The following is a 551,116-nucleotide window of genomic DNA, read 5'->3' on the forward strand; positions in this document are numbered from 1 at the left end:
GGATTCTGTTGGTATCCTGGACTGTGTGGCATATTCTTTTTAATATTTTGTTGCATTAATGGGTCTGAGAGCATTGTCATGCGAATTTGTTTCTGAACATGTCTACTCTGCACAGAAGTCGATTGGGCCAGGACCATTGGCAGTGCATCTTTCTGCATCTGGGGAACAAATTCATTTTGAATTCTATCTGGATTTTGTGTACATTCCCACTCCCAGTGCCTGATTTTACCATAGAAATGATAAACTGTGTTTTAACCATTTTAAAATTTGCATTAATTCGAGAATTGTTCATCATTCCTCTGCCACAACCTTGTATTTGCATTGACCTGTTTACCATTCTCATAGCTTGCATTTAAGACATCTCATTCACTCCAGCATTTCCAGATTGCACATACCCCAAATCTTAACCCATCAATTGATTCTGATCACTGCTCTCAAATTGCTTTGTCTGAGCTACCATCAGCTTTTCCTTGGTTTTCTTTTGCTTCATATCAAACCAATCAGTAATGTATTTGGCCAGCTTCAAAATCTCATCAGTGCTCTTTATCTTACCAGCACATTTCACTTTGCTATATGTGATTACTATGCTCTGGACGCAAACCAATAACAAAAGCAGAGATGAAACCACTGACACCATCTTCTTGGGATCTTCAACTCTGCTATGCTTCTTGAAAACCTACATAAGCATCTCATAATAAGCATGCATTGACTCTTTCAGCACATGTAAATCTATAGCCAATTAATTTCCATTTCAGGCAACTTTCTTTTTTAAATTGTCTATATTGGTTAGCTGCCCCCTCAGAAGGAGCATTGTTATGGGCAACCTTAGCTGGTTCTTCAGTGGGCCAAGCAGCTGCAACCTAACACTCAGACCACAAGTTACTAGGAGCTACAAATTCAAACAATGAATTGAATTCAGTCCACAGCATTTGCGAAATCATCCTAATTAGTAGACATATTCATTCAGTCATGAATATATTGGAATCACAAATATAGTTAATCCGTAATCATTTTAGCGCAAAATATATACATTCCTTGAGTTTCTTTACTCGGAAGTGAAGATAATAGAAGAGTCCAATTGTTTTTTCAAATTAGTTCCACTGTTTGTTTATTCATTGATACTTCCAGCACAGTTCAGCCAACACCTGTTCCATCAGAAGATCAGTCCAATCTCTTATAGGAAAGAACCCTGGATGTGGGGAAATTTTCTATTTTATTCGAACGTGGACGATTCACTCGGAGATTGGAGTGATCTTCTGATGACTTACAAACTCTGATTTATGCTTAACCCCTTGCATGCTCATGACGGAACCACTCCGTCATGAGCCATGGGCGCCGTGTGCTCATGACGGAGTGGTTCCGTCATGCTGCGGCCGTTGGCGGCCGCTCCACCCACGAGGCGTTGTTTCCCCGCCTGTGCGAGCGATCAGCGCAAGTGGGTGGAGTCATGACGGAACCACGCTGTCATGAGCACAGCTCGCCCGTGACTCATGATGGCGTGGTTCCGTCATGAGCATGGCGGCGCCGCGCTCACCCCAAACCCCCCCAGCGCTGCGGCGGAATTCGCGCCGCAGCGAAGGGGTTAATTACCTGGGCGTGAATTTTGACATCGTGGCAATGGATACCTATGGAAGTTAACGACTAGATAATTGAACTTAGAACTGCCTTGAAAAAGTCTATAAAAGTCGAAACACGTGTTGGCTGAACTGTGCTGGAAGTATCAATGAATAAAACAATAAGAACATCAGAGGGTCCCTGTACTAGTAATTTATGGGGTGCAGTAGCAGGGAAAATACAATCCAAAATACAGAGAAAAAGACCCCTGTGACCAGATAACCCCTCATAAACCACAGAAAGGTAAAAAATGTTTTTATCTAATTTTGCTTTATTTATAAAAATATATATAAATTAATAGATCAATTACTTTTGTTTGAATAAATCATTTTTTCATAAATACAGGTTTAAACAACATTAGCTATAGTTCAAACTAAGGTTGACGAAGCAGTGTAATAAACAGGAAACATACAAAATATAACAATACAAGAGAGTGATTACATACAAAAATCAATAATACAAAGCCAAACCATACAGACATACAATTACGCCAATCAATACACAATTGCGCCGACGCGCGTTTCGGAATCTTCCTTCCTCAGGGCGATATTGGTATTACATGGGCGAAGAGAAATTAAATGTAAAGAATTGCAATAACAGGACAACATAGATTGACTATATGCCTCGTCCAAAAAGGATCTGTGGAGGAACAAATAACGGGGTTATCACTGATCACAATTTATAAAAAATATATATTATTACACATCAGCACTATTGCTTCCAGTTTGCTAGAATGTATGGAGAGCTAGAGAGTGGAACTTGATAAATATGGATATAGAGATAGAATAAAAGATAATACTAATGCAGTACCGTTAGTGAAAAAAGTGCTTGAATACCCAAAGTCCAAAGGAGCGAAGAAATAAAAATAAAAATGCGTATAGACGTGCCTCAAAATTAATCACCAAAAAGTGCAATCCCTAAGAGGACAAAGATACAAAGAACTGAATACACACTTGCGATCATGAGTGGAAAGCTCACAGTCCAATTAGGCCAGGAATGGATATAATGAGGAAATCTTCCCGGAACCTATAATGCCGCTATGGAAAAGGACTAGATTTCGTCTTTGATCAGTAATAATTCTAATAAAGCCAAGAAGAAAAGGACATAATAAGCCTCAAGATATCTAGGCAAATAGTTACCAATGATACTTTAAGGACAAAGAATCTCTAAGTGCCGATATAATTATAAAAGTATTACTCGACTTACGTCGTACTTGGATCGAATTTAATCACGATCGGGGCATAGAATTCAAGGATCAAAATACACGTATATTCCTCAGGTCAGTGTGCTGCCTTATCTGTAATAGGACGAGATTCTAAGTATCTAACTTGTCCTTTAAGGTAATCGCAGATATAATTTGAGCAACAATGGCATACAGATTACAGGGTATATGTAGGTATATGCAGATAAAATCTGCCACTGTCTGACAAAGATTATGAAGGTCATATATATCGCTTCACTATAAGTACACAACCAGGACATGCTCTCTAGGTGAATGACTAAGTTATTCAGGTAGCAAAAACTTACGTTACTCAGAAAGAATCTAAGTCCCCACGATTGGATTCCTGGGGGCTCTTCCAATTGATCAGAATCATCAATAGGGACTCCCTTTATATAATGTCGAGTCGAGCAAAGTAAGTCCGGATTCGCATTAAGTATGTCACCGCAGATTAGTTGTGACTCCGGTCAACGGGCCGCTCTAGTTTAGTATACTCTGTCAAGAAGAGCAAGGAAACCACACTTGAAAAAATGTAGTCCACTTAATATCAGACAAAAGATAACGCATCCCTCTCAACCCAGAGAACCAATACCGGTTCTTGGTAGCTTGGCTATTCATGCAATAGAAACTTACTTCACTCAGAAAGGAAATAAATCGCCAGAGTTGAATTCCTCGTGGTCCCACCACTGGGTACGAGTAAGAGATAAGAACTCCCTTTAAATAATGCCAAACCGTAGAGCAGAGTGAAGGCGGGAAACAGACTCAACCGGTCACACCTGGGAGCAATCTCGAATATGGATCCTAGTGTAGCATGTATAAACGGCCGCCATCTTAGAAGGGAGGACTAAAAGGAGACGAAATCCATGAAAATCATGCTAGACGACTATACAAGGTAAATATCCCGGCTAGAAACAAGAAACTGACTCCCTAAATAAAGATGAAGGAATCGAAATAGATCCAGGGAATATAACAGTGTAATTAGACTTTTATTACGCAGTGTTCAAATATATGCGATATAGAAGTTAATACAACTCTTGATAATGGGCGCCATTTTAGAAAGGGCAAAGAAGGTGAGTGGCGGTTAGTGTAATAAATCTCACCGTAAATGATGAAAAAGGTCTGAACTCGGATCTAGAGCAGAGACAATCGATAAGCCCAAATTAACATTAGTGGATGATAGATATACAGCTACAAATTGAAATCATGGCCAGTGGAGTGGTAAAGCTTCCTAGTTAATGCAACATATTTGTTTATCAGCCATCTTAAAAAGGTGCAACTAAGGAAGTAATAAATGTAGTTAGTAAGGAGCCAGCACTAGATGACAAGGTACAAGGAACCAAAAAGGATGTCTTAATAGATGGCATTTTCCAGGGAATATGCATCTATTATACATTAGAATTCATAAACGATGTCTCAACAGATTGCATTTTCCCAGGGAAGGGATTCGTTGAGTCCATTGTCATAGGTCTGAAGAGTAAATATCCAGAATACTTCTCTCTTCTTCCTAAGCGCTTCAATATTGCGATCTTTAGGTGGCTTTATATGTTCTAGAATTAACCATTTAAGGTCTTTAATCAAGTGCTGTTTCTCAGTCCAATGTTTGACTAATGGAGCTCCTGTACGTCTAGTATTAATAGAGGATTTGTGTTCGCAGAAGCGGACCCGCATCTCTCTACTTGTCTCCCCCACATATCCCTTGCCACAAGGGCATAGGATTAGATAAATCACGTTCGTAGTCCTGCAATTCGACATTTCTGTAAAAGAAAAGGACTTTTTGCCCCATTCAAGGGTCGGAGTGGTTTTAACATGTGCACAAGCCTGGCATCCGCCACACTTATGTGAACCAAGAATTGGTAAAGCCCCCGTAATAGAGCGTTGGATCAGCAAATTTTCAGTAGGCAAAATTGATTTTACCAACGGTACTGCATTAGTATTATCTTTTATTCTATCTCTATATCCATATTTATCAAGTTCCACTCTATAGCTCTCCATACATTCTAGCAAACTGGAAGCAATAGTGCTGATGTGTAATAATATATATTTTTTATAAATTGGGATCAGTGATAACCCCGTTATTTGTTCCTCCACAGATCCTTTTTGAACGAGGCATATAGTCAATCTATGTTGTCCTGTTATTGCAATTCTTTACATTTAATTTCTCTTCGCCCATGTAATACCAATATCGCCCTGAGGAAGGAAGATTCCGAAACGCGCGTCGGCGCAATTGTGTATTGATTGGCGTAATTGTATGTCTGTATGGTTTGGCTTTGTATTATTGATTTTTGTATGTAATCACTCTCTTGTATTGTTATATTTTGTATGTTTCCTGTTTATTACACTGCTTCGTCAACCTTAGTTTGAACTATAGCTAATGTTGTTTAAACCTGTATTTATGAAAAAATTATTTATTCAAACAAAAGTAATTGATCTATTAATTTATATATATTTTTATAAATAAAGCAAAATTAGATAAAAACATTTTTTACCTTTCTGTGGTTTAGGAGGGGTTATCTGGTCACAAGTATCAATGAATAAACCAACAGTGGAACTAATTTGAAAAAACAATTGGACTCTTATATTATCTTCAAGTCCGAGTAAAGAAACTCAAGAACTGTATATATTTTGTGATAAAATGATTTCGGATTAACTATATTTGTGAGTCCAATATATTCATGACTGAATGAATATGTCTACTAATTTTGGATGGTGCTGAACAAGGTTCTATTAGATACATATTTGGTTGTATATTAGATTTCTATTGTACTAATTGTCATCTATGGTTGTATGGTGACAGAACTATAATAGCACCTCCAAACTACAACAATTGGCCTTAAGAAAATCTTTCTCACACACAATTGGATGGAATAGGCAGGAGTAAAAAAACCTTTTGAGGTGCGGTAATTTTCCCAGTAGGGACCACTTCTACTACATTTAAATTTATTGCATGGTTTGCAAAATCATATTCAACCTACGGACTTCCTTGTACCACATTTCAAGCTCCTCTTGCAATTTTGGAAACTTTGTATTAAAGGCATAAAGATCAGGTCTTATACAAGGTTCAGGCACTAAATTCCCTTCATATACTTCGATCACTTCCCTATTTCTGAATTACTACTAGACCCCTTTGCTTACTTCCCTTACTCCTTACCTTTCTTTTTACTTTGCTGTGTCTCTCTTCCTTTTTTTCAACAGTTATTTATTGGAATTTTAACAATAACCTGCTTTATATTTACATTTAAGTGTCTCAGAAGGCATACTTTGCAGAGGGTGTATGGCAGTATAGGAACATTTAAAATCAGTGGGGTCATGAAGTCACATGAGAGAGACTAGACTGCAAGTCGTATCATTTTCAGAAGGCAGTGTCCGAGTTGCTGCAGTCTGCAATGTTCATCCCCAGTGAACACTGGGAATCTCCGTTTTGTGGGTTACCTCCCCTTGATAAGTAGCACTGCAGAAAAGGGAGGGGGCACAAGTGGAGGGACTTAGGAAGGGGATAAGTAGGAGAACAGGGGGACATGGCAAGGAAGGGGTATCTCGGGATGTCGAAAATAGAGCCGGGTCTAACAGGTATCTACCCTGCCTTCTCGAAGTTGTGTTGCTGCAGGATCTGGTCTCTGTTGTATTTTATGCTATGGAGGGATAATATGGAGAAATATACCATTACCATCATAAAGGACCCCAGATATGCAAAAAAAATTCTGATTGGTCTTTCATTTTATAGGTGAGTTTCTCATAACCGGCTATGCGGTATAGTTCAAGGAGCCATTCTGCCTGAGACTGGAGGGTGGGAGGTCACAAATGGAGTATGCAGAGTTTAGCTGTAGCGAGCGAAGTGACGAGCCATCTACGATCATTGGTGGTAATGTCGGGCAAGTCTGAAAAGTCATGTAGGAGGGCTAGGTGTGGCTAGGGGGTAAGCTGGAGGGCACTGTACTGTCGTAGTTGGTCCCAAATGACTGTCCAGCAAGGGGCAATGGCCAAGCAGGCCCACAGGACGTGAAGCAGGTCACATTGGACTGTGTCACATTGCCAGCACTTATCATGGTGTAGCAGGTGCATCCTATGGAGTTTCCATGGAGTCCAATACCAATGGTGCAGAATTTTAAAAAATGGGAACTTCAACCGGGATTCCCTTAGGGCCCTATCATAGTCTAGAAGAAGTGACACCCAGTCTTCCGGGGAATATGCTTTTTCCAGTAGGGGCTGCCAATGGAGCTTGGTACCCGAGAGGGACAGGAGGGAGTGTTGCCCTTTGATAAGAACTGCATAGAGACCAGACACTAAGCCCTGGTAACGACCAAAGGACTGAAGATATTGGAGTATGGGAGATAAGGGCAATTCCTTTAGTAGGGTACAGCGCACTGCTCAGAGGCAGTGGAACAGTTGGTAGAAACACCAGAGATCCTGCCGTCTGTAGTTGGTCAAAAAATGTAAGTCCACCTCCACTAAGAACACGGTTGAGACGTTGTATACTGCGGCATTTCCAAGTTGCCCAATAAAGCGGGTGCCCCCCCAACACGGAAGGCTGAGTTGTGTCAGAAGGGGGCCTTCTGATGGAGGTAGGGGGCACTCCCAGAAGCTGGTGCGCCTCCCTCCAGGCCCACGTCATCATCGCCAATATCGGGTTCAGGGTCACTATCGGATCCTTGGGTGAGAGATTGGGGGAGAAAGAGCATTATCCCTAGTGAAAGGAGGAAGCGCTCGAGATTGAACCCAGAATGGGGTCTCGCTGTCCCTGTCTTCCATCTTTCTTTAGATTTCCTCAAGTCCCCCCATTCTCTCATTTTCTCAACTAAATCCTTAATATGAGCTCTTAAAGTTATTAAACCCAATTATTTTATTTCATCATGGGTCAAATCCATTTTGTAACTCCTTCACACATTTCTCCTCTTGCTGATGACAATCCCACATTCATCAGTCAGTTCATCCAATTTATCATGTGCTTCACGCACACCTGGCTGATTCTTTCCTCAACTATATCATTTCATCAACATTGTGGGTCAATAATCTGTTTAAATCAATTGTCCCTAATAGCATTTCTCCAAATTCTACGTTTAAACATTAATAACTCTCTCCTTAGGAGACTCCTCAACCATAATTATATTAACAGGTGGATCAATTTGAGTTTGAGGAACAGCTGGGGTATCTCTGCAAGTACTCAGCAATGCTGTCATTGCAGGATGTGGGGAAAGCGCAGCATCAGATATCCACATGTTTTTGAATTGCCCTGCCCTTGTAGACTTTTGGGAAGGAGTGGGCAATATGCTTTCAAGGTCACTAGGGACGCATATTGCTATCAATCTACCAATGCTCTTTTTGGCCTAGTAACAAATCTGGAAGCCCCATCCAAGAAACTCTTATTTTACGCTATTCTACTTGCTAGAAGAGAGATTTGCTTGAAATGGAAAAACCCTCTACCACCTACATATCAAGACTGGCAGACATCTCTTTTGAGGGTCTCCAGATTGGATCTCTCAAGGGCAGGAAATAAGAAGAAGCGGGACTTCTGGAAGCTGTTGAAATGGAGCTAGGGTTTTTTATGTTTTTTTTTCTTTTTTTTTCCCCCTAGTCCAAGGATTACACAGCCCTCCCTCTCTGGTATACCCTTTATCATCCTTAAGGGTACGATTGAGATTCTCCGGCATTTTAAGCTGAGTAAAGGGCCTCCCAAGAGGGCATTGTCTTCAGAACTGTTTGATGGAGATAACACCGGCAGGCTATGCCTTTTTTTTAGGTACAAGCCCGCAGATCCAGTGTACTGAGACGGTGGAATTTTCTCTTTATCATCAGTATGGGCAAGCCTAAATGGGTTGAGAATGAGAACAAAAAAAAAAGAGAAAGAAAAAAAATGCTGTCATTGCAGTCTCAGGTGGGACATTCACTATTGTAGTCACAACCACTGATGCAGCTGGTACCTGTCTCTGAACCACTGTACTATCTCCTGCTGCACCCATATCTGGTATTCCACCAAGACACATTCCATGTCATTGTCAGTAAATGGAGGAGGTCTAGAACTTAGAAGAGCATTATAAAAAGTATCCTCCTCATCAGAATCATTTTTCTCCCTCTTTGAATTTCTTTTTGTTATCTGTCTCCTTGACTACTGGGTGAAAAACTCCATCACATTCTCCCTCCAGCACTTCCCCTGTCTATCCCACTAGTTTTCTATACATTGTCTACACAAACTCTTCACTTGCTTTGACATTTCCTTTCTCTCCTTCTCATTAGCCATACAATCTGATTTATTCAGCTCCTCAAAGTGTGTGGGTCTAGGTAACAGCTTTCTGTCATTGATAGTTTTTCTCAGAAAATCTAGCTTTCTAATGTTAAAGGTGCCCTCTAAATGAAACAGTGTGCTTTGTTTTATTAGAAGGGGTATATTCATGTCATTCAGAAATTCAGGTACATTTATAAAGCCCAATGTCCGTCATCATTTTGTGTGCAGGCATTCCCTCTGCAGGTAATTTCCTGAGCTCAGAAGATTATACAATAGAAACTGTTGGCCTTTTCAATACAGAACTAATTATTTTTGCTCAAAACAATCAACGAATCACACAAAACAAACAATCGAAGAACAACCAATCCTAGCAAAAGTCAGCATCTCATAGCATGGCTCTGTCAGCAACCAACCAATGACAGTGCAGCTTTGTAGTTACGTCTCACTGATTACTGCAATGTCTAACCAATCACATTGCAACTTCTCTGTGAATGAGGAAAACAATTGAAAAGCCTTTCTCAATGAATTTACACAAAATAAACATTGTCTGCTCAACCTAAATAGGAAGAAGTAAGCAAGTTAAAGTAAGACAAATCTTGCAAGCAATTGAAATGAGAGCAGCAAGAATAGCTCCCTTTGAAGCACTGTTTACATCACGATTCACACTTGGCAAACTCCCGTCCAGCGGCAATCTACACTGCCTAATACAAATATTTCCGTGGACCAAGGAGCAAAAGACACCAACCTACAGTAGACACAGAACTCTGAAAAATAACATTGTTACTTCAGAAACCCCCATCTATGTGTTTTGCAGCGTCTCACAATAGACACTACCGTATGCAGACAAGTAAACCACAACAAGTCAAGCTCTTGGACTTTGATACATTTTATAACCAAACCAATCAACGTAAGAGCTAAACCTTCATTAAAAAAATCACAAATAGGGAAAATACATCAGAACGACAGTGATAAAACCACAAATTGAACCCAAATTCAGCATTACACAGCCAAACACCTGGCACATAGCTTAACATTCCATTTCACAACACGAAACTCAACAGCATACCGTAAACACTCCTGGAATCATCAAAATCACTCTGACCTATTCATACTTACACTCCAAATGGCTCAGGAACAGCACTTTGAGTCTGGTTTCTCATCAGGAACAGCACTTTGAGTCTGGTTTCTCATCAGGAACAGCACTTTGAGTCTGGTTTCTCATCAGGAACAGCACTTTGAGTCTGGTTTCTCATCAGGAACAGCACTTTGAGTCTGGTTTCTCAGCAAAATCTCAGGATCGTGAAACTCCACAAAGAAAATTCACTGCCTTTATGGACTGGGCAAAGGAAGAGTCGTGAACCACAAGGAGAGCCAGAAGGGGGTCGTTTAACAAAAGGAGGTGCTCTTTAATGTGCAACCATCCTCAGCTATCAAAATGTGTGATAGCAAAATGGCACCCCAACAGACACTCCAAAAATGTACCTGAATCAAACCTCCCACAGTCACTGGATCAGAGACCGTGTTAATCCTCAATTTTATGAGGCACTGTGTCCCCACATTAAGGCTCCTCCACAAACATCAAATCACCAGAGTAAAAAACGTCATTAAGTAATAGGCCCACTCAATAACGGAGTTCTAGATCAATGAGAAGTTAAAGGGTTTTATTACAAAAATTAAAACATTAAGCAGTACAGAGTAAATGCCATGAAAGCTCTCAGATGCAAAATTATGCAAAGTATGTCAAAGCCATAAAAATATTCTATGTCCCAATGGGCAGCAAAATCAAACAAGCATTTTCAAAGTCAATAGGTTTTGCCTATGCTAGATCTATTGGCTTTGTCAAAGTTTTACATGTTGCACAGCACTATATATAAACTGCAACAAAAACAAAACATGCCCTCTCCCACCACTTAGGCTCTCTGAATCCGAGTAGACTATTTTCTTACACATTATAAGCGGACACACTTCCACTTAACTTTAAAGCAAATAAAGGGGTTCGTATCCTAACTAAAAAAAAATAAAAAATCAAGCAGTTGCCCTCGGCGATGGCAGACTGGCTGCACTAGTCACTTTTACTTATGTTTATGAATAATATACGCTACTGTGGATTCTGTTGGGTGCGGGCAATTGCTTAGTAGAACTGTTTACTTACAAACCGTATTTGTCCTAAATGACACTGGATGCCAAAAGAACGGTCTAATCATTAATCTAGACAGAAAAAAAGTTAAAACAGATCAAAACACACAGGAAGCAAAATATCAGTTTCTTTCAAAAATGGTATGTATTATTTAAAATATTTGAGTTCGTATATGGCTGTCACATACATAAATGGTAGAACAAACATAAAAAAGAACTTGACTTTAGTGAAACGAATGACATAAGGTGCATATGTGTTTATGGAATATAACAAAAAATATACATAAATTAGATACATATATATACATAAAATAGCACCGTCCCTCAATAGATACAGAAGTTCTATTGACACCCTTTGGACTGCCTTCCTCTTGGTAAAGGGGTGAAGAGACTAGGGGCATGAGCAGATAGAAGAAGCGTTGACATTCCGACCCAGAAGGTATGCGCGATTAAATTAACGTCACAGCGGGTCTCCCTTAGGACTGGAGTATGAAAAGTAAGGAGCCTATATGAAGAAAGGTGATTAGAAATGTGAGGCGTGTTGAGACTGATCTAAGTCTTATGGAAAAAAAGGGGGGATTTAGGACTCACCTATTCAAAAAGACTCCTCCAAGCCTGGTTGGAGTATGGTACAAAGTAAAGCAATATTGTCTCAGGAGACAGCGAGTCAGAAATGCCCTAAAATCATAAAGAGAACAGTTTGCAAAAGGCTTGCCGTGCTCACGTTTTTATATACTTTATGTTTATTTGGGTAGCTCAGTCGAGAAAGCTATACTCCGCTTTACGTATTCCTCTTTCTACGAACCCTCGCTTGAATAACGCATTGGCTTTTGAAGGCAATAAGGCTAGGTGCCGCTGATATTGGCTGTGATGAGCATCCCTCCCTTTCTTCATCTCACAGGAACATCCCTGTGATATTTGCTGTGAGGAATAACTCTTATCTGTGAATGTGATACTACACAATCTACTGGCATACAATGAATAAGGAAGGAATGTAAATTGTAAATGTAAATGTAAATTGATACTTGTATAGCGCACTACTCACCCGCAAGGGTCTCAAGGCGCTTGTACGAATACCGCTGTGGAACCCATCCTGGCTTTCCCTGTGAGGCGTCCACTCCTGGGCACCCCCAAGGTGGAAGCCAGGCATCCTTAGAGTTGTGGGGGCCGTTGTGGAGATTAAGCAAGCTATTGCCCAGGGTTGCAGAGTGGGACTCCATGATTGGAATGGCACCGAGGCGAGAATTATCAGGTCTGTGGAATTTTTGAGCCCAAGACCCGCCGAGGCGGGGAATTGAACCCTGGTCCCAGGCTAGACCTCTGCATCAGGGTCTGCCGCTCTAATCATTGAGCCACACTTCTCCACAATGAATGGTGTGTGCGTGTGTGTAAATACATACAAATGCTGTACACTGATTGCATAAATGCTTCTTCAGCACTGTTTCAGGGGTTTTGTTTCTATGTATAATTAAATGGCACCTTGTCATCGAGCGCCCCATTATTTGCTGGTGCAGTATATTTATTTTGTCATCTTACATAAGAGAACCAACCAAGGAACCAGGGCAGGAGACCCTCACACACATAGGCCACCTGCAGCCGAGAGATCACCCTGCCCTTACACTCACTCAGAGGTATGCCAACACAAGCATTGGCAAACTGCCCCTTGTAGGACTGGCATCAGCTCAACATCCCGTGATTCTCTGCAAATCACTCAACCTCCCTGTGCGCAAAACCAGCATGTCCTTGTGTAATGTAACTGGGGCTCATGTAAAGCACTAAAATACCTTTGGGTTGCATTTTGGCTACATAAACCTTAGAGAGAGAAAAGCAACAAAAGGGAGAAGGTTTTGAAATGAAGATGGCAGGGAAGAGGATTAAAAACAATGCCGGAGGGCAGGGGCTGGAATAAAAATAACGGAAGGCAGGAGTGGGTTTAAAAAAAAAACTACAGAGAGTGGGAGGAGGGTAGGGTGGGTTTTAAAAACGACAGCCTGGGGAGGGGGGGAAATAAGGGAGATCAGGGGAGAGAGGTGGGTCTTAAAAAAACAACAGAAAAAGAGAAGAAGGCAGGGATGAAGGAGGGGCCCGGAAAGTTTTTAAATGAAGACTATCTGCGGGAGCCTGCACTGGAAGGACACTGGCGAGCAGAAGCAGTAATTGTTCCAGGCTCCACAGCACAACGAAAACTGAAGCCCAGGAGGAAGACGGAGGTGAGGAGGAGGGGCTGACCAATAGGAAGACAGGACATGAGAGTGACGTGGGAGCCAGCCAATGGTAAGTAATGTGACGTGGGAGCCACGTGGGTGCCAGTCAATGGTAAGCAAAGGTAAGTAATGAGTGGCCCTTAAGCCCCTATTAAGATTTTTCTTTTAAATGAAAGAGATTTCACAAGCACAGCTTTGGTGCTGTGCAGGCAAAACCTAAATAAGAATGAACAACATTCCTAGTAGTAAGTCTTCTCTAAAATCTCACCCCAAAAACAAGAGCTTTTTATACACAATTCTTGCATATTAATTGAACAGTTTTGCATTTTCATAGTGGTGTGCGCAAATGTGTAATTTCTTCAGAAAATCAGAGCACATAGAAAATAAACATAATACTGCCTTAGCACCTAAGCACTAATTAATTTTAAAATAATTCTTCAAAACGTTCTTGCTGTCATCTAGAGATGTTCGAGCAAAATAAGAAACATTAACAATAAGACTTTTTTCATATTAAAAAATCCAGTGAAGAAATGAAAGATGGTGTTAGAAATAAAAAAAATTACATCCACACCATGGAAAGTTTTTCATAAGCAAAACAAAACAGCAAGGAAAATAGACTAATATGACCTCTGCTTGACTGTGTGCTGCAGAGCCTGTGGGGAGAGGATGTGTGCAAGGGTGAAAGCATGAGTGAATGACAAAAATGCCTTCCATTTTTCCATTATGGCATCTGCTCAGAAATGTGGTATGACTAAAACACATCATTAAATAGGCTTTTACACTTCATAGAAAAATAAATTGGGAAGCAATTACACTATATCAGTCTGTATATATAAAATTGTATACAAAAATGCATATTACACATTGTTAATGATGAGCAAAAATATAAGGAGCTCATGTATGAGTTTTGTGATGCAGTGCAGCGCAGCCAGTCACCTGGCTGCACTGCATGACAAGGAAAGGACAGGAATGCACTGTATTTAATGGAATACGGTGCATTCCTGTCCTTTCTCATGCACTGGCGCAGAATCGGCTGCCTAGCTCTAATTCAGGCACCCCTGCACCATGATGCAAGGATGCCTGCATTGTAAGCAGGATTATTCATGTGCAGGAAGGAGCACCTTCCTGCACAAAAACAATCCTGGAAGGCATATTCCCCTTTCTATGTGTGCTGCATTACTAACCGGAAGAAACGAGGAGAAAAATAGATATTTCTCTTCATTACACCGCTGCTGGGAAGGTGCAAGTTTTTGGCGCATTTCCAGGTTTACAAGTTCTTATAAATCTGGGGATGCAAAAATATACATTGGAGTTGCGTGGGTACACCCACGCAATGCCCCGGAACGACTTCCCAGGGCAGAGTAACACAATGCAGCAATTTGCACTGCGTTGCATTACTCCAGATTTTTCAAGCCACTCAGAACTGCGCAAATCAGCTTTGAGTGGCTTAGAAAAATATGAATTATGGTTTGTGTGCTCTTGTGCAAACCAGGTCATAAATAGCTCTCTTGGGGGCATATCAGCAACAACCGGCGATAATTATCACTAAGCGCACTTAGCGCTAGGATAATTATCGCCGGCTATTGCTGGATTCTATCGCGGAGATAGCGTGCTATCAGCAACGCTTATCTCCAAAGCGATAGAAATCCATGCGTTAGCTACAAAACAGTGCGATTATGGCTGGAAATCCAGCGATAATCGCACTGTGACATGCAATACCTTGCTGATAGGGCAGGGTGGATTTAGCCATGTAATCCACCTCCCATTGGATTACCTGGCTAAGTCAGCTTGAAAGCAGGCATACAGGATCTTGCGTTAAGCGCTGTTAGCGCTTCTTTTCGAATCGCTAAGCAGGTTATAGATTCCCTTGTTAATTGGAGAAATGTTGGTTAGCGACATTTCTCTAGTTATTTTGGGAAGGAATGCCCACTTTGCATCTCATTAGAGATGCATAGCTGGGCGTTGGGAAAAAGGGCGCTAAGGCAAGGATTCACGCGATAGCATGACCTTGCTACTGCGATAAAATTATCGCTGCTTTTCGCCCGAAAACAGACTCTAAAGCGGCGATAATTTTATTGTGCCGGCTTGATGATATGCCCCTAAATCTTAAAAACAATTCTACGCCTGCTGTGCACGCAGTGATAATGGGAGGAACTATGGGGCATATTTACTAGGACGGCGATAAATAAACGCAAAGCGCGCTTAGCCTGGTAATGTGTTATTAACAACATGGTACTCCAGGGCGATAATATTCCAGGTAAATGGGCCAACATCGCTGGAAAACCAGAGATGTTGCACCCAAAACGGAGATAGCCTTGGTGATTTGCCCCTGTGGTCGTATCACCATAATCCACCTCCCATGTTAGCTATGCCTTAGTCAGGAATTTAACAGACGTTAAATTCCTGCATTAAGGCATAGTTAACAGGATTTAAAATGTCGCCACCCCTAGTTGATGATATCAGGAAGCTGGGGTAGCGATATTTTCCCATGGTGTTTTGTCAGGCACGCCTCCGTTGCATCTCATTAGAGATGCAAAGCGAGGCATGAACAAAACGGGAGCTGAAACAAGGAAACACGCGCTAGCGTGTCCTTGCAAATAATGTGATATAATTATCGCCCCTTTTCGTCAGAAAACGGCCGCAAAAGCGGCGATAATTATGTCACCAGCCCTTGATGATATGCCCCTATTTTCTCAAAGTCACGAACTATGGAGAAATAGTGGTTGTGAATTATTATTTTATTTTTTTTGCATCTTTTATATAGCGCGAACTCGACCGAAGGTATTGGAGCGCTTTACATGAGCACCGTATTTACATGACATATTCAGGCACTGGGGAGATTAAGTGATTTGTCCAGAATCACAGGATGTGGACGCGACCTCGAGGCTCGAACCCTGGTTTCCTGCACCAAAGTCGGCAGTTTAAGCCGACGGACCATCCGAATCAATCATGTGTTAGCTCACCATCGGAACTTCCGGAAAAGGTAGACCCTTTAACGCACTATTTGATTTGGTTTTGAAAATAAATTGACCAGTTCACTAATAGACCTGACTGTTGCATCGCTGTAAACGGTTCATGTGACTATTTGAATTCGTCGCCAGACTTACATTCAAAAATTAAACTGTTATTTGGCTTACTGCAACTGCAAGTTGACGAAATTAATGCATTTTTAGTTGTCATTTTCATCATGATTTTTCAATTTCCAGTTCAAATCGTTCGTCAGATGTTTTTTTTAACTGCTGCTGAGATCAAAAGTCGGCTTCGGGCGCCACCAAGTGCTTTTTGGAGGCATTACTAGATGTGCGATCTAGGTCGTTTGTTAGTCTTTATGTTGAATTCGACCGACCAAGCTGCTAGAATTACATATATTAAAAATATGGCATACAAATATTTTCTGCGAGGAGGAAAGGCAAAATTGTCATAGTCGATATCCAAAAAGGCAGTGAGAATATAGAAGAATTGATGCTTATCCAGGCTTGGGCAAAGAAGAATGTTCAACGTAGGTCTCGATTCTCGATCCATGTTAGGTTTTTTGGATAACCGGCAGCTAAGTCAACTACTTTACTTTAAATTAATTCTGTGTATTTTTATCTTATTTGGATATTCTGAAAAACTGGCAAGAACCTGGCCCTCCTGACTCTATGATGTTGTCCTCCTTAACAAACCACACGCTGAGCTTTATACATACTATGGCCTGTTATCTGGACAAAACCGGGGCGCATTTAGATGCCCTGGGAAATGAGGACAGAAAACCAGCTTATGTTTGGTGCTGTGGCACACTTTAGCCCCTGTACTTTTTCGAGTTCACGTATAGGGCCAGTGCCAAAATACACACTACAGCCAGGCTCTGGGTGGAGGGCCCTAGAAAGGGTGAACCTAGCTGACCTTTCTCTCCCTTGGCCCTTGGGTCCCACAAATCAGATGAGGAGAGGCAGTCCTCTGCTGTCCTCTTCTCTATGTCGCCAGAGACCCAGGAAGACGAGGGTGGTCCGCTACGGCCCTCTACAGGGCTTTAAGTGGGCCGGATCCTGCTGGTGCTCAGCACGGGCAGTTCTAAAAAGCGGGTGCTGAAACGGGTCCCTATCGGGCTCTCCATTTTTGGCTTCACCCTGAGGATGAAAAAAAATCTCAACTCTGCAGCAGTACCACCCTTCACTGCATTTTAGGTAACTTCAAAGATACCTTTTTTTATTTCTTTCAGACTCATCATTTCAAAACCTTGAACATTTTCAGTGTTCTGTACTATGAAGCCATAAATGTTGCTTATTTATCTTAGACAACTAACAATCATTGACAAATCCAATAGTTAAGGTTTGTTGTAGGTGTAATGATACTTGTGTTATATATCTGGATGCAATGACAGAAGCAGCAAAATACCGGTCGGGCGGGACACTATGCTACGAAGATTTTTAGTTTACGTGTTTTAAGCCACGCCCCTAGTGACATCGGCCACGCCCCTTGGAGAGACCCTCCAGTTTTTTCATACAACTTAAAGCACCTTGTAGCACCGTCCTGTGGTCCCATTCTACCACGACCCCCTTTGGACCCGGCCACGCACAAGGATTTTACTTTCCTCGGGCTCTCCATACCATTGTCCGTTGTATGACAATAAAGTGTTTCTGCTCTTGGGTGAAGTGCTTTGCAATGTTGTTTTCAACGCTGGCGTTTCCGCTTCTGTCAAAGTACACACCTTCCGGTGAACAGAGCGTCAAGCCTTATCTTATCGTCTTTCCCATTGCGCATCATTCTCTGTGAGCCCCCATATGTTATGTCCTGGGGCCACAGCGATGGTGCAGCAGGGCCCAGGACAGGTCGGTGAGCGGGACTAGGGAATAGGCCGTAAATAATACGAGGGAGCCAACGTGGGTGTTACTAATGGTCTTGCCGTCGTAGCCCTAGTGGCGACTCCTTTTATTATGTGGAGGTCACATGACCTTTACGCTACGCGCCTGTTGCGTCACAGGCGCAACATTACATTCCTCCCGAACAAACATAAAAAACGACAATACTGTAAAACTCTCTGGGTTGGCTCCCAGTTCTGCGTAAAACAATAAGAGTATGTGCAGCAGAAATAAAATGAAACAGTCTTACGTGAGGTAGTCTTTCAAACGACAGGAAGGCTCAGGATTACCCCTCAGATTGTGCTGTGACATACCCCGGCCTTGGGAGTCTCTGCTTCCGCCGTCCAGTGGATCTTCAGGGGCCAAAGTTCCTTGAGAAAAGCGGTCATTGTCCACCGCTATACCAGCAGTTCCTCGGCGCGAAGTTGACGCAGGGCTCTCGGGTTCTCCGGCATCCTCCATGACCGGCCCCGCCTCTTCTCCACTCGGCCCAGCATCTTCCACTGGCCTGGTGTTGAGGCTCTTTTCCACTCGGGTAAGTGACAGCCCGGATCTTTCAGGGAAGTATTTCTTGGGGTACGACACGTTCCTTGTTATTCTCTCTCTTCCTCGAGTGGCGACAACACAGGATCCCCTAACAGACACCACTGTCCATGGTTCTTTTTCAAAAATCAGATTAAATTTGCCACTGGTGACTCGGTTCTTGAGCAGCACGGCATCCCCTCTTTGGATGTGTGGCACCGTGGCTCTCCGCCAGAGACTGACGTGAGCATGTGTTTTTCGGCGCCGGGCATCAATTAGGCTGTCCTTAGGGGTGTCCGGCTGCCACTTAGGGTGATGAGGAATCGAGTCAGTGACCACTCGCCCGATTAGAAGGTGAGCCGGGGCTAAGCCGGTTGTGGTGTGTGGTGTTTGGCAGTAGCTCCTGAGAAAAGTAAATATGGCTAGTTCCAGGGACTGAGCCTTATCATGCGCAATCCGGATTACTTTATTGAGTGTCCGCATGAATCTTTCCGCCTCCCCATTCGCCTGGGGCCACCGAGGGGTGATTCTGCGATGGTGAATACCTAGAGCTTGCAAGTATGAGGCAAATTCTTGGCTTTGGAATGGGGATCCATTATCCGTTCTCAGGTCTTGCATGAATCCATGGGCTGCCATGATTTTCTCGAGTTTTGGTATGACTTCGGCGGCACTAGGCACGGATATTATTTCAACTTCGGGGTACTTGGAGTGGTCATCAATGGCCACAAGGGTATGGCGACCGTCCGGAAGGCTACCAAAGTCTAGGCTCACTCGTGACCAGGGGGCTCGCGTCAGGGTTCCACAATGACGGGTGCAGGTCGCGGTGTCTCCCCGGTTACTTGGCAGGCCACACAGGCCCGAACAGTGGTCTCTACGAGTTCGTCCATCAGCGGGAACCAAACCTTAATACGAAGTCGCAACTTTGTTTTGACCATGTCTTGATGCCCGATGTGTGCCAGGTCAACCACTCGTTGGGTTAGTGATGTCGGAATCACCAGCCGATGTCCTCTCAACAAACACCCCGTGTCATCTTCAGTGAGCTTATCTCTGACATGATACAGACTGTCCATAATCCGTTGCACATTGACTGTCAGACCTCTCCATTCCTCCTTGGTCTTGTGCCAGTTGCCGTTCCGTAGGGCTAGCTTGGCCCGTTGCAGACATTCGTCTTGGCCCGTTGCTTCACGTAGGCTCTCCATGGAAATTGGTATGGGGTAAGAGCGAGCGGTGATGCACCGGACGTACTCTTCGGTGTCAGCCGCATCTTCCATCTCCTGATCGGTGGCAGCCCGGGGATGTCGAGACAGGTAGTCAGCCGGATTCCGAGAACCAGGTCGGCACTCTACTCTGCAATTATAGTTATGAAGCTGTAGCATCCACTTCTCGATCCGTGGTGGTGGTTTGGTCGAGGATCCCGAGAAGAGAGCTACAAGCGGCTTGTGGTCCGTCGCTACCACGAATGGCTTCCCGTAGACATACAGGTGAAAATGACGGCACCCCCCAGTGAATGGCGATGGCCTCCTTTTTGATTTGGGAATATCTTTGTTCCGTTTCGGTAAGGGATCGGTTGGCAAACTCCACCGGGGCCCAGTCCTCATTCGAGTTCCTTCTCTGCAACAGCACCGCCCCTAATCCCACAGGGCCAGAATCCACTGCAACTAGTGTCAACTTCCTGGGGTCGAAGAAGGCAAGCGTGGTGGCCTCTGTAAGAGCCTCCTTGATTTTCTCAAATGCCTGGGCCTGGTCAGGGCCCCACTTCCAGGTGGTGGAGTCTTTGGTAAGTTCCCTCAGTGGTAGGGTTAGGTTGGCTAGATCACGAAGGAACCTCCCACAGTAGTTTACCATACCGAGAAAGCTGCGGACCTCGGTGACGTTGGTGGGGGCGACGGCCTCTTTTATATCACAAACTTTTTCTGGGTCTGGATTGAGCCCCTCCGTTGAGAATGTGTTGCCAAAGAATTGTAGCTTCTGGCGTAAGAACTCACACTTTTCTCGATGAAGAGTGAGGCCAGCATCCCACAAGCGGCGTAGTACTTGGAGGAGGCGTTCGTTGTGTTCTTGGATGGTTCTGGCATGTATCATGATGTCATCACTGATGTTGATGACACCGGGGATGTCCGCAATCAGCTCCTGTATGATGTTCTGGAAAACTTCCGTGGCGCTGGACACCCCAAAGCTCAACCGTGTATACCTCCGGAGCCCCACGTGTGTTGAGAATGTTGTGATATTGCGGGATGCCTCATCCAACGCCAGCTGATGGTATCCGGACCTCAGATCCAATTTAGAGAACCAACCGGCTCCTGCCATCTCCCCAATCAGGTCGTCTATCGTGGGGGTGATGTGACGTTCCCGCTTGATCGCGACATTGGGCAGCCTCATGTCAACACAGATCCTCACCGCGCCCGGCTGTTTGGGCTTCTGAGTGACAACTATCGGGGACACCAACGGGGTGGGACCTGACACTTTCTCAATTATCCCGGCGGCCTCCAATTTTTTGAGCTCCTCCTCGACCAGGGGCCGCAAATGGAATGCTATTCGCCGATGGCGTAATGCGACGGGCTGGACAGTGGGGTCAATGTGGAGGTGGATCTCTTTTCCTCTGAATCTCCTGATCCCCTGGAATACTTCCTCGAATTCGGCGAGAAGGTGTTGAATGGATTCCTGGTGCACCCCGAAAGCAAATGTCACTATCCCCAAGTCCTCGGCCGCTCGGCACCCCAAGAGCATCCCTTGGCCATCTTCAGTGACATAGACGTTGGTGGTGATGGAATGTGCACCGTGGGATACAGTCGTTCGGAAACGGCCTCGTATTTTCAGAGGAGAGTCTTGACCATATGCAAAAACGGTTATGGTAGAGGGGTGGAGGACTGGCCTTGGATTCATGGTGCTGTGTAGAGCTGATGCCATGATGTTGATTGTGGCACCTGTATCCACGACTGCGGTGACATCCTGGGATCCCACGCGAATGCTGCATTAGGGTAGGCGCCTCGCTTTTCGGGTTGTGCTGCCAATCATGTGGATTTTGTGCACTACCCTCTCTTCCTCCTCGTCATCCTCCATGTCGCTGGGTCCTCGTTCCTCTTCCGTGAGGGTGTTCGCCACTTGGCGGGACTTGAGATACTTCTTGGACCGGCACACTTACTCAAAGTGGTTAAACCGTCCGCACCCCGAGCACCTCTTGCCTTTCGCGGGGCACTCGACCGCCAGATGTGGTGCTCCTCCGCAGTATCCACATGATTTGGATTGTCCGAAGGAGGACATTCCTAATCCTTTCTTGCCCCATTTCTGTGGGGGTTTAGTTGTTACCGCGTTTACCGGCTCAGTTTTTACTGGTGCTTGGAGAGCCGCCTCCATGTGCACCGCTCGCGCTTTCGACAGTTCTTTGGTCCGTCCCATGGTTAGTATTTCCGCCAGGGATTTTCCAGATTCTTCTAGTATGCGTTCTCGGAGCTTGACCGATTCACAGCCTTGGATTATCTGCCCCCGAATTCTGTTTCGTCGCGAAACCCACACGTGGACGCTAGGTTTTTCAGTCGGGCGTGATACGTGTCTAATGATTCCTCGGGGAGCTGAAGCGCTTGTCTAAAGATTAACCTTTCGTAGTCTTGATTGGCCATCGGTTCGAAGTGTTCATTGAGGGCATTTATCAGTGTGTGGTGGCTCTTGGGGGTGGCCTCTACTAGCGTTTTGACAATGTTGTGGATGTCTTTGCCTCCCAAGTGTCTCAGCATTGCACGTTTCTGGTCCTTGTGAACCTTGGTGGCCACGAAGAAGATGCGCAGGCGGTCCACCCAGTCCTTCCATTTGGCCGCTAGCCATGAGGGCGACCCCTCCACTCTAAATGGCTTTCCCCTCCCTGGGGCTCTCACCACCTGAGGTGTCCCGCATCACTCACAATACTCCCCCTCCGGGCCAGAAAGACTTGTTGCAGGTGGGGTCCTACACCCTTCCTGACAGTGGGCTCCACTTCAGTGCAGTAGCACTCTGGCCCATGGTGCTGTGGGCCTGCTTCTTCCCCTCCCTCACACAGCCAGGGATGTGGTGGTACTCACTGGGCACTCTGAGAAAGCTCCCACCCTGACGTGTATCCTGGGAGCAGGAGTCAGCGCGTGATCGTAGGCAGCAGGGCACCGTCTCAGGAGGGTACTATAGCCAGCAACAGCAAGGCCCGGACCACGTGGCCGGCAGGTTGACGCGCAGCACGTCTCCTGCCTCATGCAACAGCTCCACACCGGAGCAGCGCCTCCACACCGCTGATAGGGTGCTCCGCTTGGTGCGCGTTGTAGAAGGGCACCGCGCACCACGCACTGGGGAACGAGCGCTGCGAGCCGAAAGCAGCGCTCGCGGCCGCCACACCAGCGCGCAGCACGTCGGCAAGGGCACGCCCACCCTCGTCGCCAAAATGTTATGTCCTGGGGCTACAGCAATGGTGCAGCAGGGCCCAGGACAGGTCGGTGAGCAGGACTAGGGAATAGGCCGCAAATAATACGAGGGAGCCAACGTGAGTGTTACTAATGGTCTTGCCGCCATAGCCCTAGTGGCGTACATACGCGCGCGACTCCTTTTATTATGTGGAGGTCACATGACCTTTACGCTACGCGCCTATTGCGTCACAGGTGCAACATTACACCCATAGGTCCCCAATGCCTCGGGAGCACTAAAGCGCAGATGAGTTCAGCTAAGGCAACAGTGTCAGCTTCTCTCCATCCCCAGCGGTCCGGTTACATTTTCACGTTTGTCCTTTGCAGGCCTTGTGTCTGCTTCTCCAGAGACATTGTTTGCTCCCATTTCTCGTCTTTAATACCAGTTAAAAAGGCCCTCGTTCCACTGAAATGGTTTAGCACACGCCAAGTTGCTGTGTCGTCACCCAGCCTCTGTAAGTTGCTCTACACCCACCGGATGTCTCTCCTCTCAGCTTCATCTCAGGGATGTTCCTTCTGTGGGCACGTGCGGTGCTCCCAGCTGACCCTCGTGGCCGGAGGCACCTTCTGTGATTTCTAATGGGAGAGGGATGGATGCAGCTGATCCGGCCGTGGAACTTTGGGGGAAGTCAAGGCTCCTCTCCTCATTGAAGGAAATACCGAGGGTGGCCTTAAACCCCACTCTGTTGCCCAGAGAAATCACTTTAAAAGATGGTGCGGTTTGTTGAGCAAGGTTTGCAATCCCTTTTGGGCCATCTCAGCCTCTATCTATAGCGGCCTGAAGCCACCCTCTTCCTCTCTGATACCTATCAAAGAGAAATTGGATATGCGAGCCCTCTCTGAGTTTGGGTATGAAATAGACTGCACTAGTGCCCTTGGCCTGAGTGGAATGGCTAATTCTCAATATGTTATTTTGCTTCTCAACGTGGGACATCATCAAGGGCTCTGACAACAGTTCGCTCTTCGGGTAACAATCAGGCAAAGGAAGAGCCAGAAAAAACAACATGTCCCTCCCTTTCAACTCCATTGCGGCCACTGAGTGAGCTAAGGATGGAACCCCAGACCTTTCAAGGAAAGTATGCAGGAGTCGTTTCCCACAAACACCGTTTCCTTCATTCAATCTTACTCTCCTTCTCTTTCATACGTTGTTATCCTTTCCATTTGTCTTCCGTTCCTGCTTTCATTTTTCCTTCCATGCTTCCTTCCTTCTTTGCATTTTCGTTCCTCCCTTCTTTTGTGCTCTCACTCCATTTGCCTCTGACATTTTCTCTTCATCTTTCATCACTTCTCTTTCTCTTTGTAACCATGCTTGGCTCCTTCACCACCCCTTGGGCCCCACCCATGACTGTCATGGTGTATTCTTTCTTGCTGTGTCATTTATTATTTTCCGCTCAAGTCTTTTCACCTGCGAGTAGAACCACATAGCAAACAATTAAAACCTTCCAGTGACACCCCCGCTCGAGCGGGTATAGCAGGTGCTTCAATACTCCCTTGCGGTCAGGGGATGCTAGGTTAATGGCAGAACGTCCCCACATGGATCACGAGGGATGTCCAGAGTCTGTCTGTGGACTCTTTCTCAAACATCTGTCAAGGTTGTTTGGGGCCCTTATGGCAAGAATGATACTTGAAAAGAAAGCAGTTACCATCTGCAGGGCGCCCTACCTTAAAAATGGATGGCTTTTATAACTGAAAACATAAAATTTCAGTTCTAATAGAGACCATGGTGTTAAAAAAAAAACCCATCAAAAACAGACAGGCACTGATTTAAATGCACTCCTGGAACCTCTATGCTACCTAAAGAACATTAACTGAGGGAGACTGTAATTTTTATTTCTTGCTTAAGAGGGACAACACGTCATTTTTTTAAATATAAGGCAGCTGCAGGGGAAAATACTATACTTACAGATTTATGTCGAAACATGTCGCTAAAACTGAACTATTCCGGTTTATTGCTACTATTCTGGTTAGTTTACTGTAGAAATGCATGGGTTCCAGGTTTTCATATGTTTTACAGAATTTAGAGAAATTGAGATTCTGTTTGATATTTTGGCAGTGCTTTTGATCTAGCACTAATTGACAAAATGGCTGTTTCACACGAACCTGGCTTTCAAATCAGCACACATAACAGGGCATATGCTGAACATCCATGCTTTATTCAATTAATGCCTAATAGAGTCATCCGTATCCGTGAAAAGTGTGTTGGCTTCATGAGCGAGGGAAAGTGCCGATACGCGAACACAGCGTACAACCAATATTTATAGGGGACACTTGCTTAATGACGTGTGTGACACCTTACACCAGCTTTGGTTTTAATCCAAACCAAAGCTATAGGTCTCAAAGGCAACTTAATGCTTGTTAAAAAGTCAAGATTACAGAAAATAAATGTCACACTAGCCTTGGGCCTAGAGGTGGCCGAGCCAAAGGTTTATCTCGGATCTTAGAGCCCATGTACCAGCGGAGTCTTAAAAATATTTGATATGTAAATTATGCAACAAACCACATAAAATATAATAAAGTCCATTCATAATTTAATTTTTTTTTTATTTCTTTAACTTATGGAACCTTTGACCTTAACAGGACACAATATAGCACTGCACTGAGAAGTATTTATTAAAAGTGATAGTCTTGTACAATTGGTAGTCAAAGCTCACATATTTGAAATTGCTTTCATAAGCGACAATGAAGGAAAAAAAAAAAGAGTATCAGAGAATTTAAATATTTTCCTAAGATCACAATTTAAGTGGGAAAGCCACAATTTATCCAGGTTTCTGGTTTAAGTTCGTACAACTCAGCCGGTAAATTTATTTATTTGTTCAGCTTGAGTTTGTCCCTCCTGTGGAGCATCGACTGTTTACCATCGCTACTTGTACTCATCCACAAGTGCTCACTTTCTTTAAACATGCCTTTATTTTTTGTTCTCATCTTGTCACATTTGCTGTGCACTCAAAAGCAGCGGTCAAATGTCAGGCTGTCTTCCGTGGGAGCTTGGTATTTACTTTTCTTTCTCTAACTTTAAAGTGAGAGGCTTTATCTGACAATCTGAGTGTGTGTAACAGAGTGGCTTTCTTTCCTTTGATTCTGTGCAGGTTTTTTTTGCCTTTTACATTTGCTGTCCCTGCCTCTGTTGCAGGTTATGGGTTTTGCTAGCGCTGTGACACCTTTGGGTAGTGTGCATTCTACAAATTAATTCTATTTATTTACGAATGGGTTTTTTTGTAGCACACAACAAAATGTAAACATCTGTAAATGAACTGTGCAAATATTTCAGAATATATCAATTAGGAAAGCAGTGCGCTGGAAATAAATACTTGAATATAATCAAAACAAATCAATACACTAGGTGATGCCATTTCCACACATCGTTTGTGTGCTATATAGTTTGATCAGTAACACTGTATGTCTGTGTAAATGTAATGGTCATTTCAAATGAAAATGTGTTGTCTGTAACAGCCGTGCACTACCAGACCATGCATGCGCCAATCTACGTCACCCTATGGCACTCTACTCCCCTCCACTCTATTATACTCGGCTTCACTCTATGCCATTCCAGTCTACTCCACAACACTCTGCTTCACTCTGTGCAATTTTAGGCCACTCTACAACACTCGACTTTTTTTTTTTTTTTAAATGGGTATCTATTTGTCTTTCCTTCTGTTGACTGTTTTTACCTCTTAGTGCACTTTTCTGCAGGTTTTAAAAAAGAGCGCAAACTGGACTGGAGGTACTGGAGCAGTTAAGATGAGTGCCAGTTACATCACACAGGACACGTGTATTATTTAGAGGCATGGAGAGATTAAGTGATTTGCCCAAAAGGACAGGATGTTGAGTCAGAGCAGAGCTTCAAACCTGTATCCCCAGTTGGCAGCTCTGAGCGTAACACCACATCCTGGGTGGAGGGGGGGTTGGCAGCAGAAACCGCACGAAAGCTTGGCTTGTTATGGGCTCGAATTTACAACAGGACCTCAAGGTGAGACAGAGCCAGGCTTCAGGCTCTACATGGTATAACATATAATTTATAGATAGTCATGTAATAGCAGCTCCAATTCCACATAAGTATGTGAAGAGTGAACGTAATTGAATGTGTGAGGGTGAGAAAGAGTGAGGGTGAGAAAGGGAAACAGTCTGGAGATGACTGATTCTGCACTTAGAAATTCTGCTAGAAAAACAGATATTTAAGGTGAGCAGATTAGATTGTTGGTGGTGTTGTAGATGTGCTCTACATACAGGAGCAGCTCTTCACCTAAGACAGGGTGCTTCCTACTAATGCTTTGCAGAATCCAGAGTGAGTAAAATCCTTGCGAAACACAGAAAATTATGCTTTGCACAGTCTAGCACAAGTAAACTGCACAATCTGCCAAAGGAAAGAACACTATAGTTCATGCTATAGTGAATTATGCATGTTGTACATGTAATGATAAACTCTTATTTCTAGTATGTAGGAAAACATCGTGAATACACTGCCAGAATCTAGACAAAATAAACAATGTAAACAGGGAACCATAATTAGAACCCAGTTTTGTGTTCATATCACCATCGTTGCTCTGCCCATACTACCCCATTGGCCTGATGCTTGGTCTGAACTTTGGCATTGGTGTGAGCTTGCTACCAGTTCTAGTTGCCCCTGACTAGTCTCTAAGCTGATGCCTTAGTGGCAACTGAAAATTATTCAGAAAAAGCACACGAAATGTAGCCATGATCAAGGACGGAAGATCCCCACTCACCCAGTTTCTCTTGCCTCTGGATGCATTCGTTAAATTCGCTTTTTCATCCCAATCCACTCCCCCAGCAGCCTATAACATGGATCCTTGGTAGAGTGACAACTACCATACAGCCCAGCTGTCTGGTTTGCTAAAAGACATCTTGGGTACGTTCGGAAAGCTTCCCTGGAAATCTTTCTGCCGATTGTTTGCTATTGGCTTTGTGGTTTGTTAACTTATATTTAGTTGCTTTTCCATTAGCTGGCTTTATTTGTTCAGCTTGAGTTTGTCCCTCCTGTGGAGCATCGACTGTTTACCATCGCTACATGTACTCTTCCACAAGTGCTCACTTTCTTTAAACACACCTTTATTTTTTGTTCTTATCTCGTCACATTTGCTGTGCACTCAAAAGCAGCGGTCAAATGTCAGGCTGTCTTCCGTGGGAGCTTGGTGTTTACTTTTCTTTCTCTGACTTTAAAGTGAGAGGCTTTATCTGACAATCTGAGTATGTGGAAGGGAGTGGCTTTCTTTCCTTTGATTCTGTGCAGGGGTTTCTTGCCTTTTTGATTTGCTGTCCCTGCCTCTGTTGCAGGTTATGGGTTTTGCTAGCGCTGTGACACCTTTGGGTAGGGTGCATTCTACAAATTAATTCTATTTATTTACGAAAGGCTTTTTTTGTAGCACACAACAAAATGTAAACATCTGTAAATGAACTGTGCAAATATTTTAGAATATATCAATTAGGAAATCAGTGTGCTGGAAACAAATACTTGAATACAATCAAAACAAATCAATACACTAGGTGATGCCATTTCCACACATCGTTTGTGTGCTATATAGTATGATCAGTAACACTGTATGTCTGTGTAAATGTAATGGTCATTTCAATTGAAAATGTGTTGTCTGTAACAGCCGTGCACTACCTGACCATGCATGCGCCAATCTACGTCACTCCATGGCACTCTACTCCCCTCCACTCGATTATACACGACTCCCCTCTATGCCATTCCACTCCACAACACTCTGCTTTACTCTGTGCAATTTTAGGCCACTCTACAACACTCGACTCTACTCCACACCACTCTATACCACTCACCTCTATGCCACTCTACTTTACGACACTCTACACCAGTTCACTCTAGGCCACTCTACTCCTTTCTATGACAGTCAATACTATGCCACTCTGCAATACTCCACTCTATACCACTACACCCCACTCCACACTATGCCACTCCACTCTTTGGCACTTTACTTCAATCTACTACACTTCTCTCCACTCTGCGTTATGCCACTCTATGCTTCTGCACTCTATGCTTGTAATAAATTGGGTTGTTGTTTGACTGGTCAGGGTGGAGTACAAGCCAACCCAAAATTAACCTGTGCTCAACCTCTGGTAGCTTGGGACAGAGCAGTCAGGCTTAACTTAGAGGCAATCTGTAAAGTATTTGTGCAATACTTCCAACAGTAATAAAGTGAAAACACCATGCAAAAAGGATCCCACACCAAGGTATAAAAATAGAGCTTCTTAAATAAATAAACAAGACCAAAATGACAAAAGTCCAATCAGTAGAACTGCAGATATGCATTTTTAAAGATTTTAGTGGAAATAGCACCAAAAAGCACAAAGTGGCAACTGTGGATATCTGGTCGTGCCGGACTGGGACAAAGTCACAAGTTCAGGTAGCAATGGAGTGCATGCCGGCTTTAGGGACCCACTTAGGCCTGCTGAACAGAGTACCTTAAATCCTGGGTTGTGGAGTGTTGTGATGATCCCCTTCAAAGATGCGTTGTGCAATCAAAGAAGGATGCCAGTTCCAAGATGCAGTGAGGCTGTGAGTCAACAAACTGTGTCGTTGTCGAGGATCCCGTCGACAGGGCTTGCGATGCAAAGTCTAGCATCAAGAATGTGGCGCAGTCGGGGCGATGCATCGGTTGAGAGCCTGCAATACAGAGTACGTCATTGTTGTTGAGGCTGCTGTCAACGAGGGATTGGAGGGCCTGCACTGACGATGCGTCGCGCAGTGGCAGTTCTGATGGGCTGGGATACAGGCCTTTGCGTCGGGTCCAATCCACACAACAGCGACACTGCGGCGGTTCTGCCCGGGTTTGCACCATGCAGCAGAGGAAAGTCATCAGTTCCACTGGATGGTGGCAAAGCACCTTAAGCGCACTTCCAAGGGTCGAGGACTGGGGTGGCACAACTTGGCAGGGAAGACTCACAGATGCCAGAGTCCAGGTGCTAGGTTGTTTGAAGCCTGTTTTGTCCCGGAGGCTTCAGATCAGGAGGCCAGCTAACTAGCCCATAAAGTCACTCTGGGTTCTGGGTTTAAGAGATGCAGGTGCAGTCCTTCTCACTCAGACACGAAGGCAGCAGGTCAGCAAAGTAGGGCAGCAGTCCTTCAAAGCAGCAGTCCAGCAGAGTGGCAGTTCTTTCAGCAGCCCAACAGTCCTTCTTCCTGGCAGAGTATCCACAGGTCCAGATGTGTGCTGAAGAGGTGGTGTCCTAGGTGCAGCATTTATACCCAGTTGTGCCTTTGAAGTGGTGACAAGTTTCTAGAGGTGTCAGACATCCCCTTCATCCCTGTCCTGGCCCAAGCTTGTCTGAGGTCACAACAGCCAAGTGATGAGCCCTTTGTCAACGTGCACAGGCAGAGCATTTGTGATATTCAAGTGTGGTAGGTGACAGCTCTCCCCCTCATTAACTCAGAGTAGCCCATCCTGCCAACACTTATCTTTCCTTTGTGTCACTGTCTGGGAGCAATACATAGAGACCAACTGGCAGCTACACCTAATCATATGACCCAGAATAAGGTTGCAGGCACCAAATGGTTAGGACAAGAAAATGCCAACCTTCTAAAAGTGGCATTTTCAGAATTGTGCCTAAAAATCTTTACCATTAAAGAGGCCTTTTTAATTAGAATTAGTTGGACACCAAACCCAACCTGTTTATCTGGCCCCACTTGGACGTTACATCTTGTTAAATGTAATATGGTAACTCCAATGTTATCCTATGGGAGAGCTAGGCCTTGCACTAGTGAAAAACAAATTTAAGAGTTTTTCACTACCAGGACATGTCAAACTTAAAAGTACATGTCCTACTTTTTAAATACATTACACTCTGCCCTCTGAGCAGTCCAAGGACTACCCTAGCGGTGACATGTATTAAAAAGGAAGGTTTGGGCCCGGCAAAAGATTTACTTCTTCAGGTTGATAAGACAGTTTAAAATGGCACACACACAGGCTGCAATGGCAGACCTGAAACATATTTCAAGTGTTACTTAAGAGGGTGGTACAATCAGTGCTGCAGGCCCACTAGTAGCATTTAATTTAAATACCTGGGCACAAGTAGTGCCACTTTACCAGGGACGTACATGTAAATTAAATATGCCAATTCTGTGTAAGCCAATTCTACCAGTTTTAAGGAGCGAGCACAAGTAGATTAGCACAGGTTAGCAGTGGTAAAGTGTGCAGAGTCCTAAAATCCAACGAAAATGGGTTCAGAAAACAGGAAGGTGATGGCCACAAGCTTGAGGAGGAACCTGCAGAAAGGGCCAATGCAAAAACGCCCTTCCACTCTAGGTCACTCAACTCTATGACCCTCTACTCACATCCACTCTACTCCACTCCACACCACTGTACGTCACTCCACTGTACGCCACTCTACACCACTCTATGCCACTTAACTTAGGGCACTCTACTCCACTCTACGACACTCCACTCTGAGACACTGTATGCCAATCCACGCCACTCTGCTCTACTTCAATATATGGCACTTTACTCCCATTTATGCCCCTCTGCTCTACACTCCGCCACTCTACAGCCCTCCACCCTATGACACTCTATGCCCCTTGTAGGAAAGTAGGAGCTGCTTCTTATGGTTACCTCCGCTTTTTGCTTGATGTGATGCTGTTTTTGACTAGTCTGACTGGGATCCTGCTAACCAGGACCCCAGTCTATCTGCTTTCACCTTAAAGTGTTGTGTTATGTACTTAGGTACACCCCAGATTGGATACTGGGGTACCTTTGTCAGACCCTAGTATATGGTACCCAGGGCATAGGTACCCCAGTGGTCTCCCAGGGGCTGAAGTATGAATTATACCACCCCGGAGAGACCATTCAAAACGGAACTAATGGCCTGCCATTGGAGCCTGTGTAAGTTGGTGCATGCACCACTTACTAAAGATATAGGTTTACAATATCTAAGGGTCACTGCACTTAAAACCTGTAGGTCAACCCAAAAGCAGGCCTTTACAATCCTGAGGGCAGGGTGCTTGGTTCTCAGTGAGAGGGTGCCCCTGCATGAGCAGTACACCCCTCCAGCCTACGGAGTCCATTCTCCTGGGTTGTCAGATGGCAGCCATATGCTATATAGAGGGGCACAGCGTAATCGCATGATGGCCATCTAAAAAACGGCTGCAACGAATCCTATCATGTTTGGTATCAAATATGTTGCAAACATACCCCCACACTTTAAAGGGCGTGGGAGGTATGATTCCAAGCACTGGAAGAGCCCTGCGTTAGGCTCTCAGTGTTCCAGGTACCAGCCTTCTACTCCCGGACAGCGCATAATGGTTGCTGCTGACCAGAAACACATTTCTGCCCTCCTGCTGCTGAGCCAAGCTCAAGCAGGGAAAGGCAGAACAATAGGCATCCTATCTCAGGGAGGTGTGACCACCTCCCAGACAAGATTTAGTGTATTAGGGCTAGGTGGGTGCGCTTGCCAGTGCCTGAAAGTCGCATAAGGGACACATTTGGTGTCCATGTGCATAGTCCAGTTCAAACCAGTCCGGAGAGCCGTTGGCTCCCGCTCTGGCACGAAACTGGACAAAGGACATGGGAGTAAACTACCACCTGTCCAGACCCTCCCCTGGGTGGATCCCCTGAATCTGCCCAACCCTCTCCTTAGGGTACATAAGGGCTTACCTGGGTGTGGCTCCCAAGATTCATCGTGGGATAAGATTCAGAACTGAAATCACTGCACTTCTATCGTCTGGGCACTTTGGACTTCGCTGGACTTCGTTTGGGCCTGACTTCGTCTCCCTTCCAGTCTGCTGCATCGTCTGTGCCTGTAAATGTAAATGTAAATGTATAGGTATTTATATAGCGCCGATCACCACTACGGGTATCTCAGCGCTGTACTCATACCGCTGAAGGAACCCTTCCTGGCTTTCCATGTGAGGTGTCCACTCCAGGGCACCCCCATGGAGAGGCCAGGCATCCCAGCGATGTTGGGGCCGTTGTGGAGATTAAGCAAGCTATTGCCCAGAGTTGCAGCGTGGGACCCATGATTAGAATAGGCACTGAGGCAAGAATATCCGGTCCGCGGAATTTATAGCCCGAGACCCTGCCGCGACGGGAATCGAACCCTGGTCCCGGACCAGTGCTCTGCATCGAGGTCTGCCGCTCTAACCATTGAGCCACACTTCTCCACTGTGCCTGTGCATCATACAGGAACCTTCCAAGGATTGTGAAACATCGAGGACAACCAAAGTAATCTCCCTTGGAGCGAATGAGTCACTCCCCTGCATTCACAGGCACCGCAAATAAGTCGACCGACCTGCAGATCCCGAGGCCTGCTCTACCCTCTTACAAAGTTTGAGGCCAGTAGTCCTTGTGGGGGTTGCAATAACCGAACCCCTGGGTACAGCGTCCCCTTTGAAGTTGCAAAGGCTTGTTGACATCTTTGCAAGAAGATCTTTAGGCTCCAAGTAGCCCAAACCTCGAGCACCTCCAGTGAACAGAATCTTCAACCACACTACATCGTGTGCATTGTGGCCTGTCTCTTATGGTGAGCTGCCTGAGGTCCTCTTGCGGCTACTGTGCCTTTGGCCCGTGGGTCCATTAGGTAACTTGGGTACCATGGAATCCACGGGTGGGATGGCTCTCCAACCTTCTGTCTTCCACAGGGTTACTTCAGGGTCCACTGGGAAGGATCCCTAATGTTTAAAAATCTAACCGCGACTTGCACATTAACTTGTAGGAAGCACGCAGCCGTGTTCACACACTGCACACGCTATCCGTGGGGTCCCTATGTACGTACCTTGGGTGGTTCTGTGGGTCCCCAACAATTCTACGTCCTATTGACATCATCCCGACCAAGTCGTGGTTCTTATACCACTTTCTTAGTATATGGTTTAGTCCCCCCCTGGGGCCCACTGTATATTAGTGCTATTTACTGCGATTTCTTTGCTAAAGTATTGTGTGCTTTGTGTCTGTCTCCGTGTAGTATATACTGTAAGGTACTAGATAGTGTATTATAATAAATACATATTTTTTATAAATACTTTGTGTGGCTCTTTTTCATTTAATCTATACTATAAGATTGCATTCTGGTAAAACAAGCTGCTTTACACTCCTTCAAGACTAATCCTGAAGGCTGCTCTCCACAACTACCACTTGGATAGCTTTCTAAGGTTGTCTGAGACCTCTTAAATCACCATAAGGGTTGTCTCGACTGGTGCAAGGTACCCACTTACATTAGTGGACATCATATACCAGGCCAGCTTCTCACATTGGTGTGCAGTGGTTGAGATTCAAGCCTGCATTCTTTTACCAGATAAATCCTTGTATTGATTAACTGAAAAACCACTAGTACTAGGAACATATAAATACAAGCTTACCAGAGTAAGTTCTACTTAACTGAGGGTTGGGCCAGTCAAGGGTCTAGCCCACCTTTTCTCCAACCTCAGAGAGTTTAGTTCCCACTAGGTTAGGTAGGTACAACACCACATTTCACTTAGTATGTCTACTAAAGGAGATACCAGTGCCAACACCTAACGCCTTGTAGAGGTGTTACTGTTGGCTGACCCGAGGAAAGCCTCTGGTCAGATGAACAGGACAGAGTGGGTGGGCCAGGGAATGAAGATAGGGCATTAGGGGAATCCCTCTTTGACCTAGAATCTAACCCTGACCAGGTGGAGCCTGATGCCCCCCACCTGGACAACTCAGACCTCCCAGAGGATACTACAGGTGGCCCAGAAGGTGCCCCCATTGTTCCTCCTGGGAGAGTGCAGAGTAGACAGGGGAGATCTAGATCCTCTTCAAGAGAATCCAATGCCTCAGTACATTCAGTGTGGACCTCCATTTCTTGTAAGGGAGGGAACTCTTTAGATAGGGAGTACCACGTTCCAGAGCTTGGGAAAGTTAAGCTTAGGCTCAGGGAAGAGCAGTTGGCCCTTGACAGAGTCCCTTGAAGTTCAGAAGGCTAGGAAGAAATTGGGACTAGAGTCCCATGGTGGCAGCAACAGTGTCCCCAGAAGGAAGGAACATTCCTATGACAATAGGAATCTGAGCAAGATTGTACCTCCCTACCATGTTGGCGATGACATCCACAAATGGGTAACTGCCTTAGAGAGGGCCTGTAAAGTGCAGAGGGTCCCTCAAGAGCAGTGGGCAGCTATCCCGTGGCTCTCATTTGATGACAAGGTAAAGATAAGCTCCTCACTGTTAGAGAAGAGGATGCTGATAATTGCTCAGTTTTGAAGAGTGCTCTCATTGATGGGTTTGGCTTAATCACTGAACAATACAGGATTAAGTTGTGGTAAATATTTAAATTACCTGTACTATTTTTTATGCGGTAAAGTCTAGTAAGAATAACTCAGTCAAAATAAGAGGCAGAATCCGTGGTATTAGAGGTTCTGAAAAGGGCTTTATTCCTTACAAAGGAATTATAGTTCGAACCAGGCAATCATATTCCATCACCACGAAGGTTCAGGAAGGGATCAGCAATACATTATTGACAAGTAACAATATTTATATGAAAAGCATTGCATTAAGACAGATGCAGGAGGCGTAACAGCTGATAATACAGATAAGAATACACATACGTAATGAAAAATAGGCGTAATACAGGCGTATACTAGAAACGTCATTTAAAATGATGTCACAAGTGGGTGGATCCATAAGAGAATCCTGCAGTGTCAGCAGAAATATTTGGCAGAGATGCGCGCGCAGCCGCATGACGTGTGATTTGACGTGCAACTAGAGGGTGAAGGGGAATTGACATTTAGCTCTACATATGGAGACAGAAGTCTGGGGTGTCAGGACAACCTAGTCCTAAATCATATCTAATATCTTGTGTTTAAGGAACCATATTATCTGGAAGGAAAGGTCTTCTCGGACAGATCCTATTCTATACTGACTGTTAGTGCGTGTACAAGCGTCTATGTGTCTACATGAGATGCGAGGGGGCAAGAATCTTCCATGGGCCTATGAATTACTTGCATAAAGACAGCGAGGCCGGGCCCTTTGCTCGGTAGCTAGAAGGATGTTTACCTAAACTACTAGACAGGAATGTATTGGATGAGGAGCGGAGCAGATAACTTTGAAGGCTGAATACAGTTTTTGGCAGGCAACAGGCCGCGTCAGGCACCGCTAGCCGCGCAGGGAGTAAGACAAAGTTCATGGACACGGATGCAGGTCCAGGCTGGAGCATTTCAGAGGCAGAAGCAGGAAAAGGCTCGATGACAGAATTCAGGGCCTACTCGCCTGAACTGTAAAACTAGAAAAGTGAACCATATAAAGTCGGTGGCCAATCATACTTAGGAATGGAATATTCGACCCATTCATGACGGATCTGAAAGAGGATATGTTGGCGTTGGACGCACATGTATTTGCGTCTTCATAGCTGGAACTGGAGGGAACATACATGTACTTGTAGCATGTACATGGAGTCGTTGGGGTCTAAGATAGGGGACACAATTGACCATAAAAATTCATATTTCCTCATTCCCTCCTTGTCCCCTACGGACCCTCATGAAATATCCATCTTCATCAATCCGTCAATCTGTTCATATAGCATCATTTGTTCTTCTTTCTTCTTCCGGGATCCTGAATGAAAATTTGAAGGCGGGATACACGATGTGGCACACAGACCACAAATCGCTGGCCCACATTGTAGACACAAGCAGCAACTGAATAGTATGAGAAAGCCAATACCTAGGAAGGATAGGATCCTCCATCCCCAGGCTGACAACACGCTCCAGAACCAACCGGACCAAGTCCAGGTGCCTGGATTCTGGTGTATCTGGCTTACGATCTTATGAAGTCGAGTTATGGCTTTATATACTGACGGCGCGTTTTCTGGTATGAAAACACAGCAACTTGATCCGATGACCCTACAGGCTCCGCCCCTATCGGCCAGGATGACGTCAAGGACAAGACGATTTTGAAGAATAACAATCCGCATCGCAGACTACTCCTCTGTTAAGTTGCCTAAGGCGGAAGTAGTTTCATTCACTACTGCTTCAAGGGTTCTAGTTAATCTACGTATCAACTTACTATTAGTGACTGTACCTATGTAGGGAAAGAAACCTTTATTGAAATCTGTGTATTGCTCCCATGCTGTTTCGGTGTAATCGACAATCGGGAGATCTCTCTGTTGTCTATTGTGTACTAAATGGGTATTCCTATGGTAATCAGGCGGGGCTAGGAAAACAGGTGGTAGAAGGAATGCAATGTAACAGGTACCATCCCAATCTAAGGGTAGGCGTATGTATGCGGTGTGACCACAAATGAAGTAGGAGTGACGAGAAGCTCTAAATGTAGACTTGCCTTTATCACTGAATTCTATTACAGTGGTACATTTACTATGGCCCATGTGTATTGAACCATTCTTTCTTACACATAATTCGCCTCTAACTGGAAATACTGACATAGCGGGCAAGATTGGTGTAGCTTCGGATTCAACATTCAGGATCATGAGATTAAGTGTAAAGTTACCTAGTCCATATACTTCATTTTCTAGATCAGTTCCTGTTCTTTTGGGAAGTCCCTCCTTGTTAGGGTAGCAGACTTTAAGTAAAACTAGGTTCAGGTTTCCCCAAACCCAGTTGTCTTGATAAACTACTGAATTTGAATCTAGGGAATTAATCAAACTAAACCATGCTCCACAGGAGCCATTGTGTGTGAATGGATACGGAAAGAGGGGCAGAACTCCCCTATATTTCTGATAGGGAGGGAGTCGGCCACATATCCAACAATTTGTAGCATTGCTGGTCTGATGAGAATGATGTAACATACTAATGAATGTGTTGTTGCGCAGCGCAAATCTATAGGACAACTCATGCGGGGGTAATTTGCTAAAAGAATGTTCGGCAGTAGCATTGGAAGCACGCTTGGAAATAGGGTAATACGTGTGTAATAATATACTGGCAATGATAATCAGAAGACTTAGAAAAAACATAATTAACAATGTCACTATGCAGTGACTGCGAAGTGATTTACAGTGCGCATGTTTCTGTCTATTTCTCTCTCTATTTCGGTCTAGAGGATACATGTCAGAGACAAATTCAACCGATTCACCTTGGAGAGGACTTAAACAATCAAATTGTCTGACTTGCTAGACCTTAATTTCAGTTTATAATTCTCCTTTTCTGGTTCATCAACCAGGGGAAGTTTTGAGTCAGTCTGTGAGGGAATGCAGGGCTGAAAGTTCGATTCAGTTGGTAGTCCATGAAATTTTTTTATATGGCTCGAGTGCAACCACCCTTTACGTCCCTCAATCTTCACAGCTGTCCTTGTGGTCAATAAGACGAGTTTAGGCGACTGCCAGCGAGGCTCCAGCGGGTTCCTCCTGTCGAAATTTCTTATAAGTACCAGGTCACCTGGAACCACGTCATGGGGCTTCACCTCAGTGTTATCGGTAAAAGCTGCAGCTACCTGTGAACGACAAGATTGTAGTGCAGACATCAAGGAAGCCAGGTAATCTGACAGCATATTACAATCAACATCAGTTATTTTACGAGGTATAGGCGTCCCCCACATATTTGGTGGTCTACCGAAGATCACCTCATACGGGGATAGCCCTGTTCGAGAGTGTGCTACCATTCTCATGTAAAAGAGCGCAACCGGTAAAGCTACTATCCAGTCGACACCTTTTTCTCTACATACTTTGGACAGTCTAATTTTCAGAGTTTGATTATGTCGCTCCACGAGACCTGCTGCCTCGGGATGTCGGACACAGTGGAATTTCCACTGATAGCCTAACAGAAGTGAAACATGTTTCATTAGCTCGGATGAGAACAGCTGGCCATTATCTGAGTACACGATACGGGGCAAACCATACCGTGGGAAGAATTCTCGAACTAACTGCTTGGCAGTGGTCGGGGCAGTGTAATCTGAGACGGGATACGCCTCTGTCCACCGGGAAAGAGCGCATACAACTACGAGGACATATTTGAATCCTCGACATCGTTCCATCTGGATATAATCCATCTGGAGGACTTCAAAAGGGTGATCGGGGGGTTGAAATCCACCCTGTTCTACAGGTACGCCTTTTCCTGGATTGAACTGACAACAAATCATGCAGGTACGTACTTTCTGTTTAGCTGCTGCTCGCAAGTGTTTATTGAACCAAATGTGTTGAATACTGTCTAGCATAGCTTTCTCTCCTAGGTGCGCTGGACTATGTATTGTGTTAATGATGACCTGAACCATTGAGTCGGGGAGAAACCATATAGATTTTCCCTTCGTCATCCATCCTTGATCCGTTTGGATCCCTCCTAATTCAGTCCATCTCTTTATTTCTTCTGGTGTAGCATGTGTCTGTATGTCAATTACATCAAGGGCGGGATCCTTAACTGTCATGCAGTGTGTTGGTGTCGGAACTATTGTCTTTGTCGTGTCAGTTGGATGAGTCTGATTCTGAGCAGTCTGTTTAGCTATTCTGTCAGCTAGGTCGTTACCCTGAGAAATAATGTCAGTCACTTTTGTATGGGCTTTACACTTCATAATCGATATTGCAGTCGGCAGATGTATTGCATCTAACAGAGCTTGAATAAGGGGACCGTGCTGGATGTGGGCACCGTGAGAAGTTAAATAACCTCTCTCTCGCCACAGCACGCCGAAGTCATGGACGACTCCGAATGCATAACGTGAATCTGTGTATATGTTGACTTTCTTATTTTTGGCTTGAATACAGGCTTGTGTCAGAGCGATGAGCTCTGCTGCTTGAGCTGACAAGGTATCGATACAATTTGTTTCAATAATTTCAGTGTCTGTTGTGACTGCATAAGCGGCCACTAACTCTCCTGTATTTGTTCTCATGCATGAACCATCTACATACAATGTCAGGTCTGGGTCTGATAATGGAATATCTGTCAAGTCTTGTCTGGGTTTCGTCGTAATAGTAATAACTTCAATACAATCATGTGCCAATGGGTCTGTTCCACTTAATGGCAAAAGTGTGGCAGGATTTAATGTACTACAACGTCGGATTTCTATGTGTGGCTGGAACAATGTCAATTCATAACCCGTCAGTCTTGCTATAGTCAAGTGTTGTGTTTGGGTCCGGTTCAAGAGAACCTCTACTGCGTGTGGTACTTGTACTGTCAATTGATGTCCTAACACTATGGCATCGCTTTGTCTGATTGCTAAAGCTGTTGCTGCGACTGATTTCAGGCACGCAGGAAGAGCCTGAGCTACGGGATCTAATGTACTAGAAAAATAAGCACATGGCTTGTGTGATCCTGCCTGTTCCTGCGTGAGTACTGACAAAGCAGTACCTTCACGTTCTGTAACAAAAAGTGTAAAATGTTTGCTGTAACATGGCGTTGCTAAAACAGGTGCTTGGCATAAAGCTTTCAAAAGCTTGTGTGTGTTCCTGAGTCCAAGGGAGGACAGTCGATGTCGCTGCCTCCTGTGTTGTCAACTGAATGAGTGGTTTCGCTAGAAATACATATTGAGGGATCCACTGCCTACAGTACGAAGTGAGGCCTATGAATGCCCGTACCTCCTTTTGTGTCTTAGGTGGCGGCATGTTAACAATTAACTGGATACGGTCGGGTGTAAGCTGTCTTCCCCTCTTGGACAGCAAGTGCCCGAGGTACACAACTTGCTGGACACAGAATTGCAGCTTTGAAGGGGACACTTTGTGCCCCTTGTTGGCTAGGAAATGTAAAACTGTCAGTGATGCTTTTTCACATTCAGGTTCGCTTCGGGCGGTGATCAGTAGATCATCGACGTATTGAAGCAGGGCAGTGTTAGCTGGCATGTGGATACTGTCAAGTTCTCTTTTCAGTGCTTGGCTATAGATGCTGGGGCTTTCTGTGAATCCTTGAGGTGCGCGTGTGAATGTAAAACTTCGTCCATTTAAACTGAATCCGAACAAATATTGGCTTTCCGGATCGATTGGGACGCTAAAGAAAGCGTTCTTGAGATCAATTACAGTAAAGAACGTTGCTTCTGAATCTATGGCTGTTAGCAATGAAGAGATATCTGGGACCACGGGGTATTGTGGTATAACGCATTTATTTAATTCTCGCAGATCAATAACTAATCTATATACTGGGGGTGCTTTTGGATCAGTTCTTTTAACAATCGGAATTATCGGGGAATTACATACATTGGAGTCGGTTTCCACAACCACTCCTTGCGCAATGAGCTCGTCAATGATTTGCAGTAAAGCCACTACAGCATCTGGGGGTAACTTGTATTGTCGTATTCGTGGTAGTACCACTCTTGTTTTTATTGTGACTCGATATGGTGGAATGTGCATACAACCTACATCAGTGGGGCCTTGTGCCCATAAATGTGCAGGTAGATTCTGTAACCGGTGATCCATGTCTCTAGACACGTAGTGACCTTTAAAGTCACGCAAAAATAGTCGTACTCCTTCCGGAGAACAACATATTACAGCTCCTAGAGCTTTCAATGTTTTTATACCTAACAAGTTTTCTGGACATGATTTCGTAAGTAATAGATCTGTAGTCCGTGTCAATGGACCAACTGTAAATGCAAGTGGTTGTGATACTTCGTTAATAGTGGGCTTTCCTGAAAAACCAAGGGAAATATTTTGTGAGCCTGAGAGGGGTGCCCCGGGGACTTCGCTGTGACTGATAGTGGTTCTGCTTGCCCCTGTATCGAGTAGAAACTTTCGGTCCTTCCCTAATACTTGACTCTGTACATAAGGACCCTCTTGATCTACGGGAACCTCGATAAGGGGTAGGCCAACTTCCCTCTCTAGGCTATTTCATGTGTAGCGCTGATACTCTGGGTAGTCATCTTGTGCATACTGGTACATCTGTTGTGTCGTGTTTTGTGTTGCAGCAATAGGCTGTGGCTGTTGTTGTTGTTGTGGCGCGGTCTGTTGTACAGCTGGCGTAGGCTGTATATTCTGAGGTACTTGTTGTTGGATCTGATCCTGTCTAGGCGGACGTTAAATATATTGAGGCTCGTCGTATACGTAGTGATGATAGCACCATTCTGTCATTTTTACCGGGCACTGGATCATATCTACAATCTACAAGATGTTCTTTAAACATGTCGGACGTTGCTATTTGGGGTGTACGTTGGTTTGCTAAATCTCTAAGAGATGATTTACTTCGTGATGGTGGCGTGGCAAAAATTGCTGTCGCACCTTCTGAGGTGCTAGGCATGAAAGGATTCGTGGGATGTAAGGTAGAGACTGTGGATGCAGGAAAAGCGGTGGAAACAGATGAACCTGTTGGATTGTGCGGAGGAGTTTGTTGTTGCGGAGGTGGGGGCAGATGATCTCGGTGTTGAGCTCCATCGACAGGTGGCGTGTGTGGTGGATCATTAACATATTCGGGAGCTACATCGTCTAAATAGGAGGAAAGGAAAATATCTTTTGCGGTCTTGGGATGTGCTTTAGTCGGGAGTAATGGGGGTGGCAAATCTTTCGGTATTTCCGGGGTGGCCTTAGGTAAACCTTCGGCCAAAAGAGGATACATACCATTCATAAGAGTGTTTCGTTGTCTGTCTACTTGTTCTGTTTTTACTCGAATACCTTCCTCAACTAATACGTTTTCTCGGGCTCTATTTGAGTTCTCCCTACTTTTCTCTTCCAGTCTGAGCGCTTTCTCTGTGCGCCTATGCGATTCTTTACGCCATAACTCAATGGCATCTTTCTGTGACTGTCTGGCTTTCTTTTTCCATAATTCTTCTTCTACTCTCATGATGCAATCTGCATCCCATGTCCCAGCTGCGGGCGACCTCTGACTTTCTGCTAGATCCTTGGTGTAGTCCACCCATAAATCAAGATATAATACGGCATCTAGACCATGTTTATGATACATAAAATACCCTGGAGTGTCCCTAGGTGGAATGGGAACAGCTTCTTCGAGTACTCCTTTTCTAGTTTTGATCTGTCTTAATTTTGAAAAGAACGGCATCTTTAAACCTTGCTACTTGGTTCTTACTCGAACTGGACTTGAACACAATTAATACAATAAACACAATAATGAACACTCATTCATACCACAATTTTTGAACACAGTAAAACATTTAACATTTAACTTTTAACGAACATTTAATAATTAGAAGAAAACTAGTTACTGACATAATACTAATACTAGATAATATTGAATTATATACATGAACATACTGGATATACTGCTAAACAGTACAGATACACTACTAAAACAGTGCAGACCGGATCTGTGTACCCAAACCCGTCAGGACCGGCACAAATTAATGTGCACGTCTAACTGCCTCCCCAGCAACGGTACTCACCGGGTAGCACGGAACGGAAGGCCTCGGAACTGAACTGAACTGGACCGGACTGGACTCGACTCGATTCGGAACTTCGGAACCTGGTGGGCCTCTGTATACCTCGGATCTTGCTCTCTCAGCTAGGCTCTGGTCGGGATACTTCGCACTTCTCACCGCCTCGTCTGGGTGTTGATCGCAGCCTCAGTCACCCCCGCTTGGCCGGAGGGAGATACAGGAAATCCTGCGGGTACGCGTTTTTGTCCGTTCAGCTGTGGCAGGGGACCGGGCCTGCAACGCACCTCCGGCGCGTGAGATGAGAAAGTGTCCCTATTCGGGCGCCAATTTATGTGGTAAATATTTAAATTACCTGTACTATTTTTTATGCGGTAAAGTCTAGTAAGAATAACTCAGTCAAAATAAGAGGCAGAATCCGTGGTATTAGAGGTTCTGAAAAGGGCTTTATTCCTTACAAAGGAATTATAGTTCGAACCAGGCAATCATATTCCATCACCACGAAGGTTCAGGAAGGGATCAGCAATACATTATTGACAAGTAACAATATTTATATGAAAAGCATTGCATTAAGACAGATGCAGGAGGCGTAACAGCTGATAATACAGATAAGAATACACATACGTAATGAAAAATAGGCGTAATACAGGCGTATACTAGAAACGTCATTTAAAATGATGTCACAAGTGGGTGGATCCATAAGAGAATCCTGCAGTGTCAGCAGAAATATTTGGCAGAGATGCGCGCGCAGCCGCATGACGTGTGATTTGACGTGCAACTAGAGGGTGAAGGGGAATTGACATTTAGCTCTACATATGGAGACAGAAGTCTGGGGTGTCAGGACAACCTAGTCCTAAATCATATCTAATATCTTGTGTTTAAGGAACCATATTATCTGGAAGGAAAGGTCTTCTCGGACAGATCCTATTCTATACTGACTGTTAGTGCGTGTACAAGCGTCTATGTGTCTACATGAGATGCGAGGGGGCAAGAATCTTCCATGGGCCTATGAATTACCTGCATAAAGACAGCGAGGCCGGGCCCTTTGCTCGGTAGCTAGAAGGATGTTTACCTAAACTACTAGACAGGAATGTATTGGATGAGGAGCGGAGCAGATAACTTTGAAGGCTGAATACAGTTTTTGGCAGGCAACAGGCCGCGTCAGGCACCGCTAGCCGCGCAGGGAGTAAGACAAAGTTCATGGACACGGATGCAGGTCCAGGCTGGAGCATTTCAGAGGCAGAAGCAGGAAAAGGCTCGATGACAGAATTCAGGGCCTACTCGCCTGAACTGTAAAACTAGAAAAGTGAACCATATAAAGTCGGTGGCCAATCATACTTAGGAATGGAATATTCGACCCATTCATGACGGATCTGAAAGAGGATATGTTGGCATTGGACGCACATGTATTTGCGTCTTCATAGCTGGAACTGGAGGGAACATACATGTACTTGTAGCATGTACATGGAGTCGTTGGGGTCTAAGATAGGGGACACAATTGACCATAAAAATTCATATTTCCTCATTCCCTCCTTGTCCCCTACGGACCCTCATGAAATATCCATCTTCATCAATCCGTCAATCTGTTCATATAGCATCATTTGTTCTTCTTTCTTCTTCCGGGATCTTGAATGAAAATTTGAAGGCGGGATACACGATGTGGCACACAGACCACAAATCGCTGGCCCACATTGTAGACACAAGCAGCAACTGAATAGTATGAGAAAGCCAATACCTAGGAAGGATAGGATCCTCCATCCCCAGGCTGACAACACGCTCCAGAACCAACCGGACCAAGTCCAGGTGCCTGGATTCTGGTGTATCTGGCTTACGATCTCAAAGTTCAGAGACACCCAGAAGGCACAGAATCAGAACTGGGCAGACTTTGTGGATAGTGCTATTAAGGCTCTGGAATGTTGGCTGCTTGGCAGCAAAGTGCTTGATTTTGATGGTTTGTACAATTTGATTATGAGGGAACAGACCCTTAATAATTGCCAAAATCATCTATTGCATCAGTACCTGGTGGACTCATATCTGACTTCTCCCTAAGAATTGGGAAACAAGGCAGATAGGTGGATCAGAACCAGGGTGAAGCAGAACAAACAGAACAATAGTGGTGACCAGAAGAAGCAAGACTCTTCAAAAACTCCAGATAAGGGAGGGGACCAGAGTAAAGACAAAAAAAGAGTCTTCATCAGGGCCCCAAAAACCTGCATCTGGGGGTGGGGGGGGGGGGTGTTGGGAGAGTGGGGCGAGTCACGACCCAACAAGGGAAAAGGCAAAAAGAAATCTTGGTGTTACTTTTGTAAGGTAAAAACCCATTGGACAAAAGACGTTGTTCGTCAAAGGCCAAGGAAACTACTTCTACCACCACTGCTCCTAAGGCAACTGCTCCCCCTAGCACAAGTAAAAGTGGTGGTACAGGGAACAAGGGATTAGGGGGGTTAACCTTGGGATCTGAGGTTGGTTCTGGCTTAGTCAGAACTCCAGCCCAAGCTGTTCTAGTCTGTGATGGTGGCCGGATATTGCCACCTTACTTGTCAGTCACAGTAACCTGGGCAAGCACAAACAACAGCCTTTGATTAATGGAACAGAGGCAATGGCCTCCAGGGACACAGGGGCCAGTGTCACCATGGTGTCGCTCCTGTGCCACATGCCAAGTCAGTGGTAAGGCAGGTGGCACCACAAAGGCCCCCCGATACCACTTCCAGTGGTGGGGGTTCCCTTTGAGAGGGTTGAGATTGATATAATTGGTCCAATGAACCCTCCTACAGCATCTGGGCACAGTTACATACTAGTGGTGGTAGAGCATGCCACTGGGTACCCAGAAGCAATCCCCCTTAGGACTACTACAGCTCCTGTAGTGGTCAGGGTCCTCTTGGGAATTTTTTCCAGAGTGGACTTCCCTAAGGAGGTTTTAACTGACAGAGGTACAAACTTCATGTCAAGTTACATCACTGAAATGTGGACGGAGTGTGGAGTAAATTACAAATTCACTACACCCTATCATCCTCAATGCAATGGATTAGTTGAGAGATTCAACAAAACCCTGAAGGGCATGATCATAGGCCTCCCAGAAAAGCTTAGGCGAAAATGGGATGTCCTTCTGCCCTGCCTTCTCTTTGCCTACAGAGAGGTCCCTCAGAAGGGGGTTGGCTACAGCCCTTTTGAACTTCTGTTTGGGCATCGTGTTAGGGGTCCATTATGTTTGGTGAAGGAGGGATCAGAGTTACCTCTCAAACCTCCCAAACAAGACATAGTAGACTATGTACTTGTTCTCCGCTCCAGGATGGCTGAGTACAGGAAGAAGGCAAGTAAAAACCTGGAGGCCAGTCAAGAATTGCAAATAGCTTGGCATGACCAAAAGGCTATCCTGACTGTTTACCAGCCAGGTCAGAAGGTGTGGGTGTTGGAGCCTGTGGCACCAGCAGCTCTCCAAGATAAATGGAGTGGACCCCACACAATCACTGACCAAAAAGGTGAGGTCAGCTACTTTGTGGACCTTGGCACTCCCAGGAGCCCCCACAGGGTGCTTTATGTGAACAGGCTCAAACCTAGGGCTGACATGGGCTTGCTCATCGCAACTGATGAGGGACAGGAGGAAGAGAGTGACCCTCTCCCTTATCTCCTCTCACAAAACCCTGATGATGGGTAGGTTGATGGTGTAGCTTTGGCAGGCAGCCTCACTGACCAACAGCAGATGGATTCCAGGAAGGTCCTCAATCAATATAGGTATATGTTTTCTTTGACACCCAGTCAAACCACCTGGTGTTCCCATGAAGGGGACACAGGTGAGAGTTTATCTGTCAAGAATAACATCTACAGGCAGCCTGACCATGTCAGAGATTGCATCAGGACAGAGGCCCAAAAGATGCTGGAGTTGGGAGTGATTGAGCCCTCAGATAGCCCTTGGGCTAGTCCTTTGGCCTTAGTACCAAAACTTCACACCCAGGGTGGTAAGAGAGAGGTGAGGTTTTGTGTTGACTACAGGGGACTCAATGCAGTCACTAGGACTGATGCTCATCTAATCCCCAGGGCAGATGAGCTTATTGACACTTTGGCCTCAGCCAAGTTCTTGAGCACATTTGACCTAACTGCTAGTTATTGGCAAATCCGACTAACTGAGGATGCCAAACCAAAAACAGCATTCTCAACCCCTAGTGGGGTTTATTGTGATGCCCTTTGGTTTGAAGAATGCACCTGCCACGTTCCTAAGCCCTTCACTCCCGCTCAGGCACAAAACTGGAGAAAGGACATGGGAGTAACCTCACCCCTGTCCAGACCCTCCCCTGGGAGGGTTCTCTGAATCTTCCCAACCCTCTCCTTAGGGTACTTAAGGGCTTACCTGGGTGTAGGTCCCTAGATTTGTTGTGGGATAAGATTCAGAACTGAAACCACTACACTTCTACTGTCTGGGTATTCTGGATTTTGCTGGACTTTTTTTGGGCCTGACTTTGTCTCCCTTCCAGTCTGCTGCATCGTCTGTGCCTGTGCATCATACAGGAACCTTCCAAGGCCTGTGAAGCATCAACGAACAACCAAAGTAATCTCCCTCGGAGTGAAGGAGACACTCCGCTGCATTCGCAGGCACCGCAACCAAGTCGACCGGTCTGCAGATCCCGAGCTCCTCCGGACTCCGTGGGCTCTGCAACACAGGTGGTGCTTTGCCTCGGCTCCAGAGGCCTGCACTACCCCCTTACCAAGTTTGAGGACAGTAGTCCTTGTGGGGGTTGCAATAACCGAACCGCTCGGTACCGCGTCCCCTTTGAAGTTCCAAAGGCTTGTTGACATCTTTGTAAGATCTTCGGGCTCCAAGTAGCCCCAACCTCGAGCACCTCTAGTGACCAGACTCTTCGGCCGCATCGCGAGCATCGTGGCCTGCCTCTTTTGGTGAGCTGCTTGAGGTCCTCTCGCGGATCCCATGCCTTTGGCCTGTCGGTCCATTTGAGGGTCTCCTTTAGTTTACTTGGGCTCCCCTGTTTTCTCGGGCCTGCCCTGACTCCCCTGCTTGTGGTGAGTCTCCTCGACCTTGCTGGTCCCAACCGTGCACCTTCTTAACTTCCTGCGTGGGTTTCATTTGCCAAGGCTTGTTGGTCCTCCTGCCGGCCACCGACCCACCAGCACTCGACATCCTTCGTGGGACAGCTCGTATCTGGGTCCTGGTCGTCCTCAACGTCACCTGGTCCTCGCAGCTGCAGAGTCAAGGTCACCGTCATCTTACCCGAAGCACCGACATCCGAGGGTATCTGTCTTCCAAGTCTCCCGGTCACCCCTGAGTGACAGACACTGTTCCCCTCTGCTTTCAGGTATTCCTCTTCAAGAATCCACGTTTGGATTCCTCTGGACACTTTCTCCTCTTCCGACAGCGGCACTTTCCTGGAGTCCTCCATTGGGTTTGACTGCGGTTTCCAACGTCACTTCACACATATGCACCCGGCTCCCCTGGGATAGGTAACTTGGGTACCATGGTATCCATGCGTGGGGTGGCTCTCCAACCTTCTGTCTTCCACAGAGTTACTTCCGGGTCTACTGGGAAGGGTCCCTAATGTTTAAAAATCTAACCTCGACTTGAACATAGACTTGTTGAACAGGCGGTTGTGTTCACACACTGCACACGCTCTCCGTGGGGTCCCTATCTACATACCTTGGGTGGATGTGTGGGTCCCCAACAATTTTACATCCTCTCAACATTGTCCCGACTCGAGTCGTGGTTCTTATACCACTTTCTTAGTATATGGTTTGGTCCCCCCGTGTATTAGTGCTGTTTACTGTGATTTCTTTGCTAAAGTATTAGGTGCTTTATTTCTGTATCAGTGTAGGAGATACTGTAACATACTAGATAATGTTAAATAATAAATACATATTTTTTATAAATACTTTGTGTGGTTCATTTTCATTTAATTTATACTATAAGACCAAGTCATGGTTCTTATACCACTTTCTTAGTATATGGTTTAGTCCCCCCCTGGGGCCCACTGTATATTAGTGCTATTTACTGCGATTTCTTTGCTAAAGTATTGTGTGCTTTGTGTCTGTCTCCGTGTAGTATATACTGTAAGGTACTAGATAGTGTATTATAATAAATACATATTTTTTATAAATACTTTGTGTGGCTCTTTTTCATTTAATCTATACTATAAGATTGCATTCTGGTAAAACAAGCTGCTTTACACTCCTTCAAGACTAATCCTGAAGGCTGCTCTCCACAACTACCACTTGGATAGCTTTCTAAGGTTGTCCGAGACCTCTTAAATCACCATAAGGGTTGTCTGGACTAGTGCAAGGTGCCCACTTACATTAGTGAACATCATATACCAGGCCAGCTTCTTACACCCCTCCACTCTACATTTTACCCCACTCTATGTCCCTCCACTCTACGCAAGTATACTCTATGGCACTCTACTTAATCCACTTTACGACTCTCCACCCTACAGCATTCTATGCCAATCCACTCTATTCCACTCCACAACAATTTAATCCATGCTACGTCATTCCACTTTACTCCACTCTGGGACAATCTACGGCACTCTATACCACTCTATGCCACTTCAGAGACTTTTGGATGCATTTGGGGCCTACATGAAATCTTTGGACCTGGTGGTGAACATGTCTAAATCACACGTTATAATGGGTCAAAGACCCAGAAAAGCTAGAACTTTTTTCTGTAACGGGGCTGAGGTCTCTAAACGGTCTTCTTTTACGTATTTGGGGGTCCTGTTCGACGATAGATGCTCCTGGGTCCCCCAATTTAAAGCTAAGAAAAATGCAGTAGTCAGATCGACTTCAGCACTATTGGGGTTCTCAAAGCGGTTGGGAGCTAGACCCTTTGAAGCTATTCTTGCTATTTATCGTTCTAAATGTTTGGCTATTGCCAAATATGGTGCTGCTATCTGGGGCTACAAACTTGTGACAGGGGTGCAGTTGGCGGAAAAAAAACTTTCTACGCTCCCTTTTGTCTGTGCCCCAATCATTCCCAACCTTCTCTATCCACCAGGAACTAGGGTTGGGGTATGTGACTGACCTATTGAGACTGGCCCCCTTAGTTTGCTGGATTAGAACATGGCTTAATCCGGAGCTGACTCTGAACCACGAGATTTTACGTGATTGTGTTGCTCTGGATAATGCCAGTAGTATCCCGTGGCTGTCCTATGTTAAGTGCTTGTTTGACAAGTTAGGGCGTCCCGAAATTTATAATACTCCAGCAGGGATTAAAAAAGAAGATGTAAATTGGGTGAAAATACATTTTTTAAACTCATTAACGTTGGAACGGGAGCAACTAGAGTTACAAAAATCTATGGTCAAGGCCCATTATTTAACAATTTCTTCTTCATTGATTGAGCCCTATCTAAGAATCGTGACCAATCCTTATCACCGTTGGCTCCTGACTAGATTCCGTTTTAATTTAATTCACCCCTTGTTGGGCAATCACTCTGGCTGGTGCAAAATAGAGGAGATGGGCCCGTGCCAGTGTGATAACTTTTCACCGCAAGACACTTTGCACTTTACCATGTTTTGTGATTTTTATAATGATTCACGGAGGAGGTTTTTAGTCCCTCTCTTGAGGGAAAAGGGCTTTATCCAGGTTAGACCAGCCCTTTTACACCTTCAACTGCTAGATGATGTAAGGACTATTTTTTGTGTGGCCAGCTTCCTTGTTGCTGCTGTTCGCCGCAGAAAAAGAATATTGCCCATGGCCAATTCTGACTGAATTTTAACTGGATTTGTATTTTAACTAGGACTGTGACATCAGGTTGTAGATTGGATTATTTATGTCATTTTAATTTTTTATTATTGCCCATTCGCTTTTAGGATAATACATTATTTATATATGTACTTTTATGATTTTAATTAATCGAATAAAGTGGTTTTGTCTGTCTGTCTGTCAGTGTACCGTAAACGTACAACAGGCCCCAGAACCCCGTTACTGTAATCGTTTGTGTGTTAGCTTTACTTCGATGTATTATCTTTCAATTTTCTGTTTTTTATGTTCCTGTGTTTTGGGCTCCGATATGTTCTATTGTCATAAAAGTGCATCACTATGCCACTTAGCTTAGGCACACTTCTCCACTCTACACCAATCCACACCACTCTGCACTACCACACTCTACTCCCCTCGCCTGTGCATCCCTCTACTCTATGCCCCCTCCAATCTATGACACTTACTCCCCTCCCCTCAATGTCCCTCAACTCTACGCCGCTCTATGACACTCCACACCACTCTACAACACTCCATATCACTCTACCCCAATATACTCAACTCCACTCTACTACACTCTATGCCATTCTACTCTATACCATTCTACTTAATCCACTCTACTCCAAGCCACTACATGAAACTATGCCACTCTAGGCCCCTCCACTGTATGACATTCTACGTCAATCCCCTCTACTCCACTCTACACCACTCTAATCTACTCTTTGACACTCTAATCCATGCTACACCCATCCACTCTGCTTCATATCACTCCGCATTATCCTACTCACCTCCACTCTATGTTATGACATGGCATGCCACTCCACTCTATGACACTTATCTCTACAGCACTTTATGCCACCCTAGTCTACTCCAGTCTACTCCATGGCACTCTACGACCATCAATTCTATGCCACGACACTCCAATGCACTCTACGCGGAATTACATGTGTTACGTCCACCCCTAGTATTTATATGGGAAGATTCCATACAAAAAAGGGAAATGAGTGCATGCAGGTTTAACGTCCCAGCTCCTCATACCTATGATTTTAGGTATTATGGTTTACATTTTCTGGGGTTTAGCTATTATGACATAGATCAGTCGTAAATTAATTCTTTAACATTCTAAGGATTCTCACGCACTCACACACAAATTACTGATTCTAATTTGCAGCTCTAGTCCTGCTGAATCGTCGTGCAGATTCATTACTGTCTGTAAGAAGCCAGAAAGATATTAATTCATGCAGCGAATGTGCTAATAACCATGTTTGGCATTTATCAATATTAGCGAATGTGCGAATGTGCTAATATTAATGTTTGACATTTATTAACACTATGTTTATCATCTTTTATGGAAACTGCTGGGATGACAACCTCAGCACTGTGATGCAACTGACTTATCTGGCACAGCAGAAACAAATTAAGATATTATTATATGATTGCATTTGTGACATCACCTGTATGTCAGATATATTCTAAGTTTGCAAGACTTCATTTGGACTTTCCAGTACCAGAAGACAGTACTACTAAGAATAATCACCGAACTGCGAGAACAGATGACTCTTTTACCAATTACTCCACTACTTCCAATAAAGATTTTAGAAAATAAACTTCAAAGGTAATTTAGAATGAGCTGCTAGAACTACGTAAGCAAGCACAGTGCGGTAGAAAATAAAGTGAACGCTTTTAAGTCATAAAGCATGCCACCACATATTTTACGTTCTTCCAAGTGGAATGTTAAAAACACAAAAAGCAACCAGTACAGTAAGTCAATCTGCATTTGAAATAACCAACCTCTACTCCTTCAACGACCAAGTTAAGAAAAAACAAGTCATAATAAAAGAAACATTCACATACGTATATAAATAATACATGTTGTCCTAGGTATATATATTGCACGTCTATTAAATATGATGCATATGTTAATCAAGTAAACACTTGTGCAAACAGGAATAAGTGATAGTGCATGGATAATTTAGGGATTTATTAGACCACCTTCTAAGTATTTCCAGTTTATACAGAGGCTGAGCGGGGAGGAGAGGGGGTGGTCAGGGGGGTGGGGGAGCTGCCCTGGATCGCACACTCAAGCCCTTGCTAGAGAACGTCGAATGGGGTCCTTCAGCAGTACTGTCCAGGTGGAGGGATATTACAAATGGAATCGTGTCTCCATCTGGGTGGTTGGTAAAAAGTTCAGAGCGGGCCATTTTTGCCACCGGTCATTTTGCCATCTGCCCAGCTGTATCGTTAGAGCGGAAGTATCACTGCCAAGCAGCAGGGGGCAGTGTGGTGTCTGCCTCCCTCATCCCTCGAGAAGGGCAAGGTCTCCAGAGATTCCCCCACCCTCTTCAATCCAGGTGATCACTAGAATGCCTCCCTTTGCACCTCTGTAACACCACCTAGAAAGGGATAAGCAAAAGGCTGGTCTTATTCTGCACTGAGATACCCATCCAAAGCGGGACTAAAACAAAAGTTATCACACTGCCCACAAGGTGAGGAGCGGACCTCAAGGCAATGGGTTTATTTCAGCAGCCTGGGTCAGTGGTGGTTATCCATCCCTCGGTTGTCTTGAATTTAAATGATGCGGCGTCACGCGTTTCGCCATAGCGAGATGCTATTTTGCAGAATAGAAGAAACAAACAGGAGTCTAATGAAGCCGCAACAGTCTTTGGAGAACTGAGATTCGTACAGTCCCCATTAAGGGCTAACAGTTACACTAAGCCGGATAATTATTTCACTTGAGGTTAGCATGCATAAAGCCGTATTCATTAGGCAGCACCATTAAGGAGATGAAATGGTGCCCCGTCAGCTAACACTGCCTATTAGCCAATGTTCCATGTCTGCTTCAGAACCGAGAGGAAGCATCCTCTCCAGACTCCAGGATTTTCGCTTCCCCTGTAGCAGCACTGTGCATAGTAACATGCCATGTATGTATCCACATTTCATACACTCCTACTTGGTACTGTGTTGTTTTGAATTTATAAACACATCAGGTGAACAAGCCTATGTATCTGATCCTGTAAAATCTCTGTGGGAACACATGAAATGGCCTTATGGTGCTAGATCTCCATCAAGGGCATCTTCATTCTGCTAGAATATCTCCACCTACATGCAAAATGGCCCCCTGTATTTAAAGAGAAATATAATTTCAAAAAGATTTGCAAATAATGGCTAATTTTAAAATCTTCTTTTGAGTTAGATCTAGGAAATAGCAGCCAAGGTGGGCGCGTCCAGGTGAGGCTGCTCTAGACCGAGACATTTGACAGGCGTCAAGGGTGTGAAGTGATCTCTCTCACTTGATCCAGATGAGAAAAAAACAAAGCTAGGGAAATATTTATCTTTATATTAAAATCCCAAACAAGTTTTCACAGGGGGTAGGGATTGGATTGTCAGATACACTATCACTCCTTGAGTATAGTACGAGCTTTATATGACCACTGAGCGGGTGTTTCTCTAACCCTTCTGCATTAGGGTGTGGTCTTCCAGAAGGCTTCTTTCCATGAGAGATCTTGCAGGTCAGATTTGTGTTTTGGTTCAAATACATGGCCCATTAACATCGAGGTCGCTAAATTTAGCCCCCAAGTCATCTGACTGCCTTACCTGAGTCCACTTCTGTGAAGTTTTATTGAAGAAAATTCAAATCAAATGTGGGTAAGTAAGAGGTATGAAGTACACTCTCATCCAAACATGGCCATGGGCTGCATGAGTGTCGAGACATCAAGGCTCTGATTAAGAGAGAGAAAATCAATGGGGCTCGCTCCCCCTGCTGGGAACCCTTTTTGTGCTTTAAGTACTTATCGCCTTGCTTGTGTTTAGGTTTGGGTTGGTGTTTATTTAAAACAGAACCTTTTGATTCTCCTGTCAGTGAAATGTGGACGCTCACTTGTGTTCTGTTTCTAAAGCTGCCGTACCTCCGGGTTGTCGGCTGAATAGCTGTGTCCCTGACTTAAAAGAATAAATGTTTTTTAAAAAAAAAATAAGAGAGAAAATCAGATTTAGGCGCTGGCATACCTTGTGGCCAGGAATAGTGTTTTCAGACGATATCCATACTCCTAAATTCAGGTATCAACATTCAACCTTCATGGAAAGGGGAATGAATAACTGTGCACAGCGGTTTTTTCAGGCAAAACTTTCCAAGTAATTCTCAATTACATGGGGATTTAGGCTTACATTTACTGCTTGCTCTGAGCAGGCAGTAAATGTGAACAGAGGGGCCAGTGGAGGGTGGGGAGGAGGTTTGTGGAAGGCAGAAGTCAGGATGTGGCCTGGCAGGAGGGAGCATTGCATATTCCTTCAATACCAAAGTTGGGCCAGGCAAGGGTTGGGGCTGGGATGCACTTGCAGCCTTATCAAAAACTATTTTACTAGCTGGATTTTCCATCTGGTAAAATTGAGTCTGGTGTTCCTGCAGCAGGGACAATGAGGGTGCGGGAACACGGGCCACTTCTGATTGAACAGTTACTGCTCTATTCAACGCATAACTGGTGCCTACATGCAGAATCTCTTTCAACTGAATACATTAGAGGACCTTGGGAATGACTGCTTCTCTTTCAGAACGTTTGTGCAGCTAGGAGGGAGGTTCATGTAAATGCACTGCAGGCACTCAGGCCATCCAGTTAGCTTCAGTAAGGGAAGGTTCTCAATGCAGATGCTGGGGTGATTCTTACTTGATTTGCACTACAACCACTTGTATGGCATTCTAATAGGACAAGGTCTAAAAACGACTTCGCATCAACATGTCAGACCAATCGGACAAATGAATTGTTAAAAAAACAAGGTTCACCTAAGGTCATCTATGAACAATCATTCTTACTCAGTCTTATAAAAGAGGGGATGGCAGAGAGGAATATTCCAATCTCTGTGTGCTACTTTGACCATTTCCTCATTCTACTCTCTTTTCACTGCTTAGAAGCTCTATTCTTTGACCTAGGCAGATGACTAAAGCAATGGATAAGAGATCTAATCTCAGCAGTAAGACGTATTATAATCCATCTCACCGGAATAGGCGGTCAACGGGCTCACAGCTCTGTATAACAAGAGCATATTTGCTCCAAAAATACGTAAAGTAAAAAAAATAAAAATATAAAATTGGGCATTCATACTCTAAAAAGGTTAGGAAACATCTCAGAACATCCGGATATATTTTGCTGAAAACCACCTCTGTGGAGAGTTTGACATATACAAAGTGAGTAAACCAACCAACAAAATGTCTGAACAAAAGAATCCCGAGACAGTGAGAGTTCAGTCTCTCATAAAATCATAGGGCGCCACGAACATCGCTAACGGAAGATGTGAGGAGTTCTGCACATCTTTTAAGATCAGATAAAGGCACTATAACGCTCCCTTTAATGGAGTCACCCTGAGAGAACTGCACAGTACAACTTCCAGATATCAAAATTCCTCGCATTTAACCGAGTCAATTCCTACCACACTCCTAGCGGGAATAAGCTCCTCGGTGACTCCATCCTGCCTGGCTGATGAGGGGTGTTACCCCAAACCCGGTCCCAGGATGCTGGTTGCCGGTCCAGGGAAGACCTGGCTTGGCACTTTGGGCTGGACTATTCCCATGAGGAATCGGGTCAAGACTGATTTGCGTATGGCTGGGTCTGAACTGGGGTGGCGAAGTGAGCTAAAGAACGAGAATGGATTCAACCCAGATCTGTGACTGGGGGTGAGTGTTTGAAACGTTTCAGCACTCTGTCCATCATCTCCTTGTGTTTGCTTTGTCACATTTTATGCCCAGGATCCTAACATTGCATTTAGATACTGGCGGAAGCCCCTTATCATCCGGCCACAATAACATGGCATTAGGAGAGCCAGAGGTGCTGAAATACAAACTTCTAGATTCCTCCAAATTCAGCTTTAGATAACTGCGTTTCATCCACTTCACTACAGCAGTAAGACCGCTGTGAACCTTATCCACAACTGAGCTATCTATTTACTGAAAAGATAGCATCAGATGTGTACCATCGGTGTACAAAATTAAAACCCCAGCTCTTTACTATCTTCCTCAAAGATACCAAAACATACAGCTCTGAAATGTCCTCTCTGAAAGATGTTAAATTCATAACCAAGTGCTTGAGGACATCCAAGCCAGAATGTCACTTCAACACGTAAAGCTCAAGCTGCTTGAAACAGTGTAACTTGGTGACAGAACCCATTCTAAGGTTCACTTGGCAGAGAGGGCTACAGGGTCAAAACCATGCAGATTGGAGTTGTTTGCCACTTGTGTCTTGGCGTCCGCCAAACTATGACTGCAAACTGAGCCAGGGAAACCGCTTCTGCACTTGACTCTCCGGGTAGCGAGGGCAAGCATTCAAATGATTTTCAAGGATCAGAGTGGGATGGCAAAGACTCGGAATTCAACAATCGACCAACATGCACAATCATTCAGCTCAGCACTGGTCTTAAGAAAAGAGAAGCCAAACGAAATATTACACACACAAATAGGGTTCAAATACTGGGCTCCTGTTAGGCGACCCGCTACCTCCTGAGCCCTCTCCCCAGCTTCTACGGGGATCCTCCCAGTCTGCAGTATCTAATATAGATAAGAGAAGATAGGTACCAACTGGCATAGGTGCAGGTTTTACTAAGCAATCACTATGCATCATTAACCTTTAGGTCAGGCGGTTTGAGCTGGAGCAAAAAGAGTTTGTGCTGGGAACGTTAGGTTTCCAACGGTAGGTTGGTGTTTACTTCCCTACATACAGTATCAGTCCTTTGTTTTCAGGCCCTGTGCTACCTACCTACAGCAGTGGTGGCTGTAGCAGCTCTGGTCAGCGTGCTTGCGAGGTTCCCACCAGCAGTGTCTTCGGAGGAGGCGTGGGATGGTGGACATCAGCCTTACTCCTCGCTACAGCCACGTGCATGAATACTGCGGCAGGTGAGCTCCAGGCCCTGGGCGGGCTCTCCACTACAGTGACGGCAGGGATCTTCTTCGGGTATGTTGTATGAAGAGCTGCAGCAGTACCAATCGATCTGGGTACACTGCAGGATGTTGGACAGCACTTGTCTGGTTTGAGTTACACAGTCGAACAAGTTACTTACCTTCGGTAACGATGTATCTGTAAGAAACATTAGTTAGTTAGATTCCTCACCTTAGAATATCCCCAGGCGTCAGACTGGATCCGGAAGATTTTTCGTCAGCAATACCCCTTGCGCGTCGCTAGGCGTCGTCTGCGGCTCCGCGTCCGTCGTCGGCGTCGTGCGCCGGGATGACGTCGTCGGAGTACTTAGACGCCGCCCTCGCGCGCTGACGTCAGTTCTTGTACATAGCCTTCCGCGCCAGGAACGCAGAGCCATGCAAAGACCGACACTGGTGCCAAAAATAAAATCTAGGGGCCTGAAAAGGATAACCTTAACCCTAGATGTCAGTTCGCAGAACGGGGAGGATGGGAGGGTCGGTGAGGAATCTAACTAACTAATGTTTCTTACAGATACATCGTTACCGAAGGTAAGTAACTTGTTCATCTGAAAGAAACACGTTAGTTAGATTCCTCACCTTAGAATAGATACCCAAGCAATACCATCCCCGGTGGTGGGTCTGCGAACCAAGATCACACCAGAAAGTCCTGGAGGACAGAACGGCCAAAGAAGCCATCCCTCCGGACTTGGCTGTCAAGGCAATAATGCCTGGCAAACGTGTGTAGCGAAGCCCACGTCGCCGCCTGACAGATGTCCTGCAAAGGGACTCCCCGTCCCAAGGCAGTAGTAGCCGCCGTGGCCCGAGTAGAATGGGCGCGCAGCCCAACAGGAGGGTCCTTTTTAGCCAAGGAATAGCAGATTTTTATACACAAAACGACCCACCGAGAGATGGTTCGTTTGTGCACAGCTTTCCCCTTCTTAGCGCCCACGTACCCAACAAAAAGCTGGTCGTCCACCCGGAACTGTTTTGTGCGGTCCAGATAAAAGGAGAGCGCACGTTTTGGGTCCAGACGGTGGAGCCTCTCTTCCTCTTTGGAAGGATGCGGAGGCGGAAAGAAGGTGGGCAAGGTGACAGACTGCCCAAGGTGAAATGGAGTCACCACTTTAGGAAGAAAGGAGGGACGAGGCCGAAGGACAACCTTGTCCGGATGAACAGACAGAAAAGGAGGCTTTGAAGATAAAGCCTGGAGCTCACTCACCCGTCTAGCCGAGGTGATGGCTACCAGAAAAGCAGTCTTTAGAGTTAGAAGACGAAGAGGGCAATGGTGAAGAGGCTCGAAGGGAGCGCACATCAGGAATGTCAAAACCAGATTCAAGTCCCACTGAGGCATCACAAAAGGGACAGGAGGGAACGTGTGAGTAATGCCTTTAAGAAAGCGTGTAACCACAGGGGACTTGAAAAGAGAAGGCTGATCAGGAAGCCGCAAGAAGGCGGAGATGGCAGCAAGATAACCTTTCAGGGTGCCCAGGGCAGAGCCCTGCCGGGCCAGAGAAAGAAGGAAGAGGAGAACCTCAGAAAGAGGGGCGGAAAGGGGATCCACAGCCTTTGCTGTGCACCATGCCACAAATTTGTTCCACCGGCAGGCGTATACCGACTTTGTGGAGGGACGCCTGGCTGCCAGAATGATATCACAGACTTCAGGAGGCAAGTCGAATGGCATCAACTGCCGCCGCTCAATCTCCACGCATGGAGGTGGAGGCTGGATAGGTTCGGGTGGAGGACCGTCCCCTGCTGCTGCGACAGAAGATCCTCCCGAAGGGGCAGACGTATCGGGGGATCGGTCAACATACTGAGTAGCTCGGGATACCAGTACCTTCGTGCCCAATCCGGAGCCACCAAGATGACTTGGGCCCGGTCGTGCCTGATCCTCTTCAGCACTCTGGGCAGAAGTGGTATAGGCGGAAAGGCGTACAACAGACCGCAACTCCACTCGTGACGAAAAGCGTCGCCGAGCAAGTGCCGCCTTGGAAATTCCAACGCGCAGAACTGCTGACATTGCGCGTTCTCTTCGGTGGCGAATAGATCTAACCAAGGCTCTCCCCACTGCTGAAAGAGGCCTTGCGCCACTTCGGAGTTCAGACGCCATTCGTGATCCATCATGCACCGGCGGCTGAGTTCGTCTGCTCTGGCGTTCAGAGAGCCCGCCAGATGTTGAACCACCAGGGTGACGCCCTGGTGTTCCAGCCATGTCCAGAGGCGCAGAGCCTCCTGACAAAGGGTCCACGACCCCACCCCGCCCTGTTTGTTGCAATACCACATGGCGGTGGTGTTGTCCGTGAACACCTGCACGACACTTCCCCTGACAGAGGGAAGGAAGGCTTTCAGTGCAAGCCGGATCGCTCTCAACTCCAACAGGTTGATGTGGAGACGAGACTCCGCCGGAGACCAGAGGCCTCTGATCTCCGCCTCTCCCATATGGCCACCCCATCCCAGGAGGGACGCATCCGTCACTACGACATGCTCTGGTTGGGGAAGGGAGAGGCTCTTGCCCTTGACCCACTCGCGGTCCGTGAGCCACCACTGCAACTGTTGTGCAGTGCCCTCCGAGATCAAGACATGGTCGGACAGGTTGCCGTGATGCTGGGCCCACTGAAACTTCAGGTCCCACTGCAGAGCCCGCATGCGCCGCCTGGCGTGATGCACTAGTAGGATGCAGGAAGCCAACAGCCCCAGAAGCCGCAACACTAGCCTGACCGAAACCCGGGATAGAGGCCGAAAGATGGGAATCAGGGCCCGTATATCCCGGACCCGCTGTTCCGGTGGATGGACCCGGAACCGCGCCGAATCGAGAACCGCTCCGATGAAGAGGAGCTTCTGAGAGGGACTCAGGTGTGACTTCGGCACGTTGATGGAAAACCCCAGCAAATGCAGGAGATCCGCCGTAGTCTGGAGGTGGGAGACGACTGCCTGGGGCGAGCCCGCCTTCAACAACCAGTCGTCGAGATAGGGGAAGACTGGAACCCCTGATCTGCGCAGATGAGCTGCGACCACCGCCATCACTTTCGTGAACACCCGAGGGGCACTGGTGAGGCCGAAGGGGAGCACGGTAAACTGAAAGTGCTCTTGGCCCACCGTGAACCGCAGGTAACGCCGGCAGGACGGGGATGTGGAAATAAGCGTCCTGCAAGTCCAACGCTACCATCCAGTCTCCAGGGTCTAGGGCAGCTAAAACCTGAGCCAACGTTAGCATCTTGAACCTTTCCTTTCGGAGGAAGGCATTGACGTTCCGGAGGTCCAAGATAGGGCGTAGGCCCCCCTTGCCCTTCTTGGGAACCAGAAAGTAGTGGGAATAACAACCACGACCTACTTCTGGACTCGGAACGCGCTCGACGGCCCCCTTGGCCAAGAGAGCCGAAACTTCCTCGCGGAGAAGATCCAAATGATCCCCCGAGATACGGTGGTGCTGCGGTGGCATGGCTGGAGGGGTCGTCTCGAAGGGGAGGGAGTAGCCCCTTCGGACGATTTGCAGCACCCACCTGTCCGATGTTATGGACCGCCAGTGGAGCAGGTGATGGCGAACTCTGCCGCCCACTGGCGTGGTATGGGCCTGAAAGCTCGGACTAGGAAGGCTTTGAGGCGGATGCTGCCGGGGTGGATGTGGGCTGACCACGTCGGCCTCCATTTCCGCCACGGCGGAAGCCACGTCCGCGACCGCGCGCAGGTTGGTTCTGCGGCTGGTGGCTTTGCGGACGTGAGGAGGCGCCCCTTCCTTGGCCACGAAAGGGGCGAAAAGCGGAGGTGTGCGCCCGCGGAGCCGCGAGGCCCAAGGACTTGGCCGTAGCCCGGGAGTCCTTAAAGCGGTTCAGCGCACTGTCCGCCTTCTCACCAAACAGGCGAGTGCCATCAAAGGGCATGTCCATGAGGGTTGTCTGGACATCCCCGGAAAATGACGTGGACCGCATCCAGGCGTGGCGGCGGAGCGCCACCGTGGTGGAAATCGCCCGACCCAGCGAGTCCGTGGTGTCAAGCCCACATCGTATGGCGTGCCGTGCTGCATCCCTCCCATCGGCCAAAGCCTGGGTAAGACGCGTCCGGACCTCCTCCGGACACAGGGGCAGCACGTCCTCCACCGTATCCCACAGGGAATGGGAATAACGGTCCAAGAGACAGGCGGTATTTAAGGACCGCAGGCCCAAACTAAGGGACGAAAACAGTTTCTTGCCGAACTGCTCGAGTCTCTTGGAATCCCGATCCGGCGGAGCGGTCGGGAAGGAGGATTGGGAAGTAGAGGCCTGGATAACCAGACTCTCGGGGGTGGGGTGTTGGGACAGGAAACTGGGGTCGCCCGGAGCAGGGCGGTGGCGCCTGGCAACGTTCCTATCCACAGGAGGAACTGTGGAGGGCTTGGACCAGGTGCCCTGCAGAACGTCAGTGAGGGCCTCGTTGAACGGCAGCAGAGGCTCAGTGGAGCTTGCTGAGGTTTGAAGCACCTCAGTGAGGATGTTAGTCCTCACAGCCACGGCAGGCAACTCGAGCCCAAGGGCCTCGGCCGCCTTGCGCAGCACCACAGAAAATGCTGCACCCTCCTCCGAAGCCACGGTCGGAGGAGAAGTGAATCCAGTGTCTGGCGAGGTGTCCAGCCCACTGGCCTCCCCCAGTTCATCTGCCCAGTCCTGAGAAAGCTGTGACTGAACAGCCAGAGGGTCCTCAAACCCCTCCCAGTCGCCCCCTTCTTCCGATTCCTGATAAACAGGAGGAATGATCGGAACCGGACTGTAGAGATGGTAGGACTCAAGCGGCGCCGGATGCGGCGTCGGCGGACGCCGTGCCGGCGTCGGGTCCGGATGAGGGCTAAACCGGGGTGTCGGCGTCACAGGCGTCGGCGACGGTGGTTCAGGCGTCGGCGCCGGTGGAGGAGTGACTAGGTCAACCGGCGTCGACTGGGGCCCAGGCAAGGGCCCCGCGGGGACCTGCGGCGTCGAGACCGGAGTCGTCGACGGCGCCGGGGCCGGAGCCGCCGGCACGCGAGGTCGCCCAGTCGAGTCCGCGGGGCCCGAAGGCGCGCCAGCGGGCGTCGACGGCGGGACCAGGCTCCTCATGGCCGAGAGGAAGGCACTGATCTCCGCCGGCGCCGCGTCAGCCCCAGGGACCGGAAGGTATGGGGGCGGACGCGGCACCTGCGGCTCCGCCGGAGCCGCGGGGGTGGAACCACCCTGACCCTCGGCCGAGTCGCGCGACCGGCGAGGGGAGTCCGAAGAGCGATGTCGCCTCTTGGACTTCTTTGAGCGTTTGGACTTACCCGACGACTTGGAGCCGGACGAGCGATGGCGTCGGCTAGGGCTCCGCGAGCGATCCTTGCACCTCCTCCTGGACCGGGATCGCACACGACGCGGAGCCGAGTGGCGAAGCTCGAGAAGCTTGCGGGACCGCTCCCGCCTAGCCTTCGAAGTCAGGGCCTGACAGTCGTTGCACGACTCCGCGTCGTGGTCGGGGCCTAAGCAGTAGAGGCACCGGCGGTGGTGATCGGTCACCGACATCAGACGATGACAATCCTCACAAGCCTTGAACCCAGGCATCCTACCGGCACCAGATGTCGACAGACAAGGATCAAAAATGATCAAAAAGATTTAGTCAAAAAAGACTAAAAGGGGTAGCTCTCCCGGATCTGCGCTTACTGGCGCGGAAAAAAGAAGAACTGACGTCAGCGCGCGAGGGCGGCGTCTAAGTACTCCGACGACGTCATCCCGGCGCACGACGCCGACGACGGACGCGGAGCCGCAGACGACGCCTAGCGACGCGCAAGGGGTATTGCTGACGAAAAATCTTCCGGATCCAGTCTGACGCCTGGGGATATTCTAAGGTGAGGAATCTAACTAACGTGTTTCTTTCAGATACACAGTTTACAGCATGAAATCCCTAAGAGACCCGGTTACCTTTCATTTCCTGGTCAATGACTGTTGCGTTTCTGATGATACTCTGCTTTTTCTGAGTGCTCCACATGCCGCGAACACAGCTGGGCTTCTCTCCTGGATAGCCTCTCCTCCTGTAGCTCCTGCCAGGAATACAGCTTCCCTCTCTGAGCAGGCAGAAAGGCTTATTTTTACTAAGGAGACCCTCCGCTTCTTCAGAAAGTTGTGAAGACTTCTGGTGATGTGCTTAACTACTGGAGGCTGGTTGTCATGCAGACACGAACCCTTGCCTCACAGCAGCTCTCGAAGTACTGTGCAGAGCACACTCTTCTTTGGACAGTGAAGCAGCTTCGAATAGGAACAAAGTGGGGTGCTTGGGTCACACTTTTATACTAATTTTCCAGACAAAGTATGTTGATCCACTGTCTAAAATTCTGGAGCCAGTTTGGCCTAGTTGCCTTTCAAATGTAATTTTTGGGCTGTATCTTTCGTGCAAATTGGTGCCGCGCCACTCACAGGAGGCAGTTATGATCCTGGTTCACAATGAGAGTATCCAAACTATGGGCACATTGAAGTGTGAAGAGTCTGCACCTGGCAGTCATCAGCCTTCCTGAATCTGTCAAGGAATAACAAAAGGCACACCCTCTCGAGAAACTTTGTCACTTTGAACAACAGAATGGAAATGCTCTGGATTTCTAAAAGTAGATCTGTAGCAATCCTCCTTTACTTCAGCAACTGGCTCTCCACCCTGTGGCCTCAGGAATGCAGTCAATATGCTTCTGTTGTCTAGGAAAACTGCACCCATCCTCCATCTTTTGCTATCTAAATCAGAGGATATACAAAATGGATTGCACTGGTTTCAGCTCTTAGACTCTGAGAGGAGTATTAATATACACATACCAACCACTGGGGAGAGGATATAGCCTAACGGCTCTGGCTGTCGACCTCAAATCTGGGGAACTGGGTTAGGGTTTCGGCAATGATGCTCAACATCCTGTAATTAAGGGCAAATAGCTTAAGCTCCCTGTGCCTAACAAAAATGAATGTGTCCTTGTGTAAGCAACTGGTGGTCATGTAAATTGCTCTGATACCCGATACCTTTGGGTCAAGTTCAAGCAATAAAAAAACTCAGAAAAAAAGAAATAAAAAAACCACACATACAAGCACTCCGCACGCACACAGAATTTCATAGCAAGGGTGCAGATGTTATCAGAACCATGAAGACTGTTTTTAGGTGGACAAGTGTGGCCTACAATGGGTCACAGATTTTGATACCAGACCAAAAGTTGGCAATGAAGCTGGTGCGGAATCCGAAGTTGGTTCAAGGGGCACAGACGAGGCCAAGGTCTGATCTGTCGTGGTAACCTGACTGGAGGCCCCTGCAGATCCACGGGCATTAAGGCCAGAGGGAGTGGGAAGCATGCCAAAGATGTGCAGCATGGCCTCTCAAAAGGCTTCGACCAGCTGTGACATCACTGACAGACCCTTACACGCTGGAAAACTTAAAAAAAAAATTCTCTCCACAGCGTGAAGAAGAGCTCCGGATCCTCATCTATAGGCATGGAAAGAAACAAACTGACATCTGTGCATATAAGTGGTGCTTATATGTGGCTCCGCTCGCCACTTCTGGAGCGGAACAAAATTGTTGCAGAATTGCACGATGCCTCTTATGGGCACACTGCTTTTTTAGCATTCTGGATTCAGTCTGGCACCTGGAGATAGTCACAACGAACGGAATCTGAAGTTAGAAGTATTCGTCAGAACTGAAACTCTTCAGTCATGGAGTGTGACATATCTTTTGGCCTATTCATAGACAATAACAAATAATAAAGTATACATCAATGCAGAGGTAAAGTGGGAGGGGGGCATTGCAACTCAAAGTCACCCGGGCAATCAAACCTTTCATCCTAAACAAGTCTAAACATATGAATTCAACTCTATGAATTCCTAAACCAAATGTAAGTCAGAGATGTCGTCCGTACAACTGCTAGCAAGGCCATGGGCACCGGAAAGTTCAACCACACCTCACATATTCCCTACCCTCTAGAGTGGCTCCACAGAGAAGCGAGGAATATCAATAAAGTAGCCTTCGATAAACTAGCCTGTATGATGCACTAAACTACGTTTTTGGTAGCACCTGCCTGCAAGGCCTCTGGCAGAGAATGCCTCCTTCAGAGTAAAGACAAACTTCTTTAATTAGGATTTAAGAAAGCAAAAATGCCAAAAACAATCTTTCTCATAAAGAGCACTAAAGTTGCACAACTCCATACCACTAGATATTAAGGAAACTACATCCAGTAAGTCTGCTACTCCGAATCATGAATGACCGTTTTGCTCTTTGGTGCAGCTTCCGGAACACATTCTGTACTTGGAGATATTTGATCTTAAGCTTACTGTATGCTATTCACTGCATGATTCCACAGAGTGCCATCTACTGTAGTTTTAGGAACATGTACCGTCAGTGGCGTAACAAAACTTGAGGGGGCCCCCCTGCAAAGTACATGGAGGGGGCTCCCCATTCTCTATACCAGTCAAGAGCTCTCAGGCCAGCGACCCACCATACTGCCCATGAAACACATAAAAACGTGCCTCCCTATGTCTTTAGTCGACCCTCTCTGAAAACCAGGACATGTGCTAAAATTGTTGAAATCTAATGGGACAGCTGGTGAAAAATCTGGACTGTCCTCGTGAATCCAGGACACCCAGTCATCCTAGGCCCTCCAGAGGTTGGTGGCTCGTGCTCTTCTCTAGTAGTCCGTGCTAGCTGAGAGGCAGGGGCTCCTAGTGAGGCACTACAGCAGAGGCAGGAGCCAATGAAAAGTACCAAGAGGAAGGATGCAGCCATGGACTATCATTTAGAAGTGGCATGGGATCGCAACAGCGACACCTTGCTACAAATGGCACTCCCCTTGCGACCCATGGCACTCCCCTTGTGGCCCATGGCAGGTAGATCAAAATGAAGAGCAGAAGGCAAACAGGATGCCAATAAGAACTGTTTACTTTCAGAAACTTCTTGTGTCAGCCACTTTCTGTTTTGTGAAATAAATATATTCACCCTGGCAATGTATGCTCTGAAAAACTTTTCTCGGTTGTCTTGATTGCAAAGATTAATAGAATATATGATCCTTAAAATGTAAAGCCTTATTTCACTATTCTGTCCAGATACATAGATTCCAAATTACAATGCTTTGTAAAAGGAACAGATGGCCCTGAATAGGGTGCCCCTGGTGACATGGCCTATCTGGTAAACTTACTATACATTAGTACCAGCCTAAGGGCCTGATGAAGAGGAGATTGTATATCTGATAGATATTGAGAACAGAGCCAAACTTTGCAATTCTAAAAAACTTTTAAAAACATAAATTGTGAGACATCCCACCGAGTCAGCTATGCCAGGTTTGACAAACTCCAGACAGTCCTGACCTTTGAGCCAATAGCATGTTGCATTTTTGGAGATGTTATTCATTTGCCCCATTCAGTGTGCTTAGCTGAAGAGCTGTAAATGGCTGAGGGTATCACACTTGCTATATATCAATCTCACATAGATGCACATATCCACTCCCTGCCTCTCTCTAGAGTATGCACAAGAGCAGCCTGGCCATTTGGAACTTCATGTGCGGAGTCAAGGGATGCCAACCCGGGCTTGAGACTAAGCTACTATGCTTCACAGGTAGGAAAAGACAACGAGGAGACATTGAGGCAAGGGAGAAGGCAAACATGTGCGGCAAATAAAGAGCATAAGGGAGAAGCTTAGTGAGACAGAGACAGAAGGACAAAGAATGGAATAGACAGGCAAAGAGAAAAAAATAGACTTATAGAGAGAAAGAGAAAGTGAGTCAAACGACTAAACAGAGAGCCAGAGAGAGTATGAGAGAGATAGAGGAATATATATGGAAAGACAGAGAGGGCAAAGCAGGGCACGAAAGTGAGCCTGGGATAAAGAACAAGAAAGTGGAAAAGATAGAAAAAGAGCACAAGCATGAGAGAGAGGGGTACACGCATACAGTTTCTTAAGCACGGTTATTAAAGTTCCCACTCAATGCCAGTATTATTGATTTTCAGTTTTTTTTAACTCTTTTGTTGCAGAGCTGGCATTTCTAGGTGAAATAAGTGCATAACCTTTAGATGAGCAACAAGAACAAGCACACTGATATACATAAGTGGGTGTGTATCCATTCTGGGCAATGAGGACCTACGTGTTTTGTACATGACTGCAATCCCTTCCTTGTTTTATGAGCATTGAGACCCTCAGCTGTCTCCGGCTGTGCACCTGATAACACTTAAATTAAGTGCCCACATGCTGCTTTCAAGCGGAATCAAAAGAACTAGACACTCTGCCAAGTCTGAATCAGAGCTTTGAGTACCAAGACATTAGTAAAGGAAAAGCCAATAGAGCACATTGTATGTGGGAGCTATTCTGTTGCTGAAATCGGCCATGTATCTGCAGAAGAGGTCAATAAAACCTTATTGATAATATTGTCCAAACTTGGACCCCGTAGACTCCTCAAGCCTGACACCGACTCACGCATCCATGACATCACCAGCAGGTGGTTAGCTAAAGCAGAAGTGTGCAAGGATCTTTGGAGCATCTGGTGACAGTGGGCTCATTCAATCATGTTTGACGAGTCCCTCGGGCGCGTGCTAAGATAGATGTCACAGGGAGTTGACTCACGAGTGACACGAGGTCTTGTTAGTGAAACTGCTCTTCAACACTTGTTTACACGCTTTCATTGCTGACCACAGAGCAATGACTTCTAAAAGAGTTCCTGCTTTTATTATTTGTTTTGTAAATTGTTTATAGGTGTGGTGTGAAATAAGCTTATAGTTCTATTGACAATCATATATTGAAAACCGAATTAAAAAAAATAACTAACTGGTTGAACATCTAATTTGGCAGGTAGGAGCCAGAACCCTGCCTGCTCGATGGCATGTCCCTCTCTTGTCCTTCCTCTATTTCTCTACACAGTCCTTCCGTTCCCACTCTTCAGTTTCCCGCCTCTGCCTGACCCCTTCCCTTCCATCAGGTCTCTTGCATTTTCTGTTTCTCACCCTCCTGGCCTCTTGGTCCACTAGTGAGAAGGAGTCACCGGCCCTGGCACAGTGATGTGCCCTTTGGCCCATGAGCTCTGCAGGAGATTCCTTACTGAGACACCCCTCGCTCATCCCCCGCTCACCCCCTCTAGTGACCCTCGTTTCAGGATCAACTGCTTATTCCTGTATTTTCATCCAGCCTGACAAAAGCCGTTTAATGAAAAATTCCAATTTGACCAGAATTGCATTATCAGGCAGCATGACAATACAGCGCTCCCTGCCTAACTGCGGGGGTTTCTAAATGCTGTAAATAATGGGTGATAGCATTATCCAATGTCATGATTCTCAATTTACCGGCCTCGGAAGGATGTAGAGACAAGTGGGCCTCACAAGGATTCAGCCTATGAACTGCAGGTCACTGAAGTACCATTGAGAAAGATCTTTTAAAAGTAGATATAATAAAACTTTGTTATAAAAATACTTTTTCATTATTTTTTAACTTGTAAATATTGAATATTCCTTTTTCAACGTGGAATACATATTCAATAATCGTATACCGTAGTCGGCTGTATGATCTTTTAATAAAAAAAATAAAGCTAAAAAAACTTGGACAATGCCTCAGAAATATGACAAACAAGTGTTTTCACTCTGGGTTTGTATGTGTTGTTTCCAAACTTTCAACATTTAGGCCTTGAATACGAATGCGTCGTTATTTTGTGATCCCTGCGCAAACACCTGTTTGCAAACATTGAAGATACAAGAAATCTGCCTCTCTGAGTTTTGCCTCCATTATGTTTCACCCGATAAAGACGCGCAGAAATGCAGCGGGTGGAAACGACAGTGAATAACCAAATGTGCAGATTTTGGTGCAGAAAGCTTCAAAATCCACAGTTATTTCCTATTATTGGGGGAGATCGGTGCAGTTTGTCACAGCTGCTTAAATCAATCCTCGAGACCCAGTGGCTTTACTCACAGGTTGCCGATAGCACTGTCCCATGGCCGTTGGGGTACTCACAGGCTGCAGACAGCACCCCTCCCCTCCCTGTCAGGGGCTGATTGGGATCACAATTTGGCCCGGGTACTCCCAAAAAAAAGTGGCCCACTTTCCCGGATCGTCCCTTTCATAGATCACCATCTCATCTCGTTAGTCTCATTAGACTAATTGTTTTGAGAAATGTTTGATAAATTAAATATTTTAAAGCTTCTAGAGCCAGTGACATTGGTATAACTAGAAGCACTGCATGCAGGCGAGGAGAAATAAAATAGCTTACGGCCACAACACTTGATTTGGCTAGGGTTGCCACCTGGACTGTACCAAATGGAAGAAAATCACCCAAAGCTGTTATTTTTTCATCTGACAGGTATGTACTTTAAGTAGTCAATGTAAGGTGAAAACACTTTAAAATGTGTTCTAAAGCTGCCTTAATTCTCAGTGACTGATAGTAAAACTTTTCTTAAAAGCTGAAAAAATGTTAAAATGGAATAGGGACTTTTTATAATATATACAATTCTCTTTAATTATCTTTGTCCAGCCTTTGTAGAATCTGTCTGGTTATTTCTTGTTATTAGAGAGAGGTTTTTTCTAAGTTCAGTTGCGACTCTGGGCTTGAAAATGTACGAAAACTCATTAGTAGGGTTATTCTCAAACAGTGGAAAACAGTCCACTCACAACTTTCTCTCAAGTTTCCCCAGAGGTACAAGCGCTATAATTGAGTACTGCTGGGGAACTCATATTTCTGGTTTAGAAACGTCTCTGGACCGCTCAAGGCTGCAGAGAACAGAATCTGAAAATGTGCTGGGTGAAGCCCCCCTCTGTGCCCCGATGTCTTTTTAGGTCTCGCCTAGAGCATAGTGCGCAGCGCTGCTCTAGGAGTAACCTTTAGGAACCGGTCAGCTCTTTTCAAGCACTCGTGCTTGTGCTGGCATCCACCTGGCGGGAGCGGACAGCGACGTGCGCGCTAATTGAAAACAGATGGCCCGCTCGCCGCTTGTCTTGGGGCGACTTCTAGCACACGATCTGTCTTCCAGTTTCACCAGCAGAGTCACGCCGGGCACACTTGTGCTTACACAGCCTCGACCTGCTGACATCCGAACACCTCAGTAATGAGCACACGCAAGAGAGCACAGACCCCGTCTCATTTCCACACAATCTGACACGGCTCTCGTCCTACTGTCTCCATCACTTGTAACTCCACTCCTTCCCCTCTCCCTCTTCCGCGCCCATACACCAGTCTCTCTAGGTCCCCTCTTCATCTCTCTCCTCCTCCTCTCACCCCTCACCCTCTACTGCCCTTACCACCTCAATCTCCCTCACACACACTGCACATCTTCCCGGTTTCAGCGGCTATATAAGCATCTGCAATGTCCGCGGGCTCCTCTGATCTTTCACAAGCGTGCTCGTTTTGAAATAATGTTACCCTCTGCTTGCACCATGGTCACGGGGACTTAACACTGACCGTAGACAAGGGATACGTGTGTTTTCAGCTTCCTCTCTGACTCCTTAGAACTGCCGAGCATGCATACAATCGGCAACTGGAGGGTCGACAGCGCACTTTGCTGGCCAAATTTCGAACTTGCTGCCCAGCACATTTTGCTGATGCTCTTCTAAGGCTTTCTAAAAAAATAAAAAAAAAGGATTGGCAAAGACAATTGTCTCGCCTTTTGTTTGTCAATGTAGACCTATTGTCTTTGCCAATACTTTTTGCACATGTAGTGCAGCATTGGAAGCAAAAGCTGAAAGCGTATTTTACCCTCACAGCTATAATGACACATGTACATGTGCGCATCACAACTCATGCGCATACATACGAAATGAGAGATCCTCCATTTTGTTTATTTTTTATATTTACCAATCCATTATGGTAGGCACCGATCTTGGAACGATGAATATAAATAAAACCTGCCTTTCCAAAAATGCATAGTGTAAAAGGAGCAACCCGGCAGCAAACTGTAGTTGGCAGGCCCTCTAAAAAATAATAATTAAAACAAGAATTGGAATAGCCAATAGGTCTCGCTTTTGGGACCTTATAAGTATTTAGTTATGCAGCTCAATATCCTTGGTGCAACAACATCAACCGTTGCATGGCTAAACACTTATAAGGTCCCAAAGGCGAGACCTATTGGCTATGCCAATGCTCGTTTATAAATGCAAAGGGCTGATGTGTTATGTACTCGTTTTGTATAGCGCCACCCCTTGCTCAGTGCCTCGATGTAGCCACAAATGTGCGTTTTTTTACAAAAAAATGGGAAACCGGGACACACATCAACACTCCCGTTTACCATTCTCTAAAGTTATCTATGCCTGAACGTTCTTAAGACCCACAATCCTAAAAATATACTAAGAAAAAAAACCTGTACCCCACTTTCCAGAAATTGCAAATTGCACAGACCTTTTCGCAGGCAACTCTCACAAAGTAAGGAACACTCATCCTGTGTGTACATCAAATGTCTTCTAAAAACACACTGGTTCAGGAACCCTTTTCTCTGGCTGCATAACATCCTTTCTGTCAGACAGCATAGGAGCCTCGGATATTAGATCTACGAAGCTGGTCTTACAGGAGCTCACGGTTTACAGGTGACGCTCAGTTTATGATATACTAGTTTAATTTAGCTTTACTCAGTCACATCTATAATCTGGGGGCCATCTGGTTTTGCCACGTGTGCACTTGCTTTAAGTTTCCCTGACATCTTCCTGTACTGTTCATTTAACTCTTGTTGTAATGCTAGTTTACAGCACTGACACTGTTCCACTCAGTGCTTTGTGTACTTTTCTAGGCACATGTTTTGTGCAGTGATTCGGGATTGATCTTAATGTCATAGCCAGTCATTTAAGCCCCCCTGCACCCAGCAACAAGGCCTAAAAGACACAGGGGCTAAGTTGACAACTGGGAGGCCGCTTCTCTTACCCCCTGCCAGCCCACCAAAGACTGAGGTGAGAATGGAAAATGGCCACAAAATCACCGCTCGTTTCAGCTCCCTCATGGAGGCCCCTGCCTATTCACACCCTTCACATTACCCCCATAACCTGAAGGTGATGGCCCGGCAGGGGATGACACTGCTTCTGGCCAGACGAACCCCACGAGGCAGGGGTCCGAGGCGAGAAAGTCACAAAGGACAGAGCAACACCAGGCCCCCAGCCTCATTACAGCAGGAGAGCCTGTGATGCTGGCACCTCATTACAGTGGCCTGGCAAAAACAGTAAGTCTCGTGGGCCAGTTTACAGAGGCTAGAAAAAAAAAAACGGCCCAAAGGTGCCCCTGAAGCACCGGCCCATCGCCCCATGCTCGACTGCCCGCCTTCCCAATCCGACGCTGCTCCCTGTCCCCTAGCGGAAGCTGCACCCACAGGAGACCCACAGGACACCTTCCTTAATCCCCTATCTGGGCCGTACTCACATGGACCCAGCCCCCCAAGCCCGGGCAAAGCTTCTGTCTGTAACCACGTCGGAGCCAAAGTAGGGTTGTTGTGGGAACTCACAGGCAGGCAGTGTGCGTCCTCCGGGGCCCATGCCCCTCTGTCCTGCCATGGAGCGGAGTACAGGACTGAGCGCACAGGTGCTCTCCCACAAGGTGAGGGAGGGCAGAGAGGAATGACCGGCATCGTGCAGAATAACTTGCCCTGTCTTGACGCAGAACGGAGTGAAACCTTCCGCATAATCAGTCTTCCACTGCAACAAAATCTTGGTCCCGCCAAACCCCCCCACCCCACGCAGAAAGATCACTGGTTTAACACGCCTACTTACAGAGATCCCTCTAAATGCACATCCCAGGCCTGTAACTCTGAGGGCCCCCACCCCCATCCTTGTCCCGACCCGGCTCTGACTGAAGAGAAGTTTCTCTTCAGTCCTGGGTCACTGCGAGGAGCTCAGAGCAGGCGGCACACAGCAGCTGCTTTAGAGCAAGAGACATACAGCTCTCTACCGATGAGCTGAGGGGGGCCCCCTTCCAATACTGAAGATTGCGGCCCCCCGCACCGCGGGGGTTGCGGATGTGTTTGTTACGCCCTTATGTACTGTATTTGAAAATGTTTGAACTCTGTGAATGTGACTCGCTTTCCGTGTTCTATTCATCCTAAATAACTTGGTTATTACTTGTTACATATTATACTGTATTTTTTTTAACGTATACATCATTTTGCATATTGTGACCGCTACGGTTTGTACAATACTGTTCCTATGCCACCCATTGGGTCTTTTGAGACACAAATTAAATTGCTAACAAATAGTAAATGTATAAAGCATGAACAAACACAAATTAGCAATGGACAAGACATTCTTTCCCTGGATTCTCTCAACTGCATAATAAGATAAACGCTTGACCGGACGCCTGAAAGAGCATTCCCGTTAACATTCGGTTCTGGACACAAATTGTTTTGTGCTACTTGTAGTAAGTTGCTTGTCTGTTTTCTCAGCTCTAGGAGCTTACAATGAATCCCTAATTGTTTAGAGGCCAAGAGAAATCCACCTGGACAGGGCAAATCAAAAGAAACCTCCTGGGCCATCCAAAACTCATTGACAGCAACACTTTTATGGTAATATCCATGGTTATGCACCACCCAGACTTCCTGGTCTATCTTCAAACACTTGCTCCTCTCTATGAGCTCAGATACACATGGTAGTTGTGTAGCCTATTTGAACCAAGACTGTCTCTGATGTGACAGAAGTCAGCAAAGACTTGAGAGCTAGATGGAATGACAAAGGTTTAGGAAGAACTGACCGCTCCGTAAAACACAAATTCTTTTCAGATTTTATTTTCAAGTTCCGTTCACGTCAGGGGCACTTACAGAGATACATCTTCATAGTGATATTTCATTTTTCTCCACCGACAAAAACTGAATCCAAATAGACTTTCTAACAGACCCCACAAGAGTAAAATTGAACTTTTAGGCGAAAGACGCTGTTCTGCGACTGCAACCTGTTTACTTAGGTAGGTTTGAACAATGAAGGTGCTGAATCCCTGAGGTCCTGGATACATCATTATTGCATTATTTCCATCAATAACGTGCAAATTGATGTTTTCTTGCACTTTATCCCTCTTGGGGCTTCAAGTACCATTGAAAATGTCACCAAAGATGACAGGCCGGACCCACTGTAAAGCCTTGTGGATGAGGCCTACTCTGAACAACGCTGACACACTGTATTCAAAGCAGTCTGAACGGGTACTTTAAATAATTCCAAGTCTACACTACTTTGAAAACAGTTTGTTCACAGCATCTAAGTGTGCTTATACTTTAATATTATAAAACTGAAAGACACGTGTACACATTAACAGCACATGAATACTGCGCTAATACAACATATTCTAACATTTGTAAAACATGAAGAATCAATGCATAGTTACCTGATAGCGCATGTCCCTGTGTATGCATGCTGCCTTCAAGTATTGCCTCTACAAATGGTCTTTGCTAGCCAATGCCAGAGCAAACCAGATGTTTTAGGGCACAGGGTGGAAGGTACCCAGTTGTAATAACTCAAGATGTAAACATCTTTTTGCATCTAAAAACGTTTCATATGAACTTTAATTTGATCATTTACATGGAAGGCTGAAATATACACTTTTCTGATGTGACAAAAGTTCATGAAAAAGTCCACCAGGGGAATTTTAATGGCACGTTTTTCTAGTGGTTAATGTCGGACTCTTATGTACAGAATAGAACCTCTCCAGGAACATGGTTGTGGTCATTGGAGTAAAATGGAAGGAAGCAGTAGTACAAAAAAAAATACAAAATACAACTGGTCTTAAATTCTAAGGAAAAATATGGAGCGACATTTCAGGTGCTTTAGGCCCTGCACTCTCAGGCGGTCTTCCTCTGCAGCTAGCGCCTAGATGTTTAACGTCACAGTTCTTGACTTGAGAAGAAGGACTTGGCCTCTCCGCAGACAGGATTCACGCAAAGTGGGCACCGTAGGGTTAATTGTTTGGAACATACTTCGTTTGATTTGATGTGGGAATGGGCCAAGTCTGCCAGTGCCTAAAAACAGAGAGATACATATTTAAATTACATTCTTGAATGTAACTGAGCATTTACAAGCATGACTTTCTGCGTATCGGTATCTTTGAAGGCTATCCCCTTTTCGATGACACACCACAAAACAATTCGGCTTTCCTGCTGCTCAACAACTACCTATATAGAAGGTGGGCCCAAGGCATGCACTAACACAGGCATGATTTCAGTGAAGTAGAAAAGCCGGACTGTGCAGAGTCAGCACGACAGCATGCCCTGCTCCTAGTCCTCGACTTTGACTTAACAAATAAGGGCTCAGCTCTCAAGTTTGAGTCCAAGCATTTCCTCTGCATTAAAATACCAGTAGGCCTGTACACCATTCTATATTCAGGACTACAAATATTAGCATGAAACTCAAAAACCTGGACTGGATGAGATACTCACACGTGGACCTGGGAAACTTGAGAACTCTGCAATGGCATCCTTGGCAATGTGTAGCAGGGTTCTCCAAAGTCGGTCCTGGAGGGCCAGATCCATGCCAGATTTGCAAGATAACTACATTGAACTAAATGGGGATATACTAAAAATCTGGCATGGATCCGGCCCTCCAGGACCGACTCTGGAGAACCCGGATGTAGTATGTGACAACTAATCATGGCATTGCAGGTGCATTAATCCACGTCTGCGAACAGCACTACATAGACAATGGTATACAGTGCAGCTACACCAGGAGCTTGCTGCTGCTATGTCCCCTTCACCATGCCTTCAAATTCCATTCTTTCCGCCTTAATGCCATGCCGACCCTGCAAGCTCCTTTCCCGCAGTAGCAGCGGCACTCGCAAAGCCACCTGCCACCCAGACACACTGGGCTGCTGGACCATTAATATCTCTGCATATTTGTAGGAATATTGAATGCATGGTAATAAATAATTGTAGGATGCACTGTTCCGTCAACTTTTAAGCGTAGTAAAATATAACAGTTTGAGTTCACAGGTCAATTATAGTGGGAGTGTTATGCTGTGCCCCTATGCATCTCTGGCTATGCACCCCTATGTGAGTGACTAGTAACTATATCCTCAATCCTCCCCTATGAGGGCTGCACATCCACATTGAGTCCCTACCTGTATGGCGGCGCATCTCTCAAAGTCCTGTGCCTGATGCATCGAGGTTACAATGGATCAGAACTCTCCTGCTTGAAGAATGTTTTGAGACCCATTATCCTTCTTGTTCACTATCCTTAGGTGCATTACTTCCCTTGTTAATATTGCAAACGTAGATGTACACAATGATGCATGAATATATAAAACAAGATCGCATCACAGTTGTCGAAATTACCAGATATGCTTTCTACCATCAACCCAGAGTCAGAAATACGTGGTCAGGCAGGCCCTGTGACCTAGGCCTGAGACAACTGATTGACAGATCAGCAACTGATTGACAGATCTAAGGTGGTGTGGCACGTAGCCAGTAGATCAAACACACAAACAGGAAAAACCCATCTCAGTCCCACAGATAGGCAACAACACCACAATGGTCCGGGGAGATTGGCATCAATATAGCAGACATGGCCGGAGGGGTGCGCTTAGCTTTAATGAAGCATATTTGGATGCACTTAACTATACCCCGTGCAATACCTGCAATGGATATGGGATTGCCTTTATGCAAGGGTGAAAAAGCAACAAAGAGTTGTTTAGTTTTCCTAAACAATTTAGTTCTCTCGATGTAATATAGTATGGCTCTTTACATCTAATGTGCGAAGAGCACGTTCTGCCACTGAGTCTGGTTGAGGGAAAAAAACAGGTAACTCAACAGACTGGTTGAGATGAAATGCAGAAACGAATTTAGGTAAAATGTGGGGTTAGTCCTAAGAACCACTTTATTTTGGTGAATTTGTAAAAATGGTTCTTGCATAGTTAATGCCTGGAGCTCACCTACGCTTCTAAGAGATGTGATGGCTATAAGGAAGGCTACCTTCCAGGTGAGAAATGGTAGTTCGAATTTGTGCAATGGCTCAAAGGGTGGACTCATGAGTCTTGTAAGGACTATATTAGGATTCCACACTGGAGAGGGTGGAAGTCTAGGAGGAATGATTCTTTTGAGTCCTTCCATGAAGGCTTTGATAGCAGGAACTCAAAACAAAGACAAGTGTTGTCTGTTTTGTAGGTACGCAGCTATTGAAGCAGGGTGTAAGCGTATAGATGTATATGCTAAGTTAGAACATTGTAGGTGTAATAGATAGCAAATGATGTTTTGGATGGAAGCATCCAGTGGACTGATTTTGTTTGAACAGTAAATTACAAATCTTTTCTACTTTGCTGCATAGCGTGCTCTTGTGGTAGGGTGTCTAGCCTCTTTAATGAAGTTCATGCAGTCTGGCTGAAGGTTAAGGTAGCCAAACTCTGACTTCAGGTGCCAAATCGCAAGGTTGAGTTGACTGGGATCCGGATGTCTTATCTCTCCATGGTTCTGAGTGAGAAGCTTGGGTGAGAGGTGTATTTTTTGGTGAGGAACTACTGATAGTTCCTACAGAGTTGTGAACCATGGATGTCGAGCCCATGTGGGAGCAACGAGGATCATTGTCAGGGAATGTTGTTTGAGCTTCCGAACCACTAATGGAATTAGTGGGAGAGGTGGAAAAGCATAAGCAAATTTCCCTGACCGATTTATCCATAGTGCATTGACTTTGGACAATGGGTGAGGATACCTAGACGAGAAGCTTGGGCATTTTGCGTTGAGGTGTGGGGCGAAGAGATCTATTTCTGGGTAGCCCCACATTTGGAAGAATGGGAGGAGAACTTGAGGATGTAGTTCCCATTCGTTGATCTGTTGTCTTTGACGACTGAGCAGATCTGCAATCTGGTGGTTTACCCCTGGGAGGTGTTCCGCAAGGAGATATATCTTTTGAGGTATGGCCCATCTCAATATGCTTTGAGATAGTTGTGAAAGCTGTAGAGAGTGCCCCCCCCCTGTTTTTGTATGTAGTACATTGCTGTCATGTTGTCCATACAAACCAGGACAGCTTTGCCTACTAGATGCAATTGAAAAGTTTTCAATGCTAGAAAAATTGCAAGTAGCTCCAGATGGTTTATGTGGAGTTTTTGTTGTTGTAGGGTCAACATGCCCTGAATGGTATGCTTTTGAAGATGAGCTCCCCAACCAGTGAGCGATGCGTCTGCTGTTAGCACTATCTGTGGAACCGGGTCGACGAATGGCCGCCCTTGGAAAGATTTTGTGTATTCCACCACTGAAGAGAGCGATGGGTGCGGCCGTCCACCAACACTAGATCGGTTAACTGACCTTAAGCCTGGTTCCACTGACGTGCTAAGCATTCCTGTAGGGGACGCATTTGAAGTCTTGCGTAAGGAACGATTAGAATGCAAGAAGACATCATGCCGATTAATTGCATGAACACTCAGGCTGGCAGTGACTGTTGGGGCAGAAATTGTGATATCAGATTTTGTATGTTGCGTATCCTGACTGGTTTGGGGTATGCTAGATCCTTACGATGTCTATTGTAACTCCTAGGTACGCTTGCGTGTTGGACGGCTGGAGGTGAAACTTGGCGAGATTTACAGTGAATCCCAAATCGTGAAGCAGCTGAACTGTTTTGTGAGTGTGGTGTATGCAGCTGCGTTGTGATCTGGCTTTTATTAGCCAGTCGTCCAGGTAAGGGAAGACGTGAATGTGTTGTCTTCTTAAATGAGCTGCACCTACTGCCAGGCACTTGGTGAAGACTCTGGGTGCTGTAGTTACCCGAATGGGAGTAATTTGAACAGATAATGTTGTCCGTCCACCACGAACTTGAGATATATTTGGTGAACCGGGTGAATGGGATAATAGAAGTAGGAGTCCTTTAAATCTAGGGTGGATAGAAAGTCGCCTTGCTGAAGCAATGGGAGCACCTGTTGGAGGGTGACCATGTGGAAGTGGTGTGACTGAATGTAGAAATTTAGCTGTCTGAGGTCTAGTATAGGCCTGAGGGAGCTGTCCTTTTTTGGAATTAAGAAATACAGGGAGTATACTCCGGTCACTTGATGATGTAATGGGACTGGTTCTATCGCATGTTTTTGTAACAGAGAGAGAACCTCTTGTTTTAAGAGGTTGAGATGTTCTGGTGACATTGCACGTTCTCTTAGAGGATTAGTTGGGGGAGTGCAGGTAATTTCTAGGCAGTAACCATACTGGATAATTTGTATTACCCACTTGTCTGAGGAAATTGGCTCCCAGACAGGTAGGAACTGTGAGAGACGTCCCCCGACAGGAGAGGAATGATTGGGGGTAGCGGAGGGAAGTCACTGTTTGTTGGCAGGGGAAGTGCGGGGAGTGTTGCCTCTGCCTCTTCCCTTATTATTATTTTCTCTGTAGCCTCCCCGAAAAGAACCTCTGGAGGAGGTAGGTTGGTTGTTACCCCTATAAGAGGAGGAGGGGTTCTCTGTGGACACTGTTTTTGAGCCACCCCTATAAAAGGAGCAGCGAAAAGAACCTCTACTAGAGGGTAATTGCAATGCCCCCATGGATTTTGCAGTTTCCGTGTCTTTTTTCATTTTTTCTAGGAAATATCAACAGTTAGTCCGAAAAGATGCTCCAAAAGGTTGATTAAGTATCTAGGACTGTACTTCCTGCTTGAATCCAGAGATTCTAAGCCAAGCATGTCTACGCAATAGTATGCTAGTGTTGATGCACAAGATGCTGTGTCTGCCGCATCGAGTGCACATTTGATGGAAGTATTAGTAATAAGCTTTCCTTCCTGAATGAGGTCATCAGCTTTGGCTTTATACTGATCTGGCAAATGTTGCGTGAGTTTTTCCAACTCATTGTAGTGAGCCCTGTCGTAGCGTACTAAGAGAGCCTGGGCATTGGCAATACGTCAATGGTTAGCCACCTGCGAAGCCACTCTTTTGCCTGAGGCATCAATGAGTTTAGACTCCTTATCAAGAGGAGGGGCGTCGCCTGTGGTTTGAGAGTTAGCTCTCTTGCGAGCGTTAGATACCACAAGAAAGTCTATGGGCAACTGACCTTTAATATATACAGGGACTGTAGGAGCAGGCTTGTATTTCTTATCTACTCTAGGTGTGAGTATTCTGGATCTAACGGGGTCGTTGAATACCTCAACAGTGTGTTTTAACATGCCTTTGAGCATTGGTAGAGTATTAGTAGACCTTTGTGAGTACGTTAGTGTCTCAAAGAAATCCTCTTATAGAGGGTCTGTATGAAGCTCCAACCCGTGATACTGAGCAGCCCTGTTGATAAGCTGAAAATAGCCAATGTTGTCGTCAGGTGGGGAGGGTCTGGAGGGATACAGGTCAGGGTCATTTTCATGATCTGGTTTCCTATCATAATTCTCCCATTGTCCTGTGGTATGTCCTGATGTAGTGGCATATCCTGCTCTTCATCCCCATCATCTTCATCCTGTGTGTCAGGTGATAGTGGAGGAGGTAATGAATTTGATGGTGTAATGATTACATTGGGGTTAGGAGGAGGAGAGGGAGGTATGTAAGGGGGGAGAAGGGTTAGTACCCATGTCCTTTTTGTTCAGATATATTTGTGGCTCCTCTGAGAGATCAAGCTTCCGTTTTTTAGGAAGAGTGGCCAGGAGGTGTCCAGTTTTAGGATCACTACTTAGTCTCTTGTTTTGGATCCAGAGATGGGTCTTCGGACCGAGGCTCTTTGGATGGATTATCTTTCTCTTTAGGAGTGGACTTCAGCGTAGAAGATTTGGGCTGAGAGTCTTTGGGGGTGGAATGTTTTGAGTTTGAGTGCTTTTTAGCTGGTTTGGGCGCAGAAGATTTTGGAGTTGTAGGTTTTGGCTCTGAGCTTTTTGGCGTGGTGGATCTCATCTCCGACCCTTTAGGTGTCGATTTTGGTTTCGAAGCTTTCGGTTTCGAGGATTTTGGCTCCGAAGCTTTAGGTTTGGAAGATTTTGGCTCCGAATCTTTAGATTTGGAGGATTTTGGCTCCAAGGACTTCGGTGTCGAAGGTGTCTTTGGTGCCGACGGTGTGGAGACTGACAAGTGCTTTGACTTGTGTTTCGGTGCCGAGGGTGTTAGTTCGGCACCAGAATGGGGCTGGCTCGAGCACTAGCCAGAAGGCTTGCGTTTGTGTTTCATAGCCGGGCTGGAGGGCGGGGCATCTGAATCTTTCTCGGTGCCAACCTGAGCCCGAGGGCAAAGGTGAAACCGGAGCCTTAGATTTTGATTGAGTGGGCACATGGGGATTTGTACTCACGGTACGTTGACCCTGAGTGAGGTCCTGTTCTTCCTAAATGTCGGAGTCGGCTTTGGACACAGAGACCAGTTCTTCATCCTCGGCTTCGGCAGCTGGACGATCTGAATCTTCTCCGAAGATGTCCGGTATGGAGCCGCTACCGCGTTGCAACTTGTGTCGTCGAGCCCGACGATCACGAATGGTCTTCTTCCGATCGGAATGATGGACAGGCTTCACAGTCCTTTTCATCGTGTTCCAGGGATAAGCAGAGGTTGCAAACCTCGTGCAAATCGGTGCATGGAAATTTAGCACTACACCTGGGACATAGTTTGAATGGAGTCCGTTCCATCTACTATTGGCGTTGTCGGCACGGGTAGGCCTGACGGCCCACCTCGTAGTTCCCGATCGAAGGGTTTTTCAGTTTGAACGATACGCGTTGAATGGGAAACCGCGATCGAAGACAATACCGTCGAGGGTAGAGGATTGCGTGTCAAAGGTGTTCGACAACAATACAGGAGCACAGCAATACACATCCGAACTAGATGGCGGAAAAAACAATCTGGGGATGGAGTCGATGCCCATGCGCACTATCAGCTAAAGGAGGAATCACCTACCTCATGACTGGAAAGACTTCTTCGAAGAAGCACAAAGTGCATACATCCGGACCCAACACTAGATGGCGATCTATGCTAAAGCATATGATCTAGAGTTCATATGCCTTGAACAGATCATTAGCAGGGGTATTTAACTTTTTCTTAAGATGGATACATCTTCCATGAGATTCTTCAGCTTATGAATGAGTACCAAAGCAGTACCTCCATGGGAGGTGGAACTGAGTAGTGTTGATTAACCAAGAAAATCATACAACACAGCTTAGGGAAAGTATCTGTCACCGCATGCTAGAGTGCCTTGCAAAATTATGCAGTTCCAATCAAGTAGCTATCTGGCAGGTATCGGCAAGCAGGACAACCCTGAAAAGAGCCCTGGAAATAGCAATGGCCCTAGTGGAATCAGCATGAATGCCCTCTAGAGGGCATTTTTTGGCCTAAGTATCTCAAATCATGACACAAGGGATGACACAACACAAAATAATGTGCTTAGTCATTGCCTTGTTATTTTTCGATCCAGTACAGCCCAGAAAAAGCGGATCGTCAACTCGGTGCTAATATGTGCATAATAAGACATAGCATGCCTTTGATCCAACTTATGCTGTTGTTCTGCCTGCCTCATTTGACATGGAGAAGCAAGGAAAAAGAAAAGAGCAATAGTTTGGGCCATTTGGAATGCATAAACCACTTTGGTTGAGAAAGATAGGCATGAGCGAAAAAGCAACGCAGCTTTATCATATGCTCTGCCAGACTGACAACCGTAAGTTTTGCCAGTTACCAAAAAGCATGAACAATACAGCCTTAGAAGCAGACAGCAATAGCTGTGCGGACAGCCAAACTGCCAGAGGCAAAAAGTTTGCCATGAAGGGCTTCCAGGTTCTTAGATGCGCTATGTAGACATACTGTAGGGACCGGAATTAGGTTCTCCTTAGAAGATGACATCTGACCAACCAGTCTGTACAATGCTGTAGAATAGGCTGACAAAATGGGCAGGTCACAAGGAGTAGGCCTATGGAATCTGGCAGTCTGCCTACCGACTGCTGTGCTTGAAAAGCTTTTCTCCCTAGCAGGAATTATAGAGACTACTGCAGCAAGAGAAGAGCCTGTGGTGGACTGCAAAATTTTAGTCACAATGTTGGACTTCACTTCCACATTAGGCAAGGTGAGTTCAAAGGCACCACTGCTTTCCAATCAACTGCTGTGAAAGAAGAGACCTCCTCCAAAACCGGGGCAGAGGGTTAGGAAATGTTCCCTTCTGGTGAAACATCTAGGCCACTTGAATTTTGCAAGTCAAAGTAAATTCTGATATCAGTACTATAAAGTGGCAGTAAAGGGTCAGCTCCTAAGGCAGCAGCATCCATACAGCCATTATCTCCATTGTCCAAAGACAAGGCCTTTGAATCTGAACAGAAAATCTCCCCCAAATGGGTGAACTTTTGGGTCACGAGTAGAGGAGTTCTCGGCGAAGTAGAGGACTTCTCATTCTTGTAGTGCTTTATTGTTTTTTGGGGGAAGATTTATTAGGAGAATGTTCCCTAGAAAGTGCCATTTGGAACTCTCTGATGGCTCTGGGTGCATGGGAGGCACAAGAGGGACAGTGCACGTTACCTCTTGAACCCAGACACAACATAAAGTCATCACAGCCATCTATATGGATATCTTCTTGCTGCACCGTCTGCGAGGTTTAAAACCTGAAGCCCTTTGAGTAGATATCTGAACCAGCTGCTATCGAATAGCTAGGGAATTTGTCAGTGAGACAGAAAGCGCTCCACACCATGTCAAAGAAGCAGACAAACAAATAAATGCGAATGTATGGTCTGGCCAGTGACGTCATGTTGCGAGGCAAAGCTGCAACTAGAGTGCAGCCTGCCGATGGTGGAAAGTCATTGCTGGGGAAAAGCTTTTGAACGGTCTCGAGTAGTATTCACAGGGTAGGGAGTCTGCGGGAAGACTCACTCATATAATATCTCATTTTAATCAGGCTATACATCTCAGTGGGAAAGTATCACTATCACATTAGTGTGGTGATTTTCAGGTACAGTCAATAATCTTCTATTAAGTGCAAACTATAAAAAAGCCAGTTTATTATTTCTAGGCCCCTAGCAATGGAGGATTTAAAGAAGAGTTTATGAGTCACTAACTGAGGCAATATACAGGGGTGGAACAACTGACCTACACGTTGTAGAAATCACTTGTCAGGCAGATGGGGCATTGCTGCTCATTTGGGGATGTGTATCCAGAGTTAGATCCGGAGTACCAGAAAAATCAGAGAATATGGAGCGAATGAGGAGGCTATGATAGATTCCATGTGCAGTTTAATAAAGAATTGAAACAGTTACTGCATTACTCCATGTTAAGGGTAGGTGGCTTAGTCAAAACCCTATTCCAAGACTCTGTGTAATGTAATTATGTCATCCTCGGGCAAAACACTTGTTGGTGCCCCAGGCACTTAGAGTGTGAAGGAAAACTACTATCTGTTCTGGTTATGTCAGTCAAAGAAGTTCGAGGTATCTTGCCCATAGTCCTGGAAATGTCTCTTTCCTCTTTCATCTTCCCTATGCTGAGTACATCTGCAATGTCTCTGTGGTGATGAGGTGCATTTCACTGATACTTCACTATGTAACTCGTTGTGCAACCATTTCAGGCAGTTGTAGCACAATCGGTGATACCACAGGAGATGATGTTGGCAGAGAGTGACTGGTTAAGCAACTGGAGAAGCGATGGACATGGGTGCAGCAAATTGTCAACAACAGTCTTCAGCATTCTTAAATAGTCTCTACTCTTTTGCCTGTGGGACCTTCTGACAAAGGAAGAGTTACATACTTATTCAGTGTTAGATGGTCCGTCGTTTTTTCTCTCAACAGCAAAGAAGACAGTAAGTAGGATGACATTCTCATTGGCCTCAATCATCTACCTTTAGACACTGAATACCTTAGCAGCATTAGAGATTAATTACGTGTGCCCTTGAGGTTGATTATTGAAAAGCATACTGGAGTGCTGATTGCCAATTTTTTTCATTTTATTTTTCAGTTAGCACCATAGAGTGCTGAGGTTGACGCAGAAGCTGCCCTAGCCTCCTTAGCCTCCATAGAGGGTGCAGCAGAGTTTTCAGAAGGAAGTCTCAAGCGCTCAACATTCTGCCTCTCAGTGCAATCCTTTCATAGTCTTTGAAAGTTCTCATAGATTTGTTGGGGTTAAATCCATTGTTTATTTGCAGTTGGGACTGGACTGTTCCCATGGGAGGCAGGGTTCAGACTGATTTGCATATGGCTGGGTCCACACTGGTATAGTGTGCCAAGCAAAAAAAAAAAAGACAGATTTAACCCAGATCTGTGACTGGGGGTGAATGTTTGATTTGTTCAGCATTCCGTCCATCATTTTTATCTTTTTGCAATTGCCACCCTAAGTGCTCGCTATGCCATCAGATTCAAGCTAGCCTGGCTGATAAGGGGTGATACCCTGAAACCGGTCCCAGGATGCTTGTTTCCGCTCCAGGGAGAACCTGGCTAGCAGTTCCTGCTGGACTGCTCCATGAGAAGCAGGGTAAAGACTGATGTGCATATGGCTGAGTCTAAACTAGAATGGCGTGGCGAGCAAAAATACAATGGATTTAACGCAGATCTGTGACTGGAGGAGAATGCTTCATTTGTTCAGCATTCCGTCCATCATCTGTTCTTTTGGCAAATGGCTGTCAGGCAGGCACAGGATGCAGAGATCAGAATAAAGAAAGTGTTTCTCCTGAGAAAGCTATACAGTCTATGGAAAAATGGTTGAAAATCAACAAAAAAACTTGACATCAGCACTAAGAATTCCCTAAATGGCTTCAAGAAGAAAAACTCATAAAAAGCAATAAAATTCAAACAAGCATTAACAAAGCCAATAGGTATGGTGTTGGCCACTGGCTTTTTGGCTTAAGCAACGCTTGTTTTGTCATGATTTTTGCAAAACATTATTGCTGGGAAAGCTGTCAGACAGTTAAAAAAAGAAAACATTGGTTAAAAGCAAAAGTATGTTTTGCTAAAAAAAAAAAATAATCATACTTTGCCACTAAAGTCCCTTGCACTCAAAGGAATTATTTTGTTTATGGATGTGCTCCTTATAAAACTGCAGAATGTGGTCACTCAGAGTGAAGATAACCAATGGCTGAAGAGACTTGACAAAGGTCATGTTGTAGGCTGTATTGGGCGGAAGAACAGGGTGAAGAACAAGTTACTTACCTTCGGTAACGATGTATCTGTAAGAGACATATGTTAGTTGTAGATTCCTTACCTTAGACTTTTCCCCCAGGTGTCAGTCTAGGTCCGGAGATTTTTCTTTAGCAGTACGGTAGGTGGCGTCGGTCGACACCGCACCCGTCGGCGGGGGCGTGGTCACCAGAATAACATTGCGCTGCCTACTTAGATGCCACCCCTGCACACTGACATCAGTTCTGACACCATTTTCCACACCGGAAGCGCAGAGCGATGCAAGACACTGACCACTGGTCCGCCACAGCTATGGCCCTGTGTGGGAGACCCTATCCCTAGAAATCAGTTCGCTGAGCGGTGAGGATGGGTGGTGCGGTAAGGAATCTACAATTAACAAATGTCTCTTATAGTAAGTAACTTCTTCATCTGAAAGAGACAGTTGTAGATTCCTTACCTTAGAATACATACCCCAGCAATACCATCCCCGGAGGAGGGTCTGCGAACCAAGTTCAGACGAGAAAGTCCTGGAGGACCGAAAGGCAAAATAGCCATACCTCCGGATTTGGCTGTCCAGGCAGTAATTTCTGGTAAAAGTGTGTAGAGATGCCCACGTGGCTGCCTGGCAGATATCAAGTAGTGGGACTCCACGTGCCAATGCAGTGCGTGCTTCCGTAGCCCTAGTGGAATGGGCATGCAACCCCACTGGAGTATCCGTCTTAGCTAAAGGATAGCAGATCTTTATACAAAGGACAACCTATCAAGAGATGGTACGTTTTTGAACAGCCCAGCCTTTCATGGCGCATACATATCCAATATAGAGTTGATCATCCACCCTGAAATCTTTGGTGCGGTCAAGGTAGAAATGACAGCACACGTTTAGGGTCCAGGAGGAGGAGTCTCTGCTCCTCCTTGGAAGGGTGCGGTGGTGGGAAAAAGGTGGATAAAGTGATAGATTGTCCTACATGAAATGGTGTAACCACTTTAGAAAGAAACAAAGGCCTTGTTCTAAGCACCACTTAGTCCGGATGCACAGAGAAGAAAAGGGGCTTGGAAGACAGAGCCTGAAGCTTTCTCACCCTGCGAGCAGAGGTGATGGCCACAAGGAGGGCAGTTTTTAATGTGAGGAGCCTGAGAGGACAGTTAAGAAGAGGTTCGAAGGGAGCACACATAAGGAATGTGAGAACAAGATTCAAGTCCCACAGTGGCATTATGAAAGGAGATGGAGGAAAGAGGAGTAATGCCCTTAAAAAAACCTAGTATCAATAGGAGACTTGAACAAGGATGGCTGATCAGGCAGCCGAAGAAAAGCAGAGATAGCTGCAAGATACCCTTTAAGAGTGCCCAGAGCAGAGCCCTGCTGGGCCATAGAAAGTATATACAAAAGGACCTCTGAAAGAGGGGCAGAAAGAGGATCCACAGCCTTTGCTGTGCAACATGCCACAAACGTGTTCCATCTACAGGCGTATACCGATTTAGTGGAGGGGCACCTGGCTGCCAAGATGACATTACAGACAACTGTTGCTGCTCAATCTCCACAGGTTCGGGTAGAGAACCGTCCCGCTCCTGCTGCGACAGAAGAACCTCCTGAAGGGGCAGTCTGATCGGAGGATCAATGGCCAGGCTCAGAAGCTCGGGGTATCAGATTCTTCATGCCCAGTCCAGAGCCACAAGAATAACTTGAGCCCGGTTGTACTTGTTCTTCTAGAGCACTCAGGACAGAAGTGGTACAGGCGGAAAGGTGTACAGGAGGCCACAGTTCTACTCATGATGAAAAGTGTCGCCGAGTGAGTATCTCCTTGGAAACTGCAACAAGCAACGCTGCTGACATTGCACATTCTTTCTAGGTGGCGAACAGATCTAACCAAGACTCTCCCCACCGCTGAAAGAGACCTTGCACCACCTCCGAGTGAAGACGCTATTCGTGATCAACCAAGCACCGATGGCTGAGTTTGTCCGCCCTGGCATTCATAGAACCCACCAGGTGTTGAACCAACAGGGTCATGCCCTGATGTTCCAGCCATGTCGAGAGGCGAAGAGCCTCCTGACAAAGGGTCCACGACCCCATCCCACCCTGTTTGTTGCAGTACCACATGTCTGTGGTGTTGTCTGTAAACACCAGCACCACTTTCCCTTCAGTACCAATTGGATCACCTGGAGCTCCAACAGGTTGATTTGGAGCCAGACTCCGCCAGAGACCAGACGCCTCTGATCTCAGCCTCTCCCAGATGGCCGCCCCATCCCAGGAGTGACGCATCTGTCACCACCGTTTGATATGGTTGAGGAAGGGTGAGGGATCTGCCGCTGACCCAATCTTTGTTCGTTAGCCACCACTGCAGTTGTTGTGCAGTTCCCTCTGCGATCTGAACGTAGTCTGAAAGATTGCTCTGATGCTGCGCCCACTGAAACTTCAGGTCACACTGCAGAGCCCGTATATGCCATCTGGCATGATCTACTAGCAGGATGCAAGAGGCCATGAGGCCCAGCAGCCTCAGTGTCATTCTCACCGAAATCCGGTATAGAGGCTGAAATATCAGTATCATAGCCCGAATATCCCGGACTCGCTGCTCAGGAGGATAGGCCCGAATCTGCACTGTGTCCAGAACAGCTCAGATGAAAGGGAGTGTCTGAGAGGGAGTCAGGTGTGAAATCGGCACATGTATAGTGAACCCCAGCGATTACAGGAGGTCCACAGAGTCTAGAGGTGGGAGACAGCCTGGGCCGAGCCCCCCTTCAACAGTCAGTCGTCGAGATAGGGGAAGACTGGAACCCCTGATCTGCGCAGATGAGCTGCGACCACGGCCATCACCTTTGGGAACACCCGATTAGCAACCACAAACTACTTCTGGCACAGGGACCCTCTCTATAGCTCCCTTGGCCAAGAGAGCTAAGACTTCCTGGCGGAGAAGTGCCAAAAGATCCTGCGTTCGTAAGACGGTGGCATGGAGGGAGGAGTAGTCTCGAAGGGGAGGGAGCAGACCCTTAAAAGATTTGCAAAACCCACGTGTCCGACTTGATAGATTGACAGTGGAGGAGGTGATGGGGAATCCTGCCTCCAACTGGCCGTTGATGGGCCTGAAACATCAGACTAGGAAGGTTTGAGGCTGCGGCAGGGGATGGGAAGGTAGACTGGCTCGCCCGCTGGCTTTCAGACCCGCAAGGTACCTGGGTCCCACGTCCGCGGCCACGCAGAGGTTGCGCAGCCTGCATGAACCGGTGGCTAGACTGGGCCGGATGTGGTTGGGCTCCCCTTCCGTAGCCCTGAAAGGGACAAAAAGCAGACTGGAGTGGACAAGAAGGCGCTTTGAGGCCCAAAGATCTGGCCGTTGCTCTGGAATCTTTAAAGCGATTCAGCACCGAGTCTGCTTTGTCGCCAAAAAGGCGACGGCCACCAAAAGGCACGTCCATCAAAGTTGACTGGACATCCCCCGAAAAGCGAGATGTCCTTAACCAGGCGTAGTGTCTAAGGGCTACTGCCGTGGGAATCGTTCTGCCCAGTGAGTCGGTGGTGTTCAGTCCACATCTAATGGGGAATTTGGCTGCATCTCTCCCATCTGCAACTGCCTGGGAGAGAAAGGCCCGGGTCTCCTCCGGGCACTGAGGCAGCACCTGGGCGATTCTATCCCAGATGGTATGGGAGCAGCAGCTCAAGAGGCACACAGTATTTATCAACCACAGTGCCAAGCTGAAGGAATAGAACATACGCTTCCCAAGATGGTCCAGCTTCTTGGATTCCCGATCTGAAGGGGCAGAAGGGAATGCACCTTTAGAAGAAGAGGCTTGTACCACCAAGCATTGGGACAACTGGGGGACCAAGGACACTGGGTCGCCCGGGGCAGGGTAGTGGTGGCGGACAATTGTCTTCTCTTAAGGAGCCCCTGTGCTGGGCTTGGACCAAGTGCACAGGAAGACATCAGTGATGGCCTCACTGAACGGCAATAAGGGTTCGAAAGAGGAAGCCGCAGGCTGAAGCACCTCTGTCAGTAGGTTAGTCCTGACTGCCACCGAAGGAAGCTCAAGGCCCAAGACCTCGGTTACCCTTCTCACCACCACAGCATAGGACACTCCCGCCTCCGTAGCCATGGTAGAGAGAGAAAGCAAACCAGTGTCTGGAGAGGTTTTCAGACCACTGGCATCACCCAGCTCCTCTCGCCAGTCCGGTAGTTCTACCTGGTCAGTTAAAGGGTCTAGCGACGCCTCCCAGTCCTCATCACTACTCTCTGGTTGGTAGTAAACTCCAGGGATGAACAAGGGAACAAAAGTACCCTCCTACATCGGTTCCGACGTCAGCCGACGTCGTTCCGGCTTCGGGTCCAACTTGTGGAAGATGATGGGAATGGCGTCGCGGGGGGCGTCGTCGATGGGATCGGCACTGGGGAAGTTGAGTAAGATCGACCGGTGTCTATCTGGATTCAGGCCTGGATCCGTGGAGGCCTGCCGGAGCCACCATCTAAGGCCCAGAACCCCCAACCCGTTCCGCGGGGCCCAAAGGAGCGCCAGCGGAGTCAGGCTGCCCAAAGACGAGATGTAAGACCTCGTAGAATTGCTTACGTTGGGCAGGGGATGCTCCGGATTCCGGAAAGGGTGGGAGGTGCGGAGTCGTCCCTGAAACAGGTGCCGGAGACGGAGTCTTTGAGCGACAACGCTCCGAGTCCCACGTCGCGTCAGCTGTCCGATGGGGAGAAGGTGAAGAGCACTTATGCTTCTTTGCCTTCTTCTTGTGTTTCGACTCACCCGAAGACCTCCATGATTTGGAGTGTGACGAGGAGTCGAGGCTCTGTGAACGGGCCCAAGACCTTCCTCTCGAATGAGACCGGGAATGATGTGCAGCTGACTGCCGGGCCTCAAACAACTTTCAGGACCACTCCCGCAAAGTCTTCGGGTGCATGGCCAAGCAGTCAGAGTACGACTTTGGGTCGTGGTTGTGCTCCAGACACCACAAGCACACGAGGTGCAGGTGCGTCACCGACACAAAACTTATATTTTTACATTCGGTGGGACCTCTGGGGTTGAAGGTTTTTGAGCAGTTACCACTGATTCTGGGTAGTGGGGATGAAAATGTTTTTGACATAGCAATTGCAGCTTTTGATAGGTATTTTGCACCTAATGTATGTATAGGTATTGTAAGATACAAGTTTTTACTTCCTTTACGCTATGGGCTTATACTTTACAAAATCTTATTCCTCATCGGCATTCAAGCATATATATATATTTTTTTGAGGATGTGGAACAGCATCGACAAAAAGCACTGGCACAGCACAAAAAGTTGTGTGATGACTGCACTGTGAGACCTACTGGCTTTGCCAATGCTTATTTCACAGCAGTTGCTTGCAGATGCTCCTTCCCAGTTAGTCTCTACAGCCTCCTGCAGTTCATGTGGCCCTCCTTACACTACACATAGGAGCCAGTGCTCAGGACTTTTGTTTGCATCGATGTAAGGCAGCTAATGACATTTAAGGCACAAGTTACTAAACTATGAACATACAAGCAACTTTTTTTTTTTAAGTACCTCCGAATAAATCATGTTTTTAAAGGACCAGAATTCATCTTGGATACAGAATTTGTATTAAAAAAAGAAAAGTTGCCATGAAGTGAAAATTATCCTGTTTGCTTTTAGCATTATATTACCTTTGAGAACAACGGATTGCCGTTTAGAGACTCCGCTCTCCTGATGTTTTCAACTCCACACTGCAACAAAACAAACATAAAAGTATTGTTCATTATAGTGTTTATGCAAAGGCAAGTTACTTATGTATCACAGAACTCTACAAGAAGGAATGCTATACAAAGTTAAGTAAAATATAAACAAATGTTTACAATCGGTGTGCAAATCGGTCAGCAGAAAACACTGGTGCGTTTCACCTTACTCTCTATCTTTATTTGGTAAGGAATTTAAAATGAATAATCGGGGTCTTTTATTTAAGTCATCTGTAATTCGGCAGACCATGCTCCAGAACTGTAGGTTGTGGCATTCATTAACAGCATACTGGCAATCTCATACTGAAAAAGGTACAAATATTCTCAACAGATTATTACTAAAAGGCATGAATGTGCATGGAGAGATTTAAAAAAATTAATTGAAAAGCGTATCCTATCACAGAACGGGTCCGGTCCCTATACCGTTACAAACAGCAGCCAACTCAATGGTACTGGCTTTGTCGACCTTGGAAGGATAAAGCAGTAAATGGGCTTTAAGGGGGTTTGTCAGGGTTCCAATCGGTACCTGCACACTGCACACAGATGCGAGCAGTAGGGGCTCCACATGCGGATGGTTCATTCCGGCGGAGCAAAGAGATATCTGTAGGGCAGAAGTGTGACTATATGTTTAGGGCAGACGTGGGACCTGAATGGACTCTCAGCTCTAATGGTGATAAAAGACAACGCTAGCAAAGGTGCTCATGTTTCATTCAAACAGTCCATAATCTGTGCTGGTGTTTGCCGGTAATCGGCACCGTCACTTATTTCTTAACACCGGAACATAGAAATGTTAATATACCACATGGTCGCACTGTCCATTTATTTTTTAAAAGAGTACTGCAGCAGCGAGTTTAACATTTCAATATAATACTACCAGTGTATCCACTCCATTCCGATAGGTCTGGGTGCCGAGGAATAATCCATATTGTAACATAAGTCGCGGGACGGAAAGGCAAAGCCGGACCAATGAGTGGCCCGCGATCAACGTCTCCCAAGGGCGGCACCACCAGGACATGGAAGGCAGTAAGCCCGCAACAAATCACTGCAAGCCAGCGAAAACTGAAAGCAGGCGATTGGGGGTGGGGGTTTGAACCATGTGGCCCAATCAGAAGGACGCGCGCAATGGCAAAAGAAGGTTAAAAGGGCACGGTGCAACTCCCTGGACATACCTTGACCTCTCCACGTTGGCCCACAGACCCACACCGGATTGCTGGCATCGCAGCCGCAGGTTACAAGCAGTCAAGGAGGCTGTGGTGTCGGGCCTCAGGCCCACATGATGGCAAAGACAGACACAGGCACCAGGGGTTATGGGACAGTAAACTGGCCTCGAGCACATGAACTCAGGCTCTTTTATTGCCGGGGCCACGTCACTCGTGGCACCCGTGATGGATGGGTGTGGGGGTGCAGTGTGTCCAGCCTTCGAGGGAGTGGCTGGGATTACAGCTTCCTGTGAGACACTAGAACGTGTCTCGCAGGACACTACATTCCTCCCCAACTTTATTGAAGGACAAACAAAGTGTCAATCCAACCTGTGGGGAAGAAACAACTAATTAACTAAATACCACAGGGTCCATCAGTCTCTCGAGTCAGGTGGCCGGACGACATCAGACATGGGCTGGTGAACTTGGCTGGCAGCAGGACCTTCTCGGCAGACACCCGTAATCTAACCTGAGGGACTCAGGACATGACTGCTGGCTTGGAGACGTCCGCTGCATACCGTCAGTTCGCTGACAATGCCATGTCTTGCTGTCCTGCATGGCTTTCTCTTGGCTGACGTCGGTGATGGTCTGTGGTGAGTTCTAACAGTTCCTTTTGGCGTGCTGCGTCATGACCGTGGATGGAGTCTTAAATGGGAGTTCACAGAGGTGATGCTGGACCGACTGTCCCTGTTGAACCGCTTGGCTGCGACTGGTACCATGTCGGTAGGGTAATGTCTCTCCTCGCTCTCCCGTCTGGGGAAGCCTGTCGTCGGGGTTGCTGCTGGACTGTAGGAATGCTGCGCTGGGGCAGCTGCTTGTGTGCCGTCTGGGGGCAGCTGCAGGACCGCCGAGGAGCCGTTGCTTGGTCGCACGCACAACCCTCCCGGGTGGATGAGTCTTGGTCAAGACTTGCACTCGCTGCCGCGGTTCCGGTGTAGGCCAGGTTCACAGGCGGCTTCTCGTTTCTTTTAGTTGGTGTGTGTGGCAACAGTTTCGGACTCCATTTCATCGGTACTCGGGGAGTGATGTTTGACGCATGTGCTGATGGCTGACGTGGTGATAGTTGCCAGCCATGTGGTGAGTCGGGATGACAGGTGGTGGTGACTTTGCTGGGAGAGTTTGGATGTCAGGATGGACCTGGGCAGCCACGTGCCTCCGCCTTGCTGATGTTGAGTGGCTGTGGCGGCTTAACACGTAGAGTGTGTTGATCCTCTCTTGCCTGGCTTGGGGCCACTGCCGACTCCATCTTGAAGCGGTGTGAGGAGGGACACTCAGAGCTGATCTTCACCCGTGGCATCTGCGGACAGGAGCAGGGATACCACTTGACTTAGACTGCCGACGCTTGGGGATGGACTGTCGCCTGGGGAAGCGTAGGGATGAGACACGGTTTGCGCTTGCTGCTGCTTAGGTTCGGTTCACCTGTGGAGCTGTACCCAGGGACGTCGGTCCGCCTTGGTGGCTGTCTGGTATGTCAGGGTGTGCTCTTGGCTCGCTGTGAGTCCTCGGTCTTCTCCCTTTGCTGGTCTGGTCAGCCCACCTGTGTTTATCCGGTTTTCAGGGTGACAGGGCTGTCACTCTTCTTTCTTCGAGGGCGTTGCGCTTAGACCTCGAGGAGGCGCTGCCATGGCACCAGCTTCTGCCTTCGCTCCGGCGCGCTCCTTGCTTGCTGGGCAACGCAACGTCCAGTCGCGTGTTGCTGGCGTTGGAGCGCCTGTTGCTGTGGCGGCCTGCCACGTGGTGTGTGCGACTCCTCTCTTGCCTGTCGTGGGCCACCGCCGACTCCATCTTGAGGCAGTGTTGAGGAGGACACGGTTGTGTGGTCTTCGCTGGGGTGGTGGAGACGTGGGTGCTCTCATACCTACGTTCAGCAGTGCTTCTTTGTGGAGAGGTCTCCTGGGTGCTGTCTGTGCAGTCAGGTTCGCTGGTGCGGCCTTCTGCGCACCTCTGACCTAGTGCGCTCAGTCTTCTTCTCGGGCGCTCTCTTCTGGCACTTGGTGTGCATGTAATGTAGCTTGCGGTCATGTCTGCACATCAGTAGGAGCGAGTGGTATATCTCTGGCGGTGGCATTGGGCAGCCACGTGTGGTGCGCGCTCTGCACCAGTCTCTCTTGTGCTGTTTATGGGGAAAGCGACCTTGAGACGTTGCTGTCTGGCTGGTAGTCCACTCTTGCTGGCGGGAGTTGTCTTTGGTGTTGCTGCTTGTGTTTAGTCGGCGCTTGCCTGGGCTGAAGAGGCTTCGGGCTCCTTGGGGCTCTTGGTGACGTGCAACCGTTTTTCTCCTTTGAAAGTATAGGCGGCCCGTTGGGGCATGTGGTGCACTCGTCAACTGTCTTGGCCGTGTCAGTTCTGCTACTAATGCGTGTCGCAGCAGTGTTGAGTCCACAGTGGTGCTGCTGCCGTGGTGAGTGTCACCGTCTGGCTTGAACGGCCAGTCTGTGTCCTGGGGCTTCTTAGTCTTCTTGGGGTCTTTGTGTGTGCATGGAAGCATTCACATTGCCGCTGGCTACTTCTCCTGTGTCTCTGTGGCTCTTTTGGCTGTGCAGGGCATTCCGCTGACCCTTGGTAGGTTTCCTCTTGCTGCGAGCGTTGTGCACGCTGTGTGGAGGTGCTGTGTTGTGCACCACCCCTAAGGCACTGTGGCTTCTTTTCCATGAGGCAGCAGGTTTGCTGGAGCTGGGAATTACACTGGGGTGGTGATGCAGGTGAAAGGTAGTTTGTGGTGCTAGCAGGCCACGGTTTTCACTTGCTGCTATTTTGAGTCAAGGTTGCCTCCGACAACGTTCCCCGGTAAGTGGTGCCACTGGGTAACTTTAAAGAGTATGGTAGTCTGTCTCGGACTGCAGGTAGTTTCATTGTAGTGTGCTTGGTTGGTTTGGCTGCAGTAGCACTGGTGGCCACTAGATGGCAGTGCAGCGCTTCTTTAGCAGGTCCCGGCAGTGTTTCCTGGAACTGCGGCCCTGCAGTTCTGGCATGCAAAGTGGAGAATCTACCCTCGCTGCTACGAGTGTTCTGTGGAGGTAAGTAGGGGCACTGCGAGCTGTTGCTTGACTATGCTGGGTGGCAGGGTGGCTTGTCTGTCATCTGCCGTTCACCCGGTCGATGTTACTGGGTGCTGCCTGTTTCACTGTGGACCACGTCAGCCTAGGGGCCACAGCAACTTTCCTGGGGGTGCGGTGCAAACAATACTGTGTAGATGCCAGGGTCGCGCAGGGCAGGTGCAGCCTCCCGACGCGTTGCTGCGATTCCTTTTCCGTGTTTGCTTCGTGCAGGCCACAATTCTTGTATGCGGTGTGGCTCAGTGACCACTCAGTGGCGCTGCGGACGTTTTCAGAGAGGGTCAGGACAGCTTTCCTCGAGCTGCGGGCTGCATGGCTGTAGGTGCCGGTGTGGGACGTTGTCCCGGTGCGATTATGTGCCGCTTGGTGACACTAGTGGTCACTGCAGCCTTCCTCACTTGCTGCATGAAGGCTGTGGATGCCAGTGCCAAGTGGGGGCACGCACATTCTGGTACAATGGAACAGCGCTGCAACTATACTTTGAGGCTGCGCTGAGGTCTGAGGTCGCGGACACACATTGACCACTGTGCAGACGGTGCAGTTGCAGCCTGCGGGCACCTGCAGTCCATGTAGGCTCGGTCTTGCTGCTTGTGGGGTGCCGCACCACCAGTCAATTAGTGCCAATGCAGACGGCTGAGTGCCACCCGTCAGGCCGCGCTGACTCTCTCCGGCACCGCACGGTTCACTGCCTCACACCAGGTGGGTGCGGCCTCCGGATGTTTGCAGCTGTGGCGGGTATTGTCCATCTGCACTGCGGGGCATGCGGGCGCACTTCCGGGGCCTCTGATCTCCTGCTTGGGCCCAGTTAGGCCACCTCGTCCTGGTCAAGCGTGCCGATTCCCCTCCCGGCACTTCCACAGCGGCTGCAGAGGCGACCAGCGGCGTCAGCAGTCACCTCTAGAGGCACTAGTCAGTCACACCTCGATAGCACACCGGCATGCAGGAAACATCGGTGTGCAGTCGCCTCACCCTCCTTTTCCTCCCGGACACATGGCGGAGTCGATAGCGTGTGTTTCCGCAGGTAGGGGAGGCAATGCGGGTACTTGATATGTCTCTAGGAATATGCTCTCTGCAGACCGCTTGCAGCTCAGGAGGCGATGTCATTGCAGGAGCTCCGCTGGGACATGAGGTGTTGGCTGGGGTTTTCATGTGCCTTACTGGTAGATTGCTCCTCTATTTGCCGGAACACGTGGCAGCAAGCTCGGGCAACTTGCGGGCACCGCACCAGGTTTGGGCTTGTTTGACATGGGCCCTGTCCTACTTGGGGTTGCAGTTTGTGCTCTACAGACGGCAGGATTTTGAAGACGGACCCTTGCCGTTCACTCTTCCGTCCGACACGGCTGCAGTTACCCCTTTTGTTGAGGCGATGTGCCGGTTGTGGAGCTCTCCCACCTCTTTCACAGCTGAGAAAGGCAGGTGGCACGGCATGGGGTCAGAACCCCTCGTCGCCAATGTGGTGTCGGGCCTCAGGCCCACATGATGGCAAAGACAGACACAGGCACCAGGGGTTATGGTACAGTAAACTGGCCTCGAGCACGTGAGCTCAGGCTCTTTTATTGCCGGGGCCACGTCACTCGTGGCACCCGTGATGGATGGGTGTGTGGGTGCAGTGTGTCCAGCCTGCGAGGGAGTGGCTGGGATTACAGCTTCCTGTGAGACACTAGAACGTGTCTCGCAAGACACTACAGAGGCCACGGAGACAGCACACTTAGACAGCCAAGAAAGCACACTAGCATTGTAAGAGAAGCCGCTCGCGCAGTGTCCTTAGGATGCCTTACGGCAGGGGCACTGGGAGCAGGTGAATGGCCAGTAAAGGGGCTGCAGCAGGCGAACATGGCATTTGCAGCCCAGGCAACGCCCGGCGGGCAACCACTCAGATCTCGGTAGCAGGGAGGCCTACAGGCTGCGAACACTTAATCAGACGTTTCGATAAACATGACAGAAGTGATGAAGTGTTGAAATTATGGAGCGTACGAATAACCATTAAAATGCGATGTTAAGTTCCATGTTTGTGAATAAACTGCGCCCATTATGCACCAACAGTCACTCAACTTGTGTTTACGTAGATGGGATAAAACGGGTGCTAAGGAAGGCTGGGAGGCAATGGTAGTCACTCGCACGTCTGGGAGGGGTTCTTTAAGAGTGTCATTGTTGGTAGGCACAGTCGGTACTAGCATTTGGCATCCCTGGAATGTACAGTGGTTGGTGCAAGCTGCAATGGCCTTCTAAGAAATATCTTGGACCAGGGCACTTTTTTTTTTTTTAACATGTAAAGCTCTGATTCTGAAAGGCGGGGAAAGGGTCTCAGTGACACGAGTGGCTTCCATCTCATGAGTCCCTGAAGAGTGAAGTGGTTTCCATCTTTAAAGTTACAACTCGAGAAGTATCTAGGTGCTCTCAGGATAAAACATCAGAGAGGCTGAATATGAATGATTCACAGAGGAGAAAGCCAAAAGCCAAAAGCCTTACTTAGAGTATGGCGGATGACATACTCCGAGTCACAAATGTGGCAGATTTCCTGTTCGCCTTATTACAAGTATGTCACGTTTTGCGGGAGTATCCTGTCTGCCAAACACTGAATAAGACCCCTAGCTCTAAAGGAAGTGAAACAGTATGGAAGCACAATATATAATTTAGTAGTGACAAGGGGAAAGTCTCTGTCACCAATGTGGTGCCGTCTCCTGGTAGGAAATTGCAAACATGTAAAATGATGCTGATGTATTGGTGAAAAATGTGAGCCAAGAGAGAAAATCAGGGTCACATACACAAGCATTTGAATACATTCCTCTGCATTATTGGCAGCAATGAAGTCTAGCAAGACAACCGGCTATATTTGCCCTGCTTGGAAGACCAAAAGGCTTGGTAAAGACCCACAGGGCAGTCGTCACTTCAAATGGTAGTAATGCAAGTTACTAATGCAGAGAGCCATTACCCCATGTTGAGGGTCATCAAGGCCTGCCCCACGTCAGATTTTGAACTTGTGCTGCGAATGAACAAGTTCAAGAGATGAAGGTCTGGGATGGATTACAGACTTGTGACCTCCTTGGGAACCAAGTAGTAAAGGAAATCGAACCCAGTGCCTCTTTTTTTCAGAGTCATCATTCATATGAAGCCTTTGCTCAGCAGGGGAAGAACTACCACCTCCAAAATGAAAGCATACACTATAGAGCACATCCAGGCTGAAGGAGACCGGTTCAGAGGAAGAAAATTAAGTGGAGGACATGCCCCTTGCAAGTGATCTGAACCACTCTGCAATCTTCTGCGTTGAAAAAGTAAACCCACAGCCCCCCCCACGAGGAAGCAGTTGATTGAGAGGGTCAAAGAGTTTTGAGGAAGCAGAGTCAGTGGAAGTTGGAGGTGAGTGGAGCTGCTGCTGGCGACCCCATCCAAAAGATCTACCTCTACCCGGAAGGAAAGGTGTATGTGTTGGGGTGGTTGTTACTGATGTGACTGATGTGCCCTGAGTAGCCTCAAAACTTTCTGTACGGCTGGTGAACTTGCTTTGCCAGTGCTCGTGAGCATGCTATGGCTCGGCTGTTCTGGACAAACTCAAGGAAAGAGTCCGCCTTCTCTCCAAACAGCTGATCACTGTCATGGGGCATGTTCATGAGGGCTACTTGGACGTCACCCAAGAAGCCAGTGGAAGGCACCCAAGTGTGACAGCGTAGGAAACCGATTTAAGTATAGATCAAGCCATCAAACTCCGCACTGCTCCTTGCCATCGATTCTATTGCCCCTCTCAAACCCATCACCTCTGCTAGAACACGCCCCTCTGCCCCTTGGTTCTCTCCAACCCTCCGTGAGGAAAAAAGCCGCTGCAAACTACTCGAACGCAAGTGGCGGCAGAACAATGACCCTGAATCCAAAGCAATTTACAAAACCACTCTAAAAAAATTTCTCAAACTAAAAAAAGCCACCATGAGAGACTACTTCTCACTACAAATCTCCAACGCTAAGAACTCTTCTAAAACCCTTTTTAATATTGTCAAAGAATTTGTAAACCCCCCGGCCAGGGCCATGCAGAACCCCTCTAGCCAGGCTCTATGTGATGGACTGTCTGACTATTTCCTTGAAAAAATTGATAAAATTAGTACTTAGTTTCCTACTGAGGAATCTTCCCTGGTCCTCCCTGTGATGGCCCCGGAATCTGCCTCCTTACAGTCTTATAACGAGCTGACTTTTGAGACCGCTCTCAGGTTACTCACCCAGTGCAGATCTGGCTCTCCTTCCGATTCTATTCCTGCTAAGACCATGGGTGACCTGGCCCCCTTACTGGCTATCCCTTTTCTCTCTATCTGGAATGCTTCCCTCCATCATGGCATCTTTCCAACTACGTGGAAGGAAGCTTTGCTGGTCCCCATTCTGAAAAAGCCTGATGCCGATCCTACAAAATTTTCCAACTATCGCCCCATTTCCCTCCTCCCCAAACCCGCAAAAATTTTGGAAAAGGCTGTGCAGCTGCAACTAACAGAATATCTAGAAAATAACTCTTTATTACATGACTCCCAATCCGGCTTCAGAGCAGGTTTCAGCACTGAGACTGCCCTCTTGGAAGTGTCTGAGACTATCCGTGAGTGTGTGGATAGGGGCGAGGAGGCCATGTTGGTCCTCCTCGACCTATCCGCCGCTTTTGATACGGTTTCACATAAAATCCTATTAAACCGTCTAAAGCAGGTCGGAATCGTTGGCTCCGCCTTCGCCTGGATTGAGTCCTTCCTTACTGGCAGAACTCAGAAGGTTATTTATTTATTTATTTTATCAACTTATAGGGCGCAACAGCTACCCTAGAAGGGTTTCCCGGCGCCTAGACACAGCTAGCTTGAGGACAGAGGAAGGGATGACTGTTAAGTGGTTATTGTTCATACAGCCAGGTCTTTACAAGCTTTCTGAACCTACAGTAGTTTTCTTCCTTCCGGATACCGGGGGGAAGCGTGTTCCACAGGGAGGGTCCCAGATAGGAAAAAGATCTGCCACCTGTTCTTGCACGTTTAAACCTTGGTATGCAGAAACAGGCTGCTGTCTGTGACCGGAGGTTTCTCTTGGGCACATAGAGGCAGGCAAGAGATTGAAGATATTTTGGTGCTATTCCTGCTTTTATTCTGAACATGTAGTTCAGGGCCTTGAAACGGATTCTGCTCTCTATCCTGAGCCAATGAAGATTCCGACGATGGTTCGAGACTCCAGAGTTCTTCGGAATGTTACAGAGGAGTCTGACCGCAGCGTTTTGCGCTACCTGTAGTCGTCCGATCACAGATTTATTTGCGCCCAGGTAGAGGATGTTGCCGTAGTCAAGCCTTGATGTGATAAGGGCATTGACTACGGTCTTTTGCGTTGACACTGGCAACATCCACAGGATCTTCCTCAACCATTTAGCTATGGTGAGACAAAGGCCGGTTACTTTGCTGGCCTGTTTGTCCATGGATAAGGCATTGTCCAATATAAAGCCCAGATTTCGAGCATGGGATACCGGGGTGGGAAAAGTGCCCATCTGGTCCGGCCAATGTGCAGGATTCCAGAGAACTTGATCCTTGCCCAAAATCAGTATTTCCGTCTTGTCGCCGTTCAATTTTAACTGGTTTGTTGTCATCCAGTTCAATATTTTTAATAGTCCTTCCTTGAGTAACGACGGGGAGTGGGGACAAGATTCAGATAGGGAAAAAATGATTTGGGTATCATCGGCATAATTCATAAGCGTTAGACCTAACTTTTCAACAAATTCTGCCAGAGGTTTAAGATACATATTAAAAAACAGAGGGCTCAGGATGGACCCCTGAGGCACTCCATGTGATGCAGGTAGGGAATCTGACACCGCTTGTGCAGATGCGATCTGAAAGGTTCTATTTGCCAGGAAGGATTTGATCCAATCCAGAGCCTTTCCTCTTACACCATTTGTATCTAGCTCTTTAATAAGCGTTTCATGGGAGATGGTGTCGAACGCCGCACTTAGGTCCAATAACACAAGTGCGACCGTCTGGCCTTGATCAAGAAGTTTTCTGATGTGTTCAGTGACACCTAACAGGGCGGTTTCAGTCGAGAAACCAGCCCTGAAGCCAGATTGCGAGGGATGGAGTAGGGAATTTTCTTCTGCAAAAATGGCTAAAGTAGAGTGTACGTGTCTCTCAAGACATTTAGAAAGAGCAGGGAGCAGAGATATAGGTCTATAATTGGCCATTATTTCTGGGTTAGCAGTAGGCTTTTTCAAAAGGGGCGTCACCATGGCATGCTTCCATAAAGCTGGGACAGTGGCGAGATCGAGGGATAAGTTTAAGAGATTGGCAATGATTTCCAAAGACTGGTCATCCAACTTTTTAATAATTTTAATAGGGATGGGGTCCCTAGGGGAGCCGGATTTAACAGTTTTTAGGATTCCTTTCAATTTCTCTAGTGAAAGAGTCGGCCAGGCTTCCAGTAAATTTTCACCCAGAACAGTGGGTTGAGGCAAAAATGGGTCAGAAAGAGGGGGAGGATCAGAATCAGAATTGTTTGTCTTGATGTCTGAGATAATTTTATCGATTTTCTCAGTAAAGAAACAAGCTAACGCCTGGCATTGTTTTGTGCTTAGTGGGGGTGCAACAGCTGTGGTATGTGCGCCCGCCAATTCCTTAACTTTGGAAAAAAGAGTTTTAGGCATGTTAGTTGCTTCGATAATTGTTTTAGAGACAAAAGCAGCTCTAGCTTTTGTACAGGCAGCATGATAATGATTTCTAGCTTCATGATAGCTTCTTTTGGCATTAGGGTCGTACTTTTTACGCCATTTGCGTTCTAGTACTTTGCATTTTGATTTTTCTATTTTAAGGCTGTCGTTAAACCATGGGGCTGGAGGACGATGCCTACTCCCTTTGGTGCGAGTAGAGGGCAGACAATTATTTGCTGCATTTGTTAGCCAGTTTTGTGTTTCAAATGCTACGCGGTCCATGTTGGGGTTTAGGCTTGGAGGGTTATGTTTTAGTGCCGCGTTTAAAGCATCGATGTCGACTGACTTCCAATTTTTCCTGAAAGTGACATCAGTGTTTTGTTCCAAACTGGGGGGGGGGGGGGTGGAAGAGTAATGCTAAAATTAATAAGATGGTGGTCGGACCAGCCAGAAGGTATGGTGGCAATGTACGTAAGTTCCCTGATGTTAGATATTATGGGGTCCAACAAATGGCCCGCTATGTGAGTAGAGCTGGAATTTAATATGGACAAATTGAATGCAGCTAGGTCTTCCAACAGATTAGAGCATGAAGGGATAGTGGGATCTTCAAGGTGTAGATTTAGATCACCCAGCAGGGAAAAATTGCTTGATGACATATAGTAGGGAGTAATAAAATTTGCAAAGTTAGATACCCATTGAGAAGGGTTGCCTGGGGGTCGATAAATCAGAAGGCCTGACATTGTAAAGGTGGTGCTCAAGCCTTTCAAATCAGAGGGTAAACCCCTGTTGTGTGGTGTCCCGCAGGGCTCTGCCCTGAGCCCTCTGTTTTTTAACGTTTATCTCGCACCCTTGGCCGCAGTGGTGGAGTCTTGTGGAGTCAGAGTGGTCTCTTACGCTGATGATACTCAGCTGATATTCTCTTTTAGAGACCACTCGGACTCCACCTTTGCCAACTTCCGCCAATGCCTGGACAACATCTGTGCCTGGATGACCATCAACCACCTTAGACTTAATGCTGACAAGACAGAAGTCCTGTTCTTTAACCAGAAAACTCCAATATCCCCCAGCCTGTGGTGGCCTACAGTACTTAACCCTGCGCCCACCCCTGTCCAATCAGCACGTAACCTAGGCTTTCAATTTGATGACTCACTCTCTTGCAAAGCGCAAATTAACAAGGTCACCTCTGCCTGCTTCGCAAAGCTTCGCATGATCAAAAAGATCTTTCCCTACCTTCCCTTAGACGCCCGCAGAACGATCACTCAGGCCCTTATCACATCTCATCTAGACTACGCCAACAGCCTATACGGCGGTGCCCCTCAATATCTGATCGTTCGTCTTCAGATTGTGCAGAATGCGGCGGCCAGACTGATCGGAAATATCCCCTACCGTCAGTCGGTTGCCTCCTACTGCGACCCCCCTGTGCCTTCACAGACAGACGCTCCCTCCCACTGCTGCTACCTACCTGCCTCCGCTGCCTAACGCCTGTTTGCCGCTCCTCACCACCTACCTGACGCCGCTGCCTGCATCTCGACTCCGCCTCCCAGGTAACGCCTGCTGCTTCCTGGTCGCTACCCATGCCGCTACCTTCACTCCTCACGCCCGCTGACCACCGCCACTTACCTGGTCACTCCTTGGGCTCTGTCGCTTCCCGCCGGTTTTCCCGCCGTTTTCTCGGCGCCGCTGCCCCAGGCGCACACTCCCACTCCCGCCTCCTCCTTCAGTCCCGCCCCCCCTCCCTGCCCATTGGCCACCCCGCTCCCGCCTCCCGCTGACCCTCCCTCCCGGCACCTTATTTAGGACGCCCCCTCCGCGACCGCGCAGCGGACGCGCGCAGCGGGAGCGCCGACTGAGCGCCGAAGGTGCGCCAAAGGTAAGCCCGTCTGCACCCGTCCGCGCCTGGACCGCGCCCAGCGCCAGACCCCCTGGTCCCCGCGCCCGCCAGCCCCCCCGCAGGATCTACGACTTCGCTACGCTCATCGCACTCAAAACCGCCCGAGCCCCCGGATGCTACCGAGCGTCCCCGCGACGCACCCATGGACCCTTCGCCTGCCGATCCTGCAACTTCTCTTGCCTCCAAACAAGCACCACGCCCACCAAGACGGACAACAGCAACCACCTCAAGTGCATCCTGCTCAACACCCGCTCCGTCCACAGAAACGCCGTGGAACTCTGGAACCTTCTCGACACCGCATCTCCAGACGTCGCCTTCCTCACGGAAACCTGGATGAACGACTCTTCAGCCCCCGACATCGCCATAGCCATCCCGGACGGCTACAAGATCATCAGGAAGGATCGCGTCAACCAGACCGGAGGAGGCATCACCATCGTACACAAGAGCACCATTCGCATCTCGACTGACTCCATCGACGTATTCAACGCCGCCGAATACCTGCACTTCCAGATCCACACCGACCCCAAGACTACCCTCAGAGGCACCCTCATCTACAGACCCCCGGGACCACGCGCACAGTTCTGCGAAGACATCGCCGACTTCATCAGCCCTCACGCCCTCCCCTCCGCCGACTACATCCTCCTCGGGGACCTCAACTTCCACCTGGAGAACAACAATGACCGCAACACCACCGCCCTGCTGGATAACCTCGCCAACCTCGGACTTCAGCAACTGGTCAACACCCCCACCCACTTCGCCGGCCACACGCTCGACCCACTCTTCTCATCCAGCAAGCACGTCACCTTCAGCCACTCCACCGGACTTCACTGGACCGACCACAGCTGCGTCCATTTCAGCTTCAGAAAGAACACGGTCCACCATCACCCGAAGCAGGCTCCCCACAGAAACTGGAGCAAGATCACCGCCGACCAGCTCGCCACCTCCCTCAGCCAGAGCCCACCTGTCAGGACCACGGACCCTAACACAGCTGCCCTCGACCTCACGCAGTGGCTGACCTCCTGTGCCGACGACCTCGCGCCACTGAAGAACCCCCTCACCAGGCCCAGAAGCAAGAAGGCCCCCTGGTTCACCGACGAACTTAAGGACTCCAAGAAGGCCTGCCACACCCTCGAGAAGGCCTGGCTCCTCAACAAGACCGCCGACAACAGAACAGCACTCAAACTCGCCACTCGCAGACATCACCAGCTCATCCGCACCACCAAGAAGAAATCTCTGCGGGAACGACTGGACAAGAACGCCCATGACAGCAAGGAGCTCTTCAACATCGTCAAGGAGTTCTCCAACCCCAGCACCGGCAACAACGACATCACTCCCTCACAGGACCTCTGCGACTCCCTCGCCTCGTACTTCCACCGCAAGATCGCCAACATCCACAACAGCTTCGACATTTCACCCCCGCACCCATCGGTCGTACCTTCGCACCCCGCCGCCACCCTCCAGACATGGACCGAGGTGACCCCGAAGACACGTCACGCATGATGAACACCATCCACTCCGGATCTCCGACCGACCCGTACCCCCATCATGTCTTCAACAAGGCAGCCTCTACCATCGCACCCCACCTCCGAGACGTCATCAACACCTCCTTCAACACAGCAACCTTCCCGGAGAGCTGGAAGCACGCCGAACACAGCGCTCTGCTGAAGAAACCAACAGCGGACCCGACCGACCTCAAGAACTTCCGCCCCATCTCGCTCCTTCCTTTCCCCGCCAAAGTCATCGAGAAGGTCGTCAACAAGCAACTGGCAGCCTTCCTCGAGACGAACGGATCCCTCGACCCATCACAGTCTGGATTCAGAGCCAACCACAGCACCGAGACCGCCCTCATCGCAGCCACCGACGACATCCGAGCCCTGCTCGACAACGGCGAAACAGCGGCACTCATCCTCCTAGACCTCTCCGCAGCATTTGACACTGTCTGCCACCGCACACTAGTCCAACGCCTCAACGACACCGGCATCCAAGGGAAGGCTCTGGAATGGATCATCTCATACCTCTCCGGCAGAACACAGAGAGTACGCCTCCCTCCGTTCCGCTCCGAGGCCACCGAAGTCATCTGCGGCGTCCCGCAAGGATCGTCGCTCAGCCCCACTCTCTTCAACATCTACATGAAACCCCTCACTGCCATCGCACGCCAACACAACCTCAACATCATTTCCTACGCCGATGACACCCAGCTAATTCTCTCCCTCTCCAGAGACCCCGACACCGCCAAAGCCAGCCTGCACGAAGGGATGACAGACGTCGCTGAATGGATGAACATCAGCCGCCTGAAACTGAACACGGACAAGACAGAAGTCCTCATCCTAGGACCATCACCCTCCGCATGGGACGACTCCTGGTGGCCCCCGGCACTAGGCACCGCACCTGAACCGACGGACCACGCACGCAACTTGGGCGTCATACTGGACTCCTCCCTATTGATGACCAGACAAGTCAACGCCGTCTCCTCAGCTTGCTTCCACAACCTCCGCATGCTCCGAAAGATCTTCCGATGGATCCCGACCGAGACCAGGAAGACGGTCACCCACGCTCTCGTCACCAGCAGACTAGACTACGGTAACACCCTCTACGCCGGTACTACAGCCAAGCTTCAGAAAAGACTTCAGCGTATCCAGAACGCCTCCGCCCGACTCATCCTGGACGTCCCCCGACGCAGCCACATCTCGTGCCACCTGAGAGACCTGCACTGGCTCCCTGTCAACAAGAGGATCACGTTCAGACTCCTCACCCACGCACACAAGTCCCTCCACGACCTAGGCCCAGGGTACCTCAACAGCCGCCTCACCTTCTACACGCCCACCCGCCGGCTACGTTCCGCTAACCTCGCCCTCGCCGTCGTCCCTCGCATCCAGAGAGCCACCGCTGGAGGAAGGTCATTCTCCTACCTGGCAGCTAAGACTTGGAACTCCCTACCCGTCCACCTGCGGATGACCCAGGACCACCTGGCCTTCAGGAAACAGCTCAAGACCTGGCTGTTCGAGCAGTAGCAGACCCCCTTCCCCAAGCGCCTTGAGACCCTTACGGGTGAGTAGTGCGCGATATAAGTTCCATGATTGATTGATTGATTGATTGACTGCAAAGAGCTCCACTGGCTCCCCATTGCAAGCCGCATTCAATTTAAGATCCTCACCCTCGCCTTTCGTGCTATCAACGGCCTTGGGCCTGGTTACCTCAAAAGGCGAGTGGCAATATCTCAATCTGTCAGATCACTGAGATCTAACAACTTACGCCTCTTGACTGCACCTCGCTTTCGACGCTCCAGAATGGGCGGCAGAGGGTTCAGCGTAATCACTGCTAAACTATGGAACTGTCTCCCACTCGACCTCAGGTTCTGCCCGTCTGAATCTATCTTCCGTAGTAAATTAAAAACATGGCTGTTCTCCTGATCATGATTCCTGTCTTGCTGTCGGCTTGACTCTCCTCTCCTCTTCTGAGTTTATGTTTTAGCGCCGGGACACCCCTTCGGGGGTAGCTGCGCGCTGTATAAGCTACTTAAATAAATAAATAAATAAATAAATGGAGTCTAAGCTTCACTTCAGGATCTGTTTGGATGTGTTGAAAACGTCAATGACCAGATTGTAAAAGGGCTTTTTTCTGTTGTCAAGGATACAGATGATAATAATTTTTGCCCGCTCCCATAAAACATGAAATAGTGGACCAAAAGGCATATAATGTTTGCAGTAGGAAAGGCGTTTGGATTCAGCTTAGCAGAAGAAGGCTGGACTGCTAAGAATCTCAAGGGAAGGGTGCGCTAACAAAATAATCTGAATGTCCAGAAGGAGCCTCGGTCATTGCGTCTGTGGGCAAAGGAAGGTTTACTCTCTGACACCAAAACCAATTACAAGAATGCCTCGTTAAAGGGTAGCGGAGGCTCTAAAACTGCATAGGAGGGTTGTAATATTTCTTGGACAATGCTAGCCATGGCATTAGTAGTGGGCAGTCTCAATTCCAATTTTTCAGCTGCGTTTTGTACCACTGAACAGACTTCCCTTCTGGGGATGTTTCCAGACCTTGAAATATGCAGGACCAAATAAAGGGCTGCATCAGTATTACGAGGCGTTGGGAGGTTAACCGTCATCATCCTCTTTGAAGTCATAGTCCTTGCAAGGCATAGTTACGGCATCAGAATCAGAAAAAAAAAGCTTCCATTTGGGTGAAACTCTGGCATGGAGAATACCATTGGGTCTCCAAATGATCCAGAGCACAGGACTGTTTCCTATAAGAAGAAGAGGATGTCTCCTCCATATAATTCTTTTTGTGCTTTTGGAGGTAATTCGGACCGCCTTCACAAGTCCCTCCAGGTCTTAGCCAAAATAACTTGGCCTCCGGCTCACATGGCCTTTGGGTGTATCGAGGAACAGGAGTCGCAGCCTGAGTCACCACATGCAATTGTCATGTGGATTTGATAGGGACATCTTCTTTCGGCATCTGCAACATGAATTCAACCCGGACACATTTGACCTAGTTGGTGTCAAAGCTGAGGAATTTAGTGGGTGAAGCCTCGGGAGGAATTTAGGACCCAGGTTGAGATGTGAAAAAACAGGAACGGACACCAAAGTCCCAGTCAGCACAGCGTATGGCCAGATGTAATCACAGCTTCACGAGCGAGATCGTAGCTAAAGCCGCATGGTGTCACCTTGCAACACAGGAAAGTTATTGGTGGACATTCATCAAGTGAGGCATGGGCAGGAAGAAAAATCCATCAGAAAAGTTGGGTATTATATGCAGAGCGGTAAAAATTAATCCCTAAAGGATCTGAGCAAAACGGCCTGAGTCATGTATGCATTAAAGTAGGGTGGGCTCTAGAGAGAGGAACTCACCACACAGGTCATAAAATGTAGCTCGATTGGAGAGGAGGGGAGGTCCACTAGCCAGCATAAAGCATTACTCTCACCTCAGCTTCTCTCAGTGATCAATGGGTTGGGATATTATTCCAAAGGTCGGACCATTGGTGCATGGCTATCCGAGTCAAGAAGTATAGGAAAATGATACAGACCAGCAACATTAACAGTCTCAGGTCGTTTAAACACTCGAAAACTGGCCTATGCTACATCAAGCAAGGATCGGCATTTGAGAAAATAAGAAGGTTCATTAACCACACATACAATCATTTTGGCTGTAAACGGAATGAAGGAAATGGGCCCCACTGGCATGCAAATAAGGATAGAGCTTGTAATGCAATGGTCATTTTCCGACAAGAGGGAATGAGGAATGAATGCAGCAAGAAGTATTGCACATTTCCGTGGTAAGGCGAGCAACAGTACTTGGTCATACGTGTTTCAGTGGACATAGGACACAAGTCTAAATGAGAACCAGAATTGAGCACAGTCCGGACAGACTTATGAGTTAGAAAATATAAAACTTTAAGATAATAAAAAAACAGTAATAGATGGAAAGGTAGAAAATATAAAAGATGAATTACTAGTGCCATTGTTCAAAGTGGAAAGCAAGGAAAATAAAGAAAAGTCCTCACAGAAGCAATCAGTTACTGGAACTGAGGAAATTCAGCTAGCAAGAATGTTGGGTTTCTGAACTATTTTAAAACCCGTTTCTGAAGAGTTCAATTCAGCGTAATTATCTTGACAATGAAGATGGTAAGGTTTCTTAGGAGGTACTTTGTAATTTTTTCTGGCTGCATTATATATTTCTGATGTATCATCACATTAGGTTACTCACAACCTACGTTCAGCATTTTTACAAAGTGATTTCAAAGATTGCAGCTCCTTGTTTTATCAGGTTGCACTGGAGTATTTATCCACACGTATTTAATTATCAATAGCTAATTGTTCAGTGGCAGAAGTCAGTTACTACAAAAAAGACATTTCTGCACACGAGGGGTCAGCAGAGATCACAAGACCAGAACCCAAAGCAAGATGAAGGATGGTGCTGGTGACTTTAAACTAACATCTGGGATAGCAGGGAAAAGGTTTCAAAGTAATGTAAGGGCAGCTTTCACAAGGAACACTAAAAAGTAGAGTACAGTCAGTTCAAGCATTAATGATTCAGGCACGACAATAAGAAGACTTAAACATCTCAGGATTCCACCGAGTTATATACTTCACTCCGTCTGTACCCAGCTCAAAGATTTAAATCCCCTAATCGGTAAAGACTGAGACTTGGAGAATATAATGGCAATAGGTCGCATAAAGAGGCAGCAAAATTTGGAGCAGGCCTGGGAGGACCGTAAATTAGACAAAAGCACAAGGTAGAACACCGTGAGATACCAGGAGGGAGGAGGGAAGCAAAACGTAGATAATAATATGGGGTTTGGAGACAATGGCTAGGCTGCCACCTTGACAAGAAGGCTGATCAAGAGGAGTTATATTATTGTCATCTGGTAAAGCTTACTAAATAGATTGACAAGATGACACAGAGCCACATTGCATTAGGAAAGACTTCATTGGGTTTGTCTATAAAATCAAATCACAATCCTCAGCGGTATGCTCCCAAAGAGAGTTGACAATGAGAATGCAAAAAGTGCTACGCAAATTATAAGAAGCCAATGTAGGAAGCTGGTTCTGTATATACCATACAAAAGTAAGGTATAGTGTGTAAAGAGTCCAGGGAGTCCCCAGAGGTACAGCAGTGGCTAAATTAGGTAAGTGCTAACAGCTCTCTTTGTAGTAGTGTGAGTGAGCAGTTAGGCTTATTCAGAGGGTGTGTTAAGCATTTATTGTATTCACTCAATCAAGACTGATGGCACACACTCAGACTGAATCTATACCAATTAGGTAATCATAAAAAAGAAGGTATACTTACATTTTATTTTAAGAACCAAGCAAGACTTAGCACAGGTAAGATATACTCTCAAATGCAAGACTTCACAAGGAAATGTAGTTGTGGTTGAATTGGCAATAGATACAAGTTGGTATTGATTCAAAAAGCAGGTTACATTATACAATAATTACTTTTAGACTACTTTTAGATTACTTTGACTACTGGGTGTGGTACCACACCGAGGGTGATACCACACCGAGGGATTACAAGGTAAGATTTTTCTTGGGTTAAGTTGTAATTACTTTTTCCTCCATACAAAACACAGTTCAACAAAAAACATTTTAGGCGCAAAAACACATAACATGGGTTCCTATAGGAGAAAATTGGTTATCTGTTTCACAGTTACGAATTTCAGGAGTGGGAGTTTTGGGCGTTAGGACCAAGGTTCCCCAAGGTCTTGGTAAGCAATCAAGTTGCACCACCAGCCGCACTGGGGCGACTGGGTGCAGAGTGCAGGGGCCCAATGTTAGCCAATGGGGGCCTTCGGTTAGGGGCTGCTTACAAACAGGCCACTCAGGTGTGGGAGCAAATCTCCTGGGGTTAAGGTCAGCACTGCAGGGGCAAACAATCAGCACAGGAGCTGCACCTCTAGCGGCCCTGGGGCGGCCGAGTGTAGGGTGCCAAGAAGACGTCGGGGACCCTGTGATTCTCAATGGTGACCTTTGGTTCGGCAAAGTCGGTTTGGTACAGGCTCGGGCAGGGAAACTTCCTGAAGGCAACCACTGGCTGGAGAGGTAAGGTGGGTTTTTGTGAGATGCCTGGACACAGTCGGTGGTGTATCGGGTGCAGGGGTGTCTTTTGACATTGGGTTTCTTTGCCAGCTTCAGTCGAGGGGACCCTTCAGGTTGAGGGAGGTCAGAGATCACCAGGTCAGGATCGCTGGGGAGACCTTCTCATGGTGTTGGGCCACTCGAACTCGGGCCGTGGGCGTCGGGTGCAGAATCACAAAGTCACACGAATACGGATTCTGGTCTTGGAGTCTTTGTTGAGCAAATCCTGTGCTCACGAGAGAAGGAGTCTGAAAGGTGAGTGCAGGGCAGGTCCTCCTGGCTCTGGGGGGGCACTGGAAACGCTGGTTTCTTTACTGTAGGCAGGCCGAAGTCGGGACAGGCCAGTAGGGCTGGGGCTAAAGCAGTAGGTGTCTTCTTATGCCTGGGTCAGCACAGCTCTTAGGTCCTTCTTTCTTTCTCAAAACTCAGTAGGCAAGGTTCAGGGTTGCCCCTAAACATTAAAATTAGGGGAGTTAAAGGTCAGGACCAATGGGTTCTTTCTTTGGGGTGGGTACACCCCCGTTTATGCCACCCTCCAGTGGGAGGGGGCATGAGCCACTCCCTAATTGGTTGGGTCCCTCATCATCAAGATGGAGGTGACCGAGATATGTGCTTCACCTCGCCTCCCCCACCTGAGGGGTGGGGTTGGCAAAGGTGGACATACCTCTCCTCCTAGCTTGGTTTCCCCGATGAGTCTCTTGCCCAAAGTGGGGGGCAGAACTGGTAGAAGCCAGTTACTGGGGGCAGCAAAAGACAGGGACGGCTTCCAAAGGCAGCAGGCCTATGAAGCTTCCCCTTCGAGGACCCAGTCCATCCTGGTGGAGGAGGCATGACACCCCTGCCCGGGATGGGCTTTGTTTCTGGACCAAGAAAGCAGAGACTCACTACCCAGGGGTCCATCCAGAAACCTGTCTGGTGGTGGCAAATGAGGGGCAGCCATTCAGAAACCACGCCTGGAGTGGTTGTTTTTAGGGGGCATCTCTAAGATGCCCTCTGAGTGCATTTTACATAAAGTCCCACACTGGCATCAGTGTGGGTTTAATGTGCTGAGAAGTTTGCTACCAAACCTTCCAGTTTTAGTAAAGCCATTATAGAGCTATAGGGTTCGCAATGACCAACCCCCAGACCATTTACTCTTTACGGCTTTACTACACTTACATGTCTAAGAATGGACTTAGACACTGCAGTGGTGCCACTGTACCCTCGCCTGAGGGCTAGTGCACCCTGCTAGAGGAGTGTCTTACCTAGGCCTCAGGCAGTGGGTTGCAGACATGGCACTAGGCATGGGTGCCATGTCGACTTTTCACTGCACCACAACAGGCAGCCTGCAATGGCAGTGTCTGGGTGTTTGGGTACAGGGCCTCTAAGAGTGGCACAATCGGTGCTGAGGCCTCAGAGGTCTTCTCTGGTCACAGTGCCCTTGGTACCCAGTTTAGAAAGAACCTGAAGACCTGGCTCTTTATCCAGGACTAACTGCTTAGATCTTCTATGTAGTGACGGCAGAGGTGCAGACCACCAGGACACCCCCTTAAGTAATAGTGCACTGTCACGATGTAGGTGCTCCCCACTCTGTGGAAAAGTATAAAAAGGATACGATACCTATTACGGAGTGGTGGGCCGCCCCAACTGACCAGTCCAGTCTCTTTCCCTTTCAGCCAGCGGACTGGAGCCACAAACCCGCAACTTCATGGGAAACTTGCTCTCGCATTTCGGAAGCCTATCTCTTTAAGGAGCCGGCCAGACACGAAGACCCCGCCCCTGAAGAGGACGTTATCAGCCCCGAACCTATCGCATGGGACCAAAGCTGGATGACGAGAGAAGATAAACCCGGAAGACGCGAGATCCGGGTGTGCAGCAGGGAGACCGGAGAAAAGACAGAGACCACAGGAGACGAGGAGCAGAGGCGTCTCCTGCCAGAAACCGGAGACCGAGGAACGCCTGGAGGCCAACAGACATACACTCCGCCCAGCCACGCTTCAGGAGGAGCGTGGCTAAGCCAGGTACGGAGCAGAGTCTCGGGGTGAGTCGGGAGGTGGTCAAAAGAGAGTCGTAGTATTTCGTGCACCCTTCGCCCCCTCCTGGTTAAACCAGCCTCACGTGCACCGACCTATAGTAATACCTCCTCTGCACTGGTGATCCTTCACTCCCTCCCTGAATAAGTATAAAAAGGGCAAATTGTCCTCACGAGTTGTCCCTTTGTTTCTTTTCCTTTTTTTTGTTTAATTTTTTCTACGGAGCGCGCTGACATCATCCTGAGGGGGCCAGATCAGGCGCACAGAAGAAGTAGACGGGGAGCCATACAGGTAGCTCGCAGGAAGACCAGGATAAGAGACATTATCCTCACTCTCTTCCCTTTCATTTAATTTACCACATTTTTGTTTTGGCTATTCATTGGATAAAGCCTGGCGACTCGCAAAAAGACTGTTGGACAACTAATAAAACCTAAACTCACAAGGATGGTGTACATTCCTCCTTACTCGTCAGTCCCGATACACCCACCCCTACACATGCACTTTACAAATGCCCTTCCATTCATTTCATTCATCCAGAGAAGTTCAAATTTGAAGCTTTGATGTTATGAAGCTATAAGGCAGGCTGGTAATACGAATTAAGCTGTACAGTAAGAAGACAGGGGTTCACAATGGCATTAGGGCTTCATGATAAACTATTAATCAGTAAACATCGATCTACTATAGGTTTGAGAATAAAAAGAATTACCTCATGTGCTAAAACTTGAGCATATTCAATATCCAGTTCATAAAGCGTCTCAATGTGATCACTGGTAAAAGCAATAGGAACTAATAAAATGTTCTTCTTTCCCCTCTCGCAAAGACCTTTAATGGTTTCATCTGTCTGTGGCCCCAACCAGGCCATTGGACCGACCTAAAATTTAGTGAGTGTAAAAAACAAAAGTCTGCAGTTAGAGGCCATTAAAATATCATATCCTCAAAAATATGAGTGCCATGCAACCAACACACAAAAAGCATTTAGCTATACATGTAAAATTTGTATCTAGAATTAAATAATTCAATTATTATGACAACATTTGTTTCAAAGAAATTGAAACCCCAATGTTAGGTAACGTTCGTCAATATGGTTATCTGGTGACTGTTAGGGATTTCACCTGAAAACACAATCTTCTCAAGGTTCACATATTTCATACTCAGACAATATGTTCAGTACTTTACTATAACGTACAATAAATTTCACATATCACGGTTTCACGTCTTTGCTAGAATAGGTAAATGTACAATGTGTCCTTACTCTGTCAATTATATTTTTTTGCAAATTTAAAAAGTTGTGGAATACTCAAGTTTTTCAAAAGTATGTTGGTGCATCAATCTAATTGTTGTTCTTATAGAACAAGAAATAAGTGGGATTTAAAAACAAATCAAACAAACAGAAGCAAAAGCATGCTTTACATATCACAAATAGGAAACGAAAGCCTAGGACTTATGCCTTATAGTGCTAGTGACGAAAAGAATATGTATTTTAGGATGTCGGAATCAAATCAGCATTGCACTAGCTTTGACACTGGTGGGGCTTCCTGCAGCTCTAGGAAAGTAGAATTGATTACCGCAGGGCTCGTATCCCCCAGCATTTAGCATTTTCTGATCCCATGTTTTACCTCCTCTTCGGACTGCGATCTCTGTTGTTCCCCCACCCCTGGTGTGATTCGATTTAAATGGACCCCTAAGACCACTGTAGAAACCACCTTTTGGAAATATACAATGTTCACTTGTTATTTTGTGAGGTTTGTAGACTGTTTCACTCACAGTGGACAACAGACACAGGCTCAGAGTAAACTTATTATATGTGTTGTGGATTCTATGTGAAGATCTTTACAGAGGTGAAGACAGGTCAAGCGAGGTAAAGTGCAGGTGAATCCAGAAGAAGTCATTGTTTACAAGACTGGTGATAATTCTTGATGCCAGACGTCTGATGGGCCCTACAAAGGTTTTGGGTGGTAAAGGTTTATTCCAAAGCAGTACTGAATATAGCTTTCAGCGATCGTGCATTTGATGTTCAGGTCACTTGAATTTTACACAGCAATACACATGTAGCATGCTCATTGCACATTAATCTATTCATACCATCTACATTCATACGAAAACATCTATGTAATAGTACAGGACATACCTTGGATTGCCACACAAGCCTATATGGGTTGGAATTGCCAAGTTTTTCCATAACTCTTTGGACGGTTGCACCCACTTCCTGTGGGTAAGGATCCCCTCGATTCACTACCTGTTGAACAAAATGAAGAAATATTTTAAAAAAATGATATTTTTAACCGAATGATTTGTAAGTACTGCAGTAGGTACTTTAAAAATTATTATCTTATCGCCTATTGGTTGCACTATTAGTATCCTAGGCATCCCATGTTCACTCTGTGCTCTATTCTTCAAGGGATGCCTGACCTGAACATATGCGCCTTAATGAACTATGGAAGTATCCCCACTTCTGCATGTAACCACACAAGTCTGGTTTACATCTTGCTGTTCTATTGAAACTGCTCTGCTGCTCTCCAGAACCACATCTGCACTCTAAAACTGCAACGAAATATATAACCAAGTAAATAAATAATGTTGGGTGCACAAAAAGGAGACTGTGGAAATTTTGAGGTAGGGAAGGTTATATTTTTCTGCACCAATGGTGACATCAGCCACTAGGATAAAAATGTTCATCGCTGTAAATCACACTGTGGTGAAGATCAAACAAACCTGCCTATCAGCGGACTAAGCATATAAATAAACTTTGTTTTCAGATATGTTGACTCATGCCTAATAACCATGGGGCCAGATCACAGCTGTGTATTCAAGAACCACAAACACGTGAAATGTCGAACCGTAATCCCCAAAACCTGAGTCAGCCTTGATAAGGGATAGAGAGGGATAAAAAACAAAAAAAAGAAATCGTCTGCTTGGTGTTTAATCCAAAACATGAATTTCACTAGATCATTAGTTACAGACATTTTTAATTGTGAGTTTGAATTAATGCTTCAAAGAAAATCAGCCACAGGTCATTCTTTTCTGCAACAGTAATTTGGGTAGGAAGTGGGAAAGGGGATGATTACAGAGATTGGCTACTGGGAATGTTAAAAACAGCCAAAAAGTAAAACTTTTATATTTACAAGCATTCTATAGACTTTTCCTACTGTATTTGCATTTGCAACTTCTGTCTGGGAAACGCTTGAAAAAAAGATTCAAATATGAAGCGCATAGAAGGCACGCAGTCTGGATTTCTGTGTTTGGGAGCTGCATTGCAGCAATGAAATTAGGCAGCAGCTGGATTGTGGATTAGCTTTTTTGGGGCTGAAAGTATGCTTTCAGAGTACTTGGGGGATTAGTATGCCTTGGAGTTTGCATTTCAACTGGAGTTTGAATGCAGTGAGAGTGTGCTTTCACTCAGGGACATTTTAGAGCCATCCATGCTGTGCCGCTGTCACTGAATGTTAGTGTTGGAGCGTACTGAAAGCCATATGTGAGGCACTTCATGAGAGAGAATGGGATTGAGCCTAGAACTAAGGAGTTGCATTCCAGGTCGCTTGAGGAGACTTCATTGAGGTGTTCTCAAAGTAGAGATTCTGTAGTAGAAACCTATCCGCCCCACGCTCTCCATTCAGCCATAAGAGGTGCCTCAGGCCCCTGAATTGTGACTCGAATTCAGCAAAGCCAAATCCTCACATCCATGTGGCCCTGGTAAACTATCCTGTAGGCTCACAGGATAAGTGTTGATAAAAGGTATAATCACCAGGAAGCTGACTAATGAGCAAGCAAGAAAGAAAGAATGGAAGTAAGGATTAATGATGTAACCAGTGTGTTCTGTAGAAAGCATGACATCCTTAGCACCCAAGACTAATTTGTTATGATCAAATGGTGTTTCGGTGAAATACTGCCGCGAGGGAAAGTAGCCTTAGAAATACAGGTTATGGTGCACACAGTATAAGGTTCTCATTCAACAGAGGGTTCTTGGTTTGGTTTTCCGAAATACTGATCACAACAAATTACAGAGAGATAAGGGGTCCAAAGTAGCTGTGAATTGATGCTATTATTGAACTGGAGCAGGTCCTCGTGCCAGTTGCCCCCTAGCTGCTGTGTTCTTCTCGCTCCCAGCCGTTTTGTTTCGTTCAGCCCCAAATCACTCTGTTGTTAGTATTCCGTATTGTGTCATTTCTTAGCCATTGTTTCTGCCACGCACTGTTAACTCTGTATTAGCCCACTCCTTGACTGTTCTTTGTTCTGCTTATCCATACGCTCTGTGTAACTCTCTCTAGTTATTTTGTATCACTGTAATGTGCTTCTATTGTTTTCCTGCTGCTCTATTTTGCTGCAGTTGTTTTGCCCTTTCCCTCCCAGCGCCCCTCCCAGGACCTACTTAATGGAGGCAAAAGGGCAGCCGCATAGCGGGCAGGCCAAAGGCAAGCCCCTCTGCGCCTAGACCACGCCTTGCACCAGGAACCATGGATCTCCCACCACCCAGAGCTACACCGCCATCAAGCTCCAAGCCCTGGACCCAGCAACAACAGCTGATGCCGTACCTCACCACATTCTACAGTAGGACCTTTCGCCTGCAGCACTGCTTCTTCAACTGCTGCACCATAACACCTGCATGTACAGCAACCACTGCCACGTCCACCACCACCCCAGAACATCTCCACTGCCGCCTCCTGCGCAATGCACGATCTCTCAGCAAACATGCCACCGAGATCTAGGACACCATCACCTCCCACACCCCCAACATCTTTCTCACCGAGACCTGGCTCAACCTCACATCTGCACCTGACATTGCCTCAGCAACGCCCGACGGCTACAAGACAACACAAAGAGACCGCGCCCACAAACACGGTGGTGGGATTGCCATCATCCACAAGGAAACCATCCACTGGACCACCATGACTGACGTCGCCACCTCGATCATTGAACATCTCAGCTTTCCACTCCACAATGACGGCAAAACTACCATCAGAGGCCCCCTCGCCATCAGACATTCAGGACCTCGCCCCAGCTTCTGCAACGCCATTCCAGATTTCATCGACCCGCTCGCCACTGACTCAAAGCACTACATCTCCCTCAGAGACCTCAATTTCCACTTTGCCGACCTAGACGAAACCAACACCGTCAACCTCCTCAAAAGCATGTACTTGGACTCACTCAAATAGTCACCAACCCCACGCACATCGTAGGACACACACTCGACTCCATCTTCACAGCCAGCGACAGTCAAGTACAGCCACATTACCAAAATCACCTTGACAAATCACACCATCGTCCACTTCACCATCACAGGTCCCTCCAACACCTTCACCAAACCACCCAACACCTCTCACCGAAGCAGGAGCAAAGTACCAGAGAGCCAATGGACCAACACCCTCAACTCCTCCCGTCTGGAAACCTAAAACAACCTAGAACAGGCTGTGAAGAACTTCTCCGCCTGGATCACCAACTGCGCCGACAGAGTCGCCCCCATAAGCTTACATTACCTAGGAGACCCTCCAAACAGGTCAGCTGGTACACGTGGAACTGAGGAAATCAAAATGCAACAGCACGCAACTTGAAAGAAGGTGGCACATCAACAAGGACATCATAAACCAAACCTGCTTCAAAACATCACTCAACCAATACCACCAACCCCTGAAAAAGACGAAACCAAGCACTTTTGCCAATCTCATCGAGGCCAGTTCCAACCACAGTAAAGAACTTTTCAATACCGTTTGAAAGTTCTCCAACCGGTCATCCACCAAAAACATCATAACCTCCTCCCAGGAACACTGCAACACCCTGGAGGACTTCTTTCGTGAATCTCCAAAATCTGCAAAAAGTTTGAACTCCCACCCCACCACCACTGACAGCCTCATCGCAACCACAGATGCAAAATCTGACCACCTGCTTACTACCTGGAACCAACTCACCACGCAAAACACCACAGCCATCTTGAACTCGGTCCACTGAGGCGCACCTACGGACCCCTGTACCCACCACATTTTCAACCTGGGAAGCAAGTCGATCAGTAAAGAACTCACCACCATTTTTACTGCATCGATCGTCATGGCCACTTTCCCAGAGGAATGGAAACACACTGAAGTCAAACCCCTTCTCAAGAAACCGTCCGCCGACCCCAGCCAACTCAAGAACTCCCGTCCTATCTCTCAGCTACCCTTTTCTGCCAAGGTTCTTGATAAAGCCATCAACCACCAAATCACGGAACACCTTGAGAAAGCCAATCTTCTGGACATCTCCCAGTCCAGATTCCGCACTGACCACATCACTGAAACCACCCTCATCGCAGCCACCAACGACATCAGAGCCCTCCTTGACCGAGGAGAAACAGCAGCCCTGAACCTCCTCAACCTCTCAGCAGCATTCTACACATATCCAATCACACCCTGATCAAGAGGCTCTACCACATCGGTGTTCAAGGAGGCGCCCTCAAATGGATTGCCTACTTCCTCAGCGGAAGAACCCAGAGAATCTGCCTTTCTACCTTCACCTCCGAACACAAAAGCATCATCCCTCAAGGCTCTCCCCACCCTGTTCAACACCTACTAGACCCCCTAGCCAACATCGTCAGAGCCCAGGGACTAAATACTTCCTATGCCAATGACACCCAGCTCAATCGCACTATCAGAAGAGCCCTCCACCACAAGGGCCAACTTCCATTGGTGCATGACGAGCATCACGGACTGGGTGAGAGACAACTGTCTGAAACTCAACACAGACAAGACTGAAGCACTGATCTTCGGGAACAACACCTCCCTGTTGAAATACCCCTGGTGGCCTTCTGAACTAGGACCCTCATCCACTCCAACAGACCATGCCTGAAGCCTCTGCATCATCCTGGACAGCAAGATCACAATAAAAAAAAACAGATCAACGCAGTCTCTTCCGCCTGCTTCCTGACTCTCTGCATGCAAGATCTTCAAGTTGCTCCTCGTCCACGCCAGATGAACCATGACCCAAGCCCTAGTCATCAGCCAGCTTGCCAATGGCAACAAACTCAATACAGGAATCACCTTGTACCTCCTGAAGAGACTACAGATCATACAGAACTCGAAGGACAGACTCATTCTCAACCTCCCCAAGCGGACCCATCTCAACCCCCACTGCCGGAAGCTCCACTGGCTCCCCATTCAGAAGAGATGTCATTTCAAGATGCTGATCCACACATCCAAGGCCCTGCACAACCTAGGACCAGCATACATAAAAGACCACCTGAACTTCCACTAGCCCTCCAGATACCTGCGTTCTGCCTCCCCTCACCTGGCTCACACTCCTAGCATACGTCGAAGCTACAGCGGAGGTCGTTTCTTCTGCAACTTGTAGCCAGATTCTGGAACAACGTCCCCCTCCACCTCCGGACCTCACCTTCTCTGCAGAATTCAGGAAAGGACTCAAGATCTGGCTGTTCAACTGAAGCCTCCCCAGCAAGATCCTCAGCGTCTGGATACCCTCATGGGTGATTACCCATGCTGTACAAGTGTTGTTTGAACGACTGATTGATTAATTGATTGATTAGCATCACATACTCTAGGGACATATCCTGTGAGCGTAAAATGACTTAAAACAAGCAGTCAGAAGCTAGATATATAAAAGTAGGGACTAAGAGTCACATATGTGTATTTGTTCATTGGTTATTCTGCGCTAAAATAACCTGAAATCTGATACAGGAAAATGTTAATTTTCCTAGAATTAAATCATGTCCCTCAACAGTTATACCCTTGTGGGTTAACGTTTGCTCAAACCTTCACTTTTCTATCAAATTACAGTACTTCTGTTCAGAAGCAACACTGAATTTTACTGACATTAGTTCTGCTGCTCATTCGTATTTAAATACATTTCCCGGTCACAAATTTGCAAGGGCTCAGGTTGATTCAGCCTCGGCTAAATACAGACAATTTGGCATCCTCTCAAAGATTACAAATGTTTCTATAGGTCAAAATGTGAATGAAGAAGGAAAGAAAGGAGTATAGATAAAACATTGTTAAAATAATTTGAGACAAAGGACAGTTTCAAAACCACTAGAACTAACCATTAACTTGAAAAAACTAGACCGTCTAATGAAACTGAAATCTACAAACATAAAAGATTTTTTATACATAAACTCGATCTTAAATATTTTCTGGTTTTGTGACCTCTGAATTACTCTTATGTATGCTATAAAGTGCCTCAAAAAACACTAATGTACTACAATGCACAGATTGAGTTGGCTCCTTGTCTATTTGGGTTGAGACACGCATCGCTACTGTGAAACCACAATTAATCCAAATTATTTCTTTGTTACTCTACACTAGAATTTACTGTGTGTATTTTAACTATTTAATTGACCACCATTATCAGTAACTTGTGAATAACTTTTCAGAGACTTATCAACATGATGCAACCCTTCATTTTTTATTTTCGGAAAAATGTAAAATCACGTTAACACCGCTCAGGCATGGCAGACCAGTATTTTGAACCCTGCAAGTATATGCCATGCAATAATCATCAGTTTTCATGAATACGGGTCAAGTTTTCTCAAAGTCTCCACATGAAGGATTCATTGTTTTCTTCCATTTTACAGCGTGTGCATTCACACCAACCCATTTAAAAACACATAAAAGGTTAAAACATTTCAGTCAAGATACTGTGAAATAAATTTCTTAACTTTCCAGTGAACACACCCCCACTCACCCAAGCGTGCTCATACCATTCAGTAGGCAAGCAAACTCATATCTAGGCATGGACTATCTTTCCTTAATCATGGCAAACTTTTCTCAGGGTTGTCAGAAATAGGTCAGTTTTACTTTTAAAAGCGGAGTCATAACTTACAGACATAGGCAAGGAATGAGCAGAAAAAAGAATGACAACATCGCCCCTCTTCTCGGCAGGGAACATCAGCAATTCCTTCTGGATATGGTCCGCAAAACACTAAAAGTAAAAAAAAAAAAAAGCACATTTATTAAAAGAGTAATAAAGGTTTTCCAAACAAAACCAAATAGAGGAAGGCTATAGTCCAGACATTTAGATATTTGGTGCTTTATTTAGTTGGATATTTTATAGATTGCCACGTGTCTCCTTCCATTACTCTCAAGATAAAGTGAAAAAGTAGATATTAGAGTCCGATTGATGAACGAAGACCTTTCCAATGTTTTTCAAGCAAAAGCTCTTGGCTGCAAAGATTCAGTTGCAGGCAGGTTAGACAAATTCTGTTTTCTGAACCATATCTAGTTTGGTTCGTAACTCAGATTTGGGTGTAGAGCATTCCTTAGCCAAGGACGATCATTCTCAATGATCTGCCTTAGTATTTGAGCCATGTTAAGGATAACTGGGAGATGAGGTGAGAAGCTGGTGATCAAAGGTTCCTGGTTAGTGAGCTTTGGGGTGTTAGCAGGTGCGTTGCATCTTGGGCTTTTACCCAAGCAGGCTTTGGGGACACTGGCAGTGAAGCCAGTGAAGCTACATTTGGATTTGTATATTTCTTTACTATACAATTTATATGTAATTTAGTGCAATATCAAGCAAGGTTCCTAAACGCAGCTAGAAAAATACAAGCAATAGGAAAGCCAATAGGTCTTGCCTATGGGACCTACTGGCTTAGGCAACACCTTTCGTCGAAGTTGTACAGCACTTGTAAAAACAAAAAAACAAAAGATACTATTACGCAGCCGCTGTTGGCAGTCACATCATTTTCTATGTGTGTGCATACATTAGGATTTATGCATGCGCACGCATTAGAACGGATGTACCTGCTTCCATTATGATGGATGCGCATCCATCAAAATGCACTGACAGAATGCCAAGGTGCCATTTTCTTATTTTTTTATTGACCAATTTAAGATGGTGGACACAAAATAGAAATTTAAAGTGAGCAAAAGCACTTTTGTTGTAGCGGAGCACTCAGCAGGGCCCTCTAAAATAAAAACTATACTTTTTTGGTTGCTTTTTTCCTCACAAGGGGTGAGGGAGTAACAGAGGAGGGGGGTGCAATGCACAGAGGGAGTAAAGGAGGAGGGGAAGCAATGGAGAGAGGGTGGGCCTGGGGGAGCAGGTGTTTGGTAGTGGAGAAAGCTAGGAGACGTATGCAGTCTTGAAGAAAAAGAAAAAAGTACTTCCAATAAAGGTGAGCAGGGGAAGGATACAAGACAGACAATCAGAAGGATTGTGAGAGGATATGCTCCAGAGGAGGGGCACACAAGAACAGGAAGGCAGAGGAAAGGAAGCCACTGACTAAGAAGAAAATGAAAGTGAAAATAAACGCACCAGCGGAAGCAGCGGACAGGCTCTTAGCCCAATCTAAGCTCTTGGTATAGCCCACAAAAGATCTTTCCCATCTAGACAGCTGTCGCTGTCCGATAGCCGAGACCTAAAAAGGAGGAGCTATGAGCATAAACAGCATCTAAAACAGAGACTAACATCTGGCAGTACCATAACCAAGCCCCCAGGGATTAAATCACTTAATACATGTAAACAAGATTAAAGAATTCATCCTGATCAGCTGCAGACAAATTATATATATTTTTGACTGTATTGCTGTAGATAACATTGAATGAACATTTTTTTCAATAGTCTAATCGTGAAATTGGGTTTGGGGAGGCTATGGGGTGCTGCTGTCTAAAGGTGAGATGGTAAACCATCTAGGTGTCCAGCTCACCTCACTAGCTCATTCGGCTCCACATTGCATAGCTACCCAAAATTAGTCAGTCTCTCAAAAATAATGTCTTATAATATAGCACAGCGATCCTATATGTCTCCTAATAAAGGGCACGCTGAGCACACCTCTAGAATCCTCCCTGTGCTATCAAGTTTACATTATTTAATAAGCCTCTTAGAACTAGGAAGCCTGTTAACTCCAATACCTTACAAAAAATAAAAAACATAGATTAGCTTGAAGTCTAAAAATTGTGACAACATGGTGGCCAGCACTGGTGATGACCGAGCTCCAAAGCACAGCAGTTATCATTTTAAGTAAATACTATGATTAATGCTCACAGAAGAAGTCAACTGAATCATCAGTCGTTAGCATCTCAAACTGATAATGAAGAAACCTTTTCCTGTAAATACAAAAACTCAGACAGGTATCTGTTCTCAATAAATAATTAATCCTCTAAAAAGAACAGGCCTAGAAGGAATAAAAAGAAGGCTACATTCACCACCCAAAATAGTCCTGATTGTGTATTTGCCTGCGAAAACCCAGGCCAGGAGGGTAGAATTATTCCCTTTGTAGACCTAATTTTCTTATGACAAAAGGTTGAGGAACACCAGGAAAACAATGATCAATGTTTGTATTCGTCAGGCAGTACTTAATTGTGAGGAAGATCTACAAAGGTCTGGCATACTTAACTCTGTACACCCAGTTATAGACCTTCTAGGACAAAATAGAGGGACTGGTAGTAAGGTCAATCATTGACACACTTAATTTAAGTGATGAAGACTAAGCTTGATGTTAGATAAATCAGACTACAAAAGTAGCAGCCTTAATTGATAACTCATAACAGGGCAAACTTATCACTACTACCACAATGACCACTGTAATCACTAACACAACCACAATTATTGCCACCATTACAACAACCATCATTTACCACCACCACCATTTTTAAAACCATACTTGTCACCTTCAGTACTGCTACCACAATTAACACTACACTTTCACAACCTCCACTATCACCAACATCACCACCACCAAGAACACCAGCACTGCTACCACCATCCTCACCAATATCACCATCATGACTACAAACACTACTGCCTCACTCTTCAGCAAAACCACTTCGACTACTACCACCAATACCAAACCCTGTACTACTACAACCATCACAGTCACTACCAGCAATACTACTACCAAAGCATTCTTACATGTTTGGGTGTATCTAAGAGCATTGTGTGTTTCATAATGTTATGTACTGGTGTGAATGTAAGTGAAATGGGGACATTGGCTTATGTGAGATATATAGTGTGTTTTTTATCAGTAATTCTAAAATGCCGTTTTGCCAATGCTTGCTTAAAGATTGTTCCCCATCCAGCCATGCGGTTGCAGAGCAATGCAGCCATGAGACCCGAGGAAGGTCTATACTGAAAAACATGCAATGATGTACTTGTATCCAACTGGAAAACACACTGAGACTTGTTACTTGTTCAAGTCCTGATTGACCCCTGTGCTGGCAAGTCAATGACTGAATGAGCACTGTGTAAGGAGTGTAATTAGACCTGTTATGGCGCACAACCTGCCACTAGTATGGCATTGCAGTGCAGTGTGCATATTCTGTACACATGGATAAAGACTGCTGAGAAGAACTACTGTTGAAAAAACGATTTAACAATGCTTACATGGGGTCACTTTGGCTCATATGGCCAGGACACCATAAGGATATGAGCTAATTCCATTCAGTGTCGAATAAGCGTATTATTAGACACTTCAAATGATACAAACATCTAAAGATCACGCATGAGGCATGTTCTCCTGCATGTTATTTAGTTAGAAGGGTTCAGGGATGGGCCACAGCAATAATCGAGACACTACAGAGACAAGGGGATGCGGTGTGCTTCAGAATGCACAATAAAAAGCATTAGTATGTCCCTGCAGGCTCTAGAATCTTCAAAATTAGTTTTGTCCACTTTAAAGCCTCACAGATAAGGCTAATTGACAAAACAGATTCAACATTTCGCTAAGTTCTGTGAACAGAAGCCTGCCCTCTTCCCATCCCAATATAGAACTTGACCTTGCGTTCACAGCCACCTTTCTTTTCCCTCGTTTGGTGTCTAACTTATGACGCACTATGGAGAGAAGGGAAATTCTCTCAGGGAGGGAGACTTGTTGGTGGTTGTGTGAAATGAGTTGGTGGGTTGCTAGTGAGGTCTTCTGTGTTGCATCTGATCATGGATAAAGAGCCGATTTCACACATTGAGCATTGAGTGTGCTTGACAGAACTGCACAGAGCTAGTGTTTAGCTCATGTGTATTCTATGAAGTTCATATCACCTACGGCCTTCTCCTGATCCGTTTTCAGGAGCCCTATGTTTGCAGCCTCCCGGGACCATTTTCAGGACCCTTATGTTGTGCTCAATGTCAAAGCTCCGCCTATTCAAGTCACGCCCTCTAATGTCTCTCTATGGTGCTAGGGCTGTGATAAAAATCAAAAGAAAGGGAGATAGAGGCAATAGAACAGGGTCACTTAGCCTCCCATCGTCAAAAACAATAATCAAAAAAAGTGAACCACAATGTCTAAGCACCATAAACGATTGTCTTAATGACTCTCATCCATGTATTCAACCCCAACAGTGTATGTTAACTCTGATGTCGTGGGTAGCATCATAATAGGGTCTATTTCACTTGAGTGTCCTGTTCTCCAAGTGAAACGTATCCTCCTACCAGAAGGAGAGCTGTCTAGGTAAAGGCAGCAGTGACATGTGGTTTATCTCCTATCCTGAAGAAGGTATTTATTGGGAATCATCGATAAAAAGTAGAGGGATAAGGTTAAAAGAGAAAGCGATGTAGTAAGGATAAATAATGTTCCTACACATCTGATGAGGAGGTGGACATGTTTCAGCCGCATACAGCTCCTGCGGGTCTGTAGCTTTCTTCAGAACCATGTGGAATGGATTCCCTACAAATATGAGGTGATTCCTGTAAGTAGGATACATTGAGATTGGCTGTCCAGGTTGCAGTGAGTTTCTGGATGTAGCAATGTTAAAGGCACAATTTGTAGATTGTCACAAGATTGAGTGAGGCCTCAGAGTTGAGCAGGACCAAAACAGTCCCGCTCACATTTGTGATCAGGCCATCCGGTGAAGTTCTCTGTGTCTCTCCCATCCTGAAAAAATCGTTAACTGCTGAATCAAACATTTAATTACAGATTCCAATTCAAGCTTTCTAATCAAAATTATGGGGACGATAATTCTAGTGAGCTGAATGCAATTTTAGCCAAACACATTTGAAGCTCTACAGAGACATGTACGAGAAAGATGAATTTCTTGTTTGAGCAGAAAATATTACATCTTGTCATTCACCACTTGCCCTACAAGAAAAGGGCCTTTTATCTCTCTTAGTTTAAGTTCTCTATCTGATGCACCTTCATCATTGATGTCGAGTTCCCAGACTGGAGCATTGATCACATCTACCTTTCTAGCCATCAAGAGTTTTTGTACTACTCTTAATACAATGAATAGGTCTTACTACTATGGGCCCTTATGGGGATTTCCCGATGGACAGAAAGATCGAAAATACACATTGAGTCTACTAAATGGAGGGGGAACTGGTGCCCTTTTTTTCCTTGTCGTTCCTGTCATCATTGAGTGCTTGCATGGGGTAATGTTCCATCCCATCTTAATATACCTAGCCTCAATTCACCCGATCTCTAGATCGCTCACTCTTCAGTAACATGGGCATTCATTAGGGGGTTACATAGCTGAGGATAAGTCTCACACTTGTTGGTAGAGGGGCTGTGTATATGATCCAGATAACCACGGCAGGTGCTGTGGGGTGGGTACCGTCTGGGTTCCAAGGGTTCCGGTGAGCTCATGAGGAGCATACATTTAGAGATGGCTGCTTACACCTGATAGACTGGCGGTGACCTTCCCATATGGCATGTATCTTGTATCATATTCTGATGTTATGCACTTTCCATCAATAAAGATTGTTTAAAAAAGAAAGTATTTGGACTATTAGAAGAGTGAGTTTTAATACCACATCATTTGCACTCAAGAAGCAGCAGCATGTTCATTTCATATATTAGCTGAAAAAATGATGGTGTGAGTCTTGTGAAGTGACAAATTGACTACAAAGCACAAGTGTACTGCACGAGCGGCCAATCCTTGGTCACCTTCTGATTGAGGTTTGTTGCCCAACGTTGGTGTGATGCCTCTCGCCACACCTCATGCATGGGCTTTTATGACAACGGTGTTTATGGTTTGAAAATGAACAGTACTTCTGAAAGTAGAAAGCGCAGGACAGACGCTGCGTTGTCAGCCTGTTAACAGAGGAACCTCTTTCTTCTAAAACGTTGTGCGCATTAAAGGATTAAACAAACTGTCTGGCTAGGCGCATAATGTTTAACGTGCTGTTAGGATGGTGAAATTTTTTTAGCTGCAATAATCTGAAACAAAATATTCTTTCCCATTCGCTGGAGAGTAAAATGATTTAAATGCGATGGGACACACTGGCAGACGAGCAGAGCGGTGACTGCTTTGACAGACGTGAACAAGCATTTACAATGGAATCGGTCTCGTCTTTCGGACCTTATAAGTATTTACCTATGCTGCACATTATCGCACATTACTGCAACATATCCTCACTACGGACTGCGTGGCAGTGATGTCGGGTCAGGCAGTAGATTTGGCACCAGCTTTGCAGCTGTAGTGGTGGAAGTGGCCCACTCCAGTGACAGAAGTGGGTTGCCAAACAAGGATTTTATTTTATAATTTTTTTAAGGCTGAAATTATGTATGTATGTAAAAAAATGAATTGTGCATTGTTCTTGTATTAACCACATAATAAAGAATGAATTTGAAATATTGAAAATGTATTTTCATTTGTCGAAAAGAATTGAACTAAGGAATAATCATTTTGAATAATTAAAGCAGATGCAGTGGTTTCACATAAGGCCAGTTTTTGATTGCCGGGTTCCTCCGAAAACAAACCGCATACTTTTTTTTTTTTTTTTTTGTTTTTTTTGTTTTTGAAAACCTTTATTTAAACATTGCGGTACACAGCAAAGAGCCTACAACCCAGCGGGCTGGCCGCGAAAAACACATTTGGATGTATATCTGATCACACAGCCCTATGCCGTCAACCCGGAGGTACGGCGGCGTTGAGGAGTGCACACGTACCGTGAGGTAGAGAAGAATATTACTTGTCCCAGACTTAAGCAAACAATCACAAATTAGGTCAGGCTGCCCAGGAGGCATAAAGTGCCGAAACTTCCAACTCCCCCCCCCTCCCTCCCGAAACATCGGTCAACACTGTGCTTTCATGTGTGCCCTTGGCTAGCCAGCACCCTCCCCCCCCTCTCCCAGCTCCCCGAGCCGCGATAGCAAGTGTCTAATCATCTCCGGGGTCTTCCTGCACAATGGAAGGAGGTTCGCAGATTCCCCCCCTAAAATCATTCCACTTGGACCATACCTCAACCCACTTGCGCGGGCACCCTCTCGCCACATATACTGTCTTTTCCTGCAGCATGCACCAGTCCATGTCGCTGGTCCAGTCTGAGAGTTTCGGTGGAACAGCGCTGCCCCAGAGCCTGGCAATGTTCCTTTTTGCTATCATTTGCCCGAGTGTCACCCAGATCCTCCCCTTTGGCGGCAGGTCAGTTGGTTCCCATATGTTGAGGAGGCACCTCTTGGCTTCCGGGCGAATATCCACCTCCCACACCTCTTCCATCTCCCGCACCACCCTCCTCCAGTACCTCTGAACCTTCGGGCAGTCCCACAGCACGTGAAAAAAGGTGCCATCACCTCCACACCCCCTCCTACATAGCGTTGTATCAGCCCTACCCATCATATGTAATCTTGTGCAAGAGATATAAACTCTGTGTAGGATCTTCAATTGGATGAGCCGCAATCGGGCCGATATCGCGACCTCACGTGGAGAAGCCAAAGCGTGCATCCACTCCTCGTCATCTATTTCCAGCCCTTCGGCGACCCACTTTTTTCTAAGGGGAAGAAGCAAGTCTGGGGGGTTATTAACAAGTTTTTTGTAGGTGAGGGATATGGCGTGTTCCGCGAGGAGTCCGTCAAACAATCTATCTTCGAGCGGGGAGGCCGGCGGCAACTTGACCTCCGGTGGGATGTTCGCCCGCAAGGAGTGGCGCACCTGCAAGTATCTGTAATATTCGGCATCTGCCAGTTCGTAGGCTTCCTGCATTTGGGCGAATGAGCGGACCCCGGCAGGTCCCCACATGTCTTTGATTTGAGAGATGCCGATAAGATCCCAATTGCGGAATCCTTTGGTGCGTCGCAAATTTCCCAACGCCTCTGAGGCCCATAGTGGCGTGGCCATCGTGAGGACTCCGGACCATCCGAGCTTTTTCTGTGCGATGTGCCACAGCTGCACCGAATGCAGTGTCGGGCCGGTGAGTTTGCGCACACCCCATCTAGAGTAAAGTGCTATTTCATAGTTCCCTCCGGGCAGCAGCCATCTATCCATGCCGTAAGCCGGGTCATTCCCGTCCCCGTATGTCCCTTGGTTGATTGCGGATAGGTGGGCCGCCCAGTAGTACTTGCGAATATCGGGGAGAGCGATTCCGCCATCGTACCACCCCAGTGTTAGTTTGGCCAGTGAGATTCGGGGCTGCCCGGCCCAGAGGAGGTCGCGCAGCGCAGCTTCGATTGCTAGGAAGTAACTGTTTGGGACCAGGTGCGGGTAATTTTGAAGTGCGTATAGAAACCGCGGGAGCGAGAGCATCTTAAATAAGGCTGCCCTGCCCAGCAATGACAGGGGCAGATGCTGCCAGGATTTCGCCTCCCGTTGAAGCCGAAGGAGCGGCGGCTTGAGATTGTGCTCGTAAAGCAGAGCCTTATTAACAGTAATATACACTCCGAGATACTTAAACCCGTCCTCTGCCACCCGAATAGGGCAAGAATCAGGGAGCCTGGGAGGGTCCCCACGGAGGACGTATAGATGCGATTTGGCCCAGTTGACTCGGAAGCCAGAATTGCGACCGAAACTGTCCAGTATATTCAGCGCCGCGATCAGTGACCCACGCGGCTTCGAGAGGTAAAGAAGTATGTCGTCGGCATATAAAGATATCTTATCCTCCCATCCCTCCGCCCATGTTATGCCCTGCACGGTGGCCACCTGTCTTATCCAGGCCGCAAGCGGCTCGAGGGAAAGGGCGAATAGAAGGGGGGACAGGGGACAGCCCTGTCGAGTTCCTCTGGCCAGCGTGAAGACTTCAGACACCTTATTATTTACCAGCACCTGCGCCAGGGGTTCCGCGTACAGTAATCGCACCCAAGCGATAAACTGGGGTCCAAAGCCCAGCTTGCGCAGGACTGCGAACATGTAGGGCCACTCTAGGGTGTCGAAGGCCATGGTGGCATCCAACGAGACCACCACCGCGTCCTCTTGAAGACTGTGGCACTGCCCTAGCACCCCGTGCAATCTCCTAATATTGAGGGCCGTGTTTCGGTGGGGCATGAATCCCGATTGGTCAGGGTGGATTAGCGACGAAAGCACCGGCTTAAGCCGATTGGCCAGCGTCTTGGCAAGTATTTTAGGTTCCGCGTTTAGAAGCGAGATGGGTCTGTATGATGCACAAGCGTCTTTGGGTTTACCTTCTTTCGGAATTGCCACTATAGTCGCCAACCGCTGGTCCCGGGGCAGCCGCCCCAATGCTTTACTGCAATCGAACATGAGTTTGAGGTGCTTACTAGTGACGTCTGGCTGGAGTTTGTAGACCTCTATGGGTATGCCATTCGGACCGAGCGCTTTACCAGGACGGAGGTCCCCTATCGCCTGCTGGAGCTCAGTCTCGGTGAGCGGGCTGTCAAGAGCCTCCCGATCTGTGTCCGAGAGAGTAGGCAGTCGTATGTCCGCGAGGAGGTCCATGGAGTCCTCCTCCGGCCGGTCCGACTCTCGCCTGTAAACCTGCCGGTAATAGTCGGCGAACTGTTGTACTATTTCCCGGGGTTCCGTGAGCACTCTCCCCGATTCAGTGTGCAACTCCGGCACCACCCTGCTGGCCTGTTGTTTCCGCTCAAGCCAGGCGATAAGTTTCCCGGCTTTGTCACCCTGATCATATATCCTACCAATTCTATGCCGAGCCACCGTCTGGGCCTCCTGGGATACCAGCGCTCTGTACTCCGCCGCCTTAAGCTGCATCGCGTGAATGAGCTCCCGGTCGCCGCTGGTCGTTGCCTCCCTTTCTAGTTCCCCAAGTTGCTCCTCTAGCGCTACGGTCTGTTGGCTACGTTCCCGTCGCCGAGCCGCGATAGCCGATAGCGCCTCGCCTCGCACCACAGTCTTAAACGCCTCCCACAGGGTAGCAGGGGAGGCGACCGACCCATCGTTCTCTGTGAAGTAGCGCGAGATTGAAGTGGATATGTGTTTCCTAGTGACCTCGTGTTTCAAGTGCCAGGGATTAATTGGCGCAGTGCAGCCCTCCCGTCTACTTCCGAATATAATCTGTGCAAGGACCGGTGAATGGTCGGAGATGCCCCTGGGGAGGAGTTCGGCCTCCAATACCGCCATGTCGTGCTGGAGCAAGGTGAGGATGTAGTCCAGCCGTGAGAAGGAGTGGTGCACCCCGGAGAAGAAACTAAAGCTACTTTCAGTGGGGTGGAGTAGGCGCCCGAAGGACTCGAGGAAGTCCGGCAGCCACCGTTGCCCCTGGGGCAGGTCTCTAGGTGGTAATCTGTCTTGGGCTCCCGATGCTACTGCGTTCAAGTCCCCTCCCAGAACGAGCCGACCCTCGGGTAGCGATAGTAGGAATGGGCCCAGGTCTTCGAAGGCCCGGGCCTGTAGGCCTGGGGGGATATAAACTGAAAGAAGATTAAGCGCCCGGCCCTCCCAGCGCCCCGACACAGCCGTGAAGCGGCCCTGCGGGTCGGTCTTGGTGATATCTACATGAAGGGGCAGCGAGCGGCGCAGGAGTATACCTACTCCTCTCGATCCAGTGGTGAAACCTGAGTGTGCTGCTAGAGTGTACCCATATCTATTTAGGGCGTGACAGACATTTCCCAATAAGTGTGTTTCCTGCAGAAGCACCACATCTGGCTGGTGCCGTTTGAGGAACTGCAAAACTATAGTACGCTTGAGTCTGTCCCCCATACCGTTGACTTTCCAGCTGAGAATCTTAAGGCTTTTTTCCCACCTTCTAGCCATGGCTGTGTCGTAAGAGGGTGTCTTGTCCCACCACCCGGGCATCAATTGTGTGAACATAGTGTGCGTGACCGTAAAGGATCCCCAACTCCCACCCCTCCCTGAGTCCCACCCCACAATGATAAACCATACAAATGACAACAAACCCAACAAGCCGGACGTTCAACTCCCTCCCTCCCGGAGCTGGCCCTGACCTCCCGCCCCCCCATCCCAAAACAACTCCCCCCACCCTGCCCCCTGCTCCGTGGGTCTAGAACTGCCCACCACCCCAATTAGCAGAGCGCCTGTCGCCCCACCCCACCCCGGTGAACCCACCGAGAAACTCAACTTGGGAAGTTCGTGGGCTAGTCCCCTTTGGTCGCCCGTCCGTGGTGTCCCAGTGCGTTCAGCCCCCTTGTCACGGAGTCACCCATAGAGGGAAGCCACCCATAGAGGCAGTGAGACGGCCAGGGTACCCCAGAGTTAACAAGTCTCAAAATAAAGGCACGTGAGGTATACGTTACTGTCTGATGTCTTCTCAGCGCTATCGCTCGTGGTCTCAGCGCGGCGTCCCTTCTCTGGACGAGCCCCAGCGGGGACTGTTGGACCTGGAACGCCAGGACCGCTGACTCGGCGCACCACCCGCAGGGCGGCCTGGCGCCGACTCCGTGGCGGGCAGGCCCGCATCTTGCCGCTGTACTTCTCCACTCCGGGAATCCTGCGTCGCCTCTCCCCCATCCAGCCACTCCTGCACCGCTTCCGGCGTGGTGAAGAAGAAGGATCGCCCACCGGCGATGATTTTCAATTTGGCGGGAAAGAACATCATATATTTGATCCCACGCTCGCGGAGCGCCGCCTTGACCCCTTGGAAGGAGCGCCTTTCCCGTTGGACCTGGAGCGTGAAGTCGGGAAAGAACCGGATCGTGGCCCCCTCATACCGTAGGTCACCGTGCTGTCGTGCCGCCTGAAGAATTGCGTCCCGGTCCCGGAAATTCTGAATTTTGGCTATGATCGTCCGTGGCATGGCTCCAGGCTTGGGTCGTGGGATAGGGGCCCTGTGCGCCCGCTCAATGGTGAAGAGCTTCGAGAGACGCTTGGGTTTAAGGTGTCGTAGGATCAGGTCCTCCAGGAAGAGCTCCACACTGTCTCCTTCAAGTCCTTCCGCCACACCCACGACGCGGATATTACTTCTCCGAGCCCTCCCTTCTTGATCATCTAGCCGCAGGGCCATTAGGCGGTGCTGGTGTACTAGTTCATTCACCCTGCCCTCAAGCCGCTTCTCCGAGTCCTGTAGGGCCTTAATATCGACTTCATTAGCCTTGGAGCGGTCAGTGGTTTTCCCTAGGTCAGCTCGGAGCAGGGCCACTTCAATAGTGATCTTATCCATCTTGGTTTCCAAGTTCGTGCCCAGGGTTTGAATCGCAGCCATGATGGACTTCAGGGAAGGGTCCGCGGGGTCCGCATCATCCTTCGGAGCCCTTTCCGCCGGAGGCGGCGCCTTGGCTACTGTGTACTGGTCAAGCTTGTTGGCCTGCGTTGCGGCTCCACTCTTGGGTCGCATGGCGGTCCGGGCACCCTGCGGGCCGTAGGCGGCACCGCCCTCCGCAACACCGAGGTGTCCTGTGGTCCGACCAGCGTTCGCGGACGTAGCCCTTGGCCCACCGCTCTTGCTCAGGGATTGATAGAGGGAGGAAGACCTCCGCCGCCACAAGAGAGGCCCAGAATCCGTTCCAGTACACCGTCCCACTCCCAGTCAGCCAGGCGGTGCGCAGTGTCCAGTCGCGGCCGTGGGCCTCACCGGATGAGTGGGCCGGGCGCTCCCACGCAACAGGCCACCCTCCGCTCGTCTGTGGCCACAAAATGGCGTCCCCTTCTAGGCCCGGGAATCACTTCGCCGCAGCCCCAGTCGCGATCGTGCACCTTCCCTAGGACGACTGGTGGTCCCTTCCGCAGCACCCAGGCGCCCCTTGATCCAGGCTGGGATTGACGGACGGAGGCTGGAGCCCAAAGTACTCTGTCAGGGATCGAGAGGGGGAAGAGGGTCTCCGCCGCCACCAGCCGGGTCCGATATAGAGTAGAGCGTCCCGTCCCACCTCCGGGCAGCCAGGTGGTTCGCAGTCCCAGTCGCGCTCTGGAGTCTCACCGGAGGGTAGGGCAGGGCGTCCCTCAGCGGCAGGCCTCCCTCCGCTCCCTCGTGGCCGCAAAATGGCGTCCTCCTCTCGGCCAGGGAAGCAGTCCGTCGCGGCCCCGGTCGCGATCCCGCACCTGCTCCGATGAAGCCGATGATCTCCGGCCCCGATCCGCGATGTTAGCCGCGTTCTCCTACGACGGCGTCGCTCTGTGCGCGTCGGTGGGCAGGCCCTCGCCGGGGCCTCAAGTAGCGCCGGGAGCCGCAACAGAGTTCCGGAGCCGAGGCGTCCGGCCGCCGTCAACCACCGCGGCCACCCTCCTGGGCCGTGCGAGTGTCGCCTGGGGTCGCCGAGCCGCCCTCGTGGGCACTGGGTCAGGGGGAGCCGGGGGAGCTCCAAGGGCACTCCCCTCAGCGCGGATTAGGTCCGGATTTCGGTGGAACACCAACGGTCCCGGCGGAGCTCCGGGATCAGGCGGCCATTCACCTCGGCGCCTAGCCACGCCCCCCTCCAAACCGCATACTTGATATAACTGTTGCAAAAGTAGAAGGAAAACTTAGATGGTTTTCAATTAGCAGAGAAAGAAGCGATGGATCAGGAAGTAAACAATCCCACTGGTGGTTACTCTGCCTGTGGCGTGGAAGATTTGGCACATTACAATGGGCAGCGATACCTGTTTCCACACCTAAGTGTTTGCTTGCACTTGTATTCCTGGATTATGAGTGAAACCTAATGGCTGGTGCCACACACTAAGGGATGTGAGAGCATGCTCTCTGAAGTCAGGTATGGCATTACTTACATTGCCTGCATTTCTCTGGTGAATATTGAGGCTGGTGCAGATTCAGGGTGCCCAGCCCATGTCCACAGCCAAAAATAATTTATAAAAAAAAAGGAAAGCGCGAGTCTCAAGAGTAAAGCGCTACACTGGGAGAGAGGGTATACAAGGGTGTGAAAGTTATACTTTACAGGGGCTCACGGTAGGGCACGTTAGGCAGCTGAAGCTTCTCACCGCAACGTGACAGAAAAAAACATGCACTAAAGTAAGAAAGCGCACTGTATCCATTCTCAGTTTTCGAGTTGGTATTTGTCAACCTCCACTGGTCACAGCGTGAAACTGTTTCTGTATAACATTTTGTAAGAAGAGTACGGTATTATTGAATTCCTATTTATTTGCGGGGTTCTTTAATGTGCTGCGTACTGCGGCCAGCACACTTCATTTAGATCACCTAATGTGTGCCACAAGAGTGAAAATCTTAGTAGATTCCAGTTGAATCTTGACACTGTGATAATGTCGCTGACTGATGTTCAATGGTGTCTGCTAGTTTCTAGCTAGGGCCGCCGGAATGCCTAGCGCGCAGGGAACCGCAGAGCGTGTCTCACCATTGGGTCTCATGGCGCAGCAGCCGGGTGTGATCAGCCTGCACTCGCAGCAGAGGGCGGCCACCAGCAGCAGCCTGGCCTCCATCGCGCCGCCTTGTATTGTTCCAACACCTGCCTGGACCCCTCGTTCCTTCGCCTCGTAAGTACGGGTCACAGGGAGAGCCGTCTCAGGCACGATGACTGCAGCCGCAGAAGCCTGCTGCCATCAGCCTCGATCGCATCGGGAGGATGCCGGCAGGGACAGGGTGCGAGCGGAGTCCCTCCCGAGTGAGAAACAGAGCTTCTCCTCAGCCGTGCACAAAGTGCCGACCCGCTGCCAACTCAGGCCGATGGGGCTGTCCAGGCGAGCGCATGGTGGGAGCGCTCAAAAGTGAAGAGACGCTGTGCGCTTCCAATTCAGGCCGATGGGGCTGTCCAGGCAAGCGCTCGGTGGGAGCGCTCGAAAGTTAAGAGACTCCTGCGCATGCTCATCTGCTGTCCGGGGGCAAGCTCCGGGCGCAGGCTGAAAGACACGCCATGCGCGTGCCCATGTGCAGTCCGGGAGCAAGCTGATACACGCCGTGAGCGTGCACATCGGGTGTCTGGGAAAGTGCACATCTCCTGTCCCCCTTCCAAACTCAAGTCGATGACAATAGATCTCGCTAGCGAGCAGCTGCGCTGCGTCGCTAATCACTCTCTCTCACGTACAGTCAATTATACACCCCAACACTCACATATACCGTCTACAAACATATATAGTTACTCACATATATACAACTGAGACATCAATTCACTAATCAACACACCTGTACACACAGTTAGCTACCCATACAGCCCTTCCGAGATGCAGTTTTGAATGTATAGAACCAGTGAAACAGCTATTCAGACATGTATGCACAGTCAGACACCCCCCACCCACCCAGATAGACACTCAGACACACATACAGATACTCATACAAACAATCAATAACCCATATAGACACTGATGTAGCTACTCACCAACCCATGCACCTGCTTACACACCAACTGAGAGACTAATAGAGACATTCACACAGTTTAGTCACTAATCCATGCATTCAGTAACATACGTTCAATCAGTGACTTTTAGTCATGCATCTACTAAATTATCCATTCAGGCACTTTTACATCGACTCATTCTTCAATAGACCTTGGCATAGATATACAAGAAAAATATTTACAGTTTACAGAAAAATACATTCACTGGATGATGTCATCAGTGATGTCATTTGAGATGTCATCAGTGATGTCATGAGTGATGTCACTGACCATGTCATGAGTGATGTAATATGTGACGTCATCAGCAGTGCATTGCGAGCGAGTTATAGTTAGCTCAACTAACTATAACAGGCGAATTTCTCTGGTTTTATAGGAGTCAAATGTCCAACTAACTATAACGTCTCTGAAACCTATGGTTTTTTCAGTGAATTTCTAAGGTTTTTTAAATGCTAATTTCGAACTAGAACGTCCCGGAAACCTATGGTTTTTTTCAGTGAATATATATATATATATATTAATGCAAATGTGCACTAGCGACTGGAACCATCCACAGAATGATATATAGTATATCTGGCATTTATGCGGATATTCAATTATGTGCAATGAAAACATGTCAACAAATATTATCATTGTTACTCGTGGATATGTCAATAGTTACAACCACAAAGCCGACAAATCGTTGTGTTTTTGTGTCATTCCGCAAATGTTGTAAACCAAAGAAAGCAGACTAGCGCCTGATAAGGAGGTTTTCCATTTTTAGTATCACATGACACATAGTAGAGAAAAAAACACACGGGTATAAAAATTGTTGGCGGACTGCACTTCCGCATGTGAACAAGGATACTGCGTTATCCGAAACGCGTCAGAAGAGCTACAACTGCAATAAAGACCTGATTTGCCACAAAGAAAACGGGCGTCCGTGACTCTCTCTTCTCGGTGTGCCGGATGGGAAGCGTGGGGACAATGCTATATATATATATATATATATATATCTCTCTCTGAACAAAGACCAGCGCGTTTTCCTTCAGGCACCGGAATACGGCACAGCAACCAAGGTATCTTTTTCCAAATTATTTTATTACCATATTCAGAGGGCTATGACGCGTTTCAGCAGGATCCCCTGCCTTGAGATATATATATATATATATATATATATATATTCACTGAAATAACCATAGGTTTCACACACGTTATAGTTAGGAATTAGCATTTAAAAAACCTTGCAAATTCACTTAAAAAACCATAGGTTTCACACATGTTATAGTTAGCTGGACATTTCACTCGTGAAAAACCATTCAAATTCCCCCGTTATAGTTAGTGCAGGCAACTATAACTCACGTGACCGCAATCCTCTGCTGATGACGTCAGATATTACATCACTGTATTTAGACACTTATTTACCCATGTCTTCTTCCATTAATTTTTAGCTATACATATATTACAAATATTTTTTTTTCCATAAAGACACATATGTCATTAGTGATGTAATATCTGACGTCATCAGCAGAGGATTGCTGTCGCGTGAGTTATAGTTGCCTGCACTAACTATAACGGGGGAATTTGAATGGTTTTTCACGAGTGAAATGTCCAGCTAACTAGAACATGTGTGAAACCTATGGTTTTTTAAGTGAATTTGCAAGGTTTTTTAAATGCTAATTCCTAACTATAACGTGTGTGAAACCTATGGTTTTTTCAGTGAATTTGTACGGTTTTTTAAATGCTAAGTTCTGTATTTTTTTTTAATGTTTTTTCACCGTGCGCGTACCGTACGCGCACGCTCTGCTTCGCGCACCGTGCGCACGCTGTGGGCGCATGGTGCACTTCGCGCACCAAGCGCCCACGATGCGTTGTTTGTGCCGTGCGCGTACGGTGCGCTCACCCCGCGTTTTTTCGCAAAAAAAAATATTTTTATTTTTTACCCTTGGGGGTCCTTCAGTTACCCCCTGACAAAGGCTAGGGGGTCAGGACCTGTCCATCCTGCCCCCTTCTCACGTTTTCCCCCTTTGTTTTTCATTGCCTCAGACTGCGAGAGACAAAATGGCGGCCGACACTTCCTGATTTCGACCGATTCGAATGTTTACTGACATCTAACAACCAATCAGAATTGCGCTCGCGCACGTCACCGTGCGCGTACAGTATGCTTACCGTACGCGCACGGTGCGCGCTTATAGATATATATATATGCTTTTAACTGCAATTTTCTCAGGAACTAATGAACAGATTTACACCAGACCTGCAAAAGGCACATCCCTGAACTGAGGACTACCTCTCTTCCAAATTTCAAGTAATTCTGTTCAGCCGTTCGGGCTGTAGCTTGGACTAAAGTTCCTATGGAAAAATGCATGGAGAAAACGCGTTTTGGGACCCCCCCTTTTTCTCAGCCCCCGCTTGACGAATCCCCCCGAGACTTTCAGGGAAGGAGCGGAGCGCCCCACCTATTTTGAAAATTTCGCAAGGATTCGTCTATCGGCGCCAAAGTTATTCCAAATAGAATGTTGCGGATTTCCTATGGAAACACGGTCCTAACTATAACTATCTACTGGCGACCGCCAGTAGATTATATATATATATATATAAATATATAATTTTATTTTATTTGGCAACCAAGCCATAAAAGGTTTGCATACATAAAATCCAATAGCAGCAATTATCATACATTTAAAGTTATTGCACAAGCAAACATACAGAGAAAACGATTTTCAAAAAGAAAGAAGGTAGCGCAACTAGCAGATGGTTATTAGTATCATGGTTCATATCCATGTCTCTGCTATGCAGTAGTTTTATTTAAATTGGAAATATGTCCTCTAGTGCAAAAAGCAGTCTAAAAGAAGTGTCAGGTTATTATATATAAAACATTTGCAAATAGCAATCTAAAAGCAGTTCATAAATATATAGCTTTAATCAACAGTTTAATCAAACAAATTAAAAAGAGGACACTAAGGGGCCTGTTTGGCCTTTCTCTGGCAATTTAACTGTCAGGGTTTTCAGTTGTCTAAGGCCTTCTTCCTTTGTTTTCAAGCTCAGTGCAGGTACAGAGATACCGCAAAAGCTAGTTGTTCACTAGTGGCACTCTTGATAAGACTTGCGACCTCCCAATAACGTCTCAAACCCATATGTTTGCATACCGCTAAGAGCCATTTCTTTCAGATACCTATATAAGGGGCAGAAAAAACAAAATGATCCTCCGATTCTTCAATATTAGAGCAATTTGGGCAAAATTTAGAATAAGAAGATGCGTTAGCCCATTTCTAAGTATGAATTCTCAGGGGTAGTAGCCCACATCTAAATTGCACATATAAACATTTGGACTGAAATAGATACATTCTGTCCATATAGTGCTCAAGACTTGGAACGCACTTGTGATTCAGAAACTGGCCTGTCAGGCTGCTGTCCTGATAAGCTTCCCACATTTGCAACAGGACTGTCAATATAGCGGTTAAACTTTTTGTGCATTTCCTTTAACAATCGACTCAAGAGGCATCTCTAATCCACCCATACCTATTCTGTGTGATGTTTATTTAATGTTCTTCAACCATGGAGTGCACAGGGCCCTGCCAAGGCCTACCAGGTCTTTCACACAATCTCTATATATTCCTACTTCTTGCGTGGACCATAATCTGACCCAATATAACAGAAGTTTTATTAGAACTGTTAGGTGTATAGGGTTGAGGGCTAGATCACACCAAGATAGTCAAAATGTGAGACTTTTTCAAGAGGAAGCCCCTCGATAGTCACATTACCTCTGTATTTTTTATGGGGATTTATGATCATGACTTTGGATGGATTTTATTCTAGTCCTCTTTCCTCACAAAAAGTGACAAAGGCATTCAATTCAGATTGCAGCCCCATAGGTGTTCGTGAAATTAACAGGCTGTCATCTGCAAACATCAGAATTGGAAATTGGAGTGTGTGTATATATATATATATTATATATATATATATATATACATACATATATATATATATATATATTACCTACTGGCGGTCGCCAGTAGGTAGTTATAGTTAGGACCCTGTTTCCATAGGAAAACCGCAACATTCTATTTTGAATAACTTTGGCGCCGGTCGACGAATCCTCGCGAAATTTTCAAAACTAATGGGGCGCTCCGCTCAGCTCCTACCCTGAAAGTCTCGGGGTGATTCGTCAAGCGGGGGCTGAGAAAAAAGGGGGGTCCCAAAACGCGTTTTCCCCATGCATTTTCCCATAGGACCTTTAGTCGAAGGTACAGCCAGAACGGCTGAACAGAATTACTTAAAATTTGGCAAAGAGGTAGTCCTCAGGTCAGGCATGTGCCTTTTGCATATATGGTGTCAATCTGTTCAGTAGTTCCTGAGAAAATTGCAGTTAAAAGTACATAAATATCTATAAGCGCGCACGGTGCGCGCACCCTAACGTGCGCGAGCGTAATTCTGATTGGTGGTTAAATGTCAGTCAACATTCGAATCGGTCGAAATCAGGAAGTGTCGGCCGCCATTTTGTGTGTTGTGTGTGACAGTGAAAAAGAAAGGTGGAGAACGTGAAAAGGGGGCAGGGTAGAGAGTTCCTGACCCCCTAGCCTAGGACCCCGAAGGATGAAAAAAATATTTTATTTTTTTCTCAAAAAATCGCGGGGTGCGCGCATCGCGCGCGCACGGTGAAAAACCTTAAAAAATATAATAAAACATACATATCTTAGCATTTAAAAAACCTTGCAAATTCACTTAAAAAACCATAGGTTTCACACACGTTATAGTTCGGAATTAGCATTTTAAAAACCTTGCAAATTCACTTAAAAAACCATAGGTTTCACACATGTTCTAGTTAGCTGGACATTTCACTCGTAACAAACCATTGAAATTCCACCGTTATAGTTAGTTCAGATAACTATAACTCGCGCGGCCGCAACTCTATCACAAGGATGATGTCATGAGTGATGCCACTGACCAGGTCATGAGTGATGTAATATGCGACGTCATGAGCAGTGGATTGAGGGCGCGCGAGTTATAGTTATCTGAACTAACTATAACGGTGGAATTTCAATGGTTTTTTACAAGTGAAATGTCCAGCTAACTATAACATGTGTGAAACCTATGGTTTTTTAAGTGAATATATGTACATACATATATACATATACACACACATATATACATACATATATACATATACATATACATACATATACACATACATATATATACACACACATATACACATACATACACACATACACTGCAATATGCCCAGGTACATATAAAAGTTCACAACATTGGTCATGGACCAAAGATGTGACAATTGCGAGCTGGCAAACAGCCACATGCTACCATTTATGAGAATCGAGGGACTGGAAGATATCACGCACCCCCGAAAAATAAAAGCAAGCGGGCATAAAACAACACTACTGACTGAATTGTTACAATCAGGCAACTGAGAGATAATTGAAAAAGAAGACAGCATGGAAAACAACCCTGGTAGAATAGAGAACGAAGAACACTATCAGACACTGTAAAAAGATCAACTTGAACAAAGGCCAACACAGGGATGGCCCATTCAGATAACAAGTCTTCATCTTAAAGAAGAATATCAGAAAGAAAAAGAAACGTAGCTCAGGAGGCGAAAACAAGCCAGAGAAAGGGGAAGACTTAAGGTGACTAGCCTCAAACTTTTCAGATATCCAATTAACCTCTAGAGGAGGTGAAACCGTGTCAGTCATGGGTGGAAGAGGCCCCATTTTTTCTCCATCAAAACACTGGTCTCCTGAAGGAGGAAGAATAGGGGGCACCTCTGAAGGAGGAAGTTAGCCCGAGGTGAATCGCACCGCCAACGCCGTCCGGAGTAGATGTGGCGACGCTTCAGCATTGGAAAGGAGAGATATAGTAGCATCGATCAGTGCTGTCGAAGTCAACATCAGAGTCGGCTGGTCAGACACTGGAGTCGCATGTGGGAACCGTTGGAGGTAGCCGGTCGCTGTATATATTGCAATAATAATAATAATAATAATAACCTCAAAGTGCTGTGCACTGGATCAGACTACAGATCCAGAGGGCCTCACTGATGCAGAGGGAGAACCTACTGGTGTGGATTCAGTCATGGCTTCTCTGCCCTTCTTGGGGCTGAGAAACACCAGAGGGAAGCGAGAAACCAAAGATAGCATGAAGAAAGTGATAATATTCTCTCATCTGGTCCCGAGTCCCCCCCAGTTCCAGGAAAAACCAAAAGGCGCAAGGAAGACTCTTGCTCCAACTCCTAAACCGGAGAACGATCTTCAGATGCCGCGCATGCGTGGCGAAGGCAGCAAGGCTCTCTACCGACACGCAGAGGTACTGCTGTAGAAAAGTTTCTGGATCCAGTCTCGCTCCTGGGGATAATTCAAAGATAAGGAATCTGCGGCCAGATGTCTCTACCAGATAGAATGTTTTTTGGTCGACACTGAGGGAGCTGTGGTCGGTTGCCTATTCCGTGCCAAAGGCTCGATCAGAGAAGGTCGAAACTGAGGCTTTAACCATGGTTAAACTTTTCAGTGCCAGGCCCGAAGGCGGAGCAACCTGAAACTTTTTTTCAGATCCAATCATGGCCGGGTGGCAGTGGTGGTCCGGCGTACTCTAATAATGGAAGGGGTGAGGGTTTATAAGTCTTTTTGGATGGTGGAGCAGGATCTTGGTTGACAGTATTCACGTGCTGCTTGAGTGCCAGGGTGTACTCCAATTCCTCCTACATGTCGGAGCCAGAAATTTCCTTGACGGAGAAAGCTTCCTCTTCCTCCATGGCAGGATGCTCTTCCTGGGCATGCTCCTCCGTGAAAATATTGGGAGTGTCGTATTCAGTGCAACAAGACATTTCCAGTCAACACGCCCTTCGTTCCCAGAGAGTCTTTATCGACCGGAAAGACTTGCAAGCATTGCAGTCTGCCTCACGGTGATCAAGCAAAAGGCAAAGATTTCACACCAGATGTTGGTCAATGTGTGGATATTTGGCGTGGCACTGCGGGTAGACTTGAAAAGGTGTCCTTTACATCAGGAACACATCTTCAGCACTCACGTTGCACATGGAATGGTAGACCCGAGACGGGCAGTGTCGCAAGGGGCAATTGTTCGGTGTCCGAACCAACAAACATTGCAAGGGGTGCAGAAATGTAAAAGCATGATCGAGATAACTATACCACGAAGACAGGATAGGACCGAAGACTTGTACCGAACAGAGTTGAACACGGAGAAGAGGCCCACATGTCCAAACCGGACGGTGGAGAGAAAACAAACAAAGGAGTCGATGACTATGCACAATGTCACTGAGAGGAGTCACTCTACCTCATGACTCAAAAGAATTCTTCGGAGAAAAACAAGTTGCACAACTCCAAACTCAACACTGGATGGCAGGAGTATGCAGAGCATGTGTCTACAGCCACACATCCCATCAAACACTATGTTTTGAAATAGGTAGGATGTTTAAGGCTAAATAGTAAATAATATAATGGGGTTCCTTTTTGTAGTTTTCAGGAAAGCAGTTATCTAGGTTTTTATGGCACTGTGCTACTGCATGTGTTGTATATACTGAGGCTATTGCTCATTAAGTGTAGGTGTGAAGGCTACACCTTTTGGCTTACCAATGCATGTTATTAAAAGTGGTTGGTACTCGGGGTCGCGGACTGTAAACAGGAAGATCATTAGACATTCAGTAGAGGGTTACCTTAAGCAAAGCCAATGATTTGATAGAGAAACTTAGACATGAATATATGTTTAGCACTGCCACAGAAGGTGCATGCACCTTCTCCCTGCAGGCCTGGTTTATGGGTTATGTTACACTCTCCTCTTGCTTTCCTATAAACTCTTACTTTGAAGTCACAGAACGAAAAGTAAAAAAACAAGGTCCCCTCAGAAGTCCGAGTCTGACATTTGACCTTTGTGTTTATATGCACAGCAAACATGACAAGGTAAGAACAAGATTGAATGGCCGGTTTACAGAAAGAGAGATATCAGAAGGATACAGAAAAACAAGGTTTGGGCCAGTAAAGGGACAAACTCAAGCTGGACGGCCTAAAATAAATACAGCCAGCAAATAGAAGGCAAGGAAATGTGAGTTACAAATCCAATGGTAAGCTATAGGCAGAAATACATTCCCAGGGAAGCCTTCTGAATGTCTCCAAGGTCTACTAAGCAAACCAGACAGCTGCGTTATCTGTTCTGGTAGGCTTGGACCTAAAGAACAAGTTACTTACCTTCGGTAACGCTTTTTCTGGTGGATACAGTATCTGCCTGTGGATTCCTCACCTTGTAAATATCCCCTGCGCCAGCAACATTCGGAAACTTTTGTAGCTCTCCACACCGACGAGGATGACGTCACAGAAGCAGGGCTCCGCTCGTGGCTCCGCTGACGTCACTGAATCCATAAGAGGACCTCGTCGGCGTGATGACATCAGTTCCGCCCTTTTTTCCGTGCCTTCGAGGCACACGAACAGACTGACAGCAATATATATACAGTATACACAGTACATAATACACAAAACAACACACACAGTGTGAAGATAATACGGGAAGGCAAAAGAAATAACACGCTTCCTTTGACAGTAATAAATACATTTTGAAACATCATCACTATTGTAGGTATAAAAGGGTGGACAACGGGGAGGCGGGTGGGTCAGTGAGGAATCCACAGGCAGATACTGTATCCACCAGAAAAAGCGTTACCGAAGGTAAGTAACTTGTTCTTCTGATGGATACATCTGCCAGTGGATTCCTCACCTTGTGAAAAGATTCCCACAGCAGTCCCACTCCCGGAGGAGGGTGTCCACACTTCTATACCAAAAAGTACAGAACGAGCAAAGTGTCCGTCCCTCCTCACCTCGGAATCTAAGCTTCGCGACAGTGTGGAGGGAGGCCCAACTTGCCGCTCTACAAATGCCCTCCACAAGAACACCTCTAGATAAGGCAGATGTAGAAGACTTTGCCCTGGTAGAATGGGCCCTTATACCCTCTGGAGGTTCCTTACCGGCCAAATAGTAACATATCTTGATGCACAAGATAATCCATCTGGAAAGGGTGCGCTTGTGCACCGCTCTGCCTTTCCTGCAGCCAACAAAGCCCACGAAGAGCTGGTCATCCACTCGAAAGTCTTTAGTCCTATCGAGGTAAAAGCTCGCCGCCCTCTTAAGGGCCAAGCGGAGAAGCCGCTCCTCCTCCTTGGAAGGGTGAGGGGGGAGGATAGAAGGTAGGAAGGGTAATGGACTGCCCCAGATGGAAAGGAGTTACCACCTTAGGCAGAAAAGCAGCCCTGGTCCTGAGTACCATTCTTTCAGCATGAATGGTCAAGAACGGGGGTTTCGAACTCAGAGCTTGAAGCTCACTTACCCTCCTTGCCGAGGTAATGGCAATGAGAAAAACTGTTTTGGAAGACAATAGCCTTAAGGGATACTTGTGCAAGGGCTCAAAAGGAAAACCCATCAAGTAAGTTTAGACAAGATTTAAGTCCCATTGAGGAACAATAAAGGGAGAAGGCGGAAATTTGTTGGTCAGGCCCTTAAGGAATCGTAATACAATAGGTGACTTAAACAAGGACGGCTGATCCGGCAAGCAAAGGAATGCCGACAAAGCCGATAAATATCCCTTTACAGTAGCTACAGCAAAGCCCTGCTGAGCAAGAGAAAGAGCAAACTGAAGGAGGTTGGATAAACGAGCCCTCAAAGGGTCAATAGACTTCTCTCCACACCAAAGAACAAATTTAGACCACCTATAGGAATAGATAGATTTGGTGGAATGACGTTTGGCAGACAAAACTACATCCACCACGTCAGGCGGGAGAGAAAAATAATTCAGGTTGCCCCGTTCAATCTCCAGGCATGAAGGTGTAAGCTCTGGAAGTGGGGGTGTAGAACCTGCCCCTCCGACTGCAAGAGGAGGTCTGCCCTGAGAGGGAGACGGAGCGGAGGGTACGAGGAGAGGTGGGGAAGATCTGTATACCACACCCTTCTTGGTCAATAGGGGGCGATCAATATGACTTGGGCCCGGTCTTGGCGAATCTTCTTCAGAACCCGAGGAATCAAGGGTATGGGAGGAAACACATAAAGGAGACGAGAGTCCCATCTCAACTCAAAACGCGTCCCCCAAGGATCCCTGCATCGGAAACTGGAGACTGCAGAATGACGGGCAGTGAGCGTTCGAGAGTGGCAAACAGGTCCACCCGAGGAGTTCCCCCACGTCCGAAAGACGTGACGAACCACCTCCGAATGCAGCCTCCACTCGTGGTCGGCCGAGAACTGCCGACTGGGACTGTCTGCACGCACGTTCAGAACTCCGGCCAGATGATTTGCCATCAGACAAATCTGATGATCCTGAACCCAGGACCAGAGACGCAGAGCCTCTCTGCAGAGGCAATGCTTCCCCACCCCTCCCTGCTTGTTGACATACCACATTGCGGTAGTGTTGTCAGTTGAAGGGAAGGGAGGAAGGCCTTGAGTGCCAAACGTATCGCCCGCAATTCCAAAAGGTTGATGTGAAGCAACCTTTCCTCTGGAGACCAAAGACCCTTGACCTCCAGATCCCCCAGATGCGCACCCCACCCCAAAGTGGATGCATCCGCTATCACTGTGGCCACTGATGGAGGCAGATGGAAGGGCTTTCCTTGAGACAGATTGCCCTCCACGCTCCACCAAGACAGATCCACTGCAGCTTCTCTGGAGATCCTCACAGACTCCCTGAGATCTCCGTTGTGCTGATACCACTGCCTGCGGAGGCACCACTGGAGCGCCCTCATGTGCCAGCGTGCATGGTTGACCAACAGAATGCAGGAAGCAAACAGACCTAGCAGACGAAGGACCTTCAGGACTGGAACAACCACTCCATTGTAAAACAAGGGAATCATTTCCTGTATGTCGAGAGGGCACCAGGTGAGATTTGGCCACGTTTATCGAGAAACCCAATTTGTACAACAGCTGAGTTGTATCCTGCAGATGATATAGCACCTTCTCTGGCGACTCCGCTTTGATCAGCCAGTCGTCCAGATAGGGGAAAATTGGAATCCCCGACCTTCTGAGATGGGCTGCCACCACCTTTGTGAAGACTCGAGGTGCAGTAGTAAGACCAAACGGAAGGGCCGAAAACTGATAATGTTGCAACCCTACCGTAAAACGGATATACTTCCTGTGCGACTTCAGGATGGGGATGTGGAAATACGCATCCTGCAAGTCGATCGACACCATCCAGTCCTCCTGTAGCAGCGCTTGAAGAACCTGTGCAAGGGTGAGCATCTTGAACTTCTCCTGCTTCAGAAAAATGTACAAGAGCCTGAGGTCCAGGATTGGACGTAGCCTGCCATCCTTCTTCGGAATCAGGAAATACTGGGAGTAGCATCCCTGACCCCTCTCCTGCTCTGGAACCACCTCTATCGCACCTTTTTTTAGTAACGTAATGACTTCCTCCTGCAGGAGAAGAAGGTGGTCCTCCGAGCAAGCACCTTGGCAAGGAGGGTAATTCGGAGGAAATTATCGAAAGGGAAGAGCGTACCCATTTTCTACAAGATCTAGAACCCAAAGGTCTGAAGTGACTGATTGCCAATCTTGTAGAAAATGGGTAAGCCGGCCCCCCCCCACAGGACAAACATGATCCAGAATGGTGGATCTAGGGCTGCTTTGCAGTGGTTGGAAGAAGATAGAAGGAAGAAGGAAAAGAAGGAAGGAAAAGAAGGAAGGAGAAGGAGAAGAAGGAGGGAAAAGAAGGAGGGAAAAGAAGGAAGGAGAAGAAGGGAAAAGAAGGAGGGAAAAGAAGGAGGGAAAAGAAGGAGGGAAAAGAAGGAGGGAAAAGAAGGAAGGAAAAGAAGGAAGGAAAAGAAGGAGGAGAAGGAGGAGAAGGAGGAGAAGGAGGAGAAGGAAAAGAAGGAGGAGAAGGAGGAGAAGGAAAAGAAGGAGGAGAAGGAGGAGGAGAAGGAGAAGGAGAAGGAGAAGGAGAAGGAGAAGGAGAAGGAGAAGGAGAAGGAGAAGGAGAAGGAGAAGGAGAAGGAGAAGGAGAAGGAGAAGGAGAAGGAGAAGGAGAAGGAGAAGGAGAAGGAGAAGGAGAAGGAGAAGGAGAAGAAGGAGAAGGAGAAGGAGAAGGAGAAGGAGGAGAAGAAGAAGAAGAAGAAGAAGAAGGGAGGAGGAGGAGGAGGAGGAGGAGGAGGAGGAGGAGGAAGAGGAGGAGGGAGAGGAAGAGGAAGAGGGAGAGGGAGAGGAGGAGGAGGAGGAGGAGGAGGAGGAGGAGGAGGAGGAGGAGGAGGAGGAGGAGGAGGAGGAGAGCTGCCGACCTAGAGCACGACCTCTGATCCTGCCCCTATAGCTCTTATACAGGGTGTTCTGTTGCTGTTGCTGGGGCTGCCTGTAGGTCCGAAAGAACGACCTCCCAAAGCCTCTGTATGTCCTAAAAGAACTCCTAGGCTGTGTCTGCAGACCCAGAGATTTGGCTGTGGCTTTGCTTCCCTTAAATCTCTCTAATGCCGCATCAGCCTTTTTACCAAAAACCCAGAACCGTCAAAAGGCAGGTCCAGAAGCGTTGCCTGCACATCAGGGGAGAACTCAGATGATTTCAGCCACGCACTCCTCCTTGTGGCGACCAAGGAGCCCATAATTCTGGCGACAGACTCCGCAGTGTCCAGGCCAATCTGGATAACCTGACGTGCAGCCGCCTGAGTGTCGGACAGCACAAGTTCTGGCTGCCCTCCTCAGATAACTTAGGAGTCAGCTGTTTAGCAGAATCCATGAGAGCATAAATATAACGGCCCAAGAGACAGGTGGCATTTGTTGACTTTAAGGCCATACTAGCCGAGGAGAAAACTTTCTTGGCCGATTGGTCGAGCTTTTTAGCGTCCCTGTCACTAGGGACCTGTGGAAAGGCACCGGAAGACCTCTTAGAGCAAGCAGCCTGAACCACCAGACTTTCCGGAGAGGGATGGGAAGTAAGAAAGTCTGGATCACCTGGAGCCGCCCTGTACCTTCTAGCCACAGTTTTAGAAACCGCAGGAGCTGAAAAGGGCTTTCGCCATACCTCCATGACTGGTTCAGTGATGGCCTCATTAAATGGTAGTAAAGGCTCTGTCACGGAGGAGGGAGAATGTAAAACCTCTGTGAGGATGTTAGGTTTGAATTCAGCAGTTGGCAGCTGTAGATCCAAAAGCTCCGCTGCTTTCCTAATGACCGTGTGGTAAGGAGCCACATCTTTAGAGGGAACATCGGCTGGAGGAGTAATCACCCACTCTGGTGACAAATCCAGGCCACTAGCCTCCTTCAATTCTTCAAACAAGTCATCAGACTCCATGAGCTCTCCCTCTTCCATCTCTTCAACCTGGTACCTTTGCTCCTCCAGGACTCTTTGAGCTTCTCGCCTGGGACTAATCCTCAGGATCGGCGTCGCCGCAACCGACTCCGACGGAGCCGGCGTCGAACACGAATCCGGAGGAGCAGCCGGAGTCGAACGAGGTCGAGCTGGAGCCGGAGAAGATGGAAGCGGCGTCGATGTCCTCGGTGCCGGGAAATGCCAAGACTGCGTCGCTGGGAAAAAAGGCATAAATGGAGCCAGAGCGTAGGCTTGAGGAACTCTCAGATTAAAAGCCATTGGACCCATGGGACCCGAAGGTGCTCCAGAGGGGTACATCGCTCTCGTGAAGACGCCATACATTGCATTCAAATAATGCGATGGGTCTTGTCCCGGGCCTGGAAAGGGGGGATAGGGCTCAGATTGAGGCATAACCGGACTCGGCCAATCGACGCCGACGGTGAGCCAGCGGAGTCGAATACTCATCAGGAGCCGGAGTTTCTTCAACTGGAGCCAGAGAATGTGTCGGCGTCGGAGATGGAGCCGGAGAGTGCTCCGGTGAAGCCGCAGGCGAGGTCAGGCAAACAGGAGAAGCAGGATTTGAGACAGGAGAGGGAGAAATATAGTCTTTACGACGTTGAGAAGGCGAAGTCGATCTCGGAGCCGCTTCCTTATCCGAACGGTGTTGAGAACCATGCCTCTTCTTCTTTTTATGCTTTTTGGACTTAGAAGCATGTCCCGACGTCGACTTCGACGCCGACCTTGACCTGGAGCGTCTTCGACCTCTCTTCTTTTTTTTCATCCTTGCTATAAACAACTTAGCTTCTCTTTCTTTTAAGGCCTTTGTACTCATCTTTCGGCAGCAAGAGCATCCCTCGACGTCGTGATCCGACGACAGGCACCAGACACAGTCCTCGTGCGGATCCGTGATGGACATGTGCTTACCGCACTCTCTACACAGCTTCAATCCGGACTTCTTCGTCGACATCTATGAACAAGAAGCAAGAAGAAAGAGAAACACCAGCAGAAACACAAAGTAACTAGCCAAAGCTACGGAGAATCCCAGAAAACCGTTAGCATCGGCGGCGCGGAAAAAAGGGAACTGACGTCATCACGCCGACTAGGTCCTCTTACGGATCCAGTGACGTCAGCGGAGCCACGAGCGGAGCGTGCTTCTGTGACGTCGTCCTCGTCGGCGTGAAGAGCTACAAAAGTTTCCGAATGTTGCTGGCGCAGGGGATATTCACAAGATGAGGAATCCACTGGCAGATGTATCCATCAGAAAAGGATTTCTTTGTATGCACAATGCAGGTATGACATAGAACTTGTGTGATGACCCGGTGTAGGTTTTAGATGCAAAATAGTCCCTCATGCATTGAGGCGAAATGATTACCAACCAACCAATGTCCTCAGGTGAGAGAGTGATACTCCTGTGCGGTGGAGCCAAAGCCCACACACTGCATGTATTAGTGAATTGGTAATAAGAGGTAATACAAACAGCTGTACTGTTAAGCCAGACGTTCATTTCTTATGTATGAACTATTATTGGCATTCAAGGCATACTATTGGTTATGCCATCTTGTATGCTGTTTGAGAATGCATTGTTCCTTTTTCTCTTTTATCCTCCAAGTATAATATCTGGTCGGGAGGAGTAAACTGCATGCCACATTCTGAAACAATTGGCCTGGAACTCCACACCTGGTTACTTGTCCCATGCGGATACTTTTTACATATTTCTTAAATTTGTCCAAAACCTTTTTCAGTTATCTCCTTGTGAAATAACATGAATCAGAAGTTTAAAAACCCTGGAATGAAGAATAACCTTTGGGCCTAGCATTACAAGATCGTTTTCAACTGGTTTTCTCTGACTTTGGGCAGTTTAAAGTACATACCACCTGCTACAAGTGGGTGGTAAATGTGTTTGAGGGGCTAGTGGGGTTGGGTGGTGTGGGGAGAGTGGCAGGGAGGGAGTCTGAAGGGTGGGAAGCTTTGGGCTATCTGGAGGGAGCACTGCTTGCTCTCCCTGTGGTTCTGGATGGGTTAGGCAGGGGCCAGGCTGTGTCTCTATCCTAATTGCACCTGTCTAAGTTTTTGGGGGAAGCAGATCCGAACCAGATAAAACCAGTCTGGTGGTTTCAGATTTCCCCCACCTCCCCTCACCCCATCCCCATAGGGCTAATGCTTTCGGACAACTCGTAATGATCAGACTGGTGTAGTGAGCTATCAACAGAAGGGCGTAAACTGATGATACCATTGAAATATACCCAAACTTAGCAAACAAGTAGCTAAGACACTCAAACTGTCTAACACTGGTACACCACCTTTCAAATCACTGTCTGCCTCAAGCCAACACAACTACTCTTAGTTCATTTTATTAAAACATAAATTGCTGACACAATTTTATACCTCAAAGCCAATGGTGGTATAACTTTAGTGGCCCACATGCTCATCATTAAACAATGCTTTGTGGAGCAGAGCAATTGAATATTCAGAGAAGTCCACTACTCATCAGGAATGTGGTACAGGTTTGCTTCCATCTACTAATAATTTAGTATAGCATTTTTTCTAGATCTAACATAGATGGCTTTAGGACACGTCTTCCAGGTTTCGTAGAAAGTGGTAAGGGGACATGGGTTCAATGATTTAACAGACCTGCTGCAGAAACATGAATACAACGTCCAAGCCCTGGGCTAGAATCTCAGCTAAGTTAACTTAGCATTTCATCCATCCGAGATCAACAAAATCAGTATCCGTGAGTTATCTAATGAAAATAAGGACTATTGGTGCGCCAAGACTTTGGTGAGAGAGCAACTTGAAAGATGACTTTGCTAGTAAGATTACTACCTGAATTAGGAGTGGATGCGTCGGCCATCTGTCAATAATACTCCATTTCATCTTTGGCTTTTCCCCCTTTTTGCTGTAATATCGATATATAGCGTTTAAACTGCTTCCTAAAAAAAACAAATACAGGGGAGTCAGCCAAGATTTTAACACGTAATAAGCGGCAAATATTCCAGACAGACCCAAAGACACATACTGTGAATGTGTTTGTATACTTTTGTTTACTAAAACCATGATAAGTGATGTGATATCTCATGTTTACAATCCATTTGTTTATAGTGCCCACATACTCATACACAAACCTAGGCTCCTGCATGCAAACACTGCAACATCAGTGTGGGAGAGTCAAGCATTGATGAGCCAATGCACCTGGTTTTTGTGTACTATATAAACATCGCAAAATGCAACATTCAAGTTATACAGACACAAATAAATGAACATGCAGCAACACATCTACAAACCTCCAAGCACACAGGCTACTGCACAGGCAACCGTGGACATGTAACAACGCAGATAAAAGCGTGAATGCACATAACTCGCAGGTACATATCCACACAGACACCACACATGCAGTTACAAACATAAGGATGCAAGAGGATGGTTGCTGTAGTGTGTGGTTTGATGGGCCAATGATACATGAACAAACAGGCTCAAAGAGGAGTCTGTGTGCCTAATTGAACAAGAACAGTGCCACAACAGCAGCTCTGCTTTCCCTGCTATTTTTCAGTTGCCCGTATATGTTGCTCTGAATTTGTGTTTTTTCGGAGAGGTTGTGGAAACTCTAATCTCTAGAAACCACCAACAGAAAGTGTTGCTCCAGATGCCAGCAGTGCTAAAGTCGGCCCTGGTGATAGGCCGTTGTTGCTTCAGTGGACCATGTTCACCTATTTCATCGCTGACAACACACACATTCACAAAATAGTATAACAACGATGTTTTGACAAAGGCAGGATGTTTAAGGCTGTAGTGCAATTAATGTAGAGGTATTCCGGGGTCTTGTTTGTGGTTTTCAGGAAAGCAGTAATCTATGTTGTTTAGGTTTATACTGCACGGTGATATTGCACTATTGTTTATTAAATGTACCTGTGTAGGCTACACCTTTTGGCTTGCCAATGCAAGTTTTTATTAAAAGCGTCTGGTACTCTGGGTCGCAGACTGTAAACAGAAAGATCATTAGACATTCACTATAGGGTCGCAGTAAGCAAAACTCGACAGTGCTCTAACAGAAGAACCTCGAGATGAATATTAGTTTAGCACTGCCACAAAATGCGTGTGCACCTCCTCCCTGTAGGCCTGGTTTAAGGGTTAGGTTATAGGCTCCTCTTGCTTTCCTATAAACGCTCTCACTTTGAAGTCACAGGATGAAAAGTAAACACCAAGCTCCCTCAAAAGACTGAGCCTAAAATTTGACCTTTGTTGTTCAACTGCACAGCAAATGTGACAAGATAAAAACAAGATTTAAAGGCTTGTTTACAGAAAATGAGATTTCAGAAGGATACCGTTAACAAGGTTTGGGCAAGATAAGGGACGAATTCAAGCTGGACTGGCTAAAACAAATATAGAAAGCAAGGAAATGTGAGTTAAAACCACAAAGTCAATGGTAAGCTAAGGGTAGAATGCATTCCCAAGGAAGCTTTCTGAATGTCCCCAAGATATCTTCAGCAAATCAGTCAGCTGTGCTGCCTGGTAGGCTTCGACCATAAAAGGATTTCTTTGTGTACAATGCAGGTATATTTGGTTATTGCCTCGCTCTTCTTGACTCAAGGGAAAGCCAATTATAGCGGATCATCCATTTGGCCCAGAAAGTGTGTTTCATGTAATATGGTACCGCATCTTTGGTGTCCAGTCTATACAATTACTCTTCCTCCTTGGTTGGATGAGAGAAAAAAGACAGAAGAGTAACAGACTGACGTATATGAAAAGCAGATATAATTTCGATAGGAAGGATGCATAGCTATAAAGACCAACGTATACAGGAAGTAAACTAAAAACTGGACAAACCAAGAGAAGTTGAAGCTCTTCAACCCTACAGTCTGAAGATATTGCCACCACCATTACTGTCTTCAAAGTAAGAAGTCGAAGTGGAGAATTGTGCATCAGTTAAAATGGGAATTCCATTAAGAATGTCAAAGCAAGAATCAAATCCCACTGAGGAACACTGAACATGAAACAAGTCAAGTAAACTTTTACTTTTAGAAAGCACTCCACTAATGGTTATCCAAGCATAGATGGCTGGACATGAAGGCGTATATGGCAGTGGCAACAGTTAAAGACTCACCTTTAGCTAAAACCCCTATTCATTGATGGGCAAGAAACAATGAGATTTGCACACAGGAATAAAAAGAATTCAAGCATTTCCATTTGCACCACTGAACACATTTGTTCCATCAAGACAACAATGTCTACAATTTCACCTGAAAGGCAAAATGTCAAGCTGATGCTGCTCTATCTGCTGCATACATGAGTTAGGGTGGAGGACCTGACCACCCTGGTAGGAGATCAGGTCAACTCCTTACAGGTGAGGAAAAGATGGCCAAATTTCGAGGGCCAACATATTAGCGCACCAGATCCTACGCACCCAATCTGGGGGTGATAATGATCAGTTTTGCTCAATCCTCCCACAACTTCTGCAGGACCTGCAACAGAAGTGTAATCAGTGGAAATGCATGTAGCAGTGCCAGAGACCAAATCAGGCTGACAGCATCCTACTCGGAACCATTAAGAGGTAAGTGTATGACACAAAACAAGGACATTTCCTATTCTGTGCACTGACAAAGATTTTCACCCGATCGGAAGAACATCACCTCATCCCTTCAGGCTGTAGTTCTTTCTTGTGGTCATCTAATGAGACAACTAAGAGCATCTAGCCTCAAGATGAGGTAACTTAAAAGGCAGACAAGCTTCTATCAGAAACATTCTCTGTTGCATCGCAACACAGGGTTCACAAGCAACCTCACTCCGTCTGTTGCAATGATGGCGGTAGAGTTGTCTAACAGAATCTGAAATATGCTCTCTGAGATGGAAGGGAGGAATGCTTTCATGGCAAGGCAGACCACCCAAAGATTCAGCACATTTATGTGAAAACACTCCTCCAACGCAAACCAAAGGCTTGGCGCCATCATGCCACTAAAGTGGGCACAGCAGCACAGTGATGAGTCTTAGTTGACTACAGTAGACTGTGCCTGTGGAGGGCTGAAGGGATGACGTACCAAAAGGTTTGAGAGGTCTATTTAAAAGTGCAGATCTTGATTGACTGGGCTTGAAGATTTGCAACCGAGCCGGGCAACTCCCTTTATGATGGAGCCACTATTTTCTAAGACACAAAATTCATCGTTTCTGCGTGGCTATCCCAGGTTTTTCACTTTTTTCTGAACCATATTTTTTCTAGAACTGTGTGCTAGACAGGAGTAAGGTGCCCGTGCTTCCTCTGTAAACATAGCTAAAATGGCTTATTCATAATGGACACATTTACCTTGCTTATAAGTCACCAGTATTTGGTGTAGAAATTGCACCCAGTGCTTGAAAGTTAAAAGCTACCTGGGGACTGCAGCACCTATTGTGCCACCCACAGAGTGAGCCTACAGAACAAGTGATTCAGGCCTAGCATTGTAGACTGACTGCTGCTGTTTCGAACCTGCAGTGCAACCTGTCAAAATAACCCTTGTTGACAGGCAAAGACCCTTTTAAATATTAATAAGTCATCCTGATTTAGGCCTGGTTTAAAAGTGGACCACCTAGAAAATTAATGTCACCATTTCTCTACTGTGACAAGACTACAAAAGATATTTTCACAGTGGCAGGCCCTGCTGTCCTATACATAACATCAGAAAACAGATTAATGTATTAATATTGCTTTTTAGGACATATGCCGAAACCACTATTTTTAATTGTGATTAGAAATCCAGTTCAAAGGCAAAATCCGATTTTTGGAACGTATTAAGGAAACATAACTTTTAAAAAGTTACCATAATCCAGCTAGAAGCTCCTGGATGATAATTTGCATTAGCTCTCCCATAGCTGATGAGCCTGTACTTAGTTTTTGTGTGAAATTCTTTCTAGGAGACACACAACAGACCACATGGATTGAAAGGTTGACCTGAATGGGCAGGGATGAATAATCTGAGCTCAGCTGGACATTCGGGCTGGGGGCTGCTGCCTCTCTTGTTGGCATAACAGTGTCAAAGGCTGTCTGAAATGACTGGCTGTGGCACATGTGACGCTAGTGCGCCCCCTGAAAGGAGTCATACAGGACTACATCACAATTTTTGTCTGGTTGCTGAAAGCTTTGTCTTACCAAACGTGTGTCATTTTTTGTTAGGTGTCCTAGGTCTGCTTCAAATTGGATTTTAGTGTTAGATGTGGATAATAATCCACATTTCCTACAAGTGCACACAGCATAGAGGATGTTTGTGAGTATTGCAGAGGCAGGTAGCCTAGAAAGAGTCTAACCAGACTGGGGAAGAGAAAAGGGGCCCAACATGAGAAAGGAAGGATAGAGGGGAGAGATGGGCAAAGGAGATGGAAAGATTTCTCGTAGTAGATGAAAGTGACTAGATGAAATAGGATTTAAACAGGTGGTTGTTTAGTCTTGCAAATTATATTTAATCATACTTTTTCTTATATTTGACATTTTTATTGCATATGCCCACCGTGTTAAGGGAGGGGCATGTTTTATTTTTTTCTTCTTTATATTTTGTAGCATATGCTTGCGGTAAAATGTTTTTTAAAAATACTCATCCCACCAGGTCACCAAGGCCAGACCATTTGGTTTTGTCTGTGTTTGTTAAAATGTTTTCCCATTCGAGTGCATCTGTTAAGTTTGTGACTAATGCTGCTACTGGCATATTACTCACAGAAATTGTCAAAAGTAAACCAGAGGATACCGCTCACACTGAAAATACTTACCGGTCGTAGAGCAGCTATATTGTGGATACTGAGTGAAAGCAATAGCCCTTTCAATTCCATCTTTCTCCATTTCTTCAATGGCGTCTTCTGTTAGAGGATTAACGTATCGAAAGCCAATGTAATATTTGTGAGGTGCTGTTGATGGAATTCAAGTATAAAATGTTAATGCAAATCTGCTGTGAGAAATGTAATCTTGCTGAGAAGCACAACAAACAGATGATAACGCATTGACTACCATATGTGGTAGCAACATAGGGGGATCAAAGATAAGACGCCTTCTGTGTGACTGACAACATTGCACTTGGGCAGGATGCAGTCACTCACACAGAAAGGAACTAATACAAGAATGATACTACTGTAAACCAATGAATGAACAGGGCTAGCTGACAGCCCCTCTAAGTAAGCATATTACATATATTTTCTTTGCAAAATTAAACGGTCTTGCCCAGCGCCAGAGATAAAAAGGTGTTTGAGAAATGTAGCATATGTTTTCTTAACCTGCAAGGGAATGCCTGTTATATGTACAAGCAATGCAAAGGCGGAAGAGTAGTTTCTTCTATTTTTTCAACCAGAAAAGTACATTTCCAGTTGAAAAAAGACAGTGAAAACAGTGCTGGAGTCATTTTATTTTTTCAGGGTGCAGGCCGAGTCCCTCCAGCCACCCGACAGCTTGATTCCTCCTATCCCCTCTCATTCTCTTACAGGTCTACCGGGCAAAAGAGTGGCCTAACGTCTAGAGCAGTCGACCTCAAAGCTGGGGAATCGCATTCGAGTCTCATCAGGGACGCTAATCATCCTGTGATTCTGGGAAAATCACTTAATCTCCCCGTGCCTAACGAAAACAAGCATTGGCATAGCCAATAGGTCTCGCCTTTGGGGCCTTATAAGTGTTTAACCATGCAACAGTTAATGTTGTTGCACCAAGGATATTGTGCAGCATAACTAAATACTTATAAGGTCCCAAAAGCGAGACCTATTGGCTATGCCAATGCTAGTTTTTTTATGAAGCCCCTTTGATCACTTTAAAGTCTCCTATAGTGAAGTTTTGCTGTCGTTTTATTCATTTTACATATTTGTATTATTATTTTGTATTATTTCACGTCACTTGTAGACTTATACATTGATGTCAATTTGTGTGTCGTCACTTCCCATGTTGTCATTAAATATAGTGATAAGTCATCACTCCTACGATGTCTCAAAACTTGTTAGCCATGAAACTGTCATAGTTTGGCCAGGGCAGTCTGTCCCACCACTAGGCCCGGAGCCCAAGCAGAAATTGCCCGAGTGGCAGCATGCCCAGTCGGGCCCTGCATCATGCAGCCCCCTGGCACGAGCAGATGCTGGAACAAAGCCCGGGCTCTGACAGTTCAGCAGCTCTGCACTTTGAGTGCCTTTAGCATGCTCATGGAGCACGCAGTCCTTTCTCCCGGCAAACACACAGGCATGTTTGTAAAGACGCTCACCGGAGCCGAGCGCGCAGGGCTCAGCAAATTAAGCTTGGCTGTAAAAACAAGCAGATGGAGAACTTCCTCGCCCCTCCTCCAGCGGCGCAGTGTGGATTTACTACAGCTCATTAACCCCTGGCTCAGAGAAAGCCGGCGCAGAAAGGAGGCAGCGGAGGGCGCATTCCGACGCGCACTGGACATCTGGTAATAGCAGGGCGGGCACCAGGCTAATGTGGTAATCAGTTCCCGGAGAAAGGACCACACAAAACGAGTCCCTATGCTCAGAACATCTTCCAGGGTTTGTTGTATGAGCAGATTAGGACTGTGCGCGCATGCTGTGGAGTGGGAGTCTGTGTGCTACCGCACACACAGCTGCAGCCCGGAGGGGAGGCTCTCCAAAGGTGCCCGACTGCTGCCGCGAGAGCAGGAGCTGAGTGGACCCGAGGAACCTGTCACCGCGTGAATGCTAGTAACGACCTGCCTGCTGCTTTGGCTCTGTTTAAGCTGCCATTGTAAGCCAGCACACCGGCGAGCTTCCTGGATTTAGAATATTATAATGCTTTGAAGAACTGCACACAATCTCGTTAGCAAGTTTTCTTTCTTTTGCATCACTAGGATTTGTTTTATTTATACAATATTAAAACTAATTTGATGTGTATAATAGTACATCATTGTTATCGTTAAATTTTTTTATTATTATTATTTCTATAAGTTTTAGATTTTTTTCTTTAATTTGATTCAATGAAAAAACTAGAAATACAAAATATCCAGTTAGCGTGTTAACAAAATACAATGAATTACATTTTCGGTATACAACAAGTAACAATGGCCATGAATTACAAATAAAAAAAATATATTAGCACATATTATCAACCATGACTATAAAAAAGTAATACTCCGCACCGGACCAAATAAGGAGAGACAGTGCAGCACGGTAGCGCTGCAAATTTCTTGTAGGTCCATGCAGGTCATGAAGTTGGATTGCGGCGAGCAACGGAAGTCAGGCCACAACATGCAATGCGTGCCATATAGCATCCTAGAGGTAATTACAGAGAAGTCACTTTCGGGCTGGAGTTTTCTTCCGCATCAGGATGTGTTTGCGCATGCTCTTAAAAAACTAACAAGAGAAGAAAGCCAGTCTACACAGCAACGCGGGTTCCCAAAAAAAGGCGCTCTGCATTTTGTAATGGCTGAGGCTACCATTCACTGAAGCGCGACGGCCGTGGTAGTGTGAGGGCTGCGAACGAAAGTGAAAGCGCCAGGATGTAGCCTCCCGCTGAAAGTTAAACAAGAGAATAAAGCCAGTCTACACAGCAACGTGGCAAGACGCGCGGCCGCGAGACACGCTCTGTGGCGGGAGGGGGAGCAGGAGCAATAAAGGAAAGCCAGGGCGCTGAAAGCTGCGCGCGTGAACGCAAGCGCTAGGCCAGCTGTGGCAGCACTTTGAAAACCCGTATACTAAATGTCTCTCCGAGCAGCGCATGCACTGGCTCAGGCGAGACCTAAAAATGAATATGTCCGACTGTAACACAACTAGTGCTCATGTAAAGCGCTCTGATACCATAAGGTCAAGTTCACACTACATAAAACTAGAATTTAAAAAAAAGAACATGAGTGACATCTCAGTTGAAAGCGTAGGTTACCTTCTCTCCAGATTGTCAAATTCCATTCACACAGCATCAAGAACTAAATCCCTCACAACAGAAAATTTGTGAATATGAGGCGATCTTCAAATAGTAACTGGAGATGTGGATTTCCCAGGGGGCCATTACACAATACAGGTCCATGAAACTTCAACCCAACACACTGGCATACAGCACCAAACTGGCCAAATGATCTCTGCAACTGTGATATTGTTTAAAATAAAAACAAAGATCAAATATGAGGGGCTCAAGTTGAAAGTTCATTACTTAATTAAATTATTTCCATTTCCCATTTATTTGCATGAGTCCAAATCTTTCACTTGTGCAGAACATTATTAGTCCAACAAATTTTGCGAGATTAATATGGCTTCCTCACGGTCACTAACTCAAACAAAGTATCTTATTTACTTTGCAGGAAGTGTAGCCCAGGCCTAGCACATTAGGTTTGTTTTAGCATTGCCTAGAAATAGTAACTGGCAAAGTGCCTTCAGTCATTTGGTAGGATTTACACAGGTGACTTAATTTGTATCAAGCTTAAACCAGATTTTACAGTATATTAAGATTTTACAATCATTCTTTTTTAGATCTAACCCATAAACAGCTTTTACCTGCCTGTTTTCCAAGACCTATTTAGGACAATACCTACAATGGGCTTTGGCCCTGCCCATTGCTTATTATTATTTTGCTTTATTTTCAGTCTCATTTGCAGGCACCGTACTCAGTGGCTTTGTGTAGTATCCTGTGTCGCTATTCCCTGGATGTCTGAGCTGGTGTCTGGAATGCTGAGACTGAAGTTTGTAATAGAATCTTGGTTTGTGGTGTGGACTAGAAGCTGGAAGACAGACAATTGGAGAGAGAAATGGAACCTTATCAGGATCTCCCTACAGTTCACTGTAACCGGACGCTTAACATGCAAAATCTACTTGAATGGCTCTTGACAGTCTTAACTACAACTCTTTCCTCCCTTTTCGTGTGTCTGTCCCTCCCATAGAACCATAGTTTCTTTACCATCCTTTTGATTGTATAACGTACATCTTTCCACATATCCGCACCAGTGAACTATGTATTTCTTTGGTTTTCAGAATTCCATGTGTGTGCATGTGTTTTCTTGCTCTCGCCTCTGTGGGCAGATTGCCTCTGACGCCCCCCCACATTCCCTCTGTGATTCTTACCCTGCCTTTTCTTCCCAAATCTTCCCCCGACTCCAAGGTCCATGTGGCTCCCGCAGCAGTGTTGACTGGCACCCTCACCCACTGCTCTGCCATTTTATAAACGTTTAATTCGAATTTAATAAAGATTGTTTTTACCTACACTGTTTCACTTTTGCTTATTGCGGAATAGCATTGGGAAAAACACTGGCAAAGCCAAAGGGTCAGGTGAACTTTCTGAAAGGCGTGACCCATTGGCTGTGCTAATGCTTGTGACAAAAGTCATCACTAAGAAGACCAGAATGATCTTCCTTTATTGGGCACAGTGCTTTTGGTAGTGCGGGACTCACCCAAGATGTTTTGCCCTGGGGCACAGGAGAGGGCAGTCATGCCGTCTGCATTGTGGTGCGGTGTGTATGGGCAAAAGTTAGGTACTACATGCTAGTTTTCATCTAGGCTTTAGAATTCAGCATAAATTAACATAGAGCCAAATACATTCCTCAATACAATTACCCCGATGGTTGATCTAATTACATATTTAAGAGGCATAAAAAGCAGTTGCCTAGAAGGCAGCCGCGGCCCGTGGAGGGTGTTCCGTGGGGCGGAAAGGCGGGGCGGGGGAGGGGCAGGGTGGGGGGTACTAAAAACCGGAATATGGATAATTGGAGGTAAGTAAACAATTAAGTTGCAATTTGCGATGCAGGGCGCGCTACGAAATTCGTTTTATTTATTTAATGGTTTACTTACCTCCAATTATCCATATTCCGGTTTTTAGTACCCCCCACGCTGCCCCTCCCCCACCCCGCCTTTCCGCCCCACGGAACACCCTCCACGGGCCGCGGCTGCTAGAAGGTCATATGACATGCATATATACATTTGCTTCATATCTGCCGCACCTGGGCCCATTATTTTATTTATTGTCTTTTTTGCCTGTGCAATAGAAGACAAATACGTGCTGGGGGTGCAGGTAAGGAGGTTTCTGTTGCCCAGTTCCTTCTGGGATGTAGCAAACTCCCAAATGAGGCAGCCCACTGCTCACTGATGGCTGACTTATTAATATGCATGTGTTGTCATAAATGATCAATAGGTTATGGATCCCGCACTTTGTGGGTAATCTTGAATTTGAATTCAACTTAATAGCAAGTATTTAGTTTGATGGGCGTGCAGCGAGGTATCGTCCTCTGAACCTGGACGTGGAACTTGTGATACTCTGTTGCGCTATCCCGCTGGGAAGCGTCCCTCATGTGCACTGCCAGGTTCCAAATGGAATATCTTTGATCGCTTCAATCAAAAATAAACTGTAGTGTTTCAATTGAATTTTTTATTCATCATTGTTCAATAGGATTGTCTGTCGATTCTATGAATTAATCACATCATTCATGTAGAAATATTGCGTTCATCAATGGTGAAGCATCAAAACAAGGATACAAATCGTCCCCAATGAATTTCGGTCATGCCAATGCCCTTCGTCAGGGGGTGTGTTCCTCATACGAATCTCCGGTCACGTGTGTGTCTCCATTCAGAAATCGAATGGAGATACACGCACGACCGGAGATTTGTCGCGGGACGCTTCCCAGCAGGATAGCGCAACATTGTCATAAATTATGTCACTCAGATAGACCTGGGCGGAATTCCCAAATGGACCCCAGCCCATCCAAGGTCCATCCAAAGATCGTGATGGCGTGCGCGACTAAGGGTTGCATCTTTTGCTTTTTCTGTTTGCAGCTCCTCCTTAGCCATGCTGCCCAGCTCAATCAATGTTTTAATGAGACAGAGGCAGGATGAGCAGTACCGCTCCCCTACAATCCCTCCCTACTCACCTACAGACAAAACAAACCAGGAGGTTGTGATTGGAAGGGGAGGGACTAGGACTGTCCCTAGCACCCTTCCATTCCAATCTGCACTTTCTGGTTCATTTCACATAGCTACTTTGTCTCAGAATGCTTCTTTGTCCAAAAGACAATTTTCAGATTGTTTTAGCCAATGAAAAAACCCAACCAACCTCAAGCTCCTTTTTGAGTCACAGACATGGACATCTGAGCCCAAGCAAAGTGCTAGACGCTGTTCGGATTTTTTCTTAGCCTAAGGGAAAATCCAGACTGCATATGGATACTTGCTGGGGTACAGTCCTATTAAAAAATCCCAAAAGTGTATTGTTCCTTGCAGGGGCACAGAACTGGGGGAGGGGTAGAAAGAGCATTGGATCACAAGGTTTTCATCCATACATTTTTGCACTTAAGTAAGATTATCAAGCATCACTTAATAACAAAAAATCTAATTAACAGAAATTAGGGTGGTCAGAACCTGGTCTGCAACCACAGGTCAGACAGGAGTTACTGGGCCCCAAGCCACGGAGTTTGGGGTAATTTACCACAGATGTCATGGTACCCGTCTAACTAGGGCACTGCAACCTAAAGGTTGGCAAGCAAACAAGTGAACAGGGAGAGCAAAGTCAAGGGTCTGCTGAGATCTAAGATCCCATGCACGAGTCGAGCCCTGAAAATGTTTGGCATGTAAACTGTTAAATAAACTTCATATAAAAGAAATTATAAAGACAACGTTCAAAAAAGTGTAATTTTTTTATTATAGTAAATGGTGCTTTAATCCCTTGTTACGCAATGCCTAGGTGATAGAGAAACTGAATGTTGAAAATATACCGGAGTATGCGCCGCTGGTTTGCAAGCTGCTCGTGGGGGAGATACTAGAAAAGGCAGTGTCATGGACCTTTAAAATGATTGCTAATAATAGCCCAAAATCTCTGACGAAATTAAGACAATGGTGGAAGTGGGGGAATTTGAAGACCTGGTTTAGGAGGCCGCCTTAATGAACCCTAGGGAAGTCGCAATTAAAGCATGACTTCGCCTGATCTAGTGCAAACTCCTTCATAGGGTTTAATATGATAGGGCCCATCTACACAGCTTCGGCAGAGCGGACTTGCCTAGCTGCCTTCGTTGTGGGGTGAAACAGGGGACATACATAAACACATTAAGGGAAGTCCCTAGCATTCAACGATATTGGACTGATGTTGTGGATGAATTCAATGGGATACTGGGCGAAACAAAACAGATGGATCCTAAATGCATACTACTGGGCATCCCCACAGAAACAGACCTTCCCAGGGCCAAACTCTTATTTAGTAATTTAGGCCTAGTGGTAGCTAAACGTCATATAGCTAAACATTGGGGTACACCTAATCCCCCCTCACTCCAAGAATGGAAAGTTGGGATGGACCTCTACATGGCCACAGAAAAAGTCACATATATGGCCAGTGGTTGCCTGATGAAATTTACCAAGATATGGGGTCCCTGGTAGCGTCACTATGGAATAGAATTGATAAATAGTGTAAAATAGCCCAGATATGCATAGCCTCATGTTGAATGATCAACCATACATGAATGTAATATGGATATGCAGTCTATCAATGTTAAGTCTGTGGGCCCCAAATGGGGTTGATACATCTTGCGATCAGAAATGTACTTGCTCTCCAGTAGCCAAATGTTTGTTGGTGTATCCTATTAATTGTTACATCACTAACAGATAATCAAAGAAAAATATTCAAAGAAAAAAATGTGTAATTCTTTAACATACAGAAGCGTTGCAACGTAATACATCAGAATAGATCACTGCATTGAAAGGCATTTATTAAACGTGACAGATTTTAAACTTCAAATTAAAAATATTCATGCCTCCCCACCAACTGCCATGACAATAATGCCATTAGTGAATTAGGAGGCACATCAGTTGTCACAAAGCACCCTATATGTGGCCTTGATTCTTACAGGGAGCAAAATTATAGTTTATTTAAATCAGACACAAAAGAAGAAAATAGGTGCCTGTATAGAACGCACTCTAAACTCAAAGATCTCAAAAAGGAACAAGCATTTGCAATGCAATATGTCTCGCATTTGCGAAAGTTTGAGCTCTTGGAATTTTAAATTACAATGTCTTTTATTTATGTTTTGATAATTAACACATAAATAAAAGGCATGGTCATTTACAATGTCAATAGCTCAAACTCTTGTATGTGAGACTTATTGCAATGCAAAGAAGCGGCCGCCATTGTCCCGGGCTACTTGGAAAGAGAAAGCGCACATGGTGCCAGAGTGTTGCATAAAAGCATGTTGTGCCTGCAGTAGGAGAAACTCATTAAAGAAAATAGTGCACACCGTGTAACAGAAGTAAAAGGGCCAGTCTTCATGGGAGACTACAAAAAATTAAGACAAGGCGGTTCTAAGGAGGGACTAACAAGCCTATTAACAAATCAGAAGCCAGCATTTCTGAATGGTAATGACACAAGCCATTGAAATATATGGGCGGAGAGTGGGCGGAGCTTCAAGGCCATACTTGAATACAGCATACCTCGCAGAGCAGCGCATGCGCTTCCCAGGCTCAACCCCCCCCCCCCCCCTAAAAAAAGGAGTTAAATCAAAAAAAAAGATCACGCCTTAAAACATGCCATGAATATGCAATGTGAATGCATGGGGAGAGGGAGTTCCCCCATAAATCGGAGTCAGAGAAGTGAGCAATGGGAAGGCCCATTTACCCCTTTTACCCATGTCGAGTATACACACTCACTGGAGGCCCTCACGGGGCAGCACCCGCAACACGTGCTGGACTTGTTCAAGGTGGGGTGCAGCAGAGATAAGAATGAGGTGCTCCACCTGCATTCTTTTCAGACCAGACATTGGTCTGTGACTTACATGTCTTTCAGGCCTTAACTGAGCACGTTCTGTGAGCAATGAAAGCATGTACTAGTCTGCCTGCTGAATCTGTCCAACAAAGGATCACACTTGCACCCTCCTGTGCGAGAGAATCCCCCTTTGCTTCTACCATGCTGTGCCTGTTCTGCGAGGAAGCCATGCTTGCACTACTGATGTTCAATTTGTATGTGGCCTGTGATGGTTAAAACTTGCTCTGCTACTGTCCTATCTGTTCTTGCCCACTGAAGGAGTGAAGCGCTGTTTCTGCCGAAGGTTTAACTCTTCTCTGAAGAGGTGTGTTACTACTATGAAGACAACGGACTTGCATCCAACTCGAGATGTGGATTGCTACTCCCACAGTGTGCTGTAGCACAGGAATGCTCTTGGAAACAAAGTGCCATGGGGTTTGCGGCAGTTACAGAAATGTAGAACTGAGAACTATTTTTCTAGTTCAGTAAACTAGGAGGTCATTCCTATTGGTGCTCTTTGATGGGACTTAGCTTCATCTAAAGCTGCTGAACTAGTAACCTTACTCTGGCACACTTGAAGCTGCAGTCCTGTGTTTGCAATGTAATGTTTATTTCCATGGCAACAGATACCAGTATAAACGGAGTATTAAAACTTCACGTGACAGCAATAAGAGTTATATCTTGAGAATCCCTGCCTTTGGTGAGCACTTTCAGTTAACTAATAAAAAGTAACCAAACGGCGCATAACTGCTCGGACTAGGCAGGTTTTCCAAAACATCCAGCTAGTTTTAAAGTGCTTTACAATCCTCTGATCTTGTAATTCGGAAATAATGTGAAGGCGCCAATGGGCAGCGTTGTGTTCGCTGCACAAGACTGCATTCTCACCGAAACTAAACAGCGAAATTTATGGCACACTCTAGAGATGTCAAGACAGTCCATGTAACAACCCACCGACACCAGAGACGCTTTCTGAAGAGCGCCATAAAAGCGGCGAGCACAGCTTGGAACCCCATCTACACCCAGCACTTGACCGTTCGCAGAGGTCAGGCAGGACAATGGAGCGGGCGGAGGATGTCCTGCCTTCTCCTTGACCCCTTTCGGGGTTATATTGCCTCTGTAACAGCATTTTCCAAGTCACATTTTGGAGAGAATATTTGGCTAAGATCACAATACTAATGAAGCATATTTCCAGCATCAATAGAGCTCTGTTTCCGTCTTGCACATGGTCCTCCTCGTCTCGAGCACGCAGAGCGGAGGATGCGTAGCCCGTTTACAGTAGGCACCGGCAAGCAATGTCTGAAACGGGTCTCGTCCGCTCATCGTTCTTTGCAAACATAAGTGTGCAGAATTTATGCTCACCCAACTCTGCGTTTCTGTTGTCAACATAAGCCAGGCCGCCTAAGCAGCAGCTTCAAACAAGCGTGACTAATTGTTAAAATTACTTTTCTTTAAAATTGACAAGCTAAAAAGGGAGAGAGAGTACGATATCTGAGGCACTTTCAATCAGTCCAGGCTTTTGCGTTATCACACGTTGCATCTTGATTATTAGATTTCACAAGTTGCTTTTCGGAGTAAACACCAAGCACGCAAATTACTGGCGGATGGCACGCGATAAAAGGTCGCTTGCTAATTGTGTGCAGCTTTTTACCTCGAACTCCATAAAATCAGTTACCTAAAAAAAAAAAACAGCAACGAAAATAGCTTGAAGATCGCAAATCAACAACAAGCAGGTCTTACAGCTGGGGTTTTTGAAGCCCGCGAGTGGTGCCTGCGAGTTGTGCGCGCGCGCCACAGCGAGCCCTGGTTTCGGTTTCAATTATCGCGCCCGTGTCTGGGCACGATAATTGAAACCACATGACGGCCTATGCGTAATAGACACCAATAGGCCGTGGGCGGAGCAATGCACCCGCCTTTGGCCGATAGCATGCAGTCTCATTAAAAGACGCACGCTAAGGCCAATGGGGTAGCTGAAAAGGAAACGCGCACGCACGAGCGTGTGCGATTCCTAGGTCAGCTTAGATTCCCCGTCTTCACTCACTGAATGTCTCGCGCTACGAAAGGAAGCACAGTAAAATTATTTGCCAAGGATCAAACAATTTGGTCAAGAGAGCAAGCTGGAAAAAATCCCAGGTTTTCTGATTTCATATTGTGCCATTCTGCCAGTAGATGCTTATCTCTTTTTATTACATGTTTAGATCAAAGGTTACTGTTTTTTCTTACCTCTTAGGTTGATGTGTTTTTAAGCACTGGTGACTAGCAGTAGTCACATGAAAGTTTGGCTCGCTGGTCCAAGTGGATCTCGAGCTGAGCCACTGCCAGGCATCTAGCTCAATCCTAGCTCGAGCCTTCAGTGGGTCGCCCACCGATGCTCCAAACTGGGCAAAGTACACTACCACACTTGACTCACAGGGTAGTGAGGGCGAGCAGTCTAAGGTGTCTCAGGGAGGTGGTGTGGGGTGGAATATGGACTCAGAACTCATCAATCATTCAACAGCAAAAGGTCCATTAAGAAAATGTCTAGCCCACCGCTCTTCTTTTGGAAAGAGAAGTACTTTAATCACACCAAAACATAATACAGTACATAAAGAAGGGAGCAGCACTTTTGAAATGTTCACTAAAGAATCTACGGAGTCTACTTCATAGCAAAATAGCAAAGCTTCAATCTAAGTGCAGGCCCATTATGGCTAAAATGGAGGAGTTTTCCTGCAGTCTGTGAACCGCAGGCCAGTCCATGCACTTTGCTGGGCAATTCTGTAGGTTTCAGGTGTTTTTTTATTTTTATTTATTTTTTTAAGTCCCACCAAGCTGTTCTGTTTAGCAAGTTCACAGTCGATGTGCTCCAGTGTTGCCGTAATAAGCTTTTGTGGCACACTTGCGTTGTCCTAGCACGTGTACGCCGTTGTGCTTCAGCCCAGATAAGCAAATATGCTTGTGGTCACAGAGTCTTAGCTCAGTACCACACCTCCTTCGCTCTATGTTGTTCAACAGCAGCTCTGCAATGGGCACACAGCCTCTGGAGTTTGCAATCGAACTCTGCTCACTCCGGTCTGGGCACCGAGAATCAGATGTCAGGCACGAAGATGGTAGGAGGTCAACTCTGTGGCAGTCGTAGAAGCGGGCACACAGGTGAATCTCCTCGATGATGTATTTGGTCTTCAAGTAATGGAGGAGTTTGGAAGCCCTTGGAATTCACACAGGACGGTCTGGCACCCTCCTTTAGGCAAACCGGCTCTTCTGGGCTGCGCCTATTCAAGACTCGGAGGCTGAGCTTCTCATTGGGTAGGTGGCTTCTGCAGGATAAGGCCTGCTCTTTAACCCGCTCTTTAACTCACTTAGCAATACAAACAGCTTCAGATGATGTCACCACATCTCTGGGAGCCAGACTATTAGTGATAACGGCCGTGGATAACAGCATCTCTTCAACTACTCTGCAGAGTAGCACTGTCCTAGGTCACTGAAGCTGTTTGGAATTGGAACCAAGTAGGAAGGTCTGTACTCCACATTTATACAGAATGTTTAGACAGGGGATGTGGATCCAGTGTCTACAGCTCAGGAGCCCGTTTGGGGTAGTTACCTTCTAGAATTTGATCTTCCTTCTGCAGAGCAAACAATTATGAATGTAAGGTGATAGATAGATATCTCTCACAGCAGGTAGTGACGATACTGGCTGCAAGCAGACATACCCATAACATGAACACAATAAGTGTGAAGCTCTGTACCTGGTCGTCATCCATCTTCCTGGATGTGGCACTCACAAACACGGATGTCAGCATAGGGTCCGGGCATGACACACAAGGAGAAGTTTACACGATTGGGCCAGTTGGCACGGTACTCAATTCTAGAAGCATGAAAAAAGCCCGTCCCCAATGATAATGATTCACAAATGGCATGGTTCTACCAACACCGCGCACAGTCTCAGGGACACAAACAAGTGTTTCCAAATGAGTACACTTTTTGTGCTTTCCCCTTAACTTCAGTGCAAAGTCTCGGGGTCAATTTCAGGCCTAGGTTGCAGCATACTTGCAGGATGTCATGAGTGCTGGAACAAACAGATTCACTCACAGTTCGGTAATATGGGGCAGGAATGCACGTCCCAATACCATGGAAAGAACATTCTGTTCCAACAGGGGCTGAATAAAAGCTATATATTTTTAAACATACTCAAGAATCGGAGTCTAGGGCTTGGAACATTCATACCATCCCAAATACAGGATAACCAATGAGGACAAGAAATGCTGAGGAAGGTTTTGCTAAAATCATTTTGTGTAGTCTAGCTTACAATGAGAAGCATAAAATATAAAGAAATTCAGTAGATAATAACACATGTCCTGCCATACTGCATTCCCACACTACCAGTAATTAAAAAAGTAGCCCACAATTGTGATTTTGTTTACCTACACTTTGACATTTGCAGGATTCTGGGAAATAAGGATTGGGAGTAACGCAAACCACATCACTTCAGATTCCCCTGGGTCTCTAGTATTCCGAAATGTCTACAGTGGTAGGTTGCCCCGAGTACCGACTGACCCAGGCCCAAATACTGCAGGCATCTTTCATAGAATATCCCTTCTTCAAAAGTATACCCTGGAGTATGGATCAAAGCTCAAACCCATGGAAATCCCACACGTCTGATAACCCCCATACTCAGAAGACCCAGGGCACCCCAGATGCAAGTCAAGGATTGGTAGGGACATGTTTCTGTGTGAAGAAGACGGAAGAACATTAACATGTTTTGGAAGGGGTGGGGGAAGAATAATGAAAATCTGACAAACGTCCCGTTCAGCAGCGTCCCAGTCAGCCTAAAACAAACCGGGCTATATGGCATCCAGCAATAGAAACCGTATGATGTGTACATGCTGAAAAAACATGGTTGAGGTAGATTTTTATAGATGTCAGGGGTGATACCTTCGAACAGTAGACCAATACCCTAAACCAGCATTTCGCCTTAATTGGCTTTCAAAATTTCCTGAACATACTGTATTAAGTTTATCGCCCGTGGGCACCATATGTGTCCAGTACCCCTGACCTTAGGAGCGTGAGAGGAAAAAAGCTATTTGTAAGGTCTTGGCAGGGATATGTACCTGCCTAGGATGCTAGTGGGGATTACTAAAAGAAAATAAGTAAATATAAAAATTGAAAAATCTGATTAATGTCATGTTCGGCACAATCTTCTGGCCAGTTAGTCAGGGTAAGGGAGTTCTGGCACCCAGCAAAAAAACACCTTAGGATGAGAAAATGGTAGAAATGTATGGTTGTGGTACCTTTCTACACAGCCAAGGGTGATACCTGCAACCAAAAAACAGTTGGCCTAAATGACATTTCACTTGCAGTAGCTTTCAAAATGTGCTGTGCCTAGTTTATTACTTGTGGACAGTGTTGGACTGGCCTGTCTAGCACTGCCAGATCGGCCAGCCTGAAACTCCATACTGTGGGCTGTGTGTTTTTTGGTCAAGTGAGCTGTGGAGGGACCAAAAAAACCAGGCCGCACACTTGCCCTTTCGAGCCAGTCTCGCAGTGACCAACACGCTAATCCAGCACTGTCCATGAACACCCCCCAACCCACGAAAAATCCACGTCTGGTACCGCCACGTTCAGGAGACCAAGAGGCACAATTGGTGGGTGGGGGGGCATTGGAGGGAGTACGGGGTCATGACTTCCTGCGCGATGGAGCCTGGAGGGAATTACTACTTTTGGAAAAAGTATTGCAAAAAATCTGACAACTGTCATGCTCAGCATGCTCTAACAGCCAGCCAATCAGAAAAAAGGAGGTCTGGCATGCACCAATAAGTTCCTTACATCGGACAGATTTGGAAGTATATTGTTTTTATACTTTTCAGATACTGCCGAGTTTGATATCGGTTATCAAATTAGCAGTGCACCATAAACGGCACAAATCACAAAACTGCGGTAAAATTACTAATATTACATCATTAACTGTTCAGACTTCATTTCCCATGAAACTTCACACATTTAGTATTGTCAGCCATTCAGGGAAACATTTTCTTAGTAAGTGTTGCAGGATTTATGTCTGTCTATTTGAGAACTGCAACAAAATGTTGAGCAAATTTGTTAAAATAAAAAGGAATATCTCATATTTTTCCATTATAACACCAGGTTTCTATTAGATATTGGTGCAGTGTTTGCACCAAAGCAGAAGCCTGAAGGTGCCCAAAAAAATCGATCTACGTGGATGCACACACAGACCAAAGATATACACGAGTTTAAACAACCTAATACCATTATTTTAATGTACCTGTCAGTGAAAATTTTAAACATGTCTGTTCAACAGTGGAATAAACATCCTTTTGGTATGAAAACAAATCAAAACTAACGTGCATAAATTAAATAAAGTCCCGCAAAATTGCTACAGTATTCAAGGAGGATCTACTTATAATCAGCTGCCTGAGGCACGGCCTCTAGGGTAGAAAATGCGGCTTCCAGTGGCGCATGCAGTGTGCCCTTTTAAGATGGCGGCCACCTTAGAGCCCCATTCCGGCATATCCACCGCGCTCCACCTACTGGGACCCCCCCCATGGGAGTCACCCCCCATTCCGGCACCCTCGCCAGGTAATTTCCGGTGCACAAGGGGCAGGGGTCAGGTACTTATACCTGCCCCCACCCACTGGCCATCATCTTGGTTTCCCCGCAGGATACGTTGTCTGAGTTACAGGGCAATCTGAAGGCTGATCAGTACTAAGGGGTACCCTCTCAAAGAGCACAGCAGGGGTGTTCTATGCTACACCCCAGAAGTCTTCACAGCAGGACCCTGGATGGAAACGTCGGCGCCCCGCTAGTCCTTAGGGTGGTTGTAAGCCTGAGCAACCAGTGGCTTGCCTTGCAACGCTCCTCCCCTATAAAGGTGTGAGTAAAGTCATGGACTGGTGGTCCACGTTATTTAAGGGGGAAATCCCCTCATATATGGTGGCACCAATTGGGTTGGCCAAAGTGCCATTTGGCTCATCAGGCGGGTGAGCGGCTCAGTGTACTCAGCACTGCCTGCCCTTGGATCACCCGTAATTTAACCCACCACGTTGGCATGCTTTATGTATGAAATAAATCTGCAGCAAACTGTTTTCCAACAAAATTTGTGAGGCATGATTATTTATTGCAGTGTGTACTAAGTACCTTACTATGCTTCGGGGAGGGTTGCCGATATCAGCACTGTGGATCACACCCTGTTAGATTATGTTTTTTTCAAATCGTGAAAACAACTAAGACATGATACAGACAACTAGAGAAGAACTATCAGCGTTTCATTAGTCGGGTTTTTTTTATCAGCCTAGAAAACTCGCACTGGTTCTCCTGGGTGTGCTCAATGGCTGTCATTTTAATGTTTTTTTTCTTCAGCCAAGAACCTGCATCAATGCAATAACGCTGCACATCTCCCACTACTCTTCCTGTCACCGACTTAGACTGCAAAGGCGTGTAATGTTAATTAACAATACTTTCAAAACAGTGATGAACTTAGCATGTACCGGTTGGAAAACGAGGCAGCATCTGTGAGGCCTGCACAAATAACACCCAATTGTAGCGCCTGACTCTCAGAGGGTAGCGTTGAAGAGCAGTCTGAGGCTTACTCAAGGGAGGTGGTGTGGGCTAGTAATCGCCATTTGCAGGTGCACAAAAATAACACTCAATAATTGATTGTCCAGTCTGTACTTTGCTTTATAAAAGTAAGAGTACATTTATTAAACACACACACTACTCAATACTATGCACCAATTTACAAATATACATAAACTGTTGGAATTACTTTGTGACATTGCTTAACATCTTCAGCCTCCCGTGGGGGGGGGGGGGCTAGTACCACCACTCCCATGTATGCACATTAACTTGCCCCCAATGCAGATAGTTGAACATAACCTGGAGCGAGGGCCCTGCGCACTGGCACCATCCCAGTGGCGACCCACCCCATTACCTCAACAAGCATTAAAAAGGGGTAAACCTGCCTTGGTGACACATGACCCTGACTGAGCATCTCCTACTGACCATAAGGTATGCACCTCTATATCTTAAGGGCTAGCAGGCTGGGGTCTTCACCTAAGCGCAGCAGCAAGAATCCATGTTTACGCACACTTTAGAATGACAGTACTCATCACCTTGGCTGATCATTTGAATGCATTGCAATTACAGCCCCTAAAGGCATCAGAGATGAAATCACAGGATTACGCATATACAGCCAGACACCCTAGCAGGACTGTCTGGCAACATAACCCCACTTGGCTTATGACATCTCCTTACACATGTGCCTTACAGTCCCTTCAAAAGAAGTACTCCTGGCAACTACACTTCTCCTGCAGTGCGCCTCTTCACTTTAAAAGGAATCACAGGTAAAAGCATGGGATTACGTAAATACAACCAGACCCCCTAGCAGGAAGGTCCAGCAACATAACGAAAAGTTTCTTACCTGTCGGTGTAGTTTTGCAGCTTGAAGATCTTTCTGGATTCACTATGCTGTGCATTATTCCGCGATCTTGTGGTTGGGTCCGGATTCGTAGTCTTTTCTTTTTTTTTTTTTTTTTTTTTGTAGCCCAGGTGGGCGTCGACGTCCACCATTTGGTGCACCTCCCGTGACGTCGTCGTGCTTCCTGCGGAAGTCCCACCTTTGGGGCGCCATCTTCGGGTTCTTTTTTCCCTGTTTTTTTTTTTTTTTTTAACCCTAGGCGATTGATTAATCCTTTTGTCCATATTTCTGTACGTATCCACTTATTTGATCCTATCCATTTCACCCCCTCTTCCTCCAGCCTCATCTTCCTGGCGGAGGTGGGTGGGTTCGCTAGTGAATCCAGAAAGATCTTCAAGCTGCAAAACTACACCGACAGGTAAGAAACTTTTCGTTTTGCAGCGTGAATCTTTCTGGATTCACTATGCTGTGCATAGACTTTGTAGCGGTTTTCCTATTTTTGTGGTGGCTGGGTGGAAGATGATCGCTGGTCGTTGAAAATGTGTTGTAGCACCTTCTGTCCGACCTGTGCTTCCTTATTCATTTGAATGTCCACGCAGTAGTGCTTTGTGAACGTGTGCACAGATGCCCAAGTTGCTGCGAGACAAATGTCTTGGATGGGCGTGTTTGCCAGGAAGGCAACTGTGGCCCCCTTCTTCCTTGTGGAGTGAGCTTGTGGCCCCTCCGTTAGCTCCTGTCCAGCCTGTTTGTGACAGAATTGAATAGTGAGGGCAATCCACCTAGCGATGGTGCCCTTGGTCACTGGTCTACCCATGAAGCTAGTAGCGAAGGACACAAACAGCTGCTTCGACTTCCTGAGTTCCTTGGTTCTTTCAATGTAGTGCATCACCGCTCTTCTGGCATCGAGGGTGTGCAGGGCCTTTTCTGCGTTTGTAGTCGGGTTTTGGAAGAAACTCGGTATCTGGATACTCTGATTCATGTGGAACGCCGACACTACCTTGGGCATGAAGTGTGGGTCCGTCCTCAGGACTACCCTGTCCTTGTGAATTTGAATGTAGGGCTCCTGTAGCGTTAGTGCTTGAAGCTCGCTCACCCTGCGTAGTGAGGTTATGGCCACTAGAAAGGCAGTTTTCATCGTCAACATTTGTAGATTGGCCTTGTGAATGGGTTCAAACGGCGCCTTCATGAGCTCCGTCAGAACCACGTTTAAATTCCATGCCGGCGGCGGCAACCTTTTCGGGGGTGCCATTCTTTTGGCTCCCTCCATGAATCTCTTCACCACCTGCGAGCTGAAGAAACTTCCACCCTTCTCACCTCTGGTGTAGGCAACGATCGCTGCTAGGTGCACCCTTAGGGAGCTCGAGCAGAGGTTACTCTTTAGAAGGTGTGTGAGGTACCTCAGCACAGTTGAGTCTCTTGTCATTCTGTTGTGCAGGCCCTTCTTCCTGCACCACACCGTGAATCTCTTCCACTTTGCGCTGTAGCACTTTCTTGTAGTAGGTTTCCTTGCCTCCCGTAGCACTCGCATAGTGCTCTGAGGTAACCTTAGGTGTGCGAACTCTAGGTCTTCAGGAGCCATGCTGCTAGGTTGAGGGTCTCTGGCTCTGGGTGCAGGACCTCCCCGTTTTGCATTGAGAGCAGGTCTTTTCTCCTCTCGAACCTGTACGGATTGCCTTGCGCCATTTCTTGAATCTGTGAGAACCATGTCTGCCTCGCCCACTGTGGGGCCACCAGGATCAGAGTCATGTTGCTGGTTCTGCACTTGTCGAGCACTCTGTGCAACAGGGGTATCGGTGGAAAGGCGTAGGCAAATGTCCTCCACCAGCTTATCCATAGGGCATTTCCCTTGGATTGCTGATCTGGTTGCCTGGACGCGAAGCTTTGGCATTTTGCATTGTGGCGTGTTGCAAATAGGTCTATTGTGGGAGTCCCCCATCTCCGGAAGATTTTCTCCGTTTCCTGGCCATTGAGCTCCCACTCGTGCGATGCTGACGTCTGCCTGCTCAGCCAGTCTGCCTCCACATTGTCCTTCCCTGGTAGGTGAATTGCCAGTAGATCTATCTTGAGAGGTATGGCCCATCTCCAAATCTCCTGAGCTAGGGATGAGAGGGGAAACGACTGTGTCCCCCCTTGTTTGTTGATGTAGAACATCGCCGTGGTGTTGTCTGTCTGTACCAACACCCTCTGGCCGCACAGGTGTCTCTGGAATGCCTTCAGGGCTAGCAGTATCGTTTTCAACTCGAGGTAGTTGATGTGGCGGACCGCGTCTGCCGGAGCCCATAGACCCCTCACTCTGAGGTTGTCCATGTGCGCTCCCCATCCCTTCTGCGATGCGTCCGTGGTAATGGTCACTGTTGGGCTTGGTGGTGTCAGGCTTCTCCCCGTTGTTATGTTGTCTCTGTTCCACCAAGTTATCTCCTCCTGCACTGCGTGCGTAACAACCACTAGATCCTCCCAACTTCCGTTTGCTTGTGACCATTGCTGTTGCAGCCATTCCTGGAATGGTCTCATGTGCAGGCGTACATTCGGCACCAGCTGGATACAGGACGCCATCATCCCCATCATCTTGCTCACCGCCCTCACTGTCAGAGCTCGCCCCTTCTGGTAGAGCTGCGTCTCCTTCAGTAGGGCATCTGTCCTCCTGTCGCTGGGCACTACTGTACTGTTGAGGGAGTTGATCTTTGCCCCCAGGAAAATCTTTACCTGTTCCGGTTCCAGCGATGATTTTCCCCAGTGGATGGAAAATCCCAGATTTGTGAGGGTGTCTGTTACGCGTTTTGCGTGCCTCTCGCACTTCTCGCGTGAGTTTGCCTTGACCAGCCAGTCGTCCAAGTATGGGTATACGTGTATGCCCTGCTTTCGTAGGTGTGCCGCTACCGCCGACAGGCATTTTGTAAAGACCCTTGGCGCTGATTTTAATCCGAAGGCCAGGGTTGTGAACTGGTAGTGTTCCTGTTCGATGTTGAATCTTAGAAGGCCCTTGTGCCTCTGTTTATTGGGATGTGAAGGTAGGCATCCTTGAGGTCCACGGTGACCATGAAGTCCCCTTCTCTTATCTGTGGCAGTACCTCCTGCAGTGAAGTCATTTTGAACCTTTGCGTTCTTATGAACTTGTTTAGGTAACGGAGGTCCAGTATGGGCCTGAGGTCTCCGTCTACCTTCGGAACCACGAAGTAGTTTGAGTAGACCCCTTTGTTGCGTTCCCCGAACGGCACTGCCTCTATGGCTCCCTTTTGTAGGAGTTTCCGCGTTTCTTCTCTGAGTATTGCCAGTTCTTGTGCAGATCTCTGTCTTCCCTTCGGTTTCCTGTTTGGAGGTCTTTTCTCCAAGTCTACGCAGTATCCGTACTGCACGATGTTCCGTATCCACTTGTCTGTGGTTATACGCCGCCACTCCTGAAGGTAGAACCTCAGCCTTCCGCCTACTGGTGACGTATGCTCGTAGGCTCTTGAATCTTCTCTTCCCCCTGATGACACTTTTTTGCGCCTCACCCTTGGGGACCTGACGAGGGTAGGCGTCTTCTTGCGTGCTGAGTCACTTCGAGGAGGGCTGATCGCCCCCTCTCCTCCTTTGGCCACGTCCGTTCCCTCTCCCGCGAAAGGACTGGCCCCGAGGTTGATATTGCCAGCTTTGCTTCTGCTGACTTTGACCGTGACCTTCGCCCTGCTGACCTTGTTGGAACGCCTGGTGCGATGTCCCTTGTTGGCTTGCACCCCTACCGTAGGGTCTCCTCGAGGGATTACCTCGTCTCATTCCCCTCAGCTGTAGGGCCCCCATGGACCTCGCTGTCTCGTTTTCCTTCTTGAGCTGGGTGAGCTTTTCGTCCACCGTTGCTCCGAACAGTGTCTCTCCGTTGAAGGGGGTGCCAAGGATGTTGTTCTGCACTTCCGGTTTGAATCCCGAGATTCTTAGCCATGCATGCCTCCTCTCTGTGACCCCTATGGCCATGAGTCTTGCTGAAGTCTCTGCCCCATCCAACGCCGTCTTTATACAGGAGTTGGCGATGTTCTTTCCTTCATCTACCAGGTGAGAGGCTCTCTGGCGGTATTCTTCGGGGAGGTGCTTTACTAGCTCCCCCATCTCATCCCAGTGTTGGTATTGGTGTCTATTGAGGAGTGCATTCGAATTCGCCATGCGCCAGTGCATTGCGGCGTTCCTCTCGACCTTTCTGCCTGTGAGGTCGATCCTCCTGCTCTCTTTATCCGGAGGTGGGCCCGAAGTTGCTGGAACGTTGGCCCTTCTCCTGGCCGTGGAGGCTATGATGGAGTCTGCGGTGACGCTACCCTTGATGTAAGGTGGGTCCAGGGAGGAGTGCTTATATTTCTTCTCTGTCCTGGGCGTGATCGACCGGCAGGTGGCAGGCTCCTTGAAGGCTTCTCTCCCCTGGTTCATCACGCTTTGTAGCATGGAGAGGAACTGACTCCTAGTCTGGATGGGGAGCAGTGTTTCGACGAGAAAATCGGCTTTCGGCCTCTCCTCGTCGAGTTTGACGCCGAAGGCCAGTGCTGCGCTCTTCACCACCATATTGTATACCCCGATGTCGTCGGGTGGCGAAGGCCTCGAGGGGTACGTGTCCACGGGCTCCTCCGGGTTTTCGGTGTCGAGATCGTGCCATTCGACGTCGTTGCTGGTAGATGCCGCCGATTCGAAGAACGACTGTTGGTCTTCTTCCTCGGCTTCTTCCTCATAATAGGGCTCCTCTTCTTCTTCGAGATCCCTTGTCAGCCCTTCGGCGTCGAACTCCTCTTCGACCTCGACGACGTCCGCCGATGAAACCGTTGGAATCTTGAATTCCTTCATCCTGGCGTCGAACTCCTTCTTCCTTTGAAGGATGTTCTCCATTTCGGCCTCGAGCCGCCTCTTCTTTTTCTCCATTTCGGAGATGCTTTCGGCGTCGACCGCGGGTCTTTTCGATGAAACTTGCGTCGACGTCGAACGTTCTTTCTGCGTCGATCTGCCCGTTTCATGGGATGATTTCGACGACCCTTGCCTTTCGGCGTCTTTCTGCACCAGGGAGTCCTTTTGTAAGGATCCGCTGGGCCTTTTGTCCGAAGTTCCCCCTTTGGACGTCGAAGTTTTCGGCGCCGGGGCTCCCTTCGTGGACCTTGACTCGGTTTTCCTCGAGTCCCCCTCGTGTTTTCGAGGTGTTTTTTGATTTGCGCTCGACGATTCTCTTACCTCGTCTTCTTTTTTCTTGTCGGTCTCTACGACCGTGAAGTTTTCGGCTGTCTCGGCGACGTTGTCCTCGTCGTCCGTGTCGAGGCCCAGCTCGTAGAGTGTCGGGGGTTTCCCTTTGCCATCCATGTTGGCGTTGGCTCTTCTCTGCCTCTCTCTCACCCTGAGTGTCTTCGGCGCGAAGGCTGAGCAGGCGTTGCAGTCGATACTCTGGTGATCCACCGGTAGGCAGAGGTTGCAGACCGGATGCTGGTCTTTCTGCGCGAACTTGTGGTGGCAGTTTGGGCAGAACTTGAATGGCGTCTTGTCCATTTCGCTCAGGGTCTCTGAGCGTGCATTCTCCAAGGCTGTCGAAGAAAAAAGCTCGCTGGTCCTCTTTCTTCGCGCTCCTGATGAAATCTGTTCTATTCCTGATGTCTTCTCTTGATTCTATCGATGAAACTCGCTTTTCTTCCTTCTTCCTCCGAGTGAATTTCTGGAGCTTCCCGATGTCGATCCAGACCCAACGGCAGAAAAAAGAATCTGAAGATGGCGCCCCAAAGGTGGGACTTCCGCAGGAAGCACGACGACGTCACGGGAGGTGCACCAAATGGTGGACGTCGACGCCCACCTGGGCTACAAAAAAAAAAAAAAAAAACAAAGAAAAGACTACGAATCCGGACCCAACCACAAGATCGCGGAATAATGCACAGCATAGTGAATCCAGAAAGATTCACGCTGCAAAACTCCATTTAGCTTAACATCACCTTACATAGGTACTTCACTTTACACATGTGACTTTCAGCCCACATAAAAAGAAATAACCACTAGTAAATGCAATTTTGGTGCAATTACACCACTTCACCTCCAGGGGATGCACTTCTCCACACATCCCCAACTCAGCCCTTCACTTCATGATGCACTTCTCCACACACCCTCAGCTGTAGAACAAAAGATCCAGCCTAGAAGGTGTTTAAATGCTTGCTGAGCCCTTGAGGGGTAGTTTCCTTTAGGTCCCCCATGACACTGAGGGTGGGACTTTTCTTCGTGCTAGGGGGGGAGGGTGGGGGGCTGAATTGCTCTTCTCCAGCAGCTCCCCCCAGCACCTTTTCACAAGTGAGGGTGACCCCTCTCCTCTGGGGGCCACTAAGCACCAAAACGGCAGATTTCCAAATGCCTGGCGAGGCATTATGGGGCGCTTCATGCTCCTCTTTACCAGCCCCAGCGACTGGGAACACTCTCCTCCGCCCTCGGGGTCTCTGAGAGGGTGGATTCAGCAGGGAGCTGTCTTCATTGGCTCCCTGCGCCAGTCTTTCGCTTGGCTCTCCTCCTTGGCCTCTCTTCTCCCTGTGCAGAGGCCACTGCTCCTGATCACCGGTCCTGGGCTCTTCTCCTCCTCTGCCCTCGGGGTCTCTGAGAGGGTGGATTCAGCAGGGAGCTGTCTTCACTGGTTCCCTGCGCCAGCCTTTCGCCTAGCTCTCCTCCTTGGCTTCTCTTCTTCCTGCGCAGAGGCCACTGCTCCTGCGCACCGGTCCTGGGCTCTTCTTCTGGTGCTGTTAGGGTCCTGGGGGCAGTCAGGGAGTCTCTCCTTCCAACTGCCCATTGCGCCAGGCTCCAGCACCTTCAGCCTCAGCAGACCACACCCCAGAGAGAGCTTCTCAGGGTTCGACAAATCTTAAAAATCGTACTTGACCTGCAGGTCTAGTGACTAGAATGTTCTACTCGACCTAACATCAATGTACTCGACCCACAAATTGGTTGCATACACATTTTCTTCAAAACATTTGCAGCGCAGTTGATCTATGACCAGTAAGACATGATCACATTTTTTTGCATCATTACCATTCTCACTGCAATGTTTTGAAAGTTACGAGCATGGCCTTGGATAAACAGTCTCATCAGTACTCGGGTACACCACTGAACCTTAAACATACTAGAGTGCAGCCTCAGATAAACACTCTTAGCAGTACTTTGGGTACACTACTGTACATTAGCAAAACTCAGGTTCACCGCTGTACCTTAAACATACTAGAGTACGGCTCCGGTGGCTCAGCATCCTGTGATTCCGAGCAAATCACTTAATCTCCCCGTGCCTAACAAAAATGAGTGTGTCCTTGTGTAACGTAACTGGTGCTCATGTAATGCACTCCAAACCTTCAGGTCGAGTAAGCGCTATATAAATCTGCAAAACAAAAACTCTTAGCAGTACTCGGGTACACCGCTGTACCTTAAACATATTAGAGTATGGCCCCGGATAAACACTCTTCCCAGTACTCGGTACACTGCTGTACCTTAAACATACTAGAGCACAGCCTAGGAAAGGGCAGATCACACCATGGCTTGGGACAGAAGTAACTGTCTGACTGGAACGTTTTTACGGGCTCTTGCATTTGTATTTTATGTCCAGGCTATCAGACCAGGCATGCTGTGTAAGCACAACTAGGGCCACAAACAAAACTGCCCTGCTTGAACGGGACATGATATCGTCATTCAGGTCGCTGACGTGGGGACCTGTCTGTCAAGCGACGGTGAAGCCTTTCAGTGAGATTTCACACCATAGATTGTGCTTACAATCTGCTCATACATCTGTTGCACTTCCTGGTGGGCTCCACGGCCTGGCCTTTCAACTTAATGAAGCCGGCGCCAGCCAGATCCTCCTTGTGAACGGCCATGCTTCATATACAATTAATTAAAAATCAGCCAGGGAAATAAAAAGATAGGTGTTTAACGTGATTGGTTGTACAATTTGGAGTGGACATATAGTTTCGTTCTTGTCCACTTTTCTCCAGCCTCCTTATATTTTTACCTCTTTCATCTTTGCCAACCCACCCATTCACTCCTTCCTTACTATAGATCGTATTATGCAGCTAAATATATTTGTAATTAAAATAACAAAGGGAATCGTGGGGCGCTGTTTACCCTCTGCATTCCGCCGGTGCACCCCCGACTGCACCCGCCTTGTAGAAATGGGTAATCCAACATCTAAGCTGTGAGAAAATACAAAAAAAATTCCTGCGCTTCCATCTGGCGCCTTGATGGGCACCGCAGGCAGCTTGTTGGCACCTCGCGAGCTACCATTGGATGAGGCACGCGCAGTGAGTGCTCTCTGGCCTCCCTCAATTAGAGTCCATGAATGCTTTGCAGTTTTGAAATCTCAAACCTTTTTCATGTGCCTCATCTAGCTATGGTGAGGATCTGTAATTCTCGAGTCTGACTCCATTTCGTTCTGTGCCACCATTTTGTGTTGCCCTCACGTAGGCCTGTGAGGGTAGCCTGGCAAACAAAGTGGTCTGGCCTTCTTAATCCATGTATACATTAACTAGGTTTCTTTCTGACTCTGGAATGAGCTGTAAGAAACTGACCTCTTCACCTGAAACGGACCTCGCAAAGCCAATTTCCCTGATCGATCTTTGCCTGAGATTGTACATGTAATCATGCCATGCCCTGCAGTGCCATCTAAATCAGATTAACCTTTGTGAACTATGTAATTATGTTTTGCCCATATCCTGCTAAAACCCCAAAGGCTACTCACCTGCTGACCCTCCAGATTTTCCATTTGTTTAGGAATGTAATTGGTACAACTCCCTTACATGCCTGGGGCAGGATAAAGAGTATATAAGACGTGAAGTAAGACCATTCTGGGGACTACCTCATTCAGTTGCTACGGCTTCTGTGTGACGTAGTCACACTCATTTGAGTTTAATAAAAATTTTCTTTTATATTTCAGCTTCTGTGCCAAATTCTTTATTATTGGTTTGAATGGACTAAGTATCAGTGAGACCCCGGAGAAGGAAATTTTAATTCTTCAATTGGCGCGGCCAACGTGGGCCTCATCAGAAGTGGCTATCTGAGGGAGCGATCTTGTCAGGAGACTGAAATCTACTGAGGAGGACAGGGCAGGACTCTACTAAGGAGGTACTCTGTGCACGGAGATTCTAGGGATTCTTTGTCTCTGCAGCCCAGTATATTTCTGATCTTCCTGATTTTGATCCTCCACATGATGTCAGCTCTGACTGAGAACCTTTTTGGCGTGAGTATTTTAAAAAAAGACCGTTAGGTCATTTAGAACTTGGCAGTTAGAATTTGGACAACCATTTGTTTGGTAAAAGTCGTTATGCGGCTCTTACTGTTGGTTTTTGACTTGGATTGGTAAGGTAGTTTAGTAACACTTACTATAGCTTTGGAATTTTGGAATTTGTGTTGGCCAACTTTAGATTTGTAACTGTCTGACTGGAACGTTTTTACGGGCTCTTGCATTTGTATTTTATGTCCAGGCTATCAGACCAGGCATGCTGTGTAAGCACAACTAGGGCCACAAACAAAACTGCCCTGCTTGAACGGGACATGATATCGTCATTCAGGTCGCTGACGTGGGGACCTGTCTGTCAAGCGACGGTGAAGCCTTTCAGTGAGATTTCACACCATAGATTGTGCTTACAATCTGCTCATACATCTGTTGCACTTCCTGGTGGGCTCCACGGCCTGGCCTTTCAACTTAATGAAGCCGGCGCCAGCCAGATCCTCCTTGTGAACGGCCATGCTTCATATACAATTAATTAAAAATCAGCCAGGGAAATAAAAAGATAGGTGTTTAACGTGATTGGTTGTACAATTTGGAGTGGACATATAGTTTCGTTCTTGTCCACTTTTCTCCAGCCTCCTTATATTTTTACCTCTTTCATCTTTGCCAACCCACCCATTCACTCCTTCCTTACTATAGATCGTATTATGCAGCTAAATATATTTGTAATTAAAATAACAAAGGGAATCGTGGGGCGCTGTTTACCCTCTGCATTCCGCCGGTGCACCCCCGACTGCACCCGCCTTGTAGAAATGGGTAATCCAACATCTAAGCTTGAACGGTGCAACGTACGAAGAGTACCTTAAGCACTACTTTGATTATAATATTGCATATTCTGCAGTATTTTTGGCATGCCTGTTTTCAAAGCTCACATTGAAGAATGTGTTGCTTTTTCTTGGAGGTACCATAGTGTGATGTGAAGTAAATTAGCTGGCTCCCCTAGAGGAAATACCTAAATAGGTTTAGGTATAAAAACATATTTCTTCCTTGGTGATTCTGTATCCCCAGGGAATTAAAATATGGACATAATACATACAAGGATCCTTTGTTCTGCGCAATCTTATGAATGGAGATGTGCAGAGCGATTTTTGGTGTTCTGCCAGCCAAAGCTAGTGACTTGAGTGTATCTTGGCTTCTTGGAAATAAAGGTCTGTGGGGCTGTTTTTGCAGTCTTTTGGAACACTATTGAGAAGCGCTTCTTGTAAATATGCCTTACAACTAGTATTTACAAATGGTTTGGTTTAAGTACAGTCTGTGGGCTGTCCTTTGTTTCTGTCTTGAGTATTAATCTGTGGGTTAAATGTGTGTTTAAATGTCTATGTGGTTTTCCCATTAGTGCAACTTCTGTAAGTAAATAGCGATGGCGCTATTTATGAAATAAATGACTAAAGCACGCTGTATTGTGTGTCCTGAGTGTTTGACCACAAACTCGCCCTTGGATTCATAATTCTTCCTCTCCAGCTTTGTTGAGGCCCAGCGAATGCTGTCGAAGGTGGCCACAGTTGAATCAGATAAAGGACGTTCCTTAGGTGACAGAATACTGCAACAGAAAATGCATACCTGCCTACTCACACGGTACCACACGGTCACCTGGTGAGGATCTGGTGTCACACTGCGGCAGGGAAAACAAGCTGAAAACCACTGTAAACAGTGGTTTTCTAGTTCGTTTTCGAGAGGCTTGTAAAGCGTGCCGCTCGTGGGAGCCTTGTTGCTGGTGTTGTTTTTGGGGCCATCTGAACTCGAAGGACTGCGAGGACCAGTAGCCCACTACACCGCAGCTGCAGCCTCTTCCTCCGAGACCCCGCCCCCTGCCTGGACACTATTTACGGCTCGCGGCCCCCGCTTCGCGGGAGCCGCTCGTGGGAGCCTTGTTGCTGGTGTTGTTTTTGGGGCCATCTGAACTCGAAGGACTGCGAAGACCAGCAGCCCACTACACCGCAGCTGCAGCCTCTTCCTCCGAGACCCCGCCCCCTGCCTGGACACTATTTACGGCTCGCGGCCCCCGCTTCTCAGGCGCCGCTCGTCGGAGCCTTGTTGCTGGTGTTGTTTTTGGAGCCATCTGAACTCGAAGGACTGCGAGGACCAGCAGCCCACTACACCGCAGCTGCAGCCTCTTCCTCCGAGACCCCGCCCCCTGCCAGGATGTATATATTATTTCCGCATTGACGCAGCGCGGGACGCGCGCGGGCTAAGCCCGGGCCAAGGGCGGGCCCGTTCTAGCCCGTTACAGACCGTGCAAGACCGGACTGGGCCACCCCTCTTGGATTTATTTCTTGTGAGTTACTTGTTTGTATTGTTATTTTGAAGTCCTTCTCTCTATTGTTATACAAGTCGAAAATGTCGACTAGGGAGACTAGAAGCAAAGCTCACTCGTCCAGCACTATGATGGCGGGCACTCTGGACTGTTTTTTGCTTAGCGTTACAACAAACAAATGATGGACGGAATGCTGACAATGCATACATTCTCCCCCAGTCAAGAGATCTGGGTTAAATCCATCGTTCTTTTGCCCACTACACCACCCCAGTTTAGACATGGCCATATGCAAATCAGTCTTGACCCTGTGCCTCATGGGAACAGTCCAGCCCGAACTGCCAAGCCATGTCTTCCCTGGACCGGAATCAAGCATCCTAGGACCGGTTTCTGGCTATCAGCCGTCATCAGCCAGGATAGCTTGACTCCAGTGGCGTAGTGAGCACGGGTCCCACGTCTGGGAATACCCTTCCCACTTAGGGCGAAAAGCGTTACAACACTGGATTCAAGCAAGCCTGGCTGAAGACGGCTGAAATGCCCGAAACCGGTCCTAGGAAGCTTGTTTCCGGTCCAGGGAAGACATGGCTTGGCAGTTCGGGCTGGACTGTTCCCATGAGGCACAGGGTCAGACTGATTTGCATATGGCCATGTCTGAACTGGGGTGGCAGAGTGGGCTAAAGAACGGTGATGGATTAAACCCAGATCTGTTGACTGGGTCTGAGTGTTTGATTGGTTCTGATGCTCCGTCCATCACCACCCCCTTTTGTACCGCTTTGTTCGCCATAAGTTGGCAGGGTATGCTCAGACGTGAGTCCCTTGCTCACTTTGCCACTGGATTCAAGCAAGCCTGGCTGAAGACGGCTGAAATGCCCGTAACCGGTCCTAGGAAGCTTGTTTCCGGTCCAGGGAAGGCATGGCTTGGCAGTTCGGGCTGGACTGTTCCCATGAGGCACAGGGTCAGACTGATTTGCATATGGCCATGTCTGAACTGGGGTGGCAGAGTGGGCTAAAGAACGGTGATGGATTAAACCCAGATCTGTTGACTGGGTGTGAGTGTTTGATTGGTTCTGATGCTCCGTCCATCACCACCCCCTTTTGTACCGTTTTGTTCGCCATAAGTTGGCAGGGTATGCTCAGACGTGAGTCCCTTGCTCACTTTGCCACTGGATTCAAGCAAGCCTGGCTGAAGACGGCTAAAATGCCCGAAACCGGTCCTAGGAAGCTTGTTTCCGGTCCAGGGAAGGCATGGCTTGGCAGTTCGGGCTGGACTGTTCCCATGAGGCACAGGGTCAGACTGATTTGCATATGGCCATGTCTGAACTGGGGTGGCAGAGTGGGCTAAAGAACGGTGATGGATTAAACCCAGATCTGTTGACTGGGTGTGAGTGTTTGATTGGTTCTGATGCTCCGTCCATCACCACCCCCTTTTGTACCGCTTTGTTCGCCATAAGTTGGCAGGGTATGCTCAGACGTGAGTCCCTTGCTCACTTTGCCACTGGATTCAAGCAAGCCTGGCTGAAGACGGCTGAAATGCCCGTAACCGGTCCTAGGAAGCTTGTTTCCGGTCCAGGGAAGGCATGGCTTGGCAGTTCGGGCTGGACTGTTCCCATGAGGCACAGGGTCAGACTGATTTGCATATGGCCATGTCTGAACTGGGGTGGCAGAGTGGGCTAAAGAACGGTGATGGATTAAACCCAGATCTGTTGACTGGGTGTGAGTGTTTGATTGGTTCTGATGCTCCGTCCATCACCACCCCCTTTTGTACCGCTTTGTTCGCCATAAGTTGGCAGGGTATGCTCAGACGTGAGTCCCTTGCTCACTTTGCCACTGGATTCAAGCAAGCCTGGCTGAAGACGGCTGAAATGCCCGAAACCGGTCCTAGGAAGCTTGTTTCCGGTCCAGGGAAGGCATGGCTTGGCAGTTCGGGCTGGACTGTTCCCATGAGGCACAGGGTCAGACTGATTTGCATATGGCCATGTCTGAACTGGGGTGGCAGAGTGGGCTAAAGAACGGTGATGGATTAAACCCAGATCTGTTGACTGGGTGTGAGTGTTTGATTGGTTCTGATGCTCCGTCCATCACCACCCCCTTTTGTACCGCTTTGTTCGCCATAAGTTGGCAGGGTATGCTCAGACGTGAGTCCCTTGCTCACTTTGCCACTGGATTCAAGCAAGCCTGGCTGAAGACGGCTGAAATGCCCGAAACCGGTCCTAGGAAGCTTGTTTCCGGTCCAGGGAAGGCATGGCTTGGCAGTTCGGGCTGGACTGTTCCCATGAGGCACAGGGTCAGACTGATTTGCATATGGCCATGTCTGAACTGGGGTGGCAGAGTGGGCTAAAGAACGGTGATGGATTAAACCCAGATCTGTTGACTGGGTGTGAGTGTGTGATTGGTTCTGATGCTCCGTCCATCACCACCCCCTTTTGTACCGCTTTGTTTTTTGCTTAGAGCTAACTCTCTAATCTCGAACGAGATTACTATTCTGGAACGCCGCCTGTCGCAGGGCATTGACAATGCCAAAAGATCGTCTCTTGGACACATAGCAAATGTAAGAACACCTGATAGGCCCACTACTATACCTAACTCTGTATCTAATCGTAACTCTTCAGAACTAAATCCGTTACCTGATTTTGGCCGTTGTTCTGGCCAAACCATAGACCCCCCACTGCTCTCTATTGACACCATTATTGTCCCTCCCCCTACTGTTATTGCTGCACCCGTTAATGGAGTAGTGGCCAATGCTCTTCAATTACGAGGCGATAGGGAGGGGGCTCTTCCAAAAAGAAAGCGGGGCATATATGCTGGGGGTGCAAAGAAGGCAAGGCTAACTAATTCTGTAACTGTTACCAACACTAAATGGCGGCCAAAAGTGAATCAGATTTCCACTGCATCTAATGATCCTATTAACTCTCTTGCACAGAGTCCCTCCGCAGTACAGTTCTCCACCACCCCAAATAGTGATAATATGCAGGCAAGGACTGATCCTCAATCCCTACAAATTGAAAGTATCTTGAAATCTCTTTTGAAGCCCTTGATTGACAGACTTGATCAAATAGATCTTAGACTGTCAAATATAGAAAGGGCCTCAGAGCACAGGACAGATCCTTTACAAATTGAGGGTGGTACAGATAGGAGGAGAGTCGTTAATTCAAGAGGCACACATTTGCCTAACTCTCCTTCTTTAACATCTTCTTCAGTCTTGGTTAATGCTTCCTCCCAAGCTCAGCCCTTTCCTGAAAGGAATATTAACCTCTCTCCCTTCTCCCGTCCTGGGCCAACGGTGAAAAATCCTACTCCCAATACTGAGAGAGAAAACCCGGAGGGGAATAGATTGAGTAAGGATCAGATCGTAAACCTACCTCCGGAAGCCGCACCTCTGGTAGTTGTCCTAGCTGGAGTCCCTGAACTTACCAATTCAAGATTTGAGTCACTTGCTTCTTTAAAAAATAAAATTGCAAGCTGGCTAAAAAGGCATAGACCTCTCCCCTCACATACTTATAGTGAAATTTTGATGGTCAGAAGGATCTCATGGTTGGGACCAACAAAGAAAAATATTAGTGGCAACTGTATTTTGGTTAATTTCAGGGACCCAGGGATTGTTTCCTATATTCTTAGCGGCCCGTCCCACGAGGAGGAGTCTTTAATTCGGACTCTTCCAGTACCTTTTTTCTATCCACCCCAAGCTAGTCTTTCTGATAAGGGACGGGAAGAAGGTTGGACAAGGGTGGGTTGCAGAAGTTACACTAGAGGAATAGGAATAACTTATACTATCCCACTAGGACATTGAATTATTTGGATTACAATCGATTCAGTTGCCTAAACGAGGTGGATTGACTACCCAGTAACCCCAACTCAACGAGTCATCAGAGGGCGAGTCTTATTAGTACTAATAAAATTTCCCAGATTGATCGACCACTCACAAGCATGACCAAGGGTGGACCAGGGGGAATACCTATCGCTCAGAGTATTCAGCCAGAAGTCTCGTTTGATACTAACCTTCCTGATGATCGAAGTGGGGTTATAGGCGGTGGACGGGTGGTGGAGAATATAACGACTATAGAGGCTATTGGGGAACCAATTGTCGAATTTGGACCTACTTCTGCCTCACTGACAATTCTTTCGTGGAATCTAGCTGGAATAGGAAATAAAATAATGTGTCCCGAGTGGGGCCTGTTCATAGATAAGAACGACATTTGCCTTTTCCAGGAAACTTGGGTCAGGGAGGAATATCATCGGAGCGGATTTGCCTCATTCTCAGTTCCGGCCAGGTGGGGGGGCAAGGGCAGACCGTCTGGGGGCTTAACAATTTGGGTAGGCACCCATTTGGGTTGTCGAGCCAGGGTCCTCAATACGACTTCAGAGGATCTACAGTGTGTAATCCTAGAATGGCCAAATGACTTTAGGCTTGCCTTGATCAATGTGTACTCTAGACCTGTGAGTATTACGTCTGAATCCGGTACTATTGAAGAGCTCTCCTTATTTTAAAATACGATTCCCCAGGGTACTACCCTTTCGATAGGGGGTGATTTTAATTGTCACTTTGAGCCGCTTCTGGGTTTGACGGATATTGTTATGGTAGAGGAGGATTACTATTGGTCAATCCCTCAAGTAGTGGGCCCTTCACCTAGGTCATGGACGCATCTGGCTGTTCAAATTATGGCCCTAACATTGAAGCATTCAATCAGGGCATGTAATGGCCGTTTTAAAACAGACGTCCCTGCTAAGTGCACTTTCAACAAGCCTGGTCAAGAGTCACGTCTTGACTATATACTTGTAGAGAGCTGTGCATGGGATAAGGTCATTGATTTTAGGATAGAGACAAGGAGTGATAGTGACCATAACCCATTAATCCTAGAATTTCTAGCCTCAGGCAATTCCGATGCCTCATCCAACTCAAATGAAGATCTAGATGATAGGTACCACCTATCTACCAATAGGCGTAGGGTTAGGTGGGAAAAATTGGCCAACCATCCAGCGTCACTGGCAGAACTTTATGAACAGGTAATCCCGGTATTGCAAGCGGTCGGTTCTTTACAACTCCATTCCCCCACCCCTGCAACACTTCAAAATTTCGAGGTCTTAAATCAGGAATTAATTACCATTTTGGCTGATATTTTTAATCCTATAGCGCCTGAAGTGAGGAGGCGTGGCATAAGACCTACCTGGTATAATACTGCCTGTAGGAAGTCAAAAACAGAACTCCTCAAGGCTGTGAAGTCTAACAACAATAAGGCGCTTATAAGACAAAAACGATCAGAATACAAGCAATTAATTCATCATGCCAAGATGGAGTGGGACAACGATAACTGGGACAATCTGATTCTAGCACTAAAAACAAAAGATTCACGGAAGTTCTGGCAAATTGTTAACACGGGGTCGTCAGATCCTTCATTGGCGATTGCACCTAATATTGCTGCCACTGTCTGGGAAGACCATTTTCCTCCCTTTATGGTGCTGATCATTCTACCAATGAAAAGGACCAGGGGGTATCACTGTTTAAATCTGCCATTGATCAATATGGCGATGAGTTTAGGGAGCAAGAGGTCCTCGTTATATTATCTAAACTTCCAGTCGGCAAAGCACCTGGGCTGGACAAACTCCCTGGTGACCTCTTTAAACATGAACCTAAAATTTGGGCTCCCTATTTAACGGCTTTATTTAATGCACTCCAGAAGGGTATGGCGATACCTAGTACGTGGTTGGGAGCCGAGATAGTCCCAATTTTTAAGAAAGGCTCGCCTCTACTCCCGACCAACTATAGGCCTATCAGCCTTATTGACATACCCCAAAAACTTTTTGCAAGGCTAATTATAGATCGCCTAAGGGACTGGGCAGAAGAATTCTCCATCCTGAGCCCTTATCAGGCAGGGTTCAGGAAGAACGTTTCTACTATCGACCAGATTTTCCGCTTGACTATGCTATTTTGGAAAACGGTTAAAGTCGAAGGCGGCTCGTTGTATACTGTTTTTGTGGATTTATGTGCGGCGTTCGACCTGGTTCCCAGGGCCAAATTGTGGTCTGTCTTACAAAAACTGGGCATTCCTGAACCCTTATTGAATATGATAATTCGATTGCATAAGGGTAACTTCGCACAAGTCAGGTGTGGGAAAAACGGAGTATTAACATCTAGATTCCCGTTGACAGGGGTGTCAGACAGGGTGTGTCTTGGCTCCCACCCTATTCTGCCTCTACGTCAACGAGTCTTTACACATCTGAACGAGGTTATTAACAGCGATGCCCCTAAACTTGCTGGCTCCCGGGTCCCCGCGATTATGTTCACCGACGACACTTTATTACTTTCGAAGTCCCCTATGGGTTTACAACGAGTGTTGGATGGTTTTGAGACGTTTTGTCTTGATCGGGGTTTAGAAATAAACACCCTCAAAACTAAATATATGATTTTTAATTCACCAACAATGACACGTTCTAACCCAAGTATAGGGAGAATTAGCCTGGAAAGGGTCCAGACCTTTGAGTATTTGGGGCTCATTTTAAATGAAACAATGACATGGGCGCCTTATCAAATTTAAGCCCAACTGAAATTAGCTCAAGCAGCTGGGGGGGATCATAAAACTCCTAAATAAATCTTGTGGTAAACCAACTGGCCCACCGCTTGAGATATATAAATCACAGGCAAGGGGTGGAGCTGTTTATGGAGGAGAACTTTGGGGCTGTAATTGCCGCTCAGAGATTACAGTTACAGAAAGTAAATTTCTAAGGCATCTCTTGGCCCTCCCTCCCAGTACTGCTCTATTGCCATTGAGACTCGATTTGGGTCTTAGATCCATAGACGAAGAGCTGGGTCTCAAACCTTTAACATTCTGGCGAAGGATCTGGATTACTCCGGAGCTCCAGGACTATTGGAAAGAACTTATGGAAGTCCTGGGATTACCCAATGCAGGGAAACATCCCTGGCTGAGGTATGTTAAGGAGGAACTGGTGACAATAGGCCTTCCACAGCTATGGACCGACCCGGTGACAGCATGTGCCACTGTCTCACGAAAGCATCTGGCTAATTTGTATTATGAATTTAAATACACTGTTTTAATTCAAAAATCTCAATCTTCTATTCTAACACAAACCTTTTTAATGTCCAAATACTTTTATCATTTTGAGGGTATATTGAACGTTATCAGATCTCACTTTGCAAAGAAATTGTATTTGCAGTGGAGATACGGCTCCTTACCGATAAGAGCCTATACGAGTAAATGGTCTCCGCTAGCTCCAAAAAATTGCCCTGGTTGTGATGCAGACCAGGAAACCGAGTTCCATATATTATTTTACTGCCCTTCATATAACAAGCTTAGAAAGTGTTGGATTGTGCCCATTTGTAAAAATCTGGGATTCACCCATTGTATGCACGCCTATAGAGTTTTTAAAACGGACTTAACTATTATAATAGTCTTTACTGTCTCTCAGCTATTTGGAGGAAAAGAAGGACCTGTGACAATCCTGCTCGTAACCATACGCCCACACTAGCATTCTAGTTGCTTTGAGATTGGTCTTTTAATATTTTAGATTGTATGGAGGCGCCCTGCACTGACGATTAATATTGGCATGTTTCATGGGTGATGTCTACTACCTGTTGTATCTACTGGTATATGCATTTTTGTAATTGATTTTTACTTATTTTACATTCTAACACTGTGCCGTATATTTTTCTATTGTATTGTATTTGTATTGATAACTGTATGATTACTTTTATGACTACATGTCGAAATAAAGATTGATGATGATGATGATGGTTTGACACCTGTCTGTTTATGTCTGAAATGAGCTCAATGTGTGTTTGTGGTTTTTCTTGATGTTTTCAGTCTGTTAAGCAAAATGTCAGTTAATTAATTAAGTAGAAATTAAATAAAAATCCAGAAATGAACAATGTGATATGCTAAAATAGCTATATGTTGCTATTTAATTTATAGAGTAAGCAATTATGCATATGTACAAACTGTTAAATGCTTAAAAGATAACATTAAAATTCACATTCACTAGGAATAAAAAGGCATCAAAAACGAAATTGTGTGTTTTGTAGAAAAATAAACTTACAGTATTTTTTACTTACATACATTGTATTAGATATTAACAGGCAAACACTTCAGCTGCAGTAAATTTTTGCTGAACACAAACGCAACACGCATTGATATGTCTTAGTTCGAAAAAGACTGACACCATGCTCATGTTATAACACTGAGAGACAAGCTTTTACTGCCGCGGAGCAAATAGCAGGTCACGAATAGACAGGAATGTTTACTCAAGCCAGGACTTCGCCCTCAGTTAAACACGGGTGGAACTTTGCATTTCAAAATGTTGTTTTAAAAAGGTTCCAAAACTAAGGTTCATTATTTTGTATTACAAGAAGACATTTCAATTAAAGGTTTCCTCTCTTTAAGAATTTTTTTTTCATTCAGAGTAGCTTTTAAAGTGCCTTAGGCTTCAGTAAATGCATATATTTAGGTAGAATACAAATATTCAGGTTGTTCCCATTTGGGGTTTCTTTTAATGGCTCAGTGAGCCAATATGCCCGGTGCAGAGGTTTGAGTTTAATATCAGGGTTGAAGGTTTTAACTCTAGCTGGACCTACTGAGACGTTCATCCATTTAAGGTTGATGAAAGAAGTACCATTGCATAGGGTGGTAACAAGCATTTGTTCTAAAGCTGGTATGTTGTGTTGTTGTGCTCTGTGAATTATTCACAGTAGATGTTTTTGAGTCTGGGAATAGGAGTGGATTGTGGCCCCTAAAGGGAGTAATATATATGGTATGTGGTTTTGGATAGGGTTGGTTATTGCAAGTTAGAAAGAGTTAGGAAGGCTTTCTGTCTTTGACAGCTTCAGGGTGAAGAGAGAGCGGGCTGAGGAGAGGCAGATTTTGACCTTGAGGTCAGTAAGGTGGGGGTTAGCAGTATGTTGAAACAAGATGAGTTTTTGTATGACTCCTTTGAAGAAAAAATGTTTGTGTGTTTTTCACTTTGTCCTTCTATGAATTGTTCCTGCTGGTCCTGTATGTCAGAAGCGACACAGTAAGTTGTATTTGACAGCTGATCACCACTAACTGGTGACCAGTTGTCAAAAGGAGGGTGAGGAAAGTAAAGGAAAGTGTACTTTTAATTTTAAGCCTGACAAATTAAGCAGGCCCGAATATTGGGTATTGGGCTGCATGAAGTGCGTGCGTCACCGCTCATTTACATGTGCTATTGTAATTTGTCTATGCTTTTTGTGCTTGGTATACAGCACGTATATCTGATGGCTTGACATGTGTGTTTTTTATTTTATGTATGTTTTTGTTTTATGTTGTTGCTTCTGATACTATTACAAGTTTTCCTGTGTTGTGAGGGGATGTCATGACGATGTACATCTTTGAGCAACAATTGGTTGAACTTGCTCTGATACTAAATTTCACAGATATGATATTTTCATACTGTGAACAAGACAGACAACACTTCACCAGTGCATCATGTCTATTTGGCTATAATAGTATTGAAGAAAAATAAAAGATATACAGGATCAAAGTGTGTCACCTGCAGTTAGTCACGTTACTGCCCCTTCCCCAAGGAACAGGCAGCCCTAGATTTATGTTTCCTTGATTGGACCTAAGGATGAAATTATAGATCTGTGACTCTTGTACAAGGTGACCTAATATATATATATTGCATTAGTTAATAATGTTCTGCTTCCTAAGTACCAGGTTTCATTTTCCCCGGGGAAGGAACTGGAACAGTAGCCGAGATTACCGTATATGGTGTAGCGGCCTGCGGTAGAGTAAAAATTTGTGTAACTTTGGCCTTTTGTGTATCACCCGTACTCTTGGTGTTGTGTCACATGCCTGACTATCACCCAAGTAATTTCTTGTCCTTCCTATAGATTTTTCTTTTACCGCTTCTCCCCTGATCGATGTCACATTGTGCCTAGTTATTGGGGATTTTAGTTGTGTCCTAGTCCCATTTCCCTTTTCCGTATTCCTTTCACCAGTCAGCCCATTTATTATTGTTGGTGTATTGTTCAGGTTCACACTTCCAGACTGCAGTGATGTACCAGGGACCCCCATATTATGTATAATTCCCTTTCGTATGACCAGATGGGTTTTTAAGGGAGGTATCTACATGTCCCTGATAATCTGTATCATGTGCTTTCTCTTTTGAGGGGTTCTACATAAGGAATTTAGGAACACCTAGACTTAATCATTGAGGAAAATATGTGTTTACCCCATTAGACAATGCCACTATGTGTGAGGACATCCATTCAGAGAGAATTCCCATGTAACTATCTACCCCTAGATGGTAGAGGATATGCTCTCACATTGAAGCCACTCCTTTGAAGATTGCAGGCCACCTGCTTGCAGTCCCCTTGGTTATCAATCCATCCAGCTGAGGTCAGCCCTCAGCCTGGGTCTGGTCATGGCTGGCTCAGAGAAATATGACAGTTCTGGATGATCCAAAAGCAGTACAAATATGACTGGACTCTGCAGAATACTTCTTTTCACATTCGCTACATTGGACTGAAGTGCGTGTCTGGAATCTGTAGGCCTAATGGAAGTTAATCTAACCATGGGCCCCACATCCCCATAGGGGAATAATGAAGTGAACACACAGTAAAACACACTGACTTTCCTGGCATGTTTCTTTCCAGTGTATAAAGCCTATTCCATGTCACCACCCAATACGGCATAAGTCCTGCCACACCATTCACTTTGTAGCTGCTCCTGGACTACGCATGCTAGGAATCTCCCCTGCGCAGCCCGTAAACGTGTGCACACGCATGTACACGTGTCTGCATGTAACCAGCCCGGTGTCCCTTACTCCAGCCGCTGCGCAGTGGCCTGGTCAAGCCAGGGGGACACCAGTAAAATCCCCATGCAGTCTTTTACATCCTGAGTTCACTGTAGGGGAGTCCCAAATTATGAGGCTCCCTCACAGTAAAAGCTCAACAATTAGGTGCTCAAAAAGCGAAAAATCCGGGCGGCCCATAGTGTCAGAACCATCTTCTAACAGTACCTATTCCAATTCTGTCGCACCCAACACCAAGTGCCTGTATGAAGAGCACAACCTATGTTAAGCATGGTCAGATTCGGGTTTAGCTTAGTGTCAACTACTTTTCCCAGAGTGCATATCCCGGTCCAAAGAATGTGGAACAACATTAAATTAAATCATCAATAAGTATGCCCCCTGAGTCCAGTGTACTTCCTCACTAGGTGAGCTAGTGCACAGCAATGATGATTAATGCCTACAACTCCACAAAATCTGCCTGGTGTAGTAAAAGCATTCTCTTCCTGGACCCACTCTGCCTGGGACAGTTATGTTACTTTTGCAAATGTGTGCTCTGATTTATCTAGTACTGAAATCATCTGGTAGATTGATGAATCGGCACTCTGCTTCTATTTGTCCATTCAGGATAACTAACGACTCCAATCATTACTGTTCCAGGACCAATGTAACAGATTTAAAGGAACAGAAAATGCAATGTTGCTAACCATACATTTAGTTGAATGTGCAACAGTGCATCTGAGAATCAATTGGGACAAGGGACCTTACTGGACCACGATAATTAAAACATTCAGCTTATGGTACCCATCGCTTCAATAAATCCCTAACCTAGAGAGACACTATCAGTTATAATTGAATACAGGGCACCACCGGGATTTCCTCTGTAGATTTTCTCTGTATGGGTCACCCAAGTGTGCTTACATTCACCAAATAGATTCCTGCCCATTAAGCCTTTTTCACCAGGGTCTAAATGTAAGAAACTGGCTCTATATATACTACACCAAAATGAGGTATAGTGTGTATAGAGTCCAAGTGTCCCCAGAGGTAGGCAGAGGTTAAAGTTAGATAGAACCACTCGAATAGTGGTAGCTTGGTCGAGCAGTAAGGCAGTATCAGAGGACAGTGTTAAGCATTTGCTGTACCCACTCAGTCAGCAAATGAATTCACACACTCAAGAACTAGGGTGAACAGACGTCCCGGTTTTCCCCGGACGGTCCCCGTTTTTGGAGAAGTGTCCCCGTGTCCCGACACTTTTCTCCAATTCAATGAAATGTCCGGGTTTTTAAACAGTGTCCGGGTTAAACATACAAATGTCCCGGTTTTTCATTTGTTTCGGTTGTTTGAGCATGCGCGTGCATGCTCTTTGCACTGATTAAAGCGTGACGTTTAGGTGAGCGTTGTAGCAGGAAGGGAAATCGGGCTTTGAATGGGATGGGGGGTGGGGAGAGCATTCCACAGCGCGAGGTTCAGCGCTTTGAATGTGACCTCTGTCTCCAGGCCGAGAAGTCAAAGGATGCAATCTGCATACATTCACACCTGAATGCCGGTCACTTAGGGTGCTTCCAGAGATACCTTTGTTTTGTTAATGCAGCGCTCCTGCTCCAACAGCTACTGATGGCAGTGCGTCTTTGAATGTCTTTATTTTGTAAAAGCCTACTTGCAGGACCTGCTTATATCCTTGTTTAGAAACAGTAACCTGTTTGTACTTCGTGTCCAGGGCCGGCTTTAGGGCGGTGCGAGTGCCACCGCACCGGGTGCTGGCTTCCTGGGGGCGCCGTGTTTTAAAGTTAATTATGCTTTTGAAGCACCTGCTGCAGCGTTTCTTTACCTCCAGCAATTACCAGGCCTCACATAAATGTCAAGATAACTCGTGTGATTAATAATCTTCTTGGAGAGAGATCAGCATTTTGTATAGTTGAGGTTTTGACTTCGGTGAAGTTAGTGTAGAGGGTTAACATGCCTGCTGCAAAGAACCTGTACCAAGTAGATTACAGAGTGCGTATGATGTAAACAGATCAGCAGATTACTGCTTTCAAAAGAGATATCCTTTTGTTACTTGCAATTTATAACTTAAAGTCCTGATATAGAATAGTGAGCTATTAACTTTCATCCTAGAACTGCATACACACTGCAAAGTATACATTATTAGAGCATTGATTAATGTTGCAAAAAGGGATAATTTGGCTAGAAATCGATTCTTATTATTAAAGAAAACTCCCAACTATGCTGTTTCTTTTTCGACTCTGCGTTTGTGCTTCTCCACACAAAGCACTCTTAAACTATACTGCCTACCAGTATGGATGACATGTGACTCCCTACACTTTTAGTCCTTTGGCTTATGTAACATTTCCTATACACTGATTACACATGCATGATTGATTGTCTCTGTGTAATGTGTGTGTGATGCGAAGTGCTCGGACACCCTACACTGGTATGAGTGGCGCTATATAACTAATTCAATGCATCTGAGAGAGTGTGGTTATGGAGACTTGGTCACTGTTAAAGGGTGCTAGTGAGAGAATCCGTGGTGGAGGTGGTCTTGGGGGGGCGCCAACAAACACTGTCGCACAGGGCGCCACCAGCACTAAAGCCGTGGTCACCAACTATAGCAAATGTTGAGGCAAAGTCTGTTTAAATGGAATTAATGGTTACAGCCAATAAAAGACCTCTGATTTGTCGTCTGTAATGCTTCATCTCGGTCTGTGGAGGGAGCTGTCATAGTCCTTTTTCTATGTCCATGGCAGCTGTCAAATAGTCCTACCTTTATGTCGATGGTTACTGCAAACCGTAGTCCTACTTCTATGTCTATGACCTGTCCCCGTTTTTTGTTTTGAGAATCGGGTCACCCTATCAAGAACTGAACTCTAAGAAGTTGAGTCCCTCCCACCAGTGAACTGACTCGACAAGTGTATGTGTGGCCCTATCATTGCATGTTTCTTATTGGATGTACTGTCCGCGTCTGGGATCGTATTACATAGACAGGTGGGAGCCCTTTAGAGGCAGCGAACGGACATTCTCTGTCCAATGTATGGAAAGTGATGATGCCAGGGTTTTGTATTGTTTTATGGATACACCAATGCAACTGTATAATGCTATGCACTGATGCATGTTTATTGAAAATAAAAACAGTTTATAAAAAAAAAAGTAAGAACTGAACTTTAGGCCAATTGCGGTTGTATAAAAATATACTGTTTATTTTTAGAACCAAGCAGGCCTGGTACAGGTAAGCATTAAATACTTTTCAGTAATAAGTTACTGGATATAGAACAATTTGAAAATGCAATAGAAATTGTACTTTGTTTGATTTACAGGGGAGCAGTAGTATGCAACACTTAGCAAATACAGTACATTGGAATGAATAGGCTTTTTCAGTAAATTGCAAGCAAGTTACTTTTTACGTTACTTTTCTAACTCAGTGCTGGATACCTAGATTCAGCACTGGGACATTTCCTGCAAACAGGTAAGTAATTACGTTTTGGTTATTCGCATGATTTTTAAAGAATATTTTCAGTTTTCAAAACTCTACAATTTAAAACTTTTTGGAAAAAAAGTGTCAATGTTATCCTATGGAAGGAAAACAGGTTAACGGTTCACAGGTAAGTAATCGACTGTGGGAGTTAAGATTCTGGGGTTAGACTTTGGGGTCTCCCAGGGTCAGTGATGCACTGTTTGTTGTTGCACCCTCAGTGGCACTGGGCTGCCGGGGGCAGTGTTGCGGCCCAATGTTATCCAATGGGGGTTAAGGGGCCTCCAGTTGGTGGCTGCTGGCACACAGGCCACTGGGTTGTAGGAGCAAAGCTCCTAGGGTAAAGCTCAGGGCAAGTTGGGGACCAAAGTACCACCAAAGGTGCGCCCTCAGTGGCACTAGTGCGGCCGGGTGCAGGGTGCTGTTTTGAGGTCATGTGCCCTGTTGTTTTCAATGAAGAACCTCCGGGACAAAGAAACACTTCTGGGTGCGACCACCACTTTGAGGGGTAAGTTGGGATGTCGTCGGTTGGTTAGGCACCGTTGGTTTGGGCACACAAGGCCGTGGGGCGTCGGGTGCAGGGGTGCCTTGTGACGTCGGGTTCTCTTACCCGCTCTGGCCGCGGTAGGGGGGGTCCTCTGGATTGAGGCTACAGGCGTCGTCGGGAGGCTTGAGGCAGGTCAGGGGTCGCCAGATCTCGGGTCAGGATCGCCGGGGGGAAATCCTCGTGGTGTTTTTCCACTCGAGCTCGGGCCGGGTGCAGAGTGGGCTGGATTCGGGGTATCTGGCTGGCACCAGAAGCTGCAGTTTACACATGTCCGGTGTTCACAGGAGAAACAGTCTGGGAAGTGAAGGCAGGCAGGTCCTCCGGGGTTTGTGAGGTTGCTGGCTGCTGGACACACTGCTGGATTTCGCAGGAGCAGGCTCGAGAGGAGACAGGCCTGTAGGGCTGGGGCCAAATCAGTGGGCGTCGTCCTCTTGTTAGCTCTGCACGGCTCTTCGTCCTTCTTTTCTTCCTGTAGGTAGGCTGGATCTGAAGAAGAGAGGTTCAGGGTGCCCCCTAAATACTACATTTATGGACGTTACAGGTAGGTAAAGGGTAGGGACCAATGGGTCCCTTCCCTGGGGTGGGTACACCCCCTATTCTGCCACTCTCCCGTGGGATGGGGGCAGGAGCCTGTCCCTGGTTGGCTGAGTCCCCCCATCCTCAAGATGGCGGGTACTCAAGGTTGTCCTTCACCTTGCCTCCCCCACCTGAGGGATGGGGTTGGCAGAGGTGGGCACACCTCTTTTCTTCACTTGTTTTTCCCGCCGGTTCTCCCGCCCAAAGTGGGGGGTAGAACCAGTGGGGGCCAGTTGCTGAAAGCAGCAAATGGTCTGGAGAGGCTCACAAAGGCAGCATGCCTTTGAAGCTTCTCCTTTGTGAACCCTGCCCATCCTGGGGGAGGAGGTTTGGCACCTCGTCCCCAGGATGTGCATTGTTTCCGGCCACCGAGAGCAGCAATCTCTCGATCCAGGGGTCCAGAAACATGTCTGGTGGTGGTAGCCTAAGCAGCCACTCAGTCAGGTCACTATGAGTTGGTCGAATTTCAGGGGGCATCTCTAAGATGCCCTCTGTTGTGCATTTTACCTTAAATCCCACACTGGCATCAGTGTGGTTTTAATGTCAAACTCCCAGCACCATATACTCTTAATGGCAGCACTGCACTTACAGTGCCCAGGAATGGACTTGGGCACTGTAGGGGTACAGGGCTCATGCACCTGTACCCTCACCACTGGCATAGGGCACCCAGCTGGAGGGGTGACTGATGTATGCCAGGGCAGTGGTTTGTGGGCATGGCACACAGGGATATGTGCCATGTCGACTCTTCACTTTGTTCTGCACTAAGACACGCAGCCTGCAAAGGCAGTGTGTGAGTGTCAGGGTACAGGGCCTCTAAGGGTGTCACAATAAGTGGTGCAGCCCTTAGAGGCCTTCTCTGGTCACAGTGCCCTGGGTACCTGTGGTACCGTTTACCAGGGGCTGACATATGGCCAGGGATGCCAATTGGGTTTCGGTTTCAATGCAGTTTTAGGGAAGGAACATAGGCCCTGGGTACCTGATTAGCAGGAGCCCAGGGCACACTCAGTCAAAGAACATCAGCAATTCAGCAAAAAGTGGGGGCATACCATGCAAGAAAGAGGGCACTTTCTCACACTAAACGATTATTTGCAACAAACAGTTGTGTTATTTTACCTTAGAATCAGAATGCATAACATTTTATTAGCATCCCAGTACAGCCGGGTAGGGCATGGAAGGTCTGCCTAACCTGAGTTTTTCTGATTTCTAGCGAGGGACGGTCTATTAAACTGTTACAGTGTTGGGGTCCATTAATGGTATAGGCACAGCACTCGACTCCATGATCCACTGGGGAAGGTTAGCAATGGCATTAAAGAGATATGATCGACTCTTATCAACCGGCCTTTAGAGGACCCAGAATCCAGAGGAGGGAATATGGCTGGAAGCTGATCAGCAACTGGATAACCAGTAAGTATAAACCTGAAAGAGCAGGCATTAATTCTTGTGCACAAAGAAACACCATTGTGTGATAAGTTATCCTGTGCCAAAGTGTAAACAAAGACCGCTTTTTGTTCTGTAATTATTCACATCCTCATCGGACCAGAGAGTTTCTTTTCAGAAAAGCCCCGTGCTGGTCAACCGGAACGCACATCGGGACTAGTACATGAAACACAAGCCATTTCATCTACGAACACTACCATGTCATCATTTATATGGTCAACTACAAATAGTCAATCAAGACATCAATGAATGCTTTTCTGATGTTAACCATCACATCAATAATACCATTAAGTCATCTTTCACACAACCCCTTCCCTAGCACTAAATGTAACATTAAACGTACGCATTTTCACTATAAATATCAGTAACAATGATGGTGATGCAAAGGCATATACAATATAAATGTGGCAATGTAAATGTCTTACAATACAAATGCGTACGGGAAATCGCGACGCGCCGTATCAACATCAAGATTAGTCCCTTCCCAACCTCAACATAGCAGCATATCTCCGCAAACAACGAGAAAGTGGAACATAAAGCAGTGCATAATTTCGAAAAACAGAGTCCATTTGTTTATAGCAGAATTCCTCACTTACAGCACAACCCAATAGCATCTGAAATGGCGTTCAGGGTTGGCTGGCCTGTGTGGCAGTCTGGGAATGCCCAAAGGGCTGGCCTGACAGGTCAGTGTGTGGACTAGTTTTTTCAGGGAAAAAGACTTTTTAACTTCGTTTTTGCTGCGTTAAGCCTTTACTACACATTTTTTACCACGCATGTTTTACCACATATATGCCTTTACAACGCATGTCCTTACCATGCATTTAAGGTAATAAGAGGGCGTGGGGGTCTTCACCCACAAATACATATATATGTATATGAACAATGTGTGGTAATGGCATGCATTGTAAAAGCATATGCGTTCTAAAAATAAGGGGGGTAGAAAATGCATTGTCCCAGTGTGACCCTCCTGCCGTTATATCCAGCAGGGGTTTCTTCATTAGGTTGGAGGAGAATCGCCCACGTGAGCCGTGCGTAGCAGATATGAAAAATAAAACTGCAATGAAATGACTTCATTGCCACTTCATTTTTTACTGATGCAGAGCCGCACTCTGCCCTTGGGCCAAGTGAAACACAGGGCAAGTCTTCTGCTGCTGATTGGCAGCATGGAGGAATGGAGTAGTGACCAGACACTCCAAAATGCGCATGTCAGTTTAACTGGCTGTCTTGCGACAGCCAGCCTTACATGCACACTTTGAGGCTCTGCAACACAAGCTGTGTTAGTCAGCTGAATGGAGTGCAAGCATAGGCCTCCAAGGCCTGAAGGAGCGTCCAGCTAGTTTGCGCCATCCAATCCTGGCACTTCTCTCATGCTAGTTAAAACCATGAGAGCAGCATCTGGATTGGGTAGGGGAGTTAGCTCTTAAGACTCGTACTCGGAGCCACAGACTGTAGAAGAACACAGAAGAGAACACGGCGCCCGTGGGTAAGTAACATTTAATTTATTTAAAATGTTAGTGTAATGTATGTCAGTGCAGTAATTTAGTTTGTTTATGTTGCATGATGATTGTTTTATTTTAGGCTTTTGGAGGGGTTGTTTTACTTATGGCTTTTGGGAAGCAGGGAAGCAGCGGGACACTTCGCTCCGTCCACCATTTTCAAATGTTACCAGCCGCCCCAGGCTCACTAGATCAGCTGTTCTTGACTGAAACCTGGCTTGACTTTACATCAGATCCGATTATCACTCTTGCCACACCTCTGGGTTATAAGATCTCTAGAGCCGACCGCCCAGAGGGGGCGGTGTGGCTATTATTTAGAAGAACAGGTGGGATCTTCGCAGGGGGGATGTCACTTCGTGGGAAGGGTGCGAGGCTCTTGACTTCAGCATCCGCTTTTCAGCACATTTTACCCTGGGAGGCTCTTTGATTTATAGGCCCCCTGGCCCGGTGGGACCTTTTCTCCAGGCTTGTGGAGATGCTGTAATCCCCAGGGCGGTAAGATTTTCTCACCAGATGATCCTGGGTGATCTTAATATCCATCTTGATCAAGCGGATACTAAGGATGCGCGCGACCTGTTGGACATTCTACACTTGGCTCAACTTGATCAACAGGTCAGCCTTCCCACTTATCAGGCCGGCCATATACTTGACCCTATTTGTTTCAACTTCCCTATTAAGGGATCCTTGCCCGGTCTCATGGTCGGATCATTTCATATCCTACTTTTCGTGTGAAGTGTCCAATGTTGAGCCTTTAGCGCGATCATGCCGTAAAGCAGCCTTTGGGAAAATTGATCCATTTGAATTCAATCTGGCCTTGGAAACTTCTAGGCCTATTCTGGCAGGGGAGCTTGAGGAGTGCTTGGCGGGATTCACTAGCTGGGTCTCTAAGGCAGTAGCCACGGTGGTCCCACAACGGCCCGCCAGGTTGGCTAGGGAATCCCCTTCCAAACCCTGGTTTAACTCGGCCCTTAAAGCTTTGAAGCATGAATGTAAGACCCTTGAGCGGGCTTGGCGCGGGAGCGAATATTGCCCGGCAGCCAAGCGGAAACTCAGAGATGAGCAAAAAACATACTATGAAGCCATTACGTTGGCTAAAGGGCAATTTTACTCAGCCCATATTGAATCAACCAGTAACAACTCTAAAGAATTTTTTGCTATAGTTCAGAGCTTCACGTCCCCTCTGGCCCAAGCGAGTGTGTCTCCATCTTCACCTACCTGGTGTAACACTCTTTCCTGCTTCTTTAGGGATAAGATTCGGACTATTCAGGCAGTGTTTACATCCTGTGACAACAGCATTGGGGCATTTTCAGAGTTTCAATCTGCTGATCCTGCTCATTCATTGTCTGTATTTAGGCCGGTTGATCCACTAGAATCCCTTAAAATTCTCAAGGGTTTAAAGTGTGGTTCGCCCTCGGACCCCTGTCCTGCCAGATTACTGGCAGCAGTGGCAGATCACGAACACAGATGGGAATACCATTATTAACATGTCTCTTCAGAAAGCTGTTGTACCACAGGTTTGGAAGCAGGCTAAGATCTTACCACTTCTAAAAAAGCAGTCATTGGACCCCCTTAGCCCAGGGAATTACCGGCCTATTTTCCTCCTACCTGCTTTGGCTAAAGTGTGTGAGAAGGTGGTTAACAAACAGCTTATGGAATTTGTGGAAAGGGAGGTGCTCCTGCTCCTGCCCAATCAGAGTTTCGGGTGTCTCACAGTACAGAATCAGTCCTGGTTGAGGTGTCAGAGGCCATCTGTGAGTGTTTGGATGCCGGCGGGAGAGCTGCATTAATTTTGCTGGACCTCTCAGCGGCGTTCGACACAGTCCTGCACTCACTTCCCCTAGCGCGACTGGCCGGGATTGGTGTGTCAGGTGCCATTTGGGGTTGGCTAGAGGTCCTTCTTGGAGGGGGCGGTTCGAGCAGATTTGGCTTCCACCGTTCTCCTCCTCCCCTCAGTCAGTGGCAACTGGAGTCCCCCAGGAATCTTCCCTTAGCCCCCTTCTTTTCAATATCTAGGTCACTCCTCTGATATATCTGGTGGAGGAGTTGGAAGCCAAGGTGATGGCCTATGCGGACGACACCAAGCTGCTCTTTACCTGGGACAAAGATACGGACTCAGTTCTATTGGTTCAACATTGTCTATCTCCTATTTTTAAATGGCTGGCGGACTCACAGCTTAAGTGCAATGAAGAAAAGTCTGAGATCCTTCTATTTGATAAATTCCCTCCTTACTACCGAGAGCAGCTTTGGCCTCCTGAGTTTCCATTGCCCACTTCCACAGAGAAGCCTATTAAAAATCTGGTGGTATGGTTTGATGAGAGTCTCTCCTTTTCGACACACATTAAGAAGTTGGCTGTGGCTGGCTGTTGTTTCGGCCTTCTTAAAACTCTGAGAATTTTTTTTCCTCTCTTACCTCAGGCGGCGAGTGAAACGGTCACTCGGATTATGCTAATGCCCTTTATGTTGGTATTTCGGACTACCTGTTGAAGAAGCCTCAGGTGGTACAAAATATGGCAGCCAGACTCTTACTGGGCATTTTGGCTAGGAACAGCGTTCACCATCAGCTGCGATCTCTCCATTGGCTCCCTGTGGTGGATAGAGTTAAATTTAAATCATTGGTTCTGGCCCATCGTGCTCTTCATGGCTGTGGTCCTCTCTATTTGCAGAGACATTTCTCCTTTTACGTTCCTTCACGATCCCTGCGATCCATGTCCCTACACTTTGCTCAGGTTCCTCGCTTCAAGTATTAGAGGCTATGGGGCAGCTCCTATGCTTTGAAGGCTGCTGTTGCTTGGAATGCCCTTCCTCTTGCCCTGGGTAATATTCAGGACCCAGAGGCTTTTAAGAGGAAACTGAAAACACATTTTTTTGCTTGAAATTAATTTTCCATATTCCACTAGGCATCGTGCCGGGACACTAATGAGTATCTGTGCGCGTTACAAATGTATGTAACATAACATAACATAAAGGGAAGGCATGAAAACAAAATAATGCAATAATTCAGCATCAAGTGGAGCATCAGCAATTTAGAGGTGTAGAAATTCTGCGGGATAAAGTATATTGGTACAAAAAAAGCAACTCGTCATTAGAGGCAAATTCCAGTGGTAACACACGGGTGCAGAAATTTTGGCAGCAAAATCAAACATTGCTAGAAAATCTTCACTCTCAGTTGGCTGTACATTGGTCATTTTGGCTGAACATTACCCTGCAGATTTACCTCTGCCACACAGTAGTGGTATAGAGCACTAAATCAGTGAGATGTTGTCACTGATTCTACAGCAGAAGTGGAATTGCCATTTCTGCTGACCAACCCTAAATCGTAGGCTAAGCCAGAAGCATTTCAAGTTATAGTTCAGTTCCCCACTAGTAAGCGTGAACACAAATAGAGAGGATACTTTTCATTACATTTAGGATATTACTCCACTCCTCATATGGGTCTATTGTTTAATTGACATGTCATACCATCTACACCTCATTCTTTCTTAACGTTCTGCTACTTTTCCAAGGTGCAGTGTGCTTTCTCTTCGCCCCTGGCAAAAGAGGGTGGCGGTTTGGAATACCTCGGTCCAGTACTTAATTTTTGTTAAAGAGTGAGCGCTGGTGTCCGAAGCTCTGCTCAGAAGGCCGGTGGAATTAAATGTGGGAGCACTGAATACCAAAGCTGGAAGTCTGCAATCCATACCAGACACTCCCTGCCCCCTTATCGCACTCTTGCATGTCCTTGCTGTCTCCATTTGTGACGGCTTTGCCACCTTTCTCTTCCTCAGTCTTTCAATGAGTGTGTTTTTCTCTATCTTGCACTCTGGAAACATCTGATGGAAAAAATAAGTGCAGGTGCACAACACAGGCAACCACCGGCTTAAGTTAATCACTGCCTCGGTTGTAGTTCACAAATTTCAACAGCACAAAGTACATGATACATAGGCTCTTGCCGTGTGTGCGAGCTACAGGATAGCACCACCTCTGCCCATTGAGACATGCATGTAATTTGTGCAGTCAGGAAATGGGAGTTGTTCAATGGACTACAGAATGCTAGGCAGTGGTCCTCGTGTATCTCAAGTTAAAAAGATTGCTAGGAGTAATGTGAATAGAGTGTATTATGTATAACGAGGGCATTCACAGGAAACTGTGCAGGCTTTCTAAAGCAGGATGTGAAGAGCAATGTGGAGAAGTGGAGTTTTACGTTGCTGTGGTGTTCACAAGAAACCATGTATGCTACCTGTAGGAGTTTCAGAAGAGTTACGCGGACAAGCTGAACTAGGATTCGCTTTAGGGTTCAAAGCAAATCTTTCATGCTCCCTGGAGGAGGTTACAGGGAGTAACGCAAATTGGTACGCCTGATAGATGGTGTCCTCAGCAGACTGAGGCATTATACAATTCCATTGTGAGCCATGAATGGGATACTGAGAATTTGAAGTAATTGAAAGGTTCTTAAAGAGCTAACCTATAACGTGATGTCAAGGTAAAATTATGTATAGAGCACACCAAGGATAAGCTTCTTAGCACTACTGGAAGTAAAATAACTGGTTTAAAGGAGAGGAAAGGATAAGTGAATTTACTAATTGAAGAGCTAGGTTTTGATGGCCTTCCTGATTTTGGTTAATCTGGATTCTAAGCGAATGTCAGGGCATAGAGTTCACATTTTACTTCTGCAATGGAAAGATCTTTATCTCCATAAATGACCATTCTGGCAAAACTGAATTGTATTAGACACAGGAGTTAGGGGCCACTAAATAACACAGTCTTAGTTGAGCCAATTATACCAAGCCATTACAACCGGTTATGTGCGAATTGCTGTCAATATAAGGTAAAAGTGTTTTTAGTAAGCTAAAACAAAGGCCAGATACCTGTATCACCCGAGTCTCTATTGAGAGACTATGGTCTAAATAGAAGCCCAGACTGGGTACATCTTTTGGAAAAGGACAAAGAGGTTTGCATGGTTTGAGGCTAGTGGGCCGACAGCCAAGAGGTAAAGGCGTTTGGTGTAAGCAGTATCTCAGTCTTGGATGGCTTTAAGTTCAGGAAATTTGAAGACATCCATGAGTGTGTCAAAGTGAGGCGCCGAAACTGTGCCTTTCCAACTGAGCTAATATCTTTTGTGCTGGACTGATCAAATAAAATGTACGTGTCATACGTGTACATGTAGAATCAGGTCCCCAACTGCTGTAAGAGACCAAGCAGGGGCCAAGTGTAAGGGAAACAAGCATTGGCATAGCCAATAGGTCTCGCTTTTGGGACCTTACAAGTATTTAGTTATGAAGCACAATATCCTTGGTGCAACAACATTAACTGTTGCTTGGTTAAACGCTTATAAGGTCCCAAAGGCGAGACCTATTGGCTATGCCAATGCTTGTTTTTAATGTGATGCTCACAAGCCTTATACTGACGGTTAAAATAACTTTCAGGGCCCTGTAAGGGCTTTTCACACACATGATAGAATCACACAACAACCAGCACTTGAACCACCAGAGTTGCACCGGGTGCAGGAGACATCATATGTTTTTGGGATATGATGTTTCCAACCGAGGCTCCCAGGGAAAGTGATGCCAGGCAAGACGTTACAGTGCTCCTGGAGAGTGAGGGCCGGCTAGGGCGGCTGAAAGTTGTTGAGACTGGCGCTCTGGGCGCTAATATTTGTAGTGTGCGGTGCCTTTCATCTGTGTTGTGAATATTCCACATGTTACAAATGTGAGCGGGGGGGGGGTTGTTGTGCCAGACCCTACGAGGGCAGAGGGTGAATCACGGTGGGTTTTTTGAATTCGCAGTCGTGAATGCAGAGGGGTGTGCACCCTAAAAGTGGTAAGATTGCTGCATATATTCAACACTGAGGGCGACGATTTGATTTAGGGGTGAATTTCGCAGGGGCTACTTTGCCTTGTAGAAGAGGTGCCCCAGACACAGAATCGATGCCCTGCTATAAATCTATGACTATCAATGAGAACAGATGTAAACCACACGGCGAAGCGTCATTTCCTCTGCCGCGAGATTAGTCAGACCTGCCAGGTCAGAAAGCTGTTCGAGAGCTTAGCGTGGAGGTGTGGCAATAAGGCACAAAGGTGCAAACACCTACGGCGGCAGTGCCTGCCAGTGCCATGTTTCAGGTCTGGGGCGGAATAGGTCATCCAAGCCCCTGCCCGTTGGAGTGGTTTCCCGCCACGGATCTTTGCCCGAGGGCTGCCCCTCACCTCGCTGGCCTCTGACCCCTCACTAAGCGTGTTAAAGTGGTCCTCAGAGCACAGGAAACAACCTGCATGGTGTTAATGCAAAGCCACGCCCACAGGTTGGGTGAATTGTGGTGAGAGGCACCCGCCGCGTGCCGCCGTCCAAGAGCCGCCACAAATTGCATGTACAGTTCCAGAAGTCCCGGGCATTTGTAAAGTAAGATATTTCATGTCGGCGGGAGACGAATGGCTGCATTTTCACGAATAAGTGCCACTACCTTCTGGGTGAAGGGTGAGAGGAGATATCGCGAGGCGACTTCCTGGAGGAGATGCTGCGGGCTCAGTCCATGTACAGCGTTTACCTTGCGGGAGCGAGTGTGATAATTGCAAACAGATGGCACCGCTGCTCGCTCCAGCAAGGTAAACGCCGTACATGCACACATGCCCATTGGAAACATTGCATAACATGCACGAGTTTCCACAAAAGCCTGGAGTGATTCCAAGAGGTCACTCCAAAGCAGTGCTTGCGTGCTGCGTAGGCGAGACCTAAAAAGTAGTGGGTGTAAAACTGAACACTGCGAGATGCCACAGTTCAGATACATCGGTGAGGAGCAAAATACTGGTAATGCAATAGTCGGGTTGTTTATATGAAAAGTCTACAGGTGGCACCATCAAGTTTAAAAAGACATGGTTGTAGCCGTGAACTTAAAAGGGTGCTATTTTGATTAGGATAACAAGGCATAGAATCACTGACAAATATCAGTAAATCCAGGGACAGAGAAAATTCAGCCCACTGCAAGCTGGATCCTGAGGGTTCACTAAGAAATGAGGAATTATCATGGAACTCCGTAATTATGTGTCTGATTCCCCCCACTAACTCGTCTTGTTACCCAGACATTCACACAGAGAGAACAATTGCTTTTAGCAGCCAAAATCTCTGGTTGAAATTATCACATTTTCAGTGTTCCTATAAATGTCACAATTCCAATGGTGCTGATTAATGTTGTGACTGGTGCTTTGGAATTTAGACAACCAGTGATAGTATATGCTATAATCTGTGATGTCCAATCAGGAGCAGCAAAGGAGCAACGCATAACAGTGGGTATGATGCAACCAGCCACTAAATATGCTCTTGGGTCAAACAAAGAGAGGCAGAGGAGCAACCAAATGGAATGGGCATTATGTAACCAGCCACTGTATAGGATCTGGGTACACTGAGAAGAAGCGAAGGACCTGGTAATACTGGGCCTACAAGAGGGTGGCTGGTCGACTAAACCTTTGGAAAGGTCTATTTAAATTACAAACATGGATGGGACATTAGAAGGGCATCATGGGAGGGTAATATACAGAGGCCCGGGCAGGAGTTCTGGCTCACTGTGCCACTGGAACCAAGCTGCCCCCGAATGAAGAGCCCCAATCTGGGCAAAATCAGTTTTCGGTTGCTTGTGCTCTGGTTCAGAAGGGACCTGGCTTGGCAGTTCGGGCTGGATTGTTCCCATTGGAACAGGGTCAAGACTGATTTGCACATGGCTGGGTGTAATCCGAAGTGATATGGTGAGCAAAAGAACGATGGGTTGGAAGGCTACCCAGAGTGATTGCCAGTGGGTAGACTTATTGCAAGCATCCTCTCAACACCTTCTGTGGGTTTTATGTTGTGGCTCAAAGCCCTAAAATACCCAAACAGTGAAATAACCTCTTCATCCTTCAGAGGTTTGATTAAGGAAAAGAAGTGAAACTCAATCACTCCGGTGGGAGTGCTGGAGGGCCGGAACTACATAACCTGTACAGCCAGCGGAGTCACACCGAGTGACCGTGATGCAATGGGAGGAAGACCCAGGAAAGGTGGACTGAACCTAAAAGGGAATGTCTGAAAATAAACAAGGGTCCACACAGATGCACAATTATTTTTGCTTTTTAAATGCTCAGAAGCTGCCGCAATTTTTTACCCAGACATTCAGGTGCTGTTCTGGATACCAGTTTTCACCAGTGGGATTTGGGATTCCCTCGCTCCGCCTCATCAATGAAACTGGCAGTATGACAGAGGCAGGAGGATCTACCTGCAGAGAGGGAGATGTGGAGCTGGCGTGGTCGGTGTCATTCGACCAAGACAGCAAAGTGGATTGGACCAAAAAGAATTTCCAAAATATAATACGAAGTTCCACAAAAATAGATTATTGATCAAATATCATGTTTAACAGCCCATCAATAATCTATTTTTGTGGAACTTCGTATTATATTTTGGAAATTCTTTTTGGTCCAATCCACTTTGCTGTCTTGGTCGAATGATGCCTGTTATAAATTGTTAGCATCTTGCTATTCTAGTTGTTGTCTACACAAACGAAGGCAATATTTACTAATCTGAGAAGCAGTGTGTTCTAGGCACACGTGTGATTAGGTCCTTTCATAACAAACATCCAAGCATACGCTTTCATAACAAATATCCAAGCATACTTAGAGATTTTAGTTACAATGTGAAAGCCACTTCCTAATTATAAATTCTACCTATTCTCAACCAATAAAAGTGTCTTTTTTATCCCACCTAAAACAGTTTTTTTTTAACCTATGGACCGTGGACCCCTAGGGATCTGGGAAGCCTACTCAGGGGGTCCACGACTGCTTGGGAAATTACATAATAGTAACAGATTTTTTTAAATGTAAAATTAGAGGCTAAAAATTAAGTTAGTATTCTCAGATTGATTTGTGAGAGCAGTGGTCAACACCAGACGAACCGTCACTTAAGCCTTAGTCACCAGCAAGCTGGACTATGGCAATGCACTAAACATAGGAATCATCTTGCATCTCCTGAAAAAGACTACAGACAAAATTCAGCCACCTGATTCATCCTTGACCTCCCAAGCAGACCCACATCACCCCCACCTCAAGAAGCTACACTGGCTCCCCATTCAGAATAGATGTCAATTCAAGATGCTGATCCACACCTACAAAGCCGTACACAATCAAGGACCAGCATCTATCAACCACGACCTAAACTTCCACCATCCCTCCAGACACCTGCACTCCGCCTCCCTCTCTCACACTTCCCGCATCGCCGAACCAACATTGTACAGCGCTACTCCTCCTACCTCGCTGCAGAGTCCTGGAACAACCTTCCCCTTCCACTCCAGACCTCATCCTCTCTGCTTAGATTCAGGAAAGGACTCAAGACCTGGCTCTTTAACTAACACCCCACCAGCAGCAGTATTCTCAGCGCCTGGATACCCACTTGGTGATTAGCCACGGTTTATATGTTCTGATTGATTGAGTGCAAGTGCATCAAACAAGATCTAGTATGGATGATGAGTGGCCTCAATTGAATTTAGAAAAATTCCAAACTTTCCATTAAACAGATCCGCCAGGATTTCGCAAGTTGCAAAAAAAAAAAAAAATACAAATTCAGCAGTTTTGAAAAAAGGCTGTGCTTTTTAAGTCTCGCATATGGCGTTAGCAGTGCGAATGCGCTGCACTCGCCATACGAGGGCCTTTTAGAATCGATACGATTTCGGAAGGGGGCTTTAAGCCACACCCTTCTTTTTAATTGGCTCTCGTCGTCGTTTATGTTAAACGACAGCACGTGGTTGGTAACCGGGGTTTTTTGTTTCAGCCTTGTCCACTTTTAGGATGGCCCATTTTGACTGGCCGACGCCATCTTTGTTTGGCGTGATGTGGGAGGGTTCGGTTTCGCGCATGCCCACTTTCACTTTTAAAGCGCAGCCGAGACAAGGCACCACGCTTTCACTTTCAATATGGGGGCCGCCCTCTTTTACTTGCTAATGAATACGTTTATTTTTTATTTTTACAAGCGCTACTGTCTGCTTGTTTACTTGAGGTTTCTACTATTGCTTGTGCATATTGCCTGAAATACAACTCCTTCTTAATTCTGCTTTCACCCACTGTTGCACGAGCGACGTTCATCATTTGTCTCCTCCCCTTTTCTATTGCCCAGCGTGTTTCCCCTCTGGGACAGGCCTGTGTTATGGCACGTTCCCAAAGAGCAGGGGGCGGTGCTCGTGGATTAGGCGTCTCCTCAGAAGCATAGCATGGCTCGGGATCGGCTACATCCCTCAGACTGTTTACAGTCCGGTAAGCACTGCTCTCCGGTACTGAGGCTTCGTTAAGTGGGCTCCCATGTCATGGGTGTGGCTGAGGGGGTGTTGTATTCCGTTGCAAGTAAAATGTGCTAACGGGAACTGCCTGCATTTTTTTAATATGATGAGATCGGGGAGACATTGTGGACGTACGGCCAGAGCTGCCGACTTTGGATGGAGCTGGGAACCAGGTTCGAGCCGCGGCGTCAGCTCAGCTTCCTGCGATTCTGGACAAATCACTTAATCTTCCCGTGCCTACCAACAAACAAATGTGTCGTAACTAGTGCTCGTATAATGCACTCCAATACCTTCGGTAATGCAAGAAAGAGTTCTCTAAGCATGATCCCCGGTGCCGAGATAGCTTTAGCTGCTTTTTTTATTTTTTTTAACAGATTTATATAGCGCAAACTCGAGCCGAAAGTATAGGAGCGCTTTATATGAGCACAGTTACGGTACACAAGGACACATTCTTTCCCCGACAATGCTTGAAGATGCGCCAAATGGCTTGTTATAAGGTAACTTGGGGAAAGGGATCAACTAAATTTGGCAGACCTGTTCGCATGAATTGGGCATATTGCCATATGTACGATCACAGAGGTGTTTAACATAATTCTTCATGGCGGGAAGCCCGCCCAGCTGCGAGATGGGAGTATGCTTCTATTTCTTGAGGCTAGTGAGCAGTTTTCATGCTGGCTCAAAAGCTGCACCTTTTCTGTAGTAAAGCCTAGGTTGAATTCAAGCATTGACTGCTGGGACATCATTATCGGAAACCGTGAAATGTTGAATGTTTTAGCACTTTTAAATAAGCACCTATGGTATTTTACTGGCATGGTTAATCAACTCTCGGCACCATGCTGCTTCTTGAGGGCTTGTGGCATTTTTCTGCAGCATCATTTAGTAAAATGTGTTGATGCATGCTAGTATTTCTCAAAAATATTCATAATGTAACATCACTGTAACCAGTTTTAATAAGATTATGGGAAACAAAAATAAACCAGCATTGTTAAAGTCAATTGGTCTGAAATTTTTGGTCAGTCTTTTGGTTTTATCAATGCGTGACTTTTTTTGGCATGTTTTTTGTAAAACCTTATTGGTGTGGGTGCTGCTGGGCCCTCATCATTATAACAAACATTGGCAAAAGCAAAAATTGTTTCGGTCTCAAAAAGCACACACTGCCACAGTCGTTCCTGGCACTGAACAAAACAACTGAGTCAATTTTGCTCCTTGTGAAAGAACAGAATGCTGTCATTCACAGTGAAGCTAGCCAACTTACAGAGAGAGACATTTTAATAAACACAACAGGTCATGGTTAAAGCCAGAACTAATTGGGGGACCAATAATTAAGTAAAGTCTCAAAAGTGCACTTATGTCCTTGCATTAAGTGCAGATATGCGACTTTCCTGAATTCACAAGACTTTACAGAAGTAGGCCAAGAAATAGTACTCCTAGAAAATATTTGTGAACTGCATTTTAGCATGAGCAAGTATGCATGTGTAGATTTGCTCATGCGAAAATCCGAGCGTTTGCAAGTTTATTTCCCAGGAAGAAAGTTTTATGTCTACAGGAGTAAATATCCAACCTTTCTCAGTGGGAAAAGATTAGAGAAGAGTTGGTGAAAACCCTTAAAACATGCAAGTTAGTAGGTTTGCACAGACTCAAAAGGGCATTCCTGCCCTGAAACTGTTGCTTTACTTCAGCGCCAGCATGTAGATCTGTGGAAACGTGTCAACATAAGGGATTTGCTAGTATTAATACCCTGCTAAGCAAGGAGCCCTGGCATATTCAGAGAGGCTATTTCGAAGCTCTTATATAAGGGTATTGCTGCCATAATTTGTCACCGCATTACATGGCACAAAAGGGACAAGTGGATTTTGTTACAGGACAAGTAGATTGATGAAGTAACCTGCCCCATGGACAAGTAGATATTTTATTAAATTCCACACCACTAAATTCAATACCTATTCTAATTCACCGCTGCAATTATGCGAACCGCCACCTGAGGGGCTGTAACCCTGACTTCGCCTTGATACAGATTGTTCTGCCCCCCCCCCCCATCCCCGTCCTGAGGAAGACCCGCCTGCTGAGGATACAAACCACCCTCTATGCGCCAGGGTCGAAACGTTGACACTTTCCCCTAGTGGGCCTGTACCCTACTTCACCCCATCCCTACCTCTTTACAGAAGATTATACTTTGTACAACATCAAGAACCAGAAAAGTACTTTCAAATCCATGAGAGACAGGCCCCATTTTAAAACTGGTGCTACTGCAAACCACGACCAGTTTACTAAGGACATTCCTATGTGTAATTGATTGTTTTAACTACTCTCAGATGATTTCCCTCCCTATACATCTGTTCTATCCTCACGAGCGCAATCCTTTTTTCACACTCCCCCTGGAGCAACCCTCTTTTCTGTTTTGAAACATTCCCTACAGTGATCTGTTATAATAACTGTGAGATTAAACAGTCACTATTGAAGCTATATATGGTGCTTATGGTGCTTGTGTGTCTTTTTGAAGATATACATAATTGAATTGAGAAACTACTGGGGTACACTTATGATGTAACCTGAAGTCTATGTGTATCATGTTCATAGATTTTGACTTAATGAATACCTTCCTAAGGCAATTATTCTAGGACCATTGTTTTCTATACCGAGCATTACCCAGGTCCATGGACTAGTATGGGTCACCCCATTATTTTGTAATGGTTTTAGTAATGAGACAGCAGGGCACGAGTCAACGGTACACGCAGGTGGACTGCGTCCACCCACTATTTTCACAGGGTGGACGCCGTACACCCTGCCATGAAGTTGGGCCCCACTGAATAATGTGCCTAATTCATCCCAGTGTGATTTTCTAACACCGGGATACATTCAGCAGCACCTGGACGTTGTTGTCTGCTTTCGATAAACAACAAAGTGCAGGCAGGGACAGGGCATTCTTATTTCATACTCCTGCTGGGCCCATAACAAAGGCCCAATATGAGGGGTCATCGGGCCTCCTTTTGTTCGAGTCTCCTGGCTGGGAGCAGTCAGGACCCTCACACAATGGATGCAAAAGCAGTGGAGGGGAAACAAAGGCTCACACTTGGTAGCACTTCACACATACTTTAAAGAGGCAACTTTTCACTTTGCTCAGGCTCTGTTTACGAGATATGGAGATATGCGTGCACTGTAAGAACGACAGCTACGTTGGTCTCTCCCAGTATTTACACAAAATAGATGTAGTTTATATAGCGTTTGCTACCCCGGAGAAGGCGTTGAAATAATTTAAGTATGATTATGGTTTTCTGTAGAGTGCTACTGCAGGGTGTCAGAACGCTTTACATCACACTTGCATATTATAGTTACAATAAATCATACACATTTGTAAATTATTGTACAAGATGTGTTGCATAAAACAGTGGGGGATTACAAGGTATAGAAGTCACATATCATCTCCATAGCTTACTGTGCTATATTAGAAGGTTTACAATGCAACTGCAAATTACATAAGGATCTCTGTGTTCAAAGCAGTAACCCACTTACCTAGCTACATAAAGAAAACTGTCATTTGCATGTTACATGATGTGCCTTCCATTAACCCTCTATGCTACTTTGAGTCAAAACTGAGGCCAGACAAAACACATATTTCCATTAAGTGCATTAACCTCCATCCAGAGTTATCTTAATTATTCTTCATTCATATTTAATAGAATACACAGATCTCTGCAGCAGGTGCCTTAACCCCATAAGATATTTTAAAATACAATCTTTGCAACCAATTAACCAGAACAGATTTACTGTCAGTTTTCTTCTTGTTGCCACTTTCTTTGTGGCAAGAGTTTAAATAAAAATAAATGCATAAGATGAGGCCCAGATTTTGTGTCAAGGTTCGGTCACTTTTCTGGCACAACCCTGAAGTAAAATCTGTTTTCGGATTTGCAGTACCACACATTGCCTGCCTTTGCATTACCTTGCATCAGGTAGGCATTATATGGGTGGTTCTAGAGTGTCCCTGTGCATCCATTATGTATTTTGACGCAGAACCATATTTACAAAGACTTGTAAATATAGGTTTGCACCAAACGGATGAGTCTACCTGAGGCTGGCGTAGCAAGAAGAACTATATCCATTTCTCCTCGTTATTTCCTCTTTGCATATATGGTGCATTCTGCAGCACACATACAAAGAGGAAATAGCCTCATAATCTAGTTTTTGCGTGGATTTGGCAAAAAAAATACTCTATCTTTTTCTTAGGGTCCTATTGCTGAATGCCAAGGTTGCAATAACCTTTTTCTCTCGCAACCCTAAAATTGCTTATTTTGACAGGTTATTTTTCCTGCCCCTTTTATGCATTCATCATGGTTTTCTTATCTCTCTCCTTTCTTCCCTTTCTGTCTTTCTCTTGCTTTGAGTCATGGTGTGTTGTGAAAAATGAGCCCCAATCCCCAAAAGTGAGTGCAGGTGGGTAGGGCTGCGTAAGAATACTTTGCATAGGAGAGCGGTTTCACCTATGACGAGCGTATGCAGTTAAAGCATTCACATCTACATGGAAATGTGCTGCATATGAAATATCATGCCTGGTTGAATAGGCTGGCAGTAGAGTTAGTTTGTTCAATCCTTGGGTAAAGGAAGCTTTAAGCTGACAAAAGGCAACATTGTTTTATGTGTAGCTTACAAAAGTGTGAGTCTTCTCCCTAAAGCAGGAGGGTTTGCATGTATACCCGAAATGCGCTCAAATGTACTCATAATAGACCTGCTAATCATATATGTGAGGGCTTAAGGTCTGATATCACTTCTTGTGATGCCACTTCCTGTAAAGTCATGGCTTGTGATGCAACTTCCTAGGATGTCAACTCCTGAGATGCCATGTTTGATGTCGCGCGCCGTGATGTTGCGCGCCGTGATGTCGCTTGCATACTGCCTAACTAGGTTAATCCCCCCACTTCTGTTTTTAGGACTTGTGCCCTGTGAGACAGTGGATGTTCCCAGATTCCAATAATGTTTCAGTGGGTCCCAGGGTTCCAGTAATGATTAAGTGGGGGTCACAGAAGTCAAAAGGGTTAAGGATCACTGACCTAGAACACTGGGAGGGTGCGCTTCCACGTATTGCATACATAATTCATATTTACTTCAGGAGATTAGAGGAAGCAAAAAAATGGTTTCTCAAATTCAAATAATGCCGCTGGATTCAGTTTTTTCTGTCAATTCCTAAATATGTGTATTGTAATCTTATGTCCAATTCCCAAGCTACGCAAACCAGTCAACAAAGATCATTTCTGAACAATTAATTTTTCTTCATGAAAATACACGCATTACTTGGCTTTAGCAGTTCGAGGCGACAGGCGGCTTCGATTTCGTTTCTTCGATCCAAAGCTGGGTTTTCAGGCGCGAATCTGTTTCAGGCAGATTAGGAACCCGCTCTCCACACCCCACAGGGCGTGCACGGGGGTCTGGGAGGGCGAGGAACAGATGAAAGGCAAGCCCTGGCGCGAGGCGCTATCGCGAGCTCCTATCTGGCTGTTCCTCCAGCCGAGGGGCACAGTGCACGTGGGAGTGCTGGCTCTACAGCAGTATCAGATCAGTTCAGCAGCTTTCCAACGGAAGCTCCTCGGACCACCAGCATTGCGGGTAGTCTCGTCTCATTGACATTGCCTCCACCCCCAGCTGAACTCTCCAGTGCATCCGAGTCATCAGTCACCCCGTTCCCAGAAGCCGGGGCGTGCTTCGTGACCATCTCTGTAAATGGTTTCCCGCGTCCATACGTCGGAATGGCGTCCACTGCAAGCTTTTGTTTTACATTCTCTGACTTGTAGTCCTGATTTACTAGGATCGACTGGACTATAAATCCCAGAATGCAAAGCAAAAAGGATGGCTTTTGAGACACTCCTGCATGAAACCGGGACGTGTTAGAGCTCAGATACGACAGTGCGATTACCTACTCGATCACTAGTCAATAGTTCCGTCAAGAATTGTGTCCAAGAGTCGCACTAAGTGGGATCCAGCTTTAAAAAATATGTTTCTAGGTAGCACAAAATTCATCAAACAAGTGATCCAATGACATATCGACGACTGAGCATGATCCAGTTATAAACCTCGTGGACCGTGAATGCCAGCCCACACCGCCCCACCCCAGAACGGATCAATAACCAGGTATCGCCAGTCTAACTCTGTTTTTATCATTTGGTCTTTTACACGTTCGTCTCCAATGTACACAACGAAAAGCAGAGTGCGCTCTCTCACTTTATGTAACCTCCCACCGCCTTGGTTGTGAAAGCAGACCCAGCTAACATGTCAAGTGCAAGGTGTATTTGTAATGCGCACGTTCACCCAAGGGTATCTTCGCGCTGAATATCAGATGTTTACTGTTACCCAACACAATGGTACTCATTGTATCGACCTCAGAAGGATGAAAATCTGAGTGGACACAACGCAATCTCTCCACTATTCCGATCTAAAACTCACAATTTGTGGAAGGGGCTGCGTTCTAAGGAAAAAAAGAGGTCCTTGGCTAACCGCATCTCGGACACGCTGCAGCGGGATGAGGGTAGATTTCACGGAGGGCAAGGGGAGTGGAGTTCTGGCAAAACAGGAAACTGAAGTAGACCAAACCCGGTATCAATGGAGACTTCTTTACAAGGTTTATTATAAGTGACGCAATATTGCATTCAGCCTAAATAAGGGCCACATTAAGACGTCCTCGTTACCTTCGAGGGCGATACCAGCATGCGACTCCCCAGGATTGAACAGGGGACACGGTTCATGCGTTAAAGTGCCTGGGATGGGGAATAACCTGCACACCCAGGGTTCCCCTGGCCTTTTATGTAGTCCGCACCCAGCCATTACAGGTGCGGGACACTGGGCTGTTCGGAACGGGCTATTGCGTTATGCACCCCCCTCCCCCCCCCCCACTACCCCCTCAAACAACGAAGAAACTGAAAAATGCAGGGATGTGCGCTCGCGAGGGGCCACGTACCTAATGCGTGCGTGGTTTACAGGCCGAGCTCGGCTCCACAGGAAACGTCCCCGAGAAGCAGTTTTCAGCCTCATCGGGGGTGGCATGGCACTCTCTCAACGGGAAAAGAAAGCCAGTAGCTATGAATACTTGCGAAATGTTCTGCCGGAAAGAGACCCTTGTTAAAGGAGCCATCCTTTGAGTGATACCACAATACACCTCAAACCCCCAGGAAACATCAAAGAAAGCAGCGTCCTAGAACGCCTAGTGATGGAGATTGTTAGAGACACAGGACTGGACAAGGAGAACTGTTTGGTTCCTCTACACCGCATGCCCCTTTATAGTGCCAAACTACGTGGCGCAATGAGCCTTCTGTGCCCAGAGCTGAAGCCCATTTCCTCACAAATTCCTCCCTCTTCTCCTTACACCCGTCTCGAATGAGCACAGCAGAGTTGATTTTATGACGGAAGAGTGAATTACTTCCCGTCAGTAATACTCTGGTAGACCCTCTACCTGCAGGTTCCTCACACTGCACGTCTCCACAGGCACCAGACTGCACCAGGAGACGTGTGCAATAGGTCGTGCACACCTGCAGATGGCTCTACTGAGGAGGGAAGTTATCCCGAAACCCGAGCCATGTCTCGGGCGATATTCCAAAACCCGGGACATGTATCGGGTCTAGAGATTATCAGTTCAACAAGTACTTACTTGCACCCAATGGGGTGAACCACTCAAGAACTCCATGTCAGAGATCATCAGTTCAACAAGTACTTACTTGCACCCATTGGGGTGAACCACTCAAGAACTCCATGTACCAGCTTCCCCAGGGGCAACCCGGAGGAGGGGCTAGCGGAGTGCGTTCCATTGCGATTGGTCTACAAATATGGCTCCCTCGAGCTTTGAGCTGACGAGCTCCTGGACGACGCACCTGCGTGCCTGTGCGGGCAACGAAGCCTTTGACGGTTGTTTGGCGGCCCTCTTCTCCACCCCTAACTTTTTTCTCTACTGAGGAGGGAAGTTATCCCGAAACCCGAGCCATGTCTCGGGCGATATTCCAAAACCCGGGACATGTATCGGGTCTAGAGATTATCAGTTCAACAAGTACTTACTTGCACCCAATGGGGTGAACCACTCAAGAACTCCATGTCAGAGATCATCAGTTCAACAAGTACTTACTTGCACCCATTGGGGTGAACCACTCAAGAACTCCATGTACCAGCTTCCCCAGGAGCGACCCGGAGGAGGGGCTAGCGGAGTGCGGTCCATTGCGATTGGTCTACAAATATGGCTCCCTCGAGCTTTGAGCTGACGAGCTCCTGGACGACGCACCTGCGTGCCTGTGCGGGCAACGAAGCCTTTGACGGTTGTTTGGCGGCCCTCTTCTCCACCCCTAACTATTTTCTCTACTGAGGAGGGAAGTTATCCCGAAACCCGAGCCATGTCTCGGGCGATATTCCAAAACCCGGGACATGTATCGGGTCTAGAGATTATCAGTTCAACAAGTACTTACTTGCACCCAATGGGGTGAACCACTCAAGAACTCCATGTCAGAGATCATCAGTTCAACAAGTACTTACTTGCACCCATTGGGGTGAACCACTCAAGAACTCCATGTACCAGCTTCCCCAGGGGTGACCCGGAGGAGGGGCTAGCGGAGTGCGGTCCATTGCGATTGGTCTACAAATATGGCTCCCTCGAGCTTTGAGCTGACGAGCTCCTGGACGACGCACCTGCGTGCCTGTGCGGGCAACGAAGCCTTTGACGGTTGTTTGGCGGCCCTCTTCTCCACCCCTAACTATTTTCTCTACTGAGGAGGGAAGTTATCCCGAAACCCGAGCCATGTCTCGGGCGATATTCCAAAACCCGGGACATGTATCGGGTCTAGAGATTATCAGTTCAACAAGTACTTACTTGCACCCAATGGGGTGAACCACTCAAGAACTCCATGTCAGAGATCATCAGTTCAACAAGTACTTACTTGCACCCATTGGGGTGAACCACTCAAGAACTCCATGTACCAGCTTCCCCAGGGGCGACCCGGAGGAGGGGCTAGCGGAGTGCGGTCCATTGCGATTGGTCTACAAATATGGCTCCCTCGAGCTTTGAGCTGACGAGCTCCTGGACGACGCACCTGCGTGCCTGTGCGGGCAACGAAGCCTTTGACGGTTGTTTGGCGGCCCTCTTCTCCACCCCTAACTATTTTCTCTACTGAGGAGGGAAGTTATCCCGAAACCCGAGCCATGTCTCGGGCGATATTCCAAAACCCGGGACATGTATCGGGTCTAGAGATTATCAGTTCAACAAGTACTTACTTGCACCCAATGGGGTGAACCACTCAAGAACTCCATGTCAGAGATCATCAGTTCAACAAGTACTTACTTGCACCCATTGGGGTGAACCACTCAAGAACTCCATGTACCAGCTTCCCCAGGGGCGACCCGGAGGAGGGGCTAGCGGAGTGCGGTCCATTGCGATTGGTCTACCACAATACACCTCAAACCCCCAGGAAACATCAAAGAAAGCAGCGTCCTAGAACGCCTAGTGATGGAGATTGTTAGAGACACAGGACTGGGCAAGGAGAACTGTTTGGTTCCTCTACACCGCATGCCCCTTTATAGTGCCAATCTACGTGGCGCAATGAGCCTTCTGTGCCCAGAGCTGAAGCCCATTTCCTCACAAATTCCTCCCTCTTCTCCTTACACCCGTCTCGAATGAGCACAGCAGAGTTGATTTTATGACGGAAGAGTGAATTACTTCCCGTCAGTAATACTCTGGTAGACCCTCTACCTGCAGGTTCCTCACACTGCACGTCTCCACAGGCACCAGACTGCACCAGGAGACGTGTGCAATAGGTCGTGCACACCTGCAGATGGCGCTGTCAGCCTCGATCCCATCTCTCCTCCACCATGGGATATGACGAGAGGGAATCCCATACAGGCGGCACTGTCAGTTTATTTATTGGTTCTTTCTGCACCCAGGGGTGTGCAGTATGACCGACGGACTGAGAACATTGACAATCTGCAAAATCTGGCTTGTAACCTCATTAAAGGAGGGGAGTGGAGCACACTCTCAGATGCATTATGGTATACAATGCATAATAACATTCTTACGTTTACTCGCACATATCAAGAGATTGCCAGTGTTGGCACAGCTCGTGCTCGGCATTTCTGGACAAGTGTTTCTCGGATTTGATCTTCATCAGCAGAGAGCAATTTGTCAGTTTTTAATTACTTGTGAATGTTGTTCCAAACGTTTCCAGATGAAGTACCACTCCCAGAGCACATGTGCATCCAGAGGTTCGTCAGCCCGGTAGCCTCCATTCTCCTGCGGTACTGCCTTCAGGAAAAGGAGAAGAGCTTCCTCAACTTGAGACGGAGCCTCATTTATGGTTTAGTAGTGTGACACCAGACGTGCCCCAGCTGAAACTGGTTCTGGATCCGTAATCGGAGATGGAGCTGAACCCGGTGTCGTTGCTGCTGGAACTGGAAGTTGCGCCAACAAGGAAAATAAACGGCAGCGCCTGAAGCAAAGAAAAGAGGTGCCAAGGAGTTAGAACGGGGAGAATGAGCACCGAGGCCTCGAATCCATGGGAGTCCAGGGCACTGGGCACCTGGTACCATCTGAAGTGCTGCCACATGGCCTTCTCGAAGAACCCAGTTTGCTGCGGAGTTGACAGTAGCCCAGGGACCTTTAGGCCATCGGCTCCCGACCTAGAATGCACCAGAGTCGGAAACTGAAGCTGGAGATGAGCCTTTCGAACAGTAACTATAAGACCAGCCCCTGGACCAGCCCTGCCAAGAGCCCCGTTTAGACGATTTATGTTTTCTTTACAACTTGTCTCTTCTTGACTTAGTCTACGAATTACCCAAATATGGAAAAAGGAATGGCCTTAAGAATTGGATCAGGATCAACCAAGCTTCCTTTGCTCGGCACCTTGGAGTTTGGCCTTTATGCGCACCAGGGTGCATTTGTTGCAAGACTTGGAGGCATCAGCTTGACACACGCAGCACGTTTTAAACTCTGTAGTTTTGGGAGAAAACATGTTTGCACGCTGTCAAAAGATTTTTGAGAAAATCATCAGTAAGTAGAAAAACAGGAGAAGCAGATTTCCAGATCCATTTCAAAGGCACAGAAAAAGAGAAACTGACGTCGGCGTGCAGGCCTGGCGCATATATGCATCTCCATATCGTCATGTACAGAGAAGAGATACTGCAACGATTTTTGGATCAAGTCTGGTGCCTGGAAAGAGTCTCAAGGTGAGAAAACTGTAGTAGAAGCATCCATCAGAAATATAATATAAAGGGATTAAGGAAAACAAAAAAATTAGCACCTCTATGTATCCAAGCAGGATGCGGTCTGCTTTCTTTGATTTTAGTAAGTGATAGCTGACCAATCTTTAAAAACCCTCCCTTTGCAAACCAACATTTACTAAAAATCATATTTTCTATACTTTCAAAGATGAGTCCTTTGATTGCAAGAGGGCTCACCCTCAAAGGAAGCTAAACGTCCTTTTTAGGTCTCGACCTTGCTATCGCGTAAGCGATCGCAAGGTCGAGACTATAGAAAGCGGGTTAGGAAAGTGCTCCCAAAAAGCGGATTGCATGGCTAGCACGCGCACAATCACGCGCATCGTGCCGCCATGCAATCCGCCTTTTGGGAGCACTTCAAAGGGTCCGCTCCCCCGCCCCCAAGCGCGCGCGCGCCACGCTCCGCCGGGCCTGTTTTCAAAGCATGTCTTAGAGACACGTGAAAACAGCTGGCTTCCTGGGCATGATGGATGAGGAAGCAGTCATTTAACAACTAACAGCAGGACGAGAAGACTTTTCCGAAGCACCTTGTTGATCAAAGGAACAGCACGCACCCTATGAGGCGATTAGTAGCTAAACGGTGAGAGCGAAATGAGGCTTGAGAAGACGTCGCCTTCTCCCCTGAAGTACGCTCTGTCCCTTGGGAAATAAAACATATTACAAGGAGCATGCTCGTCGCAGCCTTCTTTAAATCTATGCGTTCCTGATTCCTTCCTTTTTTGATAGTAATTACATTCATCTTAATAAACTCAGCACTTGTTTTAGTTCCTTCGCATTGCTGAATGACTTCTTCTGACACTGGTGGCGGTAAACTTTGAATGTGATGGGGGCATATATCCAGGCTGAACACACTGAGCATATTCTTACACAACAAGACCAACCCATTTGCCTATGCGAAACTAGGTGTATAATTACATTAGAAAACAGTGGTTCTCATGGATATAATTTATTTAGCTCTATCTGCCTTTCGTAGCTATCACGCGTCTCTTGTACTCTCTCTCTCGCACTCTCAAACACACACACATTTACTCTTAGCCTCCGTGGCACTCTCGTTCTCCCTTTTGCACGCGCATTTTTCGCTGTCAACTTCCACGACTCTCTGCTGCTCCCCTTCTTTTACTCTTTCTCTTTCATTCACTCTTTCCGCAGCCTATCTGTCTCCATGGCGGTCTCTGTTTCTCTCTCATATTATGGCCCTCTCTCTCTCGCTCTGTTTTTCTCTCTCAAACACACACACATACACGCTCAGAAAGATGCTTGTAAGCACACATGTAACTGCAGCCCGGACAATGAAAAACATCTGAGTGTGTCCAGACTACGTAAACTTTGTACAAGTGCAGTGAATTTTGGCTGAGCTTTTTTTGCACCGACCTTCTAAGTGTAAATATGATTTTTTACCGATGGATGGCTGCACAAAACGGGCTTCTGCAGCAATCGGTGCAAATGTGTTTGCAGTGATCATTCTGTGCAGATTTTGGTGCAAGCATTGCGATGCACTAGTGCCATGTTTTTCTTTTTGAGCCATGTAGTACAACAGAAAGATTATCGTACAGCATGGCGAAAAGTAAAAAAAAAAAGCTCTATGACGCAGTCGGCTCCGGCTGCATCAGAACCTTTATATTTTTTTCGGACTAAAAAACATTAACAAACTCGTTAGATCTTATGATACCGATCAGCTTTGCCAATGCTTGTATCACTTTGTATAAGGAGACAGTGCTTAGTTTGAGCCGGCGATTTCCTGTGCTCGGCACCGGCGCTTACTGGTCAGCACCAGCTCTTGTGACAGTCCGCCACATGTGGCGCTGTCTGAGATGCGTTTATTAACCCCTTGTGTGCCCCGCCCTTTCCACGCCCTGTGCCGGGCGTTTCATTAGCGGGCGGGGCTCATGACGAGATAGTCTCGTCATGGGCACAGCGCAACCGCGGCCCATGACGAGACCATCTCGTCATGGGCACTCAAGGGGTTAAGTCAAATGACATTGAATATTAATAATACCATCCTCTCCCACTATTAGAGGTTTAGAGGTTTGTGTGGTCTGAGGTTCCCCCTCGCCACAAAATGTCTGAGGATTACGGATTCTGACAACAAAAAACATCTCTCCCTCAGCACATCAAGAGGTGATCGGCAGAACTCGCTGCTTCAAAACAGCCAGGACATTGACCTTATTGTTTCTGCTCCTTCTGAAACTCCGGGCTGCAACTCCATCTATCTCTGAGTGAGTGGCCGAGCGAGGGAGGTTTGTGGCTCTTTCTGCCCCCCTGAGCATCTAAACTTACTTCCAGGGAGTGAACTTTTATGGCGTATGTTGTGCGTACACGAGGGGCACATTCATTTTTTTATGTTGTTTGTGCTGTGAAATCCGTGCAGCCTCTATGTTACTGTAGTGTCTGTGTTTTGCATCTTTTTTATGGTTCGCATTTTCTTACTTTTCTACTCCCTCCTGTGTTTACTTGTCTGTTGATTTATAGGATGTGAAATACGCACACAGCCTTGCTGGTTTTGTATGCCTTTTGGTCCGATGGTCTTGTCTAGAATTGTCCCTGCAGAGGAGTTTTGGGTGTGCTTTTGGCTGCTTCATGCCCACAGAGGAGGCCTACTTTTGCATCCATAGCCGGTTCTAGTGCAGGAAACACGAGCAGCCCCACACCAGGCCTTCAAAAGTCAAAAGTAGTGCCTTTCTGAGTTTTTAGAGGGGTGCTTTTCCTGAGCAAGCGGCACCCCTTCCCTCGAAGTGTTTCACTTGTAGAGGGATCAGTGTGTTTGTACTCCGTCAGTGTAAAATGTGCATTGCTCTTGCTCAATAGGCAGTTTTTGTTACTGCTCTGCGTCTGTTTGTCCCACATGGACAGTCATCTCTCCCCCACATACCCACTTCCCCTCTCATCTTTCTCTCACACTCACACACACTACTCACTCTCAACTCGCAATACCACTGCCCTCTTTTATCCCTCCCTCACACAAACTGTCTCCTCTCTATACTGCCTACTCACACATGCTACCTCCCCATACCTCCTCACGCTGTGTGCTAGGCCACCTCTCGCCTCCCCCGGTGCCCCTTCCACTTGTCCCTCTATCTCTTGTACTCTTTCTCACGCAACCCTCTCGCTCTCACACACTACTTCTGCCTCTCTCAAGTGGTTGACTCAGGTTTTCAAGCAAAGTTTCTATACCATAACTTTTCAAAGTTTCTGTCCCTCCAACCCATGCCCTCCCCCCCCCCCCGTTCTTACACAAAACTTCACTCTTTATGCGTCAATGGCCTGCTCTCACCTTCTTTCTATCTTTCTCATACATATTTCTGCTCCTCTGTCTCAAGTTCAATAACTGCTCCCTACACAAACTACCTATCCCTCTCATTCTTCCTTTCTATCTATTCTCTGCAGCTCTCACCACTATCTATTCACCATGGCATACAATTCCATTATTCAAATACTAGACAACACACAAATATACAACTAACAATTCGAATACAACCTACATAATTCCGCTCTAATCCACACCACATACATCCACTAAACTCCAAAACAAAACACACAGGTAAAAAACATTATCATTTACAACGCCAATAGCCCCAACTCTCACAAATGCGAGAGCTATTGCATTGCAAATGCTTGTTTTCTATGGGTTACTTCTTGAGTTGAGCAATAGAACTTCTATAGTTTCTCTGATAGCCAATACATCAATGAAGGACTCCTAGAAGAACCTCAAGAGTTTTCAATAGGGATAGTATGATCTGCATACTGTTAGAAACAGTTGATTGATGAATAGATATTTGTTGTTTATATGCTACTGATTTTCACACTTGGAACTAGTTTTATGGTCTGTCCTACAAACAGCCCTGGCTGTTAGTTCCCCAAGACTTATTGCAATGGCAGCTCCCCCGTTATGGCGGAGCAGTGTCACCCCATTGCCGGTGCCAGTAGATACAAATATTAAAATAAAATGATAATAAAGCAATTTTATTATCGTTTTATTCTTAATCACGGAGCAGAGTCTTGGGGGATGGGCCATCTTTGACGGCAACAAAGCATGGAGGAGGAGTGGTGGGGACTGTAAGTGCGCAAGTTGGTTTGGCCAGCTGTCTAAAGACGGCCAAACCGACACGCACACTTGGAATTTCTACAGATTCCAATCTGTGTTGCAAAGCCGGGTGGAGAACAGCAGGCATATGGTCCCAGTCCCTTTGGGAGCATAAAACCAGCCCCCTCCGCCCAATCCCGGCGCTTCTCTCATTCTCAGTAATAGTATTCACATCATGAGAGCAGCGCCTGGATTGGCGCTGGGGAGTCTGGGAGCCTGTGCACCAGGAGCAGAGGAGCGGCGAGGCAGCGGGCAGCAGGTAAGTGATTTTTTATTATTTTTATTATTGTCTCCTTTGCTTTCCCCACCACTTTACGCTAATAGCAACCGCCACAGCATTATTGTCTACTATGGAAAATACACATAGTAGATTTTGGGCCAGCCCATTGCTTATGACTGATGGCATTCCGTTCTACCTCAGTTCCCTGCTCTTTATTTAACACCTTTACTCCATATTTTTTTATTTTGCCCTGCCTCTGTTGCATTTCTTAATTACATTGTTTCCGACTGTATGGCTTGTATCCTTTCACTGCTGACTTGAGGGGGACTGTATTTATTTTTCAGCACTCGATGGGAGTGCATCACTTCCCTGTTTTCTTTCCTGATCTGTTTGATTTTCTTCTTTTTTTTTCTTCTTTGTGATGGTCTGGCTGCTGCACACTGCTACTAGGATGCTCACTTTTGCCCAATTGCTTCTGCACATTCAGCTCACACCTGCATCTCAAACCCTGCTGCTCAATTTTTTAATAACATTTTAAACTTATTTTGGTGAAGGCCAAGCAGCTGCACACTGCTATTGGGCTGGTCACTTTTCTCTATGTGTAGCATCAACACAGATAGATACTTTGTTTTTTAATCTACGGTTCTAAAATGGAGATCTGCCATACTAGACCAGCAGCGTCAAAAAAAGTATTTAAAAAATCCTTCCAAGACGGCTGCTCACACACTGGTGGCCATCGTCAAATGATTTGTCATACTTATATAAAAAAAAAAAGACATCACAATACTAATATGCCTTTTTGTGCCTACTCGTGCAGCTTTCTCGGAATGGTTTCTTTTAAACTTTGAATAATTCCAGGACGCCTGTCCATGTATCCACACAAATGCATACAAACAGGCAGCTGTCTTGGAATGGGTCTGGCCATACTCTATGCCTGAAACAACTAGCTCTGCATTTACAAGGTAAGATCTATGAGCTTTACTAATGCTGGTTTCCTTACACTTGCTTTCCCTTCAGTCTTGAAAAGGCTGTACAAAAGCAAAACATGTATTGTCTTAACACAGTTCAGTCTTGGATATAATTCCCTTGGTGTTGACATAAAACTACCCCACCAAATACATGCATAACATCACTCAAAGGCAGAAACGTGAATTAGGAAATTGGGCTTGAATTGCGTGAGCTAGTTCAACAAAACGCCACTGAACGTAGCATTTATGTTGCTTTCAATGGGTGTTGTCATTCCACCCCACTCACTGAAGTGCACAATGTACCTGTCTTAGGAGAGAGTTCATCCAATAGTTTCACCATGCCTTCTCCTTGTTTTTCAGTCCATTTTTTAATAGGGGAGCCACCACCGATCTTGCTGTATTGCGCTTGAATTTTGGGGGTTCGTCGCTTTGCAATAAAAGGTGCAAGCTTGCTGAAATGTTCAAACATAACAAAAGTTAACTACGGTATCAAATCAAAGGGAAACAGTGCACGTTACAAACATTTATAAGGCAAAAAAACAAGTGAGATTGCTTTGCTGGTGCCTTAACTGATTAGACACAATTTAAACTGAAAGGAAACTTTCAACATTGATTAAAGAGTGAGCTCATGAGTACTCAAAAAACCTAAAAATATAAAGAAGCTTTTACAAGCACACACAAACGCATAGTGTTTGTATCAGACAGAGCATTAGTTTTAGAGATGATTAATTTTCTATTTGTCAATAAGAAAGATCACAATTTACAAATAATTGTGTTGTATATGAACAATCCATTCGCGTACAGCAGAGCCTGCACCATTAATCAAACAAAAACATATCAATATGTTTCTAATATCAAATTAGCCCCCGTTCGGTCCTCCTGTGCCTAAAATTGTAACGCACAGTTGTAAATATGTGAAATGTAATGTCACTATGCATTTGAAATATTTAAATCCCCAACTTATGTTCAAGATCTTGAATCACTTCATAGCGCACTACTGAATGTACAGCATATATACCTATTACACTGTGGCTGTTACCATTGTATATTTATAGATAGGACCTACTTACCATAGAAGATAGGTTTTTTATTTTGCTAACAAGTTTGGCACCATTTGACAAATCTTCACAAAACCTTCCAAAGAAAAGTTTGTCCATCTACACTACTTCCTGGAATGTTTTGGGCTAATACATCAAGCGGAGACTGAGTAAGAGGGGATTCCAAAATGCAAATTCCCTACATAATTTCCATAGGGATTTCTTAACAGTGCTACTACCCAAACAGCTACAATTTTGCAGAAAGCTAGATCTTTACCCAGAAAGTGTGCTTTTTGTGTAAATCGGTTTAGTTGTTTTTGAAAAATGAAGGTTCAAAATTTATAGACATCTTGATGGGTGCCTTCGTGGGAAGGTCGCAGGAGTCTTACAGGCACTCACCTTTACCAAATAGAGCCATCTGATTGGCTTTTCCCCCCCTTTGGCCACCTCTGTTGCACGGGATTTCTCATTCTGATTGGTTGCAACCTGAACAAAAATGTTGCGGCCATCTTTACACGACTCAGCAACTAGGTCCCAGTGTGCCGAAACTAAAAATAAATTAAGGTACAAAGGGTAGGGTAGGGGTTGCCAGACCTTGTGGGGGAGCTCCCACAAGTAACCACCTCAGGCCAAATTAAAAAAAATAACGTGTTTTTGGGATGCCACCAGTGCGTGTCCCTAGATTCCAACAGGAGTCCCACTGGACCCAGAGCTGCCCACGCAGGATGGGGAAAACAAAACAATTAAAAAGAGAATGAGGGTTGGTGTTTCAATTTGGGTTGAAGGGGTTGCCTGTCAGTTGGGGGCTAGGTAAAAAGTATGGGCGCAGGTTAGTCCCTGTGGCCAACACCATGCGACGTGTCAGCAAAAGCTGTAGTAATGGAAGTTATTGGCCCACAGGTCAGAGAGGAGGGGGTGTGGTTGCAGGACTTGGGTATGGTTTAAATCTAACTTCACGTAAAAACCTCAGAAATTCACTGCAAAATACAAAGGTGAAAATTTCTGTTAAAAAGTAACATGATAAACTCAAAAAAACACAAATTCACCAACTGTAGTTAACTCAAGTAACTATAAATTTAGCCCTCACCATGCACTGCTTATGACCTCACATACAACATCACTGATGACACCCCGAATTACATTAATGATGACATTACTGTGCATGGTGGGGGAGCAAGTTATAGTTACTGGTCAACTATAACAAGTGAATTTCCGTGTTCTTTTTAGTTTAAAATGTTACTTTTTACCTTAAAGTTTCATCTAACTATAACATCACATTAAACTTTGTTGTTTCAGTGAATATATATATATATATATATATATATATATATATATATACACACACACACACACACACACACACACACACACACACACATATATATTATCTACTGGCGGTCGCCAGTAGACAGTTATAGTTAGGACCGTGTTTCCATAGGAAATCCGCAACATTCTATTTGGAATAACTTTGGCGCCGGTTGACGAATCCTCGCGAAATTTTCAAAATAGGTGGGGCGCACCGCACCGCTCCTACCCTGAAAGTCTCGGGGGAATTAGTCAAGCGGGGGCTGAGAATAAAGGGGGGTCCCAAAACGCGTTTTCCCCATGCATTTTCCCATAGGACCTTTAGTCCGAGCTACAGCCCGAACGGCTGAACAGAATTACTTGAAATTTGGCAGAGAGGTAGTCCTCAGGTCAGAGATGTGCCTTTTGCAGGTCTGGTGTAAATCTGTTCAGTAGGTCCTGCGAAAATAGCATTTAAATCAATATATATATCTGTAAGCGCGCTCCGTGCGCTTACGGTAAGCTTACCGTACGCGTACGGTGCCGTGCGCGAGCTCAATTCTGATTGGTGGTTACATGACTGTAAACATTCGAATCGGTCGAAATCAGAAAGTGTCGGCCGCCATTTTCTGTCTCTCGCACTGAAAAACAAAGGTGGATAACGTGAAAAGGGGGCAACGAAGAGAGTTGCAGACCCCCTAGCGTTTGTCAGGGTGTGCGCACGGTGAAAAACCAGAAAAAAAAATAAAAAATAAATACATAACTTAGCATTTAAAAAACCGTACAAATTCACTGAAAAAACCATAGGTTTCACACACGTTATAGTTAGGAATTAGCATTTAAAAAACCTTGCAAATTCAGTTAAAAAACCATAGGTTTCACACATGTTATAGTTAGCTGTACATTTCACTCGTAAAAAACCAATGAAATTCCACGTTATAGTTAGATCAGGTAACTATAACTTGCGCGACCGCAATCCACAATGTGTCATTTCAGATGTCATCATTGATGTGAAGAGTGATGTCACTGACCATGTCATGAGTGATGTAATATGTGACGTCATCAGCAGTTTATTGTGGGCGCGCAAGTTATAGTTACCTGATCTAACTATAACGTGGAATTTCATTGTTTTTTTACGAGTGAAATGTACAGCTAACTATAACATGTGTGAAACCTATGGTTTTTTTAAGTGAATTTGCAAGGTTTTTTAAATGCTAATTCCTAACTATAACGTGTGTGAAACCTATGGTTTTTTCAGTGAATATATATATATTTATACATTTTACCATTTGCCTTGTTACAGATAGAAATTTGGATTCATGAAATATATCACCGCACTATGTCATGAGATTTAACTCGGGACTTTATTATTGATGTGTCTCCATGAAATGAAAGAACATGAAATTACAAGAACATTATACAGGCACAAATTTGACATTTTATATAGACGGATTCAAAAGGAGAAAGCGCACAACTAAACAACAAAAAAACTAAGTTAACAAACAACAAAAAAATGTTTAGCCAACGTTATGATGGATGTTGTGAAATTTGTTTATACACCTAAAAAGAATCACGTATAGTAACGGTTGAATTTATGTATATATTTCTTCTATGTCTATACATGGTGTGTGGTCACGTGGTTTTTTACATCACTATTTAAAAATCATTGAGTTACCTTGCCTCGTTGATGTGAACAAGGGCGAGTGGCGCCCGAACCGCGTCTTCAAGAGAACTTACAGCTTCAATAAACATCTTGTTGCTTCCAATCGGTGGTTCGTGGTTCCTTGGTGTGGAGGTGGGTGTAACGGACGTTACTCACTAGCTGAGGACCAGGTGTGTTTGGATACCAATTGACGGAAGGTGGTTGCTTCTGTGACGAACCCCCTCCCCTGGAAAGTGGCTGCCTCCCTCAACCGGCTAACGTGTGGATCCGAGAAAGGAGTTTTGGCGGCAACCCCCTTACGTTATTGCATCTTGCTTCTGTGGAAACACCGGATTACGGCTTCGCGGTACAAACATCGAATTCCGTGGACAACCAAGATCCGTAAGCACAGCAATACGATTGTAAGGTGGGGAGGTGATTTCTAGCAACGTTGGACTTGCAGCTTATGCTGCGGTCGGATAATAGCTGTCTGTTCCTGCTATGATGTCAGCCGAGGTGGTTCGCACCCGAGAGGCTGCGGCAGAAGAAGTATTTAAAGATGTACCTAATAACCACGCTGCACGGGAAAATACAGAGACTGTGAATACTAGTGCAGAAACGGATGCAAAGAACTTACTCAAAAAATTGGTAAAATGTATGAAAGCTGAAACAACTAAGTGGTGGGAACATAAATCACTTACCAAATATATTGAAGTTGGTCGTGTTCCCAGGGGCTTGCGTATCCTGTTAGCACCTAGCTTTGAAAATCCTAACCCACTGGTGTTAAAGGAATGGGGAGAAAGCAATCTAGCGGCATCGAGAAACCTGGTATGCATCTTGGTTAAATATGCTGAGATAGACCGCTTGGCAATCTTGGAAGAGATGGCTATAATAACAGAGCAATTGGCAAAACTAGAACCAAGTGAGTTTATTACCAAAACGAAGCGTGATATTGAGGAGCGAATTAATAAACAGGAAGAAAAAATTAAGAATCGGAAGGCACAGAAATTCCTTCGTGATAAATACGACTATGAAGAAGGTCGTATTTTCACCTTCGCGCGTAAATATGAAAACGCGAAGAAAGCAATCTTTCAGAAAGGCCCTCAAAATGTAAGCAAACCGATGATGGCAGGACCAAGTTCTACTACAAATGTAATTACCGATAGTGATTCTCTGACCAGCGAAGTTTCATCAGAATGTGAAAGCACAACCAGTCTGGAAATATCGAAACAAACAAAGATCCTGGATTTGGGAGAGGAGATTGATTTTTTAGCTTTCGACAGACGCCAAACGCGAAGGCCTCGGAATCCAAACAACAAGAGACCAGAAAACGTAAAAACATACGAAGAAGGGAGCGGCGCAAAAAGAGGAAAAGCGCCAACAAGAAAAGCATATTGGCGAAAGAAGTAAAATCCAACACCATCATCAACCTCTCTCCATTGATTTTATCAAAAGCTGAGGAGCAGCTATTGAGCTTGGGACTTTCTTTTTGTCCGGTAAGCGATTTTAATTATTCCCAGACTAGAGTTGATGTCTTCTGTTTTATCAGAAAATTAAAACTAAAAAAGTTTTTCGCCATCAAGGATGGGTTAAAAGAAATACAGACGGATCAGGATCAAAGGCAGACTAATGTAATGACGCTTAACAAGGATTTAACTGCCTCCGATGCTGCTCTCTTACGAGATATGCAACATCTCAATAGAGAAGCAACTACGGGGACGGATTTGGAGACAGATCTATGCTCCACACAGGAAGGTTTGCGCATGGAATGTATAGCGCAATTGGGAGCGGGCATTAGCCCGTTTAAAGCAAAATCGAAATTCATTCCCATTATGCCTAAGGATGCGATTGACATCTATCATGAAGTTGTTATAGAGGATATAAAAAAACTTCATTATCGCACCAGGCACAAAAAGCGTCACAAAAGTCAGCATGAAGTTGAATATTCCAAACTAATCAAGAAACTTAGCAACATGCATGAAATCATTATCTCCAAATCAGATAAAGGCGGCAATGTAGTGATCTGGCCCCAGAAAGATTATATTTTAGAAGCCAAGAGACATTTGCAAGATGTGGAATGCTATGAGAAAACTTCCTTGAATAAATATAACGTGGCCAAACAGACTCTAAAGAAGGAGCTTATGTCTTGGAAAAGAGAAGGGGTCATTTCTATGGATGAATTTAAGTTTCTTAATATTGAACATCCAACAATGGCCAAGCTTTATTTTATTCCTAAAGTGCACAAAAAAACAATGCCAGTCCCTGGGAGACCGATTATATCGGCCATCAACAGCATAGGGGAAACAATAACGCAATATGTGGACTATTTCCTACAAGACTATGTTAAAGCACTACCGAGCTACATCAAGGACACTGGGGACTTTCTGTCTAAAATAGAAAATATCATGTGGTCAGATGATTTGCTTCTTATTACATTAGACATAGAGTCCCTATACACTAGTATTGAGCACTCCACAGGTATAAGGGCGACTAAATTCTTTCTGGATCAAAGACCAATTGAAATGTATCACCACAATAAGATGCTTTTAAATTTGATTTCCTGGTGTTTACATAATAATTTCTTTCTGTTTGGTAACGATTTGTATCTCCAGAAAAGAGGCGTGGCAATGGGGGCCTGCTTCTCTCCTAGCTATGCATGCTTGCATGTTGGCTGGTGGGAGGAGCAGGTCCTCAAATTTAACCATGCTAAGGTGTTTGAGGAAAATATTTTACATTGGATGAGATACATCGATGATATTTTTTTAATCTGGAAGGGTAGCGAAATGGAGGCTTCACATTTTATTGAAGAAATGAATATAAACTCTGCAAACATTAAATTTACAGCCAATATAAACAGCAAAAGTGTTGACTTTTTGGATGTGAAAGTGTATGTAAAGGATGGAGTATTAGCAACAACATTATATAGAAAAGAAACAGCAGGCAATCTAACGTTGCATGCTAGCAGCTCACATCCTAAACATATGATTGATAATATCCCATATGGGGAATTTTTACGTTTAAAAAGGATTTGCAACAACACTGAGGACTTCGATAGATGTACTAAAGAAGCTTACAGAAGATTCAAAGAAAGAGGGTATAATGATAAGATCTTAAAAGTTGCCTTAAATAAAACCAAGGATAGACCTAGGGAATCTCTTTTTAATAAAAAAGCAGACCCGATACCTGATGACAACTCTGCCCCCAGATTAATCACAGCCTTTAACAAACAAGAGAGGAACATCCGTGCCATTATGAAACGTCATTGGCCTATTATTCTTACGGATGGAGTATTATCAACTAGGTTACCACCCCAACCAACTGTCACATATAGGAAGGGTATTTCCATGCGAACCCAAATAGGGAAAGCCTGCCCAGAACTAACCACAGCCAAAATGTGGCTCCAGCCTAAAAATGGGTTTACCAAGTGCTCTACTTGCAGGGCTTGCAAGTTTGGCATTAATACGACACATTATCTTTCCCCCTTCAGTCCTGACAAAATAGCTATCAGAGGTAATTTTACCTGTAAAACTGAGTTTGCGGTGTATGTCCTGACATGCACCTGTGGACTTAGGTATGTGGGCAGTACCAAGTTGCAGGTGCATGTCAGGATATTACAGCACCTACGTGCCATTGTTAATAACGACACCTCATATCCAGTGGCCCGCCATTTCAAATCAACACATAAAAATGATCTCAGTTGTTTAAACTATTTTGTGGCAGCTGCAATTCCAAAACAACGCCGGGGTGGTGATCGTGAAAAGGCCTTGAGACAGTTGGAATCCAAACTCATTTTGGAATTAGATACTAAGTTTCCTTCCGGTCTGAATAACACTGAGGACTTACATAATTTCCTATGAACCAATATCTTTTAATGAATTTTTGTAGCTCCTTACATTCGTTTCAGCATTGTATATAGATTGTTTTATATTCTCTTTCACATTTTGTATATACATATTTAAATTCCGCTCTATATGAGAGGAGGGGGAGAGGATTAATACTTGTGTCTATATGTAGTTTGTATATTTACAATTGTCACACATGGTGGATCATGTATATTATGACCCAAGGTGTCTATAACATGGTCCAAGTATTTGTGAAAAATTCGATTTTTGCTGCTTTTAGATATACAGACACATTTATGATTTTTTCTATATATTTTCCACTTTTTGCACAATCACACCACAGCGTAATTTGCACATATTATTTTGCCTTTAGGTGGCTCCTTGAAATCTAGAAATCAGCTCTATAGTTATGTCAAAAGAATGACTTATTTTCAATCTTGTAAGTCCTAGGGTAAAGTATTACTTTTCCTCTAAGAGTTCACACCATTTCGGAGCACATCGGTGGACATAGTCAAGGGGGTTCTTTACAGATGTAGGAGATAGGCGTGATAGTAAAATTTGTAATAAGAGTTGTATCATGTACATGAAATAGTTCTTTTAATGTTTTTTAATATATTTATATATATTTATACATTTTACCATTTGCCTTGTTACAGATAGAAATTTGGATTCATGAAATATATCACCGCACTATGTCATGAGATTTAACTCGGGACTTTATTATTGATGTGTCTCCATGAAATGAAAGAACATGAAATTACAAGAACATTATACAGGCACAAATTTGACATTTTATATAGACGGATTCAAAAGGAGAAAGCGCACAACTAAACAACAAAAAAACTAAGTTAACAAACAACAAAAAAATGTTTAGCCAACGTTATGATGGATGTTGTGAAATTTGTTTATACACCTAAAAAGAATCACGTATAGTAACGGTTGAATTTATGTATATATTTCTTCTATGTCTATACATGGTGTGTGGTCACGTGGTTTTTTACATCACTATTTAAAAATCATTGAGTTACCTTGCCTCGTTGATGTGAACAAGGGCGAGTGGCGCCCGAAACGCGTCTTCAAGAGAACTTACAGCTTCAATAAACATCTTGTTGCTTCCAATCGGTGGTTCGTGGTTCCTTGGTGTGGAGGTGGGTGTAACGGACGTTACTCACTAGCTGAGGACCAGGTGTGTTTGGATATATATATATATATATATATATATATATATATATATATATATATATATATCCAATCCTCAATCAATCTTTCTTCGTACAAAGACTGCGCCGAGCCCCAATTCTTATTCAAAAAGCGTGCTTTATTTCAAGCAAAAACAAACAATGTCCCGACGCGTTTCGGAACCGTAGTTCCTTGGTCACGGGTCGTCAGACGTTGGTATGCATCACATGATATAGTGCAAAGAATAAACAATACAAAAGAAGGACTACGGATATAGTCTATTATCATGATTGTATCTCTCGCCATATTGGAATGGTATATGGATCTTACAATATAATGGAACAAAAAAACAACAATTAAATGCAAGATTGTTTTCTAGCATAAATCAATCGTTGATCATTACAAAATCAGCAATCTGACTTCAACCCTATATCTAATTGATCAAAAAACATTTTATAGAGGGTTTTCAAAAATTTGACTAATTATACCCAAGTGGGTCGAGAATAAATACATTTCAAAAGATGCCAAACATAGTTTAGTACGTTAATATCACGTCTGTTTTTTATGTATGTTTTTTATACCCCAGTGGGTTGAGAATATCCAGTCCCTCAGAAAACTAAATGACCAATTTAAATTATTTTAGATTTTTTAGAGTTTTTTAGAAATAATTATGTTCCAATGCCCAAGTGGGCTAATCACATCAAATGTGTGATACCAGTAGTGATACTACTTCAAGGCGTTAAAATACTTCAATTCTTCGTAAACAGATGTACACTCCGTCTCCTATGAAAATAAACCAAATGCACTAATCATTAAAATGATAATTAAACTGTTAAAATTACATAAACATCTAACATATAAGGCATTCAATCCAGATTAAAAAACATATAAGATGAACAGCAGGTTTTTCGATCTTACTGTATAACAATGAAATCTAACCAAGGTGCACTGATAATTCTTCATCTTTGTTAATGCCCCCTGGGACCATAGTTTCATATTTAATTATCAATCGAGATTCTAATCTACGCAATTTTTGCGTCCTGTTACCTCCTCTCTCTGATTTTTCAATTCTGTCCAGGGCACAGAATCTCAATAACCTACTATCTTTCTTATGACATTCCTTGAAATGTCTAGCAATAGGGTATTGTCTGTCTTCATTGGTTATAGCACGCATATGTTCTAGAATGCGCAATTTCACCTGGTTAATGGTACTGCCGATATATACTAACTGGCAGGGGCATATTAGTGCATAGACGCAAAAATCCTGAACACTGAAAAACAAATGCACTACTAGTGATTTTGAAATGGAAATGGCAAAATTAAAGAAACGCTTGGAAAAAGCGGAAGACGAAATTAAAATAAAAAAACAGCGAAAATTCCACCGCGATGAGATGGATTATAAATTGGGACAGATCCTTACGTTTGGTAAGAAATTTGATCATTTAAGAGAAACAACAACACCAAACTTAAAACAAAGACAAGAAACTACCAACATTGAAGCAGTGACCAATGAAATCCCAACGGAAGCCCCAGTAACAACACGACCACAAGCAACAGAATCCTTGGAGAAGGAGAAAAGCAAAACGCCAGAAGGAGTAAAATCCAGCATTTTAAAGGAATACGACATAATTGCCAAGGGGAGACAGGAATCAGCAAGTCCCCACCTGGCAAAAAGTCGAGGTCGAGGCGCCAGAGGAGGCAAGCGGGGCGCAAAACAACAAGGAAATATACAAAGCCTTATGGGAATGGTGACAAGAGGCAAAACAGCTATACCATGAAGAACACCTTTACGGTATTGAACCTCTCTAATTTTACATTAACTAAAGAACAGAATGATGTACTTTCATTGGGACTCACTTTTTGTCCAACTAAAAGTTTTAACTATACTGATAGTAGGATTGACTTATTCTTTTTCACACGTAAATTGAAGCTGAGAAAGTGGTATGAGAATAGGGTGAAGCCTCTAACATATACTTCCCAGGCCAAGGAACCCACATTATCTATTGGGGACATAGAAACCTTACATACATTAAGAGAATTAGTGGATGAGAATTGGGTGGATGATCCATTGAATAGCTTGGCAAAAGAAGGATTATTGATTGACGACTCAGATAAAAGTGGTTTTAAACCTAAGTCTGTGTTTTTACCACAAATCCATGATGAGTCTTTAGAGGTTTTCGAAAAAGGTGTTCTTGAAGAATTTAAGAAATTGGCCAAACATAAACCCAGATTTTCCAATAATCTCACTAAAAAACAACAAGTAGCCATTATGGAACTACAGAACAACAAACAGATAGTTATCAAAAAGGCAGATAAGGGTGGAAACGTGGTGATATGGCCTTTAGATATGTATCTGGAAGAAGGGAGACGTCAACTAAGTGATGAGAAAAGTTACATAAAAAGTGATAGTAAATGCTATGAAAAAAGCAATGAGAAATTTGTCAATGAATTGGTGGAATGGAAAAGTGAAAATTTGATTTCTGAAGATGAATTTAAATTTCTATGTTGTAAATTCCCGAAATTACCAGCTATGTACTTATTACCAAAAGTACACAAGAACAAAGACGTCCCACCAGGACGTCCAATTGTTGCTTCTATTGGAAGCATGTTAGAAAACACCTCAAAATACATTGATCATTTCTTAAGGCCCTATGTGGAAACCTTGCCTTCATATATCAAGGATACGGGTCATTTTTTAAGAATGATAAAGGATGTAGTTTGGGAAACAGATTATCTTTTACTAACATTAGACGTCAACAGCCTTTATACCTGCATACCTCATGATTTGGGGATAGAAGCATGCAGATATTATCTTAAGGATCGACCCATTTGTTATCTCATGCATACTGAGATGCTGTTAAACATGCTGACAACATGTTTAAAAAATAACTTTTTTATTTTTGACCATGTGATATATCGTCAAGCCCAGGGGACAGCGATGGGTACTTGCTTCGCCCCCAGTTACCCCCGTTTATACCTGGGCTGGTGGGAGGAACAGGTGGCGAAGAACATCAGTGCCTTTGACCATCATGTTGTCCTCTGGGCAAGATACATTGACGATATTTTTTGTATTTGGAAAGGTGACGAGACAGAAGCAGTAGATTTTGTTAATTCCTTGAATGAAAATGATCTCAATCTCACGTTCACTTGTACATATAACAAGAACAGAATCGAGTTCTTAGATGTAGAAATAACACCTGTAGAAAATCATTTGGAGAGCAAATTGTTTCGCAAAAGTACTGCAGGAAACAGCATGCTTCATGCGACAAGTTGCCATCCGATCAATCTTATCAACAGTATCCCCTATGGGGAACTCTTGAGAGCTAGAAGGAATTGTAGCTCAGATATTACATTTACACAAGAGATGAATAGAATGAGAGACAGATTTGAAGAAAGAGGTTACTCTAGCAAAGTCATCAGAAAGGCCTGTGAGAAAGTGGCCAAAGTAAAAAGAGATAAAACATTGGAAACCAAGATGAATTCAGAAAAAGAGGACGCAACAGTAAGATTTATTACCACTTTCAGTAGCCAAGCAAAGGAGGTTAGAAAGTGTTTAAATAAATTCTGGAAAGTGTTGCGAATTGATGAAACCTTCATTAAATGTACGGATGAGTTTCCCAAAATAACATTTCGTAGATGTCCAGCGTTGAAGGATGTACTCTGTAATAACATTCTTCCAGAGTCCGAAGCAAAATCTACGATTCAAGGTTTTTTTACATGTACCTCATGTAAAGCATGTAGAAACAGCTTCAATTCTAAAGAAATAACTCTATCAAAAGCTATGAAACCATTCACTATAAGAAAACACCTGAATTGTAAATCGGATTTTTGCGTCTATGCACTAATATGCCCCTGCCAGTTAGTATATATCGGCAGTACCATTAACCAGGTGAAATTGCGCATTCTAGAACATATGCGTGCTATAACCAATGAAGACAGACAATACCCTATTGCTAGACATTTCAAGGAATGTCATAAGAAAGATAGTAGGTTATTGAGATTCTGTGCCCTGGACAGAATTGAAAAATCAGAGAGAGGAGGTAACAGGACGCAAAAATTGCGTAGATTAGAATCTCGATTGATAATTAAATATGAAACTATGGTCCCAGGGGGCATTAACAAAGATGAAGAATTATCAGTGCACCTTGGTTAGATTTCATTGTTATACAGTAAGATCGAAAAACCTGCTGTTCATCTTATATGTTTTTTAATCTGGATTGAATGCCTTATATGTTAGATGTTTATGTAATTTTAACAGTTTAATTATCATTTTAATGATTAGTGCATTTGGTTTATTTTCATAGGAGACGGAGTGTACATCTGTTTACGAAGAATTGAAGTATTTTAACGCCTTGAAGTAGTATCACTACTGGTATCACACATTTGATGTGATTAGCCCACTTGGGCATTGGAACATCATTATTTCTAAAAAACTCTAAAAAATCTAAAATAATTTAAATTGGTCATTTAGTTTTCTGAGGGACTGGATATTCTCAACCCACTGGGGTATAAAAAACATACATAAAAAACAGACGTGATATTAACGTACTAAACTATGTTTGGCATCTTTTGAAATGTATTTATTCTCGACCCACTTGGGTATAATTAGTCAAATTTTTGAAAACCCTCTATAAAATGTTTTTTGATCAATTAGATATAGGGTTGAAGTCAGATTGCTGATTTTGTAATGATCAACGATTGATTTATGCTAGAAAACAATCTTGCATTTAATTGTTGTTTTTTTGTTCCATTATATTGTAACATCCATATACCATTCCAATATGGCGAGAGATACAATCATGATAACAGACTATATCCGTAGTCCTTCTTTTGTATTGTTTATTCTTTGCACTATATCATGTGATGCATACCAACGTCTGACGACCCGTGACCAAGGAACTACGGTTCCGAAACGCGTCGGGACATTGTTTGTTTTTGCTTGAAATAAAGCACGCTTTTTGAATAAGAATTGGGGCTCGGCGCAGTCTTTGTACGAAGAAAGATTGATTGAGGATTGGATTTGAAGGGGTTGCGACCCTGCCGGCAGTCCGCCACCCGAGAAGAGGCAGAGATTAGCGCGAACAGAAGTGGCTAATATATATATATATATATACACATACACACATGTATACACACACACACACACACATATACACACACACGTGTGTGAACACACACACAAAGGGAAATTGATTGATTTCCTACGAACCATTTTGACGTCCCTGGACTATGAAGATGCATGCAAAACTACAAAATACTGCTGCTCATAGGTATCATAAAGAAGCCCATTTATGTTGCACAAGTACCACTTTAAAGAAATTGTTGCGTTAAAATAGTTACATCAATGCCTGTGTAAAGGCTTGTTGAAGCTTATTCGAAATTTGAGTTTTCAGTGCACAACCCGGACTGCCACCCCAACAACATAGGTTACTAGTTGGTGTAGAGCAACGTATCACTAGAGGGAGGAACAAGTGCAAGTCTGGGTATCCATAGGTAACCTAATTTATTATGCAGGATATAATGTATCAATAAAGAGCCAAGATGAACATTAAGGGTGTGTGTTGAAGCCAACATTTTAAAAGAGTAAACAAGTTAATCTCAAATACGCAAAGCAGATGTTAGCTTCCCTTTGTTGAGGTTTCCTTTTTTAATAAGGTTGCGAATGTTGGTATCCTGCTTTAGATCGCTTACATCTGATAATGCTATGTATTCTTCAAGTCTAATGCCCACTAAAGAGAAAAAGCACTGGCAAAGACAAATGATTTGGCTTCTGAATAACGCACCCGCACACACACACAACATCCACACACACTTGACATACATTCAGGTACAGCAACATGCCTCTCAACATATATGCCGATACAGACCAATATACCAAAAGAGACCAATGCACACATGCAAGCAAAGAAACGAGCATGCAGAAAAATATGCATCAATGCGGACAGACCATCTGGCGTTTGGCCACCAATGTACACAGCCCAACAGACAGATGTTGTATTATAGTATATGTAATGCACTTTGTGCGATTCGAATATCATATTAAAAGAACTAGAGTAGAGAAATGTGGGAGCACATAATAATGCCTTGTTGAAGGGGAGCAGAGGAGAAGGAATGTTTGCAGTAAAGAACCTGTGAGGGAATAAATGCTCTGTGAAAATTTGGACTTTACGTAGTTTTTCATAAAAAATGTATTGTGGTTACTAAGAGATAAAAATCCTTTTGTATTTGTGTTTTCAGCAACTATAATCCCTATATTCTTGATAAATATAATGTGTGCATAATGTATTGAGTTCAGATAGCGATAGAAACGTATCTTAGTATCAAAAAACGAAAATAAATAGAAAGTAACGTAAAAACGTAAAAACAATATCTATTATCTAGGAGAACATTATTTGAAAGCGGCATCAAACGTGAAAGTCTGTGCTGTTGGAACTACATAAATGGTTGGTTACAGCTTAATACGTTGTGATGATCATTGACAGTTTGGAATATCCCAGCAGGCACGGCCAGAAACAAAACTTACAAAAAGCGCTTTGTAGAAACTGAAATGTAAACTCGCACAAACGCGCTCGTGGAGCAAAATTAACACCAGGGAAATGTCTAAGTAAATCAACAAAAAGGGAGGTTTATTGCATTCATAAACCGACCGGGACGCGTTTCACCCGCGAGCGGGCTTGTTCACACCGTTTGGAACTCCAATTTTGGGAATATTGATTGCCGGTTTTTCTCCGCCGGTCCGCGCCACCCCTCCAATTGGGCTCGAACTTCAGAAGGAGCAACGCTGTTGAATTATATATATCACCGCATTTTGGGTCTGCTTCCGTTTTTTGAGGACATTTTTTCAATTCTGAAATGGAGTTTTGTTATATATATATATATATATATATATATGCACACACACACACACACACACACACACACACACACACATATACATATATATATGAAGAATGGAGAGCCGTGTCGCGTCGTGTTGTGTTGTTTAACAGGATTTTCCATTCCTGCTTTAGAGCCCGCCCTGCAGAGTTGGTGGCCCCGGTAAAGTGGAGAAACATGTGGTGATTATATATATATATATATATATAAATAATCTACTGGCAGTCGCCAGTAGATAGTTATAGTTAGGACCGTGTTTCCATAGGAAATCCGCAACATTCTATTTGGAATAACTTTGGCGCCGATTGACGAATCCTCGCGAAATGCTCAGAATAGGTGGGGCGCTCCGCTCCGCTCCTACCCTGAAAGTCTCGGGGGGGATTCGTCAAGCGGGGGCTGAGAAAAAGGGGGGGTCCCAAAACGCATTTTCCCCATGCATTTTTCCATAGGACCTTTAGTCCGAGCTACAGCCCGAACGGCTGAACAGAATTACTTGAAATTTGGCAGAGAGGTAGCCCTCAGGTCAGGGATGTGCCTTTTGAAGGTCTCGTGTAAATCTGTTCAGTATTTCCTGAGAAAATAGCATTTAAATCAATATATATATCTATGGGCGCGCTCCGAGCGCGTACCGTAAGCTTACCGTACGCGCACGCCGCCGTGCACGAGCGCGATTCTGATTGGTTGTTAGATCTCAGTAAACATTCGAATCGGTCGAAACCAGGAAGTGTCGGCCGCCATTTTGTCTCTCGCAGTCTGAGGGGGTGAAAAAAAGGTGGAGAACGTGAAAAGGGGGCAGGGTGGACAGTTCCTGACCCCCTAGCCTTTGTCAGGGGGTCCCAGAAGGACCCCCAAGGGCAAAAATTAATTTAATTTTTTTTTCGAAAAATCACCGAATGCGCGTAGCGTACCCGCACGGCGTAAACGGAGAAATTCCGCGAGGGAAAATTTCGCGTAACTATTACGCGTACTGTGCGCGCACGGCTAAAAAAACTTTTCAAAAAGGAAAGCTTAAAAAAAAATTAAAAAAATTGTGAGGTAAGGTTGGCTCTTAAAAGAGCCGTTGGGTTAATACAGGGATGGAGGAAAGAAAGAATGGGAATATTATGAGCGTCTACAAACGTGCTGGTCTATCTTATTGTTAATAAGGGAAACACTGGTCTCCCCAAAAACAATAAGACCACAACACGTTGTACACCTCATTGAAACCCTCCGAAATCGAGGGTTAATGTCCAGAGGAGCAGAAGAAGGTGATGCTCCCACCTCAGAGGAAGGGCTCAGCTGAGCTGCCGATGATGTACTCGGCTGAGCTTCTGAGGTTGGGCTCCGGTGACTTACTGAAGAGTTTTCTTCAGTATGTCGAGCAAAGGTCCTGGGATGTTTATCCCTAAGGTGTCTCTTCATAGAGTGATTTCCAAAGGAATACTTCTTCATTGGATCTCCTCTAGGTAAAACACGGTCACAAAGTGTGCAAGTGACCAATGGAGCATTGACCTTTTTCTGCCCCTCTGGAAAAGTAAAATACTCCCACACAAAAGAATATTTTTGTTTCCTCCTTCTCTGTCTGATGATGGTGCTGCTAGGCTCACTCTCAGAAGAGGTCTGCTGCTCTGCCATTGTATCTCAATGTCAATTCAGCTCCTTCTCCTAGGGGATCTCAAGCAGTAATGAGGGGAATGGGTGTGGTGTGGGAAGTTTCTGGAACTGAAAGTAGTTTCAACCAATGAAAAGTGTTCTTTGTGGATCACATAACCTACCGTGCGCGCTCCGTAAGCTTACGGTACGCGCTCGTAAACAAGTACGCATGCGCAAACGTGACGCTTACGGAGCGCGTACGTAAGACGCACTCGCGCATGCGCATTACACGCCCCTGCCTAACCGCGACGTTGCTTCCGCGCAACGCGCATGCGTGTACGCGTACGTCACGTACGTATCACGTAAGCGCACCGTACTTATGATGTACGGAGCGCGTAGCGTCAGCTTACCGTACGCGCACGGAAAAAAATGCATAAAAAAAAAAATTAACCATTCCATAATGCAGGATATAGTACATGCATTATGCAATTATAAATGTTTTCATTTTAAATTATAATATGATCATGGATGGTCGATTTAGAGTGATTTAAAATAAGGAAAACAGAGTATGTTTTCTATGTCTATTGTTGATCCATGCACTTGCACTTTAAAAACGGGTCTATCAGTGACGTGCGATCAGGTGATCAAGGCCGCTTGGACGGCCGAAACGCGTCCTGACATATGAGGAGTGAAAAATAAAAAATAATGCTGCACAAGTGGGTCTGTACTAGTGATTTCCGTGCGAAAACGGGAGTGTGTCACAAGCTGCTGTAAAGTGTTACCGGCGTGGATTGCAGCCGGTTTACGGACCCCCCCCGAAGCAAGAAGTCTTTACCAGAGGCAGTCCAATTGTCCTCAGGCGTCTACGGACTATCGACACTGCGGGCTCGTGGTGTGGATTTGGCGTGGACCCCGGGGGCACTAAACAGAGTTCCGACTACGGATTGGGTAAAGCCCCCCAAGAGCCTTTGGGAGAGTGCCGGAAATTCAAAGTGAGCAGCGCGGAGAGAGCGGGGAGAGCCAAGACGTCTCTGACATCGTAGTCACTCGGCTGAGCAGACGGAAGTCGGAGGCATCGCTCGCAGTCCCCGTTTCAAGGTACCAGCGCGCTCGCAAAACATAGGCTCAGTGGTTCGGGAGGTTTAAGCTGATAAATGGAAGCCGGAGAAGAGTGGTTGACTGTATTGTGAAGACCGTTTGGCCACATAGATGCAGTAAATCAACTACAACGTACAGGGGCAAACTTTTATCAATAGCTAAGCATATTTTCCAAGAATAAACTCCTCTCAGTATGTCAAACGACGCACGTAGAGCCCGTGAGCTTGCCGCGGATGATATTTTTTCAGACGCCTTGGAAAATGAGGTTGTAACAGGCGGAAACGAAAATTGCACAAACACAGGGACTGAAACTACAGGTCTAAAAGAATCCTTCAGACTCTTGGAGAAATACAAAAAGCAAGAGCAGGCCAAATGGTGGGAAGCACGCTCACTTAAAAGGTACTTGGATGTGGGGCGAGTACCAAGAGGGCTTCGCATTATGTTGGCCCCTAGTTATGAGACGCCAAACCCCTTGATGATGGCGGAATGGGGGCAATGTAACCTTGAGTCATCCAAACGTCTCATGCAGATTTTAGTAAAATATGCGGAGATAGATGGGGCAGACCTACAAATCAAAATTGATGCCCTGGAAGCCAAGATACAACAGCAGAGCGATGAAGCCCACCAGGATCAGATCATTAAATTGAGGAAGGATATGACTACAAGACTAACCAAAGAAGAGGATAAAATCAAAACTCGCAAAACGTACAAATTTAGAAGGGACCGGGATGACTATCAACATGGTCAAATCTTTACTTTTGCGCGCCGATACGACTCACTCAGAGCAGCAACAGCAAAAAAACGAGCTCAAGCTTCTAAAGAGGTGCCAAGCCGTCAACAACAAAATGAGATATCTCCAGTATCTAGCTCGGCACCAGAGAGTGAATCGGAAAATGAATGCGCCAACAGAACAACTGGAGTGAAACTGACGTTGGGGGAAGAATTGGACGTCCTAAAGCAGAGCAGGAGGGACACCCTGAGGCCCCGTCAACAAGAAGCACAAGCCAAACCAGCAGCCAGAGGAGACGGGGGAGACGCAAGGCCCGCAAACAATGCAGAACAAAGAAAGCGGGGCAGAGGCAGAGGAAGAGGTCGGAGGTACTAGAATTGAATGATGGACAAACAACATCCACCGGCCAGGCACCAGAAAAGGAAAAAATTAAATCCATTATCAATCTGAGTGCAATTGAACTGTCAGCAGCAGAGGAACAACTGCTATGTCTAGGGCTAAGTTTTTGTCCAGAATCAAATTTTCAATACACCAAAACAAGAGCCGACATATATCAATTCATCCGTAAATTAAAGCTCAAGAAATTCCATCTACAAAGAGCTAATTCGGATCAAGCCCTGCAAATAACCAATGAGAAAGACCCCCCTGGATTGAAAATCTCAGACTTGGGTTTGTTACAAGACATGTGCCAACTAGCTTCAGGTGCAAACAGTAATACACAGGAAGCATCAACTTTCATTGGCCAGAAGAGAGTGGAAACCCACTTCAAACCCAAATCTAAGTTCGTCCCCCTATCTGCCAACGATGGTTTGGACGCATTCAACGAGCATGTGGTCGGGCAGATTAAAAGATTGACTTTTGCAGTGACTAGACAAAAGAAAAAATATTCTAACACTGAAAGAAAATACCACCAATTGATGGAGAAGCTACGCGAAGGGGACCTGATAATAAGGAACTCGGATAAAGGTGGCAACATTGTTCTTTGGCCAGTAACAATGTATTTGAAGGAAGCTCACAGGCAGTTAGATGATATCCAGTGTTATAGGAAAAGCAACCTTGTGAAATTCAAAGCCATGCAAGACAAATTATTTCAGAGTCTACTGGCTTGGAAGGGCTTAGGACTGTTAAGTTGGGATGAGTACAAATTTATCAAAAAGGAATATCCACTTGTACCATATATTTATTTTATACCCAAAGTCCATAAGAGTTTAACAGCCCCCCCTGGAAGGCCCATTATTTCAGCGTGCAATGGACCCCTTGAAAATCTCTCACAATACATAGATTACTTTCTCCAGACCCACATGAAAAACTTAGATTCCTATGTACAAGACACCAGCGATTTTCTGAACAAAATCAAGGATCTGGTATGGAGCTCTGAACTCTTGTTAGTGACACTGGATGTGACTTCCCTATATACTTGTATTAAGCACATGGATGGCCTTAGAGCAGTGGAGTACTTTTTAAACAGAAGACCAATGGAATATACTGAACATACACGAATGTTACTTAGTATGTTAACCTTCTGTTTGGAAAACAACTATTTTTTATTCAATGATCAATTTTATCAGCAAGTACAAGGCGTGGCTATGGGGGCCAGCTTTTCCCCCAGCTATGCCTGTTTATTCATGGGCTGGTGGGAAGAGCTGGTCCTCCATCGTGATTATGATCAAGTTTGCAAAAATAACATAGTCTCCTGGTGGCGTTTTATAGATGATTTGTTTATTGTTTGGAGAGGTTCTGAGGAGGGAGTTTTACATTTTGTACAAAACATCAATCACAATGAATTTAATTTAAATTTTACATCCAATACTAGTAAAAGCTCGGTGACGTTTTTAGATGTTGAAATTTTAGTTGACAATAATGTATTAACAACTACCCTTTTTAGGAAACCGACCGCTGGTAATACACTGTTACATGCTACAAGTGCACACCCCAAACATCTTATAAATAGTATCCCATATGGGGAGATGCTTAGAATTAGGCGCATATGCAGTGACCCAGCAGACATGAAGATTAAACAAATGGCAAGTCAGGCACGGTTTTTAGATAGGGGATACAGCCCTAAAGTTATTAAAGCGGCCATAACCAAAGCAAATCTTCAGCCTCGAGAAAAACTTCTCCAATACAAGACCAAAACAGTTCCTGACAAAGTGGAACCAGTCCGTTTAATTTTTACCTATTCAAAACAGGAGAAACAATTGAGAAACATTGTTAGACGGAACTGGCACTTTGTCAGAGATGACCCAGTGATAGGTGAATTGATGCCACACAATCCAGCAATAGCCTTCAGAAAGTCCACTAGTATGGGTAATGTCCTATCGAGAAATAGCCAAGAGCTAAGCAAAAAGGAGAGCTGGCTTATAGCAAGGAAAGGATTTTATAAGTGCACAAGTTGCAGAGCCTGCCAATTTGGTGTAAATACCAAAAAATATAGGACATTTTTCTCGAATAATGATAGAGAAATAAAGCAACACCTAACCTGCAAAACGGAATTCTGTGTATATGTCCTTGAATGTGACTGCCATCTTAAATATATTGGCAGCACAAAGTTGGCAGTCCATAAGCGAATCCTCCAACATCTTAGGGCAATAACAAACAAAGATCAGAATTACCCGGTCGCTAGACATTTTGAAGCTATGCACAACAGTGACCCGAGATTTCTTCATTACTTTGCCATTGAGTCCATCCCTACAACAAAAAGAGGAGGGGACAGGGAGGCTACCCTCCGTAGGCTTGAGACCAACTATATACTGGAGTTCAATAGTAAGTGGCCGGGTGGTTTAAACACGACTGAAGATCTTTACACGCTACTCTAATATCCATCAGGAAATAGAGGGTGGCCTATACTATATGGCTATTTGTACTGTATTTTGATATGTGCATGTGGACGCTGGTTTTTACAGTCAATCTTAAAAGGAATTTCATGGGTAGTTTTATCTATTTTTGTTTTTTTTATATTGATTGTTTTAACTGCGTCACCAGGCTGGTTTTATTGATTCAATTTTAACACAACATGGTTGATTGGTATTTCATCAGACCCCCCATAGACAAATCACAACGCACATATGTTATTCCCTCTAGAAATTATTCTCTTCCAATTTCATGTCCCTGATTGTTTGTTGTAATGTTACAGATTTCATGGTTTTAATTGTATTATAGTATATCTATTTTTTAGTATTGTGTATACTTTAAAAGGATGTAACTATAGCACTTTATTTCGGTGAGCACTTTATAAAAGAAAAAAGGTATAAATTTTGTTAGGAAAATTTTGCAATGAATCAACTTAAATGTAATTTTAGACAATGAATGATACTCTCATTATACATTTGCCATAAGATAACTCACTTAGACATGCATATTATGTGTAAGTACCAATGCATTTAGGCTTTAATTTTGTGAGTTACATCATAGGCATCCATGTGCATTATGCAATTATAAATGTTTTCATTTTAAATTATAATATGATCATGGATGGTCGATTTAGAGTGATTTAAAATAAGGAAAACAGAGTATGTTTTCTATGTCTATTGTTGATCCATGCACTTGCACTTTAAAAACGGGTCTATCAGTGACGTGCGATCAGGTGATCAAGGCCGCTTGGACGGCCGAAACGCGTCCTGACATATGAGGAGTGAAAAATAAAAAATAATGCTGCACAAGTGGGTCTGTACTAGTGATTTCCGTGCGAAAACGGGAGTGTGTCACAAGCTGCTGTAATATATATATATATATATGCACACACACACACACACACACACACACACACACATATACATATATATATGAAGAATGGAGAGCCGTGTCGCGTCGTGTTGTGTTGTTTAACAGGATTTTCCATTCCTGCTTTAGAGCCCGCCCTGCAGAGTTGGTGGCCCCGGTAAAGTGGAGAAACATGTGGTGATATATATATATATATATATATATATATATAATCTACTGGCAGTCGCCAGTAGATAGTTATAGTTAGGACCGTGTTTCCATAGGAAATCCGCAACATTCTATTTGGAATAACTTTGGCGCCGATTGACGAATCCTCGCGAAATGCTCAGAATAGGTGGGGCGCTCCGCTCCGCTCCTACCCTGAAAGTCTCGGGGGGGATTCGTCAAGCGGGGGCTGAGAAAAAGGGGGGGTCCCAAAACGCATTTTCCCCATGCATTTTTCCATAGGACCTTTAGTCCGAGCTACAGCCCGAACGGCTGAACAGAATTACTTGAAATTTGGCAGAGAGGTAGCCCTCAGGTCAGGGATGTGCCTTTTGAAGGTCTCGTGTAAATCTGTTCAGTATTTCCTGAGAAAATAGCATTTAAATCAATATATATATCTATGGGCGCGCTCCGAGCGCGTACCGTAAGCTTACCGTACGCGCACGCCGCCGTGCACGAGCGCGATTCTGATTGGTTGTTAGATCTCAGTAAACATTCGAATCGGTCGAAACCAGGAAGTGTCGGCCGCCATTTTGTCTCTCGCAGTCTGAGGGGGTGAAAAAAAGGTGGAGAACGTGAAAAGGGGGCAGGGTGGACAGTTCCTGACCCCCTAGCCTTTGTCAGGGGGTCCCAGAAGGACCCCCAAGGGCAAAAATTAATTTAATTTTTTTTTTGAAAAATCGCCGAATGCGCGTAGCGTACCCGCACGGCGTAAACGGAGAAATTCCGCGAGGGAAAATTTCGCGTAACTATTACGCGTACTGTGCGCGCACGGCTAAAAAAACTTTTCAAAAAGGAAAGCTTAAAAAAAAATAAAAAAAATTGTGAGGTAAGGTTGGCTCTTAAAAGAGCCGTTGGGTTAATACAGGGATGGAGGAAAGAAAGAATGGGAATATTATGAGCGTCTACAAACGTGCTGGTCTATCTTATTGTTAATAAGGGAAACACTGGTCTCCCCAAAAACAATAAGACCACAACACGTTGTACACCTCATTGAAACCCTCCGAAATCGAGGGTTAATGTCCAGAGGAGCAGAAGAAGGTGATGCTCCCACCTCAGAGGAAGGGCTCAGCTGAGCTGCCGATGATGTACTCGGCTGAGCTTCTGAGGTTGGGCTCCGGTGACTTACTGAAGAGTTTTCTTCAGTATGTCGAGCAAAGGTCCTGGGATGTTTATCCCTAAGATGTCTCTTCATAGAGTGATTTCCAAAGGAATACTTCTTCATTGGATCTCCTCTAGGTAAAACACGGTCACAAAGTGTGCAAGTGACCAATGGAGCATTGACCTTTTTCTGCCCCTCTGGAAAAGTAAAATACTCCCACACAAAAGAATATTTTTGTTTCCTCCTTCTCTGTCTGATGATGGTGCTGCTAGGCTCACTCTCAGAAGAGGTCTGCTGCTCTGCCATTGTATCTCAATGTCAATTCAGCTCCTTCTCCTAGGGGATCTCAAGCAGTAATGAGGGGAATGGGTGTGGTGTGGGAAGTTTCTGGAACTGAAAGTAGTTTCCACCAATGAAAAGTGTTCTTTGTGGATCACATAACCTACCGTGCGCGCTCCGTAAGCTTACGGTACGCGCTCGTAAACAAGTACGCATGCGCAAACGTGACGCTTACGGAGCGCGTACGTAAGACGCACTCGCGCATGCGCATTACACGCCCCTGCCTAACCGCGACGTTGCTTCCGCGCAACGCGCATGCGTGTACGCGTACGTCACGTACGTATCACGTAAGCGCACCGTACTTATGATGTACGGAGCGCGTAGCGTCAGCTTACCGTACGCGCACGGAAAAAAATGCATAAAAAAAAAAAATTAACCATTCCATAATGCAGGATATAGTACATATATTATTTTATACATAGGTTTATCAAAAATCTCAAAAAAAAATTTGCATTTAAAAAACCGTACAAATTCACTGAAAAAACCATAGGTTTCACACACGTTATAGTTAGGAATTAGCATATAAAAAACCTTGCAAATTCACTGAAAAAACCATAGGTTTCACACATGTTATAGTTAGCTGGACATTTCACTCGTAAAAAAACAATGAAATTCCCCCGTTATAGTTAGTGCAGGCAACTATAACTCACGCGACCGCAATCCCCTGCTGATGATGTCAAATATTACATCACTGATGACATATGTGTCTTTATGAAAAATAAATATTTGTAATATATGTATAGCTAAAGATACAGTATTAGCATCAACAGAGGATTGCGGTCGAGTGAGTTATAGTTGCCTGCACTAACTATAACGGAGGAATTTCATTGGTTTTGTACGAGTGAAATGTCCAGCTAACTATAACATGTGTGAAACCTATGGTTTTTTCAGTGAATATATATATATATACACACACACATATATATATATATATATATATATATATATATATATATATATATATATATATATATATATATATATAAATGCAAAACGCCGCTGCCAGTGCCTCGCTCGAACACAAAGACGAAAAGCGGACCCAGACGATTTGTGCCAATCAAGGTGCTTTATTTAGTTGCCCAGCCAGTCCGTCATAACGCGTTTCGACCCCCACTCGGGTTTTGATCACATGACACATTGCTAACGGCAGAAGTGGTATTTAAGGTAGTAAACAGGAAATGGCTTTCAGGAGTCATTGCAACTACATTGACATAGAAGAAATACTACGACATGTCATCATGTAAACATTCAATCACAGTAAGATCCATCATTGTATAATTACATAGAATAAATACTTACAAAAATATGTAAATCTATAAAAACCTGAATATATATAAAAACAGATTTTCCTGTGTTGGTTAGTACTTGCTATTATTATTTATAACAGTACATATAGATTCTTTATTTGCGACATTTTTTTAGGTGTCTAATAGACCTCCCTAAGTTGTTCGCATTCCTTCTAGGTGAATTCTTGGTCAATATGTTGCTGACACTTACATAAATAACCAGCTATCTTTCTCTTTTTTATCAAATGAACAATACAGCCCAAGTGGGCCGTCATTATAAGCCAATAATCCCATTGTTGTAGCTACAATTAAAAAAAAACACTCAAAAAGTTTGTGCAAATAGTGCAAAGTAGTGCAAAGGATATATTCCTTCCCCTTAAAAAAGTATATATACCAGATAGTTTCCTCGTTTTAAGTTTAAAAGATATATGGGATCTAAATTCATATATGATATTACCATCTCATGGTAATAGATGTTTATTTAATTCCCTCAGATTTCATAAATCCCATTCTTTTCGCTGTTCGTCACTTAAAGCTGTATCTCATCTCACACGCGTCATGAACATACCCATCATATAAGGGACATACAGATCCTATAGGCAGGTAAAAAAGTCCTCACTAGCATTTAATCCAGCCGGATTCTTTGTGTTGAGCTCCAAGATATATCGTGTCTCCAAAAGGTGCAATTTACCCTCACGATTACCACCACGTTTCATTGGTGGAACCGTGTCTATAACATAGTAATGGAGAAACTTGGGGTTACTATCATGTAACAGCTCAAAATGTCTAGCGACAGGATATGCCTGATCCTTCCCTGTAATAGCTCTGATGTGCTGGTGTATCCTTTTATGGACCGGTAACCTAGTGCTACCCACATATTTCAGTCCACAAGGACACTCCAGCACATACACAGCATATTCTGTTTTGCACGTCGTTCTTTTCTTAATCAGGGTGGGTTCAGATTTAAAAGGACTGATGTAATGGGTCTTGTTTTGTCCAAATTTGCAAGCCTTACAAGTGGAGCACTTTTTAAAACCCTTACTTTGTGCCATCCAAGTTGTAGGAATGGTAAGTTCAGGACAGTTACTAACTAACCTGTTACTCATCGAAGCTGATCTCCTAAAGGTTAGAACTGGTTTATTGGCTACTAAATCGCCAATAATGGGATCCCCCTGTACCAAGTTCCAATTACGAGAGTAGATTTTCCTTAGCTCCTGATGTTGTCTACTAAAGGTTAGAATAATCCTGGATTGGGCACTCGAAGTATCCTCACTAGAAGTGACTTGTTTCTTTTTGGGGACCAAAGTTTCACATCTGGATAAGCCTCTCGTTTTCTTGATCGCACTGTCTATGATTTTACATGAATAGCCCCTTGCCAAGAAGCGAAGTTTACTAGCCTCTTGGGCACGAATGCAGTCCGTATCTGAACTACAGATCCGTCGAATACGCAGCATCTCGCTATACGGGATGCTGCGTATTAAGTGCTGGGGATGGTGACTAGAGGCATGAAGAATTGTATTCCCCGCAGTGGGCTTTCTGTATAGCTTAGTAACCAATTTGCTGTTCTTCACATACAACTCCACATCAAGAAAATATGCAGAATTCTTACTCATGGCTGATGTAAATTGCAAATTCAAGCAATTGTTATTTAGTTGATCCACGAATGCCTGTGCACTCTGTTCCGATCCTTTCCAAATAAAAAACAAATCATCAATAAACCTCAGGTACATAACAACATGATTCACCATAATTTTCTTGACCTCGCCCATCAGGACCTGCTCCTCCCACAGTCCCATGTGTAAAAATGAGTAACTGGGGGAGAAGCAGGTCTCTATACACACGCATATATATTCCCCCCCCCCCCCCCCCGATTTGTTGGCTGCTGAAGTGACTGCCGGGTTCGCAAACATATATGGGTGTAGATATATATATATATATATATATATATATATATGTACACACACACACACATATATATATATATATATATATATATATATACACACACACACACACACATATACACACACATATATACACACACATATATACACATTTATACACATATATACATACATATTACCTACTGGCGGTCGCCAGTAGGTAGTTATAGTTAGGACCACGTTTCCATAGGAAATCCGCAACATTCTATTTTGAATAACTTTGGCGCCGGTCGACGAATCCTCGCGAATTTTTCAAAATAGGTGGGGCGCTACGCTCCGCTCCTACCCTGAAAGTCTCGGGGGGATTCGTCAAGCGGGTGCTGAGATAAAAGGGGGGTCCCAAAACGCGTTTTTCCCATGCATTTTTCCATAGGACCTTTAGACAGGGCTACAGCCCGAACGGCTGAACAGAATTACTAGAAATTTGGCAGAGAGGTAGTCCTCAGGTCAAGGAAGTGCCTTTTGTAGGTTTGGTGTAAATCTGTTCAGTAGATTCTGAGAAAATAGCCTTTAAATCAATATATATATCTGAGCCAGCTTACGGTGCGCTTACCGTACGCGTACGGTGGCGTGCGCGAGCGCGATTCTGATTGGCTCTTAGATCTTAGTAAACATTCGAATCGGCCGAAACCAGGAAGCGGCGGCCGCCATTTTCTCTCTCGCACTGAGAGTGATTTCTAAAATATAAAGCCCAAAAACATGTAAAGGGGCTGTTTAGACAGCTCCCACACACATAGCCATGTTGAGGGAGTCCCCAAAGATCCCCCAAGGCCAAAAACGGAATTTTTATTTTTTCGGTAATTTCGCCGATTACGCTTACCGTACGCGTACGGTAAAAAATGTAAAAAGAAAAAAAATTATCCACACTCTCTCCACCCCGTGCGCAATTGGTGCCCGCAGGGCATCAATTGTGCATGGCTTATTAGCGATGAGATAAACTAAAATATTTTTTAAAAAAATAATAAAAAAAAAAAATTATCCACACTCTCTCCACCCCGTGTGCAAATGGTGCCCGAAGGGCACCATTTGTGCATGGTTTATAAAATATACGAAAAATTAAAATATTACCTTTCAAAACGAAGTGCATCATAGGTCCTCCATGTGCGCACGGTGCGCGAAGCGCATCGTGCGTACATGGCCCATCTAGCGTAACGTGGGCACACGGTGCGCATAGCGCACCGCGTGCCCACCGTGCGTGCACGGAACGAACTGCGTAAAGTGGGCGCGCACGCCACGAATGGCGTAAAGTAACTTAGCATTTAAAAAACCGTACAAATTCACTGAAAAAACCATAGGTTTCACACATGTTATAGTTAGCGGAAATATTACTGATAAAAAACCAATGAAATTCCCCCGTTATAGTTAGTGCAGGCAACTATAACTCACGCGACCGCAATCTTCTGCTGATTACATATGTGTCTTTATGAAAAAAAAATATTTGTAATATATGTATAGCTAAAAATATATGGAAGAAGACATGGGCAAATAAGTGTCTAAATACAGTATTAGCATCAGCAGAGGATTGCGGTCGCGTGAGTTATAGTTGCCTGCACTAACTATAACGGGGGAATTTCATTGGTTTATCAGTAAAATTTCCGCTAACTATAACATGTGTGAAACCTATGGTTTTTTCAGTGAATATATATATACACACACACACACACACATATATACACACACATATATATATATATACATATACACACACACACATATTTACACACATTTTGGTATGAAAAGCACACGTGAATATAATAGTTCATGGCACAAAAGGAAACTACTTTGTATGTGGATGTTTTCCTTGTGAAAGAGCAGCATGCCATCATTGACAGTGAAGTTAGCCATTGGCCGACTTTTCCCATGTTGTTTACTGTGATGGGTAGATATGTCACTGATGACATGGTCAGTGACATCACTGATGACATCTCAAATGACCTTACTGTTGGCATCATCCAGTGAGTGCGAGTGTTTGGTAAAAGTTTCTGACACTGAAAGACATATATACTAAGCTACTGCATATGTTAAATTACTATTCTTTCTGTACTACTGAGTGTTAGTATCTCTAACATCATCTGAACCATAATCCTGTTTTAAAAGCGGATGTACTATTTATGAGCGAACTAGCCTCTACGCTGAGACATGTCCCCTGCTGATGTCCGTGTATGGTAGTGCTTTGCGACAGTCTAGGCTGTCCATGGAGACTTCACTCCACAGTGATCGCTGAGCATTTCCTTATTTTAAGGTGCCTGTAATTTTTAGTTTCTTACTGAATTTCACCATTTTGTAAAATATAAATTGTACTACAATTTGTCCCATAAGTTCAATTTACTAATATGCATTTTTACAAGTTTATAATTACATCTTATTCACACATTCATTCTTATTATATATTTTCAAACTATACATGAAAAAATTAAATTAAGGTAATGGATGTAGTCTTTCTAGAAATACAATGCACCAAGTCTTTCTTTATTTTTTTAATTCATTTTATGGATCCGTCACGGATCTTGGGACACATGAGGGGTCTGCCGGTTATATTGCACAAATTCAATACTAAAACAACAACACATTTAATATAAACAAATGCTATTGCAATTTCTAGAAGTGTATCACTTTCTCTGTGTGAGTTGCTGTGTGGGTGTGATTGGGAGTGTAAGTGGATGTGGCTGTGTGAGTAGGCATGTGAGTGGTTTAGTGGGTCTGTGAGTGCGTGTGTGAGTAGCTGTGTAAGTGGGTGTATGAGTGGGTGTGGAAGTGGCTGTGTTAGTAGGTGTGCGAGTGGTTTTTGTGGCGGTGCGAGTGGCTGTATTGGGGTGTGTGAGTGGGTGTGTGGTTGCGTGGGTGTGTGAATGAGTGTGTGGGTTTCTGAGTGAGTGTGACTGTGTGGGTCGGTGAGTGGGTGTGACTGGGTTTGAGTGGCTATTTGGGTGTGTGAGTGGTTGTGTGGGTGTGCGAATGGCTGTGTGGGTCTGTGAGTGGTATTGTTGGCCTGTGAGTTTTTGTGGGAGTGGCTGTATGAGTGTGTGAGTAGGTGGCTGAGTGTGTGTGTGAGGTTTTAAGTGGTTGTGTGGGTGTATGAGTGGCTTTGGTGTGTCAGCGGGTATGTGAGTGCTTTTCTGGGTCTTTGAGTGGGCATGTGAGTGGCTGTATGGGAGTGCGAGTGGTTGTGTGGTTATGCAAGTTGGCGTGAGTAGGCGTGTGAGCGGGTGTATGTGTTTTACTTAATTAGGGTCTGGATCTGCAGCTCTGTTGTGGAACACACAGGGGGTCAAGCTGAGCGTCGCGGTGAATCCGCAGATCCTCATGCACGAAAAAAAGGCACAACAACAGGAGGGAGGGGGGTAAACAAGTAACCAAAGCAAGTCGTGCCTGCAGTAAGAGAAATGAAATAAAGAAAATAGTGCTCACAGTCTAAATAACATGTACCATGTAACAACCGAAGTAAAGGGGCCAGTCGCCATGGGAGGTGACAAATGAAGAGGAGGCGATACTAAAGAGGGACTACCAAGCCTGTTTTCTAATCAGAAGCCAGCATTTAGGACAGACAATGACACAAGCCAATGGCAAATATGGGTGGAGAGTAGGTGGGCTTCAATTCAGTACTCCACCACAACAAGTCTCGCAGTGCAGCGCATGCGCTCTAGGCTCGACCTAAAAAGCACTCTGAAAAGTTCAAGCTTTCTGCTCAATTCAGTGGAATTCCGTTCAGCAGTCCAGGCTGTAGTTGTTTCTAAAAGCCCGCTAGGAAATTGCATGGGGAAAACTTGTTTTGGGGACCGCCCTTTTTCTCGGCCCTCGTTTGACGGAACACCTCGAAACTTTCCAGGCAGCAGCTGAAGTGACTGACAGCTCAGTTTTGAAGATTTCATTAAGATTCGTTAAAATGGCACCAAAGTTATCAGCAAACAAAAAAAAAAAACGCTATTCCTAGGAAAATAGGTCCCAACTATAACTACCTGCTGGCAACCACCAGTAAGTAGGATATGGATATATATCAATATCATGAACTGGTAGCCAAGGAGTTGTTTGGTGACAGTAGCATTAAGATGGCAACTCCTTAGGACAGTGGTTCCCAAACTTTTGACTCTGAGGACCCCCATTGTGTCACCACTGGAAGCCGGGGACCCCCAAGCAATTTGTATGATTTAAATTTCAAACATTAAAACAGTAGTCCCCAAAAAATAAACACACATGTGCACAATTTTTAAGACGTTACCGTGGCCATAGAGGCTTTGCCTTATTTACAAGTCAGCGTTAAGCCATATAACATGGCTTAATGCTGCCTTTTAAATAAGGCCCCCTGTCACACAATGCTTAGCGTGAAAGGGGTGGGCGTTCCACCGCAACATCCAATGATTTTGACATTGCCCCCTATTTACAAGGGCAGCATAAATAGTAGGCAGTGACAAAATTAAGACCAGGGAAAACCAAGTCTTAACTTGGCAAAACGAGGAGAAATCCTTCATTTCTCCTCGGTTTTGCTTTTTCCATGTAGCTTGCCTTGTACAGCACACATGGAAAAAGCAAAACGCCTTGGATTGTTTATGTTCAGGAAGGTGACCCTTCCTGCACATAAACAATCTTTTTTAAAAATACCATTTTGTAACTTGCATGTGTGCTGCATTAAGCAGCACACATACAAGTGACAAAATGGCATTTCAAGATTATGTGCAGGAAGGGGGACCTTCCTGTACATTAAGAATCTTCCCCTGCATGCACACACCCATGGCATAGTGCAAGGGTGCCTGCGTTGGCGCTGCACTGCTAAGTGGAGCGCCAGCACTGGGAAAAACGCAGGGCTGCACCATATTCTTGTAAATATGGTGCAGCCCTGCGTTTCTGAAGTGGCGGAGCCTATCATTATGCCAAGGAGGCTAACGACACGCTCTGCCACTTCTGTTGTAAATATCCCCCTTAGTATTTTATATTCAAAGAATTTGCAAAAAACAAAAACAATTTAATGGGAAGGTTGGTGCTTCAACTCCGTGACTAACTTTTAAGTGGTTGGTTTTATTTCGCAGTACGAGGCTCCAGCTCCTGACAGGGCCAGACTGGAAACCCAAAGCAGCCCTGACAAATGTTTTCAAACCGGTCGCCATACGGTGCACACCAAGTGCAGTGAGTGAGCCTGACCACTACAAAGGGGGCTTTGGGAGGCTCTCCCCCCAAGAAATTTAGGAAACAATGGTGCATTCTAAAACACATTTATCATTATATATAAATTGTATTAGCTTTTAACGAATAGTAAATGAAGACCTTACTATGCACTAGGATACAACAATCTTTGTTGGGGTTCTTCAATGATTCCCTTATCATCACCCTTCAATAGTGCCTCTCTTCTCTCCATAGCCTCTCCATCACATGTATTTCATTTGTTTTATAGCATCTCTCATACCATTGTAGGATGTCAGAGCACTATACATCACACACATATAGAGCCAATGAATCATACGTGTAAATCAGTATATAGAAAATGTTACATAAGGCAAAGGGTACTACAAGGTGTAGGATTCACATGTCATTCATACTGGTAGGTGTTAGAAGGTGGTTCTGACACTATGGGCCGCCCGGATTTTTCGCTTTTTGAGCACCTAATTGTTGAGCTTTTACTGTGGGGGAGCCTCATAAGTTGGGACTCACCCACAGTGAACTCAGGATGTAAGAGACTGCATGGGGATTTTACTGGTGTTCCCCTGGCTTGACCAGGCCACTGCGCAGCAGCTGGAGTAAGGGACACCGGGCTGGTTACATGCAGACACATGTGTACATGCGTGTGCACACGTGTACGAGCTGCGCAGGGTAGATTCCTAGCGTGCGCAGTCCAGGAGCAGCTACCAAGTGAATGGTGTGGCAGGACTTATTCAGTATTGGGTGGTGACATGGAATAGGCTTTATACACTGAAAAGAAACATGCCAGGGAAAGTCAGTGTGTTTTACTGTGTTTTCACTTCATTATTCCCCTATGGGGATGTGGGGCCCATGGATAGATTAACTTCCATTAAGCCTACAGATTCCAGACACGCACTTGTCCAATGTAGCAAATGTGAAAATAAGTATTCTGCAGAGTCCAAAGTCATATTTGTACTGCTTTTGGGTCATCCAGAACTGTCATATTTCTCTGAGCCAGCCATGACCAGACCCAGACTGAGGGCTGACCTCAGCTGGACGGATTGATAACCTTTCTTCCACAAGCGAGGGCCTCCTCTCCAGGAAGAGATGATGGGTGGGGCTACAGACTCATCCATCACTAGGTGCCAGGCACCAGGCTGCACCAAGAAGGGAAGGAGTTGGGTTTCAGAGGCCAGTTAAGACAGCACCCTGCTGAATCAGAGATCCCGAGGGCGGAGGAGACTGTTCCCCTGGCGGAGGAGGCTGGTAAAGAGGAGCATGAAGCACCCCATAATGCCTCGCCAGGCATTTGGAAATCTGCCGTTTTGGTGCTTTGTGGCCCCCAGAGGAGGGGGGTCACCCTCACTTGTGAAAAGGTGCTGGGGGAGCTGCTGGAGAAGCGCAGTCTTCCCCCCCCCCCCCCCAGCACGAAGAAATCGGCCGTTTTGGTGCCTGGTGGCCCCCAGAGGAGAGGGTCACCCTCATGTGTGAAAAGGGATGCAGGGGGCTGCAGGAGCACCGCAGCCTCCCCCAGCATAAAGAAGAACAGTCCACCCATAAGTTTCACGGGGCATCTGAAAGAATAACCCCTCACGGGCTCAGCCAGCCTTTAACACCTTCTAGGCTGGAACTTATGTTCTACAACTGAGGGTGTACTATGAAGTGCATCATGGAGTAAAGGGCCGAGTTGGGGATGTCTGGAGAAGGGCATCCCCTGGAGGTGAAGTGGTGTAATTGCACCGAAATGCATTTACTATTGGTTATTTCTTTTTAGGTGGACTGAAAGTCACATGTGTAAAGTGAAGTACCTGTGTAAGGTGATAAGCTAAATGGAGTTATGTTGCTGGACCTTCCTGCTAGGGGGTCTGTCTGTATTTACGTAATCCCATGCTTTTACCACCTGTAATTTTCCTTTTAAAGTGAAGAGGCACACTGCAGGAGAAGTGTAGTTGCCAGGAGTACTTCTTTTGAAGGGATTGCAAGTCACATGTGTAAGGAGATGTCATAAGCCAAGTGGGGCTATGTTGCCAGACAGTCCTGCTAGGGTGTCTGGCTGTATATGCGCAATCCTGTGATTTCATCTGTGATGCCAGTAGGGGCTGTAATTGCAATGCATTCAAATGATCAACCAAGGTGATGAGTACTGTCATTCTAAAGTGTGCGTAAACATGGATTCTTGCTGCTGCGCTTAGGTGAAGTCCCCAGACTGCTAGCCCTTAAGATATAGAGGTGCATACTTCATGGTCAGTAGGAGATGCTCAGTCAGGGTCATGTGTCACCAAGGCAGGTTTACCTCTTTTTAATGCTTGTTGAGGTAATGGGGTGGGTCGCCACTGGGATGGTGCCAGTGCGCAGGGCCCTCGCTCCAGGTTATGTTCAACTATCTGCATTGGGAGCAAGTTGATGTGCATACATGGGAGTGGTGGTACTAGACCCCACCCCCCTTTGCGGGAGGGGTGGAGATGTTATGCAATGTCACAAAGTAATTCCAACAGCTTATGTATATTTGTAAATTGGTGCATAGTATTGAGTAGTGTGTGTGTTTAATAAATGTACTCTTACTTTTATAAAGCAAAGAACAGACTGGACAATCAATTATTGAGTGTTATTTTTGTGCACCTGCAAATGGCGATTACTAGCCCACACCACCTCCCTTGAGTAAGCCTCAGACTGCTCTGCAACGCTACCCTCTGAGAGTCAGGCGCTAAAATTGGGTGTTTGGTGCCCAGTGAAGGACAAATGTAGTCATGTTATTTGTGCAGGCCTCACAGATGCTGCCTCGTTTTCCAACAGTAGGCATTTTTAAAGAGTGCTTGGTCTGAAGTAGCACAAACTTGGGATTCAGAACATCACCCAGTGGTTAGCATTGACTTTAATAATGAAAATATATTTCCTCCCAAATAAACCTTTTTAGCAGCTTCAGGATAATGAAAGACTGGGAAAAAACATGTTACTAACTTGTACCATGCAATTTGCAAGCAGCTCTTTGATGGCAGTTTATAGGTCACTGTGCTAGATTTCGGTTGTCACTTATGAACTGCACAGTAACAAAAGAATCTCTGTGATAAAAGCAGTAACACACTCACCTATGCACATAAAATACTGTTTTTCAAAATGCATGGTACACGTCCTTTGCAGTAGGCATATTAACCCTCTGTGCTACATTAGATAACTTAAAGCTGCCACTGGATAAAACTCTCATCTCTCCAGCAGGTGCATTAATCACTGGCTTTATTTTGACACTTTTATTGTTGCTCAAAAACTGCTAATTAGACAAGGACCTTTGCAGTGCTTTTAAAACTGCCTCCTGCGGACCCCCTGGGAATGTGTCTCGGACACCTGGGGGTCCGTGGACCACAGTTTGGGAAACACTGCCTTAGGAGATCCAAAGAAACCAAGATTGTACACCAGGTAAATTAATAAAAGAACTTGAACAAGTGTGAATCATGGAAAATTACCACCTTAAAGAAGTAAATTGAAAGTGAAAGGACACCAAGGAGGTTCATGATTTTTGTACTTCCCAAACTAAATGACATGGATCAGGATCTTCTAAAACAAGGGCAAGCTGATACAGTGGAACGCTCCCTAAAATTATTAATGAATACACTGATTATACATGCAGAGTGCAAATTAGAAGGAGGGTTAGTAAAATTAAAAAAATTGAAAAGCTCTGTAGCAAATTAAAGAAACAGATGATGTGACAAAAGCATTAGAGAACATGGAAAAGAAAGTGGAAAAACATGAGAAAGAAAATACATACAAAAAAGCTAAGAAGTTTAACAGAGAATGGATTACATCAATGGTAGGGTATACACCTTTGCGAGAAAGTTTGATTCTCTCTACAGCAGGCAAACAATGGATAAATGAATGGGAAAAAAATCTGCATTATGCAGAGTAGAGAGCTGAGGGGTCAGTTTGGGGGACGGAAGCCCCTCAACATCCATGCCCAAACTGAAGTTTTAAGGAGAGATGCATATCTACCAAATGAACACCAGAAGAAGGGGCAGTGGTACCTTCAGCTAAATGAAACTAGGCCTAAAAGCACAAGGAGATCAAACAAAAGCAGGAAGATGAAAAGGGGCAGAGGAAATAAACAGTAAAAACATCTATGACTGATAAGGAATTAGTAATCAATCTTGCCTCCAAATAACTCGATAAACATATCAAACTGCTGAATAAAGGCCTAACCTGCTCCGATATGAAAATGGATCTTGCAACGGCTCAAATTGATTAAAAAAATTCTCTAGAAAACGAAAACAAAAAAATATTATACACAAAAAAGACGAGCCAAACAAGGGAATTTTAGGACATCTCTGTGATCACCAGTAAGGACATGGCCGATTTAAAATCTATTTCAAGCCTAGAGGTTGAATCTGAAGGAAAGATTGAAATAACAACTTTAGGAAAGCTTTCTGACGTGGAGTATAGTGAGGTATTGGGTATTGAAACAGACATAACGATAAGTAAATGCAAATCTAAATAGAGATTATGTCCACAGTTACCACCTGGTAATAAAATTAATTTGTTCCAAAAAATAATGATGGAGAGATTAAGGAAAATAACCTATAGGGAACATAGGAGAAATCAGCAAGATAACAAGGGTAATATGATGAAAAATGATTGGACAGCCCTCAAACATTTCCAGGATGACCAGAAAATAAAAACCAAAGCATTCGACAAAGACAGAAATATAGTCATTATGAACCGTGGATAAGGTGTAAAGGAAGCCAGTTGACAAATGAATGATAAGGAACATTATGAAAAACTGTCTAAGGATCTGACTAAATAAACCATGGTCATCTATCATCGAAACTTGATAAGCTGGTATAAGCGGGGACTTTTAGATGACTAAGAATATGGATACCGGATGGGTTTATGTACCTTTGGGTAGGAAGTGTATTGTGGGCCCACAATATACTTCCTACCCAAAGGTATATAAACTCACCAGGTCAGCCAATTGTCAACACCACACGTTCACTTCCAGAGAACACATTCAGCTTTGTAGAATTTTTTTTATTCCCCAATGTACCAAATCTTCCATCTTATCTTAGAGATTCAATGGATTTCCTGAACAGAAGAAATTGAATTCCATGGAAAGCTGATCAACTCATGGCAACCATAGATGCAGAATCTTTATACACGTCAATACAACACGCGGGTGGTCTCAGCATATGTAGGTATTTTCTTTGATCAAGATCTATCAGCTTGTTAGAACTATGTTTGGTAGCAGTCCTTTTGTTGGCTCAGTAAATATCATCCACCATACGAACCAATATGCTTGCATAGGAAGAATGTACGATAATAAGTGATACAATTTATAAGCACCTGATGTCAGATGCATTTGAACTTTATTAAGGATTGATATTTTGCACTTTATCAAGATATGCTGTATCTATGAGTCATTAAGAAAATAATCAATGCATACTAAAGATATGGAATATTCTGAATTAAGGAACTAATGAAAGATGAGATAAAATGGGAATGCCATATGTAACAATCGGATGGGCCTACTGGATTTTGATTGAAGAATGAAATGTAAGAAATTATTGGAAAGGAACCCAAGTCAGGACAACTCTTGATTACAGTACATTACACTTTATCGAAGCACCTTACGGAGGTGCCATTCTCTCGGAATATTTGTACTTTACATATATTTTTGGTGATGAAGTCATTTTATGAGGATTGCACTTTAGAGTGGCATATGGAAGGAATGGAATGAGGGAGTATATGTATATGACCACGTTGCACTTAATGTAGGAGATATTCCTGGGAATGCCGTGTTTTTAATAGACACTTATGGAAATCAATATATTTTAGAAAGTATGCATTTGAACATAGGCAATTTGATGTGCTTGAAAGAGAAAAGACAGAAGAATGTGTATATAGTGAACTCTGAGCACTTTATGAATTATATACTTCATCTGCAATGCTGAACAGATATTGTTTGATAATAGTACTTTCTAGGGGCAACGTGGAATATACCTCTGAAAGTAAACTTTAGCTAATATTGTCAAGAAAAGCCAAACGTAATTACCATGTATGAATCTGAAATGTAAGAATCTGAAATGAAGTGAACTTTAAAAATAGAAGGAAGATTCACAAATCATAGCTTTTGTCAGGAGTACGTGCTGTTAATGGAAGGGTGAAGCAATAAGAGTATAGTGGTTAGAGCTAAATTACTTCACTAGTTGAAATTTGTTAGTCTATATCGTACTGCCATAATAATGCTCATGGTGGTTATTACGGTACTTTACCTGGAAAATAATGCAACAATAACTTTAGAACACTCCCGTCTTACAGAGTCTACCCATTCTCCACTGAGAACAAAGGGTAAAATGGTGGATGTCGGGTGGGAACAAACAAATGTATCATGTAGCAGTCTAGATGAAATTTAATGGTGATGGGATGAGGGATTATCCCTTTAAAAACAGCACTCTCTACACGTAACCCTATGGCCCAGCAGAAGGCTTAAACTGAAATGAGTTGCCATGATCACACAATTTTGATGATGCAGTGCGCCTCTCAGTGCACTGCTGATGGAGGGATGAGGTCCCCTTGCCCGCTGAGCGCCTCAGGACTATAGTGGACTTCCATCCCCCCCAAGCAGCAGGAGGCGCGTTTGCAGAGTGGTGGAGAAAGGAGGAGTGGACTCCGAGCATCTCTTAGCAATAACAGCAGGAGTAGTTCGGCCCCAAGGACATCCTCCGGGGCCAATTACCCCTCCAGTTACCTCCAGTAAATCCCACACAGCTGGACTGCTAAGAGGTGCTCGGAGGCCACGCCCCCCTTTCTCCACCACTCAGCAAATGTGGCTGGTGGTGCACTTGTGATTGGGGAATGAAGTCCACTTTACTCCTGAGGGACCTTGGGGGCCAACAAGCCCTCCTGGTACCACCTGGAGGTCGTAGACAGCGGAATTCCTGAGGGCTGGTTGGAGACCCAGCCCCCTTTCGCAACCACTTTGCAAACACGATTACTAGCTTAAAAAACCATTGAAATTCACTGAAAAAAACCAAAGGTTACAGGGATGTTATAGTTAGGAATTAGCTACTTAAAAACCTTAGAAATTCACTGAAAACAAAGGTTACAAGGACGTTCTAGTTAGGGTCAGATTTCACTTGAACAAAACCAGGGAAATAACTCACACCCCCGAAATATATTGCTTATGACCTCACATTATTACATCACTCATGACCTGGTGAGTGATATCACTGATGACATGTACCACACACAAAAAAGAGGGGGAGGAGAGGAACACCTTCTTCGACCTCCCCTATACTTAACTAATCACACACAGAGAAGTAGGAGTGAAAAAATCACTGATGACATCTCAAATGACATCACTGATGACGTCACCCACACACACCCTATTATAACCTTCCATGCACCCACTTCAACCTCCACATTACCATTCTCAAAACCACTGACACACCCATACCAGTACTTATATACCCACTCACTAATTCATAGGTCTACACACACAACCATTCAAACATGCATACAGCTACTCATACACTAACTCACTCAGTAATATAGCCACAGATATATCAACTCAAACAACCATATAGCCACTCACGCGCTGTCAGTCACCCATAGAGCTGCTCACACACCTACTCACTCCCCCATAGAGTCAATCACACAGCCACTTACTCACCTATACAGTTATACACACACCCACGTACTTATTCATACAGATATTAACACATACTAACCCATACTGAGTGATACAAGCACACACCCTTACAGCTCCTCTCATATACTCCAACACTCACCTATACTGCCTTTCACATATGCAGTTACTCACCCATATACCACTGACACATCCACTCACTCACTAACACAGCCATACACACACTCAGTCATTTACTTTGTTTGAAAGTGACCCTTACAATCCCTGGCTGCTTCTCTAATATCAAGAAATCTTCAGCCTGCAGGCCTCCTCCATGAATGAATTAGTGTAGGCAGCCACACAGAGAACTAGAACAAGGAGCACATGAGGTGAAGCGCCTTGGAGGTAAAATAAAGATGGATTGCAGCTTGGCACTACATGGAATTATTCCTTTTGAGGCATGAATGGGACACCATCTTATTGGGACTTATCAAGTCATGAAACTAAAGGTTTAAAGTGAAGGACGTTACGATGCTTTTTGAGTCAGGTACAAAGCATTATGGACATTGTAGTCTGATCAACGACACTATTTAGGGCCAGGATTTAGGAATTCGAACATTACTGAATTAAGTGCATAAGCAGTGTATTGTTGAGTATTCATCATAAAAAAGGTTGCCTGGTCCTTTTTTGGTGATAAAAACATTCATCACAGTATTGAAAACAAAATGTACTGTACTCGTAGTCCTTCTTCTATGTTAAAGATCTGAGCATATTTAAACCCAGGTGCAACTAACCCTCATGTTAGCATATGATTAAGACCCACAGGGGTCGAAACGAGTTATGCTTTGTCTGCCTAAAGAATAAATCTACTTGTATAAATAAATCTACTGCTTGTTTTCATGTTTTGAATATTGCGTGAATTTCCTTCTCAGATTATATATATCACATATATATCACATATATATATCACTCAAACCTTTTAAAAACAATCACAGTCAATGAATGTCATCAGTGATGTCATTTGAGATGTCAGGAGTGATGCCATCAGTGAAATCACTGACCATGTCATGAGTGATGCAATATGTGAGGTCATAAGCAGTGCATTGCGGGGGCACGAGTTATAGTTAGCTCAGTGAAATCTGACGCTAACTAGAACATCCCAGTAACATTTGTTTTTTTCAGTGAATTTCTACGTTTAGAAAAAATTCTATGTCCTAACTATAACGTCCCTGTAACCTTTCTTTTGTTCAGTGAAAATACATACACACATACACACACACACACACACATAGGTGTGTGTATGTATGTATGTATATATATATATATATATATATATATATATATATATATATATATATATACACACACACAGATTCTTCTGATAGAAGGACTCGCACTCGGAAGGATACACATGAAGTTTTAATCAACACTCGTAACGCGTTTCGTCAGTGAAACTGACTTGATCACACGAAGTGCAACAAGAAACAGGAAGTATTTATCTGGCTGTTGAAACAGACGACAGGCACAAGTAAATTGGCAAGTAATGACAGTAACCATGGCGACCATTATTGAATGTCTAAATACAGTGTAAAGATATGAGACCTGCCATGGTTCATAGTTGTACTTAGTCCAGAGTTGTTCGGTAGACATATAAAACCAACAGAAAATGTAACACAAATAGTGCGCTTTCTTTAACAACCAGGTTGATGGTCATAGTACTTGTAATGTGTCATTGATTATTATTATTGAAGTCTAGTGCTCCTAACAAAAGACACGTGGAGTGTCTGCGTTTAGCAACCTAATAAGAAGTATACACAAGCTATCAAATGCAGGTGTCAAAATTATTTAGGTATTAATTGCAAATAGTGTATAAGACATATAAATTGTCATGGTCAATAATTACCAATTACATGATTGCCGCAGGACACGATATAAGCACATCATTAAAATCCGTAAGGTATATATGTGTACTCCTGTACTACCAATAGACATCGGCATAGTGCCTGTAAGAGCCAAAATTCTTGAGAACCAAAATATCAACATAGATCAACACAGTAATTGCTGGAGTATTGAGTCACAAGCCATTTGTAAATCATTAAGAAACAACAGCCTATTCGAACTTCCATTTCATTCAAAGATAGTGCCCAAAACAATATCAAAAATATGTAAAAAGTACAGAATTCTTATCTGTGTTCAAGGAACCGGGAAGAAAAGGGTAGGGTAACCGGTGCGGATGAAAATAGTCCGGTAAGATGGCGACCCTTCCTTTCCTCCTGTGTACAGAAAAAAGAAAAGAAAATAAGGTAACATAGTAAATGTTATAAAACACATGATTAAAATACACATGATTCTACTATTCCGTCATAGTATTCATAATAAATAAAAAACATTCTTAACTTTAACAACCAGCAAAAAGAACATATAGAGCCGTAGTTAGTGGCCTAATAGATACAGGTATGCAGATTTGAAAACAGAAAGAACACACAATTAGTCATCATGTAGATGTACACTAAGTTCCTCATCGAGATTGTGACCTTTGGGGAACTTAGTCTCTAGTACAATTATCCATTTGGACTCGCGTTTGCGGAGTAGTAAGGTTCTATTTCCGCCTCTTGGTCCAAGATGGACTTGTTCTAGGATAAAATAGCTCAACATAGAGCTGTTAGACAGATGGAAGAGGTCAAAATGTCTTGCAATGGGATAAGTACTGTCCTTCTTATTGATGGCACGCATATGTTCCAGTACTCTTTTCTTTGCCATACACGTGGTACTCCCAACATACCATAACTTACATGGACATATCAATACATACACACAGAAGGAGGTACTGCAGGTAAGGAATTGCTTGATCGTTTTAGGTGTTGTTTGCCCTGGTATATTCACAGTTTTAGTCATGTGGCTATTTCGGCAGGCTTTGCAATGACCGCAAGGATAGAAACCTGCAAGATTATGTGTGTTTGTTTTTGTAGACGTAATGTCATTATGTACCAGCAAGTCCTTAAGACTGCGACCTTTTCTGTATGTTATTCTTGGTCTACTCTCAACTGTGTGACCAATAATGGGGTCACTTTTCAATATGTTCCAGTTGTCAGTCAGTATTTTTTGTATTTGTCCAGAGTTACCAATGAAAGTAAGTATAACTCTGCTGCTGCCTTCTGAGTTGTTGTCAGTGGTATCAGCATCAGTATGAAGGGTTTGAGCATGGTCAATGGAGTTTACCTTAGAGATGGCTTTCTGAAGGACCCATTTGGGATAGCCCCTGTCAGTGAATCTTTTGATCATGATTTCCTTTTCTGTTTGAAATGCACTGGCGGTACTGCAGTTTCTTCTTGCTCTCAGCAGCTCACCATATGGAATGCTCCATTTAAGGGGATCTGGGTGGCTGCTGAGAGCATGAAGAAGAGTGTTTCCTGCTGTAGTTTTGCGGAACAGGCTAGTTTCTAGTTTGTCTCCTTGGGGTGTAATTAGTAGGTCTAAGAATTCAATTGAGTGTTGGCTCATGTTGCTGGTGAGAGTAATGTTGCGATCATTGATGTTCAGTTGTTCTATGAAAGCAATAGCCATTCGTTCAGTATCAGTCCAGATTACAAAAAGGTCGTCTATATAACGTAACCAAATTTTTACTTTGCTGAAAAAAGGAAGGAGTATGTGTTCTTTTCTGATGTCCTCCTCCCATTTCCCCATAAAAAGATTAGCAAAACTTGGGGCAAAACAAGTCCCCATCGCCGTACCCAGTGTCTGCTTGTAAATGACGCCATCAAACATGAAGATATTGTTAGTAAGGCATAAATGCATCATATCTAACACCATATTCGTATGTTCAAGAAATTCTATCGGTCTCTTATTGAGATAGTGTCTACATGCCTGTATGCCTTGTGTGTGGTCGATGATAGTATACAAGGAATTGACGTCAAGAGTCATCATGAGATCCGTGGGTTCCCACTTGATGTTACTCAGTTTGATCAAAAAATCTTTACTGTCTTTGACATGTGAGGGGAGTTGGGTAACGTATTCGCGTAAGAAGTGATCTACATATTTGGAAACATTTTCCAAAGTACTCCCAATAGAGGATACAATTGGTCTTCCTGGTGGTACTAGTGTATTTTTATGGACTTTGGGTAGGAGGTATAAAATAGGTAACTTGGGATAATCACGCTTCAGGTAACAATACTCCTCCCATGTAATATACCCTTGCTCTTCCCAATATTTGAGTTTAGCCCATGTGTCAAAAATACTGGTGTTATACATGTTGATGTTAGTCTGCATGTAAAATTTGGTATCACCAAGCTGTCTATGGGCTTCATCCATATACATGTGTTTAGCCCACAGAACGATATTGCCCCCTTTATCAGCGGGGCGTACTGCAATGTTAGGGTCATCAGCAAGTGACTGTAGAAACTTCTTTTGCTCAATGGATAAATTGAAACGTATGTCTTTTGTTCTATTTGACTGATGTTTAAGTTTCAGTAGAGATTGTGTCACCATCTCATGAAATGTGTCTATATTATCATGAGGAAGATTCGGGTAAAAAATGGATCGGGGTTTAAATTTAGTAGATCCAGCCGAATCCGTGGGAATTCCTAAATCTCCTACTTCTTCAGGCATGATGTTCTGTGTCTCATTAACCATTGCTAGGGCATACACATCTTGTAAGATATCTGCATCGGCGATATTCAGGTTTTGAAAAGGACGATTGTCCATAGTCATTACTGGAGGTTGGTTATCAAAGTCCCGTTTATACAGATAATGCCACTTTTTTAACTTGACCTTTCGAATGAATCTGTATAAATCAATGCGTGTGTCTGCGTAATTAAAAATTTCAGTGGGGCAAAAAGTCAGGCCTAGACATAGAGTTTTTTTCTCAGAGAATGTCAATTGTTTCTCAGTTAAATTGATAATCGTTTTATTTACCGTTTCCGGATCCATCATTTCCTGCTTTTTGAGCCACGTTTCTTGTTTCCCATGGGCTCCTTTGTGTTTACTTGATTCCCTTTGTTTTCGTCTTTTGCGTCGTTGTTTGCTCCTCCCCTCCCTCTTCCTCTTCCACGGCCTCTGCCTCGTGGTGTTCTTCCTCTCCTCGGTGGTGACTGTGTGCTTGCTCTCGGTGTTTCTCGGCCTCTCCGTAAGACCCGGAACTCGTCTAAAAAAGTAGCTGTTCTTGATGTAGTTGGTCTTTCTACCGAGGAACCGGCACTGGAGACTGAAATATCTGCATCTGATCCGCTAACTTCTGAACTTGGACAGTTAGATTCTTTTTCTTTATCCAATGATTGGGTTACTTCCTGAGTTGGTGATACGTCATTATACAAATGATCATATTTGTGACTGTATGTAAGTATCCGGCCGGATTCATAGTCCATACAGTCTCTATGAAGTTTCCTTTGTTTCCGGTTCTTTATATCATCTTCATGTTGCAGCAATTTGGGTTTTAAATCAGCCATGAATTTCTGAACAGTATCTTGTTCATTCCCTTTTAGGAGATCTGCTTCGATGGACTTGATTTCTGATATGATTAGTTCTCGGTCTTCCCATGCATACTTGATGAGTATATTCAACATATTGCGGGAACTGTTTGCTGAGTTCTCTTGCCAGTCCTGTAACATGCGTGGGTTCTGGGACTGGCAAGAGACAAACAAATGGTCCCTAGGGGCTTGAGAATTTACATCATGCCCTCATATGAATCCCAGAACCCACGCATGTTACAGGACTGGCAAGAGAACTCAGCAAACAGTTCCCGCAATATGTTGAATATACTCATCAAGTATGCATGGGAAGACCGAGAACTAATCATATCAGAAATCAAGTCCATCGAAGCAGATCTCCTAAAAGGGAATGAACAAGATACTGTTCAGAAATTCATGGCTGATTTAAAACCCAAATTGCTGCAACATGAAGATGATATAAAGAACCGGAAACAAAGGAAACTTCATAGAGACTGTATGGACTATGAATCCGGCCGGATACTTACATACAGTCACAAATATGATCATTTGTATAATGACGTATCACCAACTCAGGAAGTAACCCAATCATTGGATAAAGAAAAAGAATCTAACTGTCCAAGTTCAGAAGTTAGCGGATCAGATGCAGATATTTCAGTCTCCAGTGCCGGTTCCTCGGTAGAAAGACCAACTACATCAAGAACAGCTACTTTTTTAGACGAGTTCCGGGTCTTACGGAGAGGCCGAGAAACACCGAGAGCAAGCACACAGTCACCACCGAGGAGAGGAAGAACACCACGAGGCAGAGGCCGTGGAAGAGGAAGAGGGAGGGGAGGAGCAAACAACGACGCAAAAGACGAAAACAAAGGGAATCAAGTAAACACAAAGGAGCCCATGGGAAACAAGAAACGTGGCTCAAAAAGCAGGAAATGATGGATCCGGAAACGGTAAATAAAACGATTATCAATTTAACTGAGAAACAATTGACATTCTCTGAGAAAAAAACTCTATGTCTAGGCCTGACTTTTTGCCCCACTGAAATTTTTAATTACGCAGACACACGCATTGATTTATACAGATTCATTCGAAAGGTCAAGTTAAAAAAGTGGCATTATCTGTATAAACGGGACTTTGATAACCAACCTCCAGTAATGACTATGGACAATCGTCCTTTTCAAAACCTGAATATCGCCGATGCAGATATCTTACAAGATGTGTATGCCCTAGCAATGGTTAATGAGACACAGAACATCATGCCTGAAGAAGTAGGAGATTTAGGAATTCCCACGGATTCGGCTGGATCTACTAAATTTAAACCCCGATCCATTTTTTACCCGAATCTTCCTCATGATAATATAGACACATTTCATGAGATGGTGACACAATCTCTACTGAAACTTAAACATCAGTCAAATAGAACAAAAGACATACGTTTCAATTTATCCATTGAGCAAAAGAAGTTTCTACAGTCACTTGCTGATGACCCTAACATTGCAGTACGCCCCGCTGATAAAGGGGGCAATATCGTTCTGTGGGCTAAACACATGTATATGGATGAAGCCCATAGACAGCTTGGTGATACCAAATTTTACATGCAGACTAACATCAACATGTATAACACCAGTATTTTTGACACATGGGCTAAACTCAAATATTGGGAAGAGCAAGGGTATATTACATGGGAGGAGTATTGTTACCTGAAGCGTGATTATCCCAAGTTACCTATTTTATACCTCCTACCCAAAGTCCATAAAAATACACTAGTACCACCAGGAAGACCAATTGTATCCTCTATTGGGAGTACTTTGGAAAATGTTTCCAAATATGTAGATCACTTCTTACGCGAATACGTTACCCAACTCCCCTCACATGTCAAAGACAGTAAAGATTTTTTGATCAAACTGAGTAACATCAAGTGGGAACCCACGGATCTCATGATGACTCTTGACGTCAATTCCTTGTATACTATCATCGACCACACACAAGGCATACAGGCATGTAGACACTATCTCAATAAGAGACCGATAGAATTTCTTGAACATACGAATATGGTGTTAGATATGATGCATTTATGCCTTACTAACAATATCTTCATGTTTGATGGCGTCATTTACAAGCAGACACTGGGTACGGCGATGGGGACTTGTTTTGCCCCAAGTTTTGCTAATCTTTTTATGGGGAAATGGGAGGAGGACATCAGAAAAGAACACATACTCCTTCCTTTTTTCAGCAAAGTAAAAATTTGGTTACGTTATATAGACGACCTTTTTGTAATCTGGACTGATACTGAACGAATGGCTATTGCTTTCATAGAACAACTGAACATCAATGATCGCAACATTACTCTCACCAGCAACATGAGCCAACACTCAATTGAATTCTTAGACCTACTAATTACACCCCAAGGAGACAAACTAGAAACTAGCCTGTTCCGCAAAACTACAGCAGGAAACACTCTTCTTCATGCTCTCAGCAGCCACCCAGATCCCCTTAAATGGAGCATTCCATATGGTGAGCTGCTGAGAGCAAGAAGAAACTGCAGTACCGCCAGTGCATTTCAAACAGAAAAGGAAATCATGATCAAAAGATTCACTGACAGGGGCTATCCCAAATGGGTCCTTCAGAAAGCCATCTCTAAGGTAAACTCCATTGACCATGCTCAAACCCTTCATACTGATGCTGATACCACTGACAACAACTCAGAAGGCAGCAGCAGAGTTATACTTACTTTCAGTGGTAACTCTGGACAAATACAAAAAATACTGACTGACAACTGGAACATATTGAAAAGTGACCCCATTATTGGTCACACAGTTGAGAGTAGACCAAGAATAACATACAGAAAAGGTCGCAGTCTTAAGGACTTGCTGGTACATAATGACATTACGTCTACAAAAACAAACACACATAATCTTGCAGGTTTCTATCCTTGCGGTCATTGCAAAGCCTGCCGAAATAGCCACATGACTAAAACTGTGAATATACCAGGGCAAACAACACCTAAAACGATCAAGCAATTCCTTACCTGCAGTACCTCCTTCTGTGTGTATGTATTGATATGTCCATGTAAGTTATGGTATGTTGGGAGTACCACGTGTATGGCAAAGAAAAGAGTACTGGAACATATGCGTGCCATCAATAAGAAGGACAGTACTTATCCCATTGCACGACATTTTGACCTCTTCCATCTGTCTAACAGCTCTATGTTGAGCTATTTTATCCTAGAACAAGTCCATCTTGGACCAAGAGGCGGAAATAGAACCTTACTACTCCGCAAACGCGAGTCCAAATGGATAATTGTACTAGAGACTAAGTTCCCCAAAGGTCACAATCTCGATGAGGAACTTAGTGTACATCTACATGATGACTAATTGTGTGTTCTTTCTGTTTTCAAATCTGCATACCTGTATCTATTAGGCCACTAACTACGGCTCTATATGTTCTTTTTGCTGGTTGTTAAAGTTAAGAATGTTTTTTATTTATTATGAATACTATGACGGAATAGTAGAATCATGTGTATTTTAATCATGTGTTTTATAACATTTACTATGTTACCTTATTTTCTTTTCTTTTTTCTGTACACAGGAGGAAAGGAAGGGTCGCCATCTTACCGGACTATTTTCATCCGCACCGGTTACCCTACCCTTTTCTTCCCGGTTCCTTGAACACAGATAAGAATTCTGTACTTTTTACATATTTTTGATATTGTTTTGGGCACTATCTTTGAATGAAATGGAAGTTCGAATAGGCTGTTGTTTCTTAATGATTTACAAATGGCTTGTGACTCAATACTCCAGCAATTACTGTGTTGATCTATGTTGATATTTTGGTTCTCAAGAATTTTGGCTCTTACAGGCACTATGCCGATGTCTATTGGTAGTACAGGAGTACACATATATACCTTACGGATTTTAATGATGTGCTTATATCGTGTCCTGCGGCAATCATGTAATTGGTAATTATTGACCATGACAATTTATATGTCTTATACACTATTTGCAATTAATACCTAAATAATTTTGACACCTGCATTTGATAGCTTGTGTATACTTCTTATTAGGTTGCTAAACGCAGACACTCCACGTGTCTTTTGTTAGGAGCACTAGACTTCAATAATAATAATCAATGACACATTACAAGTACTATGACCATCAACCTGGTTGTTAAAGAAAGCGCACTATTTGTGTTACATTTTCTGTTGGTTTTATATGTCTACCGAACAACTCTGGACTAAGTACAACTATGAACCATGGCAGGTCTCATATCTTTACACTGTATTTAGACATTCAATAATGGCCGCCATGGTTACTGTCATTACTTGCCAATTTACTTGTGCCTGTCGTCTGTTTCAACAGCCAGATAAATACTTCCTGTTTCTTGTTGCACTTCGTGTGATCAAGTCAGTTTCACTGACGAAACGCGTTACGAGTGTTGATTAAAACTTCATGTGTATCCTTCCGAGTGCGAGTCCTTCTATCAGAAGAATCTGTGTGTATATTGATGCCGGGAGACCTGCTCGGTAGTTACTCGCCACCTGCCTACGGGACACGGATTTCGGGAATCTGGGTCATTTGTGTGCAAAAATATATATATATATATATACACACACACACACACATATATATACATACATATATGTATGTATATATACATACATACATACATACACACACACTACACAGTAGTTACAGTTTGGCCAGACTTTCCATAAGAGTTCATCTACCTCAGCTCTTTCTTGGAAAGTTTCAGGTTGATCTGTCAAGCAGGGGCCCCAAAAAAAAAACAGGGGGTCCCAGAACTCAATTTCCCCATATATTTCCTTAGGGATTTTTGAACAGCGAAACAGTTTAACAGAATTACACCAAGTTCAGCAGAAACCATGCTTTTTGTGAATTGCGACAGTTAGTCCCACAAAAGTCTTGTGGGGCTGCAAATAAAATTTTAAAATTGAGCGTTTTGCTTGGCGCAACAGCCGGGCCCCCCTCCAACTCCAATTGGTCGGTTTGGTCCTGAACAATATCATTCTCTGGCAGCAGCATAAAAGAAAATACTGCATCTGCCATTACAGGTCCTGTGTCCTGAAACCGGAGGCCGAAATGGGTGGAATCAGAGGGGCACGACGTGCCCATCATTTTTCTATTTGACAAGAACAGTTTCTTTACTGAATGTTAAAAAGGCAAGCATCCTGGGATGGTTAATTCCAACAATTGAAATGCCTCAGAGGGAGGAGAGTCTCCTGCGTTGTAAAGCTTGGGTGCAGGGCCAGGACGCAGACAAGGCCAGGTCAAGCCCTGTTGCCTGACCAAAGGCCATGCACAGCAATATGTCGGCCACCCGTGGAGGTTGGGTATAGCAATAAGATATTACTTTAAATAAAATAGAAAATAAGAAATTCATTGAAATAAAACAAAAAGGTTAAAGTGGCATACTTAAATGAAAATGTTAGTCATAATGTCACATTTGAAATGCAAACAAAAAGAAAAAAATCCCCAATTATAGTTGTTCATTGCTATCATGAGTTTGGCTTTACACTAAGTGTTTGGTACATGGTGAATTATGTGCATAAGAGGACTTTGGTTGACCTCAGGGAGCTTGTGTATAAATAGTAATTTATGGGTTACACCATTTAGCACTTAATTTCATATCTGAAATCCTGTACTTGCTTATACAGTAATTTGAATAGCAGTAGGTTTGATGATGTCAGCAGGCATGTCATCAGCTATGTCATCAATGATGTAATTTGAGATCTCATCACTGATGTCATTAATGAAGTCACTGAACATGCGAAGAGTGTTTTCATATGTCAGGTCATAAGAAGGGCATGGCGGGGGCGCAAGTTGTAGCTAGCTTTGTAAACTCTAATTGGTGAAATTCAGTGATTTGTTTTGCATTCAAAACGTGACATTATGACTGACATTTTAACCAAAATATAAACACTTCTTTAACCTTTATATATATCTATATATAGATAGAAAACCATAGGTTTCAGGGGCGCTATAGTTAGCTGGACTTTTCACTCGTACAAAACCATAGAAATTCCACCGTTATAGTTAGTTCAGCTAACTATTCGCGCCCCCGCAATGCACTGCTCATATTACATATTACATCAGTCCTGGCATGGTCAGTGATATCACGGATGACATCACTGATGACATCTCAAATGACATCACTGATGACATCATCCAGTGACTGTATGTTTCTGTAAAGTTTAAATATGTTTTATATATATGCCAAGCTGTATTGAAGAATCAGTGGGTGCACAAGTCTCTTGATGAAGGATTTACGAGGTGTGTGACTGATTGTATAAGTGACTGATTAAACGTGTCTTACTTAATGCATGCATTAGTGACTAAACTGCGTGAATGTCTGTATCAGTGTGTCTGTTGTTGTGTAAGCTAGTACATGGGTTAGTCAGTAGCTACATGACAGTTTATATGGGTTATTGACTGTTTGCCTGAGTATTTGTAGCTGTGCCTCAGTGTGTGGGTGGGTGGGTTGGAGGTGTGTGACTGTGCATAGATGTGTGACTAGTTGATTTACTGGATGTATGGGTTCAAGACTGCATGTGGAAACAGCTCTATGACTGGGTGAGTGTGTGCATGGGTGTGTTTGTGAGTGAATGGAGATCTCAGTGGTACATGTAAGTAGCTACATACGTAAAAGGCAGTTTATGTGAGTGATGGTGTATATAAATAACTATATGTGACAGTGAGTAATTACTAAAGTGGCTGTATGGATGAGTGTGTACTTGTATCACTGATTATATAAGAGAGTATGTATGCACTACTATCTGTATGAATGAGGTGATGTGTGTATAACTGTATAGGTGATTAAATGGGAGTGTGATTGATTCTTTACATGACTATCTAGGTCTGTGAGTAACTTTATGGATGAGTGCCGGTGTGTGACTTTGAATAAGTGTATGACTGCATAGGATAGTGTTGTATTGAGGAGTGACTGCATGTATAAGTGATTGTATGGGTGAATGAGTGGATGTGTGTAGACCTAAGAATCAGTGAGTGGGTATGTAGTAACTGGTATTGGTGTCTCTATGGTTTCAAAATTGGTAGTCTGTATTTTAGAATGGGTGCATCAAAGGTTATATTAGGGAGTGGGAAGGTGCATCAGATTATCACGTGGATGATGTCATTTGAGATGTCATCAGTGATGTCACTGACCATGCCATGAATGATGTAATATGTGATGTCATGAGCAGCCCATTGCGGGGGTGCGAGTTATAGTTAGCTGAACTAACTAGAACGGTGGAATTTCTATGGTTTTGTACGAGTGAAATGTCCAGCTAACTATAACGCCCCTGAAACCTATAGTTTTTTCAGTTAATTTCTAAGGTTTTATAAATGCAAATTTCTAACTATAACTTCTGTAAAACCTATGTTTTTTTCAGTGAATTTCAAAGGTTTTTTAAATGCTAATTTCTAACTACAATGTCCCTATAACCTGTAATGTTTAAGTAAATTTTAAAAAGACATGTATACTTTTTAAAGTGAAAACTAACTTAACAGTAGTCTTTTATAACTTATAATTATGGCTCCTGGTTTTATGGTATTTATTTTTTGGGCAATTCCGTCTGTATTTATCCATATATTTTTTTAAAAATTGTATCTGTATTTACCCATATATATTTTGAAAAAATGAATCTGAAATGAGTATATTTCCACATTTATTTGTCTGATAAATATGCACTCAAGCCTGAAGGACAGACCGTTTTCAGTCATATAAACACTCTCAGATGATAAAATATGCACATCCTTGATATTAAAATGTGCATGTTTTCTTTTACGAGCATATATATTGCGGTTTAAGGCTCTTTACTAAAATTCTTTTATTGTTTTAACCCTTTTACTTTTAGAACGACAGACCTATTGGCCTGGTAGTCATGATTGACAGCATTTAGAATCGCTCAAAAAATAACCCAATTTCATTTTTATCCACATTTTAAAATAAATACAGAGAGGAAAATAAATAGTTTTCTGTCTGTATTTATCTGTAAAAGTCCTAAAGATTTATAATTAACGTCACCAGCTTCCAGTTGTTTGTCTGTTTTCCCCTGGTGATCATATACTGTCAATATGTATATTAGAATATAAACAGTCGTGGTGATCTCAGAGGAGTTCATGACCAGTCAGCGCAGAGTAAAGATATATAAGCAACGTCACCAGCTTCCGGTTTTTAGTCTGTTACCCCCTTTTGATCATATAGTGTGAATATGTATATTATTATTTTCACAGTCATAATGATCTCAGGTGAGTTTATGACCCGTCACCACGAAGATCAAACATTTCGAAGTCCCGGAGAAAAGAAGCTCTGAAATTCACCGCTCAAAAGTATTTCGTTATTGATCTTCTGTTGTATTCAAAACTTTATTTTCCTTTTCTTTTTACTGTAACAATGGTGTCACTCGTTATATTGTAATAGACTGTCCTATTGTTACAGAAGAGGAATTGGAGATTTGTCTTCGCCATCTGAAATACAGCTTACTAAGCTTTATAACATACTTGATCAGATAATTTTTCAGTGAGCATATTTTATGAAATTACAGTCTAAAAAAATATAGCTTTCATACATACTTTCTTACTTTAAACATTTGATAAATCCTACATTTCTGAATGTTATTTTCTAATTTCTATTTTTCTCAGTTGCAGTTCCTATTCATCTTCTCCCTATAGACATAATTGATGAATGTGTTAAATACTACGGATAATCCGGCCTATCCTCATATTTCTAGGTAAACAGCTCACAAATGAAACAGCCTAGCAGCTACGCCTCTGTCAATCAAGGCACTTCTTGGTCTGGAATACTTTGTCTAAAATGTCATCAATTGTAATCATTCAAAACAGTGTGTCTTCAGTAATGTTTAGATGCTTGGTGTGATGGTCATCTGGCTAACTAGTACCCATTGTTTAATCATTCCTTTGTAGGCAAAATTGAGAAATGCTCTCTTTTTCTTGAAGCATGTTTGACACCACTCAGTCGTTGTGGACATAAAACACGCTCCACCCTGGCAGTCCAAAACCTCTGCAGAATTTTACATTTTCAAATCACTGCAAGCAACTTGTGTTGATACTGTCCTAATGAATAGTATTCAATTTACCAGTCAAAGAAAGGTTAAAGGGTCAGTTTTGCCTCATGGGATTCAAACTGGCGACATGCCGTTTACACATCTAGCTCAACTCCAACCACTGATCTCAGTACGCTATCTTAGCTGCCGTGTAGCAAGTTACTAGGGCAAACTGGAGTGAAGCACACATGGTGTGATAATAATAGAATAAAAAACCGTGTTTGAAACCTGCCTTTTCTGTGTTTTTACTTCCATATTTGTTGCTTTTTTCTGGACCCATAACCCTGCGCACATTAGCCCTTCTAAACAGGATTAAAGTGCCTGTGCACCCCCCTTTAAATATTTTGAAATTGTCTTAAACTTGATGGGCACAATCACATTTTATTCAAGACCATAATATATAATGTGAAACATGCCCCAGGCAATGAAAGTTAAAAGCCACCTGTGAACTGAAGCACCTGCAGTAGCATCTACTACAGTGGCAGTGTAAAATTGGCTTCCGGTCTACCCTATGTAGTCTGACAGCAGAAGCTAGAACCCTACCACGCACACCTGTCAAAATCAGCCCTTTGACCGCTAGGAACCGGATTTAAAATACTAAATAAGTCACCCGAAGCACATCCACATCTTGCTTCCCACAAGGTAAGGTGAATAATAATTAGGAGTAGCCATGATATCAGAAATGGCATGTTTTCCCAGTGACTAGGCCCAAAATTACATCGACACTAATCAAGCAGCAACTAGCACATAGGAAAAGTCAAGGTATAGATTATACACTTTAACCTATAACTTTTGACCTGTACGAGTTAGACTGTATTCAAAGACGTATTATTTATACTAATTAATATTCCAATTTCCTGCTCGAAAGTCAGGTATTAATTAAATATATGAGAGCTATCATTTTTAGAAATGTATCTTTTGCCATGCCAGAAACTACCACAGGCTAATTTCCATTAGCTCTCCATCCACAGCCTAGACTGTACTTGGCTTGAATTAGGAGTGAAACCTACTTCCAGAGCAGAGACAAGGGCATAGTAGTGGGAAGGTGTTTTCTTTCCCCAGCAGGAACACCAATTTATGGTGGGCCTGCTGTGTTGCAAGTAAATGCCCTGTGACATCAGGAAGGCCCCGGTCTATATCCCCATAGTCAGACTGGCCCCAAACCCAGTGGGAGGGAAGGTACCCCCAGAATCGGTTTTAAGTGACCACAAAGGAGAGGAATTTTCACTACCCTAGCTACATCTCTGGCTGGGGACCCAGGCTCTGCAGAAGGGGAGAAGGGTTTCCCCATCCTGGATTTTGAGAGTGAGCAGCACTGTAGGATTGTTTGCAGTAGGGCATGCAGGAAGTGCTGAAAAAGTGGGTAGACTGTCCCTAATAACTTTTACCTCATTGGTTAGAAGTGTCCAGGAATCACTCCCACCCACTAGCTAGTGCCAGAAATAAAGATGACATCCGCTGTCACCATTCTTGGAACATTTACTGGCCCTGCGGTAGATCAGAGAAGTACTGAACCTACGGTCTGTGACCTGTGAGGAGCCCTGAAAGTCGGGATCGGTATTTTCTCTTGCAGCCATAAGAAGTGGGGTCCAGGAACAAAATTGGGCTCCAAGGGTCTGTTGGCTGACCTCCTGTGTGGCTACAGGGACAAAACAAGCTGCAAGAGGCCTATTACCAGAAGTGCACAGCTGACCAGTGGCAACTGGACCTGAACTGGAGTTTGGGCTTGGCCTGTGCCTGACACCCAGAGAGCCTCTAAGCACCTTCATGTAAGGTCCCGGTGGGGCTTAGAATGTACTCCTGTAGTTGTTTGGGCATCAGAAGTAAGTTTGGAAACTTCTGAAAACTTTTCTTTCGCAGCAACAGCAGGAAAGACCAGAAAATATTTAGGACAGGCAGTTCCACAGCGTCAGATTGAATTTCAGCTTCATCCCACTTAACTCCTAGCACATCAGAAAAAAATTACTAAGTCCCACTCTGTGTTGGGACTTAGAACATTTTCAGCGAAAAATCTCACAAGGTCCAGAGGGACCAACCTGCTTCAGATATCGGACTCTCAGTTCCACGGTGGCCGCTACACTACAGGCTTTTACCGGGACCAATCAGCTTGTGGATTCCGAACTGGGCTCAATTGGTACTGCATAAATACTTCACACATTGCCCTAAGTTACGACTGCCTGCCCTGTGCCTTAGCTGCCAGGGTGTTGAGCTCAGGTTATCTTACTGATGTTGAGGGTTCACACTGACAGGAGTGTTAATATTCCTTGTGGTGGGCAGTCGTTCACCCCAAAACAGAATTCATTTTCTTACACTACGTTAAAACTGTGTTAAAACGTTGTATTATTATTTTTGTTATAGAGAGGAATAAACATACATTCCTTACCTTTGTGCTGGAAGAGTCATGAGGTCTTTATCTAAGAAAAGTCTGAGAAGGAAACCATGTACATCATCCAGGGTCTCGGGGCCTCCCATGTTTAACATTAGGATTCCAGTTTTAGGTTTTCTGATGAAAAGAAACAACTACCAGTTTACAAACAAATATAGCACCTTTGTGTAACTTTGCAAATTCCACAATGCAGGATAATACATTCCCTACTTTGTAAATCATCATCTGGCGCTATATACTAATACATTTCTCCATTGATTCTCTGGAAGAGAACACATAGCTTAACAATCCTTCACTATTCTTTAAACTTAATTTTTCGTTATATGTTTCATAGAAACAATAATCTCTTAAAAAAATATTTAAAAAAATTACTGGGTAATCAACCAGCTTCCATCATGTGATAACATATTCCCAACATTTGGATTTGAATTATTCTTCCTCTTTTCCATGTCCGTGTGACCTCTCATTGAAAAGCGGTCTCCGACTTAGCAACGCACTGCACGCTATATAAAGGCCCACTGCATACCAGCATCTTTGATCCTCTTGCATGGTGCTGTCAGGCAAACCTGATTTAGTTTGTAGTGTGTTTTATTCGGAACCACATGCATTAAAAGACATTTATGAACATATAGCAACAATCCAGCGCGGGGACACACTATTTTTAGTGCAGCCAGGCGCTTTAGAAATGGCTTTATTATTATTATAATTATTATAAAGGGGCTTATTACAATGTTGGGCGACCTTGCATCACTGTGACAGATACGGGTTCGACCGACCTCCGGTCAGCGGTCCCAACTGCCTAATCACGAGGCGACTGCACATGGTGTGGTCGCATACTGACACTTCCCTACGGGAGCATGTGATACGACCATAAATCGGCCGTAGCACAAGCTCCCATAGGGAAATGGGAGGTTGTGTTCATACCTGCACCACGTGGCAGACACCTCACGGTGCCTGCCACGTTGCCCTCTCGGCCACTAACTGCAGGACGCTGGTTGAAGAGGGGCCTGCTAGGGGACCCCAAACTTGCTTGCCGAGAGGCTTTCCACGATGGAAAGCCTGGCATGGAATGCCGTCCTGAAACCGAGCATTGTAATCCGGACAGCGTAAAACGCTGTCTATATGGATTACGGGCCGGTTTCCGACTTGAGCCCGTCCGAAGACAGCCAGAATGACCGGCCGGTTTCACTTCTGACCACCTAAATTGAAAATTAAGCCGTCGGAAGAAAACAGATGATCTCGGTCGGAAAGCCTCCGACCAAAGGTCGGAGGCTTTCCGCCCAAGATTGTAATTGGCCCCCTAATCAGGCCTCTACAGTGAATCTCTTTTAAGGCTGATAATATTTTTTATATTATTAGCGAATTCTGCTCAGCATTGCAAGCCTATACCGTCTTATTAAAAAAATAATCTTCCTAATCGGCACCAAATGGTTCAAGAGGTGTGGCACAGCGGCCAGGGTGCCTGACTCCGGACCACCGGGTTCACGGTTCGATCCCCGGCTCTAGGTTAGCCCAGCACCATGTGACTCTGGGCAATAGCTTGCTAAATCTTCCCGACGGCCCCCAGCGCCGGGACACCTCTCCGGAGGTAGCTGTGCGCTTTGCAAATGCGGATATATATTCACTGAAAAAACCATAGGTTTCACACACGTTATAGTTAGGAATTAGCATTTAAAAAACCTTGCAAATTCACTGAAAAAAACATAGGGTTCACACATGTTATAGTTAGCTGGACATTTCACTCGTACAAAACCATTGAAATTCCCCCGTTATAGTTAGTTCAGCTAACTATAACTTGCGCGCCCGCAATCCACTGCTGATAACGTCACATATTACATCACTCATGACATGGTCAGTGACATCACTCATGACATCACTGATGACATCTCAATTTGCAAGGTTTTTTAAATGCTAATTCCTAACTATAACGTGTGTGAAACCTATGGTTTTTTAAGTGAATTTCAAAGGTTTTTTAAATGCTAATTTATGAATGTATTATATTTTTTAAATATTTATTTTATAATAAGCTATCTATGTATATAGTTATAGATTGACTTTATCCTGTAATATGGAATGGCACAGCTCTTTTATTTTTTTTTTATTTGGATAAAGTTGAACAGCATAGTTAATATCTTTCTATAAACTTATAAGCACTTTAAAAATGGTTTTTTTTTTTAAGGGTTTTTGACCGTGCGCGCACGGTGCGCACATGCGTGCGCGCACGGTGCGCACATGCGTACGTGCTCCGTGTGCGCATGCGTATGTGCTCCACGTGCGCATGCGTACGTCGCGCGTGCCCTGTACGCGCGTGCTCCGTACGCGCATGCTCCGTACGCGCATGCGCGCGTGCTCCGTACGCGCGTGCTGCGTACGCGTGCGTGCTCCGTACAACCCTCCCGCAGCTCAGCCGAGCACATCCGCAGCAGCTCAGCCGAGCACATCATCGGCAGCTCAGCCGAGCACATCATCTGCGGCGGCAGCTTCACCTGCTTCTGTTCCTCTGGATATACACCCTCTGTTCAAGAGGGTGCATATACGGTGCAATGCGTGCAATGCTCTTCTCTCTTATGGGTACACCAGCATTCCCATAATTTTTCTCATTTTTTTGTTCCTCTGTTCCTCAATTAACACAACGGCTCTTTTTAGAGCCACCTAACATCTAAACACATAAATTTGATTTTTAATTCTATGTTTTTTATGATTTTTTTTCCGCCGTGCGCGGTGCGCGCACCCCTCGATTTTTTAACAAAAAATAAAATGTTTTTTTCACCCTTCAGGGTCCTTCAGGGACCCCCTGACAAAAGCTAGGGGGTCAGGAACTCTGTACCCTGCCCCCTTTTCACGTTCTCCACCTTTCTTTTTCACTGTCACACACAAAATGGTGGACAACACTTCCTGATTTTGACCGATTCGAACGTTGACTGACATGTAACCACCAATCACAATTACGCTCGCGCACGTTAAGGTGCGCGCATATAGATATTTATGTACTTTTAACTGCAATTTTCTCAGGAACTACTGAACAGATTGACACAATATATGCAAAAGGCACATCCCTGACCTGAGGACTACCTCTTTGCCAAATTTCAAGTAATTCTGTTCAGCTGTTCGGGTTGTACCTTCGACTAAAGGTCCTATGGGAAAATGCATGGGGAAAACGCGTTTTGGGACCCCCCCCTTTTTTCACAGCCCCCGCTTAACGAATCACCCCGAGACTTCCAGGGTAGGAGCTGAGCGGAGCGCCCCATTAGTTTTGAAAATTTCGCGAGGATCCATCAACCGGCGCCAAAGTTATTCAAAATAGAATTTTCAGATTTCCAAAGGAAACACCGTCCTAACTATAACTATCTACTGGCGACCGCCAGTAGATAAAATATATATATATATATATATATATATATATATATATATATATATATATATATATTTATTTTTTAAGTCATAGGGCCTATTGGTCAATCCTAAAGATCTCTACTACGCATGTCATGCAACTGTCATGTATTAACAGCCTTTTAAAAGTGACATTTATTACTTGCCTGCCTTCAAACCAGTATTCAATCAATTTGCATACAGCAACATCAATTGTACTTTCATGTCTCATCACATTCCAAATCTAGAGCATCATATAATTTATTGGATCTTAGTTCGTGCTTCTGACAATGGCCTGATTATTTTCCAAGTAGACAAGAGAATAAATCAGGCAAGCATGCTAAAGAAGACTGTAAAGAAAATGACTAAGATACAAACAAAACCCCATAAAGATGCCCCAATGCTCCTTCTCCAACCTACTACCAATGATCAATTCAAATTTCATTTCACTTCTCCTCATACTGAACTCAGTAGATTTATTGGGCGCATAAATGGAAGGCTGTTCCAGAATGTGATGGATCAGATAGTAAAGTGGGGAGTGGGCTGGGGGGGCAAAGCGGTAAAAAGAAATAGAGTAAAATAATTAAATCATGTTTCATTGCAGAAGACATCAGTCTTTGCAATCTCACGCAGTAATCATGTACCATCAGCAGATATTACTTTTTAAATCCCAATACCAGACAGGTACACTTGCCTACCTTTTATCTGGGTGGATCCGAGGTTCTGATTCTTTGGCTTGCGTTGCAGGAATCGCACTTGCATGCCATCGCAGTTGATGGTTGCCTCTTATTCTTCCACAAATATTGTTTGTTAGAACTACGAGAAAACAAAATGTTTGGTTAACTACAAAATAGAAGTGGTTAGCACTTAAAAAAATGGGTGCAATCTGTACATGCACTTTAAATCATTATTTAACTTGCTTTTATTAGCTTTGATTTCAAGGTCAATTACCTGAATTGTCCAAGAGTAATTAAAATGTAAGCCAATTACTAACATACCATTTTCTCTTTCAGGATCACTATCACTAGTGAACATCAACTTCATTAATTTTTCACGAGTGAGGGTACTCAAAGTTCTTACTCAGAAACAGAGTGTGTAGCCACGCCCCCTTAATCGCAAGCTCTTGGCTCTTTCACTAAGATTTGGCAAGTCCAATATGAGACATTACACCTGTAAACTACCCTTTGCAATTACAGTCCCACCCAGTGACATAATGTTAGATTAAGTTTCCAAAGATGCAGCAAACTCCCTGAAGCCTTCTGCAAATTGAAAACAAACAAAAGGAAGATCTTTGTACACTGCATCTACCTTCTCCTTTTTTAAGTCATACACCAAGTACCTGAAGGGGTACAATATGCAATATGTGAGCAGAAAGATTGAAATCATTTGATTCTTCTCCAAATTAAAAGAACCAAGAAGATCAGTAGACAGTGTTGTGTGGCTTAAAAGACTCACACCATTATGACAAAAAGTATCTGGTATTTAGGAACATGGGAAATTAAAACGGGATGAAAGGTGATGGCCTAAATTTGCAGCATTGTTCATGATCTGGGTCCGAAGGTTAAGCACGGCTCGGCCTCTTCTGTGATCTTGCAACACAGTCCTTCCCATCGTACACTTTAACAATCAGGTGTGGTTTTAGTGATGTGCAAGACTATTTAGAGAGGTCTGATGAAGTAATAGCACAAGGGCATTTTCCCCGCATATGACGAGTGGATAAGTAATTTCCTGAACTTGCTCAGCCTTTCTGGTACAGTGAGCTTGGTGACTAGTGTTTAAGCATCTTCCAGTCAGTAGACAGAAGTACATATCAGTGATATGGTTTCTTACTTTTTTGGAAGGAGCAATATGTTAGAGTAGTCTATTCATCTACATGTCTGTGGGATCCGGCTAGCTTCTCAGTTATCACCCCTTTTGCACCTTCATTCCTACAGTCTCATTACTGTGTTCTTCAACAACATGAAGACTACTCACTAATGAAACAAGCATTGGCATAGCCAATAGGTCTCGCCTTTGGGACCTTATAAGTATTTAGTTATGCAGCACAATATCCTTGGTGCAACAACATCAACTGTTGCATGGCTAAACACTTATAAGGTCCCAAAGGCGAGACCTATTTGCTATGCCAATGCTTGTTTTTAATATGAAGAGTGGGCATGCCATAGCTGGCCTGCTTCTGTTCTGCATGTTACTGGTACCTATGCGTAATATCTGTATTGCGCCTGCTGCAATTGCACTCGCGGATTCTGTCATGCAGGTTACCACTATCACTAATGCTGAAACGCGAGCTCCCATTCTCTTGCATGGCCTGGGCGTGCCACAGATTAATGTTTCTATACATACATCTTCACTGAGTCAGCCGTTAGGTGAAGTTTGTACTGACTGGAGCACTAAAATACTGTTAATTAACCCTACTGCTAAAACCTATGAGTTGGACAGACAGCTCTTAAAGAAACAAGAAAGACATTCCACGAAGAACTGGATACAAATGAAAAACAACTCATCACAAAATAAATTATGCTGACACTAATGTAAAAACTCAAGAGTTGTACGTGACCAATCATATTGCCACCTGTGTAAACCAACTCAGCTGTAACAACCTACTAAGGATAAGCAAGTAAAGAACACTGCAGCCAAGACTCAACCAACCAACAATGAGGCTGGTGACCCTGCACAATCTTAGTTACTGTTAATAATCTAATAATCGGTAACAAGTTACAGCCCAGAATACATTTTAGCAAATACCGGAGCTCTCAAGGACTGCGAGGCGCATGCATGAGTACTTGGTCCAGCATTGGTTTATTTCAATATAAAATCAGAACTACAAGTCTCAGACTGCAAAGAAAAACCCGGATCGGATTACCTACTCGAACAAGGTGCTGCTGGTAAAACATGAGCGATGTGCAATAAACTTTCACTGAAGGGCACAAAAATACATGCAATCTGGGTTATGTAATATTTCTTCCTATAGAACCGCAGAAGCACTCTGTTGTCCAGAAAAATTTATGGTAACAGAAATCAAAGACCACGCGGTTCCCCTTGCCAGAAAATATCGATTTAAGTGCAAAATACTGTCAATAGCAACTTCCTTGAAAATGACTTGTAGTATTAGTAGATTACAATGGCAACGCGTTTGATGCATTTCTTCATCCCTACTTAAATAAGACTACATTTCCCAGAATGCATTAAAGAGCAATTTTAGCAAACTAAAGTGTAGACAGTTTTGCTGTTGAAACAATCACCACTAACTTTGAGCTCTGCAGTAGCGTGATATACACCGCAAATTGCTTTAACGCCTCGTCGGGGGTAGTAAGAGCTGCTCAAATACCATTATAATCTTTAGCTCAGAGATGTGAAGAATTATTGTAACTATCGGGACAAGTGACAAGAGAACGGACGCGGTTTCACAAGCAAAAGTGTAGTCAGGAATGGTGAAATATCTTAGCACTTTCCAAGAAAGTCTTGCTGGCTTAAATTCAAATTGTTGCATTTTTACAATACTACGTGCCAAGACATGTCATGTGACCTGCCCAGACGCTTACGATACAAAGTTGAAAATGATGCATTGAAGGCAGGCTACTTTGGAAAAAAGCGCTTTCCATAAAAATAATACTGAGCGCTATAAGTTCTCTTGGCCTTAACTGCCTATTTAAATTATTAAGTTTGGAGGCGGGGGCTTCCCCTCAAACTGCAAACGCTGGAACGCGCGCTTACCTCTTCGGAGTCTCAGAAGCAACTAAGGAAGGAGAGCCCCTCATGAAGAGGCGGGAAGAGCTGGCTAGCGGAAGTGGAAACAACACATTCACATCTGTGTCATTCGCTGTTCTGGAGGGGATGCAAATCTTCCCTTTATGGAGCATTAACTCGCAAACATGTGGGACATCAAGGAAATTGTAAACTACTTTCAAAATGTCCCCTCACAAACAAGCATTGGCCGCGTGGCCGTCAAAGTGATGCGGCCGCGCGGCCGTCAAAGTGAAAGTGTTTGCGATCGCAGACTGTAAGGGTGCCCGCGAGCGATGCACTTAATGAGCCATGACTTGAGAGGAAAGCCAGATGACGCCTCTGCTCGTAACTGTGCACGTAACCGCACGCTCTAGGCCACACAAAAAGCTGTGGTCGGCTTTTTAAAGCCCACTCTCTAAATGTCTCGCCAGGTTAGCGCATGTGCTGGCTCAGGCAAGACCTAAGAAAGGATTTGGATGAGCTAATGAAATAGCAAATTACAGAGTATTCAAGTTGAACAATTTCAAAAGGGGGTGCGGTTAAAAATAGTTGCAATCTCCCAAACAAATGCCCCCTCTACCCACTCTGTTCCCTTCATTCCATGACGGTAACATTAGCAACTGTGGAGTCTGGTGTATCCTCAAGTCAGTCTTGAGTCAGTTTGTGAACCAGAAATATAACTCTGCTGCCTCAGCACCTGCCTGGTGAGACAGGAAGGGTTGTGACGTAGGAAGGAGGAGTTACCGGTAGTTCGCTGTAGTCGCGGTTGTGGTCGTGAACGCGGGTGAGGTTGCTGCCGCCGCCACCCCCGCCCTTTCGGCGCTGAGCTGCCTTTCTGCCAGGCCTCCTGCCTGTTCCTTAGCACCCGCTGGCTCCACCGCCACACTGCCACTACCGCAGCCATCACCTGTCACCCGTGCGCGGAAGGAGAGCAGCAGAGCGGGAGAGAAGAGGAGAGGAGTGGAGTGGAGTGGAGTGGAACCGCGGTGCAGCGCGACAGTCTGCTCGGCGGTTTGAGCAGGCAGGCGAGTCAGTGGACGGTCCCTTGCCTCTTCGGGACTGCAGGACTGCACTGAGGCCAGCAGGCTCTGGTTTCTCTCTCATTTCACTACCTGCTAGGGGTGCAGGAGCAGCCAGCCTGCGGAGAGTGTGGAGAGAGCCAGCCCGCACAGGGATTGATCTTGGGCGTGGAAATCGGACACAGATCGGACACAGAGACACAGAAAGAAAGCAAAGCAAGTGAGTGGGTGGCGCGGGGAGGGGGTTGGAGGAGTCTGCAGGTGGTTGTGATAAGCCAGCTACTCTGGTGTCAGGCGTTAGGAGCCGGTTCGCTATCTGGTTAACAATCTGGACAGTCTGTGACACCACTCTAGGTCCGGTCAATCAATCAAACTAATAACTATTAAATAAAATAATAATTAAATAGCCAATAAATCAACAATCAAACAAAAAAGGGGCGAACTAGGAGGTCTGGAAGAGACAGAGTGCCCTTCCCTCCAATAAAAAAGTAGAGAAAAACCACAAGGACCAACGGCTAGAAACAACAAAGCAAAAACCAATGAGGAGGTACAAACACTATTCTCGCCAGTTTTTCTAATCTTTGCAAGAATAAACAATGCACCAAGCACGATCGACTTCCTAAAAGACCCTGTAGGAACAATGCTTACTATTCAAGAGGGAGTAAACCAATTACCAGTACCAATTTCGCCAACAATGAACAGAATAACAAAGGACAGACAAGGCAAAGATATACCTGAGACAATTGTCTCAAATGATTTAAAAGACCAACATGATTTAAGTGACACAAAAGACTTGAATGACTTAAGAACATTCACTGTTCTAACCACAGCGCCCACCAAGGGTCTGTTAAAACCAGATACAATGGAACAACAAAACAACTCCTGGGGGTCTATAACAGATCTGGAACTCATCACAACAAGAGAACAATCCCTGCAAGCAATCGAACATCTGCAAGAGGAGTCCAGCAGTCCACTTCGGCAAAAAACTCAAGAGCAATTTATAAGCACTGATGATCACCATCCAACTGACGCTCAACAACCAATTGCGGTACTGGTAAAAATCATCAATCGAACACCGAAACAAGTATACCAGGCGGAAGCAGCCCAAAACATCTGGGAGCCAGAAGGAATTACAAACATTTTAACACCATCACCACTAAAACAGATCCCCAAAAGCACGGAGTTGTGTCAAAGTCCTGAGATACACGACTCAGTAACAATAACCAATACAATGCCAGCAATGGACTCAGGAACTATATGGGACATTTTCTTTAAAAACATCACAACTCACTTTGGAGGCGCTGAATTATCAATCTAACAAAATGGATGTGCAAGTAGATCTGCTAAATATTATGGCCAATGCAATTACAGGGATCGATCAAAAATTGGCAAATCTCAACTCTCTAATTACGCGAGCTCAGGTCTATACAACCACACTAAACAAGGAGTGTTTCTGTTGTTCAACAATTGATAAATTAGCAAAACTCCCGGAAGCCTTGACCTCTCTCATTGAAGATCTAAAGATTAGCGTAACCAGTGACAACATAAGGGTACGATCACACGGCCTAGTACCACAAAAGCGGAACCAAGCAAGGCATGCGTAAATATAGATTCAGCATTTGTCAATCATCAAACAGCCATTACAAATAAACTTAAAACGGAGGACAAACAGGAAACACTAATTCAACCAACACAGGTGATCCTGACAAGACGCATGAAGAAAAAATTTAAAAAACAAATGAAGTGCGAAAAGACCACACACACATTACAAAAAGTTGGGGGCAGCCAACCTATGTCTCAAATGAACCAGCAAAAACACAAGATCAAAAACAGGACGCACAAATGAAAAAAAAAAAAACATACCCAATCTTTACCGAATTACCAAAAGCAAACAAACAATTAAGAGACAGCCCAGAGACGACAAAACATATAATCGATTTGGCTACCAGAGAAATACAGGAGAAACTCGAACAAGCAGAGGGAGCAAAGAGGAACACACTGGACACAAAAGGAATCTGCTTGGACAAAACATTAAACAATCACCCCAAAGATAAAATGGAGGAAGAAAAGAAGCAATCCCAGGACTTCACACCCAAGTGCTCAGGAGAAATAACATCAGAGGGAACCAAACAATTGCACAATGGGACGGGCAATCTCCATCCGGCCGACACAAAATATTAAGCATCTTTCAACCACTCTACAAATCAAAGGGGAGGTATGACATCTTAAATAGGGGCAACTTATTGAGGTTCCTTCAACATATACCATCATTGTCCAGTATAACAAGTGCAGACATGGTGAGCGTTCACTTTGAACCAAGGGAAAAAGATCCAAATCAGGAAAACACGGTAGTGACTTGGATAAACCATCACATCCCAGAAGCAGTGCTCTTTGAAAAAGAAATTTAAAAAAATTGGGGGATAACACTTATGATAGTCGAGCAGGAAAAATATCCCTTAATAATACTTGAACCATTAAATACTGCCAACCAAGGAAAGGAACATCCCCAAAGTATACTGAAAGGTACCCTGAACATACTATCAGGCTGGAAATATAAAAATCTAAGTATATCAATTAGAACACAGGGGGTAACAACCACAAACAGATTAATAAAAGAAGACGTACCCCCGAAAAATCGATGGAGGGAGCAAGGGGACCAACAGCGATACACAGAGTAGCACTTATCATACCTGACAAAAAAAGAAACACATTATTAATTCTTCAGGGGACCCTCGGGTGAACCCCGAGATAAAATTACCAACATCGGTAAACACTAGCACATCAGAGCTACTTCAAAAGACACCACACACCCTCAAATTTGTCTCTTGGAATGTGGCAGGACTACGAAAAGCTCTTAAACAAGCCACAGCAATAAACAAACTGCTAGAGGACGACATCATATGCCTACAAGAAACCTGAGCTACAGAACCAGTACACCTGGAAGGATATGCTGGATTCCACAATTAGTGACTAAAAACAACCGCTACGGAAGACAATCAGGTGGGTTCTCGACTTATGTTAAGCACGCAAAACAACTGATAGTAAGGATTATTAATACTGATTCGAATATGTTGCAGGCACTCTTAATTGAAGGAAAAAGGGACAAGGAAAACAGCATTTCACTTCTCTTAATAAACGTATACTTAAACGCATTCGGTCAATCAAAACTAGAGGCCACAAAATCTATGATCATAGCAACACAGGAAATTTTATGCATACACCGGTTACTGGCTAAAATGCTAGTGGGGGACTTCAATCTCCACTACTTGGGAACAAAGCAGTGTGAAAGTAAGCACATAACTAGCGCTGGAAGAATTTTGTATAATTTTTTAATGAATTATGATCTCAATTCAGCGGAAAATCTACTAAAAAACTCAGATTCAAAAAACCAAAGGAAAACCACATTCAAGAATTGCTCTACAATCGACTACATTTTTTATGCAACCAACTTGCCTGTAAAATCGAAAATTTTCAAATCGACGCAGATCACACTAGCGATCACGCATTACTCCAGGTCGAACTTAACATCACTATCAAAGAACGGGAAAGAAACATCACGGTAGCCCAATCGACAGGCATTGAGGAACAGGCCTTGGTGAGAAGAATAAAATGGAATAAGCATCAGGCGACGGCATTTACGGATTGGAAAGAAAAACAAGAACGCACAGGCAATCACTCTAGGGTTAGGCCTAACATGGAAAGCTGGTCAGAGTGGACAACCGCCCTGAAAGAAGCCTTGAAGAAAGATGAGCCTAAACCAAAAGAAAAAACTATCACACAAACCGTGCATAACAACCCAAAAGTGAGTGTCATTACCCGCAACCTAAACAAGGCAATAAAAGTACATAAGATCGTAGGATCGAAAAGAACACTGGACAAGCGCAACTAACTGCATAAAGAGCGGAAACAATTGCTATGGACCCTCAAGCAAAATGGGATTGACGAAGAATGGATCAAGATCTTACAAACACCGACAACTCTGGCAATACATAGCTCAGATGGATAATTAAAGTAGATCGGCGTAACTCGGTACAAGCCGACGCATGGCTGAGACATGTGGCAGTAATTTATGTGGAAAAGGAAGATTGCACTGAATTCGGGACATCAACGGACGGCAATACAGCGTGCACAAACAACGTAGTGGAACCCATTAATGTCGCCATGAGCAATGAACAAGACGTAACAGCCGTGGAAAAAGTAGTTAAAAAGATCAGGAAAGACGGGCCCCAGGACCGAATGGCCTACCGGGCGCGATGTTTAGGGAAGATTCAACTTATTTGGGGTAGCATCCTATCTACCCTATTAATCGAATGCCGACTACAGGCCAAGGTGCCAGATTCGTGGCGTGGGTCACTCTTACAACCCATATACAAGAAGGGCGACAACACAGAACCAAAAAATGATAGATTAATCGCCCTTCTGGACATCGAAGGGACAGCCTATGCTAACACCCTGTTGACAGAACTAAACAGATGGGTTCAAGATAACAAAATCCTTCCCCCATCCAACAGGTTTCCGCAAAGGCTGCTCAACAATCCATAACATCATGGCCATATCATATTTAAGTCAGCAAGCAAACATCAAAAATAAGAAACAAGTCTTTGCATGTTTCATTGACTATTCAGCAGCTTTCGACGGGGTGCCACGTTATAAGCTTTGGTCCAAATTGCGCAATTGGCAAATTCCATCAGGCCTGCTCAACGCAATCATCTTGTTATACAGCAATACTTGGATCAAAGCCAAACTAACAAATAACACTACAACAAAAAAGTGCCTTACAAATCGAGGCCTAAAACAGGGATGCGTACTTTCCCCAACACTTTTCAATCTATACAAAGCGGACCTTGGGAAGACGCTTCACAACGCCAACCTCGCAGTCCCAAAAATTGGAGGCAATAAAATCCAAATTCTACAATACGCAGATGACTTAGTGGTGATGGACCATACAAACGTAGGATTACAAAGAGGTCTAGACGCTTTAAACGCCTACAATCAGATAAATGAGCTTACAATAAATCCTGAAAAGACCAAAGTACTGATCTTTGGGCGTTGCACAAAAAAAAAAAACATTCCTCAAATGGCACATGGGTAAAGACACAATAAGTGTTTCAAAATCCTATAACTACCTTGGGTGCTGGCTGAGCGACTCGGGCAAAGCAACTCTACACTTGCACAAAATTAAATCTAAAGTAGAGTCCACAATCTATGCCTTGTGCAATTTACATGAGAAAATGCAGAGTCTAACCACTATCTCAGTTAGAAAGGTGTTACAATCTAAAATAAGGGCAATTGCGGGTTACGCGCAGCAGGCATTCCCAGGCAAAATTAATACAATGATGGAAAAAGCACAATGCCGGGCGTACAAACGAATCTTTAAATTACCTAAATATACCCGCAATAGCGGCATCCGTCTGGAATTCGGTCTGGTGCAACAGAGCAAAGAATGCTTGGGAGTGTACCCAAAATATTATCACGTACTCAAAGCTCGGGATGGGACCATGAAGAGCATGCTAAAACCCATCTTTAGTGGACCACCTAACCCATGGCAGGTCCACATGCAGGAGGCAGTAGAAGTTTTAGACTTGGCAACACAGAATTGGGGGCAAGAGAATATAACTTACCTGGGCATTAAGAAGGCAATCAACAAACAGTGCCATCATGTGTCAAGAGAAAGTGATCTAGCAAATTGTGCGAGTGGAAGCGGTCGATCTGGACAGATGGTAACCTACATGGAGAACAAATCTCAGCCTTACCTACACCAAGCATTGGGGGGAAAGGCGCTAAAAAACATTCAGTGGGCTAGACTAGTGCCACTCCCAATAAAAGAGCTAAATCCGGGGTGGAAAGCCCTTGAACATAGAATCAGCTGCAGAATCTGCGATTCTAAAACAGAATCACTACAACATCTGATATGTTACTGTCCGGGATTGCTACAATCTCGTCTGAAACTACTAAAGCCAATATGGCTACGCATAGGTGTCCGGACAGTAAAAGATGCTGTTTTGGCCTTATTTGCCTGCACTTTACCGACTGACCTGGCCAGGCTTGGGAGATACATGGAGGAAGTGCGTTCCAGACTTGAAGGAATAAGACCACGCCAACCTGCGAGAAAACAGCCTTGCACAGGACAGAAAGTCTCACTTCCCTCATAATGCCTCAAATATGACTTAATTTACTATTCAGATTGTTTTCTTTCTTTTTAACTCTCCCAAATTTTTACTTGTACTTCTCATGAAATGAAATTGTTTATAATTTTTAAATAATTTTTCTTAATGTTCTGCTTTAAAAAAAAAAAAAAAACTTTGTTATATTGCAAATAGTTTTAAGTAACTGTGCAAATAAATAAACCAGTGAACTCTGCTGGCTGAAAGCTAGTATCTTAACACCTGTGTTACTCAACTGATATCTCTGTTGTCCCTTCGGTTACACAGCTCTGCTGTAGGTTTTATGTCTCCTGGGGGATTGCTCTGCTGTCTAAAGCCAGAAACCGCAGCTAAAGTAACCTTCTGTTAAAAAACATTGTGCATGCCTCAATGACTTTGCTCTAAAATCTTGTACCGCCAAAACAGTGCGTTAACGGGGAAATACAGAACTATGCTTGTGCATCTAACAAGCAAAATCATACATGGCACTGCAAGGCAGGGTAGACATTACCCTGTAAGCCTTTGCCAGTTCAATGAGATTGTCCGGATGCATAAATCCCTCAGTGCAATCGGGCTGCACATACAGATATGGTCAACACGCCCACTGACCAGCCTCCATTGCCCTAATGCACTATCACTGTACTTAGTAAACCTGCATGAAAACAGCACAACCAATGTGCAAACATGAACATTACTGTGAACACAGCTTGCTCAATTTGCCCCTTTTAGACCTCACCTACAAACAGCTTCAGCTTTCTTTTGTCAAAAGATCTATTTTGGACAATCACAATATTAACAGTGGGCTTTGGGCCAGCCCATTGTTCATTATTGGTTGGTTTTCCAGTCAATCTCATTTGCGTCTTATTTTATGGATTTATTTCTCTTTCTTATGTTGGTCACTTCCCTGAAGCACATAACTTCCTTACCACTTGTGTCCTTGCACTGCTCACATTCAATGAACTACTATTTTCTTTTTCTTTTAGCACTCTATTTGAGTGCATGTTTTTTTGTCTTCTGCCCCCATTTGCTGTATGTTGCTTTCCCTTCACACCACTATAATCTGTATAGCTGTCCCACCCGCAAATCTCGTTGTTGCTTCCTTTCCCCCTCCTGATCTGTTTGCCTTTGCTGCTCTCTTGTCCCTCCCTGCTCACACTTGTTCTTTTACCCTGCTCCTCTGTTGCTCTCATCCAGTCTCACTTTATGTTTAAATGATTCGTTTTCTCAGCTGTTTATGAAGGAACAGCAGCTGCAATTCGCTGCCAGAATGTCCACTGAAAACAATTTTTGGTGCATCTTTATTTTTTTCTGTTTTTCAATTTACAATCCAATGTCGACCGCCATCCTGGAATGGCAAATTTAAAAAAACATGCCATGATGTACAGGGACCCACTTAGCTGAGGCATATGTGCAGTTGTGCCCACCGCATACATGCATATACATCATTATGCTTTTTTTTTTTTTTTTTTTAATGCCGTTCAGCACCAGATATAACCACTTTATTGCCAATGTTGAGCAGCATTGTCAGAAAACATTGGCAAAAACAACAGGTCTACAAATGGCAAGGCCACAAGGCGATGCCTTTTGGCGTGGCCTTACTAATGGTTGTTTCATTTGCTGATGGACAATGCACGGATAAGACGAAACATTTCAGGGTAAATCAGCCACCTGGTTTTCATTGGTCCTACAGAAAAGTTGTCTTGCTGAGTGGGAGCACATCAGGCATCACCCACATATCTGTGCCTGCCTAAAACGTGGACAGTCAGGGACTGGGTGCGGGGAGACTACATTCACCCAGAAAAGTCAACCTGGAGTGACGAAAATTGCCTCCACTTAGGCAATAAATGCAATGCGCCACCTTACAGGAAAACCATGGAGGGCCAATGAAAAGCATGCAATAGGAGCCACTACAGCACCATCAGCACAGTGAAAGCAGTGGCGTCTACAGGCACGACTCAAAACTCCTCAATGAATGAATATCCAAACAGATATTCCTGCAGACAAGTGCAACATTTAGCTTATACGTGGACTACTAAAGAAAAAATAAATAAGGCTGCTCCTCTTTGTGGTAGAAATAGTTCCAGAAAAAATAGCAGATTTAAAACTACTGGAGTGAGACACGGCTGAAACATATCCTGCTTATTACACCCCTACTCGAGCGCTCAATTATAACAAAATAGGGGCATGCGGAATATCTGGAACTTCGTTGCACTCCTGGGTGAAATTCGGGTAGGCACATAAAGTTTACAGGGGGATCGACCTCCCAGGAGTCCAAAGGCTAAATGTCACAGGCAGGCAGGGGCTCTGCCAATTGTGCCAAATGATCACCACGGCTCTTCATCTTTTTTTTTTTGTTTTATCAACCTGGGCACCACCCTGGCATTATCAGAACAGGCCATATCAGGCCTAAGCAGTCACAGAGGCCGCCCTTGGCTTGTTCTTGTAGGGGCCTCCAGTGCACAGTAGATAAGGAGACCACCAGCTGAAGGCCTTTGAATGCCTATCGTTTCTTCACACTCACGTGCTGGTATCTGCTCACTACCCGGCAGCAGTACCTTCTTTGTCATTGTAACTAAATAGCCCTACCCCTCACGAGGCGTCGAAGCGCTTATCAGCGAGTAACACGCTGCTCGGGAAACCAAAGAGGATTATCATTCGTGTATTCCTCTTTGGTGCAGCATCGCAGCCTGTCGGCAGAGTCCATTTCCCTCCAAATGTGAGCCAGAGGCATTTACCTACTGTACATTCCAACACTGTAAACGCACTATTTGGAAGATGCCGAGGTCTCCCTCCTTATTGTTAAAGTGGTTGAAGTTCCGGATGTGGAATACGCAGAAGATCTCGGTCTCTTCCTCGTGGTCGATCTCTGCCACACTCTCGTGTGAATTTAGAAAAATTGAATGTTGGGAGCTTCACTGACAAAAATGGAGTGATAGAGGGCCAACAGGGCTGACATAGACTTGTGCTCCAATATTTCAAAGTTTGCCTTAATGATTCTCCCCTTTTCATTTGGAACTTTCTTCCCTCGGTAGATGCAATGTTATAATGTTATAATAACTGTATAGCCTTTTTGCTTCGGGCTATACTACTCACTAAAGGCCGTTTCCCTCATTTAAGTCCTTGCCTGAGGTGCATGCCCATCAGTCGGCTAGAATGCCCTAATGTTAGGCTATATTACAGACCTGGAAAACCCATCTGTATGTTTGATGGTTCACTGTTGTAAAATTTTGCATTTAGAAGTGGAAACAATTGTTAATAGTGGAGAAGGGGCCATTGGAAATGTGGTGAACACCCATCAAGGCCTAACTCTGGTATTCACAGACACTCCAAAGACATCCACTTTAACCACAAACCTTGCTTCGTAGTCAGTCAGTGTAAAACTGTGAAAATGTGCATATCAACTCTAACGGGTGGTGCACGCAGCGAATAATCTGCTTTTAAAGATATACAGGAGAAGGAGTATGCTTGTAAATTTATAGCTTGTGAAGGTTCCATGAAATGCTCCAAGGAATTTTATGAACACGGTGAAAAATAAGAAATGGCTCGATGGCCTAATATTTTTGTGAATTAGACCCAGCAGATTAGTGCAGTTTGATAAAACATGACAGCAGGGGAGATGACATATAGGTTGGTCGCTCGACATACTCGATTATGGATTCCTCCCGATTTTCCCTTTGCCTGTTTTGGAACTTGACTGTCTAAAACCTTCCAGGAGTCAAAGTTATTTCACCACGCGCCAATAGGGTATCCCCGGCTTCACCAACAAGTCATGGCAGCTGGTCAGTCCAAGGTCTAATGTGTGCATCCCTTTGTTTATTCCATTTTGTACCTGTATTCACACATTGACTTCCCCCTCCTAGTGATAGAATTCTCCCCTTTCATTACCATACAAGACGCCCTTGTCCCCATTCTGTGGCATTAAAACTGGAGTTTCATCCCCGCAATTTTGATCCATTATTACTGCCAGCAGAACCACCGGAGGTATTGTTTGGTATATACTGTTGGGGTATCACTTTGGTCTTTTGATGAGCTCTTTTTTAATTCCTCTTTTGTTTTTTCATTTTTCACTCCTCTAGTTGCTCCGGCCATTTCTTTATCGAGCAATGCAGCTCCTTCTCAAAAATCTTATTGAGGGTCACAAGCCAGGTAAATTACAATTATCACTATGAGCATTGCTTTGATCTGCATCTTGGCCAGTGACAACTATTTGTTAACCTGCCCTTTATTTTGTCATTTCCTCTTTAGAACAATCCTGGATGTATGTGAGTATTGCATGCTTCACTTCCACACTATTGCTCAGAACAGTCAATCTGACTTCCTCTCCCCTTCTGTATTTACAGCTTCTCTATACTATTTCTCTCTGATTTTCTTTCTATATTGCCCAGTCTCGATGATTCTGAAATTTTTGGGACTCGAAACGTCATCAATAGTAAGCTATGACCCAACAAATGAATTATTTGTATTTCTTAGTCTGGCAGTATGGATAATCACTAAATATATCAGTATGATAATTAACATTAAGTGTATATTACATTTTCTGTGTACGCTTAGTTGTAGGGACCATTGTTCTCTTGCCAGGCTAGTCATCACCTTGTCAAATATGCCATATCATCAACTTGTTGATCATTTCCTTGTAGCACAAGCCTCCAGTTAGGGAGGTGCCCGATTTCCACTTTGTCACAATGGGCGCCATATGCAAGGCTCCTGCTCTCATCTGTTCTATATATATTGATTTAATGTATTTTTACCGTTTCTCACTTTTTGTTTCCATTTGTTTTATGTTATCAGTATCTGCACTCCACAAGGGAGTTGTGCTTGCACAACAGGGGTTGCTGGACCTTTGTTATTTTTGAATTACCCTCAGTTATTGCTTGTGGTGAGTATTACTTATGGAAACGCCTCCCTAAACAGCCCGAGATGTTGGGCTTCAAAAAACAAAACGCAGGCACGCCACGGTGCACCAAAGTCAAGCCTGTCTGTGTCTATTATTATTATTATTATTTATTAAATTTGTAAGGTGCAACAGCTACCCAAAAAGGGTTTCCCGGCGCTGGTCAGACCAAGGAATAGATAGCAGTTTAATGATTATTGGTTAAAAAGGCTGTTTTTAAGGTCTTGCGGAATTGGACATACACTGTTTCATTCCGAATTGAAGTAGGGAGGGAGTTCCATAGGGAGGGACCAAGGTATGCAAACGATCGTCCACCATCCGGGATAGTTTGACTCTGGGCACAATGAATTTCCCTTGGGTAGATGAACAAAGGCCACGAGGAGGCACATAGGGATTGACCAAAGACTGCAGATATTGAGGAGCCGCACCTATTTTGATCATGTAGCTCAGGGCTTTGAACTAAATACGGTTCTCAACCCTGAGCATGTGCAGGTCCAGCAGGTGACCGGAAACAGAGATAGCTCTAGGAACCCGGCAAAGTAGTCTCGCAGCAGAGTTCTGAACCATCTGCCGCCTGCGAGTCACCTCCTTATTGGCCCCCAGATAAAGGATGTTACCGTAGCCCAGTCTAGAGGTGACAAGCGCCTGGACTACTGTTCTCTGGGCGGGCTCCGGCAGCATCCAAATAATCTTTTTTAGCCATTTCAAAATGGTACAACATGTGGCGGCCACCTTAACAGCTTGATGTTGCATAGTTAGTGAATCATCGATGATGACACCCAAGTTACGAACTTGGCGGGAGGGCTGAGGAAGTGTACCCATCTCACTAGGCCAATGTTGGGTGCCCCAGAGGTCCTTGTTTATCTCTAAGACCAAAACCTTGGTCTTCTTCCGTTGAGCTGAAGGTAATTGGCCTGCATCCATGAGGCAATTTTAACCAAGCCCAACTGGAGGAGGGAAGTCTTCAGCCGCACACTCCACTGACAGAGAGAAGATAATCTGGGAATCGTCCGCGTAATAGAAGTGGGACAACCCAGCATCTTCAGCAACGACAGCCAAAGGTCTGACATACAGATTAAATAGTAGAGGGCTAAGGATGGAACCCTGAGGTACTCCATAGGGTGAAAGAAGGGTATCGGAGCCTGCTGTAGGAGAGAAGACTTGAAAAGTCTGATTGGCAAGAAAAGAAATGAGCCAATCGATGGCTGAGCCACAGATGCCCAATAATCTTAAGGTTTCCACTAACACGGTGTGAGACACTGTGTCAAATGCTGCGCTTAAATCACGCAATATAAGGGCCAGCGTGTCTCCAGCATCCAGATGACGACGCAGTCTTTTCGTAACCCCAAGAAGCGTTGTTTCAGTTGAAAAACCAGCTCTAAAGCCCGATTGGGATGAGTGAAGACGTTTTTGTGACTCTACAAAATTAGACAGCTGTGTATAGATTTGCTTTTCTAAAATCTTGGAAAAGGTCGGTAACAAAGAAATAGGCCGATTATTAGAGGGCAAATTGGGATCAGATTTAGCCTTCTTCAGAAGGAGGAGCACCATAGCAGGCTTCCACTCTGGTGGAACTATAGCTACCTGTAAGGAGGCATTCAGAGGGTCCATAATTACAAGCAAAGATGGCGACTCAACTTAGGCTCTTTATCCTATTTGGATGACTCTCTGGGGTCACTATCAATTGGGGCAAATCTCAAATCTTTCCCCTCACTGACTCCACTCCCAGATTTAAGCCGGATGATCCCCTAAAACGGTGCAAGGATGAGCTCACCTACCTGGGGATTGTCATCTCCCGTCATAGTGAAGAACTCATGAGGGCCAATTACGGGAGCGCATTAGACTCAATCACAGAAAAAATTACACGGTGGATCGCGCTCCCTCTATCTATGGCCGGGAGAGCTGCTCTTATAAAAATGGTAATATTGCCCAAACTATTATATTTGTTCATCAACATCCCCTACCCCCCTAGGCAGCATTTCTTCTTGTCCCTTAAGAGCCAACTCATAAAACTCACCTGGGGAGGTAAAATAGATAGAATTAGATGGAACACCCTTACGCGCCCCTTCGACGAGGGTGGTTTTGAAATCCCAGACTTGGAACTATATTTTAGCTGCGCGCAAGTCCACTTTGCTTCATATTGGATCAAACCCCCTCCCTACATGCCACACTTAGCGATCGAGGATAGATATATGGCCCGACCCCTTGCACTGCCTACCTAAGCACCCCTGCAGTCCTACGACGCCTTGCCTCCACCACGGTGCAATGCACTGTTAGCGCATGGCAAGATCTTGCGAATATCACAAAATGTGCTTTATTATACTCTCCCTTTCTGCCCCCATCTGATAGACAGGACATCCCAGTTACACAAGAGGGTGGATGTCGCAGACTCCTTCGAAAGCTGTCACTGCAGACCTGGGGACAGCTGTACAACGGAAGCAAATTCCGAACGAGCGCGGAGTTCTTTGGCTCTGTTATTCCCTCCCCACTAGAGCGCTTCTATTATGTCAGACTGCGCCAAGACGTGAAAACCCTAACACCGGCTTCCCACAGGAACCCCCCATCATGGTCCCCCTACACGCCCTTCTATAACAACCCACTCCCACCCACGTGATATCGCTATTATATCGCACAGTACAGACAGAAAGAGAATACGAGCAACCGTTGGCCAGAGGCAGGTGGGAGGAAGAATTAGGGTATCCTTTAACCGACGATCAATGGTCCTTTTGCTGCAAACAGACAGGAGACATATCCACAAATAGCAAATTTCGATTCATTCAATATAAATATATCCATCGTCTCTATTACACGCCGGCACGTCTACACCGTCTATGCATTCGTATCAACGATCGATGCAATCGATGCAGTAATGAAGGAGCTGATTTTCAGCACCTCGCTTGGGAATGTCCGCCTGTTCGTCGTTTCTGGACGGAAGTGTTCACGGCTCTGGACCATATGACAGGACTGCATGTCCCTGATGACCCCTTGACTGCGCTATTAGGATATACCAAACCTCTCAATGCCAAAATTCGCAGATACACATCCCTTGCACTTCTCCTTGCGAGAAGAAGGATCGCGTGCAGGTTGGGGAAGAGGGAGAGCGCCAAAATTCAAGGATTGGGTTCAGGATCTTGTCTATTGCCAAGAACAATTGCATACTTATGCGGAACTCCTACCCCCTTCCTCCCGACCACGGGACATATGGGCGCCCATACAAACCTACTTATTAGAGCACACCGCTGTCACAGAAGTCTCTACCCCCCCCCCCCCCCTCACCCCTAGGGAATGAAAGAACTGGTCACGGGAGACACCCCCATCCTACATGAAATACACTGGACATAGGAGAAGACGGGTCATCATGCAACATCATTCCGGATCTGATGGACAGAGATGCGCTAACACACTCAAGCATGTTCAAGGCACACAATATGCGACAGTGGGAATGTTTTGTTTGTTAAACATTTTTATTAATCAGTTGTTGATTTAAATCACGAACTAGCAGACAAACGCATGAGCCTTTGAAGCACCCTGCACCTATGGACGCGGCCAGCCCGATGTGCTTGTAGGAGACTTGCTGTGTAACCCCCTTCAATGTTGAACAACCTCTATTCTTTACATCGCTCTGCCGGCCCACATGGGGATGTAGGCACCAAGCTGTGTACGTGATTTCTGTTTTTCTCAATAAAGGTTTTTAAAACTTAAACAAAAAAAAAAAGAAAGGATGGCGGCTCAAGCTGCTTGAGCACAGAAATAGGAAGAGGGTCCCTTGGGGATCCAGATTTGACGCTGTCTAGAAGACATTTAAAATAATCTATGTTCAATAGGGGCCATGTAGCCAGTTTGTTTATAGGTACATAAGGCACCCTATCCTGATCAAGGTGGGTATTGTCAGCTGAAAGCAGTGTAGATGCTAACTGTGGGGAATTTGTAGTTTGCAATGAAGGGGAATTGTTACACTGTAAGCTCACTATTTCCGAGTATATTTTCTCTACTTTCTGGAGAAAGAAGTTAGCCAGATCTGGTCATTGCCGATTGTTTAGTGAAGGGGGCCTAGATTGAGTTTCGGAGCCTGAAAGCTCCTTGATCACGCTAAATACTGTTTTGGAGCAGTTCACAGCATCAAAAATGGTTGCCGATGTTGTAAATTGGCTGCGATTGGATTAGCATTAGTGGAATCCATCTCGTATTTAGAGGCTATCTTGTCCCTTTTGTGGAATCCATTTTGTATTTCTGGCAGCCATTTTGTTTTCCCTTTGCTCTGTTTAACGGACTGGCTATACTTAGACTCTGCTACTCTGCACATGCGCAGAAGAGTCTAACTGTCCATGCATCTGTTTTTAGTCTGTAGCTGTCAGGTTGTTTCTACCCGAGTCAGCAACTGCTAGCTCCTCCTTTACTGTTGACTGTGCATTTCTGTATGACCATCTATGTATGTAATTCTCCTATGTGTGCTTGTACCGCCCTCTTTTTTCAGCCCCTGTGTGGGTATAAAAGACCCATGGTTCTTCTACTCTGTGTGCTACTTCACTCAGTACCAAAGGGTGCTGTTTGAATGTAGTTCCACCTCATGAGGTTTTATTAAACTTTGTATTTTCTATTCCAGTTTCTGTGCCAACTTCTTCCTATTGGTCTGAGGACTCTGTGCAGAGAAGGGCGAACCCCTTGCACTGGTAGGCCTAGCTGAGGTCACCATCAACAGCCGATACATACTCCACACGAGCAGATCTGCAAAGATTATATTCCTTTTTTGTCCTTTTATAAGCAGTTTTGGAGCCCGATGCATAGTTTCTCCTCCAGCGCCTTACATTTGGCCTTCTCTATTTTGAGTTTTTCAGTGAACCAGGGCGCTGGAGGACGATGATTGTTAGCCCTTTTTAGGGAGAGAGGGATACACGTATCAATTGCATTTAGAAGCCACTTTTGTACAGTCCCTGAGAGAGTGCCCAACATTTGTTTAGAGACGGGCATGTTAGAGGACAAAATCTTATTTAAAGTTGTCACATCTAATTTTTTCCAATTTCTTGTTGGTTTCCTAAAGATGGGGATTAGCTGTCACAGAGCTAGCTGGGGATTCCAGACAAAAGCCCATAACAAAGTGGTCAGACCAGCATAAAGGAAGTGCTGGAGAGCAATGAATGCTAGATAGACTGGAAAAAATGGGATCTAATAAGTGGCCCGCTACATGTGTGGGACCAGAATTATGTAGATCGATGTTCATGGCTGCCAAATAAGAAATGAGAGTAGCACTGATGTTACTTGTCAGATCCTCCAGGTGCAAGTTAAGATCACCCATAATAGAGAAATTAGCAGTATTCATAAGCAAAGGGGTTATCAGACCAGGGAATGAGGAGGCCCAAGGAACGGGCGGGCCGGGAGGGAGAGCGAGACACAAGTATCCCAGAGAAGGTAAACTTCGGAGTCAGGGCCAACTTAAATAATGCTGCCTCGCAGCTCCTAAACGGTAGATCTTCAAATTTGCACTGGGATCTTTTTTTTAAAATGATGGCAATGCCCCCACCTATTTTGGAGCTCCTATCTTTCCTAACTATGACGAAGTTGGGTGGCAGAGCAGCCGCAACATCAGGGCCGGAGCTCTCATGTAGCCATGTTTCGGACACAATGAAGACCTACGGTAACCAATCCTTGTGTGACACCAAGCATCCTCCTTTCAGGCTAAAGCAGAAGATATTTATAATATCTTCATGACCAAAGCACAACAGGTTTCTCCAACTCCCAAGGAGCATGGTTCAGAGGCTGCATCTTATCTGGTATCTCTGGGTCAAACAATTGCTTTGTTCACTGGGGCCTGCATGGGTCCTGTAGCCGGCCTGCACTTCCACGAGGTCATCCCGAACTTTGACCTTGTCCCGGTCCAACTCGACCTAGTAATATTTAATTCTACTGATTAAATTTTCGTTGTTATGGTCTTATTTTTCTCAGATAAATATCCTCTATTGTCTAAACCTGTGTGGTCTTTTGGGGTGTATTCATTGGGTTACTGTGTGAGTGTGTTGCACAAATACTTTACACATTGCCTCTTTAGATGAGCCTGACTGCTCTGTGCCAAGCTACTAGAAGGTGAGCACAGGTTATCTTTTAGTGTGTATCACGCTTAGTCTGACTAGAGTGATCTGGGTGCATACTTCAGCCAACCAGGAATCCCATTTCTAACAATGTAGGTACATTGGGAGAAATTTAATGCGGTTTGTCAAAGCATTTTCACATATTGCACAAGGGTTGCTGCATACCAACTAATTTCAGGATGTGACTTACCTTTAATATCAAGGCATTTATGGGTTTGGTTAGCCGATTTGCCAAGATAAAACAGGAAAATTCACATCACCATGTGAGTAAGATTGAAAGTGGGGTTACTGCATGCTACTTGCATAAGAAATTACATGATTTTGGAGGGATATTTAACACAGATCAATTTCTTGATGCTATGCAGAAATGTGAGGGTAAACGTAGAGATTTTGCATGGCCATTTCAATGGTCGATGAGACAGTATGTCCTTCTAACATGAGGGCAAGTTTACCACATGCCAACTAGATATTACTTCTACTACTGCTGATCAGTAAATGTATCACCAAAGAAAACATCAACTTTTTGCAGACATCGACTGGAGAACTTAATGGACCCTATGGCACCCATTTGAGAAAAACACAACTTTATCTGACTGCCATATCATGCTCCAAGAAAACCCATTTCTATACAAGTTGTCTCGGGTCAAGGAACAGTCACCGAATAAGATCCACGGACATTGCCTGGTGAACAGGCCAGAGATCCAGGAAATCTACAAAAAAAAAAACATGATCTTGCATCATAATATGGACATCCTAAAGATTCTTCCCCAACTTAAGCTTTTTACCTTGTATTTTCTTGTCTGACCAAACAATCCGAGTAGCTCTAATTAGACCTGTGTAAGTTTGTTCCTTTAGGATACAGCCGCAAGCCTTGCTACACTGGACAGAAGTTTGCTCCTTTTCTTATTCTACTGATGCTTCTATGGATTCACCATTTTGTCTCCATTGGCACCTTGCTCTATTTCAGAGTAGGGGGCTCATGTACTGCTGCTGTCTCTCCTTATGACGTGTTCATAAAACTGTGACAGGGGACATGCCTAGCCTTCTACCAATTCTGCCTGTCAGCTCTGAAGCTGTACATCTGTCATTTTGAAGTGGTGCAAGCGTCTTCCGCCTTGTCTAGGAGTTTGCTAAGGGCCAAACACTGCGTCCACAATCGACTGCCTGAGAATCACCAAGCAGGAACCGTGCGAGCAGCTGAAAGCGGTAAATGGGATTTACGAGCCCCAATGTGTTGAGTAGCAGGCAGATTTCCATGTTTGGTGGGCCGGATTTCTCCTCCCAGTAGGGCTGTATCCTAGGTTCCTCACTCAATTTTCAAATAGGTTTAACGATAGTAGTGTGCATTTGTGGCCAGGTTTTATTTGGGTTTGATAAGTGTTTCTATTTTCGGCACAATGCATTGGTGGGGCATATCACTTAAACAGGCAGAAATTAGGAGTTCTGCTTTCCTGATTCAAGAAGAATATGTTGAAGAGGAAGAAATCTTATTCTTTGGTTTCTGAATTTTTTGAGCTCAGAAGCAAGTTTTTGCAACATGCAGTAACGAAGCAGTTGCATCTACCGTTAAACCTCTGGGTAAACAACTGTACCAGCTTTCAGTTTCCTGGTCTGCATCATGCCCATAGGGCAAAATTATATCGGCTGAAGGTACAGCAATATCATCTTCCAAGCCCAACTCACCCACAGTTGGCAAGAGGGGCCCAGCTATGGACATGGACACATTCGATAATCTGAGCTAGGCCTTTAAGTGGGCCCTCAAGCAATGGTGCCGCCACCCTCCTCACATGACAATGATTAGACAGGCCCTAGCTATTTGGTGGAACAGACTGTAGTAACCTCCACAATAATGTGCCACTCTCTCCTGAAGAAAAGAAGGAGGAGGTCATCAGAGAAGATTCAGAGGGGCGCCTGAAGGACAAAACTTACAACCACTGGGAGATGGGAAAAAGAGTAAATGAAGCCAGAACCCAGAGTTCTGACAAAGACATTTTACATAGCGGTCTGGAAGTGGGCCCCTTAGAGGATTTACTGATTATTTTGGTCCGTCTGACCGCATCTCAGATTGATCCCCTATCCCCAAAATTGTTTCTTAATGCAGTCCAGGCTTTGCAAACCCCTAGACAAAGATGACAGTCGCTGCCTGCAAGCTGACTGTCATAGGCCCTTAGCAGAAAGCAAGGTTTCCTTGACAGCAAAAATGCATCCCAAAATGGTGACTCACTGTAAAAAATAATCAAGAGTGCAAGAAAGAAACAGAAGGTTCTTGGCATGATGGCAAACATTATTTGCTTGACAACTAAGAGATAGTTTCCCCAAAAATTGATCTGGTATAATCAGCCAATAAAAGGGTTTACCCTGATAATTTTTGTCGTTTTGAACTGCAATTATGAAATCTGCACAGAATATAGATTCATTCTACTCAGAATCTGACCCCAAAAAAGGAGATTTGGCCTCCTCAGATACCAAGCCGTTTGCTTAGGGGTTGATTTGTCAAAGACTTTGGCAAATTTGAGCCAACCTTCACAGCACTGGATAAGGCCTAAACATCAATGAGGGTATTTTTGCCAAAAATGTTTCTGGCAAGGCCCGATACAACACAGGGAGCGTGTTCGTTCATGGCAACTCCCATGACCCTAAAGAGGCTACGTGCACAGAAGAGGCGCATTTGGTCAAGCCCACCACAGGTCCAATCCATTCTCTGCCAGAAAGAGAAATAGAATGCTAGAGGAGATTCCCTAGAAGTTGTGGGTACGGTTTTTGTGATTATTGCATACAAGAGTTACCATGTCTTTTGGAAGGGAATTACTGCACCACCCGGCTCCTACTGATACCGTGATCCCCACCCCCACAAAAAGGGTTTTCCAGAACACCAGTTAAATGTTACAGCAAGTTTGGCGTTTTACCATTGTGTTCACATTACAAGAGTAAGCTCTCAGACAGAAATAGAAAAAATGATGCAGAACGAGCTATTTGAAAAAATAAAAGATCTGTGCAATGATTGGATAATTTACAGGCATTTAAAATTTGAGAGTACCCATCTCCTGAGGGACTTCCTTTTGAGTGGTGGCACATCTTTCACCTAATGTTCCCTTAGTTTCCCTGGAAGAGTCTGATTTGGAAGTTCAAAGCCTATCATATCTCAGCGGTGCTTACCCCAGCGGTAAGGATGATACTTATATGTTTTTGATGGCTCAGGATCAGCAAATTTTAAATACGTGTTTGCAGATGGCATTATCTCTTCTGCAGGAATTAGGTTTTCTAATCAACCAGACGAAATAGGGTCTCCCACCCATTAAGCCAACGGAGAGTCTTGGCTTTGCCACCAGACTCTGCAAGCACTGCTGATAGACTGCTGGAAAAAAAAGATATCAGCTATCAAGAGGGAACTAAGACATGATCTTGAACTAAGTCCTAATTTTATTCTTAGGCTCCGGTATACATGGCTGGAGTTGAGATGCTACCCATATTGAACCTTAAAGTTACGACTGCGGAGAACCGTGTGTGGCGCTGCTAAGAAAGCTATTCCGTCCGATGGTGACATCCTTTGTAAGGTAAGCGTCGTGGTCAGTAGTATTTTGGACCCCCTAGGAGAACGCCATCTTATGACCCCTCTCTCCCTCCCCACCCCCCCTCCCCCTGCTGCCCCGATTCTGTCATGACAAGTCTGACATGCTTGTTTAGTGTATAGGGCGTTACGTATCCACCTTACCGTCTTAAAGAATAAAACCGGTCCCCCCCCCTACCCCCTTCCTGTTCGCGGTGTCTGTCTCCCTGTTCCCCTTCTCCTCGGAGACTGTTAACGGTAGTCAGTTTGACTCGCAGCAGTGCGTAGGTGCGATGCCCGCTGACCGTACCCTTTTTGACTGCCCACCCTTCTGCAGGAACATATTTACGTGGTTCCTGCTCCACTGGATCCGTATATCCCCTATCTTCAGGGGAATCTACTCTTGAGGCTTTGGAACCTCTTTGAGGAGCCCCATCTTTGTCGCACTTGAAAGCCGTAACTAAATTGATTCAGTCTTGGGTAAGCTGCACTATTCGTTATATCTGTACTTACCCCTAATCTTGGATTGTCCAGATTTATTCTTTATTCATCTCACTTTATTGTTTTCTTCTTTACATAGAACTGATGCTTTTTCCTGTCTGATGCTTATTTATTGCTCCTTGAATATTACCAAGAAGAGTTGTTTCACAATATTATACCTGATTTAAAGGTATTGCTCTTTCCTTATTAATCCTTTTTCTGTTGTTATCTTCTCTGATTTAAACACTATTCTTTTTCGCAATTTTCCCCAACATCCCTCTTCTATCGCAAACTCTTGGTGATCTTTAGGCTATATCTGCACCCTCTTGATACCACTTTCTATGTAGCACTGGTGTTTCATCATCTGTCTTTGAACATTCTTTGCCCCCCTTTTTTATCTTTTGGTGATCTTCAGGTTATATCTGCACTTGTTCGATACTGTCTTTTATTGAACATTGGAGCCTTAATACTTGCTTTTGATCACTTTCCCTCTGTCTAGATTCCACTCTGCCGGGTGCACCTCGGTCTTATTTAACTAAAGCAATTTACCTATATCTATACATTACCTACGTTTGAACCTTGGCCAAACTGACTCGTATCCCAGATGTTTATTCTTTAGCCCCTATGTATATCTAGTGGCTTTCCCTTATGATTGAGAGCGTTGATGGAGATATAATGTTGTTAAACGCTTACAAACAGGATGTCCTCCTAAATTTTGATTCTATGTTTTCTTGTTTTTTTATTTGATGATTAAACCATAGGTTTCTACTGTGTTGTCCCACACGCCTACCATCATCGCTGCCCTGATGAAGGTGTAGCCCTGTATGGGCAAACACCGAAACGTGCGTTGGCTTTCACTTTCTCGTGCCCACCTGAAGATTCCATCTGTCCCTAAGAACTGGGAGTGCACGAGCCTGTTTGAATCGTCACCTTGTTAAATTGCATATATCGTTGATGTTATTTTTAACTTAACTGGAAATTAATGTAGTTTTGTATATGTTTGTGTTTTGTCTAATATAGGAGTATGATGTATGAATGAGTGTGTGTATGTCTGTAATGTGTGGGATCTCCACATATTTGTAAATTGGAACGTATTGTATATTGTTTACCTTCCGTGCAAAGACTATCATCCTGACTTTTGTTATTTAAATAAATCATGTTTTGTTAAATCTCCCTCCTTTGTCTCTTTATCTCTCCGAGTCAGTTTTGGCCTTTGGTTCCTTTCTACAACCTAGACCCATGATTGGGCTTATTTATATTATTGTAGTGTAGACAGTCGGTTTTGTTCTCTTCTCATGATCTGGGTGCTCAACACTTCTTGTTCTGTCCCCGAGTGCCGCTTAGCTTTCCCAATAAGAACAATATTCCCAGACTTGCTTCACAATTGGGCAATATGTTTGGCAACTCTACATCTCAGGAAGGGACTCTTCTATTTGGAGGAGGACTCGCTCTTGAAGAAGGCCAGGAAATAGATCCAGCTGGTTTGTATGTAGGTCTGAGAAAGTCAGGCCATTTTCAGATCCTCTCCAGATGTGATTATCACATCAGATGCCGGCCAGTTAATTTGTGTAGCTCACTTTAAGGAGGTGTCCACGAGAGGCAAGTGGTCATAAGATAGTTTTTAGCTTCATAACATTTGTTTGGAACTCCTGAGTGTCCTTGGCTGTACAGTACCTGTCAGTGACAGGGTTCAATATTTTAACCTCTTGAAGATGAACAACATCTCAGCAGTTAGACACATCTGTCAGGAGGCACGAAGTTCAGATTGCTAGCCGACATAGTTAAGACTTCTAGCACTTCTACTTTGAGTGAGTGGAGTCTCTGTTACACTCGGTATGTTCCGGAGAAAACAAATATGGTCTCTGACTGTAACTTTAGCTTCCTCATGCATTCCAGCAATTAGAGACTGGACCTGTCTGTATTCGCAGAGATCATAGACAGGTGGGGGCTTTGTGCCAATGACCTGTTCATATCTAGATGTGAACACCCACATACCCATTTTGTTAAATCTGGCCCTGGAAGCAACAGCGACGTTTGCTTTCTATAAGATTGGGGAGTAGGTCTGAATTGTGATTTCCCATGATTCCCACAATTGTTGCCCAGACCAGGAGGCACTGAGAATAAAGCACTGGTTACTAAGGTTTAAATATCTCAATTATGGTTTCCAATTTTGCTAGAATTTTCCTGGATTCTTCATCCCCACTCCTCCACTTTCAGGCTCTTCTGTTGGAACCGGGAGTGGGAGAGCTCACTGATACAATGATCCAGAACTATCGCCTAAATCTAACTGGTTGGAAGATTTTTGAAGACTCTGCTTATTTATGGAGCACGACTGGGTTCCTGCCACGTACAAAATATAGTGATCAGGGTGGGCTAGATGTAGGGGTTCTCGCCGAGAGGGGGGGGGGGGGGTGATCCCATGGGGTAGGGATTTTCCAAATGGTTGGTTTGTTTCCTCAGAGTTGGACAGCAAAGGTAAGGCAACCAGACAGCTTGTTTTTCCAGGTTAGCCTTTTCGTCAGCAAAAGACACACAATTGATAGACGGAATGCAGAACAAATCAAAACATTCACCCTCAGTCAAGAGATCTGGGTTAAATCTATCATTCTTTTGCTCACCGTGCCACCCCAGTTTGGACCTGGCTATATGCAAATCAGTCTTGACCCTGTGCCTCATGGGAACAGTCCAGCCCGAACTGCCAAGCCAGGTCCTCCCTGGACCGGAAACAAGCATCCTAGGACCAGTTTCGGGGTTTCACCCCTCTTCAGCCAGGATAGTTTGATTCCAGTGGCACAGTGAGCCCAGGACTCACGTCTAAGCATACCAGGCGCACTTAGGGCGAGAAAGCAAAAGACACACAATTGATGGACGGAATGCAGAACAAATCAAAACATTCATCCCCAGTCAAGAGATCTTTTCGTCAGGTCATGACAGTTGAGATAGAAATCATGTTGGTAACTTTCCCTCATACATAAGCTTTTGAGGGGAGTAAGTCTTCTTTCCAAACCTCTACCATGCCAAATATACAAGTTTTGGGAAAGTCAACAAAGATTTGGCATTGTTTCAACACTGTGCTGATAACAAATTTATTTCCCAAAAGTAGTGGTATGCAGAACTCACTATGCTGTTATATTTACTATCTTGCAGGAGATATTCAATTGTTACATTTGGTGTGAAGCGTGGCATCTCCGAGTGGGGTAAGTTACCTTTGCTCTTTCAAGTAGGACCAAGTCAAACACTCATTTGATTTAATACGCATCTTTCCCTGGTCAACCAAAGTTATGTGTTGCTAAGATTTGTAGAAAGTACCGGTTAGCCACACATGATCTCAGGTCTCGATCAGCAACCTAATTGCTCTTTTAATTTAATAAAGCTTTTGCATTATTCTCTTCTCCAACATTAACCTAGTGTGTTTGGTGGAGGCAGGTTTGGTACAAGTGCATTGATAGCGGAGTATTATTTCTGTTTTAGAATATTTGCTTAATGGAGACTCTGCTTAAGTAGGGAATGATTGGTTCCTACTGAAAGCTCAACATTACGGGCAATGTGAATATTTGAAGGTCAACCATCTAAGGGCTGACTATGAAATATTACTGCATTTTAGTCATTAACATATTCCTTGATGGCCTGTTTTGAAAGCACTGTTTGCCTTTCTCCTTTGTTTTGTCTTTAGAAAGTGCATCTAATTTGAGTTCTATAGTGCATTCCCTTTAAAGTAAACAACGTTAACTGTTGCATGCGAATGATTTAAGAGATGTGTGCGAGTTAATAAATGCTTCTATGAAATTATTTGGAATTTTAAGTACTTGTTATAGTTTTTCCTCTTGTATAGGTGATCATAAATGATGTTAGCTCGTTCTGCAGCATAAGGTAGTTGAACATAAGAGCTTCCTGGGCATGCAATGCAGTTTTGGTCCGAGTCTTTTTGCAGTGCTAGACGCTAACATAACAGGACATACATTTGGAAAGTATATGTTCACTCCTTGTGCTATCTTTGCGCTAAAAACAGTTGTTGTTACTACCGAAATCAAAAGTGCTCATCTTATCAAATATGGGAGAATGAAAGGCTGAGTGGGCCTGCTGAGATTCAAACCTGAGTCCCTGCAGTGGAGACATTAAGCCACTGAACCACCAAACTCATGACTTGAATCTAACCAAGAGAGGTGGGTCCACCTTACTCTTCTTTTCAAGGATGCACCAGTGGAACAAAGTGACACAGATTGCTTCTGGCGGTCATTCTAAATGTTACATTATATGCAGAATATAAGAGATAACCTTGCAAATGAAGGTAAGGGGTTTAGTCTAAGCAAGCTTCTTGGATGAAAGGCTCAATTGTTGGCTGCCTGTATGATTCTTAGTTCATGGGGATTCCCTTGGACAGTGAGCCAGGCATCTTCTAATTACAGCCCTAAAATGATTATATGCCACTTTGTTGATTAACAACTGCGTCATTCTTCATCTATTCTACTGTACTTTGTGGGAAGGTGCTGATAACTCCTACATGGCTACCCACCAGTACTCCAGACTTCTGAGAAGGCACAGTAAATCAACATTAACAAACATCCACAATTACGTAAAAAATGTAATTCTTGACCATCTGCAAGTCTTTTAGAATACCATACAAGCATGTGTATCAAATGTGAACGTTTACAAACAGTTTCCAAGTTCTTGGTTAGCTGTGCTGAGATCTACAGGAAATGTTCTTTTTATTTAAGATGATGATGGGAATCACTTTCTAAAAATGTATCATTCATAGTTAATACCAGCCCTTTAATACCTCATTTGGTGTTACGAAGAGTACCAGAAATGTGAAGATCATACGATAGAAATAGTGTACTTTTGACTGAAATAGCTCAGCATATCCAAGACATAGGGAGTATCAAAAAATACATTAACGACAACTCATCTTATAGAAAAAAGAAAAGCAGCTAAAAAAGCCTTGGAGATATTACAGCGCTTTTGCCACAAACACACAGTTGTCTTTACACAAGCCTATATGTAACTTCTTCTTTTCTGCTTGCTCGATCTATGATAGTTTGAATACTGCACACCTACTCAAAACCTGATAGTGATGGGCATATTGAAATAAAGCCTACAAACTACAGCTTTGAAGACCATTACAAACGACAGTGTTAAGATGTTGCACTGAACATAAGCTAGATGGGGTCTTGCTGCATAAGGTGGCAACACACTGCACCACTGCAATCCTCAACGCTCTCTCTGCTATGCTTTCTACTACTGGAATAAAACTGTGTGCTGCATCCATTTTTTGCAGATCAATCTAAAGACATGGCAATAAAGGGCAGTATCCAGGTAAAATCGTGAAGGTCTGATGGTCTATAACAGGATAATCACAAGGTGATCGGGCAAGAGAATTGCCAACAAAAAGACAATGACGCATAGGTAAAATACAATAAGATAATCTGTGAAGCAAAAGAAAAACCTGTGGTGTCTAAAAAAAGTAACCAGACAGGATACTATCCAGAGGCAGTGGGGTAGTTCAACTCAAAAAGTCCATTAAGATGATGTATGCGACCTGAATAAAATAACAATAACAAACTGAACGGTAGACCAAATTATGGTAGATCCATGTTTCGATGTTTGCTTCAAGCCTCACTTGGGTCTACTTCACACATCTGATATATAGATCTTAAACTCAGTCTAAGTATGCATATTTTGACCCTTTCTTTCTGATAGATATGTCTGTCCAGAACTCTAAACCCTGCCTTCTGAAACTCTACGTTTATCGACCCTTGGTAGAACACAGATCTAGAAGCAAGAAGACACCTGAAGGAGTGCTTAAAATAAAATGTTCGTTTTTATGCTATTGGACCCAAGCATTAGTTACTCACAGATCCCAGAGGAATATAGCGATGAGTTCAAAAGGCACCCTACGTCATCGTCTAAATCAGTGTTTGCAACAGAGGGTCAAGGATTACTGAGATTACTGAATAGATATAACAGATTTAAAAATGTAATTGACACAGTGTTTTACATAGGCAGGTACTCTCAGATACTGAAAACCTGTGCTTCATCAATCTGAAAGTGAGAATCCGGGTGCTTCTCAGCTGGGTGCAGTACTTTTAGTGGAAGAGTACAAGCACTTCTCAGTTGCACACAGCTACCTGGACTGCGAGTTTTAATTGCTATCCATTTCAAATAATGCATTGACATTTAACTATTTAATTACGTTTTAAGGCATGTGCAAAGGGGGCAATTAAATTAATGTAAACACTTAAAAACCTGGCCCATTAGATAGGAGACTGCCTCCACCTTGGCCTCCTCCTTTTCATAGACTGTCTCCTCCTTGCCCTTCTGTGACCCTTTCTCAGAAGCTAAAACTACTAGTGCCGGGACACTTCTATCAAAGTACCTATGCGCTTTAAAAGTTTCATTATTATAAACTGTCCAGGGCACCCACCTTCCTAGGGTCTACCTGAGAAACTGAACTTTTTATCTCACATCTATCAATTTCTCCATCTCAACCTTTAACGTTTTATTATTTTCTTGTAGTTTTTATGTAGCATGAACCAGTACTTAATTTGTGAAAAAGTAAGTGCCTGGGCCCTTCACGGGAGGACATTAATGCTTGCACAACCCATTGCCCCCGCAAGCACTGCCAATGACAGCACCTACACAACGAGAAACCCTCACACGCCTACAAGATTGAGAGTTCAGACTATACCAAGCCGCCCAAAGCTATAGTAATGTCTTGGGCAGCAAGTATTATTATTTTTTAATGTATATTGACGCATTAAACACTGTTGTGCTAATCTGAATATTAGACAGACAGCACTGCATTAGCTGGTACTGACAATTAGGTGCTAGTGCTGAGCATCGGAAACCACCAGCTCAAATTAAGCACTGGCGTGAACAAGACCAGAAGGTATTAAAGTGCTTTACATGAGCCCCAGTTACATTACACAAGGTCACATTACTGATTTTGCAATTTTTTGTAAGTGGTGCTTGGTGGGTGGATTAAGTGATCTGCCCAAAATCAAAGGATGGTGAGCCAACGTCGACACTCAAACCTGGTTCCCCAATTCCAAAGTCGGTAGCTCTGGCCATATCCTCTCTCCAATATCACTCAATATTGTTTGGCATCGAGGGGCTTGACTTAGCAGAAAATGGGTAATAAAATACAAAGTTGTTCCAAACAGGGCCCCTCTAGTATGTCTTGACCGGGCCCACTCAAAATCCCTAAAATGCCATTGCCCATACTCACTGGTAATGCTATCCAGTTTTCTGCACTGTTCTCGCGAGGCTGCAGGTATTGCATGTGCGCATTCGATAAAAAGACTGCCATGCTCAGTGGGCGGGATCCGGAGGGCACGGGGTGTCCCTACTTCTTTCATTTCAAAGATTCGGTTCCCCCACTTTCTTATTTTAAACATGCATCCGGGACGGCATAAATCACCAAGGATGATAGTTAAGGCTCAGCTTTTGGGGACGGGCGGAACGGCAGAGAAGCAAAACGACTGTCTTTTCCTTGGTGCCCAGAGAAGACAAGGACAATGTCTAGTACTCCTGCCACTGGCAGCTGCCCCCCCTCCACCTATCTTTGTCCCCCCCCTTCCCTCGCTTTCTGTCTCGCTGCTCCTCATTTAGTGAAAACCTAGACTTCTCCTGTGGTTTATTTGCTCCCTGTAAAATGGATCCGAAAAACACTTTTGCTGGAAATGTCTCTTTCTGAAATGTTTCAATTTCTAAGTGCAGCCTCGGGTGGAGAGAAATAAAACCTTAAAAATATGAAAAATAAGTATCTGACTAACTAAAGCAAGACAGATTGGTTGCAAGGTGGCTAGGCTGATTTATTCACACCTAAACACATTAGCTTTACATTGTTTGCCAGTGAAGCGATACTTTTGTTTTCTGGTCTCTCTGTGAACAACATTGTTTTCCCTGGTTGGGAAAGTGCACTATTCCTGGAGGTACTGAAGTACCTGCTTGATGGGTGATATATGTTCACAAATGTGGTCTTTTTAAACCATCCTGCTTACGTTTTATTAGGATATAAACAATGGGCACTGAAACGGGTCCCTTCCAGGCCTTGTAGTCATGGCCTTAACTTTTCAGGCAAAAGCACTCACTGATTTCTGAATAAAGAGTGTAAAAGGTAACCTTGTTGTTCCTGCTTACATTTCACATGCTTCACTTAATCTTGCATTCACTATGAGTGTTTGCTTTTACTAGCATGGTGTTTATTTTGTTTTTAGGCAGCATATTGCTCGTCTAGTGCGTAATTTGAATTGAGTCACATCCAGGTGTTTATAGCGGGTCAGTGCAGTGCAAGTTTCTCTCAGTGGGTCAGTATGGTGTTCACTGGGGGAGAGGATGTGGCACTATGGGCAGAGCTGGTGAATTCAGAACTGGAACCAGGTTCAGCCTTCATGACCAGTCCACCAGACCACTCCCCCTGAGGGAGCACATTCCCATGCTAGATCTTAGAAGGCCCGCAAGACCTTAAAAGCCCTGGTTTCTTAGCACCAGCAGGTGGACCTTAGCAGTGGCAAGTGTGGGTTAACCTTGAAGGTCTGTCCGCCAAAATTCATTCTGAAGTTCACCTCCAGTCTTCCAGGCAGGCCTATGAAGCAGCACCCCATAGTGACAGTGACTATCACTGAGGTCACAGGACCCTTGAGCAGGGTGGCTCTAGGGCAGTGCGACCGCACCCAGTGCTGACTTCAGGTGGGGGCATCGTGGTTGCAAGAATAATATGGTTTTAAAAGCACTTGCTGCCGCCTTCCTGGCCTCCAACAATTTTCGGCAACAATAAAAATGGCATGATAACTCCAGGGATTAATATTCTTAGTAGAGAGAGATGATGTTTTGTCTAGTGGAAGTTTTGACCATGGAAAGGAAGAGCAGAGGGTTAATGTGTCTGCGGCTAAGAACATGTGCTATGCAGATCACAAAGTGCACATAAAGTAAATAGGTCAGTGGGTTACTGCTTTTGTCAGAGAGACCCTATTGTTTCTTACAGTTAATAAGTTAAAATCCTAACATAGAACAGTGAGCTATTAACTGTCATGTAAGAGCTGCATGCAAACACACAGGTATTAATTAGAGCATTTATGTTTTTCCCCAGTCTTTGATTATCCTAATGGTGCAAAAAATGGTTCATTTGGGTAAGAATCAATTCTGATTATTGAGAACCCCCAACCATGGTATTACGTTTTAACGTCTGAGTTTGTGTTTCTCCAGACCAATCACTATTAAACTATGCTGCCTGCTAGTATGATTGTCATGTTACTCCTACACCTTGTAGTCCTTTGTTTTATGTATTTCCTATACAGTGATATACACACGTATGATTCATTGTCTCTGTGTAATATGTGTGATGTAAAGTGCTCTGACACCCTACACTGGTATCTGTGGTGCTGTACATTTTCTGATTATTTTGACATTTTTAACACATGCTAACAAAGTCTCTGCAAAGATTTTTCCATATTAGTACCATTGGAACATACAACTGCGGCAGTGAGAAAGGTGACCAGTCAAACTTTGCAAAGGGTCCTCCACTTCACAGCAGCACAAGTCACATTTTTTAGTAACTTTTGATCCGTTTGAGCTATAATAATTAGTTAAAATCGTCAGATTATGCAGCAGATGATGTATTATGTGGAAAATATGGCAAGCCATAATTATGTGGAAAACATTTGAAAACTTGGATATTTTGCCATTCATGTTTGAACTGCTCTTTTGGAAAACGGGAGAAGTGCTGATGACAAACTCCATAGCTGGGAGACAAATGGCTTGCGATTACACTTTTAAGGATATTTGGGACATTCTGTGAGTGGAAAGGTATCCCACTTTGTGAAGGTATTTTAATGTCAATAACTCATATTAAACCTTAAAAAACATGTGTGTCCATTGGTTAAATTAATTAACGCAACACGCTGTAACCAGTTAGTGAAACGGGAAACAAATACTAAAAATTGGGATATTTTGCTTTCTGCCACACCTCTGACTCCGCCCACTGACCCAATCCACGGGTTATTCCCCCCTCTGATTCTCCGCCCACAGTTCCCCTACTCCCCCCCACTTCGACCACTGGCTATGCTGCATTGCTTAAATGCTGCATACCAGCGTATCAACAATGTTGTATAAACAGTCTCTCGTGGCCTCCCTGACATATGTATCCTAAAGCAGAGCTTCGTTTACAAAAGAACATACATTCGAGGGGCAACACAGCACAGAAGTAACTTTTGGGGTGCCACGAACTTTTGAAAGGGGAGATATAAGCTCAGACATCACAGATGCACATTAAATAAGAGGACTCCTATTTTCAGAGCGTGCAGCTGACTAAAGCCAAATCCTCCAACGGAACACGTGGTTGTGTAGTTATGTAAATCGGGACTGCATTACGTAACGTACAGCTATTGGCACGAACAAGGTGAGGACCAACCCTGTGCCATGAACTAAAACAAATTACACAGCGGTGAAAACGTTGTTCTAGGAGGCAATGAGCACTGTATATACGAGGGACCCCGAATTACACTGTTCTAACTCAACTACTGGCGCGTGCACGCTGCATATGCTGCACGAGAAAACGTGCTAGGAAAATGTCAACATTAGAAAATGCGGTGTAAGACGGTTATACTGCAAGTAAAGTTACTGCAACTTTATGTGCTAGTACGACTCCTGCCTCCCCCATATCAGCTCACCAGCTGTCAGATACATGTGAAGGCAGAGGCGTAGCTAATTATAGCGCAGCAAGTACAGTTGCACCGGGACCGAGAGGTCAGAAGGGCCCTCAGCACCCATATACATCTGCACTACAGTATTTAAACGGGGGTGGGTGCCCGTTTTATTTGCTTGCATAAGGGACCATAGCATCCTCGCTCTGCCACTGGCTGCAGAGGCGTCTCGCAGGGACCACGGAGTATGCAGGAGTTGCAGGTGAAGGGAGCCCTGGTTAGCGCCACCATTGCCGCAGAGCACACAGACTTATTCCATGGAGTACCAAGAACTGCGGTACGTTTACCGAAGGTAAAGGCCGTCGAAAATACTCTACACATGGAACTACACCCATTAAACACGCCATGCGGTGATGAGGTTGCATAAGAACGGAAATAAATTATGGCGACACTACGGTCCACTTGTGTAATTTACAGCGCACAGAAACGGCAGCATGACGCGCTATCTAAAACAAAGTAGCACTATTACTGCCCAGTGCACCGGCCCTTGCAAGAATGATGTGACTAAAATAACTGCCCTAGAAGGGCACTGCCAGTGCTACGACAGGTAATATGTATTCTTAACTAGGAGGCGGTGGGTCCCTTTTTAATGCGGGACACAATCAGGCAATCCTTATTTAACCAACAGTACTAAGCATGGTAGGTCGTTTTGGGTACAAATAAGCGAAAGTGAACTATAAACCCCAAAATGCAAATTATGCTATTTGAAACGTCGGCTAAGTTCACAGGCGGACACTTGACACTAAGCAGGTTGTGATGGACAGCGTACAGCGTGTGACAAAGATATGGCTGTATTCCCTGCAGAAGCAGCCAATAGCTGCAGTTGTGAAGATCACAGAGCAACCCACCACACATCTCAGTATCCCAGCATAGCTGCCAAGTGGGCCCCGCGTCAGATGTGTCAACTCCTACCAGCCCTGCTCTTTAGCCCACGTTTTAAGAGGGGGTGTTTTAGGTCCACGTTTATAATGTTACAGTGAAACTACAAGTCCCAGAATTCCACGTCCTGTTAGCTATAAAAAGCTAAGACTGGCTAAAGGTGTCGCACGTGACAACTACGAGCAGGTTATCCAGAGTAAAAGAGAAGTGAACCGAAAGAATGACCGCAGAAGAGGTAAAACGCAGGCAGCAGCACGCCCTCCAGTCTGTCTCACGAGGCTTGTTGCAGCACCACCGGGGCAGCACACGCGCCAGGCTGGGCGGACTTACCCTGCTCGCCGAGTCTCCTGAAGGCGACGCTCCTCAAGGCGGCCGCCATGTTAGTGCAGTGGGAGTACATTCCCTTGGAGCTGGCAGAGCCCACCTTCTCCTCTCACGGTCTGGGACCAGCGGCCAGCGCGTTCCCCCTCTAGGGCGGTGTGCTTCTGTTATTGCCACCACCAGGGATAGGCGGAGGAGGAGGTAACCTTGATCCGCGACCCGCCCTCCAACTGACAGACAGGCAGCAGCCCGCTCAGGCACACGCCATGTCTCGTTCACATGGCCGTGTACACGGCTGGCGCGCGTTACATGTAGCGCACGACCTTCCGAGTTGTTGAAGATAGCCTTCTGTCCCCGAAACACCGGCCCAACAAAGTGATCTCGTCATCAAAATCCGTGGGACAGAGAAAATCCTTTCGAGATCGCGGAAGGAAAATACACTTTTATTTCAACAGCAGTGAAAGTGATATGAGGATTCGCGTGGATCATAGTTCAGGAATTGAAAAAACTTTAATCTGGGAGCCTTAAATTGGGGGTCAAAGTGGGCAACAAAAAGAAGGTAGAGTCACAAGGGGCATAGCCCAGAAAAGTAGTCTCACAATCATTTTATACATGTTTTTTAAAAACTTGGTCATAAACATATTGGCTCCAAGGAGAAACCTGACAGTAAATCAGTTCTCCCTTAATTGATTGCAAAGGATGCATCTTAAAATATATCATACGATTAAACCACCTGTTGCAGAGAGATCTGTGTGCCCAGTAAATACGAGGGAATACAAATAATGGCTAGATAACTGGTGGTTAAAGCACCCGCTGGAGTGATCTGTGTTTTGCTTGCTCACACTTTTGACTCACAGGTTAATGGCATCTCCTGGAAGGCACATTGTGTAACGTGCAAAGACAGATTATTATGATATGTAGTGAGGTAAGTGGGTTATTGCTTTTGACACAGATCTTTTTATTATTTGCTGTTCATAAATTGCAACCCTTTTAGTATAGCACAGTGAGCTATGGACTGGCATCGAGGACTTGCCAGACATGGGTTTAAAACTTTTTTCCCCTCAATCCGCTATTGTAAGGCGGCTTAAAAAGGATTTCTTTAGGTAGTATTAAAGGATAACCCCAAGTACTTCATATCACGTTTTAAATCCTGACTTGTGTTTCTCCCAGTTATGCAATATTCGCATTAAATCCCTACCAGTAAAGATGAGTGACACCTTGAAACCCTCTATCTTATGAAAGATCCTGTACACTGATTTATACTTGTTGGGAAGTGGGTTATTGGTAGGGGCAAAGGTAGGTCTGCCACTGGCAATAAGGCCACTAACACATGATAGGACTCAGCACAGGTCTTAGAAAATGATTCCTATGCTCAACCCTTGGTAACGTGGCTGCGAGCAGACAGGCTTAACTTCAAAGACAGGTATGTAAAGCATTTAAAAACACTATTTCGGTAAATAATCAAGACACAACACATCTAAAAATCCAACACCAGTTTATAACAAGCATTTGCCATGCAATAGGTCTCGCAACTGCGAGTTTGGGAGCTATTGGTATTATAAATGGTATTGTAAATGACAATGCCTCTAATTTATTCACAAGCATCAGACATCCACAATCATCAGACATCAGTCATGAGACATCAAGCATCGGGCATCAGGAATCAGACATCAGACATCCACAAGCATCAGGCATCAGACATCAGGAATCAGACATCAGGTATCACACATAAGACATCAGGCATCAGACATCCACAAGTATCAGACATCTACAAGCATCATACGTTAGACCTCAGACATCATGCATCAGACCTCCACAAACATCATGCATCAGGCATCAGACATCATGCATCAGACATCATGCATGAGACATCCACAAGCATCAGACATCATGCACCAGACATCATGCACCAGACATCAGCCATCATGCATCAGACATCATGCATCAGACCACAAGCATCAGACATCAGACATCCACAAGCATCAGACATCCACAAACATCAGACATCAGACATCATGCATGAGACATCCACAAGCATCAGACATCCACAAGCATCAGACATCCACAAGCATCAGGCATCAGACATCCACAAGAATCAGGCACCAGACATCAGGCACCAGACATCAGCCATCATGCATCAGACATCATGCATCAGACCACAAGCATCAGACATCAGACATCCACAAGCATCAGACATCCACAAGCATCAGACATCATGCATCAGACATCAGGCAACATACATCCACAGGCATCAAACATCAGGCATGAGACATCCACAAGCATCAGACATCCACAAGCATCAGGCATCAGACATCCACAAGCATCAGGCATCAGACATCCACACGCATCAGGCATCAGGCATCAGACATCCGCAAGCATCAGGCATCCACACGCATCAGACATCAAACATCAGGCATCAGACATCCACAAGCATCAGGCATCAGACATCCACAAGTATCAGGCATCAGACATCCACAAGCATCAGGCATCATACATCAGGCATCAGACATCCACAAACATCAGGCATCCACAAGCATCAGGCATCAGACATCCACAAGCATCAGGCATCAGACATCCACAAGCATCAGGCATCAGACATCCACAAGCATCAGACATCCTCAAGCATCAGACATCATGCATCAGACATTCACAAACATCAGGCATCCGACATCCACAAGCATCAGACATCCACATGCATCAGACATCAGGTGTCGGACATCAGCTGTCAGACATCATGCATCAGACATCCACAAGCATCAGGCATCAGACAGCCACAAGCATCAGACATCCACAAGCATCAGACATCAGGAATCGGACATCCACAAGCATCAGACATCCACAGGCAACACACATCCACAAGCATCACGCATCAGGAATCAGACATCCACAAGCATCAGACATCATGCATCAGACATCAGGCAACACACATCCACAAGCATCAGACATCAAACATCGGGCATCAGACATCAGGCATCAGACTTCCACAAGCATCAGGCATCAGACATCCACAAGCATCAGACATCAAGTATCAGACATCATGCATCAGACATCAGGCAACACACATCCACAAGCATCAGACATCATGCATCAGACATCAGGCAACACACATCCACAAGCATCAGACATCAAACATCGGGCATCAGACATCAGGCATCAGACTTCCACAAGCATCAGACATCCACAAGCATCAGACATCAAGTATCAGACATCATGCATCAGACATCAGGCAACACACATCCACAAGCATCAGACATCATGCATCAGACATCAGGCAACACACATCCACAAGCATCAGACATCAAACATCGGGCATCAGACATCAGGCATCAGACTTCCACAAGCATCAGGCATCAGACATCCACAAGCATCAGACATCAAGTATCAGACATCATGCATCAGACATCAGGCAACACACATCCACAAGCATCAGACATCCAAAAGCATCAGACATCCACAAGCATCAGACATCAGGCAGCAAACATCCACAAGCATCAGACATCAGGAATCAGACATCAGCAATTAGGCATCAGACATCAGGCACCAGACATCAGACATCCACAAGCATCAGACATCCACAAGCATCAGACATCATGCATCAGACATCCGGCATCAGACGTTCACAAACATCAGGCATCAGACATCAGGCATCAGACATCCACAAGCAGCAGGCATCAGACATCATGCATCATGCATCAGACATCATGTGTCAGACATCATGCATCAGACAGCCACAAGCATCAGACATCCACCAGCATCAGACATCAGGAATCAAACATCCACAAGCATCAGACATCCACCAGCATCAGACATCAGGCAACACACATCCACAAGCATCAGACATCCAACATCGAGCATCAGGCATCAGACATCCACAAGCATCAGACATCAAGTATCAGACATCAGGCAACACACATCCACAAGCATCAGGCATCCACAAGCATCAGACATCAGGCATTAGACATCAGGAATCGGGCATCAGGCATCAGACATTCACAAGCATCAGACATCCACAAGCATCAGGCATCAGACATCCACAAACATCAGGCATCATGCATCAGACATCCACAAGCATCAGACATCCGGCATCAGACAGCCACAAGCATCAGACATCCACAAGCATCAGGAATCAAACATCCACAAGCATTAGACATCCACAAGCATCAGACATCATGCATCAGACATCAGGCAACACACATCCACAAGCATCAGACATCAGACATCAAACATCGAGCATCAGACTTCAGGCATCACACATCCACAAGCATCAGACATCCTCAGGCATCAGACATCCGGCATCAGACATCCACAAGCATCAGACATCAGGCATAAGACATCCACAAGCATCAGGCATCCGCAAGCATCAGACATCAGACAGCAAAGTAAACAAAGCAAAGTACTAACTTGTACTACAAAAAGTATGTGGGCTGCTATTAATATAAAGCTTAGCGTGCAGCGCAGTTATGTGCTCATGGCAACCTAAAAACAAACAAAAATGTAAAAAGACCGCGCTCTGTTGGCATTAAATAATGTTAAAGACGTACATCCTAAAGCCCTTCGCTCTGAAAATAAAGAAACCCATTTCGAACATGCAGGCTTTTGTAAGCACATGATAACGTGAATGTTTAAAAAGACGAACAAGACAAGCCCGGCGGAGCGTGGCGCGCGCGCTTGGCGGGGGCGGGGGAGCGGACCCTTTGAAGTAGGATGCCAAACGGATTGCATGGCAGCACGATGCACGTGATTGTGCGCGTGCTCGCCATGCAATCCGCTTTTGGGAGCACTTTTGGGAGCCCCTTATTAGAGTCTCGCTGGGCGATCGCTTACGCGATAGCCAGACGAGACCTAAAAATGGGAAATATTTGTATCTTTAAAATGACACAAACGACAAAAATCCAATGTAGGGAACCGGAGATATGAATTTTCAAAGTCCTAATAAAATATAGCATTTAGATTATAGCACCATATTGTGATACCTGCTATCGATAGACCGGGGCAATGTAAAAGTTTTAGGCTGGGTGTGATGGAGCCCTGAGCGGCTACAGCTCCCGGCAGGTCCCGGTCTCAGTTTCTACCTTCACACTTAGAAACTTTTCTGGAGCTTTTCTTCCCGAGGGTCCTCAAAGCTCCCAGCCAGTCCGAATACGGTGAGAGTTCGCCGGCTTGACTTGTGATGAAGTCCCGGTCAACTTACCTGGAGCGGACTTAGAAAATATTTCAAGTTTGCTTCAGCAGGACAACCCAGGCCGACACGCGATGGAAGGCAGGCGGCTTGGCTTACGCGGTTGCTCCCGGTCACCTTTTCTACGAGCGGACTTAGAACATTTTCTGGAGCTTTTTTTCGCAGGGTCTCTCAATGCTCCTCATGTAGCCGCATCCGGTGAGGGTTCGCCGGCGTCAGATTTTCTCTAGTCCCGGTCAATCTCTGGAAGTTGATGCGCTGGAGCTTTTAGCGCGACGAACCTGGATGGCTTGGCCGGCTCGAGGTTGAAGGCAGACAGCCTGGCTGGCCAGGTTGAGTCGGTCCCTCTATGGAGCTTTTTTTTCAAAGTTGCTCCAAAGTCCTCCAAACTTCTTGAACTTCTTCCTTGAGTTCCTCAAGGGGTCCCAAAGTGTCTCAAACTTACTCCAAGGGTCTGGAAGCTCCAAGTTGGTCCTTGAAAGTTGAGGACGTCATTTCTGTGAGAAAGTGGCTCTGTATATACTGTTCCTTAATAGGTACAGGGTGTACAGAGTCCACAGGCCCCAAGGGTTTGGCAGAGGCTAAAGTTAGATATAACCTTACTCTCTAAAGTGGTAGCTTGGTCGAGCAGTATGGCAGTATCAGAGGACAGTGTAAAGCATTTGTTGTACACACTCAGTCAGCAAATAGTCTCACCCACTCAATAACTGATCTCTAGCCCAATGGTTTATATATAAAAAATATATGCTTGTTTTATTTTAGAACCAACACTTGGATTTAAAATAGACTTTCTCAGAATGAGATGCTTTATATAAATACTTTTGCAATATGCAATTGACTTTTGTAAACAGTTACAAGTGGTTGCAATAGGCAACACTATTTTAAACACAATAATGCATTGAGCTCATTGGAAATTTCAGGTTATTTGCAACAGATTACTTTTAGGATTACTTTTGAAATTCCAGGACTGGATCCTAGATTCAGTCCTGGGTCAGTACTTAGAATCAAGTGATGAAAGTCGACTTAATTACTGTGATGATTTTTAAACAATATTTAGCTATTGTAAAAGTTGACACTTAGAAAATATTTCAGAGAAAACAGTAAATGATTCCCTATTGAAGAAAATTCAAGTTGCAGGAACAGTATGTTCTCGTTACTTTTGTAATCCAGTACTGGGTACCTAGACTCAGTACAGAGACCTTTATCCAAAACAGGTAAGTAATTACGTTTTCAGATATTATACGATTTTTAAAGAATATTTAAAGATTGCAGAAATTGACACTTAGAAGAAATTTCACAGAAAAACAGTCAATGATTTCCTATGGGAGAAAATTGGGTTACTGGTAAGTACAGTTGTAAGTATTTTTCAGAGTCAGTGCTGGTCACCAAGATCCAGCACTGGGAGCTCACCTAAGAGCAGGTGACTATTTTCGTTTTCGTTACTCGGCTGATTTTTGGTGAATATTTTAAGATTTGAAAAATCCACACTTAGAAGAAATTTCAGGAAAAAGCCAGTCAATGTTACCCTATGAAGAAAATAGAGTTATCGGTTTAAAGGTAAGTACTCGACTGGCAGGGTTGAAGTTCTGGGCATAGACTCAGGGGTCCCCCAGGTTCAGGTAGGTACAGTTGGCTCACCCTCAGCGACTCTAGGGCGGCCGGGTGCAGAGAGAGTTAGGCCCAATGTTATCCTATGAAGAATAGGGGGGCCTTGGTTGGTGGCTGCTGACTAGCAAGCCACGCGGCTGTGGGAGCTGGGCTCCTGGTCACTTACTCAGGGCAAGTGGGGAAGTAGGTAGGTGTAGAGGTTGCACTGCCAGGGTCACTCGGGCGGCTGGGTGCAGGGTGCTTTTGAGCCTTCGGGCGCTCAATTGATTTCAATGGGAAATCTCCGGTTTAGAAAAAGACTGCAAGCTCGGGGACGAGGATTCTTCAGGTGCCACCACCATTTCAAGAGGTAAGTTGGGTAGTTGGAGGATAGGTAGGTACCCCGGGATTGGGCACAGGGGGCCGCGGGGGGCCGCGGGGCGCCGTGTGCATGGGTGCCTTTTGGTGTCGGGAAATCTTTCCCTCTGTTGATCGCGGTAGGAGGGGCACCTTGTTCTGAGGCTGCAGGCTTCTTCAGGAGTGTCGAGGGAGGTCCTTGGGTGCCGGATTCGGGGTCACAGTCGCCGTGGGGTCGTCCTCGTGGTCTTTGTTCACTCTGGCACTGGCCAGGCTTGGCTGGTGCAGAGTGTGCTGGGTTCACGGTTCCGGGCTGCTGCCAGGGATTAGAAGTAGGTTTTGAGTAAAGCCTCTACTCATGGGAGTCCCAGGGGCTTAGAGCCAAAAGGTAGCCAGGTCCTCCGGGGTTTGTGAGGTTGCTGGCCACAAGAGATGCCAGGTTGGAGCAGGAGCAGGTTCGAGGGTCGACAGGCCGGTACGGCTGGGGCCAAAGCAGTTGGTGTCTTCCTCTTCTTAGCAGCTACAGGGCAGGTTTTCTTTCTTGTTGCTCTTCTTTATATTTCGGAATCTGGAATCTGGGGAAGGAAGGTTCAGGGTGCCCCTAAATACTAGATTTAGGGGCGTTACAGGTAGGTGAACGGCAGGGACCAATGGGTCCCTGTCCTGGGGTGGGTACACCTCCTATCCTGCCTCTCTACTGTGGGAGGGGGGCAGTAGCCTAGCCCTGATAGGGTAGGGCTTCCCATCTTCAAGATGGCGAGAACCCGGAGATGTGCGTCACCTCGCCTCCCCCACCTGAGGGGTGGGGTTGGCAGGCTGGCACATCCTTATTTGGGGTTTCCGGCCAAGCTTCTCGCCAGAGTGGGGGGTTGCAGTGGCCTGGGGAAGCTCACAGAGGCGGCATGCCTTTGAAGCTTCCCCCTGCCCATCCTGGGGGAGGAGATTTAGCACCTCGCCCAGGATGTGCATTGTTGCAGGCCCAGGAGAGCAGGGGCTCTCCCACCCAGGGGTTCAGCAACATGTCTGCTGTGTGGCAGCCTAGGCAGCCTCAGTGCAGACGTGGATTGTAGGTTAGGTTTAAGGGGGCATCTCTAAGAGGACTGCGGTTCCAGCGGGTTAGGAATTAAGGATTGAGTCTTGGATACTCATACGTAGAGACGATCATTAAGCCAAGAGGTTCTGGTGTTGTCAAGTAAGAGTAACCTCCTAAGGAGTTCACACGGTGTTTTTTAGTTTATTCTGTTAGTAACATTTATTCAGAAGCATTTTAGAATGGGGTTTTTATGTCCCTTTTTCTGGGTTTTTTTGGGCTTCGTTCTTTATTTATGTTGGTGCTTCCTTACTTATCCATCACACTTATGATCACTGGTGACAGTTTTTTTCCATGGATTTTTTTGTGCTTTTGATCGATAATTGTTGGGATCAGTGTGCGTACAGGATTTGTCCACTCTGTGGTTATTAAATGCATGAAGTGATTATTGTATTCCATATGCAGATAATGAGCATTGAAAAAATAGCGTATTTTTGTTTTCATTCTATGTTTTCTGACACAGGCCCCTGAAGAAGGGATTTCGAATAATCCCGAAATGCATTGGGCGTCAACCACAACAACTACTTCGATTTCGTCACCAATTACTCTTGCATAAGTGATCGTAACAATGAAATATTGAGTATTGATTGTGTTTGGTAGATTTGATCACTATCGATTATGTTCAAAGTAAATGTGAAGCATATTCCATTTTCAGTTTTATGAATTTGACAGCTTAACAATTAAAAAAGCATTTTGTTTGACTAAATCAGTGATGATTCATTATTTCATGTGAACCAGTTATTTAGGTGATCGACAAAAATTTGTGAAGTGTTTTCTTTAAATTTGCCAGCTGTGTGTATCCGGTATTCAGATGTTGTTGCATCTGCGTTTTTGATTGACACAGGGATGTGTGCCATGTCGACTCTTTGTTTTGTCTTGCACCCAGACACCCATCCTGCAAAGGCAGTGTGTGTATGTAAGGGTACAGGGCCTCTAAGGGTGGCACAATGAGTGCTGCAGCCCTTAGAGGCCTTCCCTGGTCACAAGGCCTTGGGTACCTAGGGTACCATTTACCAGGGGCTGACATGTGGCCAGGGTTTGCCAATTTGGGTTTTGTGTGTTTTAGGGAAGGAACATAGGCCCTGGGCACCTGATTGGCAGGAGTCCAGGGCACACTCAAAGTACATTCAGCTAAAAGTGGGGGCATACCATGCAAGAAAGATGGCACTTTCTCACAATTTCCCACAATCTACTGGTACAAAACCCTTACATATCCACTGATGGGTCTCCAAGGTGTAGATTTAGTTGGTGATGTTCCAGTTGAGCTCTTTTAACCTGTAGCTTTCAGGGAGTCCACTCTTTAGTTCTTTTTCAGCAAAATTATCCACAGGGCTGTAGTTTCAGATGGTGCGGTTTTCAGAGTTCAGGCCTTAGAAATCTTTGGACAGCAAAACTTCTCAGCAGGGCACTTCTTGCTTCAGTAAGTTTAAAGCAGCAGATCTGGAGGGCTCTGCCCGTCTCAGATACTTATTCCAAGTTCTCTGGGTCATGCAGGAGGTCACCTCTGACCTATGGGAGCAGGGTAACTCCTCAGTTATGACCACATCCTGTAGAGTTTGGCATTATTTTGTCCCAGAGTGCATCAAATCTTCTAAATCAATAATTGCTGATTTTCCAGCAAGGAGGTAAGAGCTGGCTACAAGGATGGCTTATTTCCATAGACTCTCCCTCTACCATTTGCACATACCTTCCCGAATCCTGGGTCTGGTGGGGGTCAAAAGTGTACAGTGGAAGCTGACACTGTGGCCATCCCTCTGCCTTTGAAGCCCATGGTTTACGACTCCTCCCCCTGGCTTGGCATTCCTATGGAACAGCACCCTGCCCTCCCAGCAGAGCTGGTTAACCACAGGAGCTTTTTATCACCTCTTCAAGGCAGTCTGGCTACTCCACTTAACTCTGACCAATCAGGGCAGACCACTGGAAGGCTGAATTTGGACTTACAAACAAGAACGTCTTATAGCTTCTTGTATGTACACTTTAGGAGAAATTCAACAATATGATATTGTTGGATTTATTAATACCATTCTGGGAAGTCTTTGAATAGCATATCTAGTCCTCTCCTATCAATAGTTATTAATCAATAACCTCCTACCATGTTAACCTATGTAACAAGGGATTTGCAATGGGACAAATGATTTGGGCCATTTTTCCAGAACCAGGACTTACAAAAACATATTTTATAAGTACTTGTCTTAAATCTACAGGTACCCCAACCCCTGTGCAACTAGGGGAGACTTTAAGGGTTCTGAATATGTAGAAAGGTTGCAGATTTTCCCTTTACAGTACTCCTAGCCTCAAAGTCGAATTTGATTAGCACTGTGCATGTGGGGAGTGAAATGTGAAATTTCACTTTACCCAGGCATATCAAAACTCATTTTATAAGGGCGTACCTTATAAATACTGTACTCCCACCCCTGGGATACATATGGGAGACCCTGGGGGTCCTTAATATGCCAAAACGTTGTAGGTTATCCTTTTTTAAGTGCCCCAAACACCAAAGTCGAGATTGGGCACAATTTACCTTTTAAAAGCAGTCCTGGCACCCAGGGCTGATTTTAAACTGACCTCAGGCCTCAGCAGTGCACATATGTAAGTGCAGAAAAAGGCTGCTGGCCTCTAAACTGCCATGCCCCAGGCTACTGGGTACTTCTAGGTAGCTTCCATCCCCTGCCCTATTATATACTAGGGGCTTATAAGGTAGGTCCTGCCAATCACAGGGGTACCCCGCCATACCATTGTGTACTCTAGTGTATGTTGGTGTTTTAACTGTATTCTAATGTGTTTCTGTCAGCTTAGCCCTGGGCCTGGTTAGGCAGATCCCAAGGTCAGTCAAAATCAGTTACCACCAGTATCAGTCAGCAAAAAGTTGGGGGGTGCCCAGGGCACAGGATGACTTTGCAACAATACTACATACTTGTATGATTTATTGTCAAAATTGAATGGGTACATGTGCTGTAAAGTGGGATGAATATTGCCATAATAAAAAAAAAAAAAAAAATTAGCCTGTGCTATTTAAATTGTTGTTCGTGTAATACTGATACATCTTGCATTAGTATCATTCACGCATTTCTGTAACATATAGGGGTTGCACAAAGTCAAAATCCTGCTTCCAAATTGTATTTTCTCTTAAGAACTCGTGAAGTGATGGCATGCTGTGTGTCTTTGTTTTCCCGTTGCCCTAGCATTAGTTGTTAAGGTGTAGATAGCTTAACACCTAAATAGCTTTCCAAGATGGAAATTGTGGTTCTTGGTAGGGTCTTCATTCGCTCAGCCATGGAACTAAGCTCGACTTGAGTAACTTCTGCTCCAGTAGACCTAGATGGAGCTAATCAGAAAAATGGGTGCTTGAGGTTTGGGCTTGTGAAGAGGCTTCCCTAATAAGAGATTTACCAAGCACAGGTCTGGTTGGATGGAGGCCATGGTAACAATTAAGATAATTAACATCATAGAAAAGTGGCACAGTCATTGGTACATTTTGACGCTGTCCAAGCTCCACCATCTGTAATTTTGTGTGATGATGCCTTCATTGTTAACTTACTTTGATGGTGTAATAGAATACTCTGGACTTTGTCTGATTCGAAGTTGGTTCTGTCAATTACCTTAACTTAACTAAAGAAGAGGGAACACACAAGTGACTGAATGAGGAGTTGCACTATGCAGCCAAAGTCTTTACCTGATGGATAAAAACAAGGGAAATTTCCCTACTGGTGCTAAATGAATGCTGTCTTTGAAGTAGCTATTGAAGCGTTCAACTTGGTCATTGCACTGGGGGTCCTATAACACTGTTCAGACATGCCTTATGTGAGTTTTAGGAAATTTAGACACTTCTGTATAGGTGAACTGCACATCATTGGCAGTAACTAGAAATTCAGGGAATCCCTTCAGACTAAAGATATCAATGAGAAACTCTATGACCACAAAAGTGGAAACTTTATCAATAAATTTCACCTCTGGCCATTTTGAGTGGTGATATACAAGGACCAATGTTTGCAGGGACGACATTGTCTTACCAGGGGCATAATACAGGGCCCTCAATCCCTGTGATGCGGTGAGGGGGGAAGGGGTGGTTTCAGGAGCTCCTGGTTTGGGTGGGGGGGGGGGGGTGGATGGGGTCGGAGCCAGCATTCAATTGATTCTGCATAAACACCATGTCACCTGAGTCACTCGGTCCTGTTTCTGGAGACTGTAATAATGTTTCGGGCCCATCCTTAGTGTCTGGGGTCCTGGTCATAGGATTGGGACTAGCTAGTATGCTCAGCCCAATTAGGCTTCGTAAAGGAGTGTGATGGAGCAAGCTTTGTGGCCTGGGTGTCTTCTTTGTTTCTGGTCAGGGGGGGGGGAGGCCCATGTCATGGTTATGTGCAGTGGTACTGCTCGTGAGAACCTTTTGACACTGAGCCAGTGTGAGGCTGAGTCCCTCTGCTTGGCTTGCCTTGCCTATAACCTGGTTGACGGCAGAGGGGTGTGGTCACGGTGGTGTGTGCCCAGCAGCTGCAGTGCTGCTAGTTTTAGGTGATAAGGTGCACACTCTGCACTGCCCTGCCCTGTGGTGACTGTTGTGTCGTGACCCCAATAACGACCGACACAACGGGTATCTTTCAAGGAGCTTTATTCATGCGCATCTCACTCGTGTCTCGTCCCTACTCTAACTGCCCACGTCTCCCGTCGCTCCTCCTCTTCCCCCATCCCGAAGCTCCGCCCACCCAACTACTAGACTGCTTACAATATTACATCTCCCCCTTTGTTAACAATTTGTGACAAGTATTCACATTTCTTCTATTAACCGTCGAGGACGTTGAATGTCTCTTCTAGGCCGGAGGGACATGCCCTCGGGCACAGTTCCATTGCTGCCCTCAGCGTCCCGTTCCTGACTTACAGACATTCCATCATGTCCTTCACGGCGCTCGGTCACAGACGGCGTAGGTCCCAATGTAAGTGTTTCTTTCATGGCGGGACTGCATTTTTGGAAATGAGACACATTTCTAGTGATGCGCCTGTTTTCCGACTCAGCCGTCAGCATGGTTCCCTTTTGTCGAGTGACTGTGAGGGGCTCCGCTCTAAACCGACAGTCCCTTTTCTTGTTTTGTTCTTGCTTGACTACAGCACAGTCCCCTTCGCGAAACGAGAGAGATCTAGCTCGCCTTCTGTGGTCCGCATATACCTTCATGCTCTCCTTGCCAGCTCGATCAGTAGCTGCTACCTCTTGATGAACACGGACTGGTGATACCGGTCGTAAGGCACCCTCCTAGGTGGGTATCCGTGTCCGAATGGGGCGCCCCAACATGAGTGTAGCCGGGCATTTACCTGTAGTAGCATGGGGGGGTTGTCCGATACGCCCGAAGCACTTCATTGAGAGCTGTTTGCAAGTCTCGTCTCTCAAGGGTGGCTTGCTGGAAAGTCTTTTTGAGTGTAGCCATGAACCTTTCAACAGTGCCATTGGCTTGTGGCCACAAGGGCGTTATTTTCCGATGCTGAACATTCATCAATTTGGCAAAGTCACTGAATTCCCGTCCATTGAAAGGAGGACCATTATCTTTTTTCAGTTCCTTGGGCACACCCCAGGCTGCGAAGATTTCATCCAGAACCGTGATGGTGGCGGTGGCACAGGTGGACGGCACGAACTGGGCAATGGGAAACCGTGAGTATTCATCCACTATCACGAGGACATATTTGCCTGATTGCAGTGGGCCATAAAAGTCCATGGCGAGTTCATGCCACACTCCTGGCGGTAGTGGGGTCATCTGCAGTGGGGCTGGAGGATCACCATGCCCTACCAATTGACACTGCGGGCAATCCTTCAAGGTGAGTTCCACCATTCGATCGAGAAGTGGGAACCAGACACGCTCCCTGAGAGCCCTTTTTGTTGCGACCACTCCCTGATGACCTTCATGTGCCAAGTTGATGACACCTTGTCTCAGTTGACTGGGAATGACAATCCGTTGATCTCTTAGTAGCAGGCCCTCGGTGGTAACAGACAGCTCCTCACTCATGTTTTTGAAAGCTTGCAGCTCTTGGCGCGTTGTCGGATCACTCTCCTCATTGGGCTCTTCCTGTCTCCATCTGTGGGTCTGCACTCGGCGTATCACCCTCTGTAACATCACATCGTGCAGGGTGGCTTGTTGAATGACCTCCAGAGGAACGGCGGGTGGTCGAGCTTGATCCACTACAAAATGGATGTATTCCTCCACGACGGATGGTCCAGAGGTATGGGATGCCCTGGGGTGTCGCGACATGTAATCGGCTGGGTTGGCTGAGTTCCCTGGCTTGTGCACAATGGTGTAAGTATACTCTTGAAGGCGCAGGCCCCAGCGTTCTATGCAAGGTGGCATTTTGGAGCGTGGATTTCCAAAAATGGTGACAAGCGCCTGATGGTCTGTCACCATGGTGAAGTGCTTGCCGTATATGAATACATGAAAGTGTTCACAGGCCCACACCACTGCAAGACTCTCCTTTTCAGGTTGTGAATAGGCCTTTTCTGTGTCAGAGAGACTACGGCTGGCATATGCCACTATGTGTCGTTGATCGGTGTCATTGTCATATTGAGCCAGAATGGCTCCTAAGCCGACGGGGCTCGCATCCACCGTTATCTCTGTTTTACGATCAGGGCTGAAGTATGCCAGACTCTCGGCCGCTCCCACAGCTTGTTTGATCTCCTGAAAAGCCTGCTCACACTCGTGAGTCCAATCAAACGGTTGGCCCTGCTTGGTCAGAGTTCTGAGCAGATGACTGAGGGTAGCATAGTCTTTGATGTACCTTGAGCAGTAGCTCGCCATTCCCGGAAAGGACCGCACATCACTGACATCTCGTGGACTCTTCGTGTCATTCAACGTGCTCACTTTATCAGGGTCGGGCTTCATCCCGGCCCCCGAGAAGACGTGCCCAAAGAACTTCAACCTCGACTGATGGAACTCACATTTGTCTTTGTTAAGCGTTAAGTTAGCTTCCAGGAGAGCATGGCATACTCGGTCGAGGGCGGTGTCATGGTCCTGGACATTGGCCCCATACACTAGGATGTCATCGCTGTAATTCAGTGTGTTGGGGATGTGGTGAATGGTCTGGCGTATGGCCTCCTGAAATATTTCGGCAGGCGAAGAAATACCGAAACTCAGTCTTTTATATCGATACAACCCCAGGTGCGTTGCAAAGGTTGTGATGTACCGAGAGCTCTCGTGAAGTTCCAGCTGATGGTACCCTTTGTTGAGGTCCAGCTTGGAGAACACTCGGGCACCATTCAGTGCGGCTATCATGTCACTCAGGTGTGGTCCTGGATGTCGCTCCCTTTCGATGGCGGTGTTGGGTACCCGCATGTCGACACACAACCGGACCTTTCCAGGAGTCCCTTTCTTTGGAACGATGACCACTGGTGACACCCATGGCGTGGGACCTTCCATTCTTTCAATAATGTCAGCCACCAACAGATCCTGGAGTTCATCCTCCACGGCCTGCTGGAGATGGAATGGCACCCGCCGAGGATGTTGAGCTACAGGCTGGACTTGGTCATTGATATGTAAACGGATCTGGCACCTGTTCATTTTGCCAAGTCCCATGAACCGTTTCGGGAACTTGTGGACGATGTCGATATCATTGCTGACGCGATAGAGAATTTCCACCAGTCGCAGTCGCTCGGCAGACTAAGAAGACAGTCAGCCTCCGGCCCTTCGATGACGTGGATTACAGCGGGAACTGACATTGTTTTGTGTCTCAGCGTAGTTGAAAACTTCCCGAGGCAGGGAAGCGGCTTCCTGAACATCCAGGTGTAGACCCGAACATATGCAGGACTCAGACGAGGGAGAGGGTTCATTTTTTTGTACTCAGTCACCGGAATGTAGTTTAGTGACGCTCCACTGTCCATCACAAATTTTGTGGCATGTTCACCCACACTGATGTCCAGTCGGGGATATCTTTTGAGTTGGTCTGGGTCAGCAACCATGCTCGCATATTCAACTGAATACTCTTGTTCATCCGATGTTGATCTGGAGTCTCTCGATGGTGACCTCCTCGACCATCGGGATGTCTGCGACTCTCCGCTGGAGTGGGAAGACCGTGACGAGGACTTTGGGCGATCATGCACCGCTCGCGCGTGATGCCGGCGCGTGTCCACTCGCGACAACCTGAGTGTGTTCTTTTCTTTCTCACGGCGATATTCCCCGCACATGACTTCAAAATGAATGCTCCGACCACACTTGCGGCACTGCTGTCCCATTGCCGGACATGTACCTGTATGCGGGAAATCATACCCACACCTGTAGCACTTTCTCACTGGTGCCTTCCTCACATGTTCATGATGTTTGCCTCTCCTCCCCGACTCAGGCCGGCGGCGTCCGGAGCGCCGGTGACGCGACGATGGTCGGGAGTGTCGCCCACGCTCTCTGGATCCTCGGCGAGGGCGACTGGCTTGCACCTGACAGACTTGCTCTCTGCGATCAGTACGTCCTGCTTCCATGTTCTTGGCCTGTTCTTCAGCCTGATCGTGCACCCTCGTCATCTCTTCAATTTCGTCAAGATTGTGACTCTTCTTCAGCAGTTTCTCCGGAGTGTCTCAGACGGGCAACCATCAATGACGCGCAACCGGATGGCGTCCTCAGTTGAAAACGCATCGAAGTTGCAGTGGCGTGCCAACCGACGTAACCGTGTTATGTATGCACTCATCATTTCGTCTTTCTCCTGATGCGCTCGTTGGAACATGTATCTCTCGTAGTCTACATTTTTCTTGTGCAGAAATTTCTTGTCCAAGGCTTCTCGTACCTTGGCATACGTCCCCGCATCTGCAGCCGGGAGCTCTTTAATCATTTTGCTGATGTCCTTTCCTATAAGATTACGTAGCGCAATTAGTTGATCTTCATCTCCTATCACCTTGGATCCTTTGATATAATCTTCAAAGTCTTCAATCCATTCTTCCCATCTGGGTCCCATGCTTCCGCCAACCACCAATGCCAGGGGTTCTGGAGGGCGCAGATGTGATACTCCCATCACAATGGGTTTGGCTTCGTTCCACACGGGTGATCCGTGATTTGACATCGTGTCCCTTTCGCTCTCTGATGTGCTCTTATGTGTTTCCTTCTTGCACTTGCTTGTTTGTCAAAGTGCTGTTTCCTTTGTTGTGTGTTGCTTGTGCTTGGTGACTCTGCTTCACCTCATATATATATATATTTTTTTTCTTGCCCTTGCTTGTTTGACACAATCCTCTTTCACTTGCCAATACTTGCTGATTATAGCATGTACTTTTCTGGTGCCTGACTCTAAGATGGCTTCACTTTATAGGGATGTCTTCTGGTGGCTGCCTGACTCCAAGATGACCACCGGACTGTATCCCACGAGGCTTAGCTGCTTTCACATCTCTCTCCACACATTCAGGGCTGCAGCGAGGCTTCACTCACCAGCTTTACACGGGCTTCAGCACTCCACACGCGCTCCTCTGGGAACCACCTTCCAGGTAGGCGCGCAGCCCAGCCCTCACCTCTTCTGGCAGGCACAGGCTCTAATCCTCGCACTCGAGGGGGCGATACACTTGCAGCGAGCTAGCCCTCCTCTTGCTCTCGCTGTCGCAGTGCTCCTCTTGCTCTCGGTGTCGCTGACACTCGATCAGCACGGCAGGACCGGGGTCTTGCTCTCTCTCTGCCGCTCAGCCTCACACGGGGCGCTTTGGCTGTTTTGGCGCGAATGGCGCCCTTTTTGAATCTTCTTTCTTTGGCGCTCGACCGTGCTCTTACCACGGGGCTCTACACGATCGGAGCATCGCGGAGCGCTGCTACTGACCGCTGGTCTTCGGGGCAGACGGCGATGTCATCAGGGGGCTCACGTGTCGCGACGGCGACTACCTCTGCTTGATGCCCAGGGACGGACCACGTTTTCTTCGGGGTTCAGGGAGAGCAGAACGCTCATCCCACCCTCGTCGCCAGCTGTCGTGTCTTGACCCCAATAACGACCGACACAACGGGTATCTTTCAAGGAGCTTTATTCATGCGCATCTCACTCGTGTCTCGTCCCTACTCTAACTGCCCGCGTCTCCCGTCGCTCCTTCTCTTCCCCCCATCCCGAAGCTCCGCCCACCCAACTACTAGACTGCTTACAATATTACAGTGACCACTCCCCAGCTGAACTTGCCCTGCTGAGAGATTTGCTACTCTGCATGTTGGCACACTAGTGGTGTTGACAGTGCGCACAGTGATAGCACACCAGAAAGCAAAGTTTTGTGACTGTATGTAGGTTAAAACACCATCCTGAGTCGTGCGTGCGCACCCATGTTGTTTGTCAATTCTATCTATGCCTGTCTTCAACTTCTGCAGTCTTGCTCTTCTTCTTCTTTTAAACCCTCCTCATTCATGCTCTGTCTAACCTGTGAGTCAAGACTTACTGTGCCATTCTGCACAATCGTCGTCCTGCCCTGATGATCACTGTAGCCTACACATGTGCAACTCACCTGGCTAGTGTACGTGATGTAGCTCAGTCTGTTTCCGCAACTATTTTTTACATAGAGGTTATTTTAAACACACTGCAGTGCCAGCTCATCATAAGTAAGTAAAATATTTTTAAAGCACACAAATGCCGAGGCGTTTTAGCACTAAAACAATTCTGCCGCTGATCTAAGAGAAGAGGAGACTTTAACTTGGACACGGAGGCAAAGAGCCAGATCTTGAGAGATATTTCTAAAGCAGAACCTATTCAGCTGAGACCTAATGGAGGAAGGCAAGGAATTCCATAGTTTTCCCACCAAGTAGTAGAGGCTTCTACCACCCCACCGTGCCTTCCTCACCCTACAGATGACCAGCCGAGCATGCGAAGATCTTAGATCGCATCAAGGGACACACCAGACAACATTTTTCTGGAAATACTGTGATCCAAGTCCTTGCAATGCCTTGTGCACAATGCCTTGACTTTGACACTATCTTGAACAGGCAACCAATGAAGGTACTTGATGCTGTTAGATATGGGTCTCAATTTGAGGATTTTTAATAGCAACCAAGCTGCTGCATTATCCAGAGACTTAAGCTTTGATTGTAGTAGTTTGTCTATTCCTAGATAGAGAGCACTGCAATAATCTATCTTGGACAGGATCAAAGCAACTATTACAGTTTTTTGCATATCAAATGGAATGAAGGGGAAGATCTTTTTTAGGATCTTTAGAAGATAAAAGCACGAAGATGTAATGTGGTTGATCTGTTCAGAGAAACAAAGCTGGTTGTTGAACATAACCCTGAGAGAATTCACTTTACAGACTGGGGCTGAACAGGGGCTGGAATCAACGGGCCACCAGGAGTCGTTCCAGAAGGAGACATCATTCCCAAAAAGTGTCACCTGTGTTTTCTCTGTTTAACTTGAGATGGTTCTCATGCAACCAGCTGGTGATATGCGCCAAACAATTGTTAAATTGTCTAGTCAAATTATGTGCATCTGATGTAATTGATATGACTATCTGCGTATCATCCGCATAGGATATTGCAGAGATAACATGAGATTGAATAAGTCTTGCCAAGGGGCTGATGTATATGTTAAATAACATTGGGGATAATGACAATCCTTGAGGCAACTCACAAGGGAGAGAAAACTGATTAGAGGTGTGCCTCCAAATATCAGTCTGTTCTCCCTAAGCGAGAGAAAAGAGTAGGGTTAAGGCTGCCCCTTTTATTCCTACTCTCTCCAGTCGGTTGAAAACCACATGATGATTAAGCCTGTGAAACGAGGCCAAGAGGTCAAGTAGGATTAGAGCAGCCCTCCCTCCCTTGTGCACCTGCATGCAGATCTCCTCCACGGCAATAACCTAAGCAGAAGCCGCCATGCTCTGAGGAAGTGGACGGCACAAGCTCCTTGCTGACCGCAAACTGCTGGCCACTAGCAGCCACTGCACACTTCCTGCACGTCCTGCAGCTGCACTTCCTGATTGCCGTGGACCTGGTGGGGCTTCTGGGTGGCCTGTGTGCTCCGGGAGATGGCAGTGCGAGGATGCAGGCAGCATTGGGTGCAGCACAAGATGGTGGGACGCAGTTAGCAGGGCTGAGAAACCGCCCAATGCTACCTTGCTGCAATGGAGCCATGTTCCCCTGGCTTGACAGAGTACTACTTGTTCCTGGGCCTCGGTGGGGGTCCTTGTACACCCGTGGGCTGTATCACCTCTTTGGGTGGGCAACGGAGCCCCTTTGGGCGTGCGACCTGTTTCAACCAAGGTGGCAGCCCACTGGACTAGTGAGGGCCACAAAGACATTGCATGCAGCCCCTGGATGGGGGCTCTGCCGGAAGGAAGTCTCTGGTGTGTACAAAGCTATGAGTGCCCCCACAAGGGACCCTGTACCCTTGAGGTCCATGGGCATGCCCCCTGGTGCTGTTTGGTGGCATCTTTGTCCCCGCGCACTGGGCGGAGCCGCTCTGGCAGCCTCAACTTCTCTACTACAGATCCCTGGGGATTGCACTGGAGACCTGTCCAGATTCTCTGGCTGTGAGGGGGTGCTGGGAAGAGCCCAAGTTACTATGGCCCTCTGGGGAGCAGGCTGTTAACACTAACCTACCTCGAATGGGCTGATATCTTTCCCTTCACCATGGATGTGTCTGATAGCGGCTCCAGTTTAACCCCTGCATGGCCCAGGGTCAACTCCTCATGATGTTGTGAGCCTGAACCCTGGCATTGCTCTTCACTGCCCTGTTGGTAACTTGTTTTGGGACACAGATCGCTTGGTGTGGTCATCATATACTTTGTGGTTCTTTCTTTCACACATCCTACCCCCGCTCCCCCCCACCATTGCCATGTTGGATGCCTGGTGCTGGTGGTAATAAGACTCATTGTTCCCGGAAGCTTTGTGATCCTGGTTGGCAGCGGGTGATATGATCATCTGGGCGCTCCCTGGTGGCTGTTTGGGTGCTACTGTTAGCCTTTGCTGCTATAGAATCTCTGTTGGACGGTGCTCTCTGACTGGCCTCTAGCCCTGTATTTTATGGTGGCTCTAATTCTTCACCCCGAGGACTACCATGGGTCGTACCCAATGGACTAAGGAGGATGCGTCGTCGAGCGCCTCCGAGGAGGGGATCAAGCAGGGCACCAGTGGTGGTGACACGTCTCTTATTGACAGCAAGCTCGATAACCTCCTGGCCACGATCAGGTTGGCCGCTCAGCTGAATGATCAGGAGGGAATGGCCTGCCGTAATAATGGCTGAGTTGTGGGCCTCCTGAAGAGATTTGAGGGTGACTCTGATAGCCTTCTTGGAAAACTGGCTCCAGGAGATGGTAACCTTGGAGGGCTTATCCAAATTTTATGCCCTGGAGCGAGCTCATCAGGTGCCAGCACAGCTACCCCTGAAACAGCCGCCCCGCTATGCCTGGTGGTGGCCCGCCTTCCGTGTTTTCAAGACTGGGACCATCTGCTCCAGTACGCCCGTGCTCATGGCCCCTTTGTGGTGGTCAATGTAAAACTGACTTTATATCCTGACTTCACCCTCCATGTGCAGACTTGGAGAGTGTTGTTCCTTGCGGTTCAGAAATGACTGCATGAACTGGGGTTGCTTTACTCTGCTGCTCCCGGCCCGGCTGAGAGTCTAGACAGAAGATCTGGTGCACTTCTTCACAGACCCGGCTGCGGTGTGTAATTGGCTGAAGTTATATGACAAGGGTATGATGCAATTACAACGGACAGAGCAACGGCGGCCACCATGCACACGGTGACAGCGCTCTCGGCGTAGGGGGTCAAATCAGCCAATTAGGTCCTAGGCTACTATGGAACTGGCAAGGGTGGTGTAAACTGTTGTTGCTCTTGGGGCTGGAGAGGACTCCTTCGGCAAGCATCCTCAAATTGTCGTAGCTCTACCTTTGAATCAGAGGACTCAGTAGTGCTTAGTGTGGAGAATATACTTCCGGGGGTTACTCCATGATGTTCCATTGAACTGGATTTCTTTTCTTTTCTCCATTTCCCATTCTTTGGCCAGCATCTCTATCCCCTGAATCTACCTTTCTGATGTGAAGCCAGTTGGTCCCATCTTGAACTATATTTGGCTCCTTGGTGGGCCCTGGGTTGTTTGCTGTTTGAACAGGTTGTTTTTTTGTCACATTCCTAGGAGGGGGTAGGGGGATTTTTGTTTGATTTTGTTTATTGTTCTTTCGTATTGTCGTCTTTTAGTGCAGTGTGTATGGCTGCCGAAGCTCTGTTGTGAGACTGGTGCGGATGGACTGGATCAATAGGGTGGGGGCTGAGTGGAAGGGGCTTGTTTTTTTTTTTTTTTACCTCGAGTGGCTTGGATGGCAGACCAGATTAAACTGATCACATGGAACATGCGGAGCATCTACACTCCCTCTAAACATTAGAATGTGTTGGCTTACTTGAAGCGTAGAGGGGTACAGATTGCGTTTTTGCAGGAAGCCCACCTTATGGAACCTGCGGGCCGGGTTGTCCATAGGTGATGGCGGTGTCAGTTATACAACACTACTTACTCCACATTTGCACAGGCGCCCTCATTTGGGTCATGCCAGGGGTTACCTTTCATTTACAAAGGGCAGTTATTGACTCGTAGGGTTTGTGTGTTGGTGCTGGGTCAATTCGATCGTAGAGATGTTGCCCTGCTGAATGTTTATGCACCGAATAAGGACCAATTTGACTTTCTGACTCGCTTGGCCCCTCTCCTTCCATTGATCATTCCTTATTCAAGGATTGTGGGAGGTGACTTTAATTGCACAGCAGAACTTGGTTTGGATAGATCACACCCACCCTTGCGTACTGCACCAGGGATTTAGGTTGGCGGAAGCTACTCGCGCTTGAGCTGCACAGTGGGACCTTGTAGATTACTGGAGGGGGAGGAGCCTGGATGCCTCGGTGTATTCCTGTTGCTCTGGCTTACACAACCTGGATGTACGGCTTAATAGAATGTATTGCTGCAAGGCGATTTATAGTAAGGTGCTCAACTTTGAGTACCTGGTGAGAATCTATTCCGATCTCTCCCCATGATTTGCTCCATGCGGTGATCCTCATGTAGACTGAATGTTCCCACTTGTTACTTGGACCCCACGATACTGGAGGATCAGGCTTTGGGGCTTATCTGGGTGAATGAATTGATAACTATTGGCTGAATAACACAGGCTCGGTATCGTCATTGGTAGTGGAATGGGAGGCTATAAAGTTGGTAATTCGGGGATAAGTTGGCCTCCCCATAGAATTGTATGCTATGGAACTTGTTCCTAAGCTTGTGGCCCTCTTTAAGGACTCTCTGACAAGGGGAGCACTCCCCTCCTTGCGTGAAGCCACCATTGTGTAACTGCCTAAGCAGGATAAAGATCCACTTCTTGATTCGTATCGCCTCCTTTTGATGCACAACGTTGACTATTAGACCCTGAGCAATATTCTGGCAAACCGGTAACTACCCCACATGTGCTTTACTGTTCCATCCTGACCAAACCAGTTTCACTCCTACTCATAGTTCCAAGCCCAACAGTAGTTAGCTCTTTTTTGCTCTGGACCAGCAGGACCACCTCCCTCCGTTATGTGCTGGTAATTCCTGCAGGTATTCCGAAGGTGTTTGACTCACTCCACTGGAAGTTCATATATGCCACTTTGCTTGGTATGGGTGTTGGGTTTGTCTTCGTCAAATGGATACAACTTTTATACACTAGCCGTTGGCCCGGGTTCGCAGTGGCCCAGTGATTTCTAGAGGCATGCGTGGTAGAGTGAGGCACCAGACAGGGATGCCCTTTGTCTCCTTTGTTGTTTGCCCTGGCCGCTGGAGCCATTTGCCCGGATGGTCCAACGGGGGTGCCACTGCCAGGGGTTGCAACTTTCATCTGATTGCCTTTATCTTTCCTTATAAGCAAATGACATCCTTCTGTATATGAGGGTGAGAACTCTAATCTTGAAGCAGGTGTGTCTGCATTGATGGATTTTGGGCTCTACTTGGGGGTGTAACATAGGCCCCCTCAGCCCCCTCGGTGCGGGGGGGGCCCCAAGCTCCAGGGGATCCCCTAAGCACAGCACTCAGGCTGCAGATCTCCTGATTGAGCCCAGAAGGGGCCCCTCAACATGCCTTGCAGGGAGGCCCCATCAAGTTTCGTTACGCCAATGGCTCTACTCCGCTCTGGAGGTAAACAGGCGCAAATCTTGTATCGACCCTCTCCGGGGAGATCAAAAGGGTGGTAGGTCCATCCCCGCTGCCCCAGCCCTACAAGAAGAAACAAGCACTATTCGCTGTTTGGAGGTGGCCATCGGCCGCACCTAGGATCTGCTGTACGAGTGCAACTTCTGCTGCACAACTGCTGCCCTCAGACGCTCTGTGGCTGTTTGGACCATGCTGCCATTGTCGGTGGGTGGCCGGGTGACTGTCTCTAAAATGGTAATGCTACCCCGCTTCCTCTATTTGTTTGCGGCCTTCCAGGTCGTGTTCCTATGCAAGTTCTTCTGGGAGTTGGATGGTATCCTACTGACACTATATTGGGTACCTTGCACATCATGTGGCACTGCAGAAACTGAGCTTGTCGGTCGCTAAAGGTGACCTGCCTGCACCTGATTTTGAGCTTTATTGTTTAGTGGCTCAGCTACAGTGGGTGGTTTGAAGAAGGTCAAAATTATGGGACGGTGTAGGCCATCAGGAGTGAGGCCTTCCCCCAAATGACTAGCATTTTGAAGAATCCCACACCCACAACCATAGTTTGAAGTATGAATGTATTGATTCAAACGGCACACTTTGTTTGAGCTAGGGCACTTAAGAGGAAGTGCAATAATTACCATATACTAGCACGCTGCCGTTGCTGGCTGCCCGGGGCTGGAGACGGTTGGGGCATTGGTCGGGGCTCCACAGGTGGATGGAGGCTGGGATCACTAAAATGGGTGATGTATTTTTTTGGGCGGGTGAGGCATGTCCTCTCCTGGAACTGCAGCAGAAATATGATCTCCCACTGGGGCACTTTTGCTTCACGCAACTCTATTGCATGGGGTGCACGAATGGTGGGTCCAAGGTGCTGTGTCACCACCAGAAGATAAATGCTATCGTTATATTTTTCTCCTCATGGGCAGAACGAGGACGGTCACTTTGTTATACAGGTCGCTGTTGAAGGGAACCAGCTGGACTTGATGCGTCTCTGTCAATGATGAGAGGAGGAGTAGGAGACACCGCTGTCTGAATGGGCTTGGAAAAAGGCACCGGAGATCACCTCCAGACTATCTAGAAATGCTTGCTTCAAGCTTATTCAGTTTTACTATCTGCACAGGGCCAACCTCATCCCCCTCCCCCAGCAACTACATGCCATGTTCCCCGGTGCTGCTTCGGCCTGTCCTAGGTGCCATGCAGATGATGTGGATGTGGTTTAGTCCTGCACGACATTGCTCCCATACTGGACCACTATCCTTCAGGTTGTTTGCCGGGTTATGGATCCGAGCTTTGAACCCTCTCCCCAACTGTTTGTTGGGCCTAAATGATCGTAGTTCAACCCGTAAGATGATGGACAGATTCATGGCCTTGGAACTTATTCGTACCTGTAGACAAATGCCAATGAGCTGGAAATCGGCTTCCCTCCTTGATGTGTATAGATGGAGAGTAGAGTTGGTGAAATGGGCATAGTGCGAGAGAGGTGATCCGGAGGGAAGAGATTAGGAGTGTACACAGGGTGCTGATCCTACCCATTTGGGATGATATTTTTATGGCTTGCTCCAGACTGGGTCCTGGCGGACAAATCTAGGAAGACTAACCCCTCTCGGGAGATATCTTCCTGACTGCCGGGACGCGGGTAGCAGTCCCAGAATCAGGGGAGGCTTCTTGACTTGTTTGTGTGATGATGTGACAGGCTCTTGGCCCCCGCATGGGTACAGCTGTGAGGAGGGGTATGTGGGGCCTGGGATTGCTGGGATAGTGATGATTTCATGCACTTCCACCGTATATGGGTTCTGTCCTCTGAGGCCACCCCCCAGCAGCTTCCCGTTACTGTCTTTGATCTGACAGACCTTATATCTCTGGTTACTCTACTGTAATGTGCACTATTGTTACTCCAGCATCTGCATACCTGCAATACCCCACTGTGTTGTATTTTGTTTGATTGAAACGCCCGTTCCTGCCTGCATTCAGTGACCATGGGGAGCTGAGACTACATCCCCCAGCCTGCTAAGCGTCTCAGACGCCGCCAACGTTTGCTTCACGTGCCAAGAGGTGCATAAATTCCAGCCAGGGCCCCCGCAGCGCGAGAGCCTGTTCCTGCCTGCACCCGATGACTGTGGGGAGTTGAGACCACATCCCCCAGCCTGCTAACTGGCTTGGGCGCCACCAACGTTTGCTTCACACTACAGGAGGCCCATAAATTCCAGCCAGGGCACGTGTGGGTGTGGGCATGCCTGGGCAAAGCCAGGCCCGTCTACCACCTCCCTTGGCTCTGCCAAAGCATCATGGTGTTATCGGTAAAAACCTTTGTTTGTGCTCCTTGCAACTTGGATTGGACTTGGGTCTCCATTTTCTTGAAACTTTTGTTAAATATAATTAACCTATGGATTCCATGACTGTTGCCCTGGAACTGATTTATCACTGGAATTATTTCCTGACTCTGGGCCCGAGGGAAAGCTGTGTGAAATCTTTTTGTCTACTTCTTCTATTAGGGACAGCCAAGAGCTCAAACGCTTGAGGTCAACGCACTTTTATAAGCACCCGAAATTATACACTCAAGCTTGGTATTAATAAACTAGCCCTGGAGTTCGATACTTCTCCCCTCACACACAGAACGCTGCATATCTGTTATACTTGCTTGTACTCCCACATACAGCTATTCCATGGCTGTTGTTAAGTGCTGCTAGTCACCCCAAAAATTGTGTAATTACCAATAACAAGTTCGAGCAACTTGTAAGGATAATGGGGGAAAAGAAAGGCAACAGACAGCAGCCGGAAGACAGAAGATAGCAAAGACCAGTAAATTGGTTAAATACGCAGCAGATAATTGCACCCTGGCAGCAATTGATGATCTAATTGAAGAGGTTGAAACTATGCTAGCAAAGGGGAAGGATCTTGCAAATCAGGGCACTAAAAAGATTTCTTCATACTCTACCAATCAGTACAAAGTGAGTACCACAAAACTGAACTGACTAGCCCCTCAATTCTCGCACACCATACTCACAGCGAGTATCTTCCGCACTCGCTAAGCACTTACCCAACACCTCCAACACCTGCGGTGACTAACCTTACCCAAATAGCATCCCCTAGGTGGGATACTATAGCCAAGAGCCAAGCTACCCCCGCAAACGGGGACCTCATATCCTGAGAATGTTCCAACCGATATGCAGTGCTAGCTGTTGATCATGGAGAAGACCAGGGTGGGCACATAGAGATTGAATGTAACACACGGTTCCCAGTCAGTACCAGTGAAGCGGGGACCCAAACAGAGCTAACTGACACCAACGGAATGATGAGGGATCTTTATCTAAAACAGAACACACTACAAGATGAGGTTTTAGAACTCAAAAGGATAATTGGGGACTTACACCAGTCCACGGCGACTATTTTAGTGGGAAACCTAACCTCATCCCTGCAGAAAATGTGCAATTCGGGTCTCTATCTAGGGCAACTCCTAAATACTCCGTAAAAGAGCCAGTAGGACAGATTAACCCCTTCCCCACTCATGACGGAACCACTCCGTCATGAGCCACGGTCGCCGTGTGCTCATGACGGAGTGGTTCCATCATGCTGCGGCCGTTGGCGGCCGCGCCGCCCACGCGGCGCTAATTCCCCGCCTGTGCGGGCGATTAGCGCAGTGGGCGGAGTCATGACGGAACCACTCCGTCATGAGCACAGCTCAACCGCGGCTCATGACGGAGCGGTTCCGTCATGAGCACCGCGCCACCGCGCTGCCCCCAAACCCCCCCCCAGCGCTGCGGCGGAATTCCCGCCGCAGCGAAAGGGTTAAGCATGTGGTCAACATAGACGCCCTACCCACCAAGGCCAGATAAGCATACGACTATCCTAAATAGAATACCCGGACTGCCCCCCCTCTTTAATCATGAGAGATCCAATAGAGTACCTCTTGACCCATACCCCAAACAGACCATAAATCTTAAATCAAGTTGAACTAGGACAAAACCAAAGAAGCGGGTGGGAGGATGGGGGCTACCGCCAGGCGCAGAAACCCTTCCCAGCACCTCTTCACCCGAACAAATATAAGCCCAACTCATACAACGTCTTTTTGACAAACGTCCCTAGATTAAAGCAGGGAACGGAGAGAAGATGAGGACTCCTTAATAAACAAGGTAATATATTGGTTCAGAACTAAACGCCAGTGCCTTTCTATAATAAGATCTGATATAATATAAGCTGAAAGACTCCAGCAAGAATCAGGGAACTTGGATGATTTAAAGTTTACATTATACTCAAAGCACATCGCTGATAGTCTTGAACCTCTGTTCTCACTCCCTCTTTGAATCTAAAATTGGTATCAGACAGAATAACTCTGAACTAGGCAAACTTAATAAATCCTCACAAGACACGGAAGGGCCAAACAACTTAGGCTCTATAGATTGACTGATTGAGCAGAGTGTAGTGACCATAACACCAGAGAGATCACCCAGCCATCAAAATAGGATGCACTCGGCACTTGAATTCTGCCACCAAGCCGATCACAATGCCAATACAGAGTGGACACATCTTCATGAAAACAGGGTAACCAATGCTCACGATATAGAGGAGAGTGATTGTCTAACTAGGCTCAGGGACCTACTGACCAAATCAGCAGACATGGCCCCCAAACCTATAAAGATGGTCTCCTGGAACATAGCCGGGCTTAAACAAAAGTGTATTGAGCTGGACTGGCAGAAATATGTCAAAGATTTCGACCTATGTCCCTTCCAGGAGACCTGGGCATGAGAACCACAACACAAAGCAGGGTACAGAACATTTAGTATAGAAGCGCTGCAACCAAAAAAAGGGAGACCGTCCGATGGGCTGATAATTTGGGTAAAAAATAACCAAAATGCCACCATAGAGATCATACCCACTGGCTCACTAGATATCTTGGGATTGAAACTTAAGTTTCCAAACTCAAAACGGATACATCTTTTCAATATATACATTAGGCTAAGGAGCGCTTGAAAGAATTGCCACTAATACAACACTTCGAGGAGATTCTTGAATCTACCAAACCAAATGGCGTTATTCTAGAGGGGGGCGACTTTAATTGCTGCTATGAACCTATATTGGGACTAGATACTGTTTCTGAGGAGGAAGATCTAGCCAAGGGGATCTCCCCCCACATGACACCAAACACAGTGGGGTGTTCTACCTCTGCCTTGCAGTTATACCACCTCACTATTAAGGGAGGCCTTAGGGCCAATTCCCCTCAGATTTCGTTTGCTCAAACACCTTTTCAAGAGGAAATTCTTCATCACGTATAGATCACGTGATGATAAGCACAGCACATTGGGCATATGTAGCCGAGAAATGGTTCCCCACCCATGCAACCCTGGAAATCGATCCAAGGGAGGAGATCAGGCAACCCGTGGTAAGCAACAACAGGCGGTCAGTTAGTTGGCCTGCCATATTGGATCAAGTCGAACTCCTCACTAACCTATATATATAATGTTTTTAGTGACTTTGTAATTTCTTATCTGGAGCTAGGCCCTGAACAAAAGCAAATAACACAAATCCACCAGAAATTGGTAGAGAAAATTAAACTCTATCTAACTAAACCCCAGACAGGAACAGGTAATCCCAGGGCATTAACACAGCTGTCTAACCCCTGGTTTAATCAGGAATGTGTACTGGCCAAACGTCTGCTCATTAGGGCTCCTAAAGACAAAACCATAACTGAGATCAGACGTGAAAGAACAGAATACATGAAAACACAGAAGCTAACCCTAAGAAACTGGAAAGATGGTATCTGAGAAGATCTTACAATAGCCTCAAAAACTGTGGATCAGGCCATGTTCTGGAAGTTAATGACTCAAGGAAGCAAACTAAATGAGACTGCTTCTGATCACTTCTTAGACCTCTATACTTGGCAGAGACACTTCGCTAAACTATATGACACCCCTAATGAGCCGGACACAGATGCAGATCCTATAAATGCAACTGGGGGTTCCTTGATACTAAGACAAACAGCACTCTTCCAATTTAGTATTGAAGAGACAGCTCATGCTTGAGCAGCCATTAAGTCATCAAAGGCGCCCGGTCCCGACAGGATGCCAGGGGATTTATTAACCCGTTCGGTGGCATATAGTGGCCGAGTGCTCATGACAAGTCCAGCTCGTCGTGACACCCACCCACGGGGGAAGCGCTGGCGCTCCCCCAGTGGGCGGCCGATCCAGGTATTTTTTTCAGGGAAGGCAAGGAAAGCCCTTCCCCTGCCTCGCTCACCCCCCCCGCGTCATCGGAGGTTTCCCTTTGTTCCCCGACGCGCAGGAAGCCATTTGCTTCCAGGGCGTCGGGGAACAAACAGGTATGTTTTGGGGCTGGGGAGGGCGGGATTTAACCAAAAGAGGCATTGGGGGAAGGAAAGGGCTTTCCTTTACCCCGATGCCTCCTTTGTGCATTCCTGCTGCACGATCGTGAAATCGTGCAGCAGGAATGCCCACTAGCGCCAGGGATTTTTTTTTTTTAATATCGAGTGCTTTTTTGTTGTTTCCGGGAGCGGCACCTTAGGCAATGGTCGCTCCCCTTATGGGGACATTGATTTTGGCTTTGTCTGCCCCCCCTGGGGAGCAGATTTTCATTATTTTTAAATAAAATCAGCCCACTGGACCAGTAGTATAAATGTAGTGGGGAGTGGCCCCTTGGGCAAGGGTCGCTCCCCTTATGGGGGCATTAATTTTGGCTTTGTCTGCCCCCGTGAGGGGGCATATTTTCATTATTTTTTAAATAAAATCGGCCTACTGGACCAGTAGTATAAATGTAGTGGGGAGTGCCCCTTGGGCAAGGGTCACTCCCCTTTGGGGGCCATTTTTTTAAATGTGTATGCCTGTTTGTTTTGTTTGGGGGAGCAGCCCCTTAGGCAAGGGTCGCTCCCCTTATGGGGGTAATAATTTAGGCTTTGTCTGCCTCCCTGGGGGGGGGGGGGGCAGATTTTGTATATATAAAAAAACAGCCCACTGGACCACCAGGGAGTGTTTAGTGGGGAGTAGCCCCTTGGGCAAGGGTAGTTTACGTAGTGGGTCGCGACACTGCTCGTCATACTAGCAAATAGCCCCAAAGAATTCTGGATAATGTAGTGGCATCGGTGAGTACGCCTATGCCACGAGTATGTGAAATAATGCCATCCCTGGACACGTGTTTCGAGGTAATTGCCTCTCGTCAGCAGGGAGCAGGTAGGTATGCGGGTTGCCAAGTAGACTGCCAAAATATATAGGTAAAGTACCTTTCAAGGCGCGCAGGTGCAGACACCAGGCTCGTCAGCCCAAAGTCGCTCGAAAGAGCTTTAAATAGTTTACGTAGTGGGTCGCGACACTGCTCGACATACTAGCAAATAGCCCCAAAGAATTCTGGATAATGTAGTGGCTGCGGTGAGTACGCCTATGCCACCAGTATGTGAAATAATGCCATCCCTGGACACGTGTTTCGAGGTAATTGCCTCTCGTCAGCAGGGAGCAGGTAGGTATGCGGGGTGCCAAGTAGACTGCCAAAATATATAGGTAAAGTACCTTTCAAGGCGCGCAGGTGCAGACACCAGGCTCGTCAGCCCAAAGTCGCTCGAAAGAGCTTTAAATAGTTTACGTAGTGGGTCGCGACACTGCTCGTCATACTAGCAAATAGCCCCAAAGAATTCTGGATAATGTAGTGGCAGCGGTGAGTACGCCTATGCCACGAGTATGTGAAATAATGCCATCCCTGGACACGTGTTTCGAGGTAATTGCCTCTCGTCAGCAGGGAGCAGGTAGGTATGCGGAGTGCCAAGTAGACTGCCAAAATATATAGGTAAAGTACCTTTCAAGGCGCGCAGGTGCAGACACCAGGCTCGTCAGCCCAAAGTCGCTCGAAAGAGATTTAAATAGTTTACGTAGTGGGTCGCGACACTGCTCGTCATACTAGCAAATAGCCCCAAAGAATTCTGGATAATGTAGTGGCAGCGGTGAGTACGCCTATGCCACGAGTATGTGAAATAATGCCATCCCTGGACACGTGTTTCGAGGTAATTGCCTCTCGTCAGCAGGGAGCAGGTAGGTATGCGGGGTGCCAAGTAGACTGCCAAAATATATAGGTAAAGTACCTTTCAAGGCGCGCAGGTGCAGACACCAGGCTCGTCAGCCCAAAGTCGCTCGAAAGAGCTTTAAATAGTTTACGTAGTGGGTCGCGACACTGCTTGTCATACTAGCAAATAGCCCCAAAGAATTCTGGATAATGTAGTGGCAGCGGTGAGTACGCCTATGCCACGAGTATGTGAAATAATGCCATCCCTGGACACATGTTTCGAGGTAATTGCCTCTCGTCAGCAGGGAGAAGGTAGGTATGCGGGGTGCCAAGTAGACTGCCAAAATATATAGGTAAAGTACCTTTCAAGGCGCGCAGGTGCAGACACCAGGCTCGTCAGCCCAAAGTCGCTCGAAAGAGCTTTAAATAGTTTACGTAGTGGGTCTCGACACTGCTCGTCATACTAGCAAATAGCCCCAAAGAATTCTGGATAATGTAGTGGCAGCGTTGAGTACGCCTATGCCACGAGTATGTGAAATAATGCCATCCCTGGACACGTGTTTCGAGGTAATTGCCTCTCGTCAGCAGGGAGCAGGTAGGTATGCGGGGTGCCAAGTAGACTGCCAAAATATATAGGTAAAGTACATTTCAAGGCGCGCAGGTGCAGACACCAGGCTCGTCAGCCCAAAGTCGCTCGAAAGAGCTTTAAATAGTTTACGTAGTGGGTCGCGACACTGCTCGTCATACTAGCAAATAGCCCCAAAGAATTCTGGATAATGTAGTGGCAGCGGTGAGTACGCCTATGCCACGAGTATGTGAAATAATGCCATCCCTGGACACATGTTTCGAGGTAATTGCCTCTCGTCAGCAGGGAGCAGGTAGGTATGCGGGGTGCCAAGTAGACTGCCAAAATATATAGGTAAAGTACCTTTCAAGGCGCGCAGGTGCAGACACCAGGCTCGTCAGCCCAAAGTCGCTCGAAAGAGCTTTAAATAGTTTACGTAGTGGGTCGCGACACTGCTCGTCATACTAGCAAATAGCCCCAAAGAATTCTGGATAATGTAGTGGCAGCGGTGAGTACGCCTATGCCACGAGTATGTGAAATAATGCCATCCCCGGACACGTGTTTCGAGGTAATTGCCTCTCGTCAGCAGGGAGCAGGTAGGTATGCGGGGTGCCAAGTAGACTGCCAAAATATATAGGTAAAGTACCTTTCAAGGCGCGCAGGTGCAGACACCAGGCTCGTCAGCCCAAAGTCGCTCGAAAGAGCTTTAAATAGTTTACGTAGTGGGTCGCGACACTGCTCGTCATACTAGCAAATAGCCCCAAAGAATTCTGGATAATGTAGTGGCAGCGGTGAGTACGCCTATGCCACGAGTATGTGAAATAATGCCATCCCTGGACACGTGTTTCGAGGTAATTGCCTCTCGTCAGCAGGGAGCAGGTAGGTATGCGGGGTGCCAAGTAGACTGCCAAAATATATAGGTAAAGTACCTTTCAAGGCGCGCAGGTGCAGACACCAGGCTCGTCAGCCCAAAGTCGCTCGAAAGAGCTTTAAATAGTTTACGTAGTGGGTCGCGACACTGCTCGTCATACTAGCAAATAGCCCCAAAGAATTCTGGATAATGTAGTGGCAGCGGTGAGTACGCCTATGCCACGAGTATGTGAAAGAATGCCATCCCTGGACACGTGTTTCGAGGTAATTGCCTCTCGTCAGCAGGGAGCAGGTAGGTATGCTGGCGCTCCCCCAGTGGGCGGCCGATCCAGGTATTTTTTCCAGGGAAGGCAAGGAAAGCCCTTCCCCTGCCTCGCTCACCCCCCTGCGTCATCGGAGGTTTCCCTTTGTTCCCCGACGCGCAGGAAGCCATTTGCTTCCAGTGCGTCGGGGAACAAACAGGTATGTTTTGGGGCTGGGGAGGGCGGGATTTAACCAAAAGAGGCATTGGGGGAAGGAAAGGGCTTTCCTTTACCCCGATGCCTCCTTTGTGCATTCCTGCTGCACGATCGTGAAATCGTGCAGCAGGAATGCCCACTAGCGCCAGGGATTTTTTTTTTTAATATCGAGTGCTTTTTTGTTGTGTGGGGGAGCGGCACCTTAGGCAATGGTCGCTCCCCTTATGGGGACATTGATTTTGGCTTTGTCTGCCCCCCCTGGGGAGCAGATTTTCATTATTTTTAAATAAAATCAGCCCACTGGACCAGTAGTATAAATGTAGTGGGGAGTGGCCCCTTGGGCAAGGGTCGCTCCCCTTATGGGGGTATTAATTTTGGCTTTGTCTGCCCCCCTGGGGGGGCATATTTTCATTATTTTTTAAATAAAATCGCCCTACTGGACCAGTAGTATAAATGTAGTGGGGAGTGCCCCTTGGGCAAGGGTCACTCCCCTTTGGGGGCCATTTTTTTAAATGTGTATGCGTGTTAGTTTTGTTTGGGGGAGCCGCCCCTTAGGCAAGGGTCGCCCCCCTTATGGGGGTAATAATTTAGGCTTTGTCTGCCTCCCTGGGGGGGGGGGGGGCAGATTTTGTATATATAAAAAAACAGCCCACTGGACCACCAGGGAGTGTTTAGTGGGGAGTAGCCCCTTGGGCAAGGGTCACTCCCCTTTGGGGGCTATGTTTTTGGCTGTCTGCCCCCATGGGGGGGCAGATTTCGCCATTTTTTAATGTATGGCCCAGTAGGCCACCAGAGAGGTATTTGTGGAGAGTGACCCCTTGGGCAAGGTCACTCTCCTTTGGGGTCAATATTTGTGGCTGTGTCTGGCGCCCTTGGGGCCAGATTGCCATGTTTAAAAAAAAAAATTAGGCCCACTAGACCACCAGGGATTTGTTTGTGAGGAGTGGCCCCTTGGGCAAGGGTCGCTCCCCTTTGGGGTGTATTAATTTGGCTGTTTCTGTCCTCCTGTGTGGGCAGATCGGCTGATTTTGTATGGTCACTAGGCCACCAGGGATTTATTTGTGGGGAGTGGCCCCTTGGGCAAGGGTCGCTCCCCCTTGGGGGCATTGTTTGTGGCTGTCTGGCCCCATGGGGGGGGCAGATTTCGCCATTTTTTAATATGGGCCCACTAGCCCACCAGGGATTTATTTGTGAAGAGTGAACCCTTGGTCAAGGGTCGCTCTCCATTGGGGGCAATGTTTGTGGCTGTGTCTGGTGGGCAAATCTCACCATGTTTTTTTTTTAAATTGGGCCAACTAGACCACCAGGGATTTGTTGGTGGGGAGTGGCCCCTTGGGCAAGGGTTGCTCCCCTTTGGGGTGCATTAATTTGCCCATTTCTGCCACCCTGAGGGACAGATCGGCTGTTTTTTTGTAAGGCCACCAGGGCTTTTTTTATGGTGGGGAGCGGCCCCTTGGACATGGGTCGCTCCCCTTTATGGGAGGATGATTGTGAGCATTTCTGCCCTCTTTGGGTGGCAGAATAGCAGTATCTTTTTAGGCCCATCTGCAGAAGCCACTAGACCCAGGTTTTTAAAAATGTTTGTTTTGGGGAGTGGCCGCAAGGGCAAGGGTTGCTCCTCTTTTACGGGGGTGAATATTTAATTATACTCTGAGGCCCACCTACCCCTTAGCTTGGCTGGTGGACTGTGTGTGGATTGGTGCATTATTTGCATATGTGATTGTAATGTTTTTTCTCCTTTTTAATCTAGTGTAAAGCTTTTGATTCCTGTTTGCGGTTTCGACAGTGGTTGTTCTACAGTTTTGTGCAGTTGCATTGTTTTTGGTAAGAAAAATATTTTTGTTGTATTTACTCCAAATGAGTAATATTGTAATGTATGAATTAATTTTTTTGTAAGTGGTGTCATAATGGCAGCCTAATTAGTTAGTGTTTTGAGCATGAAATTCTTTGCGATGTGTTTTGCATTGCCTTATGTGTAATTTTCTTTTCTCTTTCTTTTTTAGTGGGATATTGTTGATCCATACTGTGTCTGTGCAGAGTAGGTGGTGGTTAGTTTAGCTGCTTCTGGCAAGTAAGTGGTATCGTTTTGGAGTATATAGGTATTTTTGATAAAGGTGCATTTTGTTTATTACTTATTTTACAAAGTGTTTGTTGTTGTTGACTTGTTTGACAAGTTACCTTTATTAGTAAGCATTATGGCTAGCCATAGAGTGACTGCTCAGCAGGTGGTTGGTATGCTTCTTGAATCTTCCTCTTAGAAAGATTATGAGACTGACAGTGCGTCTGAGGGAGAGGAGGGAGGGGAAGATTCAGGCAGTGAGTTTTCTCTCAACATGGAATCATCGGATGATGAAGGTTATCTCAGTGCAGATGAAGCTACTCTTGGTGTGGATGTAGGTACTCTCAGTGCGGATGAAGTGCCTGTTTTAGATGAGAATACTGCTGTGCCCTATGGTGCAAGAGACATCTGGATTGCAGCCTGAGGCTGCTACGCTTCTTACTGGAAGTGCTGAACTCTGGGTTGATCCAAACATGGTGCAGCCGGTGTTGCCTGCCTTTAGTGGTGATGCAGGGTGTAGAGTGGATTGTGAACATTTTTTGCCTATACCATTTTTTTCAGTTGTTTATGGGTGATGTATTTTTGGGTGATATTGTTGAGCAGACTAATTTGTATGCTGAACAGTTTTTTAGGGACAACAGTGACAAACTTAGGCCCCACTCTAGAGCTACCCCGTGGACTCCCACAAATCTGGAAGAGATTAAGAAGTTTTTGGGTTTGACTTTATTGATGGGTTTGATAAGGAAGCCGTCCCTGGCTTCATATTGGTCTACCAGTCCCTTGATATCAACAGCCATATTTCCTGCAGTTATGACTCGTGATCGGTATTTACTTTTGCTAAGTATGCTGCATTCTGTTGATAATTCTTTGGCGTTGCCACGTATTCACCACGACTGTGACTGTCTTTTTAAGATTCGGCCTGTACTTGATCACTTTGTAGATCGATTTTCAGAGTTCTATTCTCCAGGGAGAGAAATATCTATTGATGAGTCTTTGGTCTTGTTCAAGGGCAGTTTGGTTTTTAGGCAGTACATCCCTAGCAAGAGGGCACGCTATGGAATTAAACTGTATATGTTGTCTGAGAGTAGGACAGGATATGTTTTTAATTTCCGTGTGTACACTGGTAGAGATTCCACTATTGACTCCCTGGTTGTCCGTTCACTTTTGAAGTTTCAGAGAAAATTGTGTGGGATCTTGCTAGAAGACTGTTTAACAGAGGCCACCATTTGTACCTTGATAACTTCTACACTGCTGTGCAATTGTTTAGGGAATTGTTTAAAGTGGACACTTTTGCATGTGGCACAATCCGCTCTAACCGTAAAGGTTATCCAAAAGAGCTTGTTTGCAAAAAACTTCAGAGGGGACAGTGCAGTTCCTTGTGTAGTGATGAATTACTAGCTGTGAACATTTTGGACAGGAGGGATGTGTACATGCTGACTACCATCCATGATGAGAGTACTTCACCTGTGCCTGTTTTGGGGGTCAGGTTGCTGAAGAGCGCAAATCTGTGTGCATTGTAGACTACAATAAGCACATGGGTGGTGTTGACAGAGTAGATCAGAGGTTGGAACCATACACTGCTATTCGTAAGGCTTATGTTTGGTATAAGAAGTTGGCCATCCATCTCTTCAACTTAGCAACTTTCAATGCTTTTGTTGTGTTCAAGGAGCGTTCTACTGCGTCAAAGTTGTCATTTGTTCAGTTTGAGCTCTCTGTGCTAGGCAGCCTTATTGTTGTGGAACAGGCAAGTGTTCCTAGAGTTGGAGTGGTGGAGGATGTGGCTCGATTGAAAGATCGCCACTTTCCTGATCATATTCCTCCCACATCTTCAAAAGACTTTCCCACTAGGAGATGTAGAGTCTGTTGGCGAAGAGGTTTGCGGAAGGAGACTTGTCTTTTTTGCCCCGAGTGTCCTTCTAACCCTGGGCTGTGTGTGCCTGCTTGTTTTAGAGCGTACCACACGCAAAAGAATGTTTGGGAGCATCCATGAGTGGTAAAGTGAACTGCCTGGTCTGTATTGTTTATTATTTTTTATTCTGTTTCAAGGTTGGCATTAGTGCAATGTATTTAGTTTCAGATCTTGTGTCAGTACATTTGTATCTATTTGCAATTTGTTTGTGGTTTTTTTTGTTGTATAAAAATATCCTAAATGTAATGGCGGTGTGTGTAGGCTGGCGCTTGGCTGGCGGTGTGCGTGGACTGGCACTTGGCTGGCGGTGTGCATGGACTGGCGCTTGGCTGGCGGTGGGTGTGGACTGTTGCTTGGCTGGCGGTGTGCGTGGACTGGTGCTTGGCTGGCGGTGTGCGTGGACTGGTGCTTGGCTGGCGGTGTGCGTGGAGTGGCGCTCGGCTGGCGGTGTGTGAGTAGTGACTTGCTGCTGGTCACTACACACACTGCTAGTTGAGCGCCACTCCACGCAATCCATCAGTTTGTGTAGTTGCTGTGTCAGGAATGTGGGCGTGTGAAAGTGATGGGCCCTTAAATGGCACTGTCTGCTGGTGTGAGTGTTGTAATGTGATGGGCCCGTGGCTGGCGGTGTGAATGTTTTGTATGTGTCACACATATGACAGGTGTCTGATTTGCCTGCAAAGAGGTTAGTGCCTTGTCGTGGCTTCAATGGTTCAGTTTCTCGTCCTTTCAATTATTAACAGTGCATTTCATTTTTGTGAAATCACTTGCTAACACAATTGTATATACTGAATCATCACTCACCCTCGTGCCAAATCCAACCAGTATGTGCTTGAGGATTAGATGGCTGTGCAGTAATATTTGTCTTTTTTGTCTTTCTGAAGCAGGGTGTACCTTGTCCCTTTTTGTGAATGTTGTGTGTGTTGGTTTCGTGCCTGGTGGTGTGAATGGTCTCGTGTGTATCACGTATGAAAGGTGTATGAATGACCTGTAAAGCGGTTGGTGCCTTGCCGTGGCTTTACAGCTCCCGAGCTGCGAGTCCCTGGTTCGTTTTTTTGTCCATTTAATTATTGACAGTGCATTTCATTTTTTGAAATCTCTTGTTAACATTCTATATACTGAGCCATCACTCGCCCTCGTGCCAAATCTGACCAGTATGTGTGAGTGTTTGAGGAATAGATGGCTGTGCAGGAATCTTTGTCTTCTTAGTCTCTCTGCCAAGGTGTACATTCCATCTAAGAATAACCTACCAACTGTAGATTTTGTCGTAAACCCATGGGAGTACATGGTGATGTCTCTCTTTTGAATTCCAACAAGTTATTTTATTCACAATGTCCTGCAAACATCAAAATGTCTGTCACATTTTCCTGAATTAATTGAAGAGAGAGGAAGCGCACTCTGGTTCAAACAAGGTAATTCAAGTATAACGAAGTATGGGTGCAGACGAGTAGATCCCCCTGAGTAGGGATGAAAATCACACAAAAGCTCGTTCTAGCCAAGAGCGTGTCACTCGAATTGCACTCCGGTGGAGAAATTAATCAAGCGAGGTTAAATTTCTGTGGTTCGTTGGTTTATTCAAGTGAATAAATTGAGTAAATCCTTTGAAAAGTATAATTTTCACAAAGTTCCAACATCACAAACGAGTATATTAAAGTTCATAACTCGATGTAGCCCAATGCATTTCGGGCCAATGTGGCCCTTCGTCAGGGGCGGCACTATAATAGGAGGATACAAGGAAGCAGCTTTAATCAATACATTTGTGTATGTCATACATCAATCCATCAAAAAAACAATAGGAGAAAACTTAAGTCAATGAGTTAAAAAGTGTTAGAGTGGCTGTAAGTGAAAAAAACCTGAATAGAACCGAGATGGTGTTGTTTAATAAAGGATCGGTCCTGTTAAGTGGGTGTTTGAACAGTAACATGGAGTAACGAGCAATAAGAAGGTGAATCCTAAAAAGTGGATAAGAGACGGTGAAGAGTGAATACATGCAAGAAATAAAAATAATAAAAAGAAACTGCCAGGTGGTTGTCAAGGTCTAGTTGCGTGAATATCCGTAAAAAGACGTTGAAAATGTACGTTCTCAAAAAATGCATCAGAAAATCAGAAAAGAACATAGAAAGTGATAGCGAGTGAACAGTGCGTTAGATGTAGAAAGTGAAATCTGTGATGAGGATTAAGTACCGGGTAGAAGAGAGGTCAAGAGTACGTAAGTTAGCGAAGTGAAAGGAAAAACAAACGGAAAAACGAATAAACAAATTTTCGAGAGCGTGATGGTATTTAATCTAATGCAAAACACTTACGTGATATGGATCATTCAAATCAGTCAAGGCTGTGCAGCCACAAAGTGTCGGCGTTTCAGCGGGTGAAACAATTGTTTAACGCGCGTAGTATTTAAAGGATGTCACGTGAGCATCGTGGCGAATCAGAATAGCGTGAAGCCTAACAACCAGTCATAAGGGATTATGCTGGTCAGTGTGCCGTCAAAGCGTGTGGGGAGCGAATGAGTGCGTCATGGGACGGTAAAAACCAATCCAAAGGGGAGAATACAAGTCAGATACAATGTATCAGCGATTGTTCGGGTATGTTTCGTGGCGATCTGAAAAGAAAGTGAAAAAAACACATATATACGGGAAACTACGGAGAAAGTGAAAATAATAAAACCAATGTATGAGTGTAACGGGCGGGTGAAGAGTCGTATGGAATAGGAAATGTGAAAGAGGTAACCATGAAACATAAGAGTAGTGTGTATGAGGTGCCGGCGTGCCAAAATTTTAGTAACGTAAAAGTGCGGTACGCTAAGACTGTAATAAAGATAGCAGGAAGCGTTTATGTTAAAGTACTGGAAAGTGTGTGACAGAAGAAACGAAAGTCTATCAAAGTATGATGTGTAAGGTAACAGGACCTGTCTGTGTTAAAACGAAATAAAGTAAGTAACAAACATGGTAAAAAACAATACTGTTCTGTCTCAGTCTATAGGGTATACATGTTAAACATCAGGAAAACATGAGATTGTAGGGTCCCGGGTCTCATGGGATGATATCCTTAACAATTGTACATGAATATGTTCTAAAAGCTGAAAGTCGTGTGGGAATCAAAGACCATTACAAAAAACAACCAAGATCGTAACGTTCATTAAGTCCTTTGGCACAAATCGAATCGAATTTATTGATCCAGAAAACTTTGCGTTGTGCTAGAAATTGCGTGTTGTTGCGTCCTTTTATGAGAGGAACTTGTTCAAGAATCAAGAAGGGCAATTGGCAAATATTGTGTTGTAGAAGATCAAAGTGATTGGCAATAGGGGATTTTGTCTGATGGGTACGTATATTGCTTTTATGCTCATTAAGTCTAATTCTTATTTTTCTCTCTGTCTTCCCAACGTAGACAAGCCCACAGGGACATTTGAGCAAGTAAATTACGTTTTGAGTGTTGCACGTGGCTGTTACCATTAGTTTGATGGGAAAACCTTTGTGAGGATGTGAAATGCTGTTACCTTTAATAATAGAGTTGCAATTCCCACAATTCAAGCAGGGGATAGTGCCTTTGAAATCCGTAATGATTTGATTTTTGGAGGTAGACAAGAGTTGTTTCAAGTTGCGAGATCTTTGATAAGCAAATCTAGGTTGTAAATCAAAAATGTGTTGAAAATCTGGTTCATTACTGAGTATCGGCCAGTACCTTAAGATAGTCTTTTTGATTTGATAGCTTCTTGTAGAGAATTTAGAGATAAACACAGATCTGGTTTCCTGCTTGGCTCGCGATTTAGGTTGAAGCAAATCCTGTCGAGTGGAAGTGTCTGCTTTGATAATGGCACTTTTCAGAATGGTAGGTGGATAATTGCGTTTTTTAAATTTGTCAATGCAAGCAGTTTTGCTGGATTCGTAGAGGTCATCTGAGCTGGCAATCCTTTTTAATCTTAGCAATTGAGAGTATGGTAGATGTTTTTTTAGAGAAGGCTGGTGAAAACTGTCATAATGTAACAGGTTGTTCCGGTCAGTCGGTTTGGTAAATACTTGTGTGGTTAAATGATCTCCAGTATTCGTAACAAGAGTATCCAGAAAAGTAACTGAATCATGGCTGATGGTATGGGTAAATTCAATTCGGTGATCAACTGCGTTGAGTGTATCCATGAGTTGATCCAATAAACTCGGTGGTCCTTTCCAGATGATAAAGATATCATCTATGTATCTTTTGTATAGGAACAGGTTGTTTATCCAGTCCTGTTTGCTGAGAATGTGATCTAGTTCAAAACGGTACATGTATAGATTAGCATACGTGAGTGCTGCACAATTACCCATAGATGTGCCCGAACATTGCATGTAGTATGTTCCAGACCATTCAAAATAACTATGGTAGAGTGAAAAATGAAATAGTTCCATGAGAAAGATTTTCAGGTTGTTAGGTTTGTCTGTCAAGAGTAAGAAAGATTCAATTGCCTCAAGTCCTTTGTCATGAGGAATAGAAGTGTACAATGACTTCACATCGTAATGTCCGTTTGTGATGTTGGAACTTTGTGAAAATTATACTTTTCAAAGGATTTACTCAATTTATTCACTTGAATAAACCAACGAACCACAGAAATTTAACCTCGCTTGATTAATTTCTCCACCGGAGTGCAATTCGAGTGACACGCTCTTGGCTAGAACGTGCTTTTGTGTCACATTTTCCTTGCAACATTGTGCCAAAATTCTCACGCTGCAGAAATAAACTACTAATTATGTCAAAACGGTGTGGTTTGGCAAGGGGGTCACCTGGGTTTTTGGCCCTGTGCTCGGCGGCCATCTAGGGAAACCTACCAAACCCACACATTTCTGAAAACTAGACACCCTGGGGCTTCCAGGGAGGTATGGCTTGCGTGGATCCCCCAAAGTTTCCTTACCCAGAATCCCCTACAAACCTCAATTTTAGCTGAAACAATCACTTTTTTCACACAATTTTTGTGTGGGAAAGTGTGGCATCACCGGGCTCACACAAGTGTCCTTCCACCCAGCGTTCCCCCACGTCTCCCAATAAAAATGGTGCCTCACTTGTGTGGAGGCCCTAGTACCCGCGACAGGCAAGGGCCCAAAACGTAGTGAGGCGACATAAAAATTGCCTATCTCAAAACCACCTGGTTTTGCAAGGGGTGTCACCTGGGTTTTTGGCCCCGTGCTCGGCGACCATCTAGGGAAACCTACCAAACCCACACATTTCTGAAAACTAGACACCCTGGGGTTTCCAGGGAGGTATGGCTTGCGTGGATCCCCCAATGTTTCCTTACCCAGAATCCCCTGCAAACCTCAATTTTAGCTGAAAAAATCATTTTTTCGCACATTTTTGTGTGAAAAGGTATGGCATCACCGGGCTCACACAAATTTCCTACCACCCAGCGTTCCCCCAGGTCTCCCGATAAAAATGGTGCCTCACTTGTGTGGGAGGCCCAAGTACCCGCAACAGGCAAGGGCCCAAAACATAGTGAGTCGACATCAAAATTGCCTATCTCAAAAAGCCCCCGGGTGTCTGTTTTCAGAAATGTGTGGGTTTGGTACGTTTCCCTAGATGGCTGCCAAGCACGGGGCCAAAAACCCAGGTGATCCCCCCCCCCCCTTGCAAAACCAGGTGATTTTGAGATAGGCAATTGGTGGGAGGCAGTCCAGTCATCCCATCCGGGATTTCCCTGGGTGTCTAGTTTTCAAAAATGTATAGGTTTGCTAGGTTTCCCTAGGTGCTGGCAGAGCTAGGGTTCAAAAACTACAGCTAGGCACTTTGCACTGCAAAATTAAGGTGTGACCAAGTTGCGTTTTGCGCCGTTTCCTGACGCGGGCACTAGGCAGACCCCCACAAGTGAGGTACCATTTTTCTCAGAAGACTTTGGGGAACGCGGGGTGGGTGGAAATTTGTGGATCCACGCAGATTCCAGAACTTTCCACCACAGAAATGTGGGGAAAATGTGCTTTTTTGAAAACATTTTAGGTTTGCAATGGATTCTGGGTAACAGAACCTGGTGGGAGGCAGCTAAGTCACACCATCCTGGATTCCCCTGGGTGTCTAGTTGTCAAAAATGTATAGGTTTGCTAGGTTTCCCTAGGTGCCGGCAAAGCTAGGGTTAAAAAACTACAGCTAGTCACTTCGCAAAAAAAGGGTAAATTTTCATTGTGAAAATGTAGTGTGTTCACGTTGGGTTTTGAGCCATTTCCTGTCGTGGGCACTATGCCTACCCACACAAGTGAGGTACCATTTTTATTGGGAGACTTCAGATTTGTAAAGCAGCTGTTATTACCTATTGATTTTTGATGCATTTCTGCCTTCCAAATGAAAGACATTGTGTAAAAAAGAAGTCATTTTGAAAAATGACCGATAATTCTCATGCTAGTATGAGTATTCCCAATTTCGAAAATGTGCAAATATGTACTGTTTCTTAACTCTATAATTTGTTCCCATTTCATAAATACATAGTTGTCTTTCATACCGATTTTTCCATGTATACATTTTCCCACAATAATTGCTATATACCCGGTACATAAAAAGCCATTGCAAATTGCTGCTCAGTTTTTGACTCTGGGTTCGTCGGGTTCTTGGTGAACCTACAAGTCCTATATATCCCCACAACCAGGAAGGTCCACCGGATGTAACGGTATATTGCTTTCAAAGAGCTTTCATAATTAGAAGAAGTTACAAGTGAAAACATTGACACAAAAGGCTGTTTTTCAACTAATTTTCAATTTTTCCTATATTTAACTGTTAGTTTCTATAAAGAAACCTTGATGGATCTACACAAATGACCCCTTGCTGAATTCAGAAGTGTGTCTACGTTTCTAAAATGTATAGCTTTCCAGAATCTATTATTGCTTTCACACCCATTTCTACCATTAACTGGAAGGAGGTTGAAAGCACAAAAAATAGCAACAATAGGCTATGTCCCAGAAAAATGTGAAAACTGTGTAAAAGATGTTGGTTTTCTGACAAAAGTCTGTCAATCCCTAAAAACTGGGAAAATGGTGATTTCAGCCCCATAAACCCTTTTTTGATATCATTTGCAGGGAAAACCCCAGACGCTTTCATTTGCAGCCCGTTTTCCCCCATTTTTTCCCCCCAAAAAACACAATTTTGCTGTATTTTGGCTAATTTCTGGGACCCCTCCAGGAGAATCCACAAACCCTGGCTACCTTTAGAATCCCCAAGATGTTGGAAGAAAAGGACGCAAATTTGGCATGGATACCTTATGTGGTCGAAGAGTTACAGGGGCCTAAGCGCGCACTACTCCAAATAGCCCAAAAAAGGCTTAGCACAGGGGGGGGGGAAAGGCCTAGCAGCGAAGGGGTTAAAACATGCCCGAGAAGTGTGGGTCCCATACAGAAATGCATTATGCAATGCAATACCTAGGGGACAGCCCATTCCAGCATCCTGGAAGGGTGCAGAGATAGTTCCTATCTACAAAAAGGGCAGCAGAGAAGACCCTGTAAACTACAGGCCTATAAGCCGGATAGATATTTTACAGAAAGTCTATGCAAAGCAAATTCTGTTTAAACTAACGTACTGGATCGCAGGGAATTACGTACTCTCACCTTGCCAGGCTGATTTAGAAGGAAAACAAGTACAATTGACCACGTTTTTAGACTTCTAATTGTAGCCTGGAAGTACACAAAGTTGAAAGATGGTCACTTGTATGTTGCTTTTATCAATTTGAAAGCAGCATTTCACTCAATTCCAAGGGCTCAGTTATGGAAAAGCCTACACCAACTGGGGGTACCAGAAGAGATCTTAAACCAAATAATAAGGTTACATGAGGGCAACTTTGCCAAAGTATGCTGGGGCAAAGGAGGTGAGCTCACCAATGAGATCCCAGTCAGGAGGGGTGTGCGCCAGGGCTGCTTCCAGTAAACGATCTGGTTGAACACTTGCCAAAATCTTCCCATGACTCTCCCAAAGTCGAAGGGAACCATATCTGTGACCTGATTTTTGCAGATGATACAATTTTACTGTCTCAAACCTCCAGGGGTCTACAAAACCTACTTGACAGCCTTAGCAAATATTGTAAAGCAAAAAGCTTAGAAATCAATCCAATTAAAACCAAATACATGACTCTGAGACCACACAAATGCTTGAAAAACAAAATATCCTTGAACGGGGTGACTCTGGAGCGTGTATCAAACTTTGTATACCTGGGGGTTACCATTGATTCAAAACTTTCTTGGAACCCCCAAATAGAGAAATCAAAGGCCATCTTAATGCAAAACTCGTTCCCCATCGTAAAAACCTATCTGCAATGGAGTCAAAAGATATTACACCCGCCTTAGAAATATGTAAATTCAGAGCTCAAACCGCTGCCCTGTATGGCTCAGAGATATGGGTCGACAAAACTCTAAAACCACTAATAGTGGGGGAAAACAAAATCTTGAGAGTGCTTGTGGCCCTCCCCCAACATACCCCATTGATTCCTCTGACCCATGGCTCCTTGATCTAGGTTTGAGCAGATTCTGGATAAACCTAAGGCTGCTGACACCTGAATCAAAGCGCAAGATTAAGCATATTTTCTGGAATTTTATTAGGCACAAAGTTATTTCAAACAGTACACTGGGAAGGCTCACTACACAATTTTTAGCGTTCAAAATGACACCTTGTTTTGAGTCAATTTTGGATGAAATTGAACCACAATTAGCAAAGTCATTGTATCTGAAATTCAGATACAAAATATTGCAGATAAACGCTTTTACTTCCAATTGGTCAATGCTACAATATAAGGGAGGGGACCCCAAGTGTAACCTATGCCAACTGGGAGTTGAGGAGGATGTTGTACACATTTTATTTTTCCTGCGTATGCAACGGCCAAGAAGAAATGGATAAAACCGATAGGCAGGAGCCTGAATGTCAGGAAGTACAAGTAGATTGAATGAATACTAAAAACAGACAATTCACGACTCATTGTATTTGGTCTCAGCAGATTTTTATTGGCTATTGGTTTTATAAGAAAAAGAGAGGGCTAAAATTGTAAACCATATGACCCAGGCATGATACTCTTCGTTAGTTATTATGGTGTTTTTAGAATATATTAAGTGGCCCGGCTCAAACCAAACCAAGTCGAGCAGTTTTCACCAAGAAGGTTATACACTGATGCCCATGAATTATTTTAGTTCAATGATTGATAATTGTGTATTCCTGGAAAGGGTCAATCTAGTATGCACTTGTTTTATGTACACAGACAAACTCTCTTCCAGGGAAACGAAAATCGAAATGTTATCTCGCTGATTCATACTGCACTTATTCTGAAGAGGATGATATTTAATGTATTAATCAGTGGAATCTATTTTTATGTATTTTTAAAACCTTTTATTTTCTTAAAAATGATTTGATGATTCTTTGAATTGAATAAAGATATTTGAAATGATGATAGAAAGAAAATATTTACCCCCCCACCCCAAAACAATTCCATCCTCTGGAAAGCGGCACGCACAAGTAAATCATAAAGGCACTTAAAATAGAGTCTGCTAAAATACACACCTCTCCAAAAACATACGTGGTCAGACAAGAGGAACTGAGAGGGATAGCTTGGTTGGTTGGTCATGTGCAGTAAAATGCGGAAACCCTGCATGCACAACGCTGCCTTTCATCCTTCTGTGGTTGTGGGGAAAGGAAATTTATAAAGGTATACAAGAAGATGGGGAAATGAAAGTCATTAAAGAGAGTGGATTGAAAGTGGAGATTCATGGGAATAGGTGCTTATGGGGGTAGAAGGGCGAGTCAGGGTTTAGTGCTTCTTTAGACTGTGATTGAGGAGATGTTGTGCTGATTCTTCTTTTAGAGAGCAGTTGCACTGAAGTTTTTTAGGGTTACAGCCTCCAGGTCACCAGACATGCAGCGGGCCAGTTGCAAGCTCAACCTATGCCTGAGGGGGATTGAAGTGCAATTATGGTCTTGCTTTTAAGGGTCCTAGCATGACATGGCATTGACAAGGGCTACAGACTTATATTGAGAGGCATAGGCAGATGTGCATGTGAGGGTCCTGTTCCTCAACAACAAGGTCATTGTGCTGTAGGTCAGGATTGATGGATCTTGTTGGGCTGCTTAGTAAGGCCCTGATTCCGGAACAGCTGGGTAATAGTCCTTCAATTCAGGACTGACCTGCACTGGCACACCTGCAAAAGCAGGATGATGGTGATGATGCTGATGCAGGTCAGGATTGATTCACATTGGCAGATCAGATTGTAATGGTCCTGGCTCTAGATCAGCAGAGGAATGGCACTGCAGATCAGAACTGAATCCTAATGCTAGAGCTCCTTGTGACGGCTGGGATGTTGCAATCGCCGGAGACCAGGTATGGAGCTAGCATGGACCACATGCTCCAAACCTGGACTTTATATTTAACACATTCATTTTAGGATCAGTAGCCTTTATCCTCTTGAACTGTGCCAACAAACACTCTTTAACACATTGATGTGTAAATCTACATAACTGGAATAGGTTTTACCCACTGGTAATGCTTTGAAGACTGCAGGTGATGCTTGAGGCACAGTGCCAGACCTGCACGTGAAGACCACAAATTACGGGTATTTTGCAGGCAAGCCCTTTGGTTGTGTGTGATCAGTAGCAGGTGTGTGAGTGCAGAGTACATGCATTAATGAATGGCCTTTGTGCCTTTTACTGTTGCCAGAGTTCATCTGTTACTAGCTAATCCATCCTCTAGCAAGTAGTGGGAAATGAGGGTTCGCTCCCTGAGATGAGATCACAAGGGCAAAAGTTGGTTGATGTCATTTGGTCACCTAATATCTGCAAGCAATCTGTCCTAGAGAAACTTATCTCCACAAAGATAGAACTGGAGTATGGAGTCAAGAAGCAGACCGTAAGCACAGTCTAGGTTTCTTTGAGAGGTCAGGCAGGAATTCTAGAAAATAGAAGCATAAGCACACCAAACAGAAGAAAGACGTTGTGTGCATTTGTGAAGTTTGTAGTTAAACAATGTGGCTTGAAACTACTTGATTGCAACCATGTGCACCACTGTTGTCCGCCTGGGTGTGTTAAACGGTAGCGGCAGTTTCAGTCGATAACCTTTCAAGTATTGACCGGCGGTAATCGCCTCTTATACCATTCGATGTTAAACCAATAAAGAGGCAGGCGCCGGAGACTGGAAGGCAGGAAACAAAGTTTTATTCCGTCGGAGCAGAACACATCAGATCAGACAGCAAGGTATCGTCACGAGGTGCTCTAACTGCATCTCTGAGGCCTGGCCTCTTATACACAGGTTTATGACTTTATTGCAGGTTTATCACACATGGCACATTCTTGAGATTGTCTTGATACAAGAAAGAATTTCCTCGGAATCCCCACTTCGAGCTCGTTCCCACACATATCTTCAGTGGGAGTCCCCACCCCTCCTACAGTAGGAGATGGCTATCACACAGCTGGACATTCCGCCAATTCCCGTGGGTGTGTACAACCGGTCGGGTCTCAGGGGGTAGGGGCTTTGATCTGCTGTAATCCCTTTGATGTGGGGTGTTTTCCTTACAGTAGGGGCGATAAACTGCATCCGTAGGGCTAGGTGATGGCCTGGGATCGGTTCGGACAATCGGGCGCGGAGGATGGGGGTTATCGGGAAGGATGTATGACCATGTATGGGATGAAAGGAGGTGTTGGTCAGGCACGGGGTGTGATTCCATGGCAGGGTCGCGCAGAAGGAGAGGGTTTATAGCCCATGTATGAGAGAGCGGGGGGTGGTCGGTGCGCGGGGGGATGCTTGCAGCGCCAGGGGGACGCGCTGGCGATCGACAATGAGCGGGGAGAGAGAGTGGGGTGCCTGAAATGGCGGCCGTGCGTTCGCTGTGCGTGGCGCTGGGGAGAGGCAAGATGGCGCAGATAATGTTCAGTTACAAGCTAAATTTCCACAGTCCTCCCTTTTAACATATCTCGCCAGCTTGCCTGGCCGACATTCACCTTCGTTAACCCTTCAGCTATAATACCGTTAATGTTTTTCATGCATTCCTTAAAGATACAGAGTTTTTAGGGCAGGCAGGAGTAATCTGACACATTTGTACATAGTTACATACAGTTGATAAAGTAGGCGAGGAGGTAGTACATACAAAATTACATCAGCTGTGCCGCATGTCAGGCCCAGGGATAGGAGGAGGGGAGCTTGTTTGAGCACAAACATGATACTGTAAAGCAAAAAAAAAAGAGAGAAACGTTTCTGGCAAAACAAGGGATATTTCGCACATTACATAAGGCCCAGACTTCGTGTTGATCAAAAATAGTCAGTATAGTCGTGTGCATGGCTGGTGTTGTATGAATGTCATTATACAAAGTTAGATTTTCTCAACTTCTCAGTGTACAGTCGGAAGTGACTGACGCAACATCATGAAAACTCGATAGGAAGATAGTTAATATAAAATGGTGGTTGGGAGAGGAATTCAACTTAACATTAGTTACAGTCATGGGAGGGAGTTCTTCTTTCCAGTGTCCTATTATAAAGAGCCATCACTGGTAAGCTCTTGTTGTTGTTCTTCTTTTGTTGGCACTGTTGAGCACCGGCGGTGGAGCTAAGGTCCAGCTCAAATCCAATTTCTCACGTGGCAGGGTGTGACCATTCGTTGTTCTCCGATCACAGTCCTGTTCTCTAACACAGTTCATCATAGGTACTTTGAGACGGGGTACCCGCTTTTTGTTCTTCGGTAGTTAAGTCAAATTCAAAATCCATATAAAAGAGGGAGAGAGAGAGAGAAGGGTGTGACGTGCTTCGGGATGCCGAGGGAAGAGGGGGTGGAGTGGGGTCGGATCAAAAAGCGGACCAAGGGGGGGCAGAATCTTCCAGCACTGAGCCCATCAATCGAGCTCGACGGGTTGGGACTTCAGGCACGCTGGTCAGCGAGTAGGGGGCCTCGAGATAGCCCTTCGTTCCATCGCTTATCATTCTGATAATGGTGCCTCGTCTCACGCCCTTTTTGCTTCGTTGCTTCCCCCTTGGTCGATGTCATAGATGTTCCATGATCCGTAGCCAGGCTGTGCGTCACGTCCGACCCCTCTCTTCCGGTGGCTGCACGTTATCTTTAAATGAGTACAAGAAACAAAATCTTAGAGAGTTGGCAGGGAAGACATTTACACACTTCATCCTCTCTCCCAACCACCGAGTAGTTGGGGAAATGCTTTTATCGGTTGCTGTATGATTGATGTCTATTAACTCTGATGTTAGTGTGCGTGTTACTAATCTATTAATCATTGCTGTGGTGCAGGTTTCTGTGGGTGTCCCTGTCCATCGTCTGGCCTGCTAGGTGTCGATTCCTGCGCCCTATAATCGTTGCAGGAGGCCTGACATCTGTTGACTTTCTGGTTTATCAAAAATTCGAACCGGCTTCTCCGGTAGAGACTCGTTCATTTTAACACAAGTTCTGTTAATACACATTTTCCTCCGAGGACTGCTAAGTTTATGGAAAAAGTACGAGGTGCTACTGCCATGGGTTCACAGGTATCTATTTCGGGGAGGGACATAAGCTAAACATTTTTTCTTGCTGGAGACAATAGGTAACCCCCATCAGCTTAGGCAATGTACCTTTAGAGAATAAGGTCATCAGCTGTTTTGTCCGAAATACTCTGAGACGGCTAGTACAGGGCTGGGGTTATCTTGGGAGAACGGGGTGCTTAGACATTCTAGTTTGGGGTAATTGGGTGGAGGCAATTCTGGGCGGTGGAGATGGTGTTGTTAAAGCTCTAAAACGAAAACCACTGACATATAGTCCCCGTGATGAGGGCCAAATTGGGAGACATCAGTCGTCTTACCTGTCCTTTCTTTCTCAGCCAATTAAGCTCAACATTTGCAGAAAGGAGAGGTAGTAACGTGGTAAAGTACGGTCGTTTTTGTTTCTGTCAATTTGTTCGAACACCACCGTGTTTGAGGCCAATTATACACAGACTGAGGAGGTATGTGTCGTTAATTTATTCAAAAAGAAAGAGGGCAAGGAAGCCTTTAGTGAGGGAGGGAGAGAGAGTGAGAGAGAGTGAGAGAGAGAGAGAGAGAGAGAGTGAGAGTGAGAGTGAGAGTGAGAGTGAGAGTGAGAGTGAGAGTGAGAGTGAGAGTGAGAGTGAGAGTGAGAGTGAGAGTGAGAGTGAGAGTGAGAGTGAGAGTGAGAGTGAGAGTGAGAGTGAGAGTGAGAGTGAGAGTGAGAGTGAGAGAGAGAGAGAGAGAGAGAGAGAGAGAGAGAGAGAGACGGAGACGTGTGCATCAAGTAGGCTATTTGGCATGTGTACGACACAAAACGAGAGAGAGAGACATGTGTACGATAATAGGCCACTTGGTGCACACACAACATGGAGTAGCATGGGTCTGTTCTATGTAAGAAAACACAAGCGGGGGAAAGACATAAATTTGGTGATCACGCACACACGAATACCGGATAGGGTGTGACAGTACATGCATCAAGCGCAGAAACTTAAGACGGAGACTCAGGGCTACGTTGAGTATGGGGACCTCTCCTTTCCTGTCCTCTTTCCTATGCATGCTGCGTATTTTCAGTATTTTGTAGTTTATCTTGGGGGGGGGGGTGTCGGACCCTTTACTCTCCTCCCTTTGATCGATGGACGAGCACTTCAATCATACGATGACGCTCTCTTCAAGCGACCCAAGCATGAAATGCATACACATTCATACCGTATAATCGTAGCACGCACGCACAATCATACCATACAGTTTTTCATGTTCCCAATGGTGGTCTGCACTTTACGCACTATCCCACAACGTTTGTCTATGTTTTTCCCGATATTGAACACGGTGCGGTCCATGTCCACTCCATTCTTCAATCGGAACTTCGTCGTGACCTATAGAGAGGGAAAAGAGGGGAGGGGATGTGCAGTATTCAAAGTACCTTAGCGCGCGTAGACACGAAAAAGTTCTACTTACCACGTACCAGGCTAGCCGCAGGAGTGGGTAATACCACAGACCTATTATTCTTTTCTCCCGAGACAAAGATGCTCTATTTCATTCATCTCCTAAATTCGGGTTCCCTGGTCGTACATGCATTTCTCAATTGGTCGTGTATTATGGTGCAAGATACCATACCTTGCATTCGGCATATACCTTAAGCTATGGTTCACCATTTTCTAACAACTCTTGGAAAAGACAGGTGTGACGGGCACAAATTCCGTTAATCAAAAAGATTCATGTAAATGGGGTCTGCATTATCTGTTTTCTATTGATTGGGAGTAACAATCGTTTATTCAAAAGAAAAACCTTTACCAACCTAGATGATTTGTCATGACACTGATTCCGTAATCCCTTTAAGAAGACCTTTATTTAAAACAATGTCAGTATACAAATACGGGCCTACAACCGTTCAGGCCGGCCACGGCGTGAGAGGCGTCGAGTATCATGAGCAACACTATCTTAGCATAAAAGAATAAAAACGCTAAATAAAAAAATAAAAAAATGGGTAGGTCAGCAATCAGTAAGGTTGTACGTATGCTCGGTCAGTACCCTTCCCGTCCCTCTGCTCATCATGTGTGGAAACATCACATACATATCCTTTTAACACAAATGCCACGTGACTGGAACGCCACAAGGAGTTGTAGGCCTCTCCTACAACGGCGCCATTTTGGGGCGAGGTCGGGCCAGTGTACAGTCTAAGTCTTTCCATGAATTAGCTGTCGGACCAGAATTCCTTTCGGTAGTTCGAGAACTTTCGTTGGCATCGATGGAAAAGAGCAGACAGCATGAATCGTGATTCGGGGATGGGGAGGTACAGTTTTGGTTCCTACCGGGTCATGTTGGGATTCCACCGGACCCGATCCGAGCGGATAGGCCGCGGTGTCTTCTGATAATTCAAACAGAAGCTTGCGTCAGCATGGCGTCACCACGGTCTCACGGTGATGCCGTGATCCGTTCTTAGGGCGGGACAGTAGGCGGGTCTTCCTGCCGACGTCCTGCCTCAGTCTTTTTCACTGCACCAAGCGGAGGCAAGGTGCCTGCCGCCCGGGGCAAAGAACAATGGCGGCGGTTTGTCCTTACCGGAAGTCCGCGGGAGTTGAGGGCCAATGACCCCCGCAGAATCTGCAAAGCTGTGGTGGCGTTTTTCCAAGGGTGGGGCCCACGCCCAAGCAGACAAGCTTCCGAGTCCAGAGCCGTCTTTCCAGCGGGCCGGGCCTGAATCTGAAAGATAAACCGCCACCCCGGGGGTCCAGTAGCAGCGACAGCAGCAGTTCGGATGGTATCGCCACCGGGGTGGGTCCCCGATCACTCGGCTGCGGGGGCCCACTCCTCGCGTCGGGCGCTAGTGGCAATCTTGGTGAACCCGTGCTTGGGTGGTTGTCCGGCGGTCGAGTGCAGGGGTGCCAACTCAGCTGGACGGCGAGTGAAATGGTTGGGGTGCCCTCATCTGCTGGTGAGCCTCCACCTGGGGAGGCGGGGGAAGCCCGTCCGCGTCGCTTCCCCCCGCCAGGGCACCCTTCGTTATTGAAGGAAGAAGAGAATGGGAAGATCCGCATGACGTGGCAGACCCACCTTGGCGTTGCCAGGGTCTTGGCGCCGCGTGTGGCTTCCGGACTGTTCGCACAGTTGTCCGCCACTGATGTCAATGGATTTTTGCATGGCTTTTATAGCCCAAGGCCGACTAAAAGGACCGCCCAAAACAGGCCAATGTTGCAACTTCGAGGAAGGAGAAGCGAGGACGGTGTCACGTGGACGTAAATGCTTTGGGATGCAGGTCGCAGCAGACTGTCATGTAAATAGTTGTTTAAAACGTGTTTTAACCTGTTCATCTTGTCGGAATGTTGTTATACCTATAAGTTATTAAAATGTTTAATCATACTACTTTGTTGGAGTGTTGTACATATTTGCAATCTAGTTACAGTGTAATCGGAAAATGGCATAGTCCAATTGTGCGTGATCCTAGTCAAGTTCGGTGACGTCGATGGTGGGTATCAACAGGCTTTCGGTCGTGTCTACTGGGCGGGGTGGGTGGTAGGGCAGACATGTTTAGGCAGCGAGAGCGATGGAGCCGGGCTACCTCGTGGCCGTCTTGACCGTGAGCTTGGTTCCTTCCCCTAGTTCCATATATCCCACAAAGGGCAATTTCCTAGCGTTTCTTTAGTTTTGTAGGGTCAAAAAGGATCCTACCAGTGGCCACTGACTCTCGGGGTCCCCCTTTGTATATTTTATGCCATAGCTTGCTATAAACTACGGCGATTAGTTCGTATTTTAGTGAACATGTCCTTATTAGGGGTGCCTTCCAGAGGAGCCGGATGGTTCACCTCTAATAAGCGGTCCGGGCAAAACCAACTACCAATCAGTGGGGAGAAGATAGGCATGACGGGTTTCAACGGGGACAAAAGTCAGCACTACCTATCCTTTCACTGCTTGCAAAGACTAGACAGAATATCTCTATTCCTCGTTATTTGTAAGCAGAGAATACCTCCAAAGAACCAATATCGAACAACTAGTGTTCGGACAATCAATCAATCAATGGGGAGATAAAGATAGGCACAACGGGTTACAACGGGGACAAAAGTCTGCGTTACCTACCCTTCACTATTTGCAAAGACTAGACAGAATATTTCTATTCTACGTTATTTGCAAACAGAGAATATCTCAAAGAGCACTATTCTTCAAAACAATCAATGTTCGGACAATCAATCAGTGGGGAGATAAAGATAGGCACGACGGGTTACAACGGGGACAAAAGTCTGCGTTACCTACCCTTCACTATCTGCAAAGGGAGAGAGAGAGAGAGTATTTCTACTCCTCCCCGTTTGTAGACAGCGAATATCTCAAAGAGAACAATCAATGAGCAATACTAGTATTTCAGTCAATCAATCAATTATTTCGCAATTTGTCGTGTTTCACGACCTTACCCGGACCGCGTGGACAGTTTCTCGTCTTCCGCCTCCAGCGCCTGATCGTCCTTTACTCTCCGTATTTGCCGCGGCACTCCTGATGGTTCCCAGTCAGGACCGTAGATCACTCGAGAGAGGTCTGCTCGGAACCAGTGAAGTTCGGATGATCGGCTGCCAGACGAGGGTCTATCGGGCAGGAGCTCTCCCGATCGTTGCAGTCGTTCACTCTGTCGTCGGGACCTCTCCCACTGGATCCACGTGTCGCTGATGGGCCCCACGTTTGGGACGCCAATTGTTAAACGGTAGCGGCAGTTTCAGTCGATAACCTTTCAAGTATTGCCCGGCGGTAATCGCCTCTTATACCATTCGATGTTAAACCAATAAAGAGGCAGGCGCCGGAGACTGGAAGGCAGGAAACAAAGTTTTATTCCGTCGGAGCAGAACACATCAGATCAGACAGCAAGGTATCGTCACGAGGTGCTCTAACTGCATCTCTGAGGCCTGGCCTCTTATACACAGGTTTATGACTTTATTGCAGGTTTATCACACATGGCACATTCTTGAGATTGTCTTGATACAAGAAAGAATTTCCTCGGAATCCCCACTTCGAGCTCGTTCCCACACATATCTTCAGTGGGAGTCCCCACCCCTCCTACAGTAGGAGATGGCTATCACACAGCTGGACATTCCGCCAATTCCCGTGGGTGTGTACAACCGGTCGGGTCTCAGGGGGTAGGGGCTTTGATCTGCTGTAATCCCTTTGATGTGGGGTGTTTTCCTTACAGTAGGGGCGATAAACTGCATCCGTAGGGCTAGGTGATGGCCTGGGATCGGTTCGGACAATCGGGCGCGGAGGATGGGGGTTATCGGGAAGGATGTATGACCATGTATGGGATGAAAGGAGGTGTTGGTCAGGCACGGGGTGTGATTCCATGGCAGGGTCGCGCAGAAGGAGAGGGTTTATGGCCCATGTATGAGAGAGCGGGGGGTGGTTGGCGCGCGGGGGGATGCTTGCAGCGCCAGGGGGACGCGCTGGCGATCGACAATGAGCGGGGAGAGAGAGTGGGGTGCCTGAAATGGCGGCCGTGCGTTCGCTGTGCGTGGCGCTGGGGAGAGGCAAGATGGCGCAGATAATGTTCAGTTACAAGCTAAATTTCCACAGGTGCAGGCTGGCCTAGGTACAGCCCTTGTATGCGGAGATCACTCTTTAATTTACTCTTAGCCCCTTTATGTTCTTGTCATTGCTGTGTGCTCTTACTTTCTGTTCTGTTTCTTGTATTAGGTGCTGCCTGGTGCCATATTTGGTTTCTCTTTGGCCTGCTCTCTTTCACACTGCTTTTTCAAGCCTTTTAGACTCTGGGCTGGAGTTGAGGTTGCCTAATTTCAGTTCCTTCAGACCTGCCAGGGTTTGCTTGACCGATTCCCATATTTTGGCACTGGATATCACCACTAGTCTGCATGCCTGCCGGCCGGTGGTGCACCAAAGGCAAGTCTGTCTTTACCTATTTATGTCATAGATGCGCCAGTGGGCCACTTAAGAAATGCAGTAATTACCCACTCTTACAAGCTCATTCGCTAAATAAGAAAAGGTGATTCTTCATTACGATGTCCCACTCAAAGCTGTAGATCTCAAGGTAACTAGTCCTCTCCAGAGTCCTCAGATCTTCCTTTTCAGCTCTCCAAACCGAGCATCACTGAATGGCCACGGCGCTGAACTCCACATGCTATCTGACGATGAACATGATACTGTTTTTAAAGTCTCAGTCTTATGCTGCTCTCCCTCTGCAGCTTTTTATTTTCTTCTTGCCATGCAGACCTCTACTCGAAATAATTTTTTTGGACCTGGCCAGACAAGTTATTCTCTTCTTTTCCCATTCTCTAGCTTTGGGAAAGTTCAATATTTGGCTGTACGACCACTACGCTCTTCATGGCTGTAAGTATAACCTTGAAAGTCAGAGATGCCCTTAATGCATTTCTAAAGCACTCATTTGGCTCACCATATTCTTTAGCTCATTGTCTTGGTTTCCAACCGGATGGATACAGTGGGTATCACTCTGTCGGTCTTGACTGATCACTGCCTGACTCGACTCACTATTTCTATTAGCTCCTCTTTAAATTTACCCACGCTAGTTGGACCTCCATTGAGGTTCACCTCCATAGGAACCGTGACACAGCAGCCATTTCTGTTGACCTTTGGGCAGCCCCAGGCATGTTCCCCTTACCAACTCACATATTTCCTCCTCACCTCTTCACCCAGAAACACTGCTACCAATCTGTTTGAATATGGATGGGGACATGTTACTCGGACTAATATTGTGAAGAATAGTATTTCTACCTGTGTAGGTAGAGAAATGTATTAAACCCAGAGGAAGCTCTTTGCTTTATCTTCCAGATTAAGGCTTCTTTCAATTCTAATTATACCAGGAAGCTACCCTCATTCATGGACCATCTGCTGTTTTCTTTATCTGCCACATATTGGTTTTTTAAATTCTAATTCTACTAGGAAGCTGTCTCCTTCATGGAGCACCTGTTAAATGTCAATCTTTAGCAATAGTTGTGTGACAACAGTGCTGGTTCTCTTACAGGGAAAATTGTTTTTTCATCTGGCCTGCTCCTAGCTCAGTAGCTAATGCTGAGCCACCATCACCAGTTGACATATGGATCATTTACTCTCTCTTGAAATCTGTTTTATCAGATGATCTCTGTTCCATTTCTGCTTTTCAGAGGCTTGCTCCCACCATTGTTCCTTTCTTAATGAATACTGTTAACCCATCTTTATCTTCAGGAATGGTTCATCGGTCATGGAAAAGAGTGATCGTCTTGTGCTACAATATATGGCAAACAGACAACATATCTCTCGGTTGTGAAGTCTACATTTTAGTTACTAGGCCACATCTTGTGGCAGTTAAACCATATACGGTTAATAGCAACGTGTATGACACCTGTTGCGTATATAAATTAAATACACCAGCACCAGCCTCCATGGTGAAAAGGAACGCAATTGCAGAAGGTGCACCATGCCGTTGCATATGTTTTCTCCAAGGGTAGACCTCCAAGTTGGAGGGGGTGTCTAATTTAGAAAGAAAATATAATCAATGTCCATGATGCACTGGGAGATTTATCTTACTATTTGTGGGGCATTTCTGGGCTATTTATTTCCAGGGCTACTATAGTTTTCATTTCAGATCCAAAATGAACAGATACCCGGTGGAATAAAGTCCGAGACTTAGATGGGGCTCCTCTAGGCGTATTTGCTCCTCTGACGCTCTCTGGTTTCAAAGAGCCTCGGAGAATTTTCCCCGGGGTGAGCCAGCAGCATCTCTGTCATCAGGTTGCTTTCTAAATTAGTTGGGGAACCAAGAGGTGGGTTGATGGGGTATGAATCTGCTGAATGGGCCGCCCCACCATTCCTTGAAGAGGGGCCCTCTTAGATATTCTTACATCACGGTGTCTAACCATACTTTCAACAAATGCAAATGTTGGCCAAGGGATTTTATGCATAGGATAAGTGATTTTTGTGCATGTTTTATCGGACATAGAGCATATTTTGCAATTTCTGGCCCATCACTCCGCATCCATTCAAAGCCAGAAAAAAATTGTTGCTCAAATGATGTTTCAGAGAGGACATACCCATGTTCCCTTGGTGGCATTAATTTATGATCATCTCACTCATGTGTAGTTTCGGAAAACCTAGTCCCCTTTCATATTTAAATCCGGAGCAGCGAGAGAAAGGTAGTGAAGGAAAACTTTAAGAGTTCTAGTCTAAGGCCAAACTTCCCAGATGTATCTTATAACAAGAATTAGTTCCACATCCTTAGCATTTTCTGAAAACCACTGGTCATCATCCACATTTCTCCCTCGTATGAGACAGACATCATTAACACAAGCAACCACATCTAACTCCTCATCAACTTGTGTCACTCTTTGTGGGTTAGTACAACCAAACCTACATAAACAGTCAGCAGGTTGGTTAGAGTGGCTATTTACATGTGCAATATCAAAACTATTCCTGAAGTTTGGAACATAGTCTTGCAACACGCAGTGTTAGTAGATCCTCCCCCTGGTGATAGTATTTATACAAGGGGCTTGTAGTGTTTGTGCAGAGAAAATTTGCTTCTCTATATAAAATATCTGAAATTACCCACAGTCCACACACAAGCAGTCCTGTTCAATGACCAAATACCTTCTCTCTGTCTCAATTAGTCTTGGAAGCATTTGCTACTGTCCACTGACATTTGCCAGATCTTTAAGCTAAAAACGGCACCTAATCAATAGGTGCTAGCATGAACTGAATGGCACCATGTTTACCACTAGTAAATGTTTGTAATGTGGGTTTATTGATTATTTGTCTTTTGATGGACTCAAAGACACCCTGTTTCTCTTTGTCCCACACAAATTCAGTATTTTATAGTAAGAGCTTTCACATGGGTTCCATCACGGTGAAAAGTTCCTAACAAACTTGGTGTACAATTTAAAGAGTCCTGCAAAAGATTTCAACTTCCGGTCATCTGGAGCAGGGGATTCTCTGATGGTACTTACCAAAGTCACTCCCCATCCTAGCGACGCCATCCGACGGACCCTGCTCAGCTGGACCCCGCTCACGAACGAAGACACCTTGAAGGCCATGAGAAGCATCCACTCCGGGGCACCTTCAGACCCCTGCCCTCCACACATCTTTCACAGAGTCACCTCGGCCATCCTACCCGAACTACACCGGATGATTAACTGCTCCCTTGAGACCCCCACCTTCCCTGATGGCTGAAACACGCCAAGGTCAACCCCCTCCTGGGAAACCCTCCACCGTCCCGACAGACCTCAAAAACCTCAGGCCCATTTCTCAGCTTCCCTTCGCAGCCAAAGTCACCGAAAAGGCCGTCAACACCTAGCTAGCATATGTAATCAAAACAAACAACGTCCTGGACATCTCCCAATCCGGTTTCCGCAGCAACCACATCACCGAGACCGCCTTACTCACCGCCAGGATGACATCTGCGCCCTCCTTGACCAGGGCAAAATGGCAGCCCTCATCCTCCTGGATGCTTTCGACACCGTCGCACACCACACTCTAGCCACCAGACTCCAAGACGCTGGCAGCCATGACAAGGCCCTCGACTGCATAAGCTCATTCCTCACCGGCAGAACACAGCGAGTCAGACTCCCGCCCTACCTCTCGGAACTGACAGAGACCAACCATTGTCAGAAACCACAGGCTCAACATCGTCACCTATGCCAACAACACCAAGCCAAGCTCATCCTCTCTCTCACCAACAAACCCAACATCACCAAACACATCTTCCAAGAAGGGATGAAAGCCGTCACCACCTGGATAAAGAACAGCTGCCTAAAACTCAACTCCAAGAAAACAGAAGTCATCATCCTCTGCTCCAGCCCCGCCGCATGGGAGCCCTGGTGACCCCACCACCCTAGGAAATTCCCCCACCCTGATGGAGCATGCACAAAACCTCGGCATAATACTGGACTCATCGCTCCCAATGAACCGCCAGATCAAAGTCGTATCCTCAACCTGCTTCAACACCCTCTGCATGCTTCGAAAGACTTTCAGATGGATCCTACCCGAATTCAGAAAATCCGCCACACACACCCACATCAGTAGCGGACGCGCTCTATGCCGAAATCAATAAGAATCTCCTTTGCAAACTCCAGACTGTCCAGAATGCCGCAACCAGACTGATCCTCGATGTCCCCCACCACAGCCACATCACCCAACACCTCTGCGATCTCCACTGGCTTCCAGTTGAAAGAAGAATAACCTTTAGACTCCTCATCCACGCATACAAGGCCCAGTACAACACCGAACCAACATACCTAAATAGCCGCATCTCCTTCCACGCACCCAAAAGATATCTCCGATCAACCGACCTCTCGCTGGCCACCATCCCTTGCATTCACAGGACCAGAACAGGAGGAAAGTCCTTCTCCTACCTCGCAGCTAAGGCCTGGAATGACCTCCCCCCTCAATGTCCGAAAAGCACCCACACTGTCCCAGTTTAGGGAGGACCTCAAGACCTGGCTTTTCAGCTGACCCCCCCAGTCCACAAAGGACCGGACGACCCCTACACTCAACGAAGCCCCCCCCCGTGCCTTGAGACCCTCACGGGGGAGAAAGTTGCGCTTCAACATCCCTGATTGATTGATTGACTACTTTAGCTGAAATGATGTCACCAAGATAGTCCATTTGGGATTTGAACAAGTTGCATTTACCTAAGCTCAGTGCTCCTCAAGAAAACAAGCATACCTTGCATTCGTGTTCATATCCTTAAAAATATGATACAACGCACGTTGGAAAACGAATGCTGCCTAGGCTATCCTAGCGGCATTCTCTTATACTGAAAGGCCCATTTCTTAGTTTTAAGGGGACCGCATAATTCTAAAGTTTTATATGGTGTGAAAATCCCTTTAGATTCCATATGCTGCTATTTAACTCTTCCGTAAACAAGTTGGTAGTTTGGTTGCTCATGTCTTCCTCGGCATCACAGGAATCAAAGCAGGGATTTATTGTTATCTTCAACTAACTGTGATCACTCCAACACAGTATGGATACTCCTTTCTTTGCTACATATATTTTGATTTTGACTAATCTATTTTTGAAAACAGCAGTGGCAATAAAATATCCAAAGGAACTTCTTCGCCTGCCATGCTAGGTCACTGCTCTAACATCTGGTGCTGAGAGACTAGACACCTTCATGGAAAATAAGGACTCAAAGATCACATTATATAAGTTCGTGACTGGTTCAGACTCTGCCATAAGGATTAATTGAACTCCCTCCACTGATAAGATGCACATCAGAGGTTCAGATGACTTTTGATTAATAGGATCCTTGTCATCTCTTACCATAAGCACCAACTCCTTACTATCAACAAATTCTTCCTTGTCTAATTCATTGTCAGTGGAAGCTCCTTCTCAAATCTCCTTGATGCCAGACATCCTTTGTAATTTACCACATGAGAGTTACTGCCACATCTATAACATGCAAATGTAGGTTAATTTCATCTCTATTTATTAAAGGTCACTTTGTTGGGTTTGCTGTTTAGAAAAGCATACCTCATTTTCTTTTTTTTGACCTGCTCATTGGCTTCCTTGACCCATGACATAGATTAACTACTTCTTTTAAGGTTTGGTTACTCATTACCCAGTGGTGCTCTTTTTTACGCTTATTGTTTGGATTGACCATGAAACATCTCAACAGACTCCAGATGGTGCAGAATGCGGCGGCAAGGCTGCTAACTGGCACACCTAGGTTCACATCGGTCAGAAATGGCCTGCGACATCTGCATTGGCTCCCGATAAAACAACGGGCCTAATTCAAAGCATTATGTACGCTTTTTAAGTCCCTGACGGGCAGTGGCCCGGTATACCTAAGAAAGCACCTCCAATGGTATGTTCCTGGGAGAATTTTGCGTTCCATTGAAGCAAAGAGAGTGATTGTTCCAAGAGTTAAGAAAGTCATTTGGGGTGGCAAGAGTTTCATTGTAGGTGCTACGAATGCCTGGAACAAGCTTCCAATTCATCTTAGGAACTCCACGGATCTCCTGTTGTTTAGGAAGGAGCTGAAAACGTGGTTGTTCACAGAATAAGCTCAGTTGCAGGGGGACTCCAGTGGAACAGTGCTCAGTGCCAGGACACCCTCGGGTAACAGTGCGCTTTAAAAGCCTAAATAACATAACATAACTAGTCTTTGATCATTTAATTGGTTAGCATGTGGTAGGCAGGCTTCTCAATGATGTTAGGAAATGATCAAAGCTTTTGTTTTCTCCTTTGAATCTTGTATACAAATATATTTCTAAAGTTTTACTGGTGGTTGGTTTAAAGCGTTCTTCTAACCTTAAGATTGCTTCCTCATACTCATCATCATCATTATCATCTTGACCTAAAGGTGCTTTGATTTTGGATAATGAGAAATACCTTATCAGGAAAATAGGTAAAAGTGTGAAGTGGAGTAAAATGAACCCACAAATGTAGAAAATCATAGCAAATGGAACAGATCTAGACTGGCTGGAATGGAGATCTGGAGTATAAGTGTTTTCACTGAATGCATCCAAACCATTTGTGTGGAGTAGCAGGGGGACTCAAATTCACAATGATAATACTTTTTGGAATGTGATTTCTGCATTGTTTGGCTTTAAGTTAATGCCTTTTGTTTTAAGCTGTGCTGCTTTGAATACCACGGTTTGATCACATGGGTTCAGATTTTTTTGTGTATTGCTCTTATTATATATTTTACAGGCATACATGATTTTCAGTTTCACATTTAAACATGACTTTAAAAATAAACAATCTGCTTTTTATACCATTTATCTCATGACGTATAAGACCCTTCTCCTACAAATGTCAACACCTAACAAGAACATCTTCAAGAACATCAAGCAGTGGCCAAGTCAATAGATGTGGACTCTATCAGGCCATGCTGTTGACTTTGCCAATGCTTTTTGCCATTCACAAGTGAACATATGCATCAAGACGCATGTGCTTTCATGAAGGCAATGTTACAAAAGGGTTTTCACTAGTGAGAACCCATAGTAAGATAGCCGTTGAAGTGTTTGAATGCATGATGTTAATTTTTATTTACCATTCTAACATGGCGGATGGCAATGTTAAAACCTTAAATAAATTAAAAGTAAAAAAAAGATCAAAAGTGCAAAAAATCAGCTGCTTGGCCACTGTTAAAAATGTTTTTAAAAAAAAGGAATTAATCTAAATGACGGCGACGGTCTAGAACACTGAGACAGGGAGAAGGATAATAATTATAAAAGAAATATCTGGGGGGGGGGCAGAAAGCAGCATCGACGCTCATTCACCCAAATATCAAGGGAAGCGGAAGTGACATCACATACCCTTTAAGCTTAAAAACATCACAGGAAGTGGCATCACGTGACCTTTGAGCCTATATCTTCACAGGAATTTATGTCAGGGGATCTTAACCTTGATGACATCAGAATTATTACCATCGCTGAAGTTCCATAATAACTCCATTATTAATATAACAATACAACATAGGCATCTTAGATGTCACTTTATGACAGTGCCAAGATGATATTCCAAGGAAAAATTTGCCTAAATTTCAATGAGCGAGCGAAGTGAGTGAGTCCTACGACTTCTAAAAAATTAGCGTACCTTTAAGAACATTTGGGTCTAATAATGTATTTAAAAGCTCCATTTTTAGATACAGTTTCTAAAAAGCCATAGGCTCAGAAAACGCACTCATTAAATAATCAACACCCTTATGCATCAAGCCAAAATCCAGTCGGTAAAATACCGATTCCTTATTAGCTCCCGGTATTAAGTAAAAAATACCCAATCCCAATGCATCAACCCAAAAGCAGAAATCGGTATTTAAGGAATCCTTAAATAGCGATTCTTTAAATAGGGATTCCTTAAATACCGATTCCTTAAATAGCGATTGCATTTAAGGAATCCCAAAGTGAGATTCCTTAAATGCAATGCATCAAAGTTAAAAAATTAGCGATTTCGCTAATAAGGGGAGCAAATTACCACGAAGATGAACTGCATGGTAATTTGCAAAAACTTTGAAAAATGCACTTTTGTGCATTTTTCAAAGTGTCATGTTGCGCACACACATGCCCTTAGAGCATGTGTGTGTGCAACATATGTGCACATATCATTTTCAGGGGTGCAACAGGGTGTCCTTTTGACACCCTGGCACCCTTGAAAGTGCTCCAGCTATTAGCGATTCGGTAATACCGGATCGCTAATACAGAATGGCTTTACATTCATTCCTATGGGCCTCCAAGCCCATAGGAATGAATGGGTAGGTATTCCTTATTACCGATTCGGTATTACCGATTCGGTAATAAGGAATGTTAAGGAATCGCTATTTGAATAGCGATTCCTACATGCATAGCCTTTTGCTATTCCTTATTAGCGATTCCTTATTTTTCGCTAATAAGGAATCGCAAATGCTAATGTTGATGCATATGCCCCCATGTCTTTTCATGGTGTGCCAAGCCAATGACATTCGATTCCCCTCAATTTTGTTAGCGACAGCATTTTGTCATGTTTACTCGCATCACATATGCCACGATTGTCCTCCCTAATGTCAAGAGCTTCATTCAATGTGCAAGTGCCAGTATTCTGTCAAAGGTGTCCCATGCCAAGACTTAACTCCAGTGCACCAGCATTTTTCCATGGGTGCCTCCATAAATCAAGAATTACCCTGAGTATGCCAGGCAGACTCGTAAGTACAGCAACACATTGTTTCTCACATTCACGTACTCACACTCATTCACTACCTGTCACTAACTCTCATTCACACAGATCCACCCCTCTCTCACATAACTACACTCACCCACATGCAAGCATACAACATAATTGTTATTTTACTTATCTAAGGTGCCAGTGAAGGTTCCACTCCAGGTCATCGAATAATTAATGGTTCACTATTAGTGTAATGGAAAATAAACAGATAACAAGGAGGTTGTAGCCTCATAGCCATAGATGTTCTCTTTGGCGGCTAGCAGGAAATGCGAGTGGCGGCGGGTGGAACAAGTTAAAAAAAAACACTTACCTTTTGCCGGCCGCCGCTTCCGCGCTGCCTTCTCAGCTTTGGCGGAAGCAGGAAGCACACAGGCTCTCTCCTCTAAACCAATCACAACTCTGCAATGCAACATTGTGATTGGTCTGAGCGTCGTGGTTTGGGGCTCAGACTGGGAATACGAGCCTGGGCATGTTCCTCACCAACCTGTGTAATGTAGCCTGGTGGGCAACATGCAAAGTGCACATGACTGTTTGGCCAGCCAAGCAGAAATTCTAATATATAATAATAAATAACCTGTTTTTATACAGTTTGTTAGACTGCATTTGTGCTGTTTCAATGAACAATTATATATGTGTATGTGTATATATATATATATATATATATTACCTACTGGCGGTCGCCAGTAGGTAGTTATAGTTAGAACCTAGTTTCCATAGGAAATGCATTTTTTGATTTGCTAATAACTTTGGTGTCATTTGATGAAACTTTGTGAAATTCTCCCACAAAAAAGTCTATCCAGGCCTGCTCCTAACCCGAAAGTTTGGGGGTGATATGTGAAGCACGGGCTGAGAAAAAAAGGGGGTCCCAAAACGCATTTTCCCCATGTTAATTTCCATAGGAAATTTTGCGACGAGCTACAGCCCGAACTGCTGAACGGAATTACCCCAAATTTGGCAGAAAGGTAGAGCTTGGTTCAGAAAGTGACCTTTTTTTTCTTCAAAGTTGTTTTTATTGAAATAGAATTAAAAACCAAGGAAAGACACGCGGCAATCCCGCCACAATTCCCACGCAGGGGAGATGTACAAGGTGAGGGGGGCCGCTATGACTAGGAAAAGTCCCATTGTCCGGTCCAGCTGGGCATCAACTCTAAAGATGGGTAAAGGATCCAAGTCCCGGTCGCCAATAGGAAAACAACACAAGTGTGAGAGGACCGCCCTTCTAGAATGTACACCAATAGGCAAGTCTCCAGGGCCGGACCAGCCCGGCCCATCATCTCAGGCCCCCCCACTCATCGCGTAGTACTGTCGCATTTATCTTTCCAAACGAAAAAGGGAACCCGGGAAAACTCCCCCCCCACCCACCAACAACCACCCACCCCCCAACCCTCCAGCGATGGCAGCACTTAGGCACCCCATTGCAAGCTTCCAATGCTACTCACACTTGAAACAGATGTAGGGCTCGAATCGACGGCGGGCACACCGCAGCTGGTAGCCCCCGAGAAAGGAAGCGCACTAAAGGTCCCCAGCGGAAAGCAACATTTTTGAAATCCCCCAGAAAGATGTCCGCCATTCGCTCCATGCACAACAACTTCCACAGCCTCGCATGCCATAGGGAAATCGCGGGGCCTCCCTCTTCTTCCAGGCCGCTGCCAAGGTGATTTTAGCCGCCCCAGTACAAAGCCAGAAGATTTTTTGGTCTGCACGAGTCTGGTGTTCTAAGAGCGGGTCCCTAAGAACCAACAGCACATGTTACAGGGATTCCACAAAAGGATACCCCAGGATGCCTTTAATATGGGACAGAATCTCCTCCCAGTAAGGGCAGTCCCACCAGATGTGGCGGAAGTCCCCCAACAAACCACAGCCCCTCCAGCATCTTTCGGAGGTGTTAGGAAAAATGCGATGGAGCTTGGCAGGGGGGAGATACCAATCCATCATAGTTTTAGTATGAGCCTCCCGCAGTTCCATCGAATGGTTATGTCTAGCCATATCTCGCCATAGATGGGACCACACCTCCGTCGTAATATCTCGCCCGACAAGGTTCTCCCAGTGACCCATATACCGTGGCCTAGGCGAGACCGCTGTGGTCAGGAGGTGACCATAGATGAAGGAGATAACCCCACGCATGGTCGAGGTGCGGGAGAGAAAGACTTCAAAGGGAGTAGGCAGCCGAGTCGCCGCCTCCCGAACCGTCGGAGATAGGGCCCAGTGTAGCAACTGTCTGTGATGGAACCTTTCCTTCTCAGTAATCCCATAGTCCCGCCCACAGTTCGGGAAAGTCAGCGGGGCAGAGCCGTGGAACAAATGGGTAAGGGCCAGGCAGCCACCCTCTCTCCAGGCGTCAAAAGGGCCCTCCCGCAACGCAGGCGGAAAGGCCAGATTAAAGTGTATGGGAGTGAGGGGCGATGGAAAAGTGGTCCAGCGCTCGTCTCCTGAGACTGCATCCCAAACCTTTAGGGTGGTGCCGGTGGGGGTGCTAAGGTAGGCATTCTTGGGCATGTCCCCCTTAGGCTTCCACACCAGGTCCCAGATCGTGTGACCCGCAACACTCCTATCCATGTGGAGCCAGTGTTTTTCCGAAAGGGGTTGGGTCCACTCCACCAGGACCCTCAATTGCGCTGCTTGATAGTAGAGATGCATATCAGGGAGGCCCACCCCTCCCTCCGCCCGCGACCGTCGAAGAGTGGTAAAGGAAAAGCGAGCCCTGCCCCCCTGCCACACAAAGCGAAGCATGAGAGTCTTTATGCGGCGAAAAAAGTCCCCGTCTAGGACAATAGGGAGGGCCTGGAAGAGGTATAAAAGCTTCAGGAGGAGTGTCATCTTGATCGCGTGGATCCTACCCAGCCAGGAGATAAAGAGCGGCTTCCAGCGCTGCAACTCAGTCCGGATAGATGCCAAGAGTGGGGGGAAATTAGCCGAGTAAGGCTTGCCCACCGTGGGGGTCAAGCGGACCCCCAGATATAACAGAGAGGAGTGAGACCACGATAGGGGCGTGAGCGGCCTAAGCCGCTCCACCTCCGCCGGCGAGAGTGTAAGATTAAGGATGTAGGATTTGTCATAATTGACCCGGAACCCTGCAGCCTCCTCAAAGTGCGTCAGGGCGGCCTGTACATGGGGGAGGGAGTGCGCCGGTTCCGCAAGGGAAAGGAGGACATCGTCCGCGAACAGAGAAATCTTATGTTGCTCCCCCGAGAAGGGCAGACCCCGAACTTCCGGATGATCCCGAATCGCCTGTGCAAGGGGCTCGATACTCAGGGCGAATAGCAGAGGGGAGAGAGGGCAACCCTGTCGAGTGCCTCGCGAGTGCGAGAAGAAGGGGGACAAGTACCCATTCACCGCTACTCTAGATCGGGGGCTACGATAGTTAGCCTGAAGCATGGTCACGAACCCGTCTGGGAAGCCAAAGGTCTGAAGGGTGCGGAACAGGAACTGCCAATCCACCCGGTCAAACGCCTTCTCGGCATCCAGCCCAAGCAACACCGCTGGAATACGAAACCAGTTGGCCTTCTCAATAAGGTGAATCACCCGTCTAATGTTGTTGTGAGTCTGCCGCCCCTTAATGAAACCAGATTGGTCAGGATGGATCAATGTCGGCATCAAATCCTGCATGCACGACGCCAAAATGGCAGAGTAGAGTTTAGCATCAAGGTTGAGAAGAGCTATCGGTCGGAACGACGAACAGACAGAGGGGTCCTTGCCAGGTTTGGGGATCACCGAGATGACCGCTTCCTCCATGGAGACGGAGGACATCCCCGATCGGGCCATTTCATTAAACAGGCAGACCAGAAACCCACAGATTTCCTCTGCAAACGTCTGGTAGAAAAGAGCCGTGAACCCGTCCGCGACGGGTGCCTTTCGGGGCTTCAGAGACTTAATGGCGCCCAACACTTCCTCCCTGGTGATAGGGGCGGAAAGCTGGTCATTCCATTCGGGAGACACTCGAAGGAGCGAGATAGCGTGCAAATAGGCCTCTTGGGCAGTGGGGTCCAGGGCGTCCCCTGAGTAAAATGCAGCATAAAAGTCCCCGAAGAGTTCTGCCTTGGTTGCGTCGTCGTGCTGTAGCAAGCCAGCAGCATCCCGTTGAGGCGTAGCTGACGGGCTAAGTGACTCCCCACCTTATTCCCCTGTGAGTAGGAGAGATGACGAAGCTTCAGAAGGGTGAACTCAGCCCTGTTAGAATAGTGGGCCCGGAGTTTGCCCCTGATAGCCGTAAGAGAGCGCAACGTCTGCCTGGACGGGTTGGCTTTATGCGCCTGCTCCAATGTTGAGAGCTCCCCCTCCAGTGCCTCCCGCTCCACCCTCCGCATCCGATTAAGCGCCGCATTGAGGGACAAGCAGTTACCCCGGATTGACGCCTTGAAGGCGTCCCAGGTAGTGAAGATCGATGTGTCCCGGACCGGGTTGAGCTGAAAGAATTCCCGGATCGGCTTGCGGAGGTCGTTGCAGGAAGGCTCGTCCCGCACCAGTGACGCCGGAAAATACCATCTGCGCGGCGCAGTCCCCTCCGGGGCCCACTGAAGGCCCAGCGCTAGTAAGCTATGATCAGAGACGGAGAGGGGGAATATCTTCGCATCTCTCAGAGACCCCTGGAGCGACTGGCTATAGAAAACATGGTCAAGGCAGGAGTAAGAGTTGTGCACGTGAGAAAAGAAGGTGTAATCCCGGGAGAGGGGTTGTAGAGAGCGCCACCCATCCAGCAGTCCAAGCTCCCCAAACCGCCGCCGCGTCTCTTCAGAGAAGAGGCCGGCCTCGGCCCTCCGCTGGTGAGAACAGTCCAAGTCCCTGTCCCAGACCAAATTGAAATCGCCCATTAAAAAGATGCCGCCCTCCAGAAAGTCTTCCACGGAGCGCAGCAGTTCCAGAAGGAACTGGTTTTGCCCAGCGTTGGGAGCGTACACCACAAGGAACGTGCAGGTCCTGCCGAGGAGCACACCCTTAACCACGAGCCATCTACCCTCCTTATCGCTACGCACCCCCAGAGGCTGAAACTGAAGGGTCGACCAAAACATCAGGGCCACTCCCCTATGCTTCGACGCCGCCGAAGACCTGTAAATAAGAGGGAAGTGCCTATGCTTGAGACGGGACTCGTCTCTCCGGGCCAAGTGCGTCTCCTGGAGTCCCACCACATCCAGGTGGTGATCTAGAATGTATTTCCAGACCTTCTGGCGTTTCTGCGGAGAGTTCAGCCCCTTCACATTCCAAGTACCTAAGGTAACCGGCATTCTGCAGAACACTCCTCTCCCTTCTTTGCCAGATCCCCCCCTTCACTCCTCCGCACAAGCACACATCCGCCAGCGCGACCAAGACATCCCTCCCAAAGCAGGACCAGCAGCGCCCCTCGGAGCCATTGCACTCGGAACTCAACAGCGGGAGCCTCCACCTTCTGACAAGGCAAGGAGACCAAGTACCCCAGCCAAATCCACCTCTCACTCCCCCACCTACAGCCAGGACGAACACAGCCATTCACTCCAGAACCTCCGCCCCTGCCCCCCCAACCAACACCCCCCACACAGCCCGCACACCCCACCCCTGGCCGCCACCACTGGATTCACCCAACCTCCCACCCAACTCACCCCCCCTACCCCCACCCTCTCCCGGAACCCCCCCAACCAGGGCCCCCCCCAAAAAAAATAACATGGAACAAAAGTAAACTCAACATCACCAAGGCCGGGACCACTGTGGTTATCCCCCAAGTCTCGAATGCGGGGCCTCCGCCCTCATCCCTCCAGTGAACAGGACCAGGCTGTCTCCTCGCAAAGTACATCAATACCCAGTGGTACCTGAGAGGAGGATGGCCCTCCGGCGCCGATCAGGCTGAGGCCTCCCGGGCAGCTAGGCAGCAGAAGAAGAGTCCTGCACGGCTGCCTCCGTCACATTCACCACCGAGGCAACCGCGGCGTCTCGCTCCTGCACGCTGGTCTCAGGGTCCGGCCGACCCGGGGCAGCAGGGCGCCCCACTTGTTGCCAAGGGAAGGAGCGTCGACGCTGTCTCCCCGGCGAGCCCCCATCCCCCCGCGAGGGGGACCCGTCGTCCAAACCAAGGAGCTCCCTGGCAGCCTGCAGGGAGCGGACCTGACCCAGTCTGTTCCGCCACCGGAATATCAGCCGAAACGGATGTCCCCATGAGTAGGTGACATTCTGGTCTCGCAAGAAAGACGTCACGGGGCGAAAGTCACGGCGCTTCTGCAGCGTCGACGCCGCCAGATCCTGGAACATCTGGGGACGGTGGTCCCGGTAGAGCAGTGATGGAGCCCCTCTCGCCTTCCGAAGTATACGCTCTTTAAGCTGGTAGTCATGCACGCAAACCAGGATGTCCGGGGGGGAGCCCCTGCCCCTCTTGGCAACCCCACGCAGTGCACCCTGTCCATCCGAATTTCACGGACGTCGTCCTCGCCCAAGATCTGCAGAAACAGGCCCTCCACGTAGCCCCGTAGGTCCCCAGCTTCACCATCCCATGGTACCGAGCGAATGCGGATGTTGTTCCGCCGGGACCGATTTTCTAGGTCCTCTGCATGGGCTTGGAGATCCAAGTTCTGCTCCGTGAGCCTAAGAACATCTTGCTGGAGCTGATGAACGTCGCCGGCGAGCCCCAAGTCGTGCTCCTCCAGGGTTGCCACCCTTTCACCAATACCACCCACATCGCGACGTACTTCCCGGAGGTCAGAGGCCAGCTGGGAGCGGAGGCTAGTGATGTCCTCTTTGATAGCGTTGAACAGGTCCAGCATAAACGCCTTGGTGACAGGCGCATCATCATCAGGAGGCTTAGAAGAGGCACTAGCGCCAGGTGGCGTCGAAGGAGTGGCCCCCCGCTGCGGACCGTCTCGTCTGGATTTGCCTCCTCGAGTCTTGCCAGACATTGTGCCCTGCCCAACGGGAACTCGATGTCACCCACAGGCGGTCCACACGGCACCACCACCGGCGCTGCTCCCCCACGCGTCCCCTCCGCCGGGGGCCGGTCGCCGGGTCAGTCCACTCCTCAGCACGTGCCAAGCGGGGGGGGGGGTAGGCTGACACTCGCCTGACCCCAATAGTTCAGGTAGTCCAGCAAAGTGGCTGCACCCCGGCCACAGGGCGACTCCGCAAAGAACCCCGCTGCTTCAGTCCCCAGGCCGCACACCGCCTCTCGAGAGCTGGCCAGCCACAAGGATAGTGGGGCTATGGTTCCCCCAAGCGAGCGCCAGCAGGAGCCCCCAGGGGGATCGCCCACACCGCAGGACCCAGAGCGAGCTTACCGGGTCCACGCGATCGGGCCGAGCACAGGTCCTCCAATGTCACTACGGGCGGAGCACACTCCAAGCTCCCACGCCCCAGGTCGCCGCAGATGCCCCACGCCGCTGCCTCCTGCGGCCGCCGCACCAGTACTGCCTCCGCTGCACACGGGTGCCCAGAGGCTGTCGGACGCCACCACACACCTCGCGTCACCGGGCCGGCCCGGTCGGAACAAGCTCCGGTGCAGCGGCGCTCTGATCATGGGGCCCCCTCAGGCTTCACCTTCTCTGCCGGGCGGGGAGTCGTGCCCCCAGGTGCCCACCGCTGTGTTCACCCGCCGGGTTGGCCGCTCAGTCCCTGCCCGCTGGTCCACTGCTCCACGTCGCCGCCGCCGGCACGAAGCTCCGCCCTCGGAGGGAAGACGGGCTCCAAAGCGTCAGCACCACGTCGCAGGCGAGGTCCTGGCTCCTCCGCCAGCCGCGCCGCAGGCCTCAACCGTTACGGGGCAGCCAGCACCACGGGCAAACCCTCCAGCGATCGCAGACTGCCGCCGCTGCCACAGCACGCCAAGCGCTACCGCCGGCAGGTCTCAGAAGTCCTCGGGAGGCCGCGAATACAATGCTGTAGAAGTTCGGCACCGGAGGGACCGAGGAGAGCGTCCTACTCCGTCGCCATCTTGACTCCGCCCCCCGTGACCTTTTTTTTAAATGGTGTAAATCCGTTCAGTAGTTTTTGAGAAATTCAAACAATAAGAGTCAAAAAATCATTTTCCCATAGGAAACTTTGTGCACGGCTACAGCCAAAACTACTGAACGGAATTACCCCAAATTTGGTCAGAAAGCGACCTTTTTTATAAATGGTGTAAATCCGTTCAGTAGTTGCTGAGAAATTAGAAAAATAAAAGTTTCGATATCTGGGCGGAGCCTAAATGCTGTGCACAAGCTTCACTGTGATTGGCTGCGAACACTCCAAACCAGGAAGTGTTGGCAGCCATCTTGTTTGTCGTAGAAGCGAGTCGCCAGAAAACAGAGAAACAAAGGTAGAAAACAAGAGAAGGGGGCAGGGTAGAAACACCCTGACCCCCTAGGCCTGCTCAGGGGGTCCCAGAAGGACCCCCAGGGCCCAAAAAAAAAAAGAAATCGGCTCAATTCGCGCTGGGGTCGAGGGTTTCTGCGTTAATGAGACAACGGGATGGGCTAGGTCTCAGGGGAATTTTTTAGAAAAAAATAGCGGGGGCTCGCTGGGGTCTGCGCAGTCCCAGGGCTCACTGGGGTCCCCGCAGTCCCGGGGCTTTACTCATGTTGGGAGGGGTGTTGCGCGGCTCCTCTTGTGGAGCCCTCCATGTGCTTATAATTTTTTGCGGGTTCCTGCATTTTATTTTCATGAGATCCCAGGGTGGGCTAGGTCTCGGGGGAATTTAAAAAAAAAAAATTGTGGGGGCTCGCTGGGGCTGCAGGGGCCCGCTGGAGTCCCCGCAGACTCGGGGCTTTACTCATGTTGAGAGGGGTGTTGCGCCGGCCCTCTCCTGAAGCCCTCCATGTGCTTATAACTTTGGCGTCGTTTGACAAATGTTTACGAAACTTTCCAAATAGTTTCTCTTTTTTGATCAGCTCCGTTCTTGAAAGTTTAGGGGTGATTGGTCAAGGGGGGGTTGAGAAAAAAAGGGGGGTCCCAAAACGTGTTTTCTCAATGCATTTTCTATATGAAAGTTTAGACAAGGCTACAGGTGAAACTGCTGAACAGAATTACGCCAAATTTGGCAGGGGGAAAGGTCTTGGTCCAGAAAGCGTGCTTTTGTAGAAATGGTGTTAATCCATTCAGTAGTGTTTTAAGATATTAAAGGAAAAATATATATATATCTGGATGGTGCCTAACTGCTGAGCACGAGCTGGCATCTGATTGGCTGCTGACACTTCAAACCAAGAATTGTTAGCAGCCATCTTGTGCGTCGCATCGAGTGAAAATATTAAAAGGTTCCGGGGGCAATTTAATATAGCGGAGCTCTGTGTAATGATGATTTGGACGCAGTTAAGGTTTAAGATTTATATACAATAAAGGAGAAACAGGTGAGCGCCAGGTAGTACGACTTCCACTCCAGGACAGCAGTAGGAAGATAACCCTTTCACGCTTCTTGTGCCCAACATCACCACTTTGCAGCTATGCCGTTAGAAGCCAGTCTGTCGGCTCGCAGCTCTCTACCTTTGCGATTTAGTACGCTGCTGTGCCTGTACCTCTGTGAGCTACTACGCTGCTGTTCCTGTGGGAGTGGATGGCTCGTAGTTCTGCGTCTGTGAGTCGAGCGGAGGGGCCACAGTTGTCCCTCTGCGAGCCTGGGTGCGAACTGTTCATAAGTCACACTACATAAGCATTGAAAAAGACATTTTGTGATTCAGTCCGTCAGCAGGCATCTGTCCGAGGCATTTCTGAAACCATACCGGAGTTCTTTCTGTGAGAGATACCCCTTTCACGCTGCCTCTCCCCACATCAGCAGGTAACGCACCCTCTTCCCACATTACCAACATACCCCCAACAACCTTCTTGGGCCCGGAAGTGTCCCTGTGCGGTTGGACAAACAAGAATCTTAGTCATGTATAGATTTACATATAAAACATTTTATTTAAACAAAACAACAACAAATAAAACTGAAGGGAGTCTGGTGCTGTGGTCACTGCCACGAAGTTGGGGTCACTGCCATTCAGGACTGAGGACACAGTTAGACATGTGGGATCGGCTTGTGTTGTACAGGGTTAGTGGCACCACTTGTCGCCGGCCGTGCATATGGAAATATGCCTAACTGATCAAAGGGAGTCTGGTGCTGTGGTCGCTGCCACGGACATGGTGACACTGCCATTCAGGACTCAGGACACAGTCCCACATGTGGGATTGGCATGTGTTGAACAGGGTTAGTGGCACCACATGTCGCCGGCTTCTGTTGAACTGGGTTAGTGGCACCACCTGTCGCGGCTTGTGTTGAACAGGGTTAGTGGCACCACGTGTCGCAGCTTGTGTTGAACAGGGTTAGTGGCACCACGTGTCGCCGGCTTGTGTTGAACAGGGTTAGTGGCACCATGTGGTGCGGCTTGCATTGAATTCTGCCTCAATAAGGCCACGTGGCGATGACTTGTGATGCAGTGAGTTAGAAGAACCTTTGGCGCTGAGTGTGTACGTACCCTGCGATGATGCGTGGTCCGGGGGGGCCACACTCGGACCAATGTCTTTTGTCTATTGAATTCTGCCTCAATAAGGGCACGTGGCATTGACTTGTGGTGCACTGAGTTAGTGGCACCTGAAGCACTCAGCGTGTGTGCACCCAGCGATGATGCATCGTCCGAGCAGGCTGCACTGGGAGAAATGTCTTTTGCCTACTGAATTCTGCCTTAATAAGTCCACATGGCGATGACTTGTGGTGCAGTGAGTTAGTGGCACCTGAAGCACTCAGTGTATGCGCACCCTGCGATTATGTGTGGTCCGGGCGGGCCGCACTGGTAGCAATGTCTTTACATGCATTGAAAGAATCTTCATAGCAGTCAAAATCTCCAAGTAATTCCATTTCAGTCCGCCAAGGTTTGAAGAGTTGCAGAAGAGCTAAATATAAAAACTCTCTCTTATCTGGAAAATCACAACTTAATTTCCTGTGATTAATCAAATTTCCTTTGGCATTCTTTACGAAACATCCATCAGATCCAATTACAGCATATTTTCCTTCATTTATTTTTTCTGTAATATTTTTTCTAAAACTATAATGTTGGAGTATTTCATATAGACATATGTTTTCCAGATATGGACTTCTATTTGGATAGTATGCGAGGAACAGCAATTGAGTTATCTGCAACATATTGTATGTCCATATTTGCATTCCACATCTTCAAAATTACTGGATTGTAATCATTAATGTAGTTCGATTCTTCTGTTCTTTTTATATTATTAGTATTTTTGGGTGATTTTCGAGTGATAGTAAGCCTCACTGCTGACATAAAACTGTTCACTCTTCCTTCGATGACTTATGGTGCACTGAGTTAGTAGTACCTTTGGCGCTCAGCGTGTACGTACCCTGCGATGATGCGTGGTCTGTGGGGGCCGCACTCGGAGCAATGTCTTTTGTCTTTTGAATTCTGCCTCAGTAAGGCCACGTGTTGATGACATGTGGTGCACTGAGTTAGTGGTATCTTACCCGGCGATGATGCGTGGTCCGAGAGGGCCGCACTGGGAGCAATGTATCTTGCGTACTGGACTGCGTCATGTGCAATCGCTACTCCATGTGAATTGCGATGCCTGTTATCCGCAGTGTAGATCGAAGGCAGTTGTCTGTACAGACATAAGTCTGCGGTGCTGTGCCGCTAGGTTCGCATGGGGCCTGTGTCGAGGAGACCCGTGGTCATGGCGGCAGCCTCGTGGCAGGGTGAGGCCCGCCGCTCTGGCACAGTCGTTGGTCTTCACAGTTCACAAGTGAACCACGCCCAGAGCCCCGGCCTATTTATTCACACTCCACGCTGAAGTGGCGTACGTTGGACCAGCCCACTCTGGTTATACTTATGCTTACAGGGGGGGACGATACAGCTACATGACTGAGATCTTCCCTAGTGTTTGACGTAACATGGTTGGGTCCACTGTCCACAACACTACAAGCACCAGTAGTATTTGTGCACATGGAGAGGTGTGTGTTCTGCATACTGAGATGTGTCCAGCACATCACCGCTACACTTTGCATTGTGTGCATTGTTACTCATGGGTGAATTGCTTCCTTCACATATAGTTTGTTCACACCTGTCCCAATATTCAGCTATTGTGTGGCTGAGGGGTCATGCCGTTTTCGGAAAGTTTGCTGTCTTGTTCTGCGCTGCCTCGGTGGTAGAGGGGGGTCCTGGGGTGGTGGTGGGTGTTGTGGCGTTCTTGGGTGTCGGAGCTGCTTGATCACTAGGTCTATGACATGTGTTGGTCTTCAGATGTGGCTCTGGGCTGGGCTCCCTTTCATACTGTATGTAGTTGTTTAATATTTAAAAAACAAGAAGACATATACTTTAAATAACAAATAAAAAAATTACAAAAACTATTTTTAGAATATTAAAGTTACAAAATATCAACATTCTTTTCAAAATTACTGAGTAAAACATAGATTTTATGGAGATTATAATTAGAAATTAGTATTTAAATAACCTTTGAAATTCACAAAAAAAATAGGTCTCAGGAACATTAAAGTTAGAAATTAGTATATAAAAAAAAAACATTAAAATTTACTGAAAAAATGATTGCCACATTTCCCAAGATTGAGCTATTATATGGCTGAGGGACCATGACGATTTTGGAGGGTTCGCTGTCCTGTTCTGCACTGCCTTGGTGGTAGTAGGGAGAGGGGTTGCACGGAGGGGAGGTCCTGAGGGTTGTGGCAGTGGGTGTTGTGTCCTTCTTGGGTGTCGGGAAAAACTATAGGTTAAATGAACATTATAATTAGAAGTTATCATTAAAAAAACATTGAAATTCACTGAAAAAAACATAGGTTTCAGGCACGTTATAGATAGAAATTAGCATTTAAAAACACCTTTGAAATTCACTGAAGAAAACATAGGTTTCAGGCACGGTATAGTTAGAAATTAGCATTTAAAAAACCTTTGGAATTCACTGAAAAAACCATAGGTTTCAGGCATGTTATAGTTGGAAATTAGCATTTAAAAAACTTTTGAAATTCACTGAAAAAACCATAGGTTTCAGGCATGTCATAGTTAGAAATTAGCATTTTAAAAAAACTTAGAAATTCACTTAAAAACTATAGGTTTCAGACATGTTATAGTTGGACATTTCACTCGTACAAAACTATAGAAATTCCCCTGTTATAGTTAGTTCAGCTAACTATAACTCGTGGCCCCGCAATGCACTGCTGATGACGTCACATATTACATCATTCATGACATGGTCAGTGACATCACTGATGACATCACTGATGACATCTCAAATGACATCACTGATGACATCATCCACGTGAAAATCTGATGCACCTCCTCACTCTCTAATATAACCTTTGATACACCCACTCTAAAATATAGAGTATCATTTTCAAATCCATCGACACACCAATACCAGTTACTACATACGCACTCACTGATTCCTAGGTCTAGACACACATCCACTCATTCACCCATACAGTCCCTCATACATGCAGTCACTCATGAATACAATACTATCATATGCACCTATACAGACACTCACACAGCAACAATCATTCATGGAGTTTCTCACACACCTAGTCAGTCATGCAAAGAATCAATCACACTCCATTTACTGACGTGTAGAGTTATACACACAACAGATCCCTTATTCAAACAGAAACAAGCTGTCGCGATCCTCGAGAACTACTCCCGAGTCAGGCACCCCGCAGACTACAAAGACCAGAAGGCCAAGGGGCAGCGACGTGCGGAACTAGCCGCGCGCTGTCCGCTTTCGCGCATTACAAAAGCCCCGCCTCTTCCATGACGCGGGGCTTGACAAACGTTCCGATATTTGAATTCCCGAAGTTCGAGAGTAAGCGCGTTGCGGAAGGTATTCCCCGCGGATTTCTTGCGCGCTTACTACATTCAAGCCCCGACCTATTTCTGTGGCGCCATCGTCCCCGGAAGTCCCGGAGTTCGAGACTTTGCTGCGAACCCGTCTAGTGAGCCTCGGAGCTCGTTTCAGGTATTTAGGTCCGCTCAGCGAGTGGAAGCTTCTCCCACTTTGTCTGCGCTCTTTGTGTTGCCTTGTTTATTCCACGTCCGTGGGACTACTCTCGTTGGCTGCCTTCTTCAGCATTTATTGGGTTTCTTTGCCTCCTTTCATTTACCGGTAAGGCTAGTGCTGGATTGCTGCCTTCTATTCCTTGGTGTCCTATTCCCGAAGAACTCGAGTGGGCTTGTGACGTAACACGCCTACCGGTGCGTTCAGACAGAGGGCCTTTGCCGCATCCACCTCCTGGCCACATTCCTGATCAGGTCCCGAGGGTACTCTGGAGGTCATTCGTAGGATCCACAGTAAGGAGCGAACCAAACGAGAGAGGGAGGGGAAACGGGGGTGTATATCACATGTCTGTATTCCTAATACCGTATCCCTGATCCGATTGCCTCTGTTATTCTTCTCCCACTGCAGCCCTCCCATGAAGAGACCTTGCCTTACCACTACGCGGCACCAGCTCCGCTTTCCTGCCACAACCTCTCCAAGTTTCCTATCCTTTCTCTTTCCTTTTGTCCCCCGGGTTGCATCTTCCCACCTCGAGAGGTCGATACTCTAGATGGGGGTTGTTTCCAGGGGAATAATTGGATCTATCTACACGTCATCGTCCCTGCTGGCCGCCCTTGCAGGTTAGTGGCCTTTTCAAGTTACACTCGGCTAACAGTCCCGACACAAACACATATTTACTCTCTTATACAATCACTGATACAAGTAAACATTCATCTATAAAGCCACTCTCACAATCACTGACTCTCACATACACTGCATGTAGTTACTTGGACATGAACCACTGAGTCATTCATTCACTCAGTAACACACCCATACACACACTGACCCACCCATACAGATGTTTCCACATGCACTATTGAACCCCTACAGCCAGTGAATCAATCACTCAAACATGTATGCATAGAGTCACACACCTCCCACGCACCCACACACACACACTCAGGCACCCATACAAATACTCAGCCCCCTCCCAGCAACACTCTCCAAATGTGTCCCGTGGCGCGTTTTAAGTTGGGGAATTAATTCCCCTTCAATCCTGAGGGTCCCTGGGGGCCAACTAGCCCACCAGGTACCTCCAGTATGCGCCACAGGGCTGGGTTGCAGAGAGGTGGTCCGAGGCCATGCCCCTTTTACACCTCTCTGCAACGCAGCTCTTTGGCGCTTACTGGAGGGACCTGGTGGGCTAGTTGGACCCTAGGGACCCTCAGGATTCAAGGGGACTTAATCCCCCAACTTAAAACGCGCTACGGGGCACGTTTGCATACTTGTCACATCAGGCCCCGCCCCCTCCCTCCACCACTGTGCAAACACGCCCCATGGTGTGTTTTAAGTTGGGGGATTACATCCCTTGCAATGACCCAGGCACTAACTCATGCCAAATACAGAGGAGGTCATGCTAATCACAGGGGTACCCCAACGCATCGTGTTCCCTAGTGTATGTAGGTGTTTTCACTGTATTCTAAGTGTTTTTTAGCATAGCACTGGCTCTAGGCCTGATTAGTCAGAGTCAGTTACCACCAGTACCCTTCAGCAAAAAGTTGGGGGCACAGGAGGACTTTCTGCCCCTCTGTTGGTTCTTTCTGCACATCTCTTGCTTCTTCCTGCACTTTTCTTTGTCTTTCTAGACTTCTGTTGCCTCTTTCTGCATTTGTCTTGCTTCTTTCTGCGCTTTTCTTCCTCTTTCTTCACATGTCCTACCTTTGTAGGCATAGTTAGAAATTAGCATTTAAAAAACCTTTGAAATTCACTGAAAAAAACATAGGTTTCAGGGACGTTATAGTTAGAGATTAGCATTTAGAAAACCTTTGAAATTCACTGAAAAAAACATAGGTTTCAGGGACACTATAGTTAGAAATTAGCATTTAAAAAATCTTAGCAATTTACTGAAAAAACCACAGGTTTCAGGGACGTTATAGTTAGTTGGACATTTCACTAACTATAACTCACGCCCCCGCAATTCACTGCTGATGACGTCACATATTACATCATTCATGACCTGGTCAGTGACATCACTGATGACATCACTGATGACATCTCAAATTACATCACTGATGACATCATCCACGTGATAATCTGATGCACCTACTCATACCCTAATCTAACTTTTGATACACCCACTCTAAAATACAGACTACCATTTTCAAAACCATAGACACACCAATACCCGTTAGTACATACCCACTCATTAATTCCTAGGTCAACACACATTCACTCATACTGTCACTCATACATGCAGTCAACCATCCATACGGCATAATCATACACACTCACATATCTATACAGACACTCACTCACCGCCACTCATCCATAGAGTTACTCACACACCTAGTCAGTCGTGCAAATAATCAATCACACTCCCATTTACTCACCTATACAGTTATACACACACCACCTCACTTATTCAAATATATACTAACACATACTTACACTCATATGATAACTAATACAAGCACACACTGATCCATACTGCCACTCTTACAATCAATCACTCTCACATATAGTCATTTATACACTCCAACACTCAGATTTACTGCCTTTCACATATACAGTTACTCACACATGTACCACTGAGGCATCCATTCACTCACCAACACACCCATACACACACTCACCCACCCATACAGCCCTTCATAGATGCACTCTTGAGCCCATACACCCAGTGAATCATCCACTCACACATCTATGCACAGAGTTACACCCACCCACACAGACACTCAGGCACCCATACAGATACTCAGACAACCTATCAATAACCCATATAGATCCTCATTTAGCTACTCACCAACCCATGCACCGCTTACACACCAACTGACAAACTAAACTGTGTGAATGTCTGTATCAGTCACTAACCCATGCATCCAGTAAGACACATTTAATCACTCACTTATACAGTTAGTCACGCACCTACTAAATCATCCATCCAGACACTTATACACCCACTCATTCTTCAATACACCTTGGCATATATATATATATATATATATAAGGAGGGATTGAAACTGGACGCTGCTGGCGGCGGCCCATTCGAGGGCTTGAAATGAGTGACAGACATTAGTGCCACCATATGACACGAAATCAACCTGGACTGCAGTTCCCACAATGCCCCACTGTCATGTGACAGGCCTATCCAGGGGAGTGGCATCAACATTGTGAAAACGGGGCCAGGTGCACGCAATCAGCTAAGCAAATGCCTCTGAAGAAGAAAGGAAACTTTTGAAACGCGTCAGGCTCTCTGCCAAACTGACTGTCTGATTGAAGCTGTCAGCAACAGACCGGTTGTACCCTGAAAATAAAGGTTTGCCACCTACCTTTGTGTTCGAGTGCTGTTCAAGCGTGGGCCAGTTGGAGCATGATATATATATATATATACAAAACATATTTAAACTTTACAGAAACACATTGTCACTGGATGATGTCATCAGGGATGTCATCAGTGATGTCATTTGAGATACCATCAGTGATGTCATCAGTGATGTCACTGACCATGTCATGAATGATGTAATATGTGACGTCATCAGCAGTGCATTTGGGGGGGCGCAAGTTATAGTTAGCTATAGTTACTATGGTTTTGTACGAGTGAAATGTCCAACTATCTATAATGTCCCTAAAACCTGTGTTTTTTTCAGTGAATATATATATATATATATTACCTACTGGCCGGCACCAGTAGGTAGTTATAGTTAGGACCTAGTTTCCATAGGAAAAACTTTTTTTAATTTGCCAATATCTTTGGTGCTGTTTCACAAATCTTCGCCAAATTTTCAAAACTAATGGGACGGACCGGTCAGCTTCTTGTCTTGAAAGTTTCGGGGTGATTCGTTGTGAGAAGTTGGCCTGGCATATGCTGTTCCTAGTTATAGGGACACCTTGCACCAGTCCAATTCGACTCCTATTGATGATAGGTTTAAGACCACCTTTAAAGAAAGCTATCCTAGTGGTAGCTGTGGAGAGCAGCCTTCAGGCTAAGTCTTGAAGGAGTGTTAAGCTTATTGTTTTACCATAATAACCTCTTGAATAACCAAATGAAAGAGTAGCCCACACAGGTATATATATAAAATATATGTATTTATTCTAGACAGAATCCCACAGTCGCTTTATGTGACTAGTGGCAAAGTTACACTTCAAACAAGCATTTATAAACACAATAAATAGCACAGAAATCAATGGGCCCCAGGGGGGACCAAACCATATATCAAAAAAGTGGTATAAGAACCACGACAATTCTACAAGCAATGCCTAGGGCATTCAGGATCGCTTGCCCCTTCAGAATCCACCCACAGTTATGAGGAAGGGGACCCACGGGAGACGCGTGCAGTGCAAAGAGCTGCTATCGGGATCTCAATGTTAGCCTATGGAGAATGTTGCGGTTTAAATTATACAGATTAAAGTCACTTCTAGCAGGAGTACAAAGTTAAAACTTTAGACTTAAGCTTTTGAGGAGCCCACTACCACGAGAGTACCGAGGTACCACTGTTACCTGCCCCAGGGAAGCCGGGTGCATAGGTCGATTCTGGTGTCGGGTCGCGGGCTGATTTTCTATAGGAAAATGTTCAAAAGTGCTGCTAGCCAAAAGCGTTGATGATGCCGTGAAGATGAAAGATGTGAAGATTGTAGAGAAGAACCTGAAAGCAGAGGGGACAGAGTCTGGGTCACGGCACAGTGACCAGGAGGCTCATAGCAAGGAGCCCTTCGATGTCGGGTGCTTCAGGTGAGAGGTGCTTTTGTTTGGATCTGCAGCCACGGGCTCCGGGAGGCTTCAAGGAAGGCCAGCTTCCGGAGGGCAACTGCCCCACATTGGATGAGGGTTGCTGCGGTGTTAGTGTCCAGATTGGATCCACTAAGCCTTGGCAACCGCAACCCACAAAGAATAAACAAATCAGCTACAGTGCAGACCCACGAGGTCTGGGAGAGGTCTCCTTTGGAAAGACTGTAGAGCAGGCCTGGAGCAACCAGGGGAACTCTTGATTGTAGAAATAGACCTCCACTAGGGCCCACAAGTTGAGAGACAAGGGACCGTGGGAGGCGGCAATTTGGCGTGCTTAAAAGGGCACCCACGGGCCACCGGAGGGGGCTAGGGCGCTGGTCTTTGGCACAGTTGCTGTAGAGTGGTTGGCTCGAAAACGGGCCAAAGCACAACGTCCCCACTGGTCAGGGTCATGTGCTATGCAAGAGGGGGCCGGTGTCCTGGGGTATTAGAGATCTCGGCACCCACGCGGTCCACGGTGCCCAAACTCGTTGAGCACACTCACTGGCCTCTGGGATGCGCTGGAAACCCACCTCAAGGGTGCTGGAAGTCGTCAAAGTCTGTCGGAGCAGCGAAGTTCCAACTGGGTCACTTGCAGTGTTTCAGGTGCCTGCCAAGCAGGGGGATAACTCCTTTATCCCAAGGGAGATTTCTTCAGTCAGCTGGGCAGCAGCTCATCGAAGGTCGGTTCTGTGAAGTTCCAAATTAATCTGAGGCTCTAGGGCCACGTTATTCACCTTTATCCCCAAGATTAGGGGAGTGTCCAGAGTAGTGTCCACCAATGAGTGGTGAGGCGGGAAAGGGTGGCTACACCCTCTCCCCTTTGTGTGTTTCCCGCCTGGGCGAGGGGCAGGATGCCCCTGAACCGGTTCCAAGCGGTGTATGCAGAATTAGGTCTCTGCAGCTGCCTACGTGCAACTCTGAAAGGACATTTGGTGCACCCACCCTGTTCCAATCCTCATTATCCTGTCTGGGGAGATGCTAGCACCTCCCTGCCACAGGAGCCCTATTGTCCAGCTGGCGAGGCTGGGGTTTTCCCCAGCAACAGCCAGCCAGGGTCGTGTAGGTGGCGGGCAGTAGCCATTTTGTGAAACTTGTGCACTTTTAAATTGGTGTCTAAATTCTACCGCTTTTCCCATATCGCCCTTCTAGCAAGGGGGAATCGTACCCTCATGCCCATGGCTGGACTGGGGGTATGATTCCTACATGTTTGACACCAAACACGATATGGTTCTGTGTAGCCATTCTCAAGCTATCGCGGTATCGCGATAGACTTATAATGCAGTTAAGAGTATATGGTATGGCTACACTACAAACAACCCAGTAACATTTTTACGAAGGTTGCAGAGAGGCCCTACTCATGTAGGGGTCCCCCTCACACATACCTCAGCACCCTGCCCTGTAGGATTATCAAGGCCTGCTATAGGAGTGACCTATGAGAGTACATGTGTTGTAATGGGGTGGGACATAGGGTACCTATATCCCTTTAAGGGGTGCCAGAACCAACTTACCCAGACTACAGTAGTGGTCTGGTGGTGTCAGTTTGTATGGCTGTCCAAGGGTGGCACAATAAGTGCTGCAGCCCTGGTAGGCCTACTGGGGGACCTATGCCCTGGGTACCTAGGGTACCATCTACAAGGGACTGGTAGGGCATGCCCAGCATCCAATTAGGTTTCTACCTAGAGTACTCACATCAGTTTTAGGGAGAAGCAGATAGGCTGGGGTCCTGGATAGCAGGGTCCCAGCCAGACTAGTCAAAAACCATTCCAATACCAGGCAAAAAGTTGGGGCACCCATTAGTCAGATTCCACTCTCCTACATAACTCCCCCCCCCCAAACGAAAGGAGATAAGGCTAACCTTGTCCAGATAAGCCTTTATTTCCTGAGTGGCCATATAAGGAAGAACCTGCACTAGCATGGTTGCTCCCTGTCTCATGGTCCACTTGGGAAATTCTACCCCAAGGGGTTCTAGAGTTTCTCCAAAGTCTAGGGAAATTACCTGTATTGGTTTTTGGGTCAGAGGTGGGCTGGTGGGGTGTCTGAGTCTGGAAGTGAGGCCCTATTTGGGTTGGTCTCAACCTCCTCAGATCACTGGCCACTATGGAAGCCTTTCTGTCCATGACTGTGTCATATCTGGCCCTAAGGGTCAACCTCTGGCTGCCTACAGCTGGGGGTTGGATCACTTTGGTTGGAATAGTGGAAGGCACTGGAAGGTTTGGGGCAACTATGCCCCAGGTTTCCCTGTGCTCAACATCATCCATTTGAGGGGTACCTATACCTAGGGGTAAGGGGGATCCCTCAGTTTGTAGAGGAATATTCACCTGGCTGAAACTACTCTGCTGGGTTTCCCTAATCTGCTGATGAGGGGGTTCCTCTGGGCAGGGGCCCATTAAGGGCCCACTGACCTCCCTGACCTCTGCAGCCCTGGGCTGACTGTGGCAGGGTAGAGAGGGGCAGGATACCTGCTCCAGACTGGGTACCACCTTGGAAGGGTCCCCTGCCATCAGAGAGGTGGCCAGGCCAGGCCTGTCCACTTCTGGGGCAGTTACTTCACAAGGGGCAGGATCAGTTCCCTGAGAAACTTGACCCTTACCTTTAGTCTGGTGGGGGGAGGACTGTTCCTCTTCCACTATGCTCTCTGTTTGGGTAGAGTGATCCATAGTTTCAGGCTTCACTCTTTTTACTTTCTCCTGGGGTGGAGGTGAGGCCCTCAGGGTCTCATCCACTCTCTCAGGGATTCCTACCATTTTCAAATGGGCCTTGTGGTCAATCTCAGCCCAGGCTGAGATTTCCAGATCATTCCCCAGTAGACAATCTACAGGCAAGTTTGGGGACACTGCCACTCTCTTTGGGCCAGTGACTCCTCCCCAGCTGAGATTCACCACTGCCATGGGATGGTCTGTCCTGATTCCATCTATATTGGTCACCTGGTAACTAAACCCAGGTAAAAGCTGTTCTAGGGGCACTAGCCTCTTGGTCACCATGGTGACACTGGTCCCTGTGTCCTTGTAGGCCACAGCCTTCTGACCATTGGTCATGGGATCTTGTCTGTACCTGCCCAGGATACTGGGGCTCATGGTAAAGTTGGCAAACCCCATGCCACCATCACAGACTAGAGTTGCTTGTGCAGGGGACCTGGTTAGGCCAGAGTCCACCTGCGTTCCCCAAGAAAACCCAACTACGTTTTTGGGTGCACTCCCACCACCTGGGGGATTACTACTAGTAGCAACAGGAGGTGTTGGAGCTGCAACTGGAGGAACATTTTCTTTATTGTCATTCTTAGGACAACTAGAGTCAGTTTTCCAGTGGCCAGGTTTCTGACACACATGGCAATATGGTTTCTTTTTAGAAGAGGAAGGATTTTGGGACCCACCCCCAGCACTGGGTTTTTGGGGCTCTTCAGGGGACTTTTCTGTTTTATTATCCCCACCTTTCTCTTTGGGCTTGGTAGAATCTTTCTTCTGGTCACCACCTTGGTTCTTGGGCCTGATCCTGGTTCTGACCCATTTGTCTGCCTTCTTTCCCAATTCTTGGGGAGAGGTCAGATCAGAGTCCACCAGGTGCTGGTGTAAGAGTTGGTTATGACAATTATTAAGAATCTGCTCCCTTGAGGAGGAGCCTAGCGCGCAACCAAGATGGCCGCGTAGGTGCGAGGCTCCCGAGGACCTCCGCGACCTCCTACGACTATCCTGAACATATCCTGTCCCAGATGAGGGGACTGTGTTGGTGAGCCTGAGCTGAGGTGGCACCCGTTTTCCGCTTCCAAATCGGACCTCGGACACCGGCTTGAGCACCGATCGAGGTTTGCGGCCTTCTCCTAGCCGAACCCCGGATTTGCGCCGTGGGGCGATCCAGTGACAAAGTGAACAACAGCGGCGGGCAGGGCTTGGTGGCTCGCGTACCCCGCACTTTCACTTTCGCTTTCGCACCCCCCTTGCTGTCTCTGCGAGGTTGGGTCGCGGGGCTTTGTGTGTTGGTGTGGCCTCGCCGGGGGACCCTGCCTGCCCGCCGGCTGTGATCCACCCCGCAGATCTGAGGTGGCCCCCCCCCGGAGCCCGTGGACCGGCTTGCCTGCCCTTCACGACGTGGCTGGTGCGACCGGGAGACTGGGACCATGGCCACGAAACAAGATGGTGACCGGGCAAAGATAAAATCGACCCGGCATGGCGCAGTCCATCAGTCCAACAGCATGGACCGATATACCCTCCAGAAGGGATCTCCCGTGGTGCCACGCAGGTCCCCTGAGGGCCCTACTGATGCCCCCGATCTGCCCACGGATCTGACTCTGCGGGATGTCATGGGCGCCATCGCCGAGATGAAGGCCTCGGTGGGCCAGCGTTTCGATACACTGGCGCAGAAGATCGACTCGGTCCTCGTGGATGTTGGCCTGGTAAGGGCCGATCTCTCCAAGACCAACGACCGAGTCGATTCTTTGGCCCACACCGCATCGGGCCTTACGACAGATGTGGCGGCCCTACAAACGGAGGTGCGCCGGCTTACTCGGGCGAGTGCGCTGATGGATCGCCGCCTGGAGGACTCCGAGAGTCGGGCCCGGAGGAACAACATCCGTATCATCGGGGTGCCTGAGGGACGTGAGGAGGCGGCGGCGGACCTTTTCGTGGAAGACCTGATTGTTACCCATCTCCAGCCACGGGGGCTGAGTAAATTCTTTGCTGTGGAGAGGGCCCACAGGGTTCCCGGGGGAAGGCCTAAGGTCGGAGCCGCTCCGAGACCTCTCATTGCCCGGATTTTTAATTTTCGGGACAGAGACGCTATCCTGCAATCCTCCAGACTACAGGGACCGATTAGACTTGACAATATGGACATTAATTTTTATCCTGATTTCACCCCAGCGGTCCAGAAGCAGAGACTGAGCTTCCTCGGTGTCAAACGCCGTCTTCGGGACCTAAACCTCAAATACGCCATGCTTTTCCCAGCTAAGCTGCGAGTGGAGGTGGATGGTCGCACGCACTTTTTTGATCGTCCCGAAGCGGCCGGGGACTGGCTGGATACTCTGTCTGGGGATCGGGATCGGGGGGGGCGGGGGGGGAGCGGCGGGGGGAGAGGGCTCGCCGGATCAGGACTGAGGGACTAATATTAGGCCTCGCTCGGGACAACAATGATGCCACTTTTGACCATACGTCTGTTCGCTTAAGTTCCCCTCCTATGGAGGTTGTGTGGGGTCTCTTGGGGGTTCTCCCTCCTCCTCTGGGGGTCTAGTTAGTTTAACTATCTATGGGGCGACAGGCACACTGCACGTTGGGGGGGCTGTTTGGGCTCATGCAGGGGTGCAGGGAGGGGGGAGTTCTGTTGGGGGGGGTGGGCAGGGATGGGGTGTTGTTCGTTATTATCACAAGGCAAACTTATTTCTGTGTTGGTTCTAAGGTGCTCTCGGGGGGACGAATGATGGTTTCTGTGTATGATGGGGGTAGGGAATTAACTTTGTTGTCTTGGAACGTTAATGGACTGGGGGACAGGATCAAACGAGGTGTGGTCCTGCAGTTTTTGAAGCGACTCTCGCCCGATGTAGTTTTTCTGCAGGAGACACACCTTATTGGCAATTCCTTCTGTGCCATGAATCGGCGTGGCTACCGCCTCGTGGCCCACTCGGGCTTCACGTCAGGCTCAAGGGGTGTGGGTATCATGGTAAAGAACTCGCTCCCGTTAGAAATTGACGAGGTGCTCCACGATGATAGGGGACGTTACACTGTCTTGGTGGGGAGAATGGAGGGCAAAGTGGTTGTCTTTGTGTCAGTGTACGTCCCACCGGGGCTGCAGTCGACCACCTTTGCAGACCTGGGGCGCCTCCTCCTTGGCCTTCCGGGGGGGCTTCTGGTGGTGGGGGGGGATTTCAATGCGGTGGTTTCTAGGACTGTGGATCGTCACCCCCCTAGGGACCTCCCCCGGGCACAGGCGTGGCTATCCGGCCTCTTGGATACACTGGGATTGGTGGACTGTTGGCGCTTAAAACATCCCACGCAGCTGCAGTACACTTTCCACTCGGGGGCCCATGGTAGTCTCTCACGGCTTGATTATGTCCTTGTCCCGGCGGCCTATGTCGGGAGGGTGGGGGAGGTGCGCCATTTGGCACGGGGTATCTCGGACCACTCCCCGCTCCTGTTACATTTCGATGTCTTTCCGAGGGGTGAGGGCAGGGTGGTCCCAATCAATTCCTGGTACCTGCGCGACCCTACCATTCGCGCTGACTTGATTAAATCCCTCCAGCGATATTTTGATGAGAATGTGGGGTCAGTGCCTTCGGCTATCTCCCTGTGGGAGGCCTTCAAGACAGTACTCAGAGGGGAGGCCCTAACCCTTATTTCCCACGCCCGGAGGCGCGAGCGGGAGGAGGTGACCCGGGTGGAGGCTGAAATAGCCGAGTTGGAGGGTAATCTAGAAGATGGGGTGACGGATGCTGCACTACATGTCCTCCAACTCAAACAAGCGGCTTATAGGGCCCTCGTCACGGAGGCGGCCAGGGGCCTTAGTAGAGAGCAACAGGGGTGACTGTATGATGTGGGTGATAAGGCTGGTAAACTGATAGCGTGGGTGGACAAAAAGGAGAGAGCGAATCGTGTGGTCCCGCTGATTGAGAAAACGAATGGTGTGTGTGTAACTGAGCCAGAAGAAATTGTCTCCTGTTTCGCGGATTATTTCCGCGAGGTGTATTCCCCGGCCTCTTCTTGCTCTGAAGAGGATTCCCGTGCCCTGCTCAGGGATATCGCGCTGCCGTCCCTTTCCGGGGAGGACAGGGTGTCGCTGGACGCCGCTCCCACCTCCGACGAAATCGCCCTCGCCATACGCTCGGTCGCTTCTGGCAAGGCCATGGGCCCGAATGGTATCCCTATCGAGTTGTATAAGTTGCGACCGGATACACTGGCGCCCCACCTCCGCGCAATGTTCCTGGCGGCCCACTCGCTGGGCTCCCTCCCGCTTGACCAGCGTCTGGCTACAATCGTGGTGATCCACAAGGAAGGGAGACCTCGGGACCGGGTTACTTCCTATCGGCCTATCTCACTACTGAATGCGGAGCCCAAAATTCTCGCCAAGGTACTGGCCAATCGGCTGGTCGGTGTGGTGGGAGATCTGGTTCATCAGGACCAGTCCGGCTTTATTCCCCATCGCAACACAGCCCTTAACCTGCGGCGTTTGCATGGGGTGCTCGCGCGCGTCCCATTTATACGGGAACCGGCCATTTTGGCGTCCTTGGACGCCACCATGGCGTTTGATACGCTTGAGTGGCCATACATCTGGGCGATGCTTGCGAAGTTTGGATTTGGCCCAGGATTCATCAGCTGGGTCAAATTGTTGTATTCGGGCCCATTGGCGCAGGTGGTGGTGAACGGAAGAGTATCGGCCGGGGCACGCGACAGGGCTGTCCCTTATCGCCGCTTCTTTTTGCGCTTGCCTTGGAGCCCCTGGCGGAGTGGCTGCGGTGGGAGCCTTCCATCCGTGGTCTCCGTTGGACCCCCGAGTATGAGGACCGCGTATCCCTATACGCTGATGACATCCTTCTGTACCTAGCCTCCCCACGTAAATCACTTATAGTCCTGGTTGATGTTTTACATTCATTTGGTCGTAACTCCGGTCTCGTCATCAACTGGGCTAAATCGTGCGTGTATGTTCTCTCTGGGGAGGCTCCTATTCTCCCGCGGGGCTGTCCGATCCAGATCGCCCCGCAGGGATTTCGGTACCTGGGTGTCTTCATTACTCTGGACCCGGAGGCCCGGTATGAACGGAACCTGCTTCCCCCCCTCCAGCGCCTGCAGGTAGATGTCGCACGCTGGCGGCGCCTGCCGCTATCGCCGCTCGGCCGGGCAGCATTGTTCAAGATGATGTCTCTGCCGCGTTTCCTGTACGCTTTGCAGAACACTATGGACTTAGTCCCGGCGCGCTACTTCCGGGAGGTGGAGAGTCTGCAACGCCGCCTGTTCTGGGACGGGAGGCCGCGTATTGCCCTGGCGAAGTTGACGCTCCCATGGTATGACGGGGGGATTGCCCTCCCAGATATTAAACGGTACTATTGGGCCTCCCAGCTAGCTGCAATTAACCATGGCCTATACGGGCCCGCCTTAAACCCGGCATTCGAAATGGACAAGATGCTCCTGCCAGGTGGCGACTACAATCGAGCGCTCTATTCTAGCGCGCCCGACGCTCGTCTGACGGGCCCCACGCGTGTCATGGTGCAAGTGTGGCACGCGGCCAATGCAGCTATGGGGTGGAAGGACCGTTTGACCCGGGCGTCACCACTATACGCGTCTGAGCGGTTAGGCTCCCTGTGGACCTCTAAGGGTTTTGAGAAGTGGGACATAATTGGTATCAGTAAAGGGGGGGATCTCTGGACGAGGGGAGGATTTAAAACGTTCGATATGCTGCAGACGGAATTTCAGTTGCAGGGCAGTGAATACTTTCGGTATTTGCAGGTCCGTCATGCGCTGGGCTCCGTCTTCTCGGACGTTGCCTCCATCCCGGAATATTCCCCCCTGGAGGATAGAATGCTGGATGGGCACGTCCCGGACAGCACGATCTCACTGATATACAAAAAGCTGATAAACGACCGCTCGGGCCTGTTGACTGCCCTTCGTGCGGCTTGGGTTGCCGACGGGCTGGAGTTGGACGACGAGGACTGGACCTCCGCGGTGGCCTCCCCGAAGTAGGTGGCCATACCGGCTCGCCTTCGCTTCGTCCAGCTCAAGATACTCCACCGGGTCTACATGACGGGGCCAAAGCTTCTGCGTATGGGCTATGCTGGAGATGGGTTGTGTAAGCGTGGGTGTGGTGCTTTGGGGACCTTTCTGCATATTTTGTGGGAGTGCCCGGAGGTGGAGGGGTTCTGGCGTGGTGTACATGAGGTGCTGCGACTGGTTACGCATGTGGCGCTGTTGCCTGAAGCGAGGAGATGCCTGTTGAATGTGTGGGAACCGACTGATTATTCGGCGCCGCAGACGTGGTGGGTGACTCTGGGATATATGATAGCCAAGCGTGATATTGCTCAACCGTGGGGATCCCAGAGGCCCCCGACGGTCTCGGCCTGGAAAGAACACATGGACTGGTGCATGTTTCGAGAAAAGGTGGTGTATGTGGCGAGGGGTAAGCCTGGGACATGGGTGAAAGTATGGGGCCCCTGGAACGCCTACCGCGGGGGTATCTGTGCACCACCGTTGCTGCTTGATACCTCGCCAGCCCCATCCCCTTAGCCGACTCATTCCCCCGCTGCCGGGCATTGGGTTCCCCCAGTCCTCGCTCTGCTCTCTTCCCCCTCTTTAGACTTCTGTGGATAGTTGGGATCCCCCCTCTAGGGGAGCACGTGCTGCTATTTCCGATTGTGGGTTGCCTTGTGGGTGTGGTTTTCTTGTTGTTCTTAATTTAAAATGAAACCGTATAGTGGGGTCTGGATGATGTGGCTTTTGACGTTGTTACCTCCTGAGCATGCTCCTCCGCAACACCACGTGTTCCATAAATGTATGTCGTATGTTCCTGTCATTGCTAGCGGCCGGCCGGAAGGTTGTAGGCCCATACTTGTATACTCTTGAGACTTGTAATAAACGGTTTCAAAAAAAAAAAAAAAAAAAAAAAAAGAATCTGCTCCCTCATTATGAGATTATACAATCCTTTATAATCATTAACTTTACTGCCATTTAACCAACCTTCCAATGCCTTGGTAGCACAATCAACAAAGTCTACCCAATCTTGATCCTGTGCTTTTTGGGTATCTCTGAACTTAAGCCTGTACTGATCAGTGGTTAAGCCAAACCCATCTATTAAAGCATCTCTCAAGATATAGTAATCATCAGCATCCTCTTCTCTTACAGAGAGGAGCTTGTCTCTTCCTTTGTCTGCAAAGGAGAGCCACGGGATTGCTGCCCACTGCTCTACTGGGACCCTTTAAACCTTACAGGCCCTCTCAAGAGCAGTTATCCATTTGTGGATGTCATCCCCAGTCTGATAGGGGGGCACAATCTTGTGGAGGTTCCTATTGTCAGGGACTTTCTCTCTAACTCTAGGGGTTTCATTACTGCCACCAGGGGTCTCTAGACCCCACTTTCTTGAAGCTTTCTGAAGCTCCAGGGCTTCCCTGTCCAATGCTAACTGTTCTCTCTTAGGCTGTAGCTTAGCCTGCTCAAATTTGATCAGTCTGCATTTCCTCTCATGAGAGGATTCTCTTCTCTGAGAAGAGGCAGAGGTCCCTTTGGATCTCCCAGAATGGTTGGATCCCCCTGAGGGGGATCTGTTCCTTCTTGGATCCACCACTCTCCCTTTAGGGATGGAGGGAGTGCCTCCTGGGCCATCACCTCCATGTTGTGAGTGGTTTGTTTCTTCCAGGTCAGGATCTTCATCCTCTTCCTGGTCCTCATCAGAGTCCACTATGGGAGTGTCCTCTTCTGATGGATGCCCACCCAACCTGTCTACCCCACCAGACCCTAAAGTCTGCATAAAGCCTGCTATGAGCAGGATTTCCCTGAGACGTTGGGTATTGGCACCTTTGTTTGTCTTCAGTTTCCTAAGGGTGCACATCTCCCTGAGATCAGCAAAGGAGAGATGATCATACTTGTCGACTGGGACCCTTTGGGGTCCTTCCAGAGCCTTAGGGGCACCTGTACCTGAAGACATTTCTAGTGTAGTGATAGTGGTGTATCTACCTACACTAAGTGTGGCCTACTGAACCCTCTCTTGAGTTGTAGTCAAGGTGTGCTAAACCCTCTACACACAACTCTAAGTTCAGTAGAACTTATTGTATTCTAGCTTGAATTTATATGTACCTTTGGTACCAAGTGGCTTTCACTTTAGAAATTCAGTTTGTTATCTGGTAAAACAATGGCAAGCTTGAATCCAACCGCTGCACACCAATGTGAGAAGTTGGCCTGGCATATGCTGTTCCTAGTTATAGGGACACCTTGCACCAGTCCAATTCGACTCCTATTGATGATAGGTTTAAGACAACCTTTAAAGAAAGCTATCAAAGTGGTAGCTGTGGAGAGCAGCCTTCAGGCTAAGTCTTGAAGGAGTGTTAAGCTTATTGTTTTACCATAATAACCTCTTGAATAACCAAATGAAAGAGTATCCCACACAGGAATATATATAAAATATATGTGTTTATTCTAGACAGAATCCCACAGTCGCTTTATGTGACTAGTGGCAAAGTTACACTTCAAACAAGCATTTATAAACACAATAAATAGCACAGAAATCAATGGGCCCCAGGGGGGACCAAACCATATATCAAAAAAGTGGTATAAGAACCACGACAATTCTACAGGCAATGCCTAGGGCATTCAGGATCGCTTGCCCCTTCAGAATCCACCCACAGTTATGAGGAAGGGGACCCACGGGAGACGCGTGCAGTGCAAAGAGCTGCTATCGGGATCTCAATGTTAACCTATGGAGAATGTTGCGGTTTAAATTATACAGATTAAAGTCACTTCTAGCAGGAGTACAAAGTTAAAACTTTAGACTTAAGCTTTTGAGGAGCCAACTATCACGAGAGTACCGAGGTACCACTGTTACCTGCCCCAGGGAAGCCGGGTGCATAGGTCAATTCTGGTGTCGGGTCGCGGGCTGATTTTCTATAGGAAAATGTTCAAAAGTGCTGCTAGCGGGGAGGAGCCAAGATGGCGACCGGAGCAGTCGCTTGAGCGCCCGGCTCCGTCGGCCCTTGGCCTCGGACTATCATCCTGATTCCTATCCTTGCCGATTTTCGAGGTGCAACGCGTGCGACGACGCGCTGACTGCGCCGCCGCTTTCCCGAAGTCTTAGCCCGCCCGGATGCCGGAGTTTTTGGTGCCTTTGTTCCCCGCCCTGGACCCTTGCTCTACTGTGGCCTCGGCCGGCCCCCTGGAATCGTTGCAGTCACCGGACCCGCTGGTGCAAATCTGAGCCCGAGGTCCCGATCCCGCCTCACGCCACGCACGGTCGCCAGAAGAGCCGGGAGAGAGACGCCCGGACACCTCCTGTACCCTGCATCTGATGGGCTGGAGCCAGAGGGTAAGCCCCGGTGTGGCGGGTCTCCTACCCCGCTCTGTGGACCACGCTGTAGAAGGCTGCAGACCCCCTTCTTCTATGGTCTAGTCGGCTGCAAAGAGAGCCTGAGGGAGGGGAAGAGACTGCTGGCTTTCACCTGTTGCGGCGCAGACCTGTTGGGAATTGCCTCCTTGTCACGATCCCCCCCCTGGCCACGGTACCGTTCAACGGTAAAACATGGCGCTGATTGCCTGCTCGCTGCTGGGGGGTGATGCTCCGGTCTCGCCCGCTGCCCGCTTCGCCCTCCCTCTACCAGACTCCAGCTCCCCAGTGCCGTCCCGGATTGCTGCCGTTGGGGGGACGCAGCTTCCGCTGACATACGGCTCCGTTCTGGCTGCCCTGCGGGACTTTCGTCTGCAATTGTGTGTCGGCTTGCAAACGCTGAGTGAGCGGTTCGACTCTACACTGTCTGCTGCGGGCCGTGAGCGCCCCGTTTGTGATCAACAAGACGTGAGTCTGCCAGTGCTGTGGTCCTCCTGCGGGGAAGCAACGACTGGGTATAACGGTGCTACACTGGTGTCTGCATTTGGCTTTCCCGGCGCTCAGGATCAATCGCTCTCCTGCTCAATGGCAGATACTTTGTTTCCCCGGTCATTGCTGCCTGCTTTGTTGTTGCCTGCCTCACCGTGCCCGCAGGAGTTTCCAGCTGAACTACACCTGGCGACCTCGAGGAACTGTTCACGGTGGCCTACGACTCCTTTTATGTGGAACTCATGTACTTTACAAGCCAGGTCTGGATTTTATATGGTGTGCAAGGGGACCTCAATAGATGATCGGCGGCCATTTTGTGACTCTACTTCTCCATCTTCTCCCAAGTGGCCATATTGTCTTTGTCTGTTCGGGATGCGGGGCATTCACGAGGGGGCGGGTCTAATCGTACGCCCGCGATCGGGCCAGGGCTAGATTACTTTCTATCATCATGGCTTCACGGCCGGGCTGGACTGGGACTGGAATTGTCTACTTATGTTGTGCGCACTCGTCGCGATCTGTCTGCCTTCATTTCCGTGGTGTTACATGCTATCTTCCCACGACCGCCTTTGGGTGTAGTGGGGTTTCAGTGTGTGGAGGCTTGGCTGGCCGGTGGTGTCGGGCGCTCCTGAGGATACGTGGGCTCCTCCCCGCCTCCTTTCTTCTTTCTTCTCTTAGTTTCTTTACTCTATTCCTACTTTCTCTCTCGTCTATATTTCGGGTTCATTGGGCGACAGGCACTATGCTGGGGGGGGGGGTAGGCCATAGCCTCCGCATTGGTGTAGGGTGGGGGGGTAATTTACTGTTTCTTTTTTAGTTCTATGGGCCTCTTTCTTTCATGTCTCTGCGCTATACTTGTTTCGATTCGGGGTCCGGGTGTGGGGTGGATTGAGTGGGGGCGGCTTTTAGGGGGTGCGTATTTACTACTGTGATGATCCTGTTATCTAATTGCATCGCCTTACTGTATGAGATTTTCTATGGCTGTTTTAATGATGCTGCTGCTCTCCAGTGTATGAAGCCGACTTGCGGACTCGAATCTCCTTGTTTCTATCCTTTACTGACTTTTTTCCCGATAAAAATTTTTTGAAAACCTTAAAATTAACCTTCACTTCTCCTTCCCCCGGTGTCAAGGATCCCTCCAGTGTATGAATCCTGAATCGTTGCTAATCTTGACCTTGACGCACAGGGGATGTATTGTTTGTCTCTGTGCTCAACCGTATTGTGGCCGGCCTGATGGTTGTAGGCCCGTATTTGTTCTTTTACTATGCACAAATAAAGGTTTTTAAAAAAAAAAAAAAAAAAAAAAAAAAAGTGCTGCTAGCCAAAAGCGTTGATGATGCCGTGCCGTGATTGCTTTTGCACAAGGGGAGCTGCATGTCAGCAGCTCCCCTTGTGTAAAAGCAATGCCGGCTCCCACAGGAGGCGGGTAGCTGGCGGGACTGTTGGGGCATTAGGGCTCCCCCCACGGTCCCTATTTGAGGAGATGGGGTCCCCGGGGCCAGAAGTGGCCAAGGGAATGGGGGGGCCACGCGGCCCCATCCCATTTTTTTTTTATGCTCTGGCCCTGGTGGATGGGGTCCACAAGGCCCAAAAAATAGTAAAAGAAGGGGGCCACACAGCCCCCCTTCTATTAATATTTAAAACAAAGAAAAAATGGCATCTCATCGGAGGCCCCGCCCCCTCCCTGCACCACTCTGCAAACGCGTCCCCTGGCGCGTTCTATGTTGGGGAATTGAGTCCCCTTGAATACCGAGGGTCCCTGGGAGCCAACTAGCCAGCCAGGTACCTCCAGTAAGCGCCACACAGCTGGATTGCATAGAGGCTGTCCAAGGCCACGCACCTTTTTACACTACTTTTTATCACCCGAGTAGCAGTGTCCCAAGAGGCGTATTTGCAGAGTGGTGTAAAAAGGGGGCATGGCCTCGGACCACCTCTCTGCAATCCAGCTGTGTGGCACTTACTGGAGGTACCTGGTGGGCTTTTTGGCCCCCAGGGACCCTCAGTATTCTAGGGGACTTAATCCTGTAATTTAGAACGCGCCAGGAGGCGCATTTGCAGCGTGGTGGGGAAAGAGGGCGTTGCCTGTGGTCACATCTCAGCAATCCCATTGTGTGGGGCTTACCGGAGGTAAGAGGTAGGCTAGTTGGCCCCTAAAGGACCCCCAGCAGCGAAAAGGACTTCAATCCCCATCTAAGAGCACGCCAAGTAGCGCGTCTGTAGAGTGGTGGGCAAAGGGGGCGTGGCCTGTTATGAGAATTTAGCAAGGATGTCCTTGGGGGCCAAGTACCCCTCTTCTTACCTCCAGTAAGTCCCACACGGTAGGATTGCTAAGACTTCTTCAGAGGCCATGCCTCCTTTCTCCACCACTCTGCAACGCGCCTCCTGGCACACTACAGGATGGAGGATGAAGTCCACTTTCCTCCTGAGGGACTTTGGGGGTCAAGAAGCCCTTCTGGTACCTACTGTAAATCCTATGCAGCGGAATTCCTGAACGCTGGTCGGAGGCCCAGCACCCTTTCTCCACGACTCTGCAAACGCGACTACTGGTTAAACAAGTGTTTGCAATGTAATAGGTTTCACATTTGCGAGAGTTAGAGCTATTGGCGTTGTAAATGTAAACGTTTTTTACTAATGTTTTTTTGGAGTGGAGTGGATGTACGTTGTGTGTAGTGGAATTATGTGGTATGTTGTGCAGTAAAATTATGTGGATAGAAAGTATGTGATATTTAGTGTATAGGAATTATGTAGAGTGGGATTAGGTGTAGGCTGTCCGGAATTCGGTTTAAACCGATTATGCCCGAGAGTACCCTACCGGACGAAAATCAGCTGACTCGGTTTAAACCGATTGTCACTGATTTTCGTTGTTGTTGCGCGTTTTGGCCACTTGATGGAGCTCCAGGCTACGGGACAAGCTCATGACAATGCAGGTCCTGCCAAGCGGCTATCAATGGAGAGACAGCAGTGCTGGGCGAGACGGCTATGACAGTGGAAACCACTTCACTCTTCGCGCCTCATCAAGACCCCCAGCCACTGCGCCCTTCCGAACAGGCCGTCTGACGGTCTCCACAAGATCTCAGGGTGAACGCCGGGGTAGCCACACCACTGCACACTCACCAACATCTCCGAATTGCCGCTGTAGGAGAGCCGCGGTCCCGGGGCACACGTTCCCCTCAGCTCCGATCTGGGCGTGCTCGTTGCACTGCTGCTCCTCACGTCAGGACAATAAGTCGCAGACAGCAATGCAGTGCTGTCCGCAGGCGGCTGCCGTCTCCGAGGGTGCGACAGGCTTCTTCAGGGCTCTGGCCGGCTCACGCAGGTTCAGCAGCCCAGCCGGGTGTCACTTCCGGCGGGCGTCTTATAGACTTAAGTCCGAGGCTGTGCGGCCCAATCAGCGCGCTGCCCCGCCGTGTCTGCCACTCCACTCACGCGCTCCGTCAGGCCTCGGGAGCAGCGCTATCGCAGCGGATAGTCTCTGCAACTCAGGGCACCATGTGGTAAAGTGATATTAGTTTCGGTAATGTAGGATTCCTGCAGGATTTGTCAGTAGTGCGGAGCTCGTCCCTTAGGCGGCCATTCTCGGCTCCGGCAAGCTCCGCCGGCTGTAGTTTTAGATTTGTCCCTTCCTTCGGTGGCAAAGTCTATGTGACAATTATATGTAAGTTAGCGCACACCAAGTGTAAACATGAAGTCACATTTCGTACAAGTAAACAAATGAGGCGTGCAACTCAGAGTCGAGGAAGCCCACCTCGCAACTAAACAAGCAAACTGCTGGTGAACAGACACCAGTGTACTGAGTGCACTGCTAGACATATATGTGAAACAATTATAATGTTTTTTTCCGTTTAGAGAAAATCAACGTGAGTTTGAACTCTTTGAAACAACAATCTAATAGTCAATAAACACAAAGCTTGTCACAGAATGACTGTATTTGTAAATCAATCACACAACAACAATCAAATTGAACATAGCATCAATATGCAAATTACAAAGGAAAAGAAACCACATTGATACAATCAGTGACGGACTGCACAAAGGCAGTGAACTTAATCGTCAGTTCTTAAAGAAAAAAAGCTCAATGCATTTCGGGATGGTTCACATCCCTTCTTCAGGGGAAGCTGTGGGAATCTAATGCATTGCAAAAAAACTCAAAGTTCTCGTACTGGAACAATAACAAGATGCATCGTATCAAAGGCACAGGAAACGAAGAACTGGTCTGGATCAGGCAGAAGCAATTCACCAGAAACATCGTGAGGAAATTGGAGGTGATGTCATGCTTGAGATAGAAACAAACAGGTCCAAAGTATTTTACAAACTGAAAAATGTGTACAAATTACAGAGGCTGTGCGGCCCAATCAGCGCGCTGCCCCGCCGTGTCTGCCACTCCACTCACGCGCTCCGTCAGGCCTCGGGAGCAGCGCTATCGCAGCGGATAGTCTCTGCAACTCAGGGCACCATGTGGTAAAGTGATATTAGTTTCGGTAATGTAGGATTCCTGCAGGATTTGTCAGTAGTGCGGAGCTCGTCCCTTAGGCGGCCATTCTCGGCTCCGGCAAGCTCCGCCGGCTGTAGTTTTAGATTTGTCCCTTCCTTCGGTGGCAAAGTCTATGCGACCCCTCCTTTGAGTTCTTCACACGGGCCAAACAGGTTTTGAGTTATTGCCCTTTTGTGAGGCACTGCATAATATTTTGTTAGGGACTTGGTCTAAGCCAGATAGTGGTGCCCCTGTGGACTATTCTATTGCCTACAATCACCGTCCTGCCCCACCAACCTGGATTGTCTCCTCCGCAACCTGACAGTTTCGTGGTGCAGTTCGCTACAGCTTCTCATGATTTGGATTGTCTGCCTCATACTCCTCTTGACAGACATTCCCAGAAATAGTACTCTTGTGGAAAGCATATTTTCTCATCCACTAGTGCTGCTTTGCGTTCCATCAATGCATCTTGTGTCCTCGGACGTTTTTCTCCTGCCCTATGGGATCTGTTGGCACAGCTGTTGCCATTGCTCCCAGAAGCTAATCGGAATGATCTGACCCAGTTGATTTTGGATGGACAGCAGGCTGCTAAATTAATCATTCGGTGTGGGATGGACACCACCAATTCGGTTGGCCGGCCTAACAAAAATTAATGTGTCCTCATGTAATGCAACTGGTGCTATGTAAAGCGCTCAAACTCGATTCCGGTCAAGTTTCTTAGATAGTGCATTGACGCCAAGCAGCTCAGAACTGCTTCCAGGCAATCGATTTGTAATGTCGATTTCAGCAAATCCAGTATTTGCACTGATGAACCCCTGGGTGCTTCCAGGAGTGAGGAAGAGCAGGGGACGACGAAAAGCGTGCAGCGTGAACAGGTAAGAGATCTTTATTGTTATTGTTATTTTTTATACCGCCCCCCGCCACTCCTGTTCCGCAGTAGCGGCCACTGAATAAAAGTCATGGCTTTTCCACTGAACAGAACTTCGTGGGCAGAGTGTTCAGCCAGTGCGTCAAGGCATGCAAAGGGTTGCATACTTGGCACTCTTCGCCCCTTCCTATCTCTGATAGTTCCCCTGGGTAGGGCAACCTGTTCTCAATTCTGGTACAGAAGAGTGACTGTTGGGAAGTGGGTTGCAGTAGGCCGAGAGCATGGAGCCAATCGCGCACTAGCATCTGCATCAGTGGTTGTGTTCCACTGCACACTACTATTGACGGTGTGGTCTCTGACGACACAGTTCTACAGAACACCATCATTGATGCAGACACCCACAAGCAGTAGTTAATTTTGTGGTGCATATTTTGGGGTTTCAATCACAAAATAGCTCCGCTGTAATGGATTCAAAACTCTGTAGCTAGATTGACTTCTGGTACCAAAAGGTTTGCACAAATTCCTGCTCTCCCAGCCAATCTGCTTTGACTGCCTATTTGGCAGGGAATTAGTTGAAAACTATCTGCACTCAACACAGAGAGGCCTATTCTCAAACTGCATTTGTAATGCAATAGGTGTCACATTTACACGAGTCTGAGCTATTGACATTGCAAATAACAATGCCTTGTATTTTTGTTTTCGTTTTTAAAACATAAATAAAAGGCTTTGTCATTTACAATGCGAATAGCTTAAACTCGCATAAATGCGAGACCTATTGCATTGCAAATGCTTGTTAAATCTGAGCTGCAGAATCAAAGGACAATGGAAAGTATTTCATGAATGTATTAAGTTTCTGAAATGTAGAGCAGTATACATTTTCTGAAGAAAAATGGCAAAAGCAATAATAAAAGCAAAGCGTTCCATAAAAACCGGTAAAACACTGTTTCAGTTGTTTTTTGTGGCGCGAAAAGGAGTAACCACTGAAAAGCACTGTTTTTTGAGGTATTGAAATCACTGGAAAACACTGAAAAAACACCACCAGAATTTCCCAAAAATAGAAACTGAAAACAGGAAAGCCTAATTATGTGTTATGGAGAGTAATTATGTGGAATTGTAGTCTGTGTTGTGGAGTGGTAACCTCAGGTTTAGTCTTCCTCGTTTCTATAGAAGCTCAACTATGAACTCAGTGAGACAAAAAAAGAAGGGATCACTGAGGAGCACTTGTGGACCTAGTCAGAGGTATGAGCAGGGCCACTGGAATTATGCAACTGTTTGGCTGCTCCAAGGTTCGCACAATTATAAATTTTCCGCATTAGCCACATAATCCATCATCGGCTCCCTAATCTGCAGATTTGTACCAAAAAGCCTTGTTTCTAGCTCAAACGGCTCAAACGTTACCAAGAATGCAGCAACACGTGTTACAGCGTGGTGGAAGGCCCTTTGCAAACCTAGTATGGTCACTTGTTACTTATTGCTAAATATGGGTGTTAAATTGGTACTAATGGTGTGCAAGCCACTCCTGCTTCTTTATGCGCCTCTCTTGCATCCTTCTGCATTTCAGTTGCTTCTTTCTGCACATTTCTTTCTTTTTTTGCACTTCTCTTGCCTCTTTCTGCACATCTCGTCTACTTTCTGCACCTCTCTTCCCTCTATCTGCATGTCTGTTGCCTTTTTCTGCACCTCATTTGCATCTTTCTGTACCCCTCATGCCTCTTTCTGCACCCTTGTTCCCTGTTCCTGCACCTCTCTTGCCTTTTTCTGTTTCCCTCTTACATCTTTCCCCACCTTTTTTGCCTCTTTCTGCGCTTCTCTTCAATCTTTCTGCACCTCTCTTGCTTCTTTCTGCACCTCTCTTGTCTCTTTCAGCACCTCTGTTGCTTCTTTCTACACTGCTCTTGCTATTTCTGCACCCTTTGCGCCTCTTACATTACCACTGTTGGTTCCTTCTGCACTGCTCTTGCCTCTTTCTGTACCCTTCATGCTTCTTTCAGCACTTCTGTTGCTTCTTTCTGCACTTCTCTTGGTTCTTTCTGCACGGCTCTTGCCTCTTTCTGCATACCTCTTGCCTCTTTGAGCACCTCTTTTGCTTCTTTCTGCACTTCTATTGCCGCTTTCAGCACCTCTGTTGCTTTTTTCTGCTGATCCCTTGCCTCTTTCTGCACCCCACTTGTGTCTTTCAGCACCTTTGTTGCTTTTTTTATGCAGACCTCATGCCCCTTTCTGCACCCCTCTTTTCTCTTTCTGCACCACTCTTGTCTCTTTCTGCACCCCTGTTCCCTTTGTCTGCACCTTTCCTGCCTGTTTCTGCACATCTCTTGCCTCTTTCTATACCTCTGTTACCTCTTTCTGCAGTTTTTTGCTCTTTCTTCACCCTTTGTGCCTTTTTCAGCACCTCTGTTGGTTCTTTCTGCACTGCTCTTGCTTTTTCTGCACCTCACTTGCCTCTTTCTGCACTTCTCTTGCTTCTTTCTACACCTCTGTTACTTCTTTCAGCAATTTTCCTGCCTCTTTCTGCACTTCTCTTCCTTCTTTCTGCACTCATCTGGCCTCTTTCTTTACCTCTCTTGCCTCTTTGTGCACCCCTCCTTCCTTTTTCAGCACCCCTCTTGACTCTGTTTGCACCTCTGTTAGTTCTTTCTGCACTGCTCTTGCTTCTTTCTGCACCTCTCTTGCCTCTTTCTGCACTTCACTTGCTTCTTTCTGCACCTCTCTTCTCTCTTTCGGCTCCTCTGTTAATTCTTTCTGCACCCCTCCTGCCTCTTTCTGCTCCTTGCTTCCCTATTTGTACAACTCTCTTGCCTCTTTCTCCACCTCTGGTCCCTCTTTCTGCACCACTCTTGCCTCTTTCTGTACCTCTGTTGCTTCTTTCTGCACTTCTCTTGCCTCTTTCTGCACCCTTTGTGCCTCTTTCAGCACCTCAGTTGCTTATTTCTGCACTTCTCTTCCTTCTCTCTGCACCCCTCGTGCCTCTTTCAGCACCTCTGTTGCTTCTTTCTGCACCTCTGTTGCCTCTGTCTGCACTTCATTTGCTTCTTTTTGCACCTCACTTGTTTCTTTCTTCTCCCCTCATGCCTCCGTTTGCACCCCTGTTGCTTCTTTCTGCACTTCTCTTGCTTCTTTCTGCACCTCTCTTGCCTCTTTCTGCACCTCTGTTAATTCTTTCTGCACCCCTCCTGCCTCTTTCTGCACCCCACTTCCCTATTTGTACAATTCTCTTGCCTCTTTCTACACCTTTCTTCCCTCTTTCTGTACCACTATTGCCTCTTACTGCACCTCTCCTGCTTCTTTCCGCACCTTTCTTGCCTCTTTCAGCACCTCTGTTGCTTCTTTCTGCACTTCTCTTGCTCTTTTTGCACCCTTTGCGCCTCTTTCAGCACTTCCGTTGGTTCCTTCTGCACTGCTCTTGCTTCTTTCTGCACCTCACTTGCCTCTTTCTGCACTTCTCTTGCTTCTTTCTACACCTGTGTTGCTTCTTTCAGCAATTCTCTTGCCTCTTTATGCACTTCTCTTCCTTCTTTCTGCACCCATTTGGCCTCTTTCTGTACCCTTCTTGCCTCTTTGTGCACTTCTCTTGCTTGTTTCTGTAGCTCTCTTGCGTCTTTCTGCACCTCTGTTACCTCTTTGTGCACTTCAGTTGCTTCTTTCTGCACCTTGTTTGCCTCTTTTGGCACCTCTGTTAATTCTTTCTGCACCCCTTCTGCCTCTTTCTGCATCCCTTTTCTCTATTTGTGCAACTCTCTTGCCTCTTTCTACACCTCTCTCCCCTTTTTCTGCACCACTCTTGCTTCGTTCGGCACTTCTCTTGCCTCTTTCTGTACCCTTCATGCTTCTTTCAGCACTTCTGTTGCTTCTTTCTGCACTTCTCTTCCTTCTTTCTGCACCCCTTGTGCCTCCTTTTGCACCTCTGTTGCTTCTTTCTGCAGTTCTCTTGGTTCTTTCTGCACTGCTCTTGCCTCTTTATGCAACTCACTCGCATCTTTCAGCACCTCTGTTGGTTCTTTCTGCACTGCTCTTGCTTCTTTCTGTACCCCTATTTTCTATTTCTGCACCTTTCTTGCCTCTTTCTGCACCCCTGTTCCCTGTTTCTGCACCTTTCCTGCCTGTTTCTGCACATCTCTTGCCTCTTTCTGTACCTCTGTTACCTCTTTCTGCAGTTCTCTTGCTCTTTCTGCACCCTTCATGCCTCTTTCAGCACCTCTGTTGGGTCTTTCTGCACTGCTCTCGCTTTTTTTCTGCACCTCACTTGCCTCTTTCCGCACCATCTCTAGCTTCTTTCTAAACCTCTGTTGCCTCGGTCAGCAAATCTCTTGCCTCTTTCTGCACTTCTCTTGCTTGTTTCTGTACCTCTCTTACGTCTTTCTGCACCTCTGTTGCCTCTTTGTGCACATCACTTGCTTCTTTCTGCACCTCTCTTGCCTCTTTCGGCACCTCTGTTGCTTCTTTCTGCAGACCTCCTGCCTCTTTCTGCACCCCTCGTCCCTCTTTCCGCACCACTATTGCCACTTTCTGTACCTCTGTTGCTTTTTTCTGCAATTCTCTTGCCTCTTTCTGCACCCTTCATGCCTCTTTCAGCACATCTGTTGCTTCTTTCTGCACTTCTCTTTCTTCTTTCTGCACCCCTCATGCCTTTTTCAGCACCTCTGTTGCTTCTTTCTGCACTCCTCTTCCTTCTTTCTGTACCCCTTGTGCCTCCTTCTGCACCTCTATTGCCTCTTTCAGCAGCTCTGTTATTTTTTTCTGCACTGCTCTTGCTTTTTTCTGCACCTCACTTGCCTCTGTCTGCACTTCTCTTGGTTCTTTCTACACCTCTGTTGCTTCTTTCAGCAATTCTCTTGCCTCTTTCTGCACCCTTAAAGCCTGTTTCAGCACCTCATCAGTGATGTCACTGACCATGTCATGAATGATGTAATATGTGACGTCATCAGCAGTGCATTGCGGGTGCGTGAGTTATAGTTAGCTCAACTAACTAGAACAGCTGAATTTCTCTGGTTTTGTACGAGTGAAATGTCCAACTAACTATAACACGCCTGAAACCTGTGGTTTTTTCAGTGAATTTCTAAGGTTTTTTAAATGCTAATTTCAAACTATAACATCCCTGAAACCTATGGTTTTTTCAGTGAATAAATATATATATTTCTATACATATAGATATAGATATAGATATTACCTACTGGCGGTCGCTAGTAGGTAGTTATAGTTAGGACCCCTTTTCCATAGGAAAACCTCAACATTCTATTTTGAATAACTTTGGCGCCGGTCGATGAATCCTCGTGAATTTCTCAAAATAGGTGGGGCGCTACGCTCCGCTCCTACCCTGAAAGTCTCGGGGGGATTCGTCAAGCGGGGGCTGAGATAAAAGGGGGGTCCCAAAACACGTTTTTCCCATGCATTTTTCCATAGGACCTTTAGAACGAGCTACAGCCCGAACGGCTGAACAGAATTACTAGAAATTTGGCAGAGAGGTAGTCCCTAGGTCAAGGAAGTGCCTTTTGTAGGTTTGGTGTAAATCTGTTCAGTAGATTCTGAGAAAATAGCCTTTAAATCAATATATATATCTGAGCCCGCTTACGGTACGCTTACCGTACGCTTACCGTAAGCGTACGGTGGCGTGCGCGAGCGCGATTCTGATTGGCTCTTAGATCTTAGTAAACATTCGAATCGGCCGAAACCAGGAAGCGGCGTTCGCCATTTTGTCTCTCGCACTGAGTGTTGTTTATCAAACAAGATGGCCAAAAACATGTTACGGGGCTGTTTTGACAACTCCCTCCCACATAGTCATGTTGAGGGAGTCCCCAAACATCCCCCAAGAGCAAAAACGGTTTTATTTTTTTTTCGGCAATTTCGCCGAGTACGCTTACCGTACGCTTACCGTAAGCGTACGGTAAAAAAAATAAAATAAAAAAAACACTATCCACACTTACCCCACCCCCTGTGCTTTTGGTGGCCGTAGGCCACCAAATGTACAGGGCTTATTAATAGATAAAAAAAACTAAATTTTGGCAACATGAAATTATAAAATCGAAATAAAAAAAACACTATCCACATTGACCCCACCCCCTGTGCTTTTGGTGGCCGAAGGCCACCAAATGTACAGGGCTTATTAAAGTTGATAAAAACCGTGCACGGAACGAACTGCGTTAAGTGGGCGCGCACGCCTCGAATGGCGTAAAGTAACTTAGCATTTAAAAAACCGTACAAATTCACTGAAAAAACCATAGGTTTCACACACGTTATAGTTAGGAATTAGCATTTAAAAAACCTTGCAAATTCACTGAAAAAACCATAGGTTTCACACATGTTATAGTTAGCGGAAATTTTACTGATAAAAAACCAGTGAAATTGCCCCGTTATAGTTAGTGCTGGCAACTATAACTCACGCGACCGCAATCTTCTGCTGATGACATATGTGTCTTTATGAAAAAAAAATATTTGTAATATATGTATAGCTAAAAATGTATGGAAGAAGACATGGGCAAATAAGTGTCTAAATACAGTATTAGCATCAGCAGAGGATTGCGGTCGCGTGAGTTATAGTTGCCAGCACTAACTATAACGGGGCAATTTCACTGGTTTTTTATCAGTAAAATTTCCGCTAACTATAACATGTGTGAAACCTATGGTTTTTTCAGTGAATATAGATATGTATATATAGATATACATATCTATATACATATACAAAATGAACAAACAGAACATTATTTAAAGACAGTGACAAACTTAATGGATAACAAGTTAATATTGTGGGATTCAAGTCAGTATGTGAAGTTAGCATAACGTATCTTGGTCTGTATCTCTACTCCATATACATCGAGAACTGCTTTATAAGATGGCCCATTCGTTCTCTGTGTTTTGCATGATAGAAAGGGCCGAAAAGCCACACTACGGCCATCTTGGATTATGACCAGTCGTGCCTCACATCACATGATTCTCTCTGAACACCGTCTGTATGATTTAGCTCGTACCAGCCTAGAGACAGGGTGAATTGTATTTACGACTGAGGCCCAAGGTCACGTCTGAAGTAGGGAGTATCAAGCGAAATTCCTCTGGGCCCGAGACAAAAGGGAGTCACCCCGCCGACCTTCTCTGCAGAGATAGTAACCTTATGTGTGCAGATGGTATGAGCTCATTTAGGAGCTCTAGGGCTAACTGGTGTTTTTCCACTTGCAATGCTTTGTATGCTGAATCTGTTATGTATATAAGTGTGACCTTGTCAAGGGGCCAGCAGTCTTCCTCGGCGCACCTGATGGGTGAGGATCGATGAGGCTCCTCTATGTAGAGTTCTGTTGTGGCCAATAAACGCTTGAACCTTCTACGTTGCCAACTGCTTATTATTGATTTGATATTGCGGGCCATTGGTAAGTGTGGCCCTTGGGATTACTATTTAGATTACTACAGTATGGCGACCACGAAGGGACCCCGTGATAGGGTCTTTCCTCCCCCGTATTCGGGTGGCAGGATTGAGGGTGTCTTGGCCGGGTGGGCGGAGGGGAGTTCACGTCCACTCCGTGCTCCCAATCGGGGTACCCTCTGCTGCTAGTGGCCCTTCACCGGGGTCCTACGGGCTTAACCCAGGAACTGACCGTGTTGGTTGTAAGAAGTTGGCAGCGGAGAACGAACATTCGTACCTTGGTGCACCCGGTGAATAATTTGTTTGTTTGCAGTATGCGCTGTTGAGCGGTGCATTTGTTTTAAGCACGCGCTGTTAAGCGGTGCATTTGGAACAGTTAACTGTATTTGATTTGAGGGGTCGTGAGTACCCTAGGAGAATTACGGAGGTCTTGCAGGGTGGTTCGGTAGGGACTGACTGTAGAGACTCTGCGGATCTTTTGTGATTTTGAGACACTGATCAGATGCCTAGTTCTTACCTGTGAGTAATACACGGCCGGATTGCACTCGGAAAAGCCTGCGGCTGTAACTGGGTAGCCATGAGACATATCGGAAGTACGGCCTGGACCACATCAGAATAGTTTCAGTGGTGAACCAGGGAGGTCATGGGATGGTCCGTAGTCCAGTTCGTGGTTACCCCTGTCTGCTGGGAGACTGCCTGTTGTGATTCTGTTGATCCTTTTTGAATAATTCTCCACGAACGGGAGTCGACGGGCTCGGTTAGTTTGTTTGGATGCATCAAGTTTGGATAGGTTGAACTGCAGAGAATAATGTTGACATATATGTTATCAGTGATATAAAGTCTGTTATATGTTATTTGTGTCTGTCTACTAACCAACATGTCGTGTTTCAGCAAATTGAATTGTTTTGGTTGTTGTTGCCGGACCAGCGACTCTCGTTTGGCTGAGAGTCAGCCTGCCCTTCCGGAGGGCAGCCCTAGTCATTTCATGTATGTGAAGCATGGAATTGCCCCCATATTGTTCAACACCTTGTGGCATAAGTATACAAAAGGTAATGAAGAGTTGCAGTGGCCAAAGACTGGTTCATTTGATGAAAAGAAAATTGCCTTTCTACAGGAACAACTATTTTCTAGGCGCAGTAGGCAATCTATGTTTGATGCCTTAAACGCCTGGCAGAAAGAAGCCAAACAAAGACGGATGAGGGGGGAGAAGCTAGCGAGAGCTAAGGCTGGGCAGACCATAACTCAGAAAGCTGTAGCCTATGACAGAGCTAGGGTAGAAAAAGGAATCGATTGTATGAATCGGTAGTTTAGATTGAAGGTCGATAAACGTTATGTGGCTCGACCTAATGCAGAGGATGAAATAGAAGACTTGCTGGACATGCGGCCACCGCCCCCTTATGTCCCGCAACGGTTATATCCGGAGGTATCAGCAGCTATTGTATTGGCTGGGGCAGGGACAGTCGCCCCTACGCCGGCTCTAGTTGCCTCCACAGCAACTCCGGTTGCATCGGCGCCTCAGCCTCCCTCCCTCGCGCCTGTCACCGATCTCTCTCGGTTGTCTTCCTCTGTCTCGGAAATTATGGCTTTATTGCCCAATTTGTTGTCAGCCACAACAGCTGAAGCTCCCCAGTTGTCACCAGGGGCCATACATTCTCCTTCTGCCTTGACCTCCACTTCCGCGAGTGCAACTCCTTTTGCAGCTGTTTCAACTCCAGTACATCCGGCCGGTTCATTAGATGGCCACAAGCTGTTCACTCGATCAGCTCTAGGAACAGAGGAAAAGGAGACCATTGCAGTACAGGCAGCCCAATGGATGCGGCAATCTATTTATACTCTGTCTGACATATGGAGCACCATGAAAGATTATGAACCGGTGATGCAGCAGCACGCGTTAGCGCACATGGCTGGACGCCTCATCTCATTGTGGGAGCAAGCTTATAAAGGGGAAAGAGCTCCGACTATACTGTAGATATTCACACCCAGGCACATAAGTCTCAGCTAAGTCCGGAAGCGGTATATGGGAATGTGAAAACTCTGGTCAGTTACAGAATGCGCCTACACGCAGCTAGTCCTGCAGGGGTACAGCAGTTCCCAATGCGTGAGGTGCACCCCATTTATCACCCAGAAGTAACTGAGATAGTAGACGCACATGGGACAATCACCCGCCCGAGAGGAGCAATGGGTATACACTCCATGGAAACGTAGTGAGGTACTTTCATTGAAAACCAGTTGCCTGACCCCAGGAAGAATCCTACAGCATATTATAAGGAACTCACGGAAGCCGCCTCCTTGGCGGTAATGACACTGGCTGATATCGAGCTATTTATTGCTCTACTGGTGCCGGTGGACATATGGCGGCAGGTGCATGACCAGGACCATGTGACGGAGTTGGGAGCAACCTGGGAGCAATTGAGGGACTGGGATAGGGATCGTAAACCAGGAGATAAGCCTAGAACTGAAATATTGACTTTGCCGGAGAAAATAATAACTTACATGCATTCACTAATTCCTCCCAGGAAAGTAGATTGGGATAAATTGACCGTGTGTAAACAAAAGAAGGATGAGAGTGTGTCCGATTTCTCTACGAGGTTCGAATGGGTTTTTCTTGACTTTAGCGGACAAGATCTGTCCAAAGAGGGCGGCATACGCTTGTTTGTTAATAGGTTTGTAACTAACCTATTACCCGAGATATCAGCCCGACTTCAGGCTGCGGAGAGTACCTGGACTACATCTACCCCTTCAACTATCTTAAGTATGGCTCAATACTATGAGCATCGGGAGAACGAAAGTAAGGAAAAAACAGAAAAGAGATCAAAGGATTTGAAGACTAGGGTCCTGTTACAGTAAGTTGAAAGAGGCCGAGGGAGGGGTTGGGGAACACAGAACTTCGCCCCACGAGGGGCGTGTCCCGGGCAGGGTGTAGGATGAACAGATTTGGGAATAAATCAGTGCGCATTCTGTAAGCAGGAGGGGCATTGGCGACCTCAGTGTCCGTTGTTGCATGCGCAAAACGGTGTTCTGAGGGGCCAAGGGAGAGGCCGTGCTGGTGGTCATCGAGGTGGACATACGAGACAGGAAGGTGTCAGGCAAGGTGATAATAGTCAGAATTATTTTGACCATGGTCAGGGGAAGCAATATTACAATGAAGGATGTGTGAGCAATGACTCGGCAGGCTATTCTGAGGCATAGGAGAGCCGAGGACAGAGTGGGGGACGTGTGTCAATTCCAATAGATCAAAACGGACCTTATGTGCATGCCCGTTTACTGGATACATCAGGTAAGTTTCTAGTTGACACAGGGGCTATGAATAGTTCTGTTTCACATGCCCTTGTCCCTGGGGCTGCTCTGTCTGGCCAGAAAAATGTGTCTGTAGGTTTCTCTGGAACTCCGGTGGTAAGCCCCATTTCCCAACCTCTTTCTCTTATTTTGGGACCGATTTCAATAGATTCACCCTTCCTTCTAACTTCACAGTGTGGTGAGAATCTCTTGGGGATGGATATACTGAAGAGGCTATATGCCCGCATCTATTGCTCTCCAGATGGTGTTTATTTGACTATTAAGAAACCCTTTCCTCCTTCAGCGCAATGTTTTTCCAAAACGGACACTCTGCCCCCTGAGCTTGCAAAGATTCCACAGAGTCTTTGGGCTACCGGAGATACTGATGTGGGTTTGTTGCACATACCACCCGTTTCGATCACCCTGAAACAAAATGCCCGGTTACCTAGAGTCCCGCAGTATAAGATTGCTCCCGCGGGTGAGCGGGCATTATTGTCCATTGTTCATGATTTGATCCGCACCGGTGTAGTGGAGGAGACAGCTTCCAATACGTGCAATAGCCCTATTCTTCCTATTCTTAAATGAGCCCCGATAGATCAAAGCCCTGATTACGCTGACACCTATCGTTTTGTGATTGACCTGCATGAAATAAACAAGATTGTAGTACCCCAATATTCCGTGGTGCCTGACATCACTACTATTTTGACGATGATTCCCCCGACAGCTGGATTTTTCTCTGTCATTGATTTGAAAAATGCTTTCTTTAGTATTCCCATTCATCAAGATAGCCGTTATCTTTTCGGCTTCTCATTAGGAGGCCGCAGCTTCAGATTTTGTCGCGCCCCACAGGGCTATACAGAAAGCCCGAGTATTTACAGCCAAGCGCTTAAATTGTTATTCGATACCTTAACTTTGCCACCCGGTAACGTTCTGGTGCAGTATGTGGACGATCTCCTTGTGGCCTCTGATACTGAGCACGGTTGCCGAGCGGCGACGACCGCGTTGTTACAGCACTTGGCAGACCATGGTAATAAAGTCTTGTTGTCTAAATTTCAATATTGTCGACCGGAGGTGACCTATATAGGTCATCTCCTGTCGAAGGAGGGAAGACGACTAACTCCTGATCGTATCATAACAATATCTAACATGCCTGTTCCTTGCACGCAACGTGATGTCCGCGCTTTGCTTGGCATAACTTCGTACTGTCGCCAATGGATCCCTAACTATTCCCCACTGACTAAACCTTTCTTGCATCTAACGACTAAAGATGTGCATGAGCCTTTACCTTGGACAGCTGAATGTCAGAATGCTTTTGTTTCTCTGAAATCTGCTCTTTGCTCTGCTCCCGTGCTTGGCACCCCTGATTACCGGAAGCCTTTTTTACTCTACGTGCATGAGGTGGACGGTTGGTCGCTTTCAGTGTTAACACAAGGATTTGGTGGTAAGCAAAGACCTTGAGCGTACTTTTCGGCGGTATTGGATAATGTCGCCAGGGCACTTCCCAGTTGTCTGAGAGCCACGGCTGCGGTTGCAGTGGCGATCCGACAATCGGAAGGGCTCGTCCTGAATACGGACCTGACAGTGATGGTGCCCCACGCTGTGGACGTATTATTGAACAGGACGCAGACCCAGCACTTAACTAGTGCGCGTCTTACAGGGTACGAATTGACCCTGTTTGCACCACACATCACTATCAAAAGATGTGTCACCCTGAATCCTGCTATGTTACTACCTCTCCCTCTGGAAGACCACAGTCAAGATATACATGATTGCATCTTTCGGACAGAAGAAGAAACAAAGGGGCGGATAAATTTGACAGACATTCCTTTATCTGACCCTCAAGGGGAATTGTATGTCGATGGCTCATTTTTTAGGTAACCTAACGGCACTACGACTGCTGCCTATGCGATCACCACATTGCAAACAGTAGTTGAGACGGCCAAGGTACCTTATCGATCGGCCCAGGCTGCCGAGTTAGTCGCACTACTAAGGGCTTGTGAATTGGGTGAAGGGTTAAGGATAAATGTCTACACCGATAGTCAGTATGCGTTTGGCGTGGCACATAGCTTTGGGAGGTTGTGGGCAGAGAGAGGTTTCCTTACATCCCATGGTCAGAAAATAAAGAACGGTCAGTTGCTTTTGAGATTGTTGGCCGCCCTGACCTTGCCCCAAGTCATAGCCGTTGTTAAATGTAGTGCTCATAAAGCAGTAGTTGATGATGTAGGTAAGGGAAATTCCTTTGCGGACAGAATCGCTAAAGAAACTGCCCAATCCAATACCACCTCCATGTTTGTAACGAGTCTACATAGGGGGATGGTAGAAACGGAGACATTCAATAACACTATAGACAGTGTAAAAGAATTGCAATCAGAAGCAACCCCTGAAGAACTAAAGTACTGACAAGAACAGATAGGGAAGCTAGATGACAATGGATGTTGGATTGACCTATCAGAAAGATGTAGATGGCTTCTGCCGAATGCATTTGTGAATGCGGTAGTGTCCATGACACACGGTCCCGCACATGTGGGGATTCAAGGTATTTGCGCAATACTAGACCCCGTATGGTATAATACAATTATCCATAGGACTGCAAAGCAACTAGTCCAGAATTGCATGATTTGTCTACAGCATAATCCAGGAGGTAGCATCCCTGTTCTGACTGGTAGCTTTGCGCCCTCCACCCTACCTTTTGAGGTACTACAAATGGATTTCATTCAGTTTGAGCGGGTTAACAATCTCAAATACAAGGAGGAGCCTAGCGCGCAACCAAGATGGCCGCGTAGGTGAGAGGCTCCCGAGGACCTCCGCAACCTCCTACGTTTATCCTGTCTTCATCCTGCCTCGGTTGAGGGGACTGTGTCGGTGAGCCTGAGTCGAGGTGGTACCCGTTTCCCGTTCTCGAATCGGACTTCGGGTACCGGAGTGGGCACCGATTGAAGTTTGCGGCCTACTTCTCGCCGGACCCCGGATTTGCGCTGGGGGGTGACCCAGTGGCAAAGTGAACAACAACGGCGGGATGGGCCTGGCGAGTCGCGTACCCCACACTTTCGCTTTCACTTTCGCACCCCCTTGCCGTCTCTGCAAGTGAGATCGCGGAGCTCTTTGTGTTGGTGTGGCCTCGCCGGGAGACCCTGCCTGCCTGCCGGCTGTGACCCACCCCGCCGACCTGGGGTGGCCCCCCCGGAGCTCGTGGCCTTGATTGCCTGCCCTCTACGGCATAGCTGGTGCGTGTGTGTGACCCGTGGCGATGGCCACGAAACAAGACGGAGATCGGTCGAAGACCAAGTCGACCCGGCGTGGCGCCGTACATCAGGCCAACATCATGGACCGCTATACCCTCCAGAAGGGATCTCCCGGCGGACCGCACAAGTCCTCTGAGGGCCCCCCTGATGCCCCGGATTTGCCCACGGATCTGACTCTGCAAGACGTTATGGGCGCCATTGCTGAGATGAAGGCCTCGGTGGGCCAGCGGTTCGACACCTTGGCGCATAAGATCGACGCGGTCCTCGTGGATGTCGGCCTGGTGAGGGCTGATCTCTCCAAGACCAACGACCGGGTTGATTCTTTGGCCCGAACCGCGTCGGGCCTCACGACTGAGGTGGCGGCCCTCCAAACGGAGGTGCACCGACTTCGTCAGGCGAGTGCGCTTATGGATCGGCGCCTGGAGGATTCTGAGAGTAGGGCCCGGAGGAATAACATCCGCATCATCGGAGTACCCGAGGGACGGGAGGAGGCGGTGGTGGATCTTTTTGTAGAGGACCTGATCGCTACCCATCTCCAGCCTCGGGGACTGAGTAAATTCTTTGCCGTGGAGAGGGCCCACAGAGTTCCCGGGGGAAGGCCGAAGGTCGGAGCCCCTCCGCGGCCTCTCATTGCCCGGATTTTTAACTTTCTGGACAGGGACGCGATCTTGCAAGCCTCCAGACTGCAAGGGCCGATTAAGCTGGAAAATATGGAGGTGAACTTTTATCCCGATTTCACTCAAGCGGTCCAGAAGCAGAGACTGAGTTTCCTGGGTGTTAAGCGTCGGCTCCGGGACATGAACTTAAAATACGCCATGCTCTTCCCGGCCAAGCTGCGGGTAGAGGTGGATGGTCGCACGCACTTTTTTGATCGTCCCGAAGCGGCCGGGGACTGGCTGGACACTCTGTCTGGGGGTAGTGATCGAGATGGTGGGGGGGGGGCGGCGGGAGGAGACGGCCCACTGGATCGGGACTGAGGGGTTGATATTGGGCCTCACTCTGGACGACTATGATGCCACTTTCGACCAAGCTTCTGTCTTTGTTCTTTCCCCTCCCTTGGAGGTTGTGTGGGGTCTAGAAGGGGTACTCTTTCCTCCTCTAGGGGGTCTAGCTAGTTTCATTATATAGGGGCGACAGGCACACTGCAAGTTGGGGGGGCTGTCTGGGCTCATGCAGGGGTGCAGGGAGGGGGGAGTTTTGTTGGGGTGGGTGGGTTGGGGTGGGGTGTTGTTCGTTTCTACCACAAGGCAAAAGTATCGTTGTGTTATTTCTAAAGTGCTCTCTGGGGGACGAGTGATGGCTTCTGTTTATGATGGGGGTAGGGGACTGAGTCTGTTGTCCTGGAATGTTAATGGATTGGGGGACAGGATAAAACGAGGTGTGGTCCTGCAGTTCTTGAAGCGAATTTCGCCCGATATAGTTTTTCTGCAGGAGACACACCTCATTGGCAACTCCTTTTGTGCTATGAATCGACGGGGCTACCGCCTTGTGGCCCATTCGGGCTTCACGTCTGGCTCAAGGGGTGTGGGCATTATGGTTAAGAACTCGCTCCCGTTGGAGATTGATGAGGTGCACCATGACGACAGGGGACGTTACACGGTTTTGGTGGGTAGAATGGAGGGCAGAGTGGTCGTTTTCGTGTCTGTTTATGTCCCGCCGGGGCTGCAGACGACCACCTTTTCGGATCTGGGGCGCCTCCTCCTTGGCCTTCCGGAGGGGATTCTAGTGGTGGGGGGGGATTTTAATGCTGTGGTTTCCGGAACTGTGGATCGTCACCCCCCTAGGGATCTCCCCCGTGCCCAGGCGTGGTTGTCTGGCCTCTTGGATACCTTGGGGCTGGTGGATTGTTGGCGTTTGAAACATCCCACGCAGCTACAGTACACCTTCCATTCAGGGGCTCATGGTAGTCTCTCACGGCTAGATTATGTCCTGGTTCCGGCGGCGCACGTGGGGAGGATAGGGGAGGTGCGCCATTTGGCACGGGGAATTTCGGACCACTTCCCGCTCTTGTTGCACTTTGATATTCTTCCGAGGGGAGAGGGTAGGGTGGTCCCGATTAATCCCTGGTACCTGCGTGACCCCACCATTCGCGCAGAGCTGGTTAAATCCCTTAAGCGCTACTTTGACGAGAATATGGGGTCTGTGTCATCGGCGGTCTCACTGTGGGAGGCGTTCAAGACGGTACTCAGGGGAGAGGCCTTGTCCCTTATTTCCCATTCCCGGAGGCGCGAGCGGGAGGAGGTGACCCGTGTTGAAGCTGAGATAACCGAGTTGGAGGGTGATCTAGAATGTGGGGTGACGGATGACAAATTACATGTTCTCCGACTCAAGCAAGCGGCCTATAAGGCCCTCGTCACGGAGGCGGCCAGGGGCCTCAGTAGAGAGCAACAGGGGAGACTGTATGATGTGGGTGATAAGGCTGGTAAATTGATTGCGTGGCTGGACAAAAAGGAGAGAGCGAGTCGAGTTGTCCCGTTGATTGAGAAACAGAATGGTGTGTGTGTCACTGACCCAGAAGAAATTGTCTCCTGCTTTGCAGACCATTTCCGTGGGGTGTATTCCCCGGTGTCCTCCCGCTCTGAAGAGGATTCCCATGCCCTGCTCAGGGATATCGCGCTGCCTTCCCTTTCGGAGGAGGACAGAGTGTCGTTGGACGCCGCTCCAACTTCCGAAGAAATTGCCCTCGCCATACGTTCGGTCGCTTCCGGCAAGGCCATGGGTCCTAATGGTCTTCCCATCGAGTTGTATAAACTGCGGCCGGATACGCTGGCGCCGCACCTCCGTGCTATGTTCCTCGCGGCCCACTCGGCGGGTTCCCTCCCGCTAGACCAGCGTCTAGCTACTATCGTGGTTATCCATAAGGAGGGGAGGCCACGGGACCGGGTCACATCCTATCGGCCTATTTCGCTATTGAATGCGGAGCCCAAAATCCTCGCCAAGGTGTTGGCCAATCGGCTGGTCGGCGTAGTGTGTGACTTGATTCACCAGGATCAGTCCGGCTTTATCCCTCATCGCAACACAGCGCTTAACCTGCGGCGTTTACATGGGGTGCTCGCACGTGTCCCGTTCATACGGGAGCCGGCCATTTTGGCGTCCTTGGACGCCACTATGGCGTTTGACACACTTGAATGGCCTTATATTTGGGCGACGCTCGCGAAGTTTGGGTTTGGCCCAGGATTCATTGGTTGGGTAAAATTGTTGTACTCTGGCCCGCTGGCACAGGTGGTTGTGAACGGTAGAGTGTCGGCTCCGTTCGAGCTGGGCAGGGGCACGCGGCAGGGCTGCCCGTTATCGCCGCTCCTTTTCGCGCTCGCCTTGGAGCCCCTGGCGGAGTGGCTGCGGTGGGAACCTTCTATTCGTGGTCTCCGCTGGACCCCCGAGTATGAGGACCGCGTATCTCTATACGCTGACGATATTCTCCTGTACCTGGCTTCCCCACGTAAATCACTGATAGTACTGGTTGATGTATTGCATTTATTTGGTCTTAACTCCGGCCTTGTCATCAACTGGGCTAAATCGTGCGTCTATGTTCTCTCTGGGGAGGATCCTATCCTTCCGCGGGGCTGTCCTATCCAGATCGCCCCGCGGGGATTTCGGTACCTGGGTGTCTTCATTACCCTGGACGCGGAGGCCCGATATAGTCAGAACTTGCTTCCCCCCCTCCAGCGCCTGAAGGAGGATGTCGTGCGTTGGAGGCGCTTGCCGCTCTCGCCGCTCGGCCGGGGGGCATTGTTTAAGATGATGTCGCTGCCGCGTTTCCTGTACGCTCTGCAGAACACAATGGACGTCGTCCCGGCGCGCTACTTTCGCGAGGTGGAGAGTTTGCAGCGCCGACTGTTCTGGGAAGGTAGACCGCGTATCGCCCTGGCGAAGCTGACGCTCCCGTGGTATGACGGGGGGATTGCCCTCCCGGATATCAAACGGTATTATTGGGCCTCCCAGCTGGCTGCGATTAATCACGGCCTGTACGGGCCCGCTCTAAACCCGGCCTTTGAAATGGATAAGATGTTACTGCCGGGTGGTGATTATAACCGAGCGCTTTACTCCAGCTCGCTTGACGCACGTCTGACGGGCCCCACGCGTGTCATGGTACGAGTGTGGCACGCGGCTAATGTGGCGATGGGGTGGAAAGATCGTTTGACCCGGGCGTCGCCACTATACGCATCTGAGCAGTTGGGCTCCCTGTGGACCTCGAAGGGCTTTGAGAAGTGGGACATGATAGGCATCAGCAGGGTGGGTGATCTCTGGACGAGGGGGGGATTCAAAACGTTCGAGATGCTACAGACAGAATTCCAGTTGCAGGACAGGGAGTACTTTCGGTATATGCAGATCCGTCATGCGCTATGCTCCGTATTCCCGGACGTTGCCTCCATCCCGGAGTATTCCCCTCTGGAGGATAGAGTGCTAGATGGACATGTACCGGACAGCACGATTTCATTAATCTATAAAAAACTTATCAATGACCGCTCGGGACTGCTGACTAACCTTCGTGAGGCATGGGTGGCCGATGGATTGGAGCTGGATGACGAGGACTGGGTATCGGCGGTGGCCTCCCCGAAAGAGGTGGCCATACCGGCCCGCCTTCGCTTCGTCCAGCTCAAGATACTCCATAGGGTCTATGTTACGGGGCCAAGGCTACTGCGTATGGGCTATGCTGTGGACGGGTTGTGTAAGCGTGGGTGTGGTTCTTTGGGGACCTTTCTCCATATTTTGTGGGAATGCCCGGAGGTGGAGCGATTCTGGCGTGGTGTGCATGAGGTCCTGCGGGTGGTTACGCGTGTGTCGCTGCTGCCCGAAGCGAGGAGATGCCTGCTGAATGTGTGGGAGCCAACCGACTACTCGGTGCCGCAGACGCGGTGGGTGACTCTGGGATATATGGTGGCCAAACGCGACATTGCTCAACTGTGGGGTTCCCAGAGGTCGCCGACTGTCTCGGCATGGAAGGATAACATGGATTGGTGCATGTTTCGGGAAAAGGTGGTGTATGTTGCGAGAGGTAAGCCTGGGACATGGGTGAACGTATGGGGCCCCTGGAACGCCTACCGCGGGGGAATCTGTACCCCGCCGTTATTGCCCGATCCGTCACCGGCCCCGTCCCCTTAGCCAGTTTATCTCCCCGGTTCCGGGCACTGAGTCCACCTAATCCCCGTCTTGACCTTTTCCCCCCCTTGATACTCCTATGGATTGGTAGGGTCCCCCCTCTAGGGGAGCACATGCTGCTGTTTCCGATTGTGGGTTGCCTTGTGGATTTGTTTTTTGTTGTTATTTATATTAAAATGAAACCGTTATGTGGGGTCCGGATGGTGTGGCTACCACCGCTCCTAACTCCTGTGCATTTCCCTTTGCCGCGGCATGCACGCTATTGTTTGTATCACATGCTCCTCTTGCTTGCTAGCGGCCGGCCTGAAGGTTGTAGGCCCATCTTTGTATATTTTTTGAATTTTGTAATAAACGGTTTCAAAAAAAAAAAAAACAATCTCAAATACGTCTTGGTGGTGGTTTGTACGTTCAGCAAGTGGGTGGAGGCATACCCTACCAAAGAAAATACTGCCCTAGCCACCGCAAAGGCCCTAGTAAAAGAGTTCTTTCCCCGCTATGGGTTACCACGGTGGATCTGGAGTGACAATGGGAAACATCTCAATGCTGACCTCGTCGAACATGTTTGCAAGGGCCTGTCAATACAGCAGAAGTTCCATGCGGCCCGTCACCCCCAATCAGCAGGGCTGGTGGAAAAATATAATGGGATTTTAAAATTGAAATTAGCGAAGCTACAAGATACAACAGGACTAAAATGGCCTGATCTCTTACCCCTGGCTTTACTGTCTGTAAGAACTATTCCCCACTCCCGCAGTGGGATATCACCGTATGAGGTGATATTTGGTAGGCCCGCTAATGTATGGGGTGTGCCACGACCAAAATCCCTTAAAGACATTGAGTACCCTATGTTGGCGGATTACCTTTATGCACTAACTAAAGATCTTCGTTCCATTCACCAACAGATAACAGCAGTGCTGCAGCCCCTGCCGGAGGGTCCTGGACACAGCCTGGACAGTGGGTCCTGGTTCGGAACTATCAACGGAAATCGAGTCTAGACCCACGCTGGACCAAGCCCTTTCAAGTGCTTTTGGCTACGAGGACGGCTGTAAAAGTTGAAGGGAAACGGCATTGGATTCATGCATCGCATCTGAAAAGGGTTCCACTTCCTTTGCCGGATGATCAGCAGGACCAGAGCGAAGCATTAAGGCACGGAAGTGATAAGCCTACCGAAAAGTCACCTTCCACAGAAGCCCAAGGAGAAACGGATGGGCGAGTGGAGGGTGTCGTGAGTTTGGCGACATCTGCAACAGGCAATTATGACACCTGGGAGTGCAATATGTGAGAAGGAAAGTCACACACCCAGTCCTTTACCTGACCCCACTGTGCCTGTTCTTTTCATTAATCCCGAGATACCGGATCATGTTCGTTACAACCTGCGGCCCGACAGAAAGCAAAGATCCCAGGTTCAGCCTAGAGAATGAGAATGAAGGTCTGAGTAAAACCCTGAGAAGGTAAAAACACTGGACTGAACTCGTTGAGAGCTTGGAACTTTTTGATAACGCTCTGTTCAGAAAGAAAATAGAGACATTGATCAGTTAGTGGGGGCCCAGGTAGAGTTTCCTTTCAGCAAGAGTTGTCTCAAGTGCAACTCCGACGCAAGAAGTTTTTGTGCCCTTCTTCCTTTTCGTGTTACATGGAACAATAGGAGTCTGCCTGTGAGGCTCTAATACGGACACAGGAAAGAAGCACCCTCCGGCAGGTTGGACTGCTTGTAGATTCTCTCTTTCCCGAGGATATACCTGGACTTTTAGTGAGAATGTACCCTTTTGCCCGTTTTGTCCCTGAAGAGGAACGTCCAATAGTACACCGCCTTTTGTATTCACATCTGCCAATGTTTTCTACTTGGAGTTTGCGTGCCAAGATTGTTTTTATTGTCATAATAGTTGTTTCATTAATGTTATGTTTAGGAATGTTCATCTATCTAGAATTCCGCCATCCTGTACACACCCTGATAGCTACCACCCCCGCTCCCGGGGAGCACCGTTTTCAGACCTTTGCCCAACATAAAGAGAGGCATCGTCAGACCTATGTGAATAATGCTTTTATCAAAATGTTACACCAAACCCATAGTTCCACGAATGCCACGAATTGCTGGGTATGCGGCCTTCTTCCTTCAGTAATGCACAAGCATGATCTATTCATTTCAATGCCTTTGTCATATTTAGGCAGTTGTGAAGCTTGGTTCAAATTATTGTCCATGATGTATGAACATTATACTGTTGATGAGCACCGATTTTCAGAAAAGGATTACGAGTTGATTCTGGCCTATATAGAAAGGCACCAGGGATTCACCCCAAATGCCGAAGGTACGGACGGTACTCTGGATCCTACCGCCTGCATGAATGTGTATACGGAACATAAAAACGACACCTGGTTGAGGGACGAAGTGTTAGATTTTGTGTCCTTTAATTTTACTGAGTATTTCAGATATTTCCAAGAAGGAAATGTGTCGAATGATAGGATCATTCCGGTCCCCGTGTTGAATACCTCGTCCTCCTTTTGCATACATGGTATTGGCCATCTATTAGTTGGATTTAGTAAATGTAATTATACCTATAGATTACAAACCTTTAGCAGCCCACCTATACTTACTCCTCCGAATGTATATTTTGTGTGCGGAGAAAACGCGTACACCTGGCTCCCCCGAGGGTGGTCAGGTAAATGTTACTTATCCTTCCTATACCCTCCCATTTATATGGCCCCTTCCGACTATCATACATCCCACTCACTGAACCGACGGAGTTTAGATTCAGGAAATACTGACAGAGATGCTACAGATCAGACTGATACCCATGCCCAAAACTTTGTCGATATTATGAAAGGAGTCCTGCCTATATGGGGACCCATTTTAACTAGTAAAGAAATTAGAAGATTGTCCAGGGTGGTAGAGGGAGTGGTGAATACCACCGCTGGGATATTGACTAATATAACCGTTGAGCTTCAAGCGACCAGACTTGTGACCCTCCAAAACCGCCTTGTTTTAGACGTTATCCTCGCTGATCGCGGAGGAGCGTGGAGAGTGATCGGCAGCTCCTGCTGTGTATATATACCTGACTCCGCCCCTTCGGTTCATCTGGACATTCAGAAGTTGCATCGATTAGCATCTGAGATACATACGGAGACAGGTACCTGGTCTATTTCGGGGTGGTTCTGGGGTCTCCTTACCACCTGGGGTTGGAAAATATTCATGGTCCTCCTAGGAATAGGGGGTTTCCTTTTTACTTGTTGTGTTTGCATCCAATGTGGGCCCGCCTGTTGCTCCTACTGTGCCACCCAAGTTCACCTTGCTTTACCTAAGCCCGAGGCAAACCCTGCTAGGGTGAACGCTCAACTAGTCCAGAAAGAGATACATGACATAATGCACATAGACGAGGGTATTTTCAAAGAGTAGTTTGAGGAATAGCTACATTATGCTAAAAAGGGCCGTTCTGTGGGATTCAAGTCAGTATGTGAAGTTAGCATAACGTATCTTGGTCTGTATCTCTACTCCATATACATCGAGAACTGCTTTATAAGATGGCCCATTCGTTCTCTGTGTCTTGCATGATAGAAAGGGCCGAAAAGCCATACTACGGCCATCTTGGATTATGACCAGTCGTGCCTCACATCACGTGGTTCTCTCTGAACACCGTCTGTATGATTTCATACCAGCCTAGAGACAGGGTGAATTGTATTTACGACTGAGGCCCATCTGCAGTAGGGAGTATCAAGCGAAATTCCTCTGGGCCCGAGACGAAAGGGAGTCACCCCGCCGACCTTCTCTGCAGAGATAGTAACCTTATGTGTGCAGATGGTATGAGCTCATTTAGGAGCTCTAGGACTAACTGGTGTTTTTCCACTTGCAATGCTTTGTATGCTGAATCTGTTATGTATATAAGTGTGACCTTGTCAAGGGGCCAGCAGTCTTCCTCGGCGCACCTGATGGGTGAGGATCGATGAGGCTCCTCTATGTAGAGTTCTGCTGTGGCCAATAAACGCTTGAACCTTCTACGTTGCCAACTGCTTATTATTGATTTGATATTGCGGGCCATTGGTAAGTGTGGCCCTTGGGATTACTATTTAGATTACTACAACATAATAGAAATAAAAACAAGCATATCACAAACAAGGAGAAGAACAGGAACAATGTGGGGTGACCCATAACATCATTGTGATTATCCTCACACATATTTACATTTTAAGCACCCCAAATATGTATGGAAATATCTAAATGACGTGACTAGAACAAACGAGAAGGGAAAAATATAACACTCAATGAACTGATATTAGTAAGCACCAAAAATATCACAAAAAGTCATATAAGCCACTTATACATATTTTAGAAATAATACAACATAGTACAAACATATATTCGCTGAAGAAAGGGTCAAAAATTAAGGACACTCGTTTTTTTTATACAATTACTTGTTATTTTGTTTTACCGGTCTTACTTTACTGATTTTCATTTAGCCCCGTTTTTTAAGGATTTTTTGTTTACGGCCCCACTATGATAGACGACTAGGCCGTTGAAAGATAGCGTTTACTTTGTTGAGTCGGAGGGCTGATCGCCATCGTAGATCACATGATGCCCTTCGACCTATCGTTTAACTTCATCCTTGGGAGAGGGCCTTTTTAGGTCTCGGCTGCGAAAGGCTGCGCTTGCGCAGTCTCGCTCCGAGATTTAATGAGTTGGAGTGACTTTGAGAAGAGGGGCTTGCACCCGCCCCTCTTCTCTCCTGTTCTCCATTGGCTGGCCTCGTAAATGCTGGCCAGCCACTGGAGAAGAGGTCCAGTCACTCCGATTAGGCCCCGTCCTTTTCGGATCGGGGGCGTGTTTTTTGCGAGAAGTCTCAGGGAGGAGACAACAGCAAAACACGCCCCCCAATCCGAAAAGGACACTCCCTTTCTCCGAGGCATTTTCTGCTGTGCCTCGGAGAAAGGCGGTGGTGCCCCGGCGTTGCTCCCGCGCACACACGCTATCTCTTTTACTTTCGGAGCGTCGAGCCGGTACTCCTCGGCTCTCTTGGATTCGACCGCTTACATAGCCAATCAGCTACTCGGCACGGAGACAAAAGACTGAAGAAGTAATCTCCTCATTCCTCGCCCCTGCCCCTCCAGCTGGCTCGTGCGTTGGTACGCACCAACGAGCGGAGCGCGAGCCCCCCTTAAAGGGGTGGGGAAAAAGCCGCTGTGGAACGTACCATCTTGTAAGTTCTACCTGCTTGCAACTTTCTTTACCATGGCGCGCGGTAGTTAGGCTCACTGCAGTTCAATGAACGAGAAGAGAACGGGGCACCTCTTGCCTCCGCCTCCATGCTTGATCTTACAATTAGCCGCTACAGTCTTTCTTCTATTGCTATGACCATGTTTGTGACGCTAGACGCCTTGGAAATTGGAGGTGGTCGCTACCCGCACGTGTGAGCTCTGAGCTGACGGTATGAGTTAACATTATTGCTTGTTTAAGTTAACTTTATTATGTTACCTTGATGGTCAAGTAAAATAGAGGTTACTCGCATTAATATGATGAAAAACAAACAGGGTAGTTGAATTAACAATGCCTGTGTCATAAAGTCGATTTTTCAGTCCTGTATTAGCGAGTGACAGTTCAGGCCATTGCAAGTCGGCTGTTGTGATCACGACGCTAGAGCTTCAATCTGCAACGTAGGAAGTAAGTAAATGTGTTTTCGCACGCCAGTGACAACTCTCCGCGCTCCACCTCCTCTTGTGTGTTGACATGTCAAAGAGAGGACTGGTTGGTGGAGGTAATCTCTCCCATAGAAATATAGTGCATAAAGGACAAGTAACGTTAGTCGGAAATCGGCACGGCGTATTGACTAATTTTAGAGGCAGGTGTTGGGAACTTCTCGCAAAGATTTATTTTTAAGTTGCCTCCGTCTAGCGCCCAAATGCAGAGTGCCTACTACTAGGGTTCACGATCTGTTTTAAGTCGGGGCATGTAGGGAAGGGCTGCCTGCATAAGTAAAGGTGAGCTGTACACAGCAAGAAAGCCGATTTGTCTTTTACATAAGCCAATAAAAAGATCTGAAAACCTTAGTTGAAGAGACCTTAAATCAGCAGGGAACATTTGAAAGCACACATGTTGCAGGTACTGAGCAAAATTGAGTGGGGGTCGATATGCCGCTGGCCACTTATTTTCTGGGTTGTAAAAATGGAAACTGCAACTTTATTATGTCAGGAATTTTTAAACCAATTTTCTACCACAACGGTTTGCACGAAACGAAGCTTCATTTTTATACATCTTTATTGTAATCCTAATGTGATAACAAGCATTTACAATGCAATGGTTTCGGCATTGGTAAAGTTAGAGCTATTGGCATTGCTCATGACATTATTTTTGTTTATGTTTTTTGTTTTTAAAACATTTAAAGAAACGGCATTGTCATGAGCAATGGCAATAGCTCTAACTTTAACAATGCCGAGACCGTTGCATTGTAAATGCTTGTTAAGGAGCAATGATGCCGGGTACTTCTCCATAGATCGGGACGGTGCTGACTGTACGCATGGACACTTCTCAAGGTCGGGGTTGGGGTTTATGTGTCTGGTTTACAGTTTGCATTAGTTGATTTTATCTTTGTTCAACGATTTTTGTGTTGACCGCTGTATGGAATCCTTGTGTTTTTTATGGACACCTAGGTTATTCAATTTCCTACGAGTCCATGGTTACTTAGTTGCGCCATATTTGAATTACTGTTGAGTGTGCGTGACTTTTCGGACTACCAGTGGCACCCACTGCTCTGACCGCATGGTTAATTTGGTGGGCGTGACCGGAATTACTATTGAGTGTGCGTGTCTTCTTGTACTACCTTTGGTACTCGCTGTGGCTTGCTCTCACTTATGGGTATTTATGTTTTGGCACTTATTGGACCTTACTCTTTTAGTCTTTATGGGCAAATTGGTAATGTAGTTTGGTGCGTATATTGGATGTTATACTTCCGCTGGTGTTCATTAGGGATCACTTACAATTATATACAGGTGCCTGTGCCGAATTTCAATGATTTATACCATGAATGCGTGACTTCTGAGCATGATGACTCATCATTTATTGGCCCATTGAGGACATATTGATACTGGATGGAATCACTTATCATTATTTTACTTACTATTTTGATATAATACTATCCAACATGATTAAGGTGAGAATTTTTGTCGCTTCACCTTATGTATACCTCTTTCTCATTTCCCCTTTCTCTGTTTCTATATTACCTTTAATCAATTCATGTTCTTAACCTCAATTTATTGCTTTGCTAAGGATGCACTCTAGTTGATTCAAGAGGGCACTTAAAATGGACTTCTTTCTGAATACAGTTGAAGTATTATATTTTTATAAATAGGTCCTTAATTGTTTACCGTTTCTTCAGCATATATGTATTTGCACTATGTTGTGTTATTTCTAAAATATGTATAAATGGCTCATAAGACTTTTTGTGATATTTTTGGTGCTTACTAATATCAGTTCACCAAGTGTTATATTTTTCCCTTTCCGTTTGTTCTATTCATGTCATTTAGATTTTTCCATACATATTTGGGGTGCTTTAAATAGAAATGTGTGAGGATAATCACAATGATGTTAAGTGTCACCCCACATTGTTCCTGTTCCTCTTCTCCTTTTTTGTGATATGCTTGTTTTTGTTTCTATTATATCAACTTGTTATCCATTAAGTTTCTCACCGTCTCTAAATAATATTCTGCTTCTTCTTTATATATATATATATATATATATATATATATATATATATATATATATATTGTGTTTATTGTTTTTCTTTTTCTTTCTATGTATTAATTTCATCCCTGATGAAATTCAATTTTATTTTTCTTGGAACGAAACGCTCCTAGGATGCTTGCTTCCGGTCCAGGGAGGACCTGGCTTGGCAGTTCAGGCTTGACTGTTCCCATGAGGCACAGGGTCAAGACTGATTTGCATATGGCCAGGTCTAAGCTGGGGTGGCATGGTGAGCAAAAGAATGATGGATTTAACCCAGATCTCTTTACTGGGGGTGAATGTTTTGATCTGTTCTGCATTCCGTTCATCAATTGTGTGTCTTTTGCTTTCACGCCCTAAGTGCGCCGGGTATGCCCAGATGTGGGTCCAGGGCTCACTGTGCCACTGGAATCAAGCTATCCTGGCTGAAGAGGGGTGAAACCCCGAAACTGGTGCTACGTTTCCGGTCTAGGGAGGACCTGGCTTGGCAGTTCGGGCTGGACTGTTCCCATGAGGCAGAGTCAAGACTGATTTGCATATGGCCAGGTCTAAGCTCGGGTGGCATGGTGAGCAAAAGAATGATGGATTTAACACAGATCTCTTGACTGGGGGTGAATGTTTTGATCTGTTCTGCATTCCATTCATCAATTGTGTGTCTTTTGCTTTCTCGCCCTAAGTGCGCCGGGTATGCCCAGACGTGGGTCCCGGGCTCACTGTGCCACTGGAATCAAGCTAGCCTGGTTGAAGAGGGGTGAAACCCTGAAACCAGTCCTAGGATGCTTGTTTCCGGTCCATGGAGGACCTGGCTTGGCAGTTCGGGCTGGACTGTTCCCATGAGGCACAGGGTCAAGACTGATTTGCATATGGCCAGGTCTAAGCTGGGGTGGCATGGTGAGCAAAAGAATGATGGATTTAACACAGATCTCTTGACTGGGGGTGAATGTTTTGATCTGTTCTGCATTTCGTTCATCAAGTGTGTGTCTTTGACTTTATTAAACAAGCATTAGCAAAGACAATAGATCTTGCATACAGTTTCAGTAATAAACCAAACCTATTGACTTTCCCTAACACTGAGGCCTAGATATTGTTTGTGAACAAATATGGGAATAAATAGGCAAAGAGGCATGGACAATAAGAGGTATAGGCAGAGAGAGGTGTGGCCTGGAAGAACTACAAACAAGGAGTTGTATTGGTTGGGTGCAGGCTAGGAGAGGTATGCGGAAGGTGAGATGAGGCCTGGGAGAGATGCTTGTAGGAATATATATAGTCAAAGAGAGTTACAGCTAGTGAGAGGGATAGGGAGGAAGTGGTGTGAGCAAGGGGAGACACAGACAGGAAGACTGAGCGAGGTACTGTCTGGGAAAGGTGTGAGCAGGCACAATTGAGGACAGGGAGAGTCTTGGCTGGGAATGGTATGGGCGGGGAGCAGGCATATGCAGGTTGTGTGAGGGAGGGGAAGTGGAGGTATGACCAGCGGTAGGTAGAAGTAAGAGGAAAAGGCTGGGCGATGCAAGGGCAAGGAGAACTAGAGGCTGGAAGAGGTAGAAGGAAAGTTACTATTGGAGAGAGATACAGGCAGGGAAAGGCGGGTCTGGTTGCCGGCTGGGAGATATGAGGGCTGGGAGAGCTGCAGACAGGGAGGCATGAAGCCTGGGAGAGGTAGAGACGTTGACAGAAACATGTAGGTAGAGGATGAAACAGAGACATGTGGGCAGAAAGAAAATGAAAAAATCCGCAGTCTAGCATAAGAACCGGGATGGTCGCTTCTTGCTGGGACAGGTGCTGGCAAGGAGAAGCACAAGAAGGGACAGGTTCTGTCAGGAAGAGGTTCTGGCATGAAGAGGGAGGAGCTTAGTTAGGGAGAAGTGATGGCAGGGAGAAGTGCTGGTGGGCATTGATAGGTACAGGTGCAAAAATGAGAGGTGCATCCAGGGTACGTTATGGGGGGAGTAGATATGTGGGCTGAAAGAGGCACAGTGCAAGAAAGGAGCAGATGGGGAAAGGCACAGACAGATGATTTAATAGTTGCATTTATGGCCTATTCCCACCACCACCTCCTCCCTGTGATCTGTCCACCTCCAAATCAAAATAGCAGGCCCACTAGAGGTTATTGTATATAGGAAGAGGTGTGGCGCCGCGGCCAGGGCAACTGACTCCGGAATCTGGGGATCACGGTTCGATCCCCGGTGCTGGCGGCAGATTAGCCCAGCACCATGTGACTCTAGGCAATAGCTTGCTTAATCTTCCCGACGGCCCCCAGCGCCTAGAGACCCTTACGGGTGATTGTTCGCGCTTTACAAATGTGGATATTATTATTGTGGATATTATTATTGAGAAGAGTGGTGGCAAGGGAGAATGTGAAGCATAAGTGGTGTTTGTCACAAGCAAACTATATAGCTCTGAAAATCTGGGTTTTTATGGTATGGCTGATTTACGAGCAGATGAAGAGGAAATACTCCCTGAACAGTTTAGCAAAAATGATCTCATTTATTTAAACATAGTTTAGTTAAGTGTGAACCAAGCATTAGGGCGAGGGTGTCAGAGCACTTCATAGAGATCACTTGATAATACAACATTAGCATAATATTACAAAGATAACAGAAATTGAACAAGAATTTACAAGAATGTTCAATATATAGTATTAAAATTGTTTACCTGAGACATTGTAGATTACAAGATATGTCAGCCAAAGAGAAACATGCACACATCTGTTTTCAAAGAATTAAGACATAGAAATGTTTTCTCTCATCCAGAAATGCATATGTCTGATACAGATAGAGGTCTCAACACATTGGTATTGGTTGTTTTCATATCAAATATGCGCCTGAATGTCGTCAGCATGTATTTGCAATTGCAAGTGAAGCTGGAAATCAGTTGTGTCTCACTTGTATGTATATACTGAGGAGCGAGAAGGCAGAACCTCATGGATATGTCAGACAGGAACAACGTGACCCACTGCAGTGCTGGGCACTTTATGCTGGCCTTTTGTTGTAGATGCTGCATAAGCACCCCCTGACTCACTGTGTCATATACTGCAGAGAGATGTATAAGAGTAAGTTTGTCCAGTTTTTGTTTGCATCCAGGGATAACAGAAGGTCTTCTCTGATGTCTGCAAATGTGGATTCTGAGCTTCTCTTTAGTCTGAACCCAACGTCAGCTGAGAGGGATGTTCTGCATTACACAACATTTATGACTTTTACAGTAGTTTGTGTCTCCAGGATCTTGCTTGCAGGTGGTAGGTTGGAAATGGGATGATAGTGGCACGGTTATTGGGATCAGCATTCTACTTTTTTTTTAAGTGTGTTATGATTGTGTGGTGTATGGCTTTAGTATAAATGTGATGCTTGGTAAATGAGTCAGTCCTTCCATGACTTCATGAACTAGAGAGTTCATTCATTGTTTAATACTAGATACTGGGCAGTGGACTGCTGAAAGATTAGAATGTTTAATTTGCTTTGAGTATCAGATTACTTCCGTTTTGGCTTTGGTGTCTGAACAAATGCAGTGAACCTGAAGTACTACATTTAACCTGATATATGGCTTGTGGATCTAGAAATGTGGCACGGATTTATTTTATTTCTATCCGCAAGAAGTTGAGTAGATATTTGCAGAACTCTTTTGGCACACTTCTGGTGGAACGGGGTTCAGCCATTCAATACATTTTTTTGGAAAAGCGCTCTGTTTTGGTTGGATGAGTTCAAGATGCGTGTTAAGAAGTAATGCTTTTTGGTTGAAGGTATATTGATTTTGCATTAGAAATTATCCTCTATATTGTCATCTTCCAAAACGCGTCTGAGTTTGAACTCCAACCTCTTCTGTTGTGCTATTTGAAGATTGAACCATTTACTGTTCCTCTTATGGGTTTGTGCGGCTTCCGTAGGTGAACAGGGATGAAGGCATAAGTCCTTCTGGTGTTAACTATTAGAGCACAGTGTGGAGAATGTAAAGATGGAGTGATCTGTTAATGATTGAGGTTTACCAACCAACTGTGGAATTCATACCATAGGAGAACAGTAGAGTAACGGTGTGACTGACTCTGACTTGGAGCATAGACCAGCTGGTTGAACCATACAGTAGTCAATTACTTTGTTTTGTCAATTGTTTTTTGTCTTTCTTGTCAATCCAAAGGTTGACGTCTCCCATCAGTAAAGAGTTTTGAGCCAGGGATTGCATTTGTATTTCTAGAATTGTAATGCCCTCTAGAAAGGTTAATATATGACATGGTTTCTGATCGATCAGAGCGAGAATGAATGATGCCATTGCTTTTTGTTAAGATGAGTGTATGAAGGTTTAAAAAGCATAAATAGACAGTGTCTTTGACATTTAGCCTAAAACTCCAGAGTATGGATCACTGAATCCCCCTGTCCCCCTTATTCATGGAACTCCCTGCCCGTCCACCTGCGGCTGACCCAGGACCACCTCGCCTTCAGGAAACAGCTCAAGACCTGGCTGTTCGAGCAGTAGCAGACCCCCTCCCCCAAGCGCCTTGAGACCCTTCCGGGTGAGTAGTGCGCGATACAAATTCCTTGATTGATTGATTCTCCCAGATTTTCCTTATGTTATGTTTTCTTTTATATGCAAAAGCAGCAAAATCCAGCATAACCTTTGGTAGAGAACGAGGTTTCTCTTGGACTCATATGTGGCAATCTTCAGATGTTTAGAAGGTCTTACGACTGAAAAGACATTTATTATTCCTGGAATAAAATCACCTACTTTAGGATTAGCAGCTATTTAAGGTAGGTGACTGTCTTGGTCCAGCCCTGGAACAAAACACAATTACTCACATGTCCTTTTGCCTTGAGATGGTACAAAGTTACCCTCTTGTGTTTATTCCAGCTTCCTGCAAATATCCCTTTAGATGTTAACGCCATTCCTTTGTCCAAAACCCCTCATTTTCAAACATGTTTTCCACAATGTCAATCACCACAACTGTGGCAGCTTGACTAACCATCTGGCCATTTCGAAAGATAATCAACAAATACAATCCCATGACATGCAAAAGATCCCCAAAAATCACTTTGCCAACTTCTGTCCCGGCCTTTATGGTCACCCGATGGTCAATGATGGAACAATCACAGGTTTCACTGACGTGTCATTTGATCGACACGCCTTGCACCTGCACTACTTTTGTCCACATCCATTTCCAGTCATCTAAAACTCTTCTGAACTCTTCCTTAGGTGCGAGGTGTTCCAAAATGGCATCAGTCTTAACATGAATATAACTTGCATACTCACAAGAGAAATAATCTTGATCGCTCTTGAACTTTTGTCTTCACAAGCTAAAGGCCTGTAATTCTTAACATAAACCTTTTCTCTCCTGGTCAGCCATTTCATGACCTAATCCTTTTTCACCGCAGATCTCCATTCATCTTCAGGAACACCACTGCCTTTCTCTTCATACATCAGAAGCACCTATTCCTGCCCAGTTCAAGTAACCTCACAATACAAATCACTACCATCCTTACCTTCATCCACACTTACCAAAGACAAACTTAATATAAAATCTGCTTGCACAATTGTGTACCGAGGCTCTATTACAAATTGATCAGCCCAAAACATTACAGCAAGGCAAGCTATGCTTGCTATAGGCATCCTTCCTCCTCATCGAGACGAAACATTCACCAATGACTTAGAGCCTGGTTTAGAGTTCGGTGGGCGGTTTACTCCCTCACAAATGTGATGGACATCCTGTCCCACACATTGTAACTGAATTATATCCAATGGCACTTGTAATATGGCGGGCGGGATATCTGTCAAGTTTGTGCTGGAGTAACCCATCCGCCCTACATAATATCAGTCCTTAATTATTTTAAGTACACATTTTGTGCCACATAGCAATAGTGAGTAGTACACATATGACTAATGTCCCACTGCTAAGGTACATGGTGACAGTAGTTCCAGTTCAAACATGAGGTAGTGCCTTTTTGATGCCGTCAGTATTCTAAACTCAAAGCACCCACATCACCCTTTGTCTAAATGTTTTATCACACCCTGGGCCCACATCGGCTGGCATCCACAGAAATAATGCATTTCTTTACACTTCAAAGGTCAGCAGCTTGGAAGCACGTCATTTAAATTTTTGCCAAGCAAGAAGACTTTTTCTGTTTTGTCAGTACACATGTACATTAGCCTGCTCATGGACGTCACTTAGGGGTCGCCAGGAGGCGTAGTTGCCACCCCTGACTTGCCCTTTGCTACCCTTGGCATTGCCTTTCGCCCCCCAGTCTCAGAGGGGGCAAATTCAGTGCCGGGAACACAGGGGCATCTGGGGCTCCGCTCTTTATTTTCTGTAATTTTTTATTACACTAATAGTAAATAGTAATGTATTTACATTATTCACTAATAGTGTAATAAAAATGGAGTAAAATAAGCTGGAATATGCCCTTACATGGCAGCTGAGGTAAGTAAAGCTTTTAAATGTATGTTGAGTTCGTGCTTCCAGGTGAGTGTGTGTTTATGTCTGAGAGAGTGTATATGTGTGTATTAGTGTGTAAGTGTAAGTATGTGTGTGTGTGTGTGTAAAAGTGGAGGTCAAAGGGCATGTGATATCACGTCCGCTACCCCTGGCATTTCAGTGAATTGACGTCCATAAACCTGATCCCAATACTGCAACACCCCACCCGGTGTCACACAGCCTGAAGGCTGATCTCTACTGAAGGTGAGCCATGAGACACAGCCCAAGTCTAATAGGATGTTGTGGGTGGGGGCTGGAGATGTTTACATGACAGCCTTGCAGAATGATTAAGTTTCACTTGCCACTAATCACTGACTCTTTAATGTTGTACAGTACTAGCCGCAAGTAGAGCACATGTGTGCATCAGGAAGAACAGCTGCATGGGATTTATATGGGGACTGACCTGTAAACAAAATAACATAACACTTTTTAAAAACTTTCTTGGGTAAATTAACCATTCCTACAGTCAGAAGACCCCAAAACAAACATTGTACATCTCATGAATGAGTCTGGAAGCAAAGTGAGCTTAGAAGTTCAGTCCTTCCTAATAAAAAACAACAGGAACACTCGAGCACATAGATTTCTGGATCTCCTGGTCCAAGGTTGCTTTAGGTGCCAGTGCCGAGAAACTCTGCTGGATTGATAGTGGCGCTCCCAAGAAATACTCTTAAGAAATAAATGCTGTGAGGAACACACACACCAGTTCCACTCTCTCCAGAGTTCGATAGTAGACCCAGACGACAGTATGGTGTCTTTAGAACAAGCCTCCTAGCTGCACAGAGAGTAGAGCCCACCTGATGTTCATGTTTGTGCCAGGAGAACCAGGGTGCACTATTACACACACTAAGCGCACCATTTTTTAACCGCAGCTGATGGAAATGAGGTGACATATCTATATATGGGAACAGACATTACTGACATCTACCCCAGCCAAGAAAACCTGTGCTGTTCTTCTCATCAATGTAAATAGCTTTTCTATTTACTCCTTATGCCAACTTCTATATTTTCGCCATCTGTGTATGAGTACTTTAAATATTAATAATTCCCTATGGAATACCTCACCCCTATTGCATGACACCGCGGCGTAGCATGCTGGACAGTCTTTTTTGTATTTTTTTTTTTTTATCCACTAAGGCGTATAAGGCACATTATGAATGTCGAGTAAACGTACAGCTATTATTATATCTGTCCTTTTTCTGATCTAGGTTCCGTGACATCAGTGGGACATTGCCCACTGTATTACGATGTGGGAGGTAGGTTTTCCCCTCTCATTTTGTGTAGATAGCATTTGATACCCTGGTCCTGATGAATTGCCCATGATCTTACTGACAACAGAGGCAAGAAACATGTCGACCGAATGAGAGTAGGACGTAGGCATCTAGGCACTTAACCCCTAGCTTTATGCCACTCTATTGACTTTTAATCAGGCAATTTACCTACCAGAATAAATATAATTTAATGAATAATTGACCTGTTTTAACTCACTTACACTACATCTACACTACTGGGCCCCTCACCCCCACTGCACCCAACGACAGGGACAAAAGATCTCCGACAAAGAGCCCCATTTATGGGAGCCCGTCAGGCATTGCAGCGCCGGCCCGACGAGGAGCAAGCCCAGATGATGAAGCATGACACCTAGCTTGCTGGGTGTGTGAGGGCTCCAGTTCCGAAGAGGGGTCTCCCCCTCTCACTTTGAATAATAGGATTCACTTATTGAACGTACATATCGAAACTAGTACTTGCTGACCTTATATGTCTCCTCACCCTTAGGAACTGCATACCCATCTTTATACACATTGCCCTGGGCACGTATGCTGGACCTGAAAAAAGCCCTATTGTTCCTCCTCTTGTTGTTACATAGCAATTGCAGTATGGCACATTATTTGTTCTGGGAAACAGGCGAGTGTTCCTGGTGTATATTCCTACTTGATGTCGATTTTGGATCTATGCTCCTTTTTCCGCATTGTTTACCTCCTTTCTTAGTACGCTACTTACTCTTTTATTGTACTATTCTCCTTGATTCTTTTGTTCTGGGATTAAGGCGTTTATTTGTCTGGGATTTAGGCGAGAATTCCTGTTGTGTATTCTTACTGTTGTCAATATTGAATTTATGTCCTTCCCTCCTTCCTTTGTAAAGCGCTCTGATATCCTTCGGGATCTTGTTCGCGCTATAGATAACTTTATAAATAAATTAAAAAAAAAAATAATATTTTTTCCCTTTCATTATTTGTAGAAGAGTCAAAGTTCTAAAAGTGTAAGCACATCTTTACAAAGCGGATGTTCCTAGTTTATGCCATCGTTGAGTAGAGAAGTGACCAGGTTGTTAAGATCTAAAACCCCACAGATGACCTTCACGTGTCCTGCAGGAGGGGTAATAGTCTTTCTTCTTCTGAGGAGTGACGATTACAGCTCACAAAGCGTAAAATCAATGCTATTTTGAGAAAACAGCCGAGTGTGCTCAATTATACAGCGGTTTTGTTAGTGGACAGCCTGGGCGACACTGATGAAATTGACTAAAATCCACAGGAAAAAAGCTGCACATTGTGTTTTACAATAACCAGCTGCTATAGATCCCTGCAGGTCTTCATCCCTCTTCTCCAGAGTTTTGTGGGCACGGGTACCCTGCTGTATCTCACAATTGCCATCTCACTTTCTCTCCAACGCTTGCAATATGATTACTGCGATGTAGACAGACGGATAACATTTTGGGAAAAAGGCCAATTTAATATTTTCTAATATTTTTAAAAACATTGGTTTCTTGAAGCTTTAGAGAGCAGAACTATTGATGCTGTTGAATATATGCCACAATCATTACAGATGGGGCATTTTTCAGCTTTTGGAAGCACCCTGTCTAGGTGATGATTATTGTTATTACAGTTGCAGTTTTTGCAGCACATCCGCTCCCAGTTATTTTAGCGCAGGACATTTCTACATTAGTAGTAGCGCCACACATACAACCCAAAGCAGATATTTGATGAAAATGATTCAGTTTCTCTTATATCCTGAGAAAATATTTTTTCTGATACCATGAAAAGGACACATATGGGAACATACGGAGGAACATGTAAGGGGATATGCTGATAATATCATGTCAAGGTACCAAGATCATAGTTAGCACCATTCTCAAAGGTCATCTTGTCCTCTCTTCCACATGGGTAAACTAATTGTCAAAACAATCTGAAAATTCAATGTTATTAAAGATAATTTGTAATGCCACATCTTTTTCTTTCATACAGTACAATCCTACTATTAAGATACACTGATTTATAATTCTAACAAAATATTTGCAGAAACAAAACAAAAAGTCCATATCATCAAACAATTTATGGCACCTATGTTGACTATCACATTACATGGCCTTCAAGTTTCGAGATTAGTGGGCAATTTCAGTGTTAGCCGTCAGTTTCAATATTAGCAGCAAATTTCGATGTCAGCAACTTGCGTGATTCACAGGTCACATAATAATGCGTCTCTTTCACTCATATAAGTGATCACATCCTTGGGTTACTCCCAACATACTCCTAACGGACTCAGATCTTCGATGTATCCCTTCATGAATCTCATGATCAATCACAACACAAGCACAATAAAAAGAAAATACTACACTGATAACCAAGATCTACGAGCACCTGTTCTATATGTAGTGTGACTACTCAAAATTGTTTGTTTCCTCTCAATTTTGCATAAAAACTGTATCTAATATGTGGTCAATGTGCAGCTGGCCATTGAGGTGGGCAACGGTCTCCTTCTGATCTAGTGACTACCACTTGTGGTGCAGCACTAAGCTACCTGGCTGCCTTTTCTCTTGTTCAACACAACAAGATCACAAATGCGATGACAACAGATGCTGTCCAAAGTGGATTGAAATTCACTCTGTTCAAGTATCAGCGAGTCTATCTTTTGCAATGTAGTCAGGGTCGGATTGGGATCACAATTAGGCCCGGGCAAACTCAAAAAAGTGGCCCACATTCCCTGATCAGCCCTTTCATGGATCACCATCTGTTTAGGCTCACGGGAATCCGGCCGGTTCGTTTTTTTGTTTTACTTTTGTATAGTGTGAACTCGGCTCAAAGTCATTGGAACAATGTACATGAGCACCAGTTACATTACACAAGATCAAATTCATTTCGGTATAGAGATTAAGCAATTTGCCCAGAATCACAGGACGTTGAGCTGACGCTGGGACTCAAACCTACTAACAACGTCTGCAAATCTGCCTGTAGCACAATTTTTTGCAACCCCTCTCCTCTCCCCCAACATGTCCTAATAGATGCTGGGGATGAGGTCACAACACCTGGCTGCTACAAAGGCCACATCTCCTACTCATCCCCTCCCACACCCATTATAGCCTCAGGGAATTTATCTGGCAACCGAGGTGTCAAAAAGCGCATTACTGCTGCTCAAGGAAGGGGAGGATCAGGTGAGAATGGCCCAATAAAACCTGCCCCCCTTTGAGGCCCCTACACAAAAAACAACCCTCCCTGCACCTGCTATGGCCTAAAAGTGATGGCCCGGCGGGGGGTAACACTGCTTCTGGAAGGGCACGCAAGGCAGGACACCAAAGTGACAATACCCCAAAGGCTAAAGCAACACTTGGCTCCAGCCTCAATTTACAACACGGCAGGGGAGTGACTAAGATACTGGCGCCACATTAAAGTAGCCTGGCGGAGTCTGGGAAAGAAAGTCAGTCTCTTGGGTCGGTTTGAAGAGGCCCCAAAAAAAAGGGCCAAATGTGACCCTGGGGCACCGGCCCATCGACCAATGCCCATTTGCCCGCCTTCCCAATCCGTGCCTGAATGTAGCTCTGTGTGTTGTCGAAAACATCAGAGATCGTTGCACTGTTAATGTCCTTGGAGTTTAGTGGATTTGCAATGAAACATAAGGTGCACCCCTGTAATGTAAATTTCATATGTGTGCATGATACTGTGATTGCATAAGGATCACACCACTATGGTTCATCAATGCAATGTCCACATGTTAGTGTGCAGTGTACATGCTATTTCTCTCGTCTGCCAAAAAAATGCTAAGTAAACTCTTTCTATATACAACGCAACATGCATTACTTCATGATCATTGTGTTCATTATATTTGCAGTGAAACACAAAGTGCACCCCTAAACTGTCATTTTTAGGTCGAGCCTACTGCAGCGCACAAGCGCTTCTTAGGAGATGACCTCTTGGAATTACTAGTCACTACGGACTTTTTCGGAAACTCGTGCATGTACTGCACTGTTTCCAATGAGCACTTGTGCATGTACGGTGTTTACCTTGTGGGAGCGAGCAGCTCTGCCATCTGTTTGCAATTATCGCGCCCGCGCTTTGGAAACAGATGGCGCCTCGGCTCGCTCCCGCAAGGTAAATGCTGTAAATGGACTGAGACTCGAAGCCGCGCCCCCGTTCCCCACTGTGGTGTTGCCGGCCCCGCTCCACTCAAACCCCCTTGAGTGGTGCCCTCAGCGTCCACAGGCATCTAGACCCCACCACTCCCTTTGTTACTGCGGCCACAGTGCCCTCCTTATCCACGGATGGCAGGCAGGACCAAAGACTCAGACCACTCGGTTCAGGCGTGCAACACCCATTGTGCTGTAAAAGACGCTGCACTGCCCCGCACACACCCCTCCCACTGCTCTCTGCGCGGGCTAGCCCCAGCGGCCCATCAGATTTTGCCTGTCTGCATTTCGGCTCTGATGCTGCCAGTGGTGACCCCTGTTTTCACCCCTTCATTGACTGCACTTGGATGCATTGTTCTGCGCCCCAACACGTGCCCCAGTCGCCCCTCAGCTCTGCCGTTCCATCTGCATGACAAAAGCCCTGTCCCGCCAGGCTTTAGTGTGACTATTTGAAATGCCTGCTTCCTGTATCCAAGCAGATTGGTACTGTCTCATCTGGCAACACTCTGTGCCCCCTGCAGCCCTCTATTCATTCATAGACCCTTACCCCCGCCCACTCGTCCCATCAGTGAAGTTCTAAACTTTAATATGGGGGCTTTTAGACCCAAGTAATTGTACCCCCTCTCTCCTTCCCTCCCTCATGTAAGGTGCCTGGTCCAGACGACCCCCAATCGCTTTAGTGTATGTCGGCTCTAGAGTAACCCTGTAAGATAAAAGACCATGCCGTACAACCTCGTCGAAACGCACTATGTAAAGGAAAAATAATTATTCTAGGCGCTCAGAAGGCGCCAGTTGCGAGATATGTCTCTTCGAACGTTGTGCTTCACGACCTTACTTACACGTTTGTGGGTATCACGTGACACAAAGGTGCTGAAAACACTCAGGCATTAGGGAAGTTGGAACTTGAGTGAGGAGACCTTCTGGGTCAAGAACATTTTAATTAGGTAACAAAACGTCAGTGAATTAATCGCTAATGACCGTGACGAGGCCAGTCAGACTGAAATGTGAAGGGGGTGGGAGGGGCGAGGGCACTGCAACTAAGGGCCTGTGACGCAAGCAGCACAAATACTTCCACAGAGGCAAACGAACAGCGAAAATGCACCGGACTGGCAAGGCAACCTGAATGAATATCTCTGTCACACTCATTTCAGACTGGTGCCCACATCTGCTATCACAGACACGAATAGCAATGTAAGCAATTCCAAAATTATTTTACATTGGATCCGAAATTTTCCAAAATAGAACTTTTCTTCTTTCATAAAACGTTGCTTAAGGAAAGCGTTGATTAATCTACCCAGAGCTATCACCCTCCTGCTCTCACCAGAGTTCACCAACTGACTGCTCTGCCCTGCTGTAACAAGGAATTTTTAAGTACGAAGGGGCATATTATCAAGGATGGCGTTAAAAGTAATCGTCGGTTAAAACTGCCGCTAAAGCGGTGATAATGGGCTTGATAATATGCCCTTGAGAATTCCAATAGAAATCCATGTTGTGGTGTGAACACGGGCTTCTATTGGAATTCTCCAGGGCATATTATCAAGCCCATTATCATCGCTTTAGCGTCAGTGTTCTGCCGCTAAACCGGCGATAATTTTAACGCCGTCCTTGATAATATGCCCCGAAGTTTTTTTTAACATAATCATTCCTGCGTCAGCGCCTGGATACCCTCACGGATAACAAGCAGCGCTCTAGAAGTCGACTGATTGATTGAGTGAAAGAAGCACAGCCAAGCCCTGCAACAAAACAAACGCAATTTGACCCTTTTCTTTCCTGAAATTATCTGCCAGCGGCTGGTTGTGCATAGCCAATAGGTCTCCGCTTTGGGACCTTATAAGTGTTTAGCTATGCAACAGTTGATGTTGTTGCACCAAGTATATTGTGCTTGATAACTAAACACTTATAAGGTCCCAAAGGCGAGACCTATTGGCTATGCCAATGCTTGTTATATTTGCACATGATACAGTGGTTGCATAAGGAACACACCACAATGGTTCATCAATGCAATGTCTCCATAGTAGTGCGCGTACTTTGCCTCTCAACTGTCAAAAAAAATTATAAGTGAACTACAACCATGTGAATAACAGTCTACTGTTAGTATATACCATCCTTTTTCCAATACAAACATAAACAGGTGCCCTAAATAAGAACACTGGCAAGAAGGCCTGGTTTTATGTTCATTGTTATATGTTGTCTTTTTGTATTACCAAGACTCTAACCAAATAGGACTGGGCGTTTAGAACTAAAATTATGGGGCAAGTACAAATATGTCCTGGCGAAAGCCCCAGATCCAGAGCGGCCTGACCACGAGGGCTGAAACATGTCAAGTGGTCACTAGGGTGTAAAGACACTTAACTCGTTATAGACAACCATAATAATGGGAGTGGCACCCATAATACACCTCTTTAACCATACTAAAGGCACCTAAATAAAGGGGTATCATGTTGACATTAGGTATTGTTGTCCACTCTCCAGTTGAGATCAATATCTAAAGTGCTCCCTGGAAAATGGTGACGCCCATCCTGGTTTATAGGGACCCGAATGAGACCCAATGATGAAGCATGCCACTAATAGGGCGTGTGAAGGTCTAACAATGGATACTACAGGGTCATGATAGTGAGAATAAATCGAGTCAGACAAATGACTGGATAGATAAGGTTTAGGATAACTTAGGTTCTACATATTTTTATATTTATATACTTTTCATTTTAATTGCACACCCAGGGCAAGAAAGGTAGACTTGCAACTTACAATAAACAAGAGCTGATGAAGACACAAAAAGTGGATTACAGTAAAGAATGGCAATAGTAATGAGAAGGGAAACATAATAACATAGAATAATACATGTAACCAGGTATGATTTAGCATAAGATAGTGTTGGAACAGTCAGTTGTAGATTCTACATACTACAATGTGACTTTAGGATATGAATTGTTTAAACAGATGAGCTTTAAGTTGTTTCCTGAATGCCGGAAGTGGTAATGTATTCACAGTGACTGGTAATGGGACACCGGCAGAGACGTCCGCCCAAGAATGACTGACTGTTGGCAGAGGCAAATTTGACTTTGGGAATTTCTTTACTCTCAGATTTGTAGCTCCCAGAGAAAGGGCATGTTTGGACAAATAAGGGGGAGTGTTTAATTATGCCAGCCAGGTGCCTGTTGACCAGAATGCCTTAAAATTGGATGTTAGTCATTTGAAGTCAGACCATGCTATCACCTCCATCATAACACCCCCAGTGAGGGGTAGAGATTTGCATATATCCCAGTTTATTCTGTAGAGTGTAAATGAGGCAGAAGAGTTGGAATAGAATAAGACATGGAATCAACAAATCTGGCCTTTTCAGTGAAAGGAGGATGCCCGTCAGCATACAGTATCACCTTAGTATGATGGACTGCAGTGTCTTCCCCATGATAGTTTTTGATTGACTAATTGCTGATGCATGAGGATCCAGCATAAGCAGGAATACAATTTGAGTGAACAGCCATACTTGGTGCACCCACAGATGCACAAAACCAATCATTGATGGTGTTTTGCTCTTTCTATGTGTGCTGCTGAATGCAGCACTCATAGAAAAAGCAAAAATGAGGAGAAATAAAAGTATTTCTCCACGTTCAGCCAATCCAATGCCTGCTTTTGCATTGTGTTCATTTTTGGCACTGCCTCAGATTTACAGATCCGTGTAAATGTGGGGCAGCATAAAAAAACAATGGGTGTTGCAGTGGAACACCTACAGCAACACCCACTGCACGCCCCTTTCACACAGATACCTGTGTAAAAGGGTACTATATATACAAAGCGGCGTTAAGCCATAAAAAGTGGCTTAACAGTGTCGGATTGGTAATGCGGGCACTCAGGCAATGCCTGAGGGGCCGGTGTCCGAGGTACAGCTTGGGCTGCTTTTTTGAGCAGTCTGGGGGGGGGCGATTTGGGCGTTGTCGCTATTGTTCAGATACAGCCAGCACCCCAGTGGGTCTGAGTGGCCTTTCTGGAGGCAGATGTGCCCTCATTACCTCCCGTTTAGCAACAGGCAGAGGTGTCACTCTGTTTCTCTCGCTAGGCGGCCAATTAATGTGTGCATACTGAGCGGGGCAGGTAGCCTGAGTAGAAGTGGCCTCAATTGTTTTCAGGTGTGTTTCACCTGTGTAAACTAATCAGTGCATTTTTTTTATCCCCCTCCCCATTTTTTAAATACAATTTCGCCGAAACAGTGTTTTGAGGAAAGGCAATATGCAAATGTGGGCTACTTTTTTTTAAGCGTGCCCGGGCCGATTTTTAATCCCAATCCAACCCTGCTTAACACCACTTTGTAAAGAAAGAGCAGGGCATTGCGCGACCGGAACATCGATAAAAGTGACGTTCCGGTGGCGCAATCCCCTTGTACATATACCCCTGAGTGTCAGGCGCCTGATATCACTCTCAAGTGTGGCCTGTTCACTTTTAAGTTTAGCTTTGACGGAGCCCCTCATCACGCACTCACACGTGGTAGCCTTGCCTGCCTCCCAGTGAGTTTGTGAGGAGAATACTGAACACTTACTGGCTTCTAAATCATCGCTCATGGAATGACATGATCCAAGTCCTGAGCTTTAGGAATCATTGAGGGGTCTGAGATTTTCCTCGCCAGGACTGCGCATTGACTCAAAAGACGCATGACTGAGTGTCAGGGGAGAAAATAGGTTATCCAGGAACATGTGCTGTGTACACAGCGTTAAAGATGGGTTTCCTGTCTCTCGGGGACAGCAACCGCCAGGAATTTATCAGCCTGTGGTCACTCATTATGTGGCGTAGCATTGCACTGTCTCTACCATAGTGCTTGCCTCTCCATTCTGGTTAAAGACCGGAAAAAGGGGTACATTCCAGCCCCCCAGGTTATGTTTTTTATTTAATTGTAATCGTTTTTTATAGTGTGAAGCCGTGAACATGACCCTTGCGGGTATCAGAGCGCTTTACAGAATTACAGCATGAGGAGCAGTAGAAACAGTAATATCACATTCAGTGCAAATTCACTAACAAACTTATAGAGTCTTTGTTAATAACAACATATTGTCATAGTTCATGCCAGTGAGAGTCCCAGGCAGAGATGGACAGCCAGGTGGTGAAGTCGGTACTGCGCCTAGGAGCGCATTAGGTAGCCAGAAAAATAGATTGTGTGAGTGACCGGTGAGATAGGAGACGTGATCTAGGGAAGAAATCTGCTCATAAGGATTTCTTTGTTATGTATTTACTTTCCATGAGCACTCTAGACGTGCCTGGCAAAAAGGAGGCCCTGGACGAATTAAGGGTATAGATAGATCCGACTGCAACTGTAGTATCTTGGGGCATAGTATGCTGAAGACATACCTCTACCGTTGGACAACAACCAATGGGCCATATTATCAAGGAACGGCGATCACATTATCGCCGCTTTAGCAGCAGGGCACTGCCGCTAAAGCGGCGATAATGGGCTTGATAATATGCCCTTGTGAATTCCCATAGAAGCCCAGGTTCACACCAGAACCTGGGCATAAGTGAGTTGTGCTGCCTCACCTAATGCACACAGAATGATTGGGGGGAGGGAAACGCTGTGTTTGTGCTCAGAGGGTGAGGGAGTGCTCCTAATGCAAAGCGGGAAATAAACAAGGAGGCCCTGCAGCTGCCGACCTGCGTGCCGCTGCTCGCTCCCGCGGCAAAAGCCGTGGGAGTGAACCTTTCAGAAGAGGTGGGACATGCACACACCTTAAGGCATTTGCAGGCTTTGATTCGAAAAAAACACACCCAAAAGCCAACCCAATGCGTGGGAGGAGTCAGACCCACACAGAGTAGATACAAGAAGCCTGGCAGTGCAGCGCATGCGCGCTGCGCTAGGCTCGACCTAAAGATTACTAAATAATGAGGCAATACTATCCCTAAATATGTCACATTAGGCTTACAATTTTAGGAGACACAAATATACATCTTGACTCCTGTTCAGATCATACTACCCTAGGTTTTACGGAAATAATGAAGGTCCTTGGCCTCAAAATACTTACTACCATGCCCACACATAATGCAGGTCATACCCTTGACTGCATTTGCTCAAACCTGGACACACTTCTCGTAAAACCCCCTCAAGAATTAACCTGGTCAGATCACTGCTACATCCCTTTCGAACTCCTAGGAATTATGAAACATAGACCACGGAAGAAGCCCTGCATCCCTCAGGGTGGGCCTCACTGGAAGAACCTGATAGAAAACCCGAGTTTTCTAACCAAGGCACTTGAAACTAGACCATCAGCAGTTGGGAACCCTGAGAAGGACAGTCAGTCCTTCAGGGAATGAATGGATGCTCTAGCTATGGAAAATGATAAAATAAAACCAAGTGTAAGACGTAATAAGAAGCATAGAACCTCTGCTCCTTGGTTTTCTCACAGACTAAAGGAAGAACAGAGGAAAGTTAGAGCATTGGAACGGACCTGGCGCACAAAATATAATATAACTGACCAGTCCAAGTACAAAATGGCCCGCCGACACTACCATGGGATGATAAAAACAGCCAAAAAGGTCTTTTTTACCGATGCCATAATTAACAGTAATAATAAACAAAAAGATATCTTTAATATTGTCAATTATTTTATAAATCCAAAGAACATGCAGAGAGATATTCCCCCCTCACAAACCCTATGTAATAATATCGCGGACTATTTCCACGAGAAAATACAAACGATCATCAAAGATTTCCCATATCCCCTCCCCTTGAATGAGTTCCAGAATAAAAATAATCACACAATAAGCCAGTTATCTTTCTTTCAGGAAGTCAGCCTGGAAGAATCCAAGAGACAAATTCTTAAAATTAAATCTGGTTCTCCCTTTGATCCCTGCCCCCCCTACGTCCTCCACACCATGGTGGAGATCGTAAATCCCACCATTAATAATATCATTAACTCCTCACTTTCCCAGGGAGTAGTCCCTGAAGAATGGAAAGTTGCAGCAGTGAGACCCTTACAGAAAAAGCCATTACCAGACCCCTCCACTCTCACCAATCTACGACCAATCTCACTAATCCCTACTTTCTGTAAACTTACAGAAAAGGAAGTAAATAAACAGCTCACTTCTTTTTTAGAGGCAAATAACATCTGGCACCCGAACCAAGCTGGCTTCAGAGCAAAACATTCGACTGAATCGGCTCTAAATTTCTCCGTGGAAACACTTAGAACAGCACTAGACCAGGGAAAAAAAGCTGTCCTCATACTTTTAGACCTATCCGCGGCCTTCGACACGGTGTCTCATACCATCTTGATAGACCGATTAACCGCGGCAGGAATAACGGGTAAGGTACTGAGCTGGCTAAAGAGTTTTCTGACAAACAGACGACAAGTGGTTACCTTGGGCCAATTTAGATCAGCAGAAATCCCACTGAATTCAGGTGTGCAGCAGGGCTCGTGTCTGAGTCCGACACTTTTCAATGTATATATGGCTCCCCTGATTGCCCTCATATCATCCTACGGCATAGCTACCATCTCATATGCAGATGATACACAACTCATCTTAGTGATGGAGGATGAATCCAGCCAAGCAGAAGCTAGACTCCAGAACTGTATGAAGGCTACTTTCCACTGGATGAGCACAAATCATCTTAAATGTAATTCAGGGAAAACTGAGATTCTACCTTTTGGAAAAAACAACTCTTTCAACCCAACTCTATGGTGGCCAGAAGACGCCACCGTCCCTCCCAATACAGCAAATGCAGTCCGTAATCTGGGAATAAAATTTGACCCTTCTCTGAGCTTTAAACAACAAGCAAATGCCGTGGCAGGGATCTGCTTCGGCATAATAAAGGGACTTAGGAAATTTTTCGATCTGATCCCTTTTGCAGCAAGAAAGACGGTGGCGGTTGCCCTCATTACTTCCCGCATTGACTACTGCAATAGTATATACGCGGGAACAAATAGGACAGTATGCCATAAACTGCAAATTGTACAACATGCAGCGGCCAGATTAGTGTTGGGTTGGAAAAGAAGGACCTCAGCTTCAACAGCTCTGAACATACTGCACTGGCTGCCAATACATAAAAGGGTGTTGTTTAAAATCCTGCTAATTACCTTTAGGGCATTTAACAAAACAGGACCCAAATACATTGAAAACATGTTCCAACACTATGCCCCTGCACGATGTTTGAGATCTCAAAGTGAGAATCTTCTCACTATCCCTAAGTTCAGACTTAAAACCAAAGGAGGCAAGGCCCTGGCAGTTTTGGGGTCCAAAGCCTGGAACTCTCTGCCGTCTTCCCTTCGGCAAATTTCCACAGAAATTTCTTTCAGAAGCACCCTCAAAACTTGGATTTATACTTTATCCGACACAAAATGTAAAAATCTGATATAACACTCCATCTCCGAAACATCATAAGAATCTTTTCATCTGATCCTTTTTTCTTACTCAGAAGCGCAAAGATGCTCCATGGAGTGCAATCAGCGCTATACAAAACTCAATTACATTACATAAGTTGCCTTTTTTTGTTGCATAAATTAGTAAACCTTGCCACATAATTTAGTCTTCACCTGCTGCATGATTCTAGTAGCCCTGGATATGTTTCTCTTCACATAAGTGGGTTACCTGCTGTCTTCTTAGGAGGGGCAGGTCGCGTGCTCCCTGCTAGAGCAGCAGTGAATCCTAACAGGTGTCCCGCGAACCCACTCTCCCGGTCCCCGGCATTGTTCGGGCCACGTGGTGAAAGCTTTGGGAGAAGGTAACTGATAAACGTTCAGGGAGGCTATCATCAATAAATGATTTCTGGCAAGAAGTCTGAAAGTGGAGCCGGAGACGTGGCCCCGAAGCCTCTCACAGCCGTATACACTGCTGCTAGTTTACTGAGCGCGCCCCGAAAACCTGATTGCCACTGGCGTCTGGGCAGTCTTTTATATAAGAATCACATTCAACTAATTCCCGTTATAGACCCCAGAAGGATGAAAGACTGTCTTAGCCTTGTGGTCATGCGCAGTACTCAGCAGTAGACGCATTGGCCTGCTTAGCTGCCTTAAACATACTTCTTGAAGTACAAGATTGGGCATAGTTTTAAATCTATTGAGTGAAACGTGGTTTACAGAAATGCCCCCTGAGTCCACCTGCATGTGGTGCTCATACAACAGACAGTGTATGAACTCCACCTTTGGCGCAATAAAAGACCAACAAGAGGCACTTGTAATTACCAGTAGCCACATGTTCCGCCCAAGAAACGCACTACGTCGAGCTGCAGTGAATTACAGGGTCCAGGCTCCTCCGTTTTCACAGCCAGTGCTTAAGGACCGTTGCCCCCTAGTGGAAGGGGGTAGCGCTGCAGTACCAGGGCACCGTCTCTTCCGCTCCCACCACAAGCCTCACTCTAGTAGGAGGGACTTGGAGCAGGCCACGGATGCACCCTCACCCAGCTGATTTAAAAGGGTGAGCGCCCTCAGAGTGGGGCAGCTTCTGGCCTGAGTGGCAGCAAGAAGGTTTTCTTTGGTGGCACAGAACTTCACTTTAAAAACGTCACCGAGTTTGCACTATGTTGAGCACGCAGCGTTTTCATATCTATTCAAAGTCACGACATTTGCTCAGCACGACGTAAGAACTATGGGGCATATTATCAAGCCAGGCGATAAAATTATCGCCGCTTTAGCGGCAGAAAACTGCCGCTAAAACGGCGATAATGGGCTTGATAATATGCTCTATGGCATTCCAATTGAAGCTCAGGTTAGATGTCCCCTATATAGGTTAAAGGCAGGGCAAATGTAGAGACCAAAGTATACGGCAAGGTTGACTATATTATGAAGAGAGGGCAAATTATGCTGCACACTGAGGTACGTTTTGTGCTAGTATTACTGAATTATGTTGTTGTTTTAATGAATGTTAACTCTCTATGGGCAAAGGTTTCACCTCATTAGTGCCACATAACACCCAAGCAAATCAATAAGCAACTGAAAGGGGTCAGGCAACCTTTGGCAGCAACACCGGTTGTTAAGTGTTAGTAACTTTTGCCCGTTTTCTGTTAGAAACAACAGATTGTGCAGCAGATGATGGATTATGTGACAAATATAACGAATCCGTAATTATACGGAAAACGCCACAGCCGCAGAACCTCGCAATTCCAGATGCCCTGGTTATAGGTGTTTACAATATACAGGACAACAGAAAGTCATACATGGCCTACAGAACTGCCACACTTCCAATCCCTCCTCCATGTGTCACATACATCCGAGCAGCATAGACTGTAGTCTTTTTAATTGCCATTACTTAATTGAATTAAAAAGAAGCACTCATGAAACACATCCAGCACATGTATGTGGCACTGTTACGTCATGTGCTCTAAAGAAAAGTCCCAGTAGTCTGCGATAAGAAAAGTGTGAAAAAACCGCAAGAGGCTCTTGTGCATAATTGTGACTGCCAGAAATAGAACAGGTGTCTGCTACTGACCACCTTCCCCCTAGTCTAATTTTTTTTCCCCTGATTGAGACGCCAACAGGTGGGTCCAGTCCAATGTCAGGAGAGTTAGTGGCCAGATAAGATAGCACTTTTTACTACTTAAGATAATGGCCCGGCAGTTGGCATTGCGAGATAGCAGATTGAGTGGCTTTTGGCTGAGCGGAACCAGTCAAGTAAATACCGCAGATATTAGGTACAACAGAGGTCCCCTATCCAAGAATGCGGTTCCACCGAGGCAGTGCCAAAGCAATTCAATAAAGGAAGGAAGGTGGGGGAGTGGAGTGGAAGAGGGGTCGAAGAGTGCACCAAGAACCAGTAAGGGACACGCATGTGGACGTGATCAGGCTGTGTCTTTTTGAAAGTAGACTGGCCCTAAACTCAGGGCACGAGTCGGGGGGTACACGCGAGTGGACGGCGTCCACCCACTATTTTCACAGGGTGTACGCCACCCCCCTTGCCAAGAATTTGGGCCCCACTTAATAATGTGCTGAACTAGTCCCGGTGTAATTTTCAAACACCGGGACACTTTCCGCAGCACCTGCTTGTTGTCTGCTTTCCATCTGCAACAAGCAATAATGTGCAGGGGGGGACGGGCCTTTCTTATTTAAGACTCCTGCTGGGCCCATAACAAAGGCCACATTTGAGGGGTCATCAGGCCGTCTTTTGTTCCAGTCTCTTGGCTGGGAGCAGTCAGGAGCCTCACACCTGAGGCAAATGAAGCGGAGGGGCAACAGAGGCTCACACCTTGTCAGCACTTTACACATACTTAAGAGAGGCAGATTTTCACTTTGTTCAGGCTCTGTTTACTGGATATGCATGCACTGTAAGAATGTCAGATGTGTTGTTCTTTCCCAGTATTTACACAAAATAAATGTAATTTAAATAGCGCTTACTACACCTGAGGAGGCGTTGAAATAATTTATGTACCACTATTTTTTCTTGTATAGCACTACTCATCCCAATGCAGGGTGTCAGAGCGCTTTAAATCAACATGTGCATGTTACATGTACAACAAATTATATAGGTTTGTAAATGAATGTACAGGATGTGTTACATAAAACTGGGGGATTGCCCGGTGTAGATGTCACATATCATCTTCCATAGCTCACAGTGCTATTATCCTCGCAATGCGCTCAATCGTACACGTGATAGACCTGCTAAACATATATGTGAGGGCTTTAGATATGATGTCTCTTCTTGTGAAGCCACTTACTGTAAAGTCGTGGCTTTTGATGCCACTTTCTATTATGTAAATTCCTGTGATGGCATGTGTGATGTCATGCGCTGTGATATCATGCGCCGTGATGATGCGCACCGCGATGTTGCGTGCCGTGATGTCACTATAATACAGCCTAACTAGGTTAGTCCCCCCCACTTCTTTTTTTAGGACCTGTGCCCTGCCCAAACTGTTGAACAACAATAGTACAGGAAGAAAAAGAGGGTGATAAACCCAACCAACTGAAGTGACACTATATTAGCCTCTAAACCGTTTACCAGGCGGGCCTAGCCCACAAGATCCACCAACCACACAGTACTGTTCCATCCCCAAAGTTCCTGTACCTGTGCACCGCAAACATTACTTCACATAGAACGAGAAACACGTTATCTCTGGCCTATGCTCAGAGACACTTTACTAACGCTTGTATTGTATCACAAAATACGCTCCATTTGAGGGTTGGAAGCCTTAGAGCTGCGCTCTTCTTTTATTCTTCCACTTGCTGCTATTTGAATATTGTTATGTGTGAATTAAAAGAACTTTGTTTTTATTAGTAGAATTTGTTGCACATGTTTACAAAGATTTGCACGGCCCACTTACCCGCATTTTAAAACTTCAATTTACTCACTCGCTTTGCGAGACTCCTCCCCCTGTGTCCGGGCCTATCATCGGGCGCCATTTTTGTTTGGGCTGACTGCCAGGGACTATTTATTTCAGGCCAAGCAAGCGCGCTAGCCTATGCTCAGAGACACTCTACTAACGCTTGTATTGTATCGCAAAATACGCTCGATTTGAGGGTTGGAAGCCTTAGAGCTGCGCTCTTCTTTTATTCTTCCACTTGCTGCTATTTGAATATTGTTATGTGTGAATTAAAAGAACTTTGTTTTTATTAGTAGAATTTGTTGCACATGTTTACAAAGATTTGCACGGCCCACTTACCCGCATTTTAAAACTTCAATTTACTCACTCGCTTTGCGAGACTCCTCCCCCTGTGTCCGGGCCTATCATCGGGCGCCATTTTTGTTTGGGCTGACTGCCGGGGACTATTTATTTCAGGCCAATGCAAGCGCCCTAGCCTATGCTCAGAGACACTCTACTAACGCTTGTATTGTATCGCAAAATACGCTCGATTTGAGGGTTGGAAGCCTTAGAGCTGCGCTCTTCTTTTATTCTTCCACTTGCTGCTATTTGAATATTGTTATGTGTGAATTAAAAGAACTTTGTTTTTATTAGTAGAATTTGTTGCACATGTTTACAAAGATTTGCACGGCCCACTTACCCGCATTTTAAAACTTCAATTTACTCACTCGCTTTGCGAGACTCCTCCCCCTGTGTCCGGGCCTATCATCGGGCGCCATTTTTGTTTGGGCTGACTGCCGGGGACTATTTATTTCAGGCCAATGCAAGCGCGCAGCGCGCGCGCGCAGCAGGCGCGCCAGAGGCAAGCCCGTCTGCGCCCGTCCGCGCCCAGACGGGACCTGGGGCCACCCCCCCTGCTCCTGGCTCTACGATGATCCCCAGACTTACATACTCCCGTTCTTGTTTGTATAGCCTCCGACCGTCACCTGGTACGAGTTGTTCTCGTTTGCGCTGTTATGATGCCCCTTTGTCATGCCCTACATGTGCTCTGGCTCTCACATCCCTCCCCTCGGAGCTATGTATTCCCTCCTCCTCCTTCTGGACTGCCACCCCTTTCCCAGTGACAGTACACCCTTCTGACTTTCCTCTTGACCTTAGTTTTATTAGTTTAAATTACAGATCTCTGCCTAAACATAAGAGGGACATATTTGACCTCCTTACATCGTCTAGTCCGTCGGCCTTGTTTCTTACTGAAACCTGGCTTAATGACTGTTCGGGACCGGACATTGCCACTGCCCTCCCTGAGGAATACACCTTCGTGGGACGTAACAGAACTCTCAGGGATGGTGGCGGCATTGCCATCATTTACAAGAGGTGCTACTCCTGCAAGTGGGAAGACCTTGACATCCCTAATTGTGAAGCAGGTAGTTTTAAATTGCTATTATCCCCGAAGTTTACATTGTCCGGTGCCCTTTTGTATCGCCCGCCAGGTGCGGCTGGCGCATGGGCAGCTGCCCTTCCTGAGTTTATTGCTCCCCTTTTGTTGGAATCCAATAACTTTTTGTTATTAGGTGACTTGAATATTCATTTTAACGACACCTTATGCTCTATTAGCACTCATCTTATACAGGATTTTGCCGCCCTTAATTTAAGTCTTCTCAACTCCGGCCCAACTCATAAAGGCGGCAACCTACTAGACCCAATCTTTGCTAATTTGGACAATGTGACCTGTCTACCTTCCAGACCTATTACTTGGTCTGACCATTTTATTGTAGAGTTCTATATTAAGATTGCGGGTGCTACTTGCCCTTCTGCTAACCCACATTCCTTTAGAACCAGTAGAAATTGGCAAAGACTTAACCTGGAGCACCTCAATAATTCCCTTGAAAAAACCATGCCTCCTCTTTCGAATATTTCCACGGATGATGCGGGGACGATTAGTACCTGGCTTACCTCTGCAATTGATCTCTGCCTCCCGGCACGTAAATGTAAGCATAATTTTCTGCACCCCCCTGCCCCCTGGTTCAATGAACAATTAAAAATAGAGAAGTCCCGCTGCAAAAGACTGGAGCGTATTTGGAGGTCAAACTACTCTCCGGTAGATAAAGAAAACTACAAACTCGCATTACATAATTATCACGCTTTATGTAATACTGCCAGGGCTAATCACGTTAACAACATGATACTGAAAGCTCAGAATCGCCCCAAAGCTCTTTTTAAGGCAGTTCAGGAACTATCTGGTATGTCTTGTGCTCCCAAAGCCCCCTGTCTGGATAGCATTCAATGCAATTCCTTGGCGGACTTCTTTACGGAGAAAATTGACAGCATCTACGCGGGTTTTGGAGTTTTACCATCTGCTTCACCCAGTTCACCTACACTGAACCATGACCAACCATCCCTTCAGGACGACCCTGTACGGTCTTCATTTCCTCTATTAGATAAGTGGGAACTCATTTCTATGCCCACCTTCCAGAAACTGTTGGCAGAGATTAAATCTGGCTCTCCCTTGGATCCTATGCCCCCGCAGATTCTCTGTACCCTAGCCTACGCTTCACTTGACTGTATCTTGGCTCTTTTGAATGCTTCTCTCATGGAGGCAACTGTCCCTATTGTCTGGAAGCATGCGATGGTGGTCCCGCTCCTGAAGAAAGCTAATGCTGATCCCAGCAACCCAGTCAATTTTCGACCCATCTCCTTGCTTTCCTGCCTCTTGAAGGTGTTGGAGAAGCATGTTAACCGTCACTTAACCACTCACATTGAATCAGCGAATGTTCTTCATCCTTCCCAATCTGGTTTTCGGGCGGGCTTTTCTACGGAGTCAACCCTTCTGGGAGTCACCGAGACAGTCAGACGTCGGGTAGACAGAGGGGAGACGGTGGCACTCATCCTTTTGGATTTGAGTGCCGCTTTTGACACCGTCTCCCATACCATCCTTCTTTCTGCCTTGAGGTCTGTCGGGATCGGTGGCTCCGCACTTGCTTGGATTTCCAATTTTCTTTCTGACCGCACCTTTCAGGTTTTTTCCTCCTCTGCGGTGTCCACTGTTCATAACGCCCCTTATGGTGTCCCCCAAGGTTCTATTCTCAGTCCTTTGTTCTTTAACCTTTATGTTAGACCCCTTGCTTTTCTTGCTGAACAGTCTGGACTATCTATTTTTTCATATGCAGACGACACTCAGATCATTTTTTCTCTCTCTGCTAATCAGCACTCTCCTTCCTCCTCTCTTTGTTCTGGGCTTGCTGATATCGCCAATTGGATGCTGACTAACAAACTGAAGCTGAATGGCGATAAAACTGAGCTGCTTTTGTTCGGTCCGGACTCCGCTCTCTGGGGCCCGCAACATTGGCCTCAGCAAATGGGACCACTGCCGGTCCCAGTAACAACAGCACGCAATCTCGGGGTCCTCTTTGACAATCAGTTATCCATGAGGCAACATGTGGTTAAAGTAGCAGCCACCTATACTACCATCATCAGGTGGCTGAGGAAGATCACATGGATGCTTCCCCTTGACACAGCAAAAGATATGGGACCCCCTTAAAATATACTTAAGGTCAGGGAAAAAGGGGAAATAGAAACAAACGTATAGTAAAGCTTCCCTCGCGACCTCTTTTTTTTAACGAAGCAATTTAATTGCAGTAAAGGAAAACCAGGCCTAAAAACAGTGATGCAACACACAAAAGAATATTTTTTTAAATTTTTGATAATTTAATTTTTATTATTTACCATTTTCTATTTGTCTTAGATCAACTTAATACATTTCTTTTTTTTGACATATAAATAATATTTAATAATCACTGGCTAGATTCATTACAGTGATAGTGCATCATATAAACAGAAATCCTAGGGCACACTAATAACAAAGAAAATTCATTATAGCTTCATACAATCTCATCTGCATACATACCAACACATTCCACATTCATACATCTATCAGAATCAAAAGAAAAAAGAAGAAAAAAGTTTTATCGTATACTGGACATTTGGAGCATAAAATACATAGTAATGTCCTATAATTAATAAGACAACTGCAAAGGCAGGATGTTAATGTCAAAGGTCAGTGGTCGACGCGTTTCGATGGCAATGGTGCCACCTTCATCAGGACCAGAAGTATATTCAAAAACGATAAAGCCCAAGGAAGACCTGAAACAACACATACATAAAATATCATAAATAAACGGCCCGATATTCCCTATTAGAATTACAAGGAAGAATTTCTTCACATGTTCGGTGATCACTCGATGAACACTAGACTTTACCAAAGGAATGAAACTGGAAAATTAAAGAGAGAGAATAAGAGAAAATCATCATCGAGAGATGTTGCTGTTGTCATTCTGCCAATTACACCTCCTTAGACATACCCAGATAGTATATTACATGCAGACAGACATACTTTCTGAGACCTTGCTTAGACTGAGGGCAGTTGCTCAAAAAGACAGAGAAAGCAGTGCGTCAAGTACCAACACCAGTCAAATATTAGAACACCAAGTGTGAGACCAAAATGGTCATTTTTTGTGCAGTCTTCATGTCTCTATGTCGTGAATAGAAAGTGGGCTTACTTGTTTTTCTAGAGAAATAAATATTCCCCGTCACAGATGAGACATCCCATCATGGTTTTTAGTGATTCGAAGTTTCCTTATTGAGAAGATACAAAGGACTGTTGTTAGATAACTACCGATCCAACAGGCTAGTACGTCCATTAAGTGAAACCCCTGTTCCGTTACCTGTTTGTCGGGAAAAAGGTCTTTCTACTCCTCCCCACGGGTTCGCGGTTACTTGACAAGGACACAGTCACGGTATAATACTAAGATCCGAATGTTTTTGGTTGAATCAAAAAGCCAAAAAGGAATCCCCTTTCTTATATTGCTAGAAGAAACAAATAAGATTTTAGCGGTCTATTATTCTATGAGTGATAGCTGCACATAATGTTGTCCAACGATATTAATTTTTAGTGTGTGGGCAGCCGCCAGTTTAAAAGCGGTCATATCGCAAGTGACACCTACTAGAAGGTGGTACTAGCTCTTTAATAGTTGTGCTATCAATTACTATGTCTTGGTTGAAAAGGACAGTTTAAATAGAGATAGATGTATTGTCCCAAAAATAACATTTTTAATTACGCTGTTTGTAAGAGGAACACTAAGTAATAATGGCTAGGCTAAAAGTGACCGCTGTTATAATTCTATACTCGACCTATTAACGAACGATGGTGAGCTCGTTCAAATTAGGATTCATATAGTATTTAAAGGTTGTAAGGGCTGACCTTTTGTTAGGTTATGCAGAGGGTCAACTTCGAGGCAGAAATTCAACAAAGACGCTAAGTCGTGGTATCTAGAGACGTCAAAGACATAATGGAAAAGACACACTTATGTCGGTTCTACAATACATCATACGCAACGGCAAAAACCGTTCGAGTGTCAGATACTTATTCCTAAACTATGTACACGCTTAAGAGCTTACCTTCTTCACGAATTTCTTTTGGCATAAGTTTTTCTAAAACGGACAGTCCTTCGAGTAAACCGGCAACAGAGGAGCGGCAGCACGTATATGCCTCCTAAGGCTCGACTTGATATATTGGTGCTTGGCCAATAGAAACACCCACGTGAGGCCAGTGGGTGTGATTTCACTAATTGGACAATAGACAGAAAAAGGGGACTGCTTTCTATGGTTAGTCAGCACCATTTTGGAACGGGTACCATTTATCCGATCCGTGTAGATAACTATTATACGGCCGATCCTGAGGTAAGAGATCAAAGTCCACATAACTTTATTGTCCTATATTGTCAGACAAAAAACATTTTTCTTTTTTATTAATATATCCCTTTATCAGATAGAAGGTAGTCTAAACGCTCATCTTCATGAACAGTATCTGTAAAGTGAAACACAAACGAAAAAACCAAAAGAACTTGGCAACCATATCCGCGATGTGGTTTATATAGAAATATAGAGTCGCGCCCCATTTGCAAACAAAGCGAGCGTCCCGTTCAGGTGTATTATGCGAGATAAGGTGGTCATGTGTTCGCTATCATGCCTCAATGTCACAAAATCTATTTCTCACAAAAAATAAGAAATAAAATAGTGATTGTGATTTCTATATATATGGATCATGTTGGTCTATCAAAAACATCTCCTGTGATTCAACAAAGTCACGGTACCGGCACTAGTACAAAAAAGTATGTGTAACATAATCCAAGTTATTTGTCATCGCCAAGATATAGTGACTGAGGGCTAGAAATAAACCATTCTAGATTGTCCATAGCAACCCTAAAAACAGGTTGATCAGTTTGGACAGATTTTCAAAGTAACCCGGATATATGTATGGCTCACCAAGTCTTGGTCACATACCACTGTATGTCCTGATTTAAACCTTTCTTCACACTGTTAAAGGTATAAATCCAAAAAGTTTCGCGTTGTTTGCGAGTAATTTCCATAGGCGTGCCTGCCTTGCTCTGAATTTTTTCTAGGATAAGCCATTTGAAGTCACTTTCCAAGTGGTCTTTATCAATACAGTGTTGTACCAGCGGAGCTGTGATTTTCTTGTTACGTACAGCTGATTTATGCTCGCTATATCTGATACGAAATTCTCGTGCGGTTTCTCCGATGTATGCTAGTCCACAAGGGCAGATTAGCATATATACTATGTTGTGACTCCTGCAATTAGTTAAGGTTCTCAGTTTTACAGACTTGCCCTCGTACTGTATAGAGTCTGTAACTAAAGCACTATCACAGGCATGGCAAGAACCACACTTGTGATTGCCCAAGATCAAGGGCAGACCTGATATAGTAAGTTGACGTACTGTGTTGGATTGAGTAGGTCTGGTATGTACCAAGAGATCGCGCAAATTGCGATTTCTGCGGTACGCTACTAATGGTTGTTCCAACTGGGTGTTGTTATCATCACTATTCAGAATTTTCCAATTCTTCATGATGATATTTCTGATCTTGTGGTTTAGTGGAGAATGGTTAATAACACATACCACCTGATCTTTAGATGTACGGGTTGTCCCAGCCAATAATGCTTCTCGATCATAATATTTAGCTCTCTTGTAAGCATGTCTTATGAGTCTGTTTGGGTAGCCTCTAGCCAGAAGTCATACCCGCAGGGCATCTCCATGTTTATGGAATTCCTGCATATCAGTGCAATTGCGCCTGATACGCAGGAATTCACCGAAAGGAATGGCATCTCTCTGGCTTGTAGGGTGGAAACTCTGGTAGTGTAGTATTGTATTCTTTGCAGTAGGTTTCCTGAATAAACTCACCGTAATGACATTGTTGAATCCCGAGATAAGGATATCCAGGAACTCCACTTGATATGTACTGCTTTTAGCAGTAAATCTGAGATTGCAATCACTCGCATTCAGCCAGAGTATGAATTCGTTCAAAGATTCATTTGTCCCTGTCCATATAAAGAAAATATCATCGATGAATCGTCTCCAACCGATGACATTATCCGAAAAAGGAGCTGCCTCGTTAAACACATTCTTGAGCTCCCATTCCCCCATGTATATATTGGCCACACTGGGAGCACAAGAGGCTCCCATGCTGGTGCCCTTGATTTGTTTGTAAAATGAACCTTCAAATTCAAAAAAATTATTCATGAGTACCACCTCCAAGCATTCCAAGATGAAGGCGTCTGGTCTTTCTCCTGGGGTTCTATGTAACAAGGCGGAAACAGACTGCAACGCCTGATACTGAGGAATGTTGGTGTACAAAGCCTCAATATCAAGCGTTACTAGTATGTGTTGATTGCAATTGAATGGCATACCCTCAATCTTGTTAATCATGTCCCCTGTATCTCGGATAAATGAGGCGTAGTTCTGTGTTAAAGGACAGAGGTAGGAGTCCACAAATTTAGACAAAGGCTCAGTACTTGAGCCAATTGTCGAAATAATAGGACGCATAGGTGGGTCTACTATATCCTTGTGAGTTTTTGGCAGTCCGTATAGAGCTGGAGTTATAGGGCAGGATCTGTTCAGAAAATTATACTCATCCTGACATATATCGCCACGATCTAGAGCTTTACTTGTGATGTCTGAAATGGTTCTCTTGAGTTTGATTAATTCCTTGGGATGGGATTTAATATAATGTTGGGGGATAGCCAACATTTTGGTCATTTTTTCACAGTACTGACTCTTGTCCATTATGACTATCCCTCCGCCTTTATCACAAGGCTTTATCACTAAGTTTTTGTTGGTCTTAATGCTACATAATGCATTATTTTATGAAAGAGTAAGGTTGTTGTGTACAAATGAGGGTTTTTTGATGACACGTGTTATTTCCTTAAGGACATTCTGTTCGAAGATGTTAACCTCCGGGCCCACCATATCAAGGGTGGGAGTAAATTGTGATGGCGGTTTACATCCGGATTGATTATCTGTATCATCATTGGTGGGACGATCAAGAAAAAAATTTTTTAGTCTAACTTTTCTGAAGAAAGAAAAGAGATCTTCATGTAATTTGAACAAATTCGGGCGAGTACATGGAACAAATGATAGCCCCCGACTTAACACAGCTCGTTCATCATCTTTGAGGGCGGTGGTGGAAAGATTAAATTTAGGCAGTGTATCGTGACCCGCTAACCTACTGCTCTCACTTTCTAACGCCAGTACTGTTGATTGCGGGTTTTCAGATACGGTTGCTGATTTTGATGTTGAGGGGCCATCGATTGAGAATCCTCTCTGTTCGACGTCCACCTCCTGAAGAAATTCTTCCTTGTAATTCTAATAGGGAATATCGGGCCGTTTATTTATGATATTTTATGTATGTGTTGTTTCAGGTCTTCCTTGGGCTTTATCGTTTTTGAATATACTTCTGGTCCTGATGAAGGTGGCACCATTGCCATCGAAACGCGTCGACCACTGACCTTTGACATTAACATCCTGCCTTTGCAGTTGTCTTATTAATTATAGGACATTACTATGTATTTTATGCTCCAAATGTCCAGTATACGATAAAACTTTTTTCTTCTTTTTTCTTTTGATTCTGATAGATGTATGAATGTGGAATGTGTTGGTATGTATGCAGATGAGATTGTATGAAGCTATAATGAATTTTCTTTGTTATTAGTGTGCCCTAGGATTTCTGTTTATATGATGCACTATCACTGTAATGAATCTAGCCAGTGATTATTAAATATTATTTATATGTCAAAAAAAAGAAATGTATTAAGTTGATCTAAGACAAATAGAAAATGGTAAATAATAAAAATTAAATTATCAAAAATTTAAAAAAATATTCTTTTGTGTGTTGCATCACTGTTTTTAGGCCTGGTTTTCCTTTACTGCAATTAAATTGCTTCGTTAAAAAAAAGAGGTCGCGAGGGAAGCTTTACTATACGTTTGTTTCTATTTCCCCTTTTTCCCTGACCTTAAGTATATTTTAAGGGGGTCCCATATCTTTTGCTGTGTCAAGGGGAAGCATCCATGTGATCTTCCTCAGCCACCTGATGATGGTAGTATAGGTGGCTGCTACTTTAACCACATGTTGCCTCATGGATAACTGATTGTCAAAGAGGACCCCGAGATTGCGTGCTGTTGTTACTGGGACCGGCAGTGGTCCCATTTGCTGAGGCCAATGTTGCGGGCCCCAGAGAGCGGAGTCCGGACCGAACAAAAGCAGCTCAGTTTTATCGCCATTCAGCTTCAGTTTGTTAGTCAGCATCCAATTGGCGATATCAGCAAGCCCAGAACAAAGAGAGGAGGAAGGAGAGTGCTGATTAGCAGAGAGAGAAAAAATGATCTGAGTGTCGTCTGCATATGAAAAAATAGATAGTCCAGACTGTTCAGCAAGAAAAGCAAGGGGTCTAACATAAAGGTTAAAGAACAAAGGACTGAGAATAGAACCTTGGGGGACACCATAAGGGGCGTTATGAACAGTGGACACCGCAGAGGAGGAAAAAACCTGAAAGGTGCGGTCAGAAAGAAAATTGGAAATCCAAGCAAGTGCGGAGCCACCGATCCCGACAGACCTCAAGGCAGAAAGAAGGATGGTATGGGAGACGGTGTCAAAAGCGGCACTCAAATCCAAAAGGATGAGTGCCACCGTCTCCCCTCTGTCTACCCGACGTCTGACTGTCTCGGTGACTCCCAGAAGGGTTGACTCCGTAGAAAAGCCCGCCCGAAAACCAGATTGGGAAGGATGAAGAACATTCGCTGATTCAATGTGAGTGGTTAAGTGACGGTTAACATGCTTCTCCAACACCTTCAAGAGGCAGGAAAGCAAGGAGATGGGTCGAAAATTGACTGGGTTGCTGGGATCAGCATTAGCTTTCTTCAGGAGCGGGACCACCATCGCATGCTTCCAGACAATAGGGACAGTTGCCTCCATGAGAGAAGCATTCAAAAGAGCCAAGATACAGTCAAGTGAAGCGTAGGCTAGGGTACAGAGAATCTGCGGGGGCATAGGATCCAAGGGAGAGCCAGATTTAATCTCTGCCAACAGTTTCTGGAAGGTGGGCATAGAAATGAGTTCCCACTTATCTAATAGAGGAAATGAAGACCGTACAGGGTCGTCCTGAAGGGATGGTTGGTCATGGTTCAGTGTAGGTGAACTGGGTGAAGCAGATGGTAAAACTCCAAAACCCGCGTAGATGCTGTCAATTTTCTCCGTAAAGAAGTCCGCCAAGGAATTGCATTGAATGCTATCCAGACAGGGGCTTTGGGAGCACAAGACATACCAGATAGTTCCTGAACTGCCTTAAAAAGAGCTTTGGGGCGATTCTGAGCTTTCAGTATCATGTTGTTAACGTGATTAGCCCTGGCAGTATTACATAAAGCGTGATAATTATGTAATGCGAGTTTGTAGTTTTCTTTATCTACCGGAGAGTAGTTTGACCTCCAAATACGCTCCAGTCTTTTGCAGCGGGACTTCTCTATTTTTAATTGTTCATTGAACCAGGGGGCAGGGGGGTGCAGAAAATTATGCTTACATTTACGTGCCGGGAGGCAGAGATCAATTGCAGAGGTAAGCCAGGTACTAATCGTCCCCGCATCATCCGTGGAAATATTCGAAAGAGGAGGCATGGTTTTTTCAAGGGAATTATTGAGGTGCTCCAGGTTAAGTCTTTGCCAATTTCTACTGGTTCTAAAGGAATGTGGGTTAGCAGAAGGGCAAGTAGCAAGGCCTGGTTTTCCTTTACTGCAATTAAATTGCTTCGTTAAAAAAAAGAGGTCGCGAGGGAAGCTTTACTATACGTTTGCTTCCCCTTGACACCCAGAAGTCAGTGGTCCAGGCCTTGGTGACATCGCGGCTGGACTACGGTAATGTTCTACTTCTGGGTGCCTGCAAGGAGGTCTCCCGTAAGCTTCAAGTGGTCCAGAACATGGCTGCCCGTTTACTCTGCAATCTGCCTAGAACCACTTCTGTTTCCTCTTCCCTGCGCAGCCTGCATTGGCTGCGCATAGAATCTAGGTCTAAATTCAAATTTTTATGCTTTATGCACCGTATCAAAGCTGGAAAAGCCCCTCACTATTTATCCACCTTAGTCCATCAATATTGTCCCTCCCGCACTCTCAGATCTTCCACTCAATGCAGATTCTCTGTTCCCCGTTTTAAGCGTGCTAGAGTTGGTGGGCGCTCTTTTTCCTACTTGGCGCCCTCGCTCTGGAACTCGCTTCCCATCCCCTTGCGGTCTGAAACATGTTATCTTAAGTTCCGCAAAGGAGTGAAGACCTGGCTGTTTTCTCTGTAATTTGTTTCTTACACTCCTGTTTGACCTCCTCACTTCTGTGTCTCTAGCGCCGGGAAACCCATGGGTAGCTGCGCGCTTAATAAATCCATATATAATAATATTAATAATAATAATAATAATAATAGGTGGCATTTCAGGAAAGTCTCACATTCAGCGGAATGCATCTGCTAAGGAGGCAGAATTGGGTGATTGGAGGATAAATATGGGGGAGTTTTGAAGAGAATAAATATAGGTAACACTTGATGCCCAAGATCAGGCAATGACCAATACAGTCAGTGGACATCAGTGCTGTAGTGCTGGCTTAAAGCAGCTCATAAGCACCCCCTCCTGATCAGTTATCCACATGGGGAAGTGGGGTGGCCAACAGTGGTTTATTCGGGTAGCGCACTTCTTAGGAACTCATCCCCCATAACATATGATTCATAAAGCTCAACCTTGATGATCCTGTGCAATGAGAAGTACCTGCCACCATCCAGTCTGTACCACCGATGGGGCTGCGTAGTCTTGATTCAGTGATTCTCGTGAGACGAATGCGGGCGGGTCGAGAGGGTCTCCAGCTTCCAGGCCGGTGCAGAATGAGGTCAGACGGTTGTAATGGGCTGCACATAAGATTGCAACTGACTGGTTTTCTACTGGCATCATCTGTATGTTAATGTCAGGGCTGGTACAAAAATATGCAAAATCACCTAAAGGCAGTGTTTGTAGCTCTTATCTGTTCCTACTTCAAACAGCAAATATACATAAACAAGCATTGGCATTGCCAATAGGTCTCGCCTTTGAGACCTTATAAGTATTTTGCCATGCAGCACGCATATATAATTAATATATGAATACTATATACAAATTAAAAATTATGGAGCAGAGATTGGAACACGAGCAGGAAACATAAATAAACATGTGTACTAGGAAACCCACTGCTGCATTTGTGCTTGGAGGGGGGACTCCGAACATGAAGTGGAAGGGGAAAAGCCAAACGTAAAAAGAAGCAGTGACGGAATGGAAACGCTGCATTTTTACTCATTTTGCTTGCAACAATAATAAAATTATTTACATCCCCTCAATGTTCACGAAGCAGAAGATTAGAGCCCACACCCGCCAGTAGACTACCAAGCTGGCTGCTGAGGATGCCCGTGGCTTGTGCTGCCTCACTTAATGCACACAGAATGATTGGAGGGAGGGAAACGCTGTGTTTGTGCTCAGAGGGTGAGGGAGTGCTCCTAATGCAAAGCAGGAAATAAACAAGGAGGCCCTGCAGCTGCCGACCTGCGTGCCGCTGCTGGCTCCTGCGGCAAACGCCGTGGGAGTGAACCTTTCAGAAGAGGTGGGACATGCACCCACCTTAAGGCATTTGCAGGCTTTGATTCGAAAAAAACACACCCAAAAGCCAACCCAATGCGTGGGAGGAGTCAGACCCACACAGAGTAGATACAAGAAGCCTGGCAGTGCAGCGCATGCGCGCTGCGCTAGGCTCGACCTAAAGATTACTAAATAATGAGGCAATACTATCCCTAAATATGCCACATTAGGCTGCATAAGTTGCCTTTTTTGTTGCACAATTTAGTAAACCTTGCCACATAATTTAGTCTTCACCTGCTGCATGATTCTAGTAGCCCTGGATATGGTTCTCTTCACATATAGTGGGTTACCTGCTGTCTTCTTAGAAGGGGCAGGTCGCATGCTCCCTGCTAGAGCAGCAGTGAATCCTAACAGGTGTCCCGTGAACCCACTCTGCCTGGTTTCAGCATTGTTCGGGCCACGGGGTGAAAGCTTTGGGAGAAGGTAACTGATAAACGTTCAGGGAGGCTATCATCAATAAATGATTTCTCGCAAGAAGTCTGATAGTGGAGCCGGAGACGTGGCCCCGAAGCCTCTCACAGCCGTATAGAGTGCTGCTAGTTTACTGAACGTGCCCCGAAAACCTGATTGCCACTGGCGTTTTGGCAGTCTTTCATATAAGAATCAAATTCAACTCATTCCCGTTATTGACCCCAGAAGGATGAAAGACTTCCTTAGCCTTGTGGTCATGCGCAGTACTCAGCAGTAGACGCATTGGCCTGCTTAGCTGCCTTAAGCGTACTTCTTGAAGTACAAGATTGGGCATAGTTTTAAATCTATTGAGTGAAACGTGGTTTACAGAAATGCCCCCTGAGTCCACCTGCACGTGGTGCTCATACAACAGACAGTGTATGAACTCCACCTTTGGCGCAATAAAAGACCAACAAGAGGCACTTGTAATTACCAGTAGCCACATGTTCCGCCCAAGAAACGCACTACGTCGAGCTGCAGTGAATTACCGGGTCCAGGCTCTTCCATTTTCACAGCCAGAGCTTAAGGACCGTTGCCCCCTAGTGGAAGGGGGTAGCGCTGTAGAGCCAGGGCACCGTCTCTTCCGCTCCCACCACAAGCCTCACTCTAGTAGGAGGGACTTGGAGCAGGCAACGGATGCACCCTCACCCAGCTGATTTAAAAGGGTGAGCGCCCTCAGAGTGGGGCAGCTTCTGGCCTGAGTGGCAGCAAGAAGGTTTTCTTTGGTGGCACAGAACTTCACTTTAAAAACGTCACCGAGTTTGCACTATGTTGAGCACGCAGCGTTTTCATATCTATTCAAAGTCACGACATTTGCTCAGCACGACGTAAGAACTATGGGGCATATTATCAAGCCAGGCGATAAAATTATCGCCGCTTTAGCGGCAGAAAACTGCCGCTAAAACGGCGATAATGGGCTTGATAATATGCTCTATGGAATTCCAATTGAAGCTCAGGTTAGATGTCCCCTATATAGGTTAAAGGCAGGGCAAATGTAGAGACCAAAGTATACGGCAAGGTTGAGTATATTATGAAGAGAGGGCAAATTATGCTGCACACTGAGGTACGTTTTGTGCTAGTATTACTGAATTATGTTGTTGTTTTAATGAATGTTAACTCTCTATGGGCAAAGGTTTCACCTCATTAGTGCCACATAACACCCAAGCAAATCAATAAGCAACTGAAAGGGGATCAGGCAACCTTTGACAGCAACACTGGTTGTTAAGTGTTAGTAACTTTTGCCCGTTTTCTGTTAGAAACAACAGATTGTGCAGCAGATGATGGATTATGTGACAAATATAACGAATCCGTAATTATACGGAAAACGCCACAGCCGCAGAACCTCGTAATTCCAGATGCCCTGGTTATAGGTGTTTACAATATACAGGACAACAGAAAGTCATACATGGCCTACAGAACTGCCACACTTCCAATCCCTCCTCCATGTGTCACATACATCCGAGCAGCATAGACTGTAGTCTTTTTAATTGCCATTACTTAATTGAATTAAAAAGAAGCTCTCATGAAACACATCCAGTACATGTATGTGGCACTGTTACGTCATGTGCTCTAAAGAAAGGTCCCAGTAGTCTGCGATAAGAAAAGTGTGAAAAAACCGCAAGAGGCTCTTGTGCATAATTGTGACTGCCAGCAATAGAACAGGTGTCTGCTGTACAAGGAATATGATACACTCATAAATCAGTCTGTGTAATGAGGATGTTGAAGAAAAGGCTCTTTTGGGTCACAAACCCTGACAGGAGGCATGAATCATACGTCTTTTAAAGGAGGACAGCAGGACGGGCTGTGCATGTAATGCATAGCTTTGCTACCTCGTCTCGAGTACTGGTGCATGCTGGGATAACACAAGAGAGGATGTGGTCCGTGGACTAGACTGCCGACTTTAGTGCTTGAAATCAGGGTTCGAGCTTCGGGGTCGCGTCCACATCCTGTGATTCTGGGCAAATCACTTAATCTCCCCGTGCCTGAATGTGTAATGTAAATTCGGTGCTCCTGTAAAGCGCTCCAATACCTTCGGGTCGAGTTCGCGCTATGTAAATATGCAAAAAAAGGGGCATTCCTATCATCACAGGAAGCACGGCTCCGCATGTGTTTGCGAGAGGCCAGTGTATTGTAATAACAAGCAGCTCAAGAGGAGGGTGGGGGGTAGAGGGGTGGGCACAGGGAGACAAGGGGGAGTGGTGCAGGGGAGACAAGGAGGCACTGCAGGGTCTTAAAGCGCTGGGGGGTCGCAGGTTCCAGTCCATCAAGGAGGGGGTCTGTTGAAGAGCCAGGTTTTGAGGTTTCTTGAGAAGATGGGGAGCGATGTTATCTGTCTGAGGTGGAGCGGAAGGTCGTTCCAGGCTCTGACCGCGCGGAAGGAGAAGGAGCGGCCTCCCGATCCGGTCTTTCTTGTGCGGGGGACCACGGCGTAGGAGAGCTGGGCTGATCTTAGCGTGCGTAGAATTTGAGTCGGCTGTTCAGGTATGCTGGTCCGGTGTTGTGGAGGGCCTTGTGAGTGTGGGTTAGCATCTTGAACATGACTCTAGCTTCGATGGGGGCCAGTGGAGTGTGCGCAGGTGCTGGGAGATGTGGCAGTTTCTTGGCAGGTTGAGGACCAATCTTGCGGCGGCGTTTTGGATGTTCTATAGCTACGGGTGAGGTTTTTGTTTATTCCGGCATAGAGTGCGTTACCGAAGTCGAGCCTTCTGGTGACCAGGGCGTGAGTGACGGTCTTTCTGTGTTCGAGGAGGATCCATTTGAAGGTCTTACGTAGGAGGCGGAGGGTGTGGAAGCGGGAGGACGAGACAGAGTTGATCTGGTGGTCCATTTTGAGCTCTGAGTCCAGGATGATTCCCATGTTGCGTGCGTGGTCCGTGGGGGTGGGCGGGCTTCCGAGGGCGGGGGGCCACCAGGTGTCGTTCCAGGCGTCGGGGTTTGGGCCCATGATGAGTACTTCCGTTTTGTTGGTGTTTAGTTGTAGGCAGCTGTTTTTCATCCATTTGGTGACGGCTTCTATGCCTTCTCAAAAGTTATGTCTGGCGGTGATGGGTTCGTTGGATAGGGAGAGGATGAGTTGGATCTCGTCTGCGTATGACACAATGTTGAGTCTGTAGGTTCTGACAATGGGGGCCAGCAGAGACATGTAGACGTTGAAGAGCGTAGGGCTGAGGGAGGACCCCTGGGGGACTCTGCAGGTGGTAGGTGTAGGGTCCGTGAGGTAAGGGGGGTGGGGAGTCTGACCCGCTGCGTTCTGCCAGAGAGGAAGGAGCGGATCCAGTCAAGTGCCTTGTCTTGGATCCCTACGTCGTGGAGTCTGTGTATTAGGGTGCGGTGAGAGACTGTGTTGAACGCCGCTGCGAGGTCGGGGAGGATGAGGGCAGCTGTTTCTCCTTTGTCCAGTAAGGTACGGATGTCGCTGTTGTGGCGAGGAGGGCGGTTTCCGTACTGTGGTTTTTTCTGAAGCTGGATTGTGAGGAGTCGAGGATGTTGTGCTCTTCGATGAATGTGGCGAGTTGGCTGTTGATGGCTTTCTCGATGACTTTCGCTAGGAACGGGAGCAGGGAGTTGGGTCTGTAGTTTTTGAGGTTGGTAGGGTCCGCCGAGGGTTTCTTCAGGAGGGGGTTGATCTCAGCGTGTTTCCAGACGTCAGGGAATGAGGCAGTTGCCAGGGAGCGGTTCATGGTGTGGCAGAGCATGGGTGCGATGGTGTCGGCGGCTCTGTTGAAAATGTGGTGCGGGCAGGGGCCCGTGGGGGCCCCGGAGTGAATTTATTTCACAGTCTTCAGTGTGTCTTCGGTGGTGAGGGCTGTCAAGTTGTCGATCGCTGGCTTCAGGGTGTCGGGGGTGGTTGGTGAGGGTTCAGTGTGTTGGTTGTCTTTGTCGAAGTTGTCATAGATGCTCTTGATTTTGTGGTGGAAAAAGATGCTGAGTTTGTCGCAGAGGTCTTGTGAGGGAGGGATGTCGGTGGACTCACTGGTCGGTTGGGCGAACTCCTTGATGATGTTGAAGAGTTCTTTGCTGTTGTGTGCATGAGTGGCGATTCTGTCTTCAATCGCTTTTTTCCCTAGTTTTTCTGATGAGTTGGTAGTGGGCGTTGGTTGCGGCTCTGAAGTTGTTGTGGGCTCCTGTGGATTTGATGTTCCTCCAGGCCTTTTCGAGGCGGCGGCAAGTGCATCTGGACTCACGAAGTTCGGTGGTGAACCATCTAGCTTTCTTGGTGTGGGTGTTGTTGTTTTTCTTGAGGGGGGCTATGGTGTTGGCACTGTCGGAGATCCATCTGTGCAGGGTTCGGGCTGCAGTGTTGGGGTCGTCGTTTTCCGCGATGGCTTGGTCCTATGTTGTGGAGGTTGTCCAGGAGGGATGTGGTGCTGGGGTCCAGTTGGTTGTCGAGGTGGAAGTTGAGGTCTCCCGGTAGGGTGTAGTTGGTGGACGCGATGGCATGCGGGGAGATGATGTCCATGATAGAGTTGGCAAAAAGTCTGCGGGGTCTAGGGGGTCGGTAGATGAGGGTTCCTCGGAGGGTGGAGGTAGGGCTGGCCAGTATCTTGAAGTAAAGGTGTTCCATCAGGTCTGTGGGCTAGTCGGGGAGTGTGGATTTGTGGACGATGGCGATTGCTCCTCCCCGGCGGGTGGGGCGGTCCTTCCTGGAGATCTTGTATCCTTGGGGAATGGCGATGGCGATGTCCGGTCCCGACGTGGTGTTGGTCCAGGTTTCAGTAAAGCATGCTACGTCCGGGGTGGTGCTGTCGAGGAGGTCCCAGATTTCGGTGTCGTGTTTGTGGAGGGATCGGACGTTGAGGAGGATGCATTGCAGGGTCTTCGGTTCGGTTGTGTTCTTGCGGGCGGGTTGCGCTGGGTCCGTGGTCTTGGAGGTGCTGCAGGTGTGCTGGCAGCGGTAACAGCTGAATGGTCCGTGGGGGTCGACTGGTGATGCTAGTTGGCAGTTGTTGTTGCGGCCTGGGTTGAGAGCGTGGAGTGCCGCTGGGTCGTAGCGTTGGCGGTGCAGTGATCCAGGGTTCCTGGTCGCAGTCGGGTCGCGGACGGGCGCAGACGGGCTTGCCTTTGGCGGGCAGCGGCTGCAATTAAGTAGGGGTCGGGGAGGGCTGGACAGCTGGGAGGCGGGTGCGGGGAGGGGAGCTGGATTGGGCCGGTCGCACTGGTTGTGCGGAGGGGAGGGGCTGTGGGGGGCAGCAGAGGCGGGGAAAAACGGGCTGAAAAAGGCAAGAGGAAAAAGGCAAAAAGAGAGAGAAAAGTGCAAATAAGGCAGCAAAAGTGCAAGAAAGAGTGGAGGAAAGACAGAGGACATAGAAGGAGAGTGAAAGGGGGAGATTGAGATGAGGGTAAAAACGAGTGAAAAACAGGGGAAAGACACAGAAGGAGAGTGAAGGGGTGGAGATAGACGTGAGGGATAAAAACGAGTGAAAAAGGAGAGAAAAAGTGGAGAGAGAGAATGGAGACAGAGGTCCACTGGACCACCAGGGATGAGGCGCAGGTGAAACATGCGAGTGTAGGAAGGCGTTGAAAAACAACTCGAGAGTGCAGGGGCTCGGGAGAAGGCCTCACTTAATGGTGGGGCTGCGAGGGAGGGAGAGCAATTTCACTGAAAATGAGTCAGTGGTTTTCCTCGCCTGTCCCCGCAGCGGCGGCCATTAAGTAGAGGTCGGGGAGGCCTGGACAGCTGGGAGGCGGGAGCGGGGAGGGGGGCTGTATTGGGCCAGTCGCACTGGTCGTGCTGGGGGTGACGAGCCGCGGGGGCAGCAGCGGTGGGGGAAAACGGGCTGTAAATGGAAAAAAGGCAAAAAGAGAGAGAAAAGGGCAAATAAGGCAGCAAAAGTGCAAGAAAGAGTGGAGGAAGGACACAGAGGATACAGAAGGAGAGTGAAAGGAGGTGATTGAGATGAGGGTAAAAACGAAGGAAAGACACAGAAGGAAAGTGAAAGAGGAGCTTGAAATGAGGGGAAAGCGACAGAAAATGGAGGAAAGACCCAAAAGGAGAGTAAAGGGGGGAGATAGAAGTGAGGGAAAAAAACGAGTGAAAAAGGAGAGCGAGAGAATGGAGACAAAAGTCCACTGCACCACCAGGGATGAGGCGCAGGTGAAACCTGCGGGTGGAGGAGGGCCTCGAACACCAACACTCGAGAGTGCAGGGGCTCGGGGGAAGGCCTCACTTAATGGTGGAGCTGCGAGGGAGGGAAAGCAATTTCACTGACAATGAGTCAGTGGTCTTGCTCGCCTGTCCCCGCAGCGGCCGCTATTAAGTAGGGGTCGGGGAGGGCTGGACAGCTGGGAGCTGGGAGGCGGGAGCGGGGAGGGGAGCTGTATTGGGCCGGTCGCACTGGTCGTGCTGGGGGGAGGGGCCACGGGGGCAACAGCAGTGGGGAAAAACGGACTGAAAAAGGAAAAAGACAAAAAGAGAGAGAAAAGTGCAAATAAGACAGCAAAAGTGCAAGTAAGAGTGGAGGAAGGACACAGAGGACATAGAAGGAGAGTGAAAGGGGAGATTGAGATGAGGGTAAAAACGAGTAAAAAACGGAGGAAAGACACAGAAGGAGAGTGAAGGGGGGAGCTTGAAATGAGGGGAAAACGACAGAAAATGGAGGAAAGAGCCAGAAGGAGAGTGAAGGGGGGAGATAGAAGTGAGGGAAAAAAACGAATGAAAAAGGAGAGAAAAAGCGGAGCGAGAGAATGGAGACAAAAGTCCACTGCACCACCAGGGATGAGGTGCAGGTGAAACCTGCAGGTGGAGGAGGGCCTCGAACACCAACACTCGAGAGTGTAGGGGCTCGGGGAAGGCCTCACTTAATGGTGGTGCTGTGAGGGAGGGTGAGCAATTTCACGGAGTCAGTGGTCTTGCTTGCCTGTCCCTGCAGCGGCCACCATTAAGTAGGGGTCGGGGAGGGCTGGACAGCTGGAAGGCGGAAGCAGGGAGGGGAGCTGGATTGGGCCGGTCGCACTGGTCGTTCTGGGGGGGAGGGGCCACGGGGGCAGCAGCGGCGGGGGAAACAGGCTGAAAAAGGCAAAAGGAAAAAGGCAAAAAGAGAGAGAGAAAAGTGCAACTAAGGCAGCAAAGTGCAAGAAAGTGTGGAGGAAAAACACAGAGGACACAGAAGGAGAGTGAAAGGGGGAGATTGAGATGAGGGTAAAAACGAAGGAAAGACACAGAAGGAAAGTGAAAGGGGGAGCTTGAAATGAGGGGAAGGCGACAGAAAATGGAGGAAAGACCCAGAAGGAGAGTGAAGGGGGGAGATAGAAGTGAGGGAAAAAAACGAGTGAAAAAGGTGAGAAAAAGCAGAGCTAGTGAATGGAGACAGAGGTCCACTGGACCACCAGGGATGAGGCGCAGGTGAAACCCACGGGTGGAGGAGGGCCTCGAACACCAACACTCGAGAGTGCAGGGGCTCGGGGGAAGGCCTCACTTAATGGTGGAGCTGCGAGGGAGGGAGAGCAATTTTACTGACAATGAGTCAGTGTGGTCACCTGAATTGTTCAGATGGAAATTTATAAGAAATGGGTGCTGGAATGATCACCTTTTGGTGGCGTCCAAAATGAACGAATCCTCCCTCCATTAGGTAAATAAGCCTGAACCATTTGCCCCAAAAATTTTAAAAAAAGGTTTCCATGCTTATTAATATTGCAAAACAATGTATGGAAAATTAACCTTGACACAAAATTGGCGATTGCTCATCTCTTCTTCTTTCTTGTCAATGGACCCTCACATTATCCTTCAACTTCTACATGCCTCCTCTCTTGGAGTATGACATAATCTAAGCCACAAACCTATCGGCCTTAATCTCCATTGTTATATTTCTGCAAATTGCCGACTCCTCATCTCAAGAATCTGACCTCTCCTTCTTTGAAACCCACCCCTGCAATCTAACAGCAACTCATTTCCACTAGCCTGCTGCTCACCCCCACCTAAATAAAATACATGAACATATATATATATATATATATCTACTGGCGGTCGCCAGTAGATAGTTATAGTTAGGACCGTGTTTCCATAGGAAATCTCAAAATTCTATCTAGAATAACTTTGGCGCCAGTTGACGAATCCTCGCGAAATTTTCAAAACTAATGGGGCGCTCCGTTCAGCTCCTACCCTGAAAGTCTCGGGGTGATTCATCAAGCGGGGGCCGAGAAAAAAGGGGGGTCCCAAAACGCGTTTTCCGCATGCATTTTTCCATAGGACCTTTAGACACAGCTACAGCCCGAACGGCTGAACAGAATTACTTGAAATTTGGCAGAGAGGTAGCCATAAGGTCAAGGAAGTGCCTTTTGCAGGTCTGGTGTAAATCTATTCAGTATTTCCTGAGAAAATAGCATTTAAAAGCATATCAATATCTATACGCGCGCAGGGTGCGCGCACCGTGCGCGCACAGTGCGAGCACCGTGCGAGCACCCTAACGTGCGCGAGCGTAATTCTGATTGGTGGTTACATGTTAGTCAACGTTCGAATCGGTCGAAATCAGGAAGTGTCGGCCGCCATTTTGTTTGTTTTCAGTGCGAGAGTGAAAAAGGAAGGTGGCGAACGTGAAAAGGGGGCAGGGTAGAGAGTTCCTGACCCCCTAGCCTTTGTCAGGGGGTCCCTGAAGGACCCCGAAGGCAGAAAAAATATATATATATTTTTTTTAAATCGCGGGGATGCGCGCACAAGGTGAAAAAAAAAAAAAATTTAATACGTAGTTTATTGTAAAATAAATATATAAAAAAATAATACATAAATAAATTAGCATTTAAAAAACCGTACAAATTAACTGAAAAAACCATAGGTTTCACACACTTTATAGTTAGGAATTAGCATTTAAAAAACCTTGCAAATTCACTTAAAAAAACCATAGGTTTCACACATGTTATAGTTAGGTGGATATTTCACTCGTAAAAAACCAATGAAATTCCCCCGTTATAGTTAGTTCAGATAACTATAACTCGCGCGACCGCCACTCTATCAAAAGGATGATGTCATCAGTGATGTCATGAGTGATGCCTCTGACCATGTCATGAGTGATGTAATATGTGACGTCATGAGCAGTGGATTGCGGGCGCGCGAGTTATAGTTATCTGAACTAACTATAACGGGGGAATTTCATTGATTTTTTTACGAGTGAAATATCCACCTAACTATAACATGTGTGAAACTATGGTTTTTTAAGTGAATATATATATATCTCCACACACACACCCCCACCCCCCAATAGTGACCACATCTAACTTTTTAAAAAAAATTCTACAAAGACTTCAGCATTTAGATTGTAAACTCCAACAATGTCAAGAGGTTAGCTGTCATCTGGAGGTTGTCTACAACTGACTGGTGAGTCTGCCTTCAGCAGCCAGTCATCAAGGTAGGGGAAAACTGGTATTAGCCAACCTCTGAAGATGCTAGGCGACAACCACTATCACTTTCAAGAACACTTGAGGGGCACTGAGAAGGCCGAAGGGGACCATGGCAAACTGGAAATGCTCCTGGCTGACCTTGAACAGCAGGTAACACCTGTGGGACTGCAGGACTGACACATGAAAATAAGTGTCCTGCAGTTCCAAGGCTTCCATCCAATCACCCAGATCCAGGTCAAACAGAAATTGGGTCAGTTTGGGCCTTCTAAATTCATCCTTACATAGGAAGGCATTAACAGGGCGAATATCTAAAACAGGATGAAGTCCTCGGTCCTTCTTTGGCACAAGGAAATAGTGGTGGTAATGGCCCATTCCTACTGCTGAGCCCAGCACCCTTTTGATGGCTTCATTGGCCAATACAGCTTGGACCTCTTGCAGCAAGATGGATAGGTGCTCCTCTGAGAGCAGCTCTGCTGTGGGAGAAAGCATAAGTTTGCTGGACAATCTGGAGAAGTCACCTGTCAGAAGTGACAGACTGCCACCCTGTGAAGAAATCTGTGATCCTGCCTCCTCTAAGGTGAGTGTGCCACAAGTGCAAGCTAAAAAGGCTAGGGGGCAGATGTCACAGTGAAATGGGATGTAGAAGAACGTCCCTGGTGACCTGCGCGATGTCTGCTTGATCCCTGTCAACAAACACAGAAGGACTGGAGTGATTTTTGTAATGGTGGCAGCGTGGTTCTCTTTACGTCTATTCTCTAGAGTAGCCTCGGAAAGGCTGTAAAGTGATGAGAGAACAGTCTGGCAGGGGTGGTAAGGCCCAACTACCTCGTCTTGGTCCTGCTTTCCTTAAAAGATTAGGGGGCTCAATCAGCTTCTTCACTAGATAAGCAAGACCCATTAAAAGTCATACCCATGTGAAATGCCTGCATGCTCCAGAAAAGCCTATGGTTTGCATCAAAGTGTGGTGACGGAGCACCATACTGGTTCTAACTGTTCACCCAAAGCAATCAGCAGTGTGCAGGCTAGCCCAATTTACGTATTTGGCTTTATCCTGGCTGTCTTGAATGGTTTGAACCAAGGAGGCCCTGAGCATTTCCGGGACTAATGACAAGATCTCACTATCCAAGCTCAGCGGACATGCATATAGCGGCCTGATAGGCAGATCGCATTGACTGACTTCAGTGTCAACTAGCTGAAGAGAACATTTGTCTCCTGAATGCCTCAATCCTTTTTACTCCTTGCCTGGAGCAGACGTGGTGAATGCATTCAGATTATCTTTGCTGGTCGAAGCCTGGACCATCAAAATCTCATTAGTAGGATTCTGCAACAATATTCTGTGTCACCAGGTGCCCGTCTGTGGCATTTATCCACCTGCTTATTCCCCAGTGGGCCATAGTAATGCTGAGACCAAGAGTGTCAGCTAAGGCTCATTAAATGGAAGAAAGGGCTCTGGTGAGGTTGGCCCAGGGTGGAAAACCTCAGAAAGGACTTTCATCTTGACTTCAACAGAAGGCAAATATATATATATATATATATATATATATACACACATACATACAAATTCCTCTCACCTGGGGTTTTGATGAAGAAACAATCCACCCCGGTTGCAGTTTCTGTTGCAAAATTGATTTATTTCGGGAACAAATGCACGACGCGTTTCGACTCCTTCCGGAGTCTTGGTCACATGACCCTTGATGGGATTCTCGTGTTAAAGTTAACGTAGCATCCAACATGACGCTACGTTTACTTTAACGTGAGAATTCCATCAAGGGTCATGGGTCATACTTTAACGGTCATTTTTTATCTAAATCTGTAACATCGTTTTGGAACATGCTGTGGTATTATCCATCCAAGATTTCAAGAGTTGAGGTTTGGGATAATTTAATGTTGGCACAATGAAGATTCTTTATCCTCTAGGTATCCTTTCAACCTCCAGATAATTCTGTAACGATGTCGCCTCCCACCATCTGCTAATTTCCTTACGGCGTAGTTTCTCCTGAACTGATCTCAAGCAATATAAACCTGGGTACTATACCCGTCTGGACATAGCTCTGAATCGTCAGTATGTGTCATTTAAAAATGTGTGATTGTCAATTCACAGGGACCTACTAGAGGCATGTGAACCATGAATTGGTGCTATCTGCCGGACTTTGGTGGAAATAATTTTCGTTATGAAGTTAAATCATGTCAGTATCATTGACAACTTATTTTGTTATTAAATATATTAGATGTATCATATTCACATTTAATATCACATTATGAACAAGGGTAACTACCCGCTATTCCTGGCAGTATGTTTTTTATATTTACTAAAATCTATGTGTGTCATGTTGGATGCTACGTTTACTTTAAGGCGAGAATTCCATCAAGGGTCTTTGTTGTGTATAAATGCTCCGAGAGTCGTTGTAAATTATAAGTATTTATTCCAATAAAGATAATGAAGCCAGCACAGCAACGCAGCTCCACACAGCTGCACTTCACCGGTAAAATCTCTAACTGATCACTGATGACACTCAGGGATTCCGAGCGGCATCAATGATGCAACAAGGTACACTCTACAATACGTAGAATAATTCCAACTTAGACACAACACATCTTCCCCCTTAACATTAATAAAGTTAATTAATGTAACTAAATTCCAACTGAGACATAACACATTCCAACTAAGACATACTGCACTTCACCGGTAAAATCTCTAACTGATCACTGATGACACTCGGGGATTCCGAGCGTCATCAATGATGCAACAAGGTACACTCTACAATACGTAGAATAATTTCAACTTAGACACAACAGTCTTGTGACCAACACTCCGGAAGGAGTTGAAACGCGTTGTGTATTTGTGCCCAAAATAAATCCATTTTGCAACAGAAACTGCAACCGGAGTGGCTTGTTTCTTCACCAAAACCCCAGGTGGGAAGGAATTTGTGTATGTTGGTGTGGTGGCATCCGCACGAGACAAGCCCCTGCCCGCTTGGATGGTTGTTCTAGGACGCTAGTCTCTATATATATGAATATATACACACACAACCTCACCTGCTCATCTAATCACTACTACAGCAAATGAAGCACGCTTGTGGGGCAAAATCAACCCTATTTAAAGCATAGTATCAAGTTCATTGGCCTCCTGTAAGTCCATATAGAAACTATCATCATTGTAAAGTTTCAGGTAACTCATTACCATTGACATTATGAAGTGGTGGCAAACTCTGCTCAGATTCCATGCCAAAAGATGATGGAGCCTGAGTGCGCCTGTGTGGTAAAGGGAGTTTTTTGTCTTGATCAAATCGTACGGGAACAGGGTGTGCCTGTGTGGCGTCTCGCTTCGACTTATGCTTCTTCTTCGACTTTACCTTACCACAAAGACGACCTGTCACAGGAATGGCTTCAAGAGCGGGTATCATTCCCTTGCACAGTGGAAAAGCAATTTGGTATAATTAATCAACCAATTAAACAAGGGAGCAGAGGTCCAGATCTGTGTGAAAAGAAAGAAACTAATGTTGGCGTGCAGGGGTGCTGCTTATATGCGGGCTAGGCTCCATCCTTTCTGGGATGGAACAAGGCAAATTCAGAAGCATCTGATGCGACTAGGAGGCGCATAGGATCACTGTTGTAGAAGCTGCTGGATCCAGTCTGGTGCCTGGGAATATTCTAAAGGTGAGGAATCTGTAGTTAGAAGTATCCATCAGAAAAATAACACTATCCGAGAAGCCAATAGAGGTTACCTTTACTATATAGAGCATTGTTTATTCTGCTTCCAGCATCCTGTGATTCACTTTCTTTTTTTTCCTTATACTTAATTTATTAGTTTTTGCAAGTAAATAACAATGCAGTTTAGTAACACTCCCTCATCCTTTCCACCCCCCTTCCCACAAATCCATAGAGAGTCCCCACAGACATAGTTAGCTAAAAACCAGTATAAGGCACGCAGGCTATGTAAATAGGCTGTATACATTACACATCGAGGCGTTTTCTCCAAGCTATCACACCCCCGTAAACCCCCAGACATATACACACATCAGTCCACTTCAGGGTCCACCTCCTGTTCCACGACAGGTTCCTCAAGTTCCTGCTGTAGGTGAACCTTCACCAGATCCCATTTCATTCTACCCCTTGGTCAGCCCCGCTGTACACTAATCTATGTCTCAACCCGCATTCCTCCAGCTCCCATCTCACTAGTTCCTACAGCCATTGTTTCCTCGTGGGTGGTCGTTTAGTCATTCATCTTAATGCTATGCATTACTTTGCCACAGCTGGACCTAGTTACAACACCTTATCAGCAGATTTAGTGTGTTTAGATCGAGTTACCAGGCCTAACACATGGCTGAATCGTTGACAGCAGCGACAGCTCAGTCAGAACCTGGATGACTTTGTTCCAGAAAACCCCACACCTGGGAATGTCCACCACATATGGATATAGGTCCCAGTAGTCGGTCGACATCTGGGGCAATGCTCTTGTTTAGTCCGGTCCAATCTGTGCAGCCACTGCAGCGTGATGTAAGCGCTGTGCACACAGTTTTAATGAATCAACTTCAAAAGTGCATTACTAGTCACCCTTCTGCAATTGCCTAACATGGAGGCCCATTCAGGCACACTCAGCTCCTCACCCACATCGCCTTCCCATTGTGTTTTCAATGTAGTTATACGAGTGGCTCTGCGCTGTAAGTGCAGGGCATATAGGCGTGTGATACGTTTGCGCTCTACCCCCCCCCCCATGTCTGGTAATGTATGGTTCAGGACATGTGTCTCCGATTCTTGTGGAAACCCTTCCCAGCCCTTCCAGGTGGCCGCCACCAAACCCCCATAAACAAGAAAGCAGTTACGTGCGACATCCCATCTAATGTAAAAGTCAGCATAACCCACCATCCTACCATCGTCGTATAAGTCCCCCAAGCATTGCGGGGCGTCTCCCTCTCTCTGTGCCAGAGGACTAATCCCAGTACACCAGGGAACCAGCTGTTGCATGCATATATACTCATTTTCCAGTCTCACTGTACACTCCCAAATCTGTACTAATGTACAAATGTGCAGATAAAGTTGCCCTGCTCCAACGCGTCGCCAGAGGTAGTGCCAAAAGCCTCCAGGGACGGGTCAGGCGAGCCAGCATCCCGGCAACAGGATGAGCGCCTCCCCCCCCCAGAACCACAATATTGAGTGTTGGAGATGAGCCGCCCAGTAGTATACCCTGAAAATGGAAGCTTGTAGCCCTCCGCAGCCCCATGGAAGCTTCAGTACCTCCAGGCTGATCCATGCCCTTCCATGTCCCCAGTATAATATAATCCAAGTAGCTCATCCAGTCTGCAAAAGCAAGATTCTCACTAACGCAATGGCACGTGCTGCACCACATATAGTGCTTGAGGTAACATGATCATTTTGCTTACGGCTATATGTCCTTGAGGGACATCGGGAATCGCAACCATTTTAGCCCACTTTCTTCTAGGCCTTACAAAAGTGCACCCACATTTGAGGTGTAGGTCTAGCAAGACATACCCACAGACATTTGACCGGTGTTTGCACTTTTATATGTGGTAAATTTGAATTTGCAGTCACAGCCCCTCATATAGGGTAGAGTACCAACTTATCTGCGTTCAGCTAGAACCCCGAGTGCACCCCCACTTCCATCAGTGTGTAGCATACCGCACCCTATGAGTCTATTTGGTTCCTTAGTGTCAGCAGAATGTCATCAGCATAGAGCAAAACGATCTCTCACTTGCATCCCACCATGATCACAGCCATCCTTGTGCCCAAAACATAAGTTGAGTCAATGGCTCGAACACGATGGTGAATATCAGCGGCGAGAGGGGGCATCCCGGACGGATCCCCCACTCCGATAGCCAGATGTCCAAGACTCTGTGGCCCACCCTCACCCTGCTGTCCGTATATAGTAATTTCACCCGTCTCAGGTAATCTGCCCCCAGGATGCATAGGTGGAGCATGCCTGGGTTCATCCAAACTGACCATCAAACATGGCTACTCCTCCCTCATAGCGTGCTTCATTATAAGAAATGCCTTAAGGATAGTATTGGTGGTGGTACGGCTTCCCAAAAACTCTTAGCCATATGTGACCCCTCTGCAATTTTTGAGAGCCTTTGCGCCAATATTTCCCCCAAAAGTTTTGAGTCTACATCTATCATCTATAAAGGGCAGTATTATTCACAGTGGGTGGGGTCTCTGCCGGGCTTAGACAGGACTACAATGTTAACCTCCTTTAATGATACCAGTAATACGTCCGTCTCAAAGGCCTCCGTGTACATAGCCAGCAGCGGTGCCCACAATAAATCTACGTAGGACTGGTAAAACTCAACACTAAGCCCATCAGTACCTGGCGTCTTTCATGTGTTCAATGGCCCATCCTATACCCGTTTCATCAAGCGGTGTGTTCAGTAATGCTCTTGCGTACTCATCAATTCTAGGGAGGTCTGCCTAGTCTAAAATGGTCGCTATGCCAGCCTCATCATTCTGACCTGTTTTTGCAGAGTGCTGTATAAAATTCAGCAAATCGGGCCAGGATATCCTCTTGTGTAATCAGGGTAACCTCATTTGCGTCTAACAGACACTACAGCATTACCACCCTTCTCCCTGTTAACTAACCAAGCCAAGAGTCAGCCTGTGTGGTCTTCCTGATCCTACCGGCAGACATCAGACGCGCCCCCTCCCTGAACACGTTCAGGGAGACCCTCAAGACCTGGATCTTCGGCTAAACAGATCTGTAGCTCCCCCCCTCAGGGCCTAGAGACCCTCATGGGTGAGTAGCGAGCTTACAATTCCCTGATTGAATGATTATGTTGCATTTCTGTGCATAGTTTATAATCGTGCTTCCCAAGTGGGTCCTGGGTCTCATCTAGTTTCCCCTGCAATCCGTGTTGTATTCCCATACCTCAGGAGTGTACGGTGCTTGCCTGTCAATGTCTGCTATCTGCTATTCCAATTTCCATAAATCCCTTATGTCCTAGGGATTTACGCACCCTGTAGGTCGTTCCCCCGTACGGTCACCTTGAATGCCTCCCAGACTATCCCAGCTGATGCCACACTCCCTGTGTTTATGGCAAAGTACTCCCACAGCGTCTCCTGATTTCTTCGCAAAACACCTGATCTAACAATGCCCTGGGTTGTGTACGCCACTGGTGCCACATACGCCTGGTCTTGCAATTCCTCCTTAAGCGGTGCATGGTTCGATAGGGTTTGGTCCAGGTACTGGGCCATACCAAATTGCGCAACTTGTTCCTGGTGGGTGAATACATAATCTATCCTAGAAAAGGTCCAGTGTGGAGGAGAATAAAAAGAATAACCCCTCATTGTGCCTTGCTGTGTCCTCCATAATTCCAGTAGGTTAAGTGTGTCCATTCCCTCCAGTATTGCCCTAAAGGATCTGCCTAACGGTCTAGCAGTGGACCTGGAACTATCTAGGTGTCTAACACAAAATTGCAGTCACCCATCCATATGATATCGTAGTGGGCACAGGGTGTTAAGATCGGTGTCAATGCCTTAAAGAAATCAGGTGTGTCTACGTTCGGAGCATACGTGTTTAGTAGTACCGTGGGTTTACCATCTATATCCCCCACTACACCCACATATCAGCCATCCGCCGCCTTCAGCTCAGTGTGCACCTTAAGGGGAACACTGGCATCTCCCATATCAATACTCTACGTGCTGAAGAGGTAAAGCTAGAGTACCATAGCCTACCTCTCCCCCTCCATCCCCATTTGGTTGGTATTTTCTCATGCTCCTGTGGCAGCAGGTGTGTTTCCAGTATCATCACTATCCTTTCCTGGTGTTGTCTCACACTGGACCAGATTATTTGCCTCAATAGGGTTCTCTATATCTTTAAAATTCCAGGAGCTCGGTCACCCGCATGTGTGTAGCATGTGCATCACTCACATGTTATGGCAACTGAAAAAAGCATTGGCATAGCCAATAGGTCTCGCCTTTGGGACCTTATAAGTGTTTAGCCATGCAACACTTGATGTTGTTGCACCAAGGATATTGTGCTGGATAACTAAACACTTATAAGGTCCCAAAGGCGAGACCTATTGGCTATGCCAATGCTTGTTTTTATATGGAGTTTCTCTTTTATTCCAAAATTCTCTGTTGCTTTTTCATAAAAGCAGCCAAGGATTACAGCTAACGTGTTTCATTCAGACCATACAGAACTTCATCAGGGCTTACTATCTATTTATATTTCTTTGTACATGCCTTCATAAAAGGTCCTTTTAATTGATTGACATTTCAGTATTTTGCAGCACAAAGGTCATTCATGTGGGCTGGTGTCAGAATATTCCCCAACCTGGACACTTGAATCCATATCCCGTCTCAGCTCCAATACATACATTCTCAATCCACAACCAGCAAATATTTGAAATGTCAATCTGAGAGCAGCTCAACAAGATATTGTTCAGTAATACAACAGAATGTTCCTAAATTAGCAGCAGAAGGGACTGTTTTTAATTTTAAAAAAGGGCTTCTGAATGTTCACAGAAAGCATGTTGCTCCATATAATTCTAGTTAAGGTAAGAGGTTATAGTGTTTTAAGCCGCTATTGGGTTATGCAATTTTCTAAAAACCGTAACAAAAACAAAAACAACAAAAAAAAAAAAAAAGAATTGGGATATGATGTGAGCACTTTCTAACCTAATGGAAAAGTACTCCTTCTGGCATTTTTTATTTTTAGATAATATGTTCAATCTCATTATAATATCTGCCTTGCAGCCAAGCTTATTCAAGAACAGTTCTTGGGGGGGAAAAAACAGAACTACGTTTTTGTTGACTGAGCGGAACCCATTTATCACTAAAATTGATTACAACTAGGTAGGAAGTAAAATCATCACCAGCTACTGGATTTAACGCTAGTTAGTTAGTACAATATTTTAACCCAATATTTCAAAGTGAGAAACGTTTCAAATAGCATTAAATAAATGCTGTCCTTGGAAGCTCAGTCTTCTTAATTTGCTGGAAGTAAATGAATCAGATATCATATGGTGGTCAGACCAAATCATTTGATTGGGTTTATGACCTCAAGATGATCTAATATAGTTACCGGTACGATGGGACTGTTCACTAGATAATAGACCAAGGTTAAATGCCACAGTTTTGCTTCAAATGGTGCATACGGCCTGAAGGATTTTCAAACTAAAATTTTAAATCTCAGAACAGCACAATCTTATCTTTTCGTAAACAAATTTTACCAAATGCATCACATATGGTCCAAAATAGTAGTAGAGAGTTGGGGAGGGAGGTACCCCACAACAACAATCTGTCTTATGTTTTGTATTAAGGATAAAAGCCAGGTTATCGCAATCATTCACGTTCGTTTTATCTGCCTGTAGCTGGGGGCAGTCTCAATTTACTTGTAAAATTCATTAGTCTTGAGAAACCAATTTGTCTCCAACTTGGAAACAGCCAGAGTCAGTCTTCCTTTGTTTAGGAATAGCATTTGTAGGTTATACTGCAAGTAAATGTAAGTTCTATGAGCCAATGCAGAGTGGGTGTTAGAAAATATGGCTAACATATTAGTAAAGTGGCTCTCAGCAGATCAGCTAGGGACTTCTAGGCGAGAAATCAGGTGATATATATTCCCTTCAGATTAGAATTAAGACTGTTCTCAACATGTAACTTTTTAAAACTATATCTAACCATAGCTTACTGCACGTACTGCATTGTTAAGCAAGGCAAGCAATTCATTAATGGCATGTGACTGTTCTTTGTATCGTGGGTATAGTGTCTCACAAAAGAGAGAGGGACCCCGACAACGTTGATGCTTTGAAAAAGGAAACCTCATCAAGTCTGAGGGGACAATTATATTGATTTGAATTAGTTGATATAATGATCTCAATAATCAAAAATTGATCCATACCTAAATTGATGGTGTTTTCTTAATGTTAGGAATCATCATTTTTTCCTTTGCTGTGTTCCCAATTGTGTATTTTTTCTAACTGATATAGTTTGCAGGATATTGTATATTGATGGATAGTATTGTTTTTTAATGTTGAGAGTGGTCACAATAACTTGATGAAATACATGTGTGTATATATTGTGTTCGAAATGATACTGTGAAAAAACTAATGATTTTTATCTATTTTAATTACGTTCCCTTTCTGTTCATTTGTTCTCATTTACCTGGTGTATAAAGGTTGTGTGGGTTACAGTGGAGTGTTGTGTATGAGGTTTACCCGAAGGGGACTTTTCTTGTAGACCTCGTGGGTATAATGGTCAGGGTCGGAAGACCAATGTGTAGAATGAGAGCGGTGTTCAGGCACAGACCGTCTTGCCATAGGCGCATTCGCCGTGTATGTTTATGCAGCCCGTGTGTTCAAAGAGTGTTGAAGGGGTTGGCACATTCATAAGTAACTAGACCGTCAACCCGGAATACTTTCAATATGCCACTGCTATCCTAGAAAAGGTCCAGTGTGGAGGAGAATAAAAAGAATAACCCCTCATTGTGCCTTGCTGTGCCCTCCATAATTCCAGGAGGTTAAGCGTGTCCATTCCCTCCAGTATTGCCCTAACGGTCTAGCACTGGACCTGGAACTATCTAGGCGTCTAACACAAAATTGCAGTCACCCATCCATATGATATCATAGTGGGCACAGGGTGTCGAGATCTGTGCCAATGCTTTAAAGAAATCAGGTGTGTCTACGTTCGGAGCATACATGTTTAGTAGTACCGTGGGCTTACCATCTATATCCCCCACTACACCCACTTATCAGCCATCCACTGCCTTCAGCTCAGTGTGCACCTTAAGGGGAACACTGGCATCCACCCATATCAATACTCTACATGCTGAAGAGGTAAAGCTGGAGTACCATAGCCTACCTCTCCCCCTCCATCCCCATTTGGTTCGTATTTTCTCATGTTCCTGTGGCAGCAGGTGTGTTTCCAGTATCATCACTATCCTTTTCTGGTGTTGTCTCACACCGGACCAGATTCTTTGCCTCAATAGGGTTCTGTATATCTTTAAAATTCCAGGAGCTCGGTCACCCGCATGTGTGTAGCATGTGCATCACTCACATAGCAACTGAAAAAAGCATTGGCATAGCCAATAGGTCTTGCCTTTGGGACCTTATAAGTGTTTAGCCATGCAACACTTGATGTTGTTGCACCAAGGATATTGTGCTGGATAACTAAACACTTATAAGGTCCCAAAGCCGAGTGAGTAAAATATTGGCGTCACGCCTGTTGACTCATATGACTGCCTTGATCCACCCGGATCAGGCGGGCTTTATCCCTCGGCGTAACACGGCCACTTCAGTTCGACGTTTGTTGCGGGTGATGGAGATAGACCGGGACGTATATCCGGAGGCCTGCACACTGTCGGTCGATATAGAAAAGGCCTTTGATAGTGTAGAGTGGCCCTATTTATACCGAGTGCTGCGGGCATTTGGTCTGGGGGACGGCTTTGTGCGCTGGACCACCTTGCTCTATAACGATGCCACGGCCCGGGTGAAGATGGGGGCTACCATATCGGCCTCCTACCCGGTGCGGAGAGGGACGAGGCAGGGCTGCTCGCTCTCCCCCTTGTTGTTCGCCCTGCACATGCCCGACTGGGGCGCTCCTATGCTGGAGTTTAATTGAGGGGGGACGCCCACTATGTTTCCCTGTATGCAGATGATCTGCTGATGTTTTTGGCGGATGCAGATGGCGCACTGCGTGGAGCGATCGCCTTGTTGGAGGCCTTTGGGCGCCTGTCCGGGCTCAAGGTCAACTGGGGCAAGACATGCTTGTTCCCGCTGTTGCCGGGCAGCCAGGCCCCCCAGTCGCTGGAAGTGATCCGATGGGAAGGTAGCTGCCTGCGATATTTGGGGGTTAGTATCTACCACACCCAGCCTGATTTGCTGGAGGGGAATATTGGCAGAGCCATTCGCGGCTTGCGTGGTAGCATGAATTTCTGGAGTACGCTCCCACTTTCGTGTGCCGGGAGGGTAGCGCTGTTGAAGCTGGTGGCGTTGCCACGCCTCCTCTACTTCTTTCGCACACTGCCTATATGGATACCTGCGTCGTACTTCGCACGGCTCAGAGCACTGTCAACGGGCTTCATTTGGGGCTCAGAGAGGAGGCGGGTGGCTTTGACCACACTGCGGCGGCCGAGAGCGGAGGGGGGCCTGGCAGTCCCGGACTTTGAATGGTACTATCTGGCAGCGCAACTCCAATGGCTTACGCAGGCGGTGGCCAGGGAGTATAGAGGCCCAGAGGGCCCACAGGGCAGGTTGATTCCGCGGCATGTGCTCGCCTTCATAGTCTTGCAGCAGCGGTTGGACCTTGCCCAGCTTAATCTGGAGGAGCGCACACTCCGGCTGTGCTGGAACAGGTGCCAGAGGAGGGCTGCAATAACTCGCCCCTATGCCCCGGAGATCCCTTTGGGAATGTGTACGGCGTTCCCGCATGGGGGCGATTGGTCTGGGCTGGCCGTTTGGGAGGAGCTGGGCGTGCAGATGGTGGGCGACTTATTCAGAGAGGGGGTGCTGCTGCCCTTCCAGGACTTGCAGGACTCTTAAGGGCTTCCACGTGGGGACTTTTTACTCCACGCGGCCCTTGTAACGAGCCTCCAGAGACATTGGAATATGGGGCTCTCGGAGCCACCGATCGCTGCAGGTTGCCAATATGTAGTGATGGCGGCGGGGACGTCCAAGGCCATTACTTGTCTCTACCGCAGACTATCGACGGAAGGCCTGCCGCCCCTTGCCGCCTTGAGGGGTAAGTGGGAATTGGACCTTGAGAAACCGATCCCCGAGACTACATGGACCACGCTGGTGCGGCGGGCCTGGAAGGGAACGCGCAATGCCCGGTTTCAGCTGGTTCAATTTTTTACGTTGCACAGGGCGTATTTGACGCCGGTTAAGATATTGCAATATTTTGGGGGTGCGCACTCTCAATGCCCGCGGTGCGGGGGAGAGGGTGCTGATTTTCGTCACATGCTTTGGTCCTGCGTCCAGTTGGGCGACTATTGGGCAGAGGTTATGGATTGTCTGAATCAGGTGATGGACGGCATTATTGCCCCGGAACTGGGGGCCTGCTTACTACTTTGGTTTCCCCACACCCGCCGGACGAAGGTTACTAGCAAGTTTTACGACTTAGGGTTGATTATGGCCAAGAGGGAACTGACTATGCACTGGAAGTCCAGAGCGGGGCCTAGCTTCTTGCGGTGGAGGGCGGCGTTTGCGCGATGGGCGGGGGCAGAGGGTACGCTCCGGTTGCAATTAGCCCTTCGGAGGGATGACGAGAAGGCGCTGGCGACGGCCCGAGCGTGGGAGGCGCTGGTGGTGGAACTTCAGGGGCTGATGTCTGACACCGGGAGAGAAGGGGGCACCCCTGACAGGCAGGAGGAGGCGTTGAACGGGGAGTAGGAGGGGAGCAGTGGCGAGCACTGGAAGCAAGGCCGTGGCTAGGCATGAGGGAAAGCCTTGGTTCCCTAGAGGAGGTTGAGCACCCATGCATGATTTATAGTAGGGGAGGGGCACATCAGGAGAGGGGAAGGCGGAGGGGGGCACACTGACATGGGGTGGGGAGGGAGGGGGGGGCCCACATGGGCTGGATGATTATTCTCCTGGATATTGGATGGCAACACTGTATGTAAAGTATCCTCTTTGAAGGGGGGGGGGGGTAGCGGGGCTTGTATTGAGTTGATGCTATGAAAACAATAAAAAATGTTTCAAAAAAAAAAAAAGGTCCCAAAGGCGAGACCTATTGGCTATGCCAATGCTTGTTTTTATATGGAGTTTCTCCTTTATTACAAAATTCTTTGTTGCTTTTTCATAAAAGCAGCCAAAGATTACAGCTAACGTGTTTCATTCAGACCATGCTGAACTTCATCAAGGCTTACTATCTATTTATATTCCTTTGTACATGCCTTCATAAAAGGTCCTTTTAATTGATTGACATTTCATTGTTTTGCAGCACAAAGGTCATTCATGTGGGCTGGTGTCAGAATATCCCCCATCCTGGACACTTGAATCCATGTCCTGTCTCAGTTCCAATACATAAGTTCTCAATCCACAACCGGCAAATATTTGAAATGTCAATCTGAGAGAAGCTCAACAAGATATTGTTCAGTTATACAACAGAATGTTTCTAAATTAGCAGCAGAAGGGACAGGTGTTCATAAAAAAGGGCTTCTGAATGTTCAAAGAAAGTATGTTGATCCATATAATTCTCGTTAAGGTAAGAGGTTATAGTGTTTTAAGCCGCTACAGGGTTATGCAATTTTCTAAAAACCTTAAAAAAAAAAAAAAAGAGAATTGGGATATGTTGTGAGCACTTTCTAACCTAATGGAATAGTACTCCTTCGAGCTTTTTTTATGTTTAGATAATATGTTCAATCTCATTATAATATCGGTCTTGCAGCCAAGCTTATTCAAGAACAGTTCTTGGGGGCGGGGGGGACAGAAGTACGTTTTTGTTGACTGAGCGGAACCCATTTATCACTAAAATTGATTACAACTAGGTAGGAAGTAAAATCATCACCAGCTACTGGATTTAACGCTAGTTAGTACAATATTTTAACCCAATATTTCAAAGTGAGAAACGTTTCAAATAGCATTAAATAAATGCTGTCCTTGGAAGCTCAGTCTTCTTAATTTGCTGGAAGTAAATGAATCAGATATCATATGGTGGTCAGACCAAATCATTTGATTGGGTTTATGACTTCAAGATGACCTAATATAGTGACCGGTACGATGGGACTGTTCACTAGATAATAGACCAAGTTTAAATGCCAGTTTTGCTTCAAATGGTGCATACGGCCTGAAGGATTTTCAAACTAAAATGTTAAATCTCAGAACAGCACAATCTTATCTTTTCGTAAACCAATTTTACCAAATGCATCACATATGGTCCAAAATAGTAGTAGAGAGTTGGGGAGGGAGGTACCCCACAACAACAATCTGTCTTATGTTTTGTATTAAGGATAAAAGCCAGGTTATCGCAATCATTCACGTTCGTTTTATCTGCCTGTAGCTGGGGGCAGTCTCAATTTACTTGTAAAATGTATTAGTCTTGAGAAACCAATTTGTCTCCAACTTGGAAACAGCCAGAGTCAGTCTTCCTTTGTTTAGGAATAGCATTTGTAGGTTATACTGCAAGTAAATGTAAGTTCTATGAGCCAATGCAGAGTGGGTGTTAGAAAATATGGCTAACATATTAGTAAAGTGGCTCTCAGCAGATCAGCTAGGGACTTCTAGGAGAGAAATCAGGTGATATATATTCCCTTCAGATTAGAATTAAGACTGTTCTCAACATGTAACTTTTTAAAACTATATCTAACCATAGCTTACTGCACGTACTGCATTGTTAAGCAAGGCAAGCAATTCATTAATGGCATGTGACTGTTCTTTGTATCGTGGGTATAGTGTCTCACAAAAGAGAGAGGGACCCCGACAACGTTGATGCTTTGAAAAAGGAAACCTCATCAAGTCTGAGGGGACAATTATATTGATTTGAATTAGTTGATATAATGATCTCAATAATCAAAAATTGATCCATACCTAAACTGATGAAGTGTTTTCTTAATGTTAGGAATCATCATTTTTTCCTTTGCTGTGTTCCCAATTGTGTATTTTTTCTAACTGATATAGTTTGCAGGATATTGTATATTGATGGATAGTATTGTTTTTTAATGTTGAGAGTGGTCACAATAACTTGATGAAATACATGTGTGTATATATTGTGTTCGAAATGATACTGTGAAAAAACTAATGATTTTTATCTATTTTAATTACGTTCCCTTTCTGTTCATTTGTTCTCATTTACCTGGTGTATAAAGGTTGTGTGGGTTACAGTGGAGTGTTGTGTATGAGGTTTACCCGAAGGGGACTTTTCTTGTAGACCTCGTGGGTATAATGATCAGGGTCGGAAGACCAATGTGTAGAATGAGAGCGGTGTTCAGGCACAGACCGTCTTGCCATAGGCGCATTCGCCGTGTATGTTTATGCAGCCCGTGTGTTCAAAGAGTGTTGAAGGGGTTGGCACATTCATAAGTAACTAGACCGTCAACCCGGAATACTTTCAATATGCCACTGCTATCCTAGAAAAGGTCCAGTGTGGAGGAGAATAAAAAGAATAACCCCTCATTGTGCCTTGCTGTGCCCTCCATAATTCCAGGAGGTGAAGCGTGTCCATTCCCTCCAGTATTGCCCTAACGGTCTAGCACTGGACCCGGAACTATCTAGGCGTCTAACACAAAATTGCAGTCACCCATCCATATGATATCATAGTGGGCACAGGGTGTCGAGATCTGTGCCAATGCTTTAAAGAAATCAGGTGTGTCTACGTTCGGAGCATACATGTTTAGTAGTACCGTGGGCTTACCATCTATATCCCCCACTACACCCACTTATCAGCCATCCACTGCCTTCAGCTCAGTGTGCACCTTAAGGGGAACACTGGCATCCACCCATATCAATACTCTACATGCTGAAGAGGTAAAGCTGGAGTACCATAGCCTACCTCTCCCCCTCCATCCCCATTTGGTTCGTATTTTCTCATGTTCCTGTGGCAGCAGGTGTGTTTCCAGTATCATCACTATCCTTTTCTGGTGTTGTCTCACACCGGACCAGATTCTTTGCCTCAATAGGGTTCTGTATATCTTTAAAATTCCAGGAGCTCGGTCACCCGCATGTGTGTAGCATGTGCATCACTCACATAGCAACTGAAAAAAGCATTGGCATAGCCAATAGGTCTTGCCTTTGGGACCTTATAAGTGTTTAGCCATGCAACACTTGATGTTGTTGCACCAAGGATATTGTGCTGGATAACTAAACACTTATAAGGTCCCAAAGCCGAGTGAGTAAAATATTGGCGTCACGCCTGTTGACTCATATGACTGCCTTGATCCACCCGGATCAGGCGGGCTTTATCCCTCGGCGTAACACGGCCACTTCAGTTCGACGTTTGTTGCGGGTGATGGAGATAGACCGGGACGTATATCCGGAGGCCTGCACACTGTCGGTCGATATAGAAAAGGCCTTTGATAGTGTAGAGTGGCCCTATTTATACCGAGTGCTGCGGGCATTTGGTCTGGGGGACGGCTTTGTGCGCTGGACCACCTTGCTCTATAACGATGCCACGGCCCGGGTGAAGATGGGGGCTACCATATCGGCCTCCTACCCGGTGCGGAGAGGGACGAGGCAGGGCTGCTCGCTCTCCCCCTTGTTGTTCGCCCTGCACATGCCCGACTGGGGCGCTCCTATGCTGGAGTTTAATTGAGGGGGGACGCCCACTATGTTTCCCTGTATGCAGATGATCTGCTGATGTTTTTGGCGGATGCAGATGGCGCACTGCGTGGAGCGATCGCCTTGTTGGAGGCCTTTGGGCGCCTGTCCGGGCTCAAGGTCAACTGGGGCAAGACATGCTTGTTCCCGCTGTTGCCGGGCAGCCAGGCCCCCCAGTCGCTGGAAGTGATCCGATGGGAAGGTAGCTGCCTGCGATATTTGGGGGTTAGTATCTACCACACCCAGCCTGATTTGCTGGAGGGGAATATTGGCAGAGCCATTCGCGGCTTGCGTGGTAGCATGAATTTCTGGAGTACGCTCCCACTTTCGTGTGCCGGGAGGGTAGCGCTGTTGAAGCTGGTGGCGTTGCCACGCCTCCTCTACTTCTTTCGCACACTGCCTATATGGATACCTGCGTCGTACTTCGCACGGCTCAGAGCACTGTCAACGGGCTTCATTTGGGGCTCAGAGAGGAGGCGGGTGGCTTTGACCACACTGCGGCGGCCGAGAGCGGAGGGGGGCCTGGCAGTCCCGGACTTTGAATGGTACTATCTGGCAGCGCAACTCCAATGGCTTACGCAGGCGGTGGCCAGGGAGTATAGAGGCCCAGAGGGCCCACAGGGCAGGTTGATTCCGCGGCATGTGCTCGCCTTCATAGTCTTGCAGCAGCGGTTGGACCTTGCCCAGCTTAATCTGGAGGAGCGTACACTCCGGCTGTGCTGGAACAGGTGCCAGAGGAGGGCTGCGATAACTCGCCCCTATGCCCCGGAGATCCCTTTGGGAATGTGTACGGCGTTCCCGCATGGGGGCGATTGGTCTGGGCTGGCCGTTTGGGAGGAGCTGGGCGTGCAGATGGTGGGCGACTTATTCAGAGAGGGGGTGCTGCTGCCCTTCCAGGACTTGCAGGACTCTTAAGGGCTTCCACGTGGGGACTTTTTACTCCACGCGGCCCTTGTAACGAGCCTCCAGAGACATTGGAATATGGGGCTCTCGGAGCCACCGATCGCTGCAGGTTGCCAATATGTAGTGATGGCGGCGGGGACGTCCAAGGCCATTACTTGTCTCTACCGCAGACTATCGACGGAAGGCCTGCCGCCCCTTGCCGCCTTGAGGGGTAAGTGGGAATTGGACCTTGAGAAACCGATCCCCGAGACTACATGGACCACGCTGGTGCGGCGGGCCTGGAAGGGAACGCGCAATGCCCGGTTTCAGCTGGTTCAATTTTTTACGTTGCACAGGGCGTATTTGACGCCGGTTAAGATATTGCAATATTTTGGGGGTGCGCACTCTCAATGCCCGCGGTGCGGGGGAGAGGGTGCTGATTTTCGTCACATGCTTTGGTCCTGCGTCCAGTTGGGCGACTATTGGGCAGAGGTTATGGATTGTCTGAATCAGGTGATGGACGGCATTATTGCCCCGGAACTGGGGGCCTGCTTACTACTTTGGTTTCCCCACACCCGCCGGACGAAGGTTACTAGCAAGTTTTACGACTTAGGGTTGATTATGGCCAAGAGGGAACTGACTATGCACTGGAAGTCCAGAGCGGGGCCTAGCTTCTTGCGGTGGAGGGCGGCGTTTGCGCGATGGGCGGGGGCAGAGGGTACGCTCCGGTTGCAATTAGCCCTTCGGAGGGATGACGAGAAGGCGCTGGCGACGGCCCGAGCGTGGGAGGCGCTGGTGGTGGAACTTCAGGGGCTGATGTCTGACACCGGGAGAGAAGGGGGCACCCCTGACAGGCAGGAGGAGGCGTTGAACGGGGAGTAGGAGGGGAGCAGTGGCGAGCACTGGAAGCAAGGCCGTGGCTAGGCATGAGGGAAAGCCTTGGTTCCCTAGAGGAGGTTGAGCACCCATGCATGATTTATAGTAGGGGAGGGGCACATCAGGAGAGGGGAAGGCGGAGGGGGGCACACTGACATGGGGTGGGGAGGGAGGGGGGGGCCCACATGGGCTGGATGATTATTCTCCTGGATATTGGATGGCAACACTGTATGTAAAGTATCCTCTTTGAAGGGGGGGGGGTAGCGGGGCTTGTATTGAGTTGATGCTATGAAAACAATAAAAAATGTTTCAAAAAAAAAAAAAAGGTCCCAAAGGCGAGACCTATTGGCTATGCCAATGCTTGTTTTTATATGGAGTTTCTCCTTTATTACAAAATTCTTTGTTGCTTTTTCATAAAAGCAGCCAAAGATTACAGCTAACGTGTTTCATTCAGACCATGCTGAACTTCATCAAGGCTTACTATCTATTTATATTCCTTTGTACATGCCTTCATAAAAGGTCCTTTTAATTGATTGACATTTCATTGTTTTGCAGCACAAAGGTCATTCATGTGGGCTGGTGTCAGAATATCCCCCATCCTGGACACTTGAATCCATGTCCTGTCTCAGTTCCAATACATAAGTTCTCAATCCACAACCGGCAAATATTTGAAATGTCAATCTGAGAGAAGCTCAACAAGATATTGTTCAGTTATACAACAGAATGTTTCTAAATTAGCAGCAGAAGGGACAGGTGTTCATAAAAAAGGGCTTCTGAATGTTCAAAGAAAGTATGTTGATCCATATAATTCTCGTTAAGGTAAGAGGTTATAGTGTTTTAAGCCGCTACAGGGTTATGCAATTTTCTAAAAACCTTAAAAAAAAAAAAAAAAAGAATTGGGATATGTTGTGAGCACTTTCTAACCTAATGGAATAGTACTCCTTCGAGCTTTTTTTATGTTTAGATAATATGTTCAATCTCATTATAATATCGGTCTTGCAGCCAAGCTTATTCAAGAACAGTTCTTGGGGGGGGGGAACAGAAGTACGTTTTTGTTGACTGAGCGGAACCCATTTATCACTAAAATTGATTACAACTAGGTAGGAAGTAAAATCATCACCAGCTACTGGATTTAACGCTAGTTAGTACAATATTTTAACCCAATATTTCAAAGTGAGAAACGTTTCAAATAGCATTAAATAAATGCTGTCCTTGGAAGCTCAGTCTTCTTAATTTGCTGGAAGTAAATGAATCAGATATCATATGGTGGTCAGACCAAATCATTTGATTGGGTTTATGACTTCAAGATGACCTAATATAGTGACCGGTACGATGGGACTGTTCACTAGATAATAGACCAAGGTTAAATGCCAGTTTTGCTTCAAATGGTGCATACGGCCTGAAGGATTTTCAAACTAAAATGTTAAATCTCAGAACAGCACAATCTTATCTTTTCGTAAACCAATTTTACCAAATGCATCACATATGGTCCAAAATAGTAGTAGAGAGTTGGGGAGGGAGGTACCCCACAACAACAATCTGTCTTATGTTTTGTATTAAGGATAAAAGCCAGGTTATCGCAATCATTCACGTTCGTTTTATCTGCCTGTAGCTGGGGGCAGTCTCAATTTACTTGTAAAATGTATTAGTCTTGAGAAACCAATTTGTCTCCAACTTGGAAACAGCCAGAGTCAGTCTTCCTTTGTTTAGGAATAGCATTTGTAGGTTATACTGCAAGTAAATGTAAGTTCTATGAGCCAATGCAGAGTGGGTGTTAGAAAATATGGCTAACATATTAGTAAAGTGGCTCTCAGCAGATCAGCTAGGGACTTCTAGGAGAGAAATCAGGTGATATATATTCCCTTCAGATTAGAATTAAGACTGTTCTCAACATGTAACTTTTTAAAACTATATCTAACCATAGCTTACTGCACGTACTGCATTGTTAAGCAAGGCAAGCAATTCATTAATGGCATGTGACTGTTCTTTGTATTGTGGGTATAGTGTCTCACAAAAGAGAGAGGGACCCCGACAACGTTGATGCTTTGAAAAAGGAAACCTCATCAAGTCTGAGGGGACAATTATATTGATTTGAATTAGTTGATATAATGATCTCAATAATCAAAAATTGATCCATACCTAAATTGATGAAGTGTTTTCTTAATGTTAGGAATCATCATTTTTTCCTTTGCTGTGTTCCCAATTGTGTATTTTTTCTAACTGATATAGTTTGCAGGATATTGTATATTGATGGATAGTATTGTTTTTTAATGTTGAGAGTGGTCACAATAACTTGATGAAATACATGTGTGTATATATTGTGTTCGAAATGATACTGTGAAAAAACTAATGATTTTTATCTATTTTAATTACGTTCCCTTTCTGTTCATTTGTTCTCATTTACCTGGTGTATAAAGGTTGTGTGGGTTACAGTGGAGTGTTGTGTATGAGGTTTACCCGAAGGGGACTTTTCTTGTAGACCTCGTGGGTATAATGGTCAGGGTCGGAAGACCAATGTGTAGAATGAGAGCGGTGTTCAGGCACAGACCGTCTTGCCATAGGCGCATTCGCCGTGTATGTTTATGCAGCCCGTGTGTTCAAAGAGTGTTGAAGGGGTTGGCACATTCATAAGTAACTAGACCGTCAACCCGGAATACTTTCAATATGCCACTGCTATCCTAGAAAAGGTCCAGTGTGGAGGAGAATAAAAAGAATAACCCCTCATTGTGCCTTGCTGTGCCCTCCATAATTCCAGGAGGTTAAGCGTGTCCATTCCCTCCAGTATTGCCCTAACGGTCTAGCACTGGACCTGGAACTATCTAGGCGTCTAACACAAAATTGCAGTCACCCATCCATATGATATCATAGTGGGCACAGGGTGTCGAGATCTGTGCCAATGCTTTAAAGAAATCAGGTGTGTCTACGTTCGGAGCATACATGTTTAGTAGTACCGTGGGCTTACCATCTATATCCCCCACTACACCCACTTATCAGCCATCCACTGCCTTCAGCTCAGTGTGCACCTTAAGGGGAACACTGGCATCCACCCATATCAATACTCTACATGCTGAAGAGGTAAAGCTGGAGTACCATAGCCTACCTCTCCCCCTCCATCCCCATTTGGTTCGTATTTTCTCATGTTCCTGTGGCAGCAGGTGTGTTTCCAGTATCATCACTATCCTTTTCTGGTGTTGTCTCACACCGGACCAGATTCTTTGCCTCAATAGGGTTCTGTATATCTTTAAAATTCCAGGAGCTCGGTCACCCGCATGTGTGTAGCATGTGCATCGCTCACATAGCAACTGAAAAAAGCATTGGCATAGCCAATAGGTCTTGCCTTTGGGACCTTATAAGTGTTTAGCCATGCAACACTTGATGTTGTTGCACCAAGGATATTGTGCTGGATAACTAAACACTTATAAGGTCCCAAAGCCGAGTGAGTAAAATATTGGCGTCACGCCTGTTGACTCATATGACTGCCTTGATCCACCCGGATCAGGCGGGCTTTATCCCTCGGCGTAACACGGCCACTTCAGTTCGACGTTTGTTGCGGGTGATGGAGATAGACCGGGACGTATATCCGGAGGCCTGCACACTGTCGGTCGATATAGAAAAGGCCTTTGATAGTGTAGAGTGGCCCTATTTATACCGAGTGCTGCGGGCATTTGGTCTGGGGGACGGCTTTGTGCGCTGGACCACCTTGCTCTATAACGATGCCACGGCCCGGGTGAAGATGGGGGCTACCATATCGGCCTCCTACCCGGTGCGGAGAGGGACGAGGCAGGGCTGCTCGCTCTCCCCCTTGTTGTTCGCCCTGCACATGCCCGACTGGGGCGCTCCTATGCTGGAGTTTAATTGAGGGGGGACGCCCACTATGTTTCCCTGTATGCAGATGATCTGCTGATGTTTTTGGCGGATGCAGATGGCGCACTGCGTGGAGCGATCGCCTTGTTGGAGGCCTTTGGGCGCCTGTCCGGGCTCAAGGTCAACTGGGGCAAGACATGCTTGTTCCCGCTGTTGCCGGGCAGCCAGGCCCCCCAGTCGCTGGAAGTGATCCGATGGGAAGGTAGCTGCCTGCGATATTTGGGGGTTAGTATCTACCACACCCAGCCTGATTTGCTGGAGGGGAATATTGGCAGAGCCATTCGCGGCTTGCGTGGTAGCATGAATTTCTGGAGTACGCTCCCACTTTCGTGTGCCGGGAGGGTAGCGCTGTTGAAGCTGGTGGCGTTGCCACGCCTCCTCTACTTCTTTCGCACACTGCCTATATGGATACCTGCGTCGTACTTCGCACGGCTCAGAGCACTGTCAACGGGCTTCATTTGGGGCTCAGAGAGGAGGCGGGTGGCTTTGACCACACTGCGGCGGCCGAGAGCGGAGGGGGGCCTGGCAGTCCCGGACTTTGAATGGTACTATCTGGCAGCGCAACTCCAATGGCTTACGCAGGTGGTGGCCAGGGAGTATAGAGGCCCAGAGGGCCCACAGGGCAGGTTGATTCCGCGGCATGTGCTCGCCTTCATAGTCTTGCAGCAGCGGTTGGACCTTGCCCAGCTTAATCTGGAGGAGCGTACACTCCGGCTGTGCTGGAACAGGTGCCAGAGGAGGGCTGCGATAACTCGCCCCTATGCCCCGGAGATCCCTTTGGGAATGTGTACGGCGTTCCCGCATGGGGGCGATTGGTCTGGGCTGGCCGTTTGGGAGGAGCTGGGCGTGCAGATGGTGGGCGACTTATTCAGAGAGGGGGTGCTGCTGCCCTTCCAGGACTTGCAGGACTCTTAAGGGCTTCCACGTGGGGACTTTTTACTCCACGCGGCCCTTGTAACGAGCCTCCAGAGACATTGGAATATGGGGCTCTCGGAGCCACCGATCGCTGCAGGTTGCCAATATGTAGTGATGGCGGCGGGGACGTCCAAGGCCATTACTTGTCTCTACCGCAGACTATCGACGGAAGGCCTGCCGCCCCTTGCCGCCTTGAGGGGTAAGTGGGAATTGGACCTTGAGAAACCGATCCCCGAGACTACATGGACCACGCTGGTGCGGCGGGCCTGGAAGGGAACGCGCAATGCCCGGTTTCAGCTGGTTCAATTTTTTACGTTGCACAGGGCGTATTTGACGCCGGTTAAGATATTGCAATATTTTGGGGGTGCGCACTCTCAATGCCCGCGGTGCGGGGGAGAGGGTGCTGATTTTCGTCACATGCTTTGGTCCTGCGTCCAGTTGGGCGACTATTGGGCAGAGGTTATGGATTGTCTGAATCAGGTGATGGACGGCATTATTGCCCCGGAACTGGGGGCCTGCTTACTACTTTGGTTTCCCCACACCCGCCGGACGAAGGTTACTAGCAAGTTTTACGACTTAGGGTTGATTATGGCCAAGAGGGAACTGACTATGCACTGGAAGTCCAGAGCGGGGCCTAGCTTCTTGCGGTGGAGGGCGGCGTTTGCGCGATGGGCGGGGGCAGAGGGTACGCTCCGGTTGCAATTAGCCCTTCGGAGGGATGACGAGAAGGCGCTGGCGACGGCCCGAGCGTGGGAGGCGCTGGTGGTGGAACTTCAGGGGCTGATGTCTGACACCGGGAGAGAAGGGGGCACCCCTGACAGGCAGGAGGAGGCGTTGAACGGGGAGTAGGAGGGGAGCAGTGGCGAGCACTGGAAGCAAGGCCGTGGCTAGGCATGAGGGAAAGCCTTGGTTCCCTAGAGGAGGTTGAGCACCCATGCATGATTTATAGTAGGGGAGGGGCACATCAGGAGAGGGGAAGGCGGAGGGGGGCACACTGACATGGGGTGGGGAGGGAGGGGGGGGCCCACATGGGCTGGATGATTATTCTCCTGGATATTGGATGGCAACACTGTATGTAAAGTATCCTCTTTGAAGGGGGGGGGGGTAGCGGGGCTTGTATTGAGTTGATGCTATGAAAACAATAAAAAATGTTTCAAAAAAAAAAAAAAGGTCCCAAAGGCGAGACCTATTGGCTATGCCAATGCTTGTTTTTATATGGAGTTTCTCCTTTATTACAAAATTCTTTGTTGCTTTTTCATAAAAGCAGCCAAAGATTACAGCTAACGTGTTTCATTCAGACCATGCTGAACTTCATCAAGGCTTACTATCTATTTATATTCCTTTGTACATGCCTTCATAAAAGGTCCTTTTAATTGATTGACATTTCATTGTTTTGCAGCACAAAGGTCATTCATGTGGGCTGGTGTCAGAATATCCCCCATCCTGGACACTTGAATCCATGTCCTGTCTCAGTTCCAATACATAAGTTCTCAATCCACAACCGGCAAATATTTGAAATGTCAATCTGAGAGAAGCTCAACAAGATATTGTTCAGTTATACAACAGAATGTTTCTAAATTAGCAGCAGAAGGGACAGGTGTTCATAAAAAAGGGCTTCTGAATGTTCAAAGAAAGTATGTTGATCCATATAATTCTCGTTAAGGTAAGAGGTTATAGTGTTTTAAGCCGCTACAGGGTTATGCAATTTTCTAAAAACCTTAAAAAAAAAAAAAAAAGAATTGGGATATGTTGTGAGCACTTTCTAACCTAATGGAATAGTACTCCTTCGAGCTTTTTTTATGTTTAGATAATATGTTCAATCTCATTATAATATCGGTCTTGCAGCCAAGCTTATTCAAGAACAGTTCTTGGGGGGGGGGAACAGAAGTACGTTTTTGTTGACTGAGCGGAACCCATTTATCACTAAAATTGATTACAACTAGGTAGGAAGTAAAATCATCACCAGCTACTGGATTTAACGCTAGTTAGTACAATATTTTAACCCAATATTTCAAAGTGAGAAACGTTTCAAATAGCATTAAATAAATGCTGTCCTTGGAAGCTCAGTCTTCTTAATTTGCTGGAAGTAAATGAATCAGATATCATATGGTGGTCAGACCAAATCATTTGATTGGGTTTATGACTTCAAGATGACCTAATATAGTGACCGGTACGATGGGACTGTTCACTAGATAATAGACCAAGGTTAAATGCCAGTTTTGCTTCAAATGGTGCATACGGCCTGAAGGATTTTCAAACTAAAATGTTAAATCTCAGAACAGCACAATCTTATCTTTTCGTAAACCAATTTTACCAAATGCATCACATATGGTCCAAAATAGTAGTAGAGAGTTGGGGAGGGAGGTACCCCACAACAACAATCTGTCTTATGTTTTGTATTAAGGATAAAAGCCAGGTTATCGCAATCATTCACGTTCGTTTTATCTGCCTGTAGCTGGGGGCAGTCTCAATTTACTTGTAAAATGTATTAGTCTTGAGAAACCAATTTGTCTCCAACTTGGAAACAGCCAGAGTCAGTCTTCCTTTGTTTAGGAATAGCATTTGTAGGTTATACTGCAAGTAAATGTAAGTTCTATGAGCCAATGCAGAGTGGGTGTTAGAAAATATGGCTAACATATTAGTAAAGTGGCTCTCAGCAGATCAGCTAGGGACTTCTAGGAGAGAAATCAGGTGATATATATTCCCTTCAGATTAGAATTAAGACTGTTCTCAACATGTAACTTTTTAAAACTATATCTAACCATAGCTTACTGCACGTACTGCATTGTTAAGCAAGGCAAGCAATTCATTAATGGCATGTGACTGTTCTTTGTATTGTGGGTATAGTGTCTCACAAAAGAGAGAGGGACCCCGACAACGTTGATGCTTTGAAAAAGGAAACCTCATCAAGTCTGAGGGGACAATTATATTGATTTGTATTAGTTGATATAATGATCTCAATAATCAAAAATTGATCCATACCTAAATTGATGAAGTGTTTTCTTAATGTTAGGAATCATCATTTTTTCCTTTGCTGTGTTCCCAATTGTGTATTTTTTCTAACTGATATAGTTTGCAGGATATTGTATATTGATGGATAGTATTGTTTTTTAATGTTGAGAGTGGTCACAATAACTTGATGAAATACATGTGTGTATATATTGTGTTCGAAATGATACTGTGAAAAAACTAATGATTTTTATCTATTTTAATTACGTTCCCTTTCTGTTCATTTGTTCTCATTTACCTGGTGTATAAAGGTTGTGTGGGTTACAGTGGAGTGTTGTGTATGAGGTTTACCCGAAGGGGACTTTTCTTGTAGACCTCGTGGGTATAATGGTCAGGGTCGGAAGACCAATGTGTAGAATGAGAGCGGTGTTCAGGCACAGACCGTCTTGCCATAGGCGCATTCGCCGTGTATGTTTATGCAGCCCGTGTGTTCAAAGAGTGTTGAAGGGGTTGGCACATTCATAAGTAACTAGACCGTCAACCCGGAATACTTTCAATATGCCACTGCTATCCTAGAAAAGGTCCAGTGTGGAGGAGAATAAAAAGAATAACCCCTCATTGTGCCTTGCTGTGCCCTCCATAATTCCAGGAGGTTAAGCGTGTCCATTCCCTCCAGTATTGCCCTAACGGTCTAGCACTGGACCTGGAACTATCTAGGCGTCTAACACAAAATTGCAGTCACCCATCCATATGATATCATAGTGGGCACAGGGTGTCGAGATCTGTGCCAATGCTTTAAAGAAATCAGGTGTGTCTACGTTCGGAGCATACATGTTTAGTAGTACCGTGGGCTTACCATCTATATCCCCCACTACACCCACTTATCAGCCATCCACTGCCTTCAGCTCAGTGTGCACCTTAAGGGGAACACTGGCATCCACCCATATCAATACTCTACATGCTGAAGAGGTAAAGCTGGAGTACCATAGCCTACCTCTCCCCCTCCATCCCCATTTGGTTCGTATTTTCTCATGTTCCTGTGGCAGCAGGTGTGTTTCCAGTATCATCACTATCCTTTTCTGGTGTTGTCTCACACCGGACCAGATTCTTTGCCTCAATAGGGTTCTGTATATCTTTAAAATTCCAGGAGCTCGGTCACCCGCATGTGTGTAGCATGTGCATCGCTCACATAGCAACTGAAAAAAGCATTGGCATAGCCAATAGGTCTTGCCTTTGGGACCTTATAAGTGTTTAGCCATGCAACACTTGATGTTGTTGCACCAAGGATATTGTGCTGGATAACTAAACACTTATAAGGTCCCAAAGCCGAGTGAGTAAAATATTGGCGTCACGCCGGTTGACTCATATGACTGCCTTGATCCACCCGGATCAGGCGGGCTTTATCCCTCGGCGTAACACGGCCACTTCAGTTCGACGTTTGTTGCGGGTGATGGAGATAGACCGGGACGTATATCCGGAGGCCTGCACACTGTCGGTCGATATAGAAAAGGCCTTTGATAGTGTAGAGTGGCCCTATTTATACCGAGTGCTGCGGGCATTTGGTCTGGGGGACGGCTTTGTGCGCTGGACCACCTTGCTCTATAACGATGCCACGGCCCGGGTGAAGATGGGGGCTACCATATCGGCCTCCTACCCGGTGCGGAGAGGGACGAGGCAGGGCTGCTCGCTCTCCCCCTTGTTGTTCGCCCTGCACATGCCCGACTGGGGCGCTCCTATGCTGGAGTTTAATTGAGGGGGGACGCCCACTATGTTTCCCTGTATGCAGATGATCTGCTGATGTTTTTGGCGGATGCAGATGGCGCACTGCGTGGAGCGATCGCCTTGTTGGAGGCCTTTGGGCGCCTGTCCGGGCTCAAGGTCAACTGGGGCAAGACATGCTTGTTCCCGCTGTTGCCGGGCAGCCAGGCCCCCCAGTCGCTGGAAGTGATCCGATGGGAAGGTAGCTGCCTGCGATATTTGGGGGTTAGTATCTACCACACCCAGCCTGATTTGCTGGAGGGGAATATTGGCAGAGCCATTCGCGGCTTGCGTGGTAGCATGAATTTCTGGAGTACGCTCCCACTTTCGTGTGCCGGGAGGGTAGCGCTGTTGAAGCTGGTGGCGTTGCCACGCCTCCTCTACTTCTTTCGCACACTGCCTATATGGATACCTGCGTCGTACTTCGCACGGCTCAGAGCACTGTCAACGGGCTTCATTTGGGGCTCAGAGAGGAGGCGGGTGGCTTTGACCACACTGCGGCGGCCGAGAGCGGAGGGGGGCCTGGCAGTCCCGGACTTTGAATGGTACTATCTGGCAGCGCAACTCCAATGGCTTACGCAGGCGGTGGCCAGGGAGTATAGAGGCCCAGAGGGCCCACAGGGCAGGTTGATTCCGCGGCATGTGCTCGCCTTCATAGTCTTGCAGCAGCGGTTGGACCTTGCCCAGCTTAATCTGGAGGAGCGTACACTCCGGCTGTGCTGGAACAGGTGCCAGAGGAGGGCTGCGATAACTCGCCCCTATGCCCCGGAGATCCCTTTGGGAATGTGTACGGCGTTCCCGCATGGGGGCGATTGGTCTGGGCTGGCCGTTTGGGAGGAGCTGGGCGTGCAGATGGTGGGCGACTTATTCAGAGAGGGGGTGCTGCTGCCCTTCCAGGACTTGCAGGACTCTTAAGGGCTTCCACGTGGGGACTTTTTACTCCACGCGGCCCTTGTAACGAGCCTCCAGAGACATTGGAATATGGGGCTCTCGGAGCCACCGATCGCTGCAGGTTGCCAATATGTAGTGATGGCGGCGGGGACGTCCAAGGCCATTACTTGTCTCTACCGCAGACTATCGACGGAAGGTCTGCCGCCCCTTGCCGCCTTGAGGGGTAAGTGGGAATTGGACCTTGAGAAACCGATCCCCGAGACTACATGGACCACGCTGGTGCGGCGGGCCTGGAAGGGAACGCGCAATGCCCGGTTTCAGCTGGTTCAATTTTTTACGTTGCACAGGGCGTATTTGACGCCGGTTAAGATATTGCAATATTTTGGGGGTGCGCACTCTCAATGCCCGCGGTGCGGGGGAGAGGGTGCTGATTTTCGTCACATGCTTTGGTCCTGCGTCCAGTTGGGCGACTATTGGGCAGAGGTTATGGATTGTCTGAATCAGGTGATGGACGGCATTATTGCCCCGGAACTGGGGGCCTGCTTACTACTTTGGTTTCCCCACACCCGCCGGACGAAGGTTACTAGCAAGTTTTACGACTTAGGGTTGATTATGGCCAAGAGGGAACTGACTATGCACTGGAAGTCCAGAGCGGGGCCTAGCTTCTTGCGGTGGAGGGCGGCGTTTGCGCGATGGGCGGGGGCAGAGGGTACGCTCCGGTTGCAATTAGCCCTTCGGAGGGATGACGAGAAGGCGCTGGCGACGGCCCGAGCGTGGGAGGCGCTGGTGGTGGAACTTCAGGGGCTGATGTCTGACACCGGGAGAGAAGGGGGCACCCCTGACAGGCAGGAGGAGGCGTTGAACGGGGAGTAGGAGGGGAGCAGTGGCGAGCACTGGAAGCAAGGCCGTGGCTAGGCATGAGGGAAAGCCTTGGTTCCCTAGAGGAGGTTGAGCACCCATGCATGATTTATAGTAGGGGAGGGGCACATCAGGAGAGGGGAAGGCGGAGGGGGGCACACTGACATGGGGTGGGGAGGGAGGGGGGGGCCCACATGGGCTGGATGATTATTCTCCTGGATATTGGATGGCAACACTGTATGTAAAGTATCCTCTTTGAAGGGGGGGGGGTAGCGGGGCTTGTATTGAGTTGATGCTATGAAAACAATAAAAAATGTTTCAAAAAAAAAAAAAGGTCCCAAAGGCGAGACCTATTGGCTATGCCAATGCTTGTTTTTATATGGAGTTTCTCCTTTATTACGAAATTCTTTGTTGCTTTTTCATAAAAGCAGCCAAAGATTACAGCTAACGTGTTTCATTCAGACCATGCTGAACTTCATCAAGGCTTACTATCTATTTATATTCCTTTGTACATGCCTTCATAAAAGGTCCTTTTAATTGATTGACATTTCATTGTTTTGCAGCACAAAGGTCATTCATGTGGGCTGGTGTCAGAATATCCCCCATCCTGGACACTTGAATCCATGTCCTGTCTCAGTTCCAATACATAAGTTCTCAATCCACAACCGGCAAATATTTGAAATGTCAATCTGAGAGAAGCTCAACAAGATATTGTTCAGTTATACAACAGAATGTTTCTAAATTAGCAGCAGAAGGGACAGGTGTTCATAAAAAAGGGCTTCTGAATGTTCAAAGAAAGTATGTTGATCCATATAATTCTCGTTAAGGTAAGAGGTTATAGTGTTTTAAGCCGCTACAGGGTTATGCAATTTTCTAAAAACCTTAAAAAAAAAAAAAAAAGAATTGGGATATGTTGTGAGCACTTTCTAACCTAATGGAATAGTACTCCTTCGAGCTTTTTTTATGTTTAGATAATATGTTCAATCTCATTATAATATCGGTCTTGCAGCCAAGCTTATTCAAGAACAGTTCTTGGGGGGGGGGGGGGAACAGAAGTACGTTTTTGTTGACTGAGCGGAACCCATTTATCACTAAAATTGATTACAACTAGGTAGGAAGTAAAATCATCACCAGCTACTGGATTTAACGCTAGTTAGTACAATATTTTAACCCAATATTTCAAAGTGAGAAACGTTTCAAATAGCATTAAATAAATGCTGTCCTTGGAAGCTCAGTCTTCTTAATTTGCTGGAAGTAAATGAATCAGATATCATATGGTGGTCAGACCAAATCATTTGATTGGGTTTATGACTTCAAGATGACCTAATATAGTGACCGGTACGATGGGACTGTTCACTAGATAATAGACCAAGGTTAAATGCCAGTTTTGCTTCAAATGGTGCATACGGCCTGAAGAATTTTCAAACTAAAATGTTAAATCTCAGAACAGCACAATCTTATCTTTTCGTAAACCAATTTTACCAAATGCATCACATATGGTCCAAAATAGTAGTAGAGAGTTGGGGAGGGAGGTACCCCACAACAACAATCTGTCTTATGTTTTGTATTAAGGATAAAAGCCAGGTTATCGCAATCATTCACGTTCGTTTTATCTGCCTGTAGCTGGGGGCAGTCTCAATTTACTTGTAAAATGTATTAGTCTTGAGAAACCAATTTGTCTCCAACTTGGAAACAGCCAGAGTCAGTCTTCCTTTGTTTAGGAATAGCATTTGTAGGTTATACTGCAAGTAAATGTAAGTTCTATGAGCCAATGCAGAGTGGGTGTTAGAAAATATGGCTAACATATTAGTAAAGTGGCTCTCAGCAGATCAGCTAGGGACTTCTAGGAGAGAAATCAGGTGATATATATTCCCTTCAGATTAGAATTAAGACTGTTCTCAACATGTAACTTTTTAAAACTATATCTAACCATAGCTTACTGCACGTACTGCATTGTTAAGCAAGGCAAGCAATTCATTAATGGCATGTGACTGTTCTTTGTATCGTGGGTATAGTGTCTCACAAAAGAGAGAGGGACCCCGACAACGTTGATGCTTTGAAAAAGGAAACCTCATCAAGTCTGAGGGGACAATTATATTGATTTGAATTAGTTGATATAATGACCTCAATAATCAAAAATTGATCCATACCTAAATTGATGAAGTGTTTTCTTAATGTTAGGAATCATCATTTTTTCCTTTGCTGTGTTCCCAATTGTGTATTTTTTCTAACTGATATAGTTTGCAGGATATTGTATATTGATGGATAGTATTGTTTTTTAATGTTGAGAGTGGTCACAATAACTTGATGAAATACATGTGTGTATATATTGTGTTCGAAATGATACTGTGAAAAAACTAATGATTTTTATCTATTTTAATTACGTTCCCTTTCTGTTCATTTGTTCTCATTTACCTGGTGTATAAAGGTTGTGTGGGTTACAGTGGAGTGTTGTGTATGAGGTTTACCCGAAGGGGACTTTTCTTGTAGACCTCGTGGGTATAATGGTCAGGGTCGGAAGACCAATGTGTAGAATGAGAGCGGTGTTCAGGCACAGACCGTCTTGCCATAGGCGCATTCGCCGTGTATGTTTATGCAGCCCGTGTGTTCAAAGAGTGTTGAAGGGGTTGGCACATTCATAAGTAACTAGACCGTCAACCCGGAATACTTTCAATATGCCACTGCTAAATCGTGATCTGCCGAAGGGCTTGGGAATTCAAACAAAAAATAAAAACATTTAACGGCAAGTAATTCTGCGCAATGATTTCCACCTTTGAACTTTGAACCAACCCGCAGATAAAAACCGCATTTTAAACAAGTGTGAAACTAGCAGCATTTATTTTAGGAGTATCGCTAATCTGACATTCTTGCAACATAGGGCTGATATAAATGTTGATCAAAATACCACCAGCGGAATCTTCCCCATTGTTAGCACTTCCTGCATAAACAAAATGATTTACAGTTACTATTCCCCTCTAAATCAGTCCACAGGACTTTCCACTACCAGTGGAAAACGAAGGCCCCTTCACTTCATTGGCTGATCTTTGAAAGTGTGTGGAGCTCGTGCTACAAGAACAATCAACAAGTTACATTGTTTTGAGGCATGGTCCCCATCTTTCACGTCAGGGTCAGCGACGGCCTGACCTCACTGACAGGTGCTGTGAATGTTTATTTTGGACAGTTCGCAAACATCACTTACTGCCCGTCCTGGTCCAAAATGTTTCACAAGCGTTGTTGCCATTTTAAGGCAGTTTCCGATCACATTCCCTAAAGGGGACTATCTATGATATTTCTCATTTCCTTAACATAACAGCATGGGTGGAGCTCAATTAACGTTTCACTATTAACATTACGCGTAAGCCTGGGAATGTCACGCATGCGTGCACTGAAAGCATGAAAATGTCACACAAGTATGCTGATAACTTGACAGCTATGTCCTGATGCACGCTCTATTTTTCTTATTGATGCTATGATGCACTGGTGTTTTGGCATTTGTCATCAACACTCAAACTGAATTTGACAGATACAGGCTTATCTAAAACATTCTTTAAACAAGCGTTGACGTAGTCAATTATCTTGCTTCCATTAATGAGTCCTGACGAAGATTGTGAAAGAACCTGCGGCAGTAAAAAACAAAGCAAGAAGCCTGCGAGTGGTGTGCGTTCGTGCCACACCAAGACATCTATTTCCTATTATTGCGCCCGCCTCTCTGCACGATAATTGCAAACGGATGTCGGGCCTGCGGGTAACCGACACTAATAGGTCATGGGAGGAGCAATGTGCCCGCCTTTGGCCAATTGCGTGCTGTCTTTGTTAAAAAGACGCACGCAAAGGCCAATAGCGTGTCCCAAAAGGAAAAGCACACGCAAGAGCGTGTGCGATTCCTAGTTTAGTTCTCAAACCCCCTACAAGAGGTCTCTCGCTGAACGAGCAGTTCTGCGCACTGCAACTCCAGGCGCGAGACCTAAAAAGGGAGTTCTTAGCTTACTGAGGAATATGTCATGGCCTGGAACAACGTGGCCATCACCTGCAAATCTGGCTACTTACAGGAGGAACAGATCCTTTACCAAATCTCAATGCGTTCTAGTAACCCAACTTTCAAGATAAACTATGGATTGAAAGTGACTCCCCTTTAAAGGATATCATTGGTATACTTATAAAAAAAAAAAACAGTTGTCGAGAACGTGTACTAAAGCAGCTGCTTCTGGTAGCACAGCAAAGGATTTCTCTGTAGAAAGTCTTACATAGTGTAGCTAGTAATCAGAGAATCTGAATTGTAGTTCCATAGGGCTAAATCTTTCATCAAATGATAAGAATTATATGCTGAGAGATAGCCAAGTAGCTTGTTATAGATGTTGTAGCAAGAAGCAGCTTGCCCATGAACGAGTGGCCTGCATTGAAGCAAAAGTGTTCATACTGTGGCATTATAGACTACTTTGCTAAAGTTTGCAGAATGAGCTCTAGTGACGGTACAGTGAAGTGTACTTCAGAACCACTGGAGAGCAAATCTTCAGAAGGGAAAGGGACAATTGAGAACTGTGTGTTGAGCCTGGAACAAAGGGTTATGGGGTGGATGTTAAATATGGGACAATCCGCTATACAGTATGAGGTTAGGAGGATTAGCTTTGGACTACTGTGGCTGACTTTGGTTCTTGGTTCACCATTGTTAACAAGAAAGTGTGGAAGGATATATTTGATAACAGTCTTGGTTGTGAACTTGATGTGCCGGACCTTTGTCCCGAAACCTTTACTAAGGTTCTTAAACCCATGATAGGCTTTTTGGACTCTTCTTTCTGAATGGCATGGCATGAATGAAGCTGTGTATAAATTGTAAGTTTTACAAAATGGTCCCTCCGTGATTGGGTTGTTGGACCAACGTGCCCTGGGTATCACCTTGGAAACCCATAGCTCTGAGTAAGTTTTGTTAGTGGATGGCACTAATATGTTTGCAAAAATCCTTAAGTGAGGATTATCCCAAGGTATCTTCAAGCAGTGTGGGAAAGTTAGGGGTGACACTCTTCTGGAGTACAATCTTATGGGAAAACCCCTCTCTGTTAGTCACAAAGCTAAAAACATTCCGATAGGTATAAAAGACAAAGCAGAAATGGAACTAGCAAAATTAGAAATTCTCATAGAATATAAAGAATGGTTGGACCATGTGGATGTGGCCAGGCAGACGAGTGAAAAAAATCAGTATGTGTGTGGTCTTCAGAGAACTGAAGCACAAGTTACTATTTGTGTAACGATATATCGGTAAGAGACAGTAGTTAGTGATAGATTCCTTACCTTTGAATAACCCCAGGCGTCAGACTGGATCCGGAAAGCTTTGCTAGCAGTACCCCTGCGCGTCAGTAGGTGGCGTTGTGCGGCTCCGCATCTGTCGCTGGCGTCGTAAGCGCCGAGATGACGTCACGGAGACTACTTAGGCGCCACCCATGCGCGCTGACGTCAGTTCTGTATACGACTTTCAGCGCCAGGAATGCAGAGCCATGCAAGAAACTGACCACTGGTGCCAAGAAAGAAGGGCCCTGAAAGGGATGACCTCAACCCTAGAAAACAATTCGCAGAACTGGGAGGATGGGTGGGGCGTTAAGGAATCTATCACTAACTAATGTCTCTTACAGATATATTGTTACACAAGTAGTAACTTGTGCATCTGAAAGAGACACGTTAGTGATAGATTCCTTACCTTAGAATAGATACCCCAGCAATACCAATCCCGGTGGTGTGTCTGCGAAGAGATTACACCAGAAAGTCACAAAGAACAGAACGGCCAAAGAAGCCGTCTCTCCGGACCTGACTGTCAAGGCAGTAATGCTTGGTAAACGTGTGCAGCGAAGCCCACGTAGCTGCCTGACAAATGTCCTGCAAGGGGACGCCGCGTCCCAAGGCAGTAGTGGCTGCCGTCACCCTGGTAGAATGGGCACGCAGCCCCACAGAAGGCTCCTTCTTAGCCAACGAGTAACAGGCCTTGATGCAGAGAACGACCCACCGAGAGATGGTCCGGCTTGTGCACAGCCCGACCTCTTTTTGCGACCACGTAGACAAAAAAAGACCTGGTCATCCACCCGGAATTGTCGTGTGCGCAGCAGGTAGAACGAGAGCGCACGTTTTGGGTCCAGATGGTGGAGCCTCTCTACCTCTTTCGAAGGATGCGGAAAGAAGGAGGACAAAGTGATGGCCGAAAGATAACCTTTGATAGTGCCCAGAGCAGAGCCCTGCTGGCTAAAGAAAGAAGGAACAGAAGGACTTCGGAAAGAGGGGCAGAAAGGGGATCCACAGCCTTAGCTGTGCACCATGCCACAAACTTGTTTCACCTGCAGGCATGTACTGTTTTAGTGGAGGCACGGCTAGCTGCCAGAATGACATCACAGACTTCGAGAGGAAGATCAAAAGCTGTCAACTGTCGCCGCTCAATCTCCACGCATGGAGGTGGAGGCTGGACAGGTTCGGGTGGAAGACCTTCCCCCTTCTGCTGCGACAGGAGATCCTCCCGAAGAGGCGATTGATCGCCATGCTGAGTAGCTCGGGATACCAGTATCTTCGTGCCCAATCCGGAGCAACAAGGATGACTTGGGCCCGGTTGCGCCGAATCCTCTTCAGCACTCTGGGCAGAAGTGGTATAGGCGGAAAGGCGTAGAATAGACCGCAACTCTACTCGCGACGAAAAGCGATGCCTAGCGAGTGCCGCCTTGGAAATTGCAACGCGCAGAACTGAAGACATTGCGTGTTCTCTTCGGTGGCGAATAGATCTAACCAAGGCTCTACCACCTACTGCAGAGAGAGACCTTGCACCACTTCCGAGTGAAGAAGCCATTAGTGATCCATCAAGCACCGGCGGCTGAGTTCATCTGCCCTGGCGTTCAGAGAACCTGCCAGGTGTTGAACCATCACCATGTTCCAGCCATGTCCAGAGGCGCAGAGCCTCCTGACATATGGTCCAGGACCCCACCCCGCCCTGTTTGTTGCAATACCACATGGCGGTGGTGTTGTCTGGGAACACCTGCACCACATTTCCCCAGACAGAGGGAAGGAATGCCTTCAGTGCAAGTTGGATCGCCCAAAGCTCCAACAGATTGATATGGAGCCGGGATTCGCCGGAGACCAGAGGCCTCTGACCTCCGCCTTTCCCAAGTGGCCTCCCCATCCCAGGAGGGACGCATCCGTCACTACTGTGTGCTCCAGTTGGAGAAGGGAGAGGGATCTGCCACTGACTCAATCGCGATTCGTGAGCCACCACTGCAATTGCCGTGCAGTGCCCTCCGAGATCTGGACATGATCGGACAGGTCGCCCTGATGCTGCACCCACTGGAACTTCAAGTCCCACTGCAGAGCCCGCATATGCCATCCGGCATATGTCACCAGAAGGATGCAGGAGGCCATCAGGCCCAGAAGCCGGAGGGTCATCCAGACCGAAACCCGGGACAGAGGCTGAAAGATCGGAATCATAGCCTGAATATCCCGGACTCGCTGCTCAGGACGATAAACCCGAAACAGCGTCGAATCCAGAACCGCTCCGATGAAGGGGAGCTTCTGAGAGGGACTCAGGTGCGACTTCGGCACGTTGATGGAGAACCCCAGCAAATGCAGGAGGTTGGCCGTACTCTGAAGGTGGTTGACGACTGCCTGGGGCGAGCCCGCCTTCAACAACCAGTCGTCGAGGTAAGGGAAGACTGACACCCCCGACCTGCGCAGGTGAGCTGATGTGAAAATATGCATCCTGCAAATCCAACGCTACCATCCAGTCTCCAGGGTCGCGGGCAGGGAGGACCTGAGCCACAGTCAGCATTTTGAACTTCTCCTTCCGGAGGAAGCGACTGACGTTCGAGGTCCAAGATGGGGCACAGGCCCCCTTTGTCCTTCTTGGGGACCAGAAAGTAGTGGGAATAACAACCACTCCCTACTTCCGGCCCAGGAACGCACTCGATGGCCCCCTTGGCCAAGAGAGCCGTGACTTCCTGCTGGAGAAGCACCAAGTGATCCCCCTACATGCGGTGGCACCGAGGTGGCATGGCTGGAGGAGAGGACTGAAAGGGAAGCGAGTAACCCCTGCAGATGATCTGCAACACCCACTCGTCCGATGTGATATCGCGCCAGTGGGGGAGGTGGTGGGGGCTTCTGCAACCCACCGGCGTGGGGTGCTCCACAGAGCTCAGATTAGGAAGGTTTGGAGTTAGAAGCAGTGGGGGCGGAGGTGGACTGACCCCCACGCTGATTCCCAGACCCGCCCCTGCAGAAGCCGTGTCCGCGCTGAGGCTGGTTCTGCAAAGGCTTGCTGAAGGAACATGCCTGGGCGCCTCTGCCGTGGCCACGAAAGGAACGAAAACCAGGAGTGGCCTGGCTCTTTGCAGAAAGACCCAAGGACTTGGCCGTGGCTCGCGAGTCCTTAAAACGCTCCAGTGCACTGTCGGCCTTATCGCCAAACAGGCGAGTGCCATCAAAGGGCATGTCCATGAGCGAGCTCTGGACATCGGGCGAGAACCCAGTAGATCGCAACCAGGCGTGGCGACGCAGCACCACAGTCGTAGAAATCGCCCTACCCAGTGAGTCCGCGGTGTCCAAACTACACCGAATGGAGAACTTAGCCGCATCTTTACCCTCAGCAACAGCTTGGTACAGCAAAGCGTGGATCTCCTCAGGACACTGATGCAACACCTGTGCAACTATATCCCACACTGCGTGGGAATAGCGGCCCAATAAGCAGGCGGTGTTCACTGACCGCAGCCCCAAGCTGGCCGAAGAGAACAACCGCTTACCAAACTGCTCCAGCTTCTTAGAGTCCTTATCCGGCGGAGCCGTGAGCAAGGCACTCTGTGACGGCTTGGATGACCAGGCTCTCAGGCGTAGGATGAGTGGTCAGAAACACTGGGTCACCAGGCGCCGGGCGATGAAGCCTGGTGACATTCTTATCCACAGGGGCCCCTGTGGCTGGCCGCGACCAAGTGCCCAACAAGACGTCAGTGAAGGCGGCGTTAAAGGTGAGCAGGGGGTCCGACGAAGTGGACACCGTCTGGAGCACCTCAGTGAGGAGATTAGTTTTGAGGGCCACCGTAGGAAGATAGAGATTGAGGACCTCAGCTGCCAGACGGAGCACCATCGTGTAGGAGGCACCCTCCTCCATGGTAGGTGGGGGAGAGGCAAACCCCGGGTCAGAAGAGACATCGAGGACTCCGGCATCGTCCAAGTCGTCCACCCAGTCCTGACCGGAGTCACACTGACGGGCAAGAGGGTCCTCGCACCCCTCTTAGTCGTCCTCCACCTCTGTTTCATGGCATACAGACCGCGGCGGCAGAGTTCGAGCCGAAGAAGGAACATACGGCGTCGGAAACTGACCCGCATCCCAATGCGGATCCCAGGTAGGAACAAAATGGTCCTGGAACCGGGGCAAGGGCGGGACAAACGGCACCCACTGCAGTGCCGGAGGCGGAGCCGAGGGTGGCGTGGGGCCGGAGCCGGCAGCGCTGGACCTTGTGGCGCCAGGGCCGGAGCCAACGGCGCAGGATCCTGTGGTGCCGAAGCTGGATCCGCCGGTGGCCTACCAGGATCCGGACACGGGACCGCGGAGCCCGAAGGCTCGCCGGCAGGAGCCCGAGGACTAAAAAGGCGGTCCATGGTAGCAAGAAATTATTGCAACTGTTCGGGAGTCGCCGACGGACCTGGGTAAGGCGGGTAGGCCACGGGACTCCCAGGCTCCAAAGGAGCCGCAGGGGCAGAACCCCTGTCACCCTTGTTCGCATCCAAGGACCGACGGGGGGACGTCGGAGAGCGAACTCGCTTCTTCGACTTCTTTTTATGTCGTTGCTTACCCGAATCCGAGGGCAAGGACTTGGAGCCTGAGGAGCGACGACTGTGGCCCCGCGAGCGTTCCCGGGTACGGATCCTGGACCTGGAATGGCGCAGGGACGAGTGCCGGACCTCCAGCAGCTTCCGGCGTCGCTCCCTCAAGGCATTCGGGGCCATGGCCCGACAGTCCCGGCAGGACTGGGAGTCGTGGTCAGTCTCCAGGCAGTAGAGGCAAACATTGTGGGGGTCCGCCACCGACATATTGCGACGGCAGGCCCCACAAGACTTCAATCCAGGCATCCATATGTGCACCAAGGAGAAACAGAGACAAAAAGTCTCAAAAAGGGTAGTCAAAAAGTGACTAAGGTACGTGCTCTAACCGGATCTGCGCTTGCTGGCGCGGAAGAAAGAAAGAACTGACGGCAGCGCGCATGGGTGGCGCCTAAGTAGTCTCCGTGATGTTATCTCGGCGCTAAAGACCCCTGCGACGGACACGGAGCTGCACAACGCCACCTACTGACGCGTAGGGGTACTGCTAGCAAAACTTTCCGGATCCAGTCTGACGCCTGTGGATATTCTAAGGTAAGGAATCTATCACTAACGTGCCTCTTTCGGATGAATGTATTACTTGACAAATTTCCCTTGCCCAAAATTTAGGAACTGCTAGCCATGACCAAGGAAATTAAGTAGTTTTCTTCAATAGATTTGGCTTCGGCCTACCATTAAGTGCCCCTGCAGCAGTTTGACGGCTTTCATGACCGGATTTGGCTGCTACCACTTCATTAGAATGTCATTGGTTGGCATCCACAACCAGTGTCCCAATGCATAATTTATTGCCTGTTCAAGAACCGCAAGAGGATAGCGATCTTCCAAGATAACATTTTGGCTATGAGAAGGGACAGGTTGAAGCACTGAACATTTGCTTAGGGTTTTGAGAGAGCTTGAGAGCAGTCGCTTAACTGCTGATCTGAAGAAGTGTATATTTGCTATGAGGAGTATGGCATATCTGGGGCATGAAGTGCAATTGGCATTTTACTCAAAAAAAGACTTGGTAGAGGTAAGGGCGCTACTGTGCCAATATACAAGAATGATGTTCGGTCCAGCTCTTGCCTCATAATTTTACTGCAGATTTGCTCCGAATATTGCTGGGAAAACACACCCCACTAAACAAGAACTTAAGGAAAAGCAGTAATTTGAACTGGAATGACTCCAAGATTGTTCTGTTTCAAAGGTGACATCTGCAAGGCCACACCATTGCAAGGTTTTGACCCTCAGCAACGAAGTGCAATAACAACTGATGCAAGTGGTAAGGAACTCTGCACCAAGCTGCTCACCCTGCCTCTCCTCTAAGTCTACACCCTGCCTCTCCACCTCAGTTAATCACAATCACTGCCTCAATTCAGGAATGAGCTTAAAACCTGGCTCTTCAACTGAAACGCAGTGCCCTCGATTGATCAGCAGTGTCCCCCCAACCCCTCACCTTGAGATCCGTACCCCCCCAACCCTCTGCCTTGAGACTCTCACGGGTGAGTAGTCGCACTTTACAAGACGGCTGATTGCAAAGTAAAATCAGATGGGAAGGTCACTGCGGGCTTTGTTTCCCGGGCTTTGACTCCAATGGAAGAGTGATGCTCTCGTGGAATGTGAGATTCTGGGATGTGTTTGTGCAACGGACCACTTACACAATATGTTTGGGAATCTAGGTTCGTCCTTCATACAGATCACAGGCCCTCACCAACATCTTGTCCACTTCTGAACATTACAAAGCTTTGCCCCGTATTTCTAGAATGTCTGTGGGGCTTTTTTTTTTTAATTAATCTTTTTATTAAACAGTTGTGATGGTACGTTAATAAATCGTAAAGCCATACAGCAATGATGTAAGAAAGACAAGATACATATAGCAAATCATAGGTCAGGTTGCTCACTAATTGGACATTAGAGAGGCAAAGAAACTCTATCCAAAACATTAATTTGCAATTCAAATGAGGGATAGATACATATATTCCCACGGGACTTATTCCAGCTAGCCCACTTATGGTCCCATTTCGAGGGACATCCTCTGTGTTTGAGTACGTCCTTTTCGGCAACCATGGCATTATCCATATCCTTGGCCCACTTTGCATACCTAGGAAGATCTCCAGATCCCCAACCCTGCGTTATGTTTCGTTTAGCGAGCGCGCACCCTAGCGATACCCATGTTCGCTCTGTGTGAGTCAGGCCCGTGGCTTCCCATACATTTAATAGGCACAGTCGTGGGGATTGGGCGATGGACTTACCACATATCCTGGCCATTGTTGAGACTACTTTCCCCCACAAAGGCTGTAGCTTTGGGCACTCCCAAATTACGTGAAAGAAGGTGCCCTCGGCCGTACATCCTCTGAGGCAGCGAGGATCTGCGCGACTACCCATCCTAACTAGTATGTGAGCAGACAGGTATG

General features: G+C 46.1%; 1 protein-coding gene across 1 annotated transcript; it reads right to left on the reverse strand.

Moving 5' to 3' along the window:
- Positions 1-74,563: 74,563 nt before the first annotated feature.
- On the reverse strand, positions 74,564-332,967 carry FECH (ferrochelatase). The gene is made up of 11 exons (XM_085630172.1): positions 332,559-332,967; positions 295,459-295,576; positions 291,389-291,508; positions 234,217-234,365; positions 160,083-160,217; positions 155,181-155,287; positions 123,623-123,721; positions 116,955-117,062; positions 115,533-115,697; positions 92,395-92,454; positions 74,564-75,797 (listed from the first exon to the last, which is right to left on the reverse strand). Exons 1-11 carry the CDS (start codon positions 332,626-332,628, stop codon positions 75,663-75,665), a joined length of 1,266 nt encoding a protein of 421 aa, XP_085486298.1. The 5' UTR covers positions 332,629-332,967; the 3' UTR covers positions 74,564-75,662.
- Between the last annotated feature and the right edge of the window lie 218,149 nt (positions 332,968-551,116).

The sequence above is a fragment of the Triturus cristatus genome, chromosome 2_1 (assembly GCF_964204655.1).
Source record: "Triturus cristatus chromosome 2_1, aTriCri1.1, whole genome shotgun sequence".
NCBI classification, from domain to species: domain Eukaryota; kingdom Metazoa; phylum Chordata; class Amphibia; order Caudata; family Salamandridae; genus Triturus; species Triturus cristatus.

Bases quoted from the DNA above. Each gene is read 5' to 3' on its own strand.
- FECH (XM_085630172.1), bottom strand. From the start codon at position 332,628: ATGTACTCCCACTGCACTAACATGGCGGCCGCCTTGAGGAGCGTCGCC. The intron at 123,722-155,180 runs GTAGTAATCTTA...TTTTACTTTTAG, and splicing joins CGCATCCACTCCTAATTCAG to TGTTTTGCGGACCATATCCA. The intron at 92,455-115,532 runs GTAATTCTTTTT...GTTTTGTTGCAG, and splicing joins CTCAAGTTTTAGCACATGAG to TGTGGAGTTGAAAACATCAG.